Raw genomic sequence first — 576716 nt, forward strand, 5'->3', positions numbered from 1 at the left:
ATGAAGTATTTCAGTCCCTCATCCACACTTTCTCTTGGCATGGTTTTTAGGAACATAACGTTTAAGGTTGGCAAAAGGACACTGTGGCTTACTCAATCCATCTGAGCGTTATTACAGTGCCGCAGGATAGCTCATTTCCATAATAAAATACACCATGTTTCTCTTTATTAATAACTCAGGATGATCAGGGGCACCTTGGCTGGCTCAATCGGCACAGCAGGCGACTCCTGATCTCAGGGTCGTGAGTTTAAGCCCCACACTTGGCATAGAGATTACTTAAAAAATAATAATTCAGGAGGAATGGAAATATTTGTTTGAGAAGGGCTCAAAGAAATTTGAGCCCTTTTTCTTCGTAATGTTGATTTCCTGTTCTGCATTTCTTCTCTAAAAGATAAACATGGGGAATACTTTTCTTCCTGGAAAAAAGCAAGCATTCTTCAAGCAGAAGTAAAATATTGATCTCAGTGTACATGTTTAACATCACAGGCATTTGTAGCTTGTGGCAATTCAGAAATGTTACTTCTTTTCATAGTATATTTAATGGTGGGTTGCGTATATCTCTTGAATTAGGAACTGTGTTCTGCTACAGTTAAGACAAAACCCAAATGACTGAGGCTTAAACAGGAAACAACAAGGCTTAAACAAGAGTAACACGGCATCTCGAGGTTAGCAGTTGCTTAGTTGATGCTGTAGCTTAAAGGTGTGAGGACCCGAGTTTCTCAGATTATCCCTGGCTTTTTCCTCATGATACGATGATCTATGTATCATAGATCATAGATCTATAGATCATAGATATGCTGGCTCTAACCATCACATTCAAGTTCCAGGAAGGGAGAAGAAGAAAAAGAGAAAAGGCAAAGAGCAAAAGGCCAAGCCAACCAAATCTTTCTCTCCTGAAGGCCTTTCCTAAAAACCCACTCACTTCTCTCTGCATAGGACGGTATCACATTACCACCTAGCTGCAAGGAAGGCTGGGAAATATGATTCTGTTTTGTCTCATTTTCACCTGGGCATATTGCCACCTCCAGCAAAAGTAGGGGACTAATAATTAGGAAGAAAGGGAAAATACTTGGCCAAACAATTGGCAGTTTCTACCCTACCCTCTTTTTGGAAAAATATCACTATTTCATGACCATGTCTACAACCTAATAGTTATCTTCTAATTATAGCAACTACAAAAAATAACCTTCACAAAATGGTCCGCCTGCTGCTTTCAGTCCCTAGTGGACAGAGGTGTAGGGGCTGGTTTGAATTTCTCAGTGCTATCACTAAAGCAAGTCAGTTATCCTTCTTTTTGAGAAATGGTTTCTGATGGAAAAGTTATATACTCAAAACTCATCAGTGGGTCTTAACAGGATTTTTGTTTTTCTTTTAAAAGGATATTTTCATGGCTTATTTGTAATAGAATAGTTTTGGGGGGAAAAATTACAGCCCATACGTTAGAAGTAAGAATCTCCCTTATGAGCACTTTAGTACATAATAGAAGAAGACCTGGCTTTGAAATTAGACACACTTGGATTTGCACTGTGGGCTATTTACAAAGTCTCACAAGTGACCTTCCTGCTTTTACCCTTGCCACTTACAGACCACTCTCATCCAGCTGCAGAATGACCCTAAATGCTGTCATGTCATTTACCCAGTGGCTCCCCATCTCACTCAATGCTTCCAAGATCCCCTCCTTCTCTGTGCCCCACCCCCTGCCCCATGTCTTTCTGATCTCATCTCCAGCCTTTTCCTCCTCTTCCTCTGCTCCAGCCACCCTGGCCTCTTGGCTGTTCTTCAAACATCCAAGCACACTCCTCTCAAGAGCTCTGCACTGGCTCTTCCCTACCTGCAGTACTTTCCCGGCTGAAAACCCCTGGAGCCACCCCTTACCCTTTCAGGGTTTTGTTTGAAGGTCACACAGTCTAACCACTTCATTTAAATTTGTAGCTTGAGGGGCACCTGGGTTGCTCAGTCCATTAAGTGTCCAACTTCGGCTCAGGTCATGATCTCACAGTTTGTGGTTCCGAGCCCCATGTCAGGCCCTGTGCTGACAGCTCAGAGCCTGGAGCCTGCTTTGGATTTTGTGTCTCCCTCTCTCTCTGACCCTTCCCAGCTCATGCTCTGTCAATCTCTCAAAAAAAAAAAATTTTTTTTTTAATTAAAAAAATAAATAAATAAATTTGAGCTCCCCCTCATCTCTCTTCTCTGCTTGTTACCTATAGCACTGGAATTTATCACCATCTTTCATTTCATTTCAGTGGTAAAAGGTGACCAACACTTTTACTCCAGTCCAGTATCTACTTTTAATTATTTTTTTCTAAGTAATACAGTAAAAAAAAAAAATCAAACAGTTCAAAAAGTACACAGGGAAAATGGGTCTGGAGAAGAGGTAGTGGCAGTAGTCTAGTGTTTAAATCTTTCCATATCCACCCACATAAATTTTTTTTAATGTTTATTTATTTTTGAAAGAGAGAGACAGAGTGTGAGTGGGGGAAGGGCAGAGAGAGAGAGAGGCACAGAATCTGAAGCAGGCTCCAGGCTCTGAGCTGTCAGCACAGAGCCTGACGCGGGGCTAGAACTCACAAACCATGAGATCATGACCTGAGCTGAAGTCGGACGCTCAACCGACTGAGCCACCCAGGCGCCCCCCCCCCCCCCCCCCCCCGGAATCCACCCATATAAACAGACAATGACAAAACCAAAAACCTTCAGCTAGCATCTACAATAAAATCAGGTGATAAGATACAGTCACAGATTCCAAAATGGAAAAAGAACCTCGTGTTGTCAGGAAGACTGTAAAAGGAAGTAGAGAAGTCAAAGGCACTTTTGAAGGCACTGAGGATCTGAGAGTCCTAAAATTGCCATCAGGTACTTACCTGACAATTGAGCAGGTTGTTCTGAGAACAGCACAAGAAATGAGGACAGAATTTGCAGGCTCCCATATGAAGGTAAGTACGAAGATGACAGGAAGGTCTGAGAATGCTGGAGTGATTTGCGGGCCCGATATGACCAAAGGATCCTCCCAGGAAAAAGTCCCATGTTGAGGAGAAAAAAATTTAAGTAAACGCTACCCCCGATGTGGGGCTTGAACTCACCACCCCGAGTCCTATGCTCTACCGACTCAGCCAGCCAGGAGCCCGAGGGGAAATTTTTATGAGCAGGGACAACAGGAGCAAAGGAAACAGAAGATCCAGATAGAAGCTCATGGGTAAGCAGAGTAGAAAATCTCAGAGAATTCAAGCCCTTATTTTATTTTAATAACATCATACAAACAACAGAGTTTAAATCTGTTGGAGGAGGCGATCTGCCCCGGGCCCTGAGTCCAAACACATTCTTGCTAGACATGCCAGAAGGCAGCGTCCTGACCACTCTTTACCTGGGTCATTTTCTCAGGGTTTTGTTTGCAGTAAGCAACCTTGAGGGGTGAAGTAATGTCTCTCCCACCTCTACCTCCAGACAAATTACAGTCTTGTTTCCACCTACTACAAAAGTTGCAACTCCCCCAACGTCAGTGTTTTTCTCTTATAACACGGGCCACCGCAATGTGAAGGTACACAGAATGGTCCCTCTGGGTCTTCCCCATGGAACTTGGGGACAAAGGGAGCCAGCTCAAATGAACATCATGCTGACACTTCAGCTATTGCTTGCACCATGAGTAACAGTCCATTGTCTTTGACCCAGGATTCTCATGTCTTCTGTCAGCATCCATGAAATTGTGACATGCTAACTTATTAACATATAAGAAGGGTAAAATCCTAGACCCTGCACAGTTCTTAACAGAAGCTAGAAAAGCTGTCCTGAGTTGCTTCTCTCTTCCTAAGAGTATGGTATAACTCATGTCACTTAAAATATTAGCAAAGGAAAAGGATCACAATTGAATCCTATTCAAAGTTGTTTTTTTTTGTTTGTTTGTTTTGTTTCATTTTAAATAAAAGAACAAGAGAAGAATAATGTCTCTTTGGACAATAAAGGCACATGAGAAAAAAAATACACATTTCATTTCCACAAAGGAAATGAAAACTATAGCCATCATATTTCAGAATGAGCTAAAAGAAAATGCTAAAAGCTATAAGAGAAAATATTAGTTACAATGAGAAAAATTCTGAAATAAAGTAATATGAAAAAAGATTTTAAAAGAAAGGTTAAAAACCCAGGAAAGATCAGAAGTAAATGAAAACAATCATTTCAAAAATGAAGACTAGAGAGAATAAATACAAAAAAAATAATGTGTTAAGGGGCACCTGGCTAGCTCAGTCAGTAGAGCATGTGACTCTTGATCTTGAGGTTGTATGTTTGAGCCCTGTGTTGGGTGTAGAGGTTACTTAAAAATAAAATCTTGAAAAATGTATTAAAATAAATAGGAAATAAAAATGAGAAAAATGTTAAAAATAAACTGGAGAAAAAAATAAAAAATTCATGAAGAAATGAAATCTTTAGAAGGTGTGCACACACACACACCCCAACATATATAAAGAGGTTTTTTCCCTTTCTTTTTGAGAGAGTGAGTGGGCAAGAAGAACACAGGGAGAGAGCGAGAGAGAGAATCTTAAGCAGGCTCCCCGCTCAGCACGGAGCCCTAAAGGGGGCTTGATCCCAAGACCCTGGGATCACAAAATCAAGAGCAGGACACTCTACTGACTGAGCCATCCAGGCACCTGTATAAAGAGATTCGTAAAGCAATGGAATAGAAAAAATATTAAAAACTATAATCCAAGAAAACTTCTCTGAGACAGAAGAAGACTTGAAACTAAATACTAAAAAGGTACACCACAGGGGCTCCTGGCTGGGTCAGTCAGAAGAACATGTGACTCTTGAGTTGTTGTGAGTTTGAGCCCCAGGTTGGGTACAGAGGTTACTAAAAAAAAATAAACTTAAAAAAAAGAAAAAGGCACACCATATACCTGGGGAAACTGGGTCAGGAAGCCAACACTGAGACGCAGTATAGTAAAAGTATTGGACTTCAACGAAAACAAAAAATTTGGCTATCAGGCAAAAAGACAAAGTTATATACAAGGGCAAGAAAATAAGATTTCTATCAGACCATATGATATTTTATTCCAGAAGACAACAGAGACATATTTAAGACACTTTATGAGATAAAGCTTTTATATCCAGCCAAATTGATTTTCAAATATGAACACCATAGACAAGCAGTTGCGAAAATGTTAAGGAATCAGAGAATATTCCCTCCATAAGCCCTCCCCTAAGGAATCTACCAGAGATGAGAGCTTCAGATAACCAAAGCAAGTGAAGAGACAATGGCATGAGGAATTGTAGCAACAATCAGCAATGGTGGATCACATTGCCAAAGGAAAGATCATTAGATATCACCACCACCTATGAAGTATTCTTGTCAAAAACATCAAATATGGGGCTTAGTCAGTAGAGCATCTAACTCTTGATTTTGGCTCAGGTCATGATCTCACGGTTCACGGGATGGAGCCCAGCATTGGGCTCTGTGCTGACAGCACAAAGCCTGCTTGGGATTCTCTCTCTCTCCCTCTTTCTCTGCCCATCCTTGCTCATGCACACATACTCTCTCAAATTAAATAAATAAACATCAAATATGAATCTGATCAAGCCTAGATGTAACTACTAATTTACAGGAAAGACAAAGAACAAAGGAGCAGGGGTGCCTGTGTCACTCAGTCAGTTAAGTGTCCAACTTCATCTCAGGTCAGCATCTCACAGTCCATGAGTTCAAGCCCCGCACTGGGCTCTGTGCTGACAGCTTGGAGCCTGGAGCCTGCTTCGGATTCTGTGTCTCCTTCTCTGTGTCCCTACCATGCCCATGCTCTCTCTTTTAAAAATAAATAAAAACATTAAAAAAATTTACAAAGAACAGAGGAACACATTAAATGACGAAATTCATAGTGGGATACTCTACAGGACAAAAAAGGACCTGGTCTCTTCACCAACAAAATTGTAAGTAAAAAAGAGATGTATTTAAAAGAGACTTCAGAGACTTATTAACCAACTGCAGTGTTTGGATCCTGATTCAAATAGACTATAAAATGTGTAAGACAATAGGTTAAATGTGAACACTAGTAGATAACTGGTATTAAGGAATTATGCATTTTGTATGTGTGTTAAGGCATGAGAATTATTTTTACAGGGAGAGTTTTTACCTTTTCAATTTTGAAAAAATGTTCATTTATTTTTGAGAGGGAGAGGGACACAGTGCAAGTGGGGGAGGGGCATAGAGAGAGGGAGACAAAGAATCTGAAGCAGATTCCAGGCTCTGAACTGTCAGCACAGAGCCCGATGCGGGGCTTGAACCCACAAACTGCGAGATCATGATCTGAGCTGAAGTCAGATGCTTAACCGAATGAGCCACCCAGGCCCCCCGAGTTTTTACCTTTTCAAGACACATACTGGAATATGTACACATGAAATATGACTATGATTTGCTGCAAAACAATTAGGGAGTAGTGGATGGGAGTATAGAAGAAATAATTGTGAGTGGATAATTATTGACAATTGGCTGATGGGGATGTGGGGTTTGTGACCATTCACTCCACTTTTGTATATGCCCAAAATATTTTATAATAAAGTTTTTTTTTTTAGTACCAAGAAAAGATAGGTGTTTTACTCTTTTCTTGATACCAGGATACTCTAAATCTATGACTAGAAAATTGCTTCGAACAAGGATAAAGACTCATTTATATTTTTCTTCAATATATTTTGAAAACAAAACAAAACAAAAAAAAATAAGTCTTTCACTGCCCACACCCAGACTGTTTCCAGAGGCAAATTCTGCTACCACTTTTTGGTAATACCATCTTTTCAGAGTTAAATATAAACACGTATATTATTTCTTGACTCTTGACAGTTATATGTCAGATTTTATTATTTTTATTCTCAAATTTTTATCTCCTTCTCTTACTGAGATTTAGAACTTGGTAAAGACCACAAAGTCTTGGTTTTTACAGAAAGGACAAAAGTAGATGGTGGGGGAATTGGAGAAAGCTGGCCAAAAGGTACAAACTTTCCAGGGGAACCTGGGTGGCTCGGTTGAGTGTCCAACTTCAGCTCAGGTCATGATCTCATGGCTCGTGGGTTCGAGCCTTGTGTTGGGCTCTCTGCTAACAGCTCAGAGCCTGCAGTCTGCTTCAGATCCTATGTCTCCCTCACTCTCTGCCTCTTCCCCACTCATGCTCTCTCTCTCTCAAAAATAAATAAATATTAAAAAAAATTTTTAATGTACAAACTTCCAGCTATAAGTACTGGGGATATAATGCATATGGTGACTATAGTTAACAGTACTATATGGTATATTTGAATGTTGCTAAGAGGGTAAATCCTAAAAGTTCTCAACACAAAGAAAAAAAAAGCTTTTTTTTTTTTTTTTGTATTCATATGAGTGTTAACTTATTGTGGTAGTTATTTCACAATATATGGAGGTCATTATGCTGTATACCTTAAACTTATACAGAGCTCAACATAGACCTTATTACAATAAAACAAAAAAGACTAAAAAAATAACAAAATAACTAGAGAAGTAGATATTCTAAATATTAACATATCTGCTTTCAATGTTAGGAAATCTTACAAACCATGGTTTTGTTCTTTCATTTATTCAATCTATATTAGTTGCTAAGCAGATTCTGGATATTGGGATTTTTTTTTAAAGTAGAATTAAAAGAACATACTGTATACTGGGACCCTGGATTATTTTCCTCTGTAGAAACAAACAAAAAAATGTCTATGAAAGTTACCCTTTTAACTTTTCTAAAAGATGATGCGGTAAATTGGCCAACCACAGACCACATCAGGATAACTCATAAGCTGTAAAAATTGAGAATACCTAGAGCATTTAGGACAAGGTAATCACTTTCTTTAGACCTTAATATACTGATAAAATTTTACTGACTAAAAGTTCATTTCATAAGACGTTGTTTCCTTCTGAAACAACCACTGAGAACACACATCTACACATAGGCATATGATGGTGGAGAAGGGTTAAAAAAAAAAAATTTTTTTGTTTAAGCAGTAAGGCAATATTTTAACACTTATGATTATAAAAAAAAATTTTTGTAATGTGTATTTATTTTTGAGACAGAAAGAGAGCATGAGCAGGGGAGGGGCAGAGAGAGAGGGAAACACAGAATCTGAAGCAGGCTCCAGACTCCGAGCTGTCAGTACAGAGCCCGACACGGGGATCGAACTCACAAGCCGTGAGATCATGACCTGAGCTGAAGTTGGATGCTCAACCGATTGAGCCACCCAGGTGCCCCAACACTTATGATTTTTATTGCCTAGGTCTAAATATTGAAATCTTTGCTACTCTCAAATTATTAGAGATAACTTTAAAAATATTGCCCATGGATAGAATGCCTGGTATCCTTAAAGGTATGTGAATTTGTTTTATTGTATAGTCTAATAAAGGGAGTAAAAGTAATTTAAAAAAAATATATTTTTGAGAGAGGAGAGCAAGCGCAAGTGGGAGAGGGGCAGAGAGAGAGGAGGACAGAGGATCCAAAGCAGGCTCCACACTGACAGCAGCCAGCCTGATGCAGGCCTTGAACTCACGAACTATGAGGTCAGGACTTGAGCTGAAGTGTGACATTCAACTGACTGAGCCACCAGGAGTGGCTAAAATTTCTCAGTTTTTCTACATACATATACATCTACATATGTGTGTGCCATGCAGTATACACAGTATAAATTTAAATATACTATATATTATATGAATATAAAAATTTAGTATGTATATTAATTATATTAAGTATAATTATATATAATATATAATAAGTATATTAATTATATTAAGTGTATGTATATATATACAGAGAGAGAGAATCACTTAATCCTCCATTACCCAGATGATTTCTTCTGAAGAAATATGTGTTTGAGGTCAGTAGGTAACCCAGTAATATTCTTCTTATTTAAGGGGAAAAGATCACCTTCTTGATGCTTGGCTAATCATGAATAACAGACAATCCTATAAGTGAATAGAATTGTGGAGCAAATTCTGATGATCCAAATGCACAACATTTCCAGTTACCTACCACGTGAAAACTATATTTGACTTAATCATTAAGACTGACTCATGGGGCACCTGGGTGGCTCAGTTGGCTAAGTGTCTGACTCTTGTTTTCAGCTCAGGTCATGATCTCACAGTTTCTGAGTTCAAGTCTCGTGTCAGACTCTGTGTTGGCAGCACAGAGTCTGCCAGAGATTGATTCTGTCTCCCTCTCTCTCTGCCCCTCCCCTGCTCTCTCTCAAAAATAAACAAACAAAATTTATATATATATATATTTTTAAAGACTGATTTGTGCCCACCACTGTGTAATGCCACACACTAAAGAAATCTTCCAGCAGCTATCAGTTTGATGTCTTCTAAAAGAAAAATTGTGATTTTACATACAGATTTGAAACTGCCAGTGTCTTTTAAGTTTGGCTCCATGTTTACCAGACTACTGTCTTTAAAAAAATGGCTCAAACATTTTTTTTTCAAGTTTATTTGTTTTTAGTCATCTCCACACCCAACATGGGACTCAAACTCATACCCTGAGATCATCAGTTGCACATTCCACCAACTGAGCCAGACAGGCACCCCCAAACATCATTTCTAATACAATACTTAAATCATTTTGTAGCTAGTTGAAATAAAAGTATGGTTAGTTAAAGTTAAAAGTTTATTCAGGAATATTCTGTCTTCTGACATTATCATTTGAGTAGCCTGGTTTCCAAAGAGCTTTTTCCATACATGATTTCATCCAGTCCCTCCTACAGCTACCCAAATAGACATTATTCCCATTTTTAAAGAAAAGAAAGCTGAACATTGGTACTAAAACCAAGTCCCACAGTGTCCCCATGAAACTGAGAAGGGACAGAATGAGGAGAAAATCCTTGGAAGCAAGTCATGTTTTAAATATTACAACATGTGGATTGTGTTTCACAGGCTTTCAATAAATTAGAAAGGAGATGCTTTAAATCCCTTGTGTACTCATGCCAAAATAATTATAATTAAAAACCATATTCATCTACTTATTCAAGCCTTTATTAAGTGCTTACCATATGCACAATCCTGTACAAAATATTAAAGGAATACAAAATGAATTTTAAAATGGTGCCAACTCTCAAAGAGTTTACAATCTAATTATAGTGACAAATAGTTTTGGAACAAATGATAGGAAAGGGATTATAAGTAAACATGTGCCCTTGAGAAAAATCACCTTATATCTTAATTAAAAGCATAAATTTCCAGTTGGGAATCACTGCTATTCTATACACCTTAATTAGTTCATCTTTAAAAAAAAAATTTTTTTTAATGTTTAATTTTGAAAGAGAGAGAGACAGAGAGAGAAAGAGAGAGAGACAGAGAGACAGAGCATGAGTCGGGGAGGGGCAGAGAGAGAGGGAGACAGAATTTGAAGCAGGCTCCAGGCTCTGAGCTGTCAGCGCAAAGCCTGACACAGGGCTTGAACTCACAGAGTGCAAGATCATGACCTGAGCCAAAGTCGGAAGCTTTACTCACTGAGCCATGCAGGCGCCCCTAGCTCATCCTCTTTAAAAGAGGTTGTTTTTAGAAAAGAAAATGTCTTAGCCTATCACATCTTTATGTCTGGTTTGAAGTTTTAAAACAAAAATTTGCTTAGAGAGGAAAAATGATAGATTCATAAACTCAAATTACCATAATTGCAGAAAGACAAAATATGTCTGCAATTGTGTATATAAATTTGAGAACAACTGGGTCAAGTATTAAAGAGTTAAATCTGGGGGTACCTTGGGGCGCCTGGATGGCTCAGTTGGTTGAGTGTCCGGCTTCAGCTCAGATCATGATCTTGCGATCTGTGAGTTCAAGCCCCACGTCGGGCTCTGTGCTGACAGCTCAGAGCCTGGAGCCTGTTTCGGATTCTGTGTCTCCCTCTCTCTCTCTGCCCCTCCCCCACTCATGCTCTGTCTCTCTCTGTCTCAGAAATAAATAAACATTAAAAAAATATTTTTAAAAAAATCTGGGGGTACCTGGGTGGCTTAGTCAGTTGGGCGTCCGACTTCAGCTCAGGTCATGATCTCAAGGTTCGTGAGTTCAAGCCCCGCATCTGGTTCGCTGCTGTCAGCACAGAGCCCACTTCAGATCCTCTGTCCCCTTGTCTCTGCCCCTCCCTGACTGTGCTCTCTCAAAAATAAATAAGACATTTAAAAAATTATTTTTTTTATAATAAAATAAAAAGGAGTTAAATATGAATTTCTTTGGAGATTTTCCTTGAACAAGTTATTATGCACAATTTCATCATATACACAACAGGGTTGATATTTACCTTCAATTAAGATTATAACTCAGATGCTTACAATTATTTCCATCATAATACACAGAATTAAAAAAATACTGATATAAAAACTTTTCCAGTAATTTACACATCAAAAATAATTTGGAATAAGACTAGGGATAAAAAGAAAAAGTAATGATATAGTGTGGATAATTTAACAGCAAACTCTCAGTGCAGAAATGTATGCAAATTTGCAAGTATGTATTTTTTCTGTATTTTATTATTTTTAAAAAAATGGCTCAGATAAGACTTAAAATACCCAGTAAAACAAGTGTGAGGATTCATTTTGTGAGATGTATTGCAGAGGAAAAGAATGGGCAAATAGTGTAATTTTAAGATATTTATTGATTCAGGCTTCCGAGAAAAATGTTTTCAAATCACCAAAAGCCAATACTTCTCTCTGCTCTCAATGCTAAGCCATTTTTTTCCACCCCAAATAAGGAAGTAACATATATTTTTATAACTAATCAGTTTGTGACAGCTGTGATTCTCAAATGCTTTTTAAAAATACAAGTGAGATCAAAGTTACAGACTATATGTAGCGATTAAAAAACCTGAATAGCCAAAGCTTTACTCTAACTGATCCAAAAACCATTCATTTGGCTGGATTTGGCCTTTTCAGGCTACACATGACTTTGCTCAAGAGCCCTGTACATATCACAAGGTTCCCACTGATGTTCTGAACACCACGAGCATGGATGCTAATGCCCAAGGCTGTAATTGACTGCAGGGGCTCAGACAGGAGACCCTACTGATTCCATGTTACTCCTTGACAGATTTCTCCTCTCCACTCTCTTCATCAGCTTCCTCTTTTTCCTTGTAAGAATCCTGGCTGTTGGTATCAATAAAATAATTTTCTTCCCCATTCTCTCCTTCTTCTATTTTTTCTTCTTCATTAAGGCTGGAGGAAGAAATGTATCAATCTTTCACAGGAAAAATGATTTGGTTTAAAGGTCAACAAACTCTGCAATGTATGCCATCAAGTAGTCAGTCTTCCTCAAGTGTACGAACTCCGATTTATCAAGAAAACTCTATAAAAGTGTCAATTGGGAACTAACTTATTTCAAACCTTGATTGACTCTCAAAACTCCATTTGAAAGCATCTTAACTATTTTCATTATTTATGTCAGTCAGAATTTAAATTATTCTGCTTTAAAAACAAGATACCTCATCACCATGTAATGTTCTGAATGTGTCAAATGTTAAAATATCAATGTTTTACAACAATTCACATATGTTAGGTTAAGAGATCTTTTAAAAATACAGAACAGTTTTATGCTTTCCAGTAGGTAAGAATTATTTCAAAGGTAAACCATTTAGACATCTTATATATGTTACCTTTCTTTATCTTCAGTGAAACTTTTCATCTCTTGATTGCTGAAGTACTCAAATATTTTTCTACTTTGGCCTTTCTTTGAAACAAACTCATCAGATAGTCCTACTGCTTTTAGGGTGTTAGAATAATGCTTTTCTGCTGCCATTCTTGCATTTTTCTATAGGAAAGACAAACCTTTTTAGATGAGAACAAAAGACTTTAAATTTCCATTAAAGATGTATGGGTTAAAAGCTCCAGTGAAAATTAAAGTCAATAATCACAGTTGGCTGGAAACAGGCAGACCCTCTGACGAGCAAACCCACTTGCAGGCATATTCCCAGAGAAAGTCCTACAGATGTGCCCCAAAAGACATGTACAAAAACGTTCCAGATAATATAGTTTGTAACAACCCCAAACCAGAAACAACCCAAATACCTATCAATAACAGGATGGCTAAATAGTGGTCTATTCACACAACAGAGTAAAATAAAGCAATGACGATGAGTGAACTCTAGTTGTCCATGACAACATGGATTGATCTCACAAACATAACACTAAACAAAAGAAGTAAACCACTAGACAATACATACAGAATGTATGATTCATTTACATAAAGTTCCCAAACAGGCAAAACTAAACTATACTTGTAGGGATAGGTACATAGGAAGGTAAAACTGCAAAAACAAACAAACAAAAAAACACAACAACAGTAATGACAAAAACAAGGAAATGCTTATCTCAGAAGTTACAATGGTGGTTACCTCCAGGGGAGTGGGGGAGGGTTTCGATCTGGGAAGGGCACACAAGGTTTCTGGGGTGCTGGCAACATTCTATTTGTTAACCTGGGTGGTAGCCACATGAATTTTGACCTATAGTTATTCTTTACACTATACCCATTTTATATATTTTTAAAAATAGGCTTTTATGTTCAAGGATATCTGGAAAAATCAGGAAGAAAAGAAGTTCATGATAGTTGTCAGAGGTTTCTTTCATTTTATGTACCTCCTATAATTTCTACTTTTTACATGCCACATCTCTAATCCATCAAAGATGATAAAATCATCACTGTTCTTGTCTTTACTCTGGAGGAAGCAATGGATACAGCAAGAAGGATAAGAATTTTGATCTGTGTTCAAATCTCCGGAATGTTGTTTCCTGGCTTTGGGACCCGTGGAGCTGAGCTAAGATGACCCTTTCATACCTGAAGCAAGTTAGGAGTCATCACAGTTCCTGAGACCACAGGCTTTCCAGGGTCACAAGATGACTGGGGTTCACGCTAGTGCCCCAGTTTTAGTCAACTTTTACCTCCTATGAGCGGATATGAACTAGTATAGGGCCAAGAATTGCCATCTGGGGGGTGCCTGGGTGGTTCAGTCGGTTAAGCAACTGACTCTTGGTTTCAGCTCAGGTCATGATCTCACAGTTTGTGGGTTGGAGCCTTGTGTCAGGCTCTGGACTGACAGCATGGAGCCTGCTTGAGATTCTCTCTCTGTTTCTCTCTCTCTCCCCCCTTACCCATGCTCTCTTTCTGGAAAGGAAAGGACAGGAAAGGAAAGGACAGGAAAGGAAAGGACAGGACAGGAAAGGACAGGACAGGACAGGACAGGACAGGACAGGAAAGGAAAGGAAAGGAAAGGAAAGGAAAGGAAAGGAAAGGAAAGGAAAGGAAAGGAAAGGAAAGGAAAGGAAAAAATTGCCATCTGGACCTCCAACTAAAGCAAGGTGACTAGGAATACACTAGTTCCAGTGCCCCAGTGGCATCCCATATTGGAAGTGTGGGAGAGTACCCAGTCTTACCCCCAAATATAACAAACAAAGAAATTAAGACACTCCCTCCACCCCCACTAAGGTTAAGCAGTTTGCTTAAGGTCACAAGGATAATGAGCGATAGAACCAAGTCTCTTGACCAGTTCCTAGGTCTGTTCCACTCCACCATGCTGCTTTCTCTAAGTAATAGTGGTCATCCTGGAGTTTGAAGGTGGCTTAAACCTGACTTCAGCAATGCAGGTGTCTACGGACTCCAGTATAATGAGGGAACATGGCATCTAGTGTTTCGTGGGAGAAACCAAAATAGCAAAGACCGATTACAATGGATAAACTACCACCGGTGATTTCCTGATGCTCTGAAAAACTGAAAAAGCACTACTAAATCCACCCACTATGATTAAAAACAATTTTTGGAAAAGTAAATAAAAATGCATTCAGAGGCTATGAATATCAACAGACAAGCCTCGAGGAACTGAAAGTCATGGCAAAGTGAGAAGATAAGAACTATGCCCCAAAGAATGTAAAGCAGAATAAGGAAACCCCAGACCTAACTTTAAATGCATTAAGAACAGTATATGCTGATCTAAACAAATTAAATAGAAGAGATATTAAAATGATACCAAAGTTAGTACTCATAAGTCTTCATTTGAATTTGGCTTAGAATTTAATTTAACATCTACTCAGTTAATAAACCCTGTGATTTCCAAGAAACAGGACAACACGGTTTGTTCTGCATTGGATCATAGGCTTACTCTGCTAGAGAATAACTCAACAGCAGCAAGAAGACCACAATTAGCCCTAATAAGGGGATAATGCATAAAGTTGTGAGTGAATTTATGAAATAACAGCTGTTAATTAGCAGCAAAAGTCACAGCAAAACAGGCAGCGAGAAAAAAATTGTACTAATTTATGTTAACAAAACCAAAGCAATGGTGAGTCACTGCCAGTCACTCTATATATAGAATTAATTACCTTTTAATATTTTATATCATGGTGAATAGTGTATAATTATTCTTTAAAAATTTTTTTAAGTTTATTTACTTATTTTGAGAGACAGGGAGAGAGAGAGAACAGGGGAGAAGCAGAGAGAGGGAAAGAGAAAGAATCCCAAGCAGGCTCCACACCGCCAGCATAGAGCCCAACGTGGGGCTCCAACTCATGAACCACGAGATCATGACCTGAGCTGAAACCAAGAGTCAATTAACTGACTGAGCCACCCAGGCACCCCTAGTATATAATTATTCTTAATTGAAACAAACATTTCTGGGGCGCCTGGGTGGCTCAGTACATTGAGCATCTGACTTCAGCTCGGTCATGATCTCACAGTCTATGAGTTCAAGCCGCGTGTCGGGCTCTGCATGGACAGCTCAGAGCCTGGAGTCTGCTTCAGATTCTGTGTCTCCCTCTCTCTCTGCCCCTCCCCCTGCTCATGCTCTGTCTCTGTCTCAAAAATAAATAAAAACATTAAAAAAAATAAAAAAATAAATTTTGAAATAAACATTTCTTCCTTGCATTTCACCATGCAAAAGAATTATAGACAATGAAATAAAAGGAGCAATTAAAATAACTATGATTATTTTATTTTACTACCAAATACTGCAAAAGAAAACTAGTGTTTCTTCTACAGGAAACCAAAATAACATGCAATGATGAGTTTGTCTACAAATCAGTGCCCTCATTTGAAGGGGGGAAAGTACTTATTTTTCATAACCATAAGTTTAATTTATATCAATTATGTCATTTATTTAATTACTGAATACTTATTTTGTAACAAGTCCTCATGGAAGGTAGTGGGTATAGACACAGGAAAGTGTTTTGGACAAAGGGAACAGCATATGTTAGGGCCAGAAGCGGCGGAAGTAGCATCAGCTATGAAACTGACCTATGTTTTCAACATTTAAAACTTCTTCATGGGTTTAATTTCACATGACTACTTACTTTGCCTCATTTTCTCTGTGCTTAGAAACTGGGAATTCAAAGCATGGCAAAACGGCTTACTCACGCTGAGACTCCACTAATAGTTCAGGGCAGCGCTCTCAGCCTGGGCTAATCCCTCCCCCCCCCCCCCCCCCCCCCCCCCCCCGCCAAAATGAGAAGTCATTATCTGGCTAATTTGATCATGACAGTTCAGTTTTGGTTCAACAAATGCTTAACATCTCTGTGCCAGATGTTCTCCTAGGTGCTGGGTGCTGGAAATACAAAGATTTGACCACAACCTTCAAAAGTAACTAGCTAGAAGGGAAGAGAGATCCTGAAACAGATAATTTCCCACACAATGTAGCAGGAGCAAAGACAGAGGTATGCTGAGGGTAATAAAAAAAAACAGAGGAAAGGGTACTCAATCCAACCTGGGAAACAATTCAAGAAGTGATTTTATAGGAAGACTTGAAAGATCAGGAGAAAAAATAGGAAGAAGCTCTAAGAGTGTTCAGAAACAGCATCAACAAAGATTTCAAGTTTGAAGCTAGTAGTCTGGTATGATCTGAAAGAAAAGTTTCTGAAAGAAACTAGTTAACCTCTTTAGAGGTTAACAGGGATCAGAAAGTAGAGGATCTATACATGCTAAGATTCATGGGGTTATCTTCTGGGAGAAAGCAGGACAGCTTAGTGTTAAGTGTTTGGAAGGACTGACTTGGGTCCAACCCTAGTTCCATTACTAACTATGAATCTTACTACTTACATTCTTTGAACTTCAGCTTTTTCCTCTGTAATATAGGAATAGCCACTTTGGGAGGCCAAAGTCTCTGACTGGCTCAGGCCATGATCTCACAGTTCATGAGTTCGAGCCCTGCATCAGGTTCTGTGCTGACAAAGTGGAGCCTGCTTTGGATCTTGGGTCTCCCTCTCTCTCTCTCTGCCCCTCCCCTGCTTGCATTTCTCTCTCTCAAAAATAAATAAACTTTCAAAAAAGGAATACCCACTTTGTAATATTGTTTGAAGAAGTCGGTGACAAGATTTTTCTTTCTTTCTTTCTTTCTTTCTTTCTTTCTTTCTTTCTTTCTTTCTTTCTTTCTTTCTTTCTTTCTTTCTTTCTTTCTTTCTTTTTAGTTTTTTAAAGTTTATTTTGAGAGGGGGAGAGGGCACAAGCAGGGGAAGGTCAGAGAGAGAGGGAAGAGAGAATCCCAAGCAGCCTCCACACTTAAGTGCAGAGCCTGATGCAGGGCTCAAACTCACAAACCAGGAGAACATGACCTGAACCAAAACCAAGAAAGAGTTAGCCACTTAACCCACTGAACCACCAGGTGCCCCAAGATCTCTTGATACCATTCACTGAAAATGAGAACGAGTGGAATCAGTGAAAATGGATGATCATCATCGTTATCAGAGGTTATTTACTACATATTCAGGGTTAAGATTTGGCAAGGGAACGGGAATAGTAAAGTGAAGATATAATGGGTGGCTTTGCAAAGAGCAAGGCAGGAAAATGAGTCAAACCATTACAATAACTCACACAGGAGACAATAGAGATTTCACCTCGCATTTCACCATCGGGAATGGAGAAAGGCAGGTCCAAATATTATTTAGGAAGAAAACTTTCCAGGTCTCTCAGTAGCAACTGAAAGAGGGAGAGGCAAAGTGGTTCCCAATCACCAAAACTATGGTCCAATAAAAATAGGAAATCAAAGAGGAAGATCTAGTTTCAGGCAAGATGAATGTAAGATACCTGTGGGAAATCTCTGTAGACAGAGCCACCAGACAAAGACATAAAAACCTGCAGCTGGGAGCTGGAAATAACTATTTTAGGAGCTAAAAGTCAATCACTTTATGCTAAATAGAACAGCTTATGATGATTTTTCCAAGTTGAAACTGAGATTTTAAAAAAAGAAACCCACCCCTTAAAATGAAAAGCATTACATAAAATTATATACAAATCTGTAAGTAAAGGGTTCCCATAACTTTGAGAGGCTGTAATGTGTAAATTCAGTTACAATACATGTCTCTGTCCTCAGTGAGTCACTGAGAAGAAGAATCCTATAATGCTAACAGGAAGCTCCAAATGTAACAGGTTGAAATTCACACCTGTAACCTCCAGTGATTCTGTCTATTGTTAAGCTATGTCACCCATTAGAACACCTCCCTTTTGAGAGGGATGTGAAATTGACAAATATTTTTTAGGGGGAGATTATAAAACCGAGTACAAATTTAGTAAAATCAGCGTTCATTGTCCATATGATCTAATTATTTTTCCAGGGAAAAGGAAGTGCTTTCAGTAATTGTAGGTAAGAATGAAAATTACAGACTCACTTAAAAAATAAATCAACAAAATGAAAAGGCAATGTACTGAATGGAGAAAATATTTGCATATCACTTATCTGATAAGGGGTTAACATTCAAAATATATAAAGAACTCATACAAGTCAACAGCAAAAAAACAAATAATCCAATTTAAAATGGGCAAATGATCCGAATATTGTTCCAAAGAAGATATTCAAATGGCCAACAGATATATGAAAAGATGCTCAACATCACTAGTCATCAGAGAAATACTAATCAAAACCACAATGAGATACTACCTCACACCTGTCACAATGGCTATATCAAAAAGACAAGAGATAACAAATGCTAGTGAGGAGGTAGAGAAAAGGGAACCCTTGTGTACTGTTGGTAGGACTGTAAATGGAAAACAGTACAGAGGTTCCTGAAAAAATTAAAAATAGAAATATGAGGGGCACCTGGGTGGCTCAGTTCGCTGAATGTCCGACTCTTGACTTCAGCTCAGATCATGATCTTGTAGTTTGTGGGTTCGAGCCCCATGTCAGACTCTGGACTGACCATGCAGAGCTTGCTTGGGATTCTCTGTCTCCCTCTCTCTCTGCCCCTCCCCTGCTCTTTCTCACTCTCTCAAAAATACATAAATAAACATTAAAATAAACAAGATAGAAATAGAAATATGATAGAATCCAGCAATGTCCAACTTCTGGGTATTTATTTGAAGGAAACAAAATCACCATGTTAAAGAGATTATCTGTGCCCTCACATTCAATGCATTACTATTTACAATAGCCAAGATATGGAAACAAAATAAGTGTCCATCAAAAGATTAATGGATAAAGAAAATGTGGTATATATGCAGTGGAATACTATTCAGCCATAAAAAGGGAAATCCTGCCATATGCAACGATATAGATGGACTTTGAGGACTTTATGCTAAATGAAATAAATCAGAGGAAGACAAATTCTGTATGATCTCACTATATGTGGAATCTAAAAGCAAAAACAAAAGAAACTCATAGAAAAACAGATCAGATTTGTGGTTACCAAGGGAGTTGGATGAAAGTGGTCAAAGGTATAAACCTCTAGTTACAAGATAAATAAGTACTGGGAATGTAATGTACAACATGATGACTCTGTTAATACCACTGTATGGTATATATGCTAAGGTATAAGATGCTAAGAGGGGCACCTGGGTGGTTCAGTCTGTTAGGCTTCCAACTTCGCCTCAGGTCAGGATTTTGCAGTTTGTGAGTTCGAGCCCTGCATCAGGCTCTCTGCTGTCATCACAGTGCCCACTTCAGATCCTCTGTCCCCCTCTCTCTCTCACCCTCTCCCCTGTTCACACGCACTCTCTCACTCTCTCTCTCTCTCTCTCAAAAATAAATAAACTTTAAAAATATATATTATTTTTTTTAAAAAGCTGCTGAGAGAGTAACCCCTAAAAGTTTAGATCTTAGTGAATCCTAAAAGTTTGGTGACTACATGAAGTGATGGTTATTAACTGAACTTGTGGTGGTAATCATTTTGCAATATATGTTTACCAACTCACTACGCTGTACACCTTAAATTTATATAGTGCTCTAAGTCAATTATATCTCAATGAAACTGGGAAAAAAACTGGCAGAAATAAATCTGATTCCATTAGCATTTTGTTTCATTTTTTAATTCTTCAAAGACTTACAAATCGTATCATGAAGGCTCACCTTAATATCCGGCTAAGTTGGTATTAAAAAGAAAAGACCAGCCATGAAAAACAGGCTATGAAACATTTTGAATATGACTGGATTAGCAGCATGTTATCAAGCTGACATGTCTTATCAACAAGATTCAATGCTCAGATTTGAGCAAAAACTTACTTGACTGATTTGATGAAGCTGTCACAGAAACAATAATATGTCTCAATAAATTGTATACAACATATAAGAAAAACGGACTGTAAATTAGGAGCTAGAGATGCTAAATTAAAAAAAAAAAAGGCTGAAAGTAGCTCTTAAATTCCAACAAACACAACCTGAGCAACTCTTTCAAATAGTAGCGGCCTGTTTTTTAATTTTTCTTCTCTCTCTTCTAGTTCTCGTTGGTATTCTCTCATCCTTTCCTTTTCACTCTTTCTAAAATCAAATAAAAGGAACAGCATTTTAAAAAGAAATAATAACTTGCACATATAACATTTAGCTTAGACGACAGATCAGAAGTTAAATTATGAGCACAGTTTACAGTTTACCACAATTCCTTTCCTACACTGGTAAATTTTTATGGACTGCAGAATAAAAATCCTAGGTTGTGAGAACACACCTTTACATACTGGGAACAATCTGGATACTCTGATGTTTCTGAAATCTTCAAGATTTTTAAAAAATTATGTATTAAAATGCTTCAAACTGGCCTGAAGGGATGAATGAACACCCTCTTATCTCATTTGTAAGTGAAAAAAAACAAGAAAATTTAGTTCAAATTAGGTATCTTTTCTTAAAGGAATTTCTTCTGAAAAACAAGACCTTGCTCCTTCTTTTTCCTCATAAGTGAGATCTCCTATAAATCGGTGGCAGAGTGAATTAAATGGGAGTAGGTCAGGGGAGAAATGGGGACTATGGGAATAGAACATATAGAAAAAAGGAAGCAAAATACATAAATTCACAATAAATGTACTTACTACTTGGATAAGATCCTATAATGAACTAAACTATGCTATTTCCTCTATGTAAAATATACTAACTTTACCAAGATAATAAGATTTCATGGATTAGAGGAAATAATTGTACTATAAAATGCTAATTATGCTTAATTATACACAAGATTGGTATTATGAAAAATCCAGTTTGCTTTCTTAGGGTGAACAGTATATTTCTAAAAATTATCGCTCAAGTTCATCAAATTAAGCTCCCTCTATCACTGAATTACACTGATATATATTATAAGGGATATAAACATAATATACATTATAAAATAATATAATTATTATTATAAATAAAAATTTACAATTAAAAAGGAATACTCATAATTAAAAGCAAATACAGGGGTGCCCATATGGCTTAGTCGGTTGAGTGTCCGACTCTTGATTTAAGCTCAAATCATGATCCCAGGGTTGTGGGATCGAGTCCCGCATTGGGCTCTGCGCTGAATCTGAAGCCTGCTTAGAATTCTTTCTCTCTGCCTCTCTTCCCCACTCCTGCACTCTCTCTCTAAAATAAAGTCATAAAATAAATAAAATATAAAAAATAAAAGCAAATATAATTTGGGGGGTACTTATAAATCAGATTAAAAATTAATTAATCATATTACTTACCCAGCTTAGGGGGAGATATTTTCCTACTTAAACATGAACATTTTTACATAAAAATGTTCCTCTGGAACACTGGTTTTCAAACTTTGTGCTGCAGAATTCCAGTGTTCGTGAAGGGGTTCTGCAAATATCTTTATTTATTTATATTCAAACTGCAACGGAATGCAATACACACCACTAAACATTTATACACACGTGTTAACTGACACACATAACTGATGTTATTTAACATCAGTGTGTTAATTTGTGATATTAGATTTCACGCAGACCTCAGAACAAAGCTCTGTGACATATCTATTTATTGAAGAATATTCTTAGATTACATGGCAAGCTATTAAAAAAGAGCTTTGTGTGAATCAAAATTTTTCTGTTTACTGAAATTAAAATTAAAAACTTAAAAAAAAGATTTTTCTCAATATTGTACTGTGCAATCAAAAATAGTATAAAGAAGGAGCACCTGGCTACCTCAATCAGTAGAGCATACGACCCTTGATCTCAGGGTTGTATCATGTTCAAGCCCAACAATGGACATGGAACCTACTTAAAAAAAAAAAAAAAGTATAAAGTATAAAAAAAAGCATAAAAAAAGATTAGATACTAACATAAAATTACAACTATGAACTATGGCCACAATCAATATGAAATGTTTCAATTCATCAATATGGCTTTATGGTCCTTACCATGAGGTGAGTACATACGGTGGTTCTCACCATGAGGTGAGTGTGAATGAGAATGTGTGTATGTTGAATTTAAGTAACCGATGGCAACTTAATCCGGAAACTAAAATACTAATCAATCTGTTCATATATCGTATCCACTGAAAGAAAGTTTGAAAACCAGTGATCTGGAGGTTCAGGATTCTTTTATGATACCTGAGAGACATGACTCTGGATTTAGACATTTGAGCTAAACTTTGATGTGAGTCATAAGCCTTAGCCCGGGTCATCAGGAGTTTCTGCAATTCTTTCATCCTTTGCTTCTGCTTAGTTAGGATCCGACTTCTCTCTTCTTCCAACATTTTCTTTTCCTCAAGTGATCTCCTGAGGGCAACAAACTAAGGCTTAATCCACTTTAAGCCAGTGAGAATGCTGTTTAGCAAAGATTTAACACGGGAAAATTCAAAGGTTGAAAAAAGGCAACCTTTTGTGAAGGCTCTGACTTGCAAAACTAGAAATCAACAGGCTAACCTTTTCTATCCCCAAAGATTCATAAAATACAAAATACATTCATTTCTTAGCAGAACACCCTCTGGCAAAATACTCTATATTATACGGTAAAATATATCACCAAATATAATTTTTTCACATTTTCAAATTCACCAACATAAAATCAACAGAGCTGCAAACACGATTTTAGCAACCGCGAGTCAGCTGGTACGATATCCTAGTTATTTACCTTGTGGCTTGTTCTCTTCCTCTGGAAGACACTGTGGGCATTGGAGGGTTGCAGTGACAAGGCACAGGCTTTGCACTTGCACTTCTTGCTGGTGACTTGTGCCTTGGAGACAGATAAGCCCGTGTTTCTTTTAAATGTTCTTCATCTGCTGCAACGTCTGCCAAAATTTTCTCTCTCTGAGTGGATGCATTGGAGGCTGCGTGAAGATCAGATGGTTTACGGACAGTTAGGAATTTTGAAAACTTCTGTTTCGAGAGGCGTTTCTGATATCTCTCGGGAAGGTCTTCAAAATCAGCAGTTTGCCACCTAAAGTTGTGTTTACACTTCAACTTTTCAGCCTGTTCAGGACCCTTGAGCTTCCTTGCAGCACAACTTCTGTGACCTGATCTGCGAGGCAGAGGGGATGAATTCTGTAAAAGCTCTTGGGCTCTCAGTTGCATCCTAATGTTTCTATACGGCTCTTCTTCTAACTTTCCATTGGTAACCGAACCATAAGTAGACCGAGGTATAGGTCTGGCCTTAAATCGATTTGTTTTCTTTTTAGACTTAAACAAGTCTCTCATCTGCTTATCCCGGATTGCTTGCTTCTGTTCCTCCCTTGCGATAAACTTAAATGGCTTTTGTGAGGCCAAAAGAGCTTCTTTGTTTTTCTCCTTCATATATCTCCTGCGTTCTTCATTTTGCTTGACTATGTCATGATAAAGGGGGAAAAAGACAAATGCAGGAACTGGATTGGCTCGGAATTTTTTCTTACACTCTGATTCCTCCTCTTGTTTTTTGAGCAGTTGGTGTACCATTTCAATATCTGGCTTAGATTTCATGTTTGCTTCTTTTTTCCTCTGTTCCCTAATCATCATCTGAAAAGGCTCAGGTACTGTAATCTTTGGTACCCATTCTCTTGGTTTCTTCTTTGTTTTTTCAACTGGGAAGTCAGCATGTCCACACTGAATATAATCTTCAACAGAGAAGTTTGTCCACATGTTGTTGATCAGTTCTTTAGCATAGCTCATCACTCTCTTTTTCTCAGGACACTCTTTTTCTAAGTTGGGCAACTCATCTTCAGAGGAAGACATAATCAAGGAGGAACATTGCCCTAAATCAGGCTCTGAAAAGGATGTCATTAATGAGATACGGTGATAGGAGTTCTTTTCTGATTCAGACCTAAATGAGAAGAATAATTAGATTATGCTCTCAGTTGCACGTGACCAAATATACAAATTAAGAACTAGATATTTTCTGTTTTTTCTTTTAATTTAAAACAAATTTTTTTAAATGTTTAATTTTGAGAGAGAGAATATGAGTGGGAGAGAGGCAGAGAGAGAGGGAGACACAGGATCTGAAGCACGCTCCAGGCTCTGAGCTGTCAGCACAGAGCCAGACGCAGGGCTCGAACTTGTGAACTGCCAAGATCATGACCTGAGCTGAAGTTGGACGCTTAACCGACTGAGCCAGTCAGGCATCCTGTGCACTATATATTTTCTAAGATCAAGTTATAATCAGTTAGAAGATAAGAGCCTATAGATAAGGCTTCTAATTATCACTTTTATTTAGAATAGAGTTAAGAGATGCCTATAAATTATCTAAAATTCAACTCCCTCACATTACAGGGGAACCTGAGACAGCAGAGGCTCCTTGGGTGTAAACTTTATTCCATTCTCTACACGTTTTCCAGAGTCACCATCTTAAAACATACATATAATCATGTCACTCCGCTTCTTGAAACTTTTCTATGATTTGTCATTGTAACAAAGTCAAGTCTAGATTATAAAGCCCTTCAAGGCTAGCCACTGTCTGCCTTTCTGTTTCACCTCTTGCTTCTCTCTACTTCCAGTCTCCAAACATTTTTTTCTTAATGTTTATTTTATTTTCCAGAGTGAGAGACAGAGTACAAGCAGGGGAGGGGCAGAGAGAGAGGGAGACACAAAATCTGAAGGAGGCTCCAGGCTCTGAGCTGTCAGTACAGAGCCCGATGCAGGACTCGAACTCAGAAACCGCGAGATCATGACCTGAGCTGAAGTTGGACACAACCAACTGAGCCACCCAGGTGCCCCTCCAGTTTCTAATCTTAAGTTATATCCAATCACATGAAGTTCTTCACACACACTGTGATTTCTCATGCTGCCACGCCTCTGCACACATGGTTTCTGTTGCCTAGAAGCCCACTCCTGGCTTCCCGCATCTGCTACAGCTATGCCTCCTTTAAGACTGAACTTAGATATGACAGTTCTGTAGAAAATTCCTGCCTGCATCCCTCTACCAACACCATAACATAATCAATTATTTCTTCTTCTGTCTCTATAACACTGTTACATCATGTTGTATTGTAATTTTTGGTTCTCAGCTAGTTCTTTGAGCTCCTCGAGGGCAACTCGATTTTGGCTCCTCAGGGGCCAGGCAACACCTGGCACACGGGAGATGCACAATTAGCACTGACCAACTGGATGAGTTAAGAGACTTGCCTCAAGTTTCAAAACAAGAGAGTTTACAGTAGAAATGGGTCCAGGAATTACAGACTATTTTGAAAACCTGAATAAGATTTATATCTTAGACCTGAACACATTGTACTTTATATTTATACACACACACACAGATATACACATACATATTATAAATATATATACATATATATGTGTGTATATATATATATATATATATATATATACACATATACATATACGTGTGTGTATATATACGTATATATATATATATACATACATATATAACTTTTTTTAAGTACCAGAAGCTGGAAAGTTTATTAAAGTGAAAAGTATACTCTTGATATATTAAGGGGGATAAAGAGAGAGAGAGCAGAGTCGTACTTTGTATTTTTAATGATCTCATGTTAATCCACATACTGTAAACGGCTTTTAAAATTAAATTTTAATTTTTATCATTTAAAAATGGCCAGACTAAATATTTTGATACATAGCTACAGTTCTGTGAGTGGCAGGTCAGAGAGAAAAGACTAAATGACCACCAAATGACTCTCAAAACAAGAAGCCATTGGTGGATAAGCCATTACACATTTTGAATAAAATCCAACCTCTGTATATCATTAAAAGTACAAAGGGACAGTAGAGAGAAGATATTCTTTTTTTTTTTTAATTTTTTTTTAACGTTTATTTATTTATTTATTTATTTATTTTTTTAAATTTTTTTAACGTTTATTTACTTTTGAGACAGAGAGAGACAGAGCATGAACAGGGGAGGGGCAGAGAGAGAGAGGGAGACACAGAATCAGAAGCAGGCTCCAGGCTCTGAGCCATCAGCCCAGAGCCCGACGCAGGGCTCGAACTCACGGACCATGAGATTGTGACCTGAGCTGAAGTCGGACGCTTAACCGACTGAGCCACCCAGGTGCCCCACGTTTATTTATTTTTGAGACAGAGAGAGACAGAGCATGAACAGGGGAGGAGCAGAGAGAGAGGGAGACACAGAATCCAAAACAGGCTCCAGGCTCTGAGCTGTCAGCATAGAGCCCGACGCGGGGCTCGAACCCACGGACCGTGAGATCATGACCTGAGCCGAGGTCGGACACTTAACCGACCAAGCCACCCAGGCACCCCAAGAGAGAAGATATTCTGAGATAGTTTTGTTCTGCACTTTTAAGTATACATTTTACAGCCCACAAATAATACATGTACAAACTCACCTGGAAGAGACACTAGAAGCTTCTTCCCTGATGATCACTGGCTGAACTTCCTTTAAATTTAATTTATTCTGGTACATTTTCTCTAATTTTGCCATAGTTTCCAAGTGGGCAGCTTTCAGCTCTTCTAGTTTCCTAAAATAGTCTTCATTAGAGTGGTAAACATCAGAGAAGTCCACAAAGTCCTCACCACTTATATGTGTTTGTCCATCCACCTCGGAAATGTTAGTGTTAAAATTAGTCTGGTAGGAAGGAAAAAAAAAAAAACCTGTTACGTGGTATTTCGAATTGAAAGACAAATTAAAATGACACCAATTCCCAGTGCTGCTTCTTAAAGTGTACACTTAATTAGGTTATATGTTTCTTGTGGGCTACATACATATAATGGATTCTAAGTTACTTGTGGGCTATGTACATTTTCCCCTAATGACATTTTATTAAGAATGAGAAAGAGGGGCACCTGGGTGGCTAAGTCAATTAAGCATCTGACCCTTGATCTCAGCTCAGGTCATAATCTCAGAGTCGTGGGATCTGGTCCTGAGTCAGGCTCTATGCTGACAGCATGGAGCCTGCTTGGGATTCTCTCTCTCCCTCTCTCTGTGCCCCTCCCCTGCTCATTCGCACACACTCTCTCTCTCAAAATAAATAAATAATCATTAAAAAAAAAAAGAATGAGATAGATATCAAATTGCCAGAAAATAAATGCTATTTAATTCATTTTATAAATGATGGTTAGATTCCCAGGTCATGTACTAACTCATATACGATAATAGAATAGAACCAAACCATCCTTTATAAACAACCTCCTTCTGAATTATACTTTTTTTTTCTCAAGGAAAGTCCTTTATTTATTATTTTTGTTTTTTAGAAAGAGAGAGAGCATGTGAGCAGGGGAGAGGGGCAGAGGGAGAAAGAGAGAGCATCCTAAGCAGGCTCCACGCTCAACACGGAACTGATGTGGGGCTCGATCCCACGGGATCAGAAGCCTGGAAAGAGAGGTTAGGGTAAGCAGGAAATGGTTCGTTCCCACTTCTCATGACCTGAGCCCAAATCAAGAGTCTGATGCTTAACCAACTAAATGAGATGAAGAAAAACAGTTCTTCCTGCTGCAAACCAGCCAAAACAGCCCCAAACCCTTCCCTAGCTGGGCTCCTACAGTGTTGGCCCTGAGGGTGTGCCTTTGGAGAAAAGATAGGGAAAGGGAAAAGTCAGAGAAATGGGAGAATGAAGACAGGGGAATGGAGAGAACTTCTCATTGGTTCACTAAGGAGCCAGAGAGAAGGACACCTATATGGCTCAGGACAAAACAGGAAGGGGGGGGCGGGTAGGAGAGACCATCAGAACAGCAACTTCTGTGGGCAACAAAAGCAATAGCTCTCATGGGTGAAAAGGACTGTCAGAGTGACAAGAGAACAAGAGCAGTATAGTATCATAACTACACATAGCACAGCTATGCTATATACAGGTCATGTCTAGAAGGGTCTGACTGGTCTTCCTCCCTCACTCTTTTCACACACCTTCCAAAGTTCTTTAACTTCAACAACTAAAAAGGTAAAACCCCATTTTCTCTGTAAAGAAAATAATTTTAATATTTCTCAGTTGAGATACAGGTGAAATTATTTATGATGCTATGCATAAAAGACTGCTGATCATGGTTTTAAATTTAACCCAGAGCATGAAATAGACTGAAAGTGAAAAAAGCAGTTTGCCATAGAAAACTATAGATCAAATCTGATAGGATTCTAGAAAAGTGAGTAGCTTCTCCCAACAGAAAAATTCATAAAATCAGCTGTCTACAAATAGTTATAGGTATGGGCTTTTTTTTAATGGACTAAAAACAGTGTACAAGAGGCCAGTGCTGTACCACTTGGGGTAACCTAAAACAAATGAAGGAAAACAAGTTTTCTTTGAAAGAATTGGTAAGCAGAAATTCATTACCAACGAATTTATGACTCAAAGAATTGCTTTATATATGCCCTACAACTCAAGTAAGAGAGTTTTCTGATATCTTCTGCTGTTTCTGTATGTGCTCCTCACCATTACTTAGCTGTGGGGATGAGAACTTTGTTAATTTCCTCATTCATTAACTTTTTGGAGACAACCAGCATTCAGCTGGCTGCTAAAGATACAAATCAGATAAAAACTCTACCTTAGAGAAGCTTCTGGCTAGTTTACCAGAGGACATGTACACAAATCAATAGCAGACTGAATGAGACAGACAGAACTCTTGACTCCTGTTCAGTTGAACAGGGAGACAGAAGAGTCACCATGTATGTCACTATATAAGACACCATGAAAGCTCACAGAAAGAATGCCTAATTCTGACTAGGGGGAAAGAAGAGGCAGAATTTGCAGAGGTGAGCCAGACTGGAGACATAAAGTTGGATGAGGACAAAGTGTGCCAGAGACCAAGGAAGCAGTGGAAGACAAAGAAATCTGAGGCACAGTGCTAGAACATTCATTGTATATTATTATACCCTGTGGCAATGCAACTAGCAGGTAGTATGATCTCAAGGAAACCAAGGCTCAGAGGAGTTAGGTGACCTGCCTGCAGTCACACAGCTAGGAAGTAGCAGAGCTGGTATTCAATCCCAAATCTGTTAGGCTCCAAAGGCACACCAAAGTCCTCCCAAGGACAGGAGAGGTTTTTTAGCCACAAGAGGAAGGAACAGGCATTATGTGTTCAGAGAGGGAGTCTGAGCAGGGGTGGGAAATTGGGTATATGGAGCCCAAGGGAGGGTGGGAAACAAAGTGAAAAAGGCAAGTTGAAAGCCCCAACCAAGAGTCCAGGTTGCCAGGCCATAGCCAAGAGGAGCCTTGAAGGATGTGAGCAGAGGAGTAACACCATGATGATCAGGAGTCTTCGCAGCAAGTAGGAGGAGGGAGTGAAAGAAAGCTAGGTTGGCAGCAGTTAATGGGCTATTGGAAAGGTCTGAGTTAGAGATATTAAGGGCAAAATGAAGGGAGCAGCACCAGGGACAGAAGAAAGGAGGCTTGATAATGGCCTGGATTGTGGGCAAGAAAGTAAAAAGCTTTCTGTGTGGAGTGCTGTCTAGGTACATGACGGTGCTGTCATTCATCAACACAGGGAATACCGCGGCAGACAGTGTTTTAGGGAAAGGGAACTAATCTCTGTCTTAGACACACTAAGTTTGAGGGGAGAGTAGGGCAGCCAGATGTCCAGGAAACCACAATGCACACAGAAGTGACAGGTACAGCCTTGGATGTGGATAAGGTTGCAGAGAGACAAGAACCTGAGGATGGAAATGTTGGCAAACACCAACATTTAAATAAGCAGGGAGAGGAGGACTGATATAAAGGAGAAAGTGACACAAAGACCAAGTGATAAGGGTATTCAAATAAAAGGAGCTTTAGTTTGGTTTGAGTTTGGAAGATAAAGGAAGGCTTCCTGGAAGAGGTGATATTTGAGATGAGTCAAAGAATGGAAGAATCCAGAGGGTCAAAGACAGTGAAGGGGGAAAAAGGAAAGGGGTATTCCAGATGAAGTTAAATGACATTAGCCAAAGCAGCAGGGGTAGGTGACATGGTGGGGAGCAAAGTGCAGGATAAGAGGGGAGTAAAATGCATAAAGCAGTTTTGGGGACAGAGCCTGAAAACGGAGGTTAGGGTAAGCAGGAAATGGTTCCCACTTCTCATCTAACTACTGGCTCCTAACCACTCACTGGTCACCTGGTTTCAGCCCCCCTATAATCCTTCAATAAGAAACAGTTGTATGGAAGTTAAATAACTTCAGTTTTATCATGCCTTGGGAGAAAGATTATAGGCATGGTGTCAGAATTCTAATCCAAGCCTAGGTTCTGCACTTCTGTGACATGGGCACTATCAGTTTTATGATACATGAAATAGATGTGCCAGGTGTTAAAACTATTGTTTCTTGGCTCCAATGCCACCCAGAATTCTATACCCTGTTATGTGATGCTGGGGATGGGACTCCACAAAGAATGTTTCTGCTTTGCCAGCTGTTCCCCAGTAGACTCTAAAAAAAATAAATAAATAAGACTAGAGGGAAACTGCAAAGCTGGAGGAGGAAGAAGGGACTTTATCCCTTTCTGTTAGTTCTCTGTCTGCTGAGTCTCCCTAGCAGTAGTTCATTCTAGCAGCGGTAACTGACTCTAGTTTGCAGTTTTTCCAATGTTCACAGAATCAGCAAAATCACCTCAGGACCTTTGCACTTGGTGTTCCTTCTCCCTGGGATGCTCTTCCTTCAGGTATTTGCACAGCCCACTTGCTCACTCCTTCAGGTGTTAATGAAATGTCATCTTCTTAACAAGATTTCACTGACTACCCTATTTGAAATTACAACCTCCCCCCCCCTCATTGTCGGCCTCCCTTTTCTGCTTTATTTTTGTCATAAATATTCACCTCCAACTGACATCTACATGAAGTTACTTATTTGAGTACCATATACCTTGCCTCCCTACCAAAAAATAAGTATCACAAAGGCAATGATTTATCTGTTTTGTTTGTGGCTGTGTTCCCAATGTCTAGAAAAGTATTTGGCCAATGGCAGATACTCAAGAAATATTTGTTGGATGAATGAATATAAGCTAAAAAAAAAAATTAAGTTTACACAGAGGGAAGACAGGTATTCCCTCACATAGGACTGAATCATTTGAAGAAATACTGGCTGCCCTAAAGAGCTATATTCTAATCCACATTAAGGAAAGGGTTTATTTTCCAAAGACTACAATTAATATTCCAAAGAACTATTTTTAGGCAAAAACATCCGTGTGCTCTTCATTCATTCTTTTATAACATGCCTTAAAAGAAGGCCTTATAAGAATCATTTTCACAAAAAGGATAAAATGTATTTGGACCTGGAAAAACTGTTTGAAAAATTATAGAAGGATTAACTAGCTTCTAACAAGATGGAACCGTAATCTCTACAAAGTAATCTCTACAAAGTATACTTAGGCATTAACTTTGGCATACTATCCACTCCATTTCAGCTTAATACTTCAAACTTTTCAGATAAACTGATCTCAAAACATTTTATCTAAAACAGACAAATGGTGGGGCGACTGGGTGGTTCAGTAGGTTAAGCATGGGACTTTGGCTCAGACCACGATCTCACAGTCCATGAGTTTGAGCCCTGCATCGGGCTCTGCGCTGACAGCTCAGAGCCTAGAGCCTGGAGCCTGGAGCCCGGAGCCTGCTTTGGATCTATGTCTCCTCTCTCCACCCCTTTCCCAGCTCACACTCTGTCTCTCTCTCTCTCTCAAAAATAAATAAACATTAAAAAAAATTTAAGACAAAAACAGATGAATGGTTAATAAGCAACTTCTAATCATCTCCATACAATATTTGGTATATAGAAAATATTTAGTAAATCAAATAACCTAGGCCAAGGACATTATTTTCCAAGAACCTAAAATAGTACCCTTTCCCTTTAATTGTTCAGCTTTCTATGGAATGTTGTACATGCAGCAGCCACCAGATTAGAGGATAATCTTCCCTAGATTGGCTTGACCTATTTAGATGATGACTCCTTGTAGCACATGTTGCTTCATTAGTAACTAGCACTGTCAATTATCTTTGTGCTATAATTCTACCTAGTATCATCTGCAGTTCCGGAATTTTTATTTAAAAACTTTTTTGCACTGAAAAGATTTCTAAGGAATAAGGTAGATCTATATATGCTAACATGGATAAACCCCCCAGTTAATGTAAGAGAAAAAGCAAGCTGCAGAACAATATGTATAAATAAAACGTGGCCATATAGGGGCGCCTGGGTGGCTCAGTCGGTTGAGCCTCCGACTTCAGCTCAGGTCAGGATCTCACGGTCTGTGAGTTTGAGCTCTGCGTCGGGCTCTGTGCTAACAGCTCACAGCCTGGAGCCTGTTTTGGATGCTGTGTCTCCCTCTCTCTTTGACCCTCCCCCGTTCATGCTCTGTCTCTCTTTGTCTCAAAAATAAATAAACATTAAAAAAAATTTTTTTAAATGTGACCATATATTAAAATATTATGTACATAGGAGATAGGAGGAAGCCCAAAAGACTATACATCCAGTTTCACTTTTTAATTTTTTTAATGTTTATTTTGACAGAGGGAGACAGAGAGTGAGCAAGGGAGGGCCAGAGAGAGGGAGACACAGAATCCAAAGCAGGCTCCAGGTTCTGAGCTGTCAGCACAGAGCCCGACCCAGGGCTCAAACCATGAACCGTGAGAACATGACCTAAGCTGAAGTCAGACGCCTGACTGAGCCACCCCAGGTGCCCCAACTATACATCAGTTTTAAAACAGTAGCTACTAATGGGGGTTGGGGTAGTCAGATTTTCTTTTTGTGGGGAGAGGTGTTAAAAGGGCCTACACCTTATTTGTAGCATTTGATAGACATATTTTTTAAGATATTATTTTTGGGGCACCTGGGTGGTTCAGTTAAGCATCCAACTTTTGGTTTCAGCTCAGGTCCAGATCTCGTGGTTCGTGGGTTCAAGCCCCACACTGGGCTCCCTGCTGCCACTGCCGATGTGAAGACTGCTTGGGATTCTCTCACTCTTCACTCTCTCTGCCCCTTCCCTGCTTGCATGTGCTCTCTCTCTCTCAAAATAAATAAATAAACCTGAAAAAAATTTTATTTTTAAGTAATCTCTACACCAAACATGGGGCTCGAACTCACAACCCTGAGATCAAGAGTTGGATGCTCCACCAAATGAGCCAACCTGGTGCCCTGTAGCTGAAATTTTAAAAGGAGAACGTGTTCATGTATTACTTCCATAATTAAAATGTAACTTAAAAAAATAAAATGAAGGTTTTGTGAATACTAATACTAGAATAAAACTGGACAATTTCTAATGGATACTTGGTGTGCCTGGCACCTCCACACATACTCCTGGAGCAATACTCCAGCAATTGTCCTCCCCCAGCAATACTGCTTACCTTTCTTTCCCTTGCTCTTCTACTACTCTCACACCCAGCCCCCAACTACCCATGATAACTCTTCTATTTCTTTAAGAGGACAGAAACCATCAGAGGGAAGTTCACTCATCTTCCCACCTACAAAACAGCCCACTTTTGTGCCCTTTTTCTCCTTCGCTCCTGTTTCAGGGATGAAATTTCCCTTCCCTTAGCAGCATTTAACCCTTTCACTCATCACCAAAGCCAATGAATAGGAAACTTGCACACCTTGCTGACCACTGTAGCTGGTCCTTAATCTCTTTTGCCCCCTTTTTCTCTACCTATCAAATGCTAAGTTCTTTTTTTTTTTTTTTTAAGTTTATTTATTTATTTTGAGAGAGGCAGAGACAGCATGAGTCGGGGGAGGGGGAGAGAGAGGGGGAGAGAGAATCCCAAGCAGGCTCTATGCTGTCAGCGCTGAGCCCAATGAGGGGCTCGAACTCACCAAACTGTGAGATTATGACCTGAACCCAAATCAAGAGAGTCGGAGGCTTAATCAACTGAGCCACCCAGGCACCCTTGTTTAAAAAAAAAAAAAAAAAAAAAAAAAAATATATATATATATATTTTTTTTTTTTTTTATACAAAGTCTGATTTATTTGAGAGAGAGAGCATGAGCAGGGAAGGGGCAGAGTGAGACAGTGAGACAGTGAGAGAGAAAGAGAATCCCAAACAGGTTCTGCGCTGTCAGTGTGAACCGTTGAGATCATGACCTGAGCTGAAATGCTGAAATGAAGAGTCAGATGCTTGACCGACTGAGCCACCCAGGTGCTCCTTTATATATATATATATATATGAGAAGGGAGATGATTCATTTTCAGAAATACCAAATAAAAGCTGAGCTGTTAACAGTAGGTTTACAACCTATCGAAAATATGTACGAACCCTCCCCGACAATGGAGTCCCAAACCTTCACTTCATTTCATGGTTCTTTTTCCTTTCTCCATTTCATGGGCTTATTTTCACAGGCTTTACAGTGAGTATGTGCCAAAGAACAAAGGGAGGAGGGACTGAAAGTCTCTGTGTCACCTTAGGGAATGTGCATTTGCCCCTCCCCTGGTGGCACTCTGTCCCTCTCTCTCTCTGAGGGGCAGAGAGAGAGGGAGACTTAGAATCCAAAACAGGCTCCAGGCTCTAGGCTGTCAGCACAGAGCCCGATACAGGGCTCGAAGTCACAAACCGTAATATCATGACCTGAGCCAGTGGATGCTGAACTGACTGAGCCACCCAGATACCCCTTAAATGCTAGGTTCTTAAGAGTTCTATACTAGGCCCCTTCTCTTCTTTCTCTGTACTCTCTCCTTTAGTGACTTCATCCATTCCCATTGTCTTTAAAATGCTGAAAACTCCCAGACAGAAATCTATAGTGCAGACCCCAGGACAATGGTTTCATAGGCCCAACTGCTTCCTACACATTTCCACTTGGTAGTTTCATAGGCATCTCAGAATCAAGGAAATCTCAGTTCCCACCCAGCCTGTACACCTATTCCTCTCCAGTTATCCCCAATTAAACAATGGCATTCCTTTCTATACACCTGGTCAAACCAGAAACCTGGGAATGAGCATTCTTGATTTCTTCCTCCTTCTTAGCTTTCACATCCGATCTAACAGTAAATCCTATCCATTCTAGAGAAATCTGTCCACTTCTTGCCATGTCCCCTGGCCTATGTCCAAGCTACCACCTTTGGCCCCTAAATCACTACAACAGCCTCCTAACCAATCCCTTATTTCTGCTTTGTCAAAGTCTCCAATCATTCTCCACAAAGCCACCAAGTCATCTTTTAAAAATGTAAAAAGAAACATGCCAGATCTCTTAAGTCTTATAGGACATCCTGCTGTACCAACAATAAACACTAAACTTATCTTGGTCTAAAAGGCCCTGAATGATCAGGCCCAGCTAACCTCTCCAACCTCATCTCTCCTTGCCTCTCCTCTCCGCTCCCACCTCCCACTCTCTCTTTTCAGATCCTTAATAACACAAAGCTCTTTCTCTTTCAGTCTCAGGGCATCTGCACACGCTGTTCCCTCTGCCTGGAATGAATGTTTTTTCTGCCCCTACTCTTCAAATCGTTGCTCTTTCTCATCTACCAGGCATCAACTTAAATGTTAACTCATTTAAGCAGAAGCAGGTGCCCGGCTACTTCTTTTTTTAATCATAGAAGCCTGTTCATTTCTTAGCTGGTATTTCTCATCTTACAATCATTTGACTATTCATTTTGTATTTGTGACAATGTGATCTATGTCTGTTTCATTCACAACTAAATAGTCAGTGACTAGCACTTAATAACTGCTTGATATTTTTTGAAAAAGGTTAAATGTGAATTAAAGAATATTGTTTTACCCATGTCATCATCAATCACAAAACAGGGCCTATGAAGTGCTATCTCCAACTGAAGCTAGATTCAGAGAACTGGCCTCAGAGCCCAATATGGGCACAGGAAGTATACCTGCAACTACAGAAATGACTGACTCCTATACCACAGCAAGCCAAAGGAGAATTTCATCTTTGGGCAAGTTGTTCAAATGACAGTCTCACCGGCAGTTGTTATTATTAATACAAATTTACATAAATCATTCTTTAGATATGACACACATTTTCTCATTTGGTTCTCCTAATATCCTGGTGAGACAAAAGAGATATTATAGTTTTTTTACATACAAGAAAGAAAGTTACATCGCAATATCACTTAGCAAATGGCAGAGAATGGATCCTAATCCAGGACTCCCAATCCTTTTCCTCTATTCAAATCTTTTCCCTCCATCACTTTGCCCCCTTTGCTGGCTACTGAGATTTGTGTTGTGGGGAAACTTTATCATGAGTGAAACTGTTCCCAGGACTCTGACGCTGGTTCTTGTTCAGGGTCTTAATCTGCTTTACTCTGGACCACCTCAAGTAGTTTATCTGTTGGTGAAATACTGACCATAAAAGATGTTGCTACAGATTTTCTTATTAACAGTTTTAGTGTAAAAAGGTTAGAATTCCAAAATATCCAGTGATTTTCATTAGTCATAGGCCATAATGTTTTGTATCTGAGAATCTTTAGACAAATAGTGCTAAGAATCATTAACTGGGGGTAAGGAGGTTAATATCTGCACATGAGAATTAAAATTCAATGTTCCAGTCTTTTAAGCGAAGAGAATAAATGGCAGACTCGGCCCTCTACCTGATGGGCAGGTTCAGGACACATGTGACGCTGAAAATTGGTCAGTGAAAGCCTGTCTCACCCTGAGGAGTTGTTTAGGAAACTAGAACCTCGGTAGTTCGCTTCTCTGGATGCTTAACTTTAATCTGTATATGATCTGCCCACTGAACTCTTCAATGGTTTTAAACACCGCCTCTCATGGGTAGTGTTACAATGCAGTAATAACCAAGACTTTAAGGCGACAATTAAACACACCTGACAGCACAGCGGATTCACCTGAGTTTTATGGGTTATCCGCTATTGCGGACATCAGTTTTCCCCAAGTTGAAAAGAAAAAGAAATAACTATGTCCAACAGATGCTGGAGCAAAAGGAGTAAACTTCTGTACTTTGTACTCTCTAGAAATAAAGTAAATGCTCTCCAAGAAATTTTTACAACAACCTCTTCGGTGAAAATTAAAAGATTTCCCAACGCCTTGGTTTACAGTATTTTCCGTGGGGTGGGGGTGGGGTGGGGGCAGAAAGAAGGTGGCGGGCCAGATTTACTGTGTAGGGAGGAGCTGGACAGGGCGCCGCGTTTCCCAGCCTGTCCTTCACCTTGCCGGAACGCCGACCAACCCCCACCTGCACCAGGCGGACGCCCAGCCCCTGCCACGTCCCGCCCCCGCATTACCCGCGCCCGCGCCGGCCGCACTCCCTTCTCCTCCTCTTCGTCTTTCTCCTCTTCCACGGCCTCCGTCCCCAGAGCCTCTAAAGGCTCTTCGCGTTCGTACTGGGCGACCTGCGCTCCGGTGCTGGGATTTACTGGGGTTTGGAGACTGGAGGCCGCCAGCTTCGCCGCTCGGTGTGAGGCGGCCATTCCCTCCCCGCTGAGGCCTGTGCGCCCGCGCGGGCCTGCAGTGGGGAAGCTGGCGCGGCCTCCGGCAACCGGGCGGCTCCTTGGGGCGGGGGGTTACTAAGGGCTCGGTAACTAGGGACGCTACAGGGACCGCCAGGGGCCAAAAGTCCTTCAAACTCCCCTCTGGCTGCGGGAAACCCGAGATGAGCGTCTCTGGATAGTGGGAGTGAGTACTAAATCTTTGAAGGTTTAGAGGGTTGGCGGGCAGAACAGGGCACCTTTTCGCCAGCTTCGCGCTTCACCGCCTAAATGCACACTTCTCATATTATTACACCAATGAACCAGCTCGTTTTGTAGGAAAAAAAAAAAGCGCATTTTCATTCATTGAAGTAACACTTTAGGAGGAGACGGCGTCTGAAGAGGAAAGCAGAAGATGTTATTGTGTGGCAATCTCAGAACAGAGGCAATGTTTGCATCTGTTAATCTAACATGGCTCCCCTGGGAGCCAGAGACTGGGAAGGACTGAGGTATATTCTACTTTGATTGACTTGAGCGCTAGCAGCAATCAACCAATCCGAAGGAGGCTTCTAGTTACCACATGGGTTTTTTTCTTGGTTTGACCAATAAAAGTCCAGAGTTGGGTGGGGCTTGGCCCACCCAACAGTGAGTGGTCGTGTAGGGGCAGGAACCAGGTGTTCACTGGTTGCTTCCATCCCCTTCATCGTGGTGGGGTTGAAGGGTGCAAATGCCGAACACTAACCACAAACACACCCCATCAACAGCTCCCACTTGGTATTTGGGCATTTCAAATGGTGACTTCCCTCTACGTCAGGTGGCTGTAAGAGAGGCCTAGCCTTAAAATAGCAGGTGTGTTGAAGTCTAAGTCCCTACTACCTCAGTCTGAGGCTGCTCCTACCCTCACCTTCCTATCCTTCAGCCTCCTTCAGCCCCAGCCCTACAACCAGCCATAGCCACCATGAAGTTAAGGTATAGTGATATCTAGAACCTACGTATCTCCAAGGTCTGAGCCCTGTTTTTTAATCTTTTCTTTCTTTCCTCCTTCCTTCCTTTCTTTTTCCCTTCCTTCCTTCCTTCCTTTCTTTCTTTCCTTCTTTCTTTCTACCAAGCTTTACACCCATCGTGGGGCTTGAACTCATGACCCCAAGATCAAGAGTGGCAGGCTCTCCTTACTGAGCCAGTGCCCCTGAACCCTTTTTTACCAAGCCTTTCTTGTTGACGGGGCTGGAGTGTGAGCACCTGCAAAATCCCCCACTTTCCCACCTCCTTCAGGCTGTTCTTTGTTTTGGCTAAGACTTGCTTTGCACACTGGAACAGATGCTGGCTGGATTCTGAGCAGAAGCCAGAGCTAGAAGCTCATAAGGTATGGAAGCCCCAAGTGACCAGAATAGGGACTTCTAGTCATTCGCATGCAGATGGTTCTATGGCCACAGGTGCCCCTTTTGGGATTTGGTGTAAGCCTGACCCCAAACAGCAAGACAAGACTCCATACCGAAGCACGGCAAGTGGAAGATTAGAATATAATAGAAGGAATGAGTGTGGAGGACACTGTCATGTATCTAAGTAGAAGAGCGGAAAAGTTTCCACTCACCAACAATACTCTAAATTTGAAGATATCTAATGATATAGCTGCAAAGTATATAGAGCAGAAATGGACAGACAGATCTACAAGAACAGAATAACAAATCTTACATCATCACAGGAAGAACTTTCATACTTTTGTATTGAGAGGTAACATACCTAGTGAAAAGAATAGATCTTAATGCATAGTTGGATGAATTTTGACAAATGCATACACTCATGAAACCATACCCCTATTAAGATATAGAACATTTCCATCATCCCAGAAAGCTCTCTTGTGCCCCTTCCCAGCCTATTGTCCATTCCATCCCCTTGACTGTTCTAGAACTTCATATAAATGGAATCATAAAGTATGTACTCTTTTGGGCTTTCAGAGTTTTTCCTCAGCATACTAATTTCTTTTTAAATTCATTCATGTTGTGTATATGAGCGGTCTGTTCCTTTTAAAATGCTGAATAGTATTTTTTACTGAAAGAGACAATAGTTTTCCAATACTGGAAGTATTTTCATTTTTAAATTGTTTTGTGCTGTCCATAATGTAATAGTTACAGATAAGGAATATTCTTAAATTTAATCTGCCCTATTAGCATTGTCTTTTTTCACTTTTTAGGGGTTGTTTTTTGTTTTTTTTTTAAATAAATTTGTATGCTTTTCTTTTTTTCCTAAATGTTTGAGAGAGAGAGCATGAGCAGGAGAGGGACAGAGGGACAGAGAGAGGGAGAGAGAGAATCCCAAGCAGGCTCCTCGCTGTCAGCGCAGAGCCTGACTTGGGGCTTGATCCCCCAAACCATGAGATCATGACCTGAGCTGAAATCATTCAACAGTCAGACACCCAACCATCTTAATCATCCAGGAACCCCTCTTTTTCACTTTTTAAAGTTTATCCATTTACCTGTTGATGGTTACTTGGGTTGTTTCTTTTTTTTTTTTTTTTTCCTCTCCTAGTTTGGTTCTTACAAGAAGCAGACACCAAAAAGGAGTTAGAAATGCAAGAGATTTACTGGGAAAATTCCTATGAAAGATAAAAGAAGGAGTAGGAAAAGTCTTCAGGCCAAGATACAATCTGATACTTTAGGAAAGAGCAGGAAAGGAGAATAATTATGTAGGAGGAGTTTAAAACTGCAGTGTAATGCTGAGAAAGTCTTAGCCAGCTAAAAAGAGAGCTCCAGCATAAAGATTGTTCATGGAAGAGTTCAGAAATGACCAGACCCCACTAGTCCTGCCATCTCAATCATTGGCTAGAGCTCCCTGGAAAGAGCATGTTTTGGGATCGAACACTTTGGAGAATCGTGAAGTGCCATGGCTGGCTGCCAGCTGTCAGGAGTGGAATGCTGATAAATGGTTAATGACTACCTGTCCGGGGGAAGGTGAGTAAGTGATTGAGAGAGAGAGAGAGAGAGAGAGAGAGAGAGAGAGAGTGTGTGTGTGTGTGTGTGTGTGTGTGTGTGTGTGTGTGTGTGTTACAACTTTTATAAATTACAGTCCTGCATTGAGCAAGTCTGTGTTCTAACAATATGTCAAACTTTTAAAACTATTATATTTGTTATGGTGATCTGTGATCAGTGATTATAACTCCATGAAACCTCAGATGATGGTTAGCATTTTTTAGCAATAAAGTATTTTTTAATTAAGGTATATACTTTTTAAAAGACAATGCTATTGCATACTTAATAGACTACAGTATGGTGTAAATATAACTTTTATTTTATTTATTTAAATAAAACTTTTATATGTACTAGGTAGGAAACCAAAAAATTCATGACTTGCTTTATTTTAATATTTGCTTTTTGCAGTGGTCCAGTATCTCCAAGGTATGCCTGTATAAAGGGTTGTAGCCCATAACTTCTAAATAAAATACACTATACTCTTTAATATTACTTTCATTTTTTTTCATATTGAATTCTTATTTATTATTAGTATTTTTAAATTTACATTCAAGTTAGTTATCATATAGTGCAACAATGATTTCAGGAGTAGATTCCATAATGCCCCTTACCCATTTAGCCCATGCCCCCTCCCACAACCCCTCCAGTAATCCTGTTTGTTCTCCATATTCAAGAGTCTCTTATGTTTTGTTCCCTTCCCTGTTTTATATTCTTTTTGCTTCCCTTCCCTTGTGTTCATCTGTTTTGTATCCTAAAGTCCTCATATGAGTGAATTCATGTGATATTTATCTTTCTCTAATTTCACTTAGCATAATACCCTCTAGTTCCATCCATGTAGTTGCAAATGGCAAGATTTCATTCTTTTTGATTGCTGTGTAATACTCCACTGTGTGTGTGTGTGTGTGTGTGTGTGTGCGTGTGTGTGTGTGTGTGTGTGCGTGCGTGTGTGTATACACCACATCTTCTTTATCCATTCATCCATTGATGGACATTTGGGCTCTTTCCATACTTTGGCTATTGTCTATAGTGCTGCTATAAACATTGGGGTGCATGTGCCCCTTCGAAACAGCACACCTGTATCCCTTGGATAAATACCTAGTAGTGCAATTGCTGGGTTATAGGGTAGTTCTATTTTTAATTGAGGAAACTCTGTACTGTTTTCCAGAGTGGCTGCACCAGTTTGCATTCCCACCAGCAGTGCAAAAGATATCCTCTGTCTCCCCGCATCCTTGCCAACATCTGTTCTTGCCTAAGTTGTTAATGTTAGCGATTCTGACAGGTGTGAAGTGGTATCTCATTGTGGTCTTGATTTGTATTTTCCTGATGAGTGATGTTGAGCATTTTTTCATGTGTCTGTTGGCCATCTGGAGGTCTTCTTTGGAGATGTGTCTATCCATGTCTTTTGCCCATTTCTTCCCTGGATTATTTGGTTTTTGGGTGTTTGATAAGTTCTTTAGAGATTTTGGATAGTAACCCTTTATCTGATAGGTCGTTTGCAAATATCTGCTCCCATTCCGTCGGTTGCCTTTTAGTTTTGCTGATTGTTTCCTTAGCTGTGCAGAAGATTTTTTATTTAATGAGGTCCCAATAGATCATTTTTGCTTTTGTTTCCCTTGCCTCTGGAGACGTGTTGAGTAAGAAGTTGCTGAGACAAAGGTCAGAGGTTTCACGTGCTTTCTTATCAAGGATTTTGATGGCTTCCTGTCTTATGTTCAGGTCTTTCATCCGTTTTGAGTTTATTTTTGTGTATAGTGTAAGAAAGTGGCCCAGGTTCATTTTTCTGCATGTCGCTGTCCAGTTTTCCCAGCACCACTTGCTGAAGAGACTGTCTATTGCATTGGATATTCTTTCTTGCTTTGTCAAAGATTAGTTGGCCATACGTTTTGTCTATTCCTGGGTTCTCTATTCTGTTCCATTGATCTGCGTGTCTGTTTTTGTGCCATATATTTAACTCTTCTGTCTGTAGCCTACCTACAGTTGCAATTGATCAACAGTGTAGTTCCAACATGAATGTTGGTTGATCCTTACGTTTAATGAGATGAAAGTGAACCGTTCAAGATGTATGTCACAATTTCACTTGTTTGTCAAAGTTGTGAGAACTTCTTTGCTGAAGTAGATTAAATACTTTTTTAATACTGGAAGAATTTTCCTTAATTTTTTTTGTGCTAATCACAATGTAATAGCTGCAGTCACCACAGACTTTTAAGTTTTTCTGCATTATTAGCATTTTCTCCATCACTTTAAGTTTAAAAGACCAATTCATAGGGGCACCTGGCTGGCTTAGTCAGTAGAGCATGCAACTCTTGATCTCTGGGTTGTAAGTTTGAACTCCACATTGGGTATAGAGATAGATGGGTGTAGAGATTACTTAAAAATACAATCTTAAAAAAATTAGGGGCACCTGGGTGCCTCAGTCGGTTAAACATCCAAATCTTGATTTTGGCTCAGATCATGATCTCATGGTTTTTGGGTTTGAGCCCCAACATTGGGCTCTGCACTGACAGTATGCAGCCTGCTTGAAATTCTCAATCTCTCTCTCTCTGCCCCTCCCCTGCTGATGCTGTTTCTCAAAATAAACTTTAAACAAATTGTTTAAAAAAAAAAAAAAAAAATTAAAATTGTTACCATAAGAATGTTACTGTAAGTTAATATATAATTATATTAATATATTAAGTGGCTTTAAACCAATTAAAATATACACTAAATATAAATTATATATTAAGTATATAAAATAACTTCATAAAGATCTAGCTTGGTGCACTTTGGAATAGGGGAGTGGTGTCAGAACAACATGACCCTGCAATTCTGCAGAACAAGTGCAAAGGAAGATCTTTGCTTCAGCAACAAACAGAAGCTACTAAAGTAGCTGAAATGTGCAATATGCCTAGAAAAATTGGCAGATATGAGCAAAATAAATTTGGAAGTTACAAAGGCTTGGAGAACAAAATGAGTAAAAGAAATCCTTGGGTTTGATGAGAATGTTGTAATTTGAGTTGAGCCAATCGATTGGAAGTGAAGGACTGAACCAAAATGGAAGATATTCCTTGCACCTGAAGTACATAGTACCGTCACTTTATTAGGTTATAGCAGAGTGAGCATCCCATTGTGGCTCTGGCCCAACTTCCTTGGGTATATCTGGAGAATCCAAAACCCAGAATTATGAAAATCAACCTGATGGAGCTTCTGAATGGAAAATAAAGTGCTAGAGAGTTAAGTTTATGGGAGAACTGTGGCCCATCATCCTACAAGACCATCTGCTTTCCCAGACCTAAAGAAGAAATAAAACAGAGACAGAATGAAAAACAGGCATCTATGAAAAAGCAAGATGAAAACAAAGATAAGAGAGATAAGGAAGAAAAAGCAGCTGAGGGATGCCTGGGTGGCTCAGTCGGTTAGGCACTCTACTTCGGCTCAGGTCACAATCTCACAGTTCATGAGTTCCAGCCCCACATTGGGCTCTGTGCTGACAGCTCAGAGCCTGGAGCCTGCTTTGGATTCTGTGTTTCCCTCTCTCTCTGCCCTTCCCTAACTCATGCGCGTGTGCGCGCGCATGCACACACACACACACACACACACACACACTCTCTCTCTCTCTCAAAAATAAACATAAAAAATTAAAAAAAAAGAAAAAGCAGCAGAGAGAAAAGGGAGAGAATGCTTCTTGAAACCCAAAAAGACTCTAATCCATGTCTCCTTTCCCTAGAAGACAATCCTGCCCAGTCATGAGATAACGTGTAGTCATGTTCAATCTCCCCATCAGAACCAAGAGCCAAGGACCAAGAGTCCTTCCTTGCTCCAGGAAAATAGAAAACTCCAGCACTCTCAGAACCTTTAGGAACAATAAAAAGAACCTTCAGTACAAGTCACCACTTCTACTGGTGACATCCTAAAGTTCCCCTGCCGAAACCTGTACCAGAGCCTATGAAACTTTTCAGAGGGATGGGGGAGGAAAGGAAAAGGAAAAAAAGACGACTTGACCAAGATCTCACTCTCCTCATACTCCACCTAGAGGGTGCACAGATCCCATCACGATTATATTCATCTAGAAGACCGCCATGCCTGAGGAGGTGGCAATCTATTTCCCTGAAGAACTCCACCAAGGCGTTCTTGGAGAGGGAAAGCTCTCCAGTGAGACACAAAAAAGGATTCATCAGCATCCTTGTCTAGGAGTAGCTCATTGTCCACTTTGTCTTGTCCAATCAGAAAGAAGCCTCCCAAGAGAGCATCCAGGTCCCTCAAACACTTGTAGGTTATATCCTTCAGCAAGCCCTCCAAGTGAAGACACCAGCCAACACCTCCAGCAACTCCACCGCCAAAAATTCATCATTCCCCAACACCTCAGCAGCCAGGCTATATCAGAAAAACTCGTGTTTCTGTATCTCCAAGGAGAACTTCAGGTAAAGTGACAAAATATAAAGGTAATAAGCAAAGAGGCCCTCTCGTCAACCCCGAAGTGGAGAAAAGTAGAATTTTCTGAATCTAAACACCGTAACGGTGGCGAAACGGCTGCTGCAGATTCTGTGCAGTAGAGACACCAAACCAGATGACAAAACCAGCAGTCTTCATCTGACTCTGTTCCTCCTCTTCAGAAAATAATGATGAGTTACTTACTGAAGAGGTCCCATTTGAGAAATGGTGAGGTAGGTGACTTCGAGGAAGGCCTTTCTCACCACACAAGCAAAAGGGGAAGGAAGAGGGTTTCCTTGAAGTAGAGGAAGTCCCTCCTCTCACCCAGTAAAGGACTCCATTTTCCTTCTCTCTCCTCCTCACAGGTGCTGGTCTTCCATAACACTACAAAGGGAAGCACCCCCTTCTCGTACCCCACATCAGTATTCAACATTCCCAAGAATGGTCTCCTCTAAAGCACAGGAGATACCCTTCTTCTCCCCATCTTAAAAAAGGGCATCACTATGTCCACCCAAAGCACAGGGGCTCCCATTCTTCACCTCTCAAAGAAGTCACCACGACACTTTGCATTGGTATCAAAGCATAGGAAAAGGTCTTCCCTGAGCCAATCTACCTGGGAACAGCATTCCATCTCCTGGTGGTCTCCAGCTCTGCAGACTTCAAGTTCTTATCCCCATTTGGCTCAGTCACCTGAGCCAGGAGCTAAAAACCCCAAGCACCTCCATTCCCTGTCCAGTCTTAGTCACCCTGTCTAAGCACGTCACCTTTGTTACGGATCAAAAAGACTAAAAGCCTACCATCAGACCCAACACTGGCAAGGAATTCCAAAGAAGGGTATAGAAAGAAAAAAAAGAAAGAGAAAGAAAGAAAAAAAGGACAAGAACCACAAAAGGATAAAAGGAGTAAAACAAGTAGAAAAAAAAACAGAAGGAAGAGGCTATGGCTGCAAGCTGCTACAGCTATTTTAATTCCTGCAGCCATTGCTGTTCCCACAGCCACATCAGCACAGGAAGAACGAGGAGCAGAGCCAGAGACTAAGGAGACTTAAAGTGAAGCTGAGGATAACCTTGATAACTTTAAAATCACCTGTGTAGGCCCTGAGATCAATGTGGAAGGTTCAAGTGTATCCAGTCATAGATGGAAATGTCTGTCATTATGTAAAGTTTATTTGGTCTGTATGCAACTCAATACTGAAATAGCAAAAATGTGTTTGAACTTTGTAACATTTGTTGTAATAAGTAAGTTGAAGTCAGTGATGTTAATATATGGGGGAGAGGGCTCCTGGGTGGCTTAGTCCGTTAAGCCACCACTGATCATGACCTGAGCTGAAACCAAGAGTTAGATGCTTAACCAGCTGAGCCACCCAGGTGCCCCAACATCTATATATGTTTAAAATAAAACTCTAAAGAAATTAGGAATAAAAGGAAATTTCCTTAAAGGACATCTAACAAACAAAAAATAAAACAAAAATAAAATAGCAATTATATTTGATAGTGAAAAGATGGGTAAAACAAAGATGCCCACTGTATTAGTTATTTATGTCATGCTGTGTAATGTACTACCCTAAAACAATAAACATTTTTACATCACCTAGTTTCTAAGAGTCAGAAATTTGAGAAATTTGGCTGAATGGTTCGTGCTCAGGGTTTCTTGCAAGGGGGTCAAGTTGTTGATCAGGGATACAATTATCTCAAGGCTCTATTGAGACTGGAGAATCTGCTTCCAAGCTCACTCATGTAATGGTTGACAGGCCCTAGTTCCTTGCTAGCTATTGGCTGAAAGCCTGTGTCCATAAAGCTTCTCCATAACATAGCAACCTGTTCCTCTCAGATCAAGTAATTTAGGAGAGCAAAACCCAGAGTGTCCAAGGCAGAAGCCACGGTATTTTATCATCTAATCCTGGAAGTGACCGGTCACTTCTGTTCCATGCTTATTGATCATATGCTATCATTAAACCCTGGTACAATGTGGGAGATGGTGGGGGTTACACAAGATTGTGAATACTAGAAGGCAGGAATTATTGGGTGCTACCTCAGAGGCTGGCTCTCACACCCACTGTGATCATTTCCTTTCTGCATTTGTACTCTAGGTCCTAGCCAGCAAGAAAGGAAAGAAAAAAAGAAACGAAAGGAAGGACTAGAAAGGGTAGGGGGGACTCTCAATACTTACAAATTTATTTATATATCAATATATAATGGTGTGTATAAATAAATAAATAAATAAATAAATGTTGGGGCGCCTGGATGGCTCAGTCGGTTAAGTATCTGACTTTGGCCTAGGTCATGATCTCCTGATTTATGAGTGTGAGCCCTGCGTTGGACTCTGCTGATGGCTCAGAGCCTGGAGCCTGCTTTGGATTCTGTGTCTCCCTCTCTCTGCCCCTCCCCTGCTCATGCTCTGTCTCTCAAAAATAAATAAATGTTAAAAAAATTGAAAAAAAAAAAAAAGTTCAAATATAAGCCTTTTGGATTACAGAAAAAATGTTTTTAAAATTTTTTAAATGTTTATTTTTGAGAGAGGGACAGAAGACAGAGTGAGGGGGTAAGGGGCAGAAAGAAAGGGGAGACAGAATCCGAGGTGGGCTCCAGGTTTGGAACTGTCAGCACAGAGCCCGACGCAGGGCTCAAACCCACGAACTGCGAGATCATGACCTGAGCTGAAGTGGAACACTTAACTGACTGAGCCACTCAGGCACCCCTGGATTAGAGAAATTTTTTGACTTAAGACTTACCATTTATCAAATTAGTTACTAAATGAGTTACCAGATGTAAAACACACTTCAAACTGGTTGGCTGCAATTACTTCTCCACAAATATGGAGGGCCCCAGCTGTTTTCATAATAATCCTTATGAAATACAACACAGGAGATGGTGGGCCAAGTGGTACCAGATTGTGTAGGCGCCATTTATGGTCCACATCAAAGGTCTGGCCTTTATCCAAAGGTAGACAAAGTGACAAAAACTTATGAATGGGAGCGCCTGACAATTTTTAAAAAATCACTAGAGTGAACAAACTAACTGGAAGAAAGCCAAAGCAAGGACAGAGACTAATTTAATTCGGAGATTTTACATGGCTCATGGCAAGAGATGATGCTTGGATCAGGACAGAGGCAATAAAGATATTGTAAACCACTGAAGAAATGACATTATGAACCCCTATGTATAAATAAGATTTGATACATATATGCATATAGTTTTATTTGTAAAAGGAATCCCAATTTTCGCAATAATGGTTATATTCTTGGAGGAAGGGATTAGGATGATAGGGTAAAGGGACTTTTCATTTTTCACTTTGTATCTTCTTACACCGTTATTTTTTAGAACAGCATATACAGGGCTTTGATATTTTTGTGTAAATGGGGATTTATCAGGGTGATGAGCATAGTGGGCCATTTAAAATTCTCAAAACTTGTTTAAAACAAACAAACTTAAAGTACCCAGGATTGAGACCTAAACGAATCCATAAGTGAATGTGAATTCATTTTCTCTTCTTCTACAGGTCTGTCAAGAATATCAGAAGTAACAGACTGTTGGGGGTAGAAGGGATGATAAATTAATCTGCCTTTTGAAACCAAACATTTAATACTTTAATTATGTCAATACAATTTCAAGCAAGTGCCAACTGGAAGACCAAGCCTGGGAATTTGTAGAGGAAAACAATCTTCCAAACAGCAAGGAGATCTTCCACTCCAGACACACTGTTAGTGGCTGTGATGGTGCCAGTTGGCCAGTGTTACTTGATTACCGAGTGTTTACCTGACAAGAAAAAAACCTGAGTTCCACAACTTGTAATGATAAAATTTTAACACTGGTTTAGGGCAACTACCAAATCACTCCTATTTTTACAAGTGAGAAAAGACTGTAAAAGTATGAACTGTTACCACCTGAGGACCAACAAAGTATCATTTACCACCCTGCTCCCCTCCCAAAACTCTTTTAAAAATATGCCTTTTTGACCTTATAGGGAAATCCACAATCTATTTATACTTACCACATCATCAATTTTCAGAATGCTCCGGACAGTTTCAGTTGCTAGAGTCAGTGCACTGACTGAAACCAACAGAGGCTGGACAACCAATTCCTCCAGAATGTTGGAAATACCACCCTGACAAATAGCACAGATTGCTTTTAGTATAATTATTACTTACATCACCAACTACACTGTTACAAGTTTGACTTAATAAGGCCTTTTAAACCTCATTTTCCCTTGCCCTAGTCAAAAGTAAAATATTCCCTACTAAACTCTTCTCTGTATTGTAGGTTGTACTTAACTAAAATTTGGAAAAACTAAATTAATGCTAGATCCCCCCAATCCTAATCCCAAAATAACTCCTATTATCTGGGCAAAAATTAATCATACTAATTAAAAACTGTAAGATCTTTAATGCTTAAACCATCCCTGAATCCTAATCCTAATCTGGCCAAATCTGGTCTGCTCTTCCTTTACATCTCTCTTAAACCCTACTTTTAAATTGTTATTGCCACTATCTCGGTCCCCTTTCTCTCAGGATTACTGCATTAATTTACGATGGCCATAGCAGGCCACCGTGCCTCCAGTCTTTCCCCCTTAAAATACTTTTACATCATCTTAGCTTCTTGATTAAAAAAATAAATAAATAAATAAAATAAAATTAGTAGCTCCCAACTATTGGAAAACAACCCCCCTCCCACATATCTGCCCCAATACTCAAAGGCATATTCTAGCTCTTATCTAAGCTTCCTAAAGTTAAATTCCAGTGTATCACCAACATATAACCCACAAGACAAAATGAGTCACTTCCTGGTCCCTTTCACCTGTAAACCATTTGCTTTTCCACCTAAAATCTCATTCCCTACCAAAGATGTGTCTTCATGAAGTTTCCCCTAACCAGGCAGTGCCCTTCCTTTGGAATTTTGTATCATTCCGAAAATATTACTTTGGATCTTCACAGTTGTTTTTCCATTATATATTAATTTGTCTCTTCAATAAAAGGAGACATTAATACAAAAAGGGCAATTATTACTGTTGTATTTACCCTATATAACCATACTTGGCTGCTGGCCACAACGGCAGCAATGGTTAACATTTACAGTGTTTATGCTAGGCAACTTAGTAAAAGCTTTCTAGTTGGTAATATGTTCAATCCTCACAACAGGCTTTTGAAGAAACTATTAACTGTCTTTATTTTTACAACTGAGGAAAGTGAAACACAGGCCAATTAATTCACTAACAGTCACACAATCCATAAGTACCAAATACTTAATACTTTTCAGTTAAGGCATCATCTTCATTCTTACTCAATGGCCTAAATTAATTAACATGCAGATCTCATACTTAAATCCAAGATTATTTTTTTAAAAAGTTAATCTCTACACCCAATGTGGGGCTCAAACTTACAATTCAGAGATCAAGAGTCACGTTCTCTTCTAAGCCAACCAGGTGCCCCAAAATCCAAGATTACTTTTCATTAGAATGCTTTTCATTCAATAGATGATTATGAAGCTTTTAACATTTTAATCAACATTTTCTGCAATAATTAAGAGACTAAATTATTACCTTTCGGACATTAATGCCAGTAGTTTTTTCTCCTTGGGCATGGCGGTTTCTTAGTTCTGTTACTGTAGAAATGGGATTCAAGCCAGCATTTTCAGCTAGTGTAGATGGAATGACTTCCATAGCATCTGCAAAAGCACGAACGCAGTAGGATTCCATGCCACTCAATGTTCGTGAATATTCAGTTAACCGTAGGGCCAATTCTATCTCTGGAGCACCACCTCCTGCAATAAGAGCTCTGAAATTCACAAATACATTTTTAGCTTATTTTATCCAACAGAAAGCTATTCTTAATAACTTACTATTTATACCTTAAAAAGTCAAAGTAAAGAAATTTAATGCTCAAAATATTACTCAGTAACTTCTATTACCTCTTCTTCACTAAACAGCGAATAACACATAGAGCATCATGAATGGAACGCTCAGCTTCTTCAATCACCAATTTGTTAGAGCCACGAACAACAATTGTAACTGTTTTTCCAGGGCTTGCACAGCCTGTAATCTTTAGTAAACAAACTCCAAATTAGGTATTTGAAATAAGGGTGAAAACAAAAAATCCAGATAGATAAAAAGCTTTATTATAATACTGTTACCTTGAGCAGTTTGCCAGAACCATTTAAATTGACCTCCTCAGCTAACTCAGCTGATCCCAGCATGTCGGCAGTGAACTGGTCAATATGAGCAACTGGCTTGGTTCCAATTGTCTGGGAAAAGAAATCAAATCCACAAATTAAGACATTTGATTAAGACAGTATTTTCACACAGATGCTAGGAATATTTTACCTTACAAATGAATTCAATGTCTTCTCTTTCAATATCCTTAACCACCATAATCTTCATTTTGTTCAGGAAATGTAATGCAAGATCACTAAGAGCATCTCTGAAATACAAATCAGGGATTATATCAATGCTAGGTTAAAATAAAAACCACTTTGCCATTCAACTGCTTTTTGTCATTTTTTTAAAAGATTTTTTAAAGCTTATTTATTTATTGGCGGGGGAGCTGTGTCGGGGCAGGGAGAATACCAAGCAGACTCTGCACTGTCAGCACGGAGCATGATGCAGGGCTCAAACTAATGAACTATGAGATCATGACCTGAGTTGACAGCAAGAGTTGGACACTTAATCGACTAAGCTGCCCAGACACCCCCCGAAATTTGCATACAACTTTTGACTCCTCCTGCCCTTTTTAGAGAGAGCACACAGGAGAAGGGGAGGGGGGCAGGTAAAGAGAGGGAGGGAGGGAGGGAGGGAGGGAGGGAGGGAGAATCTCAAGCAGGCTCCACACTCAGCGCGGAGACTGATGCAGGGCTTGATCTCACAACCCTGGAATCATGACCTGAGCCAAAATCAAGAGACGGACACTCAACTGAATGAGCCACCCAGATGCCCTGACTTCCCCAAAACTTAACTACTAATAACCCAAAGATCAGAGCCTTATGGATAACATAAACACTTAATCGATATTTTGCATGTTACACGTAGCATATGTTGTATTCTTTTTAAATATCTGAGAGAGAGAGAGAGCGCGTGCAAGCAAGGAGAGGGATAAAGAGAAGAGAGAGAATCCTAAGCAGACTCTGCCCTGTTAGCACAGAGCCTGATGTGGAGCTCAAACCCAAGAACTGTTAAGCTCACAACCCAGGCTGAAATCAAGAGTCCGATGCCAAATTGACTAAGCCATCCAGGCACCCCTATGCTGTATTCTTATGATAAAAATAGAGGAAAGAAAACGTTAAGAAAACTACGAGGAGAGGTGCCTGGCTGGCTCAGTCAGAAGAACATGCAACTCTTGATCTCAGGGTCATGAGTTTGAGCCCCACAGTGGGTGTAGAGATTACTTAAATGAAACTTTAATTAAAAAAAAAAAATTTTTTTTTAATGTTTGTTTATTTTTGAGAGAGAAAGAGAGACAGAGCACAAGCGAGGAAGGGGCAGAGAATGAGACACAGAATCCAAAGCTGGCTCCAGGCTCTGAGCTGTCAGAGCCAGACACGGGGCTCAAACCCACGAACTGTGAGATCATGACCTGAGCTGAAGTCGGATGCCTAACCGACTGAGCCACCCAGGCACCCCGAGATTACTTAAATAAAACTTTAAAAAGCCACGAGGAAAATACACCTGACAGCACTGTAATAAAAAAAAAAAAAACCCATATATAAGTGGACCCACACAATTCAAACCTAAGTTGTTCAAGGGTCAACTGTATATCCCACATATTTAAATCATCACAATGGGAAGAGAACCTACTTTAGAGGATTATCAGAATATAGTGCTGTCCCACCAATGCAGTTTCATCCTAGATTTCCACTGGTTTACTCACTTTGAATGTTTCTTAAACAATTGCTATAAGGGATCAAAAATAAATGTCATTAAAAAGTGAACAAAAGATTAAGGAAAAAAAAAAGTGAACAAAAGAGGGTTGCCTGGGTTGCTCAGTCGTTTTGAGTCCTGGACTTCAGCTCAGGTCATGATCTCATGGTTTGTGAGTCTGAGCCCCCACCTTGTGCTGCCATCAGCATGGAGCCTGCTTCGGATCCTCTGTCTCTCTCTGCACCTCTCCTTCTCACACACTTTCTCTCAAAAATAAACATTAAAAAAATAAAAAAGTGAACAAAAGAAATCGCTCCACACCTCAGAATAGACTTCTGTATGAGAAGAACATTACATCCTGTTTTTTTAATTTGCTTCACTAAATTTAGAATATAGGCTCTCTCCTCCCGCAGCACTCGGTCCATCTGGACATAGTCAGAAACTACTATTTGATTATCCATCTGTTGAGAAAAAGAATAACATAATAATAAATTGCCTTATAAGAGTTTTTTTTTTTTGCCTTTAATTTTTTTTAGTGAGAAAGACAAACTTTTAATGCAAATATCATGTATCATGTATATTCAACCAAAATCATACCAAATAAGATATCATACTGTCACACCCAGAAAAGATCTAGGAAGATGAAAACCAACATTAACTCAGGTCTTTAACTTTTATCTATACACCTTGCTGTCTTGTATTTTTTGCAAGTACATTTTTGGTAACTGTGAAATGATTATCCTATTTCCTGAATGTGTCAATTTTCTTCATACAGGTATATGCATTCCTGAAATAATCTCAGTTGCATCCTTTTTACTCTATGGCTTGTTAAAACAAACAAACACAAACAACACTGGCATGCTGAAAGGAGGTACCAGGGACAAATCTTGTTAATCAGTGGTGTATAAAACAAAATTAATTTTTCTATGGGTTAAACTTTTGGGAAACACAGGACTAAAAATGTGTAATGCAATACACTGTAAAGAAAACAAACCTGAGAGAAGTGACAAGCTCAACCACCCACTTTTGGAAATAGCACTTATGACTAAAAGATATGAAAACACCTTTAAAAACATTTCTTTAGAGTATAAACAGTAACCTGGTTTAGTTTCATTTGTGCTAATATAGGACAAAAGATCTGTCTGTTGCTATAGGGTGGGTGGAGGTTTCTCAGAAACCTAGAAAGAATTTAGAAATTCTACTTACACTGTAACTTTTCCATAACCTATTTCATACATAGCCTCTATTGCTATTTGCCTTATCTATGAAGTCAATGCTTAGTTCAATGACAGTCAATTGAAGCTACAGATTTGTCATGTCTGTCATCAACAATTTCTACTTTTGTCTCAATTTCACTTTTTTTTTTTTTTTTTAGTATTTTATTTTTATGAGAGAAGGAGAGTGGGGGAGAAACAGAGGATCCAAAATGGGCTCTGCGCTGATAGCAAAGCCTGATTCGGGGCTCAAACTCAAGAACCACAAGATCTTGACCTGAGCTGAAGTTGGATGCTTAATCGATTGAGCCACCCAGGCACCCTCAATCTCACAAATTCTTTTGAAACCTATGGTTTTTATTACTAGTGTATTTTCTGTTTTTGTATTAACAAACAAAAGTCTGAGCTATTAAAAAGTCAAAACACATGAACAAGGAACCAATTGCATTTAGTTCTTACTTACATCAGTTTTGGGAGCAGATAAGCAAAATTGAATAAGCCCAATCTTAGCCTTTTCAACTCTGGTTATGCCAGAATTTGCCACCTTTTGAGTAAGTACCAGCCCTTCTACCAGCTCACAGTCATCAATTGTCCCACTAAGAGAAAAGAAAACAAGAAGACGACAGTTAACAGGCAGAAATCTGTTAAGTTTAACAGATTGCCAATCAGGGCACACCTGGGTGGCTCAGTTGGTTGAGCGATGGACTCTTGATGTGGTATCAGGTCATGATTGCACAGTCATGAGATCGAGGACCCATGTCAGGCTCCATGCTGAACATGGAGTTTGCCTGGGATTTTCTCTCTGCCTCTCCCCCACTCCCTCTCTCAAAATAAACAAACATTAAAAAAAATACAGTGAGCCAAATAAAATCTGGGAGAAATAACTATTAAAAAAATAGATCACTAATAGATTAAAAATCATCAGTCGAATAAAACAGGTATCATTTATTAGTGCCCCATTCCTGAACTCTGATCACACTACTGCCTTGCCATCGTAAAAGGATATAAACAAACTCTTGAGATTCCCATATTAATACAAGTTATTAAAATTAATTTTTCTTTAAAAAGCTTATTTATTTTTGAAAGCAACTGAGGGAGGAGCAGAGAGAGAGGGAGACAGGAGAATCCCAACCAGGCTCTGTGATGACGTCCTCAACATAGGCTTGAACTCATGAACCATAAGACCATAATCTGAGCCGAAATCAAGAGACAGATGCTTAACCGAGTGAGCCACTGAGGTACCCCTTATTTTTACTGAAGTTAAAATTAGACATGCTTACCCAAGTTTCTTAACTATTTTAATGTCTCTCAGATCCACACTAGTAGCAGTGGCTGGGTCAATCACTTTCATCACTGCATTTACACTCATTGGAGAAAGCAGACTTGAATACTGAGAGACAACCTAGAATTAAAAAAATAATAATAAAATCAACTTCACAACAGAAAAAAATCCTAGTTCTTTAATGACAAAGATATTCAAGAAGTAATCTTAACCATTTTTCTTGGGTTGCAAAGGAAGAGTGGGAACACGAAGACAACATTCCATATAAACTGTCTTGTCAGTCATGTTGTCAGTCACCAAGGGCACAATATGTGTCTGCTTGCTTTCCTGTTTTATTAATTTAGTAAACGGACTGTCTGAATTACTAATAATTCTATAGGAAATCCAAAAACCAAGTTAACTTTATGCAGACAATTCTTACTTAAATGATCTTAGCCCTTATCATTTACATACTCATTCAATCTTCAGATGAAGAAATTTGAAGAGTCACACAGCTTAGTTTAGTGATGAACCCAGCACTAAACCCAAGTATTCTAGACTCTATGACCAATGCCTGTAACCACACTATTCTGTGTTACAACTGTGGACATTTAACAGTATCATGTACGTGACTAACACTAGCTCCCCATGTAACATTGAAATAAAATGAATGTATTGATATAAAGCTGATGAAAAAAAGGGGAAAATACAGGAGGGATGAAGAGAATGTGACAGAAAACAATTAACATTAAATGCACAAGAAATTCTTAGAAAAAAAATCAATGCTTGGGGCGCCTGGGTGGCTCAGTTGGTTGAGCGTCTGACTTCAGCTCAGATCATGATCTCGCGGTCTGTAAGTTCGAGCCCCGCGTAGGGCTCTGTGCTGACAGCTCAGAGCCTGAAGCCTACTTTGGATTCTGTGTCTCCCTCTCTCTGCCCCTCCCCCGCTCATGCTCTGTCTCTCTGTCAAAAATAAACAAACATTAAAAAAATTAAAAAAAAAATCAATGCTTTAAATTTGAAAATTAAAAAAAGCAGCACTGATTGTTAAGAGGGACTATGGATGGGCAAACCTGTCCTTGGTTCCAATCTCAACTTACCCCCTATTTTTTACTTATTTAGGAGAGCGAGCATGAGTGGGGGAGGGGCAGAAACAGAGGGGGACAGAGGATCCAAAACAGGCTCTGTGCTGACAGCAGAGAGCCTGATTTGGGGGCTCAAACTCAACAATCATGACCAAAGCTGAAGTCGGACACTTACCTGACTGAGCCATTCAGGTGCCCCTCATCCTACCTCTTACTGACAGGTCTTGGGTTAGTTACTTAACTTCACTACATCTATTTCCCCATATGTAAAATGGGGATACAATTTATTTGAAAGCTTTGAAGGAGGAAATTTGACTTTAATTTAGTTGTACAAATTACTTCAGTTATCTAGACACTCCAGACCTAACATTTATGAGCTGTTTAACATCAAAAATCACAATGTAAGAGTTGCAATTCTTAAACTTTAAAATGTGATTTTTCTATGATCCCTTAGTACTGGACTCACCTTTGAGTTCAATGAAGTGGTAGCACTATTTAATAAAGTTTCTCTGTCACTCAGTTCCACAGGTCTAGACATGTCAGTCAAGATTTCAATACCCTTTTCCAAAGCCTTCTGGAATGACTCAGAAATGATGGTCGGATGAATCCCTGTTTGTTAAAATTTCGTTATTATAACACATGAACTACATATATGACACATATTAAAAACAGAAACTTTCAAAAAAAAAAATAGAAACTTTCCAGGCATTGTAATTTCAAAGCAGTCATAATTTTAAATTTTTCTTGAAAGTTTATTTTGAGAGAGAGTGAAGAGGGATAAAGAGAGCACAAGAGCATGTGTAAGCAGGGGAGGGGCAGAGAGAGCAAGAGAGAATCCCAAGCAGGCTCCATGCTGTCAGCAGAGCCTGATGTGGGGCTTGATCTCACAAACCATGAGATCATGACCGGAGTTGAAATTAAGAGTTGGATGCTTAACTGACAGAGCCACCGAGGCACCCCAAAGCAGACGTATTTTTTAAATTATCTAAACGGAGGCTTCATGGGGTGCCTGAGTGGCTCAGTCAGTTAAGCATCTGACTTTGACTCAGGTCAATGGCCTCACGGTTTATGAGTTTGAGCCTCACGTCAGGCTCTGTGCTGACAGCTCAGAGCCTGGAGCTTGTTGCAGATTCTGTCTCCCTCTCTCTCTGCTCCTCCCCTGCTTGTGCTCTGTCTCTCAAAACTAAAGAAACAAAAAAAATGAAAAATAAAAAAATAAACTGAGGCTTCAGTTATAAATAAAATAGTCTGAACAACTTTAGCTGCTATTATGGCTAATAATTTATTTCCATTTAATTTGGAACAGATCAATGCTGCACTCATGATACTTTAAGACTGAAGCCAAATTATATACTTTCCAAAACATCACAATTCTAAGAAGTAGAATAAGTGACTGGAGAGTTACTACTATGATTAAGCACTATTTACCAGTAGAAGAACCTATACAATCTCTCCCAAATCACTATTCTCATTTAGAGCCTAAGATTAGTACCACCACCACAACTTATTTTAGAAAAGCAAAATTCTATCAAGTTTCATTCAAAATAAAGCTTGGTTTAAAAAAAAGTAAGAAAGAAAAAAGAAAAAAAATTTCTTATTCATATGATAAACCAAGCAAAATTTAACCTAAAAATTCCTAATAATAAGATTCGTTATTCCAAATCAACTATCATATCTCCTATTACTTAGTATTTTTTGCCCTTTATTTAGGAATAAAACATGTCCCAAGTCCTACCTACCTTTCTGAAGAAGCTTGGTACAGGAATCTAAGAGAGAGCCAGCAATGATGACCACTGATGTGGTGCCATCTCCTGCTTCTATATCTTGCGCCTTAGATAGCTCCACCAGCTAAGGAAACAGAACATGCTAAGTTGCTCAATGAGAAATGTGAGGACCCAGTAACATCTAACTGAAATATAAAACGAATGGCTTTCTGATCAGTGTCACAAACAACTTGACTACTATTATCAACACTCTAAGATTCAACAAAATTTTTGACTTCTTGGGTTTCATTTTAAAATGATTGATATATCTGTGACACAAAAAATTCTGCTTAGGTATACTCTCTATAAGAAGCTGTATTATGATTTCTGGTTCAGACTATGGGTTGTAAATTTTTTCTCCCCAGCTATTAAAAAAGTTCCTGTCGGAAAGCATAAATAATGTTGTAGACTTGGAAGCTAAAAAAAATGCAGCATTCTAGATGACACAAGTGTCAGTTTGGAGTCCTCTGGAAGCTTATCTGAAATGACTCTGTGTAAGTAGAATCTGATTCACTTCAAAAGTCAACTTTACATAATTAAACGTAACTTTTTGATGGAATTTCTTTTCAAAGATATGGTGTCTTCTCACTTGACACTGGAATCATCACACTTAGCTGAATTGGTAATTATTTTTAATAAACACCAGTGTAAAGTTTAGACATGTGATTTATTTTGCACACAATTAAGATTACATTGCTCCCTTCCAACTAACACCCAATGAGCTAATAATTCACGGCATTTCATGTTTTTATCTCCTTTTTCCTCAACTACCTGGCACATTCCTGTGGACAAGGAGATTCATGTTTTATTACAACCTTGCAATGAAGAGCACAATGCTAGGCACACAATGCATCCTAAAAACATGCCTGCTTAACCTAAAGAAAATAAATTCACAATGCTTAAATACAATGTGATCAAAGAAACAAATTTAACTCTTTATAAATATCAAGCAATACACTTAAAAAACCCACTCATCTAAAATTATACTTACCATTCTGGCTGCTGGATGTAACACCTGCATTTGTTTCAGAATGGTGGCACCATCATTTGTAATGGTCACATCGCCTTTTCCATCTTGAATCTGGAAAGTTTTGTTTTTTGAAAACACTGTACTTCAAAAATTTTGATTTCTTTACCCAGCACTATGACACCCTAAAAGCTCTAACTTTAAAACTTCTTAGTAGAGAATTTATGTTTGCATAGCTTACAACTGTGCTTAATTTTAAATTCTCTTCCCTTATGTTAGTATACTGACTTAAGAATATACAGCAACAGCTTAACTTTACAAGTGCAATACTTGGCTTTACTCTAGCTTTTTTTTGTTTGTTCGAAGTGAAGGAATCTAGACACTGGATATAATTACTATTATTCCTGGGTTCATATCCATAGTAACAAATGACACTATGGATCTCCAAAGAAGATAGCATCAAGAACATAATGTACACACTTCTCACAGTTGAAATAGTAACTTATTTCTTGGTATTCTCAACTTAGCAGTATTCTCTTGCTGGAAGAACAAGTGAAATTCTACAGACCCATAGAGGGTCACAGTTATTTACCAATAAGAAAACACTGAACTCAAGCGCTCATAGCTATAGCCTTACTGTACTTTCCATGTAACAAAACAACAGAGAACTACTCTGGCGGACATACTTTCAATGTTAAAAGCGTCAAATAAAATATGAATTATAGTTAAGTCCTACTCACTCCAAAGCAATCTGTTATTCTTCTAAACTTTCAAAGTACCTTTCTAATACTTTTTATTTTTTAAGCAGCACATCCTAACCCTCTACTGAGATTTTGCAGTGTGGACAATAGCACTCAATCTGTAACAAACAGTTCAAGTTTTTACCATTTTATCCATTCCTTTTGGTCCAAGGCTTGTTCTAATAGCATCAGCAACAGCTGTAAACAGAAGGAAAAAATCAAGGCTCTTAAAACAAAATGAAACAAAAAAAACCCATGAAGTATTTCTCCTTTCAAATGATCATTTTGTCCTTATTAGGATATGGTATACAACTGTTTATACTGTGTCCACTAAAGAAAATTCATTGTCTAATAATAATCTACTGGAAACAGTAATTCCTTTAATTGTATGACATTTCATCTTTTGTTGGTACAAGTCACTGTAAATAACTTTGTGCCCTACCTATGGCAGAATACATTTTAAGAATTTACCTAATCTTTCCCTAAATATCAAAATAAATACAATGTAGTCTGAATGAAGACTGTATTTTCTCCATTCCTTAAGACTTCCTAATATGCTATATAATTCCATTTATTTGTCTATTCTGTCTCTCCTACCTAAACAGTAATTTCTGAGGGCAAAGAGTTTTGTCCGCTAACGTGAGGCCAGTATATATATATGGCCCACGGTAAAATACCCTTTGGACACCTTCCAACCCTGTCACCAAATAAACCAAAACAAAGAGCCCAAATCTTAACCCAAACAAAAACCCAAAACTAAAACCCCAGCTTTCAGTCATCATCAATACATTATGAAATATATCTGGGGCGCCTGGGTGGCTCAGTCGGTTAAGCGGACAACTTTGGCTCAGGTCATGATCTCATGGTCCATGAGTTCGAGCCCCGCGTCGGGCTCTGTGCTGACAGCTCAGAGCCTGGAGCCTGTTTCGGATTCTGTGTCTCCCTCCCTCTGACCCTCCCCCGTTCATGCTGTCTCAAAAATAAATAAACGTTTAAAAAAACAAAAGTGGATACTTGAAATATATCTGGATATACAGTCTACTGTTCCAAAGTTAATTATTTGTCCCTAAGGATGTTTGTTTTAATAGTCCACTTACTATTTTCTAAGAAAAATTAGATGTGATGAACAGTCAAGTCAAATCCCCTTTTCTTTGACAAGTCTAAGACAAATAATTAGGCCTTCCCCTTCCTCACCTACCACCTCACCCCATATACACAAGGCTGAGATTGTGACCTAATCATTGTATATGCCACAACCAGCATAATACTTCCTCCTTTATTGTGTGAATGATAAAGATCTTTAGAGAAAATATTTGCTATAATTTAAAATTTTATTTTGTAATTTTAGGCTGCTGTTCCTAATTATCCAGTCAATATTACGTTTTCAGGCTACTGTAGTGTACCCACATGGCCATGATTCTACAAGCAGACCAATTCACTTTAAGAATGCCCTCACATTCAGGACACCTGGCTGGCTCCGTATGGAGAATATGTGACTTTCATCTCAGAGTAGCGGGTTCAAGCCCCACGCTGGGGCTATTTTAAAAAAGGCAAAAAAAAAAAAAAAAAGGCTCTGACATTCACCTGCAAAAAGTTAGATAACACACACATTATCCAAAAAAAAAATAAAAGATTTTTTAGACTGCTTACATTTCCAAAACTGTCAGATGTTTAACATACTGTGTGGCACACAGTACAGTCTGTTAAATGACTCATGCTGAATAATACTAGACTTTTTTTTCACATTATCAACCAATCTGGGTGGGTGGGGGGGCATTTTTTGGATAACATCTAAATAAAAAACTGGCTCCCTGAATTAAACCGAAAATGCACCTAACTAAAGCAACTTTCCTCGATCAAGTTTGTTGAGTTTTGTCTGACTTGGAAAGACTAGTAGTCTCTGTTCTGAGTTCTCTTCAAGGTCAGGTTCACAGATAATTCATGTGGCCTCTGCTCACCGACCCTTCAAGATTGGCCCCATTTTACCCTTCCAATCTCACCTCTCGCTTCTTCATGCACTTTATGCCGTGATGGAATGCTCACTGTGTTTCAATATTCAATACACACTAGGTAACATCTCTAAGCCTTTGTTCTCATTTTTCCTTCCAGATTCTTCTATCTCAACTCGACTATTCTTAATTCTCACAACTCTAAAAAGAAAAGCCTCAATTTTACGGGGGAGAAAACCCTGGCTAGAGGTCGAAAGCCACCGAGAGAATTGTAACTCAGGTCTTCATTTCTACCATACACCAAAATATTCTATAAAACGAAAACGCCAACAAACTGTCCATATTTCTAGACTTGTTTGTGTTTCGTTGCACATACAGGGAGAACATAAAAGCACAGCCTAGATCTTTCCATATTCCCGAACAGGACGGTTAAGTCTTTCCCACAGCGCAATACAAAGGTCCCCGCCCCAATATAAGCACTAAGTTCTCAATTCGTTTCATTAGTTGCGCCAAGAGCTTACTTAAATGGTACTTTTCAAGGGCAAGAAAACTAAAATGGATTATGCAAACAACATTCTACCAATGGAACCAATAAGCAGATAAGCGATAGGGCTCTTGTGTCAGATCCCAAAGGACTGCAGCCGCACGTGCGGGCCTCGGCTGCTTTCTACTGGAGTGTGATGAGCGACCGAGGATGAAAACTTACGGGCGTCTGAGACCCAGAATGGGGCCAGTCCAAAGGTCTCCATACTAGGCACTGGGAATTACCGGCAAAAAACAGCACAGATCCCTCCAAAGAGGGATCTTTCCATCTATCACTGGAAAGACGAGATCATCTCAAGGAACAGAAAATGTGCCTTGGCAACCCAAGATCAGAATGACAGTGCAGACAGAACTCGACCCCGCACGGCCGCAGGTCAGACCCTGGGAGCGATACCTTTGGCCGCAGAGATGTTGCTGAAGCGGATCTGGGCCGGCTTGTCACGGTCCTGATAGGCGCTTTTGTTGCGGCCGCTGGCAGCCCCGGCGGGGGCCCCGCTCCGGGGAGCCACGTTCTCCGGCATGGCAAGGTCGGCTGGGTCTGCGTGGGCTTGTGGAGGACGGATGGAGCCGGATTCCGGACGGCCGCAGAATAACGGAAGGCACCCACGGCCTTCACGAACCTTCCAGAAAGCGGCGAGGGCGCCGGGGGGAGGAGGTGGAGAAGGGGGCCTGCCAAGTGGTGCGGCTCCGACGTGACGTAGCAGGCTGCCCGCCGCGCGCCTGTTGAGGCAGCTGCGGCAGGGGACTGGGGGTTTACAAGGAGTCTTGGCCCCGGGCCCTGGGGGTGGAGGCATGGTGGGGGAGGACCCTTGCGAGGCCGACCGATCATCCCGTGATTTTAAAGGCGGGTGTTGGCCACCCACGTCGCCGGTGGCTCTGTGCTTGCCTGTAAGGTCCCTTCCGTTAACTCAAACTAGAAGCGTCTGCGAGGCGTTGTGGTCTCCCTGGTTACTCCTGAAAGGGCGGGACTGAGCCCTTTTTTGCTGGGTCGCTTAGTCTTGTATTTTATTCATTTTGAAATAAATGAATATTCGGTTTTGTTCATTTTGAGATAGAGTCGGAAGAGAGAGATTTGGAATGGGTATCTGTTTTCATATGCTTGAAGTGTTGTCTCCTATTGATTGATATTGAGTGGTAGAGATTAAGTGTACCGTCATTAAATCCCAGGGAATCTTACACGTTTTGAAGCTATGATTGCCTGCCAAACCAGCAGTCCTTGTCTAGTATAACCTTCTCGTTGTGTACTAGTTTCTTACACGTGACATGAGCCACACACAGGGAGCCTAAGAATTTTAATTACGATCATTTAGTTCAGTTATGTGCTAGGTGCATTGCTAAACGCTTTACACGTTTTATCTCATTAACCTTCACAATACGATAATTCTATGAAGTGAGGGCCATTATTATTTTTTTTTTTTTAGTAGATAAGGGAACCAAAACAAAGAACCGAAGCCCAAGGGGTACCTGTAAATAGATTGAAACCGTGTTCCCATACAGAGCTACTGACTTCCCCCGTCAAAAACTAAAACGGTTGGGCTTCTATGACCATTGTGTTTTATTATGGAAGTTCATGTAGGTGAAGTTCATTCAATGTTTATTCACGAGTGATTATTAAGCTTCCATAAAAGTGGCGGTTGCTTGGGGTAGGTTCCAGAGTAGTATTTAATTCTGTGATCACACGCATTCAGGAAATTAGCACTAGAAGATAAGTCTTCCTGGGTGCTCTCTGAGCTGTATGCTTTTGATGCTGACTTCTCTTTGAAAAGGACCAGACCCTTGGACACCCAGGTAGCTCAGTAGGTTAAGCCCCCCACTCTTGATTTCAGCTCTGGTCATGATCTCACCGGTAGTGTGTTCAAGCCGGGCATGGCATCTGGCTCTGTGCTGACTGTGGAGCCTGCTTGGGATTCTCTCTCTCTCTCTGCCCCTCCCCCATTCGTGCTGTCTCTCTCAAAATAAACTAAAAAAAAAAAAAAAAAATCCAGACTTTTTCCATGTAGCCATAAATGTCCTATGATTACTTGTTGAGACAACTGTTGTGTGGTGATGGAAATAGCATAAATTTGGGGATCTAAAATCCTGGCCTTGAGTTCTTCTACTCTGCTACTAATTGGTTATGTGATCTTAGGCAAGTCATTTGTTTTCTGGATCTCATTTTCCTCAGCTGTATAATAGGATTGAATTACATGATCTCTAAAGGGTTAAACTCTACCAATTTTATTAGTGTAAGGAGTAGACCTATTAGCTGTAATGGACAGAGCAGAATTTGGAAGATGCCATTACTAGCTTTTTGGGACAGTCTCCATGAGTAAGACAATTGCTTTGATTATCCTAAAGCTTTCAAGTTATAAATATTTTTTTTTCTTTTTCTGTAACAAATTGGAATTACTTAGCTCCCCCCTACCCCAGACTTATACAATAGATCAATGCTGAAGATTTGATTGCTTAAAAGTGTTGATGTACATTAATTCCTAATTAGAATTGGATTACAGTAAGTATTAAAATATGCAAACTTTTGTATCCTATGCAAAGCATTGTTAATAGCGAAGGATGAAAATATTGAAAAAAATCCTATCAGATCCAAGCAGACACAAAGTGTGAGAATGTTGACAATAGTAATAGCCTTATGGAGATTCTTTAATGATTTGTAAAGTAGATTTTATAAAATAGTAACACTTAGCCAATCATCCAGATGAGGATTGTCTTCTCTAGGATGGATACTGAACCACTCACTAAGCCCCTAGTAACAAGACTGAATGAGGCACTGGCAGGGTTTGGAAAAGGAGGGAAGGATGTGTATATATTCCCTCTTTCCACACAAAAGACAATGGTAAAAACTTCAGTGTGAAAACAATAGTTATTATATATTATCTATTTTTCTTCTACCTTGCATTAGTTTATGTTATTGAGACCACAATTAAGCCCTATTTTCCTCAGCCATATTGCTCGCATCAAACTTTTTTTGTTTACCTTACAACATTACATGAAGCACAGGCCTGTTTTCCTTAAATATACTTTGATTTTCCTAATTTTTCCTGAAGGATTTCTAGTTCACATTTTTATCACTTTGTAAGCTTCCCAGTGAAAAAAATCCCTGTCTGAAAATGGGAAGAGGAAAAACCAAAAGGGGGTGCCTGGCAAACTTAGAAGCTTCATGACCTGTTGTAAGTAAACCAGATTTTCTGTTTAAAAATAGGAATGAACTAATGTTTAACTATTGTGGTATTATCAAGAGCTATAAATACTGCAAATTTGTGGGAAAAATAAATGATTGTTGTTTTGGGCATCAAGATGTCGGGCACAACACAAAACGGTACTTCCCATTGGAAAAAAAATTGAACCTGAATCTAATCAAGTTCCTAGATCTAATTTCTTTCTTTAAAAATTTTTTTATAATTTTTTTTCATGTTTTATTTATTTTTGAGAGAGAGAGAGAGGGGGAGACAACAGGTGGGAGAGGGGCAGAGAGCTAGGGGGACAGAGGGTTTGAAGCCCGCTCTGCTCCGACAGCAGTAAGCCCGATGCAGGACTCGAACTCAGGAACTGTGACATCATGCCCTGAGCCAAAATCCAGAGTCAGACATTTAACTGACTGAGCCACCCAGACACCTCCCTAGATCTAATTTCTAATTTACAGGTTAATAGAACATACAAGGATAGAATATAGTTTTTATTTTTATTTATTTTTTTAAGTTTATTTATTTGAGAGAGAGAGAAAGAGCACAAGGGAGGCAGAGAGAGAGAGGGAGAGAGAGAATCCCAAGAGGCTCCTCACTGTCAGCACAGAGCCTGATGCAGGGCTTGATCTCATGAACCATGAGATCATGATCTGAGATGAAATCAAGAGTTGGTAGCTCAACCAACTGAGCCAACCAGGTGCCCCAGAATATAGTTTTTAAAAATGATACCATGAGGATACAATCAATAAAATATAGAATGTGGGAAACTCTTCAGGAAAAATGACCTGCAAATAAATTGCAAGAAAAGAAAATAACCATGAAGATGGAAGGGGAATGTATAGATTAAAAGAGACTTCAGATAAATAAAGAAGGGGGCACAAGGATGGCTCAGTCAGGGGAGTGTGTGGCACTTGATCTGGGGGTTCTGAGTTCGAGCTGCGTGTTGGGTGCAATGAATGCTTAAATAAGTAAATAAACTTAAAAAATTAAAAATATGATACAAGCAAGATGGCTTAGTAAAATAGGGCTTAACCATGGTCTCAGTAACAAACTAGTGCAAAGGAGAAGAGAACTAATTGTTGCTTGCTGGCTAGTCAATACTTAAATACTCAGACAATTAAAAAATATGAAGTTTGTGAGACAGAAGTTTGAATATGGATTTATAGTTAACAACTACTAAGAAAGTTATATTCTTATGTGGAATAATTGTGGTTTTTTTAAGTGTCTCTTTTAGAGAAGCATACTGAAATATTTACCAATAAAGAGTTATATCTGGGATTTTTCAAAATAGTAAGGGGGAAGTAAATGAGAATAGAGTTGGAACAAGATAGGCAATGTGTTGGTATTTGTTGAAACGGTGATGGGGACATGATGGGAACCATTTGTGAGGTTGGGCTCTGTGCTGGGAGCTCAGAGCTCGGAGCCTGGAGCCTGCTTTGGATTCTGTGTCTTCCTCTTTCTCTGCCCCTCCCCTCCCTTGCTCTCTCTCTCCTTCAAAAATAATAAATAAACATTAAAAAAATAAAAAGAGAGAGAGAGAGAGGGAGAATGAGAATCCCAAGCAAGCTCCATGCTGTCAGTGCAAAGCCTGATGTGGGGCCCAGACTTACAAACTGTGAGATCATGACCTGAGCCCAAATCAAGAGTCAGATACTTAACTGACTGAGCCACCCAGACACTCCTGAATTAAAATATTTCAAAATGCAGAATGAGAGTTTTATTCTGTGGCAATCTCATTCCAAATGCTTGCTATGATAGTTATTTTGATTCACACAACTCATTTAAATTTTTTTCTTTTATTTTTTATTTGAGAGAGAGAGAGCATGAGCAGGGGAGAGGGGCAGAAGGAAAGAGAGAGAATCTCAAGAAGGCTCAATGCTCAGTGTGGAGCCTGATCCCACCACCCTGGGATCATGACCTGAGCCAAAACTAAGAGTTGTATGCTCAATCAACTGAGACACCCAGGTGCCTCCAAACTAACTTATTTATTTATTTATTTATTTATTTATTTATTTATTTATTTGAGAGAGAGAGAGAGAGAGAGAGAGAGAGAGAGAGAGAGAGAAGGCCAGTAGGGGATAGGGGCAGTGAGAGAGAGAGAGGGAATCTTAAGCAGGTTCCATTCACAGTATGGATCCCATGACCCTGGGATCATGACCTGAGTAAAATCAAGAATCAGACACTCAACTGACTGAACCACCCAGGTGCCACTTGATTCATAAAGCTCATTGAAGGATATAAGGACACACAAGCTATGTGGAGGATTAGCACATGAATAAATTGAGCCCCTGTATGCTCCAGACCATCATCTACAACTCAGTCACCTAAATCAGAAACTGGGAATCATTCCTTTCATTTTTTCCTCCTTCCCTCATGCAAAGCCTACAAATTTTACCTTCTTTGAATCAAGAATCTTTCTTATATTCTCTATCCTAAGTGTCACTGCCTTAGATCAGACCCATATCAACATCTATTTGCTTACTATGATACTGTAGCCTTGGCCTTCCTTGCTCCTTCAGTTTATTTGCCACACTGTCACATAGAGGAATCTTTTAAAAATGCAAATCTGGGGATGCTTGGGTGACTTAGTGGGTTGAGTGTCTGACTCTTGACCTCAGCTCAGGTCATGATCTCATGGTTTGTGAGTTCGAGTCTGTGTTGGGCTCTGTGCTGACAGCATGGAGCCTGCTTGGGATTCTGTCTCTCTCTTTCTCTCTCAAAAATAAATAAATAAACATTAAAAAAAAAAACAAACCCGGCAAATCTGATCTTCCTATTACTCCTTTGCTTACAACTGTTCAGTTATCCTCAATGACCGAGTATAAAAGTCAGCATTATGTGTAAACTTTCCATCTCTGTGACACAGGCTGTTTATCTTTCCAGATTTATTACCATAGGTTCCTCATTCTACTCTTGTTACTCTAGAAGAGGAAAAATATCTTTTTCCTTCTGCCCTTCTAGCTCCTTGGCTGGGGCTCTGTAACAAAAGATAGATTAACAAGAGAAAAGCATACACATTTATTTAATATGTTTCATGTGGCATGGAAACTTGATAAGGAAATGAAGACCTGAAGAAGTGGTTAAACCTGAGTATTTTTATGCTAGATTTGATGAAGAATGGAAAGTTGTGGGAAAAAATGTGATACGACAAAAAGGTATGAGCTAAGGGTTGTAAACTGGGAAAACTCAGCAAACCTGTTTGTTCAGAGTCCCCTTGGCACCCCTCCATCTTCGGAGATAATAATGCTCTGGGTATAGAGAGGGCAACTCTCACATGAGAGTCTTCTGACCTGCTTCACAAGAGAAGGGGGGAGATCAGGGAGTCCTTCCTGTACCTGTTATTTCCAAGTTTTGTTTCTCACGTTTCTTCAAATATTCAATATGCCAAAGTTCCATATTTTGGGGTAGAATATCTTGAACCCTATTGTTGCACTATGGGGTTCATAGTGTACCTCAAAACACCACTCTGTTTCATGTCTCCATACATAGGAACATGCTGTTTCCCCTGCAACATGTCTGGCTTTTTGTTGGTTTGCAGCCTTTGGAGCTTCCTGGGTGAAATCTCAAACCAGGTCCCATACATGGAGGGCAGGAGAGACTGAATAAAAAGGCAGACCACTCAAAACTGGTAGGTGGCAGTTTTAATAAGCAAGGGAACTTACTTATGAGGCTTGTCTTGGATGACTGCAAGATAAGCAGATCTCTGCATGAATAATTTAAAGTTTATATAGAGGCCTTAATTGGGCTCAGTCACATATACCATCCAGATGGTCTGAACAACACCTTACTCTCTATAGACTATGTCCTTGGAATAGCTCCCCCTGTGGGAACTGGCAGAATGTACATTCCAAGGACAGGGGAGTGGGTGAGGAGACTCTCATATTCCAGGTCCAGCTCGTGGGTCAACTAGTATCATGTCCTCTTGATTAGCTTCTTTAACACTATTTACCATTAAGCCATTCCTTGATCTACACAAGCTGAGTTAATCAATCTTCTTTTTTCTACTACCAAATCTGATAGTTATTTCTAGGTACTGAGTAGTAGCAACCCTTAGTTCATTGTATTTTAATCATTTGTTTAAGTAGAGGGGTAAAAAAATAATTTTCCCTTTATTATTGTAAGTTCTTATCTGGGACCCCTAAAACAAAAGACAGATTAATGAGAAAAACAAAACAAGTTTATTAACATGTATCCCTAATGTATACATGTGAGATACCCAGGGAAAAATGAGTAACTCAAAGTGATGGCTTAGAACTCCAATTTATATACCATCTTCAACTAAAGACAAAAGAAAGAAAGTTGTAAGGAAGGCCTGTTATGGGCAGATGTCCAGGAAAAGCACGGGAAAGAAGAGTAAGATTTGTTAGCCAGTTTTAATTCCATGCCTTCTTCATTAGTAAAGCCTACAGTTGTCTCCTGCAATTAACTTTTGTCTTTCCTGGTAGACAGAGGTGGGACACCTTTGAAAATTTACATCCTTCTTTTAGGCAAATAGGGCCAGAAGCTTTTCTTATATCTGTTTCTTCTCACTGCCTTTAGCTCAAAATAATCCTTATGCCAAAATGGCATATTTTAGGGTGGCATATTCTGCTCCCCTTCATTTATATATCATCTTCCCTTACCAGAATGTAAGATTTTAGGATACATTCATTTTTGTATCCCCTAAAGCCTAGCAGAATGACTGGCACAAAACTCTCCACTAATAGCTGTTGAGTGGCTGGCTGATTGGAGAGTGAATGGTAATTAAAGTGAATTTGAAGAGGTGGAGTAGAGACAGAGAACAGGAAGAGTTTATTGCAAAACTTTGGGGCCCTTGTGTTTGCCCTTTATTTCAGTCCACATTTCTTATTTTAACACTTTTAGAGATGGAAAATCTTAAAAAAAAAACACCTATTTCTTGCCTGAGATCAAAAGTCTGTGAGCCATAAAAGGAGTAGTGTAAGAGGAGAAGTGACCAGTTGCTTAATGGAACTTAGAATGTAAACCTATTTGGTCATAATGAAAAGGAAACCTGTTTTCTGGGAAGGCTATCTTAGGTTTTCATATTTTCCATTTGAGCCAGGGCTTTAGAGTCTTTTCTTTTGCTGTTGCCTTGCCTTAGGCAATTCTTTCTTTCTTTCTTTCTTTCTTTCTTTCTTTCTTTCTTTCTTTCTTTCTTTCTTTCAAAGAGCAAGAGAGAACAAGCGGGGGAGAGGGGCAGAGGTGGAGAGCAAGAGCGAGGGAGAGGGAGAGAATCTTAAGCAGGTTCCATGCTTGGCCTGGTGTCATATCCGGGGCTCAATCCAATGAACCTGGGATCATGACCTGAGCTGAAATCGGGTTCAGGGTGCTCAACTGACTGAGCCACCCAGGTGCCCCTCACTTAACATGTTTTTATGATTCATGGATGTTGTAGCATGTATCAGTACCTCATTCCTTCTCATGGGTGAGTAATATATTGGTTTTTTGAAACTATATGGGTACAAAATTATATAACCTATGCATTTCATTTCAGGATTGTAAAGAAGGTGTTAACAGAATGTTATAAAAAGGAGCTTCGGAGCTGAGCCGCTGATCTAGCTGGAAACACAAGACACACGCATATATATAAAGGCAAATAACAATCCTAGAAAACACATTATGTTATTAGGCGTTAGTTAAATTTTCTTGGACAAAAGGTGGACAGGTAATGATCAGGCAGAGATTACATCTGAGTGATAGATCCTATTCAGTTAGTGGATTGGCAAGGCCTGGGGTGAGATGCAGCCTTTCCAAAGTTAAACTACCACCTTCATTCATAGAATAGTTCCCCATGTCAGGTGGTCTTCACCCAGTGATCTTTCCTTTCAGTAGGCCCTGAAGTAATGAGGGGAATCAGCGGAAGTAAAGTGATTCTTCTGGAACTTTATGGATAGCTCCACGGTGGCAGTCCTAGGCGATGGGTTTTGCAGAGCAAATCTGTTGGCTACCAATACCGACCGCTGGCGGAATTTCGCCCTCATTCGTCCCGCGCGCCTTTGCCTAGGCTATTTAGGCCCATCCCGGGTGCCGTAGCGAGGCTGCGCTCAGCTGCTGGGGGGCGGGCCCGCAGCTGACCATGGCGGGCGAGCTTGAGGGTTCCAAGCCTCTGAGCGGGCTGCTGAGCGGCCTGGCCCAGGAAGCTTTCCACGGGCATCAAGGCATCACAGAAGAGCTGCTGCGGAGCCAGCTCTATCCAGACGTGTCACTGGAGGAGTTCCGCCCCTTTCTGGCTAAGATGAGAGGGATTCTTAAGGTATCGATCCTCCCTGCCGCGGCCACGGAACCCAGCTCCTTCCCTTCCATCCTCAGATTGCTTCCCCAGAAGTTGAAAAGGCTTTCCTTCTGACACCTCCACTCCGTGGGCTCTACGTTATGTTCCTTCAGATCCGAGGCGCTTGCCCTGTCGCCCGTTCTCACTTTCTTAGGGGTGACCCTTTTCTGCTCAAGCTCCCAGCCTCGCAGCAGTGTTGACCAACACGCACCGAAGAGGACGCTGGGTTTTTCCCTCAACTTTTCCTCTGTAGTTGTGTGGGCAACAATTTCGAGTTGCCTCGGCTGATCTGTGCGCTCCAGATTAAAATTAAAAATTAAAGAACTGCTAAATCAGCTTTCCCGGGTTGTGGAAGTGGGGAGTGTTTAAGTGAGCCACTGTATGCTGGGATAGGGGGTGGATTGGCTGGAGCGAACCCCTGTGAACTAGTGCACTGTATGGTTAAGAGAGCACATTGACCAGCTTGAAGTCAAAGTGTAAGTCAACCTGTCCGATAGAAATGTAATGAAAGCTAAATATATAATTTAAAAATTTCTAAAAGCAACATTAAAAAAGTAAAAAGAAACAGATGAAATCAATTTTATTTCATTTGACTCAGTATATCCATAGTATGATCTTTTTGTGTAATCGATACACAAAATGTTAATATGGTATTTTATTTTTTCACCAAGTCTTTGAAATATTATGTATATTTTACACTGAAAGCACATATCAATTCGTACTACCCAGATTTCAAGCGACCAGTGGTTACATATAGCCACTATATTGAACAGCACTGGTTTAGACTGAGAACTAGTCATAGGAATGAATCCAGTGCCAAAATATACTCGAGAGATAGGCAATAAAAATGATTTTAGATTTTTGTGGGCTTCCTATGTGTTAGAAACTGTCCTAGGTGGACACTCATTTTAAAGAATAGGAAACAGGCTCAGGGAGTCTAAGTCTAGTTGGTCTAAAATCGCACTTTGATTAAAGGCAATGTTGAAATTTCAGCTGTTTTTGCATCAGTTTGTTTCAAAACTGCTTAGACTTTAAAAAGGCAGTTGTGTTTTTCTTTTTTTAACTGCTTTTGCGTATAGGATTTGAATCCAGAAAAAAAAACACAAAGCAATTATTTCACAAAAAGTACACACATTGTCGCATGGAAATATTAGGAGTGATATCTCAGGTGTGATCCTAGACATTCTGAGTAATTTTGTTTATTTTATTTTATTTATTAAAATTTTTTAAATGTTTATTTTTATTTTTGAGGGGGGGAGAGAATGCGAGTGGGGGAGGGGCAGAGAACGTGGGAGACACAGAATCCAAAGCAGGCTCCAGGCTCTGAGCTGCCAGCACAGAGAGAGCTTGATGTGGGGCTTGAACCCAAGAATTGTGAGATCATGATCTGAGCAGAAGTCTGATGCTTAATTGACTGAGCCACCCAGGTGCCCCTAAAGATTTTATTTTTAAGTCATCTCTACACCCAATGTGGGGCTTGAACTCACAGCCTTAGATCAAGAGTTGCATGCTCTACTGACTAAGCCAGCCAGGAACCCCTATTCTGAGTAATTTTAGTTGATAACATAAACACTAATGAATGCCTTTTATTTATATCAAATCTTATTCTCTGAGTGGGCAGAAAAGGTTTCCTAGAGAATTTGACTTCTTACCTGGGTTTTTGAGGTGTTTGCTAGGCCTGTGGGGGGGATTGAGGATGACTGACTGCGGGCCAGGAAGTAAGAACAGCATGTGTGTAGCCAATTGTCTTAGGAGCTCCAAACATTGGGGGCTGCTGGTCTTTGGGTGGACAATATTTTGATTCTTTTGTTTGATTATGAGATACAAATTGCAGGATACCTAGAGAAGACACTGCCTAGAAACTGTCTTCCTTGTTTTCATTTAAATATATTGCTGAATAATATCCAGGTGTTGCTCTCTCTCCTTTCAGTCCTCTGCCTGACGATGAAATACTTCAATTTTCTGAGTAATTCTGCGCTGAAGAGCTAGCACGGCTCACTTAGTGGTGGGAGTAGAACAAGATTTGCCTTTGCTTTGCAACACAGCCTCGGTATAACTGATTGAGATAACCAGGGGAAAAGCATTTGATTGTTTGACTTAGGACTGAAACTATATGACATCTAGTTCTAGATGGCATCTAGTTCCAATATTCATTTACCTTTTTAAGCAACACTGAGGTATAAACATCTCTCTAATTCTTAGGAAAACATACGCAAACAAGATTTTTATTTTTATTATTTATTTATTTATTTATTTATTTATTTATTTTATTAAATGATTATTTATTTTGAGAGAGGGAAAGTGCACAAATTGGGGAGGGGCAGAGAGAGAGGGAGAGAGAATCCCAAACAGGCTCTGTGTTGTCAGCACAGAGCCAGATGCGGGGCTTGGTCCCAAGAACCATAAGATCATGACCTGAGCTGAAATCAAGACTGGGACGCCTTCAGTTAACCAACTGAACTACCCAGGAGTCCTGCAAACAAGATTTTTAAACAAAAGGCTTTGAGCATGACCTTCTGCAATAAAAGAGAATGTACACAAACAGTCATGATGCAAGGATGCTGTAGTATTTGGAAATAGGGGACTGAGTAAACTGTGGACAGAAAGGGGTATTACAGGTTTCTTGGAGATGCCATTTTTGCTGCTCTTGAATAAAGTGTAGAATAGAGACTGAAGTGAGGGGCAGTGTATAGGGCATTCCAGGCATTCTAGGAGAATGTAGAGCAGGGTCAGGAAATGATAAATAGTCCAATTTGACCATAGCATAGTGGTACCCAATATGGAGTATTGGTGGAGGAGCCAAGAAAAAAAATGAAGCAACCTTTTATTTCTTTATTCCTGTTAACCTTAATTCCTGCTCTTAAGCAAGGCATACTTTTTTTTTTTTTTTTACTGTGGCAAAATACTTATAAAATTTATCATCTTAACCATTTTATTTATTTTTTTTTATTTATTATTTTTTTTTTTTAATTTTTTTTTTCAACGTTTTTTATTTATTTTTGGGACAGAGAGAGACAGAGCATGAACGGGGGAGGGTCAGAGAGAGAGGGAGACACAGAATCGGAAACAGGCTCCAGGCTCCGAGCCATCAGCCCAGAGCCTGACGCGGGGCTCGAACTCACGGACCGCGAGATCGTGACCTGGCTGAAGTCGGACGCTTAACCGACTGCGCCACCCAGGCGCCCCTCATCTTAACCATTTTAAAGTGTACAGTTCAGTGGTATTAAATACATTTATAATGTTGTGCATCCATCGCCACCATCCATATAAGTCTCTGGCAACCAGCATTCTACTCTCTATTTCTATGATTTTGACTACTCTGAGTATCTCGTGTAAGTAAAATCATACAGTATTTGTCTTTTTTGTGGCTGACTTAATGTTGCTCAGCATAATGTCATCAAGGTTCATGTTGTTGCATATGGCAGGATTTCCTTTTAAAGGCTGAATAATATTCCATTGTACGTGCTATCACACTTGCTTTTTCCATTCATGTCCTTGGACACTTGGGGTGCTTCCATATTTTAACTATTGTGAATTATGCTGCTGTGAACACAGGAGTGCAGATATTTCTTTGAGACCCTGCTTTCAATTCTTTGGGATATATAGCCAGAGGTGGAATTGCTGGATAATATGGTAATTCTATATGTAATTTTTCTTTTTTCACAGTGGCTGTACCACTTTACATTCCCACCAACAGTACATAAGAGTTCTGACTTTCTGATTTCTTTATATCCTTGCCAACACTTGATAGTTTGTTGTTTTTGTTTTTGTTTTGTGATGCTAGCCATCCTAATGAGTTTGAAGTGGTCAAGGTATATACATTTTTACATATAGATGACAGTAGAAGTCAAAACATTTTATTCTTTTGTCTTTGATTGAAACTCCACAGAGTTTCAGCTATCTTGAATTCAACATGCAGGCTAGAAGAGCATGCAGGCTAGAAGAGCAGAGAGGAAAATACTAAAAAAATGCAGGAGTCTAAGCAAAGAGAAACAAACTGAGGATAAAAGTGAGTAGTACCTCATCTCATTTGGTGCCATAGCTTTCAGTCATCTATAGAGAATCCAGTTCTGTGAAGAAAGTGAAAATGAAGATGGACAACAGACGTTGGAGGAAAGAAAGGAAAGGATGCATAACTCCCTGCATGGTATAGGCAGCGGGTATACATGTTAGACTCCTTATTGCCAGCTGCCTGCATTCATTCATAGGCTGTTTCAGATAACCTGAGCTGCACTCTTTCCCTTTAACCTTCACACTGTGCCCAGATGTAATGCAGTGATTGCTGGCATTTGTAGTGGTCTCTGTTTTCCACTTGGATGGAGCTTTCCTACCCTACTTGGCTGGGACATCGATCCTCTTGAGCATTACCTATTGCTCACAAAAGGGCAAACCTTCCTTCTGCTTGTACATATATGAAGCTGGCCATTCATTTGCTCTAGCTTTATTTATGGTAGTTTCTGAGGAGCAGTGAAACCAGTGAATTGAGAGTGGTGTGTTTAATTAGGGAGATGACATTGTGTATAAATACTCTGCCATTTTAACCTATTTTTTGGTTTATATTTATAATTCAGTTTCTTCTAGATCTGTATTTGCATATTCTCTATTTCTTGCTTCTGCTGTTAACCTTGCAGGGATGTTCCTTGTTCTAGTTTACTGGAATTCTAGAGGAAGATCTTAACTGAAGCTAGATCACTTTTTGTATACTTATGTTCTGTGTTCACTACTGCCCTCTGTTGGTGATAATTTTGTGTTCCCTCACTGAAATTTCATACTAAACAAAAAACAAATTTTATTAAATTTTTATCTTAATTCCAGTGTAGTTCACATGCAGTGTTACATATTAGTTTCAGGCGTGCAGTATAGTGATTCATCAATTCCATATATTACCCAGTGCTCATCATGACAAGTGCATTCCTTAATCCCCATCACCTATTTCACCCATTCCCCACCTGCCTCCCTTCTGGTAACCATCAGTTTGTTCTTTATAGTTAAGAGTCTGTTTCTTGGTTTGTCTCTCTCTTTTTCTTTGCTCATTTGTTTTGTTTCTTAAATTCCACGTATGAGTGAAATCATGTGGTATTTATCTTTCTCTGACTGACTTATTTTGCTTGGCATTATACTCTCTAGCTTCATCCAAACAAAAATTTTTAATGAGAATTCTGTTGGCTTTTATCTATTGTTGACATACTCCTATACAACAAAAGTCAAGTTACAGTCAAAAGTTAACTTATCTATTTCTCTTTTCTTCTATGATTTGAATTTAAAAATATGTTTAGGTCTTTTTTTCTTTTTTTTTTTTTAAGTAGACTCTATGCCCATCCTGGGGCTTGAACTCCGTCCTGAGATCAAGAGTTACGTGCTCTGCACATTGAACCAGCCGGGCACACAGGTTTAGATCCTATTTTAGAAGTCTTGAAATGCAAGCAATAGCTTATGGATTAATAGCTACCAGTGATCCTTTTCCCCTTGCCAAGGTTTATTGAGATGTAATTGACAAGTAAACCAGTGATGCTTTTAAAGCATGCATTGTATCTCCTTAGTTTCTGGCTTTCAGCCATTCCAAATTCATGGCTTCACATCAAACTTAAAATCCAGTCCTTTTACTGTTGTCCATAAGTCTTTATGATCTCTCGGTATCTGTTTCTCTGATCACATTTTCTCATTTCCAGCCACACTAGTCTTCTTGTCTTTATTTAAACATGCCAGGTGCTTTCTGACTCTTCAGGGCCTTTGCAGTTGTTCCTCCATATGCCTGTAATAATCTTCTGCCAGATATTCATATGGAGTGTTCATTTGCTTCATTCATTCTCTACTTAAAAGTGCTGTTCTGTGACGTCTTCCCTGACTTATCCAAAGAGTCTCACCTTTCCTCCCCTACTCTTTTTACGCTGCTTTACTTTTCTTCATACTCAGTACTACCTGAAATTATATTATGTACTTATTAGCTTATTTGTTGACTTCCCTGTTGGAATGTAAGCATTAAGAGGGCAGGACTTCATTATTTTTATCTTTTTATTCCTAACTTCTAATACTGTTTCTAGCATGTGGTAGTAAAAAGCTGTAGACTAAGTGAATGAGTGGCTAGTGCTTAAATATGGAGATTGCCATTAAAAAGATAAGCATGAGAGAAACCTACACATTTATCTATATGGGGAGAGCTGGAAGTTATAATATTCTAAGCCAGGGGTCAGCAAACTATGGCCCATGGGATGAATCTGGCCTGCAGCCATTTTTATTTTTTAAAGTTACTTTATTATTTTTATTTTTTTAAGTTTATTAATTTATTTTGAGAGAGAGAGCATGGGAGGGGGCGGAGAGAGAGGGAGAGAGAATCCCAAGCAAGCTCTGCACTGCCAGACTGGAGCCCAATGTGGGGCTTGATCCCACGAACTGTGAGATCATGACCTGTGCTAAAATCCAGAGCCGGATGCTTAACTGACTGAGCCACCCAAGCTCAAGATTTTATTTTTAAGTAGTCTTTATTCTCAATGCTGGATTTGAACCCACAACCTGAGATCAAGAGTCTCATGTTATATTGAGCCAGCCAGGTGACCCCACTGCCATTTTTGTCGCATGCTTATTTATTTACATTTTGTCTTTAGCAATTTGCATTATTACAATAACAGTTGAGTGGTTGTGATAGAGATACGGCCTTAAAAAACCTAAAATATATACTATCTGAACCTTTACAGAAAAAATGTGCTGTTTTCTGTCTCAAACATCTATTCTTAAACTCCTGTTTTTTTAATTTATTTTTTTATTTAAAAAAAAAATTTCAAGTAGGCTCTGTGCCCAGTGTGGGCCCAATGTGGGGCTTGAACTCACAACCCTGAGATCAAGATCTGAGCTGAGAGCAGGACTCGGATGCTTAACCAACTGAGCCACCCAGGTTACCCTTAAACTCTTGTTTAATATTTGGAAACAATATACTATATAAAAAAATTTTTTTAATGTTTACTTATTTTTGGGAGAGGGAGAGAGTGTTAGCAGGGGAGGGGCAGAGAGAGAGAGAGGGAGACACAGAATCCGAAGCAGGGTCTAGGCTTTGAGCTCTCAGCACAGAGCCCAATGCGGGGCTCGAACTCATGAACCAGGAGATCATGACCTGAGCTGAAGTCGGCCGCTTAAGTGACTGAGCCACTCAGGCGCCCTGAAACAATATACTATATAAATTATGTTTAGAAGTTGGTTACTTGATAAAAAATCTGGAAGCTGGAAATAGGGATTATTTTGTGTTCTGTCCTCTTGGGGAACTTTACTTCTTGTTCTTTAGGTTCATGAGATCTGTGGTAAATAAGAAATGAGCCTTAATGTTTCCGTGGTACTAAGTGTGTGTTCTTTTTTTTTTTTTTTTTTTAAATTTTTTTTTTAACGTTTATTTATTTTTGAGACAGAGAGAGACAGAGCATGAACAGGGGAGGGTCAGAGAGAGGGAGACACAGAATCTGAAACAGGCTCCAGGCTCTGAGCTGTCAGCACCGAGCCTGATGCGGGGCTCAAACTCACGGACCGTGAGATCATGACCTGAGCTGAAGTCGGACGCTTAACCAACTGAGCCACCCAGGTGCCCCATAAGTGTGTGTTCTTCATAAGACATAGAATTTGAATTTGGATTTTTTTTTTAATATTCAGAGTATGTGAAATTTATGTGTTTATTAATGTAATATAAGATAATATAAAACATAATGTTATGAGCGGGCAAATCAAGTAAAAACTATCAACGTGAAAACTGGTTTAAACTTACATTGGAAAATAACTTATAGATAATATAATATTAAGACTTGAAGAGCAGCTGGCTGGCTCAGTTGGAAGAGCATGAGACTTTTGATCCCGGGGTTTAAGTTTGAGCCCTATGTTGGGTGTAGAGGTTACTTAAAAAAATGAAACATTTAAGGGGTACCTGGCTGGCTCAGTTGGAAGAACATGCGACTCTGGTCTCGAGGTTGTGAGTTCAAGCCCCATGTTGGGTATAGAGATTACTAAAAATAAATAAATAAATAAACTTAAAAAAATGTATAATAGTAAAAAGCTATAAAAATATTTCTATTTTATATATTTCTATTTTAAATCCTTGGTTCTGTTTCTCTTCTTGAAGCCATAAAAATTTATAATTTGTTTGAGAATTAGATTGACTGGAAAGAAAGGACCTGTGGTAATACAGGTTTTGTATATCATGTAATTCATGTGTATCATCTGAAGTGCTCAGTTTAATTTGTTTGTTTTTTGTTGAGCTACCTGTATGTTTTCCCTTATTAATTTTATTATAAATATTTAGTCTCATTAAAGAAAGTTTAGAAATGTGAGATGTGTAAAAACATACTATCTGTTGACATAACCAGTGTTAATGTTTTTGTGCATTTATGTATACCACAGATATTATTAAGCATCTTAATACATGCCATGCCCTGTGCTTGGGATACAGCATACAGCAGTAAACATCACAGCTATAGTCCCTGCCCTTGTGGAATACATAGTTCTTGAGGAATATAGACATTAAGCCAGGGGTTACCTTTTGAAAAGGCAGCCAGAGTGTGCCAACTGATGCAGATTATAGGCAGTTTAGAATGGTTCCTAGCCCACTCTACAACATGAACATAGAAAGAAAAGCAGGGAAAGGTCTACTTATTAAGTACAATGAACTAAAAGGAAAGGAGAGAAACAGCACAAAAGTAATTTACCTCTGGTCCCAAGGTTGGGGTTTCTCATGAATATAGTTGACTACAATCATGATAATATCTTTCCTAAATGAGGATTGGACTGCTTTGGGACCCTATTTTAAGTTTCCTGACTTGGTCTTTAGGGCCTAATTATTAGCTGTCAGAACATCACCTGAACAGTCCAGGATGCACCCATAAAGTAGCTCTGTCTTCTTGCTGGGCTCAGCTTGCTTTCTGTGTCTCTTCTCAGATCCTGAAGCATGTTCTCAAGTAGTTCCTCCTTAAGAAAAGGTATATGAGAGGTCACTTTTTTCTTTTTAAGTCTTAAAAAAGTATCTTTAGTCTCATACTTAATTGCTAGTTTGGTTGAAAATGTATTTCTAGGTTGTGAAATTGACTCACAGTTTTGAAGTTGCGAACTTTTTCTCTGTGAGCTTTTGGGATTTTCTTTTTATCCTTTATTTCCGTGAGTGTCCTTGGTTTGTGGTTTTCTTTTCTTTCATTATTTTGGCCACTGTGGACCCTTTGAATTTGGAGACTTGACCTTTAGTTCTGGGAAATGCTGTATTCCTACTTTGATGATTTTTTTCTCTCTTTTTTTCTCTAGTCTCTTTTTAGCACTCTGATTTTGAATGTTAGAGCTTCTAGACTGAATCCTTAATTTTTCTTTTATTTTCTCTATTTTCCATTTCTTTCTTTGTTCTACTTTTTGATCGATTTCCTAAACTTTATCTTCTAGCATTTTAATTGAATTTTTCACTTGATCATGTTTTTAATTTCCAGGAATTTTATTTTGATGTAGACAGTTTACTACTATGTTTAGTCAACATGTGGGAGAAAAAGGTTTTTTTCTTGATCCTCTTAGGGACCTGGCCACATCTGAAAATTAAACTGACAAAAGACAGGTTAACAGGAGAAAAGGATACAAATTTATTTCATATAAGTTTTGCATGACACAGGAGCTTTCATAAGGAAATGAAGACCCAAAGAAACAGTTAGACCTGAGTATTTCATGCTGGGTTTGGTGAAGAGGTCACAGGAGGAGTAGGGGAGTATGAGGTAATTGTAGTAAACTGGAGTAAACTTTAGCAAGGCCTGTTTGTAGGGTTCTTTTTGACATCTCTTTGTCTTTGGAGATAAGGATGCTGCTTTCTTCTGGGTATAGAGAGGGCACCTCTCACATGTGGATTTTATGACCTATTTCGTGAGAAAGGAGTGGGGGAGAAGGTCAGAGACCTTCCTGCTCTGCCTTTTCTCCAACTACTTCATTTTCCAAGAATCCTTATGCCAGCTGTATTTTGGGGTAGCATGCCCTGAACCCCATCATCAGCAGTCTTTCCTCTTTTTTTAAAACACAAGGGGGTGTATACAATACATAATTTTCTTCATTTGATTAAAAAAAAATTTATTTATGGGGTGCCTGGGTGGCTCAGTTTGTTGAGTGTCGACTCTTGATTTCGTCTCATGTCATGATGCTAGGGTTGTGGGATTAAGCCCCGGGTTGGGCTCCTTGCTGAACGTGGGGCCTGCTTAAGATTTTCTCTCTCTCGTCCTGCCTCTGCCCCTCTCCTCTGCTCGCATGCTCTCTCTCAAAAAAGAAAAAAAATTACCATGAGTGATTTTTATATGCTATTTTTCAGTATTAGGAATTTGGTACACTTGTACTCAGCATGGGTAAAAGCTTTTTTTCAGAGGCTTTTAATGAGCATTGTATTGCTGAGATGTTTTGGGGTATGATGTAAGTAGAAAATGTTAAATTCTGGCTGAGGGATACCCTACTTAATCTTTTTAATATTCCAGTAGTTTAATATTTTGCAAACTCTGGTGTATATTTTTGGTTTTTAATATTTGTTTATATCATTTTAATTTTTAAAATAATGTTTATTTTTGAGAGACAGAGCAGGAGCTCAGGAGGGGCAGAGCGAGAGGGAGATACAGAATCTGAAGCAGACTCCAGGCTCTGAGCTGTCAGCACAGAGCCTGACACGGGGCTCAAACTCATAAACTGTGAGATCATGACCTGAGCTGAAGTCGGATGCTTAGCCAACTGAGCCACCCAGGCGCCCTGTTTATATTATTTTTAAAGCACATTTTAATCCTAGTTTCCAAATAACCTGGAAAATTTTGTGGTGAGTATTTATAGTAAAAGCAGAAGCTTTTTCTTTTCTTTTCTTTTCTTTTCTTTTCTTTTCTTTCTTTCTTTCTTTTTTTTTTTTTTATAAAAGCAGAAGCTTAAAAGTGTATTTGGTATTAGGTTTGTAAAATGAATGAGTTGACTGCCCAGTAGTGATACTTTTTAAAAAAATGTTTTGTTTAGTTTTGAGAGAGAACACATGAGCAGAAGAGGAGCAGAGAGAGAGGGGGACAGAGGATCCAAAGTGGGCTCTGTGCTGACAGCAGTGAGCCTGATGTGGGACTTGAACTGACAAACTGTGAGATCATGACCTGAGCTGAAGTTGGCACTCAACTTTGACTAAGCCACCCAGGCACCCTGATAATTTTTTTTTATCATCAAAGAATGGTATCTTCAGCTTCTGTGTTTTTTTCTTTTTCTTTTTTTTTTAGAGAGAATATGTAGAGGAGGTGGAGAGAGAGAGAGAGAGAGAGAGAGAGAGAGAGTCAGTCCTAGGCAGGCTGCAAGTCAGCACAGAGCCTAATGTGGGGGGCAAACTCACAAACCATGAGATCATGAGATTACGACCTGAGTCAAAGTCAGATGTTTAACTGACTAAGTTGCCCAGACACCCCTCAGCTTCTGTTTTAAGATTTATCTTGTGAAATGTATCTAATACCTCATTCTTGTGAAAAAAACCCAGAATACTTTAAAAAAATTTTTTTAAGCTTATTTATTTATTTATTTATTTTGAGAGAGAGAGAGAGAGGTAGCAAGTGTGAGTGAGGGAGGGGCAGAGAGAGAGGGAGAGAGAATCCCAAGTAGGCTCTAAACTGTCAGCACAGAGCCCTGACACAGGGCTCGATCTCATGAACTGTGAGATCAAGACATGAGCTGAAATCAAGAGTCAAGACACTTAACTGACTGTGCCACCCAGACGCCCTGAAAAAGCCAGAAGACTTTTTATTTTTATTAAATTTTTTTTTCAGAATCCTTTTAAATTTTGAGCTTTGTGTTTGCAATAGAGTTTTTGCATTTGTTATATAACGTAGAAATTTTTACTGTGTAAGATACTTTTTAATACATTATTGGTCTGAGTTTACAATTGAAAAATGTATAAAGCAGTTGTCTTCACTGACACTTCAGTGTTAAGAATGAACTTCACCCATATACGGTTCAGAGAGCAAATACTAAATAATAAATTAACTTGATTTTAAAAAAGAATGCAAAATATCTGGTCTTGAAATGTGTAGATTAAGAGACCTGAATAGAAGAGACTGAAATATTGACTTATTCTGACATGTTTTCAGATTGATTTGTCTTTTGTCTTCATCATTGTGTTAACTATAAGCAGTAGTAGTTCTGCTTTTCTGTGCTAGGTGGCAGTAGAATATTGGCTTGCTAACACTGCTGGAAGCAACAATGTTTCAAATGTTCTTTCTCTTGAATGTTCTAGTTAAGAAAACAAAGTTGGCTACTCAACAATAAGAATTTCTTATCCAAAAGGAATGTAAAATACTTGGTTTGATAGCTTGAATTTAGAAATACCATTTTCTGGAAAATTTAAAGCTCTATAAATACATTCATTTTGCTATAGTTCCCTAGTTTTTGTATCACTAAATGTTGCTAATTTCATTGAATAGTTTTGAGAATTTAGATGGTAACTTGTGAGATGCAGTTCTGCTTCTGTGAAGGATTGGCAAGCAACTGTTTAGTAAGATGTTACTTTTTTTATGTCACTGGACATCATATGATAAAAGCAGCAATTGCAGATTACCAGCCGGAGTTTATTTTAATGGGCTCAGATGACTGGTATGAAGGGTGCCTGATTGGCTTAGTCCAGTAGATCATGAGACTCTTGATCTTGGGGTTGTGAATTCAAGCCCCACTTTGGGCATGGAGCCTGCTTAAAAAAAAATAAAGAGAAATCAAATGACTTCTATGAGGTGTTCTATAAATTTGGCCGATTCAATTGGAGGAACATGCAGCTCTTGATCTCAGATTGTGAGTTTGAACCCCATTTTGGATATATAGATTACTTAAAAAACCCAAAACTTAGAAAAAAAAAGATTAATTGAAGATCTATTTTTGAATCTCTTCCTCTGAAAGCTTTCTGGGTCTGCAGACTTTATGGGTTGAAGGAGTTCCTGGGTAGAGAGATTTTAAAGACAATTTCTCTGTTTGATTTAGCTATCAAATATTTACTGAGCCCTTAATGTGCTATATACCTGGCTCTGTACACAAAAGTGAGTATCACAGCCCCTTTCTTAAAGAATCCTGTATTACATGGTAAATGCCATAAGAAAGGTATAAAGGTGGAGTGGATCCTTATTTTAAATTATAGAAATATGTTGGAAACCAATTTGACAGTAAATTTCATATATTAAAAAATAAATAAAATAAAATAAAAATTATAGAAATATGAAAAATCATTTTTTTTGGTCCTAATAAAACATCTTCATTTTTTGGCTTTGTCTTAAGGTAGAATGTAATTAAAAAAAATTTTTTTTTTACATTTTTTAATTTATTTTTGAGAGAGAGTGAGCGTGAGCACAAGTGGAGGAGGGGCAGAGAGAGAGGAAGACACAGAATCCAAAGCAGGTTCCAGGCTCTGAGCTGTCAGCACAGAGCCCGATGTGGGGCTTGAACTCACAAACCGCGAGATCATGACCTGAGCTGAAGTCAGACGCTTAACCAATTGAACCACACAGGCGCTCCTGTAATTTTTTTTTTAAGAACATAATTTTTACAAATTTTGACTTCATTATTTGTTTCAACTGATTCCTTGAAAAGTGCCATATTATACTAAATTAAAGAAATTTTGGTATGGGTTGTGTTATGTGTGCTTTATGTATGATTAACTTTTTGTTTTTCAATTTTTTAGAATATTTTTGAGAGGGAGAGAGAGACACACAGAGTGTGAGTGGAGGAGGGGCAAAGAGAGAGGGAGACATAGAATCTGAAGCAGGCCCTAGGCTCTGAGCTGTCAACACAGCCCTATGTGGGGCTTGAACTCACAGACTGTAAGACCATGACCTGAGCCAAAGTTGGGCGCTTAACCACCTGAGCCACCCAGGTGCCCCATATGTATGATTAACTTTTAATGTTTTTGTATGCGAGTATGGAAATGTCTTTGAAAGATAGTATTCTGTATATTATTCTATGTCATGACATCTGATCGTGGTACCATTTATGAAATCCTTAAATTTCCATTTTGTTTATCCTGAGGGTATGTTACTTGAGAAGTAATCAAATCATTTATTTAAAGTGCATTCATTTATTCAAGTGAACATTATTGAGCACCTACAATGCCAGGTCCTGTGCCTGGCACTGGGAACATCAATGAATCAAACAGAGAATTTTCCTATCTCTTAGACTTGTCATTCAAGGAGGGAAGGGGTATCCTGATAGTAAACAAGAATGTGTGCATAAAGGAATGAGGGCAGAAAATGTATTAATTCGTTTTTACATACTTCTCTACCTTTACTTCTGATAATCTTTTTGATCCCTTAAAATCAGTGACAGACAGGGGTGCCTGGGTGGCCGAGTTGCTCTTGGTTTTCACCTCTGGTCGTGATCTCATGGGTTTGTGAGTTTGAGCCCCGTATCAGGGTCTGGGCTGACAATATGGGGCCTGCTCGGGATTCTCTGTTTCTCCCTCTCTCTCTGCCCCTCCATCGCTCTCTCCATCCAAGTAAACAAATAAAACTTAAAAAAATCAATAACAAACATTTGCTGGGGATAATCAGTTTTGTGTCATTAGTATGTTTGGTTTGCTTGTAAGAAAACTTTACTTATAGGGTCCTTGGGTGGCTCAGTCGGTTAAGCGTCTGACTTTGGCTCAAGTCATGATCTCATGGTTTGTGGGTTTGAGCCCTGCATCACGCTCTGTGCTGACGGCTCAGAGCCTGGAGCCGGCTTCAGATTCTGTGTCTCCCTCTTTCTCTGCCCCTCCCCTGCTTGCACTGTCTTCAAAAATAAATAAAAATGTTAAAAAAAAAAAAAAAAAAGGAAAACTTTACTTACAATCAAGATGATAAATGTTAATATATTTTATTTAAATTTGATGTTCGGAACAAATCTCCTAGTATTTTATTTTTAATCATCAAGATTTGCTCCGTATAAAATAGATTACTTGACATACAAATATAAAATGACAATTTTTTAATTGAGAATTCTACACTGAGGGTTCCTTTCCCACTCATATATCATACATCTAATTTACTTTCCTTTAGATTATTTTTAATTATCTGTCCCTAAAGTCTTTGTATCATTTCTGGGTATTTAGCTAGTTCTCTATAGAGAGAACACTTTAATTTTATTTTTAAAAACTTGTTATTGGATATGGCATATATACTGAAATATACACAGACCACATGTGTGCACCTTAACGAATTTTCACAAACTGAACATATGCATGTAACGAGCCCCCACATCAAGAAACCAAATGCTACCAGCATCCTGGAACCCCCTTATGCTCTTTACTAGTCACTAGCTCCTCCCCACTTTACTAACTTCTTTTTAAAAAAATTTTTTTTATGTTCATTTATTTTTGAGAGAGAGACAGAATGCAAGAGGGGGAGGGGCAGAGAGAGAGGGAGACACAGAATCTGAAGCAGGCTCCAGGCTCTGAATTGTCAGCCTGATGTGGGGCTCGAACTCACGGACCAGACCGCGAGATTATGACCTGAGCTGAAGTCAGACAGTCAACCGATGAGCCACCCAGGTGCCCCCCACTTTACTAACTTCTAACACCACAGATGGTTATCCATTGTACTGTTGATGGGGATTTCAAAAGTTTTTGGTTTTTGCTTTATTATGAATAGAGGAGACTACTTTTTAATCCTTAAAATTTAGTCATTATTTTCTTATTAGGTATCTTCCATGAGTAGAGAACTATTTTTATTTTTTATTTTATTTTATTGTCATAAGAAACCTTAATAAAAATTTTAGTATTGCTGACTGTAGGTGCAGTGTTGTACAGCAGATGTCTAGAGCTTATTCATTGTGCTTAATTGAAACTTTTATGGCTGTTGATTAGTAATTCACCATTTTTCCCGCCCCCCCAAGTCTGATACCACCACTCTGATACTTTGATTACATGAATTTGACTATTTTAGATGCCTTATATAAGGGGAATCATGCAGTGTTAATCTTTCTATGACTGGCTTATTTCACTTAGCATATTGTCCTCGAGGTTCATTCATGATGTTGCATATTATGAAATTTCCTTCTTTTTTTAAAAAAGATTTTATATTTAAGTAATCTGTACACCTGCTGTGGGACTTGAACTTAAAACCCCGAGATCAGGTTTGCGTGCCCAACCGACTAAGGCAGCCAGGTGCCCCAAATGTCCTTTTTTTTTTTTTTTTTTTAAGATTTTATCTTATTTAAAATTTTTTCTTTTAGATTTTATTTCTAGGTAATCTCTACTCTCAGTTAGGGCTCAAAACTTAAAACCCTTTAGATCAGGTGTCACATGTTGTATCAATTGAGCCAGCCATGCATCCCAAAATTTCCTTCTTTTTAAAGGCTGAGTAGTATTCCGTTGTATGAGAACCATGTTTGATCTATTCACAGGTTGATTTGATAATTTCTTAAAAATGTGTTATTAATTAATTAATTTTTAATTTAAAAATGTTTTATTTATTGATTTTGAAAGAGAGAGCACACATGAGCATGAGTTGGAGAGGGGCAGAGAGAGAGAGGGAGAGAGAGAATCTTAAGCAGGCTCCATGCTGAGCACAGAGCCCGATGCAGGGCTCAATCTCATGACAGTGAGATCATGACCTGAGCTGAAATCAAGAGTTGCACAGTTAACCAACTGAACCACCCAGGTGTCCCTTGAGAAGTTTTTATATAGTTTCTTTGGGCTCCGGTTTGTCCTTATAAATAGATTGCATGTAGGAACCATGCCCTGAGTTGTATTTCTTCTGAACTCCTGTGTACCTGAGACATGTTTTCCTTTGAGGCTGCAAATAATTAAGTCATTATTCTTCTTAAGTTTTATACTCTCCTCTCTCTTGTCATACATTTTATCGCTTGTCCAATAGTACTTTAATGGCCTTTCTTCACTAGTACAGCTAGTGTGGCATTTTTGTGTTTTCTCTCATTCTTATTTTTCTTAATTGTTAAGTTATTTAAATTTCTACAGGCTAGGACTGCCTCTCTTATTGCAGGTCTATGAATTTAAGCTGGTAGTGGGACTCTGGTTTTAAGAGATGACCTCTAAACAATTTGGTTCCTTAAACAATGATTTTTTTTTTTTTTTAAATTTTAGAGCGAGCACAAGAAGGGAAGAGGGGCAGAGGGAGAGAGAGAGAAAATCTTAAGCAGGCTCCACATGGGGCTTGATCCCACAACACTGGGATCATGACCTGAGCTGAAATCAAGAGTTGGATACTTAACTGACTGAGTCATCCAGGCGCCCCAGTAATTTTTTTCACATAAATATTAATTTATGCACTTGAGTTGGATACTACACTAATCATGTGCTCTCTCCCAAGAGAAAGGTTTATGGTCTGTCAATAGTACTGCGGAGGAAGTGAAGAGGGGTATTTTTTTAGTTTGATTGCTTCTGGAGACTTTCCCACACTTATGTCTTTGAGCTGGCCACAAAATGTTCTTTGAGAAAAAGCTAAATTCTTTCTCCATGAAGTTAAAGAAGGGCTAATGTGTTGCTTGGAGTATTCAGTAGGAGGAAACATTCATTGTGCTTCATCATGGATTTTTTTCCTTTGCTGAGATTGGAGTCCTACCCCAAACTAGAAGAATACAGATGATCAGTAAATTACTGGGTAAAAGTAACTTGACAGAATGAAAGCTAGTTAGTAACAGTTAGCTTCTACTACTAAAGAGAGTAATTTAGAAGTATCTAGAACATCAGTGCTTCTCTTCTGGCATAAACAGCCATTTAACAACAGATCCACATCATTTTGATTTTCCAGTGAGTTATAGAGGGAATCCTGAGCCTATAAGAGTTTTACTAGAAAAAAATCCTGAGTTAACTCAAAAATATATTTTCTTTCTTCAGTTATATTTGTGGAAGGTAAACATTTGTAATCATTTAAAATGTGTTAAATTCTTGAGTTTAGTTATTTACAGAAGTATTGAAGTGTCGTATAAATACATCCTGTTGGTCATTGTTTCTGAGAATTAGTCTAACCAACAAATATTATTTTGGGCAGGAAGGGTGATTGATTAATTTGCTTTACCTTTCTTAATGTACTTGTTTTGCATAAAGTTTTTTCATCTTGATTTCTAAGAAGTAGTCCAAAGTTGGCGGTACTACCGTTTCTTTTATTTTGTTTATTAATTTACTATGTTTTCTCAATTACATAGTTACAAACTGGAAATTTTTTTTAAGTTTATTTATTTATTTTGAGAGACAGAGCACAAGTGGGGGAGGGGCAGAGAGAAGGAGAGACAGAATCCGAAGTAGGCTCCACGCCATCAGTGCAGAGCCTGATGCAGGGCTTGATCTCACGATGGTGAGATCATGACCTGAGCCTGGATCAGGAGTCTGACGTTTAACTGACTGAGCCACCCAGATGTCCTGAAATTTAGGTTTTTGAACCTTTATTTAACTTTTAATTTTTTTCTTGTTACGGGTTCTGTAGAGCATTTTGGACTTGAATATTATATTTGTTATCTTCTTACTATAATAACAGATTATATAAGAAGAAATATAGAAGATAGTAATTAGGTTTATAGCTCTTTTAATACAGAAAATGACCAGATCTTGGTTTATAATTTGTATTATGACATTACAAAACTTGGTGATTTGGGGCATTTAAAATTGATGTGGGGTTATTTTTTGGAGGAATCTGGCCCAATGCAGGAAGCATTCTGAGAATTTGCCCTGAAACTAGAACCTTAAACTCTTAGTCTGGGTTTTTTTTTTTTTTTTTTTTAAGATTTTATTTTAAAAAAAAATTTTTTTTTTTTCAACGTTTTTTAATTTATTTTTGGGACAGAGAGAGACATAGCATGAACGGGGGAGGGGCAGAGAGAGAGGGAGACACAGAATCGGAAACAGGCTCCAGGCTCCGAGCCATCAGCCCAGAGCCTGACGCGGGGCTCGAACTCACGGACCGCGAGATCGTGACCTGGCTGAAGTCGGACGCTTAACCGACTGCGCCACCCAGGCGCCCCTTAAGATTTTATTTTTAAGTAATCTCTACAACCCAGTGTGGGGTTTGAACTTACAACCTGAAGATCAAGAATTGCATGCTCTACTGATTGAGCTAGCTGGGCACCCCATTAAATTTTTAGTCTGGTTTTTAAGGTTCTGTTTCTATCTTATTTATATAGCTTTGTGGCTATTATCTTATAAAAGTCCGTGTGGCTTAGGTTTTTTTCTTTTTAGAATTTTAGGGAAATTGAATTTAATTAAAATAAACAAATGTGGAGTAATTCCAGAAGTGCTATTAATTATAATTTCTTTAAAAGACCCTTTATACACATCTAGCCAAAGATTGCATAGTACCTATGTAGGAGAAGGTTAAGATAGGGATAGACATCTGTTTGGAGGAAAACAATTAAGAATCAAATTCATAGAATCACCACTGACTTTGCTTTGCATGGTTACTGGGCTAGTATGTAAATTTGTTCTGGAGTGACTAAAACTGTAGATCTTTTTGTTGAATAACAATGTAATTTAATATAATCTTAATGTGGTGTTCTGTAATTAGACTTTGGTAATATGGAAGGCAGCAAATTGCTTTCAGGATATATGGCCCCAAGAGATTTTGCTGAAGCAGATACTAGGCTGCTCTTTCGCGCATTCAGAATATTAAGATTTGAAAGCTGACTTGATTAGTGGACTCGAAAACTGAAAACATCACTTTTTATAGAGTATACGTCAAAATTTGTTATTAAATTGTAAACCCTTTTAGTACTCCATTGGGTTAGGCCTACGCATTAATTTTCTTCTGTCTAGGTGAATGATAGATGATGCAGAATTAACTCATTTTAATCAGGTGATGAAACAAGTATGCAGTCTTTCATTCGTTCCTATATTCATTAAACTATGTGCAAAGTATTGCGCTCAGTATTGGGAATATAAAATGAGTGAGATGGTATGTATTTCACAAGGAGCCTGTAGTTTACTGGGGTAGGTGAACAGTTATGTAAATGATAAGAATTAAAGGCAAAATATAAAGCATAATCAGTGAGTTATAATTAGTTTCGGCTATTAGAATGTAACAGCATTTAAGTTTGGTCTAGAAGTTAACATTGCCACAAGCAGAATAAGGGGTTCTTGGTAGAGAACCACATTAAGACATGTAAATATGGAAATGTGTGTTGAGTTCAAGGACTGGCAAGGTTACTCTCAGACATGTGAGGTAAAACATGATAAAGGGGACCTGATTGTCAAGAATGCTCTGCTAATACATTTGGACTTTATTCTGTGGGTAGCAAGTGATGAAGGAGCTTGGGGCAAGCTGAGGGCACAGTAAAGGTTAACAACACCCCCCTCCCCCCAGCCCCCAAGCGTCCCCGCCCCTCAGGTGTAGTATGTGTGATATTCTTCAGACACTCCTGGCCACACAAGAATGAAGAAAAGGGGTTAAAGTGCTTGCCATGGTGATGTGGGAAACTAAAGTAAATGAAAAATTAAATTCCTTTACTGCTTATAGCCCATTGGCAAGTCCTTGAAACCAGCAGAATGACCTCCCTCTAGGAGCTCAGCTGCCTCAAGGATGACACTTTGCTAGGGGCAAAAGGGAATCTTGGCTTAACATCATCCCAACCTCAAGGATCCTGTAAGTCCACTTCCTTTATCTCAACTGCCCCAAGATATATGCTGACAATCATATTCTAAGCTTATGGCCCCCTGATATACATCTGAAGGGTCTCATGACTGAGGTTTTACCAAACAGTAATAAATGGCACTTCCTTAGCAACAGCTCGCCCCTCAAGGTCTTGGAAACCTTGCTTCCAAAATTCCTTAGAGACTTATTCTATCCCTGACCCCTGTCAACCTGAGGGTGTATAATGAGTTACCTGTCACAACTCCAGTGCAACTCTTCCTGCCCACGAGTCCTGTCTCTGTGCTTTAATAAAATCACCTTTTTGCACCTTTTTGACATCTTCAAGAATTCCTTCTTTGCCGTCAGCTCTGGAGCACTCCATCATCACTATAAAACTTCATCAGCAAGGAGCCAGTGAAAGATTGTGATTGGATAAGTGACATAAAATCAGATTTATATTTAGAAAGAAAGCTTCTTAAGTAGTCTAAAGCATGAACTACTTCAGTGTAGCCATCAAATGATGTATAGTTCTCTAGTGTTTGTGGTAGCTTTACTTATTGGTGAGTAGACCATATGACCCACCCACCCTTACTCATTATAAGATTAAATTCCTGATTTACTTAGCAAAGGATACAGAATCTCTCTGAGGAAAAGTGGCCAAGTAATGCAGGAGAAAAATGCAAACACATTTCATCTTGGCTTTTTCTGGCCACCACTGTTTCTCTTCCTAAAACTTAATTCTTAGCACATATCTGCCCTATTGCCCTATTACATTGACTCACATCACCATTCCAGATTTAAAAATGTTTAAAACACTTGACCTGCCACGTTTGCATCAGTAAAGCTTCATTTGCATCATTAAAGTTGCTTAGAAGTATCAAAATTAGTTTACATTTCACCACATCTTAATTAGTAAGCCCAGATTCCTACTTACTCAGCCCAGATTTTCAGTAAATAACAACATGGTCACTTGGCTGCAGCAAAAAGAAACAAAGCAACTGATACAATCCACAAGATGGGAGATTGATCCTGAATTGTGAAGTTGATGTTTGCACAGTACAAGATAGTGAATTTTTGATTACCCTAGTACCTTTTACTTTTATTTCCTGCCCTATTGTGAATTTGTGTCCATTGTATAACAAATTAAAAAATTAGTGGGTATAGATCTGGAAGTCCTGGGCCTGAAGAGTCAGTGGCTTGGATTAGGCTGTAATTGGGGCAAGCCAGTAAGGAAATTTGCATTTAGTTTTCTCTATGCCTTAATCTTCTCGGGCTGTCATAATTCCATAGACTGGGAGGCTTAAACAAAAGAAATTTGTTTCTCATGGTTCTGGAGGCTGGGAAGTCTGAGATCAAGGTGCCAGTAAGGTAGGTTTCTTTTGGCTTGCAGGCAACTGCCATCTGACTGTGCATATATAACCTCTTCTTTGTGCACACAGACAGGGAGGAAGGGCAAACTCTCTGGTGTCTCTTACTTATAAAGGCACTAATTCCATAATGAGGGTCCCACCGTGTGTCCTCATCTAACCCTAATTACCACATAGAGGCCCCATCTTCTGATACCATCACATTGGAGGTTAGGGCTTCAACATAAGAATTTTGGGAGGATACACACATTTAGTTCATAACACACTGCAGACGTTTTGCCTCCATAATAATAAGTTGTTTTGATACTGTAGGCTTGAGGAGGAAATTAATCTTTATACTTACTGTTTAATTTGTATATAAATTTCTCCCTGGGAAGTTAATAGCCATCAGAATCTTTTAGCTGACGAGTTTGACATTTTTTAACCTGAGTGAGCCAGCTGGGCGCCCTTCCCCTGCTCTCTTTAAAAAATAAAACAATGGAAATTTTTCTCTTGACCATGTATGTCTCCTGATGTTAAAACATGCATTTAATTTTTTTGTGGTAACTGGCATCATTAAAACACATTACTGTTACTTTAAAAAATGTAAATATATTTAATATTTAGAAGAGTTTTAAGTTTACTGCAAAATCAAGCAGAAAGTGCAGAGTTCTCATATACTCCCTGCTCCTACACATGTACAGCTTCCCTATTCTCAATATCCCACTTCTGAGTGGTATATTTATTCCAATAGATGAACGTATGTTGACATATCATAATCACCAGAGACCATAGTTTACATTAGAGTTCACTCTTGGTGTTATACATTCCATTATGAGTTTGTGTGTGTGTGTGTGTGTGTGTGTGTGTGTGTGTGTGTGTTTAAGTAAGCTCTATGCCCAGCATGGAGCTTGAACTCCTGACCCCAAGATCAAGAGTCTCATGCTCTTCCAACTGAGCCAGCCAGGTGCTCCCTGCCATCCCCATTATTGGTTTTGGCAAATGTATAATGATGTGTATCTAGCATTATAGTATACAGAATGGATTCATTACACTAAAAATCCTCTGTTTTATCTGTTCATCTCTCCTTCCTCTTTCTCCCTTGGCAGTCACTGATCTTTTTATTGTCTCTATGATTTTGCCTTCTATGGAATGTCTATAATTGAGATCATAGAATATGTAGCCTTTTCTGATTGGCTCCTTTCACTTAGTAATATGCATTTAAAGTTCTTCCATGGCTTTTCATGGCTTGATAATTTAGGTTTTTGTTTTTAAGAGGAAAAGCACTCATTTCTTTTTGGTACTGAATAATATTCCATTGTCTGGATATACTAGTCTGTTTATTTATTTACCTACTGAAGGATTTCTTGATTGCTTCCAAGTTTTGGCAGTTATGAATAAAGCTGCTATAAATATTGTGTGCAGATTTTTGTGTGGCTATAAGTTTTCAAGTTATTTGGGAAAATACTAAGGAGTGCAATTGTTGGAAATTGCATATGGAAAGAGTGTGTTTAGTTTTTAAGAAACCACCAAATTGTCTTCCAATGAGGCTGTACCACTTTGATTTCCTACCATCAATGAATGAGAGCTCATGTTGTTTCACCAGCATTTGGTGTGTCAATGTTCTGGATTTTGTCCATCCTAATAGGTGCATTGCTTTAACTTTTGGATTGGTGGTTTATTTCTGAAAGTTGTGGAGACTGCTTAATTGTGTAAAAGTGTTATTAATGTCTTGCATGACGGAGCACCTGGGAGGCTCAGTCAGTTAAACATCTGACTTCAGCTCAGGTCATGATCTTCATGGTTTGTGAGTTTGAGCCCCTGTCGGCTCTGTGCTGACAGCTCAGAGCCTGGAGTCTCCTTCAGATTCTGTGTCTCCCTCTCTCTCTGCCCGCTCCCCCCATCCCCAACTCATGCTCTGTCTCTCTCTCTCAAAAATAAATTTTAAAAACATTAAAAAAACTTTTTTCATGACATAGACAAGTGTATTTACCCAGAATAGAATCTAATTGCAAGTGCCAAATAGTCTTCGGTTGTGTCTAAATGTTTATATTGCTCTAGAGTATATCTGTACTTTGATTACATATCTTATGTGCATATAGATAAGACCTAAAAGGGAACTTAAAAAAGTGATTTGCTGGCCTACCTTCTGTTTTCATTAGAGTCGGTAAAGGAAAGAGAAGCTTGAATAGTTTACCTTTTAGCATGTGCTTTAAATATTTGATATTTGAGTTGATTTTAGTTATAATTCAGGCCATTTGTGAAGTCTTTGTGACATTTGTTTGTGGTAGATACACATTTGCAAAATCTTTTTAAAAACTTGGTCACTTTTTACTGTATGTTTGATTATATTCCAGAAATGTGGCAACTTGAGAAAAAAATGGAATATGGGCTACCATGGATTTTAACGACTTTGTACATTTAAAATATTAATGATGCCTAAAATACCATACCCTTGGGTTTGTAATTCAGGTTGTTAATGACTTCTCACCTTAAAATTCTTACGTTCCACTCTTACATGTATTTTTAGGTTCCTTTGAAATTTGTCAGATGTTCTTCTGGATTGTGTTTTTCTTCAAACAAAGCAAGAATAAGACTTGAAAACAAATTATGTCAGCAGTGTGCCAAGTCTTGTTGCAAGAGAAAGAGACCACGGGTTAACAATTTAAAAATAAAGATTTTGCTATTTAAAAACATTTTTTTTTAATGTTTATTTATTTTTGAGAGAGAGAAAAAGAGCGCAAGTGTTGGGGAGGCAGAGAGAGCAAGACAGAGGATTCCAAGCAGGCTTTGCACTGACAGCAGAGAGCCTGATGCGGGACTCAAAGTCAACAAACTGTGAGATCATGACCTGAGCTGAAGTCAGCTGCTCAACCAACTAAGCCATCTAGGTGCCCTAAAGATTTTATTTTAAGGACTGCATTGCATGAAGGACGCAGGGGAGTGCATACCAGTTACAGGTTGAAGATTACCAGCTCATTTCCTTAGTATAACAAATTATATTTTTTTAATAGGAGACTTTTTTTAAATGTGTGTATGGGGGCATGGAGAGTGAATTGATTTCCTGCCCTCAGGTAGGAAAGAGGAGACTTGAATCTCATGTAGAGGACAAGGATACTAAGCCTTGGAAAAGGGACAGAGCCAGTAGTCTTATGTTAGCAAACTTGAAAAAGACTATTTGTTAGGTAGGCAGACTAATAACAAACATTTGAAAAAGAACATTGTGTTTGTTCAGTAAAACATTACAGATTTGTCTATTATTTAATTCCTTTTAACCATTGAAATTTTATTGCTTTATTATGGAGGACCTGATTTTTTTAAGTTATCTTTTGGAAAAAAACATTCAATGATCAATTATCATTGGAATATGCTACATACTGTATTCCTTTCTCAGAGATGGGCATTAACATATTAAAGACACCAAGACATTCTGCCTAAAGGAGCATGTTTAGGGGCTCCTGGGTGGCTCAGTCAGTTACATGTCTGACTCTTGATTTCAGCTCAGGTCATGGTATCATGGTTGTGAGAGCGAACCCTGCCCTGGGCTCTGTGCTGGGCGGTGGGTTCTGTGGTGGGCGTGGAGCCTGCTTAAGATTCTCTCCCTCTCCCTTTGCCCCTCCCCTGCTTGCACTCACTCTTGCTATCTCTCTCTCAAAAAAAAGCATGTTTAACTTTCTTTGACTCAGGATTTCTCAGACTTATTTGATCAGTGGAACCATTCCTCCTTTTTTTTCTCCCACATAGCAACCACAGTTTTCTGTGGAACAAGTGGTCTGTAATAGTTAACACTTACATAGTTGTTACTGTATGCAGGGCACTCTTTCAAGTGCTTTACATAAATTAACTTTGCTATGCCTCCTATCTTCTTTTTCTCCCTACCCCAAGTACTAGTGCCTCACGAACTGACCTGTGGAACCAGAGGCAGTGTAGTGTAAAAGCTAAGAACCCAGATTTGGAGCTAGCCCAGATTTGGATTAGAATCTAGCTGTGCCATTTACAGCTTGTGGTCTTAAGCAAGTCACTTAATCTGTGCTTCAGTTTTTTAAAGATGGAAACAAAAATTTTGAGTTCTAAAATCTGTTAAATAAAATTTAACTGAATAAATTTAAAGATCTAGGGGGCACCTGGGTGGCTCAGTCAGTTAAGTGTCCAACTTTGGCTCAGGTCATGATCTTGCAGGTTGTGGATTTGAGCCCTACATTGGGCTATGTGCTGACAGCTCAGAGCCTGGAGCCTGCTTCAGATTCTGTGTCTCCCTCTCTCTCTGCCCCTCCCCCACTCATGCTCTGTCTCTCTTTCAAAAATAAACATTAAAACAATTTTTAAAAAAATGAATAAATTTAAAGATTTCAGAATAAGATTATTCAACGATTCATGAATCGGGCAGCATTTCATCTAGCAAATAGAAAGGAGCTCTGAGGAGCTGTACAAAATGGAAGGTTTTGGGGGCACCCGGGTGGCTCAGTTGGTTCAGTGTCCCCAGGTCATGATCTTGTAGTGGTGGGGTCAAGTCCCATATCAGGCTCTGGGGCTGAGCATGGAGCCTGCTTGGGATTCTCTCTCTCCCTCTCCCTCTTCCTCTCTCTCTGCTCCTACCTTGCTTATGTGTGCTGCACTCTCTCAAACAAAACAAAACATTAAAAAAACCCAAAAACAAAATGGAAGGTTTTTATAGGCAGAAGGGGGCAGTAAAAGGAAGTTTCTAGAAAGAGAAGATTGTTTCAGACAAGGTTACCTTCCTATGGGGCACGGAAAGGATCTGTTGGGTAGATTATCTCACTTGTGCTATCCAGGTAATAACAGATTGACTGGTTACAGATTACAGATTACATTTCTGGGAGAGGCTGAAACTGCAGTTAGGTTACATATTAAGTCTTGTTTTTCTGATATGAGGCTTAGCACAAGTGACTCCATTTTGTGCCTTGTTTCTTTTTTTAACATTTCAAACATAAGAATAGGGAATAGTATATCCTTCACCTAATTTAGCAATTGTTAACATTTTGCTATATTTTATTTTCTTTGTTTTTACTGAAGTATTTTAAAGTATATGTCATGATATTTAACTTTAACTTTAGTGTGTGTCTCTAAACCATATAACCATAATATTGACGTGGAAATGTTGGAGTTTGGAGCTGACGGCCAAGAAAGAATTCTTGAAACATCTGAGGTGCAAAATTTGGTTTTATTAAAGCATGGTGACAGGACCCATGGGCAGAAAGAGCTGCACTGAGCTTGTGACAGGTGACTGATCATATACTTTCAAGTTAGGGACAGCACAAGCCTTCAAGATATTTTGGAAACAAGATTTCCAGAATCCTGAGGGTCTGGTTGTTAGGAAAAGGCCATTTATTACTATTTAGTAAAAACTCAGTCATGAGCCCATTCAGATGTATATCATTGGGCCATAAGCTTGGAGTATGATTGCCAACATATATCTTGGTGGGGGGGGGGGTGGGTAGAGATAAAGAAAGTTCCTAAAGGAATTTTTATATGTGAAAGTAGACTTACAGGATCCTCGGGGGTCAGGAAAATGTTAAGCTAAAATAGCCTTTTGCCCTTAGCAAAGTGTCATCATCAAGGCATCTGAGCTCCCAAAGGAATGTCACTCTGCCTGTCACCCATCTGTCAATGGGCTGTAGGTGGTAAGGAAGTTTAATTTTTCATTTGCCTTTGTTTTCCACATGAATATGAGTATATAACTGACACGTTAACAATAATTCCTTAATATTCAGAGTTCCCCTAGTTGCCCCCTAGACATATCTTTTTTTTTTTTTTTTAATGTTTCTTTATTTTTGAGAGAGAATGAGAATGAGAAGGGGAGGGGCGGAGAGAGAGGGAGCTAAAGGATCCGAAGAGGGTTGGCATCACTGGGTTGGCAGCACCGAGCTGGATGTGGGCTCAAAGTCACCAACCGGGAGATCATGGCCTGAGGCAAAGTTGGGTGCTTAACTGAGCCACCCAGGTGCCCCACCCCTAGACATGTCTTTTATTGCTGGTTTATTCAAAGAGTATCTGACCCCAGACTATGCATTGCATTTGGTTGCTATGTCTACAAGAAAATTTAGAAGATGAGGCTGAGGGAGCCATTTTGGGATTTTAGTGATGAAGTAGCACCTGGATTCCTTGCAGAGACTGAGGAGTAGGAAGGAGGGTTTGGAGTCTAGCGAGACTGGAAAAGACTTAGAATACATACTTTAGACATGGAGAACTAGATAACTAGACAGCTTTGGTGAATGAGAAAGCCTAGCAACAGAGTCATTGAGAGTTAATAATGGACATTATCTTAATCAGATGATCGAACTCAACATCCTCAAGAGACAAATTGACATTTGTGCTTCCTATATATTTCTATTCAAAAAATATATAAACTGACTCTAAAGAGGAATAATCCTTGCAAAACAGCCAACCTAGAGTCTTCAAAAAGTCAGGAGAAGACAGGATCAAGGGGGTAATCTTGGAGGTTGGCTATTGTAAGGTGGAACAAGTTTTCTAAACAAAGAAAACCATTTATTTTGGGATATTCAAGTGAAGATTCTAGTGGGCTTAATTAAATATAAGGAATATGGAGTTTAGGAAAGATCAAGATAGGAAGTCATCATGATAACAATGATGATAGTACTGTTAAAATGTAATTTTCCAAAAAAAGTCAAATTGGACTCCTAGATACAAAATGAATACATGTTAAAGAATTTATTTTACTCATATGAGGCACTAGGCAGATATAACATATTCAAAGGAAGAAATAAAAACACTCATTTATATAGTGAGTAAATGAATGGAGATGAATTGCCATTTGAGACCAGACAAAACCTGATGTTTTCCTGCTCCCCTAGGAAGGAGGGGAGATGTCAAATTACTATTTGCCAGGACATAATTTATATATCTGTCAGTAATCTATCACTTACAAAGAGTTGCTAGATAGCTCACAAGCATTGAACCGGACTAGAATCTGATAACCTGGAAGAGTGTGCTGTAAAGGATACATAGGATGCATAGGATTTGTTCTGTGTTCCTCAATTCTGTCTGCAGTCCATTAAGGGAGATGTTATCTCCATATAAGAAATGACAAAATTGAGGTTTAGAGTAGATAAATAACTTGCCCAACATCTTACTTGGGGAAGTGGAATTAATGCTGAACACAGGTTATTTTGACTCTTAATCTGTGGTTTTAATCACTTATAAGAGATATGGAGATGGTACTGTGTAGATAAAGGAGGAAACCACTAGTTTCCTGAGCTGTGTTCTAAAGGAGTTGGAGAAAAGATGGGGGTTGTAAGGGGTATTACAGCCAGAGGAAGCAGCATGAGTCATGGCGCTGAGATGTAAAAGATCATGTGGTATTTGGGAAACAGTAAGTAAAAAGAAATGTCTGGAACTCCCATCTTCGTACTTAGAAGAAGAATATATTCCATTGGTGACTGAATAAGAGCTTTGGAGGTCACCTAACTCCTTTTATGAATTTGTGAATCTTAGGAGGCAGTTTGTTACTATAGAAATAATAGGATCTAGGAAGCAGCAAGACCTTAGTTAAAAACCTCAATACTATAGTTCGTTATTTGGATAAAGACAATTCATTATTTAATATTAGCCTCAGTTTCTTCACATTCAGAATAAGAAAAATAATTTCTGATTCGGTTGCAATTACTAATATATGTAATAATATATATATATATGTATATATATATATATACATATATATATATATGTATATATATATACATACACTTCCTAAATAGTACTTGGCCTATGGTTTATATTTAATAATTGCATCTGTTATTTATTCAAATTCTACTGTGTGGTAAAGTGTTAATTCTGTTTACTCCTTTAGGAAAGTCATTTTATTTCAGGGATCTGAATTTAGATCCCCTGGATACAGAATATATTACAAGCGTCCTCGACAGCTAAAAGAAGAGCCCGGTGGTAGAGTGTTTTTAAAATTAAACACAAGCATTTGCATAAATAATGTACAAGTAAGACTTTCCTCATTATATGGTTACAGTTTAGTTATTTGTCTTTGAGAGCCATGTCCATCTACAATGTACAGTTTTAGGCACAATGGTAATAGTCCTATTAGAAGCTAAGTAAGATGCAGGTAGGGGCAATTTAATATCTTTTTTCAATATCCAAAAGAGCTAACTAAAATTTTCAGTTTTGGAGAAGGAATTTGTCATATACTATTGGCTTTTTCGGGAGTACTACCTTATCTATATAATCAAAACCACACGTTATTAAAGTTCCAAGTGACTGCTACTGAAGTTCGAGGAAAGTGGGAATTACCCAATAGACAGAAGCTGGCTGACTTCCAGGACAGTCATTTTTGCAGGGCAGAACTTGAATAGTCCTCAGGAGTCAGCCTTGATACCGTACATATGTTTCTCTTTTGCCCTGGTGATGTGGAAATGTTGGGGTTTGGAGCAGTCTTTCAAGAAAGAATTCCTAAGACATCTTTGGTGCAAAAGGGTCATTTTATTAAAGCATGGGGACAGGACCCATGGGCACAGAGAGCTGCACTGGGGTTGTGACAGGTGACTGATTATATACTTTGAAGTTGGGAGGGGATTAGGGATAGTGTAAGTCTCTAAGGAATTTTGGAAGCATGGTTTCCAGTACCTTGAGGGGGCTAGCTATTGTTAGGAAAAGTTCATTTACTACACTCTGGTAAATCCTCAGTCATGAGACCCTTCAGATATATATCAGTTGGCCATTTGCTTGGAGGACGATTGCTAACATGTATCTTGGGGATAGAGGTAAAGGAAGTTTCCAAAGGAATTTTTATATGTTAAACTGGACTTACAGGAAGCGGGGGGGGGGGGGGGGGGGATGGGGGGTGCTTGATGGAGGATGGGATAATGTTAAGCTAAGATTGCCTTTTGCCCTTAGCAAAGTTGTCAACATTGAGGCAGTTGAGCTCCCAAAGGAAGGTGACTCTGCTTGTTCAAGGAGTTGTTAATGGGTTGTAGATAGTAAGGAAATTTAATTTTTTCTTTTGTCTTTGTTTCCCACGTTACTGGCATCCAGAACTGGTCAGTTTCTCAGAGAATGCTTTAAGTAGACTTCTAGGAGACTGCTAGATAGGCCAGAAGGCTTTTTTTCTTTTCTTTTCTTTTTTTGGTCAGCTTTTGTTTGAGCTCAGCTGTCCATTGACTACAAATCTTTGTGTCCATCATTCAAGACTCCTCTTTCCAACATGGTGTTACCTGGAGCATTAAGATAGTAATGGGATGGTTGCTTGCATTGCAGCTGAGGGAGTTGAGGCAGTGTGGTCCTTTTGGGTTCTTTGGAGAAGAACCAAGTGTTAGGTATGCTGAGGATCTAAGAGACTCGATTGAGTATTGGATAAAGTTCCAGAAGACTTGGTGAAAAGTGTTGTTAGCTTTGTTTAGGAAAGGCAGCTTGGGGAATTAAAATCTTGAGAAGGTATGTGCCAAAGGAACTTGGTATTTGAGAATGTAACTGGGCATTGCAAGATTTCTATCATGATTGTGTGTCTCTAAGACCCTTGAAACACACCATGGTCTTTACCAAGCTCTGTGGTTTGAACAACAGAAATACTCAAGCATTTGATAAATGAATAACTAAACATTTTAATTTGTAGTAGATAGTGACATACTCATAGCTTTATGACCTTTCTTGGTTCAGATAACTCTCTTTTTGTCTTCCATTGTTTCTGTTCCATGTCAAGATCTTGGGGTCTACTAGTATTGTTCCAGAGGCAAAATACATGTCTCCAGATCCCCAGAATCAGCTTCTCCATTTTCCTAGAATAAGTCCCTAGATTTCAGTGTGAACAATCACGTTTGTGTGGTTATTTTCAAATTAAAGTTTAGTAGATTATAAATAAGACAATATATTCCTTTAACAGAAAGCACTCTCTTTCCCCATTTATTATGATTTAAAAATTCCTTATTTTATCCATTATGTACATAGAAACTCGAGGTACCATTGCAGAGACTAAACCTGTGTCTTTCTCTTATTATTTAACTTCGGGAATTTGACGTTGATGGGAATGAAAACCACCTTCTCTGCAAACCCTGACAATGTAGGAGAGCTTGTCTCCTTTGTCAAATTGGCTATAATTTTTTTTTTCCTTCTCTGCTGACATCTTGATTCTTATCTGACAGTAATGTCTAAATTTGCAAAGTTCTTTGGATATAATGTACATGAAAGCCACAAGTGGATTTCTATAAAATGGTATACTCATTCCTGGCATTTTCTTGTTATTTCAGTTGTCTGAATTGCTAAGAGATTCAAATACCACTCATGTTTTATAGACCTCTCAGTAGTAAAACAGGCAGCTATATTCCATGCATGGAGTTCAAATGAGAAAGGTGAATTAACTGATTGGCTCTATGGACTCTGTTCTCTCCTTTCAATTCTTGCCTTACCGTAGACATTGTTGAGGCTGGCACTAAGTCTGAGGAGCAAAGAAAAACAACTTTTGTTTTTCTTTTTTGGTATAAAGCTAAAATACCTACGTCCAGTTTAAGCATAAGCAACTATGTATTTAAAAGCAAAATGAAGGGTTGCCTGGGTGGCTCAGTTGGTTGAGTGTCCAGCTCTTGATTTCTGCTCAGGTCAGGATCCCAGGGTCATGGGATTGAGCCCCATGTTGGGCTCTGTGCTGAGTGTGGAGCCTGCTTAAGTTTCTCTTTCTCTCTCTCTCTCTCCCTCTCCCCTGCCCCCTCTGCTTCTCTCCCCTTCTTGCGCACGTGTTAGCACTGTCTCTACTCTCTCTGAAAAAAAAAAAAAAAAAGAAAAGAAAAGAAAAATGAAGGTGTCTGCCTGGCTAGCCTGGCTTGGTTGGTGGAGCATATGACTCTGGATCTCGGGGTTGGGGGTTTGAGCCCCATGTTGAGTGTAGAGATTGCTTAAAGGTAAAATCTTAAAAAAGATAATAAAGGCAAAATGAATTTGAGGGGTATTGTATATGTATGTGTGTGGTGTGTGTACGTGTGTATACGTGACTGTGATGTAGAAGTAGAGTGAAAAATACATTTTACTTATTAGTAGGCTTATCCCTTAGATGGGACAGTTGGGAAAGCTGCCCTGGAGGGACCATCGGAGTGCTGCCTTATAAAGAGAACTAGGGCATGCCCGTCCCACACACATTAAATGAGTTTAGTCTCAGGCTTGTGCTCAGGCAATCAAATGAAGTAATAAGCTCATGAATGAGACTTATTTTTCCCTTTTAAAAGTCTTAACAATTATGGGTTGAAAATTTCAATTAAAGGAGAATGATATAAGTCAGGGATATGAAATTGAGAAGTAAACAAGAGTCTACGGCCATACCACCCTGAACGCGCCCGATCTCCTCTGATCTCAGAAGCTAAGCAGGGTCGGGCCTGGTTAGTACTTGGATGGGAGAAGTAAACAAGATAGACAAACAACTAGGGTATTGCATCATTTACTGGTTTGCCTTAGTATGAATTAGTGAAGGACCCACCAGAGTCAAATACTACTCTCCAGAGTGTTCATAGTTTTCAGAGTGTTGATGTTATTTGTATTGACTAGACTCTATTGAGAAGAATATCTTTCCTGTTTCATTGCTTGATGTTGAGAGTAAAACTTAAACTTGGGTGCAGTCGTTGGGGCCTGCATATTAATTGACAACAGATTAACAGGACAGAAGACTAAGTTTGTTTGGGCTTGCGTGACATTCCTGAGGGAGTGCTCAATAGCCAGAGAGAAAAATCTTAGATACCAAACTTAAAGGTGGTGGTGGTGGTCTTCAGGGCTTTACTGGAAAGGTGTGGAAGGTTCCATTGGACTTTTTGATACTAATGGAATGGACATTTATATCCATGGCAGCTGTAATTGCAGTAAACTTGGGGCGTGGGGTGGTAAGAGCTGGATTAATGGTAGCTGTGTTTGCAGGAGGCTCTGCTTTAAGTCAGATAAGGATGATTTAGATAAGATTTCCTTTTGCAGTTTCTTTAGCTCAAATGTTTTCACTTTAATATAATCTTTACAGCAATTCTGAGGGTCTGAGTGGGTCTCCACATTTCTTCCATCTGAAACTTCCCTAGAAGTTTCATCTAAAAAAAAAAGAAGCTAGGTTGATTGCTATGGAGAAAAGATTTGAGTTAGAAATGGAGAGGCAAGAGATGGGCAAAGAGAAAAAAAAAACAACAACATAGATTAGAATGAGGAAACAAAAAGAAAAACAAAGATTAATGGTTGAAATAGACTGTAATCCATTTTCTGAGTCCAGAGGGCAGCCAATTGAGATTTCTACATGTTGGGCTCAAAGGATTTTTAGGTGGTGGAGTAAGATATCAGTGTCTGGTTATTTCCCAGAGCAAAGCATGGAAGGTACAGGTGTTTGGTGAACTTCCTGAGTGGCCCAAACTGTTGTAACAAGTTATTTGAAGTTAATACCAAGTCATCCAGCATCAAAAGTTTGCAGGCCTTTGGGACAAGACAACTTAGAGCCTAAATAAGGATCTGGGCAGTCAGGTTTTAGCTTCAGTGATGTCAGGTCAAGAGAGTGACAGAAAAATTGTAAACATTAATTACTGACAAAATGTGCAAGATGGCAGTATCTCTTTTACAAGGAGATGAAAAATAGCTCAAAGACAATGAACAGAACTAGTATCTGATATCTTGTGGTTATATTTTTCTTCTTTCTTTCTTTCTTTCTTTCTTTCTTTCTTTCTTTCTTTCTTTTTCTTTCTTTCTTTCTTTCTTTCTCTTTGAGAGGGAGTGCAAGCAGGAGAGGGGCAGAGAAAGGGAAATAGAGAATCCCAAGCAAGCTCCTTGTTGTGTGCAGAGCCCAATGCAGGGCTCCACCTCATGAACCATGAGATGATGACCTAAGTCCAAATCAGGAGTTGGGTGCTTAACTGCCTGAGCCCCCCAGGCGCCCTGGGTTATAGTTTTCTACTGAAAAGTTTTCTGTAGTAAAATTTTCCTCCACAGTCACCCTGTTTTGATCAATTATAACAAACTAAGATAATCCTTTTTATAAAATAACTCCAGTTTCATTAAATCTGGACTAATTATATATGTAAGTGCAGCAAGAATAATAACTGGCCACATAGGCCTTTTTAACTTTGCTTTGCTGGGACTTTTATAAGGAATCTCAGATTAGATTAGATTTAAAACTCTCTCAAGGCTAGGAAGTCAAGCCAAGAACTCCCCCTCAGACTTTATCTGTAGTAATCTAGAGATTTAGATGAATTCTTCTTTTCTTGAGGTCCCCAAAATATCTGAAAATTCCTAAGCTTGCCAGCAGGGACATTTCCTTAGTCACCTGTAAGTCTGGAACCTTATAAGTAAGGTACTAGGCTGGTTTTTTTATAAGCATTGGCTCTATAAAGTCTGCTGTAGTTCCTTAAAACTGGTCATATCTGACCACATCATTTTTTTTTAAATTAAGTTTATTAACTTACTTGGAGAGAAAGAGGCAGAGAGAGGAGGAGGGAGACTCCCAAGCAGACTCCACATCATTAGTGCAGAGCCCGACGCAGGGCTTGAACTCAGGAGATCATGAGATTATGACCTGAGCTGAAAACGAGAGTTCGAGGCTTAACCATTTGAGCCACCTATGCACATCATTCCTAAACATGGCGTTCCATTCCAAGTCTCGGTAATATAACCAGTGTTTCCAGTTGTGTCCTGATACAAGAAGAACAAACTTATTGAACTTATGAAAATAACTATATTGCCATGAAAATAAGAACATTCAATAAGAGTTTCCAAGATCTGGAAAGATCAGGTAGGGAGAAAAAGGAAAGTGTTTCATTCTTGTTTACAAAGGTGCAATCTACTAAATTGTTGTGAGTTACTGGTAGCTTAAGAGAAAAGAGAAAGGGATTCCTTAAATCCAGAGCATAGAATGTTAAATAACCAGCAATGTTCCAAACAAAAAAAGCCATAACAATTATAATCACTTTTCATCAGTTGATTCAGTTCCATGTAATTAATTCTCATTTTGCTTAATCTTGAGTTATCAGTTTTATGAACCCATCATCTTCTCTACTGGAGTTCTGGAAATCCTTTCTCAGTTCAATGGTGTAATCTCATAATTATTTAATTTAGCAATGGCATCAAAAGTCTGTACTCAGATTACTTGTCCTAGTTTTTTCCATGGATCTGTAAAACAGTCCCATTGTTGAAGGTGAAGGATTTTGGTTTGTAGGTGACTGAAGAACTTTCAAGAAAGCATCAGAATAAGACAACTACTTATGAGTGACAAAGGACCTAAAGTAGTCACGATTAAAGATTTTATGAGAGCTCGTTATAAAAGTAATGCAGTTCACAAGAAATCTGGTTGTTTCTGTGAAACATACCAACATGTTTTGAAGATAATAATTGGAATTATGACTAATGCCATTATATCACGGACATTAAGGGCATTGACAAAGTTTCTAGGAACTTCATATAATTTCTGAAGTACATATATAATAACACTTACCCATACAGATATAACCCAGGGAAAGTTAAACATCACTTTTTATGTGACAGTGTTTCCCATGCAGTTTAACATATCAAGTAAACCAAATTATTTTAAACATTTCTCTTCTTAAAAGGTGAAAGAAAAAAAACCCTTTGAGATTTTCCAGATGCTCTCCTGGAAATCTCAAAATCCATTCAAGATCAAGATTTTATATAGGGTTTGATTTGGGGAAGGCAAAATATCAAAGTTGTCAAAATGTCAAAAGGTTTGAACAGTTGATTTAATAGGATCACAGATCAGTTTTTAAAAGAAGATTCCATTCTTTTAAATGATTGGAAACATGATCAAGCACCAGAAATTATCCCAGTAAGATACAGAATCTGCTTAATTGGGTGAATTACTTACAAGCTCAAGAAGAACCTTTCATATTCTCTTAAGAGCAGACCAATAATCTAAGAAACTTTTTTCTTTTTTTCTTTAAATATGTATTTATTTATTTTGAGAGAGAGTGCACAAGCACGAGCAGGGGAGGGACAGAGAGAGAAGGAGACAGAGAATCCCAAGATTGAGACATAGGTCTCAGTCTCATGAATCAGGAGATTATGACCTGAGTCAAAATTAAGAGTCAGACACCTAACTGACTGAGTCACTCAGGTGCCCCTCCTTGAATACTTTTCATACAGAGATATTTTCCTTAACCCTTACTGTTTCTGGTATTCTAGAATTGTTCTAGAATTACTAGAAATTCCATTTACATATAAAATAGATTATATATTTAAACTATTAGCAACCTTTATTTTACAGATGTAGTAGACAACTGAATTGCCTGTCCTATATTGGCATTTTGTAGCAGATTAACCCATTTTATAAATATACAATCTTATGAATTCTACACATATATTTTTCACAGTACAACGTCTCAAAATGTGGCAAAAAACCGCATGTTTATTTACAGACCTAAATATCTTCAGTCTCTCTGTAAAAAATTAGAATCCAAAAATATAGAAACTTAAACTTAGGGGCACCTGGCTACTCAGTTGGTAGAGGATGTGACTCTTACTCTTGGGGTCCTGAGTTTGAGCCCCACATTGGGTGTACATAGAATTTACTTAAAAAACAAAGAATCCAACAAAACTTTAAACTTATATTTAGTAATTAATGTTTCAGTGTCTTATCTTATTTAGAAGTGATGTGGGAGCACCTGGTGGCTCAGTCATTTGAGTGTCCGACTTTGGCTTAGGTCATCATCTCATAGATTGTGAATTCGAGCCCCACATTGGGCTCGCTGCTGTTAGCGCCTGCTTCAGATCCTCTGTCCCCCTCTCTCTTTGTCCCTCTCCTGCTCATGCTCTTTCAAAAATAAAATAAACAAAAAAAGAAATCTAGATATTCAGTAAATATCTGGCATTTAATGTAACAGGATAGTTTTAAGTTTCAAGTTACCAAAAAGATTTTGGTAATAAAGTTTGTCAGAACAATGACTCAGTTTGATTAAAATTAAAACTATTAGCTTCATAAAGCTTTTAAAAATATATTCTTTTTAAAGTTTATTTATTTAGTTTGAGAGAGAGAGAGTATGAGTGGAGGAAGGGCAGAGAGAGAGGGCGAGAATGAGAATCCTAAGGAAGCTCTGCATTTTCAGCACAGAGCCTGACACAGGGCTTGATCTCACAAACTGTGACATCACGACCTGAGCCAAAATCAAAGAGTCGGACACTTAACTGACTGAGCCACCCAGATGCCCTTATTAGTTTTATAATCTAGCTTATTTGATTACTAAATCCAAGTAGAATAAAATTTATGTATTAATGCATTATACTTATTGCTAATAACTCTAAGGACATTCCTATTTTACTAAACCAACAATATTAAACTAATGTTATTTACCAGAGCTTTATCCAAATCACATAAACCTGAAGTACCTTTGGGTTAGTGCCTATATTTTAGGCAGTATATATTTTAGAATAGTTTGTATAGGCACTTTTCTCTAAGCCAATTAGAATAGTCTTTTATTAATTTAGTAATACCATCTAGAGGTAGGAAAAAATATGTAGACATACACAAATAGAGATGTTTATGACTTTCTTTCTAAAGTTTTTAGCCATGTGTCAGGCATAAATACAATACAGTCACTGGTTTACATATAATAGTTGGTTCTCATCTTTGTCCTGCTTTATATTTTTAACTAAATTGTATTTCTAGTCGATGGAATAAGTTGTTACGTGCTCAATATAAAGGCTAAAGTTTATTATCAATATTTGTGGAGGAGATTTTTAAGGTTTTCTTTTTTCCTAATGTGTAATCTTATGGAGGCTTTGGACTAAATTTTGTTCCAGTTAACCTTTTCACCTAGGCTGTTGCTTTTGGGGGGGGGGGTTCCTGAGTCCCTAGAGGGAGGGATCAGGGACTACAGTTCCAGTGACTCTGTGGATTTGAGGGGCTGGAGTGGGGAGAGAAAGGTCTTGGAGGAGCCAGCTTAAGTTTTCTCAAAGAAGCCATTTAATTAAGTTATAAGTTATTCTTAGTAAAGTCATGCCAACAAGAAAGGAAGCAGACAGAATTAGTGCTGTAGTGACAGAGAATGTAGTCAGCAGAAGTTTGAGAAGGAGGATTTCATTTAACCAAGTTCTGACGAAAGGAGCAGGATCAAGAAGGGAGAACAGAGAAGCCTTAAAGCAAAAATCCAAAAAGAACTTGCAACCTGAGAGAAGAACAGAGAGGCCTTGAAACCAAAGCCGGGAAGAACTTGGAACCCAAGAGGTAACTTCCAAATGAAGAAGCCTTGGACTGTAACCCAGCTTCGGAGAGTGTACTCATATAAAATGTGACTGAAACCGTAAGCCTTTTTATGGTTTACCCATGGATACAAGAGACATCCTCAAAAAAGGTGTAGCCTCCATGATCTACTCATTCTCAAAGATAGCCAAACAGAGAAAGCAAAGACCCCGGTGCCAAAGGCAGTAAGAATACTATTTGTGAAAACCTGTCTTCATTCTCCCACAAAAATGAGACACATCTGATCACTGATCCTCTAATCTGTGACACTGGACAAGTGATACTCAGATAGGACTTCTCCGTAAGAAGACAGAAGATACAGGTCCTTTGGGCCCGAGACCCTTTATTTAGACAAACTCCTGTGAGAGCAACACAGGTAGTAGGAAAGTGTCTTGGGCCCTCATCTGATGGTTGGCTGCTTGTAGACACATACCCAACAATCTGCACCCTGCAGAAGGTGGAAAATCAGTGACAAAGCATTCTCACTGGATCCAAGTCATGCTCTCAGGACACAAAACAAAACAGATGGGCCACAGTGGCTGTGGAGGTAATGGATCTGTAACAAGATTACTCAAACAAAGAGTTAACATTACCAAAGAACTAGTTTCTACAGGTATTTCCTCTTGTAAATCTAAGTTCTGAAAAATTCCTTTTAGAAAAGACCAGGAAAGGCTTTTGCCATCCTTGCTCGTTGGACCCTTAGTAGGGATACGGGAGTCTGAATAGTAAAAAAGTTTACCTTACTGAGCTTGGTCAGAGTGCTTGAGATCGCAGCTGCAGTCTCCAGAGTGAGCAAGGAGTTCCAGTAATTTCATCCTCGTTGCCAGAACTGATGGGAGGGAAATTTTACCTCTTCCAACGTTCTAGTTTGGTCCGTTGCTTGGAGGTCTGCCAATTAACTGACAATAGGCAGTTATAGATATTATAGATAATCCGTTGATAGATTAACAGAAAAGACAAGTTTTATTTGCCATTGATGTGGTAGTGCTCAGTTGTAATTCACTCAGTAGCCACAGATAAAAGGTTTATATACTAAACTTTAAAAAGTTGGGAAGTTTCAGCTTCTGTTGGGCTTTTTTTTTTTTTTTTAAAGTTTATTTATTTATTTTGAGAGAGAGTGAGGTGAAGGGTAGAGAGAGAGGGACAGAGAGAATCTCAAGCAGGTTCCGCATTGTTAGTGTAGAGCCCAATGTGGGGCTCAAACCCACAAACTGAGGTCATGACCTGAGTTGAAATCAAGAGTCAGATGCTTAACTGACTGAGCCCCTTGTTGGGCTCTGCAATGCCAGTGTGGAGCCTGCCTGGGGTTCTCTGTCTCTCTCTCAAAATAAATAAACATTTAAGAAAAAAAATACCTAAGAGTGAAGTGACTTGGGTCATCTGGTAGGTACATATTTAACTTTTTTTTTTTTTAATTTTTTTTTTTAATGTTTATTTATTTTTGAGACAGAGAGACGGAGCATGAACAGGGGAGGGGCAGAGAGAGAGGGAGACACAGAATCTGAAACAGGCAGCACAGAGCCCGACGCGGGGCTCGAACTCACGGAGGGTGAGATCATGACCTGAGCCGAAGTCGGTCGCTTAACCGACCGAGCCACCCAGGCGCCCCATATTTAACTTTTTAAGAAACTGTCAAAGTTGGGGCGCCTGGGTGGCTCAGTCGGTTGGGCGACCGACTTCGGCTCAGGTCATGATCTCGCAGTCCGTGAGTTCGAGCCCCGCATCGGGCTCTGTGCTGACAGCTCGGAGCCTGGAGCCTATTTCAGATTCTGTGTCTCCCTCTCTCTCTGACCCTCCCCTGTTCATGCTCTCTCTCTGTCTCAAAAATAAATAAACATTAAAAAAAAAAATTAAAAAAAAAAAGAAACTGTCAAAGTATTTTCTTTCCTTTTTCCAGCTTTATTGAAATGTAATTGACAAAATTGTAAGATATGTAAAGTAGATAATGTAATGATTTTTTTTTTTTTAAGAAAGAGAGCCAATCAGAGGGGCAGAGGGAGAGAGAGAGAGAATCCCAAGCAAGTCCCATGCTCAGCATGGAGCCCAATGGGGATCAGTTCCACAACCCTAAGATCATGACCTCAGCTGAAATCAAGAGTCTGTTGCTCAACTGCTCAACTGACTGAGCGACTGAGGCACCCAGGCACCCCCAATGTAATGATTTGATATGTGTACATTGTGAAAGGATTTCTCTCCATTGAGTTAGTTAATTAACACATCTATTATCTCTCATATTTACCTCCTGCCCCCCACCCCCTTTCTTTTTCCCTTTTGTGAGAACATTTAAGTTCTATTCTCTTAACAGATTTCAATTATACAGTGTTATATCAGCTATAGTCACCTTGTTATACATTTGATACTCAGCCCTTACTAATTTTATAACTGAAAGTTTTCATTCTTTTCTATTTTTTTTTTTTTTTTTTGGAATAGCTTGAGAAGAGTAGGTATTAATTCTTCTTTAAATGTTTGATGGAATTCACCTGTGAAGCAGTCTAATCCTGGACTTTTGTATGTAGAGAGCTTTTTGATTACTGATTCAATTTCCTTCCTGGTAATTGGTCTGTTCAAATTTTCTACTTCTAAAAAACAGAACAAAAAACCCCATTTTTCCCCTATGTCTTCCTGATTCAATTTTGGGAGGTTATATGTTTTTAGTAATTTATTCCACCCAAGCTGTCCAGTTTGTTGGCATGTAATTATTTATGATCTTTTCTTATAATCCTTTATGTTTCTGTGGTATCAGTTGTTACTTCTCCTCTTTCATTTCTGATTTTGTTTGAGTTCTCCCTCTGTCTCTTTTTTCTCATGAGTCTGGTTAAAGGTTTATCAATTTTGTTAATTTTTTAATGTTTACTTTTGAGAGACAGAAAGAGCATGAGCAGGGGAGGGGCAGAGAGAGAGGGAGACACAGAATCAGAAGCTGAGCTGTCAGCACAGAGCCCAACATGAGGCTTGAACTCACAAACCCTGAGATCATGACCTGAGCCAAAAGTTGAACACTTAACCAACTGAGCCACCCAGGTGCCCCAATTTTGTTGATCTTTTGAAAGAAGCACTTCCTGGTTTCATTGATATGTTCCTTTTTTTTTTTTTTTTTTTTTTTAAGTTTCTATTTTGTTTATTTCTACTTTAATCCTTATTATTTCCTTTCTTCTACTGGTTGGGGGTTTTTGTTCTTCTTTTTCATGCTTTGTTAGGTGCAAGGTTAGGTTGTTTATTTGAGATTTTTCATCTTGACATTATAAACTTTTTTTATTGATATAAGCTTTCCCTCTTTAGAATCCCTTTTGCTGCATTCCAAAGATTTTGGACCATTGTTTTTTTATTTTCATATTTCCCCATGTATTTTTTGATTTCCTTTTTGATTTCTTGCTTGACCCATTCATTGTTTAGTAGCATACTATTTAACCTCAAAAATACATGATTTATGCTTTTTCCAGATTTTTTTTCTTGTGGTTGATTTCTAGTTTTATAGTGTGGTCAGAAAAGATGCATGGTACACTTTGATCTTTTTGACTTTGTTGAGATTTGTTTTGTGGCCTAATATGTGCTCCTTTCTAAAGAATGTTCCATGTTCACTTGAAAAGAATGTGTATTCTGCTGTTTTAGGATGGGATGTTCTGAATATATCTGTTAGATACATTTGGTCCAGTGTGTCATTGAAGGTGATTATTTTGGACTTCAAGCTGTATTACAAAGCTGTAATCATCAAGACAGTATGGTACTGGCACAGGAACAGACACTCAGATCAATGGAACAGAATAGAGAACCCAGAAATGGGCCCACAAACATATGGCCAACTAATCTTTGACAAAGCAGGAAGGAATATTCAATGGAATAAAGACAGTCTTTTCAGCAGGTGGTGCTGGGAAGACTGGACAACGACATGCAGAAAAATGAACCTGGACCACTTTCTTAACACCATACACAAAAATAAGCTCAAAATGGCTGAAAGACCTAAATGTAAGACAGGAAGCCATCAAAATCCTTGACGAGAAAGCACACAAAACCTCTTTAACCTTTGCCTCAGCAACTTCTTACTCAACACGTCTCCAGAGGCAAGGGAAACAAAGGCAAACATGATCTATTGGGACCTCATTAAATAAAAAGCTTTTGCACAGTGAAGGAAACAATCAGCAAAACTAAAAGGCAACCGACAGAATGGGAGAAGATATTTGCAAACGACCTATCAGATAAAGGGTTACTATCCAAAATCTCTAAAGAACTTATCAAACTCAACACCCAAAAAACAAATAATCCAGTGAAGGAATAGGCAAAAGACATGAATAGACACTTCTCCAAAGAAGACATCCAGATGGCCAACCGACACATGAGAAAATGCTCCACATCACTCATCATCAGGGAAATACAAATCAAAACCACAATGATATACCACCCCACATCTGTCAGAATCGCTAACATTAACAACTCAGGCAACAACAGATGTTGGTGAGGATGCCGAAAGAGAGGATCTCTTTTGCACCGCCGGTGGGAATGCAAACTGGTGCAGCCACTCTGGAAAACAGTACGGAGGTTCCTCAAAAAATTAAAAATAGAACTACCCTACGACCCAGCAATTGCACTACTAAGGTATTTATCCAAGGGATACAGGTATGCTGTTTCGAAGGGACACATGCACCCGCATGTTTATAGCAGCACTATCAACAATAGCCAAAGTATGGAAAGAGCCCAAATGTCCATCGGTGGATGAATGGACAAAGAAGATGTGGTGTATATATATACAATGGAGTATTACACAGCAATCAAAAAGAATAAAATCTTGCCATTTGCAACTACATGGATGGAACTAGGAGGTATTATGCTAAGCAAAATTAGTCAGAGAAAGACAATTATCATATGACTTCACTTATATGAGGACTTTAAGATACAAAACAGATGAACATAAGGGAAGGGAAGCAAAAATAATAAAAAACAGGGAGGTGGACAAAACAGTAGAGACTCATAAATATGGAGAACAAATAGAGGGTTACTGGAAAGGTTGTGGGAGAGGGGATGGGCGAAATGGGTAAGGTGCATTAAGGAATCTACTCCTGAAATCATTGTTGCACTGTATGCTAAGTAACTTGGATGTAAATTAGAAAAAAATAAAAATTAAAAAAAAAAAAGAAAAAAAGAGTGTTTCCATGTAAATTTTCTATTTGGATGGTCTATCCATTGATATAAGTGGGATGTTAAAGTTCTATTACTATTGATTACTATCTTTTTGTCTCTTATTAATTATTTGAGTGCTTTCACATTGGGTGTATGAATATTTACAATTTTTTTAACATCTTGTTGGAATGTCCCTTTTATGCTTATTTAATGTCCTTCTTTTTTGTGTTGCAGTCTTTGTTTTGTTTTAAGTTTATTTATTCATTTTGAGAGAGAGCATGCAGGGGAGAGGCAGAGAGAGAGATAGAGAGAGAGAGAATCCCAAGCATGCTCTGCACTGTCAGCATGGAGCCCAGTGCGGGGCTCAGACCCACAAACTGTGAGATCATGACCTGAGCTGAAACCAACAGTCAAATCCTTAACAGACCAGGCACCCCTACAGTCTTTGTTTTAAAGTCTATTTTGTCCTTGGGGCGTCTGGGTTAAGCGGTCAACTTTGGCTTAGGTCATGATCTTGCTGTTTATGAGTTCAAGCCCCACATTAGGCTCTGTGCTGACAGCTCAGAGCTGGGAGGCTGCTTCAGATTCTGTGTTTCCTTCTCTATCTCTCTGTGCCTCCCCCACTTGCACTCTGTCTCTCTCTTTCTCTCAAAAATAAACATTAAAAAAAAATAGTAATAAAGTCCATTTTGTCCTCTACAAGTATTACTACCCTGACCTTATTTTCACTTCCATTTGCATAATAAATGCTTTTCTGTCCCTTCACTTTTAGTCTGCATGTGTCTTTAGATCTAAAATGAGTGTCTTATAGGCAGCATGTAGATGGGTCTTGCGTTTTTATCCATTCCATTACCCCACGTCTCTTGATTGGAGTGTTTAGTCTGTTTACATTCAGAGTAATTATTGATAGGTATGTTCTTATTGCCATTTTGTTATTTGTTTATGATTGTTTTTATAATTGTTCTGTGTTCCTTTCTTGTTCTCTTCTTTCATGGTTTTCTGTCTTTTGTTAGTGATATACTTTGGATTATTTTCTCTTTATTTTAGGCATATGTATTACTGGATTTTGATTTGTGGTTACCATGTCGTTTATATATAACATCTTATACACATAGAAGTCCATATTAAGATGGTGGTTGCTTAAGTTTGAACCCATTTTTTATTCCTCTCTCCCCACATTTCAGGTTTATGGTGTCATACTTAACATCCTTTTACATCCTTTTATTTTGTGAATCCCTGGACTGATTTTTATTGATATGGTTAATTTTACTGCTTTTGTGCTTGCTGCTTGTTTTATTCCTGCTTGTGGTCTTTCCACTCAGTCTGTTTAATATTTATTTTTCTTAAAAAATATTTTATTTTTATGTAATCTGTACACACAACATGGGGCTCAAATTCAGAACCCTGAGACCAAGAGTTGCATGCTTCACCAACTGATCCAGCCAGGTGCCCTCTCCCCCACCCCCTTAACTTTTCTTGTAGAGATGGTTCAGTGGTGATGAATTCCTTCAACTTTTGTTTGTCCGGGAAACTCTATCTTTCCTTCTATCCTGAATTGTACCCTTGCTGGATAGAGTGTTCTCTGCTTCAGGTTTTTTTCTTTCATTACTTTGAATATGTCATGCCACTCCCTACTCGTCTCCAAAGTTTCTGTTGAAAAATCAGCTGATAACTTTATAGTTTTCCCTTCTATGTAACTGTTTTCCTTTCTCTTGCTGCTTTTAAAATTCTCTTTATAACTACTTTTTGCCATTTTAATACTATGTGTCTTGGTGTGGACCCCTTTGGATTAATATTATTGGGGGTCCTCTGTCCCTCTTGGATCTAGATTTCTGTTTCTTTAGATTAGGGAAGTTTCCAGCTATTATTTCTTCAAATAAATTTTCTGCCTACTTTTTTCTCTTTTCTCCTTTGGGATCCCTATAACGTGAATATTATCATGCTTGATGGTGTTGCTGAGTTCCCTTAGTCTATTTTCATGTTTTGTTAGTATTTGTTTCTCTCTCCTATTCAACTGAGTGCTTTCCATTACTCTATTCTTTAGGTCATCAATCCATTCTTCTGTTTCCTGTAATCTGCTGTTCATTCCATCTGGTGTACTTTTAATTTTATTTGAGTTGTTCATCTCTGATTGTTTTTTTTTTTTATGTTTTCTATCCCTTTGTTGAGGTCTCACTGAGGTCCTCCGCTGTTTTCTCCAGTCCAGTGAGTATCTTTACGACCATTATCTTTTTAAAAAAATGTTTATTATTTTTTTATTTTTGAGGGAGACAGAGAACACGCAAACAGGGGAGGTACACAGAGAGAGGTAGGGACAGAGGATCTGAAGTTGGCTGCACGCTGAGAGCAGAGAGCCTGATGAGGGGTTCAAACTCACAAACCTTGAACCTGAGCTGAAGTCAGATGCTTAATCAGCTGAGTCACCCAGGTGCCCCTATGACCATTACTTTAAATTCCCTATCAGGCCTTTTATTCATCTCTTTTTCATTTAGCTCTTTTACTGTGATTTTGTCTTTTCCTTTCATTTTGGACATATTGCTCTATCTCCTAAATTTGTCTGCCTTTCTGTGTCTGTTTCTTTGTGTTAGAAAAGTCAGCTATGTCTCTTGCTCTTGAAATTTTGGCCTTATGAAGAACAGATTTTTGTAGTGCCCTGTAGTGCAGTGTCCACTGTTTACCAGAACCTGGCACTTCAGGAGTTCTCCTATGTGTGTTGCATGCTTTCTGTTGTGGCTGAGCCGCATTTGCCTTCAGTCCCGTCATCTACAATGGCTCTTTTTGCCTGTTGTGGGCAGAGTTTGATCCCTGTGTTATTATTGGGCCATTCTGGGGTTGCCTTGGGCTTGGGTTGAGTCAGACGAGGCTTTTGCCATTGACTTAGTAGCCCTGAACTGCAGGGTAGTTTCCCTGTCTTATTCTCTGAGAAATTTTCATTGGTGGGTGGGGCCTGCAGTCAGACCAGATGTCTGCCCCAGCCTGCTGCCAGGGTTGTAGTTGGACTGGTGTGTGTGGTTATTGTCCCTTCTCCTCAGGGCAGGAGTCACTTTGGACTGGTGCTGGCCCTGGTCTGGTCTGCTTACACACTGCCTGGCTTGTGGCACCAATTTGAATGGGCTCCAGCCAAGGGCGTATTGGAGGGGGCATGTCTGCAGGAGAATGTGGGGCAGGAGGCTTGGTTCCAGCGAGGTCCCTGCAGGCCCCTGCAGGTCTTCTGTGGGAGGGGGCCTGCAGCTGCCTAGGAAGACTCCTGTGGAGGCTGGGTTAGTGGGCACAGACACACAGAAGCATGTGGGGGTGGTGCACATTCTTAATAAGCTAGGTGGAGATTGTGGGTGCTATGCTGTTTCCTGCAGGTGTTTGTGTATCTAGGCTCAAGCACGGGGGAGGAAAATGACACCTGTCAGCCTTTTTATTCTTGGGGAATTCTCCCAAGGATCCCTGCCCCTCCAGCATACACTCTGAGATTAGTAAACAAATCTCCCTCTTGTGTAGCCCAGGTGTTTTCCACATTGCCACTTCTGAGCTGTGTCTCAGCAGAGCTGTTTGTTGTGCTGTGTCTTTAGTGATGGATACTCCTGGCTCTCCTAGAGCCTAGCCTGCTGGTTTTTAAAGCTTCATGTGGTAAGTTCCACTGATTCTAAGAACTTGCAAAGTTAAGCCCCTTTGGTTTTCACAGCCACATGTTATGGGTATTCATCTTCCAGTGTGGGTCTCCCATGCCTGTGCTGCCTGGTGTTTGGTTCTGCTCCTTTCCCCTATGCGCCTACCATAGGGGCATGCGTCCTTCCTTCCTGCAGATAGTCCCATGGGTCCCTTTTGCTCCTGCCTGTGTCTCTGCCCTTCCTACCCTCTTCAGTGTGGCCTCTTCTCTACATTTAGCTGTGGAGAGTGTTCTGCCAGTGTTTTGATCATTTTCTGGGTTATTTATACTGATGGGGGGTATAATCTAGTTGTATCTGTGGGACAAGGTGAACTTAGGATCCTCTTACTCAGCTTTCTTTCAAAGAATTGTTTTTGCTCTTATCTTGTTGTCCATCCTGTGTCTGTTTCTCCAAGTGCAGTGAGACCATCTGATGTACTGTTCCTGGCTGTGAACATGTATTTAAAACCTTTGAGAGAACACAGTTCACCAGGGTAAATATATAATGATGACTGTCAGGAGAATAATACCAAGAGACTGAAGTATACTACTCTTTAGTCATGACCCCTATGAACTAGACTAGTCGATATGAAATAAGTCATACAATGTGACAAGTGAATTGTTTACTGATTTCTTATATTTATATGATACCAAAGGTGTAGGTCCTGGTATAACAAGAGGTATTTGCTATGGTACAGTCTCCTCTTTGTTCGGCCAAAAGGTAATCTAAAACAACTCCATTATCTAAAACCACCTCAACCAGAAAGCCTACGGATTTTTATAGTGTATCTGTGGCCTTAGGGGTAGAGTCAACGATAGGTGTCAGAGTTAAGGAGCATTGTTTTCTTGTGCATAGGCAGGGTAAAAAAATAAGTAGTAGAACAGGAAATGAAATACAGTTTCATGTTGGTAACGAAGATCTTGATCTGTGGCGTTGGGAGAGCTGTCTTCCTCAAGGCATTGTTTGCTTCTGGGGAGGAACCTCTCTAGTCAGTTTTAATTTGAGATCTCCAGCTGATGTATAATTCTAATAGTTTGGAGGAGCCCTTTGTAATTGGGAGATGTAGACCCAGTGTTCAAGGTCTTGAAGTTAGAGTGCTGTTTGGGTAGTGACCGAGTATGGTCCCTTCCAGTGAGGTTCAAGGGTAGTCTTGTTCTTGGTGATTTTAAGTCAGAAGGTGGGAGAAAATTGGAAACATAAGTTTGGAGAGTTGTAGCCAGGTATTACAGGAAACCAGAAAAATTCAGGGTCCAGTCCAGCTTACAGGTAGATAGTAAAACCTCAAAGATAATGAAAAGGACCAGAACTTATACCCACAAGGGTGTGGTATAATTTACCATTGAAACTTATTTTTCTTTCTATATTTACCCCCATTTCTATTAGAGGTAATAACAAAAAGTAAGAGTCATCTGTATGCAGAATAAGTCTAGTCTCCTTACTTGTACTGATTATTTCCGTGAGTGCAGTAAGAATGAGAATTGACCATACAGATTATTTTTAATTAGCTTGGTAACTTTTCATAAGGAATTTTGAATTGGACTTTCAAAAAGCATCATGAGGCTAGGAAGACAAGCCAAAGACTCACCATCTGGTGTTGTCTAGAATACCTGTAGATTTGAGTGAATTCTCTTCTTGAGGTCCCCAAAATATCCTGATGTTACTGGGGATGCCAGGAAGCGACCTTTCTTACTCACCTAGTAAGACTTGGGGTGGGGGGGGGCTCTTGAGTGGCTCAGTTGGTTAAGTTTCCAACTTCGACTCAGGTCATGATCTCACTGTTGTTAAGTTTGAGCCCCGCGTTTGAATTTGGAGCCTACTTCGGATTCTGTGTCTTCGTCTCTCTCTGCCCCTCCCTCCCTCACTCTCTGTCAAAAATAAATAAACATTAAAAAAACAAGAATTTGATTTGGGAAGTTGTCAACAGTGTTAAAAGGTTTGAACATTTGATTTAATATGATCATAAATTGTTATGAAATAAGTAGTATTTCATAATATTCATTTATTATCTGTTTAACCAAAGTGACCATAGATTTTATAGGCAAAGATAGAAGGTTACAAAACTTAGCTCTTTTGAGGCACCTGGGTGGCTCACTCGGTTGAGCGTCTGACTTGGGCTCAGGTCATGATCTCACAGCTCATGAGTTCGAGCCCCGTGTCGGAATCTGTGCTGACAGCTCAGAGCCTGGAGCCTGCTTTGGATTCTGTGTCTCCCTCTCTGCCCCTCCCCCTCTCATGCTCTGTCTCTCTCTGTCTCTCAAAAATTAATAAATGTAAAAAAAAATTTTTTTTAAAAACTCAGAGAAATTCTTCCCAATTTTAGCTTTGACCACACATACATTTCTTTCTTTCTTTTTTTTTTAAATGTATATTTATTTTTGGGAGAGAGAGAGCCCGATTAGGGGAGGGAGGGATGGGGCGGGGGGTGGGAGGGGACAGAGGATCCAAGCAGGCTCTGCTTTGTCAGCACATAGCCCAATGCAGGGCTTGAACCCACAAACTGTGAGATCATGGCCTGAGCTGAAGTCAGTCACTTCAGTGACTGAACCACCTGGGCACCCACCACATGTAAATTTCTTTACCGAGGTTCCTTCACCAACTTTCTACAACTTTTGTCCATTTGGGTTTTGGCCTGTATTTTTCCTCTTTCTCATTTTGTAACATCCAGTCATTCTACCTTAGAAGAAAATTACTCTCTCTTCCCTTAACAAAACCCATCCTTTGTAACTCTTTTTGTCCCAAAACACTTATTCTACTTTCTTAACCAACTTTTCATACACAGTTGTTTCTTCTCACTCTTACTATTTCCAGTAGTTTTAATTACATCTATTAATTAGAATCTTAACTCTTAGAAACCTTAATTTCTGCTGAAAACTAAGAAGCAAGCAATTGTGGACTATGTTATGCAAGAATTCTGTGGATTCACAAATTTATACATTTATTTCCAAATTTATATTTTATTTATAAACTTATTTCATAGTTTCTGGAAGTAAGTCTTCCTCGTAGTCAGTTTTTCAGTGTAGCGTATGACATAGACCCAAATATTTTTGATTCCAACATTATGAGCCAAAAGTAAATAACCCTATGTTCAGTAATTAATGTTTAAATATTTTATCATATTTGAAAATGATCTAGATAGTCAATAAATATCACTTAACTTGATTTGGTATAACTTTAAGGTTTCAAGTTACCAAAAAGATTTTAGAAACTTATTAAGTAGACATCTGGTAAAACATAATTATTGTTGAAAATGTCATGAGTTTTTGTTTTATATTTAATGTATTTCCTCATAAGTTATGTTTAACTTAATCTTGAAAGTTTTATCAGACATTAAACAGCTAACCATCTATTTGTGTTTCTTGCTTATATATTCTGTAACAGATAGCATGGACTTAATTTTTAGTAAACCCAGGTAGAATAAAAATTGTATGTCTGCATTATATTTAATGTTGATAAGCCTGAAGATATGCCTGTTTTAATTAAGCCAAGAAACATTAATGAACTTTTATTTACTGAAGATTATCCTAGATCACATGAACTTGAAAAACATTTAGGTTAGTTTGTGTTTTTTTGAGAGAATGCTTAACTTAAGCACTTAAGATAAGCACTTACTTACCTTTATGCCAATTAAATAGAACTCTTTTATAAATTATTGGCAGTACTATTTGGAGGTAGAAAAAACACATCTATATAACATACATATATAGACATATATAAACATCCAGACATATGCATATATCTTACAACTTTTGTTTTAAAATTTTAGCCAGGGGACAGGTACAATAATACAAAACTGAATAGTTCTAAAAGAACATTGGGATCCAAATTGTGTTTCTGGCAGATGAAGTAAGATTACCTGCTCAGATGGTTTAAGGTTTTTATTCTTACTTGTAGAGAAGACTTTTAACAATTTTTCATTCATCTGGTTTCCAAATAGCTTTGTTTTTGTCCTGATAAGAATGGTCGTCCTCATGTTTGCATTTCAGAGATGGCTTTTGGTTCCTACAGAAGACCAGGTAGAATATTTACATCTCAAAGGCACAGGGAAGGGTTGTAAATTTTCTCCAAAAGGGAGTTTTGCTTACAACTGGACAGATCTTTTGCAATATCTGCGAGCATTTGAGTTGAAAATGGGAGGTTTGGGATTGATAAAAAGGATAGATGGGCTTTGAATTGCTTCTAGAGTTGGATTTCTGTTTTTGTACAGATATGATTTGTAAGACCAGGACAGTTATTTTTAATTCCTCAAAGAATTGGGTTGCAACTTGAGTGATATTAAAGGGCTTACCCACGTGCCCAACTACATTATCTTCAATTTGCTTCTTTAAATTTGGGAGATGTCCAAAATAGGCAATCCAAAGCATTCCGCTGTACATTTTATCTTAGGGGAGAAGGCCTTAAAACAATCATTTCTATCAGCATCTGAATATCAATTTCCATTTGACCACTTTTGTCCCTACATTTCATTCAAAATCTTTTCAAATATCTTAATATCAGGTTTTATACAGGAAAACAGCATATTCTTGATAGTACTGAACTCTTTAAAAAACTGTTTTTCCCTTTTTCTTTTATACCACAGGCATACCTATCCTGTGACTTAAAACAAAACTGATAAGCCTTTCATGATCTAACTGTGGACAGAGGTGTCGGCAAAGAGGGTGTGAAAGATGTAGTCCTCCCAAAGTCCAGAACCACTCCCAAAGATAACCAAAATGAAGAAGGACGTGGATAGTCCCTGTGAGAGCTGGCAGCAATTGATAGGATACTCGCTGCAACTGGGTTGCTTCTGTCCAGTCAAATTCTTGGGGTTCCCCAGCTTTAGCTGTCTGCACACACAAGAGTTGATTATCTACATACCCATACAGGTGAAAAGTTAAGCCAAATTCATAGGACAGACAAACAAGGAAGCAAGGGCTGTTCCAGAGTAGGAAAGAATTGATAAATACTGAGCACCCCCAAAACAAATTCACAAGAGTATGAATTTGGAAAGGAAGGGACAATGTGAAATTTTACCTTCTTCTCTTCACTGGTCACTAAGGACAGAAATCAAGAGTGCTGACTTTGGTAAGAATTCTCACCCTTTTCTGGCTTCTGCCAGTTTCCCCAGGATCTTATTTGCAGGCTCCAGAGTGAGTGGGGTGCCTTGCTAGGTACCATCTTGGTCATCAGAAAATACAGAGGAAGAAAAATAATTTTTCTACCCTGGCTGAAACCCTTTTTTCTCTAGGGTACCTCAGAAATGAATAAATTTATCTAGGTAAAAGTTTCCACTCTGGCCACTGTAATTCAAGATTATCTTTGGTAAAGCTAGCCCACTTGTTCAGAAAAATATAGGTCTAGGCCTGTAATTTTTGTACATATAGTTAACTAAAGTCGTAGGTGAAAGAGACCTCAGACTTTTTGGATTCAGAGGAAACTAGTTCTCTCTCTCTCTCTCTCTCTCTCTCTCTCTCTCTCTCTCTCTCTCTCTCTTTCCCCTTAAAATTTTATTTGCCCTAGGCCTCATACTGGGTCCAGTCTCTTTTTTTTTTTTTGACCCAGTGTGACTTTGGACCCAGTCAGGACAAAGTAATGCTCTAATATAGTCTGAGAGGTCATAACGCAAAAGCTATGGAACTCAAATATCCCAGAGGGTCTCATTCAGGGAGAAAGCAGTGAATGCATGGGCTCAGTGAATACTTAAGATGTATTCATTGCTTTTTGCTCACAGGAAAGGTCTTTCTTAGATTCCTCTTCTGACACCTGAACTGTTAAAAGATAAACTAAGGCATGTTAAAACTTTTAAGAGTTTGAGCAGAAACTGATTAGAAGCAAGCAGCAATTCAATTAAATTGCTTTTATTAAAATCATAAAGACTGGTTCATATTATACTGCAGTTGGGGAGATATAGCTATTTAAAACCATTTATGACAATTTTGGTAAAAGATTATCCACAGTTTCATCATTCTACCAAAGCAATTTTCATTTTAATAATTCTTTCTAGGCTTTGTTTACATGTTAATTTTTATGTAGTAGTAGTCATATAAATCATAATCTGATTTTTACATGAAAATGCAGAGTTCCATCTTAGATTTTCTGGGGACAGACCTTATTTTTGTTATCCTGCTGTCAGAATATGTTAGATCATATTAAATAATTTTTTGGTTCAGAAATACCTGTTTCATGTTTCTGTATAAGGTTAGTAATTATTTTTATTGACCATTTAACCTTGTATTGTACTTATACTTCTGTAGTACACATTTGGATTATTTCTAGATTTTTTTACATATAACATTTCAATTAGTTTTTGCTTCTGTTGAATTCTGTATTTGGTTTATTTCTTAGGAGTAAGTTATTAGATGAAAGCTCATGAATATATTATGTTTTGTCATGTTACTTTCCATGAGGTTTTTTCACTTTATAAATAACTTACTGTACTAGCTTTATTGTTTGGGGTCAGTATTGTTTAAAATTATTTTTGCTTTTGTTCATTTAGTTTTACATGGAATTTTAAGTTTTATTTATTTATTTATTTATTTTTATTTTTTATTTTTTTTTAGTTCTCAAGTTAGTTAACATACAGTGTAGTCTTGGCTTTATGAGTAGAACCCAGTGATTCATCTCTTACATATGACACCCAGTGCTTTTCCTGAAACGTGCCCTCCTTAATGCCTGTCACCCATTTAACCCACCTCCCCATCCCATCAACCCTCAGTTCTCTGTATTTAAAGAGTCTGTTATGGTTTGCCTCCCTCTATGTTTTTATCTCATTTTTCCTTCCTTTCCCCTATGTTCATCTGTTAAGTTTCTCAAATTCCACATATGAGTGAAATGTTAGGATATCTGTTTTTCTCTGACTGACTTGTTTCTCTTAGCATAATACCTTCCAGTTCCATTCACGTTGTTGCAAATGGCATTCTTTTTCATTGCTAAGTAGTATTCCATTGTGTATATATGTGTGTGTATAATGTTATTTTATCTAATTCTTCTATAAATGTTATTTTATATATATAAATGTTATTCTATGAATGTCATTTTATAAATGTTATGTATTCTTCCATAAATGTTATATTATCTAATTCTTACAGCACTGTGAGCTTCGTATTTCCCTATTTTACAAATGAGGAAACTGAGACAGAAGATTTAATCAGCTTTTTCTAGGTTACACAAAGTTGTTCATAAAAGCATTATTATTGAATTGGTCAATTTCTTCATAGCTGAGAAATATTACCCATAATCTGCACACTTTGAATCTAAAAACTCATGTCTTTTAGTTGTAAGAAATCTTTGTGTACAATTTATTGGATAATTTCCTTCACACCATTTTTTTTCTTTTCCAATTTTAGAACTCAGGGTTAGGCCTTCTTGCCTGATTCCTTTTATTTTCTTAGTCTTTTTTTTCTCTCATTATTTTTTTTTATATCTTTGCTTTTTTTACCAACTTTCTGAAAATTTTCTCAGCTGTTCTTTTTTGAATTTTCTATTTCTGCTGTTTATTTTTCAGGAGTTCTTAGTTCTTTAATGTTTTTTAAAGAAAAAAGGAGTTAATATTTGTTGTATGGGCAATTCCTTCTGTATTTCTGATAATGTTAATAATAGGCCATTTCTTGGATTTAATAAAATTTCCTGAATTTTCTATTAAAAATTTTTTTAATGTTTATTTTTGAGAGAGAGAGAGAGAGAGAGAGAGCGAGAGCGAGAGCATGAGCAGGGGAGGGGCAGAGGGAGACAGAATCTGAAGCAGGCTCCAGTCTCTAAGCTGTCAGCACAGAGCCCGATGCAGGGCTCAAACTCATGAACTGTGAGATCATGACCTGAGGTGAAGTCGGATGCTTAACTAAGCCACCCAGGCGCCCCCTAAATTTTCTGTGTTTTTGAATTTCTTTTTTTATTTTCTGTTTATTTTGGTGTGTCTTTCATGTCAGATGCTTTCTTCATATTTTGTGCCTCTTTGTTCATATTTAAGAGTGATGTATTAAAAGGTTGATGGGGGGGGCGACTGGGTGGCTCAGTTGGTTAAGTGTTCAACTCTTGATTTTGCCTCAGGTCATAATCTCATGGTTGTGAGATTGAGCCCTGCATTGGGCTCTGTGCTGAGCATGGAGCCTGCTTGGGATTCTCTCTTTCCCTCTCTCTCTGCCTCTCCCCTGCTTGCTCATACAAGCGCTCTCTCTTTCTCTCTCTCTCTCTCTCTCAAAATAAATTAAAAAAAAAAACAACTTAAAAACATGTTCTGAAATATTTTAATTTCTTTTTTCTTTAATTTTTTTTTGAGAGAGAGAGGGTGTGTGTGGGTACAAGCAGGGCAGGAGCAGAGGGAAAGAATCTTAAGCAGACTCCACACTCAGTGTGGAGCCAACTTCAGGCACAATCCCACAACCCCACGACTATGAGATAATGACCTAAGCTGAAATCAAGAGTTGGAAGCTTAACTGACTGAGCCACCCTAGTGCCCTAATTTCTGTAATTTCAAGGTAACAGTTACAAGTATCTTATTTAAATGGAGAAGACTATTTGGATTAGCAGTTTGATTTGTCTGCTAGGTTTAGCTACCAAGCGAGACTATTTCAAAAACCAGAGCTAAAAGTATTTCAACACTGAAAATCACAGATGTGATCTGTAGGCTTCCCACTAGACTTGCATAGTGTGAACAGGTATTTTAACATGGTGTCAAACTATGTGGACCTTTAGTAAATAGTTGGTGATCAGTTATTAACTCTGAATAAAGTATATGAAGTACATGACCAAGAAAGATCTTAAAAAGCCAAGTGGAGGACTTTCAGTATTTTGTTAACTTTTTACCTTAAGAAAACTTTACTAAGTATTTTCAGACATACAAAAAGGTAAATAATTTGCTGATAATGAAGTATCAAGACTTGGTTTCATTAAGAAAACAAGTAGGTTCTGTAATACTGCCCTGAAAATATCAGTAAGTTGGCTAGGTTTGCTTACTAGCTAAGCATACCTCCTAAAACACATGATTAAAATTTCTGTCTGAGCAGAGACCAACTGCTTTGTATCAAAGACCTTCCCAATTGCTTAAGGTTGTTTTGAAATTGTGGATGTTTAATCTTCAGTTGTTATTGGTATTCTATTACATGCTGTGTGAATATATTTAACCAGATTCCACACTTACTATAATATGCACTTTTATTTTTTCTCATTCCCATCTTGCTCTCTATCACTAGATTTGGGCTTGGTTAATTGTTCAACTGTCTGCCCTTTATGGAACATTAGAGCAGCCAGTAAACTGTAAAGTTCCTTGTAGATTGTCTGTTAATAGTTGCACAAATAATTCAGCTTAGAATATATCCCGGGGTGCTCTAGGTGATCCTGTCATTGGCCAAATTTTTGTCTTATGAAACCAAATTAGTTTCTTGTTGTTTAATGTGTAAATTTGTTAAATTAGCTGGCAGAATACAGCAGCGACGCCCAACCGAAGTGCACTGGTCAGTTGTGTGTTAAACCTCTTAATGGGAAATATGAATTTGTCTTTGAAATATGATTTGATTTAACTGCTATTTTTAGCTGTTTCAAATTAAACAAAGTTGGACTTTGTGTACAAAGGCTGCAGTAATTTCCCAAGTCTTAGAGACATCAGGTAAACAGAGACTTTATTATACAGATGGCAACAAATAGGACAAATTACACAGATTTGTGAGAAATGAATTTGTCTCTCTACTTCATAGCTCATTTTTTGCTGCCGTTTCCTTTTATTGGTAATTTTCAACTACTGAATTGTGTAAGTTGAGAAATTCTAAATGAGTATAGCTTTTTTTGCCCCCTGTAAGAGGAACCAGGCATAGTCAACAGTGGTTTATAAATTTGCTTTCAACTTGAAATATTTTCCTTTCTCCCCAATGAAAAGTAACAGCCTATTTCTCTTTTCTTTTTTTTAGTTTTGACTTTAACCTTTCTGACTTTTGCATAGTCAGCACCTTATTTACTTCATGGTATCCTTCTTTTCCTTTGTCCAAATATAACTTGGATTTTTATTATAAGTGGAAATGAGTCATATTAGCTCTTAGCTGATGAAGTCTGACAAAAGTAGTTTTGCTTTAAATGCTGACCTAAATTACAAAGACAGTAAAACCTTCCAGTATGTTGGGGTGCCTGGGTGGCTCAGTCAGTTGAATGTCCAACTCTTGGTTTTGGCTCAGGTCATGATCTCACGGTTTCATGGGTTGAAGTCCCGCAGTGGGCTTTGTGCTGGCAGTGCAAAGCCTGGTTGGGATTCCCTCTCTCCCTCTCTCTCTGCCCCTTCCCCACTTGCACTGTCTCTGTGTCTCTCAAAATAAGTAAATAAAACTTAAAAAAAAATTTCAAAACAAAACAAAACCTTCCAATATGTTTACCCTCGGTAGCAGTGCTTCTTTAAAAAAATTTTTTATTAAGTTATAATTGATTTATAACATTATATTGGTTTTAAGTGTACAGCCTAATGATTCAACATTTGTACACATTACATATTGATCACCACAGTAAATCTGATTACCATCTGTCACCATGTATAGTATAACTTTTAGGATTTACTGTGTTGACAGTTTTCATGAATGCTCTGCAATATTGTTGACGATAGTCACCATGGTGTACATTATATCCCATGACTTACTTATTTTATAACTGAAATTTTGTACCTCTTGACCTCCTTCATCTGTTTCACCTACTTTGCAACCAATATTCTGTTCTATATTTCTATGATTTTTTATTTTGTTCACTTTTTTTTAATATTTCACATATAAGTGAAATCATGGTATTTGTTTTTCAGTATTTGACATATTTCACTTAGTATAATTCCTTCAAGTTCCATCCATGTTACAATCATGACCTGAGCTGAAATCAAGTAGGACTCACCAGCTGAGTTAGCCATTTGCACCTTATTTGTTCTCCTTCTGTGAAAAATGCCATTGGTATTTTAATGGGGATTGCATTGAATTTGTATATTTTTTTGGGTAATATGAGCATTTTAACAATTCTTCCAATCCATGAACACAATATCTTCCTGTTTCTTTGGATCTTCTTCAATTTCTTTCATCAGTGACTTATAGTTTTCATTGTACAGGTCTTTCACCTCTGATAAATTTATTCCTAGTTATTATTATTACTTTTTAATGCTTATTTATTTTCGAGAAAGAAAGAGAGGGAGGGAGGACAGGGCAGAGAGAGAGGAGGGCGGAGGATCCAAAGGGGCCCTGTGCTGATAGCAGCAAGCCCAATGCTGGGCTAAACTCCTGAATCATGAGATTATGACCTGATCCGAAGTTGGATGCTCAACCGACTGAGCCACCCAGGTGTCCCTTCCTAGTTATTTTTGATGCAATTGTAAATAGGATTATTTTCTTCATTTTTCTTTCTGATATTTTGTTGTTAGTGTGTGCACAACTAACTTTTTGTATGTTGATTTTGTAGCCTGATATTTTATTGATTAGCTCTAACATGTCTTTATGATTTTTAATATAGAATTATGTTTTCCACAAATAGTGACCATTTTACTTCTTCCAGTTCAATGTAGATGTCATTTGCTTCTTCTTCTTTTTTTTTTTTTTTTTTTTTTTTTGCCTAATTGCTCTGGCAAGGACTTCAATACTGTGTTGAATAAAAGTGGGAGAGGGCATCCTTTTCTTGTTTCTTTTTTTTTTTTTTTAATTTCTTTAAAAATTTTTTTAAAATGTTTATTTTTGAGAGATAGAGAGAGTGCAAGCAACAGAGGGGCAGAGAGAGAAGGAGACACAGAATCTGAAGCAAACTACAGGCTCTAAGCTGTCAGCACAGCCCAGTGCGGGGCTCGAACTCACAAACTGCAAGATCATGACCTGAGTGGAAGCTGGACGCTCAACCAACTGAGCCCCTTTTCTTGTTTCTGATATTAGAGAAAAAACTTTTAGCTTTTCACTGTTGAGTATGATGTTAGTTGTGGGCTTATCATATTGTTTTGAGGTACCTTCTTTCATTACCCACTTTGTTGAGAGTTTATTCTAAATGCATATTGAATTTTGTCAAATGCTTTTTAAGTACCTATTGATAATATGATTTTTATTTTTCATTCTGTTAATGTGTTGTATCATGTTGATTGATTTGTGAATATTGTACCATTCTTGCACCACAGGAGTAAATCCCACATGATCATGGTGTATGATTTTGGTAATGTATTGTTGAATTTTATTTGCTAATATTTTTTTGACGATTTTTGCATCTGTTTTCATCAGAGATATCGGCCTATAATTTTCTTGTTGTGATCTCCTTATCTGGTTTTGGTATTAGGATAACGCTGGCTTTGTAAAATGAGTATTGAAGTGTTCCCTCCTCTTCAGTTGTTTGGAAGAGTTTGAAAAGGATACATATTAATCTTTGAATGGTAGACTTCACTTGTGAAGCCGCCTGGTCCTAAACTTTTGTTTGGGATTTTTTTGATTACTCGCTTAATGTCCTTACTAGTAATCAGTCTTTTTAGATTTTCTATTTCTTCCTTATTAAGTCTTGGAAGATTGTATGATTTTAGTAATTTACTTTTCTTTTTGTTTTTTTAGGTTGTCCAGTTTGTTGTCATATAATTGTTCATAGTAGTAGTCTCTTATGATCCTTTATATTTTTGTGGTATGTGTTGTAACTTCTCTACTTTCAAATCCAATTTTATTTGAGCCTTCTCTCTTTTTTTTCCCTTGGTGAGTTTAGCTAAAAGTTTGTCAATTTTGCTTATCTTTTCAAAGAACCAGCTCTTAATGTCACCAATCTTTCCTTTTGCTTTTTTAGCTTTTATTTCAGCTCTGATCTTTATTTTTTTCCTTCTACTAGCTTTGGACTTCATTTATTTTTCTTTTTCTAGTTCCTTTAGGTGCAAAATATAGATTGAGATTTTTCTTGCTTCTTGATGTAGGCCTATATTACTATTAACTTCCGTCTTAGAACTGCTCTTGCTGCATCCCATAGATTTTGGTATGTTGTATTTCCATTTGTCTTTATAATTTTTTTTCCCCGTTTGGTTTCTTTTTTAATCCAATAGTTGTTTAGTAGCGTGTTGCTTAATGTGGCTGATTGGAAATCAGACCCTCAGGCAGCAGCCTGAAAATAGGTACAGTCCTGTGGGGTCACAATTGTAAACCGTGCTGGTCTTTAGACTAGAAAATCTGGAGGTGTCCCTTGGGAGACAGTTGCAGATCAGGCTTCCAGATATATGTATAATTTCCTTTCTGGGAGGTATTTTCAAGCTGTAGTGAGGCTAAGGGAGTATGCAAGGATGGTGTCTCCATTCTTACATTCTCTGAGAGCACCTCAGTAGCCTCTAGGATGCGTGGTAGACCTGTAGCTTGTACTTCAGACTGAAGCTCTGGACTTGTAAATGGGCTTTTTTCTCAAGAAGACTGGGAGTGTGTTTTAGCCTGCTGTTTATGCAGTGCGCTGGAGGGTGGTAACCTACCAAGAACTATCTTCCTGATTGTTTCAGCCCTGTGGAGCCCAGGAACACAAGCACCCTGGCCATCAAACCAGGTGATCAAGGGGTGTCCCTGTATGGATTGCATGTGCCTGTCAGCTTTAGTGGAGTAGGTGGAGACTGTAGGGAGTAGGGCAAGCTCACTGGTTTTAGCAAGGTAGAAAGAAGATACCTTGACTGCATGCTCACCAGCCTCAGTGGTACATCAGGAGAGTGCATGTTCACATGTAGGGGCACCCCTGGGTGGCTCATTCGGTTAAGTGTCTGACTTCAGCTCGGGTCATGATCTCAGGATTCACAGGTTCGAGCCCTGTGTCCAGCTCTGAGCTGTCAGAGCCTGGAGCCTTCTTCGGATTCTGTGTCTCCTCTCTCTGCCCGTCCCCTGCTCATTCTCTGTGTGTCTCTCTCCTCAAAAATAAATAAACATTAAAAAAATTTTTTTAGGGGCGCCTGGGTGGCTTAGTCGGTTAAGCGTCCGACTTCAGCTCAGGTCACGATCTCGCGGTCCGCGAGTTCGAGCCCCGCGTCGGGCTCTGGGCTGATGGCTCAGAGCCTGGAGCTTGCTTCCGATTCTGTGTCTCCCTCTCTCTCTGCCCCTCCCCCGTTCATGCTGTGTCTCTCTCTGTCTCAAAAATAAATAAACGTTAAAAAAAAAAAATTTAAAAAAAAAAATTTTTTTTAAAAGGACCGTCTCTGTTCCCTCTAACCCTTTGGGTCCCTAAGATATAAGCCCTGTTGGTTTTCTAAGCCACAGATTTTGGGGGCTCTTCTCTTCAGTGTAGGTCCTAAGGGTTGGGGTTCCTGACTTGAAGCAGAAACCTCTTGCTTCTTGGGAAGAAACTCCAGATTGTGAGATCCCTCCCTATTGTTGGTTGCCATGCCAGGGATGGAGTTTTTGGCAAGACTGTGTCTTTGCATCTCTTACCATTCTCAGTGTGGGCCTTTTATCCTTGTTGTGGTGGAGCAGTTCAGCTAGTTTTCAGTTATATTTCACAGGGAATTGCTCCATATTCAGATACAGATTTGGGTGTCTGTTGGAGGAGGTAAGTTCAGGACCTTCTTTTACCACCATCTTGGACTGACCCTCCCCTTCCTCCTCAGACCAATTTTAGTGTTTCTTGAATAATGTCTTTTGAGACTAGTTGTGTGTGTGTGTGTGTGTGTGTGTGTGTGTGTGTGTGTGTATTGTTTTTGAAAATTTTGGGGGCAGCTGGGTAGCTCAGTCGGTTGAGCAACCAACACTTGATTTTAGTTCAGGTCATGATCTCATAGTTCATGAGTTCAGGCCCCACATTGGGCTCTACACTATGACAGTGTGGAGCCTGCCTAGGATTCTCTCTCTCTCTCTCTCTCTCTCTCTCTCTCTCTCTCTCTCTCTCTCCTCCCCTCAGCCCCTCCCATGTGGTCTCTTTGTCTCTCAAAATAAATTAAAAAACGATTGTTTCAATTTCTCAGCAAAAATACATAAAAATATAAGTTCCAATTTTATTATTAGATTAATTGACATAAAATTCATAAAGTTACTATTACATTACCACACAAGTTTTAAATGGCTACTTTCAGTTTCTGTAATCACATCATAGAGGACTGGTAATGAGTTTGTGGGCTGGCACTGATTTGCTAATCACAGTTTGGGCAGCATTGCTCTAGATTTTCTGGCAAATTGAGAAAGCCAAGGATGCTTTTAGTAACACATCCCATTGAACACTTTTCTCGGGCAGGTTCATATTATTTTTCCTATTTGAGAGCTTAGGAGTAGACCTGATAGGTGGTGAAAACTCAGTGGAAGAAATTATACTGTGATAACCACGTGACATCATAAAACTGAATGGGGTAGCACTAATTCTGTAAATATTCAAAACTAAATTGTAAAATAGTAACTTAGGAGAATTTCCATATTAGATCATCATCTTATTCTTCAGGGTTAAAATAGGCCTTAAAAATTTTCTAAAAAGTACATTCAATCCTGAATGGCAGTTGGGAGCCAGCTCTTATTATTGGCTTTTAAACATTTTGCTCTACTTGAAAAATACAAAAGTTGAGTGATGTCCGAGTTAGCGTCTGGGAGGGAATAGAACTTAGAAGATTTAGAAAGTTGAACCATTCCAAATTACTGTTTTTGTAAGTTAAAAACCATTGAATACTGGTAATTATATGTAGCTTAACCTATAGATATAGCAGCATGGAATGTTAATATTTGGGGGGTACACAGAGATCATTTAACACCATCCCTTTTGTTTAATTTTATGGAAACTGAAGCCTGGAGAAATATGCTTGAAACCACAAAACCATTTTCTAACTAACTGTTAAGAGCAATAAATCAGGTTTCACTGATTTAGTGAAGGTAAAGGACAAAACTGAGTTGCTTTTCTTTTGGACTATTTTTTACTTAAGTTTTGGACCAGGTTCTAGTTCAAATAACAGCATAAACAAGTTTTTTTAAAACAAGACATTTTTCAGGAGTTTTAGAAAATGCTAATTTAAACCATTTTGTGGACAGCTTTAAACTTGCTTTAGCTCATTATATTTTTATTTCAGGAGATTATAGAAATGCAACTAAGTTCTTTTTACTGATATTTGGTCTTTAATTGTGTAAACATGTATTTCCAACAAAAAATTCTGATGGAGTAAATCAGGAGAAAAAACATTCACTTTAAGACTCTTTAAGCTAATATTAATCTCTAGAGGCAAATTGCTTTAATTTCTCAAGGTCTTAATTTCTTTGTGCTAACAACTGGCAGCATTCTGTACTTTATAGGCTTAACTACACATTTTAACAGCAAATTCTTGGGAGCTTGACAGAACGAACTGTTGAGAAGTAAAGGTTTGTTTTTGGTTACCATGAGTAGTTTCTATGGAGGTTGAACTATTGTTAGTTCTTGGTAGCCTTCTATATGCTTGTCAGTCTGTTTTCTTCAGAAGTGATGATGAATTTAAATCTGCATGATGTGTTCCAATTTACTTACTTAATGGAAATTAGGGGCGTGCATAGCTTTTTGAAATTCGTAATTACTGTTCCTATTAAGTGGTTGGAGAAGCAGCTATTTATATTTCATATATTATCTTATTTAATTTATAATCATTTTTCTTTTTGGACATAATATAGCCACTAAAGAAATAACTATCCTTTATTCAAACAACTCCTTGGGCATATTCCAGCAATTCTTTTTTCCTTACAATATTAAAAATTGCACATATAATATAACTGGTAGAAGACTTAATTATTTACAGAGTGAAAATAATATTAAATATGTTATTTGTAGGGGCGCCTGGGTGGCTCAGTCGGTTAAGCGTCCGACTTCAGCTCAGGTCGCGATCTCACGGTCTGCGAGTTCGAGCCCCATGTCGGGCTCTGGGCTGATGGCTCAGAGCCTGGAGCCTGCTTCCGATTCTGTGTCTCCCTCTCTCTCTGCCCCTCCCCCGTTCATGCTCTGTCTCTCTCTGTCTCAAAAATAAATAAACGTTAAAAAAATTAAAAAAAAAAAAGTAAATATGTTATTTGTAGATGAGGATTTTCTGCTTTTTTTTTAAATGTGTGTGTGTGTGTGTGTGTGTGTGTGTATGAGTTAGTAGCAATACTAACTATGACAAAAAAAATTTCCTATAATTAAATTTTCATTCATTTTTGGGAAAACAGAATTACCTGAATTCAAGGTCATTTTGTATATTGCTTAATAAGCTACTTATCCTAGAAGTTTATTACTCATCTTTGACAGTATTTTATCTAGTTCATTAAAAATAGCTATAAGTTATGATGTTACATTTATTGCTTATGTTTTATGAACTTTTAAGAAATAGTGCTTTGGGTCATTGAACTCATGTCCCTGATATTTATTCTTCTTGGTCATAAGAACCAAGATTTTTCATATTAATCCAGATTTATTATGTTAGACTAGCAATTTTGCTTTCCCTTTTTGATATGGAGTAAAACTGGAGAGATTCTTAAATTATAATGCCTAAAGGCATGGTTAAAGTAAAAGAAATCTCATTAAGTAGAAAATGCTCATTAAAGAAAATTTGGAAAGTGCTAAAAAATGAAAGAAAAAATTTAAAACTCTGATTTTAACAGTGATAACTACTTTGGTATTTTTCTTTCCCCTTGTGTATGTGTTGTTGGAAGGGGAGGAAGGGAGGCAAGAGGCCTCTTCCCTTTTTTGTGTATTTTAGAACATTACAGGCTCATACAGAAGAATTCCATATCATTTATGTGGGTGCTTTGTTCTTAAGAAGGTGCAGCGTAACTTCCTGTTCCTTAAGTGTTCCTCATAGTAACTTTCTTCCAAAGAGTAGAGTGTTGAGAGTTGGGAAAATTATTTTACAGTGGAGAAACCTGACAAACATTACTTCAGCTAGGTGTCATTAACAGTGATAAGCCATGTTGATAGCATGTACCCTTGATGTGGTGTGATGAGAATGGCAACTTGCCTCTGTGGTCTTCCTCCCCAAAACCCATCACACCAGTCTAACCATAAGAAAAATCATCAGGCGGATTCCAAGTAAGGGGCACTCTCCAAAGTACTCATCAAAACTGTCAAGTTATCAAAAAGAAGGAAAGTTTGAGAAACTACCATAGCTACTTGAACTTAAGGAGAAATGATGACTAAGTGTAATGTTACTTGGATAGGATCCTGGAACATTAAAAGGACATTAGATCAGTGGCGCCTGGGTGGGTCAGTTGGTTAAGCATCTGACTTCAGCTCAGGTCATGATCTTGTGGTTCATGGGTTTGAGCCCCGCACCATGGTCTGTGCTGACAGCTCAGAGCCTGGAGCCTGCTTCGGATTCTGTGTCTCCCTCTCTCTTTCTGCCCCTCCCCTGCTCGTGCTCTGTCTCTCTCTCAAAAATAAGTAAATGTTAAATTTTTTTTTTTTTTAAAGGACATTAGAGCAAACATAAGTATGAGGGCACCTGGCTGGCTCAGTTGGTAAAGCATGCAGCTGTTGATCTTGGGTTGTGAATTTGAGCCCCATATTGGGTGTAGAGATTAAAAAAAAAAAGGTAAACTTTAAAAAAACAACTAAGAAAGTATTTACATTGTAGTTAATAATAAATAATGTATCGATATTGGTTATTAATTGTTGTAAGTGTACCATAGAAATATAAGATGTTAATAAACTGGGAAATTAAGTGTCTGGCATATTGAAATGCTGTACTGTCTTCACAACTTTTTCTATCAAAATGTTTTTAACCTAAATTACAGATCCTATTAGAGCCTTCTATGTGTCTCTCAGATTTCATTTTCTCTGTCCTCTGAAGTAATCATTATCCTGCATTAGGTGTTTAACAATCTTGTGCATACCTTTATAGTTTTACTACATAATATTTTTAAAATTTATAGTATTTGTCATCTAACAAAACTTCATACAAATAGCATCATACTTTATGTGTTTGTGTGCAGTTGTCTTTTTTGTTGTTATTGTTCAGCATCTGTGTTTATGCTTCATCCATGTTGATAGATATAATTCTAATTCATTTACTGAACTTCCTAAATGGAATCATATAGTACATACTCTTTGTGTTTGACTCTTTTATTTAGCATAATATATGAAATTAGTGCATGTTGTTATCTGTCATTCAGTTTTTAAAAATAGACTGTTTTTTTAGAGTAGTTTTAGGGTTACAGAAAAATTGAGTGGAAAGTACAAAGAATTAACCTTACATCCCCTCACAGTCCTTCCCAGTGCAATATCCCCTATTATTAGCATCTGGCATTAGTATAGTACATTTGTTACAATAGATGAGCTGCTTTTATTACATTATTGCTAACTAAAGTCCATGGTTTGCATTAAAGTTCACTCTCTGTGTCGTACATTCCATCTTTACAAATGTATAATGGCATGTATCTACCTTTATAGTATCAAATTCTGTATGATATTCAGAATAGTACTACTGCCTGAAAAATCCTTTGTCCTCCACCTATTCATTCTTCTCTCTCTCTGAACCCTTGGCAGCCACCGTTTTGTTTTGGTTTTTGTTTTTTTACTGTGTCCATGGTTTTGCCTTTTCCAGAATGTCATATAATTGGAATCACAAAGTATGTAGCTTTTTCAGATTGGCTTCTTTTATTTGGTAATGTGCATTTAAGGTTCTTTTATGTTTTTTTCATTGATAGCTCTTTTTTTTTTTTTTTTTTTTTTATGTAGTACTGAATAATATTCCACTGTCTCGATGTACTACAGTTTAGCCATTCTCCTACTGGAGGACATCTTTGTTGCTTCCAGGCTTTGGCAGTTGTGAATAAAACTTCTATAAATATCTATGTGCAAGTTCTTGTGTGGACATAAGCTTTTAACTCATTTGGTTAAATTCGAAGGAACGTGGTGCTGGATTGTATGGTAAGAGTATTGTTTAGCTTTGTAAGAAACTGCCAGTGTCCAGTGGCTATTCCATTTTGCATTTCTACCTGTAGGAATAGTTCCTATTGCTCCACATCCTTGTCAGCATTTGGTGTTGCTTTGTCTGCATCTATTGATATTACCATATAATTTTCCTTTTGTAGCCTGTTGATATGATGGTATATATCATCAAACTTTAAATATTTAAAGTTTATTTATTTATTTTGAGAGAGAGAGAGAGAGAGACAGGGAGAGAGAATGTGTGAGCAAGAGCTGGTCGGGGTGGGGGGAGAGAGGGAGAGAGAGAATCCAAAACAGGCTCTACACTGTCAGCGTAAAGCCCAACGTGGGGCTCAAATTCATAACCTGAGCTGAAATCAGGAGTTAAATGCTTAAGCAACTGAGTCACCCAGGCACCCCGATATGATGGATTGTATACATTGAATTTTGAATATTGAACCATCCTTGCATATCTGGAATAAATCCCGGTTGGTTGTGGTGTATAAATCTTTTTAGACATTATTAGATTCAATTTGCTAATATGCTGTTGTGGATTTTTGCATTTATATTTGTGAGTTGTTTTTTTGTTTTTTTTTTTGAGGGTTTTTTTTGATAATGTCTTTGTCTGGTTTTGGTATTAGAATAATATGGTCTCATGGAATGAGTTAGAAAGTATTCTTTCTGCTTCTGTTTTCTGAAAGAGACTGTTGAGGATGGGTGTAATTTCTTCCTTAAATGTTTGGTGAAACTCACCAGTAAACCAATCTGGACCTGGTATTTTCTGGTTTGGCAAGATATTAATTATTGATTCTATTTCTTTAATAGACATAGGCCTATTCAGATAATTGATTTCTCCTGAGTTTTTGTAGATTGTGAGTTTACAGGAACTGTTCAGTTTCTTCCAGGTTATCAAACTTATGGGCATATAGTTATTCTTAATGTTCCTTTATTGCCCTTTTAATGTCCATGGGATCAGTAGTGATGTCCGCTCTTTCTTTTCTGATGTTAGTAATTTATTTCTTCTCTTTTTTTTCTTTGTTAACCTGGCTAGAGGTTTATCAATTTTATTGATCTTTTTGAAGAACCAGCTTTTGGCTTAATTCATTTTTTCAAAAAACTTTTAATGTTTATTTTTGTAAGAGAGAGAGACAGAGTGTGAGTAGGTGAGGGGCAGAGAGAGGGAGACACAGAATCTGAAGCAGGCTCTGGGCTCTGAGCTGTTAGCACAGAGCCTGATGTGGGGCTTGAACTCGCAAACTGTGAGATCATGACCTGAGCCAAAGTCAGACGCTTAACTGACTGAGCCACCCAGGCAGGCTCCCCTGGCTTAATTCGTTTTATCAGTTGATTTCCTGTTTTCAATTTCATTGATTTTTGCTCTAATTTTTATTTCTTTTCTTCTACTTACTTTGAGTTTAATTTGCTCCTTTTCTAGTTTCCTAAAGTGAAAGTTTAGATTATTGATTTAGATTTTTCTTCTTTTCTTCTATTATGCATTCAGTGCTATAAATTTCTCTTGTAACAGTTGCCTTCACTGCATCCTACAGATTTAGATATTTTCATTTTAATTTTGTTTAAAATATTTTAAAATTTCTTTTGATACTTCCTCGATATATGTGTTATTTAAAAGTATGTTATTTAATTCCTAACTATTTGGGGGTTTTTCAGATACCTTTTTGTTACTGATTTCCAGTTTAATTCCATTGTTGTCTGAGAGCAGACATGTATGGTTTCTATTCTTTTTATGTGTTAAGGTATGTTGTATAGCTGAGAATATGGTCTGTCTCAGTCAGTGTTCCATGTGAGGTTGACAAGAATGATATTGTGCTGTTGGATGAAGTACTCTGTAGCTGTCAGTTAGATCCAGTTGATAGTGTTGTTTATTTTAACTATGTTCTGCGTACTGGATCTTTAAATTACCAATAGAGTGGTGTTTAATTCTCCAACTCTGATAGTGGATTCATCTTTCTCTTTGCAGTTGTATCAGTTTTTATGCCATATATGTTTTACACCAACTAAAAGACTGAGACTGCTAAAGTGGATCAAAAAAAATAAGACCTAACTCTATGTTGTCTATGAGAAACCCATTTTTAATATGACACATACTGATTAAAAGTAAAAGGATGGAGAAAGATATACTGTGATCACACTAATCAATGAAAACTGGAGTGGTTTTATTAATTTCAGACAAAGCAGAGTTCAGAGCAAGGAAAATTGCCATGGATAAAGATGGACATTACATAATAAAAAGGGGGTCAGTTCTTCCAGAAGATGTAACAATCCTTAACATGTATGCACCTAGCAGCAGAATGTCAAAACATAGGAGGCAAAAAGTGGTAGAACTGCAAGGAGAAATAGAGAAATCTACTATTGTACTTGGGAAACTTCAACACCCTGCTATTTGTAAAGGACAGATGCAATAGGCAAAAGGTCTATGAGGACATAGTTGAACCAAAGAGGTCAATCAGTTAACTAGATCTAATTGACATTTATAGAATATTTTGGTGGGAGAGGAGGGAGACATGAAGAATTTTTAGGGCATTTTTAGGGGAGTGTAACTCTTCTGTGTGATATATAAAGGTGGATACATGTTGTTATACATTTGCCAAAACTTACAGAATGTACAAGAATGAACCCTAATGTAAACTGTAGACTTTGGTTGATAATGATGTGTCAATATTGATTTGTCCATTGTAGCAAAGTACCACACTGATGTGGATGTTGATGGTAGGGGAGGATGTGTATGGATGGGTTGAGGAATGTGGGTATGTGGGAACTCTGTACTTTTTGGTTAGTTTTGCTGTGAATCTAAAACTGCTCTAAAAATTAAAGTTTCTTAGTTAAAAATTAGAACAAATGTATCTGGAACCTAATAGTTTCTAAAGGATACTTTGTAAAAGTAGTTTCACAGAGGTATTTCCATTTGTATTGAAAAATTTGAGGCAGAAGTGTGTGTCATTGAAGCATCAAATTAGGTGATAATATGGAATCACTTTGTTCTGATACGTGAAGTTTACATTGTATGAAAGTATATATCTCACTAAATACTATTTATCTATGTTTATTTTAAGCACTGACCCTTTGTTTTGAAATACTACTCTAAAAAACAGGAAGCTTAATGGAAAAGCTGTGTTTTGTCTACCAAAGAATAATAGGAATTCTCTCTGGTTTATTTTTAGTGCCAACTATAAATACTGTTGCTTTCAAGCAGAAAGAAGAGATTAATGATTATATATAAATATTAAATTACAGGGGATTGCTTTAGGACTAACATGCTTTGGGATTAATATCAAAGTTTCCCATTTTCAAATATTAGCCTCCTAATTTTAATTACTTGATACTTAATGAGCAGTTTACTAAAAAAGGCATCATCTTGAGTTCAGTTTTTTTTCTTATTTATTTATTTTTTTAAAACAATAGCATTTATTTAGCTAATGAATCTGAACTTTAGGCAGAGCTCAGAGGGGAAGACTGTCTTCATATGGTGTCCACTCAACTGGAGGCTAGATGATCCACTTCCAAAATACCTCATTCACTGGCTATTTGGTGCTGGCTGTTTGGCTGGGAGCTTAATGATAGGCTGAGAGCTAGAGGCCAGAGTCCTTATAAGGTAGTCTCTATAAGCTCCTTACAGCATAGTGCCTGGGTTCTAAGAGCAAGCCTCTTATGAGGAACAAAATGGAAGTTGAAGTTTCTTAAAACCTGAGCCAGAAAATTGGCACAGCATCACTTGGCCATGATCTTTTTTGAATTTGCTTTTTTTCTTTTTTCTTTTTTTTTTTTTAGGTCTTTAATTTTGAGTTTCAGCTTCACACCAAAATTGAACAGAAAGTATAGAGTTTCCATATGCTCCCCATGCCCACATATGCACGGCCTCTCCAACAATCAATACCCTGCACCAGAGTGGTATTTTGTTACAATGGATGAACCAATGTTACCCAAAGTCCATAGTTTACATTAGGGTTCACTCTTGGTGTTGTACCATCACTGGATTTTGGCAAATGTATAATGATGTGTATCTATCAGTACATTATCATATAGAATAGTTTCACTGTTTTAAAAATCATCTGTGTTCTGTTTTATCCCTTCCTCTTCCACCAACCCCTGGCAACCGTGATTTTTTTTTTTACTGTCTTTACAGTTTTGCCTTTTCCAGAATGTCATATAAAGTTGATCTTTGAACAAAAAGTGTTTATTAAACTGTGTGGGTCCACTTACATGCAGATTTTGTAAAATAAATGTATTTGCTCTTCCTTACGATTTCCTTAATAACATTTTCTTTTCCCTATCTTACTTTACTGTAAGAATATGGTATGTAAAAATATGACATACAAAATATGTGTTAATTGATTATGTTATTGATAAAATAAGGTTTCTGGCCAACTGAAGTCTATTAGTATAAGTTTTTATATATACTATAGTATAGTATAAATATATATGTAAGTAAATATAGTATAAGTTTTTAGGGAATCAAAAGTTAGATACTCATTTTCTTATTATTTTAAAAATTTTTTTATGTTTGTTTTTGAGAGAAAGAGAGAGAGTGAGAGAGACAGAACGCTAGGAGGGGAGAGGCAGATAGAGAGGGAGACACAGAATCTGAAGCAGGCTCCAGGCTCTGAGCTGTCAGCACAGAGCCCAACGCGGGGCTCGAACCCATGAACTGTGAGATCCTGACCTGAGCTGAAGTCGAACACTTAACCGACTGAACCACCCAGGCACCCCGGCATTTTCAATTTTGCTGGGGGTGTCATTGCTCCTAACCCCTGTTTTATCTAGGGGTCAGCTGTAGTTGGAATTGCCATGATCTTTTGGATAAGCAGTCACACAGCCCATATTTATTCCAGGGGATGGGATATAGATGCTTAACTTCAAGTGGGAAAAGGGTCAAAGAATTTTGTCGCCAGGTTTTAAAATTGCCACATTCTATATTTGTATATTATAAATAAGGAAATCCAGGTGCAATAATACTAAAAGATTTTCCCAAGATTAGATGAGTAGTTAAGGCCAGGTTTTTTAGATTGCCATTTGCACACCCATCCAACTATTCACTCATTCAACATATTTTACTGATCGCCTGCTATGTGACAGTCACTGTGCTAGGCGCCAGAGATTAAATATAAACAAGCAGGGCAAGGTCTTTGCCCTCTACAAGCACTTACATGTAAGAGCCTGGCAGTTAACCCTACATTGTGATAAACACCACTTTACTGTGTAGCCTACAAAGAGAGCCCTGTTCTAGATTTGGTGGTTTAGGGAAGATTTCCTGTATACAGTAACATCTATATTAAAGCTTGAAAAACAGGTAGTGTCAACAAAAGGAGTTAAAGGAACAACAACTAAGATGTTCTAGGCAAAAGGAACAACATAGGCAAAGGTCCAGAGGATAGGGAAAGAACGGCAGTTTTAAAAGCTAAAATGAGGGGTGCCCGCGTGGCTCAGTCGGTTGAACATCCGACTTCGGCTCAGGTCATGATCTCACAGCTTTTGAGTTCGAGCCCTGCATCGGGCTCTGTGCTGACAGCTCAGAGCCTGGAGCCTGCTTCTGCTTCTGTGTCTCCCTCTCTCTCTGCCCCTAACACACTCACATTCTGTCTCTGTCTCTCTCAAAAATAAATAAACATTAAAAAAAAAAAAAAGCTAAAATGAGTACAGTATGGATGGAGGGAGATCGATGGAGTGAAAGATTGTAAGAGGTAGGGGAAGATGAAGAGACACAAAGCTAGAGAGGTAGAGGAAGTACCTCTTCATGATTCACCCTATAAACCAAATTAAATAATTAGAATTGAAACCTGGAAGATAGAGAAGTCTTTACAGGTTTTATTCTTTAATTAAACTTTTTACTTAGAGATTATTTGTAGATTCATATGCAGCTGTAAGAAATAGTAGAAAGAAATGATCCTTGTATACTTGACCACTTAACACCCTATGGTAGCTTCTTGCAGAATTGTAGTACAATAGCACAACCACTATATTGACGTTGCTACTGTCAGGATACAGAACTTTCCATTACCAGTAGGATCCCTTATGTTGAAGTTTTATAGCCACATCCATTTTCCTCCCACTCATCCTCACTCCTTCCTTTTTTTCAAACAGTTGATAATCAGTTTATTAAAATAGTTGATATAAGTATTTGCAGTGATGACTTCTACCTTGACTCCTGGCTAAATACTGATGGAAGTAATCTGTTTAACATTCTCAGAAGGACTATGCAAGTCAGTGTGAGTCACTTAAGGATCCTCATCTGAAAAATGACTCAAGTTTTAGAATCTTCAGCCTGAGAGGTTTTTCTTGTACTGATTCTTAGAGTTTCAGTACGCATCTAAACTGGTTCTTTCACTTTGAGATTTTTTTCCTTTGAGCCCCTGATCAAGTCAGCATACACCTTCTCCAGAGGTTTTACACTGTGACTGGTTAGGATAATTCTAATTTGGTGAATCACCACCTCTTGTTCCACTAGTGTCTTTTTAGGAGCCGGTGGACCTGAGCTCTGTTGCAGCTGTGACCATGTCTTCCTCAAAGAGCCCTCACTCCTTTTTTAACCCCTCACAACCACTAATCTGTTTTCCATTTCTGTAATTTTGAACTTTCAAAAAGTATTACATAAATGGAATAAAACAATGTATAACCTTTCCTTTTTCTAAAATTTTCTTAAATGTTTTATTTATTTTTGACAGAGAGGGAGAGAAGAGTGCAAGTGGGGCAGGGGTAGAGAGAGAGGGAGACACAGAATCCGAAGCAGGCTCCAGGCTCTGAGCTGTCAGCATGGAGTCTCATGAGGGGCTTGACCCATGAACCGTGAGGTCATGACCTGAACCGAAGTTGGTTGCTTAATTGACTGAGCCACCCAGGAGCCCCTAACCTTTCTTCATTCAGAATAATTCTCTGGCAATTTGTGCAGGTTGTAGTTATCAGTGGTCCATTTCCTTTTTATTGAAGAGTAGTATTCCATGGTATGGATGTACCATAGTTTATCTGTTTACCTGTTGAAGGGCATCTGGTTTATTTCTAATTTTGGGGTATTACAAATAAAGCTGCTGGAAACATTTGTGTATTATATATATAACTTTTTTGTGTGGACCCATGTCCTCTTTTCTATGGGATAAATTCCCAGTAATGCTATTGCTAGGTCATATGGTAGTTACATTTTTTTTTAAGTAAATTGCCAGACTTTTGCACTGTGTATGTACCATTTTACATTTCCACCAGCAATGTATGATTGATCCAGTTTCTCTGTATCCTTGGAAGTATTTGGTCTTGTCACTGTTTTTAAATTGTAGCAATTCTAAGTGTATAATGCTATCTCATTGTGGTTTTATTTATTTTTATTATTAGTTTTTCTATGTAGTCTCTACACCCAACCTGGGGCTCGAACTCATGACCCTGAGATCAAGAGTCAGTTGGCTGTACCAACTGAGGCAGCCAAGTGGCCCTGATTGTGGTTTTAATTAACATTTTTGTGATAGCTAATGATGTCGGACATTTTTCATGCACTTATTTGCCATTTATATATTCACTCTGGTGAAGTGTCTCTCATCTTTTGTCCAGTTTCTAATGGGATTATTTGTTTTTTGTTTTGTTTTGTTTTTCTGATGCAAAAGCAAAGAGCCTTTTGATTATTTGTTTTTTAATGTTGAAAATTTAAGGTTCTTTATATATTCTAGATATTAGTCCTTTGTCAAATGTTTGTTTTGAAATTTTTTCTCTCAGTTTGTAGGTTGTCTTTTCATCCTCTTCACGGCATTTTTTTTTTTTTTTTTTTTTTTTGCATAGGACAAAAGTTAATTTTGATGTGGTTGACTTTAACAGTTTTTTCTTTTATGGATCATGCTTTGGTGTCAAATCTAGGACCTCTTTGTCTAGTTCTTCATTGCAAAGATTTTTCAAAAAAGATTTACAGTTTTGGGTAACTGCCACCTGGGTGGCTCAGTCACTTGAGCATTTGACTCTTGACTTTGGCTCAGGTCATGTTCTCACAGTTCAAGGGATCAAGTCCTGCCCTGGGCTCCATGCTAGCAGTACAGAGCCTACTTGGGACGTAGGATTCTCCCTCTTCCTCTCTTTCTGCTCCTTGCCCGCTTGCACACACTCTGTCTCTCTCAAAATAAATAAATAAACTTCAAAAAAATATAAAGAAAATATTTACAGTTTTATGTTATATCTAGGCCCATGATCTATTTTAAGTTAATTTTTACATAAGTTAGGAAATTTATGTTGGAAAAGTTAGGAAATGTTATGTTTTTTTCCTAAAGTATATCTACTTACTCAACTACCTTTTGTTGAAAAGATTTTCTTTTCTCTATTGAAAAGATTTTGCACCTTTGTCAAAAATCAGTTGTTCATATTTGTGTGGGTCTATTTCTGTGTTATTTATTCTTTTCCATTAGTTTATGCATCCTTTCCTCTGCAAATACTGCGATCTTGATTATTGTAGCTATATCTTAAGTCTTGAAATGGTGAAGACCGATTGCTCCCACTTCATTGCTTTTTTTTTTTTTTTCTCAAAATTGTTTTATCCTATTTCCTTTGGCTTTCTGTATAAATTTTAGGATAATTTTGTCTGTATATATAAAAATTCTTATGAGGAGTTTGATAGGAATTGCTTATGTCCCAATCTGTTTCTTTTCTCTGAAGTAGGCTTGAATAACTTGGCATGCTTTTTTCTCTTTTTCTCCTACCTAACTTTTTGTGTTGATTTGAAATTCCAGTTTCACATTTATAATTATTAATTTTTAACATTTAAAAATTATTTTTGGTTCATCATATTCCAATCACATATATCTTTAGCATAATGCTGCTTTATGTTGACTAGGAGACCAGCAATTTCTCTAAGCTGCCCACTATCAGTAACATAATGTGGAGTCAATGATAATAGTCTAGCAGCATTAATTTTGCCAATAATATTAACACGATGGTTTGCATTTTTATTTTTTATTCAATTTCTCTCCTTCCTCTGATTTTGTAGCCTAAATTACCTTTGGCTCTGAGCTCCTTGCTCAGCAAGGCTAGGTTAGGCAAACAAATCAATACTTTGGGATTGTTTCTTTATCTAGGAGTTTATGGTTTGTGATGTACATGAGAGGATTTTGTAAAGTAAGAAATTGATGACTTGAAATAATTCTAGACTTTAGGTTTATCTGTAGCATTTATTATTTTTGGCTTAAATAGTTTTTGATACGGTTGTGAGTGCTTTTTATACCATGAATTCAAGGGCTTATGTTAGATGCCGTAATTGCAGAAATATGTAGACCCTGCCCTCACAGATTACAATCTGTTGGGTGAAATAGGCTTGTAAACAGATAATTTCATTACATCGAGGTAAGTGTGGTGACAGAAATATTAGGCATTTTTGGAATAGAAAGGGGGGGCTGCTTGGATGGCTTAGTCAATTGTGTCCTACTCTTGGTTTCAGCTCAGGTCATGATCTTGCTGTTCATGGGATTGAACTCTGCATCAGGCTGTGCACTGAAGGTGCGGAGCCTGCTTGGAATTCTCTCTCTCTGCCTCACTCAAAATAAATAAGTAAATAAACCATGTATATGTGTATGTATATATAAAAGAAATAGCAAAGAGCCCTTACCTTACTAGGGGAGGAGGAATATTGGAGAAGCCATGCTTGAAATGAGTCTCAAATGGTAAATAGGAATTAATCTGGTGAAGGACATTTAACCTGATGGAAATTAATGTGATGGAAGGACATTTCAAGCAGTTAGAATAATGAACAAAGACACATAAAAAGAAGTAGCATATTAGGATTTCTGGTTGGAGAATTACAAACAAGTTAGTACTATGTGAATGGCAAGTGTGGGAAGCAGGAAGTTTATGAGGCACCAAAAGATAAGCCAGACCAGATCTTGTGGTGTTGAGCTTGGACTTTATCCTCATTGGTTCTCAAATCTATGAGGTCCAGTGTTTCCTTCCTGTAGTAAATATTTTCTAATGCCCCTTTATTATTTTTAAATAGAATTTATTTATAGTTATAATTCATATATAATAAAATTAACATGCATCATTTCTAACAAATTAACACGATGACATAAATGTACTATAAAGTCAAGTTCTAAGAAACATGAAATAAAGTAATTTGAAATATGTATTTTAAAATGTAAATGCTCAAGCATTACTGCATTAGAACATGTAATGAATCATACAGATACTTGTACTTCTATGTAGAATCCCTGTGAATGTGCAGCAATAAACATGGACTTTTATAGATGTATTGGTAATTCAGATATTTTAGTTGCTGTTGCCATTGGTAATATTCCAAAACGTTCAGCAACCTGTTTGTAAAGTTCTGACCAAATTAAAGTACAAATAATATTAGTTTCATTCCCATAAATTTGGTGTTTATTAAAACTGCAAAAAAATTTTTTTTATGAAAAAAAGATTAATTTCTAGATTCAGGTAATTATAAACAAGTTTTTCCACATGATGTTAAGTGGAACATTGCCAAGTCATATGGGACATGAGTCCGTTTGTTTTATGGGATGTTCTTGAGAAGGGGTTGGTAAACTACATCCCAGAGGCCACACTGCCTATTTTTGTATAGCTTATGAGCTAGGAATAGTCTTTATATTTTTATTTATTTATATGTATATTTTAAATTATCAGGGTTTCTTTTTTTTAAGTTTATTTATTTATTTTGAGAGAGACAGGAACAGTGGGAGCAGGGGAGGGGCAGAGAGAGTGGAAGAATCCCAAGCAGGTTCTGCACTGTCAATGCAGAGCCTGATGCGGGACTTGAACTCCCGAAACTGTGAGATTATGACCTGAGCTGAAATCAAGAGTTGGAAGGTTAACAGACTAAGCCACCCACGTGTCCCAGAATGGTTTTTATATTATTTTTAGAGAGTTGGACCAAAAAACAAAACAAAAAAAACAAAAACAAAAAGGAGGAATATGTAACACCTTTATAGAAAGTTTGTCAATTCATTTTCTTGAGCATTGTAGAATGCCGATCATCCCTAGATCCTGTTTGCTAGATGCCAGCAGCACTCCAGTCACTATGAAACCAAACATGGCTCCAACATTTTTCAAGTGACTTCAGAGGGCAATACTACCTTGCTGAGGACCACTACCCTAGATGATCAGTTTTCAATATTTTATTCCATCGTGACACACTTAACAAATAGTAATATGCATGATTTATTCCCATGTAGAGTTCTTATGTTCGTAATTTTCTGTTTTTTTCCTTACATTCAAGGAAACAATTAAAATGAAGCAGGAATTGGGGCACCTAGGTGGCTCAGTCAGTTGAACATCTGACTCTTGATTTTGGCTCAGGCCATGGTCTCATGGTTCTTGAGATCAAGCCCCACATTGGGCTTTGTGCTGACAGTGCAGAGCCTGCTTGGGATTGTCTCTCTCCCTCTCTCTCTCTCTGTCCCTCCCACACACACACTCTCTCTCTCTGTCTCTCTCTCAAAATAAATAAATAAGAATTTGAAAAAAATAAGGCAAGAATTGTTAATATAAGGTTAACCTTGAAAACCCTCCAGTTTATACTTATAAAAATAAATCTTTACAAACTTCAGTGCTTTTATTACTACTAATAACATTACTTGTAACTTGTAACTTACATAGGAATGTTTTATAATTGACTGATAACCACTGTAGCAGCTCTTGGAAACCTTAAAGCAGGGAAGTGACCGTATCCTATTGACATTTTAGATAGATTACTTTGGTGGGTAATAGAAGATAGACTTGAGGAGGTACAAAGTACAAGCCTAGTTTAGGTACAAGATGGTGGCCTCTCGAGTATTCTATGCTGGGTAGTAGGGACAGAGCAGAGGAGACACATTATTGGAGAATTATTTCAGATATAAAAATCAGTAGAAGTTAATGAACAAAATGTAGGCTTAGTTCTTAACCTTTGTTGCTCATTAGAATTATTTGGCATGCTTTTAAACAATGCCAATGCCTGGGCCCCAATTTAGGATTTTTAGAAATCAGAAGTTCTGGGATAGAGTCTGGGAATTGATATTTTAAAAATGTACCTCATGATTCTAATTTGCAGCTAGTGTTGAGAACCACTAATTCAAGTTGTGGAGGAGAGAGAAGAATAAGGGATAAGTGAGTAGTACCAGGCTGCCAGCTAAGGCTACTGGTTGATGGAGGGGTCATGCTTTAAACAGTGTCTGTTCCATGGTAGCTATTCAGATATTTTTGGTATAAATGAGAACTGATGACTTTGAACTTGAACCAAAACCAGTTCCTTATTTAATTTCTGATTATTCTAAATTTGGATGAATTAACCCCAGTTCAAGATATAATCGACTGGGACCCAACCAAAATAAATGCTATCACAGGTAAGATTATATCAGAATGGATATCTTGATATAATTTGAGGAAAAGAATGATATAAATCACTGATGCTGTGGTGTGATATTGTGAAGCAAAGTGCCAGCTGAAATAATTTGACTTCATTATAGTACATTATACAAATTGATATTTCTATTGAGTGCCTTAGAGAATTTGGGTCCTCATACCGGATAAATAGGCAGGTATTCAATATATGTTTATTAAATTATACGGTGAAATATCTTTATCAGAAAGTTGTTATATTTATCATACAATTCTTTTTTATGTTAATGGAAGAATGAAAGGCAGTATGTTTGTCTTTCAGCCCCAATTCTACTTCCTCTACCTATATTCTACCTGTACACTGTCTTCCTTTACACTCCTCTGTTCTCACTGCTACTGCCCAAGTTTAGTCAGGACTGTTGGTTTCCAGTGATAGGAATATAGCTCAAACTGTCTTGAATATTAAATTGAATTTTTTGGTACCTGTAGGCAGAAAGGATGCTGAGATAACATACAAAATTAAAGAAAGGTTTACAGGAACCAGGGCAGGGATATCATTCCATTAGAACCACTCTCATCTCTGCTTGGCTTTGTTCTTTTTTATTGCAATCAGGCCTTTGCCAACAGATCAAAGATAGCAGTCTGCAACCCAGCCTCATAGCCTTCTGCTTCCAGGATTCCAAGAGGAAAGACCATTTCTACTCCTGTTCTAAATTGAGAAATTGATTTCAAATAGCTGTTGTTTCCAAAGAAAGGAGGCTACTATGATTTGTCTGGTTTAGAGCTCATGCCAACCCCAGTGGCCAGGAGAGGATAAGGATATACCAAAGAAGAGGCAAGGAAAATCTTGAGGAAAATCATTAAGTCACTGTCCTCTCCAGGGCTCCATTGCCACAGACCCTTGATGATTTTCCATTTCAGTTTATTTAGCAGCTTACTATTCACAAAACAGCAATGATAATTAAATTTTGAAAATTTATGGAGAAATGTAGAGTAGTATATAATTTTAGGCTAGTAGTATTGTAAATGAGCTATTTGACTGAAGATGGACTACACAGCTAACATAATGCATTCATTTAACAAAATGTACTTAGTTCTTCTATGGACAAGGCATTGTATAGTCGTAGTATATCAAACCAAGCCTGGCTATAAGGCATTGTGAAATTATATAAGATTTCAACAGAGGATGAGTTAATTCATTTTCTTGTTTTATTATTTAATTACTTAATTTTATTATTTTCCCATCATGGAACTCGGTATTTAAGAATTAGATTCTAGTTATTGATATAGAATTTGAGTGACATGGAATTTTTAACAAGTAGTTTTCTTTTCTTTTTTTAAATATTTATTTTGAGAGAGAGAGAGAGAGAGAACACGAGCAGGGTAGAGGGAAAGAGAGAATTCAAGCAGGCTCCATGCCCAGTGCAGAGCCTGATGTGGGCTTCAATCTCACGACACTGAGATCATGACCTGGGTTGAAATCAAGAGTCAGATGCTTACCCGACTGAGCCATCTAGGCACCCCAACAAGTAGCTTTTCTGATACTCAATATTCGTAAAAAGAATATTTTTGTTCTTTTAAAGAGCTTATTCTCATTACTGTCATTTAATGACACTTTTTGAAAGCTGATTTAGTGATTAGAGTCATTCAAAATATGATCTGTAGTTAAGCTATCTTTTTCTAGTTTTTACCAAATTCATATTATATAATTTTTTCTGTCTTTATAGTCAATTGCATCTGCAGACATGGATTTCAACCAGTTGGAGGCATTCTTGACTGCTCAAACCAAAAAGCAAGGTGGGATCACATGTGACCAAGCTGCTGTCATTTCCAAATTCTGGAAGAGCCATAAGACAAAAATTCGAGAGAGCCTCATGAACCAGAGCCGTTGGGACAGTGGGCTTCGAGGTCTGAGTTGGAGAGTTGATGGCAAATCGCAGTCAAGGCATTCAGCTCAAATACACACCCCTGTTGCCATAATGGAGCTGGAAATAGGAAAAAGTGGACAGGTGAGCCCAACTTCAATCAATTTCCTTTTATAAACTACATTTCCTATTACATATTAGATGATAAAAATAATAGGAAAAGACTCTGTTTCCTAGAATCCCTTTTCAGATATGGAATCATCTGAAAATTTGGATACTCCTCGTTGTGGATAGAATCTGGAAATCAGCCTCATGGTCCTGGCAGCTATCTCAGAATAACAAAATGAGTCAATGAGGTGATTGCACAGAGAGTGGCCACCATTCCATTTTGGTTAGATCTTAGAATTCTTGGCATTTGCTCAGAATTCTTGGCATTTGGTCAGAATCTCCAAAGCAATGATAGAGATGCTAAATAAAGACCAGGAATTGAGATTAAACGACACAGAACAAAACTGTCTCACCCAGTCATCTTTATGGGCAGTCAGATATAGGAGGCAGTGCATCTTAATTACAGCAATGTGTTGTTCCTAAAGACCCTAAGTGTGCTATCTCTGTCCTTGAGCCCACAAATAATTTTTAATGTGATCTTGATTATTTACAAAACAGTTCCTCTTTTTCTTGCAGTTTCCATAGTCATTATAGCAAGTAATTTTAGCATCTACATTGTTTTTCCTGAAGTCATTCAGTTTGTGCTTTAGATGATGCCAGATCAGACTTTTAATGACCTGGTATATGTCTTTGGGGGAAGAAAAAAAAAGCAGCAACCCATAATTAGGAAGAGAAAACCCAGATCACTGAATTAGCCAACCAGATTTATTTTCAGATGAATAATCAAATAAGTGCTTCTATTACATTCTGTAGTAGAAATTTATTTTTCTTCTAGGGATGAGCATTTTTTTAGCTGTCAGTTCCCCTCACATATTCCCTTAGGATTTTTCAGTGTTTGTAGTTCTATAATGATACTGATTTTAATTTAAAATGTAATTCCTCTTAAAAAATAATTCTTTTACAAAATACATCTGGAGAATCATTTCTTTAGTTATTGTAAAATAGTGCTGTTGCTTTTATTGACTTTGGTTTGTCTGACCCTAAAGTCCATTTTTTTAACCATTGTGTTAATATGCCTTCCTTCTATTGTTCTAGACCAAAAATCTGACAGATTAGAAAGGTGTGATAAGTACACTTGGATATCTAAGTTTACCAACCATTTTTCCAGGCTCTTCATTTTTTATTTGGCAATAGTGATTATTTCATTTTGTCTTTAAATATTTATCATTTGGGCAGGAATTGAAAACATACATATCTATTTTAAGACATTCCTAGAAAGCTATTATAGTACTTCTTTAATTTGATATTGTCTTACTGTTTGAACTCAGGTTTATTATGTGCCTTTTGATTTTAGTAATTTACATATCATCTGAATTTATTGGGTACTGCTATAGGGATTTTTAAATCTACTTTAACATATTTAAAATATTTTCTTTGATCTTGTTACCCAAAGTGACATTCTACTCTGTGTGTGTGTGTGTGTGTGTGTGTGTGTAGAATGATTTTGTCAATCAGTAAATCACTACAAATAATTTGTTGGCTAGCTTCGGGGTTATTTTGTGATAAATTAGAACAGGTTGGTAAACTCTTTTTTTTAAGTGGTGAGATATTTTACGCTTGACAACCATATAGTTTCTGTCACAAGTACTCAACTTTGTTGTTGTAGCTCAAAAGCAGCCACAGACAATATGTAAATAAGTGGGCATTGCTGTTTCTAGAAAGTTTAGTTACCACAATATAATCAACAGGTCTTAGAAGTCAGAGAGTCCATAAGCCCTTACTAAGGTGAATTACACAGGTGAGGTAGTATATCCCCAATTTCTAGAGAAGGTATCTGAGATAAATACATTACCTGTTTTAGACAGAGCTAACGTAGTAAAATGAAGATCACTACATTGATTTTTTCGAAAAACCATCCACACCAACATTTAGGAGCTTTTGTTAGCTTCTCACAATATTCTGTGCCAAAAAACCAAGTTGGTAGTACAATATGGTAGTCAACAGTATTGATAGGAATATTGCTCAGCAATAAAAAGGAAAGAACTTCTGATAAACACAATAAAATGGCTGAATCTCAAAGTCATTTGCTGTGTGAAATAAGCCAGATATAAACTTTTTATCATAATGTATGATTTCACGCATATAAAATCCTAGAAAATGCAAAGTAATCATGACAAAAAGTATATGCCTAGGTTAAGAGTAGAGGGAGGGATAGATTAGATTACAAAGGAGTGTGGGAAAACTTTTAAAAGTGATAAAAATATTTATTATGTTAATTGTGGCAACAGTTTCATGGGTGTATGCATATTTCAAAACTTAGGAAATTATATACTTTAAATGTGCACTATATTGGACATTACTTATACTTCAAAGTTTTTGATTTAAAAAATGGTCACCATTGGGGCTCCTGGGTGGCTCAGTCAGTTAAGCATCTGAGTCTTGATTTCAGCTCAGGTCATGATCTCAGGGTCGTGGCATTTAGCCCCATGTTGGGCTCTGTGCTGGATGTGGCTCCTGCTTAAGATTCTCTCTCTCCCTCCCTCTACTGCTCGCACTCTCTCTGTCTTTAAAAAAAAAAAAAAGTTTACCATGAAAATGATTAAAGTTGCTCTTTAACCCACAAAATGCTTTGAATGCAAATATATTCTTAACAAGAAAAGTTGTAAAAGAAGTAAACAATAATTTAACCTATTCCGGCAATAAAATATACAGCCTCGATCTTACAGGAAATGTTTTTGTGAGACCTGGATCCTTGGTTAGTTCTTCTGTCAGCTTCTAAGTGAATATTATTTGTGAAGTAATCCACTATATCATATTTCCAGTTTTTAGAACATCTATAGGTAACAAAGTCAAAGTTATTTTCATATGTAGACATTGAATGAGCTTGTGAGAGAAGTGATGAGCCTAGGATACTAAGAGGTTGCTTCCAAGAAGAGTGACCAACTTTTTCAAACTCTGTGTATGTGTACATGCATGTATGTGTATTTATATACCCCAAAACAACGAAATTACTGTCTTCAGTTTATGTCATTTAAAATCAGTTGTTCTCAATAATGGTTGCACATAAGAATTGCCTGTGGGGCTTTAAAATTTTTCATGCTTAGGACATTGCTCAGACCAATTAAATAAGAATCTAGGGGGATGGAACCTGGGCATCAGTATTCTTTAAAGCTTATGATTCCTTGGCACAAAAACAGACACATAGACCAATGGAATAGAATAGAAACCCCAGAACTAGACCCACAAACGTATGGCCAACTAATCTTTGACAAAGCAGGAAAGAACATCCAATGGAAAAAAGACAGTCTCTTTAACAAATGGTGCTGGGAGAACTGGACAGCAACATGCAGAAGGTTGAAACTAGACCACTTTCTCACACCATTCACAAAAATAAACTCAAAATGGATAAAGGACCAGAATGTGAGACAGGAAACCATCAAAACCCTAGAGGAGAAAGCAGGAAAAGACCTCTCTGACCTCAGCCGTAGCAATCTCTTACTTGACACATCCCCAAAGGCAAGGGAATTAAAAGCAAAAATGAATTACTGGGACCTTATGAAGATAAAAAGCTTCTGCACAGCAAAGGAAACAACCAACAAAACTAAAAGGCAACCAACGGAATGGGAAAAGATATTTGCAAATGACATATCGGACAAAGGGCTAGTATCCAAAATCTATAAAGAGCTCACCAAACTCCACACCGGAAAAACAAATAACCCAGTGAAGAAATGGGCAGGAAACATGAATAGACACTTCTCTAAAGAAGACATCCGGATGGCCAACAGGCACATGAAAAGATGCTCAACGTCGCTCCTTATCAGGGAAATACAAATCAAAACCACACTCAGATATCACCTCACGCCAGTCAGAGTGGCCAAAATGAACAAATCAGGAGACTATAGATGCTGGAGAGGATGTGGAGAAACGGGAACCCTCTTGCACTGTTGGTGGGAATGCAAACTGGTGCAGCCACTCTGGAAAACAGTGTGGAGGTTCCTCAAAAAATTAAAAATAGACCTACCCTATGACCCAGCAATAGCACTGCTAGGAATTTACCCAAGGGATACAGGAGTACTGATGCATAGGGGCACTTGTACCCCAATGTTTATAGCAGCACTCTCAACAATAGCCAAATTATGGAAGGAGCCTAAATGTCCATCAACTGATGAATGGATAAAGAAATTGTGGTTTATATACACAATGGAGTACTACATGGCAATGAGAAAGAACGAAATATGGCCCTTTGTAGCAACGTGGATGGAACTGGAGAGTGTGATGCTAAGTGAAGTAAGCCATACAGAGAAAGACAGATACCATATGTTTTCACTCTTATGTGGATCCTGAGAAACTTAGCAGAAACCCATGGGGGAGGGGAAGGAAAAAAAAAAAAAGAGGTTAGAGTGGGAGAGAGCCAAAGCATAAGAGACTCTTAAAAACTGAGAACAAACTGAGGGTTGATGGGGGGTGGGAGGGAGGGGAGGGTGGGTGATGGGTATTGAGGAGGGCACCTTTTGGGATGAGCACTGGGTGTTATATGGAAACCAATTTGACAATAAATTTCATATATTGAAAAAAAAAAAGCTTATGATTCCTGTATTTATGTGGAGTTGAGAACCACCATATTAAAGGTAGGCAAATAATCTGGTTTAAAGTGTAAATAGAACTTGGTATCAAATTTTTACAGTAAGAATTCAATATATGTCAACATACTTCTACTTACCATAATTTATGGAGTGCCTGGGGACTTTTTGTTCAGGAACTAGTTGCGGTAGTGGTGGGTTTTTTGTCTTCCTTTCTCTATTTAAATTGCTTTCTCCTGCTCAGTTTGTCTGCATTACTTCTCTCTTTGGTCCAAGGAGTACATTTGACGATCCGCAGCCAAGTATGTACGTGCATTGACTTTTTTTTATTAATACAATATAAAATACTTTTGGGATATGAGGAAGCCAAAATAATAGAGAAGTCACTCACTAAAGCATATACATTTATGGAAATCTGTAGAGCTAGAGAAAATGAGTATGCATTAGTGACCTAATTACTTATAGTGGATATTTTTCTTCAGTAGAAATAAAAAATTTTGCAAGAATAAAACATTAATTCAGTGGTAGCAGTACACAGAAGATTTTGAGGTGAACATTTCATGTACAAAGAAAAGTACATCAAATGCTTTACTTGTGTGATTGAGAGCCTATCATATTTAGTCATAAATCACTTAGGGTCCCCAAGGCTTGAGGACTGTTGGAATCTGACATGTGTCTTTAAGAAAGTTTTGTTGTTTCATGTACTTAATTAACTCCATGTTGTTTTCTTTCCTGGAACTTAAATAGAGATTACCATAGAATGTTTTTTTTTTTTTTTAAATAGTAACTTTTAGGGGGATAATTTATATATTTAGTGGAGTTTCATTTATTGGTTATTTTTTTTAATGACTGAATCTTGGTATTTTATGAAGATGTACCAGTTTTTCTTTGGTGACTTCTGTTTTTTAAATTTATTTATTTTTCTTAGTAATCTCTACACCCATTGTGGGGCTCAAACTCACAACCCTGAGATCGAGTGTCTCATGCTCTTCCCACTGTGCCAGCCAGGCAGGCCTCTTTTGTGACTTCTTGTTTTCAAGACCAATAAGACATTTTGTGAGGAAACACTTAGCCACAACCTCAGTTCTCAACCATTTAGTAATAAATGTTTAATAAAAATTGTTCTTTCATATACATTTTGAAGTGTCCTATCTGTAGAGACCTGAAATACAATGTTCTGTTTCTTTATTGCCCTTTTTTTTTTAAATGGCTGTTATTGCCTTTTCTCGACTAGGTTTTAGTGTACCAAACATCCTCTAGTTTTGTGGGTTTTCAGCAGACCTAGGGAAGAAGATAGACTGCCTTTAGACTGATCTGATTGTTTTTCTGACCAACTCATTATATGTTCAGTCCCGTCATTTATATGCAAGTAGGATATGGGGAATATACAATGATATACTCACTCTAATTTAAAGAATGAAAATAGTTTAGACTCTGGATTAAAAAGCCAGCATTTGGCTGAAGGATAGGTAAACATCCAATCTCAAAGGAAAGTATTGACTTATATTTAATTTCCACAATTCCTTCTAAAACTAAATGCACTGATGATCTTGTGTAATTCTGGCTAATAAGGAGTGAGAAACTGCTAAAACCTATGATTATTATTCAGGGTTTTTTTTGAGGATTCACATTTTTTGAATAATTGTTGTGATACAACATGGAATTTCTGAATTACAAATAAATAAACTTCACTTTTCGAACATTTGATGTGTTACTTTTAATACCAATGGGTTTGGTAACAGCCTCAAGTTGACATGACAATGGCTGACATCTGGCGGACGACCTTCCACCACTGGCCTTTCGATCTACTTAATAATAAGACCTTTGCTTCTTCTGTCATTCTTCCAGGGGATGGCCTACTGCTCTCCTTTGTGTACAGTCTGGGCAAACTGACTGGTGATAGCAAGAGCAGTGTCAATGAAGCAGTCCACACAGTAGAGAGACAGTTTTCAGTGCAAGTGTCTAGGTGATTCCCTGGCTTCTGCACACTTTTATCCCAGCATAGCTCCATGAAGGGATGCACCTGTGCAGGGAACCGTGTGCGCCTTCTGTTCGGCTGCCACCAGCTGCTACAACTCTGCTTTGTCTGCCTAACCCAGCTGCCATGGTCCTCCTCAAGCTTGGGCCAGTAATAACCAATTTCTGCTGAGCTCTTTATGCACCACTATAGCTTCACAAGCTTGAGCAATGCCACCAGAACTCCCTGCTTTGTGTCAGAGGAGAAGAAGCCAAGTTTAAAACTCACACACATTCCCTCTCTGACACTCTCTTTTCTCTCTTGCATAGACGCATATGTACATACATACATTTTATGTGTGTGTATGTAAATGTATGGAAGAAATTAAGAAATATAAAGATAGGATATACAGAATGAATAAATTGCCACTGTATTTTATCAGTGCTCAGTCACCATTTGAAGATCGTGTTGCTTTACTCTAAATAGCTACCAAGGGGAGCTTAGATATCTCATTTGGGTATATAAGCTGTAATGGTTGGCCTATTTCTGATCATTCTTATAAGCTTGATTTTCACTTTCAGCAATGTAATAAAGGAAAGCTTCCAGAGAAATTAGTGAAGCTAACTTAATAAACAAACCGTAGGGACTGATGAAAGAAATTTAACAGTTTGGGGGAACTGAATCAGTTTAGAATGCATTTTTCAAAATAAATTATTTGTTTTATATTTTATATCCAGTTTAGAACATGGAGTTTATTTAAACTTTAGTTCTGAATGGACCAACTCTTTTTTGTAGCTCTAAGATGTGTTTCTTAATAGTTTGTGTTCTAGGGATCCCTGGGTGGCTAGTCAGTTAAGCGTCCAACTTCAGCTCAGGTCATGATCTCACCACTTGTGGGTTCAAGCCCTGTGTCAGGTTCTGTGCTAATAGCTCAGAGCCTGCTTTGGATTCTGTGTCTCTCTCTGCCCCTCCCCTGCTCATGTTCTCTCTCTTTTTCTCTCTCTCTCTCAAAAATAAACATTAAAAAAAGTTTGTGTTCTAAAGTTGATGTCCTAAATTTATAGTTCCAATATATAATTTACAGAAGACAATGTCTAAAGTCTATAACCACACAGAAAAGAAAAAGAGTAAGAAATTTTGTCTCCCTTGAAAGCTGTTGTGAAACACACTGCTCATGTTTGTTGAAAAACAAACGTGGAGGTCCAAAACTTAGTATTTAAATTCTGACTGGGGCGCCTGGGTGGCTCAGTCAGTTGAGCGTCCAACTTTGGTTCAGGTCATGATCTCATAGCTCGTGAATTCGAGCCTCACGTTGGGCTCTGTGCTGACAGCTGAGAGCCTGGAGCCTGCTTCGGATTCTGTTTCTCCCCCTCTCTCTGCCCCTAACCCACTTGCATTCTGTCTCTGTCTCTCTCAAAAAATAAATAAATAAACATTAAAATTTTTTTTTTTAAATTCTAACTCTGAATTAGCTATTTACAAAAAATACCTTGTACAGAAGGAAATGTTTACCAAAAAAAGAAAAAGATGCTAAAAAATACTTTTAACATTACTAATTAGAATGGATAGTTACATAACAGTGAATATGTAATAATTAATGGGGAAAAATTTAAGTTTAAAGTTGTTATCTAGTTATGAAAGATTAAAATCAGAATTATTCAGTAGTGGATAATTTACCAGTTGAAAAGTAGACATTTTGAGTATGTTTTATATATTGCACTTCTTATTGTGTAATAAGAAGTGGTATTTCATATTTTTGATGTGTTAAATATTAGTTTGCTCCACTCTTAATCTAGTACTTGGTTTTTCTTAGTTAAGTCTTTGTTTAAAAACTTATATAATGCTTTGCATTTATTTTGATCTTAAGTAACAGCCTTTTGAGATTTCAGTTACTTGACCCAGGAGCAACATTTGACATACTTGAATTCTCTTTTCTTTAAAACACTTGTTCTTCCAGGATACTACATTTGCCTGATTTTCCTCCTCGCTTCCTAGTCTGCTCTTTTCTTCCCCCTTTTTAGGTATCTTTTGCTGGTTCTGTCTCATTTCCCCAACATCTAAAAGTTGGAGTGTCCCCGGCATCAAGTCCATGGTCCTCTTTTCTATCTACAACACACTTCCTAGGTGATCTTAACCATTTTCGTGGGTTTAAATATCATCTGCTGCTGACAATTTCTAAATTATATGTTCAAGCTGGATTCCTTGCCTAAATTCCAGGTATATATTTGTGACATACTTGAGAATTCTACCTAAATGTGAAAAGGGTATCAAAAAATTGAGGGGCACCTGTGTGGCTCAGTCGGTTAAGCATCCAACTTGGGTTCAGGTCATGATCTCGCAGTTCGTGAGATCGAGTCCCACGTCGGGCTCTGTGCTGACAGCTCAGAGCTTAGAGCCCGTGTCAGAATCTGTGACTCCCTCTCTCTCTGCCCTTCCCCTGCTCATGCTGTGTCTCTCTCTGTCTCTCAAAAAATAAATAAACATTAAAAATAATTTTTTTTAATTGAATATGCCGAAAACTAAGTTCCTTATATGCCTCCCAAACCTATTCCTCCTTCATTTTCTGCATCTCAGTTAGTAGCACCTCCAATCTTCCAGTTTATATCCTCTCTTTTTCTCACATCCACATCTAGTCTGTCATCAAATCCTGCTGGATTTAATTTTAAAATATAGCTAAAATGTTACTACTTCTCATTACCCCCCACTCCTCTGTTCAGATCACCAACACTTCTAGATTATAACAACATCCTCCCAACTGGTCTGTTTGCATCTCCTCTTTAACTTATTCTCAACACACTGTAGTATGTCAACAGAGTATCTCTCTTAAAGTGTAAGACAAATCATGTATTCATGGCTCTCACCTCACTCTAGTGGTTTCCTATCTCAATCAGATTAATAGTTGTCTCCCTTATTCCTTTTCTGTAACTAGACCCTATGGTCTTCTTGCTGATTCCTGGAATATAACAGGCATGCTCCTTCTTTAGGGCCTGTACATTTGTTGTTCCCTTTCTCTGGGTTGATCTTCCCTCAAATATCTGAAATATCTGCAATATTGACCTTTCCACTTTCCTGACATCTTTTTTTTTTTTTAATTTTAAATTTATCTTCTCAATATGGCTTTCACTGACCACCTCTCTAAAAGTTCAGTCCTCCAGGGGCGCCTGGGTGGCTCAGTCAGTTACACATCTGACTCTCCATTTTGCTTCAGGTCATGACCTCATGATTCATGAGATCATGCCCTGTGTTGGGCTCTGTGCTGTCAGTGTGGAGCCTGCTTAAGATTCTCTCTCACCCCCTCTCTGTCCCTTCTCAGTTCTCATGCACACACACTCTCTCTCAAAATAAACATTTTAAAAAAATGTTTCTCTTAAAAAAAAAGTTTAGTTCTCCACTTCCTGCTTTATTTTTAAAAACTTCATTGAGCTATAATAGCCATACAATAAACTGTATCCATTTGAAGTATCTGATTTGATTAATTTTGGCTGGTGTATACACTTACCAAATTACCACTGTAGTCAAGAGACAGAATGGGTCCCCTCTGGGACACAGCACAGGTGGTCATAAGAGGGAAGTATATAGCAATCCAGGCCTTCCTAGAGAAGGAAGGAAGGTCTCAGATACACAACCTAACCTTACACCTTAAAGAGCTGGAAAAAGAACAGCAAATAAAACCCAAAACCAGCAGAAGATAGGAAATAATAAAGATTAGAGCAGAAATCAATACCATCGAAACCAAAAAAATGGTAGAACAGATCAGTGAAAACAGAAGTTGGTTCTTTGAAACGATTAACAAAATTGATAAACCACTAGCCAGCTTGATCAAAAAGAAAAAGGAAAGGACCCAAATAAATAAAATGAAGAATGAAAGAGGAGAGATCACAACCAATACAGCAGAAATAAAAGCAATAGTAAGAGAATATTATGAGCAATTATACACCAATAAAATGGGAAATCTGGAAAAATGGACAAATTCCTAGAAACACATAAACTACCAAAACTGAGACAGGAAGTAATAGAAAATTTGAACAGACCCATAACCAGTAAAGAAATCGAATTAGTAATCAGTCTCCCAAAAAACAAGAGTCCAGTGCCAGATGGCTTTCCAGGGGAATTCTACCAAACATTTAAGGAAGAGTTAACACCTATTCTCTTGAACCTGTTCCGAAAAATAGAAATGGAAGGAAAACTTCCAAACTCTTTCTATGAAGCCAGCATTACCTTGGTTCCAAAACCAAAGACCCCGCTAAACAGGAGAACTGTAGACCAATTTCCCTGATGAACATGGATGCAAAAAATCCTCTACAAGATATTAGCCCACTGGATCCAAAAATACATTAAAAAAATATTCACCAAGACCAAATGGGATTTATACCTTGGATGCAGGGCTGGTTCAATATTCACCAAACAATCAATGTGATTCATCACATCAATAAAAGAAAGGACAAGAACCACATGATCCTCTCAATAGATGCAGAGAAAGCATTTGACAAAATACAACATCCTTTCTTGATAAAAACCCTCAAGAAAGTAGGGATAGAAGGATCATACCTCGAGATCATAAAAGCCATATATGAAAGACCCAACGTTAATATCATTCTCAATGGGGAAAAACTGAAAGCTTTCCCCCTAAGGTCAGGAATGAGACAGGGATGTCCACTCTTGCCACTGTTACTCAACATAGTATTGGAAGTCTTAGCCTCAGCAGTCAGACAACACAAAGAAATAAAAGGCATCCACATCAGCCAGGAGGAGGTCAAACTTTCACTCTTTGCAGATGACATGATACTCTATATGGAAAACCCAAAATGTTCCACCAAAAAACTGCTAGAACTGATCCATGAATTCAGCAAAGTGGCAGGATATAAAATCAATGCACAGAAATTGGTTGCATTCCTATACATCAACAATGAAGCAACAGAAAGAGAAATCAAGGAATTGATCCCATTTACAATTGCACCAAAAACCATAAAATACCTAGGAATAAATCTAAAGAGGTGAAAAATTTATACACTGAAAACAATAGAAAGCTTATGAAATAAATTGAAGAAGACACAAAAAAATGGAAAAATATTCCATGCTCCTGGATAGGAAGAATAAATATTGTTGAAATGTCAATACTGCCCAAAACAATCTACATATTCAATGCAATACCTATCAAAATAACACCAGCATTCTTTACAGAGCTAGAATAAACAGTCCTACAATTTGTATGGAACCAGAAAAGACCCCAAATAGCCAAAGCAATCTTGAAAAAGAAAACCAAAGCAGGACGCATCACAATCCCGGACTTCGATCTGTATTACAAAGATGTAATAATCAAGACAGTATGGTACTGGCACAAAACCAGACACTCAGATCAATGGAACAGAGAACCCAGAAATGGGCCCACAAACATATGGGCAACTAATCTTTGATGAAGCAAGAAAGAATATCCAATGGAATAAAGACAGTCTCTTCAGCAAGTGGTGCTGGGAAAACTGGACAGTGACATGAAGAAAAATGAATCTGGACCACTTTCTTACACCATACACAAAAATAAACTCAAAATGGCTGAAAGACCTAAATGTAAGATAGGAAGCCATCAAAGTCCTCGAGGAAAAAGCAGGTGAAAACCTCTTTGACCTCGACCTCAGCAACTTCTTACTCAACACGTCTCCAGAGGCAAGGGAAACAAAGGCAAACATGATCTATTGGGACCTCATCAAAATAAAAAGCTTCTGCACAGAGAAGGAAACAATCAGCAAAACTAAAAGGCAACCGACAGAATAGGAGAAGATATTTCCAAACGACATATCAAATAAAGGGTTAGTATCTCAAATCTATAAAGAACTTATCAAACTCAACAGCCAAAAAACAAATAATCCAGTGAAGAAATGGGCAAAAGACATGAACAGACACTTCTCCAAAGAAGACATCCAGATGGCCAACAGACACATGAAAAAATGCTCCACATCACTCATCATCAGGGAAATACAAATCAAAACCACAATGAGATACCATCTCACACCTGTCATAATGGCTAACAGTAACAACTCAGGCAACAACAGATGAACACAAGGGAAGGCAAGCAAAAATAATATAAAAACAGGGAGAGATACAAAACACAAGAGACTCTTAAATATGGAGAACAAAGAGAGGGTTACTGGAGAAGTTGTGGGAGGGAGAATGGGCTAAATGGGTAAGGGACATTAAGGAATCTACCCCTGAAACCATTGTTGCACTATATGCTAACTAACTTGGATGCAAATTAAAATAAACAAATACAGTAAAAAAAAAATCGTAAGGAAAATATATTTATAGTACTGTACAGTATATTAAAAAAAAAACCCTGTGTATAAGTGGGGGAAAAAAAGAGACACGATGTGTCTATCGGTCCCCAAAAGTTTCATTGTACCCCTTTATGGTCTTTCCCTCTCTCCGTCTAATTCCTGGGCAACCACTGATATACCTTTTGTTATCATAGATTATTTTTTTCTTCTTTATTTTTTCTTCCTACCACTTATTAGTAACTAACATAGTATATATTTTTATTTTACTTACTAATGTTGCCTGTACTCCTCATTAGTATATAAGGGGGCAAGGATTTTTGCTGTGTTCTTCACTGATGTGTCCTAATGTTCTAGGATGCTGCCTGGCACGTGATGTTCAGTAAATATTTGTTGAATGAATAAATGTATCACATAATCCACTATTTACTAAGCATCTACCCTGTGTCAGACACTGTGTAGGCGTTGGGGATATATCAGTGAACAACACAGAGAAATCTCTTATGGAGCTGATAGAAAAAGAAAAATAGTAGCACTTAGTGTAAGAAACTATATCAGAGACTCAAGAACCTTACCTAAGCTCAGAAGAGGGAATGGCCCTCTTTACCCATAAAGTTAAGGAAGGCAGTTCTGAGGAGGTAACATTTGCATTTGATTTCTTGGACAACTTCATATCTCTTATTCAGAGCTGAGAGTCATGAACTAAGAAAAGTTGGTACAGGCAGAATGAATTCTTCAGAGTTTATGAATATAGCCCTTGCATTTAACAGATAGGTGTGACCTTTGGTAGGATTTAATACAGGTTTCTGATACTGGTCGTTTCTGGGTTTTTGTTTGTTTGTTTGTTTATTTGTTTGTTTATCACTTCCTACATGTTGGTTTTTCAGTTTCTCAACCCATAGGCAGAAAGAAGTAGCAAGAAATAAATTGGCAGAAAAATTATTGCAAGCAAAAGCAAGACTCATTTAGTGTGGTGGTCTCAATGTCACTGAATATCAGACTTACCCAGGGAGCTTTAAAAAATTAGGGATGTCCATGGGTGTCGACACCTGGGTAGCTCAGTCGGTTGAGTGTCTGACTTCGGCTCAGGTCATGATCTCACAGGTTCGTGAGTTTGAGCCTAGCATCGTGCTCTGTGCTTATAGTGCAGAGCCTGCTTGGAATTCTGTGTCTCCCTTTCTTTCTGCCTCTCCCCCTCTCATGCTCTCTCAAAAAAAAAAAAAAAAAAAAGTGGTGCCCAGATCCCACTTCAAAGTAAGGGGCTACTGTTTTAGCTTGAATGAGGAAAGGGTTTTCTAAGGAGGCAGGCTGATCTAGGAGCACAAAATAGAGAGGGAACAGCTAAGGTGCAAGCAGTTGGCTTTGGTAAGAAATTTCGACTTTTACCCTAATTAGGATACCATTGAAAGGTTTCAAACAAAGGAATGATGCAACATGATTTATGTTCTTATAGGATCACTTTGATTCATGTGTGAAGGATGGATTGTAGTACATTCCAGAGTGAAGCCATGATACCAAGATCCCCCTGCCAAAAAAAAAAAAAAAAAAAAAAAAAAAAAAAAAAATATATATATATATATATATATATATATATATATATATATATATATATATATCACTAAGATTGGAATTGGTTTTTTTGCACGTTAAAAGCAATTTTTTTTTTTTTTTTTTTGCTTCCAAATCTCTGTGTGATAGTATTTAGGTAAAATGAGATCTCAAAGTAAAAATAAAATACAAAACAAAAAACTCCATCCTTCTTTCTGTTAGCAAGGCTAAGTATCCAGAATGAACAGAGCCAAAATTCATACTGCATTTCCAAATGGAGTTATATAGTCTTCTGACAAATTCTGTTCCACAATTTTGACACTTCTTTTCCTTTTTAAATTTTATTGTAACATGTTTCAAAATTTATCAAGCCCAGGGATAACTAATAAAAATTAGTATTGTGCCAAAGGGGAAAAAAAATGAAGCCAGGAGAACACTTGGAGCTATTGTAGTGGTCCAGGTCAGATGATATTAGCAGGGAAGATGGAGATAATTTTAGCAGTCAAGGTGGAAAGAAGTGAGCAGACAGAAGAAATGTTTTGAATGCAGATGAATTGCTTTGAGATGAGTTGGAAGGCATATAGAAAAGGAAAGAAAGTGAGGATTAGAGATAACTCTTTGGGTTTTTTGCATAAGTATGTTAGTTTAAATTGATGATCCTAGTTTAATAGTTTTATTGCTAAGGTGACCATCCAATACACAACTTGAGTTTTCTAATAGCTATAATTAGCCCTTCCACTTGGGAAAAAGTAAAAGAAATTATTTAACGTTTGGCTGCTGAGAAAATGCTGCTTGTGCTGAAGTAATTTTATTTTTAAACTCCAAATTTATAAAGAGATGCATTTGGGTTTCCTGAACTTAAACTTTTCCTACCAGACTTTGAAAGAAACTATTGTTTCTTAAGATGTGTCCTTTCCTGTATGTATATTATATTTCATTAAAATGATTTAAAGAGGGAGAGAGAGGTTTGAGTGTTTGTCTTTGTAAACTCATTGACCCTGTGAGAATGGGGCTTTGCCACTGCTCAAGTTTTCAGCTTCTGACTAGTCGCCTGCCAACAGCTGGCCCCTGGTGTTGGACTTCTTTCAGATTGTTGCTGTTCAGACTCTGTGGTTCTATTCTTGGGGACAGATGGGGTGCTTGAAAGGAAGCCAGGACACCAAGCCTTAATAGGACTTGGAAATAATTTTAGATGTAAGTTCTTTGTGCTAAGATCAGGGTGACAGTGTATCATGCTCAGCAATGTGGAAACTGCTTGTGTTTTTCTAGTATTTGTATACTGGCTGCTTGGCTGCGGGCTTCATTCCATGTATGCCCCTGCTCTACTGCCAAGATGAATGCAGAAGGCCTCTGGCCCAAACTCATTCTTAGCTCTTGTTTTTTTTACTGTATAAAATATACATGACATAAAATTGATCACTTAACCGTTTTTAAGTGTAGAGTTCAGTGGTACTAAGCACTTTCACAATGTTGTGTAACCATCCCCATTCTTCTCTTTCCAGAACTTTTTCATCATCCTCAAACAGGAATTCTACATTCATTAAACAGTAACTCCCCATTCCTACCTCTCTCTGGCCTTTAGTAACCTCTTTTAACTCTCTGTGTGTATAAATTTCCCTGTTCTATGTACATCATATAAGTGGAATCATAGAATATTTGCCCTTTGGCTTATTTTGCTTAGTAGAATATTTTAAGATTCATCTCTGTTGTAACATGTATCAGAATTTCATTCCTTTTTAAGGCTATTCCATTGTATGTATATACCAGATTTTATTTATTTGTAGTGATGGACATTTGAATTCTTTCCACCTTTTGGTTATTGTAAATAATGTTGATATGGACATGGATGTACAAATATCTATTTGAATCCCTGCTCTTAATTCTTTTGGGTGTATACCTAGTAGTGGGATTGCTGGGTCATATGGTAATTCTATGTTGACGTCTTGAGGAACTACCAAACTGTTTTTCCACAGTGGCTGCAGAATTTTACATTCTTTCCAGCAATGCATGCGTATTCCAGATTTTGCAGATCCTTGTCAATCCTTCCTTCCTTCCTTCCTTCCTTCCTTCCTTCCTTCCCTCTTTTAATAAATTGCCATCCAGATGGGTGTGAAGTGGTATTGTGGTTTTGATTCCCTAATGATTAGTGATGTTAAACATCTTTTCCTATGCTTATCTGCCATTTGTAAATTTTCTTTGGAGAAGTATCTATTCAAGTCCTTTGCCCATTTTTTAACCTTTTGTTGTTGTTGCTTTTGGTGTTATTATTGAGTTATAGGAGTTCCTTATATATATTCTGAGTATCAGTCCCTTACAGATATATGATTTGCAAATATTCTCTCACATTCAGTTGGTTTCCTTTTCACTTTTTAGATAATATCCTTTGATGAACAGAATTTTTAAAATGTTTATTTATTTTTGAGAGAGAGGGAGAGGGAGAGCATGAGTGGGGGAAGGACAGAGAGAGAGGGAGAGAGAGAATCCCAAGTGGGCTCTGCATCGACAGCACAGAGCCCGATGCAGGGCTCGATCCCACCAACCCATGAGATCATGACCTGAGCCAAAATCAAGAATTGGACACTCAACTGACTGAGTTATCCAGATGCCCCTGATGCACAAAAATTTTTAATTTTAATGTACTCCAGTTTATTTATTCTTTTGTTTCCCATGCTTTTGGTGTCCTATCTAAGAAATCATTGCCAAATCCAGTGTCATGAAACTTTTCCCCTATGTGTTTAGCTCTTAACGTTTAAGTTTTTGACCCATTTTGAGTTAATTTTTCTGTATGGTATAAGACCATTCTTAGCACTTTTGTGTGGATTTTTAAAAAAGATTTCTCAATTGGGAATAGAGAAAGTGGGACTCTTGAACTTGGAAGCTAAGTTTCAGGTTTCTCATTTTTCTGAACTTTCTTGATAGCTCTGTGTGTAATTAATTAAAGAGAGCTTAGCAGTATCACTCAAGATGCAGGTAGCAATAAATGATGAGTGGTAGTCACTAGGAACCAGCTCCGATTAACTGCCAAATAAGTTCATCTTTCTTTTTATTGCCAGGGTTATTAACATAAGTAGATTAGAGGAAGTCAATAACAAAGGAAGTATAGCTGAATTTTAATAAGTCATTTAATAGTCTTCTGGATATGTAGAGAAGCATGAACCAAATTATGATGATAAAGCTAGTGAGTACATAGCTAAATGACTGGTCACATCAAATAGTATTGATCCAAAATGAATTTGATTGGTCATCCTGTGATACTTCCCCTTCATACACTCTCTTAGTCTAAAGAAAACAGCCTTGTCTTCTAAGAAAATAATTTAAGGCTTCTATGCCCAATCACCTATATATATTGTATAGTCCAACCAAGCAGAACTCTGTTTTCCATATATGTGTATGTTGTTGCTCTTTGGAATGTTCTTTATCCACTCCCCATTTTTATGTGGTAAAATTTTTTCTCTTCTTCACAGTCCATACTACTAAATACCTCTGTCATGAATTCCTCCCCAGTTATGTCAATTGGCTCTGATAATCTGAATTCTCAGGATATTTTGAACTTTAGTATTTGATACAACAAAGATTTAAAAGAAAAAACACGGGGCACCTGGGTGGCTCCATCCGTTAAGCATCTGACCGGTTCAGGTCATGCTCTCACAGTTTGTGAGTTCTAGCCCTGTGTCAGGTTCTGTGCTGACAGCTCAAAGCCTGGAGCCTGCTTTGGATTCTGTGTCTCCCTCTCTCTCTCTGTCCCTTTCCCGCTTGTGCTCTCTCTCTCCTTCAAAGATAAACATTAAAAAAATTTTTTAAAGAAAAAACAAAGCATGTATATTGTTGTCTAAATTAATTAAGCAAAAAAAAAAAATGAGTTATGTGGGTTATGTACTTAGGAAGCCCAAAAATGGTTCCTGGCTTTAGATATGTCTTGGCTTTGTTCATCTTATTCTGTAAACAAGCTTACTTATCAGGCCCATACTCATCTTTTCAGCTTAGCAATACCAGTGGGGAAAGAGATGCTTCTCTCTTCCCAATATATATGGGTTGATTAAAGACTGATGCTTATTTTTCCTGCTTAGGTCACATAGCTACCCATGGAGAAGTCACTCTTTATAGGAATTAGGGTAATTTAAGCTTGTAATATTTGTCCAGTTCTTTGACAAGGATAAGGTGTAGATTGACAGCTGATACTACACAGAATAAGTAAGTAGTTTTGCAAAGGAATTAGGCATACTGTATAAACAAAACCAATTATGTGTCCATTACATTGTCTTATTAGTTTATACCTTCAAGAAGCCTACAATTTATTATTAATATTTGTATCCCTTAAAGCCTCAAAATATTAAAACAGGTGTTAGATAAATTTTTGAATGAATTAATAAGGGTGAGAATCCATATATTACTTATCTACTGCTACATAGTAGTAGATAATTTTAGACCCCTAAAATTAGGGTCTTAAAACTAACAAACATATATTATCTCATGTAGGACTTGGGATAGGGATTTGTGAGGAGATTAGCTAAGTGATTCTAGCTCACGGTTCCTATTGAGTTGCATTGGATATTGGCCAGAGCTATAGCCATCCCAAGGGTTGACTGGGACTGTAGGATCTATACCGGGGTTCACTTATGAGGCTTCAGTTACTTTCTGGTTGTTGGCCATAGAGTGACATAGAAACTGGTTTCTTCCATAGTGAGTGATCCAAGAAAGAAAAAGCAAGCAGGAAGCCACAGTGCCTTGTATGGCTTAGTCACTGACTGGTACGCCATTACTTCTGTTTTTAAAAAAAAGTAGGGGCACCTGGGTGGCTCAGTTGGTTAAGTACCTGACTTCGGCCCAGGTCATGATCTCAAGGTTTGTGACTTTGAGCCCTGCATCAGGCTGTCTGCTGTCAGCATGGAGCTCGCTTCAGATCTTCTGTTCCCCTCTTTCTCAGCTCCTTCCCACTTTCTCTCTCTTTCAAAATTAAACATTTTTTTTAAAGTATGTATATGCCACAGTTTATTTTTGCTGGGAAATAATGGGGAATAGAGCAGTATAACAAGTATGGAATTAATAAGTTAGCTCTTGTTGGTGCATTATCATGTTTTAATTTTCATCCATTTAGCAAATATAGTGTTTAATATAAGAATAGTAACAGTTATTATTTATTATATCCTCTTCATACTCCAGGCACTATTCTATGCATTGACTCATCCAGTCCTCTTACCAACCCTCTGAAATAGGTATGATCTTGGAGGGAGGAGGGAAAGTTATAGATTAACTTTATTTTTAAAATAGTTTTAGATTTACACAGAAGTTGCAAAGATAGTAGAAAGAGTTCCCTTATTCTCCTCATTCAGTTTTCCCTGTTAACATTTTATATTATACCATGGTGTGTTTGTAAAAATAAGAAACTAACTTTGGTACATTGGTATTAAATAAACTACAGATTTCATTTTTATTTTACCAGTTTTTCCATTAATGTTCTCTTTCCGTTCGAGGATCCAATCAGTTGTACCACTAAGTTGCTGACTAAATTGCCTAAATTGCATATAGTTGTCGCATCTCCCTAGCTTCCTCTGGTCTGTGACAGTCCCTCATCTTTCCTTAGTTTTCATGACCATACAGTCTTGAAGAGTACTGGTTAAGTCATCCTGTAGAATGTCTCCCATTCTGGGCTTGTCTGTTGTATTTCTCATGGTTCGACTGGAGTTACAGGTTTTGGGAAAGATTATAGCAGAGGTGAAGTGCCTTTCTCATCACACCATGTTAGACGTTACGTGCAGTCCACATGACCTGACTCTTGATGTTAGCCTTCGTCACGCGTGAAGGTAGTGTTTACCAAGTTTCTCTGTTGTAAAGTTAACCATTTTCCCCTTTCCTTACTCTATTCTTTGGAAGTTACTTTCTTTTTTTTTATTGTTAGAACCAAGTCTCCAAGTCTAGCCCACATTTAAGGGAAAGGAAATTAGGCTCCACCTTTTGAAGGAGGTGTCAAAGAATTTGTGAACATATTTTAAATCATTACAGTACATTCCTGGCCAAAATTGTTGATGTTCCTCTCACATTTAAAATATACTTGCCCCCTCTCAATATCCTGCAAAAGTCTCTTCCTTTATAGTATCAGCTTATAGTGCAGGATATCATTATGTACATCAAGTCTAGGTTTGGATGGAGCATAGATGTTTTTGCCTCATTAGGTGTAGTTCCCTAATTTCAGCTCCTTGAGTATATTACCTCTCTCTCTGAAGATCTGTGAAACCAGAGGCAAATTATCTGCTCCTGACACACCGAGAATATAGTGGTCAGGCCAGACAGACAAAGATAACCTCTGTAGGCCCTTTTGTTCAAAAGGAGGGAAAATGTTGTCACAAAGGTGCCATTACTTCGTACTGCTTCTAAAATTCAACTAAACACAGGTTGGTAGTTCTTTGATTAGAATTCAGAATCTGGGAATTTCTCCATGGCTCTTAGTTTTGTCTCCTGGGCTTTTGGTTCTACAGTTCGAGTTATCTTTTTCTATGAAAGGTAGCCTGTATTGCATTTGTGTAGTTCCCTGCCTGAAAGGACTCTTTATTTTATACTGTTTGTGTTCCTTTCAGTCCAAATGGGCAGTGTTTCTGCCCATATAATTCTCTTAAAAACTTTATGGATCTCCTATAAATCTTATTTGGGCTCACTCCATTAGATAAAAAGCCACACTTAAAAATCTCGGTGAGATAAGCTATTTTGTGTCTTGGGATTCTGCTAAGGGACAATGGCCTTTAGCTCGTTGGAAGCTCTAGTGTTTAATTAAAAGAATCTGTGAGTTGTACTTTTAAAATCTTTAAAGGATTGCTTGTTGAACTGAGTGGTACTCAGAAGCACTACCTCAGAGCTTTCTGAAGTTATGACAAAGAATTTTATAGCTACATTCTCAACCTCATCTTCTAGACCATGTTTTCTTGGCAATGCCTTGGATTTGAACTTTGTTTGGAAGCCATTTTTATTTTAATATTGTTTGCATCTGGAGAGACTGAGAATCTTCAAAACCAACAAGTTCTATTTTTTTGCTGAACTGTTCTTGAGATGTTTATTAGGAACTTGGAAATTTGGGGTCTGGTTTTCAGTGATGTAGGCTTGGCAAAAGGAGAGGTCTGGAAATTAGGAGCATTTGTTTAGTGGTTATTGAATTCAACAGATTATTGAGGAGCAGAAGGAAGGCCAAGAGCAGAACTTCGAGAAATGTGGACCTTTAATGGGCAAGTAAATAAAACCTGTGAAGGAGGTGAAGTTGGAGGGGGTCAATGATAGATAAGAGAAATGAAGAGTATAGGATTGGAGAAGTATTGGCCATGGCATGGCTTCAGTTATTTTACATGCTGGATTTGGTGGAAAGTTTTTCAGTTTCCTCTTCATATAAACTCTTTGAGTCAAGGAGGTTAATGCCTTTTATATCATAAGGTTTATAAAATTAGCCTTTCTCTTAAGATGAAAGATGAAAACACAGAAAAACAACTTTACTTCTTTCCAGTTTATCTAGTTTTTCTTTTGTTATTCATGCTTTTGATGTTATATCTAAGAATCTATTGCCACATCTGTGTCACTAAGATATACTCCCATGTAGCTCTTATATTTAGGTCTTTGATTGACTTTATTTTAGTATATGGAATGAGGTAGGGGTTGAGTGAGTTTTTCCTTTTGACATATTTTAGATAAAAGAACCCCAACCTGTGAATGTGTAAGTTTACTCTTATATGTGGAGGATAGGGAGTGTCTAATTCAGGGTGTAGGTTGTTTATTAATTTTTTTACCATAATGTAGTTTTTTTGGGTTTGTTTTGTTTTGTTTTGTTTAACTCATGACCCTGAGATCAAGACCTGAGCTTAGATGGAGAGTTGGATGCTTAACTGACTAAGCCACCCAGGCACCCCTCTATAATGTAGTTTTTAATTCTTCTGTAGGTCCCTAGGAAAGTTGCTAAACCACAGTTCTTGACATTTCTTTTTGCTGTCTTTTTGAATTTTTTGAATTTTACTTTTTGAATTTTGATTGTGAAGGAGGAGAGTTCTAGAAAGTATAAGTCAGATATTCTAGGATCAGTCATCTAATATTATTTACCAGTGCTTCCTCTCCCTTCACGTGAAATGGGGACCAGTGTACTTGATGAACAAATCATGAGGGTTATTTTAGCAGTATATTTAGCTGTTTGTTGTCTTTGGAATGTGCTTTCTTTCTCATCTGAGGTTTTTATTTGCTTTTAACAATTGAGCAGGGGTACTTCTAAATAACATAATTCTTATAAATTCATACTTTGTACCCCCTGTGCTCCAGTAGAAGTGACATATAAAAAAAATAGAAACTCAAAAGACTTTGTCATGTTAAAAAAAAGAAACTTGTTTGTGAACCTGAAGTGGAATCAGAGTTAAGAGATGAGTAAGGCTAAAGACATGGGTCTTTCTGTCTCCATACTAAGTGTTGGTAGCTAAGAGTTGGGTTCCTGTGCAATTAAGGGAAGTAGATGTACTTCACAGACACCATTTATATAAAGTTTTAAAAAATAACTAAGCCACTTAAAAAATATACATGGTGGGGTGCCTGGGTGGCTAGGTTGGTTGAGCATCTGACTCTCGAGTTCAGCTCTGGTCAGGATGTAATAGTTTGCAGGATTGGGCCCCATGGGATGGAGCCCTGCAGGAGGCTCTGCACAGCACAGATTCTCCTTGGGATTTTCTCTCTCCCGCTCTGTCCCTCCCCTGCTTGTGTGTGCACACATGCGCGCTCTCTCTCTCTCTCTCCGTCACAAATGAATAAACTTAAAAAAATTTTCATGGAATGGTAATCAAAAAAAAAAAGTAGATACCTCTGAAGAGTTGACAGAGGAAAATGAGACAAGGTTAGGAAAAAAACCAAACCACCCAGTGGCTTTAACAGTGTAAACTTTTATTACTTAAAAAACATGGAACACAAAAATTGAGTTGTGTGTGTGTTGAGATAAAAGGGTACTCATAGGAATTTAGCCTAAGGAAACAACCTGAGATTGAACAAATATTTTTTTGTGCAAATATTTATTTGAAATTTATGTGGTAGTAAATTAAAAACAACTGAATGTCCATTAATAGAAGAATGAATAGAGGGCTGGTGAAGGAGGATTAGGGAATAACCATATAAATAGTTATACCACTCTATGAATTAATACTATACAGGCATTTAAAACAGTAATGTTTTGGGGCACCTGGGTGGCTCGGTCAGTTGAGCGTCCAACTTCGGCTCAGGTCACGGTCTCATGGTTTGTGAGTGTGAGTCCCACATCTGGCTTGATGTTGTCAGTGCAGAGCCTGCTTTGGATCCTCTGTCCCCCTTTCTCTTTGCCCCTCTCCTGCTTGCGTGCATGCTCGCTCTCTCTCTCTCTCTCTCTCTCTCAAAAATAAACATATTTTAAAAAAGTAATGTTTTTACAAATTATTTAATGAGCAATTATTTACAATTTTTTATTGGAAAATGTTCATGAAATAATGTTCAGTGTGAGGGGAAAAAAGCAAGATACATAACTGTATACATAGCATAATCCAAATGAAAAAAATTATTTTATTCTGGTAAAAGACACAAAATTTACTATTGACATTTTAGTACAGTGTTATACAGCCATCATAATCCAAATTTTATAAATATATATGTACTTGCACGGGAAAAAAATACCAAAATAATACACAAAAAATGTTTTAGCAGATTGTTTTTGGGTGAGGGGATATCTATATTTTTTACTCTGTATCCTTTTAAGTATTTTCCATATTTTTCTGGTGAAATGCTTTGTTTTCTATTCTTAAAAAGTCATACTAAACTGAAATAGTAATATGTATTTCTTTGATTTTTAATCATTCCAATAAAGTGTTTTCATTTTGTTTACTTAAAATGTTGTAGAAAAGGGTGGAGGGCTTGAATAATTTATTTTTGGCTTGTGTCCGAGAAAATGCATTACTGTATTAGGTTAATAGTAAAGAAAAAGGTTAATTGAGAAGTTCAGTGACCTGGGGATTAAACTTTGATATAACATTTCAGATTTTTTCTTGGTTTTTGGACAAATTGTAAAGTTAACATTATGATTTCATTGAGGTTTTCAAACTTGTTCGTAAATATTTGTGTTAATATTTTCTGGTCATAAAATATTCTCCCTATGTGTTTTATACTGTAATTAGCAGTATTTAGGTGATGAGGTTATAGAAGAAGTCTTCGCACTGTGCTTGGATTTAAATGTCTTGGAGACAGTATTTTATTTTACTTGCAGTCTGCACAAAGAAAAACTAGACCTAGGATCTTTTTCAACTAAAGGAAAGACCTAAAAATTTTTAAAATTCCAAATCTAGTGAATTTCCATATAGTGTATGTGATTGTACCTTACACATAAGTAAATTATACATATACCTTTTGCTGTTGATGTTTACGTTACAGGGAGGTTAAGTAGGAATTTTGTATTGAATCTTTTGGGAAGAACTTTGAGGTTGTTCTATGATTATATCAGAGTATCTTACTTTTTCAGGCCTGTCGACCCTATATCAGCATAGTATTTTGAAAATTTAAGATATTTACTATAATATTATTTTCTACCCAAACTTAAATAATACCATTCTGACTTGTAATTTCTTTTCCTCTCAACTAAGTCCCCCCCCCCTCCAGTTTTATTGAGATACTGCCTTAGAACATATGTAAGTTTAAGGTGTACAACATGATTATTGATACCTGTATATATTGTGAAATGATTATCACAATAAGATTAATACCTCTATCCCCTCACATAACTACTCTGTGTGTGTGTGTGTGTGTGTGTGTGTGTGGTGATAGCATTCAAGATGTACTGTCTTGGCAACTTTTGAGTATATAATATTGTCCTTTGTACCGTATTCACCATGCTGTACTTTAGATCCCTAGAATTTATTTACCTTTTTTTTTTTTTAGAATTTATTTATCTTGTGGCTAGAAGTTTATACCCTTTGACCAACATCTCCCTGTTTCCCCCACCTCCCAGTCCTTGGCAACCAACATTCTGTTCTCTATTTCTATGAATTTGGCTTTTTTAGATTCCTCATGTAAGTGAGAACAACAGTATTGTCTTTCTCTTTCTGACTTATTATACTTAGCACACACTTTACTTATTTTACTTATTTTACACACACACACACACACACACACACACACACACAGTGCCCTCAAGGTGCATCCATATTGTCACAAAAGGCAGGATTTCCTTCTTTTTGTGGCTGAATAATACTCAACTGTGTGTTTGTATATATATCATATTTCTTTATCCATTCGTCCATCATTGGCACTTAGATTATTTGTTTTCATGTCTTGGCTATTGTGCATAATGTTGCAGTGAACATGGAGGTAATTAGATATCTCCTCAAGATAGTGGTTTTGTTTTATTCAGATGTATACTCACTTCTGTGAGATTGCTGGATCATATGGTAGTCTGATTTTAATTTTTTGAGGAACCTCCCTCCCGTTTTCCAGTAGTGGCTGTACCAGTTTATATTCCCACCAACAGTACACTAGGGTTCCCTTTTCTGTATAGCCTCTCCAACATTTGTCTCTTGTTTATTTTTGTTTGGTTGTTTTTAAATAATAGCCATTGTAACAGATGTGAGGTGTTACCTCATTGTGGTTTGATTTGCCTTTCCCTGGTGATTAGTAATGTTGAGCATGTTTTCATGTATCTGTTGCCATCTTTTTTTTTAATATTTATTTATTTCTGAGGCAGACAGAGCATGAGTGGGGGAAGGGCAGAGAGAGAGGGGGAGACACAGAATCAGGAGCAGGCTCCAGGCTCTGAGCTGTCAGCACAGAGCCCGACATGGGGCTCGAACTCACAAACTGTGAGATCATGACCTGAGCCGGAGTCAGTTGCTCAACCGACTGAGCCACCCAAGTGCCCTGTACCTGTTGCCATCTTATATCTTCTTTTGGAAAATTGTCTATTCAGATCTTTTGCCTATTTTTAAAATGGATTGTTTGGGGTTTTTTGTTTTTGTTTTTGTTTTTTTGCTAATGACTTATAGGAGTTCCTTACGTATCTTGTATACTAACTTCTTACCAGATAGATGGTTTACAAATATTTTCTCCCATTCTGTAGGTTGCCATTTCATTTTGCTGTTTGTTTCTTTTGCTGTGTAGAAGCTTTTTAGTGTGATGTAGTCCCTCTTGTTTGTTTTTTTAATCAAGGTTTAAAAACCCAAATAACTGGCACACATGGGCATTTAACAAGAAGCAGTCATTAATGCTATTATAAAGTCTGTTAGTTCTGTTCTCTCTGTGAACAACCTAGAATTTTCCTGTTTCCTGTGTAATCCTGGTGCCTTTTTTAAAAATTCAACCCCAGAGAAGAAAGTGGAGGTGGTGCTAAGCCAATAATAATTTTTAGAAGATCATTTGCTATTTGACAGATTAGCAAAAGCCCAGTGAGGATGTACTGTTCTTTTTCCTACTTTGCACATGGGGAAAGTCAGGCACAAAGAGGTGAAGTAATTTGCCCAGGATCATACAACTAGTAGAAGAGAGAGCCAGAATTCAGACACAGGCCTGTTTGAGTCCAGTCAGACCTTAAGTCGTAACTCAGCAACCCATTTAACTACCTGTTGCTTTGTGATCAGTGATCTTTATCACTTTTAGCTACCCAGGACCGTCTTTTTTTGGAGGTATACCTCACTCTTTGATACCAAGGCAACTGTGTTCTCTAGGGAGATGATGTTGTCATGAAAAGTATAGGGGAAAGGTAGTAGATTCTGGATCCTGACATTCCTGGACTTAAATTCTACCTCTGGTACTTACTAGCCAAGTCACTAAACCATTATGATCCATCTATACAGTAATTTGATTTAATGAGTTGACTGTGTTATTACTAATTTTTAGAAGAGCATATTCCACTAAGAACTATTATTGTTTGGGGTGCCTGGGTGGTTCAGTCAGCAGAACGTGAAACTCTTGATGTCTTGAGGTCAAGCCCCATGTTGGGAGTAGAGCTTACTTAAAAAAAATTTAAAAAAAAAAGATGACTATTGTTTTATTTTAAGTAACATACTTTATATAGGGTTGTTTTGACTCATGATTTTTGTCACATACGTCATGTCAGGTAAAGGTTACTGTCAACATGGAAACACTTCTTTAGAACCATGTGGAATATGGGCATTGCTCTGCCTCATTTGGAGACATTTAAATCTTATGCATGATTTTGTGACAGAAAAGAACATCAGTGTCTTCAAGTCCTGTGCATTAATCTAAAAATGGGTAGTAATAGCAACTAAGTTAATTCCCTAAATTTTGTAGTTTTTGTTAGCCTGTTTTGGGCATTAAAGAAAACAGCAGAGGGGCGCCTGGGTGGCTCAGTCGGTTAAGCGGCCGACTTCGGCTCAGGTCATGATCTCGCGGTCTGTGGGTTCGAGCCCCGCGTCGGGCTCTGTGCTAACAGCACAGAGCCTGGAGCCTGTTTCAGATTCTGTGTCTCCCTCTCTCTGACCCTCCCCTGTTCATGCTCTGTCTCTCCCTGTCTCAAAAATAAATAAAACGTTAAAAAAAATTAAAAAAAAAAAAAAAAAAGGAAACAGCAGATTGGAAAATCCTCTTCACTTTAGAATAGTTTACCTTAGAGACCTAGTGACTGACCATGCCATAGTATTCAGGAAGAACATATTAGGAACTAATAGTCACCAGGGAGAATCCTGCTGCTCAGATGACTTCATTGATTGTGGTTTTCTGGAAGAATCTTTGCAGAGGTTTCCAGCATGATCACTTTATCTTTAAGTTTCTGCAGAGGTGTGCAGTTAAGGTCTTATTTTTCCAGTGGGAAGGGAAGGGAGATCATTTTCTGAGAGTAGAGAGATGATCTCTTTCTCTGAACGTTATTATAGAGTCTTTATCTCCAGTTTTGACACAGTTTAGTTGAATGTATGATAATAATTTAGCAAAACATTACTTTTAAAAATAGCTTTTAATGCTTTATCTAAACTGTAAATGTATATTTTTTGTAATTCAGGAATCCAGTAGTTTTATTAGCACCATTATTTTGACTGATGAAGGTATTTGGTTTTTATCAAAATGTTCAGTTGGGTTATTTTGGAGCAAATTCCAGAAATCATTTATTCTGTAAAAATCTTATGTCTCTTTATATATATAACCACAATACATAATGACATCTGAAAAAAATTAACAGTATCTTATTAGCTGTCTGGTCATTGTTAAAAATTTTGCCAGTTGTATAACCTTTTTTAAAAAGTGTCTACATATCAGCTTTGGTTGATAGGATTTTTAAGTCTCTTTTACTCTGTAGATCCCCCTGTCTTGTTTTTCTCCCTTGTAATTTATTAGTTAAAGAAATTGGGTCATTTGTCCTGTAAAGTTTCCCAAGTTCCAGATTTTGCTGATTGCATTCCCATGAAGTTCTTAATTTAGCATGTTTCTCTGACCCCTCTATTTCCTGTTAGATCTAGAGAAGGGTTTCTCAGTCTTCATTTGCTATTTTTTTTTTTTTTTTTTTGCTGGATAATTTTTTGTCATGGGGAACAATACAAGATGCATTGTAAGATGATGTTTAGTGTCTCTAGCCACTATATACCAATAGCACCTTCCCCACTTCCCCAATTGTGACAACCAAAAATGTCTACTGGCATTGCCAGATGTCCCCCAATAGCAAAAATTGCCCCCATAGAGAACCACTCATCTCAGAGACTTGTTCAGATTTAGGTTAACTGTCTTGGCAAGGATTCTTCATATGTAGTGATGGTGTTTCCTGTCTTTTCTGAGCACCATTTTTTATCATTCTTTGTCATATACATAGTCTTTTAATAGACCATATACTGAAATTAAAATATTCCCTGATGTTTTAGAAGCCTTAATTTTAACATTTGATATTTATTTGAGCATATTATATGGTAATATCCAAAATATATTACTTTACCATTTATTTTGAGCTTTAGAAGAACTAACATATTTTACAAGTTGATAAAAATAAATACAATATATATAAGACTGTATCTTCTTAAAATTTTTTCTTTTACAGCCCCCCAGGGTTTCAGTGTAGGTTTATAGCTTATATATGCAGATGATTCTTTGTTTTAGTATTATTTTTACAAGGGATAGATTATTCAAAAATTGACAATACCTAGTAACATTAATTAGAATTCCAAATAATTCTAATCCTAATATAATCATTATTAGATTAGAATAATTCTAGTTCTAATCATTAATTAGAATTCCAAATAATTAATAAAAGGGAGTATACATAGGCTAAGTATATCTTTGAGGTGTTATGAAACGTTTTCTCAGTTTTTCATCTCCTCTCCATGCTGGTCACTGCCTCACTACTCTTTTAGCTTTCTTAGTGATTGACCTTGGTTTCTTGACCTCTTAACTGACTATTCCTTTTCATTTTTTATAGCATGAGAACTTGCTTGCTCTAGTAAAAAAACAAAAAGCAAAACAAAAAAACTATTCATTTCACTATCTGCCTCCATTTTCTTTCTCTTTATTCTTAGGAACTCTGCTCCATCTGGCCCCACACCTGCCAACCCCAGCTCTGGTTGGGTTGCCTTCGCTTTTAGACTTCTTTACTTCCTTTGGTTAATCCTCACAGTAGTTACACACAATCAGCCCTGATCCTAGTGAACCAGTTCTCTGAAGACAAAATATGCTTAACTCCTAAATAAATGCTGCTGTGTTAATGAGTACTTTTTCCTTTTTAATCAGTTGAGTTTTGGAAACTCAAATGCATTCAGTAGATACTGTTTCATATTTAATCCTTTAAGTACTGAACACTATTATTAAAGATCATAGATATTTTTTTATTTCAGTAATTGGCTTGACTAAAATGTTACGAAGCATGATACTCATTGGTAAGATACAAACAAAAAACCACTACGTGTCCCTAAATGTACTTCACCAAGTGAAAGTCTTTGGTAATTAAAATTGATTAAGTCATATTTCGTTTGTAATTTTACATTAAACTGAAGAGCCAGGGTATCATCTTTCATTGGGTTTATCTTTACTCTGGAGGCCTATTGCCATTTATGTTAAACTAAATTTTGTTTTGTTACTTATTTTAATAATGCCACATTTGCATTGAATTTTGTGTTTGAAAACCTTTATTTTGTGATTTTTAAAATAAAAATGGTTTTGTATTCTGAGGAAGAGTTAGAATTTGATCTCTAATGAATTATGAAGAAAAGGTGGATGGTGGGATTCCAGTGATCCTTACTCAGATCATCTACCTGACATAGAAACTGCGTTGTTTTGGCTTCCTTTAAATTTGCTCTTAACATCTGCTATCACATTGACAACAACTGTTGACTATTGCTGCTGTGTAATGATCTTTTCTACTACATGGTTCATCTTTTCTTTATAGTCTTCAGTGCCTGTACAGGTACTTGAGTTTGTATAATACCATCTAACGCTTAGTTACATGTCCCTTTATAATTTGCAAGTTCTTCCACCATATGGTTTCTTATTTCTCTAGTTAAATTAAAAAATTGAGTACAGGAATTGTGTGATACATATCTTACACTGAACAGATAGGAAGCATTCTGAATATACTTTTGATTGATTGGAAGATAATTAAAAACTGCCCAGAATATGCAGATTTTGTGAAATTGGTTTAAGGAGGAATTACTTCAAATTTGACTATTCTAGAAACCATTGATTCATATTAGTAAAAGTGCTATATCTGCTTTTCAAAGCCCAAAGTATGTTTTTTGAAATTGAAAATTGTTTAGTGGAACCTAATAGGCTCATATAGACTTCCCCTTGCTGCTCTTTTTATATTGGATTAGCCTCTTTAAAACAGAGCAAAAATAGGGGTGCCTGGGTGGCTCAGTCAGTTAAGGTGTCAGACTCTTGATCTCAGCTCAGGTCTTGATCTTAGGGTTGTGAGCTCAAGCCCCGCATTGGGCTCCACACTGGGTGTGAAGCCTACTGAAAAAACCAAAAAAACAAAAAACCATGGGCACCTGGGTGGCTCAGTTGGTTAAGCGTCTGACTCTTAGTTTCAGCTCAGGTCATAATCTCACAACTTGTGAGTTTGAGCCCTGCATCAGGCTCTGTGTTGAGAGCTGACAGTGCAGAGCCTGCTTGGGATTCTCTCTCTCTCTCTTTGTGTCTCTCTCTCTCTCTCTCTCTCTCTCTGCCCCTCCCCCCTCTTCTTTCTGTCTCAAAAATAAGTAAATAAACATTTAAAAATTTTTTTAAAATAAAACAGGTAGAAATAAAAGTATATTGTTTTAAATCTTTTGTTTTTTAGATTCCTGGGACATTTAGGTTTTGTTTGTTTGTTTGTTTGTTTGTTTTACTAATTTAAAAAAGACCTGAATATAGCAGGACCTGATTTACTTCCTTGTTTCTTTGGAAACAAGATTATCTGGACTAATTTACCAGAAATGATGAGGAAACCATAGTTCTTAAGGGATTTCTGCTGCGTGGATATGCATTAGTTATGCTTCTTTCTACTCACTTTGTTAATGAACAAAGGCAAGTGTGGTATATTTTTTGGTGTGCAAATGCAAATTAGGAGAGGGAAGAACAACATTTCTTTCTTTCTTTCTTTCTTTCTTTCTTTCTTTCTTTCTTTCCTTCTCTCTCTCTCTCTCTCTCTCTCTGTCTCTCTCTCTCTCCTCTCTGTCTTTCTTTTTCCTTCTTCTTGTAGGCTCCATGCCCAGCATGGAGACCAGTGTGGGGCTTGAATTTATGATCCTGAGATCAAGACCTGAGCTGAGATCAAGAGTCAGATGGTTAACCAACTGACTGAACCACCCAGGTGGCCCCAAAAATCTCTTCTTTAAAAGTTACTTCTTAAAAAGAAGTGCCTTGCATAGTAAGGATTCAAATATTTGATTGTTTAAATTGCCCAGCTCAAGTTACTACATTTAGGTGTTAAATTTGAATCTTAGGTGGTCAGCTAGCGAATATAGTAGATATCACATTACAGGAGGGACACCCGTAAAAGGGTGTGACCGCTACCTTTTAAGTTTTGAGGAAAACTGAAGTTAGAAAATGTACCAAAAGAGGTTATGAATTTAGAAATTCAGCCTGTTGGGTTGGAAATATCAGGTAAGAGACTATGAATTAAGTTTGGTCCTTTTGGTTTCTATTAACAGTCATACTCAAACCATGTCAAAGTATGGATGATTTATTATAAGGGTGCATGTGGATTGGAACTGAGCCTAGTTAGCTCCAGGATTGCTCCAGGACTCAAATCGCTTTTTGACCCTCTATTCTATTTTTTTCTTCTCTCTGTCTCTCTTTTTTCTACTCCTTTCTTCATAATCACTTTCTCTGTACACACTCAGTCCATTTTTCTCTCCCTTTGGACTGGCTGCTTTTGTTTTCTGCATCATAGCAACTATATTTATAATTCTCTTGTCTTTTCCCACCCTTCTCTCTTTCACAACCTTTTAGTTTAAACTCTTACTAGTAATGATAAACTCTCCTTCAATATTTCCTACATGTTTTCAGATGGTCAGAGTTCATCATTTTATTTTATTATTATTTTTTAATCTTTATTTATTTTTGAGAGAGAGATATAACGTGAGCAGGGGAGGAGCAGAGAGAGAGGGAGACACAGAATCCGAAGCAGGCTCCAGGCTCTGAGCTGTCAGCACAGAGCCCGAAGCGGGGCTTGAACTCATGAACTGTGAGATCGTGACCTGAGCCGAAGTCGGACACTCAACTGACTGAGCCACTCAGGTGCCCCAGGGCTCATCATTTTATAATTGGGCCATATCTACCTTGACCAGGAAGTTGTTACAGTATAAAATACATAGCAGTTGCAGTACAATGGTCAATCACCACAGATATATTTCATGGATCACTGTGCAAAGTTTTCTCAGTGTACAGAACAGCAGAAGTGTCTTTGTCCTTTGATTTCTAAGGAGAAATTGTTAAAAAAAAAAAAGTCTCATCCCATGATTTTGAATGCTAGAGTGTTAGAGCTCCAATTTAGTTATACGAAGTAAGAAAATCAAGTCATACTCTAGGCAGTTAGCACATGAAGCCCAATTCACATGCTTTATCATCATCCTTTTTGTTCTCAAAACAGCCCCAAACTGTTCTTTGTGAGACATTATTTCACTTGTTTAATTCTTTCAGTTCTTTTAGTAGGCAGGAAGCTTAGAACAAGATTTCAGTATTTGGTTTAGATAAAATTTGTGATAGGAGCCCCTGGCTGGCTCAGTTGATGGAACATGCGACTCCTGATGTTGGGGTGGTGAGTTCAAGCCCCATGGTGGGTGTGGAGACTACTTAAAAAAATGTGTTAAACTGCTTGCAGGTCCAAGCAACTACAGAACAAACCTCTGTGGCACATGGCCTTAGACAGAGTGGAGAAGGAATTTACTGCTACATGCTTAAATGAATTGTATAATTTTGTATACTGATACATATTCTTTCCAAAAGGTGACACCTCTCATTTAATGCTTTCTCTGAAAGTTTTCATAACAAAATTATGTATTTTAATACATAATCTGTTATGTTAGAATTCAAAGCTCAACTGGAAAATTGCTCAGGCAATTGAAATAAGTTCTTATTGACAATGACCTCTGATTGGTGAAGATTTTCAGTTCTATATCTGTAATGTTGAGAGAGAGCCAGAGCTTGTGTATAACCTGTGGCTATCAGGGTAAGACAGTTTCTCAGGAGAAAGGTACAAGGATTTTTCTTCTTCTTCTTATGTAACAGTACATAAATATGGAATCTTTTCAAGTTTAGTATTAACGAAGATAAATTAAACCTTCTATTTGCAATGACTGGTTGGTAAAATGGATGTCTTTCATAAATGTACTAGTTACATGATATTTAGTACTTTAAATCATGCTTTGATGTATATTATCAGATGATTACAGTAATATTTTGAGGTAAATGGTATAGTTGTTAAAATCCTTTATTAACAAATTAAAAGGTTGAGAGACAGAAAAAAATTATTTGCTTCAGCTCACATGGGTAATTGGTAGCATAGGCAAGAAGAAAACAGTTACATTCCAGTTTGCTGTTCATTTTGGAAGACCATATAATCTTTGAAGTGTGGGATGTTAGAACTTTAGGAATATTAAATGTTTTACCGTTAGTGAATATTTTTGGGTAAACAGCTAGTTTATTGGACATAATGTATTTGGTAGCAAGAAAGAATGGAGCTGATAATGGCTTTTCTGAAGTGGATGCAAGGGCTTTAGGGGTTTTTCTCTGACCTTGTATGATTTAAACTTCAACATCATCAGCTGTTTCCTGATGTTTTTTGTATATGTTGTTCTCATTGTTTGGTGGTTTTGTATATACATTGTCAGTCATCTCCACCCTGGTTCTCTTCTGAATTCAAGGTTATTTTCAGAGGCAAATTAAGTTTGAGGTTTGCTTTCTATATGGCACTTGGGATTAATAAACTTGACCTGCTGGTTGGTTATTGCTTCAACCCTGGATAACTTGTGCTGGGATTTAAAAAAATAATACTTCTTTGTTTTATGAACCTTGTTTGTGCTTCTGGCAATAGTCCTTTCGCAGAAGCTTGTAGTAGTAATATGATTGTTTACTCAGGTGGGTGTAGACAAGAAGTTTATGCTCTACTTTGCCCTCAAGTACATTTATTTATGCCTATTGTTGAGGAAGAAAGGTTTTCCTTTACTCTCCAAGGTTCTTTTGGGTGGTCTAAGAATTAAATTGACATCACATAGATTAACAAGAGAAAAATCAAATTTAATTTAAACTTACATAATGGTGTGTCATAAGAAAATGAATCCCACAGGCAGTCAAGCAAATGAGGCTTATATGGGATCTATAACTAAGGAGAAAAGTGTAGAGGTCAGGGAATTCAGAGGGAAGGAGATAATTCACAGAAAGATGAAAAAGATTAACTGTTTGGTAAACAAATGTTTGCTGGGCCATACAAAAACAGTGGACACAGAGAGGAATTTTAACTAACAGACTGCTAAATTCTTCCGTCTCCCACACCTCGTTCATATTATGCTGTAGTTGTCCATGGAGATAGCTCCCTTCCTGAAGGAGGTCCTCTAGCTAAATAGGTTTAGGCAGTTAGGGGGAAGGTTAAAGCTTGCTTCTTCCCAGGCCTTCTATTTCTTAAAAATAATCAGCTTAAAATAATCCACATGCCAAAGAGACACATTTTAAGGCGGTAACTTTTGCTCCCCTACACTGTAAGTGTTGTTGCTTCTGCTTTTGATGTCAGTCCATCAACTGTGTATGCTCTTCACCATTTTGCTCAAAAACCTTGAACTAATCCTTTACTTTTGTCACCTCTTCTGCCATTTTACTGTTCCTAGAGTCTTCCGCTGCTTCGAAAAGGCTTATTGGCTGACTTTTCTTGGCATGTCCTCCCCTTCTCCCCTACTTTGCCCCATTTATAATAGAATAGCTTATAAGGTGCCTTCAATATAATTAAATTTTATTTGAAGAAAGGTATCTATATTTAACTTCGGAAACAAATAGCTAGTTTTCATGTCACGATTGTAAATGAGGTGATAGTATTGCTAAAGAAATAAAATATTTCTCCCTTCATATCTATGTATCATATGGGAATAGTTCAACAATTGGTAAACCTTGTGTGCCCATGGTCTTTGGGTGTTGCAATTGGGATATAACGTTTACTTCCATCAATATATATTTTGTGACTTTAAAGATCTTAGATATGATAGCATGACAGGTGTTATTTTATTAGTGATTAGTCTTATTCATGTTTGGATTAGAATGTAACTTTATAGATTTCCCATAGGGAATAAGAGAGGTGACTTTGATGGTGGTATTATTACCATGTGTTCTTTGGGGTTATGATGATCCCTGGAAGTGCCTCCAAGTCCATCGTGGATGAGGAAGGTAGAGCTTGGGTATACAGGACTCTGGCCCAAATATCCACTTCATTTGGAACAACTACAGTTGTATCTATGAATTAGTGGTGTTTCACAAAATATTTAGTTTGAGAGAGGATTCTGGGGCTAAAATTTGAAACCACTAGATTTATAGAAAGACCTGGGAATTAGGAAACCTAGGATCCATTTCTGACTATCCCATTAACTAGTTTGTAGTGTAGGCAAATCATTTAACATATTTTTCTCAGTTTTTCATATAGAAAATAAAATTCTTTGTACCTCATAGAGTTGTTTTTAGATAATGGTTTTAAAAATTGAATACAAAATCTTAAATATGGAGAACAAACAGAGAGTTACTGGAGGGGTTGTGTGTTGGGGGGGGGGGGGATGGGCTAAATGGGTAAGGGGCATTAGGGAATCTACTCCTGAAATCATTGTTGCACTATATGCTAACTTCGATATAAATTTAAAAAATAAAATAAAATAAATTGAATACAAAAAATGTAATAAAAATGCTGTCAATAATAGCAGCAATTCCCAAGAACTGAGAAATCTGAAATGGTTTTGAATTTTGTTATAGAATTTATAATAATGACTATGGGTTTTCTTTTTCCAATTTTCTGTAATCTAGGGCATTGTTATTATTTTTAAAAATAAATAAATAAATTTGTTGGGGCACCTGGGTGGCCCAGTCATTTTAGTGTCTCACTTTGATCCTAGCTCAGGTCGTGATCTTACAGTTTGTGAGTTTAAGCCCCTCATCAGGCTCAGTGCTAATGGCTTGGAGTCTGCCTGGGATTCTGTCTTTCCCTCTCTCTCTGCCCCTCTGCTGCTTGTGGTTTTTTCTCTCTCGAAATAAATAAATTTTTTTAAAAAACTTAAAAAATAAGATTTGTTTGCAGCCTTCCTTACCACTTGCTTTCTAATGGAAGATAATGACTATTTTAAAACATACTCATACAACACACAGCTGTGTATGTGTATATTTTGAAATTTTTATATTGATTTTCTATCAGTTTCTATGAACATAAGTAGATAAATAAAGTTTAGCTTGGGGAAAACTTTCACCTTTCCCTACATTTCAAGAGAAATCAAATCAAGTCCAGGATGCTTGCATTCATTTCCAGTCCTTGAAAGGCTAGAAAATTTACCTGAAATTGTATTAGCACATTTCTGAATCTGTTGTTAAGTAACTCTGCTTAGTTGGGTTGGATGCCATTCCTTTTCTTTCTTCTTTCCTTCAAGCAGAGAATTTGAGCTTCTTTAGGAAACCATCCCTAGCCTGGATATTTATTTAAATCCCACAGCTTGTGAAATCACTGGGACAAGCATAAAGATAGATCCTATTCAGAAAAGGCCCAGTAATTGTGTCCTAGCCTTAAAGAGAACAAGCCTTTGTTCTTCTCTTTCATGTAGTAGAGTATTAGAATGGCCTGTCTTTAAGGGGTTGATTAGCCAGCTTGATTCAGAGAGGAAGTAAGAATAATACTCTAGGGTGGTGCTGGCTGACTTGTTAGCCCTTACACAGTATATGCTTATTAAATATCAAGGAAGTAAGCTGCTCCTTGCGTTGCATCACCAGAGTTGGACAGCCCAAGTTACAATTTTGAGCACACCTACCCAGTTTCTGGTGGTAGTTATGGACATAGAGGAAAGCAGTCCTATCTGACAGAGGAATATATCTATCTGCCCATGTTAAACGTGAGATGTGCCAGAAAAGTAGTATTTCCTATCTTCTGGAAGTCAACAAAATTAAGTATCTGAAAAAAAATTTTTTTCTGTATCTAAAACCCTTTCTATTGAGCCAAAACAAACAAACAAAACAAAACAAAACAAAAACAAAAAAACTTAGAACCAGGAATTCCATAGGAATTAAGGAACTTTTAACTGGTCAGTTGTTTGTAGTTTTATTGGCACAGTGACATATAGTTTTATTGACCAAAAGTCCTCCTGGGAGAAATTTAGCAATTCTATAATAATTTCAACAATAGCCATTTGTTGAGTACCTCCTATGTGCCACTTCTTAAAATGATATTTTAAGGGGCGCCTGGGTGGCTCAGTCGGTTGACTTCGGCTCAGGTCGTGATCTCAAGATTCATGGGTTTGAGCCCCGCATCAGGCTCTGTGTTGACGGCTGGCTCAGAGCCTGGAGCCTGCTTCAGATTCTGTGTCTCCTCTCTCTGCCCCTCCGCCACTCACACTTTGTCTCACTCTGTTTCTCAAAAATAAATATATAAAAATTTTTTTTAATAATATTTTAAGGTACATAACTGAGGAATGATGTTCAGGGATGTTAAAACTGTACTCGAGGTCGTTCAGCTCAAGAGAGTTAGAGGGTTGAACACAATGGTCCCTAGATGTACAACTCATTTTCTTTCCCTAATCATGCTCTCTCTCACTGAAGAATCATTTATGAAATACATCTCTTACTTTTCAGAGTATAGTTTCTCTTTAAAACAATTTTTGTCAGGTGAATCCTACTTTGCTTTTATTTTTCACAGTGAAATTAGACATAATATACCTAAAAAGTAAAATCTAAAAACTTAGAATTAAAATTTGAATTAAAATATTTCAAGAAGAAAGTTAAGGTTGGAATCCTTCGAATTTTATATGCCCAGCATTGATTTACCTTGCTGAGAATTTTAGTACTCCCCTGTGAGCCTGTTTCTTGTTTGTGTTGTGTTCTTTAGTACGAGATTTTTCCTTGGCCATTGATCACCATCTTCCTTTCTACACTGCTATAGTTACTACCCCTAAGAAATTATGGGGATCTTTTTGTTCCACACTGTGGTTGTCTTTCCTGGGCGGATGGGGGCCCCTCAGATATTGGGCATCCCGATTGGGTTGGGGGTTCCTTGGTACTGCTGGTAAAAGAATTCACCTGAGGCAGAACAAAGGAGTTAGAAGTGTATTGAATATAACCTCAAGCTCAAGGGAGCTGTGGGTAGGCAGGACAGCAAAGGAGAGACTCTCTGCAACAAGGCAGTGGGGGCTGTTTTTAAAGAGGGAAGGAGAGGCGGTATGGCAATGTATAGAATTTAATTTTTTTTTGGTAACTGTGCCTGATTGTAAATAGCCCATTGGTTAGTGAGGGCCTATGGATATTTGAGGTGGGTCATCTGATGATGGGCCTGTCTGTATTCAACCTGGGGGTCACTGTGGGCCCTTTTTACATTCCATTGCTCAAGCCTGTTACCTAGAAGCAGCCTCTACACGCACCACCGAAAACTTTGCTTTTGCTGCAGACATCCATGACTCACGTAGTGATGCAGTATTACATTTAGTCAGTAGGTGCCATCATCTAACATATGATTTGCTTCACCTGAAACTTCTTTTACTTATGGCTTCAGTTTATTTTAAATGAATCCGTTTCTATTCTCTGGATCAAACATTTTGGGTCTCTGATTTGTTTATAATGAAAAACGCTTCTAGTTTTCTTTGCTTGATAAATTATATTTGTAAAATTGATGTGTGCCTGTTTATTAATACAAGGAATTGAGTAATACTGAGCTGTTTTTGTGTATTTAATATGTGAACTCTGGGGTAATGGTGCCACTGGTAAAAACAACCCTTTGATGAAGGTGAGATACTAGGCCAGTCAATGCTTTTATAGTCTGAAGGTATTTATGAGAAATTAAAATACGTTAGTTTATTTATTGTTATTAAATGTTTATTTATTTTGGTAGAGAGAGAGAACATGCATGGGAGATGGGGAGGGGGAGAGAGAGAGAGAGAGAGAGAGAGAGAGAGAGAGAGAGATGGAATGAGAATGAATCCCAAGCAGGCTCCATGCTGCCAGCACAGAGCCCTGACATGGGCTCGATCTCACGAACCATGAGATCATGACCTGAGCTAAAAATCAAGAGACTGACACTTAACTGACTGAGCTACCCAGCCTTCCCTACCTCATTTTATTTTTAAGACCAAACAATACTCCAAACCTATTTTACTTTGAAGATTTAGACACTTGAGAAGATTGTCAGGTATCCTCTAACTTTGGAATAAGGAACACTGAGTGTTCAGTCTTTCACGTACTAAACACACACATTTTTAATCAAAGGGGTAAAGCCCTGTCATCCATCATCTCGAGGTTTGCCTATGAGTCAAGAGCCTTCGGGAATACTAGCTAAGCCAGTGACACTGGTTATAGCTTTAGGCAAAGGGAATAGTTTATATCTTGGCCATTTGGATATTAAATAAGAATAGCAACTACTGTTCACTGAAGATGCCTCTACTTAATAATGGCTCAGTAATCTAAGGGTGTCTCATTAAATTCTCAGACTTGAGTTCACTGCCTTATTTCATATTTCTTTGTTAGCTGTCCCCTCTTCAGTTCTTTATATTTTTATATATATTTTAGAACCAAATCTCTTTGAAGTCAGTTTTCAATTCCATAATAATAGGAAAGGTTTTTAGATTTTGTTGTTTTTGTTATTATGTGGTATCTCATATGCTGAAAGTATGTCCCTTTTCCTCTGCCCTTACCTCTAAATTTAAGTTAACTTGAACTTTATTTCTGGAAGTTAGGTCCAACTAAGACTACCTGCCAAATGATTAGAGAAGTAGCAGAATAAACTTTTCTGTATTGTTCTGCATCTAGCTCAAGCTATTCAGGATGTCCTAGAGTTTGAAACACAATGAAACTGAAAGATGGCAAATTGGTGTAAGAAAGTGAAGGAATACTATTCTTTTTCATGTGAACAACAAGGAAGAAGTGTAGGTGCTTACCCTGGGAAACTTAACCTAATGAATTCTTTTTTTTTTTTTTAATTTTAAAAATAACAGACTTTATTGTCCAGCAATGAAAGTATTCAGAGATGTATTTTTCTACATAACTTATTCTGAGGTGATCAATATTAAATAAAATATTAATTTTTGTCATCTGCTTCATTTCATGTCTTCTTGACCAGTTCTTCATTTTTCCTTACAATTGCATGCCTTTGAGGCAATGAAAAAACATTTTTTTAAATGTTTATTTATTTATTTTTGAGAGAGAGAGAGAGAGAGAGAGAGAGAGCATGAGTGGGGAAGGGGCAGAGAGAGAGGGAGACAGAGAATCCCAGGCAGTCTCCAAGCTGTCAGCACAGAGCCTGAAGCGGGGCTCAAACCCACGATCCATGAGATCATGACCTGAGCCGAAACCAAGAGTTGGATGCTCAACTGACTGAGCCACCCAGGTGCACCTTGAGGTAATGAAAAATTTTTGACTGCCATAGTTATGGACTTGAACATTGATCTGTAGCTATGTGTTGGCTCGTTACATGTAGTTGTGTTCTTATTGGTTTTATCACAGCCAACCTGTATGAGGTGTGTTTCTGGAAAATGTCATGACCACCTTCATTCATCTTCACCTCATAGGCTCTGTTGCACTTTAAAGAGCTGAGTGACTGGCCGGGCAGGTGCTGCTGCCCAACCTGCATGGCTGATGGTGCTTCACATGCCCTCCTCCTTCAGTGATGCCTGATTTAAGCCCTAATTAAGTCTTTTTCATCCTTCATATCTCAGATGTCCCTTGATTATGGAGATTTTTCCTTGACTTCCCTGTCTGGATTAGTTACTTTTGCACTAATTTCCACAGCTCCTCCCTTTCCCTTTTATAATGCCTGTCTCATTTGTAGTCGCTTGTTTAGTTTGTCTCTCACCAGACTTTAAGGGCCACAAAAGTAGGAATTATGCTTTTCTATTCCTTGTAAAATCACAGGTACTTATGGCATCATCAGACATAGTGATGCCAAATATAAACTTGTATTAGTGAACAAAAGAATGGCCAAATGTTATGAGAGGCAAATAATTCTGGGTAAGGACTTGTCTAACTCATTCTCCCCAGAATTTTAGTTCCCTACATGAAGAACTACCCACCAGAATCTTTGAACTATAGTTGACCTTTGAACAACGCTGAGGTTAGGAGCTCCAACCTCTGCCACGTACAGTTGATTATCCATGTATAACTTATGACTCCCTAAAAACGTAACTACTAATAGCCTACTATTGACTGGAAGCCTTACCGATCACATAAATAGTCAGTTAACACATACTTTGTTATATGTATTATATACTGTATTCTTATAATAAAATAACCCGGAGAAAAGAAAGTGTTATTAAGAGATTCATAAGGTAGAGGAAATACATTTATAGTACCATATGCATATTTATTGAAAACATTCTGCATAGAAGTGGACATTTGTAGTTCAAACCCATCTTGTTTGAGGTTGGTCAACTGTACTTTGCCTAAGGGGAGATTGAGAGAAACACCTTAAGGATGAATATGGAGTAAGTTAGATGTTTTAAGGAAAGTCCTATATAATTTTCCAATGTAAGGATGGTAACTTACTTTTAATAACAACAGGTTCATTTTTTCCCCTAAATTTATTGTGATGGGCTTTTTGGGTATGTGTATTTTATTTTTCTACTTCTTTCTGGTTAGGCTCTACATCAGTTTTTTTCTTGGGTACTCATTTCAACTTATGATTTTTGTCTGAGCATTCATTGGTTTGATTTATAAAAGGGATTACAGATTTATAGGTTTTCTGCATAGTAACTAACAGAGTGTGTGTACATTTGTGGGTGGGTAGAGCCTGAAAGATGGGAAAGAAAAAAAATACTTATTTAAATAACTTTAAACCATATCTTAAAAAAATTTTTGTTATGTTTATTCATTTTTGAGAGACAGAGTGCAAGCAGGAGAGGGGCAGAGAGAGGGGGAACACAGAATCCGAAGCAGGCTCCAGCTTCTGAGCTGTCAGCATAGGCAGCTGGAACTCACAATGTGCAGGTGGGGCTCGAACTCATGAACTGTGAGATCATCACCTCATCATGACATGTCGGACGCTCAACTGACTGAGCCATCCAGGCACCCCTGACTTTAAACCATATCTGAAATAATAAGTGTTATTGTTCACAATCGCCCTGTATCACTCACTGTGACATTTAGGAATATTTGTTATGTCATTTCAAGAATATTTTTGTTTTTCTAGAGGGAGGGAGCATCAAAACATTTTCTGCAGAAAAACCATGATCCTCAAGTAGTAAGGTTTTGTTTTTTTTGCTATTTTTATGGCCTTCCTGTTGCTAACTTCCAGGTGTCCCATCTGTCTTTTGGCTGCTCTTTTGTTTGTATTAAATATACCAATAATTGAATTCTAAAACTCTTGTCAATTTTGGTAGCAAATTTGTAATATTTATTCTTCATTATGATTAATCACAATTAATCAAGACTAGATTTTAATTTGTAGATTTACTTGAATTTGTGGCTTGTGTAACAGAGCTTCATTCTCCAATTAGTCTTTGTAATAATAGGTAGAAGATGCCATTTTGAAGGGAGAAGTCTTTATCTTATTTCTGGTAACCTTCTAATCCACACCCTGGTTAATCTCTTGCTTTTGCTTTATGTTGATCTCAATTTTTTGTTTTGATCCTTTTTACTGATTTCTTTGGTGGCCTCATTTTTAAAAAGTACCTATTTGGGGTACCTGTCTGGCTCAGTTGGTGGAGCATATGACTCTTGATCTGGGGGTTGTTGAGTTCGAGCCCCATGTTGGGTGGTTAAAATAAACTCTTTAAAAAAGTAAAAAATAAAAAATAAATGAAAAGTACCAATTTAAATTGGAAATTAGGCACAGAATTTAGAAATGGAAAAGTAGCTTTTTCGTATATTTTGTTTGCATAGTGTGAATTCCAAAGTGCTTGCTGATTTTAAGTGTATTCTTGACATCTTTGTGAAATAGATTTTATTTTTTTAAAATGTCTATTTATTTATTTTTGAGAGAAGGAGAGAGAGCAAGCAGGGGATGGGCAGAGAGAGAGCGACAAGCTGGCTCTGTACTGTGAGCACAGAGCCCAATATAGGGCCCGAACTCATGAACTGTGAGATGGTGACCTGAGGTGAAATCAAGAGTTGGACGCTTAACTGACTGAACCACCCAGGCACACCACGAAATAGATTTTAAAGGACTGGAATTATTCTGTTTCTTTTTCTACATTCTTTTTTTTTTTTTTTTAAGGGTAAACCAAGCATTATGATATAGCAGCTAGTGTCAAAGAAAAGTGAAAAGACGTGACAGAACAGAATAGGACTTTAGGGACCAGAGTTCCTTTCCTTCTCCTATTATCTACCAAAGAAACAGTCTGGTAAGAATGGGCTTCTGCTCTTTGTATGTAGGACCTCCAAGGAACAGGCTCCTAACCATGAGAAGAATGACCTATTTTCTTCTGTATAAACTATTAGAGGCCTCTGTCCCTACATTCATGTTGATTTGATTTGTCAGATATTGGAGAACTGGGATTCTTAGGTATTGTTTTTATAGAAGAAGAAATTGAGTCCTAGATAAGTCATATAATTTCATTCTATTCAGCTATCCTTTAGCAAGTGCTAAATATGTAGCTAATCTGTGCTATACAGATGCACCACACAGAATTTGGCTGGATGAGGAGATTAGATAGGCACTGGGTATGCAGTTCTGACCAGTAAAGTTTATGATCACATGACTCAAAGGACCACAGACAAAAATACTACACAACTCAGTAAAGGGAAATGAAGCTATCAAGAAAAAAGAGCATGGGGGCACCTGGGTGGCTCAGTCGGCTAAGCGTCTGACTTCGGCTCAGGTCATGGTCTCATGATTCGTGAGTTCCAGCCCCACATCGGGCTCTGGGCTGACAGCTCAGAGCCTGGAGCCTGCTTTGGATTCTGTGTCTCCCTCTCTCTCTGCCCTTACTCTACGCACATGCTCGTTCTCTCTCTCTCTCAAAAATAAACATTAAAAAAAAAAAAAAAGAAAAAGAAAAAAGAGCATGAACTGGTGACTTGAGCTGGACTGTCAAAGAGGGTAGGATTTTCCAGAGCCCCTTGTCTCCTAATGGAACCAGGGTTTGTTATCCATTGTGGTATTCATTGTATGCCATCACTTGATGCCTGAAAGTAAAAATTATTGTAGAACTCACCATGAAACAGTTATTGAAGAAGTTAAGCAAAGAGAAAGAGCTTGTGAGTCCTTACATCTGTTCTGTTGGCTTGATCCCCCAAACACCATTCCTTTTCTTTGCATAGAAGCTTAACAACCTAATTCAAAGAATTTAACCAGATTGCAGGTTTGAGGAAAGAAATTTTGATGATTACTTTTCTTCTGTCTCTTCAATTCATGATTTACAAAGCTTTCATGTTTTTCAAACGTTTAGCTCACTGTAGTAGCTCCAATACTAGAGTAGGTAATTAGGTGAACTAATACATGACTTACAAAGATAGGACTAGGCAAGTAAAATTTTTGTGAAGCAAATAGTGTTTGGTGTCTCTGTGTTATATTTGGATGCAGATTAAACGTGTTGCTCCTACCACCACCCTCAACTGTGGAAATAAAACAGAGTTCCTTGCTTGAGATAGACATTAAGAAACGTTCATTCCATTTTACTGGACACCAGAAAGTATTCAGGGAAGTTAAAAATACATAGTGCCTACTCCCAAGTTCTTTATAATCTGTTTGGAAAGACAAAAATGAAGAACCTAACCTAAGGCTATATATTGCTAGTACTTTACAATTTATAAGCATTTTTGTCACATACTCTATTTTGTTAGATTCTCAGAATCACCGTACCAGTTGACAGTTGACAGACTAGAAGCTACACGATTTAAGTCAATTTGGATAAGAAAGTAAATTTCAACAGTTACTTGATGTTGACCTTAAAAATAAAACAGCCACGGGGCACCTGGGTGGCTCAGTCATTTGAGTGTCCGACTTCTGCTTAGATCATGATCTCACACCTCATGGGATCGAGCCCAGCACCAGGCTCTGTGCTGACAGCTCGGAGCCTGGAGCCTGCTTCAGATTCTGACTCTGTCTCTGTCTCTCTCTCTGCCCCTCCCCTGCTCGCACACAGTCTCCCTCTCTCAAATATAAATAAACATTTAAAAAAATAAATAAATAAAACAGCTACTGTTTATTTATTTGGGAATAAAAATTTTATTTGGCAAACCATAGGCAAGTTCTGAGAACAAAGAAGAATTCTCTCTAATAGAGGACAGGAGGGAGTTGGGAGGAGCTGTTACAAACAGAAAGTCTACTGGAGTAAACTGGAAGTTTGAACTGTGGTTGCTTTTCATTGGCTGAGTTGTGACAGTCTCTCATTGGCTAGGCTGTTGCTTGGCAAAGAGAAAATCTTCCTCCTGCTGTGGTGGGAAATTATAGGCTTCTTCCTGTTGGTAATGAAAGGTAATGTCTCTTCCTGTTGGGGTCTGCAATCGAGGGTGAGTGGTAAGGCTTGAGAGCTCCTTCTTTTGACCTCCTGACTCCATTTTAAATGAGATTTCCTTGGGGTGTCTGGGTGGCTCAGTCAATTAAGTGTCCAACTTCGGCTCAGGTCATGGTCTCATGGTTTGTGAGTTTGAGCCCCATGTCAGGCTCTGTGGTGACAGCTTGGAGCCTGGTGCCTGCTTGGGATTCTATGTGTCTCTCTCTCTGCCCTTCCCCCCCACCCCTCAAATAAAGTAAACATTAAAAAAAATTTTTTTTAATGAGATTTCCTTTACTCACTTACACATAGAATTACTACATTTTATAATATGGACAATAAATATTAGTGGGCATGCAGGAATGAGAGAAACCGTTGTCTATCAGTAGATCTTATTTTATTTTTAATTATTATTATTATTATTTTAATTTTTAGTTTTTAATTTTTTAAAGTAGGCGTCACACCCAGTGCTGGGCCTAAGCTCAAAACCCTGAGATTAAGATTGAGCTGAGATGAAAAGTCAGGTGCTTAAGCGACTGAGCCACAAAGGTGTCCCTCATCAGTAGATTTTAGGATGTTCACAAACTCCCTGAAATTATGTGGCCAAGTTTGTGTGTAAGTGCATTTTCCTAGGAAGAGGATTCATCAGATTTTTTTTCTTTTCTTTTTCCTTCAGTGGATGTGTAATAGCCATTTATTTAATCAGATTTTGAAAGTAAGTCTGTGTCTCCAAGAAAGAGTTTTAAAACTACTTGTCTAGATTATTTGGAGAACACTGAAGAGAGTGAGGCCTTGATATGGTAGCTGAACAATAAGGCAAACAAAGAGAGCATCTACCCAAAAAGATGACAGCACCTAAAATTTCTTCTTTCTTCTTTACATAGTAGTTCCCTGAGTTCTTAGATCTTCAGCACAGATTCCTGATGGGGTTTACCTTCTTTCTGATGCTAATTTTCCATGGCATTGTTCCTGCTTCCCTTTGCTATCCCCCTTTTTCCAAGAGTCATAATTGGTTTGGAAAAGAGAGGTTACATCATAGGTCTTAATTAATTTTTAGATAATTACTTACCTAGTATAATTTTTTTCTAGTTAAAGTGAGAAATATAGTTAAAAAATGATAACACATATAGTAGCAATCATGGTAGTTTAACCTGAAAATTGAATAGTTAATTAATTACCCAATTAATGAAAGTTAATAGCTTTCATTATCAACAGGAAGGGTATAGTATCCACATGTTTTAGCTCATTTAACAAATATTGTCGAACACTATCATAGCTCAGAAACTGCTACAAATACAATAGCCAGGAGAAACAGACTTGACCCTTATTCACATGGGGCTTTCAAAACAAATTCCACAAATATGTCTATAAACTCGGTTATACTCTTCAGTGTGTCTTTTTGGGAAAATGCCTAATAAGATCATTGACCTGTAATGATAGGACCCCTTTCTGATAGTTGTTCTTTTCCTAGATCTGTGGTTCTCCTCGGGGCTTGCAGCAGAGGGGTTGCCCTCAGAGCGTATTTGGCAATGTCAGGGAATCATTTTTGGTTGTCCCAGCAGGGGAGATGCTACTGACATCTAGTAGGAAGAGACCAGGGATGATGTTAAACTTCCCATGATACACAGGAATTCCCTCCACAATAAGGGATTATCCAGCCCAAAGTGTCAATAGTGCTGAGATGAAGAAACCCTGCCCCGAACAGACATTTCAAAGTAAATTAACAGGGGTGCCTTGGTGACTCAGTCGGTTAAGCGTCCAACTCTTGATTTCTGCTCACGTCATGATCTCACAGTTGGTGAGTTCAAGCCTCGTGTCAGGCTCCCTGCTGACAGTACTGAGCTTGCTTGGGATTCTCTGTCTTCCTCTCTCTCTCTTTCTCTCTGCCCCTCCCCTGCTCACTCTAGATCTCTCTCAAAATAAATAAACATTAAAAAAAAAATTAAATGAACAATCAAAGTTGCTGAAATGCCTTAATAAGAAAGAGGCAGGGCTTCCTCAGGCATTTTAGTACTGCAATATCGTGCTACCCTAAACACCCTCTAGTGTTTCCTCATTAAAGGGTTTCAGCCTTTATTAAAAGACCCTCTGATATGCCCATACTCTGCTTTTGGTTTATCTCATTGTATGTGGTTAATGTAATAGGGGATAATGGCTTGGATTTGAAGTTTGGAACTATGGTTTCCATTAAAAACATTACCCAGGGCGCCTGGGTGGCTCAGTGGATTAAGCGTCCAACTTTGACTCAGGTCATGATCTCACTATTTGTGATTTTGAGCCCTGTATCAGGCTCTCTGCTGGCAGCACAGATCTGCTTTGGATCTTCTGTCCCCCCTCTCTACTCTTCCCCTGCTCGCACGCACTCGTCCCCCCTCTCTACCCTTCCCCTGTTCGCACGCACTCTCTCTCAAAAATAAACATTAAAAAAAATATTCAAAATGTAGCAGTATGATTAATATATTCCTATTGTTGTGATCTCTTATTGTCAATATTTCCTGAATTGCATGAATATAACTAACAGGTAAATCCAAAAACTTCTTCATTGTAGACTAACGTATAGGAAGGACTTAGAAGGGAATCAACATAGGTGTTTATTCTTAAATGAATACTCTGTAACAGTGCTTCATGTGCATATGAACACCTAGAAATCATATTAAAATGTAGGCTCGGTACATCTGAGGTGAGGCCTGAGATTCTGTATTTCTATCAAGCTTTTGGGTGGCTGGATGAAGCCATCTAGCCAAGGCTAGATGAAGCATTAGATCATAGCACAAAATAAGTATGCTTGAAGTGTCACTATTCTCCCAACAGAGGGGAAGATTAATTTTTAAAAGGCTTTTTACTGCTTTCAAGTTATTCATAGTTTCACTGTTCAGTTATAAAAATGATAAAACTAATGTTGGAGAAAATTTGAAATACAGAAAAAAGAGAAATCTCTAGTACTGATTTCCACCACCCCAGTGAAGTTGCTAGTATTTTGTTTTCTTTCACTTACTTTATCCTAAGAGTTTTAAAAAGTGTATTCTTAAACCTAATGTATGCATTACACATATTTATGTCTGCTTTTATTGAAAAAAAGGCAGGAAAACATTTTTTCTCACTAACCCTCTCTCCTACTGCATTATATTGTTTAGCTTTGAATAATTCAGTTTAGGAAAGAATTTATCACTTAGGAAGAGGGATAAAGGATCACATGCCTTGCTGTAAAGTCTTCATTTTGTAAGATGACTTATGTCATTTGATGGTTAAAAACATATGTTCTTATTATTGGAAAAAACAAAGCTGAGAAAAGTCTGTCTCTTTAAATTTGATTTTCTTTTTCCTTGGAGATATGTAACTGGTACTCTGGAACTTTACCTAGTCAAGGAACATACCATTGCTATTTGAAATTGGATATATTTTATTTCCCTAAGGAACTAAACTTCCTTATAGTGGGAAGATTGGTCACAAATGTGAAGTTAAGGTACAAGTGTACCTTGATATGTGCAATTACTAAAAATCTGTGAGTTGAATATTTGGGATTGTAATTCTTATTTTCCATTTACTTATGTTATTGGTTCAGAAATGCACTCTAATGAGAAGTTTACAAAGAAATTTACAGATTATTAGAGAAAATACCCTTTGTTCTATGCTTTTGATGCAGCTTGTTTATCTTATTTCCTACTCACCTTAAGGCTCAGTATATCTGATAGGCTTCTAGACTGACAATTATTTTATACTCTGGAGTCTTCGATTTAAAAAAAAATTTTTTTTAATGTTTATTTTTGAGACAGAGAGAGAGAGCATGAGTTGGAGGAGGGACAGAGAGAGAGAGAGGGAGATACAGAATCCAATATGGGGCTTGAACCCACAAACCGTGAGACCATAACCTGAAGTTGGACCCTCAACCAACTGAGCCCCCCCAGGCACCCCAGTTTTTTTTTTTATTATTTTAAAAGTCCATTTAACTTCTAAGCTGTTTGAAGCCTCTAAAGTTTCAGTGAATCATATGGACTTCTCTAATCCCCATTTATAGTTTGTAGAAAGCATCAGCTTTTTTTTTAATTATAAAGTCATTTTACAGTTGTAAGATATTTTATTGCTGTATTGAAAAGTTTGCCATTTTTTCATATTGTACTTTGTCATTTTAAGTCAGTGATTGATTGATCAATTGATTTTAAACCTAAATTCTTTTTTTTTTTTTAAGATTATTTATTTTGAGAGAGAGAGAGAGGGAGGGAGGGAGAGAGAGAATCCCAGGCAGGCTCAGTGATGTCAGCGCGGAGCCCAATGTGGTGGGGCTCAAGCTAATGAACCATGAGATCACGACCTGAGCCAGAATCAAGAGTTAGATGCTTAACCAACTGAGCTACTCAGGTGCCCCATCAGTGATTTATAACATACTTTCTTCCGCTTATCTTCAGTCTTTGTCTTCTATGACATTTAAATCTTTCAAGCCTCTTGATACTTTTCTTTAAATTAACAAATTTCTGACAGTGATTATATAGTGTATCCTATTGGTTATTTAGCCCTGTTATGCTGAGAGTGATTCTTTTACAGATTTTCTTAGATGTGACTCTTTCAGGAATTGATTTTTAAGTCTCCTATGGTTATATCATAATTGGTTCCATTTGGGCCTCCAGGAATTGATTGAAAGCTACCCTGTAAATAGTCCAAAGGTTTTTAAAGCCATATGTTCAGTAAAGTCTGTTAATGGTTCGCTAAGCTCATGTACTCTGTCAAGTGTTCAACGTGATTAAGCTTCATAGCAACTATCAGCATTCTGTGAATATGCCAAAGACTTAGCTCATTCACTTAGCTGAGTTTCCTCTTTAAAAGACTCTTATTTATGCTATACAAACAACTCTTCAGATCTGCCTCATTATATTGGAGGAATAATAATTAAAATTTCCTCACCTCCTTTCTTAGAGAATATGTCATCCTCTCATTCTGCTTTAGTGAGGTGACTCTACAACTCAATCAAAAGGAATCTCTTTACCATCCTATTTTTCTTTACTTAGTGTATTAGGTGGTATTATATTCAGCTGTCAGTCACAGAGATCCTAATTAACAAAGACTTTAAGAAGAATTTATTTCTCTTTTATGTGAAAGTTCCAAGATAGGCTTTGTTCTACTTAGACCTCAGAGTCCCAGACTTTTCCCTTGGATCATTCCATTGCCCCTTGGGTGTGATCCTTGTCCTCATGGCCCAAGAAGACATATATTCACATCTCAGGCGATAGGATGCAGGAAAGAGTCAAAGAAGAAAGGAACAAAAGGTATGTATTTTTTATCCTTTAAGGAAGATTCTTTGAAGCTGCCACAGTTGTTCTTCCATTTATATTCTGTTGGTTGGAACTTAGACACATGGTCATATTTAGCTGCAAGGAAGGGAAAGACATGCTTTTTTGTTTAAGTTTATTTATTTATTTTGAGAGAGAGAGTGTGTGTGAGCACATGTGAGCCTGGGAGGGGCAGAGAGAAAGGGGGACACAGAATCCGAAGCAGGCTCTGCCCTGTCAGTACAGAGCCCGATGCAGGTGATCTCACAAATCTGTGAGATCACAACCTGAGCCCAGATCAAGAGTCGGACACTCAGTCAACAGAGCCAACCAGGCACCCCAAAAGACATGTTTTTTTTATTTGGGTAGCTACATGTCCAATTTATTATCATGGAAGAAGGGATGATGGATATCAAGGAATAGATAGCAAGTTGTCACACTAACCATAATATCTGTTTAATTTACTGTCAGTGAGTAGAAAAAATTTCAACACAGTTTATCCCAATTTTAATATAATGACTGTGATATTATTGATAAGAACTTTGGTTACACTTGACTATAAAATTAGGCAGAAGAAATAGAACTGACATGAGCTTTGTCAGTATATTCACATAGCTCTTCTCTTTTCTAATTTCCATATTACCATACTCTTTATCTTCTCACTAATCACTGCAGCGTCCAAAAGCACAGCTGACCAGAAGTCACGTTAATGTAAGATCCTTCTAGCTTCAGACTCCTGGACATGAAACCAAGACTGATTTGAGAGTATCATCTTGGGGCCCCTGGGTGGCTCAGTTGGTTGAGTGCTGACTCCTGATTTTGGCTAGGGACATGATCCAGGGTCGTCAGATTGAGTCCTCTGTTGGGCCCCACGCTCAGCGTGGGGCCTGGTTGGGATTTCTCTCTCTCTCTCTCTCTCTCTCTCTCTCTCTCTCTCTCTCTCTTTCTCTTTCTCTTTCTCTTTCTCTTTCTCTTTCTCTTTCTCTCTCTCTCCCCTCCCTGCCCCTCTCCCCTGCTTGTGTTCTTTCTCTCTTAAAAAATTAAAAAATAAGTCTCATTCTCAATACCTTTTGTAATTCTATCTCACCTCTTTAGAAAGGTATGTGCTCCTGAATGCATCAGAATATTAAAATGTGAGTCACAAAATAATGAGAAGAAGATGAGTGTGGGAGCAGGGAAAAAAATGGTTTTAATAGAAAAGTTTTCCTAGTAATGCAGGGCTTGTAAGGCAGTATACTATCCATTGAAACAACACAGAATTGTGAGACATTAGGATCCCTGGAAAAGAAATGAAGACCAAGAGCAGCTAATGGGAAATAATTTGCCCCTATATTTTGGAAAGTACTTACCTTGCCCTCTTTTTAAGTGTCTAATTTTTATTAATAGAGCTTTGTACAATGAAAAGAAATGGGCTGATGCTTCCACCTTGCTTTTCCAGTGGATGAGAGGCAACATTTTTGACTCCTGATGATCCAGATGTATTTTTGAGGCTAATGAGCAGACTCTTAAGGTTGGGATTCTGAGCAAAAAGAATAGAGAAGGCCAGTTACTTCTTTTCAGTTGTCTGACTTAGCTTAGTGAGTTCCTATGGAAAAGACTTGCTTCAGCAATTAAATTTCAGGGATGACTGAAATGGTTGATTTGGCTATAATGCAGTCCAGGAAGATCACATTTGATCAGATTTCAAGGAGCAGTGGGCATGTCTCTGGATATCACATTGATGTTTATTTACCCTTGACCCCAGAGAAAAGAGCTTTATGTGAATGAGGTGTTATGGTTGTCATATTTTTTATGTACATAGAGTGGTTATATATTGTTGAATGTTTAATTTTAATTTCTGTTCATTTAAAATGATGCCTGGAGGGGGCGCCTGGGTGGCTCAGTTGGTTGAGCGGCTCTGGTCATGATCTCATAGTTCATGGTTTTGAGCCCCGCGTAGGGCTCCGTGCTGACAGCTCGGAGCCTGGAGCCTGCTTCGGATTCTGTGTCTCCCTCTCTCTCTGCCCCTCCCCAGCTTGCACTCTGCCTCTTTGTCTCTCTCAAGAGTGAATAAATATTAAAAAAAAAAAAAATTTTTTTTTTAAATGACACCTGGGGGAGCCTGGGTGGCTTAGTCAGTTAAACGTTGGGCTCTTGGTTTGGGCTCAGGTCATGATCTTACAGTTTGGGAGTTTGAACCCTGCACTGGGCTCTGTGCTGTCAGCTCCATGTCTGCTTGGGATTCTCTCTCTCACCCTCTCTCCCTGCCCCTCCCACGCCCACACTCTTTCTTTCTCAAAATAAATAAATAGACTTAAAAAAAAAAAAAAGGTCTCTTTAAAATGAAGCCTGGAGGGCTGCCTGGCTGGTTCAGTTGGTGGAGCATGGAGCTCTTGATCTTGTTTTTGAGTTCGAGCCCCATGCTGGGTTTAGAGATTACTTAAAAATAAAATCTTTAGGAGCACATGGGTGGCTCAGTCGGTTGAACATCTGTCTTTGGCTCAGGTCATGATCTCCCAGTTCTTGAGTTCAAGCCCAGCGTCAGGCTCTGTGCTGACAGCTCAGAGCCTGGAGCCTCTTTTGGATTCTGTGTCTCCCTCTCTCTCTGGCCTTCTCCAGCTAGTGGGCTGTCTCTCTCTCAAAAATAAACATTAAAAAAATAATAAAAATAAAATCTTAAAAAATAAATAAATAAAATGAGGGCTGGAAAACCAAGAGTTTTAGTGTTCTTTATTAAATTGCAGATCTTTTAGAAATAATTCTAAGGCAAGCTGAAAGGCACATTTCCTACTCATGCACTTTTCCTACCCAAGCACTTTTGGGTATCTCTAAGTGTTTTTTTTTTTGTTGTTGTTTAAAATTTTTTTTTTTTAACGTTTATTTATTTTTGAGACTGAGAGAAACAGAGCATGAACAGGGGAGGGGCAGAGAGAGAGGGAGACACAGAATCTGAAACAGGCTCCAGGCTCTGAGCTGTCAGCACAGAGCCCGACGCTGGGCTCGAACTCACGGACCGTGAGATCATGACCTGAGCCGAAGTCGGACACTTAACCGACTGAGCCACCCAGACGCCCCTCTAAGTGTTTTAAAAATAATTTTTGTAGGGGCACCTGGGTAGCTCAGTCGGTTAAGCGTTTGACTTTGGCTCAGGTCACGGTCTCATGGCTCATGAGTTGAGCCCCGCATCAGGCTCTGTGCTGACAGCTCAGAGCCCGGAGCCTGCTTCAGATTCTGTGTCTCCCTCCCTTGCTCACTCTCCTTACGCGCACGTATTCACACACACTCTCTCTCTCTATCTCTAAAAAATAAATAAACATAAAAAAATCACAGATTAGTATGGGACTCCATTTAAATGTAATCACAGTATTTTTTTGTGATAGGCTTCTCTCAGTATGTTTTTGAGATTCATTATATTGTCGCATGTGTCAGTAGTTCATCCCTTTTCATGGCTGAGTAGTATTACATTGTGGGAATGCACCATAGCTTATTCATCCATACTATAGCTGGCCATCCAGGGTGTTTGCAGTTTTTGGCTATGAGATATATAATAGCTGAACACTATAATATAATTTACAGTTATCTGTATATGTATATGTGTGTGATCTTGTAATATTAAACTACCTTGTATTTCTAGCTCAAGATATATTATCTTTTTAATATTACTGGATTTGATTTGCTAATGTTCTCTTAAGGTTTTTTGCATTTATGTTTATGAAGAATTTTATTTAAAGCTATTAATTTCTTTTTGGGCTTTTTAAAAATTTAACACAAATTTTCAAATGTTGCATTTTCATTATTCAGTTCAAAATACTGTCTAATTAACCTTGTGATTTCTTCTTGATTCATGGTTTATTTGAAAATATTGTCTTTAATTTCCAAATACTTGAGGTTCTTTTAGGCATGTTATTAATACTTAATGATGTAACTCAGTATGTTCAGAGAATATATTCTATATAAGTTTTCAACAAATATTTTGATATTTAATGACACTTACCTTCTAGTATTTGATCTATATTGTTGAATAGATCATGCACATTTGAAGAGATATGTTGTCTAGATTGTCTGGAGTCTTTTACAAATGTTAATTACATTAATCTGGTTAATAGTCCTGTTCACATAATCTATGTCCATGCTGATTTTTTGTTTTGTTTTTTGTCTAGTCATTATTTCAATTACCATGAGAAAGGTGTTAAGTCCACAATCATCATAGGTTGAGAGTTTTAAAAAAATCTTTTTTTCCCTTTAATTCTCTCAAATTTTCTTTTTGTAGGCTAAAACTCTATCAGACATATACACATTTATGATTTCATTATGAACTATCACTCTTTATCTTTGGTAATACTCTTTCTTAGAGTCTATTTTACCTGATAATAATATAGCTACTCCAGCATTCTTATGCTTTCCTTTTACATCATATATCTAAGCATTGCTTTTGACCTGTCTTCATCTTTGAAGATGTATCTGTTTAAACAGCATATAGGTTAGTCTTGCTTTTGAAGTTCTTCATCCATTTATGTTTAGTGTAAGTATTGATACAGTTGGATTTATTCGACTTGTTTTTCTTTTTTCCCCAGTTTTCTCCATCTACTTTTTAAAAATTCCTTTTTATCTTCTGTGATTTCTTTTGACTTGACAATTTTTTTTGGACTATTCTATTTTAATTTCCCTATTGACATTTTAGCTACATCTCTTTAAATGGTTACACTAGAGATTGCATTTAGATCCTTAATTTTTCACAGTATATTTAAAATTAAACTGTACCATTTTGTGTAAAAAATGACTTACAAGTATAGAATTCTGTTTATGTCTCATCTTTTATGCAGTAATTATTATAACTTTTTATCTTCATATGTGATAGCCCATATTTCAGTGTTATAACTTTTGCTTTAAGTAGCCATATATATTCTTAAGAAGTTAAGAGAGAATAAAACATAGCTTTATATTTAATCATATTTTTACTCTTCATTTCTTTTTGAAGATCTCTTTCTCCTGTCTGGTTTACTTTCTCATCAGTTTGATGAATTTCCTGTAGCATTTCTTGCTGTGCAGGTATATGAGCAGTGAGTTTGCTTAGTTTTTATTTATATGAAAATATCTTTATTTATATTTATTCTTGATAGATATGCAGGACTTTATATCTGTTGTTCCACTGTTTTAGATTTCCATTGTTTTTCCAATGCAACATCAGTTGTTATGTGTATTATATAATGTGCCATTTTTCATTGGCTACCTTCTCTTTATGTTTAGCTGTCAGCAGTTTGAATATGCTGTGTGTGTGTGTGTGTGTGTGTGTGTGTGTATTTCTTTGTATTTTATCCTTGGGTTTATTGTTTTTCTTGAACTTGTACATTTATACCTTCAAAAAATTTGGGAAACTTTTGACTATTATTTTTTCAAGTAATTTTTCTGCCTCATTTTTCTTATGGAAGTCCATTTACAAGTATGTTAAATGGTTTAATATTGTCCTAGCTGGTCCTCAGTTTCTTTTTTACTCCCCCCTTTTTTTTTCAATTTTTTCCCCTCTGTTCTTCAAACTGGATAATTTCTATCAATCTGTCTTCAAGTTAACTGACCCTTCTTTTATCTCCAATCTGCTATTTTCCCCATTTATTGCACTTTTTACTTCAGATACTATATTTTTTAGTTTTTGGATTTCAGTTTGGCTGTTTTATAGTTTTTATTTCTCTGCTGAGATTTCTTATCTGTGTGTCAGTTTCAAACATCTTTTTCTTTACATTTTTAAATTTTTTTTTTCCCAACGTTTTTTATTTATTTTTGGGACAGAGAGAGACAGAGCATGAACGGGGGAGGGGCAGAGAGAGAGGGAGACACAGAATCGGAAACAGGCTCCAGGCTCCGAGCCATCAGCCCAGAGCCTGACGCGGGGCTCGAACTCACGGACCGCGAGATCGTGACCTGGCTGAAGTCGGACGCTTAACCGACTGCGCCATCCAGGCGCCCCTTTCTTTACATTTTTGAATACTGGTGTCATCATAGCTGTATCTACTAATTCCAACAGCTGGATCATTCCAAGTGTGGTCTCTCCATTGCCCTTTTTTTTTTTGTTAAGTTTATTTATTTATTTTGAGAGAGAGAGAGAAAGAGAGAGTATGTGTGTATGTACGCCAACGGACTAGCAGGGAAGGGCAGGAGAGGGGAGAGAATCTCAAACAGGCTCCGTGCTGTCAGCACAGAACTGGATGCAGGGCTCAAACTCATGACCCATGAGATCATGACCTGAGCAGAAACCCAGAGCCAGATGTTTAACCAACTGAGCCACCCAGGTATCCCTCCATTGTCCTTTCTTTTGAGTATGTTACATTTCTGTTTCTGAAGAAACATCTTGTTTGTTCATATGTCTAATAATTTTATTGTATAATGGACATTATGAATAATGCATTATAAGTACTATGGAATCTATTATGATTCTCTGAGGAATGTTGATTTTGTGTGTGTGTGTGTGTGTTCTTAGGCAATTAGCTGGGCTAAATCCAACATGAAACTCTCCCCTGCAATGGGTAGTAGCTGAAGCTTCTGTTCAGAACTTTTAGCTTTATCTGAGCTGCCTAGAGTCTATCCCATGCACGCAAAGTTTACACGTCAGTTGAGTAGAGTTTATATGCACAATGTAGGTGTTCTTCTCTGTGACTGGCTTTTGTTTTTTAAAAGGATTTTCCCTCCATTTCTTGGTGTTATGGTAACCTCAAACTCTGTCCTCTCAGTTCCTGAAGCCAGAAAGACTGAAGATTTCTGAATTTTAGCTGCCAATCCAGCACTTACTAGAGTCTACTGTCAGTGAAAAGCTGTTTAAAATTGAAAAAAAGGATGGGGACACAGCAAATTATCTCAGCCAGTACCATTCCTAGATGTTGACTCTCCAGCAGTTTCTGTCTGCTGTTGTTTTTTATTGCCTTCGGAAAGTTCTTGTTTTGTTTTGGCCAGTTGTTAGAATTCTCTGTGGGATGGTAGGTTAAATATAAGCTACTTCACCATTACTGGAAGTAGAACATTTTTGTCTGAAGAAAGAAGGGGTGGGCTACCTAAAGCTATTTTGGGGGGAAGAACATGGGGAAAGAGTCCTCGACTTAGGCTTCTTCTCCTTGGCCATTCTAGACGCCAGGCACATAATCTTACTGATATTCTATACTCACTGTTAGAAATTAGAAATAATGCAGTATGATCTGAGGAAAAACCTGAGTGTGAGTTGGATGGCAAGAGACCTAAACTGTAGCCTAGCTCTTACAGTGACCAGGTTTTGTTTTGTTTTTTTTTCCCAAGATTAATTTAACTTTTCATTTTCTTAGAAAACTTGACAATCAAATGTCCCTGTGCTTTTGTATTTTCAGTTTTATCAGTATTTTCATATGGCTTTGTCTTGACCTTCATACTAGTATCACCAGCTGTGTTTTTAAAATGTTTTATGTAACTAGTGTTAGCATTTGAAACACGCTTTTGAGTCCTTAGAATTTGAGTTGTGAGAGTAGGAAAGTAACACAGTTCGATGAAAAATAAAAAGTAGTACTTAATGGAAAATCAAGACTACTTGAAAAAGGAAGAAAGTAGAACAGTATGCTCGGTACATACTGTCTAACCTTTCCAAACACACATTTGGACACTTTCAGTATCAGTGAAGTTTATCTCTGTAATTAACTCAGTTTTAGGACTTAAATTATTTGAATCTCCTCAGAGGTCAACAGAAAAAGATTGTGTTTATTTTAGATTTTTCTCATACTATGGAGCCTGTGAATTTGTGAGACTTGTTAAAGTCTTCATACATTATCCTGGTGCTACTAATAACACATCTGCTACTTGTACTATTCGTGTCATCATTACCTAGCAGTAAAATCATACATCGCACACCAACTGTACTCAGTTGACAATACAGAGCAACAGGCAACAGAGGCACACCTGTTTAACCAGCTGTTATTGAGTAAAGGTGAAACTGTTAAACACATCACACTTGAACCATCCCTGCATAATCAACTAACTAATTGAGATCAGCACTTTGACTTGTTTTTTTAATAGCAAGCATGTACTTGTATACAGCTCTACATTTTCTTGTGTCTGGTGGCATGTGTTTATGAGAAAAAAATCTCTAGCTGATAAGGTTTTAGAACCCAAGAGGTTCACATTTATATGGTCCTTGCTTTTCATTGTGCTATTTTTTTTTTCTGTTCTTACAACTCACGTTCTCTGGACTTGGAAGACTGTTTCAAATACTAACATTAGTTGCATTCAACATTATAAAAACACATTCTGCAAAAACATAAAGGAGGGGCGCCTGGGTGGCTCAGTCAGTTGAACGTCCAACTTCAGCTCAGATCATGATCTCACCGTTCATAGGTTCAAGCTCCACATCAGGTTTTGTGCTGATAGCTCAGAGCCTGGAGCCTGCTTCAGATTCTGTCTCCATCTCTCTCTGCCCCTCCTCTTCTCACACACTGTCTCTCTCTCTCTCTCTCTCAAATATAAACGTTAAAAAGATTTTTTTTAATGTAAAGGAAAGCCAAGGATAAGGAATTTAAAACGTAAATATTCCTGATGAAATAATGAGTGTGGGGTTGGCCCTGCTGAAGAACTTTGATAGATCTATACTGTTGAGTTGGAAGGTTACTGAAGACCATCTTGGAACAGAAGAATACAAACATTTGAATAAATTGTTTACTCTGACAAATTTGGGTTGTTATGGAGTTAGTGAACACAAAACAGTGTGTCCCAGTGTATTTGAGTGTTGTGTTGACTAAAGAATAAAGATGAATTACTGTGTTTTTTGTCTCAAGAACCAGGTAGAGTCTGAGATTTTACCTTTACTTGCCAGCTAACAAGTTAGTCTGCCACGGTTTCATGGATGCCAGCAGGTCCCTGGGTCAAAGACAAAGGACTTTTATTTACTCACGGCTGTAGGAATAGTAGCCAGAGCATCAGCATTTGCACCAGGTGCCCAAGCCCCAGTTCTACCAGAGTGATGCCAAGAGGGCCAGGTGACACCTGCACGTGCAGTTGATTACATTATAGGAGAGGGACCCTGAGTCCTGGGCAGAGACATTATCTGTACTATACTAGACAGTAAACAAACCTGCTATTCCAAAGGGAGATTATTTTCCAAAGCTGTTTGCTATACTAACATTTTTGAAAAGACAGCCTGGAACAAACAAAGTCAGGGCTTTAGCTCACAAAACATCCAGAAATGTGAGAGACCTATAGAGAATTGTCTCTCAGTCGTGTCCTTGAAGATTTTCTCTTAAAACATAATAGATGGATTAACCAATATAAGACAAATCACATGAATAAATGTTTTATTCTTTTCCTTTAAAATGTCATTTGACAGGGATGCCTGGGTGGCTCAGTCAAGTATCTGACTCTTGATTTCAGCTCAGGTCGTGATCTTAAGGTTGGTGGGTTCAAGCCCTGCATCAGACTCTGCGCCGACAATGTGAAGCCTGCTTTGGTCTCTCTCTCTCTCCCTCCCTCCTCCCCTCTCTCTCAGAATAAACAAATAAACATTAAAAAAAAACATTATTTGACAAGTTACTTCTATCCATATAGCATAGCACATTTACAGCCCATTTATATCTGTTTTTGTGTTACCCTACCATCTCTTTTTGAAGTTAGTAGAATGAACAAAGTCAGTATTTAGATGAGAAATTGAGACACAGTATATTAGCTGCAAAAGTATTCTGATTGCCAATCGTGCTTTCTTTACTAAACTTAATAAAGAAAGTCTCCTCAGTCTTGGCATATTTCTTTCTTACTTAGTCTATTTGAATCTTAACATAAAAATCAAATTGTTTTATGATCACAAACGAAATATTACCTCTTATTTTCATACTGAGAGATGTTAAAACTTACTTGATTTTACTTATATCTGCCCAGCACATAGGAGGTACTCAATAAATCTTAAATGATAAGATGAATGAACAAGACAGGATTTCTTACAGTAAAATCAAATATCAAGTTCTAGAGCACAAAACTATATTCCTTAAAACAATATTGCTACATTAATTACTCTAAATATATTTGGGTAGAGAAATTGGCCTATATGTTTGCTAGAATTTTTAATATACATATTAACTTAAGAATCTCTTTTACGTAAATTTGGACATCAGTGTGAGCATTTTTAGCATTTTTCTTTGAAATTAGAGCTTCCACTTAAATTTAGTGATTATATTTAATTTCTAGAAATTCTCTTTGGCTCTTTTTAAGATCTGCCTGGTCATTTAAAATGATGTAGTGTTCTTCATTCTGTATCTTATGATTCCATTTTGTGAAGTTCTTGAAGGCCTAAACTCTACAATTTGTTTCTGCATTCTCTCACTCATGGTGACTGTATTAGTCAGTGTTCTTTAGAGAAAACAGAACCAATAAGATAATTACAGATATGTAGATAAGAGGAGATTTATTACAGGAATTGGTTCACATAGTTAAGGAGACCTAGAAGTCCCATGATCTGCCATCTACAAGTTGGAGACAGGAAAGCTCATGGTGTAATTCAGTCCGAGTCCAAAGATCTGAGAATCAGGGGCACTAACGGTACAATTCCCAGGCTGAGGCTGAAGGCTTAAAAACCAGGAGCTCCCATGTCTGAGAGCAGAAGATTGATGCCCGAACTCAAGAGGAGAGAGAGAGAGAGAATTCACCCTGGTTTCTCCTTTTTGTGCTATTGAACTCTTGATGGATTGGACAGTGTCTAACCATATTGTTGAAGGCGTATCTTCTTTACTCAGTCTACTCATTCAAATGCTAATTTCTTCTGGAAACACCCTCACAGACACACCCGGAAATAATGTTCTCCCGGCTATCGGGATATCCGTTAGCCCAGTCAAATTGACAAATAAAATTTGTCACAGTGGCTTTTTTCTTCCTGTGTTTTATAATTTGGGAGTGAGATCTCATGTGATCTCTTTGTTTGCTTCTCTTAGATAAAGCAGATCTTTGGCTTGTTAACCCTTTTGCTGAGGAAGAAGAGCTCTGAAACTTGCAGCTTTATCCAGGAGTCTCAGTTCCCTCCTTGCCTTTTATGGATCTTCTGCATTGTATTAAAAACTACTGATTTTAAGCTCCCTCTGTTTTTTGCCCTTTTGCTTTTTTGTGAGCTTAACTATTTATTTAAAAGGATGTTTATTATATTTATTATATTTTATGTCTTTTAAGGGAGATTGTCTACTCTGTTCTCAGAAACTCAACTGTCAAGTTACTTTAACCCATATAGTATTGTTAAAATTATTCTTCAGTGCATGGATGCAAATATGTTATTTAAAGGAACACAGTCAGCCTTATTATATTTTTACAGTGATGAATACTGATATAATAATAAGACCGACCGTGTTCCTTTGAATTACATATTTTTACATGGTCAGTAGGTGATGAGGCTTGAAATACTATCAGTATACTAGCAGAGATTCAAAATGTATGGATCCAAACTAATTATAATTCCAGGCTACCATGACCTAGAAAATTACAATCACTGTTACATTTTTGTATATACTAACTTACTTACTTATTTTTATTTATTTATTTATTTATTTATTTATTTATTTATTTATTTATTTTAGAGAGACAGAATGAGCAGGGGAGGGGCAGAGGGAGAAAGAGAATCCCAAGCAGGCTCCGTGCTCAGTGCAGAGCCTGACACAGGGCTCATCAACCCTAGGATCATGACCTGAGCTGAAATCAAGTGTCAAGATGCTCAACTGACTGAGCAACCCAGGTTGGCACCCTGAGGATATAATGTTTATTATAATTGTTCATTTGTTTTTAATAAAAGCCCTCTGAATAAAACTTTTGATAGATTATAACTGAAGGTAAAAATTAACTTAGATGTTTCTGTGTAATTTAGAAGAGGAGGAACCATTTAACTGGAAAACTTTGTGATGATTTGAATTCTGTTATGTAGTTTGATTATTAAGTTAGAATTTTAAAACTGGGAAAGAAAATAAGAGAAAAAGAGAAACAAGAATGAGAAACAGCTAGTCACCAGGGAAAAGGAGTATATTTGACAAACCCATTGGGGTTGATGGCATGGTTGGGTCTTTCCATTTACCACTGTAAAAGTACAGCAGAATTAATAGTGGTATTTCCTGGTCATTTTGACTGGTTATTGGCAGCTAAGCTGATACCACTCAGACTTAGTTTGATTTTTTTTTTTGAAAGATAAAGTTGGAGAGAGGACAATTGAATTCTTGAATTACTTGTCATTTCTAATATTACAGTGATTTCCTGAAATTACCAGTAGAAAAGAAACTCCCCACCTTGCCTTTTTTCCCTTTCTTTACTAATGTGCTCTCTTAGGATAGTCTTTGTTTAGAATTTCAATACTTCCACTATAGATTGAGTGAGAAGAGGGCAAAATCTGCATGAAAATTATGAAAATGCCTAGTTTCCCAGAGAGTAGTGAGGGGAAATTTTGACTACACTCTTATAATGACTGATCAGGGATGTAAATCAAAACCAAATTTATACAGATTTTGTAGGCTATTTGTTATTGCTAAAGTTTGTTATTGCTAAAGCTCAGGTTTCAATATTCAGATGTGGAGAAAAGGGTAGAAACATATTTACAAGTACTTAAAATTAGGCTCCTAAATGAAAAATTAGAAAAAACATATTTTGGGTTGCCCATTCAAAGCATTTTTTCTGTTTTCTCGGTTGGTTTCTCGGTTGACTTTCAACAATGTGGTAGGTATCATTATTCCTAAGACACATAGAGATATGTGATTTCAGTTCACTGATGATGGACTTGTACTAGAATTAATTTCCATTGATTCTTAGTCTCATGTTCTATTTATAGGATGCTGATTATTGTCTCAAAGCCCAGTTAATGAAGAAACATACTGATCACAATATAACCATCAAACTAAAGTCATTTGGTGTTTGGTCCCAGTTAATTGGAAAAGTATAAACACATAGGTCAATGCAAGAATGCAGAGTCCAGAAATAGACTCACATGTACATGGTCAATTGATTTCAACAAAGATGCAAAGGTGATTCAATGAAGAAATAATAGTCTTTTCATGAAATGAAAGTAAGGGAAAATTGGGTATTAAAAGTGACTCCCAGAAAGGTGCCTAGGTGGCTCAGTGGGTAAGCATAGGACTCTTGATTTTGGCTCAGGTCATGGTCTCATGGTTCATGGGATCACGCCCCACCCTGACAGTGCATAGCCTGCTTGGGATTCTGACTTTCTTCTCTCTCAGCCCCTCCCCCTGCTCACATGTTCTCTCTCTCTCTCTTTCTCTCTCTCTCTCTCTCTCTCTCTCAAGATAAATAAACATTAAAATAAACATATAAATAAGCAAACAAATAAATAAAAGTGACTCCCACAAGTTACAGCAAGAATAGTGGCTACTTCTAAGGGAAAGATTAGATAATGCATTTGGGAAGGGGGAAAAGGGGAAGGGGGATGTAGGAGCTTCAGAGATAATCATATTGTATTCTTCAGCTAGGTGATAGGACACAACTTTTATTACTCCTTATATTAAGTCCTACATGTATGTTGTATATATTTCCAGAATACATGACCAAATTTCATTAAGAAATATGAATAAAAGTTTAATTTTCTAAGAATACTAAAGACTTTTACCACTGTCAAAATCAGTCAGTCCAACTTTATTAAATAGTTTTTGTCTAGAGCTGTAGTAATATTTGGGATTTAGGAAAACTTGGCTTTGCTATAACAAAAAGCAGGTATTTTTATATTCTGACTTTCGTTTTAATTTTTCTGATGTTGACATCAAATTTTAACATGATATTAACTCTGTGTTTTAGGAATCTGCAGAACAAGGACAGAAGCAGATGTGGTTGATTTGGAGGTTTTCAGTAAGACAACTAAAATAATTTAACAAACTGATAGTAAATATGAGAGGAGAGCCCTCATTGATTAAGGCCAGGCAGTATGACTTGAGAAAATAATGAGAGCTCAGGTGGTGGTAGGAGTAGAAACTCAGATGGGAGGCCTACCACATGAAGGTGAAGGGGGCTGGTATAATGGGAAGGGCAAAGACTGAAGTTGAGTGAGAAGAAGTAATCATGCATATTGCTGGGGCATGAAGGACAAACCCTTCTGGTTGTGTTTCTTTCTGTGACAAGTTTCCAAGGGGAATAAATATTAGTTTTCCATTTTGCTTTTAAAAAATGATAATTTCCAATTTGACTTTGTCTTCTCATTGTAACATTTGACATCTGCTTTGTTAACATTATTACTTGTGGCTGAAATACAAGCTGTTGAATTTAGAATGTAAGAGAATGGTTGGTTCCTGATTATTCCTGAGATTAGAGTTTTCTCTGGCCCTAACAATTTAGATACATCTATATGTCTATAAATCTATATCTATATATCTGTGTATAGTGTAAAATCTTAAAGGATATGCTCTGCAATACCACAATATTCAATTCTTAAAATTTTTTTTAATGTTTTATTTATTCTTAGAGAGAGCGCACGCGAGTGGGGGAGGGGCAGAGCAAGAGAGGGACAGAGAATCTGAAGCAGACTCAGACTCTGAGCTGTCAACAGAGAGCCCAGCACGGGGCTTGAATTCATGAGCTATGAGATCATGACTTGAGCCAAAGTCGGATGCCCAACTGACTGAGCCACCCAGGTGCCCCATCAGTTCTTTTTTTTTTTTTTTTAATGTTTATTTATTTTTGACAGAGAGAGAGAGACAGAGAGACTGAGTGCAAGTGGGGGAGGGGCAGAGAGAGAAGGAGACACAGAATCCGAAGCAGGCTCCAGGCTCCAAGCCATCAGCACAGAGCCCTCTGTGGACTTGAACCCATGAAGCATGAGATCATGACCTGAGCCAAAGTTGGATGCTTAACCAACTGAGCCAACCAGGTACCCCTACAATATTCAATTCTGATGCTAATAGCCACCTGGAGTTAGCATAAATCTCCTAAGTTAAAGGCACAGTCACCAACAGACTGCCATCACTTCAGACTCTGATTGCAAGTTTTGGGGTCCCAGAACACCTACACTTCCGACTAACTGGATTCAAATATGGGGATTTTCCCACTAGACCCCTCAGATTCAATAAATAGCTGGAAGCTGGAACAATTCATAGAATTCAGGAAAGCAGTGTACTAATGATTACAATTTAATTATATAGGATACAAATTAGGACCTGCCAAATGAAAAGACACATAAGTTGAAGTCTGTGAGGGTTCCACACACAGTGCTTTCATGCTTTCTGCCCTTGGAATCAAGACATATCACCCTCCTAGCACAAGCTCCTCAGAGTTCCTGTGTCCAGAGTTTTTATTGGGGTTGCATTACCTAGCCATGATTGATTATATCATTGGCCACACAGTTGAACTCAGTCTCTAGCTCTCCTGCCTTGCCCAGAGGTTGGGCTAATGCTAAGTGGCGCAAAGCCAACCCCAACCCTGTGGTCATGTAGTTGGCCTTTCCTGCTTTGCCAGTCCCCACCCTGAGTCATCTCTTTAACATAAGCTCTGTAGGGGCCCACAATGAGTCACCTCATTAGTGCAAACTATCATGGCCCACTCATGAATAACGAGATGTTCTTATTACTGGGGAATACTCAAGGGTATAGATGTTCTGTCCGAGAAACCAGGTACAAAGACCAGTCAAGTTTTGTGTTATGCAACACTCTGGATCCAGAAGGCTAAATGGTATTCAGGAATTTTGTTTTCTCTGTCTGGCATTGTCTCTGAAAAGCAGTATCTAATTTGTCTTCTCTATTTTGTCTGTTATCAGTTTCTCAGCACAGGTAAAACTAAGAACCAAGTGATAAAACCAAAAGCATTACCTTCTACTCTCACCAAAGTTTTGAAGCTTCTATCAGGAGAACTATATTTGCAACTTCTGCCTTTCCTTTGAGCCATTAAGGCATAGACTGTGAATTGGTCCTGCAGGTCTTAGCAGATGTTTTATTTGGTGCACACTTTTTAAAAAGAATTTGAATTACATGCCAACAGTTTAAGAAACTGAAGAGTTCGCATTAATGTGACCTTTCTGACTTGTCTTAAACTCAAAAACATTACTGGGCCTGTGTTTCTATTTAGCAGTACTTGGCTGAAGTGAAATGGTGGCCACCCCCTTTAAAAGATCATTTAGATTCTCTATAGCTTATCACAGTTCTTACCCACCTGCATCACCCTAAACTTATCCCACAACTTGATCTTTAAAGAATATGAATTAAGAAGAAAAATAAGCCCATATATAATGTATCAGCCTTTGGTTGGAGCCCTTTATTTTATGTCACCTCAGTTAATTCTGGATATAATTCTGTGAGGTAAGAATTATAACTACCACTTTATAGTTGAACAAAATGAAACTAGGTAAGTGGATTTCTGAAATAAATTTCCTCAGGCTTCATAATACATGGAAGAACTAGAACCCATATCACAATGTTTATTGGCTATAGTTCTGCTAACATGGCCCCATGCCTCTTTTTCTTTTTTCTTTTCTTTTCTTTTCTTTTCTTTTCTTTTCTTTTCTTTTCTTTTCTTTTCTTTTCTTGTTTCATTCCTTTTTTCTCTTTCTTCTTTTTTATTTATTTTTTTAAGAAAGTGTGTGTGAACGGGAGTGGGAGGAGAGAGAGAGGGAGAGAGATACAGACAGAAGGAGAGAGATTCTAAATAGTCTCTACTCTCAGTGCAGAGCCTGACACGGGGCTCTATCCCAGGACTCTGGGATCATGAACTGAGCCAAAATCAAGAGTTGGACACTCAACTAACTGAGCCACCAAGCACCCCATCCCAGCCCATTCTTAAAGGCAAGTTCTAAGCCTTACTCTTCTTTATATCCCCATATACATTAGCACAATGCCTATAAACGTAGTGCGTTTTCCATAAATGAGTGTTGATTTCAATTGGATTTGTTTGGGCAGAATTGAAATATTTGGCAACTAACTGGATGTTAGCCATAAGGAAAAAAAAAATGTCAAAGAGTACCATGGGAATTTGAGGTTTGTGACTGGAAAGATAGTGATACCCTTTGAAGAAATTGAAAACAGTGTAAAGAACAAATTTGAGAGACAAAATGGCTAATGTATTTTGAATGATTTCTGTGTGTCAGGCACTGTCCTCTTGTCTTTACATACATTACCTTATTTAGACATCATAATCTCTTATCAAAGGAACTACTCTTTTCTGCATTTTACAGAGAAGAAAACAGGCTCAGGGTTTGTAAGTAATTTACTCATTGTTTCATAGCTAGCAAAGTGGTGGAACTAGGATTTCAACCTAGGATTAAGTGGCATCGGAGTTCATTTTGGGGGACATATTTATTAGGTTTAAAGCACTAGCAAGATGCCTTTATGACAATGTCTAGCATAAAGTTGGTAATACAGGACTTATGCTCAGGCAATACGTTGGGGCAGAATTACACATCTGAAAGTAATCTGCAGAGTTGTCATAGTGATGGATTTATTCACCTTTATCCAGAGAAGGAGTAAGGAAGACAAGAAATCCAAAGCCAGGAAATTGAGCGTGTGTTTACTGAGTAAGAAGAAGAGTAAAGATCCTTTTTACCTTTGGAGAATAAGAATAATTTTGCATGTATTATTAAGAATAATTCTTATGAGGCAAGTTCATTTTCATGTTGTTGAAACACTAGCTAGCAGTATATATTTAATTTCATTTAAGATAGGGGAAAATATGGGGCACCTGGGTGCCTCAGTTTGTTGGGCGTCCAACTTCAGCTCAGGTCATGATCTCACAGTTTGTGAGTTCGAGCCCTGTGTCGGGCTCTGTGCTGACAGCTCGGAGCCTGGAGCCTGCTTCGGATTCTGTGTCTCCTCCTCTCTCTGCCCCTCCCCTGCTCATTCTCTGTCTCTGTCTCTGTCTCTCTCTCTCTCTCAATAATGAATAAACTTAAAAAAAATTTTTTTAAATGATAGGGGAAAATATTATTCATTGTTCCAATTTTGTAATAAAATTACACAATTAATTTTATTTTGTTAAGTATACTTGTTAGAGTTAATATTATAAAAGAAAAATGGGGTACCTGGGTGGCTCAGTCAGTTAAGTGTCTGGCTTCAGCTCAGGTCATGATCTCACTGTTCCTGAATTCGAACTCTGCATCAGCTCTGTGCTGATAGCTTGGAGTCTGGAACTTGTTTTGGATTCTGTGTCTCCCCCTCTCTCTCTCTGCCCTTCCCCTGCTCTTTCTCTCTCTCTTTCTCTCTCAAAAATAAATAAACATTTAAAAAATTTTAAATATATATTATTAAAGAAATAGTTTCTAAAATTGAAATATTTGATATATAACATGTAAATTTAATGTGTACAACATGTTGACTTGATTTACATATTGTTTATATATTTACATATTGATTTATATATTGTTATATGATTACCATTGTAGCAATAATTAGCACTGTGGTAGGATCCCCTCCTTAAGGGAAAAACAGACAAACAAACAAGCAAAAAACCTCAAGGCAACCTGGCTGTACATTGTACATGACAACATCCCTCACGACCTTGTAACATGAGACCACTTAATCAAACTTCATGTTTATGTGTTACCATATATGAGAGACAAAAAAGTCGAAAATATATAAAAAACTATGCCATGTCACGTTTGGGGTTCAGTTCTTTGGGTATGAACCCAACTGAGCCCTGCCAGCAAGAATAAAGTTGCTTCCTGGAAGGAAAAGCCTCAGTGTCATGACTCTCTGTGCAAAACTCCTCTACAGCACCTCTATCACATCACATATTTATCATTTCTTGTTAGTAGTTAGAATAATTAAGATCTAGTCTCTTAGCAAGTTTGATTATAATACAGTGTTATTGTCTGTATCCACTATACTGTGCATTAGATCTCTATTTATTTGCTACTTGTTGCAAGTTTGTACCTTTAAACATCTGTCCTCCCCACCCCCCATCCCCTGGTAACCACCATTTTACTCTTTGTTTTCACAAGTTTGGATTTTTTAGATTCCACATGTAAGTGATATCAGAGTACTTATGTTTAAAAAAAAAAAAGACTTCATGGGGCACCTGGGTGTCTCAGTCAGTTAAGCATCTACCTCGGGCTCAGGTCATGATCTTGGGGTTCATGAGTTTGAGCCCCACGTCAGGCTCTGTGCTGATGGTTCGGAGACTGGACTCTGTGTCTCTGAACTGTTTTAGGTTCTGTGTCTCCCTCTTTCTCTGCCCCTCCCCCACTTGTGCGCTCACTCTCCAAAAAATAAATAAACATTAAAAAAAATTTTTTTTAATAAAAAGAAAGAATACTCAGGATTGACCAGTCCTCTTTCCTATTTCAAGAAGTGACTGATCCAGGGTAAAATTCTCAATTAAAGGTATTTTTCTCTCTCAAGTAAGGATTTTCTGATGTTTTTATTAATGGTGAACTAGAGTTCAGTGGCCTATCAGAGTTGATATTGTTATGCATATCCTAGGTAACTTATATAGCCTCCCACACATATCCCTATTGTGTTTTATTTCCCTCTACAGAGAGGATGTGTTCATGTGTTAGTGTCCTCTAGGAGATTGCAAATTGTGTAATAACAAGGAACTAGTTTTGTTACTTCTGTGTTCCTAGTGGCTAGCACAGTGTGTGGCTATGGTATGTGTTCAGAAACACTATTTTCCTTTATACTACATTCCTAGAGACATCATCTAAAAAGAGATCTTTCCAAAGCAAATTCTGTCTATTTATGCCTTTGTCAGACATCTGTAGCCGCTTTTATGCAGCATTTAAATAAGTAGGGAGTGATGGAATGTGAAACTTGGAAAAGTAATAACTGGCGGAATATAATCTTTACAAAAGGTCTAGAGTAAGCATCCCAAAGAATTCTAGTTCTGGGAATGTAAATAGTTGTACACCTCAGATTTCCTCTTGTAGAAATGGCTGTCATTCTGTGCGATGTGCTCTCATACTACACCTGTCATATAAACAATATGCTTCCAAAGAGTGTCCTAAAAGAATGCCAGAGCTAGTACTATGTCTGACTTGCTCAGTGTTCTATCCCTAGTGCCTGGTACAGTTGGCTGTAAAGAAGTGTGCCTTGATTAATTGGATAAATTGTGCACTTGGTTATTTTAATTAGTGCCTGAGATGTACATGTGGTCCGGGGAGAAGTCAGATACACAGGCCTGACAGCACAATTAGTGGAAGTAGTATGCAGTTGATTTCCAGTAGAGGAATGGATCCATAGTCCCAACTGTCTTTAAACAGTCACTAAATGGGGCGCCTGGTGGGTCAGTTGGTTAAGTATCTGACTTCGCTCCGGCTCAGGTCATGATCTCACAGTTTGTGAGTTTGAGCCTTGCGTGGGGCTCTGTGCTGACAGCTCGGAGCCTGGAGCCTGCTTCAGATTCTGTGTCTCCCTCTCTCTCTACCCCTTCCCTGCTGGCACTCTCTCTGTCTCTCTCTTTCAAAAATAAATAAACATAAAAAATATGCATATAGCAGTCTATATTAAATTGATGCTCACTTATTTTTGAACCGAGTCTGAATCCATTGATTCATTTTTCTAGATATACTTAATTTTACGGCTTTTGTGCTTCCTACTTTTGTTATTCCTGCCTATGGTCTTTCCTTTCACTCAAAGGATCCTCTTTAACATTTCTTCTTTTTAGGGCTGGTTTAGTGCCAGTGAATTCCATTACCTTTTGTCTGGGAAGCTCTATCTCTTCTTTTATGAATGATAGCCTTGCTAGATAGAATGTTCTTGGTTACAAGTTTTTTTCTTTCAGCTCTTTGAATATGTCATGCCACCCCCTACTGGCCTCCAGTTTCCATTGAAAAATCAGCGGATAACTTAAGGGGTTTCCCTTTTATATAACTGTTTCATTTTCCTCTGGCTGCTTTTAAAATGTTCTATCCCTACTTTTTGCCATTTTAATTACTTGGTGTAATTTTTATTACTATTTTTTTCTCTCTCCTGTTCAGCTTGAGTACTTTCCATTACTTTGTCCTCCAGGTTACTGATCTATTCTGCTTCCTCTAGTTTACTAATCATTCTATTTAGTGTATTTTTAATTTCATTTATGGAGTTGTTCATCTCTGATTGGTCCTTTTTTTATGTTTTCTGTCCCTGTGAGACCTCACGGTCTCCCGGAGGGCCTCCATTCTTTTCTCCAGTCCAGTGAACATCTTTATGACCATTACTTTAAATTCTCCATCAGGCATATTATTTACCTCTGTTTGGTTTAGCTCTCTTGTTGTGATTTTGTCCTTTTCTTTCATTTTGGACACATTCCTCTGTCTCCTCGACTTGTGTACCTCTCTGCGTCTGTTTCTGTGTGTTAGCAAAGTCACCTATCTCTTCTGCTCTTGAAAGTAGAACAGGTCCTATAGTAACCTGCATTGCAATGTCCCCTGTTCACCAAAACCTTTTTCTTCAGGGGTGTCTCATGTGTGTTGTGTGTGTCCTACTGTTGTGGCTGAGCTGCATTTGCCTTCAGTCCAGTCATCTGCAGTGGCTTTTTTTTGCCTCTTGCGGGCAAGGTTTGGTCACTATACTGTTGGTAGGCCAGTCTGGGGCTGACTTGAGTTGAGTCAGACTAGGCATTTGCCAGAACTGTGGTAGCACCGAACTGCAGGGCACTTTCTCTCTATTGTCCCCTTAAAAGCTTTCATTGGTGGGCAGGACCTGAAGTTAGACCACGTGTCTGCCCCCAGCTCACTGCTGACTAGGGCTGCAGTTGGCCTGGGTTTTGTGATTATCTTCCCCTCTCCCCAGGGCAGGAGTCACTGCCTGCATACTTCCAGCCTTATGGCACCACCTTGGATGGACTTCTACATCAGGCATGTTGGAGGGCAAAGGTCCATAGGAAAACGCAAGGAAGGGGGTGGTGGCACAGTGCCAGCAAGGTCCTTGCAGGTCTGGTGTGGGAGGGGACTTGTAGCCACTTGAGAAAACTGCTAAGGCCAGCTGGGTTGGAGGGTCAGATCTGCAGAAGCTCATGGGGCAAGGTACACTATTAGCAAGCTCCACTCTGGTTCCCACAGGTTTCTGTGTATTTAGGCTGAGGAGTGAGGGAGGGAAACGATGCCCACCAGCTCCTTTGTTCTTGGATAGGTTTTCCAAATATCCCTGCCCCTCCAGCACACACTCTGAGATTAGTAAATAAAACTCCTTCCTGTATACCTCTTGCATTTTTCAAACTGCCACTTCTGTGCTGTATCTCAGTGGTGCTGTTTGTTGTGCTGTCTCTTCAAGTGTGACGACACAGTTTCCTATTTACTTCAGGCTCTCCCAGAGCAGAGTCTGCTGATTTTTGAAGTTCCAGATGCTAAGCACCACCGATTATAGGAACTTGTAAAGCCACGCCCCTCTGGTTTTCAGAGGCAAATGTTATGGGATTCATTTTCTCAGTGGCAGTCCCTTGTGCCTGGTATGCCTAGCTCTGGGTGTTCTTCTCTCCCCTTGCCCCTTGCGTCCCTCCCGCCCCCGGACAGTCCTGGATTTGTTTGACTCCCTGTAGCATCTCTGCTTTCCTGTCCTCCTCAGTGTGGTCTGTTGTCTACATTTAGCTGTAGAGAGTCTGTTCTGCTGTCTGCAAGTTGTTTTCTGGGTTATTTACACTGATGTGGGTGTTATCTTGTTATGTCCATCCAGGACCCTTATACTGCACCATCTTCCCTGGAAGTTCTGTATTTTAACTCTTAACGGTTACTGCTGAATCACTTTCCAAAAGGTTGTAATAATTCACACCTCTCCCAGCAATGCATAAGTTTGCTCCATTCCTACATCTTTACCAACCCTAAATGTTATCATTCTTTAATTTTTCTTATCCTGGAGTTTAATAAAGGATACCCTGTTGTTGCTCTGTTCTGCATTTCCTTGTTCACTGGTGAGGTTGGCTCTGTTGTCGTGTGTCTTTTATGCATTTGGATTTCCTCTTAACTGTCCGTGCACATTCTGTGCCTAGTTTTTCTTTTTCTTTTCTTTTTTTAGAGAGAGAGAGAGCACATGAGCAGCGTAGAGGGATGGGGGTGGTGGAGAGAGAGAGAGAGAGAGAGGGACAGAAAATCTTAAGCAGGCTCCATGCTCAGTGTAGATCGCAACACAGGGCTCAGTCCCATGACCCTGGGATCGTGACCTGAGCTAAAATCAAGAGTCAGATGCCCAACTGACTGAGCCACTCAGGCACCTCTCTCTTTTTTTTTTATTTTTTATTTTTTAATTTTTTAATTTATAAGTAATCCTTACACCCAGCGTGGGTCTCAAACTCATGACTTCGAGATCAAGTCTTATGCTCTTCCAAATGAGCCAGCCAGGTACCCCTGTGCCTGCTTTCTGTTGGATTGCATATGATTTCTTTATCAACTTAGAGAAGCTTTTTTTTTTTTTTAATTTTTTTTTTTTAACATTTATTTATTTTTGAGACAGGGAGAGACAGAGCATGAACAGGGGAGGGTCAGAGAGAGGGAGACACAGAATCTGAAGCAGGCTCCAGGCTCTGAGCTGTCAGCACAGAGCCCGATGCAGGGCTCGAACTCACGGACTGTGAGATCATGACCTGAGCTGAAGTCAGCCGCTTAACCGACTGAGCCACCCAGGTGCCCCTAGAGAAGCTTTTGTATCAGGAATTTTAAATCAATTATGTATTACAATTTATTGCTCTTTTTTAATTTTGTTAATGTGATTTTTTTGTTAGAATTATTTTAAATTTCTATATATTCAGATATGTCAAGCTTTTTTCTTTATGCCTTTAGGTTTCCTGATTTTTGTTAGATCTCCTCTAAGAATTATCCTATTTTTGTTTATTTTTTGACATTAACATTAAATTTGTAACCCCTTAGAAATTTGTATATAGTGTAAATCAAGGGTATAATTTTGATTTTCTGGTTGCTTGAAAAGTGTCATTTCAATATATATATACTTATTGGGCCTCAAAATTAACCTTGTACCCATTTAATTTTGTATAATCTATCACTGTGTCAAAGGTTAAAAGTTGGATATATAATCCCTTCAAAAAAAAAAGACCAAATTCCAAAAGTTTGTGTAAGTTTCTAATTTGTGATGCTGAATTTTTTATTTCTCTGTGATGCTGAAGAGCGGAACAAAGCTTTTTTTTTCCCAGTTCTGAATGTGTATATATCTTACCACTATTTCCACCAGGATTAAATAAATTGTTTCATATTGTATTTTGTGTCCTTTCCATTTCTGTTCATCTAGACCAGGGGTTGAAATTTTTGTTTTCTGTAAAGACCTGGATAATAAATATTTTAGACTTTGTAGGCCATATATTCTGTATCACAACTACTCATTATAGTGCAAATGCAGCCATAGGCAACAGGAAAAGGAATGAACCTGTTTTCCAGTAAAACTTTAATGAAAAAGAAAAGAAAAAAAAACTGGGACAAGCCACATTTGGCTCATGGACTGAAGTTTGTCAGTTTTTGAGCTAGAGCATTACTAACCCCTTTTCTTTTTCTTTATTTCTTTTCTGTCTTTTATTTTTTCCCCAAGAGTCTAAGCCAGTGTTCTTGTAGGTCTCACTTGCTGGATATCTTGCTATTCCTCATGTGATATTTAACTTACTCTTTTTGTTCCTCTGTTTCCTGTAAAATGAAAATTAAGTCTAGGGATTTGTTCCATAGGAAACATTTGTTTTCAATTTATAGGTGAACTTTTAGCAGAAGTTTTGCTCAAGGGGAAGAAGGAGAAATTATTTTTAGGTTGCAGAGTTTTAATGGATTGATAAACTCTTAAGGGATCCAGCATCTGAGAAAGTTTGGCCAGAACAAAGAGAATAATAGAAAATATCCCTGGGTACTGGAGACAAAGAAGTTTTTAGTTTTCACGAAGCCATTCCCATCTATTGATCATTCATGACTGGACACACTGCACTCAAAGTATTCAGTCTGATTGGCTACTGAAATTCTGGCTTTTAAAAACTTAAGTATCTCTTTTTCTCTCCTAAATAAAGCACATTTTAAAGCTTTGAATGGTTTTTGGATTTGTTTTGTTTTGTTTTTCTTTATAGGATCAGCCTTAAATACAACTTCTATTGTCATAATAAGTTAAGAGAGTAGATGGCTTATGCAGTAACTTCCTAATACATTATTAAAATGTTCAGTTATATGACATCTCAAAAAGGCTCATTTGATCTTTTTTGTACTTTGGTAAAATATGCCACCCTCAATCTTTTTCTAAATGTTTATCTGTTCTTTAAATAGCAACCATTAGTTCTATACATATCCAGTATGATTAGCATTCTTTTAAATTCTGTGCATACGCTCTATAATAGTTTTAACTGGTCTACATCTAGATTAAACAAGTCAAGACATATCTAAAGAGGTTTTTTTTGTTTTTGTTTTTTTAATTTTGTAGATTCTTCCAAGCACAGACTTAAGGTAAACCTGAGGTAGGAAAAATGACATCAGAATAATTCCACTAATCAGTGATAATTAAGGCCTTTCATCTCTGCAGTTCAGAGAGCTACAAGAACATTGTCTCATAATTCTCAAATGACTCTCTGAAGTGGGCAGGCAAATACTATTACCCTAACTTACAGTTGTAGGTTGTGGTGTTTAAAGGTTAGAGAGGTGTTTCACATAGAGTTTTTAAAAGCAAAAGGAGAGATGAGAGTGTCTTCATCTTTCTAGACCACTCAAAGTCCACAGTTGCTCTTTTCTGAATTATCAGGATTATTGTAATGTGTTTGGAATATTTCTAGTCAAAATATAAAAACATGAAATGAAAATTTCAGTCTTCTGGTTAGTGCATTTCATGCTCAACTAAACATTTCTGGTAGGTGCTTACTAAATAGTTAATGATGATGTTCCCTCTTACCAAAATACTTAAGACTTTACAGAGAACAGAGAACACACTATCATTTATTATGTATCACCCTAATGTCTTCAGTATTAATAATGCTTTGTTCTTAAATGTTCTCTAGGACTAGAAAGTATGCCTAGCATCCAAAACCAATTTGGGGTACAGGTTATTAATATTGTTAACTTTTGAACACAGATGTTTTTACATATGAATGTGTTATTATGATTTCAGATATATTTCTTTCTCTCATTTCCTGTTTGAGTCAGTGATATCAACCATCATACTTTTATAATAGGCTGGAAGTATCAGTGATCTTCATTACTTTCTCTTCCTCACCTCCAATCCATTTGGTTACCTATTCCTGTATGTACATAATATTTTGCCTACCCATCTATCATTCGTTCCCATGGCCACTGCCCTAGATCAGGTCCTCTTCTCTTGGTCTCTAGTCTTTTCCTTTTCTGTTTTTTCATACTGCTTCCTGAATTATACATCTGACCATTTAACTATTCTTGGATGGCTTCTATTACTTGGAGTCCTAATGCCTTAATATGAAATCTTATCTTGACTGTATCCCATCCTGATTCTCCTTCCATCATACTGGACTTTTGAACTTTATATAAACATTCTGCACTATTTTTGTACTTTTACTGTTCCCTCTACTCAGAAATATCTCTTCCTCTATTTCTTCCTGTAAAAATCCTAGTACAGATGCCATTTCCTTTGTGAATCTCTTTAATTCTTCCAGTGAGACTTGATATCCCCTTTCAATATACATTTTTAATACCTGGACTTAACCTTTCCTGTTATATCTTTAACATTTTATTCTGAACTGTAGTTCATTGTGTATATATATATATATCTTCTACCATGAGCTTATTATGGGTGGAAACTGTATATATAACATAGTCACACCTTACTAAGTTTGCATATTGTAGTTTTTGCTTTCAACTTAAAAAATTTTTTTTAATGTTTTATTTATTTTTGAGAGATAGAGAGACAGAGTGTGAGCAGGGGAGGGGCAGAGAGGGAAGGAGACACAGAATCAGAAGCACGCTCCAGGCTCCCAGCTGTCAGCACAGAGCCAGAGCCTGATGTGGGGCTCGAACTCGTGAACCACGAGAACGCGACCTGAGCTGAAGTCTGGTGGTACTCAACCGACTGAGCTACCCAGGCACCGCTCAACTTTTAACTGAAGTCTGTAATTCATTGAGCAGATCAATTGAGCAATTTCAAGAATTGATTCATCTTTATACTACCCCTAAAAAATTACTAGAAAGGATAATTTTGTTTTGCAGGTGGTAAAAGCTTAAGAAAAAGCTGTCTTTGTATATGTTTCCTGAAATCAGCAGTGTAGATAGAAATGGAATCTTCTGTTATATATAGTAAACCATTCTATGTGTTCTACCTGTCTTCTTTTCTATGAAATTGTTGTAGGACATTAATACAAAGTGATAATTCAAAACATCCCTTAGTTTTTTCCATTCTTATATCCTTCCCACCAGCCACTCATTCATCATTTAGAGGTGCCTACTGTGTTCTGGCACAATTCTAGATACTAGAGATACAACTGTAAACAGTCTAGGTTTAGGAAACAGTCATGTAATAGTCATTAAAAAAAAAGTTGTACAGAATGCTATAGTGCTAATGCTTTATCTATATGTTTGTCAGAATCTGGGCTAAACGGCTTGCTTTAATTTTTTTTAATGTATATTTGTTTATTTTGAGAGAGAGAGAGGATGTATGTGAGTGGGGGAGGGGCAGAGAGAGAGAGAGAGAGAGAGAGAGAGAGAGAGAATCCTAAGTAGGGTCTGCGCTGTCAGCACAGAGCCCGACACGGGGCTCAATCCCACAAACCTGTGAGATCATGACCTGAGGTGAAATCAAGAGTCATACACTTAACCAGCTGAGCCACCAAGGTGCTCCTGAGTTTAAATTTATATTTAAATCCTTGCTTGTCTGTCATCTTCCTTGCCTGTGCTAAATTTGGTTAAGATTTATATTTTGGGTTCTAGATTACATGGTGAAGTATAAGTATTAAATCTAAATAGAATTTGGGGCGCCCGGGTGGCTCAGTCGGTTAAGCATCTGACTTCGGCTCAGGTCATGATCTCGTGGTCTGTGAGTTTGAGCCCTGCGTCGGGCTCTGTGCTGACAGCTCAGAGCCTGGAGCCTGCTTTGGATTCTGTGTCTTCCTCTCTCTCTGACCCTCCCCCATTCATGCTCTGTCTCTCTCTGTCTCAAAAATAAATACACGTTTAAAAAAAATTTTTAAAAAATAAATTGAATTTATTAAACTTAAATATAATTTTTTGAGATAAATGTGTGATTCATGCTAAGTAATATGTGAGCTTTTAGAAAAATCATATGAACATTAAATTTAAAGTTTTTTTTAAGTTTTATTTATTTATTTTGAGGGAGAGAGCTATGGAGGGGCAGAGAGAGGGAGAGAGAGAGAATTCCAAGCAGACTCCTCACTGTTAGCACAGAGCCTAATGTGGGTCTCAAACTTACAAACCCATGAAATCATGACCTGAGCTGAAATGAAGAGTTGGATGCTTAATGGACTAAGCCACCCAGGTGCTCCATCAAATTTTTTTAATTTTAATTTTTTCAGCATTCGGGGATAATTTTTAAAAGACTGATGAAAGGTACGCCTGGGTGGCTCATTTGATTAAGCATCTGACTTTGGCTCAGGTCATGTTCTCATGGTTCGTGAGTTCAAGTCCTGCGGTGGGCTTTGTGCTGACAGCTTTGAGCCTGGAGCCTGCTTCAAATTCTGTGTCTCCATCTCTCTGCCCTTCCCCACCACTCGCACTCTGTCTCTGTCTCTGTCTCTCTCAAAAATAAACATTAAAAAAATAGATAAGTAAAATTTAAAAAAATAAAAGATTGGTGAAAAACTTTAGAAAGTGAACTATCCTTTTCTACTTTGGTGACATTAAGTCTTTATATATGGTAGTTTGCATGAATCTAGGGCACATATGTACACATACATCATATTTAGTCAGATGAACAGTTTGTTTCCATTGGGTACCAGTTGATTTTACATGTTTACTAATCTTTTTTTTTTTTTTTTTCTTTTAGTAGTTCGTATTTTTTTCCAGTTTCATTGAGAACAACGTGTTTGCTAATCTTAAAATGGCCATCATATCTACTTGGCTGTAAAAGTTCTTTGTGCTCTACTAGTGTAGCTTATTTTTTGCTATAGCAAAAAGTGTCTGTCATTGCCTGGCCTACCCTGCCAGTTGACCTAATATAAGCTATTTTCCCAAAAGTTCTTGCTGCATGAGTAGTAAACTATTGCCAGCTTCTCAACCTTTCCCTCTGGCCCTGGCTTATTAAATCAGAGGAAGCGCTGAACAAGGGTAGCCCATTCATAGGCTAAACAGGTATTTGTGGCATGGTTTGGTGTGACAGGCTCTGCTCAGGCAGAGATAATAGCTTTGGGGTGAAATAGATTCTCCTAAGGATTTTCAATTTACTGATGTAGGGAAGCCGCTTAATGGTGATGAACACCGTAGCTGAGAGGTCACATAGAGCTTGCATTAGGGTAGGATTTATTGGCCATGTGTATACTGCATGAGTTTTCTAGGAAGGAGAAGATAACTGATGAGCAGAAGCAGACACTGTGTGTGGAATGTGTATATGCATGTATATGAGAGTTTGTGTGTATGTAAGAGAAAGGCATATACCTGATAGAGTAACAAAAGTTCCTGATGGTTTTCTAGGCCGTGGGAAACCCAGACTGTCCTCCTTACCCTTCTATAGACTTAGTATGCTCATTCCCAACTCTGTGCACTTGCTTAAGTCTCCCTACTTGTAGTCTTTCTCCCCACTTCAGGCCATCCTGAATGTTACCACCAAGTTAGTGTTCCTTTTTCTTTTTGTTTGTTTGTTTGTTTGTTTATTTATTGAGAGTGAGTTGGGGAGAGGGGCAGAGGGAGAGAGAGAGACAGACAGAAAAAATTTTTTTTTATTATTATTTTTAAAAAATTTACATCCAAGTTAGTTAGCAGATAGTGCAACAATGATTTCAGGAGTAGATTCCTTAATGCCCCTCACCCATTTAGCCCATCCCCCCTCCCACAACCCCTTCAGTAACCCTCTGTTTGTTCTCCATATTTAAGAGTCTCTTCTGTTTTGTCCCCTTCCCTGTTTTTATATGATTTTTGCTTCCCTTCCCTTATGTTCATCTGTTCTGTGTCTTAAAGCCTTCATATAAGTGAAGTCATATGATATTTGTCTTTCTCTGACTAATTTTGCCTAGCATAATACCCTCTAGTTCCATCCACGTAGTTACAAATGCAGACACACAAAATCTTAAGTAGGCTCCATGCTCAGCACAGAGCCCAATGTGGGGCTCGATCCCATGACACTGGGATCGTGACCCGAGTCAAATTGAAGAGTCAGATGCTCTACCAACTGAGCCACCCAGGTGTGCACAGGTTAGTGTTCCTTCAAACTGCTCTGAGCATGATGTTTATCTGGCCAAAAATCTTTAATGTTTCCCACATTACCTTCATAATAAAATTTAAGTTCCTCAGCAGTGTGTATATGGCCTGTCTCAACTGTGCCTTATAGGATATTTTGTCTGAAGGAACGAAGTATCCATTAATACATTTGATATTTTGGCATCCCAGCTCTTGGTGAAAGTCAGTAGTTCTGTTCTGGCCATTTGTCTCCAGAAATTTCAATGAGAGTATCAACTGGACTAGAAGCCCCAGAATCATTTGTAGAAAACAGATATGGCTCTGAGGTTGAAATAAGAGCCACTAGAGGCATGTCTCTACATTTTGAATATACATAGTGGTGGGTTCTGGGGCTTGTGCCCTGGTGGAAGACTTGTATGAGACCAGCTCTGTCCATCCAGCTTCTTGCCTGCTGATAGGCAGTCTGATGAAAGCTTTGTCTGATGATTAACCTGACAATGTGCCAAACTGTCCAGTAACCTTTTCTTTGAGTTTTAAATTCTAAATGTTTTTATTGATCAGAAAGAAATAGCCCTTTAGAGACCATTTAATTTTTGCTTTGAGAGCCTTGACCACCACAGTGCCAAGAGAGTTGACTTACAGTGTGGTTGATTAAATTGGCGGTCTTTTGGGAATTTTTCAGAACTCCAAATTTCATGGGTCAACACCCAGCCTTATCCTCTATTTTGAAAAAAGTAGGAAGAACAGCAACATGTTAACTTTTGGCAGGATAGGAAATGCAATGATCCTGCTCCTCATAATGGCACCTCATTATCTATAAACTTTCTCTTTTGAAGATGATCCATAAAAATTTTAGCTCTTTGCTCTAGAATTCAGTGTTTTTTACAGTTTTTTCCCCCATCTGTGTCCTATTCTTTCTGTAAAGGAGTTCTTCTTCAACCAAACTAGCCTATATATTCTCCTTCCTCCTCCCAGCATGCCAGGCATATTTCTACCTCAGTGTCTTCGCATATAATGTTTTCCCATGCTGAAACATCCTCTCCAATCTCTAGCTTGCAGGGCCTAGCTTAATGTTTACTTCCTCAAATCAGAATAATGGTAAGTTCTATACCAACATTAATAAGTACTTTTTAAATAAATGATCTACCACTTCACTGGCAAAAGAAATCTGCGCTATGAATTTATAGTACGCTCCAGGTGACTGGACATTTTGCAAATAAAGTAAAATTTCAGGGATATCACTAAAAAATGTAGTTTCTGGGAATCTTTTGAAATAACAAAGATCTGCCAACAGTAGGCCCACTTTTCTACAAGCACCAGGCTGGAGCTGAGAAATTATTATCCTTTTGAATGATTTGCTACTTTAGTCCCACCGCTCCTCACTCTGTCCCCATATTGCCCCGGCCTGCTTTGGTTCTTTTTTTGTCCCTTCTACCCCATGGGCAATTGAATTTAAGCTGGTGGCTATAGAGATACCCAAAGAAAATGAATGGCTAGTCTTCCAAGGAAAAAAGAGAGATTATCAAGGTCCCTGATAGTCTGGGTTTTAACAGCTAAGAGAGGTAACTTCATACTAATTTCCTATCTTGTAATTGATAATAATCAGTGAGAATAACCCATAAAGTAAGGACACTTAATCATGGGGTAGAGTACCAAGAAATGAAATACTTTTTTAAAAAATGTTTATTTATTTTTGAGAGAGAGAGAGTGCCAGCAGGGGAGGGGCAGAGAGAGAGAGGGAGACACAGAACCCAAAGCAGGCTCCAGGCTCTGAACTGTCAGCACAGAGCCTGATATAGGCCTTGAACTCATGAATGTTGAGATCTTGACCTGAGCCGAAGTTGGCTGTTTAACCGACTGAACCACCCAGGCGCCTCAGAAATGAAATACTTTTAAGAAAGTAATTTTTTTTTCTTGGCTCAGAGAAGGGAGTAATCACTAGGAAGGGCTGTCTGAGCCCTGATACCACTTTTTAGGATCCATTTCCTCCACAAGGTGAGCTCTTTGGGATAATAGAATGGAAGCAAAGATTTCAAAACAGCTAATATATAGGAGCAGGAATTCATTCTGTTCTCAAATGAGTAATTACTCAAAAGAGTAATTCCTATCTCTTTTCTCATCTGAGTCTTCCTATAAACATTTTGTTTAGGCAGTAATAGTTGGTAATTGTCCAACTTTTTAAATATTTTCAAGTTCTTTTTTTTAATGTTTATTTATTTTTGAGAGAAAGACACACAGCGTGCGAGTGGAAGAGGGGCAGAGAGAAAGGGAGACAAGGGAGACAATCTCAGGCAGGCTTCAGTCTCCCAACTGTCAGCACAGAGCCTGACGCAGGACTCGAACTCACCAACTGTGAGATCGTGACTTGAGCCAAAGTCGGACACTTAACCGACTGAGCCACCCAGGCACCCCTCAAGTTCTTTTTTATATTGTCTCATTTAAACTTCTATAAACCTTACAAAGTGGGATAGAATAGATGAAGAAAGTCAGACTCTAGGACTTTAAGTGAATTACCCAAGTGCCATGTGAATATTATATGATAGAATTGAAAGTAGATCCCTGCTCTTCAGATATCTTGCCTTGTGTTTGTAATTTTATACTGTCTTGGTCTTCATTATCGTCCTATGAATGATCTCATCCTGCTTTTGTATGTGCTACCAAAGGACGGAGGCAATGACGCTAAGCCCATAGTTAGAAGACAGTAATGTAAGAATTGAATTTTGGAACTGGGTCAGCCTCTATCTGTAATTTATACAGTCTTCTCTAACCCTTTGTGTAAACTACCCACAAGGTAACTAAAGTTTCTTCATTAAGCCAAAAGTTTTGTTCTACATCTTTACTGTAGATAAAAAGTACTGATCTTTATGATCTACTGAAAATGACTTAAATTGTTCTAATTTACTGGTTTGTTTGTTTTTTTGTTTTTGGGGGTTTTTTGTGTTTTTTGTTTTTTTCTGTTTAGAATGTGAGCTTCTTACAGGTAAAAACCCTTACCTTGTTCGCCACTGAACCCTCAGCATCTAGATAGATACCTGGCTGGTGTAATACGTTCAGTTAAGTATTTGATACCTAATTTGCTGACTTAGTATTTTATGATCTTCCATTAAGGACCTGCTCTCCCAGATCAAATGTTGGTTGCTTTCTGACATCCGCTTTCTCCCTTAGGTGCTAGAGGGGTGGTCAGCCCTGTGAAGGAAGGAGTATGAACGTTGATCTAGAGCTTCTTGGAGTTGAAACAATTACATTTATGTGGTAAAAGTCTCTGAGTCAGGTGGCAAATAGGTTTAATCTTTACATACCTTTTCTCTCAATGCCGCTTGTACGGTAGCCCTTTGTAGACATCAATGCTTTCAAATCCCTTTAGTTCAGAGGTGTCACGTGTTGAGGTCAGTCTATACCATACCATGAAGTGGGAGAAGTTAGGAAGCATTACTTTTTAGACTGTAGTCAGAGTCTGAGATTCTGGACTTCAATAAGAAGTCTTCTACATGGTGAGAGTTCTGTGATAATGTAGCTGAGGGAAATACACAGACATGTTTGAACCAGTGCATCTGCAAGTCTGCTATTTCCAAGAACAGAAAGCACACAAAAGTCCAGATTCTAAAAGGCTAAGAAGGGCTCACTGTTTAGTCCCAAGACTTTGCCAGTTTCTTCATAGTTGAACTTGGCCCTTTCTGATTCCTGGGTGTTGAATCCATTGGGTGGTCTTGTTGAATAAAGACCTCTATTAAGAAGGGAAAAGAGGGCAAATAGCATGTCTTATCCTTGCAGGGAGAAAGACTGTTGAAAGAGCACAAAGCTGTCAGGATGTTAAGTAACACTGTAAAAACATGCAGGAGTTGATTTACTGTTTGGGTTGTCATAGCCTGAAGCAGTTGATGCTGTTCCCCGATGTAAGAACTTTTTTGTTTCTCCAGGACAATGTCAGGCCCCAGGAGGCTTTCGCATGACTGTCACTATTAAGAGCCAAGTGCCTGTTTTGAAGAAATCAGAGCTGGTAGTTCAAGTGTTCAGCAGAACTACTTATTATAAAGTGTCAGGGGACAGGATGTGTGTAACAGGATAGAAAGAGAAACTAATATTTATTGAGAGTCTGTTTCACACTAGACATGGGTGAATGCTTGCAAATGTGCTATCTTACTTAGTCTTTATAATAGTCCTATGAGATAGGTATTTTCCCATTTTCTAGGCTTGGGAACCAGGACATCAAGAAACTTAAATGACTTTCCCAGGGTCACACAGCTAATAACTGAGCTAGATCTAAATCTACATTGTCTAACTCTCAAACCAGTAATTTTTAACTCATAATACTTTGTGTTCTATGGGTAATAATAGAGAGGGTTCACTTCCTGATCTTCCTATACAGGGAGAGGGGAAACTGAGTATAAAATGGCAGAATTACATGCATTTACATTTTACTTTCTAACTCTAACCTTCAACGTTTTTTTTTTTTCAAAATGCTTTATTTTTTTATTTTTATTTTTTTTTAACGTTTATTTATTATTAAGAGACAGAAAGAGACAGAGCATGAGCATGGGAGAGGTAGAGAGAGGGGGAGACACAGAATCTGAAGGAGGCTCCAGGCTCCAAGCTGTTAGCACAGAGCCAGACGTGGAGCTCGAACTCACAAACCATGAGATAATGGCCTGAGCCTAAGTCGGACACTTAACCGACTGAGCCACCCAGGTGCCCCCAAAATGTTTTAAATACAGTGAACTTTTAAACATAGTACTGAGATCTCATGAGTGATACAGTGGAGTGAGATGAGAAGTGTTTTTCTCCCCAAATTAAAGGTAATTGTAAAAGTATATGTGATTTCCATAGGCTACTAGTGATTTTCAGGGTATATAGCATCATTACTGACATATGTTTAGATTTAAACTCTAGCATTCCATTTTGAAAGCAGTTTTACTTTTAATCTGAGTATTTCTTGGAAGCTGACTCAGACTTAGGTTCTCTGTCCTGTAAATGACAGAATTATTAGAAGTTCTGTCTTAATGTTCACATTATATTTTTCTTTTCATAAATGAAGATAAAAGCTTTGCATTAGAATTTTCTTTTCTCTTTTTCAGAGTACAGATGTAAACCCTCATTTCAGCACAGTAATGAGAGCATGATTTTCTGTTTGCTTTGCTGGAGGCCCCTTCTCATAGTTTGAAATTGGGACACAGGAATTTTCTTGTTTGTTTCATTTTATTTTCTTTACCCTTAGGGATCATTTGGCTTTCATTTGAAGTTCTAATTGACAAAGGGGGGAAAAACAGAAAAATGATGGAACATTTGAGTTAATAACATAGAAAAACCCGTATTAAATTAGATTCCAAATCTCAAAAGTGAGTTTGTACTTTGATACTTTGAAGAATTGGTACAGTTGTTGTAATCCTTCTTTTGTTTTGTTTTGTTTTGTTTTGTTTTGTTTTGTTTTGTTTTAACCTTTGGCATAGAAGAGTGATTTGATAAATAGAATGATTTAATTGGTGTTTTCTAAGAAAAAGTTGGGAGGATGAGATTATCATACTAAAACAATGAGTTGGAAGTGCTATGGATACCAGCTCCCTTGCCCATACAAGAGGGAAAGGGAATTATGGAAATGAAGTATGAATTGCATCTTAACTGTGGACTTCCTGATTTTTTTCAGTGTTATTGTTGAATATTAAAATAATCTCTCAATTTGACTTTAAGAAAATTACTTGATTTGAGTATTGTCTTCTTTCTTAGAATTGACAGGCAGGAAAGAATTTGCACCTGAGCTCCTGATGAAGCTTTTAGTCAGAGTACTCGTTAGCAGTTCCCTCAACAAGTTGGTGTTCTTGGCAGCTGTAGCCTAGAGTCTTTGTGTTCAGTGCCTTTGTCATACTCTTCCACCCCACTTCGCTGGCCCGTGCCGTGCAGTGGCAGGAGCTCAGCAGGAGCTGAGGCAGGTGGCTCAGTCGGTTAAGCATCTGATTATTGATTTTGGCTCAGGTCATGATCTCATGGTTTTGTGAGTTTGAGCCCCACCACACTGGGCTCTGTGCTGACAGCATGGAGATTGCTTGGGATTCTCTCTCTCTCTCTCTCTCTCTCTCTCTCTCTCTGGCCCTCCCCTGCTGGTATGCGTGTGTATTCTCTCTCTCTCTCTCTCTCAAAATAGATAAATAAACTTAAAAAAAAAAAGGGGGTGGGGGGAAGGAACATGCTGTGTGTAGTACTTCTGGTATTCTTCCACTAGCCAGGGCTAGTACAGGCAGCAGCAAGATACCCGGAGACAGCCGTTAGGAGCATCCAGGCAGTGAGCTACTGCTGCTGCTGCTGCTTTTAGGCTAGCACTGAACTACCGTGGCTAGACTAGATTGCTAGAGGCAGCCTGTACTATCAGAGTAAAAGTACTTCTTTTTCTCTTTGGGAAAGTAAATAGAGATGCTGCTTAATCAACCAGTATCATTTCAGTGTTGCTGGATATGAGATAATGTGGTAAAATCAAGAGGTGTAAGATAGTTTTACATTCACCCCAAAACTGTGTTAAATTGCTTTAGATGCATTATCTCATTAAATCTTCACAACAGTCTTACCAGCTAAATCTGTTAAAATTCCTACTGTAGAGAAGAAAGCTTAAACTGAGCCAGCCACACTAAAAGTGGTAGTTTTGATTTAGATTTGAATTTAGGTTTGTTTGATTTCAAAGCCCATGTCCACTAATTGTTGGGGGTAAGTACTTAGTACATAGATAGTCATTCCTTCACACATAGAATCTCATCATGAGGAAACATCAGACTAACCCAGATTGACATTCTACAAAATAACCAGCTTGTACTCTTCAAAAATGTCAGGATCAAGAAACACAAGAAGGGCTGACTGAGAAACTATTCCAGATTAAAGGAGGCTAAAGATGCATGACATCTAAATGCAGTCAATGTGTGACCATAGATTTGATTTGAGAGCAGGAAAAAAACTTTATAAAGGATACTATTTGGGCATTTGATAAAATTTGAATATAGACTGGGCTAGATAATAGTGTTTATCATTATTATATAACCATGGCTATATAAGAAAATGCCCTTGTCTTTAGAAAACATGCACTAAAGTTTTCAGGAATAAAAGGACCTAACATCTCCTACTTACTCTCAAGTGGTTGTGAGAGAGAGAGAGAGAGAGAGAATGACAAAGCAAATGTGGCAAAATATAAACAGTTGAATAAATGGTGAATTTGGGGAAAGTATAGGAGAGTCATGTTTTTGTCAAATTTTTTATATACTTGAAATGATATAATGAAATTTCTAAAATGCCTTATATTTTACAAATGTGACTAAAATGACTCAGAAGCAAAGAAACCCAACTAAGGCAAGGCATCACAGCCAAAAATTAAGTACCACATTAATATATGTCGTACTGTCAAAATATTTTTCTTATACTTCCATTGGGGACATACCCCACTTTGCTTCAAAATAGTTACTTGTATTTAACTTTTTGTCCCATTACTTTTGACCCCTGTTTGATAGTTCATATTTCTGGTTTGTTTAGACATAATCTTGGATAGAGTGGCAAATCTGTTCCTTTTAATGAAAGGATGGACTGCAAAGTAGAGTAAGAAGTTTTTACTAATCATTTATGTTTGTTTATTTTTATTTATAACAGTGTATATGCAGCCTACGTCCTCTTTCTGTTGTTGTTTTTTTTTTTTTTTTAAGTTTATTTGTTTGTTTTGAAAGAGAGCACAAATAGGGTAGGGGCAGAGAGAGAAGGAGACAGAATTCCAAGCAGGCTCCACATACTGTTAGTGCAGAGCCCAACATGGGGCCCGAACCCAAGGACCACAAGATCATGACCTGAGCTGAGATCAAGAGTTGGATGCTTAACTAACTGAGCCACCCAGGCTCTTTCTGTTTTAGGTGATTATCATCAAGTCTTGATTATGTATGAGTGAACTATGCTATTTCAGGTATTATCAAGGACTCTGTTTTCCTTCGCCCCACCCAGTCCATTGCATCTTGGCTTGGCCAGAGAATAGCTGTAGGCCAAATATGAAGGATGTTAAAAGTTCGAATTCATAATTTAATATACTTATCTTTTTTTCAATACTTTTTCACTCACTTGTTAAAAATGTGAGGTATAATTGACATATAACATCATCTTATTTTTAGGTGTACAACATAATGATAATTGTATACATTACAAAATGATCATATTTATGTTTTTGCATTCCATAAATTGATGTGGGTTTTTTTTAGGATGAATAATTTGGTGTTCTTGGGTTAGATGGTAAGGCAGAACTGGGAATTCCTTCTGATTATAGATGGAAAGAACCTCAGGTTTAAGCAGGTATTTTGGCTCTATTAACTGTGACTTGGAAGAAGAAGTCGTTTCTGTGTGTGTGTGTGTGTTTATTTTGAGAAAGAGAGCGAGCGAGTGAGCAGGACAGGGGCAGAGAAAGAGGGAAAGAGAAAATCCCAAGCAGTCTCTGTACTGTCAGCACAGAGCCTGACGTGGAGCTCAGTCCCACAAGCTGTGAGATCAAGAGTTGGATGCTTAACCAGCTGAGCCACTCAGGGGCCCCTGGAAGAAGTCATAAACAAGAGGCTCCAAATATTAGTCAATTGACTAAGGTAAACACTGCTTCTACCTTTCCTGTTGATAGAGACAAGTAGCTATATATAAAACTGAATCCTCCTTGTGGCCTACCCTGTGCCCCCCACTTACAGAAAGAGGGAGGGAATAAAAGGCCATCTTGCCTTAGAATAAAAACTTAGTCCCTTTATAATATGATTCTCTGCCCAGATCTCATGCACACATTAATTCAACTATGGTGCCATCCCATTACACTTAAAAAACGCTAGAAATTTTCCATGGCAGCTAGGATATATTCATTATCTATCCAGATGTTTTTATAGGCCACTTTAGATTGACTTCGGGTTATCATACTGTCAACACTCAGGTTTCCCTTGAGTCTTTGTTAAAGTTAACTGAATCATAGAATAACTTTCACATGAAGGTACTTAGTGACTATTAATGATGGTGTTTATGTTATATCTGTATGAGTCAGGATTGCAAAATGGTTAAGTGCTCAGACTCTGAAGCTAGATAGACCTGAGTTTAAAACTGGCTCTGCCACTTACTACTTGTGTGGCTTTAATAAACAAGTTCCTCATCTTTCCTTACTTTCCTCTTCTATAACATGGGATAAAATTATCCTCAACAACATGAAATGATACACATAAAGCACTTAGCATGTAATGCCTGGCATTTTGTATGTGTTCTATAAATGTTAGCCATTGTTAATTATCATTGCTATTAATATGATCATTAGTGTAATTTCTTAGTAGTTAATTTTTGTAAATCCCCCCTGAATTTGCTAATGTTTTCAGATGCCTTTCAAAGTCTACTGAATGAACGGTGACCAAGTAAGAAGCTCTATTGTTTTGCCAATTAGGGACTGACTACCTGTTCTGTCTTTTGCAGAGGACTGAACTTTAATCTCTAGTTTCTAGAACTCTGGACAATTTTAAGAAAATGAGGCTTTTCTTTCTTTCCTCCATAAATTGGACCAGAAGTGTATCAAAGCCCATAAAATCCATTACATTATCTGATGAAGTCTTCTTGCTGGATATAGCTGAAAAGATCTGGATCAAATGGATAAGGTCTATCTGTCACTTCTACAGTTCTTCAGAGTGTTTTAACTCTGGCTTGCTTTCTTCCTAGTTAATAGGGCTGTTCTAAGGATCAGATGATGTCATTCATACAAAAGGGCTTTCTAAACTGTAAAGCACTGTGATAATGTGAGGGATGATTGTTCAAAGGCCCCAACAACCTAAGTGATGTCAGAATCCAACCCTAGGAGATGCAATCTCCCCTCTTCCTGCCACTTCAGAAGTTCGCAGTAAATTATTTGAGCTCGAGAGGCTAGTGGCTAACTTCATGCAGTAATTATGAATCCCTTCTTCTTCTCTCACCCCCATATTTTCTCACAGAATGGGGTGCCAGATTCTGAGTCAGTCTTCGGGCCTGGACTTTGGGACACAGCATGGTAGGCAGAGTACTTCATAGGATCTGGGAATGAGGATTAGGAAGCATTTCTTTTATACCATTTTCCAGTCCCCTTCCTGGCAGCTCTTATCCTGGCAGCCCCCATAGATTAAATGGCATTTCAAAATTGAGTTCAGTGAGGATAAGACCCGATGAGGCTTCTGCCAAACTGGGCTGACAGACCTAAGTAATCAGTTGATAGTGTACGTGCACATGTGTGTGTATGTGTGTGTGTGTGTGTTTCTGGACTATTAGAGTTTTTTTTTTTTTCTGTAGAGTATGAACAGCAAGCCTAGAATTATGTGTGAGATCATCATCATTATCATCAACCACAAATACAGAATGTTTGGTAAACACAGGACCCTCCAAGCTTTGGTGTTTGTTATGAACTGAATTGTGTACCCTGCCAATTCACGTGTTAAAATCCCAACCCTCAATGCCTTAGAATGTAATTGTATTTGGAGTTTGTTGGAACCCTAATAAAATTAATCCCCTTTCCCCACAACCTCGACCAAAAAAAATGTATCCAAAACTTTTTCTCCCCGAATCACCTTTTTCTGAATTTGAAAGTCCTCCTATCCTTAGTCATTTCATCCTTTGCCTCATTTACATAGCTTTATTTGCTTTCTCAAGAGAAGGACAAAGGTAAGTGCTTACTTTTTAACTATGCCTATTTCTGCTTAATTGTGCTGTCATGAAGGACTTAAAAGAAACCACATTGGGACAGCGAGGACATGAATAGACGGTGCAGTTGGTAGAACAAGTTGGTGATCTCTCTCCTTGGAGAAAATCTGCAGTCCCAGAATTGTTTTGATTAGTATGGCTTCTGTCTTCCTCCCCTACCAAGAAGTTTGTCATTCATTGCTGCACTCTGGTCTTTTCATTGTATGTATTAAGATGTTTCCCCCATCTTAATCTGTAGATTATCAAGAACCCCTTGGAGAGCAAGTGCTATTGCATACTTTGTTTCTGCTTGCCTAATGGTATTACTTAAAGAAGCAACTCTGGTTGAGTTTTGTTTTGTTTTAATCTTCTCTGTTCCTTTCATGTAAATATATTTTAGTTTGTTTATCAAAGTTGTTTGCAGATGAGTTTGCTCTGGAATGTACCTCATCAGGAATGATGAGGGAGCCCCAATTTGAACTTCAGACTAAAAGAAGCAACACTTTTTTTCTCATGTGCTAAAGAGCTTTGTCAATTTGGTTTTTCTAAGATTTAAATGAAATTTTTTCCTCCTTCAGTATGATTTGCCTTTTCAGCTGTTTAGCAGTTGTTCCTCTGGTTCTTTGTCCATCGTCACATGGGAACCAGTTCTACTTAGCCAAGAGCCAGTATGATTTCTTGCAAATCAAACCAGAGCACCTAAAAATAGCTTTTTACCCACATATTTTTCACCCAAAGTTTTTCAAAATACAGAAAATCTTAACAACTAAACATTAAATCTTGCCGAAAATAAAAAGTTATAAAATGAACTGGAACACAATGTTTTGAAAAAGATAGAAATCAACCAGTTATCTAATTGTATTGAGCTTTTAGTGTTTTATAACTCAGCTTCGTTTTATTTTCTTTCATTGGGTGTTTCTAAAATAGTCTGTGTAAATGCTTAAGTCCTGGTGCTTATGTAAATCAGTACAAAGTCAGATTATCTCTAATTAGTTACCATTCTACTCTTAAATGTATATAAATTGGGGTGGAAAGTGTCTGACCTCAGAGTCAGATGTATTAGCGAGGAGTGGATTGAATCAAAGAGCTGGGAATTCTGGCCTTCACATAACTGGGGCTAGTCTCCAGGTTTCTTGTTTTATCTAGTGTTAAATGGAGATTGATGGTACTTCTCCCTTTCACTATCCCTACTGACCTGTACTGGGGAACAGAATAGATCAGGCTGCTTTGAAATCTCTGGAGGAAAAAGAATAGTGATAGTCCTGGTTTAGCAGTGCATAATTTAGCCAACGAAAGAACCACTCTTTCTTGCGAGGTCAGACTATTTTCTTCCTTTCAGAAACAAGTCAGGGTTGCCTGGGCCAAAATACGTGTTCCTTTTGACCACACATTGGCAGGACAGGTATGTCTAGTTTTCTTCTAAATCATGGGTCTAGATTTTTTTCCAGCTAAGAAATCTTAAACCAAAAGAATTGCAAGGTCCTGTTCTTGACACTTGGTCTTTTTAGATATTCAAACAACTTTGAATGAACAGTGTTCTTGAAGTCTCGTTGCCTTGTTGGTTCACAGGCTCTGAGCCTGCAGATGAAAATGTAGCACAGTGGCAGAAGGATGTGTGTGTTTCTATGTGTGTAAATTCAACCTTTGGTACATTGAGATTATTTTACTAATGCCCCCTTTATAAAGTTCCCTAGGGTTTCCTGATGCCTAACAACCTTGTTGATTAGAAAGGTATGGAGAGTATGGGTCAGGGATCTGAGTAGTTTAAGATACTGCACCTATGGATATGTGTATCTGATATGGGTTATGGGGTAAGGAGAAGGACTTGCCTTTGGTATTTTCCTAGTTCTTTTGTTTTCTGTCCTACCTATAAACTCCCATTCTCCCTGTCCTTCTTATTACCTAAGCATCCCGAGTTTTAAGGCAGGCTACTTGGGTTCTTTCTTCCTGGAACAAAATGAATCTTCTGATGTAAGTGATAGAAAAGTGTTAATGACTTTTTGTTTTACCTCTCCTGGGAGTATTTATGCTGTAAAGACATTATCTAGGCTGAGGACAGTAGTCCTCCTTCCTAAAGAAAAGGAGATATTTGGGAATAAGAAGATCTTTCTGACATGAATAGACATTTTTTCAAAGAAGACATACAGATGGCCAACAGACACATGAAAAGATACTCAGTATCACTAATCATCAAGAAAATGCGAAGTAAAACCACAGTGAGCTATCACTTCACACCTGTATTCAAGGCTAAAATAAAAAAGACAAGAGGGAGCACCTGGCTGGGACAGGCAGTAGAGCATGTGACTCTTAATCTCAGGGTTGTGAGTTCAAGCCCCATGCTGGGCATGGAGCCTATTTTTAAAAATAAATAAATGAATAAATAAAATAGACAAGAAATAACAAGTACTGTCAAGGATATGGAGAAAAAGGAATCCATATACACTGTTGATGAGAATATAAATTGGTGCAGCCACTATGGAAAACTGCATGGAGCTTCCTGAAAAAAATTAAAAATAGAAATATCATATGACCCAGTAATTCCACTTCTGGGTATTTCTTTGCCCAAAGAAAACAAAAACACTAATTCAAAAAGATCTATGCACCCTTGTGTTCATTGCAGCATATTAAGCAACCTAAGTATCCATAGATAGACAAGTGGATAAAGAAGTTGCGTATATATCAGGTGTGATATGCAATATCACATACACACATATACACAATACATGCATACACATACGGTGGAATATTAGCCATAAAAAAGAATGAAATGTTGCCATTTTGTGACACATGGATTAACCTAGAGGGTATTATGCTAAGTGAATTAAGTCAGAGAAAGACAAATACTGTATGATTTCAGTTATATGTGGAATGTGAAAAACAAAACAAAGCAGAAACAGACTCACAAATACAGAGAACAAACGGGTGTTTGCCAGAGAGGAAGTGGGGGTGGGGTGGGCAAAATAGGTAAAGGGGATTAAGAGGTATAGACTTCCAGCTATAAAATAAGTCACAGGATATAAGGTACAGCATAGGGAATATAGTTAATAATATTACAATAACATTGTATGGTTTCAGATGGTGAGCATTGAGCATTTCGGAATGTATGTAAGTGTTGAATTACTATGCTGTACACCTGAAACTAGTGTAATATTGTATGTCAACCATACTTCAATTTAAAAATAAATAAATTGGGGGAAAAGATCTTTCTGGCTTAAATTACACTATATGGGTATGATTTTCAAAAGTTGTCATATGAAAGTACAATTAAAATTCCTCCCAATAGCTCTAATCTCCTTGTCTATAAAAGTTTTTGCAGAGCTGCTGTGATTTAGTTAGATTAGCCAGTTTAAATTTCACTTCCTATTTCCATCTTGTGAAATTATTTATTTGTTTGTTTGTTTATTTATTTATTTTTGAGAGAGAACACAAGCTGGGGAGGGGCCAAGAGAGAGAGACAGACAGACAGAGAGTACCTGAAAGCAGTCTCCAGGCTCTGAGCTGTCAGTGCACAGCCCTGTACAGGCCTCGAATCCACAAACTGTGAGATCATGACCTGAGCCAAAGTCAGATGCCCAACCAATTGAGCCACCCAGGTGCCCCCATCTTGTGGAAATATTTAAAAGATGGACCAAAACAAGGAGGAAAAAGTGAAGCAGCAGAGACCCAGATAATAGGTCTCTGAATGATTAAAATCTGATATTATTATATTTTAAAATGTTGCCACTTTTTTTTAACGTTTATTTATTTATTTATTTTTAATTTTTTTTTTAATGTTTATTTATTTTTGAGAGAAAGAGACAGAGAGAGACAGAGCTGGGGAGGAACAGAGAGAGAGGGAGACACAGAATCCTAAACAGGCTCCAGGCTCTGAGCTGTCAGCAAAGAGCCCGACGCGGGGCTCGAACTCACAAACCGCGAGATCATGACCTGAGCTGAAGCCGGACACTCAACCGACTGAGCCACCCAGGTGCCCCATTATTTATTTATTTTGAGAGAGAGGGATAACGAGCAGGGGAGAGATAGAGGGGAAGACAGAGAATCTCAAGCAGGCCCTGCATGGCCAGTGTGGAGCCCAAATGCGGGGTTCGAACTCACACAGTGAGCTCAAACTCACAAACAGATCATGACCTGAGCGGAAATCAGGAGTTGGATGCATAACTGACTGAGCCATCCAGGTGTCTAAAATGTTGCCACTTTATATAAAACATGTGTATGCCACTTGGAAAGTTGAAGTTAGGTGCCTTAAATTTGTTTAGCAGTAACTTTGGTCAGTGATAGATCCGAAACATTCTACATACCCAATTAATGTCTCTTTTCTCCTTTGAGTTGCTAGTTAACTAATGAAGAGTTCATGTTTTCTTAATATAATAAGAATTAGTGGGAGTTGTCAGGCTGTCCTCGCAAAAGTCCTTTGAAATGCCTGAATGACAACCCCAGAAAACCCAGTGTTTATTGTCTGGTGATGGTTAATGCTTTTATGATACACTAGTAATACTCTGTCCTCTTCTAGGAGATTGTGGGAATATGGATAAGCACTTCCTCTTAGGAACTGCTCTGCCTCTGAAAACACCTGGTATGTCCTGAGGCACTGCTCTATTCATTTATTAGAGTGAATTATTTTAGTTCTTGGAGACCCTGTCTTAGTCCCACATAGCTCTTAGCACATATGGACACCTATTGAGTTTGGCATGAGTCATTTTCATTTAGAGGCTCCATCATTAAGTTGCAGTCTAAATTTCATCTTTTTTCATCCCCGTAGGATGATTCACTTTGTGATTTGCAGGACATTTTTTTTTCCTTTTTGAAAATTGCGTTAGCAGGCTCTTTACACAGTAGCTGTAGAACTTGTTAGCTATTGTATTTGAAATGAGGATTTCCTCATGATAAAAATGGCCTGAGTAGGGACCATTGTATGTAATATATATTGCTAAAGATTTTTGTTTAAAAAAAAATTATAGGGGCTCCTGGGTGGCTCAGTCAATAAAGTGGCCAACTCTTGATCTCCGTTCAGATCTTGATCTCAGGGTCGTAAGTTCAAGCCCCACATTGGGCTTCACACTGGGCATGAAGCCTGCTTAAAAAAAAAGAAAAGGAAAGGAAAGGAAGAGAAAATAAATAAAAGACTATAAGTCACAAGTTTAAAAAAAAAAAGATGATAAATCACAAGTTTTCTTTTTTGAAGTATTTTCTTTAAGCTACAGCATAAACTATCCATTGTTTTAGATATAGACTATAAGAGCAGGTTGTAGCAATGAGCCCATGTTTCTGAAATCAAGACCCTTGATGCAAATTCTTTTTTTTTTTTAAGCTTTTTTATTTTGAGAGAGAGAGAGAGCTGGGAATGGGCAGAGAGAGAGGGAGAGAGAGAATCCCAAGTGGGCTCCACGTTGTCAACATAGAGCCTGATATGGAGCTCAGACTCACAAATTGTGAGATCATGACCTGAGCCGAAATCAAGAGTCGGATGCTTAACCAACTGAGCCACCCAGGCGCCCAAGACCCTTGATATAAATTCTGAATGAAATCTGATCTTCCGTGGTTGTTGTTGCTATTGTTGTTGTCCTTCTTTTTTAATACCAAAGTGACACTATACCATTTTTCAATACAAATGATAATAGAAAAAAAATAAATATTGGTTTTGGATAATTACCACTTGGAGGGCAGCCTTCCTACCAATTTAGGCATGATGAAAATCCTTGCTCTGCTAATCTTTGGAGTTTGTGTTCAGTGCTATGTACTTTGGCAGTCTAAAGAGACTCGTCTTTGTATTTATACTGAAAGCAATGAGTGAGGCCAGAAAGTAAAGTAGGAAATGAAGGAACAATACCACACATAGAAAATACTGGAAATATCAGAGGAGAAGGAGTTGGGGTTTAGGGAGTAAATACCCTGCCCTCTTCTCTCTTGCTAGAACCCAGCTGTAAGAACAAAGGAGTGACACAGTCTTAGAGAACAGCCACATAGGACATGGAACAAGGTAGAGAAGGGTGGAGAGTGAGTAAGAAAGGACAAGTGAAAAATAACCACAGTTTTCAGGGAACTATAAAATTTTAATTTTGGATAAATGGTTCCTTAAGAAGAAAGTTGAAAGATCCTTTGCTACAAAAAAGCTCTGCCATGGTCTCCTGAAAGAATTGGAAACAGTATCAATATAATTCTAAAAAAGCCACATGAAGTATGGGTATCTTAATTATTATATAATTGCTATTCTAGAAGCCATTGCAAATTTTGACCTTTGGTGCCTGTTCTCTTTCTCTGTCAAGTTGAAGACACACAGTGACAGAGCTGCAGGTCAGAGGTTAATTTAAGCTTCTAAAAGGATAGCCTATATAGAGGGATAGGCTTTATGGCTAACGTTTATGCTCAGCCATGATTCCCTTTGTGTTAATAAATGTAACCCAAAGAAAAGTTTGGGGACTAAGCCTCAAGATATCTGGCCAGCTGTGTGTGGCCTTCCTGAATCAGTCTTGGTAAGCAGATAACCTTTTCCCACTCTCACCCTCTGTCCTCTAACTTTAGCACTTTGTAAAGAAACCACAGTGTGCAGAACTTGCCAAAGTCATGTTATAATACTAAATCTGACTAATCAAGCGGGGATAAAGTTTTGTGGGAATTTTGCATGGAAAATAATAATAATATAGAAAATAAGATACAGGACTTCTATTTTATTTTATGTTGAATTTATTCTAAATGGTTCCACCTAAGTGTTTAGTAAATTATAGTTCTTTTTATTTTCTTTAAATTTTTTTAATGTTTATTTATTTTTGCGAGAGAGAGTGTGTGAGAGGAGGAGGGTTAGAGAGAGGGAGACACAGAATATGAAGCAGGCTCCAGGCTCTGAGCTGTCAACACAGACCTCGATTTGGAGCTTGAACTCTGAAACTGTGAGATCATGACCTAAGCTGAAGTTGGACACTTAACCGACTGAGCCACCCAGGTGCCTCTATTTTTTATTTTAGCATTTATCATTGTTGTATTGTTGTGCCAAAGAATTTCTCAGGGTATGCTTATGGGCCTAGATATTGAAGTCATTTTTTTCTTTTTCAAATTTTTATTTAAATTCTAGTTAGTTAACATATAGTGTAATATTGGTTTCAGCAGTAGAATTTAGTAATTCATCACTTACATATAGTAACACCCAATGTTCATCATCACAAGTGCCGTTCTTTTTTTTTTTTTAAGCAATTTTCTCCTTATTTTTATTTATTGATTTTTTTTAAATGTTTATTTTTGTCGGGGGAGAGGCAGAGGAGGAGGGAGGTGGAAGATCTGAAGCAGGCTCTTTGCTGACAGCGGAGTGCCTGATTCGGAGCTTGAACTCACAAACTGTGAGATCATGGCCTGAGTTGAAGTTGGATGCTCAATTGACTGAGCACCCAGGTGCCCCAAGTGCCCTCCTTAATACCCATCACCCATTTAGCCCATCCCCCACCTGCTTCCCTCCATCAACCCTCAGTTTGTTCTCTATCATTAAGGGTCTCTTATTGTTTAGGGCACCTGGGTGGCTCAGTCAGTTAAGCATCTGACTCTTGATTTCAGATCAGGTGTTTGTGAGTTCCAGTTTCGGATCTGTAGTTTGTGAGTTCCAGCCCTGCATCCAGCTCTGCACTGACAATGTGGAACCTGCTTGGGATTCTCTCTCTCCCTCTCTCTGCCCCTCCCCTGCTCTCTTTCTCTCTCTCTCAAAATAAATAAATAAACTTTAAAAAAGAGTCTCTTATAGTTTGTTTCCGTCTCTCTTTTTTTCCCCTTACCATATGTTCATCTGTTTTGTTTCTTAAATTCTACATATGAGTGAAATCGTAAGGTATTTATCTTTCTGTGACTGACTTATTTCATTTAGCATAATACACTCTAGTTCCATCCACATCATTGCAAATGGCAAGATGTAATTCTTTTTGATCACTGAGTAACATTCCATTGTGTGTATATGTGTATATATATACCACATCCACATCTTCTTTATCCATCCTTCAGTCGATGGGTATTTGAGCTCTTTCCATAGTTTGGCTATTATTGATAGATATTGAAATTACTTAAATAGACATTATACACGAAGAAGTTTTAGTGTGTAGATGGAGAAAACCAAACACTTGCTTAATGACAGCCTTTAATTATTATATTAACTAATAATCAGTTATACTCTCTGACCCTGCTAGGAAATGAGTTTAAGCTAAAGCGTTAAAGATCTAGGCTTGGCAAGTAAGAGTTTCCTGAAGAGTATTAGAGTTATTGCCTGGGAAAGGACTTTCTTGAGAACTGGTAAGATGTCTTTCTCCAGAGTCATTAAAGGCAGCTTGGGTTTTTCTGTTGGGTTTTTCTGTTTAGAGATGGTGGCCTCTTAGATCTCTTAGGATTTTATAACTTTTTAGCTTCTGCACTTGGAGAGAATATTTGAATATTTTGCCTCTGCTTTCTTTTCTAATTTGGTACAGTTATTTAAACCCTTGTGGTGTTTAATATACTGCTATACTCCCCATGATCACAGACTATGTATTCTTTTTTTTTTTTAATTAATTAATTTATTTTGAGAGAGAGAGAGAGAGTATGAGTAGGGAAGGGGGAGAGAGAGAGGGAGAGAAAATCCCAAGCAGGCTCTGCATCACCAGCACAGAGCCCATTGCGGGGCTCAAACTCACAAACCGTGAGATCATGACCTGAGCTGAAACCAAGAGTCAGACACTTAGCTGAATGAGCCATCCAAGTGCCCCTAGACTACATATTCTTAATAATGATGTGCTTGCTTATTCATCTAACTGCTTTCTGATTCCACCGCATGCTGTGTCTACACTCTACTGAAACACAGCAGGTTCTAACTCTTGACTCAGATACTTAAATATAGGAGTTTAGTCTTACCATCTCTCATTATTATAACCAGTTGGGCCCAGGTCAGGGTGGATGACCTTGAAAAAAAAAAATCAGGGGCACCTGGGTGACTCAGTCAGTTGAGCCACCGACTCTTGATTTAGGCCTGGGTTGTGATCCTAGGGTCATGGGATTGAGCTCCGAGTCGGGCTCCGTGCTGAGCATGGAGCCTGCTTAAGATTCTCTCTCCCTCCCTCTCTCTCCCCTCCCCCTTCCTTGCTTGTGCATACTTTCTCTCTAAAATTAAAAAAAATCAGATGTTTCAAATTGTCCTTATACTTTCTGTCTCTGGCTTGATACGCATCATTTGCATTACAGATATCTACAGATATATCTGCATATACAGATATCTTCAAGTGCATTAGATGTATTTTCTGTAGGGTACCCCCAGCCAAATGCAAAATTTGAACAAAGCCCCTTAAGCCCCAATTTAAAAGCCCTTGAATACCTGATAAAATATTTTGATAGCATAACTAGATGAAGCTAAGCCTTGATAATAGTTTCAGATAAACTGTGTCTTCAAGAGTCATAAATGGTTATATGTGTCTTTCTAACATGTTAATGTGTATTGTTTCAAGCGGGGAGAGGTGAAGATTGGGAGTGGTTGGAAAATTTAACTTTGGACTCTGTTTACCTAGCCTGCTAGATTCTGTAGTATTTGATTATCCTTAAAAATAAACAGCTTCACTGATATTTAGATGTCTGTCATAGATAATTTGAGTACTGAAATCTACAACAAATTAATGACCCCTCATCAAAAAAGATCCTGGCTTTTATTAATGAACTCTTGTATTCCTATCTCTGTGATCAAAGTCCTTGATAATTTCTTCCCATATAAATTGAAAACCAGGTGAATTTATTATAGTAAATGACTTTCAATGAGGTTAAAACATGGGTGCATCATCTTCTGCCAATTTCCTGAATATATATGTTAGACTGGTAAATATTACTTTCTAGACTATTATTTCAAAGGCCAAATGTTCAAAAATGTTTTAAAGGCACGCTAAAGATCTCGGTAAAACTGAATGAAGAATAAAGGCTTTCAAATCTGAGACCGGTTCTTAATTTAGCTAACTGGATTGTCTAATTTGCCATAAATTTGCTCTTCTTTCCAAAAGGAGATGACCCTTCCTGCAGCTCCTCAACACAAAGAGCATCTTTCTTTTCTCTAAATTGGTTTTTGGCTTTCCACTAAATGAAAACCTGGCAGTGTCTTTTTTCTTTCTTTTTTAATTTTAAACCTGACGGTTTCTAAGTTCATGTACTATTCCCCTCTACTATCCAAATACGTGTTTGAGGAAAAGGTTCCCTGTAGTCAGGGAAAGCCTTTCCTCCCTTTGGAAACTTTTCATCTGAGAGACCCTTTCTTTCCCTCTGTACTTGTTTCTCCTGGGGGAATAAACAACACAGCAGCCTAGCAACAGCACAGGGACTTTCCCAAAATCAGCTCCTGAAAGTTCTTCTGGCTATTGACAGAGTAACTTGCTCCTACTGAAAAGGCTTGTTGCTCTTCCTCTTACCTTCCACTTTGGGGATAGAGACGGGAAATACCATGTATTTAGAGAGGAAAATGTAAAGAAAAGAGCATTGATCTGGTTGGTGGCTCTTCCATCAACAGAGGGACAATAGACATGTCATTTACCATGCAGAGGGCCTCAATTTCATTATCTAAAAAACAAGGTAGTTGAATTATATGATCTCTGAGAATTCATACTGCTTTAAAATATATGATTATTGTTCTGAGACATCTGGGTGGCCTAGTTGGTTGAGCACCTGACTCTTGATTTAGGTTCAGATCATGATCCCAGGGTCGTGGGATCAAGCCCCATTTTGGGATTCTCTCTCTCTCTCTCTCTCTCTCTCTCCAAAATTAAAACAAAACAAAATATGATTATTGTTCATAAGGATCTTAAAGATAATCACTCTTGGATACATATAATTTGCCGCTGTTGCTTGAGATAATTTGTTCGAAGTATTCACTGTACATGAAATTTCTGTCACCACACTTCAGAAGCCTTTTTCTTTGATATCTACCTAATCTAGGTTGATTGACTGGTCCTAACAGTGTGTGCCGGGAATGTGTTTGATGGAAATCTTGGAGAGTTGGCTTGCAGCAAGTGGAAAGGCCTCAGAAATGTTTAAGGCTGTTTCAAGACCTGGTTATCTTCAAAGGATCTGGTTGATATTTCCCAAGCAACTTGGTCACAACTTGTCATAATTGCTAGTATAACCACTAAATCCAAAGTAGCTCAATTATCAGGCTAACACAGAGCCAATCCAGACCTTCCTTCTATTGTTATACTACTGGGTGCTATGGAGACAATATGGACTTTGGAGTCAGCCAGAGCTAAGAGTTCACAGTCCGACTCTGCCCTTTTCTGATTCTGTGATACAGCTTAACCACTGTGTGCCTCAGTGTCCTCATTTATAAGTACTTAAGTACTTACCTTAAAAATTGTTATGGGATCTGGGCACTCAGGGTGGCTCAGGCGGTTAAACATGACTTCGGCTCAGGTCATGATCGTGCAGTTAGTGAGTTTGAGCCCTGTGTTGGGCTTTGTACTGACAGCTCAGAGCGTGGAGCCTGCCACAGATCTGTGTCTCCCTCTCTCTCTTCCCCTCCCCCCCCCCTTGCACTCTGTCTCTCTCAAAAATAAATAAACATTAAAAAAAATTGTTATGGGATGGAACGTGATGACTGAAGAGCTTCTCACATGCCACATAATGAGAACACCTAACATTTGTATATCTCTTTACCATTTATGAAACACCTAATAGAAGTAGTTTTATTTAGGGAACTAAATATGTGGATTTGATTTGCTGGATAATATATCATTTAGGTATTGAGACCTGAGTCAGGCTTGCTAGGTAGGGGGCCCTGGGCCTTTGGAACTGGGTCAGCCCAGATCCAGAGCCTTGGCTATCTTGAGGGTCTTTTATAAAACATCCTTTTGTGTTTTCCAGGAATCTGAATTTCTGTGTTTGGAATTTGATGAAGTCAAGGTCAATCAAGTCCTAAAGAAGCTGTCAGAGGTAGAAGAAAGTATCAGCACACTGATGCAGCCAGCCTAGCTGAAGATGGAGTTGTTGAAGCAAAGGTGTTCATGATCCCTCCCCAGTGAGCTGGGGTGTTTTGTTGTTGTTTTGTCGTTGTTTTTTAAAATCTTATTCCCCCATTAGTATTAAATCCTCAAATTCAAATCTTGCCTGTCTCTGCTTGCTGGGGTTTCTTTCCTTCCCTCTTTCATTCACTCTTACAGCTGTACTGTGTGCAGAGGTTCTTATACTTCAGCATGCACAGGTGTTTATAACAGCATTTATTTATTTATTTTTAGGATTTTAATTTTAAGTAATCTCTACACCCACCGTGGGGCTTGAACTCACAACCCTGAGATCAAGAGTCACATACCCCACTGACTGAGCCAGCCAGGCGCCCCATCATAAAAGCATTTTAAAAAGGAGGCTTCTAGGACCATATCCCTAGACTTGAAATCAGTAGAGAATAAGTGGAGTCAACTTTAGAAACCCTTGCTGTGGTAGTTTGTTCCTAGGGTAGGATTTTAGGAATTTATACATAATAAATCAGGTAAGAGTTAGAAAAAGGGGAAGAGGGGCGCCTGGGTGGCTCAGTCGGTTAAGCGGCTGACTTCGGCTCAGGTCATGATCTCGAGGTCCATGAGTTCCAGCCCTGCATCGGGCTCTGTGCTGACCGCTCAGAGCCTGGAGCCTGTTTCGGATTCTGTGTCTCCCTCTCTCTGGCCCTCCCCCGTTCATGCTCTGTCTCTCTCTGTCTCAAAAGTAAATAAACGTTAAAAAAAAAAAAAAAGAAAAAGGGGAAGAGAACATTTTCCTCATGCAAATACAAGGCTGACCATAAGCCATGTGTCTTGAGCTAAGACTTGGAGGAGCCTGCCTACCCTAGAAAAGGTTTACTGACCCTAGTAAAACCTGTGATGCTCCTGGAACTGATACCGGCATTTGGATTAGTTCTCCCCAAATCTGGGAGGTCTGTTTTGATCTGAGCTACTTGGGCTTTTCTGGAACCTAGAACTAAATGGTCCTTGTCACAAAGGGACTCCCTTCACTTACCTCAAGTGAAGATTGTAAGAAGGGAAGAATATCTGCTGAGCTGATGTAAGGTCTTTTATATCAGAAGATTTTACTTGGGTCATCAAATAAAACCTCTTCAAGAAAATTTCAAAAACAAAAATTTCTTCAAGAAAACTAGTGTAGGGGTGCCTGCCTGGCTCAGTCAGGAGAGCATGTGACTCTTGATCTCAGGGTTGTGGGTGTAGAGATTACTTTAAAAATAAATAAAAATTTAAAAAATAAGAATAAATAAATAATAAAAAAACTAGTATAAAAATTAGATCCTTGTAGAGAAGTTATACCAAACACCAAGAATATTCTAAAAGAAGGAACCTGTCAACCAGTGTATTGAGGCCCTTGTTTAACAGGTTTTATCAAATCTGATACTGATAACATTTAGAAAGCTCAGTCAGTTGGCTTTGAGATGTACTGTGTTCAAAAAAATGTAGTTCCCCTTGGTCAGTGGTTACAGCATGTGTCAGTTCTAATGAGTTTATTGTTTATTCTAGGGCAGGTGTAAGTTCGCTTCTGTTAAACATTTTCTCTCTGCTAAATCAGTTTGCAGACATTTTAGGAGCCCTTCCAACACCTGAGCTGAAAATATTGGCTTCCTCTCTGATTAAAACCATCCCAGCAGTTAGCAAACAATGACCAGAGGTTTTAAATGTAGCTCCTGTAGATGCTTGAGAAAACATCTTGAAACAGTATGGTAAATAGATTCAGAGAAGGTATGTGGTTTGGCCAAAGAATTATTAAAACTTGCTTTCTGTTTCCAGGGCTACTGTCATGTGATCTAGGAGAATTTAGATATAATGTCTCCTGATATAAAATGGAAGAAAAGAGCATCCCATCATATAATGGGATTCCAGATGTCACTGGCAGGAAGAACTGTAGCTGCCGCATTAGTATTGACTCACATATCCAATGGAAGTCTGTGAAAGCCTACAAGCACAGTTCTTGGGCACACAGGGAGAGGATATTGCTGTTATGGTTTGAAGCTCTGTTTAGGTCATCTTATGAAATTAATAGCCACAAAAGTGGACATGAGCTTTTTATTACACCCCTAAATCCTAGGTCATTAGAAAATTTGTTAATGTATATTGAGTTTTTCATAATAATAATAGTAGTAGTAGTAGTAGTAGTAGTAAAAGAAATTGGTTGCTAAAGGTGGTCCCCATATTTAACTAAACACTTTGGAATACAAGTGTTTTAAGCAGGGTGTGTTTGTGTGTGTTATATTTACTGGTGATACTTAAATACCTGATTACCAAAGGAATACATGTCTATTATAGTCTATTGTGAGAACACATAACACGCCTTGGACAGTTAGATGACCTATCAGCCTAACCTACAGAGATAACAGAAAAGAAGGCTGGTACTAGGAAAAGAGTTGCCTTTCCTTGAATAAATTCCTGGAAGTGGAACACATGTTTTTTAAGACTTTCATGAGCATTACCTAATTGTTCTACAGAAAGGTTATATCAGTTTGTATTACCTTTAAGAAAGTATGAAGGTAAATCACTCTCTTTGTTGCCTAATTGGATATTATGTTTTTGTTTTTTTTTTTTAATTTGGGGGCACTAACTCGTTTTTGTAAAATTTTGAAAGGGACACTTAACTTAAACCAGGACATCTCCCTGGGAGTAGTGCAAGAATGGAGAAAGGACCAGGGAAGGAGGAAACTGACATACGAGTCCCAGCAGATGCCACTAGATTTCCTACTTCTGTAATCCTAGGTTAAAATCACTTTGAGTTCAAGAAATGTGGGGCAAAATAAATATAGTCCTTATCCTGAATTAGGCTTTATAGAAGTTGTCCCTGCTTGAGCAATAAACACTCTAACTTCAGTCTGTTTAGAAACAGTCCAGGCAAGCCAAAAGTTGCTTTTAAAATGGAGTAAGAAAGAAACTTCAGACTTAAGTAGTTCCATGTTGATAGCAACGAAAGATTTGGCTTTAATCTCAGGCCTGGATTTTCTTGGAAGCTCTGGTTTCTGTTGGCTTCATCAGTGAAGGTTTGAATTTCACCATTATATCCTCCCTTTTCCTTTATTTAACCTCTCTTCCCCTGGTATTATTTTTCTTTAGTTCCCATTATTTATTTCACTCATCCTGTCCATCTTCTTCCCCTCTGGCAACTACTGGTTTTGTTCTCTGTATTCAAGAATCTATTTTTTTTTTGTCTTTTTTCCTTGTTTGTTCATTTGTTTTATTAAATTCTGCATGTGAGTGAAATTATTTGGTATTTTGTTTGTCTGTCTGACTTACTTCACTTAGCACAATACTGCCTAGGTCCATCCATATTGCTGCAAACATCAAGACTTCATTCTTTTTTATGGTTGAGTAATATTCCTGTGTGTGTGTGTGTGTGTGTGTGTGTGTGTGTGTGTGTGTGTGTGTGTTTGTGTATGTGTATGTGTGTGTACACCACATCTTCTTTATCCATTCATCTATGGATGGGCACTCGGGTTTCTTCCATACCTTGGCTATTGTAAATAATGCTGCAGTAAACTTAAGGGTGCATATATCTTTTTGAATTAGTATTTCATTTTCTTTGGGTAAATATTTAGTAGTGAATTACTGGATCATATGGTAATTCTGTTTTTAATTTTTTGAGGAAACTCCATACTGGCTTTTCCATAGTGGCTACACCAGTTGGCATTCTCACCAAAAGTGCACAAGGTTTCCCTCTTCTCCATACTCTTGCCAACATTTGTTATTTCTTGTCTTTTTGATTTTAGCCTTTCAGATATGTGTGATGTGATATCTCATTGTAGTTTCGATTTGCATTTCCCTGATGACTAATGATGCTTAGCACCTTTTCATGTGTCTGCTGACCAATTGTATATCTTTTTTGGAAAAATGTCTTTTCGGTTCTCTGCCCATTTTGATTGGATTATTTGGTGGTTTTTTTTTTTGTTTTTTTTTTTTTTGTCTTTAATCATGATCCAAAAAGAACAATAGCATTTTAAACTTCATTTAATTTTATCTCTCTCAAATGTAAGAAGGTGGTGAAAAGCAAAGGATGACATTGAGTATCTGAAATCTTAAATAGCTGACGTGGTGTCAAGCCAGTAGTTACTGAAATTCTTTTTTCAGACCTGAGTGAAAATTTGGAAAACAATATAAATAAACATTTGAGGAAATTAAATGTTAAACAGATGTTAGAAAATAATGTTTTCAGAAGTGCACAATAAATATCTAGACCGGTGAAGGGGCAAGGAGAAAGAAGGAAGCCTTCTAGAGTCAGCTCAAAAATAATGGATATTTTCCTAGAAGAACAGGGTACTAGAAGTGATGGGTCTCATAGGACAATTGCTACCTTATAATTTTAGCTGCACAACTTTGCAGCCAAAGTTTTCAATATTTTATATGGCGATTTAGCTAGCAGAAGGAAAAACTCAAATAGAACATAATTAGTGTGCACTTACCTCTAGTTGCAAAGTATACAGTTTTTTACTTCAGAATTTGAGAAGTAGCGTTTTTATCTAAGTGCGATCTGTTCTCCCTTATGTGGGGATGGCCATGATTGTCATATCATCATGACTGAATGTAACACTGAAGTAACCTTTGTTATAGAGGAACTTGCCTGGACCTGCTTCCTGTCAGATAAATGGTGCCAACTGATATCTTGCAAGTTCAGTACAAATATCAGAATAAAATAATGAACCTGTACATGATCACAGAGCAAAATATGAGTATTTATATCATTTACTCACCAAGAACTATGATTAGGGTTTTTGTTTCTCTTTTACCTACTCTTGGCTAGTTTTTCTTTCTTTCTTTCTTTCTTTCTTTCTTTCTTTCTTTCTTTCTTTCTTCTTCCTTCCTTCCTTCCTTCTTTCTTTCTTTCTTTCTTTCTTTCTTTCTTTCTTTCTTTCTTTCTTTCCTTCTTTCCTTTCCTTTCCTTTCCTTTCCTTTCCTTTCCTTTCCTTTCCTTTCCTTTCCTTTCCTTCCTTTCTTTTTTAAGTAGTCTTCATGCTCAATGTAGGGCTTGAAACCATGACCCTGAGATTGAGAGTTGCATGCTCTACAGACCAAACCAGCCAGGTGCCCCTTGGGTAGTTTTCTGTTTCAAGTACTGTTTATTCATTGGAGGCAGAAAGAGGAGAAATGGAAGGGGGAGGGGTGTAGGGGGGTTTGAAATGGATTACACAAATGCAATTAGAGATTAAACTATTAGTTTAAAAGAAATTTAGGCTGAAAAATGAAATAGTTAAAATCCTTAATACTGGTTTTATATTAAAGAAATAAAAATAAATTTGGGGATTTTATGATTCATAAATTATGGCTATTTTTAGAATCAATGTTAAGATTTAGCACTGGTCTCAAAATGACTGGGAAGCTTTTGGTAGAAGCAATTTTTCATCTTTATAAAGGGGGAAACATCTGGACAGATGGCAGAGGACTTATACAAGGCCATGGTCAGGAAGAGACCTCAGGGTACTATCTTCCATCTCCATATTCTACATGCCAAACCCTCCAAAAGAATAATATGTGCTTGAAAAAAATACCTGTGTCCTTGCTCATTGTGTTTAGATAATGACAGTTCCTACAGTGATGTCTTTTGTATGCAGATATGACCTAGGGGATGTGAGGTCCTATGTCATTTGTAGCCAGCATGCATGTCAGACATGTCTCTGCGCTGAGGCTGCTGAGGCTCTTTGTAGAGCCTAATGATGTTTCTGATGACCTCGGCCTCACTGCCCACTCACTGCCACTCATTTTTAGGTGCAATGTGCAAGATGAGGCTTTTGCCACTTGAGGCTTCCTGCCTGTCTGCAGCACCCAGGTAGGCAGCAGATTATCTTTATTCCCCGCTGGACAACCATAACCCAAACTTGCTAAATATAACATAACTCTTGGCCATTAATTCATTCTCACTATGTGTGTAGTGATCTGTAGTAGCTACTTCCTCATTATGGTTTTTCAACACAGTCTACCCATGGTGTGGTATAACAGAGTTCAAATTTTTTTTTTGACATTTTAATTACAAAAGTAATACATGCTCGGGGCGCCTGGGTGGCTCAGTTGAGCGCCTGACTTTGGCTCAGGTCATGATCTTGTGCTTCTTGAGTTCAAGCTCTGTGCTGACACCTCAGAGCCTGGAGCTGCTTCGGATTCTGTGTCTCCTCTCTGTCCCTCCCCTGCTTGTGCTCTGTCTCTCTCTCAAAAATAAATAAACATTTAAAAAAAAGCAATACATGCTCATTTAAAAAGTTATTCATAATAATTGAATTAGTGCAGAATTGTATGGAGCTTTCTGCTTTTTAAAAACCTCTCTCCCAGGGTACCTGGCTGGCAACTCTTGATCTCAGGGTTGTAAGCCCCACATTGAGTGTAAAGATTACTTAAAAATAAAAATCTTAAAAAAAATAAAATAAAAATAAAAAGTCTTCCCCCTAGAAGTAGGTGTTGTTAACAGTTTGGTGTGTTTCCTTTCAGATACACTCTATGCACACAAAAACATTTTATTAGTTACATTTTCAAAGCATCATTTTATTTTTTTATTTTTTTTTTAATTAAAAAATTTTTTTAACGTTTATTTTTGAGACAGAGAGAGAGCATGAACGGGGGAGGGTCACAGAGAGAGGGAGACACAGAATCTGAAACAGGCTCCAGGCTCTGAGCTGTCAGCACAGAGCCCGACGCGGGGCTCGAACCCACGGACCGTGAGATCATGACCTGAGCCAAAGTCGGACGCTTAACCGACCGAACCACCCAGGCGCCCCATCAAAGCATCATTTTAGACAACAGGAATCACAGCTGAAAGATACAATAACAGAAATGAAAAAACACTACAGGGAATAAGGAGCCAGTTAGATGATAGAGAAAATGGATCGGTGATCTGGAAGACAGGGTAATGGAAATCTCCCAAAGTGACCAGCAAAAAGAAATGAGAATTTTTAAATTTTTTTAAACGTTTATTTATTTTTGAGACAGAGACAGAGCATGAATGGGAGAGGGTCAGAGAGAGAGGGAGACACAGAATCTGAAACAGGCTCCAGGCTCTGAGCTGTCAGCACAGAGCCCGACATGGGGCTTGAACTCATGGACTATGAGATCATGACCCGAGCTGAAGTCGGACGCTCAACTGACTGAGCCACCCAGGCACCCCAAGAAATGAGAATTTTTAAAAATGAGGGTAAGTTTAAGGGACTTCTGCAACAACATCAAGCATACTAACATTTGAATTATTGGGGTCCCAGAGGGAAAAGAGAAAGAAACAGGCAGAAAACTTACTTGAAGAAATAATAGCTGAAAACTTTTCTAACCTGGGGAAGGAAACAGACATTCAGGTCCAAGAGGCACTGGGTCTCAAACAAGATGAACCCAAAGAGATCCATACCAAAATACATTATAATTAAAATACAAAAATAAAATACAAAGAATCTTCCCTTAAAAGCAGTAAGAGAAAAGCAATTAGTTACATATGAGGGAGTTCCCATAAGATGATAAGCTGATTTTTCAGCAGCAACTTTGTAGCCAGAAGGGGGTAGCACAATGTATTCAAAGTGCTGAAAGGAAAAAACTTGGGACCAGGAATACTCTACCTGGCAAGTTTATTATTCATACTGAAGAGGAGATAGAGAGTCCCAGACAAACAAAAGCTTAAAGAGTTCATCACCACTAAACTGGCTTTACAAGAAACACTAAAAGAACTTCTTTAAGCAAAAAACAAAAGGCTAGAAATAAGAAAATACATAAAAGAAAAAAAATCTCGGGTAAAGGCAAACATATAGTAATGGTAGTGGATCAACCATTTATAAAACTAATTTGAAGGTTGAAAGACAAAAGTAGTGTAACCAACTATATGTAAATAATTAGTTAAGGCACACAAAAGATGTAAAGTATATCAAAAACATAAAATGGGGATAAAATGTAGTGAGTTTGGAATGTGTTTGAATTTAAGTGACCACCAACTTAAAAGAGACTGGTATGTATGTATATGTATATACATATATGTGTGTGTGTATATACATATGTGTGTATATGTACATACATACATGTATATATACATATGTATATATACATGTATGTGTATATACATATGTTTCTATATGTATGTATATGGGGTTTTTTTTTTGTGAATTTCATGGTAACCAAAAACCTATAATAGATATACAAAAAATAAAGAGAAAGGAATCCAAACTTAACACTAAAGATAAAGTCATTAAATCACAAGGAAATCAAGCAAGAGAAGATGAAAAGAACAGAGAAGAACTATAAAAACAACTAGAAAACAATTAACAGAATGACGATAAATGCATACCTATCAATAATTAAATGGAAGCAGACTAAATGCTTAAAAGACAAAGAATGGCTGAATGGATAAAATACAAGACCCATCTATCTGCTACCTACAAAAGACTCACTTCAGATCTAAAGACACACAAAGGCTGAAAGTGATATTCCTTGCAAATGGAAATGAAAAGAAAGCTGGGGTAGCAATACTTCTTTCACAAATGGACTTTAAAATAACAATGCCTATAACAAGAGATTAAGAAGGGCATCACATTATGATAAAGGGATCAATCCATCAAGAAGATAAAACTCTTGTAAATATATCTGCACCCAATATAAGGAGCACCTAAATATATATAGCAAATATTAACAGACAAAAGGGGAGAAATTGACAGTAATATCATAATAGTATGGGACTTTAACTCCCTACATATATCAGTGAGTAGATCATCCAGACAGAATTGTGAAGGGTAGAGAATATGTCTTTGGATCTGGAAGTGGAAAGGAAACACATTTCCAGGAATGAGTGAAATCACACCTCTATGTAGAAAGGGTCTTTCTTTTTTTTTTTTTTTTGTGGATGTTTACAAACCTGGATCATATCTGGCTCATCATCTGGGCCTCAGGTCCTTGGTGATGAGCATTATAAATGGAGAGCTGAGAAAAGGGAGATGAATGCGTTGTGTTCCCATGGAAGACAAACAAAGCTAAACATAGCCAAGTAAGAGAATATATGACTGCTAACAGACATGGGACTGTGCAAGTGAACAAATCCCAAAGCTCACTCCCTCCTTAGGGAGTTGAAGTCAGAAGCAGTTTCTGTAGCATCCCTAGCAGAGTTGTGGATCCATTCTGGCTTGATTGGGAAGGGAGGTGAGGTCTGTTGTTCTTCAAGCTGTGCTTACCTGCCCTCTGAAGTGAACCCCAAGGACCTAAATTCTGGAAAGGGAAGGAAAATGGAGGAGAATGTTGTTGGAGAGGAAAAATTTTTCTCCACTATTCAAGATTGTTTTGGCTGGTCTAAGAATTAAATTGACATGAGATATGAACAAGAGAAAATCAAATTTAACTATGTATGTATGGGGGTTCCATAAGAATATGAGGTCCATAGGTAGACAAATGAGGCTTATATGCCATTCTGAACTACGGAGAATGGGATAGGGGTCTGGGACTTCAAAGAGAAGGAAGACAATTCACAGGAAGATGAAAAAGAGTAAATGTTTGGGAAACAAATGTTTGCTGGGCCATACAGGAACAGTGGGCCCCAGAGAGGAATTTTAACAGACTGCTATGTTCCTCCCTGTCCACCACTCCTAGTTCATATTATGCTGTGCTTATCTATGGTGATAGCTCCCTTCCTGGAGGAGGTCCTCCATCTAAATTGTTCTAGGCAGACTGAGGAAGGTCAAAGATTCTTCCTGAGCCTTACGTTTCTTAAAAATATTCAGCCTAAAACCCACATGCCAAAGAGACACATTTTCCTTCCCTACAGTACTGCCTTTGAAAATTCTCCAAGAAGTTTCACAGTCCGCAAGTTGAGTTGTAGATTGTTTTATCTTACTGAGTTGGTTTTTCATTCCTGAGCATAGGTCACTTCAGTTAAACTCATTTCAGCAGGCTGTGGTGCAGGTATACTTCCAAAGCAGGCCTGTGGTTCAAGCAATCAGGTATTAAATAAGAGGCATTTCTAAGGAAATAAAAGAAAAAAAAAAGGTCAATGGTTGGAGCAAATTATAAACCCAGTTTCTGAGTTATGAAAGCAGCCAATTTAAAAGATTTTTAGGGGCACCTGGCTGGCTCAGTCAGTGGAGCATGTGACTCTTGATCTTAGGGTTGTGAATTCAAGCCCCACGTTGGGGTAGAGCCTACTTAAAAATAAAAATAAATAATAATACGAAATGTTTAGATGTCTGACTTGAGAAATCTTTAGGTGGAATGAAGGCAGGAAGTGGCAATCTGATAGATTTTCTTGGTTTGCAGTTTGAAGGTCTCTGATGATCATTCTGAGTGGCCACACAGCAATTGGCACAAGTGTTATCCATACATGAAATACATGAGCTGTTGTAGTGATTTCTGGAAGTTTATATCAGGTCACTTATATTCAGTTTATAGGGCTTCAGGGAAAAGCACACTTTTAATTTTCAATGATTCCATGTCAGGCGGGCAAGAAATATTGGAAACGTTATTTTGGAGGGTTGTAGCCAGACATTAGAGGAAGCAAAGAATTTGGGATTTAGTCCAGTTTACAATGAACAGTATTACAATCTAATATCCACAAAGGTGTGCTATTGAAACAATTTTTTTCTCTCAACAGTCACCCTCATTTCTACCAAAGATAGCCAAATTAAGACTAATTTATTTGCAAAATAAGCCTTGTTCCAATAAACTTGGCCTGATTATTTGCAAAAATTCAACAGGAATAGCAATTTATCATATAGGTTCTTTTAAATCTGCTTTGCTGGTACCTTTCACAAGAAGTCCCCAGATTGAACTTTTAGCTGCCAAATAACTTGTCATTAGAACTTTGCTTTCAATACCTATAGCTTTGGGTTACTTTATCTCTTCTCAAGGTCCCTAAAATATCCTGAGGTTCCTGCATCTGCCAGGAATTAACCTTTTTTACTCACTTGGTAGGGCTGCTGGGAACACTGTAAGCAAGGTATCGGCTGATATTTCCAAGGGGCTTTGTTGGTTTTCTAAAGTCAACCTTAGTTTCTTAAATTTGTGTGGTCATATATGAATCTGTGTATATCTCTGAAATATGACATTCCATTCAAAGCCTTGGTAATGTAACCAGTGTTGCCAGTTGTGTCCTGTTACAAGGAGAACAGATTCTTACTGAACTGATGCAAATAAACATGTTACCATAAGGGTAAGAATATTCATTAAGAGTTTTTGAATTCTAGAGGAATCCAATAGGGAGAAAAAGATAAATGTTTCAGTTCTGCTTACAAAGGTATAATTTACCAAGTTGTGTAAGGCATGGTTAGATTAAGAGGAAATGTTTCCTTTTTCTGGAAAACTGAAAGAACCAGCGCCTGGGTGGCTCAGTCAGTTAAGTGTCCGACTTTGGCTCATGTCCTGATCTTGAATAGATCACGAATTCGAGCCCCACGTCAGCTTTGCTGACAGCTCAGATCGTGGAGTCTGCTTTGGATTCTTTGTCTCCCTCTCTGCTCCTCCCCCTCTCACACTCTGTCTCTCTCTCAAAAATAAACAAACATTAAAAAAATTATAATAATAAAGAACCAGCAGTATTACAAACAAAAATTGATAAAAATTATATCCATTTTCCTCTGTTTATTCAGTTCCGTGAAATTCATTTTTTGTTCTCCTTGAACAAGTTCCATTTTCTCTATTATTTCTGGAAATTTTTGTTGAGTTCAGATTTATGATCTTAAAGTTACTAGAAATCCAATAGAAGCATTTTTGCAGAAACACTTTTGTAAAAGCATTAGAGCAAAAGAACAACTGTCTGTAAATGACAAAAGATCACTTCTGGGCCTTTTGGCTAAGATCAAGTGTAAATGACAAAAGAGTTTAAAATAGCCAGGTTAAAGTCTGATTAGGGTTCATTACAATGCAATTGACACAGAAATTTGGTTATTTCTGTGACATACAGCATTTTAAGATAATAACTAGAATTATGACTGATGAAATTATACTAGGACTTATCTGAATTTTTAGGAATTTTATATAATTTTCTAGAACAGTTATATTAATATTTACTCATAAGATAATAATCCAAAAAAGATTTATCACCATTTATTTGACAATGTTTCTCATGTAATTTAACATATCAAACAAGCCTAGTTTGTTTAATATCTTTTACAAGGGGAGAGAAAAATCTTACAATTTTTCAGCAACCTTCTGAAAAATCCCAGAGTTATTTTGAGGTCAAAAAGGGTTCATTTAGGGTTTAAATTTTGGATAGTTTGTCAAAAATGTCAAAGGTTTTAAAACATTTGGTCAAACAGGATCAGAGGTCACTGTGAAACATTACTTAGTTATCCACTTAATCATGGTGACCAAGACTTTGTAGACAAATATAGAAAGTTAAATGATCAGTAAAAGGAAAAACTTAGCTCTTTTAATATTGAGAAGACTCAATTTTCTTAAATAATCAAAGGGCTGATTAAGGCAACATGAAGCACATGACATTTTGATAAAACCTAGAATATTTGTTTTCTAGGCAGATTAAGAACAAAGAAAAACTCATAATTTCTTATTATCAAAAGCAGACCAAAGTGTTAAGAAGACTGGCCTTTGAACAGAGAGAAAAACCAAATTTTAATTTTGCACCAGCTTACTTTTGATATTAAAACTCATTGACTTAATTAAGTTCATTCCAATGTTAGTCTCTACCATACACAAAATTTGTTTCTGAAGATTCTTTTTCCATAAGCTATCTACAACTTTTTTTCTACATTCATATTTCATCACTTTTCCTTTCTCATAACTAGGGTTTTTTGTTTTTTTTTTTTTTAAGTTTATTTATTTATTTTGAGAGAGAAGGGAAAGAGAAAGAATCTCAAGCAGGCTTCTCACTGTCAGTGCAGATTCTGATGTGGGGCTTGAACTCACAAACCGTGAGATCATGACCTAAGTCGAAATCAAGAGTCAAATGTGTAACCAACTGAGCTACTCAGGTGCCACATAACCAGACTTACTTGAGGACAAATTTACTGCCTTTCCCTTAACAAAAACAGCTCCGTACTTTATAACTTTTCTTACCCAAAACATATCTGACTTGCCTTGTATACAGAGTTGCTTTCCTTATTCAAGTAGTTTCAATCACATATATTAGAATTCTTAACTCTTAGAAACTTTAATTTCTACTGAAAATGAAGTATAAGCAATTATGAATTATCTATTATACCAGCATTGTTCAGATTGACAAATTTATTAATACATTTTATAATTTCTAGAAACATATGCTTCTTTATAATACAGTTTCAGCATAACACAAGACATGTTTACCAACAAACATGAATATCTTTAGTTCCTCTGTAATAGTGTTAAAAAATTCAATTAGTAAATTTGAAGATCTAATTGGCAACATTCATGAATTGAGTAGCATCTCTTTACCATGTAGAAAGAGCTCTGAGGGGCACCTGGGTGGCTCAGTTGGTTGAGTGACCGAATTCATTTCAGGTCATGATCTCACAGTCCCTGGGTTCAAGCCACATGTTGGGCTCTGTGCTGACGGTTCAGAGCCTGGAGCCTGCTTCAGGTTCTGTGTCTCTCTGCTCCTCCCCTGCTCACATGCTCTCTCTCTCTCTCTCTCTCTCTCTCTCTCTCTCTCGCTCTCAAAAATAAATAAACGTAAATAAACTTAGAAAAAAAAAAGCTCTGAGGATCTGTGTAAATGGAAGGCTTTTATGGGCAGAAGGACATTAATTAGTGTTTCATATTTTATCTTATTTAGAAAGGATTTAGATATTTAATGAATTTAACTTACTGTTTAACTTAGCAAAATTTTAAAGTTTCAAGTTACGAAAAGATTTTTGAACTACACATACCGTAAAACATAATTTAAATTTTTTTTTTTTTAATTAAGCTCTACACCCATTGTGCGGCTTGAACTCACAACCCTGAAATCAAGAGTTGTATGCACTATTGATGGAGTCAGCCAGGCGCCCCCCCATAAAACAATTTTTGCTAAAAAGTTAGCAAAAAAACTCTTATCTCATGTACACCCATCTAAATCATTTGCTCTCAACAATTATGAAAATTTCAGGACATATTAGACAAAATCAGCCACCATTTGAAGTTAGAGATAACATGAACTTATTTGGCTGAGAAACCCAGGTAGAATAAAAAGTTGTGTGTCTGCATTATATTCAATCTTGATAGCTTTAAGACATGTCTATTTTAATTAAACCAACAACTTTAAATTAATTTTAATACCAAATATTTTCCCATATCATGTGAACCTGAAATGCATTTGGATTAAATTTTTATCTTATTTTTGAGAATTTTTGTAAATGCTAAAGTTATATAAGCCCTTTTCTTTAAGCTAATTAAATGAACTCTTTTTTCATATTAATTTTGGCAATACCACTGGAGGTAGAAAAATACCGTATCTATAACACACGGACATAGATATATGTATAGACAAATACAGAGATCTTATAGCTTCTGTTTTTAAAACAATATAAAACTCACTATGTTGTAAGTAACAGAATAATTTAAGTTTACTTGCTCAGATGGCTTAAGGTTTCTTATTATTTCTGGAGAAGACTTTTAAGATTTGTATTTGTCCCTGGAGTAATCTTAAAGAGGCTGTAGTCTAGAATTTTGGCCCTTTTTGCAGTTTGTGTTTGTAAAAGGCCTCATTTTCTTTCTTTTCTTTTTTTTCCTTTAGTCTTAGGCGAGCATGGGCGTTGTTTTAGATGCCTCCTGGGGTGTTTATATTTCAAAGACATGGTAAGATTTATATCTTCAAGGGACAGAGAAAGAATGCAAGTTCCTCCAAGAAGGACTTTGGTTTTCTAAGGCCAATAATTTGTGAGTTTTTTGAGATAAATAGAGGCGGTTTTAGGATTGGTTAAAAAAAAGGCCGGGGGGGGGGGGGGGGGGGGGGGGATAATCGGTGGACTTTGGATTGCCTCTAGCGTTGCATATTTTTAGTTTTGCAAGGATTTGTAAGATAAGGACAGTTGTTTTCATTTTTTTTTTCTTATGTGAAGGACAATTGTATTTCTAATGTCCTGATTTTTTTTACAGTATATGCAAATGACTGAAGGCAAATAGGAAGGGGTCTGAGTGGACTTTGAGTTTTGTTCTAAGTCTAATTTCTGTTCTTCCTTCTTACTAAGGGAGTCCCTAAGGCTAGCCGTTATACCAATAAGATAATGAGAGCTCTCTAAAAAAGAATTTTTTTCTTTCAGATAGAGCCTTAGAGGATCTATCATCTGGCCATTGACAAGTAGGATCTCATCTTAATCTCAATAATCACTTAAACCAATAAGACTTTTTAAGGCTTAACTATGGATGAAAAAGGCATCCCCAAAGGGGATGCACCCTCACAAAATCCAGAAGGTTCACTCCCAAAGTTAGCCTAAGAAAGATCTAGCCACAGATGGGGTACAACCCACATTTCTTTCAGGCTAAATTAGTGACAAGGAAGGTTGAGATGACAAAGGCCCCTTATGGACTGGAACCCCTTCTGACAAATTCCTATGAGAACTGGCACAGTTGGACAAAGAGAATGCTGACTGTTGGAGCCACAGCCTGTTGGGCTGCCTGCCAGATTCATGCTGGTATATGCATCCTTCAGTTGGCAGAGACCAAAGAGAATATTTTCATTGGTTATAAAGCTAAGCTTTCAAGACAGAACAAGATGAGAGGAAAGCCAAAACCAGACCTAATGGTTTTCCGTACCTTATTACCAATGACACAGAAGACAGGCAAAAGTAAACAATGACCATCTCTGGGAGGAAAAGGATCAATAGAAAACAAGAGTACTTGTAACAGGGGTGCCTGGGTAGCTCAGTCAGTTGAGCTTCTGACTCTTGATTTCAACTCAGGTCATGGTCTCATGGCTCATGAGATTGAGCCCGGCGAGCCCCACCTTAGGGAGTTTAGGATTCTCTCCCTCTCTCTGCCCCTCTCCCACTCGTGCACATGTACAGGTGCACACACACACACACTCTCTCTCTCTCTCTCTCTCTCTCTCAAACATTTTTAAAAAGTAAAAAAATAAACTTAAAAAAGAGTACTCATAACATATTTTTACCAAAGTTTCTATACCCAGTGAACTAGTTTCACAGACATTTTCTCCTGCTAATACAAATTTAGATAAAGAAAAGTCCTCTCACCTCTCTCAACTTTCATTAGACCTTGCAGGTAGAGATATAGGATATAGTAAGAATTCTTATAATCTGCCAGCTTTTTGTCAGCAGTCCCAGGATATTTGAGCTACAGCAGTCCCAGGGTAAGCGATATCAAGTCAGTTAAAATTTTATCCTATGAACTACTTCAGATGCTGGGAAGGAAAATTTTTTCTCTACCCTTCAAGATTCTTTTGGCTGGTCTAAGAATTAAATTGATTTGAGACGGATTAACAAGAGAAAATCAAATTTAATTACTTACATACAGGGGCTTCATAGGAATATGAGGCCCTCAGGCAGTCAGGCAATTGAGGTTTATATGGTGCCTAGAGCTAAGGAGAAAGCAGGAGGGGGTCTGGGACTTCAAAGGGAAGGAAAACAATTCACAGGAAGATGAAAAAGCAAATATGTTTGGTAAAGAAACATACAGAAACAGGACACAGGAATTTTAATAAACAGACTTCTCCAAGTTCATCCCTGTCCACCACCCATAGTTGATCATATTATGCTGTGCTTATCTATGGTGATAACTCTCCAGAGGAGGTCCTCTGTCTAAATTGTTTTAGGCAGTTAGGCAAAAAGTCAAAGTTTCTTCCTGAGCCTTCTTTTTCCTTAAAAAAAAAAATCAGCCTAAAATAATCTATATGCCAAAGAGATCTACTTTGGGAGTGGCAAAATTTGCTCCCCTGCAACATAAAAAAGAAACTTTGTCCTATTAGACCACAAGGTTCGTGTTCATGTCCCTCAATCAGTTTGTAGGAAGGGGTGGGGGTTCTTTAAAAAAATCCTCACCTGCTCTTTCCCTCAAAGTAGAGTTTAGTTGTGGAAGACTTAAAGGGGGCAAAGGTTGTTACTCACTACAAAACTGAAATTTGTCCAAAGGGTTTATATTTGCTTTAACCAGTATCAGCCAAAGAATGACACAAGAAGGCAGAGGAGCCATGTAACATTTTGTTCTCTCCTGGTGCCCCAGTCTGATTTGGTTTGGCTGGCCAGGCCAGGGGATAGAGGAGAGGTGTCAAGTCATTTGGTCACAGAGGGGACCTCATACATCAAGAAAGTACCTGTCTTTGGATCCCCTCTGAGCTGAAAGAAAGCAAATCACTTCATAAGTTACTGTATGATCCATTAAACTACAGAAACAACCATTTGCCTGTTAGTGTACCAGCACTTCACATATGGTCTACAGAGAATTTAGGGAAAAATCTTTTCCCCCAGTATCAGGAAGTAAATAAATAAAGTAAATAGTAAATAATAACAACCAATTAACCAGATAGGCCAGATCCAGGGGCATCTAAGTGGGAAAGCTATCAGACTCACTCAATCGCTGATCCTTCTCTTCATTGATGCTTATGCGTGTACTTTTAGTAAATGGAGAAGGATAATGTGAAAGCTTAACAAATAGTCCCCTTCCCTCTCCCTGTACACCAAGGACCAGTTGAATAAAACGCCAAGGGAATTTGATTCTGAAGATCCCTGAAGAGCTGGAGATCTTCACTGGGGACCTGACCCCAGGAGGATCAACTTACAGACCCAGTGGGCAAGCAGCCCAGGAGCCAATGCTGGAGGGGCAAGACCCAGCAAGTCACTGTTGCCTTGTGGGAACCCCAGGAGAGAAGTGGTTGCAGTGTAATCACAGAGGGCCCATCCTTTGTAGATCAAATGCCACACCTAGTTTTGCACCTGGAAGTTTGACCAATTAACTGTGTGCATGTAAGGAGCTGGTTTGAGGAGACAAGTAGTGATTAAACTTTTGTCCTTTCTTTCCATTTTTTTTATCTTATCTTGGAGGACAACTGGAGATTGCTGGTGATTTGTTCCATTTCTCATCCTTTTGTTGCCAGGTGCTAAATCACCCAGCTGCTCAGAATGAAGCACATGCTCCCAGCTAAGCCAGGAATTTTTGAGAGATTTAAAATTTTTCAAATATCAGAAGCATCACCATAGTCCTAGGAAAAATCAGGACACTATAGGATTTCTTTACTTTCATAGTATTTTTATTTTTCATTATAAATGTAGAGAAGGGAGGTGGAGCATAATCTTCTCAGTGCTTTTCAGAGCCCACTAAGGGTCTTAATCAGGCCTGATACTATTACCTGAGTGCCCAGGCGGGGAAAGTATACGGCTGCCCAAGAGGCCTGGGCCACTAAAGGAGGGACAATTCCAGGAGGAAGAGAGTGCCTCCCATTCCAGGAACTGAGAACGCTGATCTTGGATTTTTGGATGGCAGCTTATGGACTTCAAGGAGTTGTTTTGTTTTGGTTTTAACTTTTTACGAATAATAGATGGATATATTGTGCTTGAGAAGCATTTAAACCTTACAAATTAAAGCTAAAGTCCTCTATGACCTGTACTGTCTATTCTTGTTTCCTCCCCCTCCCCAGTAGTAACCTCTGTGGTCACTTTGAGTGTATCTCCTTCCAGTTTTTTAATGATTTTTACCTACTTACATATATGCCTATATTTACAATATTGTTTCATATATTTCTGTGACATAAGTACAATCACACCGTGTGGATTGTCCTGCAAATTGCTTTTACCCTCAACAACATGTCTTGAGACTGACCAATTAGTACTGCAGAGATCATCAATCTACCAAACTGGTATAAAGAGAACTTCAAAGTGGAAACACATTAGCTACAGAAGATGCTGAAAGAAATCTCATCTGAATTTCCCTTATCTGATCAGGATAGAGCTTTACTAGAGTCAGCTGCCAGCATCTTCCCCACCAGCCCCTTGAGACTCCAGGGAGGCATTGATTTGGGCACTGGGACATTCAAAAAAAATTGTGTAAACAGGTCTCACCAGAACCTTCCATCCTTTGAAGCCCAAATACTGTAGTGAAAAGCTTTGCACATGCCTTTTTATACAGGTGCAAAGATACCTTAGAAAACAGGAATTACTGTATCATGGGTTATGTGCTTTATAGATTCTAGACACTGGCAAATAGGCTGTGGAGTGTGATAACTGTTTACCAACCAGTCTTCTAAAAAGGGGGATAAGGGCTGATTTGTAGCATTTGCCCTTTTTCCATTGTGGGAGTTCTCCCTGCCCTGGCTGATTTCAAACTACTAATGTGACATTAGTAAACTTGGAATTGGGAAGAGATATGTATAATCAATGCTTGCAAGCCAGTGTGAGCTGAGTCTAGCACAGTTCCCAGAATCCCTCAAACTCAGGATATGCAAAGAGATATTGGTAAATAGCCCTCCAAAGTAGCCCAACCAATTTACACTTTTGCAAAGAGCGTATGAAAGCATCCATATAAAAGTATCTCAATATTAACACACTTCTTGCCAGTATAATGAGTCAAAAGCAGTATCTCATTTTGCCTTGCATTACTCGGTCATGAGTGAGGTTGAGCATATTTTCTTTGCTGTTTTTATTTCTTCGTCTGTGAAATGGTCCATATCCTTTGCTTGTTTTTCTTTTGAGCTGTTTGTCTTTTTCTTACTGATCTATAGGAAACTTTGATGTAGTCTGGAAACATATTATCCATCAAGTTTTCAATCTATTCTAGATAATGAAATTAGAGGAATATTTCCAAATTTTTTCCAGCACCTGATATATGAATATACCCATCAAGGACTGGAACTTAGAGAGGAAAAGTACACCAGAGTTTTGATTGTGTACATCAAACTCTGTGTATACTTGTTTAACATTGTGATAGGGTCAGTTGAACACACACATATCAGTAATACTAATAAAAAGTAAGTACTATGAAAAAAAGCTTATTTGGCTCAAAAAATTGTATTTGTCATTTTTTTTCACAAGCATCTTATCAATCCTCACTTCTCTGGGGGTCACGTAACTCACTAGACTTTTTTCTTGGGGGCATACACACACTACCACTTCCTATTCTCACTGAACGTCTCTTGTGAGTCTTCTTACGAGGCCTCATCCCTCATCTACTTTTCACTGTTGGCCCTGAAATGAAAAGATGGAGTGCTTTTCTCACAGGCTGTTTCTCCCTAAAAACAACGGACTGTGTCACCAGCTTGCTATCCTCTAGGGTAAACTAAGAACTCACAATTTTTCTCTGGGCCCGACAGTTCTCAGAATCTCTCAAATGCAAGATGCAGGAGATAGTCCGTTCTTACAAAGGCATTGCTGTGCAGGTAGGAGGAAACAACATAGAGGTGTTACCTTAGATGGGAATGGTTATCTGCAAAACGCAATTTTGACTGCTTCTCATTTGCTGCTCAGAGCGTTTTCATACTTGAACCAGACATCAAAAGTTTTAAGTTGAAAGGATATTAAAATAGTACCAGCTGGTAATGTAGATGTTAGGGAGGGCAACTCTTGAATTTCTCAATTTCCCTAGCATTCTTACCCTTCCTCCTTTTCCCCACCACAATGCCCAGTACTGGTTTTAGTAATTCTGAAAAAGGATCTTGATTCTTTTAATTTGTACCAAGCTGGAAACAGTAGCTGTGGCAGTATGTTAGAATAGCAGTAGTTCTTAACCAGGGATGGACATCACAATCCTCTGGGAAGTGTCTATTAAACATGTCAAACCTGCTGAATCAGAGTCTGGGTAGAAGGCAGGCACATGTATTTGGCAAAAGTTCAGGAATGATTCTGATGTGCCCTCATGACCAGAACTGCTACTCTATTCTAATGCCATTCCATGACAAGATTCACTCTGAAGACAGACATTCAGAATAGGTGTTTAGAAACATTTACAGCAATTTCACAGAGTATGTCTGTTAACTGTAAGTAACTTTGGGCTTGTATTGTGCCTATCTTTTCATTTTACATTTTACAAAATTATGTATCTTCCAAAATTTTCAAGCTGTGATAGATTGAAATTTAAAAAGTGTTTCTCTTGTTGGGATGAGCACTGGGTAGTGTAGTATGGAAACCAATTTGACAATAAATTATATTTAAATTAATAAATAAATAAAAATAAAAAGTGCTCCTTCACAGATAGTTTGAGAAGCACTGATCTAGGCTAGTTTAGCTGTGCCTAAGTCAGACAGGCCCGACTAAAAATTTCCTGGTTTGATAGTTTTATTAGGTGAGTAGTTAAGTCCCAGTGACCTCTTCTGGTGGCTGTTGAGAGGATTAGAGATCAATGAATGTATCTAAAGCACTTAGCACAGTGCCTGACAATAATAGAAGTTATTGGAAGCCCATCGTGGAACAGTTCCTAACAAAACTATCTTCCGGTTGGCTGTCGAGAATACATAGAATCATGGAACGTGGTGAGTGAACCTTTTTATTCAGGCTCATGTATCATAGTCTAATCAAAACAGAGTGCACGGCATGACAGAGATTTGAGTGACTTCTGTACAACCATGAGTAAGGGGTCTTATTGGCCATGGCAATTATAGGGCCAAACTCTGGTTAGCAGACCTCCTCCCAACATCTCCTTCCTGCCTTCTCTCTTATATTCCCCTTTCTCATAGTCCTTTTCCCAAAGATCCCAACTGCTTTTCATTTCTTAAAAGCACAGTCTTTTTTGTTCCTGATGGAGGGTAAGGAGGTGGGGGGTGGGGGATGGGAATTTCTGGCCACTTTAGTCCGGCCTCCTGTTTAAGCATCGAAAAACAACCAGATCATTCATACTGGGCCAATTAACCTCCTGCTGGCATCACTCCTGTGTCCTTGTCATGCTAAAAGAGCATCTGTCCCTTCTTTTGACTTACATTACAAAAAGCCCCTTTCCCTTACCTTCACCTTGGTAGGTACATTGTCATTATTACTGGGAGCATTGTGATGTGATATTCAAATATGAGTGTTTTGGCACCAGCGATTTTGGATTGAGTTGTGACTCTGCTACCTGTTAGTCATGTGGCTTAAGGAAAAAGTAATTTTTTAATATCATAATTATTAGGAACAGCACAAATTCAGGAAAGTAGAATAAAATCAAAGGCTTTAACCAGCCGTCTTTTCTTGCAGGATCCACAGTTCTTTTTGGATAACAGCACAGACCACTGGCTTGGTCTGGCTGTAATTCTGAAATTCTCTGCTTAGGGTTTTTTAATTCAAGGCAATGTGATTTAAAATTCCTCTGTCCCCAGGGGCACCTGGGTGGCTCAGTCAGTTAAGCATCCGACTTTTGAGTTTGGCTTCGGTCATGGTCATGGTCTCACAGTTGGTGGGCTCAAGCCCCCATGCTGCACTGACAGCATGGAACCTGCTTGGAATTCTCTATCACAAGTTATTTCTGGATTTTTTTTTTTTTTTCATGGATGTCTGTCTCACTTACTGGACTATAAATCCCTAGGAGGCAAGGAACCATATTTGCATTTGCTTACTGTTGTACCCCTGGCACCTAGCATGGTACCTGGCTTCTTGTAGCAGTTAGTAAATATTTATTAGATGAGAAAGGGTGCTGTTTCATTCATTTATTTCCTTTAGGGCAGGAACTGTCTTACTGAGGTTTATGGCCCCAGTATCTAGTTGATACTGGTTCCTCCATAAAATTTTTTTTTTTTTTAACAATTTTTTTTAACGTTTACTTATTTTTGAGACAGAGAGAGAGCATGAACACGGGAGGGTCAGAGAGAGGGAGACACAGAATCTGAAACAGGCTCCAGGCTCTGAGCTGTCAGCACAGAGCCCAACGCGGGGCTCGAACTCACAGACCGCGAGATCATGACCTGAGCTGAAGTCTGCCGCTTAACCGACTGAGCCACCCAGGTGCCCCCCTCCATAAAATTTTGTTGCACAAGTACACAAGTCCTTTATGGCATGAGAGAGAAAGACAGGAAGATAGGTCTACATGGAGGCCAAGAAGATGGGAAAATAGATCTCTGTCACCAGTGAACTCTTCTTGCCAAAAGTGTTTAACCTGAATCTAGCCAAGTCTCCAGACATAACTTCTAGTTTGCAGGAAATAAAGAGAAGAAAATTTGGCAACACTGTGAAGTAGCAGTCAGACAAATCCAGAAATTATAGAATATTCTGCAAGACTACTGGCCTAGACAAAAAGCAATCAAAAGAAAAAGATGGGAAGACTATTCTAGATTAAGAGATTGAAGAGACATAATATCCAGATGTATTATATAATCCTTGATTGGATCCTGGTTAGAAAAAGGCAATTGCAAAAGACATTTTGAGTACAATTGAAGAAGTTAAAATATGGAGCGTATATTAGATGACACTTTGGAATTATTGTTACTTTTTTTAGATATATATACAAAAATGTCCTTATTCTTAAGAGATGTGTGATAAAATTTTTAGGGATGAAGTGCCATGATGTCTGCAACTTATTTTCAAATGATTCAGCAAAAATAAAATACATATATAGATAAATAGGGTCAAATATTAATAACCACTGAATCTGGATGGAAAGTCAATAAATGGTCACTGTATGATGTTTTTTGTCTATTTATGGTTTATGGATGGGGGGGGCCAGGTTTACTGAAGTATGATTTACATAGGGTAAATTCAAATTTTAAAAATTTATATACTATAAAGTTTTATGAATTTTGACAAACATATTTAATCATGTAATTACCATCATAATCAAGATCTAGAATATTTCTATCGCCCTCAAAATTCTCCCTTACCTATTTATAGTCATCCCCTCATCCCAGCCCCAACCCTTGGCACCACTGATCCATTCTCCATCCCTATAGTTTTTGCCTTTTCTAGAATGTCATATAAATGCCTGTGAGTCTGCTTCTTTAACTTAGTACAATAGTTTTGTACATTTGCTGTAACAACGTACCACAAACTAGGTGGCTTAGAACAACAGAAATTTATTATCTCACAGTTCTGGTTACTAGAAGTCCAGAATCAAGGTGTCGGAAGGGCCATGCTCTCTGGATGGCTTTGGGGAAGAATCTGCACATGCCTTTGTGTTAGCTTCTGGCATCACCAGCAATCCTTGGCATTGCATATCTTGCAGCTGCATAACTCCAGTCTCTGCCTCTATCATCCCATGGTATTCTCCCCACGTGTTGGCTCTGTCTTTGCATGCATTCTCCCTGTGTGTCTCTTATAAGGACACCAGCCAATTGGAGTAAGGGCTCACCCTATTCTAGTATGACCTCATCTTAACTAATTATACCTGTAATGACCCTGTTTTTTAATAAGTTCATGATTTGGGGTGTTTAGTGGTTAGGACTTAATATTTTTTGAGGGTGAGACACAATGGAGCCCACGATGCCTAATATAATACATCTGAGATCCATCCATGTTTTTCCATGTCATCAGTAATTTGTACCATTTTATTGCTATGTAGTATCCCATTGTAAGGATCTACCACAATGCTTATCTATTTATCAGTGGAAAGACATTTGATTGTTTGCAGTTTCAGGCAATTATGAATAAAGCCACTATAAATATTTGCATATGGATTTTTTGTGTGAACACACATTTTCACTATTCTTGGGTAAATACCTTGAGGAATGGGATGCTTAATTCTTCTATAAGAGACTGCCAAACTTTTCCAAAGTGGTGGAAACACTTTCCAGTCCCATTAGCAACATATGAGAGTTTCCATTCTCCACATTTTCATCAACACTTGGTGTTGTTAGTTTTTCGATTATAGCCATTTCAGTGCATGTGTCATGGTATCTCATTATAGGTTTTAATTTGCATTTCCCTAATGACTGAGGATGTTCAGCATCTTTTCACATGTTCATTTGTCATTTATATATATTCTCTGGTGAAGTATCTGTTCAAATGTTTTGTCCGGTTTTATTAGGTTATTTGTTGGTGCAGGGTGCAGATCAGTCACACCCTGTCGTATGCCTACTTTAGCCACATTGGAGTTTCCCTGTGGCCCATATTCTCTCTTCCCTGTCAGCTTCAGGTACTTCCCCAGCACCGTCAATTCCTGGTCCCACAGTACCTACTGAGTACAGCCAATCTCTACCTCACTATTGGTACATGGTTGCTGCTCCCATTAGAACAGCTGGTTGGCATAGCACTTTTAGAAAGCACCATTAGGGGCTTCTGGGTGGCTTACTTGGTTAGGCATCTGACTTTTGATCTCAGCTCAAGTCTTGATCTGAGCGTTGTGAATTCAAGCCCCAAGCCCTGCATTGGGCTCCACACAGGTGTGTATCCTTCTTATAAGCAAAAGCAAAAACAAAACACGCCATTAGACACAATCTTACTTAATGCTCACCCTAACCTTGTGAAGTGTGTACTATTATTTCCATTTTTCAGGTGAAGAATCTGAGGCTCAAAGAAGTGAGGTGACTTATCCCCAATAACACAGCTGGTTTTGAGAGCAACAAAACTAGGATTCAAACCCAAGCCCTTCTAAGGAAAATAAGATGTATTTATATCGTTGCTTTTATAAAATATCTGCCTGTTGGGAGAAGAGAACTGGGTGGTAGAGGGGCAGGAATGGCGGGGAGACTTCCTACTATATACCATTTTGTGAACCATGTTACTGTATTATCCATTTAAACAAACAGAAAAGCTTGTCCTTGCCTTACTTCTTTAGCCTGACCTACTGACTTCTGTCAGTGCCCAGCTTAATAAGCCACTCAGCTGAGTTCATCAAGGCAATATGCTTCTGGAATTGACAGTATTTGGGGTTTAAAATTCAAGTACTGGTTTCAGCCTTCTCTCATGAATCCATTCTACATTACCTAACACATCCAGTCTCCCTTAGGGGAAAAAAAAGATCTATTTCCCTAGTCAAAGCAGACCAGCCAGCAGTTGTCTGGGCATTGCACCTCAGCCAGCCTACTAGGGTGCTGACGCTGCAGAGAAGCCACAGCACATCCAGTGTCATCTGCCACTGGAGGATCTGGGATGGTCCGCTGTTCAAGGGATTGAGAGTTTTTTGGCAGGCTGGGGATTTTTCCCTCTATTAGATTCTTGGTCATATCAAGAATCAAGCTTGAGGGGGTTGGGGCTTCCAGAATGGCAGAGAAAGGAGCTCAGCAGATCTTCTCCCCAGCAAACAATAATGTAAAAATTAAAGTCTCTGGAAATTGTCCTAAGGGCATACTGCAAATGAAGAAACATTCATTCAAGAAAATCTACTAAGTCTCAGTAAGAACGGGAAAAAGCTATGGCATTTGAGACTTGGGCAAGCTCCTTTACCCCTTCTCCCAGCTTCAGGTTCTGGGAGTTCTACCTCAGGCATTATACTCCTTACGAGTGCAGCCAAGAAGACAGAGGCTCCTCCCCAGCATCTCTCAGTCTGGGATCACAGTTTAACCCCAGGAGGGTTAAGCTGCCAGTTTTCTCACCCCTTTCCCATAGCCTCTTGTTGCAAAAGCTTCATAGCAGGCAAGCAGAGAAGAGAGGACTGGGTCTCCTTTCCCCAACTTGGTCTTCACTCATAGAAACTGGATCACTCATGTTACTGGAGAGAATGCAAAATGATGCAGACACTCTGGGAATCAGTTTAGTAATTTCTTAAAAACCTAAACATACAACTACCAAACAACCCAGCAATTGCAATCCTGGGCATTTATCCCAGAGAAATGAAGACATATGTTCAAACCAAAACCTGTACACATATGTTTATAGCAGCTTTATTTGTAATTGCTCAAAACTGGAAACAACCCAAATGCCCTTCAACAGGTGAATGGTTAAACAAAGTGGTACATCCATACAAGGGAATATTCCTCAACAATAAAAGGAAACAAACTATTCATCATGCGACAATCTGGATGAGTCTCCAGAGAATTATACTGAGTGGGGGGGAAAAAACAATCCCCAAAGGTTATATACTGTATTCTTTCATTTATATAACATTCTTGAAATGACAAAATTATAGAAGTGAAGAACAGATTAGTGGTTACCAGAGGTCAGGAAGGGTAGGAGTAGGAGGGAAGTGGGTGTGGCTATAAAAGGGCACATGAGGGATCATAGAGATAATGGAAATGTTCTGTATCTTGACTGTATCAATGTCAATATCCTGATTGTGATATTGTAGTACATTTTTGCAAGATGTTACATGGGGAAAATTGAGTAAAGGATATCTAGGATCTCTCTATTTCTTACAGCCATATGTGAATCTACACTTACTTCAAAGTAAAAAGCTTAATTTTTTAAAAACTGGAAAAGATTTGAATGGACATTTGTCTAAAGAAGAGATACAGATGGCTAGTAAGTACATGAAAAGATGCTCAACACCATGAGTCATTAGAGAAGTGCAACTCAAAGCTGCAGTGAGCTAGGATAGCTAGGAGCAGAGCCAGACAATAACAAGTGGTGAGGAGGATGCAGAGAAATTGGAACCTTTATACACTGCTGGTGGGAATGTAAAAAGGTAGTCGCTTTTGAAAACAGCTTGGCAATTCTTGAAAATCATAAACTTAGAGTTACCACATGGCCCTGTAATTCTATTCCTGGGTACATCCACAAGAGACATGAAAATATACATTCACCAAAAACTGTTTTTCAGCATTAGAAAGGCATGACTGATACATGCCACAACATGGATGAACCTTGAAAACATACTAAGTGAAAGAAGCCAGTCATGAAAGACCGCATACTACACTTAAATTAATTACATTTATAATTATATTTATTTATTTATTTATTTAAAAATTTTTTTAACGTTTTTATTTATTTTTGAGACAGGGAGAGACAGAGCATGAACAGGGGAGGGTCAGAGAGAGGGAGACACAGAATCCGAAACAGGCTCCAGGCTCTGAGCTGTCAGCACAGAGCCCGACGCGGGGCTTGAACTCACGGACCGCAAGATCATGACCTGAGCTGAAGTCGGCCGCTTAACCGACTGAGCCACCCAGGCGCCCCATTTATAATTATATTTATATGAAATTTATATGAAATTATATTTATATGAAATTTATTTATATAATTATATTTATATATTATAATTATATTTATATTTATATGAAATTTATGTATATATTTATATTTATATGAAATATATATTTATATTTATATTTGCCAGAACAGGCAAATCTGTAGAGGGAAAATAGATTAGAGGCTGCCTAGGAGCAATCTGTGTGACTGCAAATGGGGAGAGGATTTTTTTGGGAGAGAGTGAGAGTGTCTCAAATTAACTGTGGAGATGGTTGCACAAACCTGTGAACTTACTAAAGAACATTGACTTTTACACTTTAAATGGGTCAATTGTATGGTAAGTGAATTCTATCTCAATAAGTCTTTTTAAAAAGAAGAAGAATTAAGCTTGAATCCAAGCCGTTTCTCTTCTGCATTATTAAAAAAAAAAAAAACAAAACATTTTATTTAGAAAAAATTTTGAAGTTACATAAAGTTGCAAGATAAACCAATTACTGAAATTTTGCCTATTTTTAAGATCAAATTCCATCATCAGCTTTGGGCTTTTGTATTCATCGGCTTTTTTGGAAGGTCTTGGTTTCAGATTGTGTTGCTTACTCTATGCCAATGGTTCTCCTTCGGGGCACTTGGCAACGTTTGGAGACACTGGGGCCGCTACTGTCATCTAGCGACTACAGGCCTAGGATGCTGCTAGACATCCTACAATGCACAGGGCAGCACTCCCAACAAAAACTTGTCTGGACCAAAATGCAAACAGTATCAAGACTAAGAAACTTGCTGTACTCTGTTAGTGTATTTATCAAAGAGAGACATGTTATCGTCTGGTCAAAATAATCTGCGGATTTTACTCTTCGATTAGTGTTTTGGAGCATAGAATTTGTGCATCTTTTATGGTTTATTTATTAGTCTTTCAATTGGTTCTCCCACCCTAAACATTTGCCTGTTGCCTAGAAGGGCAGGAGCCAGACATAAAGTGCTACCACCTCTGAGCAGCTCTATAAACTAATGGGCGCTTAAGTATTTGGAAAAGATGATAGGGCCACAGCTGGGAAGTCAGGTGGCAGCATTAACATGGCCCAGAGGGACAGTAAAGCCTGTGGCTTGAGAGATATGGTCCCAGTTTGAGGCAGCCGTGACACGACACTGGGATAAACTACAACCGTAAAACTTAAAGGATCTAAAAGGTCATTTCAAATGTGTCCTCTTGCTACTGTTTCCCTCATGAAATGGTGGCACTGTGGTCTCTCCCAGAGGCTGAGTGGTTGAGCGGGATAACTACATGCTAGCATATCTCTACATGCAACCAGTCAAGGCTTTTCAGTAGATAATGGCTCTTCCAGTTTCACATGGGCCTGTTCAGGGTTTCTCTTACCTCCTGAGAAGATGGGAACCACTAAGGGAATCTTAGGTCCTCTGAAAGACCTTGCACAGGAAGTTGAAAGCTTTCACTCGCCATTACATAGATATATGTGCCATGATGGGACTTGGGTGTGTATGTGAAGGCGTGCTGGGCATCTGGTCGTGAACTCCTGAATCCATTACTTCTGCATGTTCCCAGAATGTTTTGGTCTCCTGTGCAAAGAGGGCACTCAGTAATCTTTTTTTTTTTATTACTATTTTTTAATGTTTATTTATTTTTGAGAGAGACGGAGTGTGAGTGGGAAAGGGGCAGAGAGAGGGAGACACAGAATCCAAAGCAGGCTCCAGGCTCTGAGCTGTCAGCATGGATCCTGATGTGGGGCTCGAACCCATGAACCACAAGATCATGATCTGAGCTGAAGTCAGACGCTCAACCAACTGAGCCACCCAGGTGCCCCAGTAATCTTTAGTAAATATTTGAATCTCTGTTATGTTCCAGGCACTGTATGATGTACATTAGTGGGCAAGGTCTCTAACCTTAGGTAGCATATATTAACAGGAGTACCTCAGTATATATTCATCAGTTCATTTTTCTGAGAAACTAGCTTCATCACATCTTTGCAAGTTATCATCAGAAAGTTTTTGAGATGAATAATGCTTGTCTATTGAAGCAACATACAGACCATTTTTTAAGTTTTCTAGAAGGGTTAATAGCCATCAGCTAGAGCCATAGACTACTGGAAAATCCTCCTTAAGATGTTTATTTAAGTGGATAAGCCACTAAAAGCTCAGTAATTGAAGAATGAAATAGTGAAATGGAAAATATGGGCATATAAATTGAACCCAAAACTTTGAAGACATCATATGGGAAGGTCAAATGACTTTTGAAAGAGTACTGTTGCATCTGAGCATTAGAAGCTGAGAGCATTCTTTAAAGCAAAATCTAATTGTTGTGGGTGATAAACACTCATTTGACCATATCTGTTTTTCTGCTCCTTTTTTATTTTTATTTTTATTTTTTTAGAAAAATTTTTTTAACGTTTATTTATTTTTGAGACAGAGAGAGACAGAGCATGAACGGGGGAGGAGCAGAGAGAGAGGGAGACACAGAATCGGAAGCAGGCTCCAGGCTCTGGGCCATCAGCCCAGAGCCTGACGCGGGGCTCGATCTCACGGTCCGTGAGTTCGTGACCTGAGCTGAAGTCGGACACTCAACCAACTGAGCCACCCAGGCGCCCCGGCTCCTTTTTTAAACTAACAAGTTTTTGTTCTGTTTTCCTTTTTGTTGTTCGATTTTATATAGGAAAATATTTTAATTTTTAAATTTCTTCAAAGCTTTTTTTTGAATAGGGTTGGGTGTAAATAAATACTTTTTCAAAAAATCAGAGCAGAGTATAGACAATAGATGTCCCCTGGGGTGAAGGTCAGGAAGGGCAGGGGCGGAGAAAGGTATGCCAAGGACAGAAGTCCCCTGACAGCATTATGCCTCTATGAGATCCTGAGCACAGGTTTCTGTGTCATTTCAGACAAAACGGACCTTTGTCTAAGGCATTATTTTTTTCAAAGCCAAATAGTTTTGATACATCTTCTACTCCTTAGATAACTGAGATTCAATACCTGTACAGTTACTGAACTGAACATGATTTTATCCATATTCACAACTCTCAGTAAATGGAACTTCATGCTCTAGCCTTAATACAATAGAACCTGAGGAAAATGAGAACTCGGATGATAACCTAGGACTCTTCTTTAACAGAATCCAGTAAAAAAGATAGGATGCTCTCTCAGGTTGAAAATCAGTTTCATTTTGCCACAGGTGGGCCTTTGTTAGCTTTGTCCTACTTCTTTGCAAAACATGGGCAGAATCTGAACCCCTTTTTGGAGACCCAGAGGGTAAATGTCATTTCTTTTACCTGGAGTTTCAAATAGCCAAGTCTTAGCCTCTGCTGGACCCAGACTGGAACCAGTAATTTCCTTCCCTTACCCTTTCACAGAGCCGTTGGGTTTTGTTTTGTTTTGTTTTCCCTCTGAACTCCACAGAGATTTCCCTGACACAGGTTCCTGTTAGGGGTTCAGGGTTTATCATCCAACACACATCATTACCAGTGAACTCACAGGGCTTGTCAGAATCACGTGGGAAGAACTGGTATCCTCTCATGCCCTAGCCTTGCCTCTCCAGTCCCTTGCATGCAGGAGCTGGGTCTCCTCCACACTCAAAGAGCCTAACTTGGAGCCAGGCATACAGGAAACATTAGCCAGTTAGTACTAGCTCAATTGTTTTCAGATATTTATGGCTTTCCACGAAAAGTATGTACAGATTGGGGCACCTGGGTGGCTCAGTCGGTTACATGTCCAACTCTTGATTTTGACTCAGGTTACAATCTCCGGGTTTGTGAGTTCAAGCCCCACATCTCGCTGCTCTGAGCCTTTGTGCTGACAGTATGGAGCCTGCTTGGGATGCTCTCTCTCCACCCCTGCCCCCCGTCCGTCCCCCACCTCTGTGTCTCAAATTAAATAAATAAACTTAAAAAATAAGTATGTACACATCTATCATAATGACTGAGACAAAATTAGTGATAACACTAAATGCTGGCAAGGATGCAGGAAAACTAAATCACTTCTACATCACTGATGAGAATGTAAAATCGTACAGCCATTCTGGAAAACAGTGTGGCAGTTTCTTACAAACCTAAATATGTACTTCTGACCCAGCATTTGCACTTCTTGAATATTTATCCTAGAGTGATAAAAACCCATGGTCACACAAACACTTATATGTGAACGTTCATAGCAGTTTTATTCATAATAGCAAAAAGACACAAAAATAACCCACACGTCCTTCAACCAGGTGAATGGTTAAACAGACTTAGGTACTTCTACATCATAGAAAACTATGGAGCAATAGAAAAGAAACAGACTATTGATACACAGAACAACTTGAATGGATCTCAAGGAAATTATACTGAATCTCAAAAAAGCCCATCCTAAAAGATATATACTGAATGATTCAACTTCTATAACATTTTTTTACAGTAACATTGTGAGTTTTCTTTTCATTTTTTAAAATATAATTTATTATCAAGTTAGCTAACATACAGTGTATACAGTGTGCTCTTGGTTTTGGGGGTAGATTCCCGTGATTCATCACTTTCACACCCAGTGCTCACCCCAACAAATGCCTTCCTCATGCCTATCACCTATTTCCCCCTCTTCCCCGCCCCCCTCAACTTAATAACATTCTTAAAATAACTAGTTTTAGGGGCACCTGGGTGACTCAGTCAGTTGAGTGTCCAACTTTGATTTCGGTTCAGGTCATGATCCCAGGGTCATGGGATCGAACCACGCATTGGGCTCCATGCAGAGCATGGAACCTGCTTAAGATTCTCTCTCTCTCTCTCTCTCTCTCTCTCTCTCTCTCTCTCTGTCTCAACTTATGCCCCTCTCCCCAGCTTGTGCACTCTCTCTCTCTAAAATAGAAAAATAAAAAAATAATAGCTTAGTTTTAGAAATGGAGAACATCTAAATATTTGCCAGTGACTAGGGATGTAGGGAAGAGTTGCTGGATGGAAATGGATGTGATTGTAGTAGGAAACAAAAGAGATCCCCGTGGTTCTTTAACTCTTTTGTATCTTGACTGTGGGTAGTGGATATACATACCTATTCATGAGATTAAACTGCATAAACACACACACACACACACACACACACACGTAAAAGCTAAACTAAAGAAATCTAAGGGGGTACCTGGGTGGCTCAGCCAGTTAAGCATCCAACTCTTAATTTTGGTTCAGGTCATGTTCTCAAAGTTTGTGAGATTGAGCTCTGTGTTGGGCTCTGCGCTGACAGCGTGGAGCCTACTTGGAATTCTCTCTCTCTCTCTCTCTCTCTCTCTCTCTCTCTCTCCTTGCCCCTCCCCCGATCTTGTGCATGCACTCTCTCTCTCTCTCTCTCAAAATAAATAAATAAACTTTTTTTAAAAAGAAATCTGAGCAAGATTGGTGGATTATATTAATGTCAATATTCTAGTTGTAATGTTTTACAAGTTGTTAGCACTGGAGTAAACTGGGTAAGCAGTACATAGATCTCTCTGTATTCTTTCTTAAACTTGCATGTGAATTTATGGTAAATTAAAATTTCAATAGCCATTAATGATAAAAACTCAGGGGGTGCCTGGGTGGCTCAGTAGGTTAAGCGGCCGACTTCAACTCAGGTCATGATCTCGCGGTCCGTGAGTTCGAGCCCCGCGTCGGGCTCTGTGCTGACAGCTTAGAGCCTGGAGCCTGTTTCAGATTCTGTGTCTCCCTCTCTCTGACCCTCCCGTGTTCATGCTCTGTCTCTCTCTGTCTCAAAAAAATAAATGTTAAAAAAATTTTTTTAAATTAAAAAAATGATAAAAACTCAGCAAACTGGGAATAGAGAGAGACCTCCTCGATCTGACAAAGAACACCTACACGAGACCTGCATCTAACATCGTGCTTAATAGTGAGAAATGGGATAATTTCCCCTAGGAACAAGGCAAAGATGTCCTCTGTCACCACTCCTATTCAACATTGTACTGAAATTTAAAGCTAGTGTGGTAAGACAAGAAAAGGAAATAAAAGGTAGATAGATTAAGAAAGGAGAGATAAAACTATTCACAAATGACAAGAAAATCCCCCCCAAAAAACAACCAAAAAACCCCCTGGAACTAATAAACGAGTATAGCAAAGTCACAGGATACAGGGTTAATATACAAAAGTCAATTACTTTCCTATATACCAGCAATGAACTATTGGAATATGAAATTTCAAAAAACAATTCCCACTTACAATAGCACTGAATAAATGAAATACTTAAGTATAATGCTAACAAAATATGTATGGGACCTATATGGGAAAAATTAGAAAACACTGATAAAAAGAAATCAAAAATCTAAATCAATAAAATCGAGATCTCAGCAAATTATTTTGTAGATAATGACAAACTATTTCTAAAGTTTATATGTAAAGGCAAAGGACCTAGAATAGCCAACACAGTACTTAAAAAAAAAATTGGAAGACTCATACTACCCAATTTCAAAACTTAATGTAAACCTTCAGTAATCAAGACAACATCGTATTAAGAACCTAAATGTCCACTGACTGATGAATGTTGGATAAAGAAGATGGAATGGAACAATGGAATGTTACTCGGTGATCAAAGAGAATGAAATCTTGCCATTTGCAACAACATGAATAGAACTAGAGTGTATTATGCTAAGTGAAATAAGTCAGTCAGAGAAAGACAAATATCATATGATTTCACTCATATGTGGAATTTAAGAAGCAAAACAGATGAACATAGGGGAAGGGAAGGAAAAATAAGATAAAAACAGAGAGGGGGGCAAACTATAAGAGACTCTTTAGAGAACAGTCTGAAGGTTGCTGGGCTTGTGGGATGGGCTAGATGGGTGGAGGGCATTTGTTGTGATGAACACTGGGTGTTATATGTAAATGATGAATCACTAAATTCCATTCCTGAAACCAATACTATATTTATGTTAACTAACTTGAATTTAAATTAAAAAAAAAAAAGCGTTATGGTTTCAGGTCTTAAAAAAAATAAGACAACATGGTATTGATGAAAGAATAGACACAGATCAATGAAATAGGTTAGACAGCCCAGAAATGGGCCCACACAAATATAACCAACTAATCTTTGGCAAAGGGGCAAACATGATTCAATGGGGAAAGGATAGCCTTTTCAATAAATGGAATGAACAAATGGTGATGGATATCCATATGCAAAAAAAAAAAAAAAAAAAAAAGAACCTAGACATGGACCTTACACCTTATACAAAAAGTAACTCAAAGTGGATCATAGACCTAAAAAAGCCTGCATTGACAGTGCACAGCCTGCTTGGGATTCTCTTTCTCTTTCTCTCTCTTTGCCTCCACCCTGCTCTCCCATGCATGCTCTCTCTCTCTCTCTCTCTCAAAATAAATAAACATTTAAAATATAAAATAAAATATAAAATAAAATATTTGTCTTTAAAAACCAGTGAAGGGTCTCAAAGAGATATCTGTACACCCATGATCAGAGCAGCATTATTCACAACAGCTAAAATGTGGAAGTAACCCAGTGTACATTCACAGATGAATGGATAAACAAACTGGTATATGCATACAGTAGACCATTATCCTTACAAAGGAAGGAAAGTCTGACATATGCTACAACATGGATCAATCTTGAGGTTCACTTTATGCTACTAATGTGAACTTAGCATATTAACATTATGTTAAGTGAAATAAGCCAGTCACAAAAAGACAAATACTGCATGATTCCCCTTATCTGAAGTGTTTAGAGTAGTCAGATTCACAGAGACAGAGAGAATAGTGGTGGCAAGGGGCTGGGGGGAGGGCGGCATGGGAGTTATTGTTTAATGGGTGTAGAGTTTCAGTTTTACAAGATAAAAAGAGTCCTGGAGATGGACAGTGATGATGGTTGCACCACATTTTGAACGTATTCGATACCACTGACCTACCTGTACACTGAATGGTTAGGATGGTAAATTTTGTTATGTGTGTTTTGCCACACACACAAATCAATGAATCGATGAGTAAAAGACTGTTGGAGAAGAGCATATTCACACAGTATGAAGGTAACTCATACATACACACACACAAACTTACACAGTTTGCCTATTAACTACAAAATGGAGAAGTGATCTTCACAGAAGAGAAAACTGGATGGGGTACCTGGGTGGCTTCAGTCAGTTGAAGTCTGATTCTCAGTTTTGACTCATGAGTTTGAGCCCCGCATTGAGCTCTACACTGTCAGTGTGGAGCCTGCTTGGGATTCTCTCTCTCCCTCTCTCTCTCAAAATTAGTAAATAAACTTAAAAAAAAACTCTTTAAATAAAACAATGAAAAGAAAAGCCCAAGACTTAGAGAAAATATTTGCAAGACACATATCTGATACAGAACTTACATACAAAATATATAAAGAATTGTTAAAATACTATAAGAAAACAACCCAATTAAAAAATAAACAAAAGATCTAAACAGATATTTCACCAAAAAGATCTACAAATGGTAGATAAGCCTATGAAAAGATGCTCAACATCATTTGTCACTAGGGAATTGCAAATTACAACAAGAATGTAATACACTACATACCTATTAGAATGGCTTAAAAAAAAAACCCAGGGGCACCTGGGTGGCCCAGTTGGTTAAGCATCCAACTCGACTTTGCCTCAGGTCATGATCTCACAGTTTGTGAGATGGAACCCCACATCTGTCAGCACAGAGCCTGTTTGGGATTCTCTGTCTCCTCCTTTCTCTCTCTGCCCCTCCCTTGCTTACACTCTCTCAAAGTGTGCTTACACTCTCTCATTTATAAGACTAAAAACAAAAGGAATTATATATGTAAGTACCATTTCCCATGAGGGTATGGGAATTCTGAAACCATTATACAGGTATACTGGAATTGAAGAATTAAATGAATGATGGGTGATAGGAGCCAGGTTGTTGTGGGAGGTTACAGATAAGGAAGGGAAGGGGAAGAAGCTAACATAATCTATGTTGTAATGGATTAGAGTTGGAAATACCAGTGTGAACTCATGTTTAGCTTAGTATAGATACAGACGATTACAGATAGAAATATTTATAGATATGTATGCATATATATAGGTTATTATACACACCTATTATTTATTTGCTTTGTCAACTGAGAGGGCTTAAAAGAAATGACAGCCCAGTAGCAATGAACACACCTAGAGCCCAGATCTTGGTTTCTAACACCAGTCTCCAATAAAAGGAATCAGGGCTCCTTGGAGAAAAGGCTGATGCTAGGAATGGGACAGGAAAGACAGAATTTGAGCTTAGAGCATCTTGTAGTGCCAGAAAGGAAAAGAAAGTGCTAAAAACAAAAAAAAAATCAACTTCACAGTGATGGTCATATGGAGATATAGGGTCTGATTGAATGAGTTCCTAACGGCCAAAGCTGGAACAACGTGAGCAACACAAAGAATAAAATAGTCTTGGGGCGCCTGGGTGGCTCAGTCGGTTAAGCGTCCGACTTCAACTCAGGTCACGATCTCGTGGTCCGTGAGTTCGAGCCCCGCATCGGGCTCTGGGCTAATGGCTCAGAGCCTGAAGCCTGCTTTGGATTCTGTGCCTCCCTCTCTCTCTCTGCCCCTCCCCCGTTCATGCTCTGTCTCTCTCTGTCTCAAAAATAAATAAATGTTAAAAAAAAATTAAAAAAAAAGAATAAAATAGTCTTGTATTGTAACCCTAAGTATAAAATAAATATTCATGAGTCCATACTGATATACATAAGTGACTAAATAAATAAATAAATTCAGGACATTAGATATATCTCTCATGCAGAATTGCAAATAATTGATGTAAGTATTCTGCCCTTAAGAGTGTGGAACATAATTCCCCATTCCTTAAATGTGGGCTGTTTATGGCAACTTTCTTCCAAAGAATACAGTATGGAAAGAAGAAAAAAAAGAGAGACAGAGACAGAGAGAGAAAGCTTACAGTAGAGAATCCTGACAAACACTATCCCAGGCAGGAAATTAAGGGCAACATCAGCAGTGATAAGTCATGTTGATAGTATGTACCCTTGATATGATATGTGATGATAATGGTGCTTCATCTCTGTGGTCTTCCTTCCCACATTACCCCAGTCTAATCATGAGGGAGCATCAGATAAATCGCAATGGAAGGACTTTCTACAAAACATCTGACCAGGAGTCCTCGAAACTTTCAAGTGTCAACAAAAACAAGAGAAGTCTGAAAATAATAGTCACAGCCAAAAGGACCCTAAGGAGACATAACTGTAAAACATCAGATAGTATCCTGATATAGAAAAATGACATTAGGGGAAAACTGAGGAACCTTCAAGCGTGAACTTGAGTTAATAAGAATAGATCGATTGGCCCATTAATTATGACAAATGTACCATACTAATGAAAGATGCTAACGATAGAGAAAACTGGATGTAGCGTATATGAGAACTCTTTGTACTTTCTAAATACTAAGTCTGTAAATGTAAGACTGTTCTAAATTTTTTTAAAAATTATTTTAAAATAAAAGAAATAGACGTGTTCCCTCTTTCACTCCCAGAGAGGGTCCTGGCGCACCTGTGCCTGGGCTGGCGGTACTCTCGCACCTTGGCCTTTCAATTTTCCCTCTTTCCCACCCTCTGCTGTGCTTGAACAGAGGATTCGGTGCTGAGATTGTCTGATTGTCTAAACCCACCAGGAAAATGGTGGAAAATTCACTATCACCATTGTCAGAACGAGTGGTTTATGGTTTTGCTCTTGAGCTTCCAGTTTGTCTTTGTATTATATCTTGTATGAGCCTTTATTCCTGAATCTTTTTTTTTTTTTTACATTTATTTTTGAGAGACAGAGAAAAAGCACGAGCAGGGAAGGGACAGGGAGAGAGGGAGACATAGAGTCCAAAGCAGAGCTGTCAGCACAGAACCCTACATGGGGCTCGGGGCTTGAACACATGAACGGTGAGATCATGATGTTAAGCCAAAGTCAGACGCTTAACCGACTGAGCCACCCAGGTGCCCCTTTTATTCTTGAATCTTGACTAGACTCCTTAGGCTTAACCTTTTGGCCTCAGAAATATTGGGCACTTGCATTACCTGTTTATCTCCTACAGTAATCAGCTATGTACTTTTATTTGGAGTTTATGTGATGAGTACCTTTCCACTCAATTCCATTCATAACAGACATAAATAACTATACTAAAAATCAACAGCAGAAGAAATACCAAGAGCCTGCCTCAGCATTAAGACATACTGCTATTAGTGAAGCAAACCAAATTCTTTTTTTTCAGCCAAAAACTTTTACACTAAAAACTGAATTATATGTAGACATACTAACACCAAACATTTATTTGTGATTTTTGACATAATAATTTTGACCATAATTATTTTGAATATTTTTTATTAATACCCAGTATTAAGATGTTAAAAAAAGTACATTGAACTTCTCTTAGATTAAGTTCTATTAATATTGTAAATGTTCTTAAATGTTAGTTATTAATGGAAAGAATAAATAAAATTTTATGTTACCAAAGAAAATTTAAAAACAAACAAAGGGAATGAACTATTGATACAGGTAATATTTGGGTAAATCCCAAGAGAATTAAGTTGACTGCAAAAAGCCAACTCAAAAAGTTATATATATTTTTTTAACTTTATTTTTTATTTTTTAAAATTTACATCCAAATTAGTTAGTATATAGTGAAGCAATGATTTCAGTAGATTCCTTAATGCCCCTTACCCATTTAGCCCATCCCCCCCTCCCACAACCCCTCCAGCAACCCTCAGTTTGTTCTTCATATTTTTGAGTCTCTTTTGTTTTGTCCCCCTCCCTGTTTTTATATTATTTTTATTTCCCTTCCCTTATGTTCATCTGTTTTGTCTCTTAAAGTCCTCATGTGAGTGAAGTCATATGATTTTTGTCTTTCTCTGACTAATTTCACTTAGCATAATACCCTCCAGTTCCATCCACATAGTTGCAAATGGCAAGATTTCATTCTTTTTGACTGCCGAGTAATACTTCATTGTATATATACCACATCTTCTTTACCCATTCATCCGTGGATGGACATTCGGGCTCTTTCCATACTTTGGCTATTATTGATAGTGCTGCTATGAACATGGGGGCAAAAAGTTATATTTATATAATATGTAGCAATTTATATTAAATTTGGAATAACAAAATTATAGAGAACAGATCAGTTGTTGGCAGGGGCTAGAGATGGGGAGAGTATGAGTAAAACAGGTAGCAGGAAAGACACTTGTGATAATGCAACAGTTTTGTTATCTTGATTGTGTTGGTGTTTACATGAATCTACACACGAGATAAAATTGCACAGAACTACATGCACACATACACGCACACACACAGAGCCATGTACAACTGGTGAATTCTAAATAAACTTTGTGGACTGTACTAATGTCACTTTCCTGGTTGTGATAGGTATATATTCATGCAAGATGTGACCCCTGGGGGAATCTGAATAAAAAGTAAATGGAATCTCTCATTACATTTTTTTTTTTTTAATTTTATTTATTTATTTATTTATTTATTTATTTATTTATTTATTTATTTTTGAGACAGAGAGAGACAGAGCATGAACGGGGGAGGGTCAGAGAGAGAGAGAGGGAGACACAGAATCTGAGACAGGCTCCAGGCTCTGAGCTGTCAGCACAGAGCCCGACGTGGGGCTTGAAATCACGAACCACGAGATCATGACCTGAGCGGAAGTCAGATGCTTAACCGACTGAGCCACCCAGGCATCCCTCTCATTACATTTTTAAAGGCATTAACTGCTGCTTTCTTTTATTCATTCCTTCTTTAATGACATATAATTCATATACCATACAATTCACCCTTTTGAAGTGTACAATTCAATGGATTTTAGTATATTCATGGTTCAATTTAGTATATTGGTAACATACATGCAACCATCACCGCTAATTCCAGAATGCTTTCATCACCGCAAAAGAAACCCTATCCTCAGGAGTAGTCACTTCCCGTTTCTCTTCCATTATCCTTTAGAAATTACTAATCTACTTTCTGTCTCTGTGGATTTGCCTATTCTTGATATTTCATTTACATGGAATCAATACATTATGTGTTCTTTTGTGTCTGGCCTCTTTCACCTAGCATGTTTTTAAGATTCATCAACATTCTAGCTTGTATGAGTTTTTCATTCCTTTCTGTGATTGAATAATATTCCACCATATAGATATACCACATTTTGTTATTCATTCCTTACTTAATGGACATCTAGGTTGTTTCTGCTTTTTGACTATTATGAATAATACTGCTGTAGACATTTATGTACATTTTCCATTTTCTTGAGTATATACCTATGAATGGAATTTTTGGATCATATGATAACTCTCTAACTTCTTGAAAGACTGACACAGTTTTCCACGGTGCTGCACCATTTTACATTCCCATCATCAGTGGATGAGAATTCTAGTTTCTCCATATCTTTACTGACACGTTATTGCCTGTTTTTTATTATAGCCATCCAAGTGGGTGTGAAGTGATATCTCATTGTGGTTTTGATTTTCTATTTCTTTATTTAAAGTGTTTATTTTTGAGAGAGAAATAGAGTACACAGGCGTTGCGGGGGGCAGAGAGAGAGGGGGACAGAGGATCCAAAGCGAGCTCTGCACCGACAGCAACAAGCCTGATGAAGGGCCTGAATGCACAAACCATGAGATCACGACCTGAGCTGAGGTTGGACACTTAACCAACTGAGCCACCCAGGTGCCCCTTGATTTTCTATTTCATAATGACTCAATTTCAGTAGATTTTGGTTTTCTAGGAATTTATCTATGGTATCTATGTTATCTATTGTTGGTAAGCAATTGTTCTTAGTTTTTCCTTATAGTCCTTTTTATTTTTGTAAAGTTGATAGTAGCATTCTCTTTTATCGTTGATTTTAGTAATTTGAGTCTTCTTTCCTTTTATCTTTATCAGTCTAGCTAAAGGTTTGTCAATTTCATTGATTTTTTTTTCCAAAGAACCAACTTTTGGTTTTATTGATTTTCTCTATTGTTTTTCTATTCTCTAGTTCATTTATTTCTTCTGTAATCTTTTTAAAAAATTTTTTAAAGATTTTATTTTTAAGTAATCCCTATACCCAATGTAGGACTTGAACTCACAGCCCTGAGATTAAGAGTTGCATGCTCCATCTCTGTAATCTTTTTTTCTTTCCTTCCTCTTGCTTTGGATTTAATTTGTTCTTCTTTTTCTAGTTACTTTAGGTGGGAAGTTAGATTATTTTTTTAAAATTTTTTTTTTAACGTTTATTTATTTTGAGACAGAGAGAGACAGAGCATGAACGGGGGAGGGTCAGAGAGAGGGAGACACAGAATCTGAAACAGGCTCCAGGCTCTGAGCTGTCAGCACAGAGCCCGATGTGGGGCTGGAACTCACGGACCGCGAGATCATGAACTGAGCCGAAGTCGGCCGCTTAACCGGCTGAGCCACCCAGGCGCTCCGGGAAGTTAGATTATTGATGTAAGATTTTTTTTCCTTCTTTTTAAACACAGGCACTTATGGGTTCTCTGTATATTTTTTGCAACTTCATGTAAATCTGTAATTACTTCAAAAAAAATAAGCAAAAAGTACATATTTCTACTATGCCAGGGGAGCTGTATATAGTGAGGACTCAGCCATTGCACCTATCCTCAAGGAGCTTAGTCTAGTAGAGCAAGGTACAGAGTGTTCCAGAGATGAGTAGATGCCTGTTTGCTGCAAAGGTGAGAGAAAATACTGAAGGATATCCAGGAAAGCCCCATGAAGGTACAATTGAGGGCTTATATGAATTGAAGAACTATGGTTTTATCATGGGAGTTCCATTCTCAGAGAGGCCAGTCCTTGAGGAGGTTGTCACTTATTTCTTCTCAGATCTTCAGGGACCACAGCTAAAGTCATTTGGGACACAGATGGAAGCACACTCTGATTAAGGCTAATGTTCCTAGCTGAGGGCTTTTCTCTGCAGCTCAAAATTCTCAGAGATACCCTTATCTCCTACCAAGTTGTTCAAAATGTTCAAAATGCACCTATTGACTTCCTTCATAAAAGATAGCAAGAATGCTGTTTAAACAGGAAGGGAAGGCTAGAAAATGTGTTGAGTTACTAATAATGAAAACAGTTTAAAAAATTCCCATATACCCTTTAATGAACTTCCTCAACTCTCCCAAACATTAACACTTTGCCTTCGGTTCCTAACACTTTTTAAATGTTTATTAAAAAAAATCTTTTTGACCAAACAACACATTCTTTTAGCTTATGAAGCAAAATAGTATAAAGAGGTACACAGGTGAAAAGTCTTCTTCTCCTCTCTGCCCTTTCTTTTTTCTTTGTCTTTTTCTTTCTTTCTTTCTTTCTTTCTTTCTTTCTTTCTTTCTTTCTTTCTTTCTTTCGAAGATCTAATTGACTTTATTAAGTGATTCATGAATCAGGGGCAACATCCCATCTAATGAGCAGAGGGAGCCCCTCACCTCTGCCCTTTCTACCCCATTACTCTCATGCCTCACAAACACTTACAGGTGGCCATCTGTATTTTTCTTTATGCAAACATAAAAATATTTTCATACCCCCCCATTTCTCCACCTCCCTGCCCCCAATCTAGCATCCTATGCATACTGTTCTGGACTTTGCATTTATCATTTAACAGTGTCGTTTAGAAAGATTTCCAAATCAGAGCATAGTAATGCTTTTTTTTTTTTTAAATGGACTTTAGTATTTATTGTATCTCAGCCCACTGCCCTCCAGCATCACCTCAGACGTTGTTCATGCTCCCTCTCTTTCCTGTCTAACCTCAATTGTTTGAATCCCAAATTCCCCAGTGTAGTTCATTCTCTGCGCTAACAAGCTCAGGGCTTTTACAGATCCCAGACCGTGTGACTGGAGCAAAGCCATAACAAACCCCCTGTGCCATCAGGACCACAGGGACACAGTCAGGAGCGACAGCAACAGGGTGATGATTGCCTTAGCATGAGAGACACCCTAAAGAGATCACTGTGGGCCAAGAAGAAGAGATGATCTGGAAGTAGGCCTTGTTGCCAAGCAACCCCAGAGGGGATGAAATTAACTCAGTCTGTTTTTCATGTAACTGCATCTCAAATGAAAGCTGAGGCCAGAGTTGATCCCATGCAAAATTAATAATTACCACGTGATTCTTTCTTTCAAATGGCTGTTGCCAAAAGACAGGGGACTAAAGAATATCCCTCTTTTAAAGGGGTAAAGGAGGGGGAATAAAAGAGAACATATAAATGCAGATCCTGTGTTTTTCCATTTGAGTCTTAGGTAGGAAGTCAGGCCTTTCTATCTGAGACTGCTACTGAATCTCCCTGGTAGGAAACCTGTTGTAAAAGCATATCCCAAGTAGACAAGATAATATGCTGATAAAGGGCTGAGGGAGGCTTTTTTTCTTAGAGGTGAGAAAAAGCTTTGGATCATGTGAGACCCTTTCAGTCTCCTTTTTAAGAAAATTAAAGATGAACTTTTTCCCCATTAGTATGTTCAGAGAGGAAAAATTGTCATAAAAATAAAAATAGCCCTACTGCTTCCACCTACTCTCCTTAACCCAACACCAAAGGCTGTAAGAGGAGCACAGCTTGATACACTCAATAACCTTTGCTTTTCAAGGGCTTATCAAATTTAAAAGGCAAAAATGACACAGAAAAGTCGATTCCCAACCCCGACCTCGGCTTCTGCTGCATTAATTTGGGGAAATTAACTGTGTGGTCAGAGAGGAGGAATGGCCTTCTCACCAAGAGAACCTTTGATTTTTATTTTGTAGTTCTGCAATAAAACATGATTCAAAACACAGCTTTTTTAGCCAGAGAAACTAATTTTACCTGAGAAGGAAAACTTGCTTGCCTAACAGAAGGTCAGACCCAGAATTTGTCCTGGGGAAGGTAGTGACCAAGTGGTCACCCTCACTCAGCATTTATGCAGTGTATTTACTAGTGCTGAGACCAGATACTCCCTTGTTGCCCTTTGGCCACCCCACCGCCTTCACCTCATTCAAGGCCAACTTGAGCAAACCTCCTCCTGCCCATTGTGCCTCTGTGAAGCACGATAGAGTTGAGCAGAATGTACTGGTACAGAGAGAAAACTAGATAGCGAAATGTACACAATTGATTTTTGGGAACTCTATCAGTCAGCGTCTCAGCAGGAAACAGATGCTCCATTCAAATTGGACGCTTTGAGGAGCTTTTAATAAAGGGGTTATTTAGAAATGTTGGTGGGGAAACCACAAAGGATTGGTATTATCTTGGGCTGATAACACTGGATTGGGAGTCACTACCATGTCTAGGCCTGAAGAGTGGGAGAATTGGGAGGCAGAGGGATGGGAGGGAGAGGGCCACTCCACAACAATGTATCGTCATTGGGGGTAAGAATATCCTCATATCACTTGCCTCCTTCCCTCCGATATCTGGCAAGGGTTCCCCATTTGGCTGAACCCCAGTGAAAGTCAGAGGACCAAGAGACCCTTAAATGTAGAAACTATACATCAGCCGTCTGGGACATGGAGCAGCAGGCAGAAAGAGCATGACACACAGAAAATAGCCAGTGCTAAACTTAACTTAATCTTTCTGGCTTCTGGTCTATTCATTCGGCCAGTACTTATTGATCACCAGCTTGGTGCAGGCACTCAACTAGGAGACAAAGCAGTAAACAAGGCAGCCCTCATGGAGTTTACAATCCCTGTGGCCATGTCAGGCCTAGGCAAGCCCAAACTACAACCAGACTGAACATTTAAGACCACAAGCCTTCCAACTTATACTGTGGCTATCATCTGACTTCCCTTATTTGTCTTCCCTCTTGGTCACGAATAAAGATTTTCTTGTTATTAACTATCAAATCTTGCTATCAACTAGATTTTCTATGTATCAACTATACTTGATTATTATTTTTTTAAGGTTTATGTATCGATTTTGAGAGAGAGTGCAAGTAGGGAAGGGGCAGAGAGAGAGGGAGAGAGGGATCTCAAGCAGGCTCCACGCTGTCAGTGCAGAGCCCAATCTCACAAACAGTGAGATCATGACCTGAGCCAAAGTCAAGAGTTAGACACTTAACCAACTGAGCCAGCCAGGCATCCCTCAGCTATACTTTAAATAAATAAATAGGGTGTGCCTGGCAGGCTTGGTCAGTAGAGAATGCAACTCTGGATCTCAAGGTTGTAAGTTCTAGTCCCACCTTGGGTTCAGATTACTCAAAAATAAATTCTTAAATAAATAAATAAATAAATAAACAAACAAACAAACAAATAAATACATTTTCAAATAAGAAAGAAAAAAAGATTCTCTTGTTACCATAACTAGTAGCAGTAATGCAGCTGTATATGCATAGGTACATGGTAAGGCATGGGTATCAGAAGGGAACATAACAGAGGAACCCAGAAAAAGGAGGATAGTCAGGCCTGAGGAAAGACAGGAACAGTGGTAAAGCCAGGTCACAGGAGCTTCTCTACAGGGCATAGCCTTTAGGACCCAGCTCCTACCCATGTGTCTGCCCTCTACCTCCTCCAAGTGCACCTAGCTTCTAGCTCTTATTCCCATAGGTTTGGCCCAGCTCATCCTTCTATGCTGGCCACTGCCTAGCCTGTTGGGGGGTGGGGGTGGCCCTGGTCCCAGCCTAATAGTGGCCATTCCTGGACATAGAACAGCTTGGTGCTCTTTGTGTAGGAGACTCTGGGGGGGGGGGGCAGAAGACCAATGTCTGTAGAAGACATTGGGTATGGCAGAGCCCATAACTGACATTTCCAGGCCCCCCTACTACCAGATGATAAACTGCTAGAGGTCAGGGATCTTGGTCTTAACAGTAGTTTTCCAGTAGCACATGCCATTGTTTCTTTTAAGTCAGCCACTCAGTCAGTTACTGAGTAGACTGGGCAAAATAATCCCTAAGTTATAATTAGCTCCCTCAACTACATCTGTTCTTGGGAATCTTAAAGCACAAAGACATCTGACATTTGTTGAGAAGGACTTTGTTGATCCACAGGCAGAGAAGCTAACCTGTGCTGGGCTGATGAATAGACACACTGGTGAAGTGTGCATCCTGTTGGGGACAATGGCTCCCTTTTCCTGAAATGCCTCCCGGCTGTGTGTGGCCAAGCCAGGGCTAGGCTCAGTTCCTTGCTCTAAGAAATCTCTTAGTGTAGCCTGGGAGCAAGTGAGGCACTGCCTTTGCTATGGTAACCCTCTTATTCCATCTCAGTGATATGAGCTTATTGACATTGTACAGAGAGACTGACAGCATCAATTCTCCCAGAACAAAGCTAGCCCTTCTGACAGTGAGCATAGCACTCACTGCTGTGTATCATAAAGGTTTCCTTCCTGATTGTTCCTGAGGGATAGAATTCCTTTGTTTGATAATTGAGAGTATGAGCTAGAGTAAAAGCTGCTGGCAGAAATGTTTCTGAGTTCTCCTATACTTGTGGCCTAGAACCCTTAAGGCAGAAAACAACTTGTTTCCCTTGCAGGGACAGTTGGCACTTTCCACATGACACAGCTTTCTAAACTAAATTCACCCGTCCTAGGGAGACTTGCTCATCCAGAGACTCAGCTGGATAACAACTTGAAACAGCAGGATTTGACCCTTAGGATGGGGGAAGGTTTTAATTAACTTCATCTGAGAACTTTCCAAGGCCTTTTCAACTGTTTTAGAATGTTGTGTTCCAAGCGGTAGAACTTCCTTTTTCTGGCATCTAAAAGTGACCTTTAGAAGCAAAATAAGAACAGCTTTTGGTCCCTGATACCACAGCATATCAGCCAGGCCTGAACCTGCCACTAAATAAGGAGAAACTCTCTGGGGTTTCCTACGGCCAGAATGCCATGCTTGACCTTAGACACGAGGACCTGGAAGTCTTGGAGCAGACTGCCTGATTAGCCATCAATGCTCGGGGAAGGTCTGGGTCTTCTCCCAATGCCTGGGACTTGGGGGACAGCCAGTTAATATGATAGCCAGCTGGGCAGTGTTGAATATCAAGAGAGGAGAAATGGTGGCTCTTGGGTATCATGAGGCCTGGTTTTCCTGACAGCTTAGAGCAGAAATGACCTGTTGGGACTAATGGATCTAAAAAAGTCAAGGAAAAGGGTATGGGAACTTCTTTTCCACCTGAAAGGATGTGCTGCATCTTTTCAAGAATGGGGATCTCATTCTTCCATTCAGGGAAGGTTGATTGAGCCCTTTCTGCCCATCAGGCACCATGCTGGATATTGGAGGGATAGAGTAGCAGTCACACATTTTAAGAGCAAGGACCATGTTTTATCCTCCTTAGTCTTGCTTAAACAGGAACTCAGGAATATTTCAGTGAAGTGGTTCTCCCTAAGTCACATGGCTTCACCCATTCTCCTGTGTCCATTTCCTCTCCATTTCCTTCCTTTAACTGATCTCCTATCTCCCCAAGTCAAGAAAATGTTTCATTATCTTTTCTATGCAAGTTGCTGCCTTGCACAGAAGTTCACTTGTAAACTACCAAAAGAGAAGTAGAAGGGAAGGGAAAGTAGAATTTGTTTTCCTTGAGTCCTGCCTGGTTTTCACCAGGCACAACCTGACTCTGAGTGGTTGCTGGTCACACTGACAAAAAGCCTGTTCCACCCTAACTCTTCCTTCCCACCTGCCCACTCTCATTATAAATAGATAAATAAAATAGGGACACCTGGGTGGCTTAGTGGGTTAAGCATCTGACTCTTGTTTTCGGCTCAGGTCATGATCTTGCAGTTGTGGGATTGAGCATCACATAGGGCTCCTTGCTGGGGATGGAGCCTGCTTAAGATTCTCCCTCTCCCTTTGCTCCTCCCCTCCACTCTCTCTCAAAAGTAAAATAAAATAGGGCACCTGGGTGGCTTAGTTGGTTATGTGTCAGACTCTTGATTTCTGCCCAGGTCATGATCTCATAGTTGTGAGATTGGGCCCTGAATTGGGCTCTGCTGAGCATGGAGCCTGCTTGGGATTCTCCCTCTCCCTTTCTCTCTGCCCCTCCCCCAGTTACATGCACACACTCTCAAAAAAATAAACATTTAAAATAAAATAAAATAAAATAAAATAAAATAAAATAAAATAAAATAAAATAAAATAAAATATAAAAAATAAATAAAGGTTTAAGAAAATTAATGAATTTTTAAAATATAATTTATTGTCAAGTTGGCTAACATACAGTGTATACAGTGTGCTCTTGGTTTTAGGTGTAGATTCCTGTGATTCATCACTTACATACAACACCCAGTGCTCACCCAAGTCCCCTCCTCAATGTTCATCAAGTATTTTCCCCTCTCCCCTGTCCCTCCCAAATGTTTCTTTTAATTATAAAAATAATAAATACCATTTGGAAAAGAGAATAATACATTCTTCTCCACCCTAATGCATTAAATAGATTATTTTCCAAGGTGAGTTTCTGAAGCCATGCTTGGTTCTTCCTTTCCAGGGGTTTCCAGAGGAGGAAAATTAGTAACCCCTTTACCTCTTACCTCTGATCCTTGATTCCATGATTCCATTGTGGTGACTGTTGCCATTGAAAGTGCTTCAGGGGCACCTGGGTGGCTCAGTTAGTTAAGCATCCAACTTTGGCTCAGGTCATGATCTCATGGTTTGTGAGTTTGAGGCCTGCGTGGAGCTCTCCACTCTTGGCGTAGAGCCCACTTCAGATCCTCTGTCTCCCTCTCTCTCTGCCCCTCCCCTGCTCACGTGCATATCCTCTTTCTCTCTCTCTCAAAAATAAATAAACATAAAAAAACTGCTTCAGGCCCAGGCCTATGATTTCATACAGATGTTCACAGCTGTCCAGATGTTCATTTTAACCAGATTTTACTGATAAAAGTGTAGAAAGACAGGCAGGAAATGGGGAGAGGGGCCCAGGACTGAGATTCTATGTTTATACGGAATAACATTGGACTGGGCCCTGAGCCCTCAGTTGGAGTCCAGGTTTTGTCAGTAACTAGCTGTTCCCTTAAGAGAGTCGCTCAGATTCTCTGTTTATTTTATCATTTGGGAAATAATAGTTGATTTGATTATCTCCAAGTTTCCATAAATTGCTCTGACCCATCGTTTAAGAATAAATATTTATTTGGTCAGTCTACTTTCTCACTCCACCATGGTTCTTACTCTTTTCACCTCAAAGACCTGCCAATTTTACTGTTTCTCATTACCCATCCCTACTGTTCTTCCATGTAGAAAGGAACGAGATGTTCTCCTTTCCAACTGTTCCTGTCAGTGAGCAAACTCATCATCTCACTTTCTGGTTGTTTTTTGTGCTCTTTTTCTGTGCTCTTTCTGTGGTCCTCCCAATCTTTTATCCCAAAGGAGGCCTCACAAAAGCAGGTTCGCCTCTCTGATCTATGGCTTTTACTGACATAATCAATTAACTAGCAAGTCTTTATTGGGTACCGACAATGAACAAAGCACAGCTCAGTGTGTTAAAAAGAGAACATAGGTTTAAGACATGTTCTCAGCCTTCTAGAAGGCAAGATCCCTTAAATGCCCTCTGGTCTGCCACTGACCTCCCCAGCCAGCACTGCGAGCCATGCTGCCATGCCCAAACGTTCTCTTCTCTGGGATGTTGCATCTCCACAATCGCTTTCCTTCTCCCTCAGGTCCATTCACTAAATTTGGTCCCCAGGGGCTCTGTCCTAGGCCCTCTTCTCTTCTCAGTCTTTTCATTCCCTGGACCATCTCAACTATTCCCATGACTTCATTTACCATCTGTATACTGATAATTCCCCGAAATATGTGTTGTCATTCACATGAGTGTGTCTGCAGCAGCACCTGTGATCAAACACATTAACATATGTGTAGCAAAACCTGGGATAAATAAAAACTAGAACTACCCTCTCATAAGTTCTAGTCAGATTTTGCTGCCAGGTTAGCTTTAGCAGCACTTCATTTTCCAGAGCTGTGTGCATTTCAGCTTTGCCCGTAAGATTATGAGGGGTGGCGTTTTTCACTCCAGAGAGGGGGAAAAGGTATAAAGAAAAAAAAACTGTTTTGTATTTCTCCTTCCACAGAACAATAAGTATCTGCAAGAGGTCTCTACTACTAGAATGAGGGGTGATTAGAAACTTCCTTTTTCTTGTTAACATAATAATAATAAAATCATAAAGTTCTATCACATCTGGCCCCCCACTACAATATGGCCATATCAGATTCAAGCCCCTCACTCTACCTAGAATTTCTCACTTAGCTGAAATGCTTAGAGTTTCTGTAATGCATAGTCTCTGTACTTTCTGAATTAATATACACCACTCATGTATATGGCTTTAATTCTTGGGTATTTAACTGGGTGCATAACAATGAACAAAGTAAATTTCCCAGCTCCTTTCAATGACGACTATTTTCATTCCCTAACATAACATTTCCTATGAGTTGGCCCTATAGCCGGATTAGTAATAGAGTTTGAGAATGTTCAAGAAGCTGGGGGTGGGGGTTCAGGGGACAGAGCAGCATGCAGAGGCTGAATAACATGTTATTTTAGTATTTTCAGTGAGACGGAGAAAAAATGCATGCAAATATCTCTACCCCCCCCCCCCCCCCCCCCCACCTTTTTCTGTTTTGCAAAGCCTTTCTTTGTCCAAATCTCAGTTTTGGATTAGACCCTTGTTGACTATGTCTGTTTAAGTCCTAGATAAAGGCTTATTTGTTTGACCTGTCGTATCCATAATTGCTCTAACTGCTCGTTTTGATTTTCTTATTGTGTAGACTGTGCTAGGAAGCTTGGCAGGAAGCACACTATGGAAATGTGGAACCGAACAGCTTAATGTGTGTAATTTGGGAAGTTCAGCAGATGCCAGGGCTTAGCAGGCTCTCGGCTTGTTCAAGACTAATCCTGTGGATTTTCATTCTTGTGGGCATCATGCCCCTTAAATCTGAGGGCTTAGGTCCCACCCAAAATCAATCCACACAGCCACCTCCCAGCTGTCCCACCCTTAAAGACTAAGATGGCAGCTGACATTTAAAGGCTCTCTCCTGTCACCTCTTCCTAAGGAAGTGGAAGGGTAGTGAGATGATTGGGTTCCAGAGATGGTCCTGGTACAGACTGATATATAATGTTTTCTCTGGACAGGAGTGTGGACTCCTTGTTTCTAGGGGACCAATAAAACTACAAATGCAACAAACATCCCCCCCTCCAGAGGGGATGACATGTTGTGCCACCCAGATCCACCCCTCCAAGACTGAAGCATTTGTTTCCCCATCTATTGAGAGGGTTGACAGCAGCAACTGTCAGCTGGGTCCCTTTCTGAGACTTCTCCTGTACTGAAAAGAACCACCTTGCCCATGGTCATTGTCCCCCTTCCCAAGGGCAGCTCACATCTCATTTCTGGTTGATGCAGGAGTAAAAAGGCCCAGCTCTGTCACCCCAGTTTGGGACAAATCTGAGACAGCCCAGCAGGAGAGCTCCCTGAAAGATCAGCTAGGCTTTTAATGTGATTGCATTGTAGTTCAACTACTCTCTGTGTCTATTCCTGCTGACTTCCCTTCCCTCCAGGTGTTTCCTAGGAAACTTCCTACTTGCAAAACTCTGTCTCAGGGCTGGGGGCACCCTACCTGCAATACACCTTTTATCTTGGTTAGTAGAGCACTGACTGTATTTGGGGGTCCCTACCTTCTTTATGTGGTGACTTAAGAGTAAACCACAACTGGTCCAAGCTACTCAGGGTGGTCCCCATCCACTTTGCCGGTGATTGACTTAGGAAGGATCATATGACTCCATCCCAGCCAATGAGATAGGAAGGGAAATCTGGTAGGGAACTATGGGAAATGTTTTCTGGATCAGGAAAAGAGACAAAGGATAAAGAGTCCTTTTTTGTTGGGTGTTGACTCTGAATGGGATGCCTAAAATAGCTATAGAAAGGAACAGAGGTGGGAAGAAGAGGGAGCCAAGAGAATATCAGAGAAATCAAATTGAAGCAGAGCCCACCTTGCTTATGATCTTTTTGTCATCTGCAATAAATCCCCTTTGACAGCCCGGAAGGAATTTGTTACACAAGTACTTAGTGATGGAGTTGGGTCTATAATCTGTGATTTTTGTTCCTGTTCCAACTGTTATTTCATTTTTCCATCCTTTGGGGGCTTGCACTTTTTGAATTTTTTTTAAGTAGGCTCCACACCCAACATGGGGCCAGAACTCACAACCCCTAGATTAATAGTCTCTAGCTCCACTGACTGAGCCAGCCAGGTGCCCCCTTTTTGAAATCTTTGTCAAAATTCTCCCAGAAAGTTTCCTGGTGATCCAAATCCTTTTTTTTCTGACTTCTAATGAACATTAATTTTATTTTGGCTGATCAATTAAACTCAGCTTCCTTTTCTATAACTTCCTGGGCACAAAGTTTATAGAGTTCATGAAATCCAATAATGTGTATGTGCAGCTGGGGACAGAGGGAGGGTGACTCCTAAAGGATGCTGACTCTGGAAAACCATGTCCTGGGATGGCTTTACATGAGAAGCAAAGGAAATGTGATGAAAAGGATTCAACTTAACAGAGGAACAAGGACTTAAACCTAATGTTTGTCCCAGAATAGGATACTTATTTTTAGAAAAATGCATCCTCTCCTACCTGTAGTTTATTTTGAAATGTCAGTTCATAGCTGTCATAGCTGTCCCAGAGTTTGGTGCTGAAGAAACTGCCTGGCATGGTAGTGGATGGGGCCCCCCCTTCTTTCACCCACTTGCCTGTACTCCCTTCCACCTAAAGACTGTTTTTCTTCTTCCCTTCCTTCCCTTCCTTTGCTTTCCCTTTTTCTTTCTTTCTTCTTCTTTCTTTCTTTCTTTCTTTCTTTCTTTCTTTCTTTCTTTCTTTCTTTCTTTCTTTTTCTTTTTTCTTTCTTTCTTTCTTTCTCTTTTTCTCTTTCTTTTTTTCTTTCTTTCTTTCTTTCTTTCTTTCTTTCTTTCTTTCTTTCTTTCCTTTCTTTTCTTCTCTAGTTGAGGCCTAATTTATAAACAGTAAAATGCACAAATCCAAGTATACAGTGTGGTAAATTTTGACATGGTATGCTCCCATGTAACCATCATTCCAATAATAGATGGACCATTCCTCTCATCTCAGAAAGTTTCCTTATACTTCTCCTTTTTTCCCCTTATACCTCTTTTCAGTTAATTCTCTCCTTATCCCTGAGGCAACTGGTGTTCTGATTTCTATCACCATAGGTTAGTTTTTGCCTGTTCTTCATGGATATTGTTTTCTGTGTGAATTCTTTTACTCAACATGTTTTGAGATTCATCCACCTTGCCATATGTATCCTGCTTCCCTTTTAAGACCCTCCATGGGTGTGTCTGGTTTTTTGCCTTAAACATCTTTGCTGCAAGCATTTCATCCTTATATGTTATTGGCTATAAGGCAGTTTGACGTAAAAGATAAAATGGCAAAAATAAGAGGAACATTCATTAAAAAGAACATAATGAAACTTGGAAAATGAATAACAAAATTTAAAAGACATTATTGCAAAATACAAAATATTTGAATACATTCAAAATGTGTTGATTCATGGCAGTATTGCACAAATCACTGGTTTTATTTTGTGGATTTTGTACCTAAGTGGTTGTCTTCAAAGTCTTTTGTTCATAGTATCATACTTTTTTTTTTTTGCTTGTTGATTTGTTTCATTTGGCATTACACTTTTTCTTTCCTTTTCTTTCTTTCTTTTCCTCTTTCTCTTTCTTTCTTTCTTTCTTTCTTTCTTTCTTTCTTTCTTTCTTTCTTTCTTTCTTTCTACAATTTCTTCCTTCATAAGAGATGTATCAGATTCCAAATACTAGGATGCATATCTATAACTGGGCTTTGTATTGTGTTGTGAAAGCCTTCTACACTGCTATTTGTTCTGGGCATATTTTCACTTGTCTGTTGATAGATGTTCCAAAGTTCTATGGGAAATGCAGGTTCAAGACTCTTTGCTGGAGTGCCTGGGTGGCTCAGTCAATTGAGCGTCCGACTCTTGATTTTGGCTCAGGTCATGATTTTAGGGTCATGGGACCAAGCCCCATGTCAGAGCCTGGAGCCTGCTTAAGATTCTCTCTCTCTCCCTCTGCCTCCCTCCCCTGCTGGTGCTCTCTCACAAACAAAACAAAACAAAACAAGGGAAAACAAAACAAAACAAAATAAACACTTCTATGCCACCATATAGACTATTATGAGAGCTAATATTTATATCATATAAAAATGTAAGGACTGCCTCAGTGGAGAAATGGAACCAAACTATCAACCAGTTGATGAAACCAAACTGTCAAACAAACCAGACGGTCAACCAATTACTTTTTTTTTTAAGATTTTATTTTTAAGTAATCTCTACACCCACTGTGGGGTTCTATCTTACAACCCTGAGATCAAGAGTTGCGTGCTCTACTGACTGAGCCAGCCAGGCACCCCTACTTTTTTATCTGTAATGGCAACATTGTATTATTGCTAATTAGTTCTTCTACAAAAATGCTGGAGGCAAAGATGTCTATGGCAAAGATGCTTACAGCAAAAGTAATCAGAACCATCCATGGGGTCCATTGGGCTCTGATTTGTTATGCTTAAGGAAAACACTCTGCGCCTTCTGGTGATGGTTTTGCTATGAGACAACTTGCCAAGTGAGTTTTGTAAGTTACAGGGTCCTAGAGACCAAGCAGGTGGTTTCTCCTAGGTATAGACAATTGATCTTCCCATTCTAAATGGTGATTTTGATTAATGGTATCTGAACATTTTGGAATAAAGATAGAATAGCAATTCCTCTTGTAGGCTCCCAGGACAAATGTTGGTAATCTCAGGATTCTCTGACAAGGTACCACCTATTCTTCCCCCTGATGAGGACTTGGTCCCACTCCTCAGGCCGAGGGTGAAACAAACTTTTATTAAGCACTTGATCATAAATGACCTTATTTCCCCATCTTGGGAACGCTTCAAGATAGGTATTACTACACTCATGAGGACACACGGGGCTTGTTCCCAGAGTGGGATTTGAACTTGGATTTGTTGATTTCCATACCATGATTTTTTCACCACCAGCAGCCAAGACTTAGGCCACTGTGTCCATCTGAAGGTGACAGACCTCACACATACCCATATCTGGATTGCTGCAGGGCTGGGGAGGACTCGGAGCTTAGCATACTTTCTTTCTCAGTAAGAGCCAAGTGAAGCTGACAGATGAGTCTTCATTTTTCAGAAATGTTCTCTGTTCTCCTTAGCTAGGTGGCTTTGACCTTCAGTAAAGGCCAGCAGATCTTTGTTATGCCCCTTGGAAATCACTGTTTTGTAACAGTTGTGTTTACAACTGAGATGGTTTCCAGACCTAGGGTAGCCAGCAGGATGATGCCAGCAGTGAGGCATTAAGTTCTCTAATAGGCTTATGCCCTGATAATCATATTAATGGCACTGTCTCATGCTTGATGCTGCAATTATGGGCCTCTCGTCTTGAATTTGATAATAATTACAAGGATGATTTTGCATTTCTCTTTAATGAGAGTTCCATTTCCCAAACAATATTATGACCCCAATAGAGAAGGCTGTTTGTGCCCCTTCAAATTACTGACCTTACACACCATCACAATGTCATACACAGGGTGGACTTTACTCACCTGGGAATTCTGAGTTCTTCTAGCATCAGGATGCTGTGGGAGATGTAGCAAATCCCCTGGGAATTATGACATTGGTTTCTGGTATCTGCATCTGAGAATGGGGTTTTATGTTTTTCTGCTATTGCAAAATTAAAGTAATCTTCGGATAAAGGGTTTGCTTTAGGAGCCAGGTGATTTTTTTTTTAAGTTTTATGTATTTAAAACCAATTTTTTTAATCTTTATTTATTTTTGAGAGAGACAGAGACAGAGACAAAGTGCGAGTGGGGGAGGGACAGAGAGAGAGGGAGACACAGAATCTGAAGCAGGCTCCAGGCTTTTTTTAATTAAAAAATTTTTCTTTAATGTTTGTTTATTTTTGAGACAGAGAGAGAGAGAGAGTGCACACAGGGGAAGGGCAGAGAGAGAGAGAGAGAGAGGGAGACACAGAATCCGAAGCAGGCTCCAGGCTCTGAGATGTCAGCCCAGAGCCTGATGCAGGGCTTGAACGCACAAACCGTGAGATCATGACCTGAGCCTAATCCGGATGCTTAACTAATTGAGCCACTTAGGTGCCCCTAGTTTTATTTTATTTTTGAGAGAAAGAGCATGAGTGGGAGGGGGCAGAGAGAGAGAGGAACAGAAGATCCGAAGCAGGCTCTGCACTGACAGCAGCAAGCCCGATGTGAGGCTCGAACCCATGAACCACGAGATCATGACCTGAGCTGAAGTCAGACGCTCAACTGACTGAGCCACCAGGCACCCCAGGAGCTAGGTGATTTTTTAACCTGTGACTTAACTGACCAACATTCAAGAGATTATCTCTAGTATCAGATGCTTGGCCTCCAAAAAGCTAGTTTTCGGACCTTCTTTTTCTCACTTGTAATTTCCAAGGGATTTAGACTGGAGTTCCAAGAATTCCAATGCCAAGATTCTACACTTTCCATCAATTATTAATATTTTAGCCATTGACAGAGGTAGTTTTTGTTTTTATGGCCCTAACTGGGACTGATTAACAGACTAGCAAAACACAGCTGTCCTGGAGCAAACCTAAGTCCATAGCGTGCACAATTTTTAGGGATTTCCCCTGCTGATGCTACCCGTGTGTGCTTGCCCCTGAAGCATGATGGGATCTTTTCCGGAACGGTGGTGAAGGGAGGGGGGAAGTACAGGGCTTGAGGCACCATGCAGGCCTAGTTACTGAGGAAGAAGGCCTTCACTCTGAGCCATGTCCAAAGGGCTGCAGGGGTTGGCTCCAGCACAACCAAAGGGGTGGAAGCTAGCTCTGGGCTTGCAGGTCTTGGGCTCTATGGTGGCGGCACCATGGGGTCTGTATCTGAGTGGTGGGTTGTAGGGTGCTCCGGGACAATGAAGCAGAGGCAGTAGGAGCAAAGGAGGCAGGTGGGGGAGCGGGTGCAGGGCTTTGATTCAGTGGACATGCAGGGACCCTAGCCTGGCCGGGTGCAGCGAGGCAAAGAGCAGCAAGAGGAGCATTCAGGATTGCTAGCTCAAGAGCCTGCAGTCCGGCGGGGCAAAAATTTGAGGTGCATGCTAGCACCAAAGACGGTACGAGAAACTTGCTGAAGATCAACCTCTGTTTCTTCACCAGGAAAATAGGTAACAAGGGAGATCGAAACATGTGAGGCCCAGGACAAAGCATGTAAGATTCACTGGATAGTGCAGGCTGCCCAACCACCTGAGGGGGAGCACAGGACACGGACTGAGAAGGTGCATGGCTGTAGGGTGACAACACGTTGGGCAGCAAGGGGTGCCAAGAGAGAAATCTGTGACCTAGAAACGTTTTGCAGACCCATGTCAGATTGTCAGATTGGACAGTCTTTGCAACCACAAAGGAATGGGCATTTGCAAATATTCTTCTTGGCTTAAGTGATCAGTCTGGGTGCCTTTCACCCCACCTTCTCCAGGAAGCCTCCCAGACTTTCCCAATTCTGGCTAATTGTTCCCTTTTCTGATCTCAGAGCTCTGTCTGCACCTTACAATTTAGCACTTAATCAGACACAGCTGTGCATTCCTTTCTAATTGTTTTGGGTGTGTTTGTCCTGTCTCCGGGCAAGATTACTGCTTCCTCTAGAGTAGGACTCACAATCTTTTGGGGAGAGCTCCTGGGAGAGAGATGGATGTATGTGAGGGGGTTTTGATCAAGGGAAATCACTCACATTCCTACAGCGATTTACAGTTTAGAAAGTTTTTTTTTTTTTTTTTTGTAATTAATCTCTACACCCATGAGGCTCAAACTCATGACCCCAAGATCAAGAGTCACATGCTCTACCAACTGAGCCAGCCAGGTGCCCCTAGAAAGTGCTATTACTTAAGTTATCTTCTCTACTCCTTATAATTGTCCTGAGGGGGTGTGTGTTTTAGCATCTACAGACAATGAAACAGACAGAAGAGTTCAACAACCTGCCTGAGGAAGAGACAAGGTAAGTAGCAGAGGGGAGATAAGCCTGGGATTCCTGATTCATGGCCAGAGTCCCATAGGCACTCCCAGTGGAGAAGAAGGGGAAGGAGAATGGAGGCCTCCACATGCCTTCCTGATGGGAATCTTGGGGTGAAACAAGTGAGGGAGATGTGGCCCTGGTTTACAGACCTACTGGGTCAGGCTTTATAGAGACCACTCGTTTCTGTTTCCATTATCATTCTCTCATGGATCCTCTATCTGCCATCATGCCCAAATCCTCTGCTCTTCCTGGCACCTGACCTCCCACCTCTACTCACTCCCACACTCCAAATCTTTTTATACAGTCCTCTGAGATTGCAGACTTCAATAAGCAAACTGAGTTGAAGGTCGGTTCATCCATCTCTCCATCCGCACATCCATTCTTAAGCTCTACTCAGAATGAAATCCCCTTTGCTTCCCCTGAAGTTCTAGTAGATGGAGCTGCTCACTCTTTCACCTGAGTGTCCCACCAGAGTGGTGTCAGTCCTTTCTGATCATGTCTCCTCCACCTCTTGCAAACGCTCTTGTTCCTCTGAGGAGACTGCTGCCTACCTATATTCCCTCTTCCTTTCTGGTTTTCCTATCTTCTGACCTCCTGGTCACTCCCTCTATCTCACTTTCTTGAGGCTTTAGCTCCTAGCTCCATGACCTTCACACTAGGACCTTGACTTCAGTTCCTGCCCACATCTTCCAGGTTGGCTTCACTGTTCACGCAGATGACCTATCCAGTACCCTGCCTCTCAATCCCTTGGCCTCATATTCTCCAGTGACTCTCACCTCTACTTTCGCCTATTTTATCATGATTTTGTCATGACCTTAAACCTCTCTACCTCCCAAACCACTAACGTTGGCATCCAGATTGCGAGACCCAACCTCCTCTTCTTCCAACATGACTAAACGTTGCCTCCTTTGACCCCTCCAGCCCATTGACTTCTGTCCTTTCTCTCTTATCATTCATCATGTCAACCCCACTTTTGCCACTTCTCAATTCCTTGGCAAAAGGAATTTGCTCCCCTGCCCTAGTGATTTCCTCACCTGAGCCTGCACCTGAGTAGACAGCTGAGCTCTGCCGGAGGAAATCACATAGGAGGGCCCAAGGGTACCTTATAAGTTCACACCACCAACCTCAAGTGGGTTGCCATGTTGTCGTACCATATGGCCATTTCTCTGGTCATCTCAACCTTCCCGCCTTCTGCAATGACTCTGTCACACCTTCTCCACTCTCTTCAGAATCTCTCAGCTATCCTTGCCTCACCCCCAGCCTCCTGTATGTTCCAGAGCAATAGAAAGTCATGGTGTGGAAAGATTCAATGTCCCACACCAAACCTGCTGGCTCCTGTTACAATAGTGGAGGTAGCCTCCTGCATGAGGTCAGCCTTTTCCATCCATACACTGGTTCCATCCTCTCCCATGGTCATAGGAACCTTTGCTGTCCACTGTCCTTTCACTGCTATACCTCATCTTCCTCTTCTCTATAGGATCCTCCCCATCTGCATTTAAACACACTCAAGTTATTCTATCGTAAACCCACTGCTGACATAACAATCCTCAACATCTATTTCTCTCTGACTCTTTAACCCTTTCTGCTTGCATGAAGTAAGTGCCTGTCTTCATTTCTTCACCTCTCACTCACTCCTCAATCCACTCCAGTCTATCTCTTTGCCAGTCACTGCTCCATGAATGTCCCAATGATACCAAGGCCAGTCACTGCTCCATGAATGTCCCAATGATACCAAGGCCAGTCAATCCAGTGGATATTATTTAGTCCTCATATCCCTTGGTCTCTCAGTCATTTTGAGGGCTGCTGACTACTGCCTTCTTATAACATGTTCTTTCCCTGGGCTCTGGGACCCCACCTCCTCAAGCTCCTAGTTTTCTTCCTGCTTATCTGGCTGCTCTTCCACTTCATCTGCAGGATAGTTTGCCTTGGGCCAGCTGAAAAAAAAATTTTTTTTAATGTTTGCGTGTGCATGTGTGCAAGTGGGGGAGGGGCAGAGAGGGATGGGGGGACACAGCATCTGAAGCAGGCTCCAGGCTCTGATCTGCCAACACAGCGCCCAGTGTGGGGCTCAAACTTACAGTAAGATTATGACCTGAGCCAAAGTTGGATGCTTAACGAAGACACCAAGGCCCCTCCCCCACCCCAGTCCAGCTTTTACCTAAGAGTTCCTCAGGGCTCAGTCCTAGGCATTCTTCTGGTTAAACTCTCTATTCTCTTAGGAGACCACCTCATTCTCCTGGCTTTATTACCACTTCTACACTTATTACTTTGGCTCCAGCCTCTCCTCAGAATATCAGATACTACAACAACCACCTGCTCAACATCTCTACTTGGATGTCTCACAGGCACCTCAGACCCACCTTGATCAAATGTGAACTTTGGGAAGGTTTTCTCAATCCTTTTCCCTGAAGGCCCCCCAACTGAGAAAATAGCATCACTGGCCATCTGGTTGAAGAAGCAGAGAACTGGGAGTATTCTTTGAGTCCTCCCTAGTTAAGCAATCACCAAGTTTTGTTGGTATCTACTTCTCTCCATTTGCTTTACCACTTAAACAGCCCCTTTCATTTATATTTTGGCAACAGCCTCCTGTCCCTCAACCCCCTTTCTCCCTCTTCCCTATTCCTTCTTCACATTGTGGTCAGAGTGATCTTACTGAAAATGGTAGTCTAGGCCCTACAAAATCAAGCCCCTGCCTACCTCTCCAACTTCTCCCTCAACCACATTCCCTTTGTAGTCTAAACCAGCCAGGAGTTCTGTTCCATTCTCCTCTCTGCCTGCTCGCTCTTCAGAGCTCAACTCAAATGTCACCTCCTCTTGGACTCCCCAAATGGTCACACCACCTTGAGCTTCCTTGGCCCATATCACAATTGCAATTATATAATTGATAGCGCATGTGATTGTGTTTTTTAAAATGTTAATTCATTTATTTCGAGGGAGACAGAGCTCGTGAGTGGGGGAGAGGGACAGAGAAGGAGGCAGAGAATCCCAAGCAGGATCCATGCTGTCAGTGCAGAGCCTGATGTGGGTCTCGAACTCAGAAATTGTGAAATAGTGCCATGAGCTGAAATCAGGAGCTGGATGCTTAACCGACTAGGCCACCCAGGCACCCCAATAATGCACTTCATTGTTAAACTCTCTCTCCAGCTAGACTGTGAGCTCCGAGAGGGAAGTGTTTTACCACACTCACCACTCCAGTGCCCGGCACTGTGCACTGTGCCATGCACCTAGTAGGTGGTCAACACATATTTGTTAAATAAATAAATAATACATCTTTACCTATGGATGATGGACCCAGGACCCAACCCAAGTGTAAAGACTACCGCCAAGTGGGTATGGAATTCAGCATTGAGTAATTCTCCCCAAGGAACAATGTTAACTGTTATAGATATACTCCCAACTGCATTAATTAATAGCAGGATGGAGAGAATGCCCTTATGTGCTTAGAAACAATATATCAATCTGATGGCACAGAAAAATCTTCAGATGTCAGTCTGGTCCTATCACAGTAGTTAATCAGAAAGGCAGCATAGAGATATCTTTATTTAAACCAAGGAACATGGACTCAGGATTAATTATTTTGATGCAGAATGAAAGACATAGGCTTTGTTTGTCTATTAACTTATACTTTATGTACTTTTAAAGAATTTCTAATCTCTAAGGGCACCTGGGTGGCTCAGTCAGTTAAGCGTCCGAATTCAGCTCAGGTCTTGATCTCCCCACGTGTGAGTTCAAACCCTGTGTGGGGCTATGTGCTGACAGCTCAGAGCCTGGAGCCTGCTTCGGATTCTGTCTCCCTCTCTCTCTGCTCCTCCCTCAATCACACTCTGTCTCTCAAAAATGAATACATGTGAAAAAAAATTTTTTTAGGAATTTCTAATCCCTATATTTCTTTAAAAATGTTTTATTAGCTTTCTAAATTAAGAGAGTTAATACCACTGGAAAAATACAAAATTCAAAGTCAGTAAGGGTATAAAATTCATCTCCCGCTTCCCACACTCCAATCCCACACTTGGGGTAACCGTGGTTAGCAGTCGGTGTGCATCCTTCTTGTTTTTCTATTAATATACAAAAATCCAACTTGTTTCTTGGACTTTTATGTCTCAGTCTTAAGAGAACCATGTGATCAGCATAAAAGCAAAAAGGTCTGAAGGCTGAAAATAAAAACTTTCCCAGATCTGGCTCTGAATTCCTGTTTCTAGAAGAGTGCACCCACGTGGCTCCGTGCATACAGCAGCAAAGTGTTCTTCTACTCTGAGCTTGGAGAAGAGTTAGGGTCCACACTCAAGTGGGCTGAGCTCACAGGTGCCTGAATTCCTACATTTGCAATTCCTTCCCCTTCGGCTAATTCCGCCTCAGAAAGCCTTCCGAAAAATGCAAATATTTCAGGGTGTAGTGTCCTTAATTGTTCAGCCTGGCTATGTAAAGGAGACCTTTTTCCTCCTGAAGAGATAAGGACCAAGAGAGGGAGGTTCTCTGAAGTGTGCCTGCCGCCAGGTTTGCCTCCCGGCGAGTACGCGCGGGGTGAGCTGGCTGCGCTGGGCCTTCCAGACCTGGGCAACCTCCCCACGCGGTCGCGCAGGGCTTACCTGGGGCTCCCCAAATTTGTGTTCACAGCGGCTGGGACTCGCCTTAAAATGCAGTGCTCTGGCGAGCCAGCGGGGGCGCTGGGCTGGGAGGATGCGTCTATGGTTCCAGGTGTTTCGGCCGGTGTGTCGTCGGCCCCAAATCCTCACCCCGCAGCGGGGAGCCAAAGGTGTGAGCGTCAGAGTTCAGCCATTTAAGCAGTTCCCAGGCGTCCGCCCAGCCCCTCTCGGCCGCGGTGCGAGTTGGAGGCGCAGCGTCTGGACACCTTATTTCTGGCTTTGAAGACTCGCGTGGAACCTCGAGGAAATTCTCTGCAAGACACCGCAAGGAGAACTAAAACTTCCCCCTCACCAATTAGTGGGCGGCCTCATAAACCCGAAGATCGGGCGGCAATGCCAAGTAGGGCATCACTGTAGGCCTTGGGCTCTAGGGCGTCATTTGGGTATCCGAGAGGTGGCGGCGGGTAATGGGCACGTGGGCAGAGAGCAATGGTCAAGTCCCATTCTGGCCCTGGTTCCCCCTTACTCAGTGGAACCCCGGGTTTTGCGGGGGCGCACGCACCCAAACACCGGAACGGCGGCTGTGGTCCTGTCTAGGCGCAGTTACAAACTGGTTCTGGCCATTTAAGGTCACTGGAGTGCTCCTCTGGCCATGTGCTTAGTCCCCCAACATCAGACGTACCGCAAGAGGGGCAACCTGCAGTTGGAGGGATTTAGGCTAGACCGGGTTTGGGGATACGGTCAAACTGCCGTGTTTTTCCGAGGGAGTCTACTTCCTGGGGTTCCCTTCCCCCGGCTTAACCCTTTACTGCCCACGTGTAGACCTGGAGGTCCCAGATGGTCCCCGGAAGTGAGGAGAAGCACGAGACTGGGCGATTCTCCGGCGCCAACTCGCAGACAGATTGGCGCACGGCCTTCCCCAAACTTGGGGCGCTGGGCGGCGGGCCGGGCTGGGCGGTGACGTGAGGGGCGGTGCCGGGCCTGATTGGCGCGTGGGGCGGGGCGAAGGCGGGGCCGGACGGGGCGCCCAGAGGCGGTGGCGGCGCCTGGAGCCGGAGCCGAGAGTGAGAGGCGCGGTGGCAGTGGCTGCAACAAGTGCTGGAGCCGAGCCGTGCCGGTGACTTCCCCGCCGCCGACACCACTGGGCCGCCCGTCGCGGTGCAACGCATGGAGCGTGAGCGGCGGCGGTCGCCGGGCTGAGCCGCGCCGAGCGGCCGGGACGTGGATGTGGCCGGGATCTCCCGCCCCCGCCCCGCTGAGCAGGAGCTGCTCCCGGACAAGGTACGGCCGGGCGGGTGTGCCCCCCCCACCCCCCCGCCCTTCCCTTCCCCCACCACCTCCCCAAGCCCTCTCCGCTTCCTTTCCATCTCTGCTCCCGGCTCCCCACTGCTCCGCACTGACCCCTCTCCCTCCCAATCCAGATCCTCGCCGGTTCCGGCTTCGTGCCGGCGCCCCATAGGAGGAAACCATTCCTGGGTGGCTCCCGCCGCATTTAGGCGTCCCCCGTTTCCTCCACCTTTCTTACCCTAGAGGAGGAGGATAACAAAACCAGCAGCAGCGTGTCTTTTGAGTCTCTTGCCCTATTCCACCCCCACCCCCACGGGCCGGGGGACATTCCCCCCTCCTCGCTGCACCCCAACTTCCGGGGGAGCCCGTGCTGGGTGATGCAGGCATTGCGAAGCGGCATCTGGGGCCCGCGTCCTCACCTGGCTTCCACAGGCGTTTTGGATAGGGGGCTGTGCGTGATTTCGCTCTCGCAACCCTCACCCCACCCTCTCATTGCGCTGGTCTCGGGTGCCGCATGGGGAGATCAGGTGTTTTGTGAGCCAAATAGCCGCCAGCAGCCGCTCCCCGCCCCCATCTGCCTGCCGCTGCCACCTCCGGGTCCCCAAAGGCTGGTTTCTGTGAAACTTAGGGAGAACCTTTCGCTTTGACCTCTAAAAAAATGTTTCACGCCGCCCGCGTTGAATGATTAACCAGGCTGCTTGCCTGAGACCTGGGGAGGGGGATGGGTGGGTGCTGCCGGGAGCGTGTAAGGCAGGTCCTTGCGAAACCCCTCGTTGGAAGGGTGGGAGTCGGGGCGCGGGGTGGGACCCCAATGAGGCCGCGGGCGGGGGTCCTGGAGGCTGTCCCGGGACGGCAGGCGGACTCTTCTGGAGGCAATAAAACCAAGTCACCTTAATTTCCAGAGTACGGTATTTTGCACTTAGGGCAGGGGAGCCCCAGAACCCATTATCTCCCCACACGTGTCACGGCGTGGAAGCCTACCTCTGAAAATAATACATTTTAAATCAGGGCGAGGAGGCTCCCTCTCCTCCTTAAAACGGAGAGATGGTATGTTTGTCTTTGCTTCTCTACCCTCATGGCCTCGTGAACCTTCCCAACTTCGTAGAAAGATAGTTTAGGACAATTATACCATATTCTCCTGCCCCTCCCTGTTGGAGCCTTGATGTAGATTTCAGATTGCTAAACCAGTTGGTGAATATGGGTGTCTACTTGTTATAACAAACTCTTCCGGTGTATTTTGGCTCGGGAGGTGGCCAACGGAGTCAGGATTGGGACTGGGAAGTAGGGGAGACCCGAGCCTAGCCCAGTCGAAGGGCTCTGGAGCCCAGCTGTCTGCTGGTCGCACCCATGCGGCTCTGACAGCTGACCCCGGTGGGAGGACAGACAGGGTTGGGCGGTCACTTCTTCCCACTGCTCTAGTTCTCACTTCTCTTTCGTTTGAATAGAGGTTATTAAGCCTGGTGGAACTTGGGAGAGTGTTAGAGTCCCTGTGCTCTTAAAATCAGATTAGATTTTAAGACGAGGGAAGTGCAGAACCCTATAGAACTCTCTACAAGTAAAGCTTTCTGCTCTGCGCAGCCTTTACCAATGCCTTTATCTTTGGATCTAATGTTTGAAATTAGAATGTTGAAACTTTTCAATTTGAAATACTCTTTTCCCTTATGGCCATATCCCAACAGCAGGGGCTCACTGCTCTTCATTTAGTTTTTGTGCAGAGGACATGTGTATGATGCAAGACCTAATTCTCCAGAACAGTTCAAGTTCCCACCCTCTCTGTTCACTGGTCTTGATTCTGCGACATACTGTTCAGTGACCTAGGGCAGGTTTGATCATCCCAGCCTTATTTTCCATAACTGGTTTTGGGGATGGTAACACCTGCTCCACCAGACTGTTTTTTAGGACAGATAAGATAATGTTTACCGAAGTCCTGGCTCTGCATTATGGGAGTTGAGCACTTAATAAGTGGTGGTCATTGTGTAATCAATATAGAAGTTCCGTTAGGCATCAACTTCCCCTTACCAGACACAGTAACTGGGAACCATTTAGATTTGTCTGACTGAAATCAGCCAAATTTGGCAGATGGAGATAAAGCTTTTAAAGTCCAGGGAATGAAGTAATCTTTTGATGAAAATAAACATATGCTTGTAAAAGTTATGATTTTTGAGGGGTTGCTGATGGATAGCTGAGTAATGGTTTGTAGTTTTGAAGAGTTCCTTATTTAAAAAAACACAATTTATATTTTTCTGATTCTAAGATACTACAGTTTTGCTAAAGTAGGAAAATGGAACTGATAATTCATGGTTGATTTTTCACTATACAATTTGTCCAAATGTGTGCCTTTTTTTAGAGGTACATTGGGAAAAAAGGACTTATATTAGGAAATGAATAAGAATGTAAAAAAAATGGATCATTCTGCTTTACATGATGCATTGTTGGTATAAAGCCAAGATGTTGTGGATAGAAACGTGTGGGGCTTTTTCAGCTGATGCTGGAATAAGAGAAAAGATGAATCCATTGTTTCTTAGAGAAACTTTGAAAAGTTTTAATGTTTTCTGGTAATGTTTTTGTGTTTGTTTGTTTTGTTTTGTTTCTTTTTAAACAATAATTTAAGGATCCTGACCAGTGCTGTGAATGTGCTGAAGCATACTCTGTTCTTAACATACTGGGTCAGGGCTTTTAATTCTTTCTAACTTACTTAATAGCTACAATATTAACTTTACTTAGTTTTTTTGACCGTTTGTTGAACAGTTTGTTAAAGAGTTTAAAAATTAATAAATGCCAATGTATACATTTATAAACATTAAGATTCTTGCATCTGGGATAATATTCGGTTATATAATCTATTGCAACATGTCCACTCGTGGTGTATAAGGTACCAGTCGTGAAAAATTCTCCTAAAGGCCTTTTGGTCTTATATGCAAATGATCAGGGAGAAGTAAAATCATTTCAGTCAATTGCCTGGCAATTTTAGTGTATACAGAATGGTAAAATATGAATTAAATTGGGCTGTGGCAATTTGAAAGTTAGGTTTCCTGGCTGACACAATTGAAAGTACCCAGTAAGACCACAGCACATATACCCAACAGGTGTGTAAGATACAGCTGTCTCCTGCCCCCACCCCACTTCCCGATAAGGTGGGATAACTGTTACTAGGTGCTTGCCAAAGATATGTCCAAATTGTAGGATGAATAAATTCCTCTCTCTGGAGAGGCAATTACTGTTTGAATAAGATGTATCTGTGTGTGGTATAAGACTTTGAGAGAATTGATGTAATGATTTCATCATCACCTAGCGGTGATGAGGCTTTGCTAGTCTGAACAGAACTTCAGTGGGAAGAACTTGTACTTACTTAATGGAGAATTTGTTATTAGGGCATATGTGGTACAGTAACTTTACTGCTGGAAAAAGTTAATTGTATGGACCAGTTTTCTGTGTGTTAGAACACTAAGCTGAGATTTTGCACTTCTTATGTGTGGCCCCTACTGTGAGCTTTATGTTCTTTGCCCATCAGCTTTGGCCTGCCTGCCTTAATTTTTGTAACAAAATTCAAATTTCTTTTGAGAGTTAGCATTATTGATAAAGTTATAACATGTCTTGAAATATTTTGTGTAATTTTAGCTTTAGGTATTTCCATAGATAACTTGGTTACGAATTTTCTGTGCATCTGTGAACATTGTATTCTGATGTGGCTACAGAGGGGAAATTCCTAGTAGCCAGGAAATTGATACTTTCTACTTTTCATTCTGTGGCATTTAAAAGCAGGTTTATTGTTCCAGTGGCTTTACTCTGATGTGATTAGGATGTACATTGCTCACCAGAATATTTAAAAAAAAAAAAAAAAAAAAAAAAGATTATCTGAGGAAATCAATTCTAGAGTGTGGCCGGGTCTGTCAGTGGCTCTGTGGTGGTTTAGTGGTTAAGAGTATGAACTTAGAGTCAGATGAGGATTTTTAAAAATTGTTTTTAACTTGAGAGATAGCATACAGTAAAGTGTAAAGTGCCCTAATACTATGTGCTGTTCCTGAATGTGTGTCCACCACCTCGCTCAAGAAGTAAACATTTTCAGTGCCCCAGAAGGTGCCTGTGCCCCTTTCTAGTCTGTATCCACCCGCTAGAGGGAACCGTTATTCTAACTTTCATATCATCTTAGATGTGACTCCTTTCATAGAGATTGATTTTGCCTGTTCTTGAACTTAATATAAGTGGAATTACAGAGTCATACAGTCGAGTCTTTTGTGAAACAGACCTGGTTTTGAGTTGCATTTCTGCCACTGTGTGACTGTGATTCCTGTAACTAAGTTACTTAACCTCTCTGTGTGTTTCATTTGTGAAAGGCGGAAGATAAAGCTCTCAGATTTACTAAGAAGACTCATGTGATCATACACTTACAGTATCTAGCACTGTGTTTGACATACACTTTCCTTGTCACCCTTTTATTTCTTTCAAGGGATGATAACTAAAGCAACTATATCTTTCTTGTTTTAATATGCCGTTTCATTATAAAAGTTATGTTGATCTTTTACTGGAAGTTAGAAGCCAAGTCTTTGTTGATTTAATATTTTGTTGATGTAGCTTTCAGCTTAAATAAGACGTATTATGTCTTAGTAATTGATCTCCTATTATTTTTAATTGACATTTCCTCTGTAAGTCATGAAATGACAGTCATTGAAATGTAGAGCTGATCAGTCACTTGCGATCACCTGCGTGGAATGAGCTGTGGTGCAAGGAAGAGTTTACACTTGATTATGAAGTCTATGGAAGAGTTTAGATAAGAGGCAATAGTAAGTGGCCGGGATATCCAGAACAATGTTTACTGCTTTATATTTTGTGAAATAATTGTTTCAGAAGTGAAAGCACAGGACCAGTTGTTATGCTCAGATGATCGCGTGCTCAGACAAACCATTCAAAACATTTTCAGCTTCTATAATCCTCCTGGTAAGTGGCATTATATATTCAGTGGTCTCCTGTTCTCAGTGTTTTGGTGGGCTTTTTGGATACTTTCTATTTTTGGAGACATACTTTAAATGTAACTTGGGTGGTACTCTGGCATTCTTTCTAAAAGACTTTTTCCTTATGATGTTTATTTAGGGAGAAAAATCAAGGTCAGGTAAAGGCAAATAAAATTAATGCCACCATCTCTTAACACTGTAACGACTGTTAACTTGGTTTGGATCCTTCTAGGTTCTTTTCTTGTATCTGTACACTTCTGGACGGGGCTTATGAAAAACACATTGCTGATACTTTAGGCAAATTTAAAACAGATTGTGTGGCCTGCCTAGACCTGACTGAGAGGGCAGGAGGCTTTGAAGGCTTGAGTTCAAATCCATACCCAGCCTGGTCCCTACTTGTGGCCGTACCATTGTCAGGAGTGCTAGGCATGCAGTCCCCCAACACTCCCATCAGGTCCCCTGTCCTCCATATTACAGCAGCTGAGAGCCAAAATCTGTCCTTGGGACCCCCTCCCCCTAAGACCTCAAGATGATGTGTAATCAGATGAGCATTTTATTCACTTGATCAGCATGCATTAACTGAGCACTTAGTGTATGCCTAGCACTGTGCTTGGCCCCATGTGTATTCCTAGATGGTCCAGGCACAGTTCTTGCCCTCGAGTTAGCCGTCTGTGACACCTCTAACCTGGAACCCATGAAAGAATGCTCTTGTAGAGGTGCAAGCAATGTGCAGTTTTGGAGGTAGCCAAGAAAGGCTTCCTGAGGAAGTGGTATTTGAACTTAGCCTTCAGCGATGAGTTAATAACTTTTCAGAGGGCAGAGAAAGGAGAGCAAAGGTATTTCAGGCCTGTGGTAGTGTGTCAGGGAAACAGCAGGTGATTTCATGGGTTTAGAGGTCCGGGTGTTTAGGAAAGGGTAATAGGACACGGTGCAAGCTCAGTGACCATGCAAAGAAGTGGCACTTGATAGCTAATGGAGGTCATGGGAGCCATGGAAAGTTCTTGTGGAGAGGATGTGGTGACATCTCAGGGTCAAGCTTGCATGTAGGAAGATGAGATGGATGCAAGGCAGGTGTGATTATGGGCCTGGATCATTTTACAGCCTCCTGATGGGGAACCTTTTTTCCAGTTGCCCTACAACAGTGTATTCTCTGAAAGAAGGTGGAGGAATCTTTACAATTGAAATTACTTTATATGCTTCTTGACACAGTAGCTCCTACTGCCCCTCAGAATAAAGCCAAAGTTCTTCTGTTACCTACCAGGGTGTTGGTTCAGTTTACTGCAGTGACACTGGCCTCTGTGCTATCCTGCCTCTGGCATTTACACTGGCTGTTCTCTCTTTCTGGAATTATCATGCCCCACTCCTGCTACCTTCTCGCTGAGAAGAGAGGTTTTCTCTGACTGTCCTTATTCTTATCTGTACTGTCCTTTATATTTGTGTAAGTTCCTATCAACCTTATGGTAATTGACCACATAACTTTATTCTTGGCTCTCTGTTAATTAATTAATTTTTTAAAAATGTTTTTATTTATTTTTGAGAGAGAGAGCATAAGCAGAGGAGGGGCGGAGATAGAGGGACAGAGAATCCGAAGTGGGCTCTGTACTGATGGCAGTGAGCCCGATGTGGGGCTTGAACTCGTGACCTGCAAGATCATGACCTGAGCCAAAGTCGGACGCTCAACCAGCTGAGCCATTTGGGCACCCCATTATTTGTCTGTTTTAAATACTACTCAGTTAAAATACGTGCTTGCTACTTGTTGAATTCGGTCACTTCATCAGTATTTCTGGGGGAAATCTGAGGGCCCAAACCAGGCCAGGGATAGTACAGGATTAAAGTGTGAATATGTGATATATTTGAAAGAGAGTGAGAGATAAAACCAGTATAGGGAATGTGAAGGGGGTGAGCTACAGATATAGGTACATGGGGGAGCTTTTTAACATTTAGGACATTGGAGGCTCTAGCGGTGTCTCAGAGGGTCCAGGGGACAGGAGCAAGGGAAGACCCAGCAATATAGGCTTAAGCCCAGAACTGTGGAGAGCACCAGTTTTGGGGCATGGGGCCAGGAGCAAAGCTGCCAAGATGCAAGAGAACCAGGAAGATAATCCAGGTTGGGTGGTCTTGAATTTGAGGTTGGGGGGAGGGGGAAGCAAGGGTGGTGGTCAGCAGTGTTAGGTGCTCTGGGAAGCCAGGAGAGGCTGAGGACTGAAGATTCTAGAGGATGAAGGGAATTGGAAAGGTCCGGGCATATAAAAGGGCATGACCAGGAGCAGAACCTTTTCAGAATATTGGCAGAGAAGGGAAGGAGAAGCTTGCACCTGGAGCCACTGGGAGGGAGAGTTTGAAGGTGAAGGAGAAAGTGGAGATCCACCATTGATACACGGGACCCCAGGGGAGCAGCAAGGGCTGTCACAGGGGATGGTAATCTTAGGAGGGCTGGGGAGTGACTTACTGTCAGGGGGAGAGTGGTCCTTGTGGAGAACTTGAAGTAGATTTTGGTCCCAGGGCTGACTTCAGGGGAAAACAAAAACCAACCCCCCCCACCCCCACACACACCCACCTTTGTAACCATGGCAACCCAACTTAGCTTCTGTTTCCTCCCCCACCCATGCAAAATAGGAAAAAACCTGCACAGTCAATCTTACTTGTTGATTGTTAAAATCCAATGCCATCATGAATATGAAAGTGTTAACACTCCAGTAAGGTTATTTCTATGCACCATAAACTTGATAAGGCTTTTAATTTGTGCTTCAGAATTCTGTTGGTGTTTATTTTCTTTGAAAAGCACTTAACATCCGAGAGCTTCTCTGAACTACTGCTTTTGAGTCCTGATCAGAGAGTAACACAATAGTGGTTTTAAAACAAACAAACAAACAAACAAAACAACCTTCAAGTCTGGCTCTAGATTGTTTGTTGGGAGGCCTAGTGACATTTTTAGAATCAAATATATTTGTTTTAGCACTGAAAGGGTCAAATTGGGTTTGTTACAAATACCATCTTTTCTAAATATTTAACATTTGGAACTAAAGAAATGTATTTTGCATTTATTATTTTATGGCTGAATTTGACGCTTATTTATAAGGAACTTATGTAGCATTTATTCTTTATAGTAAATGAGATGTAGCTATTTTATTTTTCTTCCCATCACCACATAAGGAATTATTTTCTTCAAATGAACTTAAAATATCTCTCATGAATACTCCTATTTTTAACTGTTTCTCTTTTGAATTTTTTTCCTTAAGGTTCTGTTGGAGCCTTTAAAAAAAAAAGCTCTTTATAATGGAGATTTTCAAACTAGTACAGATACAGAGAGTGATATAATGAAGCCTCAGGTGGCTGTCACTGGTTTCAGCATGACATTTCTTTTTTCGTCCCTGCCCCACGCATGAGTGGGAGGCTGTGTGGGCAGCACCCAGAGCGGGAGGGCAAGGCCTGTGACACCTCCAGCTCCTCAGTTGGACAAGTAGAAACCATGAGAGTGTTTCGACCCCCATGTTTTGCCCCATGCGGAGTGAGAAGTGGGCAGAGGGTGGACGTGGATTGCTATGGTCCTGATATTTCCAAGTAGATGACAGCCTGTGACATGTGAAGGTGACATTCACAGATATACTTAAAATTAGATGATTTAAACCGCTTGGTCAAAGAGGCCCAGTTTCTAAGCTGTTCTGTCCTGTGCTCTTATATTGAGCAAACATGTTCTCTTTTATTTTGGCAACATAAATTTTTCCTGGCAGGTGGCCAAAGAAGGAAGTGTTACCATTTCGTCTCTTTAAATATGTGGACCTGAGTTTTGGTTGAACAGCCCCCCTTTTATTTTTTTTATTTTATTTTATTTTATTTTTTTATTTTTTATTTTTTTAATATATGAAATTTACTGTCAAATTGGTTTCCATACAACACCCAGTGCTCATCCCAAAAGGTGCCCTCCTCAATACCCATCACCCACCCTGCCCTCCCTCCCACCCCCCATCAACCCTCAGTTTGTTCTCAGTTTTTTAACAGTCTCTTATGCTTTGGCTCTCTCCCACTCTAACCTCTTTTTTTTTTTTTTTTTTTTTTTTTTTTTTCCTTCCCCTCCCCCATGGGTTTCTGTTATGTTTCTCAGGATCCACATAAGAGTGAAACCATATGGTATCTGTCTTTCTCTGTATGGCTTATTTCACTTAGCATCACACTCTCCAGTTCCATCCATGTTGCTACAAAAGGCCATATTTCATTTTTTCTCATTGCCACGTAGTATTCCATTGTGTATATAAACCACAATTTCTTTATCCATTCATCAGTTGATGGACATTTAGGCTCTTTCCATAATTTGAACAGCCCCCCTTTTAATAGAACATTTGGATAAAAGGCCAAAGTATCAGTTTTGATGATAGGTATTTTAAATCCGTATGACTTATTTTGATATCTGAAAAAGCAACTTAAAAACAATCCTCAGGCTCCTTTTAGTAACTTTCTTGAGATTTAACATTAGAGGAAAGGAGAAGAGGCAGGAAAGGGAAAGGAAGCTAGGGGAAGGGAACTGAGGGGGGGGGGGGTGTATTTTGCTTGTTTGGTACCCTGTTCTGAAGTTGCCACCCTAGGGTCACTTGTCACTAGAAAGGTTGTCTACTGGGATGAGGATGGTCCCTGACTCTGGAGAAGAGGTGGCATCCCAGGGGAGCCTGGTTTAATTGGATATTCCGTGTGTGTGTGAGGAGCAGCACCTGGCATTCACTCTGTGTGGTCGGTTTGCTTTCACCTCACAGCTACAGCACATGTGTGGTGGGCGCCTTGGTCCTGCCTCCCTCAGGGTTGAGGAGAGTGGGTGGGGTCTTGGCTCCCCTGACCATTTGGGCTGGGAAACACTACTGGGGTTGAGGAGTGGGCTCTAGGTAACTAGTTCCTGGTACTCTTTTTCTTTTTTTTAATTTTTAAAAAATTTACATCCAAGTTAGTTAGCATATAGTGTAACAACGATTTCAGGAATAGATTCCTTAATGCCCCTTACCCTTTAGCCCATCCCCCCTCCCACAACCCCCCAGTAACCCTCTGTTTTCTATATTTAAGAGTCTCTTATGTTTTGTCCCCCTCCCTGTTTTTATATTATTTTTGTTTCCCTTCCCTTATGTTCATCTGTTTTTCTCTTAAAGTCCTCATATGAGTGAAGTCATATGATATTTGTCTTTCTCTGACTGACTGATTTCGCTTAGCATAATACCCTCCAGTTCCATCCACGTGGTTGCAAATGGCAAGATTTCATTCTTTTAATTGCCGAGTAATACTCCCTTTGTGTGTGTGTGTGTGTGTGTATATATATATATATATATATATATATATATATATATATATATATCACATCTTCTTTATCCATTCATCCATTGATGGGCATTTGGGCTCTTTCCATACTTTGGCCATTGTTGATCGTGCTGCTATAAACATTGGGGTGCATGTGTCCCTTCGAGACAGCACACCTGTATCCCTTGGATAAATACCTAGTAGTGCAATTGCTGGGTTGTAGGGTAGTTCTCTTTTTAGTTTTTTGAGGAACCTCCATACTGTTTTCCAGAGTAGCTGTGTCAGCTTGCATTCCCACCTGGTACTCTTTTTGAGAGCCTCCAGTTTTGGGGGGGATCCCGAGTGCCAGGAGGTAAGATTAAATACAATGTGCACTGAGGGAATAGAGGATGTCCTCATGGAGGAGGTGGTGGAATTTGAACCACGGCCTTCAAGGATGAGGGTAGGATTGAGAAACAGAAGAATGAACATTTCAGGCTGGGGGAAGCTAGCATGAGCAAAGGTGTGGGTAGGAAGGACAGGAGTTGTTCAGTTGTTGCACAAGGGTGCAGGTGCCCAGGAGTTCTCTGGGAGGGGACTTTGAGGGTGACATGCTTCGATCTAGGATGGTCTTTGTGAGAGTGCTTAATGTCGATGGAGATGCCTACCTCCCTCTACCCTGCCCATGCCAACCACACAGTGCCATGCTTGTCTTCAAGTTTAGCGGCAACTGGGATGAACTTATGGGCTGGGAACCCATCTGGGTTCCCAGTTTCTGCCACTCTCCCTCCGTTCACTCACCATCTTGGGAATCTCAGGCCAGTTTTTGGAAGCGATTGACTTATCTGTAAAGTGAGTATACTTCGGTGACCGTTTCACAGGACTGAGTATCCAGTTGGGCCCTTGGCATGCTTCCTGGTACATGGACAGTGAATGGGTAAGGGCTGGTATGCAGTTGTCAGTTTGTCATTAAAAGGAGCGTCTGGTACTTCCAGCCCATTCCTTCCTTTCTTGTCTCCCCTCTCCCCTCCAAGATATTAGATCTGTTGATTTTTTCTGTTTTAATACACCGTCATTTAAATCTCTGCCCATGACAATTCTGTACAACTTTCTGTGGTTTTTATGCATGTTTTTAGAGTCCTGGAGGCACAGTAACTCATGCCCCTTGGTGTCACCTTCATTGTAATGAAGGGCAGATTTTCTTTACGAAAACGTGGCACTGGAAACCCTCATCCTAGCAGCCAAGAAATCGAGACTTCCCAAGGCAACTTTTCAATTACTTAAAACAAACACAATGCATGTCATTGGTGTTAATTTAAATATTAAAGTTACAAAAGAAGTCTAATATGATATACACAGTCTCAGTTTGCAGCACGTTCAAATAACGTTTTCTTGTCTTGGGGTTATCTATTTATTTTGGAAGGAAGACAGATGTAAACTTTTATGTTGCAGGAAACTGATGGACATGCTCTGAAATTCTGCATTTTGTGGGGACAAGAATTGCCAAATATAATTTAATAAAATCGGGAAGGGCAGTGGTTGATCTGAAAGTTTGTCGAGCTTGTTGGGAGTGACGTAGGTCAGTCTCTATGCCACATTGGATTTGGCTGTCCCGGTGCTTAACATTAAAGTGATTGTTTTAAAATAAAAAATTCCTACTTCTGTTTGTGGTCAGTTATCACAACCCATGGAATTAAGTGGTGGGCAATGATGTAATTTTGAAAGTTAATTTTAAAACTTTGAGGAGAGTCAACTTTTAATTTTGTTAAGTTAGTCTTTAAGTGAAAATTTCATGTATTTTACTATGTAAAATGCCAGTAATCTCTTCTCCAATACTTACATGAAAATATCCTTTCTCATTGATTTCATCAGCTTTTCGTTTTAAGTGTCTGTAGACACGAGGAGTCCACATAGCAGGCACCAAATTACCTCCTCCCCTCCCCATCTCTGTTCATCAAAATTGCCAAGCCATGGCCGATGGCCTACTTACTTCCAGAAGCATTTATATAAGGTCAGTTTGATAACTTCGTTTATATAATGGGATTCTGTTTCTAGTCCAATACTGTAATTTATGCCTGTGCATTTTTATTAATTTGTAATTGCCTTTCAACCCTTGGGCCTATGTTTGTTTATAGATTTATTTAATCATATTAGACGGTTTCCTGAGATGTTTTTAGGTGATGTACTGCTTCGGATGAGTGAGGGGTAAGGCATTGAGGAGGAAAGCACTGGACTTGGAAAAGGCTTAGGACCCTTAGGAAGAGGACTGACCTGGATAGCCGGGGGGGCCAGGTAGGGTGCTCTGGGGGTGAGGGTGGGGGTGTTGGAGATGTAGGGCCCGTGTGTGAAAATTATTCAACCATGACTTGTTTAGAGTGATGTTGATTCTTGATCATAAGGACCAAAAAAATAAAAAATTATAGTTAGTCCTTGTTTCTTTACTGCACCTCCCCTTTTATGTCCTTTTCCTCAGATTCATTGACAAAATAGCAATATATTGTCTGAGTGGCAGACACGAGAGATACAGAAATTAATATGGCCCAGCCCTTGTCCTTGAGGCTCCCACATCCTGTGGGTGTGTCAGACTTGTTAGCAAGGAGGTGTGGGGAAGTCAGATAAATATGTGTGTTAGGGGTTCCAGCAGCAAAGGGGAAGTACCACAAACATACCCAACGGGAGGAGATCAGGGATGGTACCACTCCGGGCAGTGCTGGGGCAATTGGCCTTTTGGCCTTTTTGTTTTTTATGTTGAAGTCCTAGCACTGAAGCTGTAGACTATGAGAAAAAGACTTTGTCCCTGACAGTAATTCTCACTGCTGGACTCACTGCCCTAATTGTTCCTGTGGGGATGTCGGACAAGACGTCCTTCTGATGCCTTCATTTCCTCTTCTGTAAATGACTTGATTGGAGTAGATGAGCTATAAGGCCCTGGAAAGGAAAGTCTTAACGGCTTCTTTCTGATAACGAAATTGGTATATGATCTCTGTGTGGAATGTGTGTGCTTGTGAAGGAGAAAACCAGTGAAAGGCTGAGTGGTACAGTTTTGTGGTCAGCGTTTGCTCTTTGATCATCTCTTCTGGTGAGGGCTGGTGTCCTTTCCTCTCAGAGCTGGGGGAGTGGAGTTCTGGGCCAGATTAGTTCTGTGCACTAACCTGTAGCAGGATGGAGGGCCGTGCTGGGATCCCTCCCTTCAGGCGGTGGTGCTAGAGGGGAAGGGAAGAAAAAGGTCACATTTTCTCTGTGTAAACAGCTCTCACAAAAGAGTTTGCCTGGAGAGTATGTGATTAGACCAGTTTCAGCCCCTGCCAGTCTCTCATTCTATAGCGTGGGTAAATTCCTCACACACATCTGCAGGGACCTCACCCCTATCAAGGAAGGTGCTTACACTACCAGACCAGGACCTTTGGCACCTCAAACCAGTGAACGGTTCCCAACAGGCGATTTTGTCTACAATGCTGCTTTCTCATGCTGATTAAGATTTTCATTCCTAAGTTATTTTTTTTAAGTCCAAGCTTATCTAGGGATTCTTGACATCTTGAGCATCAGTGTTGTGTGGTAGAAAGAATAAGAGCTTAGTCTTAGGGTCAGGCTCCAGGGTCCAAATGTTGGCTCCACTGGGATTAGCTCCATGACCTCAGACTAATTGCTTCACATTTTTGAGCTTGTAGAAGATTAAATGAGAGGAGAATCACTGACATAGGAAAAGGAGAAAGGGCATGAGGAGTAGGAAAACCAGGACGGAAGCATATTAAAGTGTAAATTAAAACAAGGAGATGTCCATTTTTTGTAAAGACTAACAATCAGTGGACCACATCAGTGTGGATGGCTCCATGCTCTTAAGTGTCCAGTGAAGATAAACCAGTTCTGACCTTTCTTTTTGGTGGGGGAGATGGATGGGGAGGAGAGGAGAACAATTTGATTGGTTTCTATATTATTTTAAACATTTGTGTTCTCTTGGGGCACCTGGGTGGCTCAGTCAGTTAAGGGTCCAGCTCTTGGTTTCAGCTCAGGTCATGATCTCATGGTTTGTGAGTTTGAGCCTCACATCCTGGGTTCTGTGCTAACAGTGCAGAGCCTGCTTGGGATTGATCCTCTGTCTCCCTCTCTCTCTGTCCCTCCTTTGCTCTAAATAAATAAATAAGCAAACTTAAAAAAAAAATTGCGTTCTCTCTGTAGTTTTTCCAAAGGAAATCCTAAGACAAAAAACTTGCATTTATGAGGTTGTTCATCAGGGTTTTTTTCGATTATGTGGAAAATCATGAACAACTCCTTGGTAGCGATTGATAAGCCAGAACAAATACCCATGTTCCCACAAAGCTGTATGAGAGATCCACCGATAGAAGACAGACTACTCAGATTGTGCTCTTTCCCCTGTGAACTCAACCTGCTTTACAGAAATTAATTTGCCGTGAATGCAAAAGTCAACTGTATTTGTCATCAATGTGCACATCCAATTCGAGTTCTTCATTTTTCCTTTTTTCATATTCCTGTGATTTCGCCAGTTTTCTTTTCTCCTTTTTTTGTAAATAGCGGGGCTGTGAAAGAAAACACATTCCTACAGTCTCTCCAGCAGCAGCACTTGTTAAGTTAGGTGTAGGCATGAGTCATCCTCTTCCAGCAGAGAGGCCCTGGGCCCACCAGCACCTACTTCCTCTTCCCAGTGTGGCCTCAGAGCCCACAAACTGGCCCCACTCAGTTCCTGCCTTGGCCTCTGCTATCAGCTAATGGACTGTCATGTATTTGTTGCCTATCTACCAATTCACTGTACAGGGCCCATGTTTTATAACAAACCTTTTCTCCCAACTTCAGACTCCAATAAAAGTACTGTAGTTGGAGATGAATTTGGGTTGGTGATCTAGGGATCTAGAACTTGTGCCAGTTTTTGTTTGTTGCCTGATATGTGAAAATGGATCAGGGCCTTTAAATATTTTTCCTTTGCCTTGTATAAATTGAGGCTCTGAAGAGGGTGTTGCAGAAGAGTAGGATTCTCCTTCCTGGATCCCAGTGTCTAGAACCAGACTCCCCTACAGAACCTGCTGTTTTTCTTGTACTCCTAGGTACCTACAGGGCATGGCTTTTTCCAGCTCTGGCAACAGTGGTAGGAAGGGGAGCCTGGGCCCACCCCAGGCCACTGCTTCCCTGGCCCCTCTCATTAGCCCCATGTGTATTCATACTGGAGCCCCATGGTCATGGTCATCTAGTGAACTGGCCACCCAGTCTTTGTCCCAGGCTGCAGCCAGGAGCTGCTCCTGTCTAAACCGCTCATTGACATGCTAACCTGCCACGGAAGGGGGTCTCCCTACTTCCTTGTTCCAGCAACATCCTGGACTCCCTGTGTGTGGTGACCCCCTCTCCACCCTCGTTCTCTCTGAATGCCCACCAGCAGTCTCAAAGGTTTGTTTTTTCTCATCCTCCTGATGGGGACACCATGTGTTCCAGGCTTTGTGCCTGCACCCCAGAGGGTTGTTCCTGCTCTCCTGGTGACTAAACCATCTCTGGCCCGGGAACCTGGGAACTTTTCCGCCATCCATACCTTCTCAAATAAGCTCTGAAGCTGTCTTCCACGTTTGTCCTTTTCCTGGTACTTTTCATTTGCCAGAGACTACTCTGTGGAGTTCTGTTCCGTCCTGTAGTTACTCACTTACTATATTCCTAAACTTGTGCTTAAATTATTGTGTGGTCTCTGCCTCCTGGTTGGACCCAGACTGAAACATATCCCGTGTAACCCAACGAAGCAGAAGGATGAGTCAGAGAAGTCTCGGCGGCCCATTGAGAGCATGCCAGATAACACTGTTTGTGCAAGGATCCTGCAGCTGCCAGTGGAAGTACTTACCAAGCCATAGCCACGTCCAGCTCTTAACAAGGGCTTTCAAGACACGTGAAGCTCCACAGGAAGTGACTACCTGCACTTCAGTGTTTCTTTTCTAAAATGATTTCCTGCCTTAGGGAAGTGGGTACCCTCAAATTGTAAGTCTGTACTAAGGGCCTGCCTTCCTTTAGGGTTCACCCTGTGCCTCACCATTACGGCCTTGATGGTGGTAACAGTTCTTCCCCCACTTGCCTGCTTCCCACCAGGAAGGGGGTGTGGAGGCTCCTCTGTTTTGGGATAGGACAGAGGAAGGGTCTGCTGCAGGAGGAGGGATGGAGCCCTCACCTGGAAGCACTACTGAGTCCCGTGCATGTGCATTCCCATGCACAGGATGTGCCCGAAGCACACCCACAAGTATGTTGCCTTTGGTGGGTTTGGGGCTGACTGTGGGAGATGGGGGGCTGGGCTATAGTGTCCACCCCTGTTTACTTCTTCAGATCTTATCCTGAGCTCTCAGGTTTAATATGGGCTCACTACTTGTGAAATTCATCTCTCTCAATTCTAGAAAGATCCTTTAAATTTTTTTCTGTTGTACTTCAGTGTTTTAAAAAGAGAGATTTATATAAATACGTGTGTGTCATTTACCAGCATGCTCACACAAGATTTCCCAGTGTCCTCTCTTTGGAGGAGAGGTATATGTGTTTAATGCAGTTTCTACTCAGTGAACTTGGCCAGATGACCAAAATATCTGTCCATTCAGCAAATGCGGAATGACTTTCAGGTGCCACGTGCTGGGGGTAATGGTGGCAGAGTGTGATCATGCAATATGCCCAGGTGTAGGCCAACATGATCAGGAGAGGATGCCCTAACTCTTGGGAGGTGGGTGCTTCAGCCAGGAGGTGACACTTGAGCTAATTTGGAAGGAGTAGAAGCTCTCCAGCAAGGCCTAGCAAAAGGAAGGCACTCTGCAGATGGCAGAGAGAAGCTGAGATTTTCTGGAAGAGAAGTGTGTTTGCTGTGTTTGGATGTTAAAGCGTGGATGGTGTTGGGGTGGGGGCTGTTGGCTGGAGATGGTTTGAAGGGAAGCACAAATAGTTATGAAGTGCCCTGGCTGGGACCAGAAGGGTGTGTGAGTTGGAAAACTGGAGGACTGAGGCTGGTGTTTAGGTTGGGACATATCACTGGGTAGGTCATCGTGTAGAAAAGGGGGAGAGGCCCTGAAGCCCTGAGCTCCAGCTCTGGGAATGGAGAAGAGAGGAGTTTTTTATTTTATTTTATTTTATTGAAGTTTATTTATTTTGAGAGAGACAGGGAGAGAGAGAGAGAATCCCAAGGAGGCTCCGCACTGTCAGCGTGGAGCCTAATACAGGGCTCGAGCCCATGAACCGGAGCCGAAATCAAGAGGCGGATGCGTAACCGACTGAGCCACACAAGTGCCCCAAGGAATTTTAGAAGACCACACAGTTAAGGTTACCCTTTGAGGGAGCAGCAGCCTGTTGGTGGTGGTCTGACCACACCAGGGGAAGAACATAAGCAGGGAATGTGTGTTTGTACAGGGGGCTGAAGACTGGGTACTTGAGGAAGAGGACATATTTGGGAGCATGTTGAGAAATAAGGTGGCAGGCTATCACAGTGGCTGGTGGCAGAGCCTGAGCAGAATAGAGGAGAGGTGATGGCGGAGGTACAAGTCACATTATGGAGGTGGGTCCACAGGACTCTGCTCCTTGGTTGGATGTGCAGAGCAGGAAGGGGCAGCAGTTTGAGGTAATACACCCAGGTGCCTGTGAAGTTGATCCATTTTAAATAGGGGGCCTGAGAAGAGGGACCCCACAAAGCTTGTTAGAAGCTAATATCTGCAGTTAACTGAGTCAACTTGTGATCCTCAGTCAACCTGTGATCCTCCTTTTGGAGGTGATGTTTAAGGCAGTGCATAGACAAGTTCCTAGAGAGAGCAAATTTATGAAAGGGGCAATGAAATATGCTTAATGTTGGAGGAATCAGAATCCTTGAAGGAGAACTATGGAATGCCCATTGAGTGATAGACAACTGATGTGGTAGGTAATTTCATCCCCATTTTACAAATGAGGAAACAGAGAGGTCAAGTAACTGCCCAAGGTCACACAGCTAGTAGGTAGCATAATCAGAATTTAACTCTGGGCTGTTTGACTGCAGATGCCAGGCTGACCTTCAAAAGTGAAAATGGATCTGGGACATTTCTGCCCTCAAACATCTACCAGCCTTGTTTTATAACTACATAATCTTTTACATTGAACATCTAAAACTGTTGTCAGTTTTATAAAAAGCAGGGTCAAGATGGCCTCTGGGAGGGTTAATTCCCTGCCATCATTTGCACATTTTCTTCTTCCTCCTTTTCTGAAAGTTCTGTACATGTTTATTTGAAGAATGAACTTGGTGATTAATTTTATCTTAAATGACAAATGCCACTTGAGGAAGTCAGCCATACCAGGCTTTGGGGAACTGTAATCACTTGGGGACCAGAACATGTCCTGCCAGACACTTTCATGTATAATGTTGACTGTGGGGATGTGTAGGTGAGCACATTCATCATATGTTCTTTTCCCTTTTCATTTCAAACATGAAGTACTAATATTAATGACTGTGAACCAAATTTCCTTGAATTTAGCCAGTAGTTTGTTCTATGACTTAGAGATTAGAAAGCAAAGTCAAAGACACATGTTCTCTCTCTGTGCCAGCCTCTAGGTCCTGGGCTTCCCTGCCCCAGCCCTGGCAAGAACCCAGGTCAGGCTTCTTGTTCCTGTTAAGGAATGGGTTCTAGGTCTGGCCCAGCTCTTCTGAGCAGCTTCACTCAAACCCTTATCACCCCACTGTCTGCATGAGTGCTAGAAGCTGTTCTCTCCCCCAGAACCACTTAGCTGCAAACTGTCCCTGTCTCTGTTTATCGGAGCAGAGCCTGGAAGGGGCTGGCAAGGACTAGGCAACAGATGGGAGCAGCCTGGGAGGTAAGGATTTAGGAAAGCCATTCTCGCCAGGGTTTTGGAGGGTGGGGGAAAGCAGCAGCCAGCCAGAACCATGTGCACGTTCTCCAGAGAGTGTACGTGTTTCCCCTGCCCTCACGATATGGCAGTGGGCTTGGGCTCTTTCCCCCGTGAAGGGGTGTGTGTCTGGTTTGTGCAGGAGAGTGAGCAGGAAGCAGGGCCCCCTGGACACGAAGGCTGCTAGTTCATACTGTGGTTGAATCAAGAGCTTGAAATTCCAGCCTCCTTGCCTCAGCCTGACTGGATGGGGATGGCTGCTCATTTTATTTAATGGTTACACAAGAAGGTCCTGCCTTTCCTTTATCTTTAACCTTGGGAATACTGGGGTGAGAATGTAGGGTAGTCTCAAGCACAGGTTTTGGGTCAGGCCTGGATATGATTGCTTGCTCTAGCCCTGATTAGCTATTGGTAGCCATCTCCCTAACTTGCTTGAGTTCCTTGGTTCCGTGTGTGTGTGTGTGTGTGTGTGTGTGTGTGTGTGTGTGTGTGTGTGAGAGAGAGAGAGAGAGAGAGAGAGAGAGAGAGAGAGAGAAAAGAGAAGGAAAGAGAGAGAGAGACTGACTCTCCTTGAGTTGGAGTTCTGTGAGAATGAGTGCTCTTGGCCACAATAAAATGTTTTCTGGCCAGCACTTTGTTTCAGTGTTTCTAGGGCTTTCAGAACTGGAGGAAACCTTTTAGGATGATCCACTTCAGTGGTTCCCACTCGAGTGTCCATGAATGAAATACTGGGATTGCTTGGACTGCATACCGGGAAACAAAATGAGGTATGTGAGGTATTTTGTCCAGGACTTAGTTTATAGAGGAATCAAGGTTACTTATTTACCACCCTGCCTCCAGTATCTGACTTTGACGGATGGTAGTTTTGTAGGTTAAAGTGTATAAATGAAAAGCTTTAAAATATTTAATAACTCTTAAGGAGATTAACCACTCAAAGTAAGACTAGTGTCCATTAGTCATAACCCTGTGTGGCAGCATTCATTTGCATCATGGTTTAACCTTCAGAATCTGGAGCTGAGCTGCTTGGGTTTGAACCAGTGTGACCTTGGGCAAGTTCAGTCACCTCTCAGAGAGTATCTGCCTCATAGGATTGCTGGCGCCTGGCGGGTACCTAACTAAGTATTCAAAGAAAGCATATGTGCTCATAGAAAGCATCCTTTCTAATAGGTGACTTCAGATAAAGAGCACAGGAGATGTGCAGGTGGGCTAGGGGTGGATGTTGTGGCAGAGCCTCTGCGGAACACTGTGGGGGGTCCAGTGCAACGATATAGAGACTGGGACTGAAGCCGTGACACAAGATAGCGACGTGGGCTTCATGAATGGGAACCCAGTCTCAGGAATTTGTGTGATATGCTTCCCACCCCCATCCCAGGCAGTCTGGATGTTGTGGTAAGAGGCTATTCAAGGAGGGACATGGTGTGGCAGTGTTAAAGAATGTTAAAATAACCTATAATCCTACCGCCCCGATGAAACCAGTTTTGTTTTCATGTCGTATTTTATCTGGATTTTCACATAGTTGAAGCAGGGCCTCTGTGCTATTTTGTAATCCGTTTTCAGCTAACAAATACATTTTTCCTGTTTCTAACTTGCTTTCTAAATATTTTAATTGCAAAATAAAGAAGAAAGTTGTTTTCCGTTACACAGAACCAACTGAAGCGTTTTAGAAATTTCAAAACTGTTCAGTCCTTATTGGGGAGCACCAGGTGAAAGGCTAAGGTTGTTAGCATTTGGGATTTCTTCCTATTTCTGTTACTCATAAGAAAAATTCTGTGTTTCACAGTCAGAGTTGTATAACATCTTGCCCAGCTTTGGGGTAAGTTTTCTTACTCAAATTCTTTTTAAGCAATGTAACTTCCTGCTCAGAAAAGGACACGTATTGGTTTTATGTCTGTAATGGGAATATTTAGTCAGATATTCAGAGATCTTTTTCCCACAGATATTTTTATGGGGGTCACTGTTTTGTCCTCCTTTCCATGAACTTTGGTTTGTAGTAAGAGTCTACCAAAAGCAGAGTTCTCATGAGAGGGACTGTGCCCAGGTCACAAATGAAAGATGACTTTTAAACTTCATGGAAAACTATAGTTGAGAATCTTGGTTTTCCCATCTTTTTTTCTCAGGTTGGAAGAAAACGTCCTTTAGCAAGTAGTGGGTAAACGTTAGCCTGAGCTGCATGTTTGGGAATTTGGACAAGTAAGGCTGGCCCATTCTCAGAGGGGGGGCTGGGAGCTTCTAGGCACTCGCATTTCCTTTTCTTTGGAGAGTCTTAGTAATGATCAAATGTACCTTGGTACATTTGAGCTAACAAAAAGAGTTTTCCTGTGCTTTGGGTTTTTTTCAGTCTTGAGCCAGCCCTCGTAACCTTGCTGTTGACCAGGGTCAGATTACAAGAATGTGGCTGTGCCTTGTAGAGAAAGGAGGAGATCCAAAGAGCCCTGGATTGGAAACCGAAAAACTGTATCCTCTCACCCTTGTTACTTAACTCTTATATAATATTTGGGCAGCTCAGTTAACCCTCTCTGAGCCTCCATTTTTCTCACTGTTAAGGTGCTGTCCTTTCAGCTTCCCTTAGGGGTGCAAATGGGAAATGGGCAGGAAAATGCCCTTCAGCCTGGAATCCTTGAGCAGATGTAAATAAAGTGAGGATGGTGTCCCTTTGAGAGCCGTAAAGCTCTGTCTTGCCCGAGGTGGTGGGAAGTCCTGTCTGGGTCTTGGTCATGGAAATAAAAGCCTGAATTGCAGTGGATGAAGTTGGGTGGCAAGCCTGATGTATTCCTCCAAATATTCCCGAAAGAAGAATGGGTGCTTTTCGTGATAGAAACTTCAGAGCATCACTTCAGACAGTTATGGCTGGACTCCAGATAGCCATAACCCTGCCCCATAACCTGGATGTACAACCAGCTCATGCAGCTCATTTATCTGGGATCGTCTCCCATCTTATTCACTCTGAATCTTTCCCTAGGAAAATTAACTTAGAGGTTCACAACCTGCTATGTAAAGTACTGTGCTTTCCTTTTTTCCTCTTTAAACTGACTTCTTTTACTCTAGAAATTTCAGAAGTAGTCTACTGATATCCATATTCCTTTTCTGAGTTGAAAATGCCTGAGTTGAAAATGTAGTTCTGAGTTCTGAGTTGAAAATGTAGTTAGCTGCCCCATAGTGTGTGCTGTTTTTTCTTGAGTACCTTCGAAATCTTTGTCCTCATTGTAGTCTTTCTCCATTCACCCTCATACTTTTCCTTATTGCCCTTCCTTCAAGCTATTTACATGAAGTGCCCAGGATGTAGAGATCAGAGATACTGGGTCAAATGCTACTGTAGCTGTAGGAGAGTTATCCCAATTTAGAGAAAATTGCTTGTTTTTGAAAACTATTTTGTTTCAATTTAGAAGCCAAAAAAAAAAAAAAAAGGCAAAACAAAAACAACCCTTAAAATTATGATTTATTTTCTAAAAAGATGGCAATTTCTTTAACTGTATGAGGTACCCATGCAAGTATATTCTAAGTGTCCATTTGAGTTCTCTTGTCCTTGCAAGTAAGGCCCAGAGTAAAGGGGTTTAGGTTGCCAAAGATGTATTGGACTGAGACCTTCAGTTTGATCATTAGGTTTGCCCAAAAGCTCATTTTAAAGGAGCTAACTTGAGGAGGGTGTGGACTCTAGACCTGGGTATGGGTGTTTGAATTATTCAGGTTGTGTGTGCCTTGGGGCCCTTTAAAACTGGAATTAAGGAGTAAGGAATGTCTTGTGGTTTTTTACTACCTTATCTGGAGGAAGTTTATTTAACAAGGCCCTTTCTTGGTAGCTCAGTGGTGGGGTTCTGGAGGGGTAGGCAGTGGTTCAGAAGGGAGGGGAGATTTGAAGTGGGATGGGGGCTGCTTATTGGGTGAGTTGGCACCCACATAACTTGGGCATCTGCCATGTGTTCTAGATGTGCAAAAGCTTTAGAAGTATGGGGTAGGGGCCATTGTGTGTGTGTGTGTTTTAATATACTTTATTTTTTTTTGAGAGGGGGGTACAGAAGGAGAGAGAGAGAGAGAGAGAGAGAGAGAGAGAGGAAGAGAATCTTAAGTAGGCTCAATGCTCATTGGAGACCCCAATGCGGGGCTTGATCTCACAAACCTGGGATCATGACCTGAGCCCAAATTAAGAGTTGGACACTCGACCTACTGAGCCACTCAGGTGCCCCCTGTTGTTTTTCTTAAACACCTTTTACTTCTTTGTCTATAATCAAAGCTGTTGAGCAGTGGTAAACAGAAGCAATTGGCATATGTGCTGCTGAAGCGAGCACATAAACAAAAGCAATTAGATGAGGACCTACTAAACAGATTTTAAAAGACACAAAAGAACTTGTGAATTCCAACCCATCTCATCTGGGCTGTCCAGCATGTGATAGCTTCACAGCATTCTCAGCATGACAAATACTTTTACCTTGGGACTATCTGTTAGAACCCAGTAAACTTAAATATCTTCTTATATTAAAAAAAAAAATAGGGGTGCCTGGGTGGCTCAGTTAACTGTCTGCCTTTGGCTCAAGTCATGATCTCGCGTGGTCTGTGAGTTCCAGCCCCGCGTCGAGCTCTGTGCTGACAGCTCAGAGCCTGGAGCCTGCTTCAAATTTTATGTCTCCCTCTCTCTCTGCCCCTCCCCTGCTCATGCTCTCACTTGCTCTCTCTCTCAAAAATAAACATTAAAAATTAAAAAAAAATAATAAACACTATTCTTTGAAATAGGCACCCAGCTTTGTTTGTAGAGGTCAGAGGAGACTGACTAACTACCCTTTGATTTGGTGGCCTTGGAACCTGGTTGCCTTGGCTGGGATTCCAGCTCTGTCTGTAACAGTTACTTCTTTAAATCTGTTTCCTCAGATATAAAATGGGAATAAAGGTAACCACACCTACTTCATAGATTCACTATATCAAGTAAGGTATTACACAGTGCCTGGGACACAGTACTTCTTAGGAATTCTTTTCTAAGGATAGATTCTCAGTGATAGAATTAACCTGGTAAGAACATTCCTTGCAGTGTATTACCATTCCTATTTTTTTGGGTTGTCAAGTTTATGCTTCTTGTATAAGTCATCCATCGCAGTAGTGCTCGAACTCTGGAGTTACATCCCTGGCAAATAAACTATTTTATTGCTCTTTCTTCTGTTGCCCACAGCCTGAAATCTATTCTTGGCCTTTGATATTTCACAAAAATGTCATTTTCATTTCCCTTTTTCGTTTTGCTATGAACAGCAGAGATCTTAAGTATGCAATTTGAGTTTTGACAAATGTGTACATCCATGAAACCCTCATCCAGGCCAAGATATACATACTACATTTCTGTTCTCTGGAAAGTTCCTTCCTGCCTCATTCCAGTCAAAACCTCTATCTCTATCATTTTCAGGTTTTTAGATCCTAGGTTAATCTTGCCTTCTTGAACCTAACATATATGGAATTTGAGGTCTTCTTTAAAAAAACAAAAACAAAACAAAAAAAACCCCTAACATTTCTTTGTTTATTTTAAGTAATCTCTGCACCAAACATGGGGCTCAAACTCACGACCCCAAGATCAAGAGTAGCATGCTCTACTGACTGAGCCAGCCAAGTGCCCCTGTGGTCTGTCTTTCATGCACAGTGTACTATTTTAGCTAGTAGTAGTTTTATTGCTGGGGGTTATTCCATTGTATGAAATACTACAATTTGACAGTCCGTTCTTCTGTTGGGGTATTTGGGTTGTCCTCAGTTTTTGGCCAGTAGGATAAAGCCAATATGAGTCTTGTCATTTTGTTTCTCTTAATAATCAGTCTCGGGGCGCCTAGGTGGCTCAGTCGGTTAAGCGGCCGACTTCAGCTCAGGTCATGATCTCGCGGTCCGTGAGGGCTGTGAGTTCGAGCCCCGCATTGGGCTCTGTGCTGACAGCTCAGAGCCTGGAGCTTGTTTCAGATTCTGTGTCTCCCTCTCTCTGACCCTCCCCTGTTCATGCTCTGTCTCTCTCTGTCTCAAAAATAAATAAATGTTTAAAAAAAAAAAAAAATAAGTCTCATCCAACTCCTAGCCCTGCAACCCTGGCCAAGCATCTTAATCTCTCTGCCTTGGTTTCCTCATCTATAAAAGTGTGGATTGAGAAACAATTCAGGGTTGGTATTACCATTTTCTAAAAAATGAAATAAAATAGAAAAAAATCTGTGAATTACACGGAAACTCACACATTGTAACACACATGAATACAGTTCTGTGTGTGAACTGGGTCACAATATAAAATGTATTCGTTATGAATTGTGAGTGAATCAGTTTGCAACACACTGGTTTGTATGTGTGTCCTTGTAAGCAAGGCAGTTGAACACCTGTGGGGTTACTTAGTAAATGTATATCTTTGCCTTCAGGTGTCTAAAACAGCCACTCTATTAACAGTCACTTATGTACTGCTTGCTGTGGGCCAGCTACTGTTTCGAAAGCTTTTCATAAGCAACCATTCTATGAAGTGAGTTATTTCCCCCATTTTATAGATGGAGAAACTGAGACATCAGTTATACAACGTGCCCACAGTCACAGAGCTAGAATAGTAGGGCCATGATTTGAACCTAGGCAGTATGAGCCTCGAATCTGTGTTCCAAACCACTATTCCAAAGAAGATAAAGACAAAGAGGCAAGTGACATATGTCAGCAAATGCAAATTAATAAGTACCTAATTAATACAATGCTCCTCCTTTTTATTCCAGATATGAGAAATGAGTGTTGGACGTCGAAGAATAAAATTGTTGGGTATCCTGATGATGGTTAATGTCTTCATTTATTTGATTGTGGAAGTCTCCAAAAGCAGCAGCCAAGAAAAAAATGGAAAGGGGGAAGTAATAATACCCAAAGAAAAGTTCTGGAAGATATCTGACCCCCCTGTGGCATATTGGAATAGAGAACAAGAAAAGCTGAACAGGCGGTACAATCCCATTTTGAATATGTTGGCCAACCAGACGGGGGAAGTATACGGGTTTTCCAACATAAGCCATCTAAATTTTTGTGAACCTGACCTGAGGGTCATGTCAGTCGTTTCAGGTTTCAGCAATTTGCCAGACAGATTTAAAGACTTTCTACTGTATCTGAGATGTCGAAATTATTCACTACTTATAGATCAACCGGATAAATGTGCAAAGAAACCCTTCTTGTTACTGGCTATAAAGTCCCTCATTCCACATTTTGCTAGAAGGCAAGCAATTCGGGAATCTTGGGGCAGAGAAACCAACATGGGGAACCAAACTGTAGTGCGAGTCTTCTTACTGGGTCAGACCCCACCAGAGGACAACCACCCGGACCTGTCAGATATGTTGAAATTCGAGAGTGAGAAGCACCAAGACATTCTTATGTGGAACTACAGAGACACTTTCTTCAACTTGTCCCTGAAAGAAGTGCTCTTTCTCAGGTGGGTGAGCACTTCCTGCCCAAATGCTGAGTTCGTTTTCAAGGGCGATGACGATGTTTTTGTGAACACGCATCACATCCTGAATTACTTGAATAGCTTATCCAAGAACAAAGCCAAAGATTTGTTTATAGGTGACGTGATCCACAATGCTGGACCTCATCGGGATAAGAAACTGAAGTACTACATCCCAGAAGTTGTTTACACTGGTGTCTATCCGCCTTATGCAGGGGGAGGTGGATTCCTCTACTCTGGCCACCTGGCCCTGAGGCTGTACAGTATAACCGACCGGGTCCTTCTCTACCCCATTGATGATGTTTATACTGGAATGTGCCTTCAGAAACTCGGCCTCGTTCCAGAGAAACACAAAGGTTTCAAGACATTTGATATAGAAGAGAAAAACAAGAATAACATTTGTTCCTATGTAGATTTGATGTTAGTACATAGTAGAAAACCTCAAGAGATGATTGATATCTGGTCTCGGTTGCAAGATGCTCATTTAAATTGCTGAAATATATACAAACTAAGTTTTGCATAGAAAGACATATCTTGAATAGTTCCCATGTTGTGTTCTTTCACATTAGGGTTAATACCTATGTTAAACCATCAAAACTGCCTTCATTAGTAGTATCCATTTGAGGGCCTCTATACCCTCTGGTGTGGTACTTTCTGAAGAGGGAAAGCAGAAGATTGTTAACTTTTCACAGAGGATATGCTGGGAAAATTGGTTCCAGTCCTTCCTATGGCTAGTGGCCATTGTTTTCTAATTTGCCTTCCTTCTTAGCTGAAATCATTTATGTTTCTGGAATTTCCGGGTTTAGGTTATTTATGTTTTGCCCTCGTATGAGAGTATGCTTACTTTCCATTATAATGACTGAATTATCTGCAATTTAGGTGTTTATGGACATGCTGGCTACAAAGACCTTGTTATACATGATTCAGTGGTTTTTGTTAAATGCAATTCCATTTATTTTCATGAAATTTGGATGAATTTTTAAAATCGTCTACAAAAATTAACTTCTGTCAAAATTTCCTGCCACCCCCACAGTATTTTCTTGTTTTAGTAGGTCAGTTAATTTTGCAAAATGAGAATCACTGTGTGACATTTATCCGGTTTACCTTGTTACATGGTCTTATGACCATACTAAGGAGAAAGCTTAACTGTCCTGATATTTGGTTTGCTGGGTGGTACCGTGATAATTCTCTAATTTTAGTATTTGAACATCATGAGTATGATTCCATAATGGCCATCAAAAGATTGAATTGACCCTGGCAGCCATATTGTGCTTAGGAATTTTCGATGTGGACCAGGAAGGCATTTGTAATTTCTGAACTTCAAGTGGAAAGATTGAAATTGCAGACCTTCTCGTGAACGGATTGTCAGTTTAAAACTCCGGGATTCTATTCTTGCCATATTTTCACATGTCACGTATACAAAATTATTCTGAGTAGTGACTGCTTCCCTGTCTCAGTGTAGAAGTGCCTGTGTTTTTATTTATTGTTCAGATCAAAGACCAAAACATTTTCTTAAATATATTTTGTGTAATATTTTATTTGTATACAGTGTTGTTGATGAAATATTTAACTACAGCATGATATTTTAAGTGTTAAGGTGTAACATATGTTAAATAAAGCTAACTGTTACTTTTGAATTTTAAAATTTGGCTTTTTTGGGGGGAGGGGTCTGTGAACTACTAGAGTTAATAAAATTCTGCCAAACTGTTGCTTACATATACTATCTTGTAACATGCTTTCTTGAAATATTTTTGTGTTTATAGAAATGATGCTTCTTACCAGATGTGATACTGGGGATTGTAAGATGATGGAAATAAAGTCACTGTATTTTTACTTGTCTTGTGTCATGTGTAATAATCTATGATCTCTTCTGTTTCCTGTATTTGATTACATTTTCCCAAAAGAGACCATTTTTTTTTCCACCCAGAAACTGTTAATAGCAATATTGACCTATAAGTTTTTCTCTGTCTCAAGGGGTCCTCTGTCTTTGCGTTTAAAATTCTTAAAAGTGTTGGGGCGTCTGGGTGGCTCAGTCGGTTGAGCATCTGACTTTGGCTCAGGTCATGATCTCGTGGTTGACGAGTTCGAGCCCCATGTTGGGCTCTGTGCTGACAGTTCAGAGTCCGGAGCCTGCTTCAGATTCTGTGTGTCTCTCTCTCTGCCCCTCCCTGCTCATGCTCTGTCTCTGTCTCAAAAATAAAATAAACATTAAATTTTTTTTTTTTTAATTCTTAAAATTACTGGGGCGCCTTGGTGGCTCAGTCAGTTAAGCATCTGACTCTTGATTTTGGCTCAGGTCATAGTCTCGTGGTTCGTGGGATCGAGCACCATGTTGGGTTCTGTGCTGACAGTGCAGGGCCTGCTTGGCATTCTCTCTCTCTTCTCCCTCTCATTCTCTGTCCCTCCCTTGCTGTCTCTGTCTCTCTTTAGGTAAATAAACTTGAAGAAAATTTAAAAAATTCTTAAAAGTGCTTTCCCATTTAGAGTCTTGAAAGAGGAGTATCAGTATTTATTTATGCTTCCATTTGTGGTGAGTAGAGAGAATTTAAGACAAAAGTAGCAACTTTTTAATTTTTTTGAGTATAGTTGTTACACAATGTTAGGTTCGTAACTTAGTGATTAAATTTCTCCTTACATTATGTTCTGCTCACCCTGAGTGTAGCTTCCATCTACCACCATGCAACACTATTACAATATCATCCACTATATTCCCGGTGCTGTCCTTTTATCTCCAGGAATTTTATTCATTCCATAATTGGAAGCCTGTATCTCCCACTCCCCTTCCCTCATCTTGTTTATCTTCCCACCCCCTTTCCTCTGGCAGCCATCAGTTTGTTCTCTGTGTTCATGGTCTATTTCTGCTTTTCGTTTATTCATTTGTTTTTTAGATGCTACGTATAAGTAAAAATCATATGGTATTTGTTTTTCTTTGACTCATTTCACTTACCATTATACTCTCTAGGTCCATCTATGTTGTCACAAATGGCAAGATCTCATTGTGTTTTATGGCTGAGTAATATTCCACTATGTGTATATACCACATCTTCTTTATCCATTAATCTATGCATGGCCCCTTGAGTTGCTTCCATATCTTAACTGTTGTAAATAATGCTGCAGTAAGCATAGGGGTGTGTAGATATTTTTGAATTCGTGTTTTTATTTTCTGTAGGTAAATACCAGTAGTGGAATTATATGGATCATACGGTATTTGTATTTGTAATTTTTTGAGGAATCTCATATACATGTATGCATGTACCAATTTGCATTCCCATCAATGATGCATGAAGGTTCCTTTTTCTCTGCATCCTTGTCAACACTTGTTATTGTCATTTTGATTCTAGCCAATGAAGTGATACCTCATTCTGGTTTTGGTTTGCATTTCCCTAATGATGACACTGAGATACTGAGCATCTTTTCATGTGTCTTTTGGCCATCTGTGGGTCTTCCTTGGAAAAATGTCCATTCGTGTTCTCTGCCCATTTTTAATTAGATTATTTTTTTGGTGTTATAGAAGTTCTCTCCCTCTCTCTATATATATATACTTTAAAAATTTTTTTTAATGTTTATTTTTGAGACCGAGAGAGACAAAGCATGAACGGAGAAGGGTAGAGAAAGAGAGAGGGAGACACAGAATCCAAAGCAGGCTCCAGGCTCTGAGCTGTCAGCACGGAGCCTGATGTGGGGCTTGAACTCACGAGCTGTGAGATCATGACCTGAGCTGAATTTGGAAGCTTAACTGACTGAGCCACCCAGGCACCCCTCTCTCTCTATTTTGGATTCTAACCGTTTTCTGGTTATATCATATGCAAATGTTTTCTCTTATTCAGTAGGTTGCCTTTTTTGTTTTGTTGATGGTTTCTTTTGCTTCTTATTTTGGTGTAGCCTCTATAGTTAGTTTTTGATTTGTTTCACTTGCCTGAAGAGACATATTAGAAAAATGTTGCTACGGCAGATGTCAAAGAAATTATATTTTCTTCTGGGAGTTTTATGGTTTCAGATCTCACATTTAGGTCTGTAATCCATTTTGAGTTTAATTTTTGTGTGTGTGGTGTAAGAAAGTGGTCCAGTTTCAGTCTTTTACATGTAGCTGTCCAGTTTTCCCAACACCATTTATTGAAGAGACTTATCCTTTCTCCATTGTATATTCTTGTTTCTAAAGCAGCATCTTAAAGACTGTATTATCCTACCCCATGTCTATTTGGGGGTTTGTGTCCTTTTTTTAGCAACAGGATATACTGGGTTTTAAACCTTTACATGTTGCCTTTGGCTCTATCATGGCACCAACTGATCTTTGAGTTCACGAAACCCTCTCTGGGTGCCTATGAGATGGATTCTCCCCTGAACCTCCACCTCATGGATGTAAGCATCACCGTCTAATTCACTCTTTGAGAACTACTCACCTGAGCTCTAGCAGAAATGTGTTTGGACCTTTTTTCACGGCTACTCCCAAGTCATGTCGATTCTAAGTTTGAAGGTCAAGGCTGAATGAACATTGCCAGGGTTTAAATTTCAATGAACCCAAGCAGGTGTTAAAAGGGAAAGGATGAAGGAGACATCCCTGACCCTGGTTTCCTTTCTTTAGTTGGTCAAGGGAGAATGGAACAGAAGGGCAGGAAGGGAATACTCTGAGTTACTTGGAAATTGAATCCAGAATTAAAGCGCCTTCCCCTTCCCCCCAGGTATGGCCATTTGCTTTGCTACTCCTGATTGACAGTGGTCTGGAATATTTGGTGTTCTGGGTTGTCTTGGTCCCCTCAGATGCAGAAAGAGAAAAGATGCATTTATTAAGGCAAAGGATGACTTATTTTCACTTCCAAGAAAGCTGAAGTGAATAAAGCCTTTACTTGGGCCAAATTCAGTGTGATTTGCCTTCTTAATGAAAAATGTCAGATGAAGTAAAAATTCTTGTGTAGAACAGTTGAAAACAAATACTTCGTGAGTTGGGCTGTGGGAATTATTGGATAAATTTTCCTTGATGTTAATTGTATATTGGTTATACGTTTTATTTTATTTTTTTAAATGTTTATTTCTGAGAGGGAAAGACAGTGGAAGTAGGGAAGGGGCAGAAGGAGAGGGAGACAGAATCTGAGGCAGGCCCCAGGCTCTGAGCTGTCAGCACAGAGCCTGATGTGAGGTTCGAACTCACAAACCACGAGATCGTGACCTGAGCTGAAGTCGGATGCTTAACCGACTGAGCCACCCAGGCACCTGTTTTATTTTTTTAAATATTTATTTATTTTGAGAGAGACTGCATGAGCTGGGGGATGGGCAGAGGGAGAGGGAGAGAGAGGGAGAATACCAGGCAGGTTCCGTGCTGTCAGTGCAGAGCCCGACGTGGGGCTCAATCTCACAAACCATGAGATCATGACCTCAGCTGAAATCCAGAGTCAGATGCTTAAATTGGTTATATGCTTTAAATGCTAGGAACATCTGCCACATAATCTTGAAGCTGAACTTCACCTTGTTAGAGTTAACAGTAAATCTGAAAAATTAAAGTATTTGTCCTGATTCACTTAGGTCTCAAAGTAATACTTTGAAAAGGTAGAGGCCAAGAAAGAGGCATTTTAATACTTAAGGAGCCAAAAAATCTTGTCACATTGTATATAAAGTGTATTTGTTAATTTTAACCTGTAATATTTTATTTACCACTAAAATCCATTCAATATGATTTATGTCAGTTGTATGATCTGCCTCAATGGCAGAGATATTAAAGTGTAAACTATTACTCCTTAGAATAATTGAAATGCAACATTAGCGTGTGTATTCCATGCATATATAGAAAGTTTTAAAACACTTAAATTGAAAAGTGGAATCCTACTTAGGTGTATTTCCTTCTTTTCCATCACTCTCTGTGGTTAGCAATTTCCACCCAAGCAACCGTGGTGGCTTTTGAGCTCTGGTAGTTGCTTTCTTCCTGCCTAGTGTGCATTGTGAAAGGGGAGGTATATTGATTGTGCCGAGGCAACAAAAGTAGAGTTTTTAATTTGATTGTAATCCAAGGGCTTATTTCTAAGAGGCCTGGCAGTTGAACAAAGGTGCTTGCAGTTTCCTGACAGCTGTCCCGCATCAGGGGAATGTTCTCATCCTACTTTAGCAGTAAGCCTTGGGAAGAACTTACATCCCAGCAAGGGCTTCTCAGTGCCCTGGAGACCTACTGTCCTGGGACACGCCTTTTCCTGGCCTGTCTTCAACTAAACTCTCTCCTGGCTCGTCATCAAGTCCTTCCCCAGATTGGCTTTCTTAACCTTTCTTTGAAATGTCATCAGTAACCCTGATCCTGGCACCAACTTTACCACTTCTTCTTTAACTATCAGAAGAGTACAAAATGAAAACATATCCTGCCCTTGGTTTGGGTTCTTCCAGAAATAGACCTCTAGAGAAGGATTCTAGCACAATTAGTTTCTTGGGTACATGTTCTGTGAGAAGGTGATGTTGGGAAGAAAGGCAGCCAATAAGGAGTGTGTGTTAAGCCAACTGCCAGCATGGATCTGGAGCTCAATCCCATGGGACATCTGTGGAGAAGAACAGTGTGTAAAGTATGCCCCAGAATGATCCTTCTTAAGGCCTGAGGGGGCTGGGCTCTTGTTTACAACAGCTTTATTGACGTATAATTTTCCCACCAGGATAGTGACCCATTCTAAGTGTGTGGTGATTTTTGGCCGAGTAGAGTGTGCTGTAACTTGCACTGCAATCCACTACAAAAATAGTTTGGTTTCCTGCAGTATGCCCCACGGATCTGTCTCTTGCTTCAACAGTGTCTGGACGGAACGGATGCAGGGACGTCCCTTCTACCAGCCTCCCGACCGCCCTCCAAACTTTTTTCCAGTCACAACCTTTGGAGCCATCTTCTCGGCCATCCTTTGCCTCTGGGACTGGCCAACACCCTGTTTTGAGCTTAGCTCCTTCTTACCCATCAACCGTGAGCTCCCCGGATTCCTCAGAATTATTTCACCGAGGTGGAGGGGGCTGTCAACCTCCTGGTCAACACGCATCTGCAGGCCTCCTACACCTACCTCTCTCTGGGCTTCTATTTTGACCGTGACAATGGGAATCTGGAGGGCATGGGTCACTTACTTCCACGTGTTGGCAAGGGTGCAAGGGTGAGTGTCCCCGGAAGTTGCGAAGTCAACCAGGCAGCCACACCCTCTTCCGGGACCAGGACCAGAAAGAAGCTGTTCCAGGATGAGCCACAGACACCGCCCCAGACAGACACTGCCCCGGTTCTGGTGAAGAACCTGAACCGGGCCCGTTTGGCTCTACGTGCCCTGGGTTCTGCCTGCGTGGGCCCCCATCTCTGTGACTTCCTGGAGGACCAGGATGAGAAGGGGATCAAGAAGATGGGTGACCACCTGACTCACCCCTGCAGGCGGGATGGCCCCCAGGCTGGGCTGGGCGAGTATTTCTTCTAAAGGCTCGCCCTCAAGGGGCACCTGGGTGGTTCAGTCAGTTAAGTGTCCGACTTCGGTTCAGGTCATGATCTCAGGTCATGATCTCATGGTTCCTGAGTTCCAGCCTGGTGTCAGGCTCTGTGCTGATGGCTCAGAGCCTGGAGTTTGCTTCAGATTCTATGTCTTCCTCTCTCTCTGCCCCTCCCCCGCTCACCCTCTGTCTCTATTCATCTGTCTCTCTCTCTCTCTCTCTCTCTCTCTCTCAAAAATAAATAAATATTAAAAAAATAAAAAATAAAAATAAATAAAGTCTCGTCCTCAAGCATGACTAGAAGCCTCTGAAGCCCGGCAGCCTTTGAGGGGCCTCTCTGGCATGCAACCCCCCGGACCAGGGCTTGTGCCCGAGCCTCTCCCTGCAGCCACCAGGCAGCTTTTTAACCACCCTGGAGCCCTGTCCCAAGCCATGGACCAAGTGGAAACAAAGCTGTTTGCAGTGTGCCATGCGTGCACATACACACAGGTTTCTAGTCTTAATCATTCTTTTACTTAGCCCTCTATAGAACTTTTTTATTTTGGCCATCCTTTTTCTTTTTTAATTTTCAAAAAGCAATATCTTGTTTATTACTCTGCTTTCCATTGCAGCCTGTTCTTTGTGGATGCAGTGACTTAGAAGAGTTAGTCCTGTTTTATTTTGATAATTCTTAGTGAAGTATCTCAGGCCTTAGTTAGCTGGTTTTCACTTTAATTTTCATGGAAGAGAATACGAAGTGATCCTTGGCCATTTCTGTGAATGAATGCGCTGAACTGACTTGTGTCACTTCCTGGGAACTGTTTCTTTTCAGGGCCATTCATCCCCAAGACCACTTCCTTGCATGGGGAGGCTGAGTGAGGGTGTGTATGAGTAGTGTCCCGGTAGAGGCTGATACCCTTTCAGGGACTGAGCAGGTGGGAGACAGGTAGGCTGGAGACCAGATGCTGGAGCTGCCTTTCCTCCTTTTTGCTTTGGGTCTATTTCATCGTGTACTACTCAGCTTCTCCTGCCAACCAGAACATTGTATCTCTCTGTCTAGGAAACATTTCTTAGCATATAAGCATCTGAGCTCATGCTCACCCAACTGTGTGTGTGTGTGTTTGGACGGGTTGGGCCAGCTATGCAGCCAGTTCCGCAGTAAATCATCCCCACTGCCTCCTGCAAGCTGGGAGACTTTGTGGAGCTCCCCTGTGAATGTTAGCCCCATATCCCTGCAGCTTTCTCTCGACCGTATTCTGGGCTGTGCTTCCCTTCTTTCAGCTTGTCCAGTAATACAATTGCATATATTTCCTATCTTTCAGAAGTGATCTTTCTGTTGATGGCACCATCTTCGTTGCCAATGCCACTTTGGGTTTCTTCATTTTTGTATCCCGTTATTGTCATTTCAAGGTGATTTTAGTAGGAGGAGGAGACAAACACTGCCCACTCTCCTGAATTGGGGTCCCCAGCTCCGTTTCTTATAGCCAGGGAGGTGGCCTTGGGAAGAGGGCTCTGGGTTTGGTTCACAGACAGCCAAGCCTGCCCAGGCAGCACTCCCTCAGCTGCCAAAAATTGCTACGTGGGTGGGAAGTGATCAAGCCGTCCCAGCCTCACTCTGGCCCCACCCCAAGTCTCCTTGGGCAGTAGAGAAATGTTCAACCCTCGCCTCCTTTGAATCAGTAGCTTTCTGGGCTCTTCCTGCTGTTGTTCAAGGGTTCAAGGCACTGAGGTCAGAATTCCTTTTTCCACTTGTCCCACCTCATTGCAAAATGTGGCACAGTGATGAAGTGTTAACTAATCATTGGATAATTTGTTTCCAGTCTGTGGGGTGGAGAGAAGAGAATGAAAACAGAGCTTTGCTGGCTCAGCACAAAGACAGCCAACGGGCAGGCTTGCAGGGGCCTAGAAGAAAACATAACTGGGTAGAGGGAGACCCAGGAGCCAGATGGCAGGTGCCAAGGTCCAGCACAGTGACAAGGTGGAAGTCCCGTCTGTTTTGCTCGTTTGAAACTTAAGGACCAACCTGCAGTCAGCCAGGAGGCCAGGGCTACAGATTCTCAGCAACAGCCTCTGATCTGCTGTTACCCTCCAAGTTGATGAGATGGGAGAAACCCAGAGAAGCACAAAGATAAAGAAGATAAGCAAATGTAGGCAAACCTCAACTGCTTAGATAGCAGTAATGTCACACTGACTTTTCTTCTGTGGGATATAAGAAAGGATTGGTGGACACTGAGGGTTGAAGTTGTCAAGCTTAAGATTGGTGGGAAATACCTTTATTTATTTGATTGTGAAAGCCTCCAAAAGTGAGTCACTGAGGAAGGAATGAAAGAGGAGGTGCTGTGATGCACTGTCAAGAAAGCTAAGAACTTTCCCACTTGCTGAGCCCTGCTGGGTTGAAGAACAAGACAGAAGACGCAGGACAACATCATGGAGAGCCCGCTGGCCCATGAGGCTGTGGGGCAGCATTTCATGGCAGGAGGCAGCCTGACTTGCTCTTCCACCTCCAGAAACTACAGAGGTGCTTATTGAAATGGGTGCCAGCCCAGTCCCTGCAAGTGAGGACCTGCTTAACAAAAAGGCATATCCTATATCCTAGGATATAGTATTCTAGTATCCTAGGATACCACATCGTTGTACACAAAAATATTCTCTGCCTTATCCAAAGTCTGGATCTTTTTCCCTATGCTGGTAGACCAATCCAGTAAGTTACTCTTCTGAGATGGATTGCTTTGTTTGGAGAAATCTTGCACTTAGAAAACTTTAAATTCAAGGGCACCTGGGTTGCAGCTCAGTCGGTTAAATATCCAACTCTTGATTTCATGGTTTGTGGGTTCAAGTCCCACTTCTCTGTCTCTCTCTCTCTCTCTCTCTCTCTGCCCCTCCCCTGCTCGTGCTCTCTCCCTCTCTCTCAAAAATAAATAAACAAACTAGGGGCACCTGGGTGGCTCAGTTGGTTAAGTGTCCAACTTCGGCTCAGGTCATGATCTCAGAGTTCACGAGTTCAAGCCCCACGTTGGGCTATGCACTGACAGTTTGTGGGTTCGTGCCCACATCAGGCACTGTGCTGACAGCTTGGAGCCTAGAGCCTGCTTCAGATTCTGTGTTTCCCTCTCTCTCTACCCCTCCCCTGCTTGTGCTCCATCTCTCTCTCTCTCTCAAAAATTAAAAAAAAAAATCTTTAAAATAAAAACAAAAAACTGCCCCAAAAACATAAAATTAAAAAATAATTAAAAATTTTTAAATTTTGAATTAATTTTTGACTCACAGAAAAGTTGTAGTTCGAGAGTACCCATCTACCCGCACCCAACTTTCCCTGATGTTAACACAGCCACGTTGCAATGATCGCAATTGGCACTAGATGAACCAACAACAGGAAATAAATATTCTCTTACCTACACTACAGATCTTTAATTTTACCATTTTTGCCCTCACTAATGCCCATTTTCTGTTCCAGGATCCTGTTCAAGATCCCACTTGTTCTTGAACTCCTCCAGTCTATTGCAGTTTCTTCATGTTTCTTTGCCTTCTATGACTTTAATACTTTTGAAGACTATTTTTGAGGAGTCGAATGTCCTTCAATTTAGGTTTGTCTGCTGTGTTCTCACAATTAGAATGAGGTTGTGTATTTTGGGCAGGAATGCCACAGAAGTGATTTTTTGTCCTTCTCAGTGCATCATAGTGAGGGTTAATAATGTCTGATTCCTGGTCATTTTAATATGTTGACTGGGTTTCTCCTTTGTAAGGTGCGGTCTTTCTCTTTGCAGTTAAGAAATATCTTGGGGGACATTTGTACATTTAAAAGTTTTTACCGGGGCACCTGGGTGGCTCAGTCGGTTCAGCATCCAACACTGGGTTTCAGCTCAGGTCATGATATCACGGTTCATGGGTTCGAGCCCCATGTCAGGCTCTGCGCCCGCTTGAGATCTTCTCTCCCTCCCTCTGTCTCTGCCCCTCCCTGGCTCGTGTGTGCTCTCTAAATAAATAAACTTAAAAAAAAATAAAAGCTTGTACATTTAGAATGTACAGATAGGGGCACCTGGGTGGCTTAGCCGGTTGAATGTCTGACCTCAGCTCGGTCATGACCTCACAGTTAGTGAGTTCAAGGCCCGAGTCAGACTCTCTACTACTGTCTGCTGTCATTGCAGAGCCTGCTTTGGATCCTTTGTCTCCCTCTCTCCCTCTGCCCCTTCCCCATTTGTGTTCTCTCTCTCTCTCAAAAATAAATAAACATTTAAAAAATATTTTTTTAAATGGACAGATAATTAAATAAGCTAATGTGTGGGAAGTGCTTGGAGCCTGGCGTGTAGTAAGTGCTCAGTGAATGGTGGCTGTTGGTTTTTTCATCATCATGGTTGCTCCCTCTGTTCCTGTTCTTTCTCTCGTTTTCTTCCTATGGTTTGGCTCCTTCTGTTCCTTCATTATCCTCTGCATCCCATGCTGATCCACCTCTTGCTGGTCACTTCCTTGCAGTGTGGTTGGCACTCTCATTCAAAATATCTGAAGCTTCCAGAAGGGCACAGAAGGTTGAATGCTCCTTAGCACGTGGGGATCAGTGCAGGGCAACAGCCTACTGTTACTGCAGGTCAGGGGCAGAGCCCCTGTGGAACAGGAGGAAGGGTTCAACTGTCTTTGCAGAATGTGTTTACTTCCAGGTGTCCATGGCTGGGGTGGAAATTCCCCCATATCCCTTGTGGTGGGAGTCTGGACCAGAACCTGAGGACCCACAGTCCCTTTCCTCGTGGTCCTGGAATGGTCCAGAGGTGGACCTCCTCCCATAAAAGCTGGTGGAGTTTTCTCCAACAAGGGGGTGGTTTGCAGCGCTGGGCGACTTTTAGGGGTCACATCGGAGGAGGAGGGTCTGGTCATGGGTAGAGGGAGCAGCAAAGTCTCATGTGGGAGAGGCCTGATTTTCTTCCCACACTGGGCAAGGAGGCCCAAGTTAAAGTAACCCCGTTCCCTCTAGATGAGAGCAGGGGCTCCTCAGCCAGGGTCAGGAGATGCCAGTGTGCTCAAGGATAGCCTGCTATGAATTGCTTTCCAGGAGGTTCCTTGTCCTACTCTAGCACATAGTGCTTTATTTACAGAACGGCTGTTCTTGGCAGCTTTCTTGGCCTTCCAGACTCTTCCTCTATTTTAGAGCATTTGGGCTCTATTTTTACTCAGCGAGGAGAAATTTCCCATGTTTGAAAACAGCTGCCATGTAGAGGACTGTTGAAACTACTATTTTTGCCTGCCCAAAATGCCTTCCTCCATCCTTCTCCTGGAGATGGGTGGAGCCCCAGGACTGGTGAGCTGGGCATGTGATCAAGCAGGGCCTGTTGGAATCCTCTGGGGCTGGGAGAGGGGAGCTGTTTTTCTCAGGGTTGCTAAATGGGGTTACCCCACCAGCTCCCTGACTATCTGCAGAAAGTTTCCCATTGGCAAAAGACAACACCCATGGAAACAGAAAAATGGGAGTGAAGAGAGCAAAGGTGACTCAGGACAGTGTAGAGCCCTGGATCCACTGCCATCCCATCCTCACCACCCTTTGAGCCAGTACATTCCCATTTTTGCTCAGGCTTGCTGGAGTTGGGTGTCTTGGGCCTGGCTGATATCATGAAAGCCTCACTCCTTTCCTGAGTTTTAGGTTGAGGCCACTGCGAGTGCCTCCAGATTCCTACCCTGAGGCACTGGTTGGCAGCTGGGATGGGAGTTATACAGTTGTCTTAGGACAAAGAATTTGGGTGAAGAAACTTAGGAAGCTGGGTAGGCCTTCCTTTCTCCCAGGGTCTATTCAGGTCTGGAGATCCCTGGGCAAGACAGTTTACAGCTTCTCTTTCAGGGTTGGGTCAATAGGCTCTGTTCCTGTGTTTGCCTTGAAGAGCCAACAAAACCAAAAGGTAGAGGTGTGTGTGTGTGTGTGTGTGTGTGTGTGTGTGTGTGTATTTGCATGTGCAAAAAAATCCAGTTCCTTGGGAGAAGATGCTGGTGGGGTGGGAAAAGATGGGGCAGGGGGAGGTGTTTAGGTGCCCATACAACCCGAGTGTAGGGGGTGGGTCCACTCTGTGGGGTCATATGGTCAAGGGAGGAAGAACCTGAGTCCAGACCCTGACTCCGCCACAGTGGGGTAGTAAATAACCTGGCCCAGCTTCGAGGGGGACAGTGGATGGATGCTCATTAGAAAGTTCTGTGTGGCAAGCTGCCCCGGACTTTCCTGGGCCTGAGCAAGCTGAGTCCCAGCAGCACAGCTGCAGAGGCTGGAACAGCCAAAGGACAATTCCCTGCTTTTATGGTCACGTGATCATTCTTTCAAAAATGCACTTGGCGGGGTGCCTGGGTGATTCAGTTGGTTAAGCATCCGACTTCAGCTCAGAACATGACCTTGTGTTTCGTGGGTTCGAGGCTCGCATTGGACTCTGGGCTGACAGCTCAGAGCCTGGAGCCTGCTTCAGATTTTGTGTCTCCCTCTCTCTCTGCCCCTCCCCTGCTCATGCTGTCTCTCTCTCTCTCTCTCTCTCTCTCTCAAAAATAAATAAACATTAAAAAATTTTTTTTAAATACACCTGGAGTTGGTGGACGTGGGAAGGTGAGACCTCCATGCCTCTTGGGGGTCCGGCTGTGTGTCAAGCTCTCTGCTGCAGAGAGGGAAGTTCTGTGAGCCTGCACACTGTGCTCTACCCATCCTAATCCTGGTTTCTTTACCCATCAGGAAAGTGAGGCTTAAGAAGTATGTCAGCCCAAGTTCACACAACTAGCAAGTGTGAAACCAGTATTTATGCTTGGCCCTCCGACTCCAAAGCCCAAGAGCTTTATCCTGCTGTGGGACTCTCTTCCTAGGCCTTCCAGAAAAGAACTTGGGAGACTATTGTGATCCAATAAAGTGGCACTGGTGCTGTGGCATTTCTGCTAGTCCTTAGCCATGAACTTTGGCCTTTGACTCTGCTGTCCAGGGATTTTTGCCTCCATCGGTGCTTCGCTCAGGTTTTATCATCACAGAGTCATCACCACGTCCCATCCCGGTGACTCACTATGCAAAGCCTGGTGTTCTACTCACAGACTTACCTTGTTTGTCGAAGGTTTGTGGTCACTGACAAGTGTTATTAGGTGAGACCTATAGAGCATGTGACCTTTTAATTTCAAATAGGCAGTGAAAGGTAAAGCAGAATAGTGATTGCCTAGGGGTTGGAGGTGCTGGTGGAGGGAAATGGGACATGACTACTAAGGAATGTGGGATTTCTTTGGGGGATGATGAAAATGATCTAAAATTCATTGTGATAATCATTGCACAACTCTGTGGATACAATAAAAAACATTGACTTCTACACTTTAAATAGGCAAATTGTATGGTGTGTGAGTTATATCTCAAAGTTGTTAAAAAAATAAACTTTCACTGGGGCATCTGGGTGACTTAGTTAAGCATCTGAGTCTTGATTTTGGCTCAGGTCATGGTCTCACGGTTTGTGAGATTGAGCCCTGTGTCAGGCTCTGGGCTGGTAGCACAGAACCTGCTTGAGATGCACTCACTCTCTCTCTTTCTGCCCCTCCCCCCTCAAAATAAATGAATATTAAAAAAAAAAAAAAGGAGAGAAAGAAAGAGGAAAAGTTAGAGTGGCCCTCAAAAGGTCTCCAGAGAGGGGAGAAAGAAAAAGCAGGGAAGTGTTTGTTTCACATGGTTGCTAACTCTTTATTATGTCCTTTCTGTGTATCATATCCCAACCTTTTACTGGACCACCTGCCTATGCAAAGATAACCTGAAGATAGCTAAACACCCTGCCACAGGTGCTGGCCATTTACCTAAAGGACTCCCCGAATCACTTCTTGTCCAACTCCAGTTGCCTCTGTTCTTGACTTTGGTATCTGTCCCAGTTCTGCATTTAATGATTCATTTTGAAACCTGAATCTTAGCATGAGCCATTTAGACTGGAGTCTGGCATTCCATCTCCACCACTTCCTATGGCCACAGTGTGTGAGAGGCATTTCTACTTCCTGCTGTACGCTGTAGGCCAACCAGCCAGGTTGTGTCCTGCCTGTTGTCTCTGCCGGTGGAAGGAGACTAAAAATTATTCTAGAGACTGGCTTGCTTCTTGATGCCTCCAAGTGTCTAAACTTAGTGACTTGCTTGAAATCAATAGACTACAGCAGAGATAATAAGATGTCACTTCCATGATTTAATTCTAAATGATTATGACTTCTGTCTTGTTAGTAAACTCTCTCTTCCTAGTTTTAATGAAGCAAGCTGCCATGTTGGACAGGCCTATGTGGCAAAGAACTGAGGGTGGCCTCTAGCCATCTGCCAACTAGGAAATGAGGCCTTTAGTCTAAGTCCTCAAGGCAGTGAATCCTACTAACAACCACATGAATGAGCTTAGAAGCCATTCTTTCCCCAGTTGAGTCTTCAGATGAGACTGTAGACCCTAGGCCAACACCTTGACTGCAGCCTTGTGAGAGACCATGAAGCAGAGGATTCAACTGAGCTGCGCCTGGATTCCTGACCCTCAGAAACTGAGATAATAAATGTATGTGGTTTGAAGGCACTAAATTTTGATATAATTTGTTACTCAATACGAAATAACTAATATAGTGTGTATGTGGTTTTTGTTTTATGCTCTCCACCAAGAGATGAATGTACAATGAAACTAGAGAAACTTACATTTCTGGGCCCCTCACTTGCATAAGCCCCTTGCATGGCCCTGGGAGAGTCTCTAGCAATGTGTTCATGTAGTCATATGTTTTTGTAAAATTTACAGAAAACATTTTAACTGTAATCAGGGCAGGGTCTTCTTACTGCTTCAGCTCTCCCTCCCTCATACTTCCTCTTTTTTTTTTTAAATGTTTATGTATTTTTGAGAGAGGGAGACAGAATACGACCAGGGGAGGGGCAGAGTGAGGGAGGGAGACACAGAATCCGAAGCAGGCTCCAGGCTCTGAGCTGTCAGCACAGACCCCAACACGGGGCTCGAACCTACAAACCGTGAGATCATGACCTAAGCTAAAGTCGGCCATTTAACCGACTGAGACACCGAGGCGCCCCCATCATACTTCCTCTTGAGTCTGCTGGTATGGGAATGATTGGGGTATTTTGAGGATATGACTAAGGGGAAGTTGACTTGGAGATACAGTTAGTGGGATTTCGGGGATATATTCATGTTGCTAGCTAGTCGTTTTTGTGGAAAGTCATGTTGTTGCCAGGCTGGTACTTGGCAGAGTTAGGATTCAACCTAGGGTTCATCTTATGGACTTAACACAAGTCTGGGTTATACTTAATCTATATACTTATACTAATCTTATACTTAAGATTATACTGGATTCTTACACTTAAAGGCATGAGAGTCTGTCCTCAGATATTTGCTTTGTTTGACACTCTTTCCCACCTTTCTGCCTGGTCTGTTACCCTAGTCTTATCACCTATTGCCACCATCCATGTACCCTTTGCTTCATCCATTGAACTCTTGTCTTTGCTAGGCGTGCTTGTGCTCATACTTCTCTCCAGCCCGAAATGGCATCTCCCAAGTACATCTATGTAGATTCTTACTAAGTTTTTGCTGTCTTGATATAAAACATTGACATATGCCACTATAAGAATATTGGTGGCAAACTGGATAATGAGTGTTGTCAATTCAAAGAATAAGATGACACACTGAACAAGAAAACTTGAAAGTCCCTGAAATTATATATAGCTCCTGTACAAAATGAACTTGATAGTTTTCTCTAAATTTGGGAAAAATTCAACAATACATGACATTACAAATAATGAATTGTGAAGCTGAGCTGGAGAAGTTGAAAGTGACTTTTCTAAAATTTTTTTTTTTTTAACGTTTATTTATTTTTGAGACAGAGAGAGACAGAGCATGAACGGGGGAGGGTCAGAGAGAGGGAGACACAGAATCTGAAACAGGCTCCAGGCTCTGAGCCATCAGCCCAGAGCCCGACGCGGGGCTCGAACTCACGGACCGCGAGATCATGACCTGAGCTGAAGTCGGACACTTAACCGACTGAGCCACCCAGGCGCCCCGAAAGTGACTTTTCTAAACTGTCGATGGAAAACAAGTTTGTTTTTGTTTTTTTGTTTTTTTTAAGTTCATTTATTTGTTTTTGAGAGAGAGACAGCATGAGTAGGGGAGGGGCAGAGAAAGAGAGAAAGAGAGAGAGAGAAAATCCCAAGCAGGCTCTGCACTGTCACCACAAGCCCAGTGCAGGTCCCAAACTCACGAAACCGTGAGATCATAACCTGAACCAAAACCCATAGTCCCAACACTTAACTGACTGAGCCACTCAGGCACCGTGAAAAGCAAGCTTTGATCAAACATGGTAGAGGAAAGACTAAATTATCCTTTTTTTTTTCTATAAAAAAGTATTTCACAAATTTATTGTTATACAAAGTAGCAACCAGACAGTGCGTGGACCAAAAAATGTGGGGAAAAATGTTATAGAGATATGTCAGACAGTTTATGAAAATATGTAATTTTTCTGGGTTTTATGATTCTTGTATTTCTAAAGTTTACATGTTTTTTTAAAATTTTTTAACGTTTATTTATTTTTGAGAGAGAGACACACAAAGCATGAGCAGAGGAAGGTCAGAGAAAGAGAGAGAGACAGAATCTGAAGCAGGCTCCAGGCTCTGAGATGTCAGCACAGAGCCTGACGCAGGGCTCGAACTCACGAACCATGAGATCATGACCTGAGCTGAAACTGGATGCTTAACCGACTGAGCCACCCAGGCGCCCCTATATAGTTTTCAATTTGTTGTGATTTTCTTCCTTATTTTAAGGAAACTAATCTTGTGTGAAGTTGGAGTTTTATGTTCTTTGGTGTAAGAGGGACACAAAATTGCATAAGCTTCAGGGTTCACCAAGCCTGGATCTATTCCACTTCTTATCAAGTAGGGAAAAAAATTCCTTGATATAGAGATCAGAAAATTCCTTCTTCTTACTATTCTTTTTTTTTTTTTTTAACTTTTTTTTAAAGTTTATTTATTTATTTAGAAAGAAAAGAACAATGCAAGTGGGGAAGAGGCAGAGAGAGGGGAAGAGAGAATCCCAAGTAGGCTCTGCACTGCCTTCACAGAGCCCAACATGGGGCTCGAACTCACGAACCATGAGATCATGACCTGAGCTGAAATCAAGAGTCGATGCTTAACTGACTGAGCCACCCAGTGCCCCCTTCCTACTTTTCCACCTCTGAGTCCAGCTGTATCTTACATAGCCTTAATAGGGCTCAAAAATTTTTATCTGAATTAAATTCAACTAAAAATGTTTTGGTTTTGAGGAGAGAAGGCAGAAGAAAACATGATCAAAAATATCTTCTGTCTGAAGGGTAGGTAGATGGAGGGGAAAGTAGAAAATCCTGTGTAAATTGAGAAGGTTCCCAGAATTAGAACCTCAGGTGGAAGTTCTATTCAGAGACACTTCAGTTATTTGAGAGAAAACGCTAATAGTTGACCATATATCAAGGACCCTGCCTGGGCAGGCAGGTAGATTTCATGACATCTGAAGTGTCCTCTTTCAACACCTGGGTGGTGACAGTAGCAGTTCAGGCCCAACTAGAGGAGCTGTACCTAGAGACTGGACTTGGCATTGGGGCAGGGTAGAGACTGGGGGACAGACTCTAGGGTAAATCTAGCCCAGCAGGCAGATCCCTGGCCCTTAAATAGTGTCAGGGAGATCTTGTAAGGAGTGGCTTCTCCACACTTCCCTGCTGGGCAGGTCACTATGACCGCTGTGAGGCTCAGGCAAAACGGAAGGCTGGCCTGAAGAAGGGGATAGTGCTGAAAGGAGCAAAGTGCAATGCCAGACTCTGGGGGAACCAGATGGAATCCTGTGGTTCAAGAGCAGCTTCCGGGCCTGACTTGTGGTCTTGTTGACAATACAAGTCCCGCTGGCACTTAGGCTTTCTGGTTATTTGCCTCCCGTCAGGGGTATGACCGAGTGACCGCAGCCAAATATTTAATAATATCTCATTAAACATAGCTCGGCATTCTGAAATTTCAGTTATTTACTGGTTGCTCTGCATGGCAGTTCTCTCTTCCTTAACATAAGGGCAGCTTCTTGAGGCCATCAGAAACAATAGGCTTAAGAGGAAGGCGATGTCCTTCATCTGATCTTTGTCAGTATGCTGGCTCTCATGCTTCTCGCTCCTTACGCTAGCTGAGAAATACTAATAGGAAGCTCTTGAGCAAGGCTTGGGGCCCCAACCATTTCTGACTCTCAGTCCCAATGTGGATGGCAGATCACAGTCTGAGAAAGCCTCTCTTATAGCAGGGCTGTATTCCTTGGCGTCTCAAAAGATAATTAACTGTTTAAACAAAAACAATAATGATGTATTAGGAGGTTTATAATATAAGTAAAAGTAAAATGCATGAAAACAACAGCATAAAGACTTGGAGGGGAGAAATGGAAGTATGCTACTGTATGATTCTTATATGATATGTGAAATGGTATAATATCACTTCATGGTAGATTGTGATAAGATATATGCAATAAACCCAGGGTGCCTGGGTGGTGGCTCAGTTGGTTAAGTATCCGACTTCGGCTCAGGTCATGATCTCACAGTTTTTGAGTTCAAGTCCTGCGTCGGGCTCTGCGCTGACAGCTCGGAGCCTGGACCTGCTTCAGATTCTGTGTCTCCCTCTCTCTCTGCCCCTCCCCTGCTCATGCTCTGTCTCTCTCACTCTCAAAAATAAATAGTTAGAAAAAAAAATTAATTAACAAAGAGAGATGTTAAGGGAGACAAGACTTTGAGATCTTAGGCCCTGTGCTATAAACCACACTTGCCTGAGCAAAATTAGTCCCAGTGCTACCCAAGACCCTGCACAGGGTGGATCCTGAAAAGTACATTGCTTGTCCCTGGGGACTTGGGAGGAGGCTTATGGTTAGTTTGAGATAAGTGGAGATTGGTGGATTGTTCCTCAAACTTTATTGCTAAGAGGTTTAAGGTATCTAGAAATTCTAGGAATCAAAAAAGTGGAATTCTAGGAATCAAGAAATCTTTTGGATAGTGTGTTCATTCCACTGAAGAGGTCCACTCTAATGTGGCCAAATTCTGACCCATTGGTAACATATCAAGGCCAGCAGGTGACAGAATTGCTATATACCTAGCACTGACTCATTTTTGGTGATATTCCATAGACAGCTACCCTCCACTCCTGGCCAAAGAAGACAGTCTTTGCCTGTTAAAATGTGAAAGGATCTGGTGCCAACATGTTCCCTTTTGTTCTCTCTCGAAGCTGCCAGGGATGTGGGTGGCTCTTACCTCTGTGTCCACTACTTCTATGCCCACACTGCTCTCTCAAAGAAGTTTTATGTGTACACACTGGTGTAAGAGCATTTTGTGTGCTACATCAAACTACATCACCATGAGGTCATATTTTAACTTTCATACGCAGATGAGTTTAAGCTACCCCTCAAATGTTCCCCAGGTGTTTTTGGGAATGCCCAGGGTTGCTTTGGAACCAGTCTATTCACATTCTCCTATTCAGTGAAGGAGTTTCTGTGGATGGTGCCCTCATGACAACAGTGAGGACTACATACAGACTATCTTGGGGTGCCCCTTCCACTCATCTCCACCAGAATGAGCAACAGTTCCATGTGCAGAGAATTTTTAAATCATGGTCAGGCAACACACACACACACACACACACACACACACACACACACACACACATTCCAAAACAAAACAAAACAAAATAGGATTTCTCATAAGAGAACAAGCTCTGAAGAGATATGACTATGCAAAAGCATAGACATCCTCTTACATTATAATAAGCAATTTAGCTCAAACATTTCCTGATTAAAATTTACATAACATTAATGAACTAGGCAAGTGGTTTCCTGAAAACTAGGAAGATTCTGAGTCTTCACTTACTGCAAAACAGAAAACTGTTCCCAGCTTTGAAATGATAGTTTACAAGTTTTTGTTTTTCTGCCTTCTACCCAGCTCTGGGTAGCCTCCTCCAGCAGTCTCTCAAAGAAGGCGTCTCCTCCCAAGCACTTCGTATGGGTCTGGGAACTCAGCCTGAACCATCAGCAGAAACCTTGTTACTCCTCAGCACCTGCTCTAGGTATTCCTACTGCCATCTCCTAGGGCTGCAAGGTCTCTATTATTCCAGAATAATCCATGAAAGGAAGTGCCTTGGTGAGATCTGCGTGCTTGTGCTCAACTTTAGTTTGTAGCGCCTAGGTAGAACGCATCCATCTGCTGGGTGTGGCCTGTGCTAGGATCTGAGAGCTACAGAAATGAACAAGGTAGAACAGGGTGTCATTCCACAAGTTATTTGCTCACTGCAAAGGGAAATATCTGCTGATCAGCACTTTAACCATGCAGTCCAACCTAGTTACTAAGAGTGGGATGCCTGATGTGTGCATTCTGATGAGATGCTCTATGACATAGAAAGCATCACCTGTGAAATAACTTTACCAAAAAGTTTTAACCTAAACCATCCAACTTCGGTATTTAATAGGAAACACAGGTGGTAGAAGAAAACATTAACTGCATCACACACACACACACACACACACACACACACACACAAACACAATCAGACAGTGGAACATTCTGTAAGACATATGGCCTGCATTTTTCAAAAAGTCAGTATAATAAATAATAAAAATAATTGAGGGATTGTTTTACATTAAAAGAAGCTAAAGAGAAATAACCTAATACAATGTATAAACCGTGATTAGATCCTAGTTGAATAAAACAAAACAAAGTCTAGTTGTAAAAGACATTTTGGGGATAGTTTGGGGAAATTAAAATTAGAATTAGAATTAGGTAATGTTAGTGCTTGCTTTGGTAGCACATGTACTAAAATTGGAATGATACAGGGAAGATTATCATGGCCTCTGTGCAAGGATGACATACAAATTCATGAAGTGTTCCATACTAAAAAAAAAAGAATTATAATGTTAGGAAATTATTTTTATTATTGGTAATCTTATTATGGTTATGTAGGTGAATGTCCTTATTTTTAGGAGATGCATGCTGAAATAATTAGTAGTGAAGTGTCTGGATGTATAACTTATTTTCAGATTGTTCAGAAAAAAAGGCAAAAATGTGAACAACTAATGAATATAAATGAAATTCATTCTATCATCCATTTCAACTTTTTGATTCAATAGTTTGACAATTTTCTTAATCAAGTTGAAGAAAAGAAGAAATAGAACATTAACCTCACCAAGTTTTCTTTCATTCCTTATGAACTAAGTGTTTTGGTTTTTAATGTATCTGTTTGTTGTTTTTGTTGTTGTTACTGCTATCAAGAATAGCTACTGGAGTGCCCACAGGGGCAGCAGCAGGAGCCAGGGTTCCATGGAAAAGTGCAGTTGCATTCTCAGCTCCAGCTGGTTCAACCATTAACTAGGTGGTGTAGGGCAGAGAAGAAAACCCTTTCCTTCTACTCTTCTAAGTTCTTGGCTGGAGCCTCTATTACAAAAGACTAATGAATAAGAGAAAACCAAAAACCAAAAAAGTTGATTAACATGTGTATCTCATATATATGGGAGAAACTCAGGGAAAAGTAACTCAAAGAGGTGGCTAGAACTTGAGCTTAAATACCATCGTTAGCTAAAACAAAGGAAGTGTGGGGAGGCAAGTTATGGGAAAATGACCAGGAAGAGTACAGTCAATAAGGATAAGGTTTATTAATATACATTTAAGTCAGTGCCTTCTCTATTGGTAAGTCTCTTGTGATCTAAAGTCTTCCTTCTCTTTCTGGTACACCCTTACAAATGGAGATTTCCTTTATAAATGTAAATTTCCCTTATAAAATGGTAACTTCTACCCTGCTTTCAGAGTTTCTTCTGTGTCTGCTGTTTCTCAAAAAACATGAGCTCAAAATAAACCTTAAACCAAAGAGACATATTTGGGGTGGCATATTCTGGTATTTTTTTCATGCTTATTTATTTATTTTGAAAGAGAGAGAGAGAGAGAGAGAGAGAGGACATAAGCGAGTGTGCACGTGAGCAGGGGAGAGGCAGAGAGAGGGGGAGAGAGAGAACCACAAGCAGCCTCCATGCTGTCAGCATGGAGCCCAATGCAGGGCTCAGTCCCACAAACTGTGAGATCCTGACTTGAGCTCACAAGATCTCTGTGAGATCAAGAGTCAATGCTCAACTGACTGAGCCACCCAGGCACCCCCATATTCTGGTCTCTTACATTGGTCCTTGCTCTGGACTTCAGTCAGCCCCCCTTTACATGTCATTCACTGTGCTCAAGCTTTATAAGCATGATTTCATTAAAAACAAGCCAACAAGCAAATTATGCCTGTCTTCAGGAAGCTGATAATCTACTAAGGAGGTCTTTCATCAACAACCTGTAAACCAAGAAGGAAGAAAATCAGTATCATGACAGGCGAATCCAGAAAGAGCCATTAATCCTCTTGGAGGATTTGAGAGGGATTTATGGAAAAGGAAGCTTTTGACTCCCCCTTGAAGGATTTTGGTAAGTGGGAGTAGGGGGAGGAGGCATTCTTGGATGGAGGGCCAGATGAGCAAAGGTCCAGATTGTTAAAGGTGCTGGTTAATGTAGCAAAACCATGTTGTCAGGTACCTGTTTTGGAACTGGAGAGTCTGGGAGTTTTGTAATTATTAGCGAGGTTGAACACTTTGTCCCAGGTTCATGTTCTGCTCCTCCATTTACATTTTGTATATTTGATCTTGGTTCTAGAACTTGTCCTTAGAGCTTGGTCCTAGAGCTTGATGTTTCTCTAGTTCTGTGACTCACAAAAAGGTCTTCTCTTTTGTTGTCTCCAAAAGAAAATGTTTGCCTAGCAGAGGTGCAGAATTTGCTTTGATTTTAGACACTCCTGATGAGTATTCAGGTGTTTGGCCATCCTATCCTTATTTGATTCAAGATAATTTGAAAAGAAGAGAAAGGAATTCTTGAGCCACAAAGCCCAAATCATAGTTTTTCACAATTTGCTCCAGATGAAGCAAGAAGTTCTGAAGCACAACAATGTGTAAATGATGTTATGTAAAGCTGTTATTTTTTAATTCCAAAGTTATTTTTGTTACTAACTACAGATTTAATAAAATACTGGCCAACTATTGATGGTGTGTCTTAATTAAAAAGTAGAGATCACAGGTTTGGGAATTAAGCTAACTTGGGTTGGAATCTTGGCTCTCCATTTATTAGCTGTGAGCCCAGGGATGAGTGACTTAGCTTCTCTGAGATTCAATTTTATCTGTAAAATGTGTGTAACTAAAATATAGCCAAGCCCTCCTGGGCAGCTCAGATCTGGCCTCACCAAATAGTGTTGTATTACAAAAAGAAGGAAAAAAAACCCCATAAAACTGATTGAGAGAGGATTACAGAATAATCTATTATGTTTCTTTGAAATCAGGACATGTTTTCAAATGATGGGGACTTGTAATTTCTTCCTCCCTTCCTCCCTCCCTTCCTCCCTTCCTCCCTTCCTCCCTATCTTCCTCCCTCCCTCCCTGCCTCCCTCCCTCCCTCCCTCCCTCCCTCCCTTCCTTCCTTCCTTCCTTTTTTCCTGGCACATAAAATAGTGATGTACCTTGCCATTGATTGTATCTTACAAGCAGTGGTGTCTTAGGTTAGATGAAATATGGCAGAGTCTGTATTGAGGCTTTCTTGAAGCTATGAAAGAGTAAGTTATACTTCATGTACCTGAACTGAAATATCCTCTCCAAATAGCCCACTCTTTCCCCCAATTCTCCTCTGTAGTAACCATGGCATGTTCCTCTTTTTCTCTCTAGCCTCTTCTTGCAGCCTGCCAGCCCTTGCCAGTCTCCTCCTATCCCTCCTCTCTACCCTCTCTTTTTCTTTACTCTCCCCTTCCAGCTCTTCAGCCCAGCTCCCTCCAGGCCCTCAGAATCTCCCTGTCTTTATTTGAATTTAGCCCTGTCTCTCTTGGCTTCTCCATTTCCTCAGTAGTACCCACCAAGGAAAATAAAAAATCCTCCAAGGACTCTACCTTTCTAAAAGGTGAAGAGCAGGTAGGAAATTATAAATACTTAACATTTAACTTTTTGTGTGTGGTTTCATAGATTATTACAATATCTACCTCCTGGGGCTTTTGTGAGGGTTAAAAGAGATAGGGAGTGTAAACATTTGGCATGCTGCGGGCACATGCTAAGAATTCAGTCAATGTTAGCTACCATTACTTACTATTGTTATAGAAATAAATGTACAATTAACATTGTAATAACACAGGAAAAGAAAGAAAGGGGAAAAAAAAGACCAAAGGAGAAAGAATCACCCACTGTCTCAACACTGCATATTTTCCTAGTAGCAATATGGCGTGTGAAATTTGATTTTTATGCTTTTCTGGTGACAGAGCATTCTTATGTATGAATCACAGTCCATAAAGGGAGATATAAGAATGAAAAGAAAGTAATTGTGCATTTTTAATGCATTTTAACATGCAGCCTTCTGTGATATTTTTAGATCACCACAGAGAGGAACTTACTGTTATCTTCTTCCTGTATCTAGCATGAATTTCTTTTTCTCTAGTAGAAGACCATTTGACAGAAACTTTTTGAAATTCAAAGGAATGCTACTGCCTTCTATTCTAATGAAGTATTTGAAGAGGGTTGTAAAAAAACTTTAAAAACTAAGATAATAATTTAAAATATGCTTTCCTATTTATAGTCATGGAAGATAGGAGGTAAACTTTGCAGAGTTTAAAATACAACTTGTGGGGGCATGCAGGTGGTTCAGTCAGTTAAACGTCTGACTCTTGATCTCGGCTTAGGTCATGATCTCACAATTTATAAAATTGAGCCCCACATTGGTCTGTGCGCTGACAGCGTGAAGCCTGCTTGGGATTCTCTCTCCCTCTTTCTCCGCCCCTCCCAGCTCCCGTGCACTCTCTCCCCCTCTCTCTCTCAAATTAAAAAATAAATAAATAAATAAACCTAAAAAAAAAATAAAATGCAACCTGTGGTCTTGGTTGTCATTTCACATCACATGATTGGGAATTGGAGAGACTGCCCCGAAGGCTGACAGCCTGCTATAGACTAAACGGCGTCACCGCCCCCTCCCCCTGCACAACCACCCAAATTCATAGGTTGAAGCCCTAACCCGCAATGTGATAGTATTTGGAGTTGGGGTCTTCAGGAGGTGTTTAGGGTTAGATGAAGTCATTAGGATGGGGCCCTCATAGTGGGATAAGTGCCCTCATAAAAAACACTGGAGAGATCTCTCTTCCTATGTGCACGGAAGGAAGAGAGCTGCAATGGGAAGGCAGCTTCCTACAAGGCAAGAGTAGGAGCCTCTGGATGAAACCTACCCTGCTGCACCTTGATCTTGGACTTCCCAGCCTCCATAATTGGGAAATAAATTTCTGTTGTTTAGAACACCCAGTCAATGGTATTCTCTTTTGGCAGCCCAAGTAGTCTAATAGTCTGGTATCTTCCCATATTGGAGGTCAACAGGAAGGTTAACAGCAAGCTTTCTTAGGCCAGTTTCTCCATGCAACAGGAAGTTTCCTAAAAGCAGTGTGAAAGTTGAGACAGTGTAAGAAGTAGAGAACATATGTGTAATACTGCAAAAACGAAACCTAAGCTTGATGAAACTCAAAATTAAGAACTTTTATTTTTAGAAATTGCAACATGGAACTTAACTGTTCCTTGGTTTTTTTTTTTTTTTTTTTTTTTTTTTTTTGCTGGCTAACATATGGAGATAATGAGTTGATACCAAATGCAAGAGTATTTTGCTGTCTCAACAGGTTTCACGCTGCTGTTTCGATAGTGAACAATCTGATAGCTGCTGAGAGCCTACCCCAAGGCCCCCATCATTCTGTGATACAGAAAAGAGTCCTTTGACTGTGTGCCTGGGGGAGGATGCCAATGATCTAGGCCCAAAAGATTTGCTCTGCCTTTAGGAAAACTGTGTTCTTCCTTAAAGGGCAATTCTGAATCCAGCTCTTTTTTTGCTCTGTGAGAGAAAGAGAATATAAATATTGTAAATTTAGGAGCAATTTCCTTGAGAGCCATGTGACAGAAAAAATTCGCTCTTCCCTCTCTCCATTGTGCTGTATATTTATATTATTCTCTCCCATGTGGTGGGAGAAGAAAATTTTACCTTTTAAAACAAGAACCAACTGCTGCCACCTTCCCATTCTAGAAAAATATCTTATTTTATCTGAGGGGAATACGTAGCTGGTCTTAGTGTTAAAGGTGAACACTCACGGGGCGCCTGGCTGGCTTAGTCAGTTTAGCATCCAATCCTTGATCTCAGCTCAGGTCATAATCTCACGGTTTGTGAGATCAAGCCCCAGGTGGGGCTCTGTGCAGACAGTGTGGAGCCTGCTTGGGATTCTCTCCTTCTCTCTCTCTCTGCCCCTCCCCTGCTTGCACATGTATGGGCACATGAGCTCTCTCTCTCAATAAAAATTAAAAAAAAAAAAAAGTGAACGCTCACTCAGATCCAGGCCCAAAGCTCGGGGCTATGCTTTCCCCAGAAATAGCCCTGAGGGGTCAGGAAGAGAAGGGAGAGGTAGGTAGAGGTTTAGGGAAGGGAACTTAGAAGGACTTAACTTACCATCCAGATAGCACAGTGTAAGACCCCAGAAGGGAGAGCCAGCAAAACACTAGTAAATGTGAAAATGGCTGCGTAGTGCTGTGAAGTAGCCAACCGCCTCCAAGCCTTTGGGAGTAGCTGCTTTAGGCAGGTAATGGCCATGGGAAATCAAGAGGGAGCTGGGTTCCAAGGCTGGGACCAAGAGAAGGAAACAGGCACAGCGCATGACACAGGCATTCAGTGGGAGCAGGAAATTGAAAGGAAGTGGCCACCAGAAGGAAAACCCCGGGAAGGCACAGCTTGAGCTATTTGGATATAAAGGTTAAAGGACTGCATGACTCCCTGAGGTTGAGGACTTCCCAGCCCACACCTGAGACATGCATAGCAAGCGTGCAGTGTACAATTGGGTGCTGGAAGAGTCAGAGGCCCATCCAACCAGGGTGGGAGAAGGGCTCCAGAGGAGGGAGGACACAGCCACATCCAGTGCTGCTCACCCTCTGGGGGAAAGTCAAGTCCCCAATCTCAAAACAGGGTCCAGATGTGAGTGGTAGATTTTGGTGTTCTCATGGCCTAGATTTGGAGATGTCAGAGGGTCTAGAGTTTGGCAGCCTGTCAGATGGCACTGTCTTCGTGGATGTTGTAGGGCTAGGGAGGAGATGCAGGAGGGTCACCAGGCCTTGTAATTTCTGGGGGCAAGGCATGAAGTAGGTAACACCTTAACTGTGATAGAATCAGAAGCCAGACTCTTTTTATGCTTCTTAAATTCCTCCTGTTATTCCCTTTCTTTCATATTTAGCAGTCATTTTGAAAGCCTATTACCGCTGGGCTAACAGTGTCAAAGTATAATTTTCCAAAAGGAAACACAGAGCTCTCATACAAACATACAGTGAACCCTTGTTGAAATTTATGTAGCTCATTAGGGGCACCCAGACGGCTCAGTCAGTTAAGCGTCTGATTCTTGGTTTCAGCTCAGGTCATGATCTCATGGGTTATGGGGTTGAGCCCCACGTTGGGCTCTGTGCTCACAGGGTGGAGCCTGCTTGAGATTCTCTATCTCTCCTTCTGCCCCTCTCCCACTACCTCTCTCTCTCTCTCTCTCTCTCTCTCTCACTGTCTCTCTCTCAAAATAAATAAATAACCATTAAAAACATTAAAACAATTATTTAGCTCACTAATAAGGGACCAACATGATGACAAAGCTATTTCCACGAAGGATACACCAAAGTATATCTGTTCAGTGGAGAGTGCTGGAATAAGATAGCTGAGTTAGACACAGAAAAGGCTAATGGCCTCACAGGGCAATCAAACTGTGTATTTTTTCTATTAGACAGAAATCATTTGCATCTTTACTGGAAAAAAAGGTCATTTGCAAAACATGGCACTCATTTACACATTAGATGTAACTTTACAGAACTCACCCTAATCAATTGTAAATAGTAGGTCAAAGTTACCTCCCTTGGAAGATCAGATGACACGTAGGCAGATTGTTACACAGACTCACAGTCTTGTGGCTTTGAAAGAGTACTCAGTAACCTTTTTGCTGAATTTCCAATTTTGGGATAATTTTTCTTACCAGAGGGAAGTAAGGGACTATTGTCCTCACTTATGTCACAGAATTAAAGCATCAGAGTCCTGGAGCAACCACAATGGAGTTGACATAATAGGGGGAAAGAAGCCCAGAGGTGGGTATAACTCCAGGAAAACAAGAGAATGCCTGCTCAGCCCTCCCCTCTTGGGGATTCTTTCACTTCTACGACTGCACCTTTCTGTTGCCGATCTTTATGAAGATAATGCTGGTCTCTTAAATCTACCAAGACCCTCACTGCCACCACTTGGGGACCCTTGATCTGGCACTGGGCCCACAATGTGGAGAACACAAGCACTGCCCTATCCAGTAGGAGTTGAAGAGTGAAATGCTAAAGCCTCTTTGAGGACAATTTGGCAATATCTACCAACATTTTTTTTTTGTGTGTGATAAGATATATGTATATAACATAAAATTTACCATTTTAACCATTTTTAGGTGCATAGTTCTATGGTATTCAGTTCACCTACATTGTTGCACAACCATCACCACCATCCATCTCCAGAACTCCTAATTTTCCCCAGCTACAACTTCCACAGAAACTCTCCATTCCTCCTCCCTGCAGCCCCTGGCACCCCCATTCTACTTTCTATCTCTGCAAATTTGACTACTCAAGGTACCTCATTTAAGTGGAATTATACAATATTTGTCCTTTTGTGTCTGGCTTATTTCTCTTAGTATAATGTCTTCAAGGTCTGTCCATGTCGTAGCATGTGTCAGAATTTCATCTTTTTTTAGGCTGAGTAATATTCCATTTTATGTGCTTACCCTATTTTTCATCCATTCATCCATTCATGTCTGTCAACATTTTGAATGAACAAACTCTTTTGATCCAGCAAGTCTATTGCAAAAACTTTGTCCTATGAATATACTTGCATTTATACACACAAATGGATATAAGAGTGTTAGTGGAGAACCCTCTTGGTTGCTACCCAATAGACATTTCACTCTTCTTGCCAGTAGGACCTTGAGTTGGTTCATATATCAGGAAGAACCAGGCTCAGGAAAAGCTTGTCTTTCCCCTGCCCTGGGGGATCAGTCTTGATTGGAATAAGACAATAATGATAATCCTATTCTCCTTTGTCAGTGATTGGTTTATGGATGGCATATTCTAGACAATGATATGTGAGGGGAAGTCTGCAGCATGGCTTCTGGGAAATTTTTTTCTTCTGGAGAAAAGGAGATGTGTAAGGAGATCTTTAATTCTTCTCTTTGAACAGAATTGGATGATGATAGGATGTCTGGAACTGTGGCAATCATCTTATTTCCAAACTCACAGCAAAAAACCCCAGCACTCTGAGGATGGCAAGAGAAAAGAGAAAGCATCTGGTCTCTTAATGACGTTGTTGTGCTTCTGAATTAATCTCCCTGAGACCACCTAGCTCTGGATCTCTTGTTATTTTTATCTTTGTAAAGTTGGCATTTTTATATTAAGACAATGCATTACTTTTTAAATAAATTTAAAAAAAAACCTAACAGTTTAAAAATGCCACCACCACAACACTAATAGTAGTTCAGTGTATAAATTGGCAATTTCCAGGCACTGTTTTTTGGGTTGAACCAGCCACTGATCCACTTTGAGCTGATAGAAGGCTTGGCTTCAGAAGGTGGAGACAGAACTTTCAAAGAGGCATATTGTGGGGAGTCTGGTCCAAGAAAACTCATTCCCAAACATAGGTTTAATTAGGTCTCCCAATTTTCCTTTTATTAACTCTTCTGGGGCTGATAATCAGCTAGGACACACTGGTATGGGCATATCAGGTATTTATGGCTGGTGTCCATTCTCACTGGGCCAGTGCCCTTTTGGATTTCTTTGTGTCCATGATGGACCAGTTATTAAATATTTTATCTTTTATTTATTTTATTTTTTAATTTAAAAAATTTAAGTTTTATTTATTTATTTTGAGAGAGAGAGACAGAGCATGAGCAGGGGAGGGGGAAAGAGAGGGAGAGAGAGAGAACCCCAAGCAGGCTCCACACCACCTGCACAGAGCCTGACATGGGGCTTGAACTCACGAACCATGAGATCATGGCCTGAACTGAAATCAGGAGTTGGATGCTTGACTGAGCCACCCAGGTGCCCCAAATATTCTAAAGATCATCTCTAACTTTTCCTGTTCAACATGGCTTTTCCCTAGCATCTCCAGTAGCTTCAACCATCTGAATATGACCTCAACTCCTGGTTTCTAACCTTATCTCTTGATAATGAATATTATCTGGGATGTATTTGATAGCAGACACTGGAATGTCAACTAAAATAGCTTCAATAATACAGGCTTAATTATTTCATATAACAAGTCTGGTAATGAGATTCAGGGTGAATTTGGTGGCTCAGTGATGTCATTGAAGATCTGAAGTCTTCTTTCTTTCATTTCAGCATCTTGGCCATTTCTCCCGTCATGGTCACAAGATGGCTGCTGTAGTACCAAGTATTGTCTTCACAGTCTCCTAACATGAAGGTTAAGGAGGTGGACCTAGGGGAACTTTTCCTTTTATGATTTTCTCTCTTTCTTATTTTTAACCAGAGTAAAATCTGCCTTAACAGCCACTAGCAGACTTCCACTTATGTTTTATTGGCCAGAACTGGATCATGTGCCTACTCTTACACCAATTACTGACAAAAAGGATGAGCTTTGGACCGATTAAATCTTCTTCAGCTGGGCATACTGACCCTGAATCAAATCAGGTTTCTATTAATAAGAAAGAAGAAGAAATGGCAGCTGAGTAGCAGCCAGCTAGGACTGCTACTCATAGCTCTTTAGTTGGTATTGTTTTTAATTTGGAATTCTGCCAATAGTCTGTTTCTCCTTGTTCTTGTTTAAAAGTAATGTCTGTGTTTCTCATTATAAAAGTAATGTATACTGATTGCTCATCAGGGAGAATATACAATACATAGAAGAAAATAAAAATCAACATGTGTGTATATGTATGGATATATATAGTTTACACAAAATTGGGACTGCATTATTTATAATTTAGTTTAGTTTCCTATTTTCACTTAACATTTTATGATGAACTTGCTGTTTCTTGCTGTTTACCTCTTGGTCCCAGCCCTTCTCCACACATTTCCAAAGGAAAGGAAAAGAAGCACAGAACACATCTTGAGTCTCTGTGAAGTGATTAATGAGCTAAAATTCACTTTTTAAAAAATGTTTATTTATTTTTGAGAGACAATGAGCGCACACACGTGCATGCGAGTGGGGGAGGAGCAGAGAGAGAGGGAGGCAGAGGATCTGAAGTGCACTCTGCATTGACAGCAGAGAGCCTGATGCAGGGCTTGGACTCACAAACTGTGAGATCATTGCCTGAGCCAAAGTCGGACACTTAATCCACTGTGCCACCCAGGTGCCCCTAAAATTCACTTTTGATTTGGGAATGCCCAAACGCTAGTCTTATCACTCTCCACCCAAGTTCCCTCTCAGACTCCCAGGACATCAGGACACCTACGTTGAGAAAGAAAGAGAGAGACAGAGAGAGAGAGAAAGAGGGAGAGAAAATATACTCTACTCCATCTGACTAAGGCTTGACATTGGGAGTGACCTCACCCTCTTTGAGAATCCTGGCCTCACCTTTGCATGTCTTAGCAGGACACCTCCATCTTCATTCAATCAGTGGGTGATAGCACCAACTGTTGTGCAAGGAATAGACACACCTAGTGTTGGTGATCTCTGTCTCCAGAGAACGTTGCTTATACCTTCATCATGTGTGTCATTATGTTGACTCTAGGGAGGCAAACATGGGAGAACCTCTCCTGTTGAGCTGTATCTTTGAGATCTCCAAAGAGGAGCCATTTGTCCTTGACAAAAGTTGCCTGATTGCTCACTGTGTCCACAGCACATTATCACCTCAGGTAGTCTTACTTTAGAAAAAACGTTGTCTACAATGGTGCTATGGACTATCTGTTATCGTTATTTGTAGCTTACTTTGGTCATGGCGTCAGTGGAGATGAGTGCCTATTGTTAATATGCTTAGAGCTACTGTTTGAAGACAGTTGACCTCAAAGCCCAGAGTGAAAGATAAAAAAGGCAAAAGATGGTAAAAGAGATAATTTTTCCCAATGCTATCCACCCAGGCCATAGAACTTGAATGCCATTTTTTAGATGTTGGAGAGTGATGAAAGTCTCTACTGAGCTTTGTGAGGACCCACCTGGCCACATGTGGCAGACTATATGTTTCCAAAGATGGCCCCAATAATATCTTCCATCCCACATGCTCTTCTGCAACGTGACCTTGCTACTTCCTCATCAAGAGATGGGTCTAATGGATCACCTCTCCTTGAATCTGGCTGGCTTTAGTGGCTCCCATGTAAGGTAGCCAGCTTTAGCAAATAAAAATACAAGACGCTCAGTTAAATTTTGATTGCAGATAAACAAGGAATTATCTTTTTATGCAGGTGTGTCCAACACAATATTTGTATTTTATCTAACACCCCTCTTCTCACGTAACCAATCAAATGTGACAGAAGGGTTGCATGTGACTTCTAAGGCTAGGTTAGAGGAAGTGTTGAAGCTTCTGTCTTGGTCTCTTAGAGCACTTGCTCTGTTGATGCTGCCTCTCAGGATGCACCCTCATGGAAACCATGCTGTAAGAAGTCCAAACCTCATGTAGATTCTTCACTCAAAGATCCCAGCCCAGGTGCCAGCACGTGGGTAAAGATACCTCCAGATCAGGCTTACCAACAGAACTTTCTATGATGATGGAAGTGTTCTATATCTGTATTGTCCAATACAGTAGCTACTAGCCACGTGTGCGTTCAATATGGTCAGTAGCCACATGTGGCCATTGAAACTTATAATGTTGGCAGTGCCACTGAGTACTAAATTTTAAATTTTATTTCATTTTAATTAATTTAAGTGTACATTTAAATAGCCACATGTGACTATTGTTTGGATACTGTAGCTTTTTTTTTTTTTAATGTTTATTTATTTTTGAGGGAGAAAAAGACAGAGTGTGAGTGGGGGAGGGTCAGAGAGAGGGGGAGACACAGAATCCAAAGCAGGCTCCAGGCTCTGAGCTGTCAGCACAGAGCCCGACGACGTGGGGCTTGAACTCAAAAACTGTGAGATCATAACCTGAACTGAAGTCGGACGCTTAACCTACTGAGCCACGCAGGTGTCCCTGGACACTGTAGTTCTAAATGATTTCAGTACCCAGCCCTTGGAGTCACCCCTACTTGTTTGAGTCTTTCTAGCTGAAGCTTCAGGTATTTAGGTGCAGAGAAAACACACCTCAACAGTGCTCTGTCCAAATCCCAACCTGCAGAATCTGGAACATTAATAAAAAGGTTGTTTTATGTTGCCAAGTTTGGGGTGGCTTATTATGCAGCAGTAGATAATCAGAACAAAGTGAAATGTACCAAGAAAGACTATCTAGAGGAGGGTTCCACATCCCAAAGCCCCAGGTCCAGGAAGGAAGTAAATGAAGAGAACAGCCCCAGGTGATTGTAGCCAAGATCCATGAGAAGGGCTAAGGATCAGCAATCTAGTTAAACAGTGTCCTCCAGTTTCTGGTGTCCCAGAAAGGCCTCAGGCCTAAAGGGTGAAGATTTCTACTGTTCAGACTCTACTTACCAGGGGTGACATCTTAAGCCACTTTTAACATTGAGTCCCAGTTTTGTTTTGTTTTTTTTAGCTTATTTATTTTGAGAGAGAGAAAGTGTGCAGGCAGGAGCAGGGGAGGAGCGGAAACAGAGGGAGAGAGAGAAGATCCCAAGCAGCTCCCTCACTGTCAGCACAGAACCCCATGTGGCTCAATCCCCCAAACTGTGAGATCATGACCTGAGCCAAAATCAAGAGTTGGACGCTTAACAGACTGAGCCATCCAGGCTCCCTGAGCCTCAATTTCTTAACCTATAAAGTGGCATGAAAATGATCTACCTGCAAAGGTTGGCTTAGCATGTTGTTGGAGGATCCACGGAGCCTGTTAAACAAAGGCACACTGTTTGCTCCACACACTGGAATCCATCCCTCATGTACCTGCTCAGGCCTCTGCTCTGTAACAGCTTTGCAAACCTACTACAGCAGCTCACATTTTACTTACAGGAGCTTTGTGGTCTTCGGAATCAAATTCTTATTAAGCACACATTGGTCTTGAATTGAGTTGCTCTGGAAAATTGCCAGCTACACCAGAAAAATCAACATTTGGGAACACAGTTTAGATGAAACCTCACCGTTAAAAGAAACCTCATTGGTTTTTCTGGGTGTCTTGTAGGGCTCCATTTCTGTGGGGGCTATTAGCTCTGAGTTGCATGCTTTGCTGATGCTGGCTTCCAATGATGATCATCCAAATGGACCTGGGGTGCAAGGCCCCACTTGCCCTGACAGACTTGCCTTGGGGCCTGTGTGTCTGAGGGAAGGTCTCAGTGTTCTCTCAGATGTAGGGCACATCAGGGGAATGGTTGTTTGGAACTAGATTCTGGCCAAAAAGGAGCAGTGAACCCGTGCATGATATCTAGGGAAGAGCATTTGGCATGCGTGTAGTCAATGTGCCCTAGACTTCAGGAAGGAGATTTCAAGAAAGTTCAGGAGAAGGATGGGCATGATCCCATATCCTGAGTGGAAAGAGGGGAGACTTTAGAATGAGACATCATGGGTTTGAATCCTGGCTCTGCTGCTTATAGGCTCAATGATCTCTGAGACTCAGTTATCTTATCTGTGAAAGGGGTGTGATATATCCCTACTTCCCAGGGTGTTGTGAAGAGCAAACTGGGGCACAAGAAAACAGATGTTTAGCCAATAATCAAAAGAACATCAAAATATTCAACAGATAAAACATATCAAATATGTACCCAATGAATAAATATCCATAAATTAATAGATATTTGGTAACTGTAGATATCACCCAAAAGAGAAGCCGGCTTAGGAAGGTTGGGGGCTTTAGAAAATGGCACGTGACAACTTTGCAGCATCTTGGTGCTGAAAGAAAGGGCAAGCAGCAAAAGCAGTTAGAAATCAAACAGGGAGGGGCGCCTGGCTGACTCCGTCTGAAGGGCAAGTGACTCTTGATCTCGGGGTCATGAGTTCAAGCCCCACACTGGGTGTAGAGATTGCTTCAATAAGTAAATATTAAGAAAAAAAAAAAAAAGAAACCAAACAGGGATGTGGTCCCACTTTTCTACCTGCAAATAAGCAAAGAGGAAAATGAGTAAAATTGCCCATTTGGGAGCTTAGATTCCCTCACCTTTCTGGGCAGCAGGTAAGTCACCTGAACTTTTGGGGGCAGTTTAACAATTTTTCCATATCTTAAAAATCCAGCAGGCCTCTCTCCCTCTTGAAATTTATCTTAAGGCAATAATAAGAAAAGGAAATCAAGATGTGTGTCCAAGCATGCTGTTGATAAGGAGTAAAAAACTGGCAACAGCCTAAGTACCTAGTAATAAGAGGTGGCTAAATAATTGTTGTAACCGTGTAATAGCATATATGTCGCCATAAAAATAGTGTGGATTTATGTTTATTGACATGGACAGATATTCAAAAACCATTATGTGAACAAATGCGTGTTAACAAATAATATAAATATTATAGTCTCTTTTTTTTAGTGTTTATGTTATACAGACCGGGAAAGATATCTATCTAAATATTCAGTGCTTATGATTGGTTGGTTAATGGGATGTGCTTTTTTGACTGACATATAATTCATATACCATAAACCTCACCATTTTCAAGCATACAGTTCAGTAGTTTTTAGTATATTCAGAGTTGTGCGAAATCTTCACTATCTAATTCCACAACATTTTCCTTACCTGAACATTTTATAACCCGTATCCATTAGTGGTCACTCTTCTCCCCAGTCTTGGCAACCACTAATCTTTTCTGTCTCTATCAATTTGTGTATTCTGGATATTTCACACGGATGGAATCATACAGTATGTGGCCTTTTGCATCTGGCTTCGTTTAGTATAATGTCTTCGAGATTCACAATGTCGTGGTGTGTATCAGCACTTCATTCGTTTTCATGGCTGAATCAATATTCCATTGAATATGACATATGCCACATTTTATTTATCTGTCCATCAGGTGGTGGACGTTGTGTTGATTCCAGTTTTTGGCTATCGTGAATGCTGCTGTGAAGATTCGAGTACAGTTTTTGTGTGAGCATGTGTTTCCAGTTCTTTGGGGTATATAGTTAGGAGTGGAATTGCTGGTTTGTATGGTAATTCTATATTTAACTTTTTAAGTAATGACCAAATTGTTTTCTACAACAGTTGTACTGATTCACATTCCCACCAGGAATACGTGAGGTTTCCAATTTCTCCACATCCTGGCCCACATTTGTTTTGTTTTGTGTTTTCTTTTTTTTTTTTTCCTGGCTTTTTGATAATTACCATTCTAATGGGTACGAAGCCATATCTCACTGTGGCTTTGAATCGCATTTCCCTAATGGCTAGTGCTATAGAGTGTTTTTTCGTGTGCTTATTGGTCATTTATATGTCTTCTTCAGAAAAATGTCTATTCAAATCCCTTGACAATTGGTGGGATTTGGGTTGTTTTCTTTTTGTTTTTCCACATTTCTGGTTTATAGGTAATGATGAGTTGCTTGTGTCATAATGAATGAAAGAATCAGGATAAAGTCTGAGGTGGCTGCACAGAGGCCTCTTCTGGACCCCCTCGAAGTAGAGCCACTAGTTTGGGCCTCGGCTCACTGGCAGGATTCATCCCACATAGTCAGGGGTGACTCTCCTGGAGGGGCAGAGTCCCCCTCTGGCCCTGGCTAAGGGGCATGTTATCAGGAGGAAAAGACAATAGTCAGAGCAAGTCCTGATTATAGACAGCAAATTCAGAGTCTGACTGAGGGTCCCGGTGGCAGGTGGAGCGGGTCAGGTCTGGGAGTGTCTCAGCAGTGGGCCTGGGTATGGCCATGGAGAGGAGGTTGCTCTGAGACATCTGTACAAGCCCCAGCCTAACGTGGGCCAGGTGTGGGTCACACTCTCCAAAACAGAGAAGGCATTCTTCCTTCAGTTAGAATTCTCATTTTGAAGACACCCCTGCAATAACTCTATTTATTTTGTCTGAAACAGTTACCCTCCTTTTCCTTATGATGCAAACTGACCGTTTAGCGATCTGATTTGGCTATTGGGCAATCCTCTGGTTCTTTTGGTTCGTCTGGATTCCTTCAAAGGTCACACCAACCTCCTACTGGGCTGTTTACTCCACTGAAAATAATCCTGACACCAAAGTCCACCAAATATTGCTTTCTAGCAAATAGCCACCCAAACAGTTGATACACCCCGTTGGGGAAGTCCTGCTTTCTGCCCTGAGAACCCACCTGACCCCTTTTACTGAAAGGTCCTCTCTGAGATGATGTCACACTCTCCGGGCTCCAGAGTTAGCTAGCCTTGTGGCTAAGGCAGATAACAGCCCCCTCAGTGAAGTGGGAGGAGTCCAGACCACCAGGGCCGAGGCCTCAAATACTCAGTGAAGGAAGACAACAGAGGCCTGCCTGAGAGACCCTTATGACTCCTTCTAGCGGCCTGTATCCCTTCTTAGCCAATCGTAGCATCTTGACTGATTACAGTGTGACTGGATGTGACTATGATATGGTGCATATCCTGAAACTGCATTTCTAACTCCCTTAGTCCAACTAACAAACCCTCTGGTGTAGTTAAAAAAAAAAATGTTTATATATATATATATATATATATATATATATATATATATATACACTTACCGTTTATTTACTTTTGAGAGGCAGAAAGAGACAGAGCAGGAGCAGGAGGGCCAGAGAGAGAGGAAGCCACAGAATCCGAAGCAGGCTCCAGGCTCTGAGCTGTCAGCACAGAGCCTGACGTGGGGCTCGAACCCATGAACCATGAGATCATGACCTGAGCCGTGAGATCGTGACCTAACCAACTGAGCCACCCAGGCGCCCCATCTGGTGTAGATTTTGATAGCAATTTGAAACACTAAATAATCACCTCTGGAGTGTTATTCACAATTAGGGTGTTTCAAATATTAACGGATCACCCCTGAGGTTGTTAAAGTTAAAAGACGGTAACTAAAACTTGTTGAAGGAAACAGGATAAATTCATAAACTTGTGATAGGGCAAAGCTTCACTTGTCAGGACACACAACACAAAAAAATCTCTGCTATGAAAGAAAAGTGACAAATTGAAATTCACTAGAATAAAAAACGTCCAAAAAAATCATCTGCTCTTTGGAAAACGCATTTTAAAAAATGAAAAATATACCGGAGACCAGAAGAAAATATTTGCAATGCATATATCTGACCAAGGACTTGTATTCAGAACAGGTAACAGATTCTTACAATTCAATGATAATAAGGAAAACAACTTATTTTTAAAATGACCAAAAGAGTGAAAGTTATATTGTAATTTTTATATTATCTTTACAACTTTTCTGCAAATCTGAAGTTATTCCAAAATAAAGTTTATTTTTAAAAATATGAGCAAGAGATTTGACCAGGTACTTTACAAAAGATATATACGAGGGGTACCTGGCTGGCTTGGTCAGTGGAGCATGCGATTTTGATCTTGGGGTTGTGAGTTCAAGCCCCAAGTTGGGTGTAGCGATTACTAAAGAAATAAATGAACTTAAAAAAAAAGAAGATATACCCAATAAGTATATGGAAAGTATATATAAGATGCCTAATAAGTATATGAAAAGATGCTCAATATCATTAGTCATCAGAAAAATGCACATTAAAATCATACTATTATGTACCCACAAGAGTGACTAATATTAAAAAGATTGACAAAACCAAGTGTTGGCAAGGACTGGAACAATTAGAACTCTCACATATTGGTGGTAGAAATATAAGATGAGAAAACCACTTTGGAAAATAGTTTGGCAGTTTCTTAAAAAGTTAAGTGTGTATTTATCATAAGACCTTGCAATGCTTCTTCCAGATATTTACCCAAGAAACATGAAAAGTTTCTTGCCCACAAAAAGACTTATACATGAATGTGTATAGGAACTTTATTTTATTACTATTATTATTTTTAAATGTTTGTTTATTTTTGAGAAAGAGAGAGAGCAAGGGAGGGAAAGAGGGAGAGAGAATCCCAAGGAGGCTCCAGGCCCAACACAGCCCCATGCGGGGCTCCATCTCGGGAATCGTGAGATCATGACCGGAGCCGAAATCAAAAGTTGAACACTCAACCGATTGAGCCACCCAGGCGCCCCAAGAAAACTACCCAAACCTCTAACAACAGATAAATGAAGAAACAAATTAGGATGTAGTCATAAAAGGGGTTACTATTCAGCAATAAGAATGAACCACTGTCCATACATGCAAAACATGGACACTTCTCCCGAACATCATGCTAAGCAAATGAAACCAGGTATGAAAAGGTAGCATGCTGTGTAATTCCGGGGATAAGAAATCACCAGGGGTGGAGGACCGGGTAAAGGCACTGACTGCAGAGGGGCACAAGGGAAAATTGGGGGATGATGAGAGTAGTTTGTAACTTGATTATGATGGGGGTTGCATGAGCACGTGAGTCTGTAAAAACTAATAGAACCGCACACTAAAACAGGTGCATTTCACCGTGTGTAAATTACACCTGAAAACGTTACTTTTTAGAAGAAATAGAAGAAGAGGAATAGGAAGAAGAAAAAGGAGAAGGAAAAGGAGAAAAGGAAAACGAGGAGAAAGAGGAGGAGGGGCCCAGGGAGGAGGAGTAGTGGGAGGAAGAAGCTTAACACACAGGAATGATAATATTCCCAGTGGAGCCATCACGGAACTGGTCACTGTCACTGTGAAGTGCCGGGGTGGGAATATAAAGTACAAGACCTGTCCTCAGTCTATAGGAGCTGACAGTCCATTGGAGAAGTGCAATTTTCTTCAAGATCTTCCAAAGTGTGAGGAATGACAGAGCAAATCTCACCTGGTCCTGCCCACTGGGGCTGAAAGGAAAGAGTCTCTGTGGTTTGTTAGGGTTCCCTCCTTCCTCTCCTCCATCATCCCCCACCCCGCTCCCACAGCCTGTGGGTGCACAGGACCTCAGGCTGCACAGGCTTGGGAAGAGCCGTTTCCATGCAGCAAGGGGCGTTCTCCCAGTGCCCTTTGTCCCCAGCCTGGTGATCTGTCCAGGGGGGAACTCCTCTTTCAAACTAAGCCAGGACACAGCTTTGTGGGGATTCTTAAGGTCACCATCCCATTGCCTCTGCCTCTCACCCTCAAGGCACTTCTACTCCTGGGGTACAGATCCCTATCATGAGACCTGTGAGGCCCTCTTCCTTTCCTGCACCTAGCGCAGCTCCCCACTCCAGCTGCTTCCAGGTCCTACCACCAGCCCTTTATCTACTTGATAAAAATAATAAATGCTCGCCTCTCTGAGCATGGGAAACCTAAAACCACAGGATGTAAGTCCTGCTTATCCATTAAGAGGAACAGGGATACTTTATTTCTCATTATGAGCCTACAGCTCAGAAAACAAGGGATAGATAAGTTTCTCAGCCTGGGTTTTCTATCATACTGCTGCAAAGGCCCTGTTATAAAACAAAAAGAAGAGAGAGAAGGTGCTGGATGTCTGGTGGGGTGAGAGGCCCCAGAGAGCAGTCAGTGCATGTCAGTGGGGAGGTAGATTTGTGAGGGTGAGGCCAGTGGCAGGCAACCTGAGCTCTGGGAGCAGATACCACCTCGGTGTCCTGGCACCGTGACTGGTCTGTCTGAGGCCAGCATCTTGCTGGCTGAAATGTGTGTGGCTATAGGAGAAAGGAAACAGGGTTGGGTGACAGAGTGGATGGTTTGGGGAGGTTGACCCCAAAGAAATCCCAGCTTTGGGGCATTAGAGGGAGGTGGCAGTTGCAGAGAATAAGAAAGTTGGCCCATAATTAAGAATCAGATGAGGGAAGGCACCAAACTCCCACCCAGCCTCCAGCCACCAGCTGGGTGGGAAAGGGAAGCAGGTGTATTCCTTGTTGTGTGTAACCTGCCCACCCCCAGGATTTCTAAGAAATGCTGGGCCTGTATTTCTTGGTTCTCCTGGGAGCCAGATGTGTAATAATTTGGGTACATTTTAACTTGAAAAGGCAAAAACATCCTTCCAGCTGCATCCTCCTTTTCCTTCCAGGGCCAGAATAATGTAGGGAGAGAGCTTGGTTCAGAAATCATATGGATAGTGCTTTTGTTTCTGGGGACTAGGAGAGAACTGTCAGAGCCAAGTCCTCATCTCTAAAAGGAAAACATAAATGTGCTGTAAGTCCTGCTTAATAATTCAGAGACCAAATTGAGCCAACTAGAAGCTGAAGTGAGAGATCAGATATACCCACACTCTTCTCTTTTTATCAGCTTGCAAATGTCCTGGTTGGCACCTGGTTGGAGAGGCGCAATCAGAGGGCAAATGGAGTTAAACCATTCATTTGTTCATTCATTCATTCATTCATTCATTCATTCAGTAAGATTTTCATGATTCTTACCATAAACCATGCAGACTCAGCTAAAAGCTGATGATGCACATTGGAACAAGGCAAATGTCCCTCTGCCTCAGGGACCTTAGGATCTATGCCATAGTTCTCAAACTTTAATGTGCTTCAGACTCCCCTAGATGGCTTGTTAAAACACAGATTGCTGGGCCTCATCTCTGGAGTTTCCGATTCAGTGGATCTGGGGTGGCTTAAGAATTTGCATTTCTAACAAGTTCCCATGTGATGCTGATGCTGCTGGTCCTGGGACCTTTGAGAATCACTGGTCTAGGCAATCATTTCACCTGACTATTTTTACATCTTGGCACAGCATGGCTCACTTGGGTAAACTGTAGGAAATTTGGAACCCTGAACCAGGTTGCGAACAGCCTGAGGTTAGCTGCCCAAGAGCTGTGGTCATTCTGGGCCCCACAGAGCAAAGGGAATCAATGTCTTAAGGCACATTAACCTCTAGGGAGACTATCCAAAGGCCTTGGCACCCACCCTGAGATAGGAAGACATGCAGCTTCAAGAGATCTATTGACTTCTTCTAGGAAATTAAGGCCTCCTTTTACCACTAGCCCCGTGCAAGCCCAAAGGTCTGGGGTAGGGTGCAAGGTGGCCTTCCAGGGTTTCATCCTTCCTCCCCCTGGAACCTCTGCTAATTTCCTGTCACATTCTTCTTCTTTTTTTTAATGCTTTTTTTAAAGTTTATTTATTTTGGGGTGGAGGTGGAGGGTCAGAGAGAGGGAGAGAGAATCCCAAGTAGGCTCCAGCACAGAGCCCAATGCGGGGCTTGAACTCACAGAACTGTGAGATCATGACCTGAGCCAAAACCAAGAGTCAGACACTTAAGCGACTGAGCCACCCAGGCACCCCTCCTGTCACATTCTTAACAACCTGGATAGCTCATTCCTCTTCCACCCTCACAGGTGGAATGGGCAGGTGAGATGCCATTGGGGTCATTGTGATCCTTCCTACCTGAGTGGACATAGGATCGTCAGGTGGGATTTTGTGGTGTCTTTCTGCCGCAGAGGCTAGTGTAACTGCCGGGAGTAAGGGCAAGGAGCAGAGGATGAGGGTGGACGACAGCAACCTTTTGCACCGAGAGCTTTTAAAATGCATCTGAGGAGGACATGCTGGTCAGAGCAATAGCTAGCCTGAAAGTAGATGCAGAGCCCATACCGCAAATGACAGATCATCTTGTGAGTCAAAATCTGCCAAAATTATTTACTTTCTAAAAGCTTTATTGAAATATAATTCACATCTATCTAAAGTATACAGTTCAGGGTGCCTGGCTGGCTCAGTGGGAAAAGCATGCGACTCTTGATCTTGGGGTTGTGAGTTTGGGCCCCATGTTGTGTGTAAGATTACTAAAATAAGTAAATAAAAACTTTAAAAAAATGAAGTACACAATTCACTGGTTTTTAGTATATTCAGAGTTGTACATCCATCTTCTCAATCAATTTTAGAATATTTTCACCCCAAAAAGAAACCCTGTACCCTTTATTTATTTAGTTAGCTTTTTATTGAAATAGAAAGAGTGTGCAAGTGAGTGAAGGCAGAGAGAGAGAGAGAGAGAGAGAGAGAGAGAGAGAGAGAGAGAGAGAGAAGCGGGGCTCACCCGAAGCAGAGCTCATGTACACCCGATGCTGGCTTGAACTCGGGAACCGTGAGATCATGACCTGAGCCCAACTCAGATGTTTAACTGACTGAGGCACCCAGGTGCCCAACCCTGTACCCCTTAGACCCTCAACCCCCCAACCCTCCTCCAGCCTTAGGCAAGCACCAGTATTTCCTTTCCGTCTCAATAGATTTGCCTATTCTGGACATTTCATAGCAATAGAATCATGTAATATGTGGTATTTTGTGACAGGCTTCAAAATTATCACTAACAGAGAAATATACCAACCTACATTTGAGTCCAAAACATGACTGGCAGAAACCAAAGATGGAGACGGAGAATTTAGAAGTTGTTGCTTAACCTTGGAGCCTCCGTTGTCTCAGGTCGCTGATTCCCACCTCACAAGGCTGTGGTGAGGATGTGAAGGTCCAGCCCAGGCCTGGCCCCCAACTGCTCAGCAGAGGGGACCCTCTCAAGTGAGATGGAGGCCTAGTGATAAGACCAACTGTGGAACAGCCTCAGATCAAAGTAATCTTATGAATCAGTGGCTGCTGTGACTTTCAAAAAGTTAAACCACGAACTAGGGTTATGTAAGGGGTGTTTTCCCTGCCTCTCACCCAGGAGGTTGTGTCCGGGTGCCAAAGTCAGCAAAGCAGTGCTCTAGGCTCTTTCTTGCAGAAGAGGCACAGGAATGTTCAGTCCCATTCAGATGGCTCCTGCTGCCCAAGAGAGAGGAGACTCTCTAGGGACCCCGCTCTCCTCTGCATTCCCAGATTTCTCCTGACTGTTGCCCAGGCCTTTCCTGATCTCTCTGCAGGCCTGAACTGCTGCCTGCCAGTTCTCTGCTGGCAGCTACACATGCCAAGGCGGAAGGCATCTTACCTGTTCCACGTGAGCTGGGTGTTGTTGTTGCTACTACAGCAACAGCTTCATTTTAGCTCCCTGCGAAAAGTTCTACCACCAGGAACCCTCTCCTTCTGCTCTGTTCAGATCCCTGCTTGTCCCCAGTGTGGGGCACGGTGGGAGGCCCGGAACCCAGGTCAGCAACTGACCCTCCGCCCCAGGCTGTGTCTAGGGTGGAGATGCTCAGTGGCCACTTTTCCTGGCTCAGCCCTTGACACGAATGCCAGGAACTTACCCCTTCTTTTGCCCTCCCCACAGGGAATGAGGTCCCATGGGATCTTTCTCTGCTTGGTCCACATTCTCAGGCCATAGGACCGACACCCCCCATCCCCACCATCACATCAGTAGTCTGGGGCTTTCCTGACAGTTGCAGGACAGAGTCTGGGGTCTCAAGCGAGAGGAAGGAGTGGAGTTCTGCCCTCCACCTTCCTGCCCCCCCCCTTCCCCCACCCGTGTAGCAGTGAGCTCAGGTCTGGGAATGGAGGAGGCTGGGGCGGGGGCTGAGGTGGAGGGGAGCCTGAAGAGGAGAGGGAGAGGGAAAGGTCCTGAGAACTTCCCTTCCCTGAACTGTATCCAACGAGGTGTGACTCCAGCCTCCCGGGAGAGGAATGTAGTGGCTGCCAGAGAACAGTCACCGGAGCTGTGGAACAGCACCCCCCAGGGCGGGTTCGCAAAGCAGGCTGAGACCAGGGCTCAAGGTCAGTCGGGGCTACCTGGGCTGGTGGGTGTGGCCCGGGAGGGTCTCCTCATCCGTGACACTGCTGGCCTGACACCTACTCCCAAGCCCTATAAGCTCAGTGTGGGGAGGCAGAATTAGGAGTTTATGCAGGAGGCAGCCGGGGAAACAGAAACCGTGGGCCTTGGCTCACAGCCCTGCTGCGGGCCTGGGGCCCACTAGGTTGACAGACCTGAATTATTAAGGCCTGGGAAGAAGGCTGGCCGGCTGGCACGCACACCAGAGGGGAACCGATCGCCCCTCTCGTGTTCTCTTCACAGTTACCCGGGAGGTCATTCAGCTTCCAGTTCTGGCTGCCCCAGTGTGATCAATGTGTGAAAAGGGCATCTGGCTGCCCTTGGAGGGATCCTGGCCTAGGCTGTCGCTGTTCTTACACCCTGGATTTATCAGGGCCTTTTGTTTGTGGGCTCCAGCTCATCTCCCTCTGCCGGCTCTGAGCCCCTCTGCCACACACATTTTCTGCATTTCCCCTTCCCGCATGGCAGCTTTGCTCTTTCTCCTCCGCACCAAGGAAGACCCGGCAGCTGCCCAGGGGCCATAGTTTCCAGAGCCCTGGATTCTGTGGGGCCAGTCACAGGGACCCACCTGCACTCAGATGTCAGCCTAGGGCTGGCTGGCGAGACCCCTGCTCCCATTCAGCCGGAGATGTCTAGAGGAGACCAGAGCCACTTCCAAATCTGCTCCGGGCTTTCTCTGGGGTTCACCTCGGAGCAGATGGGGTTAATAAACCCCATAGGTGTTCCATTTCCAGTGCCTGGAAAAGAAAGGCAGAGGGTACGCCTGAAGTCCTAGAGGTCAGAATGGTGCCTGTGAAATATGGAGGGGCAGATGCCAGGCCGCACGCTGGTGCCACTCTGCCAGGAGTCGAGGATCCTGGGGCAAGGAAGAGCCTGGCGGGTCTGAGAATGATCCAGATGGCTTGTGGAGCTAGAACCCCCTTCCTGGTTTTCATTCCTACAGCCATTTCTCTAAAGGCCTCTGTTCCTGGAAGCTGCTGATACCCTACCAGGACGAGGACCAGCTGGCTTCCTCAGGACAACTGAGCATCCCTCGGCCCATCCCTTCTCTGATAGCGCGGCTCCCTGTTTCCTCCCTGGTGCTGCTCTGGGCCTCACATCTCCCTGCTTCCCTTCATCTGGACAGTTAGGAAAAATTGTCTGAGATTTGGAAATGGGACAAAGGGATTCCTGCAAGCCCTTGAGTCATGCTGGGCTCAGGCATTGTCCAGCAGGCCTGTCTGGAGGGATTAGCTGATTTCCTAGGGGTGTGTACTTTTGTCTAGCTTGTCTATTTACTATCGATTAGGGTATTTTACAACTTTATAGGGAAGGCATAGAGGGGGCGCCTGGGTGGCTCAGTCAGTTAAGGGCCAACTTTGGCTCAGGTCATGATCTCACAGTTTGTGAGTTCGAGCCCTGAGTCGGGCTCTGTGCTGACAGCTGAGCCTGGAGCCTGCTTGGGATTCTGTCTCCCTCTCTCTCTGCCCCAGCCCCTGCTCGCGCTCTGTCTCTCTCTCTCAAAAATAAAGAAACATTAAAAATAAGTAAATAAATAAATAAATAAATAATAAGGAAGGTGTAGAAAACAAGGCTAAAGTTTTATTTTATATGATATAATTTAACAAACTTATTTCAGTATTCTTTCTTTCAGTTACTACAAAGACTTTAGTATCTTCTATACTTTTTGGAACCAGCTTTACCATCCTGTTGATTCTCTCCTTAATTAATTAAAAAAAATTTTTTTTAATGTTTATTTTTGAGAGAGAGAGAGAGAGAGAGAGAGCGTGCAAGCAGGAGAGGGGCAGAGAGAGAGGGAATCTGAAGCAGTCTCTAGGCTCCGAGCTGTCAGCACAGAGCCCGATGTGGGGCTCAAACCCACTAACTGTGAGATCATGACCTGAGCCGAAGTCGGATGCTTAACTGACTGATCCACCCAGGTGCCCCTCTGCTTAATTAATTGCATTCATTTTTGATACATGTTCAGTCTACATTTGTACGAAAACTATGTTTTTAAATTTTTAATTAAAAAATGAACACATAACAAAATGGACTCTTTTTATGTACAGCTCTATGAAATTTTTTAACGTTTATTTATTTATTTTTGAGAGAGAGAGCATGAGTGGGGGAGGGACAGAGAGAAAGAGGGAGAGAGGGAATCCCAAGCAGGCTCCACACTGTCAGTGCAGAGCCTGATATGAGGCTTGAACCCACAAACCATGAGATCATGACCTGAGCTGAAATCAAGAGGCAGATACTTAACTGACTGAGCCACCCCGCACCCTTACAGTTCTATGAATTTTAACCCATATAGAAGTTGTGCAACCACTACCACAATCAGGCTACAGAACAGTTTCATCATGTCAAAAAATTCCCTGTAGAATCATGTTTGTGTGTATGTATATGGGAAAAAACCCACACATCATAAAATGTACCATCTTAACGATTTTTAAGTCTATAGTTCAGTAGTTTTAAGAATTTTTACATTGTTGGGGCGCCTGGGTAGCTCAGTCAGTTAAGTGTCTGACTCTTGATTTTGTTTCAGGTCATGATCAAGCCCCACATTCAGCTCCACACTGGGCATGGAGTCTGCTTAAGATTCTTTTCCTCTCCCTCTGGCCCTCTCCCCTTCTCTCTTTAAAAAAAAAAAAAAAAAAGAATATTTACATTGTTGTAAAACAGAACTTTTTCATCTTGTAAAACAGAAACTTTAATACCCATTAAACAACTCCCCTGTGTCCCCTCCCACCAGCCCCTGGCAACTGCCATTGTGGTCCTTGTTTCTACGAATTTGACTATTTTAGATACATCACATAAGTGGAATCATTCAGCATTCGTCTTTTTGTGACTGGCTTATTTCCCTTAGCATAATATCCTCAATGTTAATTCATGTTGTACCATGTTTTTGACTTTTTGAAAATTAGTCTTTGACAATTTGCAAAAGGATATCAGTGACTAGGGTGTTGCTGGCCTGCATGTCTTTATTAATCCATCTAGCCTGGGGGGAATTCCCTATCTGTCCCTGTCCCAGGGAAAGGCTTGGGGTCTTAGAATTTGGCTCTGCCCTGCTACCCCCACTGCCTGCTCTCCCTTGCAAGACTTCCAGGAGCCATTTGAATTAGACATGAGAACACACAGAAAAGCCCCTTAATCAGCAGGGTGCTTGGGGGACATCTCAAGATATGCATGGGGCATGCAGGTGGGGTTAACCACACAAAGTATAAATAACTGAACTGGATATAGGCACCCAAGCCAGATATCCCATTAACTCTTCAGATAGAGGCAGATGTTGGGGATAAAAAAGTTTACCCCTTTTCCTTTGCACGATGAGAACTGGGAACATGGCACATAGGAGGAGCTGGGCAAACCTGGGGAATGAGCCAGAGTATAGAAATGACTGGGCCAGCCCAGGTGATAGGCATCCCCAGGCAAAACTCCTAAATAATTTATTTGAGCCTCTAAAATGGAGTCAGATAGACATGTGTATCCTCTCTCTCTCTTTCTTTGTCTCACATTCACAAAGAGCCTAAGCACCTTTTCACTCAGCATCCAGAGAACCTTTGGTATGTGTAAATGCCAAGTAGTCTTCATAGCTTTAAAATCCATCACTCTCTATGGTGCCCCCTTAAAAATATTTAAAAACCTTTCATATGTCTTTATAAGCAATGAAAACAGACATTATTGGGGCGTGTTGTATTTACCCCCATGTGTCTCCTCCCCACTTTCCGGAAGCCCCATTTTCTCTGCTGGGAAGGGTGTGTGGAGGGGCTGGTAAGGAAGTAGCCTTAGATACTGGTTCCAGCAATTCCCAACAGGCCTCATGGGCCTGGGAAGCTCCTTAAACACCTGGAGCCTCAGTTTCGTCTCTTAAGAAGGATTGCGACAGCCCTTTACCCAGAACTTGATAGAGTGTTCCACCCGGATTTCTAAGTTCTCTTTTCATGTGAATCCTTTTTTTTTTTTTTTTTTTGAGAGAGAGAGAGCAGGAATGGGGTTGGGGTAGAGGGAGAGAGAGAATCTTAAGCAGACTCCATACTCAGCGTGGAGGCTGACTCAGGGCTCAGTCTCATGACCATGAGATCATGACATGAGCTGAAATCAAAAGTTGGCCACTTAACTGATTCAGCCACCCAGGTGCCCCTAATGTGAATACATCTTATTTCTAGGGTGACTGTATAAACTCTTCGCCTCTAAACCATGACATTTTTAAGAATGAAAAGTGATTCAAATACTAATTACACTGGGACAGGGTGTGTAAACTGGGATGGTGGCAAGCAAACAGCAAAGTATGGTGACTCTTCTTCCAGACTAAATTGGAAAGCTTCTTCCATGAAGAGGCCTTGACTATACATCTCAGCATCCCCATCTGTATCTATCCTAGAGTGCTGTTCATAAAGATGCTCAGTGAACCCTGATATCTTCTTCTTTAAACTGCTCTTTTCCCAAAAAAATCTAACCTAGTGCAAATGTAGAGGGAAAGGCTTCTTGGTTTAGCTTAAATACCTTATTGTAGGGTTGGGTTGACTTTGGCAGTTAAATAGCATCCATTGTGAATAGGAGACAACAGGTGGCCCATGACTGGAAGTGGACCATTTTGGAGCAGGTCAGGATTGGGCTGCTGAGGGTAAGTTATGTCTGATCAGTCACAATCATGTGGCAGAGGCTCCTGGGACCACAGCTATACACAAGGAAAGGGATGTGTGTGGGCATACCCAAATAGGATTTCAGGTATCCACTTTGCACAAGAAAGTGCCGGGACTGTCAGAAGAAATGGAAAGAATTTTAAGGATTAACTGTTGGAGCCTAGAAGAGCAGGTTTAGATCTCTAAGGGGGAGAAAAGACAAAGGTGACTTTAACTCCTTAACAGTATGCCTGGTGGGCACAAAGTTCACTTCAGTTTAGAAGGCTGTGGTTTGAAATTTGTGGAGAAGAGTCTTTTGAATTTCCCCCATAGATGGTGGATGGCAGTTGATAGCTGATATGTTCTGACCCCCCCGGTTGATGGTGGTTGATGGCTGATATGTTCGGACCCAGCCCTGAGTGGAGGAGGCAAGGAAGCCTTAAGAAAATGGAAGGAGCAGAGGTGCTTCTTTTGAAGCCATATAAGCAAGCTGTGAATACTGCTTTAGAAGGACATATCACCCAAGAGTGTCCGAGAGTGTGGGCTGTGCTCTGCTAATTCACATAACAGACACCAGAGACAAATCTTTGCAGCAAATGGCAGCCAAGTGTTGCATCCTAATAAAACCAGAATATCATGATGGTTTCTGATAGAGGATGTCCATTGTCTTCAGGAAGGGCATCCTTTGTTCTAATTGACATAAAGGCACAATATGGGGTAATGGAGGCCATGGTTGAAATAGGCGGTGATCTCCTCACTGGGCAGTGATGGCAGCTACAAAAACCTGGGAGCTGTGTTGCTAATGGCCAATGTCCCAGTGATGTATGGAGTCAACAACATTGGTCTGGATGACAGCCAGGTTGGTGCTCATAGCAAAGCCCTTTGCTGGTCCCATTGAAACAAAGAGGAGAATTGCACCAAAGAGAAATATAGAAGGGCTTTATCAGCTGTGGTGGTATTGATGAGACAGCAGAGTCCTGCCAAGGGAAGGAGGGAACCATGAGCAAGGGCCTAGAGTAGAAGATTTTTCTGTCACACTGCAATTGTGACCCATTCCCTTAGGATGCTGTGTCCAGGGAAAGAACATTACACTGGGATTGGAAAACATTTATTTAGGTTATGTTCTTTAAATAATTTTTTAAAATTAATTAATTAATTAATTAGTTAATTTCCAAGGAGGAAAGATACTTTTTTGGGGGTGGGCACAGAGCACACACTAGGCCATGATAAAATGACTTAAGAGAAAGATCTGGAAATGCCGACTTCTCACCCTGGCACACATTAAGAATGAAGCCTGGGCATGGAATAGGTCCCAGCCAAGTCTTTAAGGCCTGTTCTGGAGAGTAGGAGCAGAGAGAAAGGCTCCCACACATGCTGCTGGGCCACAGCAGGGCCCTGGCTCTACCTGGCTCTAGACCCTTGCAGACACGCTCTGGTTTTTCGAGAGGAGAATTGGGGGTGGGGGTGGACACAGAGGGGGATCTGGAGGTAGGTTGTGAATAACCACAATGTTTTTTATTCTGTTTATTTATTTTGAGAGAGAGAGAGAGAAGAGAGAGGGGACAGGGGGAGAGAGTGAGGAAGAGAATCCCAAGCAGTCTCCTCACTGTGAGTGAAAAGCCCAACATGGGGCTCAAACTCAGGAACCTTAAGATCAGGACCTGAGCCGGAAGTCTGACGCTTAAACTACTGAGCCACCCAGGTGCTCCCAATGTTGTTTTTTAAAAAGCATCTGCCAACATCATACTACTGGGTCTGATGTCCCATTTTACAGCATAAATAAAAACTCAAGGAAAATAAATGCATTAGCTCCTATGAGGTTGGAAGTGGTATGGATGGTATGGTGTGGGTGGGCCAGTGGGGGGCAGAGTGAGGGTGGGGGTGGGGGTGGGGGGCCTTACACAAGGAGGGCAGGCTTGGAGCAGACAAGACACAAGAGGTACCTGTGGGGGAATGAGAGTCTTAAGCGTCCTCTTAAGTGTCCTTATGCAAGTCTGGGCTGTCAGGGACCTTGTGGGGGTGGGGGTGGGGGTTGCCCAGCTCTCACCCTCAAGGTCCACTTGTTCCTGGTCTCTCTACTCACTGGCGTTCTTTTTGTCCCATTGCTGATGTAGGTAGCACAAAAGGATGTTTATATTTTCTGTCACAATGATCTGATCAAATGGGTACTCCCACATGGGCAGGTAGACTAAGGGACGTCAGTTCGAAGCTTTGCACACTGAGCCAGCATGAAATCGCCTAAAGTTGCTTTTGTTGTAGACTGTCAGTCCTTTAAAAAAATCTGCCATCTTCTGTTTCCTCTGTCGCTGCCCCAGCCACCGCCGCCGCCACCACAACCGCCTTCTTAGCCGCTGCCCCACTGTAACTTCCAGCCACGGCACAGCCCACACGTATTTATTTTTTAAAGTTTTATTTATTTAAATAATCTCTGCACCAACATGGGGCTTGAACTCACGAGCCTGAGATCAAGAGTCACAGGCTCTGCTGACTGAGCCAGCCAGACGCCCCTAAATCATTTCAGTTTACTTCTAGTGGCCTCAGCTGATGTTGCCCAGGAGAATCATTAACCATCATTAAACAAATAACCTCCGTTTCTCCTCCCTCACAAGATACCCATGTGAGAAGCAGGTTGAGCCCCAGTGTTTGGATGTGTGGCTCCTAATCAACACTACTACAGTTGACCTTTGAACAGTACAGATTTGAACTGCATCGGTCCACTTATGTGTGGATTTTTTTTTTTTTTTTGATAAATACAATACAGAGCTGTAAATGTATTTTCCTTATGATTTCTTAATGGAATTTTCTTTTCTCTAGCTTACGTTATTATAAGAATACAGTGTATAATACATCTAACATACAAAATAAGTGTTAATCAACTGTTTGTGTTATTGGTAAGCCTTCGAGTCAATGGTAGGCTTTTAGTAAAGTTTCTGGTGAAAAATCCAGATCCTATCTGCCAGATCACCAGGGATCCACACTGGAGGAGTCAAAAGATATACATGGATTTTCAACTATGTGGGCGTTGGCACCCCTACCCACCATGTTGTTCAACTGTACATATTTCTTATTATAAATCACAATATTATACTATCTTTGAAGTAAATTATTTTGGGTATGACATTTAGTACTTTATGAGGGCAGACTATCCCAAATATACTCTAAACATTTGCACAAAATGCATGTAACTATTTTCATGTGATAAAATTTTATTAATTTCTTGTCATTTAATTCATGATTATTTTACACTTGGTGACATAGGCTGAGCCAGAAGTCATGCCAAATCCCCAACATTTTAAAATCAAACTGTGTCTTATATTGATTTTTCTTTTGATATAAACATTACATGTTCACTGTAAAAAGAAAAAAAAAAGACACAGACAGGCTAAAAGAAGAAAATGCATACTTGTAGCCCATTCTCAGAGTTAACCACTATTCCCCACCTGATGTATATTCTCCCAAATCTTTTTCTACGTATGTACATGTGCATGACTGGGTATAAAAAAAAATACTCATACACCTGTAAAACACGAATAAGGCTTTGTCAAGTTAATAGCTACATTACTCATTTCTAATATTTCTACTTTGTAAAATATTTGCCTGTTTTTGTTTCATAATTACCTGTTCTTATTTATGGTGGCTATTCTTTCACTTAGTTCCCTGAAGTTTTATATACATTTTTATTTAAAATCTCTTCAAGATTGTCTCCAGTTCCTTAAATGTACATTTTCTTGTTTAGGGGGTCTGAAAACCACCTTTAGTGTTGTTGGTCTTTCTTATAGATTTTGTAATTCTTATTTGTGGCTCATCTTCCATGGGAGTCATCTTTCTCAGGACTTCTTTATGTGCTCTGGGTGGGAGGGCTTCCTCAAGGGAGGTTTCGGTATTTTCCTATGGGTTGAGGCACTGTCTCCAGACCAAGGCTTAGGCTAGTGGACCAGAACTATTGACTCCATTTTCACACATCACTGGGCAGATGGCTGTGTTGAGCCACACAACCTCTTAGGCTTTTAGTTCATTGGCCATTTAGCTCAAAGGCAAGCCCAGCTGCTCTTTCAGTCCTTGCTGGTTTCCTTGATGGGGGTCTGGGGAAGGCCATCCCAAAATGTGCCACTTTGGCATATTGATTCTTTTAAATTAAAGTCACTTAAGAGGGGCTTCTGGGTGGCTCAGTTGGTTAAGTGTCTGACCGGCTCAGGTCATGATCTCACCACTTGTGAGTTTGAGAGCCACATTGGACTCTGTGCTGCCAGCTCAGAGCCTGGAGCCCGCTTTGGATTCTGTGTCTCTCTCCCTCTCTGTTCTGACCCCCCTCATACTCTGTCTCTCTCTTTATCAAAAAAATAAATAAAGATTAAAAAAATTTTTTTTAATAAAATAAAATAAAGTCACATAAGAAATAGCCAGTGCCAGAAGAACACTCTGACTTGCCCCACCTTTGTCCCCAGAAAGCAGGAAATAAACCTCCCATGTGAAAGGTACCCTCCCTGTACCAGGATGTAAAAAGACATTCTATCATAGGGCCCCCAACAGGCCCAGGGACTCCTTCTCTCCAGGATTCCTCCATGACTTTCCCCAGATTGCCTACGCAGCCTCTTGGCCCTTCTTGTACCAAAGTGAGGTGCCGGTGACCCTTCTTGGCATCTTATTTTTTAACCTTCTTCTCTCATTCAGCTGCAGGTGTGTGTGGGGGGCGGGGGGGTATACAAAGAACATTTCCATTCTGGGATCCTCTGTTTCTTTCCTCTTGACACTTTTTAAGTCTTATGTGGTTGTACTATTTTCCATATTTGGTTGCCTCTGGTTAACTTTTGATCTTTTTTTAACAATTCATTTTTTGATTACTTTAAGGAGTGTGGGCCTGAAGGAGGTTGTGTGCTCTGGCCTCACTTGTACCACATTTCCCCAGAGTCGAAGCAGGTGCAGCTCTCAAGAACTCACAAGATGCCAGGGTCTCCTGGGTTGTTGCTACTGTGAGAGGATGGTATGTGCCCCTCAGGCCACAGACCTCCTCACAGTCAGCCGGTGCATCGGTCTCCCTCTTTTTCTTTCAAGTCCTCCAACCCTCAATTTCTTCATCTGTGATATGAGTTATTGTTGCCAATAAGCTATGTTGAAACTCTCTCTCTCTCTAAAATGAAATTAGACTGCCTTCCTGCACCCAAACATAGAGTTTTGGGGCCCAGGATTTCTGAGAGTTTCTGGGGCACAGCCTGACATGCGCTCTTACTCATCTTCCACTCGTCTTACTGCCACGATTCTGCCTCTGTAGCTCACGACACTTAGAGACTTGGTGACTGCCAGGCCTCAGGAAGAGGACACGGCCCTCTCTCCCCCCTCAGCCCATCTGAAGCCAGGCTCCACTGACTGGGGAGGAAAGAAAGCAGGCTGAGGAGAGTAATTTCCATCTGCCTCAGAGGAGAAGTGACTGGCCTCCATCTGGCAGGGGCCACCTCAGCCCCCACCAGCAGCAGTCTCCAGACCTGCACACTCCCCAGAGACAGGAGGAAATCCTTCCCTCCCCCAGCCCAAAGCACTCTTCTTTGCCAGCTACAGGATGACTGAGAGTGAGAGCACCCCTTTCTGTTAGGGGCAGTCCCCTAACAGAGAAGGGCAAATATTGCTGCTTTTCCCACCTACCTGGGGTCTCCCAGAACATTTTAACCACTTGACAAATGCAGGAACCATGGACGATTCAAGGCCAATTAAAGTTTCAACCCAGCTCCCCACCACCGTACCACCTCTACAAATATCACCTGTTGGGACAAGGGTAGACCGGAACGGGTAGGCTTAGGAGAAATATTTCCTATTACTGCTTTGGAGAAGCTGCTGTGGCTGTTGCCGACTTCTTTGTTCTGGGCAGAGAAGGAAGCCAAATGCCTGAGCCAGAGCCTAGTGCACTGACCAGGTGAGGGACTTTAGGCCCCCTCAGGGCCTTGAATCCAGAATCAAGAGCCATAGAGAATGAGGAACGGTTGTGGGATCCTCTGTGGGTTAGGATCAGAGACTTCTCTTTACAGCCAGAAAAATGGCCATTCCAGAGGGAAATTGGAAATCGTCTTCGGGCCCGAGCCTTTCTTCGTTCCTGCCTTACTTCAGGGGTTGGAATGTTCTGCAGCACAGACCTCAGGTGGGTGAGATCAGACTCAGAGCTCACAAAAGCCAGCCAGGAAGCGGAGAGCTGGAGCTTCCGAGTCCTATTATCTAACAAGGGTTGGGTGTGGGTGGGATTCGTGCCTACCTGCAGAGAGGCCTCCAAAAATCAACCTTATCTTGACCTTTCCTGTGAGCCAGCACGCGTGCGCTCAAATTTTAACAAACATCATGACCTTTACTTAATAAAGCCCTGGGGGAAAGCCAGGGCAAATGTTCCCACTTTGAAGTGCTTCATAAACGACGTGGCGTCTTCCATGTGTGAGGATGACAGGAGTAGCCCACTGTCACCTGAGTCATTTTTTCCAGATGTGGTGAGGGGAAAACAGCCAGCTGGTGTCACGGGGAAAGTGCTGTATTCAAGTGTTGGTCAGGGTGTTGGCCAGTCACACGGTGCCATGCCGCTGTTGCTAGTCCCACCTCCTCGCGTTGCCACTTCTCACCTGTGATACGGAGATGGCGAGGGGACTAAGCCGTGCCTTGTATTTCTCCCCTAGAATGTGTGCACTCATAGTTGTGAGAGCTCTTGAAAAAAAAAATCACATGCCAATGACTTGACAGGCTGCGTAGGGGAAATGTACACTGAACTTAGGGTTTAAAGACTCTGGTTGGATCTGAGTACTTCTTAGTTATGTAAATTTAGGCAAGTTACTTAAGGCCTCAAGGCCTCCGTTTCTTCACCTGTCAAATGGGTATAATCCCCTGGACCTGACTCCCTCAAGAGGTGGGTTAAGTGAGATGGAAACGCACAGGAAGTGCTGTTATTTGATGCCGTCACAGGTGAGGTGCTCTTATTTGGGCCACCAGGGCAGGGTCTTTCTTGGCCTCCATCCTCTCTCAAGGGAGAAGAGCATCTGCCAGTTGCCCTAGTAACCTGGACCAACGGCTGGCTTCCTGTAGGGGCTTTCCTGCTCGCGCACAGTTTCGGTTTCCCCTCTTAACCCCTGCCAGTGGCTTAGAGTGGTGGTGGAGGGGTGCAGGTTGCTCGAGCGGAGGCCCTCTGCAGACCATGCTCCCTCCACTGGCATCGCTTGCCACGACTTTGCCCTGCTCTGCAAAATGGAAAAGAGAACCTGGTTATGCATCTCACTGGTTTTTCTGCTTTCTTTTCATGACTCATTTTCGGGAGTATTTCAGGTAAACCACTTTTGGTGAAGGTACTTCTTGGCTCAGTTTTCTCCTCATTTTCTCTGAATCAAGGCTGACAAGTCTGCCTTGTGTGTCCGACCTACCATCTCCAGAAAACAGGCCAGGCCACCGGAGATCACCAGTTGCCTGGGCTGTCTTCAGTGGGGACCTGAAGGGATTTGGGCATCTCTGTAGCAGTAAAATTCACTCACTGGGTGTCCTCCATGAGAAGTGGGAGCCACCTGTCCCCCTTCTGCCTTTCCTTACAGGCAACTGGCACTGGCTGAAATCTCTCCATTGGTGACTCACTTCTTTGTGTCTGAGTCCTATATTCAATATAAAAGCCCTGGGCATCACTATAGTCTTCAGGAGTAACACTTCCTATTCCCAGAAAGTCAGGGACCAGACTAGAAGGACTTTGTAACTTCCCCAGGTTTGCTGTTCTTACTATCCTGTGTTTCCTATAATCATTATCTGTGAAACCCATGAAACAAAAAAGGCCTATGTGTTTTATCCATGGGGGAGCCATAAAAGGGTTTTGAGCCCGAGTCCTCTGTACATGCAGGTTTCCTTGAGAGGTGGGTAGACCAGCTGCCTGATGAGAAGGAGGCAGGCCTAGTCCCCAGACTGCAAGGAGGCAAGAAGTCCTAGGGCACTGATACAGGACCTCGGGGCCTGTAAGCCCGACCTGTAGGGAGGCTGTGTGTGAGTTTCTGATCTCTCCTAGCCAGGTATTTATAAAGAGCAGGGAGCACTTCACACACTTACTTAGTTCTTGCAGGAATGGTCTCTGAGACTGGTTTGAAAGACATTTATCCAGTGATCAGAGAGCTATCAAAACTGACTCCTCACTTTAAGACTGGGAGGTGGTACTGTTATATTATGTTCATTTTACAGATTGGGAAACCAAGGAGCAATAACCTGGATTGAGAATCTCAGATTCAATTGGCTTTTATTGAACTGTGTTGCATGTCAGGCATCTGGCAGATGTTTTCCCAAGGACTATCTCCTGTAATCCTCCCAAGAACTTGGTAGTGTCTGTAGGCTATTATCCCTGGTTTACAGGTGAGGCATGTGTAGTCCTGTAATATTGTGATTTATAATAAGAAATTTAGGGGTGCCTGGATGGCTCAGTCAGGACAGCATGCGACTCTAGATCTCAAGGTCCTTGAATTCAAGCCTCACATTCGACATGGAGCCTACTTTAAAAAAAAAAAATGAAAGAGATATATATTTGATCTTTGTCATTACTCTGTCTTCAAGATTGCTGATCTTTTATTTTTTCTGAATCATCTAATCTGCTATTGATTCCCTGGTATATTTTTCATTTCAGTTATTGTATTTTTTAGCTCTGATTGGTTCTTTTTTATATTTTCTGTCTCTGTTAAAGTTCTCACTGTGTTCATCTGTTTTTCACTCGAGTTTGGTAGTTTCTTTATGTCTATTACTTTGAAGTCTATCTGGTAGATTGCTTATCTCCATTTCATTTAGTTCTTATTCTGAGGTTTCATCTTGCTCTTTTGTTTGGACTATACTCGTCTCTCTCCCTATTTTGCCTAACTCTCTTTGTTTCAGCGTATTAGGTAAATCAGTTATGTCCCCTGGTCTCGAAGGACTAGCTTTATGTACAAGGTGTCCTGTGGGGCCCAGTAGTGAAACCCCCTCATCACTGGAGCAGGGTGCCCTAGGTGTTCATGCATGCATCCTCTGTTGTAGCTGGACCCAGATTCGTATGGACTTGCCAGGGCAAGGGGCTGTCCCCCAGCTCGGCTGTCTGCAAGGGTTGGCCATGACTACTACCAGTGTGCTGGTGGGCGGGGTGCAGGCCTTCAGTGCAGCTGGCTGACAGGCCTGGTGGCTGCAACTGTTACCAGTGCTCTAGTGTGCAGGGCAAGCTTCCCAGGCCAGGGGGCCTCTTGGGAGGGCAGGTTGGGTGGGGCAAGTCCACACAGGAATGCTGGAGCGGGGCGAGTGGTGCTAGCAAGTTAGATGGACAGTGTTGGAACTGGCTCCCACCAGTGCTGGCCCAGCTAAGGAGAAGGGGAATGAGAAAAACATGGTGCCCACCAGCGCTCTGTCCCCAGAGAATGTGCCAACTGATCCCTGCTTCTTCAGCACATGACCTAAAATTAGTAAATAAATTTCCTTCACGTGTAACCCAAGTGCTTTTCAAACTGCTGCCTTTGTGTTGGCTCTCCCAGCTAGTGAGCTCGTGTGCACCCTTTGAGAACAGTCTTGGTTTGCCCACTGCACTCTAGGTCTCCCAGACAGAAGCCCTGTTGGTTTTCAAAGCCAGACTTTATAGGGACTCATCTTCCCGGAGCAGGTCCCCTGGGCAGGGGTGCCTGATGTGAGGCTTGGACACAGCATCCTTCAGGGAGGGACTCTGCTGTTGCGATACCCCTCCTCCTTGTGGGTCCCAGCACCAGGGCTATGCATCCTGACTGGACCACAACTCTGCCCCTCCTACCCGACTTGATGTGGCTTTTTCTTTATCTCCTTTGTTGTGTAAAATCTGTTCTGCTAGTCTTCAGTTCCTTCACAGAGATAGCTATTCTATATGTAGCTGTACTTCTGATGTGTCTGTGGGAGGAGGTGAGCTCAGGATCTTCTTGTTCCACCATCTTGATCTTGCCTCAAGATTGATTCTTGCACTGGCTGAAATCTACCCATGAGAGTCTTCTTCTCGATGATTTGTATTTTTTGTGGCTAACAAAGGTCTTGTCAGATCTGATTACAGCGTCATATTTTTAATAATCGTGGCAGCTAGCTTTTATTGAGTGTTTACTCTGTGCCAGCACTGTTCCCAACGCATCACTTACTGCATTAGCCCACTTAGTTCTCACAACCACTCTGAGGTGGGAACTATTATCATGCCCATTTTACAGATAAGGTAACAAAGGCCCAGGGAGTAAGATAACAGGCTCCTACAGCCAGAAAGAGGCATAGCTGGGCGCAGGGGGACAACTCTGGCAGTTACACTCCAGATCCCATTCTATAGCCACCCCTCTGCCCCCTTGCCTAGCTGGGCTTCATGTCAGTAACACATGCTCATATCATCTCCTTGAGGGAAACAAAGCTGCCATTATTCTAGCAGGCAAGGCTGTGCTAGGGGTGCAGACCAGGTGCAGGGTTGGTCGCCAGCTGCAAGTGCTGCCCTGAAACCCCTGCCTGCTTCTAGCTCTGAGCTCTAAGCTTTTTGAACTTGGCCATTTAACGAATGCTCACCGGCCTCACTTTTATCATTTAAATCAGCCTCTCTCTGTGGGGTTGTTGTGAGGAGGAGAGGAGGTATTTCTGCCAAGCACTTAGCAGGGCTTGGTGGGCAGAAAGCATTTGATGAGGAGGCAGGAAAGCTCTTGGGGCCTCAGTCCACATGGCTCCGTTTCGTGCTGGAGCTCCCGATCTGCCAAGAGCCCATGAAACCAAAAGTAATTTAAAAATAACTCGTCTTTCACTTGCATTTCTCATCGCTAAGTGAACACACAGTCCTCAGCAATGCTTTTGATTTCTCTCAGTGGCAGTGTGAGATTCTCAGTGCTTCTCACACTTCTCTTTCTGCCTTCTCTCGCCATCGCTCTCACCTGCCGCAGATGCCTCTGCTCTCCACTGGCTCTCAGCCTCTCCTGCCCTTGGCCGTTTTCCATGCCCTCCTCTCTTCCCCTGAGTTGTATCTCAAGAATGGCTGATAGAGCGACGCTCCTTTCCTCAGAGGAGGGGCTCGGGAGAGACCAAAGAGAGTGGAGCCAGGACCCTCAAAGAGATGAGAGAGTCTGAGAACTTGTCCATTATTTTTATCCCCCAACACCAACCATTGCTATTGTTTGGTAAAGGAGGAGGTGCCTGTATTAATTTCCACGGGCTGCTCTAACAAAATACCACAAACTGGGTGATTTTAAGCACAAGAAATTTATTCTCTCACATTTCTGGAGGCTAGAAGTCAGAAATCAAGTGGGTAGTGGGGCCATGGTCTTGCTGAAGGCTCTGGGAGAGGATTCTTCTTTGCCTCTTCCCAGCCTCTCATGGTTGTTGGCAATCTTTGGCTTGTAGATGCATCATGTCAGTCGCTAACTTCGTCTTGACATGGCCTTCTCTATGTTCAAATTTCCCCTTCTTATAAGAATACCAATCATTGGACTAGGGCCCACTTTAATCCAATATGACCTCATTTTAGCTTGATTACATCTGCAAAAACCCTACTACCATTCAGATTCAGAGGCTAAGTCATATCTTTTTAAGGAACACAATTCGACCCAACCACAACAATGCCCTATTGCTCAGCTTGGTTCTAAGCCAACCCATTCCCAGACTGCATCCCCAGAACTGGTTCCCTCAAGTGTTTGAAGGTGTCTCTGACTTTAGTCCAGATGAACCTGGGAGTCCTCTGTTTATGGACCAATTGTAGAAACTCCCACTAGCTCTAGTCGCTTATGGATCAGTCAGGTGCTTGCCTGATGTCATGAGGAAAGCTGAGGAGGAAAAGGACCAGAAGCATAGCCAGTGAGGAAATACATTTTCCAGAAGTGATAACTTTTCAACAGCTTTTTGAAAAGGTAATATATTGACCTAATGTTTTATTTATTTATTTTTGAATTTTTATTTATTTAAAAAAAATTTTTTTTAACATTTTATTTATTTTTGAGACAGGGAGAGACAGAGCATGAACAGGGGAGGGTCAGAGAGAGAGAGACAGAATCTGAAACAGGCTCCAGGCTCTGAGCTGTCAGCACAGAGCCCGACGCGGGGCTTGAACTCACGGAGCGCGAGATCATGACCTGAGTCGAAGTCGGCCGCTTAACCGACTGAGCCACCCAGGCGCCCCGAATTTTTATTTATTTTTGATAGAGAAAGCATGAGCAGGGGAGGGGCAGAGAGAGAGGGGGACAGAGGATCTGAAGCGGGCTCTGCATTGAGAGCAGTGAGCCCAACGTGGGCCTCGAACTCACAAACAGTGAGATCGTGACCTGAGCCGAAGTCAGACAGATGCTCAACCAACTGAGCCACCCAGGTGCCCCTTGACATAATGTTTTAAAGGTACTATGTAAACATAATATTTTATTAAGACTATGAGTGAAAAATGTTTTTCTCCTATGAAGAATCAGTCTGAAATACAATGTTAATAGTTATGCCATATTAGTGGGGGAAAGAGGAACTATTTAATAACTGGAACTAGAAAAACATACATATGGATTAAAAATGAAACAGGATCCCCATTTAACACCACACACATGAAATCAACTCTGAAGGGATTAAGGACAGTGTTGAAACATGTTTATCTTTGTGGAAAAGATAGATGGCTATCTTTCCTGCATTCGAGAAAGGAAAATTTGGGGGATACCTGGCTAGCTCAGTTGGTGGAGTATATGACTCTTCATCTCAGGGTTGTGAGTTTGAGACCTACATCGGGTGTTGAGATTACCTAAAAATAAAATATTTTCTTTTGAAAAAGGAAAATTTCCTTAAGAAAGTATAAGAAAGCACCAGCCAGGGCCGCCTGATGCCTCCGTTGGTTGAGCACCTGACTCCAGCTCAGGTCATGATCTCACGGTCCGTGAGTTCGAGCCCCGCGTCGGGCTCTGGGCTAATGGCTCAGAGCCTGGAGCCTGCTTTGGGTTCTGTGTCTCCCTCTCTCTCTGCCCTTCACCTGCTTGGCTCTCTTTCTCAAAATAAATAAACATTAAAAAGAAAAAACAGGGTGCCTGGGTTGCATAGTCGGTTAAGTGTCTGACTCTTGATTTTGGCTCAGGTCACAATTTCACTGCTTCACAGGAGTTCCAGCTCCTCATCAGGCTCTGCACTGATGGTGTGTTTCTGTGGCCTGAGGACCGGAGCACACCTCCTATTTGATGGAGGCGTTTCCTCCCCTTCCAGAGAGATCAGCTAGGTAGCATCTATGCTGGACACAATGGCAGAGAAGATGTCATAGCCATTGTCATTAAGGGACGCCTCCTTTTTAATTAAAGGATTCATGATGGGCCAGCAGAGAAACACTTGACAGTTATTTAATCATTTGCACTTGATCTTACATAAGAAAGGCTTTCCCACAACACGCATGCCTGCTGAACCAGGGCAGAAGGTAACAGGAAGGAGGCCCCCTGAGTATTGTGATTACAGGGCCCACACCTGCCACCACACCCACACCCTGAGATTCCACGGAAGGGGTGGGGGAAATGTGATGGTTCAAAGACAAGAAAACAGAGAGATATTGTTATTATCTCCAAATTTTTTCCCAAAATATGAGATTTGCAAGTGACTCTGGGGCCTTATTTTCCCCGACCCCATTCCACCCCCAGGCCAGTATGCTTAACAAGATGAAAGATGATGGTTCCTTACAGTTTGCAAAATGCTCTGTATAACATCATCACATTGGGACTTCCTTAAACACACACACACACACACACACACACACACACACACACACCCTGTGAAATGGTTGTGATTGTTACCTTTCATTTATAGCTGTCACTTTTATTTTACTGAGGCTCAGTGACTTGTCTAAGGTCACAGTCTTAGTGGCAGAGCTGAAAGTAAGACTCTGGACTCCCTGTCCAGTATTCTTACCCCATGTTGTTTATTTTTCACTAAGATCTTTGAAGTTTCCAGACAGAAAGCTAGGAAGGGCATGTCGTGTCAGCAGGGAACGGCCACCTGCCCCCTCAGCTGGCACCTGGCCCTTTCCCATGAAAAGGCAGAATGGAAGCAAAGGAACAGAGCCTACATCCTGGCCTTCTGCAGCTGGGGGGGAAATGGTGGCTCTGAAAGGAAATATCCAGAGAATGGCCTTCCTGCCACCTGAGCCAAAGACAGGGAGGAAGGAGCTGTGTTTCAGACCAGCAGCGCTCCTGTCATTTGTCGCACGAACCCTCTAGACAATATCCCTTGGTGTCCCTGAATATGCTGTTTCCTCTGGCGAGTCTAGAAAAGGGTCTCTCGGGAATTGTTCCACTGTCATTTAAAACAGTCATTTAAAGGAAATGCTTCAAGGTGTTCTAGTTGTTTCTGTCAAGTACTGATTGCTCATTGTAAAAATAATTTGGGAAAATACAGTCAAATAAAAAGTAGGAAAAAAGAGTCACACAACTACGAACTTACCCCCTGGCAGGGTATCTGTACACACACAGAGCATTCTTACCTCTCTTCAAGGCCCCAAATAAATTCTAACAGAAAGAGTTATGTTTCTACTCAGGATGTAGAAAGCTGCCCCAGCCTTTGCCATTTTGGACTCAAGCTAAAGGAATAGCCCCCTACCTGGAAGGTTTGAGCTCATGCAAGGGGGAAAAAGACATGACAGAACCATATTAAGGCTCTTAAAACTTCTTTTTGGGAGTGGCCTCTGTGGCTCCTACTCACATTTCACTGGCTAAGCCAAGTCACCTTCCAAGCATGATCTCAATGGAGTAGATAAGTATTAGCATCTTGCTGAGAGGAACATTGAGTAATTGAGACTAGTGATACAGTCTACCTCATGAGCATTTAAGAAGACTTAAATACAGCATTAAAACTTTCAGGAAATGAGGTGCCCGTGTGGCTCAGTCGGTTAAGTGTCTGACTTCGGCTCAGGTCATGATCTCACAGCTCATGGGTTTGAGCCCCGCGTCAGGCTCTGTGCTGACAGCTCAGAACCTGGAGCCTGCTTCAGCGTCTGGGTCTCTCTCTGCCCCTCCCCCACTCATGCTCGCGCTCTCTCTCAAAAATAAACAAACATTTAAAAAAATTAAAAAAACACTTTCTGGAACTAAAAACATGATGATCTAATTAAAAACTCAGTAGAGTAATTCAAAGAGCATAAGGGCAGAATGGAAAAATGAATCAATGCCCTGGAATATCAAGTAGAAGGAAATGTCAGACCACAGAACAGGACTACAAAGAGATGAGGGAGAACAATAACTGTGTTATCAAAACGTGCGTATATTTAACACACTTACCTTTTACTAAAACCTAGGCATTAAGGACTCTAACCCATATGACAGCTGAAGAAACAGGCCCAGGAGGGTTAAGGATCGATCCCAAGATCCCACAGCTGTGGCAAACCTGGTATTCACTCCCAGGTTGTCTGGTTTCTGTGACTGTCCTGTTAAATACTGCTGTTAACCACATTTTCTGCTTCTTAATGGCCATGCTATTTTGCCATGATAAGACGTGGAGGGTATGCTTGGGTGGCTCAGTCAGTCGAACACCTGACTTTTGATTTTGGCTCAGGTCATGATCCCAGGGTCATGGGATCCAGCCCCACATCGTGCTGAACATGGAGCCTGCTTAAGACACTCTCTCTCTCCCTTTACCCCTCCCCCACATGCTATAAATAAATAAATAAATAAATAAATAAATAAATAAATAAATAAAATAAAACTTGGAGGACAGATTCAGGACACCTAATGAGAGAAATAGGAACTCATGAAGGATAAAAGGAATTGCTGGAGGTGGTATAGGAATTAAATAAATGATAGGAGAAAGTAAGTCTGACTTTAAGAAAGACTTGCAGTTTAAAAGGGCTCACTGAGTTCCAGGCTGAGATTAAGAAAAAAGACATCTGGTAACATCCTGTAAAATTCCTCAATTCCCAGGACACAGAATTTGTATGAGCTTCCAGACAAAAAGAACAAATAACGTATAAAGGAGCCTCAGATTGTTCATCGGGATTTTTTTTCTTTCCTTCCTTCCTTCCTTCCTTCCTTCCTTCCTTCCTTCCTTCCTTCCTTCGTTTCTTTGTTTCTTTTAAATGTTTATTTATTTTTGAGAGAGAGAGAGAGAGAGAGAGAGAGAGAGAAAACATGAGCAGGGGAGGGGCAGAGAGAGGGGGACAGAGGATCTGGAGCAGGCTCCTCACTGACAGCAGCAAGCCTGATGCTGGGCGGAGATCATGACTTGAGCTGAAGTCTGATGCTCAAAGCTCAACTGACTGAGCCACCCAAGCATTCCCGTGGGACTTTTCATTTGCAACATTGGAAGCTAGAAGACTGTGAATAACACCTAATGACAACTGAAAGAAAATGAACTTGACCTAGGAATTCTATAAGCCCACCTGACAAGTCTCACCCGTCAGGGTGAAAGTTATTTTTGAATATGATATAGCAAAGAAAAGTATATCACCCACACACTTCATTTGAGGAATTTATTCAAAAGAAGAGCCTCTTTCCAAGCAACAAATGAATCAAGGCAAAAATCTCAGGATAGGGGAAGATGAAAAACAAGGAAATAGTAATGGTTAAGAAATAAGGCTAATATTTAATATACATTTGTATACCTAAATCTAAATGAATAATGACAGAGCGACTAGCAATTTATTCCCTAAGTTTGGATTTACAATTATGGTGGAGAGTTAAAAACACTGCTTTATAATCAAATCTAGCAGGAAAAAGAAAATGAAATCCTAGAGGAATGGATTATTTCATTAACAAATTAAATTACAGTAATGTAAGTAGGCACTCTATGATTAGAGAGAATGAGATAAGACCAGCTCTTCACGGGTAGAATAGGACCCTGCCCCTCTCTGCAAACATTCTTCTCCTGTCTGCTCACTGAATTTTAAATCAAGATGAGAAACAAGTTCTTTGCTTTGAGGCTTTGTTCTCTGCTCAGAGATCTCCTAGGACTTGAAAATGTCTTTATTTTAAATGATGGCAATCACTGCCCTTCAGCAGGACTTTGCTTGTTAAATTTTATCCTGAGAAGAGCTTTAGTAAGGAATTTACAGGGCACAGCATGAATTCCAGGAAGGGGTGCATGAAGGGATAAGAGAGGGGGGCAAAGACCTGGAAGGAATTAACGGGGAGGGGGGTGTTCTTCTCCACTTCAGACCCTCTGGTCTGCCTCACAGGTTGGCGTCCCAACTCCCAGCACTTCCCTTCCCTTCCTCTTCTCTCTGACTGTTCTTTGCCTTCATTTCTCCACAACAGCATTGAAATTGTTAGTGTCATGAGTGATGGGACAAAGCATTTCTTTTTCTTTCAGCCTAATTTATGAGAGAAACAGCTGCTACTCATGGAATTTCTCAAGCTCAGAGCATAATTAAATGTGACTTTTTGCCCTGAAAAATGACTTTGGGGAGCTCCTGGGTGAGCAGTCTCCTTGACATTTAAAAGTGTGAACCTTATCTGGAGCAGCCCTTTGCAGGCTGATAGACCTCGTTGAACTTGAGCCATTTCAGCCCCACTGTAGTTCTTTTTCATTTCTGTTTTTCAATTACACATCAGCAGAAGATTCAGTTTGAATATAAGGGCATTTTTCATTAATCCAGAGAACCAATAGAAAGCTTAAGTGGCCATAGTTTACAGAGAATACAGGGAAATAAATATTGCATTGGTTTTTTTTCCTGTGTTCATTTCCTCTTGTTGTTATTGATATGCAAGGAACATAAGCTGGAGGCCTGAGAGTTCTCTCAGGTTCTCACATCTCCAGCCCCAAACGTATCTTGTCCTCTGGCTCCTCTGCTCTGCCGTGACCTTCGACAGCTCCAGTGTTCAACCAGCTATACCTCTTTCTGCCTTCTTTCCCTGCCACATTTGTATCTATTACAAGAATGACCCCGTTGTAGGTACCAGTATTTTTCAATTATAAAGATTGCTCCATTTGGGCATGATTGCACAGATATATCATTTTTATTACAAATAGCTACTATAAAGTGCAAAGGCACTGTGATAGGCATTTTATACACATTTTCTCTATTCTTACACAACCATGTACACTTGATATTATGATTCCTGTTTCACAGATGATGTTTTGGTTATCTCTTGCTGTGTAATGATCACCCCCAAGACTTTCGTGGATTAAAACAATGATTTATAATTATATGCTTAGACTTCTGTTAGTTGGGATGGTCAGCTGGGTGGTTCTCTCTTGGACTTTCACATGTGGTTGTAATCAAATGGTGGCTAGGGCTGGAGTCAGTGAGACTGGACATCTAAGATGGCTTCTTTACTTATGTGTCTGATGTCTCAGCTGAGATGACAGGACAGCTGGAGGCTGGCTAGGTATATGTATTTCCACATGGTCTCTCCCTGTTGGGCTCCCTCACAGCAGCATAGTATCAAGCCAGCTGGACTTCTTATGTGACCACTGGCTTCCCCAGAGCTAGTGTTCCAAGAGATCAAGCCTTCTTATGACCTAGCATCACTTCTGCTGCATCCCATTGGTCATTTTATGCAGCCAAGTTCAATGTGGAACTACAGAAGAATGGGAACCCTGTGAGACAGGGTTCACTGTTGAGTAGAGGGCATCTTTGCAGACTAGCTACTGTAGGTGAGGAAATCAAGGGTCTGATGGGTTATGCCATGTCCCCAAGATTATACTTCCAGTAAGTGGCAAAATTGAGATTTGAACCTAAGCAGTCTGTCTGACCCCAAACTCTTTCTTTATCATTCTATTTCTTGTGTTTGGTTACTTTGGTTCTCTAGTATAGCATATCAAATACTGTCTCTAGGATGGTCTCTTTTAACTTTTGCCAGGTCGCTGACAGCATCAAGAGTGGCTTGGCTGAGTTAACAGGGAAGAAATCAGGTAAAAGGAGTAGCACAACTACCCAAAATTCCTTTGGGGCCCTATTTGTAGGATGAAACCACTCAAATGTTCCTCAAATCAAAAGATATTTCATTAGTGGCTGGTCAGTTATGCTGCCATCCCCAAAGAAGACCAAAATGTCTCTCTTTTAGCTGCACTCTGGGGACCATGAATATAGCCCTTCGACCATTCCTACAGTTGATCATTAGGACATTGATGAGCAATCATCTGTTTAGACAGAATATATGTTGTCCCAAAGTGAAGACTTTGGCAATGTCAGGAAAAGAACAATTGGGGTAATGATGATCCCTTATATTTGTAAGTGTCCTGTAGCTTGTAAAGCACATCCACATATTTTATGGAGTCAAGACAGACTGGTTTTGCTTTAAAAAAAATCCCAGTACCTTAAGACAACAAAGGTTTATATCTCACTCACTGTATGGGTTCATTACAGATTACTCTGTTCATATACCTCTTCCCTCTCACTCAAAGGCAATGGAGCAGCCACTATTCAGAACATTGCTAGTGATCATGGCAATGTCACAGTAGGTCTCAGTCACAAATTAAACATTTGGCCCAAAAATGACATGAATCACTTCTCAAAATTTATTAGCCAAAGAAAATAATTGGCTGGAACTGGTCACATGACTCTACCCAACCACAAGGACACCAATGTAGGGTTTCAGAACGAATCAGTCTAATATGTACCATTTTGGCATATGAATTATTTTTTAGCTGAAAATAATCAAGGCCCAAAAGACTCAGGAAGAAACTTTGACCTTCCCCCTAACTGCCTAAAAGAATTCAGATAGAGGACCTGTTCCAGGAAGGGGGCTATCACTATAATAACCTCATCATGATACAAACTAGGGAGGACTTTAGCATAATCTGTTAAAATTCTTCTCTCTGTCCCACTGTTTCTGTATGGCCCAGCAAACATTTGTTTGCCAAACATTTACTCTTTTTCATCTTCCTGTAAAATTTCTTCCTTCTCTTTGAAGTCCCAGACCCTACTCCCTTCTCCTTAGCTCAGAATGACATATATACATAATTTTGCCTGACTGTTTTTGGAGTCCCCCATATTTATGTGGATTCCTCATATGTACAGAGTTAAACTTGATTTTCTCCATTAATCTGGCTCATGTTGATTTGATTCTTAGATGAGCCAGAAGAATCTTGAAGAGTATAGTAAAAATTTTCCTTCCCAACATCAAGAAGTATAATCTAACATGTGTCTAGAAGGGGATAAAACTGAAATGACTATTTGGCAATAGCACTAGTAATTATGACATATAAATGGCCTTATAGTTTTTCTTAGCAATGCAAGGAGTTGTGGAATTATTCTCATTTTCCAGAAGTATGGAAAAGGCAGAAATGGCAGAGAAGCTTGTTACATAGTATGTGAATTATGTCTCAGTGGAGCTTGTAGGGGTGGAAAAATTTTTCCCTTCTTCCCTTCTAGCTTCTTTGGCTAGTCTAGTAATTAGATTGATATAAGACAGATTAACAGGAGAAAAACAAACACATTTCATATATACAGGAGCCCCATAAAAATATGACACCCAAAGAACAGCCAGGTAATTGAGGTTTATATAGCATCCTGAGTTAAGGAAAAGTGTAGAGGTCTGGGAATACAAAGGAAAGAAAGGACATTCACAGGAAGGTGAGAGGAGATGTTTGTAAAACAAAGGTTACCCTACTATGCAGATAAGTTTCTTAGGTAAAAAAGTATTTCTGGTAATAGCTCTCCTTCTGGTACAGACCCACTTTCCAATGTAAATTTAGGCAGTTGAGGGGGAGGTAAAGAACTTTCCCTGGATCTGCTGGTTTTTGATTGCCTTTAGCTCAAAATAATCCTTATGTCAGAGAGACATTTTTTGGGGTGGCAAAATCTGCTCCCCTTCAAGCTGTTATAAAAAACTGAAGGTGGGTGAAAGATGAGGTGGAGTGTATGACTTATAAGGAGAATAAACTCTGTCTTTTACAAGCCTGGTTAATATACAATCACCTTAGAGTTCCTATACTATTCATAGCACATAAGAGAAGCAGTGGGTATGATGCAGGGGCTATTAACTTGGGGTCTATAGATAGAGGGGGATGGTTCACAAACTCACCCCAAAATTGTAGAGAAAATAAATGTGTATAGATGTTCATTTTGGGAGAGAGATGATCCACAGTTTGTATCAGCTTCCTAAAGAAGTCTATGAATGCCAGAGGTTAAAAGAAAGAACAATGGACCAAGAGTCAGGAAACTGAGTCCTAACTCTGCCTAGCTCTAACAAGTTGACAAATTGCTTGTCTTCTTCATTTGTAAAGTGAGAGGCAGGACTCAAGCTCCCTTCTAGCTAGGTGCACAAGGTGCAGGCTAGTTTATGGTCAGACAGATCTGAGTTTATATCCTGGCTCTACTTCTTACTAATTGCATGCCATTATGCCAGTTCTAGAAACTGTGTCAAAGATGAATACCAATGCAGCATTCTTGGGAGGATTAGCAACCAGGAGTAGAGAACACCTGGCAGTCATTATTATTAAATGATGCTTCCTATGAGTCTATGTCTGGTTTAAGTCCTGCTTAGCATTAAATACCTTTGGTGAATGGGCATGGTATTCAGGGAACTCAAGGCAGTTGTGCCAAATCCAGATGTCAGCAAGGCCTTGCCCTTGGCTGGTTCCTACTCTAGAAAGGAAGTCTGGGTGGAAGCTTTGCCCAGCCTCATCCATGGACACACTATGCCTGACTCATCCCCTTCCTGAGCTCCCCAGCAAGGCCAGCTCCTGTCCCTGCTTGCTTCTCTAGGCCTGAGGTCTTGCTGAGTTATCATCGTCTGAGTCATGACTTCAGTGGAAGGCATCTCTAAGAGACTGAACTGACAAAAAAATGCCAATACTGATGGAGCCACAAAACCACCCCCTTGGCCATTCCAGCTTTCTTTACTGGCTGCTGCCCATGTTGTTACTACAACCATTATATCCCAGATTGACTCATTGCTTCTTGCTATAGCTAGGGGAGGAATTATTACTCCTAGTTTAGACTTAAGGTGTCTGAAACCCAAAAGAATCAGGTAATCTACTCAAGGAAACACAGTGAGCTGGTGGTAGCCAGGTCAGACCTCCTGTCTCTTGGTTCCTTGTCATCTCCAGGCACAATGTTATTGTGTTAGTTTCCTATTGCTGCCATAACAAATAACCACATGTTTAGTGGCTTAAAACAACACAAATTAATTAAAAACAACAATGAGATACACAGTGAGATACCCACTACATACCTATCAGAATGGCCAAAATCCAGAGTGCTGCCAACACTAAATGCTGGTGAGGATGTGGAGCCACAGGAACTCTTGTTTATTGCTGGTGGGAATGCAGAATGGTACAGGCACTTTGGAAGACAGTTTGGCATTTCTTACTAAATGAAATGTACTCTTACCATATGATCCAGCAACAGTACTCCTTGGCATTTACCCAAATGAGTTGAAAACTTATGTCTATACAAAAACCAACACACAGATGTTTATAGCAGCTTTTTTCATAATTGTCAGAGTTGGAAGCAACCACAATGTCCTTCAGTACGTGAATGAATAAATAAACTTTGATACAGAAGTGTTGGTCAGCGCTAAAAAAAAATGAGCTATCAAGTCATGAAAAGACATGGAAGAACCTTAAATGCATACTACTAAGTGAATGACACCAATGAGGAAAGGCTACATATTGTATGATTCCAACCATATGACATTGTAGAAAAGGTAAGACTGTGGGAACAGTAAAAAGATCAGTGGTTGCCAAGGTTTCGGAAGGTGGTGAACAGGAGGAGCACAGAGGATTTTTAGGGCAGTGAAAATAGCCTACATGACACTATAATGATGGATGTATGTCATTGTAGATTTGTCAAAATTTGTAGAATGTACAACACCGAGAGTGAATCCTAATGTGAATTATAGACTTTGGGTGATTATGATATGTCAGTGCAGGTTCATCAATTATAACAAATGGATCACTCTGGTGGGGAATGCTGATAATGGACAAGGCTATTTCTGTGTGAGGGAAAATTTCTGTATGTGGAAAATCTCTGTACTTTCCCATCAATTTTGTTGTGAACCTAAAACTTCTCTTAAAACTAAAGTTAAAAAATTATTATCTAACAGTTCTGGAGGTCAGAACCTCATTGGACTGGAGGCTCCAGGGAAAAATAGATTTTCTTGCCTGTTGCAGCTTCTAGAAGCTGCCTTCATTCCTTGGCTCATGGCCATCTCCTGTCCTCAAAGCTAGCAGTGGCTAGTCAAATTTTTTCTCATCGCATTTCCTTGAGACTCATTCTTCTGTCTCCTGCTCCCACATTTAAGAGCTCTTGTGATTGCATTTGGGCACACAAAATCTCCCTATTTTAAGCTCAGTTGATTAACAACTTTAATTACACCTGGAAACTTAATTCCATCTTGCCATATACCCTAACATATTCATGAGTCCTGGGTATTAAGATGTGGACATCTTTGGAAGGTCATTATCCTTCCTCCCAGGGTCATGAATCAGTGTCCTGTGGTAGGAGATGGTGGTAATAATGACACTGGTCATAGACCAGCTGAGCCTGGCTTGAAGCTACAGATTAGTGTCTTTCTAATTTCGAATGTGGTTGAGTCTCATCAGCCCTTAACTTGGCTGGTGTCCCCATATTTTCCAAGCTCCCATCATTACCTTTTACTTAAATATTTAGAGAAAATTATTCATAAACTGAGGCCAGAGGGATTCCCTCTCAAATATTTCCAAGAATTCCTGGACTTGTGTTCACCCTCATGGTTTGTCTCGTCTCACTCCATACTGCTCCTGGCTTCCCCTGGATCTTTCCAATTCCCCCATCACAGGTTCTACACAATATCTACACTTTGCTCCCAGACAGGGACCTGCCCACCATTCCTGAAACAGGGCTGTCTGGAGAGAAGTAGGCTCGGATGCCTAATCAATTCCACTTAAGGTTTGAAGACCCTTGGAAGGGTTTAACATGCAGGTGAGGGGAACCTCATTGAGAACTTAGTACAGGCAGTCCCCAGTGCTCTGGTCACACTGTGTCAAGAGAGGCCTTTACTCAGGTCTTCCTCCTTGGGCCCAGCCCAAACCCCTCTCTCCTCTGAAACCCCAGGCCCCATGTTTCTTCTTCTAGGACCACTAAAGGAAACAGAAACCCTCGAATATTGACTTTATCATGCAGAGTTTAGCCACTTCAACCTGGCCTCCTACCTTTACGTAACCAAAAAGCCCATTAAAGTGTTTTCCCAAACAAAAGATAAATTCTTTGCCTAGGAATTCTTCTCCCACTCTTGGAATGTGAAAATGCTGCAGTTAAAAAATACAGCGAAGCAAAAACAGCTCCCTTTATTTCTAGTTTCATTATTTAGCACAGAAATCAAGGGTCAGTATGTGTGTTGTGATGTAAAAGACACAACACACATACTAATACACACACACACATACATGCACACATACAACTTAATCAAAGAAGCGATACCCACCCTTATTACTTGGGATACACGTATATTTTCTATTCATTTGTTTAAATGTTGATCAGAACTCACTAATTTTTTTTCACAATCTGCTGATGACTCACAACCTTCTCTTTGAAAAACATTTCACTAAACATAATACCCCCTTCTCTTCCCTCCCAGGCCTAGGATAAGTATTTGCATAATGCTTTAATGCCTACAAAGTGGGTTTTAAGGCATACATTATTCCATTTACTCCTCATGCAGTGCTAAAATGGCAATAATAACTCCCTTTTTACAAATGGGGAAACCGAGATCTGTTAAAGAAGTTCATCCAGAATCACACAGCCAGAAAGCAAAGAGTTTGGATGCAGATCTTTGAGTCTAAACCCAGTGGTCTTTTCACTAAGACCAGACTCCCAGTTTCCTTTTATACACCCTTGTTAAATAACAAAAATCCAACTGAGTAAATTTGAAGATATAATTGGCTTTATTCAATGATTCATGAATCAGGCAGCATCCCATCTAGCAAGAGCTACAGAAAAGGAAAGGTTTTTAAAGGCAGAGAGGGGGTAGGACAAGAAAGTCATAAATGGAAAAAAAGGATTATTTTGGGCAAGATTACTTGCATTTGGGGGTCAAAAAGGGTCTACTAGACAGATTACCTCACTAATGCTGACCAGGAAATTCCAGACTGACCAGTTAAGATTACATTCCTGGGGAAGGTTGAAACTGCAATTAGGTTAGGTAGCAAGTCTTGGTTTGGGGATATGGACTTAACACAAGTGATTCCACTTTGGGCCTATCTCTCTCTCTTTTTTTTAATTTTTTAAATATTTATTTTTGAGAGTGAGACAGAGTGAGTGGGGGAGGGGAAGAGAGAGAGGGAGACACAGAATTAGAAGCAGGCTCCAGGCTCTGAGCTGTCAGCACAGAGTCCAGTGTGGGGCTCCAACCCACGAACTGCAAAGATCATGACCTGAGCTGAAGTTGGACACTCAACCCAGGAGCCCCTGGGCCTCTTTTTTAACAACTTTCACTCATGATATAGTTTAGGTTAAACTAGACAATATAAGCCCACCCCCTTTTTTTTTTGCATATGCTAGATTCTTAGCGCTTTTAAAATCTCATACCTCTACTTTGTCAGCCTAAAGTTGGCACACCTGCCCTCCTTCCTCCCTCCTCGGAGGCAAGAGGCCCTAGCACCTGCCTTGGCCTTCACTGCGGCTGGTCTTCAGACCAAAGGATGCCTCCAAGAGCAGCAGGAGGGTTCAATCTCTGCCCTGGGCCAGGAGGGAGCTTAGCCCTTGAAGCTGGGAGATGATAGTCAGGAAAGACAAACTATGGGCCTGGAAAGCCACGAGGAGAGGTGATCTGGCCGTGAGAACAAGGAGCATTGGGCTGAGGGTTTCCTTCAGGAATATCAACTGATAAAAGGAACTGGGCATCATACATCCAGAAAATGCTAAGCAGGCAACTGAAGGAAAATCTGGGGGTAGAAACCATGGATGCTGGTTTCCAAGTTCAAATACTGCTTCTCCCTCTTTCTGTCTTTGCCAGTTCTGCTTCCTTGGATTTTCTACAAAAGCGATTGTTAGGAGGGGATTATCAACCTTCAAACACGTAGGCTCTGTGTTTATAGAGAAAGCTATCAATGTTTCTAAACACTGACCTGTCTAGAGAAACTGGTAAAGAAAAGGTTTCTAAACTGGGGCGCCTGGGTGGCTCAGTTGCTTAAGTGTCCAACTTCAGCTCAGGTCACGATCTCGCGGCCTGGGAGTTCAAGCCCTGTGTCGGGCTCTGTGCTGACAGTTCAGAGCCTGGAGCCTGCTTTGGATTCTGTGTCTCCCTCTCTCTGCCCCTCCCCCCACTCACACTGTCTCTCTCTCTCTCTCAAAATAATAAACATTAAAAAAAAAAAGAAAAAGAAAAAGAGAAGGTTTCTAAATGGGCTGCTGGGCCATTTAGACCCCTGTGAAGTGGTCTGTGAAGTGACCCCTGAGCTCAGAGAGAGGCTTATGACGGCCAAGAGGCCTGTTGGGGAGAACAGTTTCTCTTTTCTCTGGATCCAGTCCTGAGTGCTTAGTGCATCAAGCATTGTGTCTCCTTCAGCTGCCAACAACGTCCCTTTGCCCCTCTACCCCTGTGTGGGCTCTTGGGGCTTGATCACCTGTATTGCACCTAATCTGAGACAATACCAACTGTAAGCTGCACTGTTATGTACCACTAAGCCAGAGAACTGCTGAAGAGAGAGTCTCCACATAAAAGCTGGGACACCAGAGATAAAGAAATCTTCCCAAGGAAGAGACTGGCTGGAAATGTGCATGTCTCCATCTTGGCACCGTGTAGAGTGAGAAAAACAATTCTCTCCTGAGAAGTCGGACCACAAGCCTGTCTTCATGGAGGTGTGAGGTCTGAATCTGCACTGTCAGTGTAGTCTAAAGAAGTCAAACAGAAAATGAGTACAAGGTGACCTCAGGTTGCTGGTGTCCCAGAAGTGACCGGCAAACACATATCCTCTCCCAGAGAACTCAGCTGTGATCCTGGCTAACAGCCATTGTAGGACACTGCTGATTTTGACACAGCCTGATTTCATGTGAAGAAATGTGTTCCTCAGAATTCACGATAGAGGGACATGAAACAGATGTGGCTGTTGGTGGCACTGGTGATTAACTCATCTGGGTTTGCCTGAAACTTTCTTCATTTTAGCCCCAAAAGTCACACTTCCAGTGACATCTCTCAGTCCTGGACAAAGGTTAATCACTCCATCTAACTCACTCCTCTTCTGGGAGCATCTTCTCTGGCCAAAGGGTCTTGTTCTATACCATACATCCCTGCCTAGGGGTAGGCTGACAGCAGCAGGGTATGCACCTAGGACTTGAGGCCTAACCCAGGAAGGTAAGAGAATTTGGAAATTTGCTTATGAGAACCTGAAGAACCAGGATGTTCTCTGAGAACAGGAGGACTGGCCTGGCTATTCAGGTTCTCTTGGGTTCCTGTGAATTGAAATTGTTTCTATAAACTCCCTTTTATTTATTTACTTTTTGGAGGGTGAAGGAGTTAACTTCGGTATGTCTTTGGCCTTTCTGGCTAAAGGGGCCCTCACTGAGGCAGGGAGGCTGTCCCGCAGGCTTTTTAGAGGCTATGTGACCATCTGAGGTGCAGCCAAAAAGGGACAAGTAATGCCTGTGAGTGGGCATCCTGCATGCCCAGGAGACTGGCGCTCCTCAGGTCAGGTGCATAAATGAAGCACAAGTAACATGAGTTCCAGACGATGTAATTAGCAGAGCGATGTGAATTATTGTGTAAACAAAGGCCAAGAGAGCAGTTTAACAATGTCTGTAGTTTGTGTACTAAATAACTACTTGGAGTTGTGCTTGCTTCCAAGCTCCTTTTCAAATGTTTGCTGGGGATGAACCGTTAGAGACACCGATACTTTGTGTTTACTCAGGGGCCTGGGCTTCTCCAGGTAATTTCACACAGATTATATATCCTGCAGGCTTCTCAGCAGCCCCTAGAGCATCTGGAGGTGGGCTGGGAGAGCTGGGCCTGAATCCCCAAGCTGGGCCCACTCCTCCGGAGCAACGTGCTCTTGGACAAATTACCTCTCTTCTCTCTTCCCTAGTTTTCCTCTGCTGTAAAATGGATCCCAGTCTCTGTGAGGCTCCAGAGAGCCTATGTGTGCAGAGTACTGCGTATAGTGCTAGGCATACAGCAGGTTCTGTCACGAGGTGACCATGTTGTGCCCGCTGACAGAGTGTGTCTGCAGGGCAGGTCCCATGTTAGAGAAACAAGCACATTGTCTCCACCTCTCTGTGAGATAGATATTCCTGCCTCCACTAAAAATCAGCTGGGACTGAGTGAGGTCAAGCAACTTTGCTCAAGTGGGGTTGCACTGTGGCAAAGCGGGGACTCAGAACCCCTGAGGCAGTCTCTGGGTGCTGGGCTGACGCAAGCCCTCCATGGTGCTCAGAGGGGTCTACACAGGTGAAAGACACAGGCTCTCTCCTTTCTAATGGGCAGACAGGGGAAACTAGCATACCAGAGCTTGGGAGGACCAGGGAGGGTTTCATGCAGGGGGTGCCAGTGCTTTCCAGCTCTAGCCCAGCTCTAATCTCCTATGGAGAGGGGGTGGCAGGACCCCCTGCTGAGGCTTCCACTGGCCTCACTGGCTGGAATTCACTAAGGCTTCCTTCTAGTTACTTCCATCTCAGACCCTCTCCCTCACGTTGTTTGCCAGAGCTGGGGAGGAGGTCCTGTCGTGGACACCCCACACCTGATTCAGGGAGGGAAGTCATGCTCATTTCCTTTCTCCTTGGCTCCTTAGTCCCCTTGCCAAATGCTGAGCTTCCCTGAGCATCCCTCCTTCCTTGCCAAGGCCAAGAGTGAACTGGCAGCTAGGAATGGGATCTCCAAGCCAGAGGCTAACGGTGGCCTTAAAATTATGTGCAGGAATGAATTCTGAGCCAAAGTGGCTTTTTCTTTCTCTCTTGAAATTTTTTTTATATTAAATGCCTTGTCAATGATTTTTAAATTGACTTTTACTCACTGCAACCAATGAAGCTATTCAAAGGAAAAAAGTTCGTAAACACCTTCAACTGGCCCATAGCCCCTCTGGTGATCAGTGCTAACTTGTGAGTCAGCTTTCACAACTTTCTCTATATTCATCGTTATGGACTAAATCATGTCCCTTGCTACCAAATTCGAATGTTAAAGCCCCGCGCCCCACCCCCACTACCTATATTTGGAGATGGTCTGTAAGGAGGTAGTAAAGGTTAAGTGACTAATATGGGTGGGGTCTTACAGAGATGAGCCTTGAGAGGACACAGTGAGAAGACAGAGGTCTGCAAGCCAGACAGAGAGGTCTCACCACGAACAATGCTGATTGCATCTTTACCTTGGTCTTCAGGCCTCCAGAATCGTGAGAAAATACATTTCTGTTATTTAAGCCACCTTGTCTGTGTATTTTATTATGACAGCCCTAGCAGACGAATATACTTGTATAACCCCTACACAGAGGTTATACATGCACAGGGAAGAGTGGGTGCTTCATTTGTTGTTTACTTGAACAAAAATAGGATCGTGCTATGCTCACATTGCTCTGAAGCTAGCTTTTCTCATTAACAGTACTTACTGGCCACCTGGCTTCTTGCTCACACCCCACATCCAATTCCATTAGGACATCCTGCAGACCCCCCTTCAAAACTGATTGGGGATGTGACAACCTGCTGCTTCTGCCATAGGGTCAAGCTCCACCCTCTCTGTCAGGACAGCAGCCTCTTCACTCTTCTCGGCTCCCCCCGCCCCCTTGAGTCTGTTGTCACAGCAGCCAGAGGGTGATGGTGCTTCTGAGCTCAGAACCCTCAGTGGCTTCCCATCTTCCTCGGCATACTTGATGTTCCTAGAGCTCACCAACCACACTCCCAAGTCATGGCTCTTGTTCCTGTCTAGACAGTCCTTCCTCCTGAATGCCATGAAGTTCCTTCCCTTACTTCCTTCCAGACTCTATCTCCCAACCCACCTTCATTATTCTTCACAGCACCTACTTATCACCATTACTTACATAGTTATTTGCTTGTCTGTGGACTGTCTTTCTCCATTAAGAGGTGAATTCCACGAATAGCAAACCTTGTCTTGTTCTCTGCTGTGTCCCTAGAATTTAGAAGAGTACCAGGTTCAGGCTGATGCTCAGTAAATGTCTAATGAATGAAAAAGTGCATAAATCTCCAATCAGATACAAGTCCCAGTCAGACATGTCAAGATACAACTACCTTTTCAACAGTTGTGTAACATCTGCTAATGTGGATGGACCCCAGTTTTATCAACCATCTCCCTATTGATGATGTTTAAATTGTTTCCACTTTTTCCTACTTTAAACAATGTTTGTGCTAAACATTTTTGCACAGCTACTCTAATATATTGGTCCTTTAATTTTTATAGGATATTTTCCCTAAAGCTGGGTTGATGTATCAAGAGATTGGCATACTTAAAATTTTAATAGCCATTACCAAATTTCCTTAGTCACTGTTCACAGGCAAATCCCAAAACAAGGCCTCAACCATTTTCCCAAACCGGGTCCAGGGTAATATTGCCCTTAGATCAGTCAAGAGTGCCTCCATCCTGAGCCTCCACACTTTAGAGGGCCCCACATGTCACAAATGGAAGAAATTAAATGTCACATGGGAACTTTTCTCCCATGAGATTCTGCATTCAGTTCTGGGCTGGCACAGTGTGATCTATAACCCTGAATATGAATGCTCATGACCTAATACCCCAAGTCTCCACATTTCCTCCTATAATTCTCAAAACAAAAGGCTGCTGAGTCCAAATCCTGTGAAGGTTGTGCCCCTGCTGACCCTGGAGATAGTCACTGCTTTGGAGCGAGAAAGAATTTAATTGGCTGATATGTGTCAATAGAAAAGACAAATTAATTTGCTCCTCAGCTCAAAACCCTCTAGTGCCTTCCACTCCTCCCCTCAGAGAGCATGAATTCAGTGGGTCCTGGTGTAACTAAATATTATTTCTCAGTGGTGCCAAGCATCCATTTTTTCCCCTTTTTTGTTCTCATTTGTGGTTCCAGACGCATTCTGGAATTAGCTTGTATCCACAATAGTTGCACACGATATCAATGTCAGTTATCGATTGCTGTGCAACAAACCACACTGAAACTTAGCTGGTGGCTTAAAACAACAGTTTGCTTACAATTCTGGGCTAGGCCAGCTGGGCAGTTTTTATGCTGATCTCTGTAAGGGTCGCAGCAGCACTACTGGGCCTGGATGGTTCAAGATGGCTTTGTTCAAATGTTTGGCAGTGTGGTGGCTGTTTGCTGGGGTGCCTCAGTTCTCCAAATAGCCTTATACCTTCTAGACCTCTTTACATAGTGGCATAAATGTCCCAAGAGGAAAGCAAAAGCTACAAGCTGCACAGTGTTACTTCTGCCTCATTCTATGGACCAAATGAAGTAAGGGACACCCAGATCCAAGGAGTGGGGTCCAAAGAAGAGATTCTATCTCTTGATGGGAGGCATGGTGAAAATCGTATTGCAAAGGAGCTGGGCACAGGGAGGTCTGATATGTCAGGGACCATTATATAACAATATACCTCTGTGTCTGGGGAACTTTTTGCCATACTAAAGAATTCATATTTTTCTTGCATTTGTGTACGTGTAGTTGTGGTTGTAAAATATTTGACATGTGGTACAGATTCTTTGCTTTGCTTTAGTAAGCGGACATTAAAATCCTAGAATTAATGAAGTTTTATTTTTGTAACAATATTTAATAAGATTTAATTTAAAAAGTCCAAAATTTTAATATAAAATGCAGCTTTATTTAAATACATTTTATTTAAAATTTTCATATGAGTTAAAGTTTTTGTATTTTGCTTTGTAATGTTAATAATTTTGAATGTTTTGAAAGAAAAACAGCTGTATTTTGTAAACTCAGCTCTTTGGGAATGAGTACAAATCAAGTTGGGATCAATTTAGAAAAAATGACATTAAAGATCAGAAAAGGAAAAAGGCAAAAAAAGAAAAGTATTCAAAAAGATGATCAAAAAGATCATGTTTCTGGTAAAAACCAGAAACACTGCAAGTGAGCAATCTTCCATTGAGCAAGTTTCTGATAAAATTTGTGAGCAGAGAACTTCACAGGTTGTTGATTTAACGAACTTTTAATTACTGATAAAAACTGTGAATGGGGTGCCTGGGTGACGCAATTGGTTAAGCATCTATCTGACTTTGGCTCAGGTCAAACGTCACAGTTTGTGAGTTTGAGCCCTGCATTGGGCTCTCTGCTGTCAGCGCAGAGCCTGCCTCAGATCCTTTGTCACCCTCTCTCTCTGCCCATCCCCCACTTGTGCTGTCTCTCAAAAATAAATAAACATTTGGGGCGCCTGGGTGGCTCAGTCAGTTAAGCATCCGACTTTGGCTCAGGTCATGATCAACTGGTTGGTGAGTTCCAGCCCCCTGTCGGGCTCTGTGCTGACAGCTTGGAACCTGGAACCTGTTTAGGATTCTGTGTCTCCCTCGCTCTCTGCCCCTCCCCCACTCACACTCTGTTTTTCTCTCTCTCAAAAATAAATAAACATTAAAAATATATATACATATAAAAAATAAACATTGAAAAAAACTGTGAAAATGAACACGAAAATTATTCTCAAATTCATGACTTGAGCAGGTTAAATCCTTGGAACTTCATATTTTTTTGCTAAATGAAGATTCAAGTACAGATCCACAGAATAAGAATGTGTGTGCCCTCCTTTTGCACTTTCCAGGGTCAGGGTGGTGAAAATATGCCCATCAACTTCTCTCCCAGAGTCTGTTTTCAGATTAAGCAGAACAGGGAGGAGACATTCCAAGAAGCTGGTTCCTTGTCAGATTCTTCAGGAGGGAGGGCCTCCCAGCTCACTCTGGGCCCCTGACGGCACTGGAGAAAGAGCTACAAAGAGCACTCAATCATGACAGCCTCTCTGGGTCCTGCCAGAGCAACCTGAAGGGGTTGGGCCCTGGTGCTCTGTTTCTGGCGTTCCCACCACTGTACCCTTGGACTCAACTGGGCCTCTGCTCACCTGTCAGTCTGAATAGGTGCAGGACCACTTCTGGAAACAAAGGCAGCTGTTTTTCTGTTTGCTTTTCCCTCCCAAAGCAGTGCAGAGCCAGCCCGGTCCATGAAACACCTAGCGGGGTCACTGTCAAGAGACGGCCTTGTCAGATCTACATCTGGGGGCTGCCCTGGGTCACTCAGCGTAGTGTTAGAGCATCAGTGCAAGGGGAAGGAGTAAACAGGGTCCTGCCTGGACAGCAGAGCTGTCAGGGGAGGGCATTCCACGGATAAGGTGATGGAGGCCCAGAGAGGGGGAAGGGATTTCTCCAGGTCACATAGCTCCTCGGTAACAGAATCAGAACTCTCAGTTTCCACTTCAGACTTCTTTCCATTGTGTGAATTAGGAATACCGAGCTGTCTTGCCATCTTGGTAGGAGCTTCTTATTTTGTTTTATTCCTCCTCCCTTTTGTAAGATAGCCCTATCGTGGTAAGTTAGTGGAATGTGCACAGGCTCAGGGATTGGGTGAGTTTATCAGTGAGAATACAAAAATGTTTAATGAAGATAATTACCTTCTCCCTTTCCCAGGACCCTCTGCTTCCTGAGGCGGCCCCACTTCCAGCCATCAAATCCTATAGGAAACTTTTGTTTAGTCTGGGGTGTGGGTTACATTTTCAACTGCAAAGACTCAGAACACAAGTTAGGGGGTCATAAAAAGACCTCAGCATCGTATTTCTTAGGACATGTGAAAAGTAAATATCCAGACTCCATTGTGTGTAACAGCAAAAGTTTGGAAATAATTGTCCACCGAAAGAGGGCCGATGAAATGACTTACCATACATCCATGTGGCAGCACGACGTGGAGCTATAAAAAAGAAATGACATGAGAGCTTTCCTTTTTCGTTTAAATTAAAGTTTCAGATAGTTAATAATCTACAAGTATAGTGAAAAGCCTCCCTCCCACTCTCTGCCAGCCACCTGCAGGCAACCAGTGCGATCTGTTTCTTCTGTAACCTTTTAAAGATACGTCCTGCACACAGGACCATTTGCATGGATAGGCTTTTAAAAAAGGGAAACATGTGGGGCACCTGGGCTGCCTAGTCGGTTAAGCGTCTGACTCTTGATCTCAGGTCAGATCTTGATCTCAGGGTTGTGAATTCAAGCCCTCTGTTGGGCTCCACGCTGGGTGTCGAAGCTCCTTAAAAAAATAAAATTAAAAAGGGAAGTATGTTAAAAATCACTTCCCAGTGTCTTACTTTCTCCACTTCTACATATTTATTTATTCAGTAAGTATTTAGTGAGCACCTACTATATGTCAACCATTCTTTTAGGCAATTGGAATTTGGTAGTGAACAAAATAGATCTATTCTTTGCCTTCATAGAGTTTACATTTTTGTGGGAATGAATAAGCAAGTATATATATATAGTGATGTGGTAAGTGGTATGGAAAAAAAAACACAGGATAAAGGAATAAGGAGTATATGTATGTGTTGGTATATGGTGGTGGAGATTGTTGCTATTTTACATAGAGTGGTTAGGGAAAGACTTGCTGGTTGAATGGTACTTGAGGTGAGCCTTGAAGAGAGTGAGGGAGTGAGCCCTGTATATCATCTGGAATTGAACATTCAAAGTGGAAGTAATATCCTGCCCTAAGTCCCTGAGACCAGACAGTACTCTTTATGAGGAGCAACAAAGCAAGCATTGTAGCTGGAACTGAGTAGATAGATCTCAGAGATATTCTGTATCATGAGAACTTCCTAATTTTTTTTTAACATCTGCATTTTATTCCATTGTGTGTATGTACCAGTTTTAATGAAGCTTACTGATAGAAATTTAGGAACCTAGTGGTCTCTTGTGATTGCAAAGAATCATTTTTTTAAGTGGCCCTTTGCACATGTGCGAGTTATCTGTAGGATTTATTCCTAGAAGTAGAATTGCTAGGTCAAGGGGGTGTGTATTTGTATTTTTTTATAGATTTTGCCAGACTAAAACCATCAAAGAAGTTGTACTATTTTTGCCCCCCTGCCTATAATATGTTGATTTTTTAAAATCATTCAGCAAATATTTATTGAGTACCTACCAGGGACCAGGTAAGTGCTGAAGAATGGGAATTGGAACAGAAACCACAATTTGTCAAGCATATCTTGACTAACAAAACAGGTAAACTGTGCCAGACTAAGCTGTGATGTACTTCACATACTATCAAAACTCAAATACGTGCACCACTTTGTTCAGATTCATAATTCCAAGGTAAGACCACTGACACATTAATTATGTAGCTTACAAAATCAAACCAAAGAGATTAGAGCAAAGAGCACCCTATGTCTAAATAACATCCAGGACAAAATATACCCAGCAATTAAGGCGATCATTTTATTCAGGCTAGTGCAATAGGAAAAGCATTCATTAATGAGGAAAGCCTCAAGGAGGAGGAAGAAAACTTGTAGTTTTCTAAAGCAAGATGGTCACTGCAGAAGAGTAGAGGCAGGTCTTATCTTGCATATACGAGCCTGAGGTGATCTTTTGGGGTTAGTCTTTTCTCTGTTATTGTTCCAGTTTTAGCATTTGTGCTGCTTAAACGAGCACCTGTTAGCCTTTTCTCTGAACACAAAAAGGTGGGGGATTTCTGAACTATTAAAAAATGCTATCTCAGGGCGCCTGGGTGGCTCAGTCGGTTAAATGTCCGACTCTTGGTTGCAGCTCAGGTCACGATCTCACGGTTTGTGGGTTTGAGCCCCACACTGAGCTCTGTGCTGACAGATTCTCTCTGTGTGATTCTCTCTCCCCGTCTCTCTCTACCCTTCTTCTGCTGTCTTACTCTCACTCTCAAAATAAGTAAACTTCAAAAAAATAAGATAAAAAATAAGATAAAATATATTTAAAATGCTATCTCACATAGTTTTATTTCTTTAAATAATAGCTCGTGATATAATTTACCTACCATACAATTAACTCACTTCAAGTGTACAATTCACTGGTTTTTGGTATTTCACAGAGTTGTGCAACCATCATCATGATCAACTGTAGAACATTTTCATCACCTCTAAAAAACCTTCATGCCCGTTACAATCACTCCCCAGTTTTCACTGCGTGGTCCTAGGCAACAACTGCTTTACTTTCGGCCTTTCTGCTTCTTTCATTTGGCTTCATAATTTCCAGGCTCATCCATGTCAAGTATAAGTACTTCATTCCTTTTTATCGCCTAGTAATATTTCATTATATAACACATTTTATTTATCCATGTATCTATTGGCGGACATTTGGATTGTTCCCACTTTGGGACTATTGTAAATAATGCTGCCGTGAACATTTAGGTACAGGTTTTTGTGTGAACATATGTTTTCCATTCTCTTGGCTATATACCCAGGAGTGGAATCGCTGAGTCTGTTAGTAACGCTAGGTTTAACCTTTGAGGGGCTGCCACACTGTTTTCCACAGTGATCGTAACAGCTTACATTTCAACCAGCAGTCTAGGAAGGTTCCAATTTTTTAACATCCTGCTGTATGTTTAAGAACCTTCTACATATTCTTTACTGTGAATTGTTTATTTCCTTTATTTTTCTTTGGTGATATTTTTTTTTCTTGTTTTCTTTCTTCCATTCTTTTTTAGCCTTTTCAAAGAATCAGCTAATTGATTTACTTATTAGTGCTACAATTTGTATATATTCAAATTCATTTATTTCTCCTTCATTAAAGTATTTTTGTTTTTATTTTTATTTTTATTTTAGACAGAGAGTGCAAGTGGGGAAGAAGGGCAGAGCAAGAGAGGGAGAGAGAGAGAGAGAGAGAGAGAGAGAGAGAGAGAGAGAGAGAGAGAATGTTAAGTAGGCTCCATGCTTAGTGTGGAGCCCAACACAAGGTTCGATCTCATGACCACAAGATCATGACCTGAACTGAAATCAAGAGATGCTCAACTGACTAAGCCACCTAGGTGCCCCTATTTCTTCTTTATTAATTTCTTCCTTTGCTTTTCTTAGGAATAATTCCCCATTCCCCAACTTTCTTGAGTTTTATGTTTAATTTACTTACTTTATTTTTGTTTTTACTAATAAATATTTTTGAATGTGTATTTTCTCTCTGAGAACTGGTTTAGCTATGGATTTTGATATATGCAGTTTTTATTAACATTATTGTCTAGATATTCTACAGTTTCTTCTTTTTTTCCTCTTTTCCTTCTCCCCCCCCCCCTTTTTTTTTCCTTCTTTTCCCTTTTTGAACCCAGGGGGAGTTGTAAGTATTCAAACAGTAAGGTCTTTTTATTTTCTGGTTCTATTATTAATTTCTGATTTTATTACATTATGATTAAAGAATGATATCTATTATTCTTTTTGGAATTTATTGAAATTTTCAATAAATTCTTTTAAAAAGATTTTTTAAGTTTATTTATTTTGAGAGAGACAGAGAGAGGGAGGGAGGGGCAGAGAGAGAGAGGGAGAGGGAAAATCCCAAGCAGGCTCGAACTCATGAAACATGAGATCATGACCTGAGCCGAAACCAAGAGTTGGACGCTAACTGACTGAGTCACCCAGGCGTCCCTGGAGACACCTCTTTTGACTTGGGAAACCCTTAACTGATGAAGTTTGGGGATGATGGGGGGTTTGTAGGGTCTGGAGCCAACAGCCAAGAAAGAATTCTTGAAGATGTCTTTGGTGCAAAAATGGTGATTTTATTAAAGCATGGGGACAGGACCTGTGGTCAGGAAGAGCTGCACTGGTGTCATGACAGGTAACTCATTATACACCCTCAGGTTGACAGGGGTCAGGGATAGAGTAAGTCTCTAAGGAATTTTGGAAGCAAGGTTTCCAGGACCTTGAGGGACGAGCTGTTGCTAGGGAAGTGCCATTTATTACTGTTTAGTAAAACCTCACTCATGAGACCCTTCAGATGTATATCAGGGGGCCATAAGCTTGGAGTATGATTGCCAGCATATATCTTGGGGCAGTTGAGATAAAGGAAGTTGATTTACAGGATCCTGGAGGTTGGGATAACGTTAAACCAAGGTTCTCTTTTGCCCCTAGCAAAGTGTCATCCTTGAGGCAGCTGAGCTGCTGGAGGGAAGTCACTCTGCCAGTGTCAAGGACTTGTCAATGGATTACAGGCAGTAAAGGAATTTAATTTTTCATTTGCTTGAGTTTCCCACATTACCATGGCAAACGCTTAAACCCCTTTCCTTTGTTCTTGTGTGGCCAGGAGTATCCGAGGAATATCACACATACTCCACCTGGCAGGAGGGATGAAGGGTGTGTGTGCCATCCTGTATTTTGCCCCCAGCTTGCCTCATGCTCCCTCGTCATTAACCACATAACACAACAATGTTACTTACCGTGTGTGTCCCTTGCTTTCGCATAACTTGCCTCTCCTACCCCAAAACTCTGGACCTCTTTTCCCTTTGCAACCGGACCAACATGAGTTCACTCCTTGATAAGTCAGATATACCAGGTGGAGTTGTCACACACTCCAAACTGCAAATTTTATTTGCAGCAAATCAGGAGATCAAGGAAAATAGCTTCCAAAGCTGTGATTGCCCGGGAGGGTGAATGGGTACCTTTTGTGTAGGGTTAGGATGAATATTGAGATAAGGAAGTTCTGTTTTCATATGTAGAGGAGGGCACAAAGTCATGTATGTGCCTTCAGGAAACACGCCTCTACACACACTTTCTGTGTCATGTCGGTGAGGCTTATGCTCCTCCTTGAGCAGAGATTTTAGTATTATAATGGGGTAAAGGCAATTGTCGGTCATTTCACAGTCTGTCTGTACAGGCACAAGTCAGGGTTTTAGCTCAAACGGTCTGGGTGAATTGTGTGGTGTGGGGGTTGGATGTGGGGAGGTGAGAATTTGGGGTTTTACTTGCCTGAGTTAAGAGATAAGCCAGAAGGAAGAGCTTAAGGAAAAATGTAAGACAAAGTGTAGTAAGTATAAGCAGGTGGGCAGTAATGGGCACATCGTGGGATGTAGCTGGTGACACCCTACTTGGCTGAAGATGGTGTATAAGCCTCCATCATCTGGCCACCTCCTTGGCTCTCATGTCTTTGTGAAACTCTCATGCATTGCAACTTGGAGGGAAAAAGGGAAGAGATGTTTTTCTCCCCTTCAATTACATTACTTTTGGAATTTATTGAAGTTTTTTGTGACCTAATTTTGGCAGGGTCAATTAATTTTGAAAATGTTCTAGAGATACATGAAAATAAAATAAATTTTTTAGTTTTCACATTATAAGTTTGATATACATCAAGCAGCTCTACTTTTAAAATTATGTTATTTAGTTCTTGCGACCATAGCCTAAAAGAGAGGTAAATTAATCTCACTTACTGATGGGTTCCTATTTCTCCTTGTATTTCCTCTAGCTTTTGCTTTATTAATGTATGCTATTTTTACCTCAATATTTGTAAGTTGTATCTTTTTTGTGACTCATAATCTTACTATTAAATAACTCTTTTTTTTTTTTTTAATTTTTGAGTCAGAGAGAGACAGAGCATGAACGGGGGAGGGGCAGAGAGAGAGGGAGACACAGAATCGGAAACAGGCTCCAGGCTCTGAGCCATCAGCCCAGAGCCTGACGCGGGGCTCAAACTCACGGACCGCGAGATCGTGACCTGAGCCGAAGTCGGACGCTTAACCGACTGAGCCACCCAGGCGCCCCACTATTAAATAGCTCTTAACTCATTTAATGATTTTTGTCCAGAATTCACCCTAGTCTAGTATGAAGATCATGATGTGTGCTAAACTTTACACTTGCTTGATAAAAACACCTTTTCTAATCCTTTTCAATCTTAATTATTTTGTTTTATCATTAGGTTTTACTTTGTGATCTAATAGGAGAGTCACTCTTAATGGCTGAATTTGGCCTTTTTATGCTTATTGATATGACCATTATGTTTGGGTCTGTTGTCTTTGTTTTATTCTTTTTTTTTTTTTTTTTAAAGAAATTTTTTTTTTTAACGTTTATTTTTGAGACAGAGAGAGACAGGGCATGAATGGGGGAGGGTCAGAGAGAGGGAGACACAGAATCTGAAACAGGCTCCAGGCTCTGAGCTGTCAGCACAGAGCCCGACGCGGGACTTGAACTCATGGACTGCGAGATCATGACCTGAGCTGAAGTCGGCCGCTTAACCGACTGAGCCACCCAGGTGCCCCTTTGTTTTATTCTTGTGTTTGTGTTTTTAGTGAGAATTTGGAAGGGTTGTATTTCTGTTCTAGTAGTTACCTTTATAGCCTTGTTAAAAAATAATTTTCAGGGTCTCCTGGGTGGCTCAGTCGGTTAAGTGTCCAACTTCGGCTCAGGTCATGATCTCGTAGTCTGTGAGTTTGAGCCCCGCGTTGGGCTCTGTGCTGACTGCTCAGAGCCTGGGGCCTGTTTCAGATTCTGTGTCTTCCTCTCTCTCTGACCCTCCCCCATTCATGCTCTGTCTCTCTCTGTCTCAAAAATAAATAAACGTTAACAAAATTAAAAAAAAATAATTTTCAGAAAAAAAGAAAAGCATGATTGTTGCTTAGATACAAGAATGAACATGTGTTAAAGATTTTATTTTACTCCTTTATTACCTAAAGAACCAGACAGGTGTTGTAACCGGTTCAGAGGAAAAGTCAAAGGAGCACAAATTTAAATGAAATTAAGGGGTTGAATTACAAATGGAGGCAAAACTGGTTTTGCCTGGCTGGCTCATTAGGGCATGTGACTCTTTATCTCTGGGTCCAGAGTTCAAGCCCCATGTTGGCTGAAGAGCCTACTTAAAAATAAATAAATAAATAAATAAATACGCAGTGATTTAGAAAAATAATCCTAGTGCAACCCACACATGTATCATAATTTCAACAATCAATAAATAAAGCCTTCTGAGGATCTAAATAAACCTCAAGTTTCTAAATAAAAAAACAAACACAACAAACAAAAAAACCCCTGGTTTTTCCAGAGGGGGAAAGAAGTTAAAGGAAACTGCCAACCAATACAGATTTGCATGAAAATCATTTACCTGCAGTTAACAAAGAAGTGCAAAATAGCTCAAAGACACTGAACAGGGCCACAACGAAACAGCCAGAAGTGTGTATAGATGACGCACAGCTTTTCACTGAAGTACCTCTCTTTCTATAGTCTTAAAATTATGTGATACCCTTTTAATCATCTATTTCCTTAAACATATGCACCAATTTTTTGTAGGTTGAGCAGCTCATCCTATGTTCAGCACTGAAAGTCCCATGTCCTGGGAAACCTTCAGTCCCTGGAAAACAAGGACAGATGGTCACCCTAATTTTCTATTATAAGCAATGATGGAATTACTTTATTTCCTCTTCCTTCCACTTCCTTTCTGAGGAAGCTCTTTCTATACCAGTGGTATGCAACCTTGACTGCACCTGAAGAAGCTTTTTAAAATCCTGATGCCTAGGCCTCACCCCCATGGATTCTAATTCAATTGGTCTGGGATGTGGTTTGAACATCTGGGAGCTTTAAAGGCTATTTAGATAATTCTAATGTTTAGCCAAGATTGAGAACCACTGGTATTTAAAGATACTGAACTTTCTTCAAGATGTACGGAGTGCAGAACAGTGTGTGTGATATGCCCCCACTATGTAGAAGATGGGAAAGAAGAAGAAAATATTTATATAGATGCATAAACTATCTTTGGAAGGACCTAGAAGGAACTGTTAACATTGGTTCCCGCCAGGAATGTCAGCTGGAGATTGGGAAGGAGACTTTTCGCTGCCTACATTTTGACCTTGTGAATCTGTTATCTATTTTTAAATGTTAAAGTTCTACTTCCTTAATCTGGAAAGAGCATTTACTGCCCTGAAAGAGTAGATATATAATTAAATAGACAGTATGATCTTTTATTTTTTTTTTAAACTCCCAACATATACAAATTTAACAGCAACACAACAAAAAGCTATGCATAGAAAACATTTTCTGAGGAAGGAAATTTAAAATATATTACTACAAAATTACATTAATATATTACATTACAAAATTAAAATATATACATATATACAAATATACATACACCTACATATATACATATATATATATATATATATATATATATATATATATATATGAATACACATAAAAACACATAAAACAAAGGGAGTTTCCATGGTAGAATTATGGCTTTTATTTCTTGTATCTTTTTAAAAGCTATAAACCATACTCATTATTTTTACAATAAAAATAAAAAATAAAACTTAATAGTCATGTTTTTATCCAAAGGCAGAGCTTTGGCTCCACTGGAAGGAGTCAGCTTTGTCTTGCTGATGTGGGGGCTTTTGTTCTTCTTCCTTCCTTCCTGTGCCATGTGGGATCCTCTCTTGCTCAAGAGGAAGCCCTGCTGCTGAGGCTTCAAAATCAGCCCATGTGCCTCATGGCAACACCCAGAGAAGGGCCACCACTGGACCTGGGCAGCTGCCAGTGAATGCCCAGGCAAACTTTACTGATCGCTTCCCACACTATGAACACCGCGCTGGACTGTGTTGGGGGCAAAAGGTCAGCAGACAGGACTTTGCCAACAAGGCCCTGCCTGTCTGAGGTGGAGGCCAGGACATATGCACATAAACAGGCTTGTCCTAACATTTATGGGGCCAGGACGAGAGTATCAGTGGAGGCGCACACTACACATATCTAAGTATTTAAAAGTAACACAAGCTAACACACTGTTGACTGAAATAATATCTATATTCTATTCCTTTGATAAATATAACTTCAAATGACCTGAGAAGGCCAGATTTGAATACAGAATTCCCTCTTATTCCTTGGAGTTCTGTGTATGGACATAGCTGTAGTGGGCATCTTCTCACATGCCCTCATGCCAATCTCTTGATTGGGTAATCCCCTCCTCTTGAGTATGGGCAAGACCCATCACATGCTTCTAACCAATTGAATGTGGCAAACAGGATAGGATGTCACGTCCATGGTTAGGTTAAATAAAATAGTGACTTCTGTCTTACTAGTAGACTCTCCCTTCCTGGCTTTGATGAAGAAAGTTGCCAGGTAGGAGAGGACTACATGACAAGTGCAATGTGGGTGGCTGCCAGTTAACAGTCAGTAAGGAACCAAGGTTTGCAGTCCAGTGACCCTTGAGGAACTAAAATTCTGCCAACAGTTGTCTGAGCTTAGAAGCAGATCCTTCCCCAGTCAAGCCTTCAGATGACCCTCCAGCCCTGGACAACACCTTGTGATAGATCCTGAAACAGAGGACCCATCTAAGCCCTGCCCAGATTCCTAATGCACAGAAATTGTAAGATAATAGATATGTGCCATTTTAATCACTAAGTCTGTGGTAATTTTTTACACAACAATAGAAAACTAAGATAATGGCTCTGTTGGAAGAGTTGGCCTTTGGCTGTGGCTCCCAGCTAGTCACCTATTCATTTTCTCTTCCTACCCCCTCTCCTCTTGAATCTTGAGGGGCTTCAAGTTCATTTCTATAGATACCCCAGTTTTCATGTCAGTTCTATCATTCCCACTCCCTACTCCTGGATACCCTTCAAACCTAGAGGTATGCACTTCCTTAGCTGGTACTACCGATGGGAGCAATGCTTCCCTTGGGAGTACAGGCCAGGGGACAATTCCAAGCAAGCCCTGGGAATGGCTCAAGGTCATTTGTACAGCACATTCCAGGGTCCTAGGTACTCAGAACATCCTAGGAGTGGGACTTCATGTCCTTGCCCTGCCCCACCCCTGACTCTCCACCCCCCTGGAAAGAGCATGGCTAGAGAAAAGACAGAGCAAAGCTCACCAAAGCACAGGCCACTATAAGGCCAACAACTGCACTCTTGAGAAGCACTGGCTGAGGCCCAGGTAGATTGGATCTGACTCAGAAAGCTGCCTGAAGAGCATAAATAAGCAGACTGCCGCACATCTGAGGGAAATCTTCAAAGGGAGCTGTTGGTTTAGCTGGACCATAAAAATGGGAGGGCTTAGGGAGCAGGAGGAATGGGAAGGCCTCCAGCAAATCAGCCAGAAATGAGCTGTTGGTTCCCAGTGGTGTAGTTTCTTTAGAGCAGAGTCTTGAGTTTGGGCTATGGAGTCAGAGTACGTCTGTTCAAATCCTGCCTCTACACCCTGGTATGTCACTTTAGTCAAATTACCTAAACTTCTCTGAGTATCAATTTCCTTACCTGTAAAATGGTCATAATAATAGTATCTATCCCATAAATTTGTGGAGAGGATCAATACATGTAAAATGTCTGGTAAATGCTTCCTGAATATTGGCTATCATTAAGGAAACTGAGGCTCAAAGCAGATGAAAGATTATCTTTTTGCTCCTCAGTGCCACTTGCCTTGCCTTACAGGCAAAAAGGAGAAGCAAGGAGGATTTTGTTCAGTTCCTAGAACACTCATTTGTTCAATAAGCTTTCATGGTATGGGAGCCAGGGTCAAGCCTCCCTAAGATGGACCACTTTGGAATGAATATTATTTTGAGTTAAAAGCAATCCAAACCCAGCAGATTCAGGAAAAGCTCTTTACCCGCCCCCCACCCTGCGCCCCCCGCCCCAACTGCCTGCAACCAGGAAAAGAGTTTTAACAGATATTCCCCTTTACCTAAGAAACTTACCAGCATAATAGGGCAAACTTTGTTTTCCAAACATCTCCTGCCAAAGGTCTCTCCTCCCTTTGTATCCTCAGACCCCACTTTCTCCTTAGCTCATATAAACATCATGTTGCCTCACTGTCTTTCATATTTCCATGTCTGTGTGGATTCCTGTACATATGCTATTAGATTTGATTTTCTCTTGTTAATCTGTTTCATGTCAATTTGACTCTTAGTTCAGCTAGAAGGACCTTGAAGGGTATAGTAGATTCTTCCTCCTCAATAATGACAACTTTCTGAGCATGGTGCTAACTCACACCTTTCTTCCTCAGATTTCATGACAACCAAAATGGGGCAATGGGAAAGTGCTGCTGGAGTGAGCAGATCAGGGTGCCATGGTGCGTGACTGTCCTTGACAATGCTGTGCCATTGGACAAGGCACCTGGTCTCTGTTGCCTCATCTGTGAAGTGAAGGGGTTACCAGCGTGCCTCAAAGTGTGGACCACAGACTTGTGGCCTTGGCATCACTTGGAGCATGTTAGAAGTGCAAAATCTCAGGCTCCACCTAGACCTACTGACTCAGAATCTCTGGGGCTGAAGCCTGAGAATTTGCATTTTTAACACACTTTCTAGGTCATTTTTGGCTCACTGAGGTTGGAGGACCACTGTGGTGGACTGTCAGAAGTTGTCACAGACCTGACTCTGCAGATCCCCTCAGGCACTGATGCAAGAAGTCCCATGGGCTGGGCTTCCTGGTACCATGCCTGCCCAATACTGGCCTCCACCAGAGGCTTCATTTTCATAGGCACCTATGGGCATCTAAGGAAACAGGTGTTGTGCTTTTGCTCATTAGAGTTTAGAAACTGCTTGCTGTGGTCGGAATGTTTGTGTCTCACCAAATTTGTATCTTGAAATTCCAGCCCCCAAAGGTGATGGTATTAGGAGGCGAGGCTTTTGGCAGGTGCTTAAGTCTTGAGGGTGGAGCCCCCATGAATGGGATTAGTACGCTTTTAAAAGAGGCCCCTACCCTCTTTGCCATGAGAGGATACAATGAGAAGTCAGCAACTCCGCAGAAGGGGGCCCTCACTTGGCCGTGCTAGCACCCTAATCCTAGACGTCTAGCCTCTAGAACCATGAGGTAGAAATTTCTGTTGTTCTGAGATGTTTTTGAAAAGTATCAGCCAGAAAAAGAAAAATTTCAAAAAGAACAGGCCAAAATCCACTCAACAAAATTAAAAAGCAAAGAAAATGACTGTTTTCTACATAAATAAAAAGTTAAAATTGTACTCACTCCTAATTTCTGCTATTTAACCACTTTTCTTCATCTTGTTCTCTGACTCAGTACATTCCAGACTATTCAATGGGTTTGTAATAAACCATAAATAAATATAACTGTCATTTGTAAAATCATGTCAAAGTGCTAAAATTAAACTATATTGAGAAAAAAAAAAGAAATTTCTGTTCTTAAGCCACCCAGTGTGTGTTTGCAATAGCAGCCTGAAAAGACTGGGGGCAGGGCTGGCTATATAATTTGTGGGGCCCAGTGCAAAATGAGAATGCAGGGCCCCTCGTTCAAAAAGCAGGAGAAAAGCTTTTCTCTTTCTTCTGTGGTCTCCCTCTTGACTTCTCCTGTGTTTTAAAATTTGCCATTTAATGTCATGGTCTCTTAGGCATGGGGACACTTGCAGGGTGAGCACAGGCCCTCACAAGGCTTCTGGGGCACTTTGCCTCAACTCCCACCGTCCCTGTGTTTGCACCCAGGTCCCTGCTGAGGGCGTTGCAGTTTACAGGCAGACCTCTGAGCTCCGGTTGGAGGAAAAGTGATCATAGCTGGGAGAAAGCAGAGCAGCCAGCAGCAGCAACATGGCATTTGGGGTGATTAATGAATACATTTGGAAATTTCCTCCTGCTTTGGCCTCAGCCTGCACCTGAACTGTGGTTTATGCAGCAGTACATTTCTGTATAATCTCTTTTGACAGCCAGGCGGAGGGCAAACCCACAAGACTAACCCAATTACAGTAAAAGAGAGATCTGGCTGCTCCCTGTTGACAAGGTCAGCACAAGGGCATCCCAATTCAGGGATATAGTGCTTCTGGACCAGTGAGCTGCCGGCACAGAAAGTACTTTCCTGTCCAGTCTTTGCCATATTTTTACTTCGTGACAAATGGTGGCTGTCACTCCTGGGCTATGTCAAGTAGGGTGATGTGAAGGGAGCCATGTGGAATGGGCTCCCTGTACCCCCGCAGCCAGGCCTGAGATGCATCAGCCCAGGAGAGGATGTACAGTGGTCAGATCCCTCATCAGGGACTTAGAAAACCCGAGGTCTCTTCCGATTCTGTATCTCATGGAGTGGCCTTGGGTAGACATTCAGCCTCCCTGGGCCTCAGTATTCTCGTCTGTAACATAAAGATATTAACTTAGATTTTTTTCCCCCAGCCCTGCTACTCTCTTATTTGACATTCCATCTGGTCAAGGATTTAAAAGAGTTATTTCAGTCTGTGCAGTTGATTTTATAGGAAGAGCATGAAGAACATAGGGCAAAGTGAGATATAAACTGTAAGGTGGGTTGGTTACATCATGAAAGTCTAAAAAATCATTAAAGGATTTGATGCTTCTTTGTAGGCTATGGGGAACCATTGAAGGTATGTAAAGAGGAAAGGGATATGTTCAGGGCTGAACCTGAGAAAGATGAAGTAGGATGCCAAGTTTCAGAAGTGAGGATAAAAGTAGCCAGTTAAGGGGCTCTGCGCATGTGTTTGCCCTTACCAGACAGTATCAAATTGCCTTCCTGAGGACTGAGTTTACACTCTGCTCAGCAGGCTAAGAGAGTTATTTCCTCATACACTCATTATTATTTGGCATTATCAGACTTCTGCATTTTTGCCAACTAAATGGGTGTGAATTCGCATTTCATAGTAATGTATCTTGCATTTCGCCGGTTAGTAATATGGTTGAACATCTTTTTGTGTATGTATTTGATTGTTTTAAAGTAATCTCTATACCCAATGTGGGGTTCAAACTCATGACCCCGAGATCAGGAGTCACATGCTCTACTGACTGAACCAGCCAGGTGCCCCACATTTATTGGGTATTTATGTTTCCTCTCCCGTAGTTTCCTGTTCAGTCTTTTGTCTATTTTTCTTTATGTTGTTTTAAAATCTCCCCTACCCCCTTAGATTCTGGATACTAATCTTTTGTCAGTTACATGCAGTACAAATGTATTTTCCCAGTTTGTAGTTTTGTTTATGGTGATTTTAGAAAAGCAATCAGATAATTGTTACAGTTGAACTTATCACCATTTGTACTTATAGTTTGTTCTTTGATATCTTTTAAAGAAATTCTTCTCTACTCTGAAATCATAAAGCTATTTTTTATTTCTCCTGTATTTTCTAAAAATTTTAATGTTTTCTTTTTCATTTTTAGGCCTTTGCACACTGAACTTAGGTTTGTATATAAGATAAGGAAACATAGGTTTGTGTATATGTAGGATAAGGAAAGATCAGATTGGATCTAATTTCATCTTTTTTCACATGGATACCTAGTTGTCCCGGCACCACATCCTGAACGGTTCATAGTTCAGCCAGCAAAAGGGAAGGCTAGCCAAGTTGCCCGCTCTCAGGATGGCAAGGATCTGGAGCTGAGAGTGAGCACCTTCATTTTTGCACCCTGGGCACCTTGCTTGCCTCATTCTATCCCTGCCTTGCTGTCATTCTTCCCTTCCAGGGAAGCCAGCCCCTGGCAGAAAGGCTTGTCCTGATTCAGACACACGTAAGACATTGGGTCTCCTGTCTAGGAATGTAGGTTCCTGAGACAGGAGAGTCTTTGTTTAGAAATTTTAATTTCAGTACAGTTACCATACATACACATTAGTTTTAGGTGTGCAATATAGTGATTCAGCAATTCTGTACATTACTCAGTGCTCATCATGATAAATGTGCTCTTAATCCCCATCACCTATTTGACCCATCCCCCACCCATCTTCCCTCTGGTAACCATCAGTTTGTTCTCTACTGTTCAGAGTCTGGTTTTTGGTTTGTCTCTTTTTTCATTGTTTTGTTTTTTAAATTCCACATATGAGTGAGATCATATGGTATTTGTCTTTCTCTGGCTTATTTTGCTTAGCATTGTAGTCTCTAGATCCATCCATGTTGTTGCAAATGGCAAGATTTCATTTTTTTTTTTTTTTATGGCTGAGTAATACAACATTGTGTGTGTGTGTGTGTGTGTGTGTGTGTGTGTGTGTGTATCTTCTTTATCCATTTATCTATTGATAGACACTTGGGCCGCTTCATAAGTTGGCTATTGTAAATAATACTGTAGTAAACATATGGGTGCATAATCTTTTCAAATTAGCATTTTCTTATTCTTTAGGTAAATACCAGCAGTGGAATTACTGGATCATATGGTAGTTCTATTTTTAATTAAAAAAATTTTTTTTAACATTTCTTTATTTTTGAGAGATAGACAGAGCATGAGTGGAGGAGGGGTTAGAGAGAGAAAGGGAGACATAGAATCCAAAACAGGCTCCAGGCTCTGAGCTGTCAGCACAGAGCCGGCTGTAAGGCTTGAACCCATGAACTGTGAGCTCATGACTTGAGCTGAGGTTGGATGCTTAACCGACTAACCCAGGCACCCCTGTTTTTAATTTTTTGAAGAACCTCCATACTGTTTTCCACAGCAGCTGAACCGATTTGCATTCCCACCAACTGTGCACAAGGGTTCTTCTTTCTCCACATCCTCACCAACACTTGTTTGTTGTGTGTATATTTTTTAAAGTTTATTTATTTTTGAGAGAGAGTGAGTGCGTGCATACACACGTGCTGGAGTGAGGGAGGGGCAGAGAGAGAGGGGGAGAGAGAATCCCAAATAGGCTCTGTGCTGTGAGGATGGAGCCCTGACTGGATCTCAGGAACCGTGAGATCATGACCTGAGCCAAAATCAAGAGTCAGACGCTTAATTGATAGAACCACCCAGGTGCCCCTGTTGTGTTTTTAATTTTAGCCATCTGACAGGTGTGAGATATCTCATTGGGGTTTTGATTTGCATTTCCTTGATGATGAGTGATATTGAGCATCTTTTCATGTGTCTGTTGGCCACCTGTATGTCTTCTTTGGAGAAATGCCTCTTCATGTCTTTTGCCCATTTTTTATTTGGGTTTTTGCTATTAAGTTGAATAAGTTATATATTTGTTTTGGATACTAATTCTTTATTAGATACGTCATTTGCGAATACCTTCTCCCACTTAGTAGGTTGTCTTTTACTTTTCCTTTGCTGTGCAGAAGCTTTTTATTTTGATGTAGTCACAATAGTTTATTTTGCTTTTGTTTTCCTTGCTTCAGGAGACATATCTAGAAAAATGTTGCTGTAGCTGATGTCAGGGAAATTGTTGCCTGTGCTCTCTTCCAGGATTTTTATAGCTTCATGTCTCATATTTAGGTCTTTCATACATTTTGAATTTACTTTTGTGTACTCTGTAAGAAAGTGGTCCAGTTTCACTCTTTTGCTGGTAGCTTTCCAGGTTTCCCAACACCATTTGTTGAAGAGACCATCTTTTAGTTATTGCATATTCTTGCCTCCTTTGTTATAGATTAATTGACCCTATAAATTTGGGTTTATTTCTGGGTTCTCTATTCTATTTCATTGATATAAATCATGTAGGTGTCTATTTTTGTACCAGTCCCATACTGTTTTGATGACTATAGTTGTAGTATATCTTGAAATCTGTGATACCTCCAGTTTTGTTCTTTTTCGAGATTTCTTTGGCCATTCAGGATCTTTTGTGGTTCCATACAAATTTTAGGATTTTTTGTTCTAGTTCTGTGAAAAATGCTCTTGGTATTTTGATAGGGATTACATTGAATCTGTAGATTGCTTTGGGTAGTATAGACATTTTAACAATATTTGTTCTTCCAATCCATGAACATGGGACACATTTACATTTATTTATGTCATCTTCAATTTCTTTCATCAATGTTTTATAGTTTTCAGAGCATAGGTCTTTCATCTCCTTTGTTAAGTTTATTGCCAGGTATTTAACTATTTTTGGTGCAATTGTAAATGGGATTGTTTTCTTAATTTCTCATTCTGCTACTTCATTATTGGTGCATACAAATGCAACAGATTTGTTATACTACAACCTTATTGAATTCATTTATCAGTCCTAGTAGTTTTTTGGTGGAGTCTTCAGGATTTTTTTATATACAATATTCATATCATCTGCAAAATAGTGACAGTTTTACTTCTTCCTTACCAATTTGGATGCATTTTATTTCTTTTTCTTATGTGATTGCTGTGGCTATCTTAGGGGGAAAGCTCTCAGTGTTTCACCATTGAGTATGATGTTTACTGTGGGTTTTTCATAGATGGCCTTTATCATGTTGAGGTATGTTCACTCTAATCCTACTTTGTTGAAGGTCTTTATTATGAATGGATATTTTACTTTGTCAAATGCTTTTTCTGCATCTAGTTGATTGATTTGCAAATACTGAGCCACACTTGCATCCCAGGAATAAATCCTATGTGATCGTGGTGAATGATCTTTTTAATGTACTGTTGGATTCGGTTTGCTACTATTTTGTTGTGGATTTTTGCATCTATGTTCATCAGAGATATTGGCCTGTTAATTCTTTTTTTTGTAGTGTCTTTATGTGATTTTGGTATCAGAGTAATGCTGGCTTCATAGAACACAATTCATAGAATGAGTTTGGAAGCTTTCCTTCCTCCTCTGTCTTTTTGAATACTTTGAGAAAAATACGTATTAACTCTTCTTTAAATGTTTGGTAGAATTTGCTTGTAAAGCCATCTGGTCCTGGACTTCTGTTTGTTGGGAGTTTTTTGATTACTGATTCAATTTCATTACTGGCAATCGGTTCGTTCAAATATTCTGTTTCTTCCTGCTTCAGTTTTGGGAGGTAATATGTTTCTAGGAATTTATCCATTTCTTCTAGGTTGTTCAATTTGTTAGGCATATAATTTTTCATAATATTCTCTTATAATTCTTTGTATTTCTGTGGTGTTGGTTGTTATTTCCTCTCTTATCTGATTTTGTTTCAGACCTTTCTCTCTCTCTCTCTCTCTCTCTCTCTCCCTCCCTCCCTCCCTCCCTCCCTCTCTTTCTTTCTCTCTCTTTTTGATGAGTCTGGCTAAAGATTTATCAATTTTATTGATCTTTTCTTTTAAAAATTTTTTTATTTTATTTATTTTTTATTTATATATATTTTTTCAATTGTAATCTTTTCAAAGAACCAGCTCCTGGTTTCATTGATCTGTTCTATTAGCTTTTTGGTTTCTATTTTGTTTAGTTCTGCTCTAATATTTATTATTTCCTTCCTTCTACTGGTTTGGGGTTTTGTTTGTTCTTTTCCTAGCTCTTTTAGCTGCAAGGTTAGGTTCTTTAATTGAGATTTTTCTTGCTTCCATAGGTAGGCCTGTATTACTATAAACTTCCCTCTTAGAACAACTTTTGCTGCTTCCCCAAGATTTTGGACCATTGTGTTTTCATTTTCATCTGTCTCTGTGTATTTTTAATTTCCTCTTTGACTTTTTGGTTGACTCATTTATTGTTTAGTAGCATATTATTTAATCTCCATGTATTTGTGCTCTTTCCAGATTTTTTCTTGTGGTTGATTTCTAGTTTCACAGTGTTGTGATCAGAAAAGATGCATGATATGACTTTAAGTTGTTTTAACTTGTTGAGACTTGTTTTGTGGCCTAATATGTGGTCTATTCTGGAGAATGTTCCATGTGCACTTGAGAAGAATGTGTATTCTGCTGTTTTAGGATGGAATGTTCTGAATATCTGTTAGATCCATCTGCTCCAACATGTAATTCAAAGCCACTGCTTTCTTGTTGATTTTCTGTTTGGATAATCTATCCATTAATGTAAGTGGGGTGTTAAAGTCCCCTACTATCATTGTATTACTACTGATTACTTTCTTTATGTTTGTTATTAGCTGCTTTATTTATTTGGGTGCTTCCCTGTATGGTTCATATTTACAATTGCTATATCTTCTTGCTGGATTTTTCCCTTTATGTTTATATAGAATCCTTCTTTAAGTCAGGAGAGTCTTTATGAAGAAGAAAGAAAAGGAGCCCTGAATCTCCTGTCTGCTCCAGGCTAAAGAAGGAGAAAAGCCTGGGTGGGAGAGGGAGGGGAGAACAGGTCCATTGTATTGCCCCTGAGGTCCTGTTGAAGGTTTCATAGTTTTATGACACTTCTGGGGGGAAGGGGCTGGTGCAACAGGGATTGTCTCCTCCATGCTGTCTTGAGTGGACCCTGAAGGGTCTGGTACTTGTAGATTCTGCCCCTTGCCTTCTCCAGAGAATGTGGGAAGTTCTCGAGGGCACCCTAGAAAGTTTAAGCTACTGCATAGATGTAGAACAGGGAACAGTAGAAGTAGAGAAAGATTTTCTTCTTTTAGTTCTCTTTTAGTCTTCCTAAATGTATCTGGAAGAAACCCTTCCTTTGTTCTATCTGGTCTAGCCTCTCCTAATACTTGCTAACCTCCTTTTTAACTCCTAGAGATTGGACCTCAGGGTGTGAAACCTCAGGGGCTATGGTATCTGACTAAATATTTAATCACATTGTTTTGTTTTCATTGTATTCATTTTTGGAGGGTTGCCTTCTATTCTGGCGAGTAATGGCAGTTTGCTATTACTGATGCTACTAGAAAGTTCCTTTTTAAAAGTTTATTTATTTATTTTGGAGAGAGAGGAGAGAGAGAGAGAGAGAGAGAGAGAGAGAGAGAGAGAGAGAGAGAGAGAGAGAAGAGAGAGCAAGTGGTGGAGGGGCAGAGAGGGATGGGGAGGGAATCCCAAGCAGGCTATGCACTGTCAGCGCGGAGACCAATATGAGGCTCGAACTCTTGAACTGTGAGATCATGACCTGAGCAGAAATGAAGAGTTGGATGCTTAAAGAACTGAGCCACCCAGGTGCCCCAAATTTCCTTTTTAATATATGCACTAGAGCAAAGAAGTTTATCATATGTATATAAAATCTTATGGATGTGTGCATTTGGATAAAGAGATGTAGGAAAGGAGGGTTACCAAAATGGTGATGGTGGTTATCTTACAGTGATTTTTGTTTTCCTTATTTTTGTGTGTGTTGTTTGCATTTTTAGTAATGAGCATATATTATTTACATAACCAGGAAATAACTATTTTTGTTATGGATAAAGGTGTATATATATATTTATTTAAAGGAATGTATTAAGTACGTAATAATATAAGGAATATGTGGATTTGGCTACATGGTTGATTTAGCCTTATGTAGGTAGGGCTCATTCTGGGAAACTGTGAAGAACGAGGAGGAGCTGGCTGAACCCAGGCTAAGAGCAAGGACAGGTTTCCTATCATGGAAAATTAGGTGCCTAGCTCACAGGGGCTGTACTTTGTTCTTTCAGTATTGTTCAGAAGATTCCATTTAAGAATCTCAGTTATTACTTCTGAATCAGGTAAAGCATTGGTCCTTTTTGGTGGGATGGTGTGTTAGATCTTTGCCTAGCCTACATTTACATGCCCCCGGTTGAGGTGGACAAAGGGAACCTGGCCAGGGTCTAGATGTTTCTGATTTGTGAGTGCTGTCCTGTGAATAGTCTGTTGTGCCAGAGCAGACAGGAGATAGACTTCTATGCTGGGTTGTTCCCCATCTGCAGAGCACCCACCATCTGGTTCTCTTCTCAAAGAGTCCTGGCAGCTAGTGCCATTTCATGGTGCTGACCCTTTCCCAGGGAGGGCATAATTTAACAGGAGTCCCTTGGGCAAGCATTCCTGATATGTAGCCCTAGGAATTTACTGCCCTCAGGAGAAGGCTCTTTTTCAGATCACACCCAAGTTACTGTTTAATCTTCAGTGGAGCCAACTTTGTCCAGACACAACAAAGAACAGACAATCCTAGACCTTCCTTGGGAATTTACCTGCTTTATGATCTGATTCCTGTTCTGGGTGTCTGATTATGGGCTAGAGAGGGGTTGGGCTGATGGTGTCCACCAATCATGAGATAATACAAACTATGTAGCCACTAATCAGTGGGCACTGTAATCACTAGGACCAGACAATCACAAGCCCTGCCCTCTTGGAGGTGGCAGTGTGATGGGAAGATGGACACATAATGGCAGGTGTGAAGAGGGTTTGTAGCACAGGAGGGGGGCTGCTGCAGCACACAGAAGTGATCTCTGAAAGGGGGGCAAAGAAAGGTGTCTGAGCAATAGACATTTAGACTAAGACACAAAGAAAGAGTTTGCCAGGTAGAAGATGTGGGAAGGAGGGGCGCCTGGGTGGCGCAGTCGGTTAAGCGTCCGACTTCAGCCAGGTCACGATCTCCCGGTCTGTGAGTTCGAGCCCCGCGTCAGGCTCTGGGCTGATGGCTCGGAGCCTGGAGCCTGTTTCCGATTCTGTGTCTCCCTCTCTCTCTGCCCCTCCCCCGTTCATGCTCTGTCTCTCTCTGTCCCAAAAATAAATAAAAAAAAAAAAAAAAAAAAAAAAAAACGTTGAAAAAAAAAAAGAAGATGTGGGAAGGAGAAATCCAGGAAAAGGGAACAGTGTATGCAGAAATCTGGAAGCCAGAGGAACCCTGGTGTGTCCAGCTGGGAGATACCCTTTAGGTGGTTAGATAAGAGAGAACAGGGTGAGAGGATGGGTAGGTCCCAGATCCTGTAGGACTTCTTAGGACACAGGAGTCCTCAACCAAAGGTAATTTTGTCCCCCAGGGACATCTAGCAAGGTTGTCACAACTTGGTTGTCACAAAGGTGTGTGTGTGTGTGTGTGTGTGTGTGTGTGTGTGTGTGTATGGGGTGGGGGATAGGGTGTTACTGGCATCTAGTGGGAAACCATTGAAAGTGCCATGAAGCATCCTGCAATGCATAAGACAGCCCCCAGCAACAAAGAATTATCCTGCCAAAATGTCAATAGTGCTGAGGTTGAGATACCCTGATCTAGGACCACTAGGACCTCTTCAAGGATTTTGTTCCTTATTCTAAAGCCAAGGAAGGGAAGACATGATAGGGTTTTACACAGGAGAGGAACATGACTAAATTTATATTCTGCAGTGATTAGTCTGGCTACTTTGAGGAAATTTTAAGATGTAGCTATTCTAGTTTGTGGCAACTCTCTTAGTAGTTCTGGACCATTCTCCAGCCTTGGAATTTCCAGCCTCTATGATTTTCTTTTCCCCCTGGGGCTTACCTTTGATTACTTTGTGGCCATCTAGGTATCTACCAGGGCAAGGAAAACAATTGAGATACATAGTCAAAGCTAAGCAGGCCAGGGAGTTTTCTACTGATACAAAAGGTACTCCACTAAGGCCTACAAAATATTTAAGGCCAGTGTGGCAGGCAGAAAATGCCCCTCCAAAGATGTCCATGTCCTAATCCTCAAAACCTGTGAATATGGCAAAGGGATTTTGCGGGTATGATTAAGTTAAGTAACTTGAAATGGGAAAATTCTCCTGGATTGTCTGAATTTGTCAATGTAATCACAAGGGTCCTTATAAAAGGGAGATAGGAGGTCAGATTCAGGAGGTCAGGAGATATGGTGACAGAAACAGAAGCCAGAGAGAGAAAAAAAGAGAGGGAGATTTGAAGATGTCATGCTACTGGCTTTGAAGAAGGAGGATGGGACCAGTAGTAAAATAATAAATTTATGTGGCACTAAATTTCTGGCAATTTGCTGAAATAGCAACAGGAAACTAATATGGCCTGGAAAAAGTTTTAAGTAAACTCTACCCCCAATGTGGGGCTCAAACTCACAACCCCAAGATCAAGAGTCACATGCTCTACCAACTGAGCCAGCCAGATGCTTGGGCCTGGAAAAAGTTTTAATTAACTCTGAAATAAACAAGAAAATCCACAAAATAGAAATTAATAAATGTCATTTATTTTAGTATACGTTTTATAATAATTAATAGATCCAAAAAGGTATAAAGACTAACACAACACACAACCAGATTATTTTCCACCTGACCCAAGGAATGAAGTAGTTCTAATAAAGCTAAAGACTCTTGTAGACCCGTCTTGGATTTCATTTCCTTCTCTTCCTTGCAGAGGTAATCAGTATCCTAAATTTGTCATTTATTATTCCCATACATATTTAAATGCCTGTATCACCAAACAATATGTAGTACTGCTTTGCATGCTATTTTATACACATGACAATGTAATGTATGTTTTCTTATGCAACTTGCTGTTTCTAAAATGTTTTGAGAATCATTCTCATTGATGGATGTGGTGACTGTATATTACCCTATTGTGTGAATATGTCATTCTTAATTTATCTATTCTGCTGATATACATTTAAGTTGTTATCAGTTTCGACTATTACAAACAATGGTGCCATAAACATTTTTGTACCTGTCTCTTGGTACCTTTCTGCAAGGGTTTCTCTAGGGTTGGTTCCTAGGAGTGAAACTGTTGGGACCTTGGATAAACAGCTTTTCTGGAGAGTTCCAAACCACTCTTCAGATAGACCTGGCCAATCTACATTCAACCACCAATGCATATAAACCTGGCATTGGTGTTGGTCTTGTTAGATTGTAAAATTTTTGTTGAAATGATGGAGGTGAAATGATATGTTATTGTGGTTTTAACCTTCCTTTTCTGCATTACTGTGGAATTGAGTATCTTTTTTCTATGTTTATAGATCATTCCTATTTCTTTCTCTGTGAATTGCCTGTTCATCTTTTTTGCCCATTTTTTTTTTTTTATAGGTCTGGTTGTCTTTCTCTCTTTAGTTTGTAGAAATTGTATTATTTTGGATACTAATTTTCTGCAGCTATATATGTTGTAAATATCTTCTCCTATTTAGTGGTTTGTCTTTTCATGAATACATGGTGTATACTGAGGCAGGGATATCATCTCATCCAAGACAGTATTTGGGCAGGAATTCAGTTCCATGGTCCCCATAAGATTCTGGTCTGTTACTTAGCTTCAAGGTGTGGCTGATGCAGATAGTTAAGTGGTGCTCCATAAAACAATTTTAGGGCTGAGGAGTATATTCCAGATATTCTCAGTTTTGTTAATAATTCATTATGAAATGATATCCACATATTTATTTAAACCAGACATCATGAATTCAATGCCTATAGGAGGCCAGGTGGGTAATGTAAAGACTGCAGTGGGCTGGTGGGGCATGTACCCTTCTTGGAGGCACCTACTGATGCTGCCCTGTGTTTTAATCCTCACCACAACAGTGAAGTGGATACCAGTTTAACCTTCCTTTTACAGACAAGCATACAGGTTTAGAGAGGTTAAGCCACTTGCCCCAAGTCACATAACTAGAAAATAAAAGAACCAGGATTCAAACCAGGCTGTCTGCCTCTATGGCCCATACTCTCAACTCTGATGCTAAAATGCTGCTCAAGACACAAGGAAGATGTCTTGTTTCTCTTAACCCCACTATAAGAAATATGGTAATGCAGATGAGATTATAAATGGCACCCGGCATTGGGCCTCAGTGTGGGGAGTATTAGGGCATGGTGAGGACTGCAGCAAGCTGGAGAGGAAATGCCTGCTAAATGGGTCTTCCATTCCAGCTGCCTGATGTCAGCAGGGAACACAGACCTAGTGTTGCCAGATCTTCTGATTTTTTTCAAGAGAAGCTAGAAATCCAGATTTTTGTGGGAATGGCAACCGATTTTTAAGTACTGGCAATCAAATTCAATAATATTACAATATGGCTTAGACCAAATAAAATATTTTTATGGGCTGTGACTCTATGACCTTTTATTTGGCCCAGATGATTTATTTGTTTACAGCCTGAACCACCTTTGAGAGTATGCAGTTCCATAAGAACTATATGAAACAACATTTTGTTCTACTTGTAATAACCTCTTTCAAGTAACAAGTATTTCCTGTATTGTAATGCTTAGGCATTTGGAGTCCCCAATACAATCGCACAGACTTTGATCATTTCTCATATTAGTCATCTTCTTTGCAGACAGAAGTTACGATTGATAAAATAATCACAGAACCTGGGACTGAGATTCTGCTGAGCCTTATGGAAATGACTGCTTTTCGATCCCATGCCAAAGCAAGTGTCTTGATGTCTGTAATTTGCTTGAAAATACTGCAGTATTGTGGTGTAATACTGTGTACTTGCTAGTTAGATTAAGTTTCAATTCCAAGGGCAATCTATACCCATAGAGTGTTAGCTAGCATTATATCCAAAAGGCCATCTGCTAAGGTGCTCCCTGCAAGTGCTTGAGTAATCTGTATTTTGATGTACAGCAGATACTGTGAGCCAGCCCAACAAATATTATAAATTGATGAAATTAGTGGCCTGATTAACTAGTATGAAGAATGATAGAAGGGGGCTCTCACTGATGAAATTAAAAGAGCCAAAATATGTGAATAGGCTAAAATAATTTAGAGGCACTCTTCACATTTGCCTGAACAGGAGCTAAGAGTCTAGCAAGGCCTTTAGCATGCACCTGTAGGGATAGTGCCAGACATTCGACCCTGAACCATTCCTATTTCCATACATAGCTTTCAGAGAGCTTCTAGGTGCCTGATCCTGACCACAAGGATAATGAAATCCTGCCTCTGCAATGTTGTTGATTCTGCCTTCAGTCGACCATTCATGCCAGGTAGTGGATGGATCACTTAAAAAGACAAGAGCTGGGCCTTCATGGAACCCACAGAGCAGGTTGCATGAAACATTCTGTGCCTAATTGCTCAAGAAATGTCCACAGAGGGTGTAAAGTTTGGTCTGAGACTTGCATTCATGATAATTTAATAACAAGATAGTGAGTGAACATCTGACTCTCACCTACTTCAAAATGCATGGGCTACTTATAGACTAAAATTAACTCAGACTAGTTCCCAGCAAGAAAATGGAGGAGCCAGACCTCAGAGATGAGAGGTGGTAACTAAAAGCCCCAGGAGTATACGATCATCCTTGCTTCCTGTGCCTTCCATGGGTCAGATGGACCTTTCATACCAGCCTGGAGATGCCTTTCTTCTGTTTCTTTCCCCAGCTTTGTGAGGTTGCCTATGGGGTCTGTTGAGAATCTGAGTTTGCAGAAGCCCTGTAGAATCAAGTAGCTCCTGGAAATCTGGCCCTTACCACAAAAGGAAGTAAGCAGAAAAGCTGGGCTTCAGGGAGCCAGCTCTGTGGAAGCCTTTCCAGGAGACATTTGAATCCAAAGTCTGAATTAGAGAAGTGGTTTTCAGTATGTATTTTTTTCAAAAAGTACCCTCCATGGCTACACTGTGCTGAAATCTGGGAGCCTATAGACAGACCCTTACCTTGTTCTTTAAAGGTTAACAGAGTATCTTTCTGTTTCAGTAAATAGATTGGTAAATATAATAAAGCTCTCCTTTAGGGATTAGCATAGCACAAACCAATTATTCCCTGGAAGAAACTCCTCTGTTTTACCCTTTCTTTAAGTCCATTTGTTTCTCTGTGAAATCTTGACTTTATAAATCTTTCCCTTTGATATGTATGTATGTATGTATGTATTTTGCTATGGTCCCTAAAGGCTTACTGTGGTCCCCTTCAAACTTCCATCTCCTCTTCAATTTTCATTCATCCTCCTTGGCCTACATCTTCAAAATTACACTCCAGTTGGGTACTCTGCCCTGTTCCCAGCAGAGAGGAGTGTCACTGATTCCAAAGCATCCCTCTGTTTCATGCATATATACCTTTTCTCCCCAATGAGATTTTAGACCTATCAAGGACAGGATCTATTTTTAACTTCTTTTGTCCTACAGTACCTGTCCTACAGCACCTACTCTACAAGTAAATTCTCAGTAAATAATCACTTCTCCTCCCACCTAGAAGATTTACAATCTGGGGCACCTGGGTGGCTCAGCCAGTTAAGCATCTGACTCTTGATTTCAGCTTAGGTCATGATCTCACAGTTTGTGAGTGAGAGCCCTGCATCGGGCTCTGTGCTGGTAGTGCAGAGCCTGCTTGGGATTCTCTCTCTCTCTCTCTCTCTCTCTCTCTCTCTCTCTCTCTCTCTCTCTCTCTCCCTCTCTCTCTGCCCTCCCCCTGCTTGCTTGTTTGCTCTCTGTCTCTCAAAATAAATAAATACACTTTAAAAAAAATGATTTACAATCCAAAAATGTATAATTGTATTTAAAGTAAATGGAACTCTAGGTTGGGAGTAGGGTCACCATGATTACAGCCAACATGTTTTTAGCATTTATAAATCCAGAATTCTATTTAATCCTCATACAACAATCGTCTGAAGTAGGCACCGTCATTATCCCCAGTTATCAATGAAAAGATTGAGACACAAAGAAGCTTAGTAATTCGTCCAAGGTCACAGGAGAGCCCAGTCCTGGAGGAGTCCCAAATTCTGCAAAATGATCTGATGGAAGAATGGGGAGGGTTGCACAGAGAGAGAAATTGATTTCTCAGCAAAGCTGTAAGGCCTCTTTACTAGTTTAGTAGTTTAAACATGTATTTACAAATTCTTTGATATTCCTCCTGTCAAAAAATGGAGCCTAATTACCTCACCTTGAGAAAGAACTGTCTTGCATATAGAATAGCAGTGGCAGGAATGACAATGTATGACTCCTGAGGCTAAGTCATAAAAGGCATTATGGCTTTCTCCTTACTCTCTCAGTCACTCACTCTGGGGGAAGCCAACTGCTCTGTTGTGAGGACATTCAAGCATCCCAATGGAGAGATCTGTGCAGCAAGGAGTGGAGGCCTCCTGCTAATAGCCAGTAAGGAACTGAGGCCTTCTGCCAGCAGCCATGTAAGCAAACCATCTTGAAAGCAGATTCTCTGGTCCCTGTCAGGCTGTCACATGACAGCAGTCGCAGCTGACTTTCTAACTACAACATCACAAGAGACCCTGAGAATCACTCAGCTACACCACTTCTCAATTCCTGCCACACATAACCTGTGAGCTAATGTTAGCTATATTACACTGTTAAGTTTTGGGGGGTAATTTGCTATACAACAATGGGTAAACTAAGTTAACCTGTAAGTGAGTAGTTCTTACCATTTGGGGTGTCAGGGACCCTTTTGAGAATCTGGTGAAAGCTGTGAATCCTCTTCTCATAAAAATGTGCAGACACAAGAACACATTGCTCATGGTTTCCAGAAGATCATATATTTTGATAAAGTCAGTTGATGGATCTCAGTTTCAAGACTCTTTCTCTAAATACTAGAATAGTCGAAGTGTGAATTTTTTTTCCCACAAAATCTCTTTCCTGTGGATGACTAACTTAAAACATTTATTTTTCCCTTCAGTTTATTTTTCCTTGAGATGGAAGAACCAGTTGAGGAAGAACTCCCCCCAACTCCCAGCCCATTCCCCCAGGCTCTTTCCACCCAACAGATTTCAAGGAGCAAAGGGATCAAATTAACTTTTCTCATGCTTCTATTTTTGTGACTCAATTCTTTTGGAGGAGAGAGTCAGGATGACTGGTGGGATTTCCAGAAAAGCCAGAAACAGTAATTGCTAGAAATACAGGAAGGAAGTGTGTTCTTGAAAGATTAAAGCTCCAGTGTTCAGAGCTGTGTGAGTTGGCTTGATTTGTATTCTCAGGACACATTAGAGTATTTGGGGAAATCCTACTGTGTTTACTTTTTATCCACTTGGGCTTCTCCATCCTTGTTTTCACATATACCCATCTCCAGGCTGACATTACCAATGCAAGGGATAAGCATAGTTACTCCTCCACATTTTCTACTAGGGGAGATAAAGAACCCAAACGGGATACAGTTACAGGAGGAAGAACAATCAAACTTCCTCTCTGAGGTCACTATCTGCTAAATCCCTCGAGGTCATGCTTTCCGATCAGACCAAAGGCAGTCATTGAAGTTTTCAAAGTGACTTCTGCTTTGGGGTCCCCAGAATGGTTCTCATTTCCATTTATGAGCATGTTTCCCTGGGCTGCAAAAATGTAGCATAACCCAGGAAGAGAGAGAGTTTGGGGCACGATCATGTGTTAATTCAGGGCAAATTAAGACATCCTATAAGAGTTGGATATTTAAGAATAGAAACCTAGAGATATCTGGTTTGGAGACATCTGGTAGTTAAGACATGAGGAGAGAAGAGCTTTCTCACTGCATATAGAGCCCTGAATATAGGACTTACGGGTAGGGGAGGAAAAGATGCCCATTAAAGAGTGAGGGGAACTACTGGATGGCCTGCAGTAAGAACTGGGAGAGCAATCAATGTGAGAGGAATCAATGGACACAGAGTTTAAAGATGGAGAACTTGTTGAGTAGTTTCACATATGAGCAGAGGGATTAGGCAAATGGGAAGTGAAACATATCATTCTTATTTGGCATGAGTAGGGGCTTACTGGTGGTCTTGGAAAGAGCATTCAGTAGAGTGGAGGGGGCAGAGCCTGATCACACAGGCTGAGGAGGACGGAATGAGCTGAAAGAGTGGCTCATATAAAAATGGCTAAACATAGACACCCAAGATTTGAAATCAGATAAGGTAGAGGTGTCAGCACCCATTGTGGGCAGTAGTCTAAAAGGCCGCAGGAAGGCTGCGGTTGAAGGGCCATCTTGTTTTGCTGTTTGTTCATAATCTACTTTCAGTGAATGCCTAAAATTATATTTTTAATAAACGGAGGTAGTTCTCTAGAGATGTAAACTTTGATGTGGAGAAAATGCAACTGACTAAGCAGAAGTAAATAGAGCAGCAGCCATCTGCCCAAATTACAGCTATCAGAGAAGAAAGAGCCTCGCCAGGCACAGTGACACTCATAAGAAGCTGATCATGAATCAAAGAACTACAGGGTATAAAGGGTGTGGGAAGAGACACAGGTAATCCGAAGGTTGAAGGTCAGGGTGGGATGTGATCTCTGCTGCCTCATCTAAATGGATATAAACTCTGAGACACTCAGCCTCTCTGAGTAATTAGCACCCGCCTTAGATACATGTAGTGAGCAAAGAGGAGATGGACAAATTTCAAGAGACCATTTTAGGACCTAAATTCAGAACAACAGAGAACATAAGATTTACAGTATTACGTTATTTGAAATACATTGACTTCCTGTATGTTTTAACAAATAATTTTCTGTTTAATAATAGTCTTTCTAATTAAAAAAAAAAAAAAAAGAGTATAGACAACATTTTCCAAGAAGTTTCCCAGGCTGCCGGTAGGTGCTGTCCTCATGGCTCCTGCTATTTCTCTGTGCTCAACATTCACTGAAGACCTATACCTGCCTCTATAAGTGTTATATCTGGGGATTCTGTCCCATGGAGACACTGGCCACATGTGATCTTCAGCCTTTTGGCAGAGTCCAATACGCAGGTCCTGTGTGCCACACTCCCTTAGGACATCATTCAGGTTTAGATGATACTCTTAGGACCTCAGGCCCCTCAAGGAGTGTCTGTCCAAGCTGGGACCCTGTTCATCCTTAGACTTCTTGCCGCTGCCCTCCTGCTTATCCTTGTACCCGGTGTCTCTGAGCTGGTGTCTCCTGGTGCGACATCTGTCACGTTTTATAGGATAGAAAGATCAAATGTGAGGGCCAGCACCAACTTTGAGGAAGTAAAGCCGAAAGCTCACGACTCACAAAACCCCAGCTGCCTGCGTGCTGTATCCACAGAAACGTCCAGTGTTTCCATTAAAATACAGGAAGAGAAGTAATAAAAGATAAGTTTCCTGCCAAGCATTTGGGGGCAACCAGATATAAGAAGAGGAACAATAAAATATGATTATGATGATGACCGTTATGTGCCCAAATGCCTTTCCTGTTGAAAAAGTCCAGCTTGCAGGATGGATTGGGGAACTTGATCACACAGCTGTGAGCTCAGGACAGTCATGGGTGATTCCGATGGTTGGGGGTCCAGAGGGGCAGAGCCAGCTTATAGGTTGGTTTCTAGGAGCATTGGCTTCTTTGATGTCACAATAAAGCAAATGTTGGACTTTCTCAAGCGAGAAGGCAGCTCTGACTCATTTTTCTGATCTTAGAGGACATGTGGCTTCTTTGGGAGCTGGGTCTACTGTGGAAAGTCCTTAATACATGTGGTGGCATTTACAGTGGGGACTTTTCTGCCACAGCAGCTATGAAACAGGACCCCCAGCTGTGGAAGGGCCCCTTAACAGCCCAGGCACCTTATGTTGGCTCTCACAGCATCCTTGGACCCCACCTTTTGCCTGCTGGACCCACCTCTACCTAGAACCTGAAGTTGAGTCCACCCCCAATGCCTACAAAGAAAGCTGTTAGGGAAAAAAAAAGTAAAATAATTTTTACTGTTTTTTGCTCAGAATAACAGCTGTTTGTTATAAAAATTAAAGTAATACAGAAAAGTACAACAAAGAAAGTTAAAAAAAAAAACAACACCTCACTTAGAAACCCTACTGCTCAGAGACAACCATTCCTAACATCTTTAAAATATCCCTAAAGACTCCATAGGTATGTGGAGAGATAGAACAACCAATGAAATTTTGTGAAAATAGGATCTCACTCTGCATTCTATTTTAGATGAAAAAAATTTAATATTGATTTAGTTGAATTTATTATCAGAAAAACTGAAGACAAATTTAGAAATGACTAAATTGGTGTTCCTTCACAAGTTTTCAAAAGATTGTTTTAGAATTAAGAAAAAAAGAATCAAAAACATTGATTGAATTTGCTATGCTTTTTTTTTTTTTTTTATTAAAGACAAGTTTGGGATGCCTGGGTGGCTCAGTCCATTAAGCATCCGACTTTGGCTTAGGTCATGATCTTGCAACTCATGGTTTCGAGCCCCACATCGGGCTCTGTGCTGACAGCTTGGAGCCTGGAGCCTGCTTTGGATTCTGTGTCTCCCTCTCTCTCTGCCCCTCCCCTGCTCTTGCTCTGTGTCTGTCTCTCTCTCAAAAATAAATAAACATTAAAAAAAATTTTTTAATTAAAAAGACAAGTTTGTGTGTCAACAATCCTTGGAAAAAATTTTTTTAATTAAATTTAAGCTTAAAAATGAAACAAGTTTCAATTTTACATGGCATTTCTTGACTTCCTGCTAGCAATGAGGATTTACTCACACTTATACTTTATCCCACTGACCCACTCTGTCTCTTGATTTTTATTATTTTCTATTGTCAATGTTTACCTCCCTTCATTTTATTCTCTAACCATACTCCTTACTCTTGTTTAGTTTTGGCTCTATGTTTAACGGGCTCAGTGCTTACCCCTTTGTGTAACTCCAGTGTTACAGGTTCAATTGTATCTTCCCCTCAAAAATGTGTGTTGGAGTCCTAATTCCCAGTGACCTTATTTGGAAATAGAGTGTTTATAGAGGCAATCAAGTTAAAATGAAGTCATTAGAGCAGGCCTTAATCCAAGACCACTGGTGTTTTTACAAAGGGGAAATCTAGACACAGACATGCACAGAGGGAAGACTGTATGAAGACATGTAGGGAAAACACCAGGTGAAAATTGGAATTCTGTTGCCATAAGCCAATGAACGTTTGGGGCTTCAAAAAGCTGGAAAAAGCATGGAAGCATGCTTCCCTAGCTCCTTCAGAGGGAATATGGTCCTACTAACACCTTGATTTCATATTTCTAGACTCCAGAACTATGAGACAATAAATTTCTATTGTTCTAAGCCACCCAGTCTCTGGTTCTTTGTTATGGTGGCCCCAGAAAACTGATACACCTAGATTTTCTATTCCAGAATTTATTTTGACTCATCCCTTTGTTGGATAGATTTCATACATAAGTTGTTTTTCAAGAAGAGTTCTTGGGTGCTTTGTTCCGTAAGGTTTCAAATGCCTGAGAATGTTGGTCTGCTGTCTTGTGGCATTGACATGAAGCCCAAAGAAATTTTATTTTTCTCTCTGAACATGGTTTACTAACTACATGGCTAAATCCATGTGAGATTTTCTTTATCCTTGGTGTTTCATAACTTTACTAGGATATATCTTGATGTTGAACAGTCTATATCAATTTTTCTTGGGATGTATGTGCCCTTTTGATTCAAGTCATCTTCATTTCAAGAAAGTCCTTTTCTATTTTATTTTTCAAAATAATGTATATTTAATTCCTTTTATTCTCCTTCTTCAGAAATTACTGTTCTCCTTCAGAAATGCCAAGGATCCCTATTATTGGTCTTCTATAACAATAGCAATTTTCTCTAGAACTATGTAAAAATTGAGTCTCATGCTCTACTGACTAAGCCAGCCAGGCGCCCCCTTATGCTTCCATTTTTATCCTGAATGTACTACTTTGCTTTTTACTCTCCTTTTTTCATTTTTGAAATCTCTTTTTTTAATTCTTATGTCTTTTCTTTGGGGTCTTTTTCTAGATAGTGTTGTCTGAAATTTCTCTGAGAATATGGAGACTTTATTTGAACATCTTTGGGTAATACCATGCCTTGGATAATTCCTCTTGTGTTTTTTTTCTTTCTTTCTTTTTCTTTTTCTTTTTGATCAGCCTTTTGTGTAATACTCCTTTCCTCTACAATTTCTTTTTTTTTTTTAATGTTTATTTACTTATTTTGAGAGAGAGTGCCCAAGGAAGGGAGGGGCAAAGAGAGGGAGAGAGAGAGAGAGAGAGAGAGAGAGAGAGAGAGAGAGAGAGACTCCCCAAGCAGGCTTCACACTGACAGCACAGAGCCCAATATGCGGCTCCATCTCACAGCTGCAAGATCATGACCTGAGCCAAAATCAAGAGTCAGATGCTTAACCAACTGAGCCACCCAGGTGCCCCTCACTTCCTCTACAATTTCTATGTGAATCCCAACATGGTTTGAATGGCAGACACTACTGGCCGAATAATGGTATAGCACGTGAAGAAGTTGGTGAGATTGGAGAACATCTAGGAGACTTAAATTTTAATAGACTTTGTTGTCTTAAACACCTTCTCAGTTATTTCCTTTTCCTTGGGGACCATCTCCTCTGAGCTTTTGGTGTTCTGGAAATCCATGTGGCTCAGACTCATAGGCTCCTGGTGATACAAACTGGTGGTTCCTGCCTCTACCTCCTCCTTCCCCTTGCATCATGCCATGCATCATCCCCACATATCTGCCTCTCTGGAGGTGAGTTTGGTAAGGTGGTTCCTGCAGCCCTATCACCCAGGCCACTCTGCACAGTGAGTCATGCTCTCTGTGGGACATTCCCCCAGTTTCTAGAGTCAGCCCCTGATACCACAGCTAGTGGGTGGAGTAAAGTGGTCATCAACTAAACTTCCACCATGGACCTTTGGTGAGATCTGGGTCCTACTGTGCATCTAAGGAGGCACCTGGCATCTCTCTTTTCCTGTTCCAGTTCTGATTCCACAGTAACCAGCAAGTTTGCTTCATGGTTTCTGCTTTGGTGCTCCCTTGCTTATTTGAAAGTGGAAGCCTCCCTTTGTCTATTTTTCATTTCTTTTGTTATGTTCAGTGGGTTTCATAAAAGAAATATTTATGGGATAAATATTTTAACAGGAAGTTTCTTGTTTTAAAATGGTATTATAATAAATCCTTTTATAGCTGGGGAAGATTTATCTTTATTATATTTATATGTGAATATATAATAGATTAGAAATAGGAACATGATGTATTTTTCCATTTGTTTATATTCTTCTTAGCTTTAAGTGTCCTTGCTTATGTCATGAACAGCACTCTATATTCTGTTTGTTTCTTTTCAAAATGATGATACCTTTATTACTTTTTATTATAAAAATAGCAGATGTTCATCGTAAAACATTAAACAACACTAAAAAAGAAGAATCACAGTGAAAATCATCTGGAATTCTGCTATCTATACATAACTGCTATTAGGTTTGTGTAATCATCTTTTGAGACATTTTTTAAGTATCACGAATGTATGTATAATTGACAAAACAGGATCATAGATGCTGTTTAGGCAAGTTTTTGTTTAATTATATAAGCACTGTGTTAATACCTTATCATTGGAAGAAACTCAAAGGAAGCAGACAAGCCATTTCTTACTTTCTCTCCATTCTCTTCCCCTCCCTTGGGAAAAGCACTTATCTCAGATTTTCAGGCTATTTTCTATTCATTTACAAACATATACATAAACATATGAACATGTATGAGTTTTGAAGGCATAGATTATACTGAATATGATTAAAACTCTCATTTGATATTTTATTTTTTGTTACTATTGTGAATAGGATCTCATTTTTTATTAAAACTTCTAATCAGTTGAAAGGAATTATACTGTGTTTTGAATATATAGTATATCTTTTTTTTTAAGTAGGCTCCACACCCAACATGGGGCTTGAATTCACAAACCTGAGATCAGGAGTTATGCTTTACCGACTGAGCCAGCCAGTCACCCCTTGAATATATAGTATATTTTATTTTCATCTACTTTATTCAACTGTTCTATCAATTTGTATGAATTACAACCCCTGAGTTTCCTAAGTTCCCATTTATGTTTGCATATTCTATGCAAGTTTTTGCATATTCTGTTCTAATATTTACTTCTCCCAATATTGTTTTTTTAATTTTTAAAAAAATTTTTTAACGTTTATTTATTTTTTTGAGACAGAGAGAGACAGAGCATGAATGGGGGAGGGGCAGAGAGAGAGGGAGACACAGAATCCGAAGCAGGCTCCAGGCTCTGCGCCATCAGCCCAGAGCCCGACTTGGGGCTCGAACTCACGGACCACAATATCGTGACCTGAGCTGAAGTTGGACGCTTAACTGACTGAGCCACCCAGGCGCCCCTATTATGTTTTTTTAATGTTTATTTTATTTTTGAGAGACAGAGAGAGTGTGAGTGGGGGAGGGGCAGAGAGAGAGGAAGACACAGAATCTGAAGCAAGCTCCAGGCTCTGAGCTGTCAGTACAGAGCCTGACGTGGGGCTTGAATCCACAAACTGTGAGATCATGACCTGATCCAAAGTAGGATGCTTAACTGACTGAGCCACCCAGTCTCCCCTCCCAATATTGTGTTTAAGTAACAGTGCTAATGTAGAGAAGTGATTCTAAGACTTTATCATGCATCAGACTCACTTGGAAGGCTTATTAGGGATAAACTTGCAAGATCTATACCTACAGAATCTGAAAATTATAAAATACTCCTGACAGAAATTAAAGAAGACCTAAATAAGTGGAGAGAAATTATAAATTCATGGATTTATAAGAAGACCCAATATTGTTACATGTCAATTCTCCCCAAATTTATCTGTAGATTCAATGCAATCCCAATCAAAATCCCAGAAGACTCTTTGTAGAAATTTAAAAACTGATTCTAAAGTTCATCTGGAAATTTAAAGGACCTAGAATAGCCAAAACAACTTTGAAAAAGAAGAATAAAGTTGGAGGACTGACTCCACTTGATTTCAGACTTATAGAGCTACAAAAATCAAGGCAATATTATATTGGTATAAAAACAGACAAACAGAACAGTGGAACAGTCCAGAAATAGACTCACACATATGTGGTCAACTGATCTTTTTTTTTTTAATTTGTTTAATGTTTATTTATTTTTGAGAGAGAGAGAGAGAGAGAGAGAGAGAGAGAGAGAGAGAGAGAGAACACAAGCAGGGGAGAGGCAGAGAAAGAGGGTCACCCAATATCCGAAGCAGGCTCCAGGCTCTGAGCTGTGAGCACAGAGCCTGACGTGAGGCTCAAACTCACAAACTGCGAGATCATGACCTGATCCAAAGTCAGATGCTTAACTGCTGAGCCACCCAGGCGCCCCATAGTCAATTGATCTTTGACAAAACTGTCAAGGCAATTCAATGAGGGAAATGATAGTCTTTGAAAAAAAGTAGTGTGGAATAGTTGAAGAGTCATATGCAAAAAGATAAACCTTGAGTTTTACCTCATGTCATATATAAAAATTAACTTGAAGGACAAGGAAAGATTGAGGAATTGTCATAGATTGGAGAAGACTAAGGAGTTGCAACAAAAAAGGGACAGTAGGAGGAAATGGGTGAAATTTAAATCAAGTCAGTAGCTTAGTCAATAAATATTAACTTCTCTCATTTGGTAATTGCTGTATGGCTTATGTAAGTTGTTAAATTGGGGGAAACTGGGTAAAGCATACATGTGAACTCTCTGTATTATTTTTGCAGTTTTTCTGTATAAACTTATTTCAAAATAACACGTTTCTTAAAATGAAATTTAAATGGATCATAGACCTAAATTTAAGAGCTAAGTTTCTAGAAGAAAATTTAGTAGAAAATCTTAGTGGGCTTAAGTTTAGCAAGATTTTTTTAAAAAAGACACAGAAGGCACAAACACAGAAGGCATTGGACTTCATCAAAATTTAAAACTTTTGCTCTTCAAAAGACACTGTTACAAAAAAAAAAAAAAGGTAGGCCGCAGACTGAGAGAAAATATTTGCAAAATATATATTGGACAAAAGACATGTATCTAGAATATAAGAAGAACTCTTGTAATTCAGTAAGATAAACAACCCAATAAAAAATGGGTGAAAGGTTTGAACAGATACTTCACCAAAGAAGATAAACAGATGACAAATAAGCACACAAAGATGCTTCATGGTATTAGGCATTAGGGAAATGCAAATAAAAACCACAATGAGATACCACTACACACTTTTCAGAATGGCTAAGATTTAAAAAGACTGATGATCTTACCAACTGTTGACAAGGATGTGGAGGAACTGGAAGCTCATACACTGGTGGGAATGCAAAATAGAACAACCACTTTGGAAAAGAGTGTGGCAATTTGTTTAAAAGATAAACATACAACTACCATATAATTTAATAATTTGCCTTCCAGGTATTTACCCAGAAGAAATGAAAGCATATATCCACACAAAGACTTGCACATATATGTTCATAGTAGCTTTATTCATAATGGCTCCAAACTGGAAACTATCCAAGTTTTTATAAACAGGTTAATGGATACACAAATTGAGTATATCCACATAATGGAACAATAAAAAGGACTGCTATAAAAAGGACTGGAATCTTGACACAACATGGATGAGTGTAAAATTTATTATGATAGGTAAAGGAAGATAAAGAAGGGGCGCCTGGCTGTCTTAGTAGAGTGTGTGACTCTTGATCTCCAGGTTGTGAGTTCGAGCCCCATGTTGGGTGTAGGGATTACTTAAAAATAAAATCTTAAAAACAAAGAAGACAAAGAATACTGTGATTCTGTATATGTAATATTATAAACATTGCAAACGAATCTAGAACAACACAAGATCAGTGGTTGCCTCAGGCTGTTGAGAGTGTGTTTGGAAAGGGGAAGGAGGGAGAGATGACGATGGGGGTTGAAGAAACTTTAGGGATGATGAATATGTGCATTATCTTGATTGTGGTGATGGTTTTATAGGTATATACATATGTTAAACTCATTAAAATGTGCACTTTATGTGTAACGTATCGTATGTCAATTAAACCTCAACTGAGCTGTAAAAAAATAAAAAAGGAAGAAAGGAAGAAATCTCCTGGAAGACTCATTGAAAAGTTTGCTGGGTCCCACCCTAGCATTTCTGATTCAGCAAATCTAGGGTAGGACCAAGAATTTGCATTTTTTTTTTCAACGTTTTTTTATTTATTTTTGGGACAGAGAGAGACAGAGCATGAACGGGGGAGGGGCAGAGAGAGAGGGAGACACAGAATCGGAAACAGGCTCCAGGCTCCGAGCCATCAGCCCAGAGCCTGACGCGGGGCTCGAACTCACGGACCGCGAGATCGTGACCTGGCTGAAGTCGGACGCTTAACCGACTACGCCACCCAGGCGCCCCAAGAATTTGCATTTTAAGATGCTCCCAGGAGATGCTCAGGCTGATGTTCCATACTTTGAAGATCACCGGTATACAGGATTTGGCAAACAGCTTTGTGGTGACATTTGTCTTTTCATTTGCTCTGATGATTAATTTTTTGTGTCAGATTGATTAGGCTATGGGATGCCCAGATAGTTGTTAACAAATTATTTCTGGGTGTGCCTGTGAGGGTGTTTCTGGAAGAGATAGCATTTGAATTGGTAGACTGAGTAAAGACCAATGAGGTGGGCATCATCCAATCCATCGAGGGCCAGAATAGGACAAAGGTAGAGGAAGGGTGAATTTGTTCTTTTTTGCATAAGCTGGAACATCCATCTTTTCCTGCCCTCAGACATTGGCATGCCTGGCTCTCTGGCCTTTGTAATTAGACTGGGATTTATTCTTGGCCCTCCAATTCTTGGGCCTTTGGATTCAGGTTTATATCATCAGCTTTCCTGGTTCTCAGGCCTTCAGACTCAGACTGTTATATCACTGGCTTTTCTGGTTTTCCAGCTTGCAGGTGGTAGATTGTGGGACTTCTTGGCCTCCACAATTGTGTGAACCAGTTCCTATAATAAATGTTCTCTTCCGTTTATCTATCTGATCAATCTATTGTCATCTATCATCTATCAGTTCTATTTCTCTGGAGAACCAAGACTTACACATCTATCCAGCATCCCAACACCCTTGTTACTGTTAGGGAATCTATACAGTGGAGCCAAGACTCTGCCTCCCACCACAGAAACAGAGAGTGTAGTCTGCTTTTTTTTTTTTTGCCCCCCCCCCCCCACCAGCAGCTAGAGTATTGGCTTGTGGCCTCTACTTGGCCAGTCAGATGCTTCACGTGGACTTGCACTGTAAGAAGCTGTGTAGGAGTGAGAGCCTGAGGCTCCAGCAGGAGGAGTCCTAGGGACCAGACTCAGCAGAGCAGCTGCAATGACCAGCTGCAGTGGGGCCCGCAGTGGTCATGGCAGATGTGCCATGTTGGTGAGCTCCAGAGTTCTAGGTGTTTGCTCCTGACGCATCATCTTGATAGTCTTCTTCCTTTGGCTCCTGTTCAAACTTCGTGTGTTGGCACTGCTGCTGATCCTACGAGCTACTGATAATATATCTCTTAAGAGTTGAGTTGTGTCCCCCAGAAATTCACATGTTGAAGTCCTAACCCCCAATAGCTAAGAATGTGATCTTACTTGGAGATGGGATTGTTGTGGAAGTAATTAGTTAAGATGAGGTCATACTGGAGTAGAGTGGGCCTCTACTCCAATATGACTGTTGCCCTCGTAAGAAGAGGAAACTTGGACATGGACACATACACAGAGGGAGTGGCATGTGAAGTTGAAGGCAAAGATCTACAAGCCAAAGAATCCAAAGATTGCTAGCAGACCCCTGGCAGCTAGGGGAGAGGCACAGAACCAATTCTCTCACAGCCTCCCAAAGGAACCAGTCCTGCCAACACCCTAATTTCAGACTTGTAACCTCCAGAACTGAGACAGTTTCTGTTGTTTAAGCTAGTTTGTGGTACTTTGTTATGCCAGCCCTAGCAAACAAGTAGAATACTCTGAATAAATTTGGTTTCTGCTTAAGTTAGTTTTTGTTGTTTGCAACTAAGATGTATGACTAGTACAAGCTCCCAAATGGTGTTGGCAAATCACCAGCTATGGAAGTATGTACAAATAAACAGTGGGTGTAAGGGAATGAGTCAGCATGAACAATCTTAAAGAGCAGTAATATCTTGTTGATGTCCCAGAGGGAGTGCAAACAGACAGGAACAAAAGGGGCAGGGGGAACCCAAGTCCTGATCAGAGTTGACATCTGTCTGAGGCCCGATGCAGAGATATATAATTCCAAGGAAATTAGATGATGCTCTAAGCTAGGTAGGGTCTAAGGCAATAAGATTTATAAGAATACAGCAAGAGAAGTCAGACTTACCCAGGATTCAAGATCCTTCTTGAATACCAGAAAGATAGATATGCCCAGGTGCCAAAGATTCAGGAAGCTGCCATCAGAAAACATTCTTAATATGGAGGTTGATGTTGACCTCCAGCCCTCTGGACAAAAGTCAGTAGCGGACTAGCTGCAGACTGACTCGTAGGTGGGATGAGGCCTCCTCATGGCTGCAATGCCAGATGATCATTTTAGGTGGCTGGGATCAAGGTTTTTTGTTTTGTTCCTATTTTTAAGAACAATGCTTCTGCTTTGCATTAAAGATAAAACCAGCTTTGTTTTAAATAGCTCTGTATTTTGCTATTGTAATATATTTCTATTTCTCCCTTGAAAAAAAATTTTTAACATTTATTTATTTTTGAGAGACAGAGACAGAGCACAAGCAGGGGAGGGGCAGAGAGAGGGAGACACAGAATCTGAAGCCCGCTCCAGGCTCCGAGCTGTCAGCACAGAGCCTGACGTGGGGCTCTAACTCAAACTGTGAAATCATGACCTGAGCCGAAGTCTGACGTTTCACTGACTGAGCCACCCAGGTGCCCTTATTTCCTCCTCTTTTTAAAATAAGAAGTACCTCTTTTTAAAATAAGGGGCCCCTGGGTGGCTCAGTCAGTTCAGTGTCCAACTTTTGATTTCGGCTCAGGTCATGATTTCGCAGTTTATGGGATTGAGCCCCACATCCAACTTTGAGCTGGTGGTGTGGAGCCTGCTTGGGATTTTCTCTCTCCCTGTCTCTTTGCCCCTCCCCTGCTATCTCTCTCTCTCTCTCTCTCTCTCTCTCTCTCTCTCACACACACACACACACACACACACTCCCTCTATCTTTGTCTCTCTCTCTCAAAATAAATAAACATTTAAAATATGAGAAGTACCTAATGAATTTTATCAAGTGCTATTTCAGCATCTGTTGAAATCATTGTATTTTTCATTATTTAATCCAGTGATGTAGGTGGTATTATTATTATTATTAATAATACTTGCCTTTGTGTCAAACATTTCAACCATTCTTGGGATAAAGCCTCTTTGGTCATGGTGTAATGTTTCCCATAATATATTAATGAAAACGACTTTATGTAAATATATATATTATATTTATTTATTTAAAAAAATTTTTAATGTTTATTTATTTTTGAGAGACAGAGAGAGACAGAGTGTGAGTGGGGGAGGGGCAGAGAGAGAGAGAGAGAGAGAGAGAGAGAGAGAAAGACACAGAATCTGAAGAGGCTCCAGGCTCTGAGCTGTCAACACAGAGCCCGATGTGGGGCTCGAACTCACAAGCCATGAGATCATGACCTGAGCCGAAGTTGGACGCTTAAACGACTGAGCCACCCAGGTGCCCCTACATATATATTTTTGTAAATTCAACTTATTTAAACAAAAACAGTTTACCCCTGTTTCCTGCCTCCACTCCCTGCCTCTGGTAACCACCAATCTCTTCTCTGTATCTGTGAGCTTGTTAAGTGATTGATTGATTCCACAGATGAGAGAGATCATATGATCTTTGTCTTTCCCTGTCTGATATATTTCACTTAGCATAATGCCTTTGATAAAATATCTTGTATATTTTAATGTAAGATTTGTGTGTGGCTTGAGGTGAATATTTCCTAGAGATGTGCTCTTAAAGTTTTTCTCATTATTGCCCACCTGAGGAGAACTTCTAGGTATTTTTTTTCTTAGCTGTCCCTCTATGTAATTTCATGTCCACAGATATGCTGTATATTAGTGAATATACTATATGGATATCTTCATTTTTTACATAAAAAAGAGGAAGACTTTTTTAGCCCCCTCAAGAACCAAATTGCTCCCTTGGAATGCACTGAGATTACACCACACTGAGAACACATGGCCTATAGTATTCTTTATTTGTACATTATATTTATTAGATTTCAGGATCAAGCCATATGGTTTTACATCTTGGAAAGAACTATGCAAAAGGCCACACTTTTCAAGGTTCAGAAATGATGTATGGAATACCAGAGATGCTTTAAGGCCAATACATTTTAGTAAAGACCAAGTCTGTTCATCAGCTCCTCTCTGACCATCTGTGATTCAGAATATCTGTAACAGTTTTGCAAGGGCAGGTTATAAGATGTGAGGGGAGACCAAAGGGTGGAGGCCTAGAAAGTCACTAAATCCTCAAAGCTGAATGTATTGCACATATGGCCTGAGCGGGAGAGCCAGGCACCCAGGGAGAGCAAGACTCCATTGAGGCAGCTCTTTGTCAAACCAAGAAAGTAAAGCCAAGGATTGACAGCACAGTGACTGGGTTTAAATTGAGGGAGAAGAAGTGGAGGGCAGAGGTTGGAGTTACAAGCTGAGCTGAAGATCAAGGATATAGCAATAAGTATGAATATGCCTAAGAATGAAAGTCTGAGGCTTTGTTCTCAAGGGTTTATTTTGATTGCCACACATGCCTCTTTGGGAGCTTCAGTCTTATCTTAAGGAGACAGAACTCTTGTTTGCACTTTTCAAGATAGATAACAAGCCTTTGAAAGTTTGGGAGGGTTTGGCATTCACCCATACTGCGGTGGATGCACCTGAGGTGACTTCCGATGAGTAATGCTCCTGTATAATCAATCCTGTCCCATTAAATGCAGTGATTTGCTTCTAAACAATATACCATGGGAAAGGTGATGAGATATCAGTATGTGATTACATTAATCATATAAGACTGTCTAAGTAGACTGGAAAGATTCTGTTGCTGGCCTTGAAGAGGCAAAGTGCCATGTTGTGAACTCCTTATGGAGAGGGCCACATGGGAAGGGACTGCAGGTGGCCTAAGGACCTGAGGATAGCCAATCATCAGTAAGAAGCAGGGCCCTCAGTCATACAGCCACTAGGAAATGAATTCTGCCAACAATCAATGAGCTTGGAAGTAGACTTTCCTCAGTCAAGCCACCAGATGAGAACATGGTGCAGCCGCTTCCTTGATTGTTACTTGTGAAACTGTCAGCCTTGTGTCCAGCTAAGCTGTACCCATGAGCCAGTTTTCCTGAGCCAGGAAAGTTTTAAGATAATAAATTTGTGTTGTTTTAAGCTACTGAGTTTGTGATAATTACACAGCAACAAAAAAACTAACACATGTATATGTATACTTAGACACTTCTAGATGAATAACTTTCTACATATCTTCCCCCTTCTCAAGTTATTATTTAATATATATTAGATTAAGGTTGGAGTTTTTTATTGTAAAAAAATTATTCTTTTCATTTGTATGTTTCAATGTTATTAGCATATATTGTTGTGTTCTATTTTACTTTAAACATTTTATATAGTACCTGGTGTCTCCTTTCTCATTTCAAATTTCATTGAATTATGGCTTTACTTTTAAATATGTTTGACTTTATTTATTGAGCCCATTGAAATTATTTTTCACTTTCAAAATTATCTCCTGCTTTTATCATATTTTTTTTCCTCTTTAGTTTGGCTTGTCTTCTCATTACTTTTCTAATATCTTCAGTTGAATTATTTATAAAATGTTCCCTTTTTATCAACCACCAAAAAGAGAACATTTTAAATCATAAAATTTCCTGAAAGTCGTGCTTTGAATATACTCCATAGAGATTACTGTGGTATATTTTAGTCATTATTGTTTTCTGAATAAACTCCTTTTGTTTTCTTGATTTCCTTTCCAGTTCAATTGTTGACTCAGTAAGAATTTTTAAATTTCCAAGTAGTTGGTTTATTTTTATTTGTTTTGGTTGTTGCTTTATATTTCATTTTATTTTGGCCAAAGAACTTAACATGTGTCATTTCTGATCTTTCCGAACTAGTTGAGATTATGTTTGTGGCCTGGTGATATATGACACCAAATGGGCAATGGTTGTGGACAGTTGGAAATCATACATAGTACAAGTTATCTATTAATTCTATCTCAGGATACTTTTTTCTTGGTTGGGACAGCCTCAGGGTCCAAACTAAGGGTAGAGGAACATCCATGGCTATAGTTACTAGGGGGACACTGGTTCTATGCTGAGCTGAGGAGGGCACCACTCAAACGACCTGCAAGTGTTACCAAAATAGTTAAAATAATAGCTGGTATGACAGGCAGTTCACTGTATGTTCACGTGGCCTTTCCTTGATGAGTACTCATGGAAAGTGAGATCTCTCTCTTCCTCTTTTTATAAGGGCATCATCCCAACATGAGGATTCCACCCTCATGACCTCATCTAGATCCAATAACTTCCCAAAGGCCCCACCTCCAAATACCATCCCATGGGGTGGGGGTTGGGGGGGCATGGAGTGGGGCCTAGAGCTGCAGCATATGAATTTTGGGGTGAGGACACAAAATTCAGCAAGTAACATTCTTTATTGAAGTGTGTGGGGCAGACGCTGCTACTTGATATATAATCTGATATACATTTTCTCCATTCTCCTTTACTAAGATAACAATTTTGTTCAGGATGGCAATGCACCCAGGCAAAAATACTGCCTCACTTGCATCTGGTAGTGATCAGGTAACCTAGTTGAGGCTTGATGAGCTGTAAAAGAGAAGCTATTGGGTGGGATTTCCAGGAAAGCTGTTGGTTTCCTAATGAAGAAAGACTAGTTGAGCTGGCACATGACTTCTACTCTCTCTCCTTCCCTTTCTTCCTGCCTGAAATACAGAATCAATGCCTGAAGGTATAGTGGCCACTCTGAATAATGAGGTTGTAGAGGAGGAAACTCTTCTTCCTTCTACCTCCTAGGTGTTCCAGCTGGGGCCCTATAAATTTGACAAAAGACAGACTAACAAGAGAAAAACCATCAGTGCGTGCATCATATATACACACGGGAGCGCTCAAAGATGAGTAATTCAAAGAGGTAGTTGCAACTTGAGCTTATCCAGCATCTCAAGAAAAGAACAATAAGTTTTTAGAGAAATGACAAGAGGAAGGAAAAGGATTTTCAGTTTCTAGGATGGCAAACTGTGAGGAGGTAAATATATGAGGGAAACTAATTGAAGATAAGGGCTAGTTAGTAAGGTTTGTTACATAGATTTCCTCTGGTGCTGTCTCCAGGCTGATAAAGGTTTAAAGTTGTTTCCAGTGATTAACTTCTGTTCTGGTGGGGAGGGGACACCTTTACAAATTTATGTCCTGCTTTTAGGCAAATAGAGGGAGGGCAGAGGACTTTTCTTGTGTTTACTTCTCAATTGCCTTTAGCTCAAAATAAACTTTATGCCAAAGTGGGATTTTCTGCTGCCCTTCAAGGTCAAGAACAGAACACTGTAGCAGAGCATGAAGTTAGGAGGAGCCTGAATACCAGATAATTTCCACAACCTCTGCATTGGCCCTGCAGGCCTTGTGCCAGACTTCTTGTTATTGGGGAAAATTATTCCATTTAATTCAGCTGCCATGTTTGCAATTTTATTATTGTGCAACTGAATTCAAGCCTAACTGAGGATAGGACAGCAAGACTTCTTACTATAATTGTGTTTTCTGGAATGAAATTTCCTTGTTTTTATGCCCATTTTTGCTTTATTTGTTTTATAACTGTATATGGGGGTGCAATATGCTCACTGTTCCTAACATTTTATTATTACACATATCTTTTCCATTATATGATAATCTTTATCATTCTTTTGAATACTTTTTGCTTTTATTTTGTAGGCAGGAAAAAGCCAAAATTTTTTTCTCATAGAAGAGAATGAAAAGTTCTGAGTGTTGTTAGGACTAAATATAGAAAAGAAAAAGGTTTTTTTGTCTGTTCTCATTGTCTCTCTTTAGAAATTATAATTGAATGGATAAATAAATGAATGGATATCCAACTAGCCAAATTTCCACTTTAACAGAATTGCTAACCTAGTAGATACAGAGAATAGCAAATTACTATATATCATATTTTAGCAAGAGCTTGGACAGACACTATTCTTTGGACCAGATGGAAAAATGTAAACCAGATGATAATGTAGTTTCATGCATATTCAGCTGATTTGCTAGACAGATCTAGGGAATATGGATTTCTGGAAAATAAAACTTTTAACTTCATGTCTTTATCTATCTGTGATGTACAAACTTCCTATGGATCCATACTCAATCTGCCACAAATATTAGAACATTTAATAATTGGCCTTTGAAGGAAATCAGTTATTATGAAGAAAGGATGTGTTGTACATCCAATAGAAAAGTAAACAATAAACTTTCTAATTCCTTTCAGTAGAGTCTTAAGCACTAAAAAGAATAGTCAAAACAAGTCAACTAACTTAAAAAATTAGCCATAAAAATTGAAATTTTCCCTTTATTTCTTTATTTTTCCAGTGTTACTGAGAAATAATGATATACATCACTGTAAGTTTAAGGGATACAGCATGGTGTTTGATTTACATATATTGTGAAATGATTACCACAGTGGGTTCAGGTAACATCCAACCTCTCCTATAAATACAATAAAAAGAAAAGAAAGCAGAAGAAAAAAAAGGAAAACAACGTTCTACTGGTGATGAGAACTTTTAGGACTGACCCTCTTAACAACTTTCTTATATACCCTATAGCAGTGTTAGCTCTAGTCATCGTGTTGTCCATTACATCTCTAGGGCTTATTACTCTTAGGACTGGAAGTTTGTACCCTTTGACCACTTTCCTCCAACTCCGCCCCCGCCTCCCCCCACCCCCCAACTCTGGTAACTACAAGTCTGATCTCACTTTTTATAAGTTTGATTTTTCTTCATTGCTTTAAGTTCATTGCCCATCAATGCTGGGAAAAAAATATGACTTACATTACATACTTACTTATAAGGTACAAATAAACAAAAGGCCTAGTGGAAAAGAAGCAAGGAAATAAAAAAAAAAAATTTGCCTGCAAAAATTAAAACAAAAGATGAGCCCAGGAAATGACTAAATATAATGGTAAATGAATGCAGTAATAATTTTTCTACTAAAAACAAGAGCCTCGGTTGAGATTGAAAAATACAATCCATTAGTAAATTGATTATGAAGTGCACTCAAATGTGTTTTTAAAAAGACAAAATCTAGAAAGTTAGATGAATGTTTCCATCAAAATCAAACAAAGAAAGGGAAAGGAGAATTTCCAGAATCAATAGTGGTGTCTGAGGCTTCTTCTCCTCCATCCAGTTCTCCCACAGGGAAGAGATCAATGCCCCCAAATGCTCCGCTCTGAGTGATGCTGCAAGGGGGTTTTTAGGGGCCCCCCGAGGCCCCCATGTGTAGTGGGTACAAATCTCAGTCCACAAACTCAAGTGAGGAAGAAACCTAACCTTCTCTGTTTTCCTTAATACAACTGGTCTTCTAATACAGTCTCCTAGTCCATCAAGGAGTCCTGATCTTCATCCTAGTCATTTGGAATCTACCCCCTTTTCCCGGGGTTGTCTAGTTCTGGAGGACTTCCCAGGGCACGGAGCTGGAGCAGGGCACACGCTCCTTGGTTGCTATGGAGACGCAGGTCCCTCAGGACCGGGCATCTCTCTACTTCCGTGTTGCTCTTGAGCACCTGCCAATCACTCCACCAGGCCACAACAAGCCCTTCTGTGGAGTCTTGCTACCTCTCTGACTGGGATTCTCTCTGGAAAGTGAGACACGGGCACTCCTGCTCTCAGATCCTACATGTTCATTTGGGATTTTGCTCTCTCCTTGGGGGCTCAGCTCAGGACAGAGGTCCCTGAATCCTTTTGTCCGTGATCACTAACATCTAAGCCAGAGGGAACAAATTAGTAGCCTTCGGGTCAAGTCCCGTCCAGCAGGTATTTTGTCTGGCTCAGACAGTATTTAAAGATTCTTCTGAAAAGATTATGAACATTTTTTTTTGAAGAAGAGCTGTAGCTTTTAGATCCAACTACCAATTACTGGGAAGTACAGAAAACAGAGAAGCATGTTAAATGACACCAGCAAAATCCCAACTATGGGAAAGTACATAACAAAGGATGTGGCTTCTTTAACAAGTACATTGTAAGGACAGAAAGATGGGGTCACACCTGTAGGTTAAAAGAAACTTAAAAACACCAATCACTTGCAATGTGTGGACTTTGGATCCTGTTTCAAACAAACTGTAAAAAATAAAGTAATATAAAATAAACATTTATGACCTCCATGAGAAAATTGTAAATTTTAACACTGACAGGCTATTTGATGTGTAATTATTGGAATTCTGTTTAGTTATGATATTGTGTTATAGTTAGAAACATGAGCCCTTATCTTTACCAAAAAAAAAAAAAAAAGCATATCTGGGATTTACTTCAAAATAATTGAAGATGGGGGCAAGTGGGTGGGGTTATGGATGAAACAAAATTGGCCATGAGTCCATAATTATGGAAACTCAGTGATGAGTACAAGGAAGTTCATTAAAGCACTTTGTCTATTTTAAATATGTTTGAAGTTTTCCATTATAACATTTTTTAAGGGGAGCTTCCACATAAAACATCTGATTTTGGATTCTCTTGGAAAAAGGGAAAGAGCTGGTAACACGAGGATAGACCTCCATACTGCAGCAACCAGCCAGAGTTGAGAAGTGTTACAGGATAGGCACCCAGGAAACTATAGTCCCTGCCATCCCTGTTGTCCTTAAACCTGGCTCACTTCCCGTGTTTATGGTACCTGCCTCAGCCATCAGTGTTCTAATCTGCAACCCACAGGAAATTTCCTTCCAACACTCCCCTCACCCAGGTCACCCACTGTTGTTCAGGTGGGGCTGTGCCAAAGGGGGTACCTGTTTTTCCTCTCCTTTTTATGATGCTTTTCCCCCAAATCCTTTCTCTGTGCTATGTGCTATTCTTTTTGGGCCTCCAAGGGTCTAGGATTTTGAAACTCAAAAGCCAGAAGGAAACACTTGTCCCTCCTTCCCATCTTCTGCTTTTGGCCATTACGCCCCTTCCCTGAGGGAGTGAGAACAGAACAACCTGACACTCGATGAAAAACCGGGGAACATTTGGTTAAGATGTAGATACAGGTCTTATACAATATCAGATTGGTGAATATTAAAAAGTTGGGTAATATCAAGTGCTGCCAAAGGTGAAGGAAAACAAACTCTCATAGGAGTGTCAACTGGCATAACTTTCCGGGAAGCAGTTTGGAAGGGTTAAGTGAAGCAAACAGATAGACCCTACAACGCAGCTCCCCTGGATGCGAGTCCAGAGCAACTCTGGACTGAGCCCCCAGAGAAACACCTGTGAACACGTTCTTGTAGAATCATTTGTATTAGTGAGAATTTGGAAACACCTGGATTAGAAGTTTATTAATAGAAAAGCAGATACATAAAATGTACCCAACAATGAGGACTGTTCAGCAGGTAAAAGAAATGTTCTGGTTCATGTTTATCCTATAACTTGGAGTCATCTCAAAATCTCATCATTGAGATTTTCATCACTGGACAAAATCTCACCTCTGGACAAAAGTGAGAAGAGAATGATATACCAAAAGGCCACATCAGCATATTTTTAAAAAATATGCACAAAATAATACCACTACTGGGTCTTGATACAAATAGGAATATAGATGGGCAGGGCACACAGAATCACAGCAATGGTAAGAGGGAAAAAATGAGGCTGGAGATGGGACAAAAAGATGAAAAAAGAAAGTAAAATAAAAGTGAGCCCTGAGAGCATCTGTCTGGCTTAGTTGGTGGAGCATGTGACTCTTGATCTCGGGATTATGGGTTTGAGCCCCATGTTGGCTGTGGAGATTGCTTAAAAATAAAATCTTATAGGGGTGCCTGGGTGGCTCAGTTGGTGGAGCATGTGACTGTTGATCTCAGGGTTGTGGGTTTGAGCCCCATGTTGGCTGTGGAGATTGCTTGTTTAAAAATAAAATCTTACAAGGTGAGCCCTGCACATGCTAATAAAGGTAGTGTGCCTTCAACCAAGGAGTATGGCTGATTCATTCCCAGCACATGAGCTTTCAGCAAACAGAAAATCAAACCAAAACAAAATACTAGTTAATATTTAAAATATTAACCTGATGCATGTGGAAAGAGCACGTGAGTGAGTGGCTATGAATAACCAGGAGGCTAATGTGTGCCCAGAGGTGGCAGAGAGAGCTATCACTTAGGGTTCTAGGCAGAGTGGGGCCAGACAGTGGGCTTGGGCCAGCTCAGGGGACAGCAGGTGTCCCCAAACCTTCAGTCTCCTGTGATTCTCTCCAAAAGCTGATCTCATTCTGGGGTCACCCCTGTTGTGGCCTTGAGTTGCTTAATCACAGACATTCACCTCCTGTCAGCACTGTTGGTAACCTGCTGGGTCACAGAGATTGTCGCCATGGAGTGGTTTCAACTTGTTAATAGCCTCCAGCTCCTCCAGTAAAGTCAAGATATCCTGGGTACAGATACTCCTGCAACTCCCCCCGTTTTTACATGCCTTCAATACCAAAAGCTACTTTTCAGATAGTGCGTTGTATGATAGAGACTAGAACTGTCCAGCTTTCTTTGGTTGGGCTGTGGAGAGGCAGAGAAGAGTGGTTCTGGCAAACAGCCCTGATTTTGCTTGAAACCCCACTCTTGGGAATGAAGGGGAGAAAGAAAGATGATGTGTTATTGCTGTCTCCTGAGCCCATTCTTCTACTCTCTCCTCCTCTTCCCTTCCTTCCTTTCCTTTTACAAACATGTCTTCAGTGTGAATATGCACCATACAATTTGAATCTGACATTGTTGCTGGCCCTGAAGAAGATTTAAGTCTAGTGGGGAGCAAGCAGTGAGCAGGGTCAAGCGTGGTAGAGATCTGTGGGGGGTGGGGATGCTTTGAGGCCACAGAGGAGGACAGCTACATCAGATGAGAGGATATCAAGGATGGCTTCTTGGAGGTGGTGCTCCTTGAGCTGAGTCTGAAAGGATAAATGCAGTTAACAAGCAGGGGAAGATTAGGGAAAAGGTATTCCTGCTGGAGGAAAGAGCAGGTGGAATGGCTAGGAGGCATGAAACAGCAGGAAGCAGTAGGAAGCTGTCACCAGTTCACCATATCTGGACTTGGGGCTCAGGAAGGGTCTTGGGTGCTAGTACTTAACTCATGTCCTATCTCCTCCCTGAAGCTTGCAGAACTGCCCCAGCCCCATCATGTACCCCTCTTCTATAATCTTGCACCAACATCTTCTAATCAAAAAATTGCATATTATTATTATTATCATTATTATTTTCATGTGAAGGCTTTATTTCCTGTATTTCAACTTACAGAAGGGCGCATGAGCCCAGTGCTTCTCCCATCCGGTGCCTTGCGTTATAGCCTTTGTTCCACCATGGGGATGACTCATGATCCAGTTCGGAGTGGATTCATGATCCAGCTTTTCCGTGAGGAGGCAGACTGAGGCAGTGGGTAGAAGCACCAAATCCCACCCTAGTGCACTAGGTTTTTGTCTTGAGAGGCTTCTGAAATTGTGTACCTGAGCCAGGCTGACATCTGGACCAGTGCCCAGGTGAGCATTCTTCTGGGAGGGTGTGGTAGATAGCCTCTGAGATGGTGCCCAGTGAGCCCCATCTCCTGGTTTTCATGGCCTTGTGTAGTGTCCCACATTGTATCAGGGTTGATCTGTATGATCAGAAGAATGTAACAGAAGTGACAGGACATGCCTTTAAGCCTGGCTCCATAAAGACATTATGACTTCTGCGTTCATTTCCGTCTTGGGCTGTGCACTCTGGAGGAAGCTAGTGTATGTTGTAAAGACACATCAGCAGCTCACGAGTTCACGGGGTGAGGAACTAAGGCCTCCCACCAACAGCCACGAGAGGAGGCATTGTAGATGTGGATCCCACAGCCCCAGCCAAGCCTTCAGATGACAGCAGCCCCATCTGACATCTTGACCACAGCCTCATGCGAGACCTTGAGCCAGAACCATCCAGCTTAGCTGCTTCCAAATTCCTGACTGTTAGATACTGTTAGAGATGATAAATGCTTACTATTTAAGCCATGATATCTTAGGGTAATTTATTACATAGCGATAGATAACTAACAAAGTGTACTTGGTAGCTCTAAGTGGCTTTTCCTGCTTGTGTCTGGGGAGGCTTCCTGATGAGGCTTTTGTCGCCTCTGATAGGCAGAAGTGTTGGGGTTCCCCAAAGGCCACATCCACTCACCCCGATTCCTTCCCTCATTCCTCCCTCCCCAGGTACTTCCCTTGAAGTGACCAATAACCCAAGAGCAGATGCAGAAGAACCTCGTCCGGACTTCCCTTATGTGACTAGCACAGAGCTTTGGGAGAATGAGCCACCACACCCGACCCCCACCCCTCCAGGGAGGCTTCAGTCAGGGAGGCACTGACTGGCACGGGGACATTCCCAAAGAAATGGTGTAAACACATCTCATCAGAACCTGCCATCGTCTGAAGCACTAACCCCTTACCCCTTTTATTAAATTGGTATATACATCTTTACCTCTGGTTTTCCAGTGACTTACCCATTACTCGGTGCTCTGGAACTCGGTGTGTGCACACACTTTTTCTTTTCTCCTGTGAATCTGGCCACTACCCCCCACCCTCAAACCTGAGTTAGTAGAGGAAAAAGTTGTCCTTCCAACAATTTCAAATCAAAGAAATCCCCAGGGGCCGTCCAATGGGAAGTTCTGAGGCCCTCTGCACCGAGTTTTGTCTGGTCAAAGGAACTGAGTTTAAGAGCAACCACCTCTGCAGGGGAGATGCCCCAGGGATTCACAGCCCTTTCAACCCTGGTGCAGATGGCCAGGGCCCAGAGACACACAGCTTCTGGGCCTGAGGTCACAGCAGAGGCAACTTCTGACTTATAAAAGATTGTGTCTCCTGGTCTGTGGCGGCTTCCTTTTGGTTTTTTGCTTACTTAACCAACCCTTAGTACTTGCTATGTGCGAGACTCTGTTCTAAATACTTTACAAATATTAAGCCATTTAGTCCTCAGAATGACCCTATGAGGTAAATGTTCTTGTTGTCTTCATTTTACAGATAAGGATCCTACGCACAGAGATGTTAAGCAATTTGCCCAAGGCCACACAGTGAGTGGGTAGCAGAGTAAGGATTCACACCCTGGTGGTGCTTGGCTCTAAGATGAGAATTGACCCAATGTCCATTCAGTGAGCATTCTGTGCCTCTGGGGCACTGTTCTGGCCAGGGCTCCTGGGGCTGCACAAGGTTATGTATTTGAGTCCTGGCTATGGGCAATCCAGAGGTACACATCCAAGCAGGGCAGTGTCCTGAATAAGCTAGGCACATCCTTAGGAAGGAAAACAATGGGGTTGTTCATCTTCCAAGACTCAACCTTGCAGGCCTGCCTGAGCCCTGCCTTGGGCAGGAGGGTATCCTCTCAGATCATGCTCATTCCTGCCTCCTCACCTTAGCTCAGCCCGGTACCTGGGGGGATGTCTCCGCACTTCCCCATCTGTCTAGACCAATGGTTCTCGACCAAGGGCAATTTTGCCTCCTGGAGTTAAGAGGTGATGTCTAGAGACATTTTGATTGTCACAAGTAGAAGGCTGCTAGTGGCACCTAGTGAGCAGGGGCCTGGGATGCTGCCAAATGTCCTAAAATGCACAGGATGACACCTCACAACAAAGGATTATCTGGACCAAAATGTCAATAGCGTGCAGGTTGAGAAACTGGCCTGGGTCCATCTCACAGCCTCCTTAAGGCTAACGACCACCATCACCACCACCCCCTGCCCCCCGCCACACACACATGATCTGATTCTTATTACAGTGGTGGTCCAGGGTCCTAGTGGGGCTCCATGCATCCTCACTTCATCTCTCAGAGGCCACAGCAGAACATGAAAGATCCAGTTTGCATGCCAGCTACAAGTTCTTAGAAATACAGCAAGGATTTTGAGGTACTGACAAATGTAGCTGACATTATTTTGTATCAGGCTCTGTGCTAAGCATTTTGTATATTTTGTCATATATAATTCTCACAAGCCAGCCTTAGATACTAATATCATCCCTATTTCACAGATTGGGAAACTGAGGCTTATAAATGTCAAGTAACTTGCTCAAGGTCACACAGCTAATAAATGACAGGGCCAAGTTTGTGCCCTTCCCTGGCAGTCTGACTCTAGCACTGATATACGTACTGAGGCAAAGGAAAGATGGTAAATGTACAAGGGGCCTGCCTGAGGTCAGGGGCCTCCTGGCCTCCCGTGGGACAGAGGGACCAGCACCACTCACTCTCCATAACATAGTTGCAGCCAAGACTCTTGGAGCTGGGCAGAGAGAGGCTAGACCTGCCATGGTTCTTCAAGAGGGAAGAACGATAGTAGAGAGAAGGGAGAGGTGGGTTGGTTTTTGTACGGGGACAGTTGAGACAGGACCCGCAAGAAAGAGATGGGTAAGGAAGGAGGCCTGGGAGCTTTTTATTATTTATTATAGCAAGAAAGAATGGGAAAGAATAGGAGGTTTGTTTCTAAGCTATAAATGCCCTCCTTTGATCCCTGTGCATATCAGAGATAAATGAGTCACTGAGGCCTCAGAAATTAATGATTGTCCTAATTATTACCTCAAGTGACCTTCCAGCATTAGTAATTCTCCTCACTCCCTGCAAAGTAGCTGTGGCAAAGTTTGACCAGGTTTGGGGAAGAGGCAGGACTGACGTGGGTGAGTTTCTGCTGTGACAGGCTCAGTTGGCAGAGATGAAACCGGCCTCAGCTCCTCCGGAGAACAGAGAGCCGGACTCCAATGGAAAAGGCCCTGCCCTCCCAGTGTTTGCCTTCAGGGCCTGGTGGGATCCCGAATCCGCTGAGAGGGGACAGTTTGGAGGCGTTTGAAGAGCTGCTGGGCCAGCTGAAAGCAAAAGGGCGGTTCCTGCAGAGTTAACATCCGACCTTCCGCAGGCCCTTCCCCATTCAGATTCCCGGAAAAGCTTTGAAGTTTCGTCTGTGTGCATGTTTTCATTGCCCTGATCTTGCCGTATGGGTATTAGCCTGCAGCCCTGCCCCATCCCAGGGGATTTATTCCCCAACTGCAAAAATCTTAGGAAAATACTGCAAGCTCCACCCACCATCCCCAAGCCTCTGGTTGCTTTGTCCTTAGGCTAGAATAACAAAGGAGACCTCAGAACCCTCACCAGGGGACATTCTCTTCGCGTTTATAGTTTCTCCAGAGACATTCCGGTGATGACCTCCGGGACCGGATCTGAGGGCAGAAGCTTCCAAGTTCGGGGAGGTGGGGGGGAGGGAGAAGGTGGTAAGAGGAAGGGTGAGTGAACAAGATTGTCCCGGAAGGCCTCCCCAGGCGCAGGCCAGGTCCAGGGCAATTACAGCAGGACCCAGAGAGCCTCTTTCCAAGTCTTGTTCAATGAGCCAACCACTGTGCTTTCGGTACCCAAATATCAGTGTCAGGGACCTTTGTTGCTCCCAGCTTCACACAAGGTCCTCTGCTATCACATTGCTCAAGGCCACCAGCGAGGCGTAAGTCAGGATTGAAGAAGAAGAGGAGGGGGAGAGGAGAGAAAAGAGGAGGTGGAGAAGAAGAAAGATGGAAGACAGACTGAGACAGAGGAAGAAAAGGAAAGCCGGGAATCCCAAACCAGCCTGATTTTGCTTTTCAGAGCAAAGACTCTGAACAATGGTGCCATCTTGTGGCTGTGAGGAGAAATTACCACCAGGACTTGCACTCGTGTTCTCCCTCCCTCCCTCCCTCCCTCCCTCCCTCTCCCTCTCTTCCTTTCCCTCTCTTCCTCTGTGTGTGTGTGTCTGCTTGTGTCTCTTTTTCTGTCTAATCACCCTCCCCCCCATTTCTCTCCTTCCCTCTCAATCTCTCCCGCCCACATGCCCCTCCTCTTCATATTCCAGAGTAAGACTTCTATATACAAGTTTCTAGAATGGTACTGTCCAAAAGCAGTAACCACTAGCCACATATCACACATTATACTCAAATGTAAATTAATTAAATGAAATAAAATTTAAAATTTAGAATTCACTTCATCAGTCACACTAGCCACAAATGCTCACTAGTCCCATGTGACTAGAGGCTACTGTATTGGACAGCACAGAAATAGAGTATTTCCATTGTTGCAGAAAGTTCTGTTGAACAATGCTGTTATAGAAAGTTCAGAGTTGCCATCTGATAGAGGATTGTAAAAATCCAGAGGCAATATAGTTTAGGTGCTGCTTTCTACCTTCCAAGTAGCCACTGGTAAAAGGTTTGCAGAGCAGTTTTCCCCCAGACCCTTTCCTCCCAATGTCAGGGCTTCAGCAATTGATGGGGGCAGTGTTGCATTTTAGAAACAGTAGATTGGGTGTCAGATAGACCTGAGTGTGAACCCAAGCTCTGCCACTGAAGCCTCTCTGGACCTCAGTTTGCTCCTCGGTCAGATAATTCCTCTAGACTTTTCCAGTTTTACCAGGCTGTTACATGCCAGGGTTTGACAAGAGCTGATGTCAAACCCAGAAGGAGGCATGAAACATGCAAGTCCCTGAGCTGTGCCTCACCCATGATGTCTGCAACTGTAGCGGACAAGTCGTGGATCTTGGCATTCTCCCCGCCCCCACTCATCCCCAAAGCCACTCCAAGCTCTGTGTCTCTCCCACGTACCTCTTAAGTGACTTCACATCTGCCTGGTGAAAGACTGGCTGTTTGGTGTTTGACTCAACCCTAACTTTAAGTTTCACTTGCTCCTTCAACAAATATTTATTGCACTCTTATTATGTGCCAAGTACTGTCATTGGGGACCTCCATTCTGCACCTTACATTTTAACTGGGGAGACAGATATTAGGCACTTAAATATATCACATAATGGGGAGTAGTAATAAGTGTGACAAAGGGAAATCAGGCAGGGGAATTATAAGGCTATTTCTGATAGGGTAATTGATCAGGCAAAAGTTTTATAAGCAGGTGACATTTGTGCAGAGGCCTGAATGATGTGAGGGAGTAGGCCAGTGGATATCTGAGGGGGGAAAGAGATTATAAGACTGCAAATGCAAAGGATGCAAAGGCGTGAAGCCGGCTCTGTGAGTCTTCTCCCAGGGTAAGCAGTTATAGGAGATGACACATGTATGCTAATCTAGAGGTCTAGGGTCTAGCATCTAAGAATAGATGGAACATTTATCCCTTCTCTAGCTAGCCCTGTTTTTAGCATCCAAAGATATCTTTATAGACATCCACCTGCTGAAGGCCCATCATGCTTCTGGGGAGACTATGCTCTAGGTCTGGACTCAGGACCTTCTGGCTCCCAACCTTCTGAATACAGAAGCTGACCTTTTTTTTTTTTTTTTTAGTTTATTTATTTATTTTGACAGCATGTGAGTGGGGGAGGGGCAGAGAGGGAGAGAGAGAGAGAGAGAGAGAGAGAGAGAGAAGAGAATCCCCAGCAGGCTCTGTGCTGTCAGTGCAGAGCTCAACTCAGGGCTCGAACTCACAAACTGTGAGGTCATGTCCTGAGCCAAAATCAAGAGTCAGATGCTTAAGTGACTGAGCCACCAGGTGCCCCCAGAAGCTGACTTTTGATGTGAGAAATCCAAAACACTCACCATCTGAGCCAGTGTTTTCTTTCCCCAAATTGCTGGGCTCCCTTCTAAGGAGAGTGGTGATCCCACAACTCTGCTTTGCTTATATCAAACAGCCTAGATTTCCGAATGAACATCTTCACCAAGACATCAAAGTTGAAAAAATTGTTTTCAAGTTTATGTATTTTGAGAGAGAGAGAAAGAGAGGGGGGACATGTGAGTGGGGGAAGGACAGAGAGAGAGGGACAGAGAGAATCTCAAGCAGGCTCCACACTGTCATCACTAAGCCTGACGTGGGGCTCCATCCCACAGACCCCTGTGACATCATGACCTGAGCCGAGATCGACAGTCAGATGCTTAACCTACTGAGCCACCCAGGCACCCCCAGAGTTGAAATGTAAAAAGAGCAATTCTTTCAGAGAGAATGCCCATGCTTTAGACATCTGGTGTTTGGCCGGTTCCTATTCCAGGCTAGTTTGCTCTGCCTCCTGCCCATTAACAGAGCCGTTTCCTGTGTTTTGTTCATTTTCCAGGTTAACAGAGCACAGTTTGCAGGTATGCTTACAAAATATCACCTGGAACATTTTTCTGTGTTTCTGAAGGCTTATGTTCTCCATGGGCAGAGAGCCAGTTGCTTACAGGTAAAACTGCTCCAAAACTAGATTGCTCTCAGGGCCCATTTGAGTTTGCTTTTCCAGCACGTGAGTTAACAAGAATGAGTCAAATGTCTCCTGAGTGGCCTCCGGGTTACTGGACTCAGAAGGTCAGAAATGTCTGTGCAAGAAGTCTGAGGACTCGAGATCTTTTTTCAGTGTTCCCCTTCACGATGCCCATTTCACATATCCAGAAGCCAAGCGAGGCAGCCTGGTGCATGAGCCTGGGTTTCTTTCCCAGAAAGCATTTTGCAGTCTTGGTGGCCAGATTCAAATAACCTCCACTAAAATGAAAAAACAAAGAAACAAACAAACAAATACCAAAAAAAAAAAAAAAAAAAAAAAAAAAAGAATCCCAATTTGGACGTTAGAAAACATCTTCACAATTAATTTAGTCTTTTAGTTTTTGTGGTTTCAGCAACTGCCTTATTTGGGTATCTTCTTGACACTTGATGGTTTCAGAGGCTTCTATCCAAGAGGAAGTCCTCTGAAGAGAAAGTGTAACTTGGTTTTGTTACATTCTTTGTATAGGAAACTGCCTGACCGCAGCTTCAAGCTCTTGCTATTGGCTCTTCAGGGTCAGTGTCTCTTGCTCAGGCGAGTTTGTCAGGTGAATCTGCTCAGGTAATACTGTCTTGTTGTGGGGCTCCCCAGGGACACCTGCCCAGGCCTGGGGAGAGCTGTGTGGGAAAGTGCCTCTTGTAGCTGAGGCTGTACCTGCCTCCCTGCGCAGGGAGGGGAGGTCGGTCACTACTGCCTTGAAGCTAGTCCAGTCTGTACCTGGACCAGAAACCAAAGTAGACTCGCCTCAATTAAAATCCCTGGCAACGAGGGCCAAGAATGACTTGGCTGTCCTCTCCCTGCCACAAGAAACAGGCCTGCCACGGCCACCTCTCCAGTGAGAGTTAGAATGCATTCGCCTCGGTGTGGTTTTCAGTTTTAGGAAGATACGACGGGGGCAGGGTGAGTCCTGGCAATCTCGGCAAGGACTTCGAACGAGGAGACTCGGGTGTTGCTGGTGCGAATGTAAATCATTGCAACATTCCAGGAGGCCAGGTGGGCAAGATGTATCATGCCCAGGTCAGTCCTGCCTTGTTGGTTGTTATGAGTTACTGTTAATTTTTGGAATTTACCCCTTTTCATTCTCAAAAAATGTCCCACTTTGCAGGACAAATGATATGGTCACCCAGTCTTCAGATGCCTTTAGGAAATGTATGCTAAGAATACACAGACATAGCTTCAGGGATGTTTACTACAGGCCTACTAGGCATAAAGAGAAGTTAGAGATAAATTATGTGTCTTACCCCAGAGGATTAACTAAGTTCAATAAATTATAGTATATCCACATAGTAGAGTGCTAGATAGCCAATGAAAAATGGAATGTAGCAAAATATTAAACAGCATAGAAATCCTATCCTATAGTATTATCCAAATCCAGTTTATAAAGAAAAAGGACTAACCGAGGACTAAACTGTTGGTTCTCTCTGGGCAGTGGAATTGGAAGTGGCTTATATATCCTCCTCTATACTTTTCCTGTGTTTCCAAATTTTCTACAATGGACATATATGTTATAGGCAGAATAATGGCCTCCCAAAGATGGCCACACTCTACTCCCCAGAGTCTGTGAACACGTAAGGTTACATGAGGAAAGGGAATCAAGTTTCCAGGTGAACTTGATGTTGCTAATCAGCTGACCTGGAGAAAGAGAGATTAGCCTGGATAATCCAGGTGGATCCAATGTAATCACAGAAGTCTTGGGGCGCCTGGACGGCTCAGTCGGCTGAGCATCCGGCTTCAGCTCAGGTCATGATCTCACAGTTCGTGGGTTCGAGCCCCATGTTAGGCTCTGTGCTGACAGCTCGGAGCCTGGAGCCTGCTTCGGATTCTGTGTCTCCCTCTCTCTCTGCCCCTCCCTCGCTCATACTCTGTCTCTCTCTGTCTCAAAAATATACATTAAAAAGAAAGTTTAAAAAAATGTAATCACAGAAGTCTTTAACCATGGGGGGATGACACAGGCACAGGCACAGGAGAACGGAGACCTAGGAGAAGGACTCCACCAGCCATTGCAGATGGAAAGGGGCCCAGGAGCCCAGAAATGCTGGTGACCCCTAGAAGCTAGAAAAGATAAGAGAACGGGTTCTTGCCTAGAGCCTCCGGAAAAGGAATAGGGCCCTGCTGACACCTTGATTTTAGCCCAGCGAGAGCCATGTTGGATTCCTGACCTACAAAACTGTAAGATGATAAACTTGGATTGTTTTAAGCCACTTCATGCATGGTAATTGGTAACTGCCGTGATAGGAAATGAATACAATGAATTTCTTTTTTAATTAAAAAAAAAGAGAGATGGTGATAGTAAAAGTCACTTAAAAAGAAAGGATTAAAAATCCTTATAATTCCTTATAATTTAACCCAGCAGCCACACTGGGAGGAAGCCTGGCACAGTCTTCTTTCCTACAAAAAATCTGAATGAGGAGTTCCTAGCTGGCTGCTGTTTTGTTATTGGAAGAAAATAATAATACAAGGGATAAGTAAATGACCCGACCAGCCAGCAGCCTGAGAATGGTCCTACAGTGGTGCATAAATAATTGTACAAAATGGGGCAAGAACAATCAGTGCTCTAGGTCCAGAGGAGGGAGAACCACGGAGCTGCTGCTTTTGAGAATTCTGGGACCCGGAGGGGAACTGAACTTGCAACCCTTTCTGAGTAAGTGGAAACTGCCAGGCTGTTCTGCTGGTTTGTGCCGGCAAATCCCATTCTGACACCAATAAGTAGAAAGAAGAGGGTGATGGCTTTTGCAACCCCTGCCAGGGGCAGGGAGCTGAGCAGTCTGGCCCGTTCTGAACTGTTCACTGGAACAATCTGCTCAGGTTAGAGAGTGGCAGAGGATTCTCTCCTAAATAAATCCTTTCCTGTTTGCTCTGAAGGAGCTCTAACGGAAATCCCCAGACTCTTAGCAAAGGCTGCGAAGAATAAGGTATCTGAAAATGGAAACAGCCTTTTTTTTTTCTTTGCTAGAGGGTCCAAAATGACCTCCTCTTCAATCTGTAGTAAAGACTCCCTCTCTGTTGTAGGCAGGACCCTCTGGGAGCAGGTGCTGAGTTGGCGTTTGGTGAGCAAGACATTCGTTAGGGGTAAACACCTGTGGAGGTCAGGGAGCCGAAGCAGGACTGAGCACGGAGGGTGGTGATGCCGTGATGCAGTCCTGACAAAGCCGAGCCCACAGGCAGGTGTAGCCCATTAGAACTGCTGGTGGGGGCTTCAGTGGCCAGTGTTTAGACACCTTGCTCGTGATCAGTTGCTGGATGTAGGTACAGTTTAGGCGAGGCAACTCTCAAGCAGCCCCAAAGGAGCTGGGCACTGTCTGCCGACTGCGACAAGATCTCTTTGAGGGGCAGTCAGGTTGGCACATCTTGTGTCAACTGCACCATGCCTCCCCGTGGACCTTGTTCTGCTTATCGGCCAGGACCCATAGTCCTGCTAACCTGGTGGGTGCAAGAGGGACTTGGCTAATTTTGCATGGCTCCTGAAAGCAGAAGTGACATTTCAGCAGCATCTGCTGAAATTCAGCTCAGAACAGAGGACTTGATAGGAGAGCATGACTATTTACAATGAGACAGAATCCCTCCAGAGGTCCTGAGCCTCTGGAATACTCAGAGTGTGGGAATTGGTGGCAGGATGGAGAAGGGCTTTCTACATTGAGCCAGAGAGAGGGCAGGTTCCTTCTGGGGCTGCTTATGACCCTGACAGTGGGTGGCTAATGGGGCCACTGCAGGGGGCTGCTCTTGGCCATCTGTGGCTCTGTCTACTGGTGTCACTTCTGGGGCTGACATCCATTTCATGTCAGGTCGGCTTCTAGGAGTTTGTCACAGACCAGGTCACCCTTAGTCCCAGACGGGGCACAAATGCAGCCCAGAGAATCCCTCCAGGCTGGCCCCTTCAGATTACCCCCTCCCGTTCCCCTTCTTGTCTCACTTGTTTGGTTCCAGTCTGACTTCCTTCTTCCCATTTTGGCCCTTTTGGATTTGCTGATCCTGGCATGCCTTCCATCTCCCTAGGACCTAGCTCTGCTTCACGGCTCTCAGCCCATGCTCTGTGGCCCTAGAGACTGTATTTCCTCTCCCAGTCGTGTCCCCAAGACCTCATTTACCTGCCCATCCCTGTCCTGGAGGCAAGATCAGTCAGTAACAAGTGCTGAACATTCACAGTCCCCTTGGTAAATGGGACTTCCTCTTATTCGCTCAAGCCATACCTGCCACAAATTCTAGAAGGTGCTGCCTTTTCCTAGTATTTCCAAGTTTGATGAACCAATCATGTTTATATTCATGCTATTCATTACTTCATATGTGTGTTTAAGAACCTTAGTGTATCATCTATGCAAAATGATACACATTAGGTACATGTAACCACATCTAAGTGCCTACCCACCAACTGTTTAAGAAATGGAAATGTGTCAGTACCTTTGAAGTCCCCTGTGGTCTCCTCTCTCACTGAGGTAGGTGCAATGGACCCATCTGGATTCCGGGTCCTTCCTTCCTTTATTGCTTTTTACAGTGTTACAGCCTATGTATGCGTTCCTACGCAATATGGTCTTTGCTTCTGCTAGTTTTTAAAAATTCATATAATTGGAACTTACTGTGTTGTTCTTCTGTGACACCTTCTTTCACTCAGTATTATGTTTTTGGGATCTAGCTCTGCTGTAACATGCAATTTTATATTTTAGCCAGGACCGTTGTCAATCTTCATCTTTCCTCTGACCCTATGGGCTAAAGGCTCGTGGGCTTTTAGTTTGTCTTTGTACAGTAGTCGCACTGGAGACCCCCTCTTTTTTTTTTCTCATTCTCTTCCTCTTGTCTCCTCCTTTGCATCTTCCTCTATTACCCCCTTCAAGGACAAAGACCACCTATCCACACACCCATGCATGTGCACCCATGCATGGGGTTTCTGAAACAAATACATGACCATTGCATTCATGTGGAGGTGATTTAATGATTGTGACACTTACTTTGCTGAAATCTGGACCCTGGGGCAGAAATGAGTTCTCTCTTCCTGCTCCAGGAAAGTGAAGCATGTTGAATTTATTGCTAGACTAGGCGGGCAATGCTTTGCAAACTTTAGTGAGCACACAAATGGCCTGGGAGTAGGGTGGGACCTTGTTAATTAGGGAGCTTTATGGACCCTCATTCCCCAGAGGCTCAGAACTGGATTATTGGGTTCTCCGGGTGGAGCCCAGGAATCTGTGTGTTAGTAAACAAACCTCTCTCTGCCCAGCAGTTCTGATGCAGACCATCTATCGTTGGCCACTCTTTTAGCAAAGATTAGCCTCTGCCCCAGCCAGAATCAGGGCTGCTTGACCTGAAATACCGTCAGCCTCCAAGCATTTCTCTTAGCCGGAGAGTAAGTGAAGGCCTGTCCCCTGAGCTTCCAACACTGGGCCTGAATAGAAATAAATCTTCACTGAGGCTTGAAGTTCTGGCAAGGACTGATCCCTCAGAGAGAAAGGTTAGGCTCCAGAACAGATAATCTGAAACTTGCTGCCTCTGTCCAGTGTGGAGTTTAACGGAGATTGCTGCATTTCCAAACAGAAAGCTGGAACAAGCAGTTGAGGCTTGCTGCTGACATATGAAGTGGCTCAGTCACCAGCCTGACACCGGACTGGGAGAGTGGTAGCAACTGCACGGGCCCGAGTCTAGCCCACAGGCCAACCCAGAGCCAGCAGGTGTGCGCAGGCCAGAGTCGCTCTAGGCCTCACTCAGGCATTTCACATGCTCTCCCTCTTGGCCAGGCTGGGGGGAGACAATTAGTGCTGCACATCTATGGCAGGATCTGTTGATTGTGGGCACCCTGTCTGCACTTCCCCTGTAGAACAAAGACGTTGGCCAGTGGCCATAGTTAGGTCACCATACTTGTTGGGGAAGAAGCTGTCTTGGCCACTAGGGCACTTTGCACAGATCCCTGGGAAGCAGCTAAACTGTCCTTTCCCAACCCAGTGAAATGAAAAACAAAGGTTGTGAACCCAGGGCAGTAGAGAGGTCCTGGATGGTACCCCAGGGCATCTGTTGGTCTTTGATTGATGGAGCTGAGGAAGAGACAGGGTCATCATTCAGTTAATGAGCCTGGCTTTGCGTGGTGCTGAGGCCATGGTGATGAACAAAAGACACAAGGTCTCTGGCCTCATAGAGCTCCGTCTATGTAAGTAAATACCTGCAAACTGAAGTATTTGCTAGGTCAGTGGGGAATGCCAAGGGGTGGGAGGGTGGTTATGAACTTGACCTTGATTGTCAAGGAATGCTTCAGAGGAGGAGACCCACTGGATTTTAAAGGATGAGTGGGAGTCTGAAAGTCACGAGAGGGCATTACAGGCAAAAGGAGAGGTCAAAGCCAAAGGCTTGAGATGGATTCATCAGGCTTCAGATGACTCCACTTATAGCAAGTACCTAAAGCAGTCAAACTCCTTGAGACAGAAAGTAGAAGGGAGGGCACCGGGGGCCAAAAAGGGAGGAAATGGGGAGTTAGTGTTTCATGGGTACAGAGTTTCAGCTTTGCAAGATGAAGAGAGTTCGTGGATGGATGTGGTGGTCATTGCACAACAATGTGAATGTATTTAATGTCCCTGAATGAGCAATGTGCCACTTAAACATGGTTGAAGACAGAATATATATTTAATGGCACCTGAAAGTGCTTGGCTCTTGACCTTTAAAAGCTCTACTTGCTGAAAATTATCTCTGAATGATAATTAGTGGTGATAGAGTCCATAAATTTAGGTTACTTACTGATTCTTTATATTAAATTCTTCATGTTAAAAAAAAGCTAGCAGCTCCTGGGTGGCTCAGTTGGTTAAGCATCTGACTTCGGCTCAGGTCATGATCTTGTGGTTCGTGAGTTCAGGCCCCGCGTCAGGCTCTGTGCTGACAACTCAGAGCCTGGAGCCTGCTTTGGATTCTGTGTCTCCCTCTCTCTCTGATCCTCCCCACTCACATACATACACACACACACACACACACTCTCTCTCTCTCTCTCTCTCAAAAATAAATAAAAATTAAATATTTTTTAAAAAGCTAAAAGAAAGTTTTTGATAACAAAAATGACATTGATTTCGAAAAACCAAAGTTATTTTTGAATAATCTTTAAGCAGAAAAACCATGTGCAAGGGGTCCCCAAAGTCACAGTGAACATGCAATATTACCATAGGCAAGTGAGCGTTCCAGGGCTCCAACTAAGGCAATGGCAGAATGAATGGAGAGGATGGGGGTGTATACAGCAGGTGTCATGCAAGGTAGAGCAGCTGTGGAAAGCAAGGGAGAGAATCTCAGGAGGTCAGGATGGCTCAGGAGGTCAGGATGGACATTAGGCCTGGTGATAACAGGGTGGGTGGGGGTACTGTTGATCAAGCTCTAGAGGAAGGAGCAGAAATGTGGGGAAGAAGATCTATGTGTTGGGTGGAAATCAGCCCAATACGCAGGCATGATATTTGGGGACCTCAGAGTGGAGGTAAGGATTTGAAGGTATGGGGCATGGATGGCAGTAAGCATGCTGTATGCTATAGAGATGACCCCGAGAGAAAGGTGGAGGGAGGAGCGACCTTGACCAAGGATGTAACTGTGAGGAATGTCAATACTTTCAGGGGGGCAGAGCCTGAGCTGACAAGATTCACTTCGATGATACAGTTTCAGGGCCCTAGGATGCCTTTGCACCTCCCACCCCATTCCCACTCCCATATCTCCTCCAGAGATTCACCATGCCTGGAGTTCTTCAGTTCAGGGAAAGTGTGGCCACGAGGCTTTGCTGTCCCAATCAGAGGCCAAGGCATGGTGGGAGAGGTGACATAAGGATTGAAATCACACAAAGGTGCCAACAACTGATGCCCCTGGTTTCCTGCCAGCAGGTTCCTATGGGAGAGGGTATACAGATGTCTCAGAGGAGAGCAGATGGATGAGGAGGCACTGGGCAGGGAGGAAGGGGACCAAGTGACTCCCTCGTCAATTTGCAGATCCATCTTGTTTTCACTGCAGGGGAATCCCCAGCCTTAGCCCTGCCCAGTCTGGGTGCAAGATTGCTGAGGAGTAAATAAGGAGGAGTCTATAGGCTTGTTTCCTCTCCTTTCAGCCTCTGGTGAGAGCTGACAGGCTGGGGGTGGGATGAAGTGACTCCCTTAGCTTTGACATGATCCCCCGTGGCTCTTGACATACATTCCCCCTGTACTGATTAAGTCCACCTGTGGAGGGGCATCCTGCCCTTTGCTGGATAATGCAGAACAGGTGCCCCATTAGTTGCCCCTCAGGCCAAGGATGCCTGAAAGGAGGAGCTAGTGGAGGCTGTGTCTGACCTCAGGCCTCTGCTGCTTGGAGAGGTAGGGGAGCCCCCACCCCCACCTTCCTCCCCTGGGTTTCCCTCTCTTGCCTGATGGCTGGAATTGAAGCTCCCCAGAACCAGGGCCGGGCCCATGTTCACAATCAGGCTTCAGATCCAGCCCCACATCCGGCCAGGCGTTCAGGCCCTAGGAGAAGGAGGTGAATATGCAGGGACCATCCAGTTCCTGATGCAGGGGGAGCCCGCCTGCCACCCAGTTGCTCTTAGGAAGCCTGGGTTGAAGGGGCCATGCAGGAGTGGGTGGTTCATGGCTATGCTCGAGTGAGGGGCAGGGCTGGCCTCAGACCTCCAAACAGCATTATCAGCAACTTGTTCAGAGCCCCTTTAGGTTACCCCAGACAAGGGGGGTGAAGCAGAGTGGTAGGTTCCTGGGGCTATTTGCTAGATAAATCAGTGAGGAAGTGAGGCAGTGGGGGAGAAGGGGGAGAAAAGGCCTCTGTGGAAAACAAGTGCTTCCTGTTCCTACTGTGAGGCATGTCTCCTGTGGATTTCCAGCCCCTGGATAGTGGTGAGTGACACTCGTAATATCTACCCCAAGTTGAACTCTTGCTGCATGCTGCCCACCATCCCGTTAATCATGTTTACTTCTCAAAAGAGCCCTGAGAGAGGGGGAGAACAGCCTTCCTCTTCTCCAAACATTTCTGCCTGTATATTTTACCAACCCCTCAATGCTCCTGGAGCCCCTCCAGAGTTATGGCTGCAGGAGGTACAGCCCAGTAAGGCTTAGCCACTGACCTCAGGCTAACACGTCAGGCAGAGAAATAGTGCCACAGGCAGAAGAGCTCTTGAAGAACAGGTGGATGACCCTGTAGGGACACAAACAAGTCAGGTGTCTTCACAAAATGGGTACAAAGTCTATGTTGTCACAACATTTGGGGACTTTTGCCTTTGAGGAAATGAGCAAGGAGGTAGTCATCAAATCATGACACCCCTAAGACCAGGATTCATTCTTTTATTCTGGTGTCTTCTTTTTTTTTTTTTTTTAATTTTTTTTAACGTTTATTTATTTTTGAGACAGAGAGAGACAGAGCATGAACGGGGGAGGGGCAGAGAGAGAGGGAGGCACAGAATCGGAAGCAGGCTCCAGGCTCTGAGTTCCGAGCCATCAGCCCAGAGCCCGACGCGGGGCTCGAACTCGCGGACCGCGAGATCGTGACCTGAGCTGAAGTCGGATACTTAACCGACTGAGCCACCCAGGCGCCCCTATTCTGGTGTCTTCTACTTCTGTCTTTACCCCCAAACTACAGGAAATCATGAGGAACTAAAAATCAGAGCCCTGACAAGCCCTGCTGCTGACCGCTGAGTCTCCTCGTTCTGTCCCCCAAGGAACTTCCACCAGCTTCCAACACAGTGTTGCTTCCAACCAAACTCTGTCATAAGGGTCAGGGCTGGGGGCATGGTTCTTGGCCTTCTTAGAAACTCAAAGCTGACAACACTATTCAATGCAGAGATAAAATCTTCCAGTTAGGTCTTAGAGGTATCATGATAAATATTCTTACCCCGTGTGGGGTTGTATCTCAGAGATGAGCAACCTGGGACAGCCAAGCACTAGGACCATCATCCAAATGATTGATTCAGGTAAGATGGAGAACTCTACCATGTCTACACTGACCTTTCTAAGGGGCTGAAGTTAGGAGAGAATACAGAAGATTTTCTCAACTTTGGCTAAACATAGGAATTACCTGGGGAGCTTTAAAAGTCCCAAAGCCTGGGTCCCATGCCCAGAGATCCTGACTTAGTTTGGGGTGGGGACTAGGCATTTGGATGTTTACATGTTTCCCAGATGATTCTAAGGCATAGCCAGTGCTGAGGACCACCGTCCTCACCTGCATGGCCATCTGGTGGCTGCCTGAGGGGGCTGACCCTCAACTGTTTGGCTTCTGGTACCCACTCTGCCTTTGACATCTGTTGTGTTGGCCCTAGGAGAAGGGACAAAAGAGAAGACTGCTCTTGGTGTATTTCTGGCAAGATGGGATTTAGGAGCCATGGAGGTAAACAGTGAACTTTCTACTGTCCTTTCCTTCTGTCTCCAGCTGACCCAGAATGAAGTCCTGTCCTGGGATTCCTTAGATACCCCCGAGGAATACTTAGTGAGCTGAGAGTTCCTGAGGTTGGACATCATCCCCAGGTAGTAGGGGCACACAGCAGCAGGTTGTGTGGCATCTTGTTCCAGCCATGGTTCTGAGCCCTCCTAGGGAATGTTCATAACCTGGGCTTGCCCTTCTGCTTCTGGTCTGAGATGAAGTGGGGCAAGCATGTAGTGATTAGTCCCTAGTGGCTACTGCATAGGGCAGGACAAGTTGTAGAATACTTCCAACATTCATATAAATGAATGGGCTTAATGTATTCAAGTAAAACTTAAAAAAAAATTTTTAATGTTTATTTTTGAGAGAGAGAGAGAGAGAGAGAGAGTGAGAGTGGGGTGGGGGGAGAGAAAGGGAGATACAGAATCTGAAGCACGCTCCAGCTGCCAGCAGCTAAAGTCAGATGCTTAAGCAACTGAGCCACCCAGGCGCCTCTAAAGTAAAACTTTATTTACAAGAACAGGCAGCAACTGGATTTGTCCTAGGGCTACAGTTTGTGGACTCCTGCTCTAGGCCTAAGCAGGCAGGCCTTCTTTCAAAGAAGATGCACTTTTGTTTGTAGGCTGATATGTACCAACCTGGAAGCATACCAGCCCGTCCAGGGCTCTCCTCATAGCAGGAGCCCCAGACTCCTGTCCCCACCTTGCTGCTGTGCCAGGAGTGTCCATAACCCCCTTCAGGACAACATGTCTCTAGTAAGTTCTTGCTGTTCTAACCCCTTCCTGGTTTTCTTTGGAGAGTAAGGCAGGGAAGGGTTGCATAGAGCCCCCCTCCTTCCAAATGAGAAATTTTGTGTCCGCACTACTCAGGATCTGGTTCTGTAAGTGGGGCAGTCCTTCAGAGCTCCTGGTTAGCCAGAGTGCCAGAGGCACGTATTCTCTCACTTTTCCTGCTATGTCTGCTTAAACTTGGCTGTTCTAACTTCTGCAGAACTGAATAAAACTCCCAGTGTCTGTGAGGAGATCAGGCTGTAGCCAGCTTTCTTCAGGGTGCTCTGCTTCAGCACTATATAGGTGTCTGGGGATTCTGGAGTGCCTAGACCCGCTTCACTGCACGGTAGCGATGGGCTCTCACACAGCCTAGATGTTGGGCTGTGCCTATTCTCTCAAAGCTACTTGGTGCCAGGATTAGTAGTGCAGGTCTCTGAGAACTGAGGCCATGGTGAGAGGCTCCAGGGAAATATGACAGGGGCAGAGGTAAGGAAGACGCAAATGGTAGATGAAGTCAGCAAAGACTCACATGCTACCCTGCGTCAGGATGGTGGAAGGCCCATGAGGAGCCTCTTAGAGACCTTGCCATGTATTCCAGGTGTTACCATTGCCTTACTTGCTGATAAACCTTGGATTGGATAGTCTGCTTCCCTCATCACCTTCCCGGGTGTGAGTCAGGGTGGGAAATGAGTGCACAATCAGCCCCTGAGATCTCTGCCTCTCTGTTCTGGAGCAGAGGCTGTGAACACTGCACAGCCACACTCCACCCAGCAGGCATTTGATTGTTCTGTTGGGCAGCAGCCACTGGGAGGCAGCCAGTTTCTACTGTCAGGTTTTCACAGGAGGGTGTTAGAGACAACCCAGTGATGCCCAAAAGCAACATGACAAATACCGTGTGACTACTGTCCATTGCAAGGCCTCACAGGGCACTGCGGTCAACCAGAGAAGGGAGGAGTTTTGCGGAAGTAGGTGAAAAGTTTCTGGAGGTGGTGACACGTCAGCTGAGAGCCTTCTGAAAAGTGAGTAGCTTTGTCCCTAAAGCATAAGCCCATTGTCCGAATAAGGTTGTGTTTATAGTGCTCTTCTCTATGACTCGTTAGCTGGGTCTTCCACAGCCTGGTTCCCTCTTCATTCTTCCTACTCCCTACAACCTCACTCTGTCCTGACCCCAAAGTGGCAGCTAGAAACCATCTCAGACACAAGTGTCACCCACATGGGGCTGGGTAGCAGAAGGGCAGAGGGGCCTGCTAGGATGATGGATGAGGAAGCCCTGGGGGCTAGAGGACATCTGTCCCCCTTTCCCCTTCTACCTGATGGGGAAGATCTTTTGTTCATAGATGAAACCTTAATAGCCCCAAGGCTACAGCTAAACAAGGCATTGGATGGAGAAAGGGGTCTAACAGAAGTCCTGCTCACTACTGCTTTCTGGAACCCCAAATTGTAGAGTAAACCTATGTCAGATGGTTTGGTGAATTGTCGGCTGTCAGCTCCTTCAGAATGGCCCTCAAAGTCCTCTCTGTTCCTTCCAAGTATGGAGGATACAGCGTTAGGGTCTGCAGCTGCCCTTGAAGAGAACGCTAGAGAAATGGCTTAGAAATTGTACAGGTTAACCATGGGAGACAGCCTGGACTCCTCACCTAACCCCTGGGGAAGCAGATCTCTCCAAGAGGAGCCCCTGGAGAGAAGTGCTGAGGAAGTCGGGATTGGACATCAAACTGAACAGGACCAGCCCCTCTAGCTGGTGGTACCAAGTACCAGCCTGTCACCCGGCTCCACGGCCTGCTCTGTGGGGCCGCAGGTAACGCGCCAGCAGTCCTTTTGGGGACCACACCCTTGTCCCAACACAAGCCCAGGACACAAGGCACAAACCCCCAGTGCTTCCTTCCCCAGCTGAGTGGTGAAGAATTCAATCATTGATGCCTTCTCATTCACAGTCTTGCTTGTGAACAGCAGCATGTGGGAAGGACTGGCCACAGGGGACTGCCATCCTGTAGTGCATGATCGTGGAAGGGCTACTGAAGGTTGAAAACCTCACATCAGGTGGTTTGAAGTGCTGCTTTGCAGGAGGCATGCCTGAGAGGACTAGGTCCGAGGTTTTGCTTGCCTTCCCTTCCCTTCCTGAAAACTTACCTGTGCTGCATCCCGCACTGAGCCTAACCTCCTGACTTCTGTTAGTGGCCATAGCCCTTCACCTGTCTGACTCCTTTTTGTCCCTCTAGGTCTCAGCTCAGATGCCACCAACAGTTAATGTCACATCACCCTGTTGAATTCTTTCAGAGCACTCATTGCTATCAGGAGTTTTCTTGTTTACTGTGTGTCTCACTGGAATGTGAGTGTCACGAGGACAGGTCACCTGATGTGTTCACTAGTGTATCTATTGCTAGGGCCCAGAACATTCTTGGCTCATAGCTTGTAACAGTTGGATGAATGTTCCCTCTCCTTGGAGTATCTTCTTAGGAACTTCAGGAAATACAATGATAAATCCAACTGAGTAAGAGCTTATGATGAGACTTTGTGGAATCCTGGTGGAGAAGGTCTTTGAGTGAGGGGAAAAGTCTTTTAAAAATGCTCTAGAGGCATTTTCTCAGTTCTGGATGCTTTGTGTATTTCCATCAGGGAGATCCAATTAGTTTATGAGTACCAGTTATTCCCTCCCAAATATCTTCCTGGAAAATAGGTACAGGTTTTTGGGGTTTTTTTTTCCATCTTTTGACAACTCCCTACCCCATCCTGCCAAAATATTAGGTTTTAGAATCCTATCACATTGAACTTCAACTTCTTTCCCTCAAATCCCATGGTTTGAAATTGGGGCATTTCAGGGGTCAGAGGGGAGCCCAGGAAGCTGATTGTACTCCATGTAAGTGCTGAATACTCTAGGCTCCCCAAGTGTGGGGGGATAGAGGAGGGTCTCTCCCCTGAAGTGACTACGTAATTCATGGAAAGGAAGGCAAACCCCACACAGTCCTGTGACTTGGGCATTCTGGGGACTCTGCAGAGCAGAGAGCAAAATTATAGCAATTTAGTAACTTAAAAAATTTTTTTTAATGTTTCTTTATTTTTGAAAGACAGAGTGCAAGTGGGGGAGGGCCAGAGAGATCAGGAGACACAGAATCCAAAGCAGGCTTCAGGGTCTGAGCTGTAAGCACAGAGCTCAATGCGGGGCTAGAACTCACAAACAATGAGATCATGACCTGAGCTGAAGTCAGACGCTCAACTGACGTAGCCACCCAGGCACCCCACATTTGGTAACTTTTTAAATAAGTTGGCACTATTTGTTTCCCATCATGCCCTGTATGAGAACAGTGACTGCACATCTGTGGCTAGAGGTGTTTCTGCTGGGAGGCTGTTTATGGAATTTCTCATTTTCCCGGTCGGCTCTCCTTGCCATGAACTAGTTTCACCCAGTAGAGGGCTATTTCTAGAGACAGCTTTAACTTAATGGCAGGGCCAGATAGAATTTTAGTTTGTTCTTGACAATATCTTTCTCCCTTTCTTCTTCAACTACCCTTCCCTGCTCTGGGCTCATGGGTCAGGTGGCCCCTTCATCTCTCAGGCTGGAGGGCAGTGACTCACAGAGGGTGGTAATAGCCTATGTTGTTGCTACAGCTGCTGGAATGAGCTGTTGTCTAAGACCTTAGGATGAGGTTTTCCTTCTGGTTTATCAGTTAACACTTGGTCTTCTATAATCCTAAGCATTTTCACTTCCAAGAAAGTTATTAAGACCAATGAGAAAAAAAGAAGGAAAAGTATTTGGTGGTGTCAGCTCTTCTGAGATACTAGGTGGTATAAGAAAGATCTAGGAAATGTTGGGGGGAGACTCCATTCCTTTTAATAATTTAATAATGGAGTTGTATCAGTCAGAACACACTAAGTTATACTGCGGTAACAAATACCACCACCATCTCATCTCAGTGGCTTAAAAATAAAGGAAGATATATTTCTCACTGAGGCTATAGTCTGTCATATTGGGCAGGTGAGGTGACCTCTGCTTATCGTAGGCCCTCAGGTACCCAGCCTGATGGCTGTTGGTTGCCTCACTAAAGAGGAAGAGTTCTGGGGAGGGGGGGGGGGTCTGCCTTGCATAGACCATTAAGTGCTGTGGTCCAGAAGTGATGCTCGAGCATGCCCAAACACAAGAGGGGTAGGAGTACAATCTTATAGAGTCTGAAGGTGGGAAGAGTTGGAAACAGATCAGCCTCAAAGTTAGCAACAGGAGTTGACTGAATTGGACTTCAGAACAGTTCAAACCTTTGAGACACTGACTTGTGATTGTTTCAATCATTTATTGGGCTTGAGGGCCATAACAGTTTGGTTTCATGGCCATGTTCTGCTTTGGCCTAGAGAGCTATTGCTGTGTTTATTTTCTCAAAAGCCTCTTTTTGGTCAGTTAGTATCAAGAGGCAACATTAGAGGGTGGAAGGTAATTGGGATTAGGAGTTGAGATATGGTATCACAGGCATGGCTATTTTAGCACTGTTTGGAGAACACAAACTTAGGTCATATTAATAGAAGTAGAAGATGTGGATCAAGGGAGGTGATAATCCTCCTTTATTTTGCTGTACTTATACCCTGCCTGAATGTCATACTTTGAAAGTAACTTTGACAAGCTTGTCAAGCTGTAACCCAGGAAGTGTTATCAAGGGGAGAGGAGAGTCTTGAAAATTATTGAAAGGGATAACTTGGCAGCTGTTGTATTTGAAAAGCTGTTGGAAGTTTTGTTTGTTTGTTTGTTTGTTTGTTTGTTTTTTACTGTTGAAAAAGTTACCTCCCTATTCTGAAATGGATTAGACTGCACTGTGAGCAGCATTCTCATTGCTATAAGTGACCAAAGAAAGCAGAGAAAGGAGTTTGACCTTCCAGACAAGGGAAGAAGGGTGGTTGTAGTAGGCAGGTTCTTGGGTCTCTTCCAATCTGTCATGATTGTTTCTCTGACTCAGTTTTTCTCAGAAATAAAAAATAAGTCTTAATCATGGGAGAAAGAGTGAATTCCAAGTGAGACTCCACTATATAAAATGTTCATACTGTTCTGCTGCTAATCCCTCAAGAATCTTGACATTGGGTGATAGGCTTTCCATTTTATATGTAAAGTAACCGAGGCTGAGAAGAAAGTCAAGCACATGTATAATCTCACAAGGTGCTTTGGCTTAAGTGCAGCATCTGGAACCAGACAGCTTGGGTTTACATTCTGGCTCTGGAGCCTGCTAGCTGTGCAACCTTGGGTAAGTCATTTAACCTCTCTGTTTTATACTCTGTAAAATGGAAATGATAGCACCTCATAGGGTTGTGAGGATTAACTGATTTAATTATACAGAGCATATTGAATGTTTAGTACCCTGGCACAGAATATGAGTTGTTTATGTTTCATCTGTTATTTAAACCATTATCAATGTCTACACTAAGTTTGAAACACTATAGGAATTTGATTCATATAAATAGGAAGGCAAAACTAATTTCTCTTTTACTTTCTCTCGTGACTCATGAAGATATAATAATACTTTTCTCACTTTCTGGAAATGGCTCTGTTCTAGCATTTCAACATAATCCGAGAGGTGAGGTTTCATAATTGAAGAGTATTAGATATATTCTAAACCCACGAATCACGTTTACAGACCTGAATCCTCCAAAGCCATCTTGTAAGCCAATAGCAGGAGAGAGGCTGTATGTTTGGGAATATTCACAAAGAATTGTTTTCACTAGTCCCATCAGGAAATTGATCAGAAATCAGCCCTTCTGATCCAGATTTCAAGCTATGTGCCACCCCCCCTCAACTTTCCAAATACTCAAACTCAATACTTTTTTAGTGTATTGTGTCTAAGTTTTTGTATTTATCAGGTTTAAGCTGAATAGCAGCATGACCCTGGGGCCATTGTCTCAGAATCCATTCCCAAGTCTAGTGTAAACGCAAACATAAATGCAACAAGAGCATGCTTCTGGTCAGGTGGTGGGGTGCAGGGTGGTGGGGGGCGGGGGGTAAAAGTCCCAATGAGGCTCATGAGACTAAAGCATTATTGGTATGCTTTGTTGATAGGGGTTTCTTGTTTCCTCTCTCTGGCAGACGTCTTAGTCAAAGTGATGGTTAAGTCAGAGCTCCTCAAAGAGTCTTTGAGTGGGGACCCTTTCAAAGTGTTAAAATCTGTGGTGAGAGAAATTAAGCAGGAGGGGAGATGAGGCCTGGACTAAGTACCTGTGTGCCCACAGACCCTTCCTGTTCTAGTGACAAGGTCAGCAGTCTCTGGTGGGGATCCCCACCCCTGCACATTCTCATTTTCTCTTTCTCCCTCTCCCCACTCCATCCTCCTTTCCCTGGCCCACTGCCTTCCTCTCCCTCCACCAGGTGGGAAGCTGTCCTCCATACCCTGACTGCTTTCTGCCTGGGATCAGGGAACACATGAAAGAGGGATGTCAGACTGGGGTTTAGGTGATTATGCTCTAGTTCCAGCTGCATCCCTAATAGAGTTTTGGACAAAGTCCCCATTCCAAATCTGTTTTCTTAGCTCTATAATGTCCACATGTGAGTTTAACAAAGTTTCCAGTTCTAAAAGTTTCTAACTTACTAAGACCTAAATTGACTGGGATACTACTACTATATCTGTGTTATTGCCGGATCTCTCAACTGGTTGCTGAGCTGTTTGGGGGAAGGACCATAGCTACTGAGATCGTACAAAGGAGTACCCATCTCACACTCTTTGTCTCCTAAGGCTGGATACAGACTTAGGCTGTTAATAGACCTTAGTAATTGTGGTAACTCTGCTTTGTTCACCTTCAGTTGATAATATGATTCTTCCTCTAACTAATTTTCTTCCTGTAAAAAGATCTGGCATAATTTCTGTGCCCCAGTTTCCTCTTCTATAAAATGAGAATAATAGTACTTACTTCATAAGATTGTTATGAAGATTAAATGAGTTAATATGAAGAGTTTAAAACAGTGCCTGGCATGTAATACAATCTAGCAAGTGTTAGTGGTTATGAGACATTGCTCAGAGGGCTATAAATGATCATGCCCCTTCTGGAAGACAGGGTAACAGATATATCAAGAGAACAAATGGTTCTCAGGCCCATATATCCCACTTCTGGAAATCCCAGAAAGATGGAACTTGGAAAACTCATACATCATTATATTTATCACAAGATTATCACAATGAAAGTTAGAAATATGAGTGATGAGCAAGATCAAATAAATTATGGTACCCTCTACTTGACTCCTTTACAGTCACTAAAAGACTATAACAATACAAATCTCTGAAAATCTGCAAACCTGTGTGCATACAACGTAACTCCATACGAGAAATGAAGTGCACACACTGAAGTGTGAAATGTGTAGTATTGTGGGTTTTCCCTTTTCTTTCATAACTAAAAAGGAGGAGATCCGTAGCAGATGCAAAAGATAGTCAAAAAATGGGAGCACAAGATAATAAGTTTCTTTCCTTATCTCAGGAAGACTTGACTTTATTTATTTATTTATTTTTAATGTTTATTTATTTTTGAAAGGGGGGGGTGGGTAGTGAGAGAAGGAGACACAGAATACGAAGCAGGCTCCAAACTGTCAGCACAGAGCCTGACGCAGGGCTCAAACTCATGAACTATGAGGTCATGACCTGAGCCAAAGTCAGACGCTTAACCAACTGAGCCACCCAGGCGCCCTGGAAGACTTGACTTTAATGATAATTATCACTTAGCGGTTCTTTTCTCAGATTAGTTGCCTTTAATTCCTGTTCTTAAAGTTTACTCAGAAAAAAGACACTCCATTAGAAATAAGCCACAGCTATCTACCTAGGGCTGCTGTGCACCAGATTTTTTGGGTACAACACTCCCTTGTGTTCTGGGGCTGAAGGCAGCCTCCGCAATCAGTTGGTAGGAATGTGTTGAGTTTTGACCAGCTGTAATAAGGTGGTCTCATACAATCTCTGCTTTTGTTTACAGATCTTTGGAGAAAAGGACTACTATTCATCCCCAAATGAGGAGGGCAGGCTGACTGGAATGGAAAAGTATGTTCAGGAGGTTTGGTTGTTTACTTGAGATGTGTTGATATGTAGTTATTCCATCTGGGGTGGGGGCGGGGGAGCCTAATTAATTTACATATAGTCCAAGTACCCGAAATGGGGGAAATTCTATCAAGTGTTAAAACTAGAGTGCTAGATAAGACTTTGACACAACTTTCCCTTGCCTTGTTGTAAATGGGAGAACAACCTGGTAAAATACAGTAAACTAGAGCCATTAACATCCCAGGGAATGTAATTAAAAACCACCTCTTCAGGCTAAATTTTCATGGGAGAGAGAGATGTTTATACAGACAAGAACAAATACTTGTTACCTGATGGAAAGGACTAGAGTTTGGATAACAAACTAAGTTAATGAATTCAACAGTCTACGATATAGTTTTATAATTTTATGGTCTAATCTTAGTCTCTTCAAAAACTAACATTTCTCTACCGAGAGGTATCTAGATTGTGTTTTCTATTCTTCCCTTCTATTTTTTTTTAAGTTTATTTATTTATTTTGAGAGCGGTGGGCAGAGAGGGAGAGGGGGAGAGAATCCCAAGATGGCTCTGCACTGCCCCCAATGTGGGGCTTGAACTCATGAACTGTGAGATCATGACCTGAGCTGAAACCAAGAGTTAGATGCTTAGTCAGTTGAGCCATCCAGGGGCCCCTTTATTCTTGTCTTCTAAAACATTCCTAGAAAAGATGCCATGAATATCACATATATTTTCTGGTAATGCTTAATTAAGATCTCAAGCAGTGAGTGTGCCTGATTCTCTGTCTTATCAGCTAAGGACCCTCATCGAGGATGCACTAAGAACCCATGAGGTGGAGAAAAGATTCCCCTTTCTTGAAGCTGTTGATGGGTCTCTTGGCTGCTGGTGGCAGTCAGTATTTACTATGCTTGGAAGATTAGGCAAGATTCAGCCTGGATTGAGTAAATAGGAAAAGTCCCCCAGTGCTAGTCCATGTTATTTCCCATGGAGAGCTGCCCCTTCTCAGTCATCATCATGGGAGAGTTATGCTTGCCTTCCAGCCTAAGGAAGGGTTGGCTGTATTAGTTCATCTAACTATGTCATATTTTATTTCACTCCTACTATGGATCAGGCATTGTCCTGGGTACTTGGAGTTCAACAGTGAACCTAAAAGACTAATTCCTTCCCAATGGAGTTTACAGTCTAGCTAGGAGACAAGCAAGAAAATTGCAGAGTATATTAGTTGATAAGTTGATCTGTTCTATTGAGAAATGTTCTTTAAAGGTGGTGAGGGAAAACCTTGTTGAGAAGGCATGTGGGAGAGAGCTGTGCAGCTAGCCAGCAGGGTGAAGAGGCCTCCAGATAGATGATGCTGAGGCCCTGAGGCAGGGTTGTGGCTTAGACCAACAAGAGTGGGAAAAAGGCAGAAGATGAGTCTTTGGAATAGTCTGGAGGATAGTGCAGCAGAAGGGACCAGATAGTGAGACTAACCAGAGTAGTCTATTCTTCTATTTTTAGATGCGAATGAGTGTGAAATTGGCCTGGAGCTCTGTGATGATGGAGCAGAATGTGTGAACAGATCTGGCTCTTACTAATGTCACTTCCAAAAGGAGTATGAAGACCATACCCCATGCAGCCTGGCACGCTGTGTGTGCACACTCCTCACAAAGGCACTGGTTGCCCAGATGCCCTCTTGTGTGTATGCTTATAAGCTGCCGGGATCACTTGTGAGACCTGTAGCATCCTCAGGTCAGGGTTGAGCTCTCATTCTGATGCCTCTGGCCACAAACACCAAAGCAAACATTCTCTGAAGGATACAAAGTCCAGAAACTGTTCTAGAGCTTGGAACGTGGTATAAAAGCACTTACTGGGAGGATCTTCATTGTGCTGATTTTTCTTTTGCAAGCTTTAGCTTTGGAATACTTCCATAAGGATTCCATTCCTGACTCCGATCAAAGGAGTGGGATGTAGAATTTAACTTGAACATCTGGTTGTTTCACCAGAGCTCCATCTGTCATGCCCTGGGGAGAGGGCCTATTTGTTGGGGGCGGCAGAGGGGGTGTGTCTTGCCTCAAGACTCAGCCTTTTAGACATTTTCTTACCAAAGATGAAATTGGGCAGGAACTTGCACAGGATTGAGTGAGCTTCTTCTGAACAGTGTGGCATAAAGCAATTGGTAATGAACTAGTGGATGCCCTTAGCCTTTTTAAGGAGTTATTGCTGGTGATGGTAATTCGTTTGGGACCTCTGAAATAATATAAACTTCCTGGTGCTGCCACAGGCAGGTTAATAGGCACGATTTCTATTTCTCAACTTGCTAACTTGCTGTGGGACCTTGGTCTTTGGTTCTCAAATATCCCTGTGAAACAAAGGATTCAACTAGACATCAAAGGTTTTGTCTAGCTCTTTGCATATTAGATGTTGACATTTCAACAAAGATGCCATTAGACCCCAAGGGCAGGTGGGTGAACTTGCAATGCTATTTGCGTAGTTCTTTGGGTTTTTTTTGTGTGTGTGTGTTTCTTAGTTGTCATATTTCAAAGGAAGATTGAATATGTCACAAAATACAGACTCAGTATGAATTTCTTATGGCTAGGAATCTACTTGTGACTGACAATTTGTAGTTTTTTCATGTTTTTTCTCTTCCTGCACCCTCCAAGTATCCAGATAAGGCAATGTTTTTATTTACTCTGCTATTACAGAATAGCCTGGGTGATGTATAAACAACAGAAATTGTTCTGAAAGCTAGAAGGCCAAGATCAAGGCTCTAGCAGATTCAGTGTCTGATGAGAACCTGCTTCATAGTTCTTAGATAGCCATATTCTTGCTGTGTCTTCACACAGAGGAAATGGGCGAGGATGTCTCTTGGGCCTCTTTTATAAGGATACTAATCCCATGTACAAAGGCTCAACCCTCATGATCTAATCACCTCCCAATTCCACCTCCTAATACCATCACCTTGGGGGTTGGGATTTTGGTGTATTAATCTGGAAAGGATATAAGCATTCAGTCCACTGTAGGCAGTGACAAGAGTTAAGTTGAAATAAGTTCTGTGAGGCAGCCATCTTGAAGTTTCGGAAATCTGACATCTGGATTTTGCTCTAACGATAGTTTCTAGATGGTATGCAAACTAGTTCTAGTTCTTTGGATCTATAGTAAGTTACATGATGATAGAATACATTTTGAAATACAGCTGGCTCTTGTTCTTCTCTGGTCTCTTTAATGATTTCTGTCTTTTTAAAAATAGACAAAATTAGGGGTGACTAGGTGATTCAGTTGGTTAAGTGTCCAACTCTTGATTTCAGCTCAGGTCTTGATCTCAGGGTCATGAGTTCAAGCCCTGTTTGGGCTCCACACTGGGCATGGAGCCTACTTAGAGAAAATAGACAAAATAAATTTCTGATATGCCTAACATGGAAGACTTTTAGTCATTAGCTCTTAGGCAATTTAGATTCCATATCACAAGAGGATGTGGGACATTTTTCAAAGTTAACTCTGCGTATGAATAGGGTTCTTGAGGGAGCTATGTAGCAAAAGTTGGTGAAAGGTCCTTACATTACCTGATTCATTTTGTTCCAAGTCTAGCTTTGGCTTTGATAAAATATTAACAGTTCATTTGTTTATTCTCTCAAAAAGTAACTACCTACTAATGTATCAGGCAATATGCTAGGGACAGGGGATAAAAGTATAAATCTCTGAAGGCACTTCTGAGAGCCCATTAGGTAATAGAATATAAGCCTATCATTTAGTTCTCTTTAAAAAAAAAAAAATGTTTCTTTGTATTTCAGGAGTTGACCTGGACCTGCTGGTTGGAGTTGCTGGTTCCCTTCAGTCGCGCTCATGTTGACTATTGGCCTCATGTGGCTTGTGACTAGAACCTACATCAAGAAGGAAAATTCTCTGGGTCAGAATGTGGCACCACAGGAGTGCCTGCCTATAGCACCTGCCTTTGACCTGATGGACCTCTGCAAACACCTTCCCTTCAACCCCTACCAGCCTAAGCCCCATGCCAAGGTTCCACATGGTGCTCAAGGCAAGAATGTTCCTCAGAACAGGGAACTGCAGCTGTGGGTAGAGCAATCAGAGAGGTTCTGAGGGTGGCTGCTGCCTCTAGAAAGGGTGGGAGTAGAAGACCTTGTCCTTTGGAGGTACAAACTTCACTGTGCCAACAAATCACACACTCATGAACTTAGGAAGAAGTACCTTGATTCTGATTCTGTCATTTCTGTTCTCTGATTCCAACTGTGTTGTGGTTCCTGACTCTCCCTGGGCAGAAGGCCTATTTGCTGGGGGGCAGAGGAGGGGGTGTGTCTTGCCTCAAGACTCAGCCTATAATTCCAGCAATGGACTGAGGTAGTCTTCCGGTGACCCAGATACTTCAGGTGATGAGTGTGGTCCACAGGAAGTGTCCAGGGCAGCAGGAAGCACATGGTACCAACCTCCAAAGTTGAATGAGTTTATCAGTGGACAGATTAGAGAACTGTTAATATAGTTTCGAAAACTCAACCTCAGGACTTTTCTCCCTTTGTATGGGAAAAGAAACTCCCCTAAAAGTAGTGGGTGAGAACTCATGATTCTTTTTCCTTCATACTTGGTTGCATTTTATTGGATTATAAAATTGTATTTATGGAGAGATTCTGTCTTCTGTTCTTCACCTATTTTGGCTACTACATGTGCCAGGTTGGTATTAGAGCCCTACAGTTTGACCCTAAATAAAAAAAGGGAACCTTTTATATATTAAAAGAAATACAACTCTGTGGATCATCTTTTTTAAATCTACCACTAAGGTTTGGCTCTTTGTCGTGTGTGTGTGTGTGTGTGTGTGTGTGTGTGTGTTAGAGAGACAGGGAGAGAGAGCGGAGGAGAGGCAGACAGAAAGGGGAGGAATCCTAAGCAGGCTCCATGCTCAGCTCGCAGCTCTCATCACAGAACCCAAGATGGGGCTCAATCCCACAACTTTGAGATCATGAACTGAAATTAAGAGTTGGATGCTGAACCAATTGAGTTACCCAGGCACCCCAGGCTCTTTGTCTTTTAAAAATGAGGTGATCACGACTTTTTAATGTTTTTTTTATTATTTTGAGATGGAAGAGGGAGAGAGAGAGAATCCCAAGCAGGTTCCACACTCAGCGTGGAGGAGCCTGATGTGCTCAATCCCACAACCATGAGATCATGACCTGAACCAAAATGAAGAGTTGGATGCTTAACTAACTGAGCCACCCAGGCTCCCCAAACACCATTTGTTTTAAAGTTTCCTAGACCTAAGTCCAGTGCAGGAGTTCCCCCATATACAACACCAAGCAATTCTCAGACACCAGGAGGGCATCCGAGAGTCCAGCGGAATTCTGACACTACCTATCTGGAGATGCCATCAGATTCCACAGGTTAAGCGTTCAGTCCTACAGACTGCCCCTCACCCCTCACTTCAGATACCAATCACCAGGCTGTGACCTGTGCTTCTGACCAACCGGCTACAGAGTGGAGGTTCCAATGACCTCCTTCTTAGGTTGGATTAATTTGCTAGAGCTGCTCACAGAACTCAGGGAAACACTTATTTACGTTTGCCAGTTTATTAAAGGATATGATAAAGAATACAAATCACCAGTCAGATGAAGAGTTACATAGAGCCAGGCCCCTAACCAAGGAGCTTCTGACCTCATGGGGCTTGAGGCCTGTCTTTGTGTCACATGGAAGCATTCTGGCTCCCTAAGTGTGGAAGCTCTCCAAAAAGGACCAAAAGCTGTCCCCTTGGGTTTTATAGAGGCTCCATCACTAGTCATGATTGACTAAGTCATTGGACTGTGGCTGATTCAACCTCCAGACACTTTCCCCTCCCAGGGGTATGAGAGGTGGAACTGAGATTACTATCTCCCTAATCACATGGCTGGTCCTCCTGGCAACCAACCCCTGACCTCGGTGGGACCCAAAAGTCACTTCCTTAATAACAAGACACCCATTTTACCTTGGTATCCCTGAAGAATTTTCAGGAACTGTGGATGAAGACCAAATATACCTTGACAGATGTATTTTGGTCACCTTATACTTCTAAGCTATTTTATGGTACATTCCTTAGATCTTTGTCTACACTTGACATGTTGTGGGGGAGACATTGGAGAGAATGCAAGAAGTCTTAGATACGGTTCCTGCTCCCACTATGGTTGCTTTTATTACACTGAGCTAAATGGGCAAGGGAATGAACACACATTAAGGAATAGGTCCTTGCAGGTGCCTGTGTCCTATAAAGGTAACAGTGGGAGAAATCTGTAAAGTTGACTGAGAAGAAAAACTTAGAGGCAGGCTAAGTTCTGAGTCTGTAGAAGCAGAACCACTCTATCTGCAGTGCCAGGTATGGGCCTGGTCTGTAGGAGGAGCTCCTTACTTGAAGTAAAGCTGCAGAATAAGGGGTGCTTTGAAACTGACCTCATGCTCTTGGGGAAATACAAGGCTCAATAGGATTGGCATCTCTGCCCTGGTCTTGGCCCTAGCCTCCTCATCCTAACCTCTCCCAAGAGTGGCCTTGTCAGCTGTATGGAGCCCAGGAAGAGTTGGGTGGGATGAGGTGCAAGGACCTTCTGAGAAGAAGGAGTGGGATGAATGGGGGTCTCAGCTGCTCCAGCTGGACTGAACTGGTTGTGGGGGGTGGGCTGGAGCAGGTTCCATGCCTGCCTTGTGGAGAGTTGAGGCCTGGAAGCGGGGTACTGCTGCACGCACGTGGCTACATAAGGCAGGTACTGGCTTCCACATGGGACCCCAGCTGAGATGGGAGATGAGTGTGTGGCTTTGTTCTCATTCTGCTCCAGAGTGTAAAGGAGGGCACCAGTACACCGGGGCACCTGCTCATGGAGCAGGACACAGCTCACCAGGATGACTTGAAGAAGTGCTGGAGGCTGTCACCTGGCCTTCCATCATACTCGAGATTTTTGAAATCTTTTTTTTTGTGAACCCCTTTTATTTCTTGGCTTTAAATGTTTATATATTTTTGAGGAGGGAGGAGGGGCAGAGAGAGGGGGAGACAGAGGATCCAAAGCAGGCTCTGTGCTGACGGCAGAGATCCCGAGGTGGGGCTCAAACTCACAAAGTGTGAGATCCTGAGCTTAACCAGCTGAGCTACCCAGGCACCCCTTTATAAGCCCCTTTTAGAATGCAAATACTCCTAAGAGATTTGAGCCCTCATCAGCTATGTGCTTGGGCTGCACCTTCTTTTTAAATAAGTTTTACTGAGGCATAATTTACACACCCTAAAATCCACCTATTTTTAGCTGAGCTGTGCAGCCGCAATCCAGTTTTACAACACCGTCATCACCCCAGAAAGATCCCTTCTGCATATTTGTACCCATTCTGTCTTTCCAACTTCAGTCTCAGCAACCACTAATCTTGAGATCTCATATAAATGGAATCATATAATATGCGGTCTTTTGCGTCTGCTTTCACTTAGTATAATGTTTTTGAGGTTCACCCATATTGTATCATGTCAGTAATCTGCCTTTTTATTGCTGAATGGTATTTCATTGTGTTTATCACATTTTCGTTCACTGCTGCTGAACACTTGAGTTATTTTTTTGGCTACTATGAATAATGCAGCTGTGAACATTTGTGTACCTGTCTTTGGACATAGATGTTCACTTATCTTGGATAGATTCCTGGTAGTGAAATTGCTAGGTCACATAATTTTTGTTTAACTTTAAAAGAAATTGCCAAACTATTTTCCAAAGTGGTTGAACCATTTCACCATCCAACCAGAGATGTATGAGGATTCCAGTTTTTCCACATACTTACCAAAGCTTGTTATTGTCTATCTCTTCTATTATAGCCATTCTAGTGGGTGTGAAGTGATATCTCATTGTGGTTTTAATGATGCCTGCCCTCCCTAATGCTATTGATAGAGCATCTTTCATGTGCTTACTGGTCATTCACTGTTTCTGTGTTGAAATGTCTCTTTGGCTGTTGCTTCTTAAAATCCCAAGGGACGAAGATTATAAACTTCCCTGGTTGGGGGTTGGTGGTGGTGGGTGGAGTAGGGATCTTGTTTTTTAACTGCTTTATCTCAAGGGCCTAACACAAGAGTTGAGAGTAGGAGGTCATATATTAGTTTCTGATGGCTGCTGTAACCAATTACTACAAACCTGATGGTTTAAAACAACACACGTTTATTCTCTCGCAGTTCTGGAAATCAGAAATCTGAAATCAGTTTCACTGGGTCAAAATCAAGGTATCAACAGAGCCTCCAGGGGAGAATCCATTTTCTTGCCTTTCCAGTTTTTAGAGCTGCATTCTTTGGCCTCTGGCCCCTTACCCATCTTCAAAGTAAGCAGGGTAGCCTCTTAAATCTCCTCCTTCCACCCCCCCCCTTTGTAATACCGTTTTCTTTCTCTTCTGTAGTAAAATCTCCCTCTCCTTTCCTCTTGTAAGGACGCTTGTGATTACATTTAAGACTCACCTGAATAATCCGGGATTACCTCCCCATCTCAACCCCCTTAATTTAATCACACTTGCAAAATCCCTCTTGCCATTTAAAGTAACATTCACAGGTTCCAAGGATTAGGACCTGGATATCTTCAGGGGCCGGGATTCAGCGACTACAGCCAGTAACCATCACGGCCTCATGGTTCATGCCTTGGAGTTGGTGGCTGCTGAGGAAGACCTGAGCAGGCCAGCCTTTAGAAGCACAGGTAGGCCCTGGAGGGATATTAGAGCTGTTTCTACGACAGACTTCCTTTTTTCTTCTTGCTCATCTCCTCCTAGAACTTTTGAAGAGTTGACAGCATTTAAGAGCTAGAGGGGCTGAGGCAGCCAGCACTGTTACCGGCTGGCGCTGGAGACAGAATGAGAACTCAGGGCTTCCGATGCCCAGGTCCTTCCCATCCCTGCCTCTTCCCCACCTCCCCTCCAGGCGGGGTCGCGGGGCTGCGGCCGCTCCGAGAGCTCAGCCCCTCCCAGGTCACGGTCAAGGTTAGGGCGGCAGCCCCCGCTGCGTCCTCGCATGCGGCCAGCAGGGGTCAGCATCCCCCGCGCAAACTTCGCGGCGCTGCCGCCGCCGGAAGGTGGGGCTCCCCGCTCCCCGGCGTTTCTTCCAGCCACCTTTAGTTCGCGTTGCTGCGTCACCGCCTGGGCCGCACAGCCATGTGTGTCTTTTCTGCTTCTCACCCTAGCACGCCTGTCGCTGGCCCGCCTGGCTTCTAACCCGAGAGAAGGCGGAGAACGGCCTTCGGGTGTGGCAGCCACGAGCGCCGGCCGGAGGGCTGGGACGGGAAGGGGCTCCCTCCTCACCTGGGCCTGGAGGAGGAGCGCCCCTGCCTGAAGGCTGGGGGAGGGAGGGTGTGGGGCCTGGGTGTGGTAGGGCCCGAGGAACAAAGGCAGAAGGGTCAGGGGCCTCAGTTTCTTTGTGACCTGAGAGCTCAGAGAGCTCCGGTGGCTACGGGCTGTGAGATTTGGAATGAGTTTCTCATCGAGCACATTACATTCCCGGCCAGTTTGTCTGGTTCCGAAGTTCCTATGGTTCCAAGTGGAAGAGCTGCCCTCTTTTATCGCCTGTCTCTTCTGTTCTAGCCATCCTTGTGGAAGTGGTGTCTCACTGTGGTTTTAATGAGCTAGGTGTCTGCGGCTGCGTGGATGGGCTGAACTAGCTCAGTGGGAACTTCTTAGCCTTGGGGCACAGTAGGAGGCTGCCCTAAGCTTTTGCTAGTAGGCTCTGAGCCAAGCTTATGATTAAGGCCTTAATCTTATTGGCTTCTCCCCTGCTTATTTGTGGCCTTACCTGAGGGCTTGCCCCCCAGCAACCTCTGGCTGATCACTGCTTTGCCGCAGCTAGGGAGCTAAGACCTTCATTTCTTGCACCAGCATTTCCCCTGTGGCTTATTTCTCTAACCTCTGAGAAGACAGATCAGAGCCCGGATCTGGTGTCAGGCAAAGATCTGACTTTGCTGCTTATTAGCTGTGAGATGATGAGGAAGGTCTTCACCCCTTTACGTCTCTGTCTTCTTGCCTGTTAAATGGGGATGCTAACAAGAACTTCCTGCACAGGGCTATTGGAGGAATCAGTTAGTACTTGTAAAAGGCTAAGGTTAGAACTCAAGGCTTTTAAAACCCCATCTCTTCGTCTGGACATCCCAGGAGGGTATCCAGGCCAGCTGATAGGAAATGGAATTTCTGTGTATGGAGGCCTGGTGAGCACACAACACATGATGGGAAGTATAGCCGGGCCAAGCTGATGGAGCAGTGTGCAGCAGTGTATGCCCTCATGGGATAAGACCCTCATGCTTTGGTGCAGCTCAGAGATCATCCATCTCTAGGGGTTCATTCCACCTGTGAGGGGGCAACTTCGGTTATTGCAGGAAACAGACCACCTGGGTTCAATCCCAGCCCAAGATTGACCAGCCATGCAGCCCTGGCTAAGTTACTTTTACCTCTGGGGGGATTGGCTTCCTCATCTGCAAAATGGGCATAACATAACCTACTGGCTGGATACATCATAAAGATCAAGAGGTGATGTGTGTGATGCTGCTAAGCCAGCCATGTGGCCCTCAGCAACCTAACACTGGTTCCAGATGATGAACACTAGGATTTGGCTACTGAGGCCAGAAGATGTTTACAGCAGAAAACCCAAGATAAGTTGGGCCTTTTGGACAGATTTTTCAACTGCTGGTCAACAAACATGCCTATGTCTGCAGCAAACTCAGGGCCAGGATGGTGCTTTTAGGATTCCTGGATATCTGTGAATGTGATAGCTGACTCAGAGAGTCCCTCTCAAGAGGCATCTTCAGACACTTCCATTATGGAATCCTGCAGACAGGTTGAGGAGAAACTAAATTCTGCTTTGGAAAGTAAATGTAACTTCAGTTTTTAAGGACCGTGTACAACCTGTTGTGAATAAAGCTGCCATGAATATTCACATACAACTTTGTACAACTCCACTTCTCTCAGATGGATATCTAGGGGTGTAGCTTTCAGGCCATGTGGTTTCCCTGCTTGTAGAATTTCTGATTGAAAGTGTAAGCTAGTTGGAGAATTGCTTCCCTCACGGGAGAGATTTCAATCAGATGTGACAGTAGGGAGAATGCCACAGGTATTACTGGGAGCCAGTGGGTTGTTTTTGTGAATAATAGAGTATCTGTGTGTGGGGAGCTGGGGGCTGTTTAGGACATCTACACCTGTGGAGAGGCAGGGCCTTGGCATGCCCCCTCAGGCCCTTACTGTATATCACTGAAATCTCTATCAGTTTGGGCTTAAGGGGCTGTTTGGAACTTCCTTATTGTCAGCACTGGTTGAAGGCGAGTTATTCAGAATTTAGAGGCCTTCTACTGAAAATTGTCCTTGGGTCATAGACACGTGGCATTCATGCAATGCCCGTGTTTCTGCTTTCTGACCAATTCTCTTGACCGAGTCCGTCTGTGGAACATAAACATTCTCATCTAGTTCATTTTTCAGCCTGTCACAACAAGAGACTTCTGTAAGCAATCAACCAGGGCTAACACTTCATTTCCACAAACAATGCCAAAACTGCCTTACACACTAACAAACTTACAAAGCAAACTGTACTGCTAAACTGAATTTTCATGTGGTCTGCATAAGCTTCTAACCAGAGGGAGAAGAGAATGTTCACAGTCAGCCCAAATGCCGTTGTAATATTATTTTTAAAATGTCGTCTTGTCATAAACATTTTTGAGTGCTAGATTTTTCTCAAGTCCTGATGAAATGGTTCTCCTTAAATAAGCAAAGCGATAAAGACAAATCACAAAACCAAAAAATCACAAACATGGCGGGAGATGGGGTTCATGTCCTATTCAGTTATAATGGTCAGTCCTGTTTTTCATACTAAATGCAAACAATTACCTATTATGTAGCCAAACCAGAATTCTGTTTGCTGTGGTCGCAGGAAAAGCATTTACTAGCTCTACTGTGATCTGATTTAACTCTCAGAATACGCCAATGGGTAGAAATGGTTGTTGTATACATCTTATAGATAACAAAACTGAGGCTCCTTGAAGCAGGCTAGTCCTTCTTCCCTTTGCTGCAATTTAGTAGTTGGGGCGAGCCAATCAAGGGCTGAGTGTCCACTTGGTGCGGCTGTGGGTCTTTGTCTCAGTCACTGAGCTTCTAGGTTTCTTTCTGCCACAGTTTTCCTGCATTTTTGTCATAAATATGCCAGGGCCATTGGTTACCCCTCATGCCCCCCCCTCCTGTTTTTAATTAGAGATTTTGCCTTTGCATCTCTTCTCCTGGAAGCCAGTTATCTGGCCTGAGCCTCACTCCTGAATAATAGACCATGTTCGCATCTTCTTTCATTTTCTTCCACTTTCTTCAGAAGTTGCTCTGTCAGGTGGACCCAGGAACTAGTATGGTTTCCTGAAAAAAATGCACCCTTCAGTCCTTATTTCCATAAATAGTGCTTTCTCTGATATAAAGCCCTTTTGGTATGGGCTGCAGATACCCCTCCCCAGTCTCACTGACTCGAGGAACTATCATTAGCCGGCAGAATTCTGTGTCCCCAAACCTCCCTCTCTGTCAGGCACCACCATCTCACATCCAGATGTGAATAGGTTTTGCCTTCCACCAGCACTCCTACATCAAGGTTCTTAATGGTCTCTGTCTTTCGTGAGAGAGAGGAGTCCTTAAGTCCAAGGGAACTCCCTTATTCTTAGGTCATTCCTCCGACATAATTACAAGCCGTGCGTGCAATCGTGTGACTCTGTGTCTTTCTGAGAGAAATCCCTTTCCCACTTACCAAAATAATAGTTCCATCCTCTTTTGTTTTATAAGGTAGAATACCATTCACTCAGTTTGAAGGTCAAAAAAATTAGATGCTAAGTACCATAACTCACCATTACTGTTTTGTGTAGTTCATCTTTTCAGCTTTTAGATCTCCCCCCAAATCAGTTTGTGAATAGTTTACTATTGCTAGAAAATGTAGCACATTATTTGAAAAATGGTTATCTTAATAAACTCTGGCAATCTTTAACATTAATGATTTATCTAAAATAATAACAAGCCACACAATTTCTATAATGTTTGAACTGGAAGACTAACTTGTCTCATTCAATTCTTTTCTTCTTTTCTTTGTGAGTGGGGCAGAGGGAAAGAGGAAGAGAGAGAATCTTAAGCAGACTCCACACTCCGTGCAGAGCCCAATGTGTGGGCTTGATCCTAGGATCATGACCTGAGCTGAAATCAAGAGTTGGGTGCTCAACTGACTGAGCCACCCAGGAGCCCCTCAATTCTATTTTCAATTTGCTAAACACCTGCTAAGACTCTCTGGGGAAAAAAACGGGAAGTCCCATTTTTCTTCCAAAAAAATGGAAGTTCCTACTTCCAGCTGGTGTCACAGATGGGCACTAAAATGGCTAGCCCAGCTGTAGAAGAAAAAGGTAATATGGCCGGGGGTGTAGGGACAGCTCTGTAGAGGAAGAAACCCTTGAAAGATGGAGGTTTGAGAGCAGACTGAGATTCACAACTATCCATCTGTAAGTATGTGATTTCCCAAACAGGAACTGGGTCTTAGGGTCTCTGGCTAGTCCCTTGGACTCCTGGTAAGTCTCCTCAACTTGTTGATCTCTCGGAGTTTAGGAAAACACAAAGTATGTTCAGGACTCGGGCCCTGAACTCTGCTTCGAGCTTTGGCCCGGTTGGGATTTACAGTGGCCAGGCCTGGGAAGGGGAGATGGAGTTGAACATGACCTCTGACACCTGGAGAGACAGCAGAGTGTGCCCTCATCTGGAGGTTCTGTCCCTGCGGCTCTGCCACACTTGACTGCTGGTCCTGGTGGTGCTGGTTTCCTGTAGGCCGGTGTCCTGCTGGCTACCTCTGCCTGATCGGTGGGGACAGCACAGCCTCTTCTGCTGGCTTATCCTAAACTGACAGGTAAGGAGAATGCGGCCTCCTCTCTACTTGGCCCGAGGAACCTTGCTTTTCCAGGGAAATGCTATGAGGGAACACAGAGGTGACCAAGTGTACTGTCGGTTGAAGGGTAGCCCAGGACAGAGAATATCCGAGTCACTTGGAGGAACTTGTCACAAGGCATGTCCCTGAGTCTGCTTCCAGGACCCTGTTACCCCATCTCTGGGGTGGGCCCGGGATCTGCTGTGTCATAAGTTCTCTGGGTGGTTCAGACTGAAAACCTGTGAGCCAGCCCTCCTTTTGCAGCTAGTGAGTAGACTGGAGTCTGACAGATGCTCTGGCTGAGCTAGGGAGAGACCCCGAGACCACTCCTAGTCCAGTGCTCATCACCACATTCAATACCACTGTGAAGACCTGGACATTTGGCCTGGTAGCCAGATCAGTGGGCTGACGGTTCCTATAGGAGCAGAGAAACTAGGAGTTGGAAACTAAAGCCTGAAAGACTGTTTCTCAGTATTTTTACCCAGTAGTTTCTTCATGAACAATCCTCTCTTCCATTCAGCCCTGGTCCTCCCATGTGTCCAGCTACCTGGCCAAAACCCTATGTGCAGGCACATCATCATAAACTCCCACACCGTGCTGCAGTCCCCCTGACCTTCTGCTGCCACTGGGGCTTCGAGGCCTTCTACCTTCTGCCCCTGCATCAAAAAGTGAGCAAAGATCAACAGGGAACATGTTGGTATAGGGAAAACCCTGATATTGGCATTGCAAGATCTGAGTTGCAGCTCTGTGTGAACTTGAACAAGTCCCTGACCCTCTCTGGCCTGTACAAGACATCATTTACTATGTTTGTCCTTCTGGTTTCCTCTTCTAGCTTAGTTATTCCACCCACAGACCGGAAAAGACAAGTCAGACAAAACCAACCCCTCCCATTGTGCCAGGGGAGCCTGGTTTTGCTCACAGTTTTATTCCCAGCGGCTAGCACAGTGGTTCCACATAGAAGGCGATCAGGAAATATTTGTGGTATTATGGAAAAATGTGAACTTGGAGGCACAGAGATGCTAATAATTAGGGGAGGCACTTCCTACCAGTGAGTTCAGTAAACTTTCCTGAATAACTTTGCACTTGATGGTCTGATGATAACCAGTGAGACCCTAGAGCACAGCATTGGCCATTTCAGCTGTAAAATGATGGACCTGATAAGATGGGCCCTTCTTCTCCCTCTGCCTTTTCTCTCAAACTTTCTCCCTCCTCTTCCCACCAATTTGCCTGAGGCTTATGCCCCCTGAAGGTGTCTGCTCTTCTGAGCCCCTGCCTCTCAGGGAGACCCTTCCCACCATTATCCCCTTGTTCACAGACCTGGGTCTGTGTGTGTGTGTGTGTGTGTGTGTGTGTGTGTGTGTGTGTGTGCAGCCACAGTACCTTTCAGGCTGGGAAAAAGGAAAGAAGCCAAACATTTTTGGTTCTACCTCCTCCTCTTTTTACACATGACCTCTTCAATCTTCTGGGACCACTCAGTCCACGAGTACTTGCCGAACTCTAGACTCTGCCCTGAGCAGACTGGAGGAATCAGATAGGAGACCCATTTCCTGCCAGATATCAACGGTGTGCTGGGGGAGGAGTCCACACATGGAAGATCGAGTGACTATAAGGGGTGTCATGGGACAGAACGTGGTTCATTCCTCAATGAGGAGAATAAAGAGTGTCAGAAGCAAAGTTTTGGCACCTCAGTTCTGACCCTGCGATAGGAGCATTGGGACCTTCGGCAGCTTACATTATAGATCTGAGCCACTGTGTTACCCTCTATGAAGTGGAGAAAACAGAGACCCTCATGAAATACAAAATCCCCTTTAGACCCACATCACAGTAATAATTGCTGCAGGCAAGATCCATGGATGGGTCTAAACTCAGCGCTCAGAAATTAGAGGAGATAAAGGATATTTACACAGTCTCAGAGTATCTCCCCAAAGGTACTTATGAATTATGAAGAGAAAAAGAGTAACTTTACCATGGAGAAACCTGGCTGACACCACCTTAATCAAGTGCTCAAGGTTAACATGACCTGTAAGAAGACAAATCAACATCACGAACCCCCTGGTATGGTACACTGAGAAGGACACAACATCGCTTCTGGGGTATTCTTGCCAAAAGCACATAACCTCGATTGGCACATGAGAAAAACATCAGACCAACCTAGATTAAGAGACTTTCTACAAAATAGCTAATCAGCACTCATCAAAAGAGGCAAGGTCATGCAAGACCGTGAAAGACTAGGGAACTGTTTACAGATTGGAGAACAAGGAGACCCAACGACTAGATTAAACAAGGGATCCTTGACCAGAAAGTGGGCGTTACAAAGAAAAAAAATATAATTGTCCTATGGTTGTATAAGATGTTAACATTAGGGGAAGCTAGGTGAAGATTTCATAGAACTCTCTGTACTATTTTTGCAACTTTTCTGGGAGTCAAGGTTTTATTGTTTTTTATTGATTTTTAAAAAGATTTTTTTAAAAGAGCCTGATTTGGGGTGGCTGGGTGGCTCAGTCAGTTAAGCATACAACTTCGACTCAAGTCATGATCTCACGGCTTGTGAGTTTGAGCCCCACGTCGGTCTCTTTGCTGACAGCTCAGAGCCTGGAGCCTGCTTTGAGTTCTGTGTCTCCCTCTCTCTGCCCTTCCCTCACTCATGCTCTGTCTCTCTCTCTCAAAAATTAACATTAAATTTTTTTAAAAGTGACTGAGGGTTTTATGAGGAATACATGAGATGATATATAGTGCTTAGTAGTGTTGGCACAGTGCTCAAAAAGTTTTAACCTCTATTGTTGTTGTTTGGTTTGACAAATACTAAGGTAGAGAATAGGGCAATACACTCTTCGAAGCAGGAGGATTAGCTTGAGTGAGACCTAAAAGTACAAGGAACATCTGGGAGATATAAACAGACCAGACCAAAGCAGAAGGCTTAAAAAAAAATTTTTTTTTTTTTTTTCCAATAGAGAAATAGTGGGAAATGAGACAGGAAAGGCCTCAAATGCCAAACTGGAGAAACAACTAGACAAAAGGCAGTAGGAAGTACCTATGTAAAAATGTAGCAATATAACCTAAGAAGTTCCCACATTTCAGAAAGGCCCAAAAAGGGGGTCCCACTGCCTTGCGGAGCTTATTGGTCATGAAAAAAGGACGAAGGATCCAACAGAGAGAGGGAAGCTTCTGAGAAGTTTGGTAAGTGTGGAATGTAAAGGTCTGTACCAGTGGGGAGAGTGAAGGAAAATCCAGCCTATAGCATAGGATTAGGGTGGGAGGCCCAGGGGGCTATAGTTGGTGCTCTGGAGTGAGGTGGTAGGGGTGGGGCAAGGAAAGCAGGTGGAACCTTTCAGGAGCCCCAGGAATCTGAGCATCCTGAAGGGAAATCCAAACTGAGCCTGTTTGCTGCTTCCTGTCCCAGATGCTGCAGTGCATCAGGGAAAGAAAGGATGCTGGGAAGCAGTTCAGGAACATTCATTCAGTGTCTGCTGGGAAGTCAAACCAAATGTGATAGGAATGTGACTTGCTGTGTTCAGAGAGGTGGGAGGCCTGGCCGTTCGGCCACACGAGGAGACTGAAAATGAAATTCCAAGTCAAGCTCACTTGCATGAGTGAGAGGGATTGGACCTGTCCAGAACTTCCTGATGCACTGGGAGGCACAGCTCTCCACCTTCCCTGAGCTGATACAGGTGACTCTGCAGGTCTCAGGGAGCAGCCAATTTGAGGGTTCAGTGCTCAGGGCAGAGTGGACTAGAGGACCTGAGGTTACAGCCTAACATGGGCTCCCTGCTCGAAGTACAGTTGGGGGCCTTTGCTTGAGGCCTTCCCATCTTGTTCTCTCTGAGAGGAAGGGCTCCAGCAGTGGACATTTGGAGCAAATGAGATCTGAATGTGACTTGCTAGGTCTGGTGGAAGGTGTGGGTGGCTCAGCTGCTTAGGTGCATGTGGGAACCACAGAGAGTGTATAGCCAATGCTCTCAATCTGGCTCTCAATCACACTAGGATCACCTGGGGACTCCGTTTTAAAACCCTGATGCCTGGGGCTCAGCCTCTAGACATTCTAATTTAAAAGACTCCAGGTGAGAATCAGGAATAGACAGTTTTAGGACACCAGTCAGTAGTTTTGTTTTTTTTAACTTTTTTATTCTTAGAAACAATAGAGTGTACAGAATAATGTCCCCCCTCCATTTGCCCACCTTCCTGCTGAAACAATTTACAAGTCTTGGCCAGTTTTGTGACCGCACTCCCTCTAGTGACTCCCCTCACACCTATCCCCCCTCCCCAGATTACTTGGAAGCAATCTCAGAAATCACAAGCTCATGGTTGTGGCACCCAGGTGGTTCCCGTATACAGACCTAGTCCAAGGACTTCATTGCACAGATAAGCAAATTGTGGCCTGGAGAGGAGAAAGGACTTGCAAACATTCCACAAGAGGTCCCGTCCTATGTTAACAATCTATGGACATGTGAACTTGGCAGCACTCCAGAGACCTTTGGTGTATTCTTGTCAAAACACTTCTGGGAAGCCTCACCCTGGTGCCAGGCCAACGACTCCCAGAGGCAGAATGGGCCTCTGCCCCAGGTGCCAGCTGAAGGTGTATTTTCTTCTGGTTCCTGGCAGAGTTCTGCTTCATCTCATTGCAAGACTGCTCATTAATAGCCCTGCTTGGAGCCTGTCAAGCTCTCTGCACTTTGGTTGAAATTCAGTGGTTCTCTTTTCTGCCTGTGGGACCAGGTGGGGCGGTGATGACTCAGGGCTGGGAGAGGGGTGGTTTCTGGCCCACGTGGCTCCCTCAGCTCTGGAGGCACAGAGGCCACATGTTCCCAGAGCTTCACGCTCCCCAAGGGCCAAGCGCCAGGGCCTCAGGTAGTGAGTGACAGGTGTGCCTGTCCTGTCCGCTGCTGGGCTTTTACGTGCCGTGTCTGTTGTCTTTCTTTTCCATCCAGAGAGCACGTGCTTGTGGTGAAACCAGGTGTGTATGACTTGGGACCTCTTTGAGAGGAAGCAAATTGTCAGCGCCCTCAGTGCGGTGGTCGGCCAGGTCTAGCTCTGAAGGCTTGGGGTCACTCGTGGTCACCACAGCCTGAGAGCTGAGGAGAGCCTGGACTTGAAGCGGCCCTGGTCAACATGCAGGGGCTACAGTTATCTCTTTTCCTTTTATGAAAGGTCCCTTCCATGTCATCCCTGGCTGGGGTGCTCTTCCTGAAGAAGCTGCTGTGGGGGCTGAGACCGTATGGGGTGGGAGGTGACGCACATTGTCACACCGGCCTTCACCCTGTCAGAGGCTCAAGGCGGGGGGCAAAAGAATCCCCCAAAATGAAAGAATCAGGAACTCTACATCTTTGACATTTAGTCAAAAGTCCAAAGCATAGTCATTTGTCACCTTAAAAAACCAGTAGCTTCCAGCAGAACTCCAAGTGGGGCCCTGACTTAGGCTGTTCCTGTGTTTGTCACCTCCATGTTTAATCTCTAAGTTCCTGGGTGTGGAACTGGTGTGTGTATGGATGGGTGTTGGGGGTGGAGGGTTGTCAGAGTGGAGACTGTTCATCCCAGACACACCTATAAACAGGGAGAACTGGAGAGTAAAATCCCTCACTACGAGAACCTTCCAGTCCAGCTGATGAGGCAGAACAGGCACGTACACATGAGGAGATCCAAAGATGCTTATGTTCTTGTGTGCCAGCCATCTGACCACAGGACAGGAGTTCAGGGAATGTGGCTGTTCGAGAGCTGAATCAAGGAGCAGTCGGGGGTGGGAGGGGACTTGCCGGGGGTGGCAAGGAGAGTCTGACAGAACTAGGTGTTCTCCTTGGAACAGGGTAGGTGGTAACCTAGGAGCCCCACACCCCATCTCTGGATGTGGACCCTGGGGTCAGCCATAGCAGGCAGCCCTGGAGGGCCAAGTCAAAGAATACCTTTATTTTTCCAGGAAATGTATAAATGCACTTTGTTATTGCAAGCATACTTCGTTTTTAATTTGCATATGCCATATAGGCAACTTTTAATACACAAGAGTGAACTTCCCTGAATTGGTGAGTGGCATATTCCAGCCTCAGGCTAGGCCCAATAGCAGTGGTAGGGCTTAGAGAAACTGCTAAGCTCTTCTTCCCTCAAAATGGGCCCAGAGTCAGGTGATGTGGTGAGTGAGGCTGGGATGCCACCTGGCCCTGTCACATGTGTGATCTGGGGAAGTGAGAACTTTGCTAAGGCTTTCATCTTCATTATCAAACTGCATGGGCTAATTTAGTTTCTTGTGAAAGTCTTTTTCAGTTACTTCCTTCCTTCCTTCTCTCTCTCTCTCTTTCTCCCTCCTTCCTTCCTTTCTTTCTCTAAAAATCCAGAGATTGAATTGCTCTGAAATATGGAAACGTTCAACGGTGTTACCAAATTAGGATTTCTTCTCATTTTCAGAGCTCTTTCTAAGGAATTTCACTTCAAGAAAACAAAAATTAAAGGTGATGGTTACTCAGTCTGCCTGTTGCCACGTGATGGGAGGCAAATAGCTTCTGGAGGATATCCAGCTGTTCTGCTGAGTGTAGTTGATGAGGTCAGGGAAACAGAAGGAAGTGGCACATTCCTGGCTCCTGAGAATAGGGAAACGCACAAGGAGGCCCAGGTGGATTTTCTGTTGGCTGACACTTCATGGTCTTTGGGAAGAGACAGTGTCTGGTGCCCTAGAAGCAGGCTGTCTCCTGGCTGTCAGCCACCCAGCCAGTCTGGGTCCTGCTGACTGGCTATGAGTCTGTCTCAAGATGTCCTATGTCTTTCCCGTCCCCTGCCCTTGAGAAAACCCATCCCTAGCCCAGCCCTTAGACCTCCACCTTTGTATCCTGATGTTCTCAGGGCCTTGAATATACTCTTCCAGAGTGTGTCCTCTCAATCCCCCTAAAACAAGGTCACCTTGTGGGTTGCTCCTTCTCCATGGTCTCCGAGCTCTAGGAGGATGCCCCTACAGTTGGTTTGTTTCCCTTCGGCATAATTAGGTCTTATTAGTCAGATTCTTCCACCACACTGACCACCTCTGGGTGGGGGGCACTTTTGTCTCTGAGCATTTCCCTCCCTGCTTCTCTATGCCCAGGATTTAATTCCAAGGCCCTGAGGCCTCTCTCCCAGCTCACCAGATTCTAGAGCTGGCTCTGGAGAGATGGACCCTTACATTTCCACAAAGACAACAAACAAATCTTCAGTGAGGTTCTGACCTGAATCCTGAAATCTAAACATTCCTGTGCAGAGTCCTCACTTCCTGCTTCCAAAATCCCTTGGCCTGCTCTGGCTGCCCTTGGAGGGACAAACACCCACAGGCAGACTTTGGCCCACAGCCTGTGGATTTCAAGTGAGCCTGTGTCTACAGATGAACATTTTCATGGGCGCAGCAGCCTTTGGCTGGATGACGACCAGGCTTACTCGTCTTGGTCAGAGGCCCAGCCCACAGGGTCCTTGGTGACCTGACCGTGGCTGGCCCACCGTTGGGGGGGGAGGGGTGGGTCCACTTGAGCTTCCTACACAGTTCCAGCAATTCCTCCCTCACATTGTGTTCTCCTGGCCAGACCACAGCCCCTCATGAGGAGCTGCCCTGGAAGTTTCCTCAGGAGGACAATTCAGCTTTCTTCTTTATCTCCTGTTCCCCACAAATGGCTCACGGGGAAAAAAGAGACCAGGGTTATGTGACTTTCTCGAGGAAGAAGACTGCAACCAAAACCCCTATTTAAGCAAACCTCTCCTGTCCTAAGGGCTTTTTGCCTGTCTTGAGAATAGCACTTGTAAAGCAAGCAAAAGGTGTTTGTAAACAGTGAGATGCACATACCCTACAAGAGGCTGAAAGCTACTGCTTGTCAAAAGGAGGCCGCACCACAGAATGTGAGTACGAGGCCAGAGCAGTGGAGAACAAACTCAGCCTCTCAAGATGCAGAGTTTGTGTTGTCCCAGGCAGAGAAGCCCCGTGACCTTGAGCTGGCCCAAGAGCAATCACCAAGTCATCAGCCTTTATTGGGCTCTCCATGTGTGCAAAGGAATTGATTGAAAGGCTGTGGGTAGAGAGTCTAAAGTGTCTTGTCCACCTCCTTGGAAGCTTAGAGGCCAGTTGGGGAAATAAGACCAACACAGAGATAGGTGGAGTGCTTAAGGACTACCAACTGACTCAGTGACTTTAGACAATGCTCTTAACCTCCCAGGGACACATTTAATCCATCTGTAAGTTGGGGATAATATTAGTGAAAGCCAAGGCTGGACCAATCAGATGATGTTCAAAGAAGTTCAAAAAGGGGCATATGCTTGTTGGTTGGAGTTGTTAGAGAAGGCTTCCTCGGTTGGGAGCTCCTTGCAGGTAGGTCCTATGAGTTGGTATCCCCATCCCTAGCCTACTCCCTGGAATTCAGCAGGTGTTCAATAAATGCATCCTGAATGAATGGATAGAAGAGAGGGAGGAGTTAGGGCTGAGTGTTGAAAGATAATAGGATTGTCTGGTGCCTAGGAGAAGGGAGTGCCTTTCAGGCAAGGGATGGGCTGAGCCTGGACACCCAGGCAGGAATACAATGTGCATGGCGGGCCGGGGCTGGTCTGCCTTGCTGTTTGCTGACAGTTTCTGCACAGCAAAGCATTTAACGTCTGGACTCTCCTCTAAGGGTTGCTGACTGTAAGTCTATAGTGTTTCATCCCATCTGGCAGAGGAATTCTTGGCCCCATTGACACACCTGTATCTGTACCAGAGCAGAGCAAGTACTGAGAGAGAGGAGGACCCTGGCTGGAACGGGGCACCAGCCCGCAGCCCCAGGAGCAGTAGTGCTAAAGTAAAACCTGGGGTTTCAGCCTCTGCAGCAGGTAGTGGAGAGTGTGGGTGGGAATATAGATATTTTGTTCAGACAAGCGGGGGAATTTAGAGTTCTTTATGGAAAATAGGTTAGCTCACTTATTACTCAGCCAGACTTTTCAAGGATAACACAGACTTAATGCTAATATACAAGCATTTTCCAACAAAGTCTCTAAAATGCCAGAAGGACCTGAGAGATGCCATGACCATGGAGGGTGGCATGGAGGACAACAGCAGAGCCTGGGGGGCTTTCCCTGTAGCCTAGAATTATCGCCCCTTCCTGGCCCATGTCTGTTTTATTACCGCAGACTCTCAGCTCAGCATTGTTACAGTGCACTGCTGAGGAAATAAAAATGAGGGTGAGAGGACGTCTATTTATTGACTTTGGCTGCCTCTCCCCTGTCTGCCTCCCAATAAAACTATTTCGGCTTATTCTAAACCTCAGGGAGTAGACAGAGGCTAGGACTGGAAGTTCTCCTAATTGTTGCTCCATAATTCCCACTTACCCAAGTCCAAGGCAGGTGTTAACCAGCCTGTTCCAGATGAAGTTGTAAGAGGGCAGGGTAGGGGACTCCCTTCAGTGTTCTCTCTGGTCTCATGGACCCTTGGCAACAAGGGTAGAAAATTGCTTTTGAGTTCTCCCAGGTTCTAATGTATCACTCAACCAGTGCCTAGAACTGTGCTAGGCATAGTTGGGAGATAAAGAAATTACAGAAGACAGAATTGCTTGCCCCAAGAAGCCCATAGAGGTTTGAGAGATCAAAACTAACACATTCAAAAAAATTAGAAATGGACTATATCAGAGCGATTAAAGGAAACCTTTTTAGAACTTGGCCCTGGCTGGTCTCTTTGGGAGGCATAGTATAGCACAAAAGAAACCCAAGAGTGGCTGGGGTTAGAAGTTGCTAGAGACACAGAACTACCTCTGACAATAAGAACCAAACCCAAAGATGGATGGGACAACTTAGGGGCACAGGACTCCTATTAATCAGGTGGTCTCTTTCCCTTCCATTAAAGTAATATTAAATAATAGGCAGCATTTATTGTGTCTCAGGTACTGTTCTAATTGCTTTAACAAAAGTGGGTCACTTGATTCTGCCAATAACCGAGCAAAGTAGGCACCATTTTTATCCCCATTTTATAGATGAGTAAACTAAGATACTGGGAGGGTCTAACCACATGTCCAGAACTCAGCTGCTCCCAGTGGGGCTGAACTGAGGATCTGGCCAGGATTTAGGAGCCCAGGCCATAGTGGAGACTGCAACAGAAAAGGGAGACAGCCTGTGGTCCTGGAAGTTCTGGAGGGATACCCACAACACAGAATCAGGAAAGGCAGCCACGTGGGAGAACTCACACCCTAGTCCTCATGGTCGCAAAGCCAACCCAATGCCCTCCAACCTCCAACTTCTTTCCTATTCATTGCTTATCATGGTGAACAGGTGGGCAGATCAGAGCCACCCAGGTTTCCTTCCACATAATCCAAGGAATACCAAGACTGAGGTATACAGGCAGAGAATAGATCAGCAAGAGAGATGTTACTTCCAGAAGGGAACACAGAGGGATGCTGGACAGTGTGATATGGACTCTGCCTGCTTTAGAAATGTCTGGAAGAGAGAGAGGGAGGTGGGACTTCTTGGAGGAGTCTAGGCTTGAGCCAACCACTGCAGAAGGAGAAGTATGAGGAGCTGGGTAGGAGCCTCCCAAACAAAAGAACAGGACTCCAGGGCTGTGTAGGAACCCCAAAATGGCCACACTAAGGATTGGAGGGGGTCAGTGAAGTGGGATGGGGAGGCCTTCACTATTAGCTCCTGGAAGGCCTGTCAGGCTTTGAGAAACCTCAGAGAGCCTGAGTAGAAAGCTGCAGTGTTCTCCACAAATCTACCAATCCTCATTTTACCCTCTTCATGTAAAACTGAAGCAGAGAGGTGGGGGAAGGGGAGGGGAAAATATATCGGTTTTCCTTCTCTAAGAGGTAAAAAGCTCCAAAATGGTTAATTTTTGTACTCCAGCCCCTTTGATGGAATTGTGTGCATAGGGATATTTAAATGAGCTCTATATCTGTGCTGAGAATAGCTCCATTCCTCTGCAGTGTTTGCAGCCACAGCGTTCTGTGTCGACAGGCTTGCAAATAGTCTCCCAGAGCCAGCCTCCAACCTGCTCTCCCACCCACTCTGAAGCTGCTTCTCTCCCTAGAACAAATAACATCATGTCTTTCTTCAGGCCATGAAAACATGGTAACATTACCACATAAACTATCAGTAGCTAGGGACCTCTGTTCTATTAAACAGAAGGCTACAAATTCAGGAACTGGATAATGAGCACCTGCTGTATGGCACATCCTAGGGAATACAAATGGAGTAATATTCCACCCCTGCCTTCAAGAGGCTCAAGATCCATGTAAAAGGCAGTCCATGGTGCTCTGGGGTCTATTAGGGGGACTGACTTCCCAACTTTTGGCATCCAAAGATCCACATCCAAGGAGCATTTCTCCCAAACCCATGCCCAGTCAAATAAGGATGGTTGGTCACCCTAGCAGAGGGTGCCTTGCTACTCCTCTCATTCCTCGCCTCCATTCCCCCCCACCCCCGGCTATAAAACAGCCTTTTGAAATAAGCTAGCATTTAACTTACAATAATAATGAAAACAACACAACAACAATCTATCCTTTACAATAGTTATTGAAGGAGATTATGCCACCCCAAAATATGCCATTTTGGAATAAGGATTATTTGGAGCTAAAAGCAATTGAGAAGCAATAGATGCAGGCAGAGTTTTCTGCTCTCCCCTTATCCACCTAAAAGTGGGGCATACATTTCCCTTTGTGGAGGTGGCATAGATTTCCCTTTTGAAGATGTACTCCCCTTCCATGCCAGGAAAGAAAAACAACTCTTATCACTGGAGTCAGTACTGAGATGAGTCTGCATTAACAAGCCTTACTAAAATTACCCTTATCTGACATTAGTTTCCCCCCATATATTTCCTAGTCACTTCCCCATAATTTATTGTCCCTTGAAGCCCAAACCCTCTTTCCTTTGTTAAGAAGGGCATATAAACTCTGAGTCTAACTGCTGCTTCTTCTATGTGTGTTACCATGCATGTAAAATATGAATAAATTTGTGTTCCTTTTCTCCTCTTAATCTTTTGATGGTTAAATTTGTGGTCTCTCAGTTACTGAACCTAAGAGGGTAGAGGAAAAGTTTTTTTCCTTCCCAACATTCTCAACCCTGGCCTGTTCATTAGAATCACTTGAGAAGCTTTTTTTTTTTTTTTTTTTTTTTTTAAATGTTTACTTACTTATTTTGAGAGAAAGAGAGAGAGAGAGAGAGAGGGAGTGAGCAAATCCTAAGCAGGTCTCAAGCTGTCAGCATGGAGCCCAATGTGGGGCTCAATCCCACAGACCATGAGATCATGACCTGAGACAAAATCAAGCGTTAGACACTTAAGTGACTGAGCCACCCAGGTGCCCTGAGAAGCTTTGAAAAATGATCAGGGCCCAGGTCCCTCAGAACAATTAAATCAGACTCTCCCACAAGGGCTTTCAATGTACAGCCAGGGGGGAGAAACACTGCCCTTTGTGTGGAATGCCCGGAGGAAGCAGTAGAAAGGGGGTCACTGAATTCTGTATTTCCCAGAGTGGTTTCAGCTTCAGGGCCAGATTAGAGTTGCTTGTGGACGACAGGCATGAGACCCTTTAGGTCCTAGTCCATATGCTTACTCTGCAGGGACCTTAGTCTATTGTGGGACACATTGGTGGGAAGCAGAACAGCAGGCGGGGCATGCCCACAGAGTGGGGCTCAGTGTATCTTTTTGGAGGGATGTTCTCTTCTTGGGACTGGAACCCAAGATGGTCCTCCCCCCCCCCCCCACACACTTGTAGCCCCTGCCTTGCTTCATGAAGTCCCTCTGAGGCAGTTTTCCAAGCTGCTACTCCTTGGCGTTCCTGGTTTTCCCATTTGTCACCTCTGTGAGAGAAATTAACAGTTTTGCCAGACCCCGTATAAACAGGAAGGCAAGCTGTTAACAAGATCCTCCTGCCCCGCTGCCAAGCCCAGAGCTCATGGTTTCCTTCCTCAGAGCCTGTCAATTGTGAGGAGGAGAAAGGAGAAGAATGGGCTCTCTTTGGGCACTGTGTGGGCTCTCTTGTGGCCACTTGAATGCCAGTGTTGGGGCTTGCTGACAGCTGGGTCTGCAGCTGGTTGGCTTTGTCTGTTTTTTTGAGGGACAGCCAGGGGCAGCCACTGATTAAACTGGGAACAAAGCAAGACTACAGTCATGGCTGTGCACACCAATGCTGCTGAACAGCAGAGAACAATTAATCGCCATGTTGTGGAATGTGTGGATGGGGGCAGGGAGGCAGTTGGAAAATGTAAGAATGTACAGGAAAATGTCAAGCAAGTGCTTGTGTTCATTAGAAGCTGAGAGAGAACCAGTTCTCCACATGTTCTCAGGACCTACCACAGTGTGGAGGGTCCTGGTCACTGCCTGCGTACCCCACAGACTTTCCAACTGGGGTGGTCTGACACTGCAAATGGGTGACACTGTACCAAGCAAGATAGAGAGACTCCTGGCCTTTAGATGGCAATTTTATCAATTTACCTGAGTATATGGTACAAAAATGCCCATTTCCATGTGTGTTGTGACAGGAAAAAGGTTGTCTCTATGCAGGTTTGCTGTTGGCGTCTATCTAGGCACCATGTAGGCCAGTGTTTATTCCTGTGTTTATGCCCTGGAATCTTGCAGTCTTTTATCCCAGAACCAAAGAGGGAGGGCACTGGGAGGGAATAGGAATCCCTCATTCCACCACGACCTCCACCACCAGCAAAATGATTGCTACTGGCTCTTCTGGGAAGCCTGACCAGAATAGCTTCTGTAGAGAGATGGAAAGGGGGTATGTGTATGTGACTAATTTAAGCTAGAGAAGCAAAATAAATTCATACAACTAAAAAAAAAAATGGAAAAGAATAAGATCAAGAATGGCAAGGGCTTTCAATGTACATCCAGCGGGGAGAAACACTGCCCAGTGTTTCTGGGTGGCTCAGTCTGTTAAGCATCTGACTCCTGATTTTGGCTCAGATCATGATCATGGTTAATGGGTTCAAGCCTCACTGGGCTCCAGCTCCATGCTGACAGTGCGGAGCCTGCTTCAGATTCTCTTTCTCCCTCTCTCTCTCTCAAAAAAAAAAAAAAAAAAAAAAAAAAGTGGCAAGGGAAGGGGTCTGGAGTAGCTGGAAAGGAATGAGGGAAAGGAAAGATGGTTTGGGGCCCAGATAAGGAGAATTTAGAAAGTGCTAGATTCTCTTTGATCTTTATAAATACTAATGACTGGAATTCCTTTTTGTGATGCCATTACTGTTTTCTGGATTGTGTGTTGGACTTCCTGCCAAGACTGAGCCTCATGGGGGCCCTGGGATTTATTAAAATTACACAGAAAAGTTATTTTTTCTATCCTGGGTCCCCCCCTAGATAGCTGAGCCTGAAATAAAAGATCGTATAGAGGTCGTTTTTTGGGGGAGGTGATCCCAGAGAGTAGAAGTGTGGGACTGGAAAGAAGGAAGGAAGAAAAGGCAGTATGAGTGTGTTATCAAGGTCATCACTCTGCAAGTGGAGCTTAATCCCACCCAGGACATTTTGAGGAGCGTGTACATATAATCTCAGGACTGTCCACCTGGTGGTCAGCTAGAAGAAGCATTCATCCATCAGCTCCCTTCACCCATCGTTTGAGGGTTCCAATGGAGGCATTCACTCCCCCACATGTCAGGTTTGTACACAAGTGAGAGCTGAGTGGGCTCCCACTAGTGTCCACATCATCACAGAAATCCCCAAATAGAGGAAGCAAAGAACATGGGCCAGCTCTTGAGACAAGTGGCTATGAAGGTGAGGCCAGCACAGGCTGTCATTAGAATCAAAGATGAGGTCAAGGATGGGGGGCAAGAAAACAAAGGCGTCTGACCTACCATCACAGAGAACATGGGCCAAGCCCCTGACTTGACCTTTGAAATGACTGAGATACAAAGACAGGACTGGTATGTGGGGGAAGGATAGTAGCCATAGGCCAAGCTGTAGCAGAGGGAAGCCCAGAGCCTTTCTACACTCCTTTATCTGCCCTCTTCTACCTTGATGAGCCCCCCATGACCTGTAGCCCTGCACACCACTGAGAAACCCAAGGCACTCATGCTATGGTGGCTCCCAGAGCTACCATTCATTGTCACCTCTCTTCAGAGATCCCCTGCCTTACTACCTGGGTCCTATTATCTACCACCACCCCACCAGCTACCATTAACCCTCCCACTCTCTGCTGGGAGAGTCTCTACTTACTGTTAAAAGGAAAAATTAAACTAGCTCACATGGTTGAGATAAATTACTCTAGTGGTAAAATTCATGTGGGGACATCCAAGGAAGAGATATTTGTAGACAGAGTTGGGAGGGAGGGTGTCAAGAAGCCAGTGAACTTCCCTATCCTGAGGGATGCCTTGATGTAGTCCCAAAGTGAGCTCACTTTTTCCTAAACTCACCTCCGTTCATGTGACGGGATGGGAGTGCTTCCTTTCTTAGCCAGCATTGCCTGTTATGAGTTTCTTCCACAGCAGAGAAGGGAGCAGCATGTACTGCTTTGTCGCTTCCTGTAGAGAGGAAGAGAGTGAGGAAGTCCAGGGAACACTGTTCTAGGCAGCTGCCACTGGGGACCCAGCCATGTCTCCAAGCACAGAAAGGTACATGGCAAGAAATTCTCATGGTGCTTCTACGTGAGTGTGACAGACACCCTCACTCACTGGCCTCAAGCTTATATATAAGTAGACAGAAAAGGATTACTGCTTTATTTAAGTAATTGAACTCCTCTTCTTGGCCCAAGCATCTCATTGCCTCTTGCATGGGTTTTGCCCTTGACCTTGGGCAAGCGTGAGCCAATAATCAGGATCAATAACAAAGGCTGCTGGTCCCATTTATTATATCTGTTGTGCCTCTGGGGTGGAAGTTAGAATGTGGTTGGTGCTGTGTCATTTCCCCCCTGCCCCAGCCTTCTGTTTTTTTTTTTAATTATTATTTTGAAGCCTACCTTAACTGTCAGCTCTAGTTTTATACTAATTTACATTTCTCATGAAACCATTTCCAAAGAGTCTTATTGTCTTTAAGCCCAAAAGGGAGATAGTGGAAAGCTTAGAAAAATTATATATGTATATAATTTTTTTTTGAGAGAGAGAGAGAGAGAGAAAGAGAGAGAGGGAGAGAGCATGTGTGAGTGAGCAGAGGTGGGGGAGAGGGAGAGAGAGAATCTTAAGCAGTCCCCATGCCCCGCTGAGAGCTTGACCTCACAACCCTGGGACCATGACCTGAGCTGAAATCAAGAGTCAGATGCTTAACCAACTGAGCCACCCAAGTGTCCCAAGAAAAATGAGGTTCTGGTTTCATCAGTCCCAGGGTCCCATGAAAGAGGCAAAACCACTTGGGAGTGTATGTATGACAGGAATGTGACCTTATACAATTATGGGAGCTGGTTAAGGAATCTCTGTAAGGCTGTCTAATGCTCAAGTTTGAAGTCTCCAGGGAAGATAGTTGGGAAGGGAAGGTGGGTGTAAAGTAGAAGAGAACAAACACAAGCTAGAACCCATAGGCATGAGGTGAGATCCAAGAAGGGCTGAAACCCAAGCTAGTTCTCACTGCCTCTGACTGGTGCTATGAGAGTCCTACAGAAGGTGGCATCCTCCATGGCAGAACTAACACACACCTGGCCCAGGAGTCAGAGAAGCTGAAGAAGATTCTGGGGGAAGGTAGGCTAGATTGCTGCCACACACTGACAAGGTGAGCCAGCAGATAAGTGACAACATGTGTGAACTGCAAACTGGCTGTTGCTTCACTTCTACCCTCCACAGCTCACACATGAATCTCTTGTAGTTCATTCTAAGCAGAAACATATAGGAAAGGGAATTCTGGGAAATGTAGTTCAGCCCAGCCAAGTTGACAGATTACAAAGCCACCAAGTGTCCTAAACAAAGTAAAAGTAAATTACTGTTTGGCAAAAATCTTCGGAGCAATGTCCCAGATGCTTTATAGGAATTATTTCATTTAATCTCTTAATAGTCCTATGAGAAAAGCATTTGATTCCTATTTTGCAGATGGGGAAACCAAGACTGAGAATTTGCAGTGAGCACATTCTTATGGACCGTACATTATTCAAAACTCCTCTCTCCTGTGAGGAACTCCTTCCTTGCAGCTGGGTACTGGTTATCCAGTCTATCTTTAAGCCATGGAATGAACCTGTGGCCTGCCCTGACCAATCAGAGTACTCCATCCTCTTGGTCACAGTAACTGGTTCCTAAAGGGGCATCGACCCAGTCTGGGCCAATCAGAAACTTTCCTGGGACTTTTCTACCAGGAAAGATATGATCTTTGTCATTTGGGGGCTGTTCAAGTTAAATTTGGGTACTTAATATTGGCTTCTGGGTACAGAATCTTGGCTTCTGGTATTCGTTTTACCATATAGAACATGTTTATCTGAGGATGAAAAGATATCATTTGGACCCCTAGATTCAACCATGTCTGAAGTTTGCTATACTCTTGAACCACTCAGGTTACATGAACCTATAAATTCCCTATAGGGAATTAGCTAGTTTGGGTTGGAGTTTTGCCAGTTGCCACCAAAAGAGACTAATAAACAAAACTGGTAACAAAGAGGAGTATTGTAAGTGAGAGATCCTAAAATGTAGGTTTCTTATATGTGGGGAGCAGGCCCTTGGGTTCCCAAGGTACATGAACCAATAAATTTTCAATTAAAAAAATTTTTAATGTTTATTTTTGAGAGAGAGCGAGAGACAGAGCGTGAGCAGGGGAGGGCAGAGAGAGAGAGGGAGACACAGAATCCAAAGGAGGCTCCAGACTCTGAGCTTGTCAGCACAGAGCCCAACAACGGGCTCGAACTTGGGAACTGCAAGATCATGACCTGAGCTGAAGTCAGACGCTTAACCAACTGAGCCACCCAGGTGTCCTTAAATGTTCAATTTTTAAAAAGAAAATGTGATGTGCAACCAAGAGAGAATGTCTACTACAAAGATTAAATGACTGGCCCAAGTTTGCCCAGCTAGTAAGAAGAAGTGTTGGAACTCAAATCTGGGACTGTGGGGTTCCAAAGCCTGGACTCTTACCCACTGGGTCCTACAATGGCAATGCCAATTTAGTCAGTGCATCTGAGTTTACTGCAGGCTCTGCTTCTGTGACTTCTCCAAGAAGATGGAGTGGACCGCTCAAAGGAAAGCCTGAGGTGAGGTTTTCTAATTCCCTTTGGAAACAAAGGAGACTGTGGGGTGAAGAAAAAGTGGCTAGACTTTGAGGTCCAGATCTAAGGTTGTGATTTGGGATTATGGTCCCCATTTGCATGAGAGACCGAACCAAAATCCTCTGGGGATTCAAGTGGCAACGCTTATTTGTGGCTATCCTTTGATTGATCTCTGTGCTGGACTTGAACTGATCAAAGAAAATTGATGATGAAGGCAAAGTTCACTCTAGTCAATCTGGAATGCCAGCTCGCTACCTATTTTTAAATCTTTCCCAGGATACAAATTTGACAGTGTTCCTTCCTATTCTCTTCCAGTGTCCAGTCACCTCACAATATGAGGTTCTTTATGATTAATTTATAAGCTTCCTGCTTTAGCTCTTCAAACAAGTGGAAAATATCTGGTCTTTACTCAACAGCTATCATAGTTTTATTTTAAGTTTTTTAATGTATTGTTTATTTTTGAGAAAGAGAGTGAACAGGAGAGGGGCAGAGAGAGAGAGAGAGAGAGAGAGAGAGAGAGAGAGTCTCAAGTAGGCTCTCTGCTGACATTGTGGGACTCGAACTCATGAAAATGTGAGATCATGACCTAAGCTGAAATCAAGAGTTGGACAGTTAACTGACTAAGCCACCCAGGTGCCCCTCAACAGTTATCATAGTTTTAAAGCCTCAAGTCACTCTACCTTTTTCCTTTCCAAGCTTAAAAAACTTAATTTAGTCTTTATTGCCTCTTTCAAAGGTTTCATTGAACTTGGTGGTAGTTGTCCAGCTTATTTCCAGGGCTCCTGTATTTCTAGAATGCAGCATCCAATAGGACTTTCTGCAGTGATGGAGATCTGCTATATCATGCCTGTGCTGTCCAGTATAGTAGCCACCGGTCACAAGTGGCCACTGAACATTTGAAATGTGACTAGGGTGACTCAGATTGCATTCTAACTTTTATGTTTAATTAATTTAAATTTAAACAGTCACATGTAGCTAACTCCCCCAATTGTATATAGCACATATATCTTCTGATCTCATTTCTGGCCTCCCAAGTATTATGCTAGTCCTTTAAAGACCTGCCGACTTTTGTTCACTCACTGGTCCACTAAGACACTTTACTCTTTAGAATTTCCAGCTTCTATTTGAGTGCTTTGATATTTTTTCACATCTCCAAGTCTGTATCACTACTGAAATCTCTTTTCTACCCCTTTTTCTCATATTGTTTAGAATAGTTTGCCTTTCACCAAAAAAGATGGTTGTATTGCAAAGTCAGTTGGTGGAGAATTAATTACATAAGAATTCCTTAGACGAGGGGCACCTGGGTGGCTCAGGTGGTTAAGCACCTGAGTCTTGATTTGTTTTTTTTTTTAACATTTATTTATTTTTGAGAGACAGAGACAGAGTATGCGTGGGAGAGGGGCAGAGAGAGGAGACACAGGATCCAAAGCAGGCTCTGGGCTCTGTGCTGACTCAAAGCCGGATGCTGGGCTAAAACTCATGAACTGTGAGATCATGACCTGAGCCGAAGTTGGACGCCTAACCGACTGAGCCACCCAAGCACCCCATCTGACTCTTGATTTAAAAAAAGAACTTTAAGTGCTTATTCATTTTTGAGAGACAGAGACAGAGAGAGAGAGAGATAGAGAGAGAGAGAGAGAGGGAGTGAATGAGTGGGGGAGGGGCAGAGAGAGGGAGACACAGAATCCGAAGCAGGATCCAGGCTCTGAGCTGTCAGCACAGAGCCCAACGCAGGGCTCGAACTCACCAACTGTGAGATCATGACCTGAGCCGAAGTTGGACACTTAGCAGACTGAGCCACCAGGTGCCCCAAATCTTCCTGATATTTTTATGCATTATTTTACTCCAGTGTTTGGAAATACTATGTCACACTGGTCTTTCTGATTCTCAGAGCTGGGAGATTATGGAACTTAAACGGAATTACGAAATGGTAGTGGCTCAAAGGGCCTAATGGCGAGTACATTTGCCACCACCACTTTCTTCTTTCTGTTGCCCTTTTATTGTTTCATTGACCTGCATTTTTGATCTCCTGTTATATAAGAGTGGGACAGGCTTTTACATATGTGTTCTAAGGTCCAAGAGATCAGGGAATGTATCTTTAATTCAATTAATCTAATGTATCCTTTTAACAATTCTAATGCTCACAGTTAGTAAAAGCTAAACCCTGCTGAAAGCTGACTTAGGAGATGCCAACAAAAGATCACTGGCTGTTTGCTTGGATTTTCTGGCACTGCTAAATTACATTTGGCTCAATGTTCAGCATCTGCTCCAATCGGAGGATGATTCTCCTGAGTGGCCCCAGGAGTCCCAGTCCCTCTACCCCTTGTACAGGGCCAGTGCCTCTCTGTGCCACTCCAAGTAGACTTGCACAGAATTAACCTTACACAGTTAATGTTTAATTTTAAAAGCTGTGCTTTTTTTTTTTTTTTTTTTTTTGTATTTCCATTTTGGTGAGTAGACCAGATGCTTTGCCAAATTTACCCTCAGCTAATTGCGTAGTTCAATGTCCTGAATGTGCCCTTGTTTGCTTAAGACCTGCTGATTTGCACAAGAAATTGTTCCAGGAATGTGGGTCAGAGTGGACGCTCACATGGAAGCTGAAGTGACCAGGAAAGTGCCTCAGAGGCCCGGCTTGGGTGCTAGGTGTGTGCAAATCTGCAGGAATAGAGGATTCTCCAGGGCAGGATTTTCATTTTAATGATATGGCTGCTGTAGGTGGGGGAGAGCTGAGGCCTGGAGACATGGACGAAAATCAGTTTGGCTCTGATCCACCTTTGGAACCCCCTCAAGCTTTTCAAATTGAGCAGGCTTTGGGGCAAGATTGAAATAAAATATTAATGCACAGCTGGAGGGAAATAATTTTGAAATCTGGCATTTGCTCTGCCTTCGTCCCTGGAGGCCCTCTGATAAGATGTCTGTGAAGCAGGAATGATCTTCCAGCAAGAATAGAATAAGGATAAAGTTGCTCAGTTACTCTGCTCCATCCCTGAATCTGGAAACTGACCACCAGAGGTGTTCCTGGGAATGGGGCTCCAGAGCAGATCACAGTGCTCCACATCCTGCCACAGGATGAGAGCTGAGAGTGGCCTAGAGGGGATTAAAGAGGGTAGCAGGGAACCAAAAGAGACAAAGTGGGTGCAGCTTGGGTGGTTGGGGGTGGGGACAAGGGGAGAATCATCTGCCTACTTTGGTGACAGCGAGGGTCTCTAACCTAACAGATGGGATAGATTGCAACCTCCTGTCATTTTTTACACATGCTCCCACACAGGTTATCCTGGGTCAGCTCCAGTCTGCACTTGACCACCCCTGGCTGGTGTATGCTCCTGTGAGCCCTGTTGTCTTGCTGTCTCTCTTATGAGATTTGTTTTGGTGACCTACAAGGAAGACATTCTGCCAGCAACTCGCTGTATTTCACTGAGCTCTCATGATCCCTCTAGAGCTTGTTTCAGTTCTTAGAAGTTCAGTCATTTTGTTAGCTGCCTGACTTTCCCACGGATACATAACAATACCACACACTTAGTGGCTTAAACAACACAAATGGATCTCACTGGGTTGAGATTGTGGGCAGGACTGTGTTCTTTTCTGGAGGCTCTAGGAGAGAATCTGTTTTCTTTTTCCTCTTCTGGAGGCTGCCCACATTCCTTGGTTTACACCCCCTTCCATCATCAAAGCCAGCAGGGGCCAGTTGAGTCTCACATCACACCCCTCTGACACCCTTCTGCTACCCTCTCCCACATTTAAGGACCCTTGTAAATACTTTGGATCCACCTGGCTAATCCAGGATAATGCTCCCTTTTTAAAAAGATTTTTTTTTAATGTTTTATTTATTTTTGAGAGAGAGAGAGAGTGAGCATGAGTGGGGGAGGGGCAGACACACACACACACACACACACACACACACACACACACACACACACAGAATCCAAAGCAGGCTCCAGGCTCTGAGCTGTCAGCACAGAGCCGGACCGGGGGCTCAAACTTGGGAACAAGGAGATCATGACCTAGGCTGAAGTTGGATGCTTAACCAAATGAGCCACCCAGGTGTCCCTCCCTCTTTTAAAATCAGCCCACTAGCAACCTTAATAACATTTGCAAGCTGAATTCCCCTTTGCCATGTAACCTAACCTGTTCACATGTTGCAGGGATTAGGACACGGACATCTTTGGGCGACTATTGTTCTGCCCACTTTAATTAATAATGAAACCTCACCTTTTCCCAAGCCATTTACAGACCTCCTTGGATCCTGAAAATGCCTATAAGATAGGTGAGCGGGTGGACTTGTCAAAACACCAAGGTAAACAAACAAAACTTGTACAGATCTCACCCTAAGTTTACTTTGAAATAGATGATGGGAGATAGTTAAAATGCAGGTCATGGTATTCAGTTCATTTCCAGGCTGTAACTCTAGATGACCGTACATAGTAAAGAGAAGGAGTGTGGGGGGGAGACTGGCCTTATATGACCAGCTGTCAGACACAGATTCACGTTTTGCACTGACACGAACTTGACCTGGCTATGTCCCTTCCTCTTCCCAATTCTGTGATGCCCTATTAAGTGACCAAGATGATAGTTTTCACACAGACAGCTACTGTAGAAAGGTGTGACCCAGATGCAAAGCTATTCATATTTATTAAAACAGATGTCAGAGAAAGATGCTGGTGGAGAATTAAAACCACAGCCCTGGTACTGACCTTGTTGAATTTTCCATGAAGGAGGAATAGGCTATTCGAGCAATCAATGTATGGACAAACTTTTTTTTTTTCTTTTTAAATAACGAATGAGCTTTTTGAAAAAGAATCAGAAAACCTATGATATTTAGGGCAATCCTAAGAGCAACTAGCAAGGAGGAGTTCTGACCGCCATTCCATGATTGCCATTCAGATAGACGGGACCCGGTTATGCAGTTCTCCTGACAGCTAAATTCCTCTTGCGGTTTGACTACGGAGCTCGGGAATTGCATCCTGAGTCTAGGGAAATCAAAAGAAACAAAGTCCCTAACCTCTAAGAGGCTGGATTTAAAAGGTTTGCCCTGACTTCCTGCTTGCTGACACTCTCTGTGTTTTATTCTGTTCTTATTTATTTATTTTGGAGCGAAATGACAGACTTTCCCCAGCCTTAGCACAATTTTTCTGCTCAGGGTCCAAACTTAAAAATATCAAAACCAATACCCACCCGCCCCCCCCCCCCCCCACCAACAAACACACGCGCGTGCACACACACACACACACACACACACACACACACACACTTCAGACGCCTTATTGGGGCATTTGGCCATCTGTTAATCAATAATACAGAGGCTTATACTGTTAAGGCAGAATTAAACTGGAAAACCATGTGCTTTCTCGAGCAGATACCTTTACCAGGTGATTGGAGTTTAGGAGCATACATCGGACACTTATTCCTTGAGGTTTGGTAATGGTAAATAAATCGTGGAGGGGCCCAGCATCTCAGAAAGCAATTATAGTAAAACACTCCTAGGGTGGGTTTGCCCCCCGGGGTGAGTGGTGGCTTTGATTCTATGTCTTCTCGGCTCCAAAGTGTGGCTGCCTCAAATAGTTAAAATGAAAAGGGAAGGAATGTTTTTGTTGGAGAGTCCCAACAGTTTCCAGCATATTTTCCATTTGCCTGACTCTGCTCTTGGCCCTGACTGGGGTAGAAGGTGGGGTTTTCTCTACTGAAATCATGAAAATCTCTTCCCTGGCATGTGGGCATTCAGATCTGCTCTTGGTATTCCTCATGTTATTAGCTGCAGCTGCCTTTGCTGTGTGCAAATTGTTTTTGTGTTTGGTGAGGATCACGTTGATTTGTGATTGCCTGTGCCCTGCAGTCGGAGTGGGCATTTTTGTGAGGGGCTTGATTATTCTTGTGTTTTTTGTTGTGTCTTTTTCACTCTTCGATTCCTGTGCTGATTTGGGCTTGTTTGCAAAAGGAAGAAATATTTGGCTCAATCCATTTCATGCAGTAAAGGCAGAAGCTTACTGGAGACTGTTTTTATAACCTAGGAGACTGACATTTTCAAAAGAAATTTGGCAAGCTGTAGGTGTTATTAAGATTTTGTTTGATATGGAGCACACAATAACACCACAAGCGAGCACGTGCCTCACCGTTAACTCTATTTTTTTTTTAAGTTTAAAAATCAAAGCAAAAGAAAATAAAAAGCCTCCATCGAAATGTTGTTAGGTAAGCTTGTGCGTTTGAGCTTCATGGTGTTTACATCTATGAAATCCTGAACCAATGAGTTCCTTTTTGTTTCAGTAGGACCAAAAATTGATTTCAGGAAATATTTAACTGTGATATAAAAACAACAACAACAACAACTTATAAATGCGGAGGTGCAAACAGAGTAAGATCTGGCAACTTCTCATATTTTAAAGATTACAATTTAGGAACACACTGAGTAATAGTTTCATAGGACTCAAGTTAATTTTAATTATGAACCCATTACTCAGAGAAACAGAAAAGTATGTGGGTACCTTGACTGGCACAGACCCGCTAATGATACAGACCCGCTAATGATTCAGTTTGCCTCTCTCAGAATCCATTTCTGACCACCCTGCATAACCACTTTTCTCCTTTGTCGGCTTCTGTGTGAGCTTTCAGGTTGTACTTCATTAATTTGCTTTTGTAGGAATCTTGCTTTATAAAATGTAGCTTTCAGGTTTATTCTAAGGGAAGTGGGAAGAGGAAGAAAATGTGCATGACAAGCTGCTTTGAAAGCTTTGCTGATTCCTGGCTCCAACAGTGGGTTCATGCTCTGTACCCCTTGGCCCCCTGAAATGGGACAGAATCCCCTCCAGTGGGGCCCAGAGTTTCCCCCACCAAGCACCTCTTTACTAATCTCTCCTACACTCCATGTTTTGAAAGCTTGTACTAGACAGTATCTACCTCATCCTAGAATCAATCCTCTGTGCCTGCCAAACAACAGGACCTCAGCTGGTCTGTAGAACTGAACTGTATGACAAAGCTTTGGAATCGGACATTCCACAACTTGAATCCCAGGCTATGTGAGCTTGGTTCACTTATTAGACCTCTCTGATATTCAGTTTTTCTTATTTGGAAGATGGTATTATTATAATAATTAATACATAATGTACTAATACAATTATTATAATTCCTTGGAGAAATAAGGTAGTGCATGGAAAGTACTTCACTTTCATAAGGATCTACTTCAGAAATGACCATCTTTTTAATTAGTGTACCAAAAGTTTTCCCCACTTAAAAAATTAATCAAATACACATCTCTTTAATATCCACTCAACTTTGATGATCCAGAAATGACCAAGGCTGTACTGAATGCAATTCCAAACAAATTTTAAAACTCAGATTTTTAGTTGCCCTACTCAGCTTTTGTATAGGTAAACATGTTATTTAATTAAAAAAAAAAATGACAGGAACTTGTGCCCCCCCCCCCCCCCCCCCCACTTTTTTAAACTACTTTCTTTATTCCCTAGAGGTCTACGGGTGCAGGGTTGAGAAATGGTGCTATTGCTCCTGCTTTGGTTTCTAGTTCAAATGGGTCTAAATGAACCCAAATACATCTCCAGAGCATGTGTTTGGGGAGAGGGAACACTGATGAGTGAAGAAGCACATGGTTTTTAGAGCCCAACAAGCTTAGGTTTAAATCCTGTCTTCTGTTTGCTTGTTGTGTGACTCTGGACAGGTTCCTTAGACCTCTCCCAACTCCTGGTTTCAGCTTCTGTAAATCAGTAATAATCCCTGCTTTACAGATTTGTCATGAGAATCAAATGAGATCATGATAAAGCCCTAGCATAGCATCTGAAAAATTACAGGCCTTCCATGAAATGATCGTTATTTGTATTCGTTTTGGGAATCCAGCCAAATTTGTAGGTTTATTCTTAGTGTAGGAGTGGTTGTTGGCTTTAAAATTAGAATTATTTTTCATGCCCCCAAGATAGGCATGAGTAAATGTGACATTTCTAATTTCTAGGGAGTTTACTGATTAAAGAAATGACTGTATATTAAAACCAGGAGGCAGGAGCTCTGAGTTCTAACATGGCTGGCTTATTCATTCATCTCTGCATTCAGTCAATATTTTTCAAAGCCTACAGTGTGCCAGGCATGGTCTTAGGCACTGGGGATACAGTGACTAAGACCTGATTCTTGTCCTCAAGATGCTCCTTGACTGTAGGGAGACAGGTACTCAGACTTGCCTTTTACCTCATCAGGACCTCTGCTGCACCCTTGTTTGATGATTAGCCCTCATGGTTTCCCTTACCCTTCTATCTAGTAGAGATGCCACGGTTCATTCCTGCTGCCACCCACAGCAACACCTAGAAATATCTGTGTTTTTGCTTTATATATGCCTAACTCCGGATCAGCATAACTATCTAACTTCTATCCAAGATGACCCAGATAACTGTAGAAGATGATCCAATTGCAAAGGTCGAAACAGCTGCACGTAGCCCAGCTCAGCTCTTAATAAATCTTTGTACTGCTTAATAAATCTTTGTGGCCCTGGCCGCTCCTTTTACCAGTCTCTATATCCCATGATCTGGTCTCATTTACCTCTTCAGCCTCGTGTCTCTTGCTCTTTCTCTCTCTCTTTTTTAAAAAATATATTTTTTTAATGTTTATTTTTTTTAAGAGACAGAGACCGAATGTGAGTGGGGGAGGGCAGAGAGAGAGGGAGACACAGAATCTGAAGCAGGCTCCAGGCTCTGAGCTCTCAGCACGGGGCTTGACGTGGGGCTTGAACTCATGAGCTGTGAGATCATGACCTGAGCCAAAGTCAGACGCTTAACCTACTGAGCCACCCAGGCACCCCCTGCCCTTTCTCTTTCTTTACACTGAGCATTGCACACCCTGCTTGTAATTCTCTACACATATTGTGAAATTTCTGGCCTCCCTAACTTTGTTCATGGCATCTCCCAGTGCTAGGGAGGGGGAGCCCTGATCAGCATGGATTCAGGTAGCCAATTCCTAGGCAGACACATCTCTAGAATAGAGGTGAGCACCTCAAGTTAGCATAGCTAGATGATATGAACATCCATTTCTTCCATTTCATGATTAATAAATAACTTTGATTATAATTTGGCTTTTTAAATAGATTTCTTATAGGAAGACAATATACTGGCAGTTGTAATTTGCATTATAAATTGATAAACCCTGGTTTATACATCAGTCTTTTATGAGTTTAGTTTCTATGGTCACATGGTCACTCCTTTTGAGTCTTAGTTAAAATTTAATTTCTGGATAGAAAGCCAAGGATAAAACTGCTAAACCCACGTAGACAACATCAAAGTAATTAGCTGGCCTCCTGAGACAATGTATTTATCTCACCTCCCTACATCAACAATGACTTCTAAAGATCTTTTACAATTCTGAGATCATCACTGCCTCAGGAGAAAGGGAGGAAAACAAACAAACAAACAAACACTTGAATGTGACTTATTCTAGTGGAATGTCCCTAATAGATACATATTCACTTGTTAGAAACATGCTTGTAACAATATCTAATTTCCTTTCTTTTCAAGCTTTGCTTTCTAAGCAGCCTTTGCAATTATAATTTGATCTCCTAAATGGATCTGGCTCCACAGGAAAGACAAGCTTTATGCCTGTGCCCTGGTATTTAGGGTGCTCAGACCAGATATAGTTCCTATTAAACAATATCAGCAAGTCTCTTATCAGTTTAGATAATCAAAATCTCTGCCTAATCAAACCTGGGGGTAAAGCTTCTGGTCCTAAAAAGCAACAAAGTGAGTTTGAATGACTTAGAAGAAATTAAATTGTCCAGGAAATTAAGAATGTTAAATTATAATAAGAACATTTACCATTTATGAATATTTATGTTTATCTCATTTGATTCTTGCAAAAGTCCTACAAGCACCCATTTTATTTATTTATTTATTTATTTATTTATTTATTTATTTATTTTAATGTTTATTTATTTTGAGAGAGAGAGAGGGCAAGCAGGGGAGTGGGGGCAGAGAGAGAGAGAAAGAGGAAGAGAATCCCAAGCAGGCTCCACACTGTCAGTGCAGAGCCCAACGTGGGGCTCAATCTCATGAACGGTGAGATCATGGCCTGAGCTGAAATCAAGAGTTGGGCACTTAACTGACTGAGCCACCCAGGTGCTCCTACAAGCACCCATTTTATTTGTTTATTTTTAAAATTTATTTTATTTTTTATAATTTCCATCCAAAATAGTCAGCATATGGTGCAACAATGATTTCAGGAGTAGATTCCTTAATGCCCCTTTCTCATTTAGCCCATCCCCCCCCCACAACCCCTCCAGTAACCCTCTGTTTGTTTTCTATATTTAAGAGTCTCTTATGTTTTGTCCCCCTCCCTGTTTTTGTATTATTTTTGCTTCCCTTCCCTTATGTTGATCTGTTTTCTATCTTAAAGTCCTCATATGAATGAAGTCATATGATATTTGTCTTTCTCTAATTTCGCTTAGCGTAATACCCTCTAGTTCCATCCATGTAGTTGTAAATGGCAAGATTTCATTCTTTTTCATTGCCAAGTAATACTCCATTGTGTGTGTGTGTGTGTGTGTGTGTGTGTGTGTGTGTGTGTGTGTGTATCACATCTTCTTTATCCATTCATCCATCGGTGGACATTTGGGCTCTTTCCATACTTTGGCTATACAAGCACCCATTTTAAAGATGAATAAATTAAAGATTAGGCAAGTCAAATAATATCAGGCCAAGCTGACAAATGGAGAAAGGACTTAAGCATAGGTTTATCTGCCTCCAAAGCCCATGCTTTTAACCACTATGCAACACTGACTCCATCAACTGAATCCATTCATTCACTTACTCACCAAATATTTATTGAACACTTACACTGTGTTAAACATTAGAAATACTGGGATGAATAAAACACTTGTCATGAAGACCTTACAATTAAGTAGCAGGAGTGTATAAACATACATATAATAAATTGTTTTAGTTGCAGTCATAAGATGTGAGCAATAAGATAAAAAACAAAAACAAAAAACAAAAAACGTGTACAGGTGTTACCTAGAAGTAGATAGGGGACAATGGAAAATTTCCATAGAGGATAGGACAGTTGAGCTAGGCATTAAACGGTAAGTAGACTTTCATCATGTGGGTAAGATTACTTCAGGCAAAAAGAGTGGTGTGGAGGGAAAATGTCCGTAGGCAAAAATCCAGAATGGTGACTGAGGAACTGCAGCTGTTGGTTTGGAGAGGTGGCCAGATGAGACCAGACAGGTGTGAAGATGCTCTGCATGCCACACTAGGGAGTTCTGGTTTTATGCTGCAGGAAATGGAGAATCTTTTGGAATTTTAAGGAGAGTAGCAACATGGTTAGGTTTGATTTTAGATTTCTCAATAAGCACAACGGTAGGGAAAGTACTGTAAAAGTCAAGACACTATTGCAACGCGGGAGTACAGTGAGATGTTACTCTGTATGATCTGGTCATTATATTCCCATTAATACATTCCCATTAATACATTCCCATTAATGCTTGTGCTCTCCTCAGACCACCCAGATTTCTTCCCTTGAAAAATAGCACACAACAAGCTCCTTAATTATGGACGTGTTTTTTTGAGCAGTGTATGTTGGAGGATGTTTGTGTGTGTGTAAAATGTATTCGTGCCTAGAATTTCAGCCCTGTTGTGAGATTCTTTTGAAACGAAGATTGTATCATCTATCAAATTAGCTCTCCTTCAGTTTTCTATCATTTTCAAATATGGCAACAATGTCTTCTAATTCTGTTTCAATATAGATATACCACTATTCATTGTCTACAGGATAAAGTTCAAACTCTTTATTATAATATATAAAAGACTGATAACATCTTGATGCAATCTTGCCAGCTTATCTCAAGACCTTCTCTACACACCTTACGTTTTATTTACATCAAACTACTTTTGGTTTTGTTCAGGCCTTATGTTTTCAAATGTCTGTAACTTTGCCTATGCTGTTCCATCTATCCTAAAGACCATCTTGCCCTCTAGACAGGATTCCTCACTTATATTCATAGTTTACATTGCTCTATTACAATATTATCATAAGCCATTATAATCACCTTAAATTTGTCTCCTTCTGACCTTGGTTGGAAGGGCAGAACTCAATCCTATTTGTCTTTTTGTCTTGAAATATCAAACACAGTGGATGGTTACATTGTTGGAGCTAACTAAATCACATTTACTTTGCAGAACAAAATCTTAGCATGCTAAAAATAAAAGGCATGAACATCCTTTGTTGCTCTGCTTTGTAAATTACTGAACAGTCAACAGTTAACTGCACTGCTGCCTTCCTTAGCAAAGGTTTATTGACCACAGGAAGCTCTAAGATTTTAGAATAGCAAAAAAGTTTGACTCTATCTCTCCTTTTTAGGAAAGCTATTGAAGCAAAGTCCTAAACTTCCACTGTCTCTAGTGATCATTTTAGTACTAGAATTCTAGACACTAATGAATCAAGCATTTATAAAAACAATTAGTAAATGTGCATATCAAACACTTTTTGAATTTGAATTTGAGTATCAGACATTTTTCTCTTTTAAGCTATACTAGTGAGGAGTGTCTCCATCATGTTTTTGATTAGAATATAATAACTCAAGATCAGGAACTAAAAACCTTTAAAAATTAATTGATAATACCACTTCCCTATCAGCTGAATACAGTGCTATTATAGTTGTAAAAAATTTGAAGGCCTTTCTTGGTTGATTGTTTTTAAAAGTCTATATTTTTAATGTGACCTAGTGCTAAACACTTGGGACTGCGGAGCCATGAAGGATATATAGCTGTGATATACACACTGTGATTTTATATACCTCACTATGTTAAAAAGCTTCTTCCAGCCAAGAGTGTTGCTGTGGAACTTGTTTAGACTGAGCATGTTGATAAGATAAATTGCCAAGTGTCTTTGGTTTTTCATAGAATAGATGTTCCATTTATCCTCAGTTTTTCATCTTGTTTTATAAGAGTTCTATACTTTCTTGACTCTGTCTCATTTTTAGAAAGATGTAAATCTATGTAAGCACCAGGATAAATTTAAACATTGTGGTTAAACCTGTATTTAAACACATCTTTCTAGGGCCTGAATGTTTTTAATGCTTCAACACTGGGGCGGGGGGGGGGGGGGGGGGGGGGCGGGGGGGGGAGGGGAAGTGGGTGGGGGAGATATTTAGAATGATTCTTACAATTAACTGTTTTATTTTTTATTGACTTAAAACCTTCAAACTAGCAATCTTTTAAAACTAGAATGAAGATATATACCCATAATAAATTAATGCTGGTAGCACTTTCAAAATACATTTAAGTATTCTGATGAACATTTTCTAGGACCAAAATCTAATTTTCACATTGGAACAAATTTATGAATAGGGTACCCTGCTCCCCTTGCCTCATTGTTTTCTGCCTTCATGCCTATTTTGCTATGCAAAAGCTTTATGTCAATTTACTCTTTGAGCTGTTTAAGACCAAACCAAATTATTCCTTCAGCACATTTTAAACAATCCCTTAAAGACCTCTTTTTCTTGGCTATGTTTCCAATCTTGGCTTATCACTATAATATTTCATGCTCTATGCTTCTGAAAAAATTCAATATTCAAGAACAAAGTAATCCAGAGCTTTACTTCATTTCAGTCTTTTTATGTCCTAGGGCTGTCCCAACTCAATGACCCAGTTTTTATTGTGTCGCATCTCCCTGTCTGTTGCTGACTGCCACCAGCTTGCCTAATCCTTTTCCTGTCCCTTATCAGTTTTCCCTTAATTCAAAAATCTTTTTTTTTAATTCTTTGCACTTCTTCTTGCACAGCTTTTAGGTTTTTCTTCCTCCTTAGGAGATTCAGTGTTCCTGTGGTAGCCACACTGAGACACCAAGATGAATGGTTAACTAAGGTCCATAAATCTGTCCTTCTCAAAATTTTCATTGTATTATCTTTAGAAGTGTGAGTGGTAAATGGCAGAAAATGGATAACTTGGCATTATGCATCAAGAGTCCTTAAAAATGTTCATGTCCTGTGAACCAGCCATTTCACTTCTGAGGGTCTAGCTTATTAATTAAAAGGAATCATCTAAGATATGGGAAAAAAAACGGTCTACATGAGATGCTCATTCAATGTTTGTATAAAAGCAAAAGAAGAGAACAGTGCAAATATCCAATAGGAGAGAAGTTAAAAACAATTAGCATCTATCTCCTTGATGGGAATATTGTGCAATCATTTAAGATGATGGTTATTTGACCAGGTAGAAAGATGGATATTTATGTTTTCAGAAAACCAGGGTACAAAATTATAAGTGTCAGTGATCACAACTATGTTTTTAAAAAGCATTTACAAGTGGAAAACAGCAAGGAAGCATGACATTTGCTGATAGTTCTTATTTTAGGGTTGTGGGGGCGCCTGGGTGGCGCAGTCGGTTGAGCGTCCGACTTCAGCCAGGTCACGATCTCACGGTCCGTGAGTTCGAGCCCCGCGTCGGGCTCTGGGCTGATGGCTCGGAGCCTGGAGCCTGTTTCCGATTCTGTGTCTCCCTCTCTCTCTGCCCCTCCCCTGTTCATGCTCTGTCTCTCTCTGTCCCAAAAATAAAATAAAAAACGTTGAAAAAAAAAAAATTTATTTTAGGGTTGTGGATTTACAGATGACTTTTCTTTACTCTCAAAATCTTGATTAAATTTATTTTCAAAGTTTTTAAAAGCTATAATTTTAACTGATGCAAATTATGAACCATTTAGGTTATGCCAAGTAAAATGTATAAAAGACTATTTCAAATAGAGTTCTATTTAAGTTAATCACAATCTAACGACTGGCAAAGGGGCAATAACACAGTAAGTGTGTTATTAACATTGTGCGTAATCCCAAAAAAATTAGGAAAAAATTTTCAATACCTATTTTAAAACATAAAATGATTTTTTTTTAAACTTTGTTCTCTCCAAAGTTACTTCATCAAGTCAACATCTGGTCCAACCTTTCAATCTATTTCCACACTGTCTTCAGAGAGATTTTTCTGAAGCCTAAATCTGTTTGTGATATTCCCCTGTTGATAAATCACTCAGGGATTGAGAACATTAAAATCTTTAGCTTAGTTTACTAGCTACTCCCAAGCTTCTCTACCTTATTCTGTGTCCTTTCTTCTCATGTACCCTCCCCACCAGCTTTACCAAAGTATGTATAATACCTGAAACAGTACTCAGAGTTACTATTATTTCGGTTTCTTAATCCTGAAATGAACAGTTAATACACATTCTTCAAATCTCAAGTGTTACTTTGTTTGGAAAGACTTTACAGATTCTTCATCTTCTGTAACCCCCTTCTCTGTAATCCCACAGTGCCCATTATATTGTACGATCATTGATTTGCTTGTCTGCTTTTCCCACCAGACAGTGTACTTGTTAATAGTGCACAGGCGAGCGTGTGTGTGTTTAACCACACTCCTCACACCCCTCGCCATGTCCCCTGCCTGTGCTCTGACAGTGAGATGAATAGTGGGTGCTCAGTAATGCTGATGAAGGGCCAACATGCTAATAATCCTGGACACTAGATGCCAGGAACAAACTGGGGAGACGTGCTGGAAGTGAAAGACTGTTATCCTATCAGGTACCTATCAGGTAGAAATTGTTCAGTGCATCTCACCCTGATGAAGTTGGACTTCCCTACTTTGTCTTAAGGGTGTCCTGCAAATATTGTACCTCCCACATCATACACCTGAGAACTGGGAGCAGTCTTAGTTGTCTGTGAACCTCCACTATTCCCTTGTACATACTAGACATTCAAGCATCCATTGATTAAAATCCAATTTTCAAAATACATTCCGATTTACAGAAATTTGCGTCCACTTTGTCCGTGATAAGCCAAAGCCTCTGGAATAAAAAAATATGTGAAAGACAAAATATTTGTGAAGGTCAAAATCCTAACTAGAAATTTTCAGAACTGTGTTGTGGACCCCTAGAAAGATAGATGTAACAGGAATTAAGAATGGACAAACTTATTCAAATAAAACACAAACAAGGACTGCAGGAACTCCAAATGTGCTGACATGTAAACATCTTCTACCTCAATTTTCATATGCTTACATAGGGAACAGGGTATACTCCAACAGAAAATACTGGTTCGGCCCAACACAAAATCATGGTTTTGTTGTCCAGATGGAATGTTCTCAATTGATTTTCTTACTTTCTTTTTTCCCACCCTTATTATATTTGCATTTTAAGCAATATAGATAGTACAACCAAAACAATTTTTTTGTAGAAAATTTTAATCAAATTCATTTTCCCAAAATTTTTATAGCCTTTAAAATTTGACTATGACTCTAATATTTTACCTATTAATCCTTTAATATAAATTAAAGTATGAATGTATCAGAGGCTCTGATATTTAAGATAAAACTCTGGAAACTTATATAAAACAGTCTTGCTTAATCATCCCCTTAATTTATCTGCTATATAAACTTAATGTTCTTATTTTATATTTTCTTTAACACCTATCCCCGGGGTGCCTCAGTGGCTCAGTTGGTTAAGTGTCCGACTCTTGGTTTCGGCTCAGGTCATGATCTCACAGTTCACGAGTTCGAGCCTGGCACTGGGCTCTGCACTGGCAGTGTGGAGCTTGCTTGGGATTCTCTTCATGAGCTTGCTCTCTCTCTCTCTCAAAATAAACTTAAAACAATTAAAAAAAAAATCACTTATCCCCATCTGGAAACAAATGCAAACAAATGTAAGTTTTAAAAAAATAACCAAACAATTCTATTTTGGATTTCAAAGTATTGGAATATACATAGTAACTTCTCTGGTACAAGGGAGAAGTTAAACAGCCTGTGCATCGGGGGAGAAATCTTTGACTGAACTTTATATATATTAATAGGAAGCAGAAATAATTAAATTAGCATGATTAGTTTGGGCAGGTGTAATTACGAGTGAAAACATTTTCAAAAATTGAGCAATGTAAGAATGAATAAGGCAAAACAGGGAGATACTAGGATGAGCCTGAATTACAGAAAAGGAAAATTTGAAAGAACACTTTTTAATGTAGCTACAACTGTTCTCAGTAAAATGCATCACTTATAAAAGGCACATTTCCCTATAGCTAAGAAGAAAATATTATAACCCTTAAGACAATTCAATCATCACTAAAAATAATGTTGAGATACACCCCTGCAGCTTTGTTCTTAACTCCTTTAAAAAGGTTTGCTTACTATTAGCAAGGAAACATGCTCATTTAAGATCATGAGTGCAATCTCTTTTGCCCATCTCAGCTCTCACTGTGTATTAACAGGGACGCTGCTTTTCAAATCAAGCCTCATGTAAATCTAATGGTTATGCATTCTTCAGTGAACAGTGATTTAATAGCTGAGATCACAAGGGTTAATAAATGTGCCTAGTGCAGTGCCTACTACATAAAAGGCTCCCTTGTCTGTCTGTCTATCTATCTATCTATCTATATCTATCTATCTATCTATCTATCTATCTATCTATCTATCTATTTCCTTCCCTTGCAACTCTGTAATAAAAATAATAAACCCATAGCCTAAAAGAGCTATACAAGACAGGAATGATTTGTTGTAGATACTTTAACATAAATATTTCATAATTTATTATAAAGACATTTTTGTACACAACCACTATAAATACTTAACATGGTTTTATAACAGTTGCAATTTTATGATTTCCTAAATACCATGATAACCCACCTGTTTTTAACCTCTATATAAAAGCTAAGTGTAGGGTTAGAATTTAACCCAGGACACATCAAAATCTGGTGTCTTAGTTTATAAATATAGTTAATACATCAGGATATTGACAAGAATTGCCATGTGCTTCAGATGTACTGCCAAGACATGAAGAGCCAACAAGCTTCAAAGAAATATACACGTTTCTAGTTTTAGGTGCTAACAAGAAATATTACTGTAAAGCTGGTAAACTGTGACTACCAACGCAGATTTCTATACACCTGAAAAAGTCAACAACAAAAATATTAAGATATTTGTCCACCAGGTGGACAATATCTAGGCTGTAGGGTTGACTTACTGCTTTCGTGTACTGTACAATCAGTCTTATCATTGCCCCCAGCTTTGGAATTTCAGAGCTAGACAATATACAGTTCAAAACACTTGCTTTGTCCTTTCTCTCATGCTAGATCTCTGATATGTTCCTCTTACAGTCTTGCTAAAGGATCTTTCAGCTTTTCACTCAACAGCACTGGGTCAAATCTCTTCTATACAGGATCTCATTCTTCTCGTGCCTCCTCTGTATGCAGAGAGCCGGTCAAAGTCTTGGAGGTGGAAACGAGTTGCCAACTGATTTACCATTTTCCTCAGGGTAACAAAGGCTGAAACAACTTGGAAAGTAAGGAACAAAGTGAAGATGATGTGTATTGCTTTTTCCAATGGCAGATTCGTTAGGCCTTCATTAAAGAGCAAGAACAGAATTAAAGGCAGTTGCAACAGAAGACTCAAAAGCCAAAAGCCAGCCAATTCAGGAACCTGCAACGACACACAATAAGAGTAAATCAGATCAGTAAAGTACAGTCTTTCATTTATATAGATCAGCAGTACTGGGTACCTACATTATGAGCTCTGTAATTCAAAAGGAGTAGAAAATGGTCCGTGTCCTCAAAGGCTTACAGTCTAGATTAAAAGTGAAAACTAACTTATGTGGCAATGCTAGAATGATATACATTAATAAATAATTGAATGCATCACATAGAGGCATGAACTAAATACTGTAAGAAATAAGACAACAGTGATTAGGTGAAAGAAAGAGTCCAAGGATGTAGGCTGTTGAAGTTGGGTAGAAGGAAGAAGAGGCGAGAAGGTAAGTAAGCAAAGAAAAGCATGACCAGGAATCAACATGTCAGGGGGGAATGGATGCTTGGGTTAGAAAATAACAAGTGAGACCGGTAGGTGCCTAATTCTGAAGAGCTGAGAAAACCACAGAAATCTTTAAGCATTATCCCTAAGCTGTGGTAACTGTAAATGCTTAGGCAACACAATGATTCAGAAAAACATGTCTGGCCTAGGATTCCTGAGTTTATAATCTCTCCCATTTTCTTATTCAGGATCCAAACATGTTTAATTGACCATGTATTTTCAAGGCAGGTGGAGAAGAGGGAAAACTGTCAATTCTTAAGTGCTTACTATCTTCAGGTATTTTATATAAATTATTTCATTTAATCCCAACAAACCTTGAAGTAAATATTTCCCCCATTTTATATACAAAGAAAGCCAGGCTCTGGAGATTGAACAGACTACAGGGACAGAATTAGTAAAGTTGGAGGCAGGCCTTTGCTCCTTCTACCACAGCTCCCTGCCTTTTCCTCATTATGAAACCCGTATTGTCTTTATGTGTAGCACTGAGAGAAAGGAAAGAAGAGCCTACCTTTTCCTGTAGGTTCCCCATGTAGCCCAGATACAACCTGATAGCTTCAATTAAGGTTATTATGATGATAACAGTGACCACAATGAATTTGTAGTAATCAGGCAAGACTGAATACTAAAAAACAACAAAAAGAACACAAAAATAAACATGTTTGTAAAATCTCACATAGAGTAAAACTGACCTGAGATAGAAAATAAATTTTAAAAGCTTTAATTTTATTGACAATGTAACAATGCCAGGAATGGGCAGAAGAGACCTCAGCAGAAGCATTAAAGCACAGACTTACCTTCATCTGAAGCATCATAATGCTGCTTACCCACCAAAGTGGGAAAAAGTAAGTGTTAAAATAAAGTGACATCTGCAATGCCAAACTGGAAACCATTTCATTATCTACAAAAGAAACAGACAGAAAAAAAAACCAAACTCCTAATTCTGGTCAATGCCCTATATGTCCTTTAGTTTCTTAAAATTAGTATCTATAGTGTTGGTTCAACAAAACTCCAAATTTTAAGCCAATTTATAATCACTGACAGCAAAAGGAAATATCTGTCATAGTACTATTTAATTCATATACTGGCTTCATGGGGGGATGTTTCTTTCTTATTTTTTTTAAGTTTGTTTATTTTGAGGGGGGGGGGGGCAGGGAGGGGCAGAGAGAGAATCCCAGGTAGGCTCTTCACTGTCAGCACAGAGCCCTGTGGCTCTGTGACTTGTGGCTCGAGCTCAAGAACCGTGAGATCATGACTTGAGCAGAAGTCAGAGAGGCTCAACTGATGAGCCACCCAGGCACCCCTCGTAGAGGTATGTTTCGTATTTTTCAATTACTTCATCAATTTGCCATTACAGTCTGCTGATTTTTTGCACACTAATGGTGTAGATTAAATGTGGAATATCAATTTGAATCCTACTGAACAGGTAACAATAATGATCATAACCTCCTTTGCAGAGTTCTATGTAAAAAGCCTATAAAATTAACACATAAAATACATAAAAACTTACCTTTCACACACCTCTCTTCAGCATACTCTAATCCCATCCATTCACTAATACCCAATTTAATGCCACTTTGTCCGTAAGTCCTTTCTTGATCCCATTCCCCCACCCTGGTAGAAATCTCTTCCCCTCTAGGTATTTACTTCTAACCTGTGCGTAAGAAAGTGTTAGCAAAGAACATCCCCTGCTCTAGACAGTCTAGTGCGCTGAGAGATCAGGAGCTTTGGAGTCCAAGTAAACCCATAACTCCTCAAACACCCCTGGAATCCTCAATGCCACACTTGGGATAAATTATTTAACCTCTTTGAGTCTCAATTTCTTCATATGTAAAATGGTAACGTTAAAAGTACCTCACAGGTTGCTTGCAAGGATTAGAGATAGTATTAATTACTTTACCCTACCACCATGCCTGGTACTTAGCAGGCACTCAATAACATTAGTCCCCTTTCCTTCTCTTTTATTTAATACACAGACTCATTGTAAGCACAAATCCCTAATTTGAGATACTCATAGAACCCAAAATCTTGCCATACACATGGTGCATACCAAATATGTACAAGCAGAAAGAATGGAAACATACTGTCATAAAGACATCAATGTAGATATTTGTGATTCATGAGCTTCATTTATCTAAGGGTGATTGCCTAATACCTTTTGCTTCTATGTAAGAGAGAAAGGTCCTAAATTAAGAATTTGATTTTTTAAATTAAGCCCTACAAATACATTCTAAATTTGACTAAATTCTAACAGTTTAGGCACAGATAATGCATTTTGAAATCAATTGCCCTAAATGTAACAATTTATAAAGGCCCTAAAATAAATTTCTTAAAAACTTTTTTTCTCTCCACAGCTGAGTATATCTGCCATTCAATAATTTTAAAATGTAAGAAATAATCCTGGTCTCTCAGAGTAAGGTTTCCTATAGCTCCAAGAATTTGCCTGATTATTAATCTACTTTTTTTTTTTACTCCGTTATTATGACCTACTTTTGCTTGTACCTATTTTTTTTTTTTTTGCTTGTACCTATTTAATTTGTTTTTTTGCTTGTACCTATTTTTTACATTATCAGTGATAACAGAATGAATTCTTAAAATTTGTTAAACCTGAAGGCAACTCACCAGCCTAGGATTCTTTTTTTCATAGCAGTACAACTCTAGGTCAGTGGACATGGTAATGGTATATATACACTTGTAATTACAGTGCAAATAATCAAACCTACTTCGGATCCACAAGGAAGAAAATGTGGGAAGGAAATGATAAATTAAGCTGAAAATTTTAATACCTTTGGAGCAGAAATTAGTCAAATTTTGCTTAGGAGTTTTTATGTTAGAAATTGTGTACATGAGCATCTTAAGAGTTATGCTATAGCTATACGGCATTTCAAACTTATAATCATGCAACTGAAAATCAAGTTAATATGTAAATGAACCTTGAAAGCACAAGACATGAATTTACTAAATTTTGCAAAAGTACCAGTTGAGTTCTGTAAACGGAATTTAAATTAAAACATTATATAAATCAGGGGTAGGCAAACTACCAGCCAGCTGCCTGTTTTTTGTATAGCAAGTGAGCTAAAAATGGTTTTTCACATTTTTAAATGGTTGGGGGAAAAAATCAAAGAATAATATTTTGTGACACTGAATCATATGAAATTCAAATTTTAGTGTCCATAAATAAAGTTTTATTGGAACACTGCCACATGTATGCATTTACCATTATCTATGGCTGCCACAGAGACCTATGGCCTGCAAGTCTAAAATATTTGTTACCAGCCCTTTAGAGAAAATGTCCGCTGACCTCTGATACCTTGCATCACCAGACTTTAGTGCCTGTTAAGGCTTCGCTTTAGAATCAGAGACTTGACCTAATTTTTCACATTATACTTTTCTCTGTACATCCTAAATCTTAAAGAGGCCTAAATTCAGGGTGAAAACAATGCAACTATGGGAACGTACTTTTCTCTGCGCTCTTTTAAAAGTCCCTAGACCAAGCAGGAGGAAAAGGTTTCTATTTCCCCAGCAGAGTTCATGGATTTGGATGACAGTATGTTGTCTATCATCATGATTTAAGGAGGGAAACTGTTCTGGAGGAAACAGAGTTACACTTGCCGTCAAGTTGAATGCTGTATCGTGGTATTTTGTTACCGATTTAGGGAAAGAGTTGTACATGGTGAGGGGAATGTGAAGATGGCAGGGAAGGGGGCGAGCTTTGTTGAAAGCGATTCTACTGTGGCAGCTACCATTCTGGAGTGGATAGCGGTTTAACAGTACTCATTAAAAAAAAAAAAAAAATCTTTCCATCTCTTCCGCCAGAAAACGGACTTGCGGTGGAACGTGGTCGTTTTGCGAGTAAAGGAGAAGAGAAGATATTTTAACCAAGGTGGGGAGTGGGAAGGGGAGACTGCCTGGGCTGTTTTCAGTCCAGCTTGGCCACAAACGCCAGAGCGGAAGTCGCAGAGGAAAAACACCGTCGGCCTTCGCGGAGGATGCGGGACCGGACGTGTGCTGCGAAGGCAGTGTTTATATTTTTAGTTTCTGAGGAAGGCCGGTGCCACCTCAGCGGCTAGGCTTACAGTTCGCTGGCCAGGACCGTTAGGGATACGGGACTGGAAGTGTCCCAGCCCCAGCCCCAGCCCCAACCCCAACCTAGGGGTGGGCCCCTCCTCCGGCTCTCTTCCCGCACTGCGGCAAACCAGCTGAAGGCGAGGCCGCCATTTTAGGTCCGGGCAAACTCTGGCCGCTCCTTAAACCCACGCCAGGTCCTCCGCAGGCCATACCCGCTGCGCCGGGCCTCGGCCACTCACCAGGACCGTCGCTGTACTCCGGCCCGGTCCGGTTGGAGTCGCTGAACACGGTCCGGCTGAAGTTTCCCAGCCGCTGGCGGACCGGATCCGGCAGCTCCATGGCCGGGCCTCGGTACGGCTTACAGCTAGGTCTGCGGACGCTGCCTCCTTCTACCGTTCCCACGGCAACCGGGCAGCGCGAGATGCTGGGGCCCAGGCGCGCGCGGCCGCACTGCGGGGCAGAAGCGCAGGTCGTGAGCACGAACGCCTGGAAAGGAGAGGTGTGCTGAGAGTTGTGTCCTGGCGAGCGCCGCAACCTCGTGTGCTAAACGGCAGATTCCTTAGTCCTGTTATAAGCCTCATCATTCTTTAAAACAAATAGAAACAATAATAAATGAGCCGAGGTTGGTTTGTGATATAAGGAGCCGTCACACCTAGTCAGTGGGATGCAAGCTTTCTGGAAGGAAATATAGAACGAATGTAGAACTTACAGAATGTTCATGACCCGGTGGCTTCTTTCTTAGGACTATACATTTGAAAAGTTTTATTATTAATATATAGTGTGTATGCGTATACATACAATATTTTTAATAAAATATTCTTAGTATATAATATACATTCCTAGAACTGTGGATAGATGTATACGCACACACGCACATTTGATGGAGTACATTGCTGCATCTTAAAAAACATGCTTGCAACGAATATTTGATTGTATGGATTAGCTTTTAAGTAAAAATAAAAACTAAGTAGAAGTGAACCCAATTTTGCAAAATGTGTGTGTGTGAGAGAGAGAGAATATATGAGGAGAAGAGGTGGAGGAGGTGGCACAAACACTGTGGCTTCAAAACCAAAAAAAGACTAGTAGGAAATAATCCAAAATGTTAATTATTTCTGGGTAGTGGGGTGTAGGTGATTAAAATTTTTAAAAATATTTCTGTGTCTTCCAGGTTTTTCCCAAATAAGCTGTATTATTTAAAAAAAAAAAAAAAGATTTAAGTGTAAGATACAGAAAGGATGCAAACCGAATATACAAGTGTAACCAGCTCCCAGATCCAGGAACAGAACCTTACTAGCACCTCTGGAAGCTTCCCCTTCCTCTTTCCTTACAATCACTAATCCTCCACTTCTAACAGACCCTTCCTGACTTTTAATAGTATAGAATAGTTTTGCCTATTTGTATGCTTTATGTAAAACTAATCATATGGTAAGTGCTTCTTAAAAGTAAAATCTGCCTCTTTGCCCTCAAAATAATTTTTAAGAAATTCTTTCATGTTGTTGACTGTAGGTTTTTTTTCCTTGCTGTGGGTGACATGCCACGATAAGTTTATCCATTCTACTGTTGAGGAGCCTCTGTGTATTTTCTAGGTGGGAGCTGCTCTAAGTAATCCCACTTTTGGTAAAAATGTGCCTCTGGGTGACCATATGCATGTGTTTGTGTTGAGCTCATTCCTAGGAGTGGAATTGCTGGCTTATGAAGTATGACCCAGCTTTTATGGATAGTGCCAACAGTTTTCCCAAGTGGTTGTACCAATTTCTACTGCTTCCAGCAATTTCTACTGCTTCCTGTTGCTCCAAATCTGTCGCCATCGCTTGTTATTTTTCCATCATTTTCTCCTAGTCGTTCTGAGTGGTGTGTGCTGAACAGTATTACTTTTACAATCAAAAGGAAAATCACACATATTTATATAAATGTCAAGGTATATTTAGGAAGGTAGGGGAGGAAATAGCTACATGGCTAGATTTTCAAAATAATTCAACAAATGTTCATTGCATTCTTGCTATTCTTGGGACATTGTACTAAGCTAATTAGGGATATAGACCCTCCCCATCAAGAAGCTCAGCAAAAACAAAACAAAACAAAAAAACAAACAAAAAAAACCCCCAAACAAAACCAAATAGAAACAAAAACCAAACACACCAAAATTCAGCCCGTTAGGAAGGTGAGATGTGGAGGGGTGCCTGAGTGGCTGCATCGGTTAAGCGTATGACTTTGGCTCAGGTCATGATCTCACGGTTTGTGAGTTTGAGCCCCATGTCAGGCTCTGGGCTGACAGCTCAGACAGAGCCTGGAGCCCACTTCAGATTCTGTGTCTCCCTCTGTCTGCCCCTCTGCTCTTTGCACTCTGTCTCTCGCACTGTCTCAAAAATAAACATTAAGAAAAAAAGGTGAGATGTGGAAACAAATAAGTATGATATATTTTAACAAAGGAACAAAGATGAGGAAGCAATTAACTCTGGGGATGTTAGGGAAAAGCTGACTAACTTTTGCTTCTCTTCAAGATAGATGGAGCTTATGCCTCATCATCTCCAAAAAGGTTCCAGGACCTCCCTGAAGCTGACTTAAGTGGCTCCTCTGTGTTACTTTGGTCGCGGTGTTAGTCATGCTGTACTAGAATTTGTCTATCTGTGTCTGTTTCTCTTGCTAGTTCATAGGCTGAGGTCAGGGGTGATCATTCACCTTTATATCCTGAACACTAGCACAGTGCCTGACCTCAAGTGGGAGCTAGATAACTACTGAAAGAAAAAAGGGAATAAGATCTAAAAACCACTACCATATCTTTCCATTTCTAGTCCAAGGACTTAGCCAGTCCTTATATAGGGTTCACTCTACAGAATGAAGAATTAGTAGATTAAAACACAGTAAAGTTATAGCATCCCTTTAAAATTAAAATTTAGCAACAAAGAATACATTTTCATTTATTAACCCAGCCAAGAGTTTTATAAAGGACAAGTGAAGTAGGAAGCCTAATGCTGTGCTGATTGAATTATAATTTGAACAGTCTCATTTTCTAATAAAAATGTTCAATGGGGATGTCTTCAAAGACAAAATATTAATGTCAGCCTCCAAATATCACTTAATATGGTAAGAAAAATTCCTTTCACGAGGTTTCAATTTCTATGTAATTCATAGCCTGATTCTTTCTTACAAGCTTTTAGCAATATGTACAAATTGTCTTAAAAATATTTCTGCCTTTAACACAATAAAATTTTAAGACTCTATTTTGGAGATATAATCATAAAAACTATAAATAGAGTTTTATATACCAAGATGTTACTTCCAACATTATTGATATTAGTTAAACAAAAAAAAGAAGGTGAGGGAACATTTGATGTGCCACAAGCCTACCTAAGCAGAATATGATATTCACGGTGAGGTGTTGGGTTATAGTGGAAAAAACCCTTGGAGGCAGAGAGAGCAGGGTTCAAATCCCCTAAAATTCTCACTTTACCACCTGAGAGCTGTACAATTGATTTCAGACTTTTGTTTTATAAAGTGATTATAATGGTAACTTACTATTATGGTTGATGTGAAGATTATATCAATAGAAAAGGATTTCTATTAGTGATAGCTATTATTGACACATCTATTAAAATGATGTTTGTGAAGAGGAAACCCCTACAGTGGAGTGAAATCATGCCAGCATTTGATTTTCTGAATTCGATTGTACCTGTGAGGCAATATCTCCATTGCTTTCCTGGGAAAGACAGTGGATGCAATAAACCATAAAACAGTACAAGCATGTTAACAAAATTTATCAAAAGCCCAAGTGAATTCTTTTAAATAGTTTGCCTAGCATTGAAAAAAAGATATGGAACATCTTGTTCCAATTGCAATTATTTCATCAAAATCCTGGAGGAAAAAACTGATAGAATTATGGGAATTTTTCCTTTAGATTTTATTTGGTATTTAAATTTCCCATAATCACACATTTCATAGTTTGAAATAAATCTTATTAAAATAAATTGAAAGGAAGAGGAAACGATGGCACAGAAATATATACAGAAGAGTTTTAAGAGGAAAAAATTACGGTTTAAAAAGAATCCTGTCATTATTGATGTCACAAATGGTCCAAAGGGCTGAAAAAAAACCTTCCAAATACTATTTTGTTACTTGATGTTCACAATATTTATATGCAATCACATTAGTGAAATACTGAGGAACAAAGAAGGGAATCTACTTTCATAGAATCAAGAGACTAATATGAGTTTCCCATATTATTATTACTCAGAATCAAGAAAGAAGTATGGGGACTTTGTTCTTAAAACCAGGAGAATCATTCTCAGCAAGATAAATAAATTAACGTATAAAGTTAAACTGTTTACTGTTTATACCAATGTTGATGGTCAGAGTAATAGCTGCTTCTCCAATAATTGTTTAATGTTTTTCTTTTGGAGTTATTTACAGGTATGGCTTACTTTCCTAAATATTTATTTTCACAAAAATTTTTAGCCTAGTGGAATAGTTTCTTTCCCTTTAACAAGAAGCAAAGTTGTTTGGTAATAATGTGTTCTATGTTACAAGGAAACCGATTTGGGGAGTTATTTAAATCACTCCTTGGCATAATAAAGATATAAATTCTTACCATTTCATGCTAATAAAGACTTTACAAACAGTATTTTACAGTGAATATGTTACTCAATTTATTGCATTGAAATGAATTGTGATACATTTCTAAGAATTTATATAAATCTAAAAGATAAATTATATATTTAGGTATCACATACTCAAATATGATTCCACATCAGCATCCACATTTTAAAAATCTTACTATAAATTACCTGAAATGTAATCTTATAATCTTGAAGTTGTTAATGGATGGGCAAAAGCTTTTTGAATCCCACATACAATATATTCCATTCGCAACATTTTTCAAAAATTTGTAAGAAAGAATCAGGCTATGAATTACATAGAAATTGAAACCTCGTGAAAGGAATTTTTCTTACCATATTAAGTGATATTTGGAGGCTGACATTAATATTTTGTCTTTGAAGCCATCCCCATTGAACATTTTTATTAGAAAATTCTTTCCCTTTTAAAGTGCTGTTTATGTTACAGTTTTTGGATTCTTTGGCATTTCTTTGTGTTAGATAAGCACACTGCTCATCTGTTTCAGCAAATAGTTGTTCCATACCTCAAACTATGTGGGAGATGGGAATGACAAACCTGGGAAGATCAGCAAAGCAATACCTGCTTGGGGAAACCTCAGATCTGTCAAGTGAATTGTGATACTGATTAGAAGCAAGTGGCCATTTTATTGAAAAAGTAGTAAGTTCTATTTTTAGTAATGATAGTATTACTGTACTAATATTTTTATATTACACTGTAAAATGTACATTACGTTCCCCCTTCTAGAATAAAATTAATCTGTACCTTTTGTTGACTATATTATTGCCCCCTGCACTAAATATTGATATATCATAACTTCTTACAAATTGTGTTTCTGTGCTTTTAACACAGCACACTTTGTCTACAAGAGCATGCTACACATTGCTTAGTCACGTTCAATTATGACCCCCAATCACATCAAGGTAAGAGTAGAAATCCTGTAAATGGACAATTAAGTATTAAAACAAAAAGTGTACGCATAGGTAAAGAGTTCAAATAAATTTGAATTATTTATTGTATTTATGTAGATGAATAACACAACTCCAAATTTTCTTGAAGGTAAATTTTATTTGAAAAATAGAAAATAGGGGTGCCTGGGTGGCTCAGTTGGTTGAGTGTCCGACTTCGTCTCAGGTCATGATCTCGCAGTCTGTGAGTTCAAGCCCTGCATCAGGCTCTGTGCTGACAGCTCAGAGCCTGGAGCCTGCTTTGGATTCTGTGTCTCCCTCTCTCTCTGCCCCTCCCCCGTTCATGCTCTGTTTCTCTCTCTCTCTCTCTGTCAAAATAAATAAATAAATAAATAAATAAACATTAAAAAAATTAAAAAAAAAGAAAAATAGAAAATCATTGCAATTATTCCTGTATCCTATTCCCTTTCCTACTGTATTTTTAGTTAATACAGAATTGTTCTTTTTTTTTTTTCCAATGCATGCTGTGAAAATTAACAGAAGTTCCAGGTGGTTGGAGACAAATGTAATAGGATATCCTGGGCCCTGGCTAAGTCCCAAAACTGTGCACAGAAGGTGGTAAGTTCACATATTCTAAATTCAGCAACCACCCGTGGTTAGGCCAGCCTACTAAGAAATGTTAGTACAGTGAAGCAGCCTACCATCAAACATTCCCCAAACCACCTTGTTCCTAATCCCTGAAGTACAAGAGTGAGTTGGGGCACCTGGGCGGTTCAGTTGGCTAAGTGGCCAACTCTTGAAATTCCTCAGGTCATGATCACATGGTTAGTGAGATCAAGCCCCATGTTGGGCCCTGTGCTGACAGCATGGACCCTGGTTGGGATTCTCTTTCTCCCTCTCTCTGCCTCTCTCTCTCTCTCTTTCAAAATAAATAAATAAGCATTAAAAAAAAATCAGCAGAGAAGCCTTTTGTGAAGTAGAATATTTGAAGTAGAATATTACCCTATTCCCTTCCTTCATCCCGTTCTCACTGTAAGGGAAGAGATAGAGGTATTTCCTCCTCTCAAAGTCTAGAGAAGAGACCTTAAGAGAATTGCTTATAAAGTTTAGAGATGCTCAACCTTCCTACTTTACTAGGTTGGAGACAGGTGATATTTCACTTTTTACCTCTCCTGGACCACACAACTTAACGTTCTGGGATGAGGAGAGGGAGCAGCAAAGAGATGGCCTAGAGGAGGGAAGGGACATGGCAGTACCCTCAGCCCTCTCTAAGATAGGCTGCTGGTTGGACCCCTTGTGGAAGAGGGCAAGTAGGTATGCTTCAAGGGACTGGGCAGCAGGGAGTCGCCCCAGGGATCCTTGCCAGTGAAGGGGCCAGAACTTGGATCCTCTCCAGTATAGAGAGTGTCAGAAGTCTGACACGGTTAATTAGGGAAGCAGCAGCATCCTATAGAGAGGGAATTGCAACCTTCCTATATAGGAGCCATATAGGAGATCTACTTCCCCGTTCCAACTCTTGCCCTCACATCAGAAGGGAAGTACCAGAAAGAAGGAGAGGGAAAGGTGTAAAGATATGAGCACTCCTGTTCTCAAAGTCACTTCCTCCCCCGCCCCTCACACATACTCCAAGCCACTAATAACAAACTTGTCTGCCTTTCTCTGGAAGGAAGGGAGGAAAAATAATTTTTAATTCAGTTTGAAGCTTAATTGAAAATGAACAGAACTGAACCTTACTTGCCAGAATGAGATGATCCTAATAACTTGAAGAGGCTGATAAATGGAATCAAGCCAAAGTGTGATATTAAGAAAGCTTACACCCAGTAAGAAAATGGTAGGGCCATAGCACAATTAGTGGGGGGGCGGGGATTATCAGAAAAATAAAGCCATTTCATATTTATACCCCGACGAATTCAGAGTCCTTAACGAAGTGGTTACAGAAGGGGTGCCTGGGTGGCTCAGTTGGTTAAGCGTCTGATTTCAGCTCAGGACATGATCTTGCAGTTTGTGGGTTTGGCTCAAGACATGATCTTGTGGTTTGTGGGTTCATGTCCCTCATCAGGCTCTGTGCTGACAGCTCAGAGCCTGGAGCCTGCTTTGGATTCTGTGTCTCCCTCTCTGTCCCTCCCCCATTTGTGCTCTGTCTTGTTCTCTCTTAAAAAAAATAAACATTTTTAAAAATTTTTTAAAAAAAGAAGTAGTTACAAAAGAAAATAGAGTTCTGATTTTTATGAGTGGGATGGTTGATTGCGAATAACACAGACTGGTGAGATTGATATCAATTCAAGTAAGAGACTAGAATGGTTTTATTTTTTCTTTTAGTTGAATTGTAACATGCATACAAAAAAAGCATACCATGTTTTGCCTTGATTTTGACAAAGTGAACCTACCTATGAAATTAGCACCAAGATTAGGAAATAGAGCACCACCCCAGAAATAACCACTTAAGTCACCTGTCAGTCACTATCTCCCTCTTCCTCCTAAAGTTTCTATTATCTCTATATCTATCAGATTTCTGTATCTGTAGGCCAATTTTGCCTGGTTTTATTTTTATGTAAATGAAGTTCTACATCATATATCTTGTGTTTACTTCTTTCAAGTAACATTACATTTGTGAGATGCATCCATGTTGTTGTGTATAGAAGTAAATAAAAACCATTCCTTTTCATTGCAGCATAATATTTTGCTGTTTTAATATACCATGAATTTTATTTATACAAATGGTGTTGGACATTTGGCTTTTTTTCCAGTTGAGGGCTATTACAAAGAGTGCTGCTGGACTTAATTACTAATACTCCATCTAGGACTTTCACATCTATGTTTACGAGAGAGTAATTTTCCTGTCTTATGATATTCTCGCCAACTTTTGAAATCACAGTTATACTGACCTCCTAAAATAGAAGTATTCCTTTCCTGTTCTCTGGAAGATTTTGTGTAACACCCGTGTTTTTCCTGTTGTGTTTGGAAGAATTCACCAGAGAAGCCTTCTGTGTCTGGTGTTTTATTTGTGGGAAAGCTTAAAATTATGAATTTAATTTTTGTTTATAGATACAGAACTACTCAGATTTTTCCCCCTCTTTTTCCACTCTGGTAAATTGTATATTTCTAGGAATTTGTTCATTTCATTGACATATAGTTGTTTATAATGTCCTCTTACTATATCCTATTTATTTATTTATTTATTTATTTATTTATTTTCAACTTTTATTTTTGAGAGACAGAGACAGAGCACCAGCTGGGGAGGGACAGAGAGGGAGACACAGAATTGGAAGTAGGCTCCAGGCTCTGAGCTGTCTACACAGAGCCCGATGCAGGGCTCAAATCCACGAACCGTGAGATCATGACCTGAGCCAAAGTCGGAAGCGCAACAGACTGAGCCACGCAGGTGCCCCTATATTATTATTTTTTTTTTTAATTGAGGTATAATTGATATAACATTATATTAGTTTTAGCTGTACAGTGTAATGATTCAATATTTGTATATATTGCAAATTGATCACCACAATAACTCCAGGTCACAACTTAACATTCATCACCATGCATAGTTAAAATTTTTTTCCTTGTGATGAAAGCTTTCAAGCTACTCTCCTACCTACTTTCAAATATGCAATACAGTGTTATTAACTATAGTCACCATGTTGTACATTACATCCTTGTGATTTATTCATTTTATAACTGGAAATTTGTACATTTTGACCCCTTTTACTCATACTGCCTATCCCCCACTCTTGCATCAGGCAACCACCAATCTGTTCTCTATATCCATGAGCTTGGGTTTGTTGGTATGTTTGTTTAGATTCCATATACAAGTAAAATCATAAGGTATTTATCTTTTTCTGTCTGACTGATTTTACTTAACATAGTGCCCTCAAATTCCATCCTTATTGTTGCAAATCGCAAGATTTCATTCTTTTTTATGGCTGAATAATATTTGTGTGTGTGTGTGTGTGTGTGTGTGTGTGTGTGTGTATGTGTGTGTGTGTGTATCACATTGTCTTTATCCATTCATCTATCAGTGGAGATTTAGGTTGCTTTCATGTCTTGGCTATTGTAAATAATGCTGCAATGAACATGAGGGTTCATATATCTTTTCAACTTAGTGTTTTCGATTTCTTCAAATAAATACCTAGACGTGGAATTGCTGGATCATATGACAGTTGTATTTTTAGTGTTTTGAGGAACCTCTGTATTGTTTTTCATAGTAGCTGCACCAATTTACATTTCCACCAACAGCACACCAGGGTTCCCTTTTCTTCACATCCTTGCTAACATTTGTGATTTCTTGTCTTTTTGAGAATAGCTATTCTGATAGGTGTGAGGTATATATTCTTAATGCTGGTAGGATCTATACTGATTTCTCTCCTGTTCTTGATACTGGTTTTTTGTTCCTTCTTTGTTTCTTTGATTCATCAGTTTTGACAGAGGTCTAAAACTATATTTGTCTTTTCAAAGAACCAACATTTGTCATGATGGTTTTCTCTATTGTATATGTATTTTATGTTTATGATTTCCTTATTTCTACTTTCTGTGGGTTTAATTTTCCTTTTTTTCCTTTGGATATGATTTTTTAGATGAATATATAAATCATTGTTTTTCAAACTTTCTTATTTTTTAATACATGCATTAAAAGTTATAAGTTTTCCTTTTACTGCACTCTCCAAATTTTGACTATGTAGTATTTTTGTTACAATTTTGTTGAAAATGTTTTCTAATTTGAGGACACCTGGGTGGCTCAGTTAGTTGAGCATCAGAGTTGATCTCAGCTCAGGTCTTGATCTCAGGGTAATGATTTCAAGCCCTGCATTGGGCTCCACGCTGGGCGTGAACCCTACTTAAAAAAAATTTTTTTTTTCTAATTTCCATTGAGCTGTCTTGTTTGACCCATGGATTATTTAGAAGTATATTGTTTTTGGGGGACGCCTGGGTGGCTCAGTCAGTTAAGCATGCAACTTCGGCTTGGGTCATGACCTCATGGTTTGTGGGTTTGAGCCCCACATCGGGCTCTGTGCTGACAGCTCAGAGCCTGGATCCTGCTTCAGATTCTGTGTCTCCCTCTCTCTCTGCCTCTCGCCCGCTCATGCTCTGTCTCTGTCTCTCGAAAATGAATAAACGTTAAAAAAAATTTTTTTAAAGTATATTGTTTTTATCTCCAAACATTAGAAAACTTGTAGTTATCATTTTGTAATTGATTTCTAGCTTAATTCCATTATGGTCAGAAAGCATACTCAACTTCCTTATTCCAATCCTTTGATATTTGTTGAGACTTGCTTTATGGCCCAGCATATGGTCAATTTTAAGAGATGTTCAGGTGTACTTGAAAAGAATGCGTTTACTTCAGTGACTGGATGCAGTGTTGTGATGGTTAATTTTATGTGTCAATTTCACTATCCTAAGGGATGATGCCCAGATGGCCGGTAAAACATTATTTTTAGGTGTGTCTGTGAGGGTGTTTCTGGAAGAGATTAGTACTTGATTCAGTAGACTGAAAGAAGAGATCCACCTTCACCAGTTTTAGGGCCTGAATAAAACAAAAAGGGGGACAGAGAGGTGACTTTTCTCTCCCTATTCTTGAGCTGGGGCATCCGTCTTCTCTTGTCCTTGAACATCAGAACTCCTGGTTCTCAGGTCTTGGGACTCTGGGGTTTGTATCAGTGGCCCTTTTCTTAAGCCTTTGACCTTGGACTCAAGTTTACATT

At 40.5% G+C, this 576716-nt stretch overlaps 5 protein-coding genes, 2 long non-coding RNA genes, 1 other non-coding gene and 2 pseudogenes across 16 annotated transcripts; 6 read left to right on the forward strand and 4 right to left on the reverse strand.

Moving 5' to 3' along the window:
• Window positions 1–9969: 9969 nt before the first annotated feature.
• On the reverse strand, window positions 9970–37917 carry FAM161A (FAM161 centrosomal protein A). Of its 2 annotated transcripts, XM_019431779.2 has the most exons (7): window positions 37619–37916; window positions 26889–27127; window positions 23237–24397; window positions 22714–22881; window positions 20570–20669; window positions 12600–12754; window positions 9970–12162 (listed from the first exon to the last, which is right to left on the reverse strand). In XM_019431779.2, exons 1-7 carry the CDS (start codon window positions 37802–37804, stop codon window positions 12024–12026), a joined length of 2148 nt encoding a protein of 715 aa, XP_019287324.1. In that variant the 5' UTR covers window positions 37805–37916; the 3' UTR covers window positions 9970–12023. The 2 variants fall into 2 exon arrangements, with proteins under 2 accessions (XP_019287324.1, XP_019287396.1); XM_019431851.2 differs by lacking the exon at window positions 22714–22881 and having other exon boundaries at window positions 37619–37917.
• A 10290-nt stretch (window positions 37918–48207) lies between these two features.
• CCT4 (chaperonin containing TCP1 subunit 4) lies at window positions 48208–63199 on the reverse strand. The gene is made up of 14 exons (XM_019432143.2): window positions 62936–63199; window positions 60195–60247; window positions 59334–59423; window positions 58319–58427; window positions 57046–57188; window positions 55514–55635; window positions 54697–54829; window positions 53341–53480; window positions 51490–51586; window positions 51300–51410; window positions 51078–51208; window positions 50710–50944; window positions 49165–49278; window positions 48208–48929 (listed from the first exon to the last, which is right to left on the reverse strand). The coding sequence occupies exons 1-14, from the start codon at window positions 63060–63062 to the stop codon at window positions 48915–48917; spliced, it is 1620 nt and encodes a 539-aa protein (XP_019287688.2). The 5' UTR covers window positions 63063–63199; the 3' UTR covers window positions 48208–48914.
• Window positions 63200–71767: 8568 nt separating this feature from the next.
• On the forward strand, window positions 71768–258272 carry COMMD1 (copper metabolism domain containing 1). The gene is made up of 3 exons (XM_019432768.2): window positions 71768–71973; window positions 153559–153840; window positions 258032–258272. Exons 1-3 carry the CDS (start codon window positions 71797–71799, stop codon window positions 258137–258139), a joined length of 567 nt encoding a protein of 188 aa, XP_019288313.1. The 5' UTR covers window positions 71768–71796; the 3' UTR covers window positions 258140–258272.
• Window positions 92250–96558, forward strand: LOC128773525 (uncharacterized). Its single transcript, XR_008417863.1, has 2 exons — window positions 92250–93884; window positions 96393–96558. It is a non-coding gene; the product is annotated as an uncharacterized LOC128773525 (long non-coding RNA).
• On the forward strand, window positions 153739–350933 carry B3GNT2 (UDP-GlcNAc:betaGal beta-1,3-N-acetylglucosaminyltransferase 2). 6 transcript variants are annotated; one of them, XM_019432433.2, is made up of 4 exons: window positions 322447–322664; window positions 327516–327605; window positions 334745–334883; window positions 348394–350933. In XM_019432433.2, the coding sequence occupies exon 4, from the start codon at window positions 348403–348405 to the stop codon at window positions 349594–349596; it is 1194 nt and encodes a 397-aa protein (XP_019287978.2). In that variant the 5' UTR covers window positions 322447–322664; window positions 327516–327605; window positions 334745–334883; window positions 348394–348402; the 3' UTR covers window positions 349597–350933. The 6 variants fall into 6 exon arrangements, with proteins under 6 accessions (XP_053746696.1, XP_019287978.2, XP_019287885.2 ...); XM_019432340.2 differs by lacking the exon at window positions 327516–327605; XM_053890721.1 differs by lacking the exons at window positions 322447–322664; window positions 327516–327605; window positions 334745–334883 and adding an exon at window positions 153739–153840.
• Window positions 160241–162432, reverse strand: LOC128773520 (mitochondrial import inner membrane translocase subunit Tim8 B-like; annotated as a pseudogene).
• A 4649-nt stretch (window positions 350934–355582) lies between the features above and the next one.
• LOC109257086 (ferritin light chain-like) lies at window positions 355583–357616 on the forward strand (annotated as a pseudogene).
• Window positions 357617–371252: 13636 nt separating this feature from the next.
• On the forward strand, window positions 371253–371359 carry LOC128773607 (U6 spliceosomal RNA). Its single transcript, XR_008417960.1, has one exon. It is a non-coding gene; the product is annotated as a U6 spliceosomal RNA (small nuclear RNA).
• A 23563-nt stretch (window positions 371360–394922) lies between these two features.
• On the forward strand, window positions 394923–514614 carry LOC109257162 (uncharacterized). 3 transcript variants are annotated; one of them, XR_002075918.2, is made up of 3 exons: window positions 394923–395132; window positions 510679–510743; window positions 514502–514614. It is a non-coding gene; the product is annotated as an uncharacterized LOC109257162 (long non-coding RNA). The 3 variants fall into 3 exon arrangements; XR_008417862.1 differs by lacking the exon at window positions 394923–395132 and adding an exon at window positions 406908–407075; XR_002075916.2 differs by lacking the exon at window positions 394923–395132 and adding an exon at window positions 503208–503777.
• A 45528-nt stretch (window positions 514615–560142) lies between these two features.
• TMEM17 (transmembrane protein 17) lies at window positions 560143–566118 on the reverse strand. The gene is made up of 4 exons (XM_019433347.2): window positions 565747–566118; window positions 562237–562340; window positions 561951–562064; window positions 560143–561055 (listed from the first exon to the last, which is right to left on the reverse strand). Exons 1-4 carry the CDS (start codon window positions 565844–565846, stop codon window positions 560777–560779), a joined length of 597 nt encoding a protein of 198 aa, XP_019288892.1. The 5' UTR covers window positions 565847–566118; the 3' UTR covers window positions 560143–560776.
• Between the last annotated feature and the right edge of the window lie 10598 nt (window positions 566119–576716).

This window comes from Panthera pardus, unplaced genomic scaffold, assembly GCF_024362965.1.
Source record: "Panthera pardus isolate Hobbes unplaced genomic scaffold, ASM2436296v1 HiC_scaffold_25, whole genome shotgun sequence".
In the NCBI taxonomy this organism is placed as follows: Eukaryota; Metazoa; Chordata; class Mammalia; order Carnivora; family Felidae; genus Panthera; species Panthera pardus.

Bases quoted from the DNA above. Each gene is read 5' to 3' on its own strand.
- B3GNT2 (XM_053890721.1), top strand. From the start codon at position 348,403: ATGAGTGTTGGACGTCGAAGAATAAAATTGTTGGGTATCCTGATGATG.
- FAM161A (XM_019431779.2), bottom strand. From the start codon at position 37,804: ATGGCCGCCTCACACCGAGCGGCGAAGCTGGCGGCCTCCAGTCTCCAA. The intron at 27,128-37,618 runs GTAATGCGGGGG...CCTTCCTACCAG, and splicing joins TGCGGCCGGCGCGGGCGCGG to ACTAATTTTAACACTAACAT. The intron at 24,398-26,888 runs GTGAGTTTGTAC...CTTCTCATTTAG, and splicing joins GCTTCTAGTGTCTCTTCCAG to GTCTGAATCAGAAAAGAACT.
- TMEM17 (XM_019433347.2), bottom strand. From the start codon at position 565,846: ATGGAGCTGCCGGATCCGGTCCGCCAGCGGCTGGGAAACTTCAGCCGG. The intron at 562,341-565,746 runs GTGAGTGGCCGA...TTTCTTTTGTAG, and splicing joins GGAGTACAGCGACGGTCCTG to ATAATGAAATGGTTTCCAGT. The intron at 561,056-561,950 runs GTAGGCTCTTCT...GTGTCGTTGCAG, and splicing joins TGGGGAACCTACAGGAAAAG to GTTCCTGAATTGGCTGGCTT.
- COMMD1 (XM_019432768.2), top strand. From the start codon at position 71,797: ATGGCGGGCGAGCTTGAGGGTTCCAAGCCTCTGAGCGGGCTGCTGAGC. The intron at 71,974-153,558 runs GTATCGATCCTC...CTGTCTTTATAG, and splicing joins AGATGAGAGGGATTCTTAAG to TCAATTGCATCTGCAGACAT. The intron at 153,841-258,031 runs GTGAGCCCAACT...TGTGTTTTCCAG, and splicing joins AAATAGGAAAAAGTGGACAG to GAATCTGAATTTCTGTGTTT.
- CCT4 (XM_019432143.2), bottom strand. From the start codon at position 63,062: ATGCCGGAGAACGTGGCTCCCCGGAGCGGGGCCCCCGCCGGGGCTGCC. The intron at 58,428-59,333 runs GTAAGTATAATT...CTGTTTCCTTAG, and splicing joins TACATCCAGCAGCCAGAATG to CTGGTGGAGCTATCTAAGGC. The intron at 51,587-53,340 runs GTGTGGAGCGAT...TTTGTATTTCAG, and splicing joins ATACAGAAGTCTATTCTGAG to AGATGCTCTTAGTGATCTTG.